We start from the raw sequence: 576716 nt of genomic DNA on the forward strand, positions 1-576716 counted from the left end.
TGAGATGGCTGGATGGCATCACCGACTCAGTGGACCTGGGTTTGGGTGAACTCCGGGAGTTGGTGATGGACAGGGAGGCCTGGTGTGCTGCGGTTCACAGGGTCGCAAAGAGTGGGACACGACTGAGCGACTGAACTGAACTGTGCCGTGACAGACACAGTTTGACCTTGTAGAGACAAGAAACAAGGAGGATAGGGAGGAGAAGCTGATGACGGAAGGGTGACCTCTGGAAGGGTGACATCTGCTCAAGAAGGAGGGAGAGGTGGTCTTCTCCCCCTCCCCACTTTCCCTTTGATTATGAAACCATAGCCCACAAAGTTCTCAGGGCCGCACTCCCTTGCCCACCCCCTTATAAGCCTCATGGGTGTGTGCTTAGTCATGTCCGGCTCTGTGTGACCCCATGGACTGCAGCCCGCCAGGCTCCTCTGTCTGTGGGATTTTCTAGGCAAGAATACTGGAGTGGGTTGCCATTTCCTTCTCCAGCGGATCTTCCTGACCCCAGGCATCAAATCCATGTCTCTCGCATCTCCTGCATCGGCAGGCAGATTCTTTAACCACTGCGCCACCTGGAAAGCACAAGCATCCTTTTCTACTGAATCACTTCTTATGTATCATTTTGCCTCTCGCTGAATTCGTTCTGTGATGAGACATAAAGGACTGGAGCTACTCGGAGCCCCCCATCCCAGAAGCATTTCTGCCTCCCGCCACTTCCAGGCAGAACAGAGTCCCTCCTCCCCTGTCCCACACCTCCCCCTCATCACATGACCTGCAGCAAATCAGAAGCTACATTCACTGACCCATCAGTTTCCCCACTCTGAGTCATCTGTGAGCAAAATTTATCTTTCTCAATTTTTTATCCCCCACACCTAGCACAGTGCCAGGCTCATGGCAAACAAGAAACAGACATGTAGGTAATAAATGCATGGTATCTGAAGGGCGAGCCCAGTAAATTTCAGCGCTACCTGGCACAGTGAGTGTGCAGTTATGTAACAGCTTTATTCATTCACTCACTGGTAACAGCAAACAAGTGGCACTGACTAGGTGTTCTGTGCAGTTCTGAGGTCTTTCCGTGTATATCAGCTGATTTGATCTCCACAGCAGTTGTATAAAGTAGGTAACTGTTGTTACCTTGTCAATTGGAAAAAATGTACAACCTAAAAGTTGAGAAGTATGTGTTATTTAGCAGACAAAAGTAAGGACTCAAGCCTGGAAGAAAGCCTCTAAGATACCCCGAGGGACTGCTCTGAAGAGGTGAGGGGGGAGCCAGGATATACAGGAATTTTTGCTGTGAAAACCAGGTAGTCGAACATCAAAAGATTACTACTAATTAAAGAAAACCAGACATTTCAAGTTAATAAATTCAGCGCTTTTCTATGGACTGGAAGATGCAAGAGTCTCGGTGCATTGAGTCATTCATTTGATTGAACTTCAGCTATCTAGGGTCCGTATTCTGTTTTTATCCATCCCGAGTCTCCTGGGGTGCACAGTTGGGAACAGATCCAGTGGCTTCTTGGTTTCCCAGGTGGTGCTAGTGGTAAAGAATCTGCCTGCCAGTGTAGGAGATGCAAGAGCCGAGGGTTCAATGCCTGGGTCAGGAAGATCTCCTGGAGTAGGAAATGGCAATCCACTCCAGTGTTCTTGCCAGGAAAATTCCATGGACAGACCGTAGCCCCAGTCCATGGGCTACAGTCCATGGGGTCGCCAAGAGTCAGACATGAGTGGCTGCGCATGCATCGAGGTCATCCAGACGTCCTAAAATTAGGAGGGCCTACCCATGGGGCCAAAACAGGAGGGGCAGACCAGTCAAAAGATTCCTGGGTCGAGTTTCAGGCTCTTATGATTGGGAAGCCTTGGGCTGCAGAGTATCCCCCTCCCTCAACCATCACCTTGGACTGGTTCCAGCTCTTCTAGTCTCTGTCTAGCAGGAAGAGCCCGCCCAGAGCAGGGTCATTCAGTGCTGAGCAGATAACCAGCACCTGCCATTCTCAGGTCCAGTTACCTCATTTGAAGAGCCCGTTGTAGAGTGAAAATGCAGAGCTCTTGTGCAGAGTTATGAAGAATTTCAAGATGGCAACTGCGGGGCATAAAACCGAGTGTGGGGCCCTTCTGAGCTTGACAACACGGGTTACCTTCCCACCAGGCCGGGCCTGGCTGCTGCTGCTGCTCTGAACCCCGCAGGCAGGGGAGCAAGGGGCAGACTAACTCACTTCACACCACACTGCGATCCTCTCCCCAAGGCTGCTATTCAGGGAAACCGATGTTGACTGCTTGTGGGAGATGCAGAAAGGGCCAGGAAATATTCCCATGCCTGCTTGCAAGCTCCTTTCCCAGTGTGACTTCACAGCTGCCCTCTTCGGGGTGGGGTGCGGGGTGGCCCTATCTCCCCAACATCTGACTCTATGGACTGGCCTTGCAACCTGTGTCCACCAAGAGGGTTTGATAGGATGGACACTGGGCCAGTCCTGGGCATGGGCCACGGGAAGGTTTACAGCTTTCTCTCCTGATGACCTGGGAACCCTGCAGAGGTGAGATTAGCCTGCCTGAGGAGGGGAACCCAGAGCTCAGGCACCCCTCTGTCCCAGCTGACAGCCTGTCAACTGCCCCACAGGTGAGTGAGCCAAGCGAAAGAAGGGGTTCCAAATGTAAGTCTGCATGGGCTCCTAAGGGGGCAAACAAAGCCAAATAAATCACAGAAAGCTGCCTGGAGGAGGCAAAATTCAACCTTGCATAAAATCTGGAGCAGAAGGTCCATAGCAGAGGGGTCCATGGATCCTGGGGCGGAGGTGAGAGTTCAGGCTGGAGCCTGGAGGTCAAGGCTGTGATGGGCATCAAGCCAGCTTGAAGGACCCGGAATGTCAGGGTGAGGGTCATGGTAGGCTGTGAGCTGCCATCGGCTGTACCCAAGCAGGTCTGGTCCTCAGAGAGAAGAGCACAGCCTCTGGAACAAGGAGGGAGCAAGGATGCTGGGAAAGAAAGTGTAATCACTTAGTCGTGTCCGACTCTTTGCAACCCCATGGACTGTAGCCTGCCAGGCTCCTCTGTCCATGGGATTCTCCAGGCAAGAGTATTGGAGTGGGTAGCCATTCCCTTCTCCAAGGGATCTTCCCATCCTGGGGATTGAACTCACATCTCCTGCATCTCCTCTGCTGGCCGGCAGATTCTTTACCACTGAGCCACCTGGGAAACCTGCATCCAGCCCAGCCTTTACCAAAAAATGCCCCCACTGCCCACTGCCTACCCACCCCTACCAGCATGTATCGTAAACTTTTGGTTTTACAAATTTGGTTGATAAATACATCCATTCACATTCTGTTTGCCTGCTACCAATCAGCCTTGATAGCTTAATGGTCTGATAATGCGTTTCCTGGGGCAGAATGTCCAGAGGCAACACTGAGCCTGTAAAGAAATACCTTTTGACCAACCACAGCTCTTCCCTTTCCTCTAGGAGCCGCGTGCTTTGGAGGGGGGCTGTCGTGCTCCCGTCTCCGTGGAAGACAAAGGCTCCTGTGGGCTCCCCCTGTGTCTCCCACAGGGCCCAGTGGGGACAGTGCCGTGCTTCCACGTACGTGGGCGAATGCATGAACAGAAGAGCTGGGATGAAAGGCACTGTGGCACCTGGGTGCCTGGCAGGAGGGCCAAATCCCGCATCACCTGTGGAGCTGTCAGAGCCTTGAGGGTGGAGGAAGGGGAGGAAAGCAGAAGGGGCCTCTAGTGATTCCGGGAGTGCGGCCTGTTTACAGAGCTCGGGAGCCCACCCTCTGCGGGCATCTTTCCCTTGGCCCGGCCAGGCCCCTGTTGGCCCAGGCTCCAGCTGGGTGCTGGCCTGACCCGGGCAGCAGAAATATCCCCATGATTAATATTTATACAAGCCAGGCTGCTGGGGCCTTTTCTGCAAACTGAACAAATAACATTAACTACCATGGCAACCAGCACTCCACAGTTGCTGCCCTCGAGGTTGACAAAGCACTTTCCAGTCCAGCCTCGATTCTGGATGGGCCTTTCCCAACCAACGCCTACCTGGCTCCTGTCTGGGCTGGAATGAGGCCGGGTCCCTACTCTGTCTTGGGGGGATGGGAGGGTACAAAGGATCAGCTGAGGACAAAATGTGAAATGTGGACTGTGGGAAGCCTGCGGGGTAGGGACGGCCAGAGGAGGGTCTCCTTACCAGGCTGGCAGCCCAGACGGGAGGCCGAGATCCAGTTTTTAGAAGAGAAAGCTGAAGTTCAAGTGCTTGTTCATCCGATCGTTAATGACTGAGCACCTACTATGTTGCCGAGTCACTCGATCATGTCTGACTCTTTATGATCCCATGGACCGTAGGCTCCTCAGTCCATGGGATTCTCCAGGCAAGAATCCTAGAGCGGGTTGCCATTTCCTTCTCCAGCACCTACTGTGGGCCAGACTCTATTCTAGACAGACAGGGTGCAGAAGTGACCAAACCAAGGTCTCTAAGCACCTTCTCATGGGGATGGGAGATAAGAAACAAATAAGGAAATAGCTAAATAATGGATCTGTGACATCATAAGAAATATATCTGTGTCTATAGCTAACAATACTGAAGCGGAGCAGTGGTCCCTGCCCCTCACCATGTCCTTGGCCTGCCTTTGGTCCTTGGAAAACTTTAGTCAAAGAATAAGCTTAATCACAGAAGTGAGAAATACGAAAACAAAGGAAAACCGTCATAGGCTCAGTCAAGGATCTTTAGTTCTTTCTCAAGGGCTGGAGATAATATTCTGAGCCGTATCCTGTGAGCTGTCTTATAGATGCTAGAACATCAATATTCTGGAGAAGTTAACTGCGTGATGACCAGACTGTACCCACGACATGAGCTGCCACAGTTCCGAGAACAGCCCTCAAAGAAATGGGAACAAACAAACCCTGGAACTGAAGATGAACCGGACTTAAAACGACTTAAAATGACCAAGACGATGCTGGTCAGACCAGCAGTGTCTGACCACCTGTCAGGGTTGATTGTGCTGCTTCCCAGTCTTTCTGTAAAAGCTCTCACCCCAGCCTGTCAGCCAGGGGTGGGGGGGGAATCGGCCTCTGGACAGATGTCTGACAACCTCCTTCAACCAGTTGCTGGCATCTGAAATAAAGCAAAAAACCAAGCTTTCCTTTCCACCAGCCTGGCCTGTATGGCTTTTGAGCTCTTGCAGCCAAACCACAGAACACCCTTTCGGTAACAACACAGCATCGTATACTTAAAATTTGCCAAGAGGGTATATCTTATGTTAAGTGTTCCAACACTAAGAACAACAACAATAATAATAAAGGGATGAAGGAAACATTGGGAGGTGCGGATTTATCTCTGGCCTCGATGGCGGTGATGGTTTCATGGGTGTGTATTTATCCAGAATAGCATATGAAAAACCTGAATGAACATTTTGGCCAACCCGATATTTTTTTAATAAAAGAAAATATATACTTGGTCTCTGCTCCTGGTCTCTGACAGGACTCCTAAGACCCTTGTCACGTCCTGAGTGATAAGAGCAACTCACCCAGAGATCCTACATCCCTGGGGACTTCCTGGGCGATGGAAACATCCTTTGTTCTAATGGGGTGTTTTTAGGTGGGCTCCTGGATGGGGGCTGATCACCAGAAAAGCCAAGCCATAATCAGAAGCTTGGAGCTTTCAGACCCACCCCCATCCTCTAGGGTGAGGATGTTGAGTTCATCATCAATCCTGCCTACTCAGTGAAGCCTCTGTAAACACCCCCAAACTGTGGGGGTGGGAAAACTTCCTGGGTGATAAACATGTCCATATTCCAGGAGAGGTGCTCCCCAAGCTCCACAGAGACAGAGAGCCTCTCTTGGACTCTTCTAGGCCTTGCTCCATGCTCCTGTCCACCCAACTGTTCATCTGGACCCTTTAATATTCTTTATGCGTGGGGGTGCAGTCAGTCACTTGGTCAAGCTCTTTGCAACCCCGTGGACTGTAGCCCACCAGGCTCCTCTGTCCATGGGATTTCCCAGGCAAGAATCCTGGAGCAGGTTGCCATTTCCTCCTCCAGGTAATCTTCCCGACCCAGGGATGGAATCTGCCTCTCCTGTGTTGGCAGGCAGATTCCTTACCACGGAACCACCTGGGAAGCTTAGTGTGCTTTATGATAAACCAGTAAATGTTATTCTGTGAACTGTTCTAGCACACTATAAAACCTGAGGAAGGGGGTGGTGGGAACCCCCTATTTACAGCCAGTCAGAGAGAAGTATGGAGGGCCTGGAGACCCGGTGCTTGTGACTGGTGTCTGCAGTGGGGGCAGTATTTGGCACTGAGCCATTAAATCTGGGATTTGACATGAAACCTAGGTAGTGTCAGAAGTGAATTAAATTACAAGACTGGATATCCGGTAGGTTCTAAGGGTCGTTTTGCATGGGGAAAATAGCCCCATACACTTGGTGTCAGAAGTATTTTAAGTGGAAGAACAATTTCCCTTTAATGTCAGATGGTGCTGGGACCTCCCTGATGGCCCAGTGGTTAAGACTCCTCACTTCCATTGCACAGGGCACAGGTTCGATCTGTGGTCAGGGGACTAAGATCCCACATGGCATTCGGCCCAGCCAAAAATGATAATAATAATAATAAAAGATAAAATATATTTTGAATAAACATTAAATAAAAGATCAAATGGTACTCAGTGTCATAGGAAAAAATAAAGCTAGAGATGGGCTAGGATGAAAAGGCAGGCTGTTTAGAGAGAGGGTTATCAGGAAACTGGCAAAGACAAACAGAGCTGGCAGGAGTTAAAGCTGTGAGAACAGAGCTTCTTTAGTAACGATGGGCCACGGGGACCCTCTGACTTGTCCAGAGGTGACAGCTTCTAAAGTGAGGGTAAGGGAGAGGAGAGAGGCAAGGGACAAGCAGGGTGCTGGGGCGGGGGCGGCGCATGGAAGTGAAAAACCACAAAGGACGGATCAGGGTAAGTGCACCGAGGCCAGCGGTGTCCGCTGGCTGGCAATTCTATGCAATCTCCCCTCAACCCAGGGAATGGGGGACAGAGGCCCCCTCCATCCTGAAGGTCACATTTTAGTTCCTTGAGAAAGAGCCTCCTGTGTTGCAAGAGGGCCACAGACCTCTCAAAGGGACAGACGGAGGATTCACAATTGTTAAGCCTTTTTAAAGTCAGCAATCTAAGAAAAGTCAGGAGGTGTTAGCTAGGAAAAAAATGGCAAATTCTTCTGCCAGCCGGGAGCTTTTCCGGACAGGAACTCACTCGGAGGGGGCTGGGTCATGCCAGGGACACAGCCTCAGGCAGCTGGGAGCCTGCTGGTGTTGGTCAGGTGTCTGAGAGTCGGGGTTTGGATGGGTTGGCATGTGCAGACAGAGACCGTCACAGTTCTCAGACTTCTGCTCCCGGGGAGGTCAGGGAGGAGGGGGTTGCTGGTGCAGTCCAGAATGACAGTTCAAAGAGGAGATCCGGGGCGCCCAGCCACCCCAAAGAGCTGGGTGGGGAGGAGAGTTTTGTTCCCAGTTCTCACAAAGTGTTGTCTTGTTCCAAAATTGCCTTTGCAAATAGCATCATTCATTCATTCAACCAGCAAGCATTCACTGAGTTTCGACTGAAGCAACTTGGCACGCACGCACCGCTCTGAGTTGCACAGACCGGAGCAGGACTCAGTTCCTGGACCCGAGAGTCCTACTCTCTGGTTTTCAAGACCTGCTCAGAGATGGTCATGTGACATGACCCAGCTGTCCCCTGAGATGAAGCCTCTAAAGGTATTTTTTCCCAGCAGGGGTCTATATTTGGGGAAACACTGGCAGGGAACTGATGTCCTTGGGGCATGGCACTGGTTGTGGTGTGGGGGTTGTATACTGGTGGCTGAGGGGGATTTAACCTTCTTGGTCCCTTCTGCTAAGTGGAAAAGGCACTCCAATATGACTCTTGCGGGAGTTCCCCTGGGATCTAGCATCTCCAGAATTCAGGCTTTGCTTCCGGGCTCTGAGGCAGATTGTGCTGGTCTTGGGACTTCTCAGCACCTGTTGTCTCCCCTGTCTTCTTCTTTTGGGGACCCACCCCCCTCAGTTATGTACTTGGTCCTTCCCAGGCTCAGTGGCCACAGTGTGAAGGGCAGGCACATGGTCATAGCCTGGCCACTTATGACTTTCCACCCCCCTGGCACCAGTGACTGGGCCAGGCACACTTACACAACCCAGTGGGTGCAGGCAGGACGATCCCCTGACTTGTATGAGAACACTGAGAGGAGGCTCTTTCTGATGGATGGGCAGTGATGAGGTTGTGAGCCTGCAGTGGCAGCTGCCATCTTGCCCTTGCAATAGAAGAATAGTCTAAGAATGGAGCCACGGAGGACGCAGGGCCCAGGGATGTAAAGAGAAGCATTGGCTCCTCATGGGTCTGACAGGACTCCTGGATCAAACCACACCTGAAGGCCTACCCATGGGATTCTCAGCTGCATGAACTAATACATTCTCTGTCTGAAGCAGTTTGAGTTGGGTTTCTTCCCCTTGTAACATAAAGAGTCTTGATTGATACTCCCTCAGTGCATGCTGACCTTAACTCCCATGAGTACTGGCCCTGTGGGAGCTCCAGGGGCCCTGTCTTATTCATCATTGACCATCTCGTGTTCTTTACCCTGCTACCTCAGTCCATTCTAGCTCCCACTCTAGCATCCCCTGCCTCCAGCATCTTGCACTCTGAATCTGACCACAGGTTCGACTTTTCTGGCTTTAATCATAGCCTCTGCCTTTGGCCTTTTTTATGGCTTCTGATGGCCCCAAGTATGGGCTTCCCATTTGGCGCAGTGGTAGAGAATCTGCCTATCAATTCAGGAGACACAAGAGACCCAGGTTCAATGCCTGGGTTGGGAAGATCCCCTGGAAGAGGAAATGGCAACCCACTCCAGTATTCTTGCCTGGAGAATTCCAAGGACAGAGGAGCCTGGTGGGCCGAAGTCCCAAAGGATTGGACACGAAGCACGCACGCATGCATGGCCCCAGGCACAGCCCACCTAGGACCCGACCTTGGTATCAGCACATGTGACTGGCACCCCTTTGTGTCCTGCCCCCAATGAATTAGAACACATCCGACAAGCTCCCCCATTTTTTTTCATTTCAGTAGAGAGGGAGCAGCCCCAATACAATCTGGTGTAATTACTGCTGCTTTGGGGAGCCTGACGTGACCCACACATGCATAGCGCTTTATACTTCACAGAGTACTTTTGGTTACGTTTTCTAATTGGATCTTGTCACAGCCCCTCAGTGCTCTGCCCAGAGTGCCAAGGAGGGCTTGCGCCTCTTGCCTTGCCCCACCCCAGCAAGTAGTTTTTTGAGTCATACACTGTAACTAAAAAGCCAAGAAATTAATGTATATTCTTTGCATGTGCTATTTCCAAAAACCACAAACTAAGATTAATACATTATCAGTATAGTTTGGAATTTGCTACTTTTCTTACACTCTTTTGTTGTGTATAGGAAGGGAAGTCAAAGGGATTATAAATTTGAGTAAAATCTAAAACCATATATTTTACAAGCTTCCCTGGTGGCTCAGGAGTAAAGAACCCTCCTGCTAATGCCGGAGCCTTCGATTTGATCCCTGGGTGGGGAAGATCCCCTGGAGAAGGAGAGAACCCACTCCAGTATCCTTGCCTTGGAAATCCCATGGGCAGAAGAGCCTGGTGGGTTAGAGTCCAAGGGATCACAAAGTGTCAGATATGACTTAGTGACTAAACAACAACAGCAATTTTAAGACAAAGGGCCTTTAACTTAAGATGGCCAAAGCACTGATAATATATATTTGCTACAGAGAGACTTACTATGAGCTTAAATTTTCTAATGTTAAGTTTACTTAATAAAGACTTGCTTTCATTGGGCTCTCCTGCTGGTTCAGTTGGTAAAGAATCTGCCTGCAATGCGGGAGACCTGGGTTCGATCCCTGGGTTGGGAAGATCCCTGGAGGAGGGCATGGCAACCCACTCTAGTGCTCTTGCCTGGAGAATCCCCATGGACAGAGGAACCTGGTGGCCTGCAGTCCATGGAATCACAGAGAGTCGGACATGACTAAGCACAGCATAGCATATGGGGTGGGGAAAGATGCTGGGTACAAAGTCACTTAATTTCCTTGCGAGAAAAGTCATGACCAACCTAGACAGCATATTAAAAGGCAGAGATATTACTTCGCCAACAAAGGTCCATCTAGTCAAGGCTATGGTTTTTCCAGTGGTCATGTATGGATGTGAGAGTTGGACTGTAAAGAAAGCTGAGCACCGAAGAATTGATGCTTTTGAACTATGGTGTTGGAGAAGACTCTTGAGAGTCCCTTGGACTGCAAGGAGATCTAACCAGTCCATCTTAAAGGAAATCAGTCCTGAATATTCATAGGAAGGACTGATGCTGAAGCTGAAACTCTAATACTTTGGCCACCTGATGCAAAGAGCTGACTGGTTAGAAAAGACCCTGATGCTGGGAAAGATCAAAGGCAGGAGGAAACGGGAACGACAGAGGGTGAGATGGTTGGATGGCGTCACCGAGTCAAAGGACATGAGTTTGAGTAAACTCCAGTAGTTGGTGATGGACAGGGAGGCCTGGCGTGCTGCGGTTCATGGGGTTGCAAAGAGTCGGACATGACTGAGCTACTAAACTGAACTGAACTGAGCCAAGTCACCTGCAAAGTTGTCCTTATGTCCACTCAAGACTTCCCTTCCTTAGGGTTGTTTTATTATGAGTGGGGCAAGAAGAAGAAGAGATGAGGCTTTATTTGTCAAGTATGAGGATGAAAGTGCAGTGTGACTAGCTCAGCTGAGGTCGCAGAATGAACCTGTGATGACCCTTGTTAATTCCACTGGGGCATCAGGCACAGTGATGGAGGGCCCTGGGGGCCACTAGGCTCCGAGGTGGTGGCATCTGAGCTCTTAATCACACACTTCGGCCTGGAGGGTCAAGGGGCGTCCCATGGAGCTCTGGCTGTCTTCAGAGGAGCATTTGGCAAGAGCTATAACAACCTCTCCCTTCCCCTACCTGTGGGACCCCCTATGGGAAGGGAGTATGTATGTGTGTTCGTACCTGTATTAATGCTTACTTTTCCACTCCCTGGAAACCCATGCAAAATCCTGCCTTGCCCAGAAAACTCCAATGCAGTGAATTCATTCTCCAAATTTGCCCCAAGAGGGCACCAAGGTTTGTGGGGCCTGGAAAGATGGATAAATGCTGTGAGCTGGGACCAGCAGAGGGCAGTGTAGCTCTAGGGATGCGAGCAGGTGGAGTTGGCCAGCTGGGCAAGTGGGTTCCAGGTATGTGTCCGTTGCTTTGTGGATAAGACCGGGGTGAGAAAACGTGCCTGCAGGAAGCACCAGCAGGAACTCTGGTGCCTTTCAGCAGATTATTGTCCCACAGGGAGAAAACTGATCAAACCTTGTTGTGCCCAGACCTTGCCCTGCAAATGCCAAGCAGACATTAAAGCCGGGGTCCAAACTGGTGGACCGTCAGATGATCTTAGCCCGCAGACCTCTTCTGATGTGCCTGGGCAACACTCTGTTTTGATAAAGTTTCGTACTGGAGTATGATACTCACACAGAAAATGCACATGTCATAGGCACACAGTTCAGTGAATTTTTGAGGTCATCACACACATAAATCAAAAACTCAGGTCCCGTAAGCCAAATGGTCTCAGCTCATCCAGGAACCCCTTCAGCCTGCACAATGCTGTAAATTTCAATGTAATTAGTTGCCAACAGCAACAGCGATAGAAAAATCTGAATTTCTTGACAAGAAAGAGGTGGAGGAACTGAGGTTGGCTGCCGACTTCAAAGGAGGTGAGCACATATCAGTTCGTGCCAGTACTCCCATGCTAGGCCAGGCAAGAGGGAACCTGTTCCTGAGCCCACATTTTAAAGGCCCTGACCCTAAATTAAAACCACAATGAAATATCACTCACACATGTCAGAATGGCCATCATCCAAAGGAACACGAATAACAATGTTGGAGAGAATGTGGAGAACAGGGAGCCCTCATACATTGTTGATGGGAATGTAACTTGTTGCAACCACTGTGTAAAACAGTAAGGAGGCTTCTCAAAACACCAAAAATGGAGTTACCATATAATCTAGTTCCTGGGCATATATTCAGACTCCTGGGCGTATATCCACAACATAGATGGAGTTGGAGGGTATTATACTAAGTGAAATAAGTGAGACAGAGTGAATGAGTGAGTGAGTGAATGAAGTCACTCAGTTGTGTCTGACTCTTTGCAGCTCTGTGGACTGTAGCCTACCAAGCTCCTCTGTCCATGGGATTTCTCAGACAAGAACACTGGAGTGAGTTGCCATTTGCTTCTCCAGGGGATATTCCCGACCCAGGGACAGAACCTGGGTTTCCTGCATTGCAGGCAGATGCTTTACTTTCTGAGCCACCAGGGAAGTCCAGGAGAGAGAGCGGAAAGACAAATATTAACACTATATGATATCACTTATAAGTAGAATCGAAAACATACAACAAACTATTAAATATAATAAAAAAGAAACAGACTCATAGGTACGGAGAACTAACTAGTTAGTTACCAGTGGGGAGATGGTGGGAGGAGACAGCCAACATAGGGGTAGGGGAGTTAGAGGCACACAATATTAGGTTTAAATAATCTACAAGGTGCACAGGGATCATAGCCAATATTTGAGAATAATTACAAATGGAGTATAAACTTCAAAAATTGTGAATCACTATATTGTACTCCTGTAACTTATACACTATTGTATAGCAACCATACTTGAGTAAAAATAAACTGAAATAAAACAAAAAGCCCTTCCCTGTTCTCCTGTGCATGCCCTGTAGGATTAAGGGCCCAAAGAGGCCTGTCCACCCAGAGCCCCCACTCTCCCTTGTAGACCACACCCCTAGCTCGGGACCCCAGGACTCTGCTCTCTGCTAGGTCTGTGTGGTGAGTGTTTCTAACAACTGCCTCCTTAGGTGTTTGCACCCTTAGGACCCAGGGTTGGGTCTGCACCCTTAGGACTCAGGACCCAGTTGCTGAGGGCAACTTGTGAGATGAACAGAGGGTCATCGGTTGGAGCTCAGATGTGCAGGATCTGAGGGAGTGTAGGAAGTGGGTACAAGCCTCAGGCCAGAGCCCACTCTCCCTGGAGACTGTGTTTCAGCACAGAGCCACGTAGACTCTGTATTAGTCAGGATTCTCCAGACAAACAGAACCAAGGGAATATAGATAGAGAGATTTATTTTAAGGCATCAACTCATGCTGTTGTGGGACCTGGCAGGTCTAAAACCTATTGGGAAACTCAACAGGCTGTAAACTCAGGCAGGGTCTCTAGGCTTCAGCCTGAAGGATTTCTTCTTCTTCCGGGAAAGGATTCCCTCAGTCTTTGCTCTTAGGGCCTTCAACTGATTGGGTGAGGCCCATCTGCATTATGGAGGGCAATCTGCTTTCCTAGGCATCTACTAGGCAAATGTTAATCACAGCTACAAAACGCCTGCACAGCCATAGCTCTTTCTGCCTCTCCTCTTGGCCATCTTTGGGGGCAGCTACTCCTAGGAGCCTGAGACTTGGAGATCTGTGCTAACTGGCACAGGGAAGGTGACCCCACATCCACCTCCTCCATCTTTACCCCAAATAACTCACCCACCAGTCCTTGGGTTAAGAGGGAACATCCATAGAGGCAACCTTGGTGGCCACATAAGGCTGCACAGGTTATCATGAAATGAAGGCATTTGGCCTAAGGGGCATCTGGTGTGTTAATATCCAGCTTGGGCCACTCACCAAGCCATGTGCCTGCCATGGGCTACATCTGTCCCAGAGAAGAGGGCACTTCTTAGTTCTCATTATGAGCCAGTGTGGTGGCTTCAGTGGAAGCCTGGGTTTTGATTGCAGTCTTAGGCCTGGCCTTGAGCAAGAGAGCACACAGTGTCCACACCTCAGGTTCCTCATCTATAGATGGCAGAAGGAACAGCACTATGGTAGGCTGAATAAAGGCCCCCAGATACGTGCTCATCCCGGCCCCTCACACTTGCAACTGTGTTACCTTGAGTGGCGATGGTGGTTTAGTTGTTAAGTCGTGCCTTGACTCTTTGTGACCCCCCTGGACTGTCGCCCGCCAGGCTCCTTTGTCCATGGGATTTACCAGGCAAGAATCCTGGAGTGGTCTATCACTTCCTCCTCTAGGGGATCTTCCCAAGCCAGGGATTAAACCTGGGTTCCCTGTACTGCAAGCAGATTCTTTACCAGCTGAGCCACCAGGAATGCCCTTGCATAGATGTGATTAAAGATCTTGAGATGAGAGATGGTGCTGGGTTGTCCAGGGGACCTAATATAATCTCAGAGTCCTTATAGAAGGAGGGCAGAGGATCAGAGTGAGTAGTAAGAGATGGGAGGAGGGAAGCAAGAGGAAGGACGGATGCAAGGAAGGGGCCACAAGCCAAGGAATGTGGACGCCTTGAGAAGCTGAAAAAGGCAAAGCAAAGGGCTTTTCCTTGGAGCCTCCAGAAAAAGGCAGCCCTGCCATCACCTTGACTTTAGCCCAGTGAAACTGGTTTTGGGCTTCTAGTTCCAGAACTGTAAAATCTTACATTGGTGTTGCTTTCAGCTGCTAAAGGTGTTTTGATCTTTTACAGGGAGCAGAGGTGACTCACACAAGCACCTCTCTCAGGGGATGGTTTTAAGGATGAAAGAGACAGCACCCTAAACATACAGTACCTGGGGGTACCACGTGGAGCTCAGTAACGGGAGCTGCTGACACTGTAGTGATAACCAGGCCTCCTCACCTCCACCCTCCCTCCCTTCCCTGCCGCTCCTCCTGACCCTGGGGATGACTGCCACCCCAGGAAGCTTCTGGGAAGATAAGGGGTGAACTCTGACCCGTGTGAGGAAGGACAGGAGGGCACAGACAGCCGGCTGGTGGGGATGACAGTAACCACATCCCCTAGCCCTTTCCAGAGATGCCAAACCATGGAAGGCGGGCCGGAATGGCAATAAAGCCATTGTTGACATGCAACAGCCTGCGTAATAAGTTCCAAGTGCAGCAACCCAGAGGAAAGCAAAAGCTATTTTCAGACTGGTCATCGGTGGCCGGCAGACCGGGCCAGTCCCTCCAGAAACAAACCATGCAGGACGCAGGGACAAAGTCCCCCATGCGTGCTTTCCCTCTGCTGGTTCAGCCCCACCCCCTTCCTGGACCAGCCACAACCCTCCCTCCCCCAGAGGCTTTGCACGGTACCCAGCCCCCAGGGTGACTAACTCAGCCGGTCAGCCGGAGACCCTTCTGATTTTAGTGCTAAAGGCCCCATGTCCAGGGAAGTCCCTGAGTCTGGGCAGACCAGGACAACTGGTCACCTGACTCAGCCCTCAACCCCAAGACAGCCCACCCCACTGGGCTCCCATAGGATCCAGCCTCTCCTCCAGAAAGGTGTCTTTATTTGGGGTTGGGAGCCATCTTGCGAATGGTTGGCCTCAGCCCCTCTGCCTAGAACCTTCTTCCTTCTGGAGTGTCACGGCTGGCCCTGTTCAGGCGTCCTGACCGCCTCGTCTGTAACAGACTGCTTTGTAGGTGTTGCTGCTCCCTTCCCTCATGTGTCACAGGCTGTGACCCCAAACTACGTATGATGTTTGTGTCCCAGACTAGGTCTTTGCTTTATCCATCTGAGTGCTCAGTACCCACCGCAGTGCCTGATATACACTTGGCATTCAATAAATATTGTTCTGAAGAATGGAGAGAAGGAGGGGTAAAGGGGAGAGGAGGAAGAATCCCCAAGGGGTTCGTGTCCTTCAGATTCACAGACTCGAGGTGACTGATTCGTGGAAACACAGTCCAGGCAGAAGATAGGCTGTGTGTATCTACCGGGCGTGGATGCAGGGACCAGGTTGCTGCCTAAGTCTAACTGCTGAAGAACACAGTAGAAGAGGAGGGACTCGCCGTGTGCTCACAGGAGCCTGGGATGCCTGGTTGTCAGGTCAGGTAGACACAACCCCATCCTCAGAACGACTGTTGCTGTTCAGTCCCTAAGTTATGTCTGACTTTTGGTGACCCCATGGATTGCAGCACAATAGGCTTCCCTGTCCTTCACTATCTCTTGGAGTTTGCTCAAACTCATGTCCGTCGAATTGGCGATGCCATCCAACCATCTCATCCTCTGTCGCCCCCAATCTTTCCCAGCATCAGAGTCTGTGCCAATGAGTCAGCTCTTTGCATCAGGTGGCCAGAGTATTGGAGCTCCAGCTTCAGCATCAGTCCTTCCAATGAATATTCAGGGTTGATTTCCTTTAGGAAAAGGAAACTTTTCCTCAAAGCTATAATAGGCACCACTTACATGTAGACCTAAAGCAGAGCACCTGAGATGTCCCCAGCCCAGATCAGGACAAGGAAGAACAGAACTCTGATCCTCTGAAGGTGAGCTCCCTGCCTTCCCAGATTCCCCTTCCCCTGAATGCTGATATTGCCCTTCCGCTCCCCGACCCTCGGCAAGCACATTCATCCTAGTGACCATGGCAATGACCGTGGGCTTCAAAATCCCTCTTCTCCTTCTCTCAAGAGATGCCAGGGCCGTGCATAGCGGACTCCTCTCAGGAGCTCTTGGGTGGTGGGGAAGCAGTTAACCTTGGAGACAGGACTGTGCATACCTGGGAGGCACAGGTGTGGTTCAGGCAGGGATGGTGATGCTGTGGGAGTTCCTGCCACAAAGACTTACTGAGCATGTGCTGTGTGCTGGATCCTGGACAAGGAGATGGACATGGCACAAAGAAATAAGCTCATCTAGCTGTGGATATGACAAAGAAGAGAAAAGCAAGACTGGTCCATTTTTCCACTGGCTGAACCAGTGAGACAGCAAAGCTTCCTCCCATGCCTGGCAGTTGAGCCAAAAAGCCAAAGACCGGGGCTTCCCAGTTGGTGCTAGTGGTAAAGAATCTGCCTGCCAATGCAGGAAATACAGGAGATTCGGGTTCAATCCCTGGGTGGGGAAGATCCCATGGAGGAGGAAATGGCAACCCATTCCAGTATTCTTGCTGGGAGAATCCCATGGACAGAGGAGCCTGGTGGGCTACAGCCCATGAGGTCTCAAAGAGTCAGACACGACTGAGTGAGCTCACATAGCACACACGCAAAGATTAAGGATAATATCATACATTGTAAAGGGTATGGATAATGAGACGTGAACATAATTAGAGTCACCTATGAGGACAGATTTGAATGAGCTGTGTAACTTTCGAATGTGTTTACAGCCCTGTCCCCCAGAAATTCCACCTCCAGCTATATCTACTCTGGAGAAATCTCTCCACGTATGCACAGAAAATACACACAAAGACTTTATTACACCATTGCTTGAAATACCAATAAACTGGAACTTCTGTCTATTGATCCATGATATAAGAAGAGCAGTTTTAAAGAGGAAGAGGATTTAGCTGCACGGAAGTGAACAATCTCCAAGATGCGAACACTGGATTAAAAAACAAGCTGCAGAAAACCAGTGTGACAAGACAGTATCAGTCCAGTCTTCTTGGCTCCCTTGATATAAACGCAAATGCACAAAGATGGTAACCACGGTTACCCCTGGAAAGAAAGCTAGAGGGAAGATGTGGTCAAAGCCCACAGGCTAGTTTTTACAAAGAGAATTATGCATGGATTATCTGTGTCAATTAAACATTTGAAGGGAAGAAACGCAAGGTGACAGAACAATTCCCAAGCTGCACACTTCAATACCAGCTCAGATGTCATTTCATTATCTAGTTTGACAATAGAGACAAACACCCTGATTGCCACATAGAGACTACATATCCCCACGCTCCACTCAGATGGGCAGATAATAGCACTGCTACTTACTTTTTATCTTGAAGTGAAGTGAAGTCGCTCAGTCATGTCCGACTCTTTGCGACCCCATGGATTGTAGCCTAAGGCTCCTCCCTCCATGGGATTCTCCAGGCAAGAGTACTGGAGTGGGTTTCCATTTCCTTCTCCAGGGGATCTTCCTGACCCAGGGATCAAACCCTAGTCTCCTGCATTCCAGGCAGACACTTTAACCTCTGAGCCACCAGGGAAGTCCTATCTTACTGGATTAAAAAGCAACAACTCCAAAGTGTCATGCTTAAAACCACAATCTTTGCCTTCAGTTCACCAACCTGTGGGTCAGCTGAGTGATGATTCTGCTCTAGGCCAGCCAGGCTCATGTTTGCTGGGTTTGCCCATAAGTCTGGTCAGCGGGCAGCCAGATAGTCCAGAATAATTGAACTCGTGTATCCGGAGTGTGACAACTCTGAGCTCCTTGGCCTGGCCCTCATCCTCCAAGAGGCGAACTCAGGCTTATTCACGTGGGGGTGTCTGAAGTCCAAGAGAATCACAGTGGAAGCAGCCATGCCTCTCAAGGCCCTGAAATTCAGTGTCGCTTCCACCACATTCCATCAGCCAAAGCCCTGAGACCAACCCATGTTCAAGTGGCGGGAAATAGACTCCACTTCACCTTTCTAATAATAGGAACCGCTGCTGTGTGCCAGGCCCTGCACTAAGCATTCTAGGTATGTTTTCTCGTCTGCTCATAGCAACCCTGCAAGGAAGGTGTATAATCTCACTTTACAGACGAAGAATCATACACATCAGGGCTCAGAGAAAGGAATCTCTCCAGGGATCTCAGGAAGCTGATATCCCACCCACAAACTCTCCCCTGCAGATGTCTAAAATGCCACCATTCTTAGGCCTCTTCTGCTATGGGCTGAATTGTGTCCCTCCCATCCTCCAAGATTCAGATCATTGTTGGTTGTTGTTGTTTCATCTCTAAGTCGTGTCCAACTCTCTGCAACCCCCTGGACTGTAGCCCACCTGGCCCCTCTCATGGGATTCTCCAGGCAAGAACACTGGAGTGGGTTGCCATTCCCTTCTGCAGGGGATCTTCCCCACCCAGGGACTGAACCCAGGTCTCTTGCATACTTTACCGTCTGAGCCACCAAGGAGCCAGAAGATGGAGTCACTTGTGCTAAATCCAAGGCTTAATACTTAACCTTATTGCAGCTATAACCATCCCCAGGAATGCAATCCTAACCAGTCAGTGCGGAATATTCAGGTCAGCACCAGTGAGGTCATCTTTTCCATCTCCCAAAGGAAGATGAGGTCATCTGCCACATAGGTCCCCAAGGGTAGGTTACCCAAGCCTGAAATCTTTTTTGTTTATGATGTCCTTGTATTGCCTTTAAAAGCCTTTCCCTTTCTGTAGCCCTTGAGAGCTCCCTTCTGCTTGCTGGATGGGATGCTGCCTGACTTACGAATCGTTCAATAAAGCCAATTAGATCTTTAAATTTTACTCAGTTGAATTTTGTTTTTCAACAGATGCGTGGCAGTGACAGAGGTGTCTGGCGTAAACTTCTGATAGTGTTCAGGGACAATGAGGAGGGCAGGCGTGGTACCCACAAAGCCTTTTTTGAATTCACTGTCTTTCTCACTGTTCCTGAGGGCTGTAGGTAAGTTCATCTTGGTTCTGAGCTCTGCCGTCTTTGCATCAAGCTCCTTACACCATTGGCTTTCCAGTCAGTTCCCTGTTTGTCTGGAATCACTAATTCCACATTGGGAGCTTCTGCTAGTTTGGACTACATTCCCCATTGGGTTGGAAATTCCAGCCCTTCATTCTGGTCCCAGATTCCACACTGGGCACCCTCGGAGGCAGCTCTGGTGCCTCGCTTGAGGTCCACTGGTTCAATCCTTTCCCCAGTGCCAGGTTCCACTGATCTAGGGAGTTGTGGGTGGCATGCAGACGCCCTTTTTCTTGGACAGGCTGCCGTAACGGGTCACTGCTGGCTGCTTAAGGGGCACACATGTGTTTGCTTTCTTCTGTGCAGATGAAGTCTAACTAAAAGAGATGAGATATTTAATTCCAAACAGTCAAGTGCACCACTTTCTGGCACATCTGCTTATTTTATGTCTAAGAACTATAATCCCAGAAGCTGTAAATATCTACAAAAACGGCCAAATCTTACTAAAAACAACCTAGAGTTACAACGGCCATTAAAAGGAATGTTCCAATTAGATAAAATCATATAAGAAGTGCATTTAAAAAATATGTTTTTACTAAAAAATAGTTGATTTACGATGTTAATTTCTACTGTACGGCAAAGTGATTCAGTTATACATATATATATATATTTATATACATTATTTTTGGTGTTCTTTTCCATTATGGTTTATCACAGGATACTGAATATAGCTCTCTGTGCTATACAGTAGGACCTTGTTTATCCAGTCTATATGTCATAGTTTGCATCTGCTAATCCTAACTCCATCTCTCTCCATCCCCCTGTCCCCTTGGCAACCACAAGTCTGTTCTTAATGCCTGTGAGTCAGTTTCTGTTTTGTAGGTAAGCTCATTTACATCATAAGAAGTGCATTTGAAAGTAAGAATTCCCCAATTAAACAAACAGAATGGGATACCTATTTTATCAGTATGCAGAACCTTCTAAAAGGCTTTGAAATCCCCAAATAGCTTCATTTAAAATATTGCTACAAAAGGTTAATAAAAGCTTAGCAATTACAAGACCTGAAACAAAAATCCACCAAACTAAGAGCCTCACAGATACCCCAAAGTCTAGCTTCAAAGGAAGGCCCTCATTGGGGCCCTCCCAGAGTTGATGACTCAGAAATTCTCTAGTAAGTGGATACAATATTCCCTTAAACACCCAAGGGGAAACTAAAATTTAAAAAAAAATTTAAATCTTGCCAAACTCTGGTAAATATCAAATCTGTGTTCTCTGCCTTAAACCCCACTCGGAGCCTGCAGAGGGGATCTGGGAAGAGCTGACCAAAACTGGCCAAGAGTGAGAATTGTACCCAGAATCAGCTTCCCTAAATCTCTGTCTTCAGCACCCAGTCGGGAAAGGAAAATAAAATTTCATGTTGTCCCTCCCTTTCCAAATCCAGATCCATTGGTCATTGAGCCTTTCTCCCCCAGGAACAGCTACTGCCTTCTTATTTTTCTCTTTTCGTGTCAAGCTTGGCTGGGCTTTCCACCTCCCTGGGACGTGCAAGCTGTTGCTTCTTTCTTTTGTCTCTGCTTGAGAGTGACTCTGGATCTCGGGAAGCTAATAACTTTTACAGCTTCTTTGAGGATGTTTTGTTGATCCATGGAATTGTTTAATACTGTTGGAAATATTTACTCTTTGTCCCAGCTCAGTTCAGTTCAGTTGCTCAGTCGTGTCCGACTCTTTGCAACCCCATGAATCGTAGCACGTCAGGCCTCCCTGTTCATCACCATCTCCCGGAGTTCACTCAGACTCATGTCCATGGAGTCAGTAATGCCATCCAGCCATCTCATCCTCTGTCATCCCCTTCTCCTCCTGCCCCCAATCCCTCCCAGCATCAGAGTCTTTTCCAGAGTCAACTCTTCGCATGAGGTGGCCAAAGTACTGGAGCTTCAGCTTTAGCATCATTCCTTCCAAAGAAATCCCAGGGTTGATCTCCTTCAGAATGGACTGGTTGGATCTCCTTGCAGTCCAAGGGACTCTCAAGAGTCTTCTCCAACACCACAGTTCAAAAGCATCAATTTTTGATTTCCACCTTGCTCTTGCTAACGAGATTATATATTTTAAAGGTGTTTTGTTTTTTGTTTTTTTTTTTTTTTGTAGCTCTGTAAGTCAAAAGTTCTGGGTTTCCCACATGGGTCAATGGCAAAGAACCTGCCTGCCAATGCAGGAGACACAGGTTCAGTCTCTGGGTTGGGAAGATCCCTGGAGAAGGAAGTGGCAAACTGCTCCAGTGATCTTGCCTGGGAAATGCCATGAACAGAGGAGCCTGGTGGGCTACAGTCCATGGGGTCACAAAAGAGTCAGACACGACTTAGCAACTATTAACAACAACAAAAGTGGTCACAAAGAGTCAGACACAACTTAGCAACTATTGACACCAGCAAAGTCAAAAGTTGGCCAGATTAGAAGCTGGTATGCAGAGCCTGCTAGGAAAAAAATTTAAGTCTTTTCTCCTAATCTGAAGTAAAATTATGTACCCAGAGGGAAGGAAGCAGCAGACTTGAGAGAGGTTCTGAAGGAGTTTCACTTTTGTAAGAAACACTGACATTTATAAAGGAAATCTCCATTTGTAAGAGTGTCTCCCTCCCTGTACCAGGAAAATCTGGATGACTCTCAGTTCAATTCAGTTCAGTCGCTCAGTCATGTCCGACTCTTTGCGACCCCATGAATCATAGCACGCCAGGCCTCCCTGTCCATCACCAGCTCCCGAAGTTCACTCAGACTCACGTCCATCGAGTCCGTGATGCCATCCAGCCATCTCATGCTCGGTCGTCCCCTTCTCCTCCTGCCCCCAATCCCTCCCAGCATCAGAGTCTTTTCCAATGAGTCAACTCTTCGCATGAGGTGGCCAAAGTACTGGGGCTTCAGCTTTAGCATCATTCCTTCCAAAGAAATCCCAGGGCTGATCTCCTTCAGAATGGACTGGTTGGATCTCCTTGCAGTCCAAGGGACTCTCAAGAGTCTTCTCCAACACCACAGTTCAAAAGCATCAATTCTTCAGCACTCAGCCTTCTTCACAGTCCAACTCTCCCATCCATACATGACCACAGGAAGAACCATAGCCTTGACTAGACGGACCTTAGTCGGCAAAGTAATGTCTCTGCTTTTGAATATACTATCTAGATTGGTCATAGCTTTTCTTCCAAGGAGTAAGCGTCTTTTAATTTCATGGCTGCAATCACCATCTGCAGTGATTTTGGAGCCCCCCCCCCCCAAAATGTCTGACACTGTTTCTACTGCTTCCCCATCTATTTCCCATGAAGTGATGGGACCGGATGCCATGATCTTCATTTTCTGAATGTTGAGCTTTAAGCCAAGTTTTTCACTCTCCTCTTTCACTTTCATCAAGAGGCTTTTTAGTTCCTCTTCACTTTCTGCCATAAGGGTGGTGTCATTTGCATATCTGAGGTTATTGATATTTCTCCCAGCAATCTTGATTTGGGCTTGTGTTTCTTCCAGTCCAGCATTTCTCATGATGTACTCTGCATAGAAGTTAAATAAATAGGGTGACAATATACAGCCTTGATGTACTCCTTTTCCTATTTGGAACCAGTCTGTTGTTCCATGTCCAGTTCTAACTGTTGCTTCCTGACCTGCATACAGATTTCTCAAGAGGCAGGTTAGGTGGTCTGGTATTCCCATCTGTTTCAGAATTTTCCAGTTTATTGCGATCCACACAGTCTCTCTAGAAATGCTCATCAAGGGGGAGGGCCATGACCTAAATCTGCCTCGCAGCCATGCCCTTGTTTACTGTATTTTCCTGGTCGCCTTCTGTAACTGACTCCCCACTGCAACAGCTTCCGCTGTCTTTAGCTGAAGATGGTATTTATGGTGAAGGCTTGGGCCATTTGGGAGGGTCACTCAGTCTTTCTGAGTATCTTCTGGGCATAGGATGTACCTGTTATTAAGCTTTAATGTGTTTTTCTCCTGCTTATCTGCCTTATATCAGTTTAATTATTAGAGCTGCCAAAGAACAGAGATGGGAGGAAGGAAACATTTCTCCACCTATTTATATGGATTAAATTAGATATGTTGCTGTTCTTTAGTTGCTAAGTCGTGTCTGACTCTTTACACGAATCACTCTATCTGTAGGATTCTCCAGGCAAGAATACTGGAGTAAGACACCATTTCTTTCTCCAAGGGATCTTTCCGACCGAGAGATCAAACCCACATCTCCTGCATTGGTAGGTGAGTTCCTTACCACTGATCCACTAGGGAAGCCCACTAAATTAGATACTGCAGGGAATAATCCTTTTAAAGTAAATGGTCAGCAGAATTTCATGTTCTTCCCTGCTGACAGATGCAGAAGGCAGTGGTGCCAAACCAAACTGGGGCCCACTCGCCCACCAATGTACTGACACTGCATTGTGGTGAAACCAAGTACAGCATTGTTTGCAGGGCCCAGCAAGCATGATGCACGGTCCCTGATCAAAAGAGCTGAACTTCCCGATGGTCTTCAGGGAACAGTGTTTAAAGGCAACATTTGGGATGAGGGCTACAGAGTGCAAGGCCCTCCTCTGATAGGTGGGTGGTGAGGTAACAGGGTGATATTTCAGGGACATGGATCATCAGCCTTCTGGTTCCAATCAGTCTGCGTGGTGTTCAACTTGTAGTCATCATCTCCCACGTGGTTGGAAGCCTTTGTTTCTGCAGGTCAACTCAAAGACACACATTAGACTGTTGAGTATTTTCCTTGGGAAAGAACTAGGACTCCGTTTTATTGCTGAGTTATTTTGTCTTGACTGCTTTTCTTTGGTTTCTGCCTCCCCTCACTTCCCTAATGACGGATCAGTCTGTTATTTGAAACTCGAGGACGGCCTAGGAGCCGGAATTCTTCTTCTGCAAACAAGAAATGGGGGGCTCAGAGGGGCTTTTGTAGCCAGGATTGCTCGGCAGGATCCCACTTGGCTGCAGTGGGAGAAGAGACCCGCAGTCATGGGGCCGCCACCTGCCCCAGGCCAAACACTTCAGAGCTCCTGGGCTCTCTCCCAAGGGCCTGGGTGCTGGCTGCAGGATTCCTCCAGGGATTTGCTGGTAAACATCTTAATCTGCTCTGAGAGGCCCTGTATCAAAGGGGAAATTAACATTTTGGAAGCAAGTCTGTTAGCAGTGAGTCTAATGGAAGGTATTTGAAAGCCTCTTTATCAGTCCTTTTCTGTCCTTTTCCAAGTCAAATGCTTCTCAATTTCCAATTTCCGGAAAAATCATTCAAAATGCTTTCAATTTCCTGAAAAATCATTCTTTCGGCCTTTCATTGAATAAGCATTCCTTGAGCACCTACTGTGCACTGAGCCCGACACTAATCACTAAAGAGGCAAGAGCACCTTCTGTCTCTCATTTGTTCAAAGGACATTTCCTGAGTGCCTACTATGTGCTGTGAAGAGTGTAGAGGAGGAAAAATTAGTTTTCTTTTACACTTGTAAGCTCCTGGCTGAGACCTCTTTTAATAAAGACAGATTAATGAAAGAAATCTTTTATTTTTCCAGAGGATCTTCCTGACCCGGGAATCAAACCTCTATCTCTTGAGTCTCTTGCATTGACAGACAGATTCTTTACCACTATACCATCTGGGAAGCCCCCAATAAAAGAAAGATAAACAGATGTTTACTAACATGTATACTTCATGTGTACATGAAAATATCCAGGGAAAAAATAGGAAATTTCCCAAGGTGACTTAAACCACCAGCTTAAATACCATCATCTTCAACAAAAGAAAGGAAAGTGTGAGTGGGGACAGTCATAGAATGTGATCAGAAAGAGGTCAAAGGTAGGTCATGCAGATTGAAGTCAAGCTTTCTCCACTGATAAAAGTTTGTAGGGATTTATAGCCATTCTCTTTCTGGTACAGAGCAAGAGACAGATATGCTTACAAGTAGAGATTTCCTTTGAATGTAAATGTTTCTTACAAAAGGGTGATAACTATTCTGTTTTCAGAGCCTCTATTGTATCTTCCATTTCTCAAAATAATCCTTATGTCAGAGAGTCATGTTTTGGGATGGCATATTCTTCTACCTTTTGTCAACTACAAATCGGTGCTAGCCAAGGTCATTTGCATCTGCCTTTGTGGAGACTGGCTTCCTTGGTGGCTCAGACGGTAAAGAATCTACCTGTAATGGAAGGGACCTGGGTTTGATCCTTGGGTTGGGAAGATCCCTTGGCGAAGGGAATGGCTACCCATTCTAGTATTCTTGCCTGGAGAATCCCTTGGTCAGAGAAGCCTGGCAGGCTATAGTCCATGGGGTTGCAAAGAGTCAGACATGACTGAGGGACTGACACTTTCACTTTCTGCAATCTTTCTGATTGAATCATATGTTACTGCAGCTGTTGTACATCAACAAGCCCTAAAGGGAGTTCGAGATGGAGAATGAGGCACTTTGTGCTCCAGGGAAACTGGTGGAAGAGATTTTGGATAGTTAGATATTTTCAGAAACCGATTTCAGGATCCCAGTCCTTGCACCTCCTTGCTTCTAAGTTCAGTTCAGTTCAGTCACTCAGTCGTGTCCGACTCTTTGCAACCCCATGGACTGCAACACAACAGGTCTCCCTGTCCATCACCAACTCCTGGAGTTTACTCAAACTCATGTCCACTGAGTCAGGGATGCCATCCAACCATCTCATCCTCTGTCATCCCCTTCTCCTCCTGCCTTCAATCTTTCCCAGCATCAGAGTCTTCTCAAATGAGTCAGTTCTTCACATCCTTGTATCTAGAAAAGCACTAAATCCCTTCATGGTGACAACAGCTCCTCATGACCAGAAGACCTTCTGTAAAATAAGTGCTTGATTATATGAAACTCCCCTTCACCAAAATCACATATATTGACCTTCCCCCACTGCCTCTTTGGCGCAGTCTCTTAGAGCTATCTGAGGTGCTGTCTCCCAGACTGCAGTCCTCATTTTGCCCCAGGTAAAATTTAATTTGTCGCTCCCACTTGTGCATCTTTTTTCTTTTTAAGACACTTTCAAGTGCAAGACACAGTGGACATGAAGATGAAATTCCTCATCCCTGACACCGAAGGATTTCACAGTTCCACAGCAAGAAATACAACAAAGTCAGAAAACTTACTCCTACCATCGGCTCTCCAGAGCCTCCCCTTACACTGAATACTAGTAACAACCACCTTCCTCTTGGGAGAACCATTGCCATTATTAATTCAAGAACGTCTTAGAGAAATCACACTTTGTCAGGGATATCAGTGTAGGGATGGAAAATTTTCCCCATTTTTCTCTTGGTTTCTTTGGCTGGTCGAATAATTAATTTGACATAAGATAGATTAAAAAGGAGAAAACAAATTTAATTTTGTATGTATATATAGGAGCCCCATAAAAATATGAGACTCAAAGAAATGATCAAAGCTAGAAGCTTTTATATCTTTTAGACAAAGAAACAATAAATTTAGGAAGAACTGAAAAGATGAAGGAGTTTGGTCTCAAAGTAGTAAATTGCTGAATAAGTGACAAGTCTTGTTTATGTAGCATTCTTGGCCTTAAATTCCCTGTATCTGGTGATCAACATAGCTCTAACCCTCCTACTATAGGAAGGGTACCTTCACAAGGAAGATTTATCTCTTGGATTCGGGACACTAAGGAAGGTCAGGGTGTCCTTTTGTACTGGCTGTTTCTCAAGTACCTACCATTCAGAATAATCAGTGTTGCAAAATGGCATATTTTGGGGGTGGCATATTCTGCTCCTCTTCCGCAGTTTGGGGAGAAAGTCACTCCCTCTCCCATCAAAACTCAAACTGTGCTGTGTGGGCATCTCTTGCTTGTCTTTACAGCTTTCAGATAAATAAGCCCCAAACCAACTTGGCTTCCATATTAAACTACTGAGGTGTGCCAACTGAAGAATGTCACTGAAAACAAACAGAAGCCCGTGGGACCTCCTGGTACAAAGGCCCCTCTGTGCCATCTCTTCTCTTGCTTGCAGATAAAGGCTTTAGTCTCCTAGGCCTTCTCTGAGTTCCAAAGAGCAGAGTGAAGCAGTTTGCTAATTAGGGAAGTGAGAGGATGCAGGAACAAAGGGAAAGTAGTCAAGAAACGAGAGTTCAGCAATAAAACAGAGGCTCCAAGTTCCTCCTCAAGGGATATACTTAACAATATGACATGTACCCTTGAGCTGTTCTGCAGGAACTAAACCCCTTACCCCCACCAATCCAGGTGGAGGATCGTGACTGCATGCCAAATACAGGCACATAGAAACCAAACCACCATCAAACCAGAAGGCTGATGATCAAGATTCCTGAAACATAACCCTGTTACCTCATCACCCACCAAGCAGAGGAAAGTCATGCACCCTGCAGCCTTCATCCCCAAATGTTGCCTTTAAAAGCCCTTCCCTAAAAGCCTTGGGGGAGTTCAGGTCTTTGGAACACTAGCTGCCCACACTCTTGGCTTGGCCCTTCGATCAAGTGGTTCCCTTCACGACACAGTGTCAGTGCGTCGGCTTTGCTGCACAGCAGGCAGGGAGTGGGCCTAAGTTTGGTTCAGTAACAGCTAGAACCTCTGATCTATAGCCAGTTGGCCACAAGCAGAGGAGACAACCTGGACTTGGGGTTGTTGTATGAATCGGAGGAGGGTGGTGGTGGTGGAATTAGAGTGGGGCCTCTGCCACGTGGGATCTGATGCTATCCCCAAGGTCAGGACTGAGTTGAAATGGAGGACACCTGTTGCCAGCCAAAATCTTGGCTTTCTCTGCCACTGAAGTCGAATGAAAAATATGAAGACAGAGTTTGGAGGAAATAGAAAGGTGGCTTTAATTCTCAGCTGATGGAGAGGGGCACATAGTAAGCTCATGCCTCAGGAACTGGGCCCCTGCCTCCACGAGGAGTCTAGGGACTTATGTAAGATGAGGGTTCACAGTCAGGAGCTGGCGATGAGCAACCAAGGTGTTAGGATCTTGGTTTCGTTCTCTTGCATTGTTTCAAAGACAGCACAGGCTGGCATCAGTAACCCAGTAACTGAGGCTGGTAGGCTGGTGGTTCCGTGGCCTCCTTTCTCATATGTGACTACAAGGGGAAGGGTGTTGTAAGGGTAAACACCAGATGCAGGCTGTATCTAGCATAGAGTCCAAGGAAAATAGGTGCAAAGCATAGCTCCTGCAGAGTCAGGAGGCAGAAAAGCAAACTTAGTTACAGACATGCAGAGTTGGCAGCAGTTAAAAAAACAAAAACTAGAAATGCTCAGGCCTGCTCACTGTTCTCTTTATCTTCTTTGTTCTCAGGAAAGGGAAAGAAAAAACTCATTCCTCTTTTTTTTTTCCTTTTCAACTCAACTGGTGTCAGAGACTTGTATGGTGATGTGGGGAGAAAAACTCACACATTGGAATTGGAATCCTAAAATTATATATATATATAATATGTATATATATACTCAATTATTTCCCAGCCCTACCACATAGCAGAGCTCAATGAGTTTGCTAAAAGGAAAAATTGAAAAGATAGAATAAGGCAGCCCATAGTTGCATGTCAAGGCAGAGACTCAAAGTCTGATGTTGAACAGATGCCAGAGAAGGGAGCAGACAGGCTGGGCAGCTGCCCAGGGCTCCTCCCATCTGTCGAAAAGGCTCCCCCCATCTGTCTCAAGGGCTCCCTGCTTACCTGGGCTTTATGCTGGGCGTCTGTTTTCTTTTTATCTTATAAGTTTTTGAATAAACATAAAAGTAGAGTGAGTTATATACTGACCTCTCCATCACCAGCTTCAATAATTGTCCACATTGAGCTCATCTAATTTCATCCTTGTCTCTTTTCCCAGAGTATTTTAAAGCAAATCCCAGATATCATATTGTTTTATCCATAAACACTTCTTTGTATCACCAACAGATAATGGTTTTAAAAATATATAGCCAAAAAATTATTGCCACATGTAACAAAAGTAATTCCTAAGCATAGCCATTAATACATAGACAAGGTCCAGATTCCTCCAGGTGTCATTATTGTTCTAATCAGGATCCAAATACAGTTGACACATGGCTTTTGGTTGATGTGTCTCTTAAACTTCTTTGAATCTATACCAATCCCTTTCTCCCCTTTCCTCTCTGGGAAAATCAGGCCATTTGTCCAATAGAATTTCCTACCTCCTTGTAATCGCCTTTAATGGTTTCCTCTAATCTTTGGATTTCCTGTGAGCTGGACCTCTAGTCTGGATGCATGATTATATTTGGGTTGAATGATTTTTGCAGAAAGAGTTCACAGGTGGTCCTGGGTATTTCCTATTGCATCACTTACCAGAAACATAAGGTGAGTAGGGTTATGTCTCCCCATATGAAATCCCTCATTAACCTTGATGGTTTTAACATCCAGTGGTGACTCTTAACTAGGCCGTGGGAGGTTGCAAAATTCCAGCTGAACTTTTAAAAGACAGAATTGCCTTGAGCTGAGTGTTTGTGCCTCATTTATATGTAAGGTTAGACATTGGTGTCTCACTCTGTGAATATAGCCTGCAGATGTTTTGCATTTAAAATTAATGCTGTTTTTCAAACAGTTGAACCAATATTTTTTTTTTTTTAATAATTTTTTTTGTTTGGCTGTGCTGGGTCCTCACTGCTGTGCAGGCTTTTTTCTAGCTGTGGTGAGCCGGGGCTACTCTCTAGTTGAAGGATGTGGCTTTCTGGTTGCGATAGTTTCTCTTGCTGCTGAGCACAGGCTCTAGAGCATGTGGGCTTCAGCAGTGCAGGGCAGGCACTCACTAGTTATGGTTTCTGGCCTTAAAGCACAGGCTCAATAGCCATGGCACACAGACTTAGTTGCTCCAGGGTATGTGGGGTCTTCCCAGATCAGGGATTGAACCCGGGTCTCCTGCACCAGCAGACAGATTTTCCACCACTGAGCCACCAGGGAAGCCCTGAATCACTATTTTAATGTGAGTGTGTTGTGCTGGGTCAGCCCTTGCACAGGGCGACAATCTAAGGATCTGACAAGTGGCCGATGCTTTGGATGCCGTGTGTTCTGCTGGCTCTTCACGTCCCTGCCACGCCCTCCTGTGTCCCGGAAGCTGAGATTATGCCTCAGTTGTATCTGCTTGCTGTGTTGTTTTCCTTATGATAGAGAAATTGTTCTCTAAGGCTTCCATCAAAACTTGTAAGACAAAAGGTATATCAGAAGGGAAGCTGATTTCAAGAAAACTAACAAAGAGAACATTTTCTTGTGAAAATGACTTTTAAAAAATGCAGTCAAATTAAAATGTCCCTATGTTAAAAAAGTATAATTTGAGATGCTATGGGGTTACTATTAGTACTGATTCGTTCATTAATCTCTAGGCCACTGAGTGTGCACTTCCGTTTACCTTATCTCAGTAAGATCATCCATTCCCATGACTTCAGCTACCACCTTGTTACAGACTGAATTGGGCTCCCCCCAAATTCAGGTTGAAGCTATAACACCCTAGTGCGGAATTTGACTGTATTTGGAGATAGAACCATTCAAGAGGCAATTACATTAAAATGAGGTCATATGTGTGGGCTCTAATCCAGCATGACTGGTGTCCTTATAGGGAGAGGCCATCAGGACACAGAGAGAGACACCAAGTGACGCTGAAAACTCAGCTCTGCGCACTGGTGCTGAGTTGAAGCTTGGAGGCAGAGTGTGGGGTGAAGGAAAACAGAATAGCTCTATTGCTTTGACAGGCAAAGGGGGATACAGCAGGCTTGTGCCCCTCAACACTGAGTGTCCCAACGCAGGGGAATTTGGTGAGGGGTTTTATAGCACTGGGCCAAGGGCAAGGTTGCTGATAAGGATCAGGGTGTGTGCAGGGCCTGCGTCCTTCCTTCTGGCTTCAGGTGGTCTCCTGATGAGCTTGTCAAGGTTATCAAACTGTGACCTTCTCTGGAAGGAGGAGTGCTTTATCAAGTAGTTAACATCTTCCATTTGGTGGGGGTTTTAGTTTTGCAGAGGATCCCAAGGATATTGTCCTGTGTATCCCTGAGGCAGAGCAAGGACCCTGCCCCAAGGCTGCACTATTGTTTCTTGGCTGCTCCTCCCTCGTCTCTGCCTCCCCTCCCTTTCCTGAGCAACAATGGTTTGAACCTGCCCTTTGGAACTCAAGGAAGGTCATGGAGGCTGGAGTCTATTCCTTGCAAATAAGAAATGGAGGACACAGAAAAGCTTCCACGCCCAGGAGCCCCACAGGACCCTTCTTGGTTTCACAGCGGTTTGTGTTCATAGAATAGGTGAGGAAGCAGCTAGAGTGTGGCATCTGCAAGCTAAGAGAGAGAGACCTCAAAGCAAACCAACCTTGGTGGCACCTTGATCTCAGACTCCCAACCTTCAGAACTGTGAGCGAACAAATTTCTGTTGTTTAGGTCACCCAGTCTATGATATTCCATTACAGCAGCCTTAGCAAACCTACACAGATTTCTATGTCGAAGATCCCAAATACGTGTCCCCAGCTCACATGACTGCTCACATAAGTGCAGACTGGAATATCCAACAGCCTGCCTTGTCAGTTCACAGGTAAAAATCTCACAGATTGGAGCCAACGAGCAGAGGCAGAAATTAACCATGGTAGAAGGAGATAGGTGTAGCTAGACTAGAGAGTAAAGAGAAAGAAGTCTGGACAAGCAGTGAGATTATGAAGTGCCAAGAAGCAGTAGGTTTTCTGGAGGCCATCAAAGACGTCAAATGAAGTGCCATTTGAGGGACTGAATGAATTGGATCCTGCCATTCGCTGCTTACAAAATCAATACTCACAGATGTTGATAGAAAGGAAAGGTACTTTTAATTAGAATGCTGTCAATCTGGGGAGATGGTAGACTCAAATCCCCCCTAAACTGCCTCCAAAGGTTCTGTTTGGCCATGTAAGTCTTAAAGGAAAGTGACTGCAAGGAGATCCAACCAGTCCATTCTAAAGGAGATCAGCCCTGAGTGTTCTTTGGAAGGAATAATGCTAAAGCTGAAACTCCAGTACTTTGGCCACCTCATATGAAGAGTTGACTCATTGGAAAAGACTGATGCTGGGCGGGATTAGGGGTAGGAGAAGAAGGGGACGACAGAGGATGAGATGGCTGGATGGCATCACCAACTTGATGGACGTGAGTTTGAGTGAATTCCAGGAGTTGGTGATGGACAGGGAGGCCTGGCGTGCTGCTATTCATGGGGTCGCAAAGAGTCGGACATGACTGAGTGACTGAACTGAATTGAACTCACTGAATCTCAGTTAATCACTGAGATAGGGAGTCATCGTCCTCACCACTCCTGCCACGTGCAGGCTTCTATGAGGCTCTTTGGCCGCCTGTTGACAGTCTTCCTCTAGATGCCATCTTGTTCACACAGTCTGCTCACTCCGTTTTTTTTTTTTTTTCATGAGATTACTTAAAGGGAAGCTAGGGAAGAGATCTGGTCATCTCTTAATTACTTATTCTTCATTTCTGTTTTGGTTTATAGAAAGAACCAACAAGTTAGGCAAATTATTGTGTGATTAAAAGATTTGTAAGGTCTGCTTGGGCAGGAGATGAATAGAGCCTGGAAGTGTCTGGTTTAAAAGTTAGTTACAGTATAGCTTTGCTAAAGTTATAAGAAAGGGGCTTTTGGCTGAGGGCAATTTCCAGCAAAGAGCTTCTTATATTTGGGGAAGATAAGTCATGTAACTGTTACCTTTCCTTATTAGGAGCTGTCGACAAGCTTTAAAGAACTTTTTGTTGTGTTTTAGTCCTCAGTCCTGCCAACCAAACATAGTAACCTACAATAAACATTTCTTGATTTCAACTGACTGAAGTCATCCCATATGGAAACAAAAGGGCAGACTTGAATTAGCGGGTTTGCCAGATTGCGCAAACAAACACCATTTCCCGTGCTAACTGCCCCAGGGGGAGGACTTCCCCGGTGGCTCAGATGGTAAAGCGTCTGTCTACAATGCAGGAGACCCGGGTTCAGTCCCTGGGTTGGGAAGATCCCTTGGAGAAGGAAATGGCAATCCACTCCAGGACTATTGACTGGAAAATCCCATGGACAGAGGAGCCTGGTAGGCTATAGCCCAAGGGGTCGCAAAGAGTCGGACACGACTGAGCAACTTCACTTCACTTCACTTGGGCCCAAGTTAGGGTGGGGTGTGGCATACAAATCTTCAGGAAGAATGAGTTCTACCTGGGTCAGGTTAAGCATTGGGCCCTCAGTGGAGATAGGGGAGTTCATGCTTGAACATCACTCCCAGATGGGTAGCAATGAGAGAAGAAAATATAAGAAAGAGACACCCAAAGAAGACAAAATGAGATGCAAAAGAAAGAGAAGCACCTTTTTACTAGAAAGAGAACAAGGCATGCAAAGCACTGAATGAGAATCAGTGTAATAAAAAGAGCCTTAAAGCTAGACTCACAAATTAAAGCCAGGGCTCGGGGTTGAGGGTGGTGGGATGAGGGAACAGATCAGGAGGGCTCAATTCAGAAGGAGTTGGGGGAAAAAATGGCCCATTGCCTGTGACTATAGCTTTATCACAACTTTTATCTCACTATCTCTGTAATTGGATTGTGGTATCCTTGGTATCAACTAGAGGCAAGAGCTCCAAAACCCAATGAAGGTCCAGGTTTTACTCTGACAGTCCATGGACCAGATGGAAGCAACAGAATAATAATAATAATTTTAAAAAGCACATAGATAAGGAAAATGAGAAGCATAAAAGATGTAAATCCAAAAAACACTCAAATTTACTTTGAGTTTGTAAACCAAATATCAGAAATACATGAAAAAAAAAAAACCAAGAAGAAAGAAGTCAATACGTTGAGCAAAAGCCTCTTCATTCTAGATGAAATAAGTTTTATGAAACACCACATATGATAAGACTATAAAATAAATTTGTTTAGAATGGTCATAGAGTTAAAAGAGAGGATATAACAAAAGCAGGCAGAAATTAAACAAGGTGGATATTGTTAACTGAAAAAGAAAAGCCCAGTCTAAAAGTTGGAACTTGTGTTTCATTCAGTAAACAAAACTGAGGACTTAAGTTCAGGACACAGTATCTCAGATAATTCTGAGAGACCATTTCAAAGAAGCAAGGGAGGGAATTAGGATATATAGGAGGGTTTTATTTATTTATTTATTTTCTGCAATAAAAGACCAGGTTGTCGGAACAAAGGATTACCGAATAAAAGAAATCAAGTTAAGGAATTTAGCACTTTTTCTTTGTCTGGGAAGATGCAAGAGTCTGGGCTCGCTGAAATCATTTCTTTGATATGCACCTCTGCTATCTGGGGCCAGTATCCTGTTTTCTCATCCTGAGTTCCCTCAGGGCTCACTGTCTGGGTGACGGTAATGTGAAGACTTGATACCTGCAGGGTCCTTTGTTTACTGATGTTGCAGGTATTATTTTAGTTCATAATATGAAAAAGAAAAAGTGAAATCTTAGTGTCTGCTATCTCCAAGCTTAAAGTCTCAAAAAACATAGCAAAGGGGGAAAAAGGTGTTCATTTCCACTAGAAGTCAATATAAATTGGGCAAAACTTGAAAAAATGAAAACAACTCAATGTTAATAAAGTGGTGACTTAAGAGTGTTCCAGAAAACCATCCATAAAAATATATATAAAACAATATATAAATATATATAGCAATATATAAAAACATATAAAGAGCTGTGAAGCTGTTCATAATTTTGACTCAAAAATTTCACATTGAAGAATTTTTTCCTTAGACATAACCAAACAAAAGCCAAGGGCTACATGAACAAACGTTTTTTCTTATCTACCAGAGGCCGATTCCTGAAAACAGTCCCAATGTGCATTATGAGATGAATCATTAAAACTTGGTACATCAAACAAGTGAAAGAAGATATATTCATTAAACAATTATGATGACCACATGAAGATGTTTTCACTTACTTATGAGAACAAGAGTTAAAATTTAAAAGCTTATTTTGCTTTCTGGCCACAGTGGAATAACTCTACCAACCCCATAATCAACCATAGGACTGAACAGAATACATGAAGCAACTGCTTCTCAGCATTTGTCCTCAAGCAGTGCGAGAATGCTGGTTCTGAAAGAAGAGAACTTCCAGGATGGGCCTTTTTATAATAACAGCTTCTCCAAGGGGACATTTTCCCAACGGTCACAGCAAGTTGGAGACTAAATAATCCACGTAGTGCCTCTGATCTGGGGAAACAAAAGTCAGCCTTCAGAGAAGATGAAGTGGTTGGAATCTTCGGAACAGAGCATCATGGAGGAGCGGACTGTGCAGGGGGGTGGGTTTAAGCCTGTATTTGGGGTCCTCGTGAGACAGGAGGGGAGGGGGCGGGGCACAACCTCTCAAGGAATGACATAGCCCTTGAGGATATAACAGAGACGTGTCACAGCCAGCTATGTCCAAGATGGTGTAAGATCCGACTTCCAGTGGACCTTGACCGCATTATGTGCTCACTGCAGCACACTAGCATTCAAGTGGTACACCTATAGGCACCTAGACAGTCCCAGGCTGAATTAAAGGTCAGAGAGTGGGCAGTGGCCTAATTTTTGGGAATTTCTGCCCCTTCCCCCAAATAGCTGGAATAATCCTCCCAGTCATTAGCCTATGAAATGAACCCATAAAACTAGCCATCCCACGTTTCAGGACCTCTCACCTTCTGAGATGGCCCACATTCTGTGGAGTATGTTTCTTCCAGGGCCGTTCTCATCTTTTGAGATAGACTGCATTCTGCCTGTGAAATGTTTCAGTTCAATTCAGTTCAGTCACTCAGTCGTGTCCGACTCTTTGTGACCCCATGGACTGCAGCACGCCAGGCTTCCCTGTCCATCCAACTTCTGGAGCTTATTCGAGCTCATGTCCATTGAGTCCGTGATGCCATCCAACCATCTCATCCTCTGTCGTCCCCTTCTCCTCCTGCCTTCAATCATTCCCAGCATCAGGGTCTTTTCAAATGAGTCAGTTTTTCACATCAGGTGGCCAAAGTATTGTCTTTAAATAAATCCATTTCTTACCTATCACTTTGTATCTTATTGAATTCTTTCTGTGATCGGACACAAAGAACCTGAGCTTTATTAATTTCTGAGACCAGGTATGTGATCTTAATTAAGAAACAATTGGTTCAAGCCCGAGTCTGTGTTTTGACTGGGTTTGAGTCCCAGCCTATAGATTTAAGTCCCAGTCTGGGCTGTGCAGTTTCACTCACAACTCCTCTGATGAGTTTTGGCTGCATATGTGCAGGCTGAGACTACCCAGTTTTTCCAGGTAGTAGCTGCTGTGGGGTTGAGAGCAGAATTAAGATACCCCAGGTGAGTGGTGCTTGGCGATCTTAGAGTTTCATCCCCTCCAGATGCCAAAAGTGTTAGTCACTCAGTCATATCTGACTCTTTGTGACCCTATAGACTGTCGCTCACCAGGTTCCTCTGTCCATGGAATTCTCCTAGCAAGAATACTGAAGTGGGTTACCATTCCCTTCTCCAGGGATCTTCCCAACCCAGGGATGGAACCCGTGTCTCCAGGCAGAATTACAGGCAGATTTGTTGCAGTCTGAGCCACAGTATTGCCTCAGATGCCACAAACATTTAGAGAAAATTAAGATACATTGTGAAAAATGTAGGGCCAATATATTCAATAACTCAAAGCACTCAGTTTACCAATACTGATTCATGAAGAAATAGATCATCTATTAAAGAAGTTGAATTAATTATAAAACACACACACACACACACACACACACACACACACACACACACTGTTATGCCCAGTGTCCGAATCCCCAAAACTGAGAGAATAAGACATCCACAGCAATGCAAAAGCATAAAGGGGTTTATTGCTAGCTCGACCTAGGGCTCAAGTCTCATCCAGCACAGTGGAGTCTTGAGGAGAGCCCCAAGCTCTGAATCACATCTACTTTTATACAGACGGTTCTTTGTTCCTGTAACAGCATAGCTGATTGGTTAAACCATATGCGCGTGCGGGACTTTTAAACCTCACATCCCTATCCGGATTGGCTCAGGTCTGGAGCAGGTGGGGGGTTATGGGGATTTTTTTCTGATTGGTCGAGCTACACTGCCTGCAGGAGTTCCCAGTGCCTCAGCCTTCCTAGAGACTAAACCTCAGGCCTAGCCTGCCCCTTAGAGCCTGTCCTGGCTTCAGTTTGGTCCTAACATTCCCCCCTATCTTCAGCAGCATAGAGGAATCTTCCCTTTTATTTTGGGGCAGGGCCTGATACTGTTGCCTCAGTACCATCAGTTGGACGGTATTGACGCGGTCTTTTACAAAGGCAACAAGCTTAGTTATTATGCATGGACCAAAAGTATTAATAGTAGCACTATTAGAGGGCCCGCCAGGGTGGAAATTAGTGTTGTTAACCACAGGGACTGTTGGAACCAGGACTCAAATCAATTTCGAGACATTTTTCTTTTTTTTTTTCTGATTTGGCCCTTCTCTTATCTTGGCCAGGGCCTCCCTGATTACCCCTGAATGATTCGCATAAAAACAACATTCTTCCCCTAACACAGCACATAGGCCCCCTGAGACTTCATACTCAAGATACTTTTGGGGAATTGGGGCGGAGATCTCTTTTCTCTGTAACTTCTTCCTGCTGTGCATGGGCGCAGGCCTGCCTAGCAGAGCAGAAGTCTCTCTACCTGATCTAAGTTGGGGTTTTCCACATCTGAAACCAGCTTTTACCCTTGTAGTTGCAGCAATTTAGTTGGTCCCTCTCAGAGATGAAATAGACAAGGGCCAAACAAGAGACCTAACAGGATGGTCATCTCTGGTCCCCGGAAACAGAAGGCAACATTTGGGGTGAGGGTTACAGGGTTTGTGACCCCTTCTGATTGGTTGGTGGTGAGGCAGCAGAGCAGTGCTCCAAGAACCTTGTGTTCAGTCTGAAGTTACCATCTTCCACCTGGGTGGGGGCTCAAAGACATTGTTATGCATATTTCTTTGAGTAGGAACCAGGACTCTGTCTGGAGGCTGTACCAACCTTTGATTGTTTCTGTTTTTGTATCCCCTCCCTTCCCTGATTAGCAATTGTTTGAATCCATGCTTTGGAATTCAGGGAAGGCCAAGGAGGCTGAACAAAGTCTATATCCTACAGATAAGAAATGGAGAACACAGAGCAGATCTGTAATCCAGAGCCCCACAGAGTCCCGCTCAGTTTTAATTTTAGGGAACTAGGCAACAATGACTATAATAACTTCCTGTCAAAATGGGGCATAGGACTGCCCCAGCTTGGAGCAATACAAGCTCTAATCTGAAAGTACACCCATAGCATCACCTAGTTATTTTCCAGGATATCTGAACTGTAGTGACTCTATTTTGATTTTTAATTGTAAACTATTTCTTAATAGCCAAAGCAGATTTCACCATTAATGACGTCAGTGTTTTTCTAGATATGAGAAGATGCAAGAATTGGGACTCATAAAATCTTCTCCTGAAAAGATCTAACTATCTGATGGCCTGTTCTGCCAGTTTTTCCCCAGAGCACAGAGTGCCTCATTCCTGATTTTCACCCTGAACTCTTTTCAGGGGCGTTGAAAGTCAGCAGTTGCAGCGGCCATGATTTAATCTTTGTAGATGCAGATAGCGAGTGTCAGTCTTCAGTTGGCAGAGCCCCTTTTTGCTCATAAACTTGACCATGAGTATGAGGTGGGGGGGCACTTCATGACCATTTTATCCCATGGTGCTGAGAATGTCCATTCTCAGGTTTGGCAAAGATTCTGTTGACAGGCCACTCAATGTGCTGTTACTGGATTAGGCCATAAAACAGTATCCAAAATTCTCTGGACCACCTGTCTTATTAGTTTTTTGGTCCAGGAAAATATTCCCTCTTGTTGCTTCTTTCCATATCTAGAGTTACACTGTTACCATCATCGATCTCATATGGGACTATATATTATTTTATTAGAGGCCTCATACACACATTTGACAGTGTAAGAAACAGCAATTTTGTAAGACAGGGGAAATACAAATAACATAGCCAGCAGTAATAGTAAAGTCACAAGTAAGACTTATGTTGAGAACTTCCATTAGATGTAGCCCAGTATATCTTCAGGCCATCTGACTTAGTCTGTCCTGTAGAATCTTTATCTTCCAGGGAAATCATATATTGGCACCATCTATAAGGCACATAGCCCAGTTTTCTAGTGTTACTAGACTGATTATCTTTAGTATGATTTACTTATTTATTTATTTTTTCCAACAGAGGAGACTTTAAACCTAAATTATTGTAGCCTGGTATTATCTATATAAATCCATCCCATAATTGTGGGAGATTTTTCCCTTCTTTGTGGAAACTTTTCTTGTTCTGATTGAGCTTGGGTAGTAGAAAAAAGCTCAAATTTATAGCCAGAGTCAGAGCAGGCATTATTAATTGGCCCAGTGAGGGGATCCTATCTAGTAATACCGTAGTGACCTGAATACGACTATAATTTTTAAGTAAATTTTCTCAGGGCCAACCAGTTAGAGTCTGGTAGTAGAGAAATTTACCAAGGTAACCCAGAACTAGACACAGGTAATTGGCTACAAACCCAACAATTGGATTGATTTTTAAAACTAGTGTAGGATCAGGCGTATGATAGAAAAGCATTTGACTTATATGCAAAGGTCTAAGAAGTCAAGAAAACATAAATGATCACACGACTCAGGTCCAGCATCTCGGGGAAGCTGTCTCCCTCTGATGTCGTCGTCTTCTCGTCCTGGTGTAGTGTAGTTTTCCTGATAAAAAAAGTCCTTCCATCCATGTTGAAGACAGTCCCTTAAATTATGTCTTTTTCCAGTCCTGGTTGCAGGTCATGAGGCATCTGATCTTCATCCAAAGATAGATTACTGAGATAAGCTTCAGAAACAAATGTAGGGTGTTTTTCAAGAATTCAATTAAATTTTACACCAATATCACATAACAGCAAAGAACTATCTAAGAGATGAGTCTTACTAGATGCAGACCTCCATTAACAAACTGGGATTTAACGTTTTGAAATATCTTTTTCTCCTTATAAGTTACCCTTATTTTTATTAAATATAACCAAATTAAGGCTAGTTTATTTGCAAAATAGGTCTGTTCTCACTGATTTTGGTCTGATGATTTTTATAGCCATAATTGATTATAGGCTTTTTATTTTGCTGAAACATTTATAGAGTCTCAGACTGAACTTTTAAAATAAAACAGGGTTGGGAAACTCACACCAAAGGCTTATCACAGATTCTGCCTAACAAATCTAGGTGAATTCTTCCCTTTTTAAGGTCTCAAAAATTTCTTGAGATTTTTGTATCCGTGAGATAACCTTCCTAACTCATTTGATGAACTTACTGGAAACCTAAGAACTTTCAATTTTTAGAGGAGTCAGAAAATATAATTGTTTTGTTTATAACGTTTAATTTTACCAAAGTATTGTCATAATTAGTTTGAGAGGAAGATTTTCCCTACTCCCTGAAAACAAAAGATTTAAACCCATAATTTTTTAGATAGAAACCATACAAGTTATAAGCATATTTACTGGTTCATTCAGTCTTTTTGCTAACTTTTGTGAAGTCATCAGGTTTTTCATTAAAATACCAGGACATATCAGAATGTTAAAAACTCCATATAATTTCTAGGATATCTGTATTAGTTAATTTAAGATAAATTATAACATGAGCAGATTTATTACTCATTTGATAATCTTTTCTATGTAATTTAACCAACCAAATAAACACAGTTTAATATCTCTCCTTGGGATGTTCCAGGGGCCCTCTGAAGCACCCCAAAGTTAGCTAGAGATATAAAAGCTCATATCTCATTTACATTTTTAGAAGTTTCTTCACTTGAGGTAATTTCCTTGTTGACAAACTTGTAACAGATATAATATTTAACTTATATTAATCTTAGGTACAATGAAAATATTTTACTTAACGTTAATTATTTTAAGACATGTCTATATTAGATAGGTCAACAAACAAACATTAATATCAGGTATTTAACATTGACTATTTCCCAGTTCACATGAACCTGGAATTTATTGTTTAATTTAGAATTACTTGATTTGTAACCGCTTACCCCCCTTTTTTTGAAGCCAAATAGAGCTCATATACATATTAACCACAAAAATATTACCAAGACATATTTAGACAGACACAGTGCAAGATCTAGCTTTAAGTCTTTTTTTTTTTTTTTTTTCCCTCTTTTTTCCTCAATGTCAGGAGTTAGAGATGGTCTAGATAAGTGTTCCTGAGAGCCCTGGTCTCAAGGCACAGGGAAAGAAAATCAACTTTTAACAAAATGGCAGCAGTCTAAACCACATGGTGGCCAGACAAAGCAAAATTTCCTTCTCCAGGGGATCTTCTCGACCCAGGGATCGAGCCCAGGTCTCCCATATTGCAGGCAGATGCTTTAACCTCGGCTCCCCCACGGAAGCCCTTAAATACAAAAATAGAGTCTCTCAGGAAACCTCCTATAGAGACACAGAACTTCAGATCTAAGTACTAACATCAAAGATTTCAAGGGAGGAAAGGAAGCCAGGTTAAAAGAAGAAGGTGGAGGAGGCAGGAGAGGGGGGCAAAAGGGGTGGCCTTACAGACGTCTCCTGCCACCTACTGATACCCAGGCGTTACGGGACTTTTCCCTGGGCCTCTAGAGAAGGGAGGACTGGAACTCGGCCCTACCAGAAATCAGAACCAGAATTCGAGTTCTCTGCCAAGAGGAGGTGATCAGTCTCCAATCCTCAGCTCAGGCTGAGGGCCCTTCGACCAGATTCTTGCGTTCAGGACAGGGGGAGGGACTAGAAAAACAGGGAAGGATAGGAAGGGTTAAGGAGAGGAAAGAGAGAGGGGAGGGGAGAGAGGTCAATAAAGTCTCTTGTTCCTTACCAGTCGGGGCACTCTGGCCAGTTGTCCACGTCAGGAGGAGACCAGGGACAAAAGGGTCCCTGTTGCGGCCGCTGGGTCTGGTCCATTGGCAGGCAAGCTGGCCCCTGAGTACCCCGAGTGGTCAGGATGTCAGTCTCAGCTTTTTCACCAATAACGATAGATTTTGCGTCCTAGATTTGAAATCAGAAAAATGGTCAGTCATAAGGGACAAAGGAGTAGAAGTCGCTTGCCCCATGATTACAGAGAAGAACACAGGAGACAAAATGAACACACAAAGAGCAGAGACAATGCCGGCACTCACACAGACACGACAAACAGATAACAAATGCACATCGGCCGAGAACACAGCACTAGGTCTTCCTGGGCCCCCCTGAAACTTTCTTTTCCTCGAGGTAATCTTACCAACAAGGCATCCACAGAGCCAGCCGCCTCCCTAGCATGATGCCAGGCCTCGGCCTTACGCTGGTCTTAACCAGAGAACAGAGCCAGCTGCCTCCCCAGCACGATGCCAGGCCTCGGCCTTATGCTGGTCTTAACCAGAACTAACACCGGTGTTCAGATATCTCTCCTCCTAGTGAGGAAATCCCTTCTGCCGGGAGAGTGTTATTCTTCCCAGTTAACGGGATCCCAGACGAGCCCCCAAATGTTATGCCCAGTGTCCTAGTCCCCTAAACTGAGAGAATAAGACATCCACAGCAATGCAAAAGCATAAAGGGGTTTATTGCTAGCTTGACCTAGGGCTCAAGTCTCATCCAGCGCAATGGGGTCTTGACGAGAGCCCGGAGCTCTGAATCACATCTACTTTTATACAGATGGTTCTTTGTTCCTGTAACAGCATAGCTGATTGATTAAACCATACGCGCACGTGCAGGACTTTTAAACCTCGCATCCCTATCCGGATTGGCTGAGGTCTGGAGCGGTAGGGGGGCTATGGGGATTTTTTTCTGATTGGTCAAGCTACACTGCCTGTGGGAGTTCCCAGTGCCTCAGCTTTCCTAGAGACTAAACCTCAGGCCTAGCCTGCCCCTTAGAGCCTGTCCTGGCTTCAGTTTGGTCCTAACAACACAAATTCCAAGTTCAAATGGCTTCAGTGATGAATTATAGTAAAGCTTCAAAAAGAAATAATACCAGTATTGCACTAGTTCTTTCAGAAGATAGAGCAAGAGGAAATTTTTTTCACTTCTTTTATAAGGTTAGTATTACCTTGATTCCAAAATAAGCAAAGACATTTCCAGAAAAGTACAAATCAATTTTATTCATGAATATGATGCAAAAATCTTTCAAAAAATCAACAGATCAAATTAACAATATGAGCAAAAAAGAAAAGCATACTATATCATGATCAAAGGAGGCTTATCCTAGGACATCAAGTTTGATTTCAAATTCAGAAAACCCATCAATGTAACCAGTTGGAGAAACAGCTTGACAATTTTTCAAAAAGTTAAACACAGAACTACTATAAAGTCCAGCAAGTCCACTTGTAGGTATCTATCCAAGGAAATTAATATGCTTACACAAACTGCAGGAAAGTATTCATAACAGCATTGTTCAGAAAAGCCAAAAACTGATAGCAACCTAAATGTCCACCAGTGAAGAGTGTATCTATCTATCTATATGTCCAGGCAATGGAATATTATTCAGCAGTTAAAAGAGGGCCGAACTGTTGAATCATGCTACATTATAGGTAAAAGTGAAAAAAATATGCTAAGTGAAAGAAGCCAGATGTAAGACACCATGTATTGTATGATTCCATTTATATATGAAATGTCCAGAAAAGGCCAATGTATGTATAGTGAAAGCAGATTAGTAGTTGCCCAGGAACAAAGAGGGGTCAAAGGTCAACTGAAATGGGCATGAAGGGGTCTTCTGAGGGGAACAAAGATGCTTTAAAACTGATTTGTGGTGATGGTCGCACCATTCAGTAAAATTAATACAAATCATTGAGTTGTGTACTTGAAAGAGGTGAATTCCATGTAAGTATAAAGTTATTTGTAACTTAAACTTATTATTTTTTAAAATCAATCAATATAATTCAGATCAATAGAATGGGGGAGAAAAACCAAGTGATCATCTTAATAGACACAAAGGATACTTTTATGTTGCTGGAAATGCATTTATTTTGACTGACATGGTGTAGGGTGTATGCAATTGCCGAATCCCTCCAACTGTACATTTGTGGTATGTAAATTATACTCCAATAGGTTGATTAAAAATAGATTTCATTTGTGAGGCTTTTGTTTCCTTAAGGACCCAAACTAGCAGGCATTTTACATAATGAATATCTTGGAGTCAATTATAGGCAGACCTCAGAGATGCTGTGAGTTTGGCTCCAGACCACTGCAATAAAACGACTATCACAATAAAAGTTAGTCACATGAATTTTTGGTTTCCCAGGGTATATACAAGTTATGTTTACACTATACTGAAGTCGATTAAGTGTGCAATATTGCTTTGTCTTAAAAAAAAAACTATGTACATACCTTAATTTAAAAATGCATGCTTGCATGCATGCTAAGTTGCTTCAGTCGTGTCTGACTCTTTGTGATCCCATGCACTGTAGCCCACCAGGCTCCTCTGCCCATGGGATTCTCCAGGCAAGAATACTGGGGTTGGTCGCCATGCCCTCCTCCAGAAGATCTTCCAAACCCAGAGATCGAACCCACATCTCTTACGTCCCCCGCCTTGGCAGGCAGGTTCTTTACTACTAGTGCCACCTGGGAAGCCCAATTTAAAAATAGTTTATTGCTAAAAAATGCTAACCATCATCTGAGTCTTCAGAGAGTCCAAGGCTTTGGGCAATAGTCATAGCAAAGACCACCGACCACAGATCACCATACAAATATAAAAAGAATGAAAAAGTTTGAACTGTTTCAAGAACTACCAAAATGTGACACAAAGCCATGAAGTGAGCAAATGCTGTTGGAAAAATGGCACTAATAGCCTTGCTCAATACAGGTTGTCGCTAACCTTCAATTCGTAAAAAATGCAGTATCTGTGAAACACAAGCCTTGCTCAATACAGGTTGTCGCTAACCTTCAATTTGTAAAAAATGCAGTATCTGTGAAGCACAGTAAACTGAAGTACAATAAAAAGAGAGATGCCTGCTTATGAGCTGCTGAAGATAACAAGGAGGAGCAGGAAGGCAGAAAGGAAGGCAGCAGCTAGTTCATGACCTTGAAAGATTTTGCAAGTCCTGCTAAGGCATTTGGACTTCATCTGATTTTTTTTTTTGTTTTGGTTAGTGAGAGCAAAATAAGTACCAATAAAATGTAAAAATGTGGAAATTTTGTAAAAATTAAATACTTTTCTTTCAAACATAAACTTACAAATATTATTATTATTACACATTTTATCTTGTATTAGAGGATAGCCAATTAACAAACAATGCTGTGATAGTTTCAGATCAACAGCAAAGGGACTCAGCCATACGTTTACACATATTCATTCTCCCCCAAACTCCACTCCCATCCAGGCTGCCACATAACATTGAGCAGAATTCTGTGTGCTCTACAGTAGGTCCTTGTTTGTTATCCATTTTAAATATAGCAGTGTGCACACCGAACTGCATCTGATTTCAGAGGCAGTAGGATGATAGTTAAGTTTTATGAGTTCTTTTTAAAACATTGCATGTATGTTGTTGTCAGATGTTTTCAGGGAAATGTATTTATTTTATTTTCATGAGCACATATAAGTTTGTGTAAATGGAGAGACAGAGCTCTAGAAGGACACTCATCAAGCTGTTAACCATGGATACCTCTAGAATGAAAGAGAGAAAGCAGAGGTAAGGGTGGTCAAGGCAACTCTCATCTTTAGCTGTGTCCCTTTAAAAAAATTATTTTTATTCATTTATATTGGAAAAATAGTTGCTTTACAATGTTGTATTAATTTCTGCTGTACAACAAAGTGAATCGACACTTAATGAGGCCATGACACGTGGAGGAATGGCACTGAAAATGGAAACTTGTAGGACCTGAGCAAGAAACTGACATTGAGAACCGTGGAACACGCGCAAAGGAAAATGCACATGTTGCTGATAACTGGATGAAAGACAAAACAGCCCACCATGGCCTCCTCATTCTTGTGGTCAAGGATATTTTCCAGCCCGACATGGAGGGGTGGGGGGGGTCAGGTCTCATGCACAGACGGAGTCTCAAGGTGGCCTCCAGTAGCCTTAGCCACATTATCAAATATCAGCAGCATTGAAGTTTTGACACGTCACCCCCACCCCCATGGGTTTTGCTCAGATGTTCACAGGAAAGATTAAAAATGGTGCTTGCCCTCATCATATACTCCTCACTAGCAAGGATGCCCTCACTCTTCTTCTCCAAGTGTGTAATGTTAGCTTCTGGCCTAAATAAAATTCTTCAACGTGCCCTCCCACATGTACTGTGCTTCTAACATATGCTGTGCCTGCGGTACAATCTCTGTCTGTTTGGGGAATTCTTTCTTTAAAGAAGATACAGACCAAGGTCCTCTTGCCGCCAAAGCCAGGTTCACTTATGCCTCTCTGCTCAGTGGCTGGTCGGCTAAAGACTGACTGATCTCGAATGGCCTCTACCCAAGTGGCTCATTTCTGCTCCACATGCCTTTCATCTTCCAGTAGGATATCATATATTTTCTCACATGTCAGTTGAGCAGGGCTCCATGATGGGGCAGAAGTGGACAATGCTTCTTGAGCCTTGAAACTAGCCCTCACCATTCTCTTAGCCAAAGCGAATTAAAAGGTGCAACCAGTTTCAGAGGGGTGGGAAATGGATACTTTATTGATGGGAGGACCGACAAAGCACACTGTAAAGTGAGAAATCTGGGGAGAGGTGGAGGACTGTGACCATTTTTTAATCTACCACGGTTATTATCCTCCCTTTATATAGCAAAAGAAAACCAAGTTTCAGAGAAGTAAAGTAACTTTTCTGTGGTCACACAGCCAGTAAAAGAGAGAGCTGCCAGGCTCCAGTTCCAAACTTTTCCACAACAAAATGTAGGCAGTCATTTTAAGGAATTTACAGTATTTCATGCTGTCAAAACCATTCCTCCTACTTTCTGTACTGTTACGGGATCAACAGATTGAAAGAAAAAGGAACAGGAAGTTTATGGGCAGTAAACATTTCTGAAACGATTTCAAATGTGATAGATTATTTCCTGAGACCTAAACAGAACCTTTCACTTCCTCTGGCAGCATCAAGAACTAAGAATTTTCCCTCCAAATATTCCATTTTGCCCCATGTTTCCTCATCCTTCAGAAAAAGAAGAACATAAAAATCCAAGCAGTCTGTTTACAAGAGCTGTTTGGGATACACAAGCATGTGTGTGTCCATGGAAGCAGCCACAATGTTTGTGAGTAATCACAACTTCCGGGGAGAAGGAAAAATTGCCTTCTCTCTGTAACTGTGCTACCTGTCCCTGAGTAGCAATCTCAAAACTCAGGCAAGATTCCCTGGTGGTCCAGTGGTTAAGAATCCACCTGCCAGTGCAGGGAACATGGGTTCAATCCCTGGTCCGGGAAGATTCCACATGCTGTGGGGCAACTAAGCCCATTTGCCACAGCTACTGAGCCTGAGCTCTAGAGCCTACGAGCAGCAGCTACTGAACCCCCATGCCCTATAACTTGTGCTCCACAACAAAGGAAACCATGGCAGCAACAAGCCTGCGAACCACAGCAAAGAGTCGCCCCTGCTCTCCACAGCTAAAGAAAACCAGCGCAAGGCAGTGAAGACCCAGCACAGTCAAAAGTGAATAAATAAATATTTTTAAAAATCCAGGCAAGATAACAGAAGGAAAAATTCTCCGCATTTAGAAACTTTATCAGATCGTTGCCAAAACAAGCTTATTTGGGACTGAGCTCAACAATGAAGACTTTTGGGGTTGCGTGCCTGCAGGACAGCCCGCTGTTCCTGAGATCTCAACAACGGGATAGGAAAAGGCAGAGAAATGAGAGACTGAATTGCTGAACTCAACTGAATTCCACTGAATGCTCTGCAACCATCCAGTAGAGACTGAGCAGAGAGGCCATTGCAGGTAGTGAGGTAGGACCGGAAGTCTGGAAACTACACACATATATATAGACAAAGGGAGGAAGTGGGTGTAGAGAAGTGGAAATCATTAGAGTTGGGAATTTTTTGTCTATAAAATTGTTCATGTGTGAGAACAAGAGAGAGTTAGTTACTAACTGTTACACTTTCAAATCTGAATGAGCCAGGCCTTCTTACCAAAATCAATGGAATGGTGCAGTGATCCCCAAATTTGCCCAGTCATGGGACTCAGCTGAAGAGTTTGTGCAGGACACACTGTCCTGGGTCCCTGCCTGGATCTGTCCCTGTCCCTGTAGTGGGTCATGGTGGGCCTAGAAGTTGGTGATTTACAAAGAGCTCCAGGGGTTTTGCCTTGGAAACGAACGGAGATCATTCTGTCATTTTGGGGATTGCATCCAAGTACTGCATTTCGGGCTATTTTGTTGACTTTGATGGCTACTCCATTTCTTCTAAGGGATCCTTGGCCACAGTAGTAGATATAATGGTCATCTCAATTAAATTTGCTCATTCCCATCCATTTTAATTTACTGACTACTGAAATGTCGATGTTCACTCTTGCGATATCCTGTTTCACCATGTCCAAATTATCTTGATTCATGGACCTAACATTCCAGGTTTCTATGCAATATTGTTCTTTACAGCATCAGACTTTACTGTCACCATCAGACACATCTACAACTGGGCATGGTCTCTGATATGGCTCAGCCTCTTGATTCCTTCTGAAGCTATTTCTCTGCTCTTCTCCACTAGCAAACTGGGCACCTACTGACCTGGGGGTTCATTTTGCAGTGTCAAATCTTTTTGCCTTTTCATACTGTTCACGGGGTTCTCAAAGTGAGAATGCTGAAGTATTTAACTCAAATGCAGAGTACACCATGCAAAATGTCAGGTTGGATGAAGCTCAGGCAGAAATCAAGATTGCCAGGAGAAATATCAATAACCTCAGATATGCAGATGACACCAAGCTAACGGCAGAGAGTGAAGAAGAACTCAAGAGCATCTTGATGAAGGTGAAAGAAGAGAATGAAACACCTGGCTTAAAACTCACCATTCAAAAAACGAAGATCATGGCATCTGGTCCCATCACTTCATGGCAAATGGGGAAAAAAATGGAAACAGTGAGAGACTTCAATTTTCTGGGGCTCACAAATCACTGCAGATGGTGACTGCAGCCATGAAATTAAAAGACGCTTGCTCCCTGGAAGAAAAGCTATGACAAACCTAGACAGCATATTAAAGAGAAGAGACATCACTTTGCCAACAAAGGCCTATATAGTCAAAGCTATGGTTTTTCCAGTAGTCATGTATGGATGTGAGAGTTGGACCATAAAGAAGGCTGAGTGCTGAAAAATTGATGCTTGCAAACTGTGGTGCTGGAGAAGATGCTTGAGAGTTCATTGGACAGCAAGGAGATCAATCCAGTCAATCCTAAAAGAAATCAGTCCTGCATATTCATTGGAAGGACTGACGCTGAAGCTGAAGCTCCAGTATTTTGACCAGCTGATGAAAAGAGCTGACCACTTGGAAAAGACCCTGATGCTGGGAAAGATTGAAGGCAGGAGGAGAAGGGGATGATAGAGGATGAGATGGTTGGATGGCATCATTGACTCAAAGGTTGTGAGTTTGAGCAAACTCCGGAAGATTGGGAAGGACAGGGAAACCTGGCATGCTGCAGTCCATGGTGTTGCAGAGTCAGCCACGACTGAGGAACTGAACAACAACTAGATGGTTTTTGATGTTCAGGAAACCAAGGACTAAACTAGGGTGCATTGTGCAGAGTTCCCTAAACTTTCTGGAGAAGGGAGCATTGCTCTTGGAAGAAGGCAATATGCTCAGGGGCTCTAGCCCCCTGAGACAGTTGGATAATCAACCTTAGCACGCCTCTGAGAGGTATGATTAGCCAAAGGCAAACTCTGGCCTCTGGAACTGGAGCAGGATGCCAGAGAACCACTGCTCCAGCCTATGTCTGCCCTTTGGTTGCTGCACTGTTGGAATCTGCGGGATTCCAGGGAAGGAGCTGGGGCAGCAGAGTAAGGCAGGAGGCCTTGGGATGCTTACAGTCTTTGTTAATTGTCACCATATAAGGAAGAAACCCAATCCATCAGAGCTATACTGGGATATCTGGCTGAATAGCAGTGCTGCCTGACCTGCATTCACAGGGCACCAGTGGGGACTTTTTGAGAATATGGAGAGAGTTTGGCATTTGGACTCCCATGCAGGCACCAACATGTACTGGCTATGTGAGGCTGGCCTCAGTTTCCTCATCTGCTAAGGGAGGAGGATGTTGGGTCACCCTCATCAGGTCGTCATGAGGGTCAAACACACAGTGGAGCCTCTGGTGTGGGTACTTTCTTCAGGTCTAAACCTTTGTACAGGGGCTGATTTCTCTCTTCCAATCATGAAATTTAAGAATGGCTCAGATGCCTCCATTTAAATGTTGTTTGGCAGTTTTGTTTTCAAGTCAATAAAGTGTTCTGAAGGAGGATGAGATAGTTAGGGAGTTTGGACATGCACACGCTGCTATACTTAAAATGAATAACCAGCAAGCACCTACTGTACAGCACCTGGTCCTCTGCTCAATGTTATGTGACTGTCTGGATGGGAGGGGAGCTTGGGGAAGAAAGTGTTAGGCAGGTAGAACAGGGAAGAGGAGTCCAAAATGGTGGCTACAGACAGGGAAGGGAAAAGCCCACGAAAATGAAACAAAAGAAGGTCCGAGGACCGGAGTGAGGACCTCAGGTAAAACAAACAACACTCCTGGCTGGCCCAATTTACACAGGACAGGCCCAGCGAGAGATACACATATAAATAGAGGAGCCAGAGCCAGCTCTCTCTCTCTCCCTCAGGCTGGGGCGCTCTTCTCCTCGTGTCTTTAGATCGACGTGCCCTCATGCCTCAAAGATGGATTTTCCTGCTCTCTTCTAAATGAGATAGAGCTGTAATACTGAGCTGTAACACTGATTCGTCTAAGAGCTATAACACGGTCCATTTGAGACCTGAGAGCTATAACACGGTCTATCCAAGACCTGAGAGCTGTGACTGGCTGAGGGGGCTTTAATGCTTGTCACTCCAAATCTTTGTTGTGACGAGACAAAGAATCGAGGCACATACACTCGTGTGATGAAAGGATGCACGTATCTGTATGGCTGAGTCCCTTCTCTGTTCACCTGAACCTATCACAACATTGTTCATCAGTCATACTCCAATAAATCTTTTTTAATTTAAATAAAATGTTCCGAGAGTGCAAACATATTCACAGTCCCTCACTTGCAAAGCCCAAGTCCGAAAGCTCTGAATTCCAAAAGACATCCCATATTTGGTGGGATGATTTGACCTGCATGAGCTCCTTTCTCGACAAACCTTGCTGTGAGTCTCTTCGTGGTTTAATTATGATCATATGGTTGGGCTCCAGAAATACTCGTGTTTCATTTTAGGGAGTTTCTCAAGTTTGCCTAAAGGTATTACATAATGTATGTCATATGCACAGTGTTCCTTTCCTAAAAATCTGGAAAGTCCTGAATTCTGGAATAATCTGATCCCTGGGTGAGTTGTACCGATTTATAACACCTCTGAGGACTTCCCTGGTGCTCCAGTTGTTAAGACCCCATGCTTTCATTGCAGGGAGCCCAGATTTCATCCCCAGTCAGGGAACTAAGATCCTGCAACCACAAGGAGTGGCAGAAAAGGGGGAAGAGAGAGTCAGTTACTACAACTTCTGACACAAAATATGTGGGCTTTCTTCCCCACACCAAACAATTCTCCACCTTTCCAGATACCAACAGGGTATCCTGTAATTCAGCTCCATTCTGACACCAATGACTCAGAATCAGCCTCAGACCAACAGGTTTAAGAGCTCAGTCTCACGAGACTGCTCCCACTTCAACTGGCAGTCACAAGTGACCAGTGCTTCTGTCCATCTTGGCTACCAAGTTAAGGGTTCCCACAACTTCTCTCCCTTTTAAATTTATAGTTTGTTAAAACAACTCACAAAAACTTCAGCAAATACCTTACTTACCATTACTTGTCTATCATAAAGGATATTAAAAAGGATATAAATGAAAAACCACATGAAGATGTACGCAGGACAAGGTCTATCTAAAATAATCCTGGGCACAGGAGTTTCTGTTCCAGTAGAGTTTGGGATACTGTGCCCGCCTGCTGGGGTTCCTGGGCACAAAGCCTGTGTCCCCCATTTCTTGATTACAGGAAACAGGCTTCTTTCAGCCTCCATGACCTGCCCTGAGTTCCAATGGGCAGATTCAAGCAGTTGTTAATTAGGGAGGGAAGGGGATGCGAGATCAAGGAGAAACAAACAGTCCAAAGAAGCCTTGGGGCAAGGTCCTTCTTACCCATCAATGGATACGTGCAACAGTATCTTTGAGATATTTTGCAGATACTGAAACCTCCTCCAGGTGGGAGAAGTTAAGCATGTAGACCCCACAAGCATGCAGACCCCAAACCAGTTAGACCTGAAGGTTGAGGATGCTGACTTCTACTTACCTCACCACTAACCCATCAGAAGAGTGTCCATGAGCTGTTTGCACAATTACTATAAAACTTTCTCACTATCTTCCTCAAATTGGGACAGATGATTCTGAGGGCATTAACATGCTGTGTCCCCCTGGACAAAGAAATAAAACTCTACTTTTCTACTTGACCCAAAGCTCTGTCTCTGAGATATGATTCAGCACTAGTGTAGAGAAATTGAGCTTTCAGAATTATTTGCCAAGGATACACAGAAGAACTGTACAAAAAAGGTCTTGATGACCAAGATAACCTCGATGGTGTGAGGTTATGTCACTCTAGGACACAACAGCCAGACATCCTGGAGTGTGAAGTCAGGGAGCCTTGGGAGCATTACCACCAATAAAGCTAGTGGAAGTGCTGGAACTCCAGCTGAGTTATTTAAAATACAAAAGATGATAGTGTTAAAGTGTTGCACTCAACATGTGCAGCCATAGGACTGGAAAAGGTCAGTTTTCATCCCAATTCCAAAGAAGAGCAGTGCTAAATAATGTTCAAACTGCCAGGCAATTATACTCATTTCCCATGCTAGTAAGGCTATTCTCAAAATCCTTCAAGGTAGCCTTCAGCAGTACTTGAACTGAGAACTTCCAGATGTATAAGCTGAGTTTAGAAAAGGCAGAGGAGCCAGCGATCAAATTGCCAACTTTCATTGGATTATAGAGAAAACAAGGGGATTCCAGAGAAACATCTACTTCTATTTCATTGACTACAGGAAAGCCTTTGACTGTGGATCACAACAAACTGTGGAAAATTCTGAAAGAGATGGGAATACCAGGCCATCTCACCTATCTCCTGAGAAACCTGTATGCAAGTCAAGAAGCAGCAGTTAGAACCTTACATGGAACAACTGACTGGTTCCAAATTGGGAAAGGAGTACATCAAGGCTGTATATTGTCACCCTGTTTATTTAATTTACATGCAGAGTACGCCATGCAAAATGCTGGGCTAGTTGAGTTATAAGCTAGAATCAAGATTGCTGGGAGAAATATCCACAACCTCATATATGCAGATGATACCACTCTAATGGCAGAAAATGAAGAGGAACTAAAAAGAGTCTCTTGATGAGGGTGAAAGAGGAGAGTGAAAAAGCTGGCATGAAACTCAACATTCAAAAAACTAAGATCATGGAATCTGGTCCTTTCATTCATAACAAATAGAAAGGGACAGAGTGAAAGCAGTGACAAATTTTCTCTTCTTGGGCTCCAAAATCAGTGTGGGCAGTGACTGTAGCCATGAAATTAGAAGGTGCTTGCTTCTTGGAAGGAACGCTATGACAGACCTATACAGCATATTAAAAAGCAAAGACCGCTTTGCCAACAAAGGTCAAAGCTATGGTCTTTCCAGTAGTCATGTATGGTTGTGTGAGTTGGAACCATAAAGAAGGCTAAATGCTGAAGAATTGATGCTTTTGAACTGTGGTGCTGGAGAAGACTCTTGAGAGTCTTTGGATTGCCAGGAGATCAAACAAGTCAATCCCAAGGGAAATCAACCCTGAATATTGATTGGAAGGATCGATGCTGAAGTTGAAGGTCCAATACTTTGGCCACCTGATGCGAAGAGCTTGTAAAACACCCTGATGCTGTGAAAGATTGAAGGCAGAAGGAGGTGGCAGAGGGTGAGATGGTTGGATGGCATCACTGATTCAATGAATATGAACTTGGGCAAACTCCAGGAGATGGTGAGGGATAGGGAGGCCTGATGTGCTGCAGATTACGGAGTCACAAAGTCAAACGTGACTTAATGACTGAACAGCAATAAAAGCAACCATCTTTCCAGCATGTGGATGTGCTCCCCAACTCAGAAGCTCCCCCAAGTCCATCATTTAAAGGTTTTGTGGGGATTCCATTTTGTCAGCATTATTGGCCATTGGTGACTGAATTAAATTTCCAGCCACTCTCCTACCAAGAGGTCCAAGGGTGAGGCTGAATGTTCAACCCTCTAGTCACATGGTTAATTCCTCTGGCAACCAGCCCCATCCTGAGATCACAAAGGGTCTACCAAGAGTCACCTCATTAGCTTCAAGTCTGGTAAGACTATGGATAACAATAGGCATTCCTATCACTCAGGAAATTCCAAAGGTTTTAGAAGCTCGGTGTCAGGAGCCAGGGTCAAAAATTGTCTATTTTCTATTCTGTCACATAGGCGTTTCAGAGAAGGGACTGTGAGCTTCTCCCCCCACAACTAAGAATCTTAAAGGTTGCATAATTGTTCTTTTTTAAAAAATCTCTAAAGTCACTCACATTCATGTCCAGAATCTCTTCTACCATAGTCCCTATAGAGTTCTTCTAATTTCTGCTTAGGAGCTTCCAGGGCCAGAGGCCCCACTATTTAAGTCCTAGATATTCATTCTACTGTGAATCACTTATTTTCTTCAAAGGACTTCCAGAATTGCCATCAAATCTGTCTCCTTTATCCCTGCTCAGTGGTCCCTGTTCTGTCTTCCGGAGCCCAGAGAATTGAGAAACTCCTCTTCAGTCAAGTTCTGCTCTCAGGACTGACTTCATAATTTATAGTATCTGGTTCAAAATGAAAATGTGGGAATTTCGTTCAAAAAACACAGTAGAAAAATGCCTTTGTAATGTACTAAAATACAAAATTTTTCCTTTCTTTCACAATCCCAGTTTGTCATGATGGCTTTTACTTGCTATTTAATGTTGTTCTAAGTAAAAAATTAGAATGTTAAATTATCTATGTGAGTTTTGTTCAAGTTTACATTCTGCATTTTCAGTCTTAAATGCAAATGTAAGAACACTGAGCTCATATGTGGAATCTCTGAAATGACACAATTCATATTTCATAGCTCATAGGTGTACTTGATTCTTTACCAGAACAGATGAAACACTGCACAAAATTAACTCAATTGTTTTCACTTCACTTCTCCCCATGACTCACTGTCTTTTATTATTATTATTAATTAGCTGATCATTTAGAACAGTGTTTAGTTCTACAGAATATTGAGCAGAAAGCATAGAGTTCCCATAAAATACCTCTGCCTTCCCTAGTTTTTTTCTATTATTAAAATTTTACATTATATGGTGTATTTGTTACTGAGTCCAAGTTTATTCTGCTTGCCAATAAATTGAGAGATGATTTGTTGGTGCAAAGAATAGCAATTTTATTCAGAAAGCCAGCAGACCAAAAGAGGGTGGACTCATGTCCCAAAGAACCATCTTGCCTGAGTTAGAATTTCTGCTTCTTTCAAACTAAAAGGGGAGGAAGTCAAGTCAAACAGTTACTGGTTCTAGACAGTCTCCAGGAGGGATGTGTTAGTTTCTTCCTTCCTGTAGTCATTCACAGGGTGAGCACAGTTAAAATGTTTCCTGTGAGCTAAACACAAGTATTCTAGCTTAAGGTTTATTATCCAGGAGGCAGGATTCCCAGAGACGGGCCATTATGTATAATTTAAGTTTATAGGCAACATCCCTTCAATGATTAACTTATAATGGAATACAAAGGTTCTTCCCTATTACATATTTGTTAGAACTGATTAGCCAGTATTGATACATTATTATGAACTAAAGTTCATAGCTTGCATTAGGGTTTCCTTCCCTTCATTTCTCCATATGCACACATTCTACCTAAACCCTTTACTTTGGGCTTTACTGATGGCTTAGGAGCTGAGAGAGTCGATTCCTAGGCAAGTTGATAAGAAGCCCAGGGTCCCTGAAGAGGAGAGAGGGGTCTGGGGCTCTTGAGGAGGAGGAAAGGACAAATATCTTTTTTTCTCTACATTCTGAATAATCCTGTTCTCTTAAAATGTATATTATGGGAGTGGGTCTAATAAGATCTTTCTATTGTTAGTTCTAATCCTGTCATCTTAACATGTAAATCGTGGGAGTGGGTCTAATAAGATCTTTACAACCATGAGACATTCTTTTGATTCATTGTAATAACCAATTGAAAACGTATATAACTCTCTTGCTAACACTAGCAAGGGGGGCACTCTCCACCCCCCTTCTGATGTCTGTGTCAGAAGCATTTTCTGTCCCTTTTCACTTTAATAAAATTCTGCTACACAAAAGCTCTTGAGTGATCAAGTCTGGTCCCTGTCCTGAAGCTAAATCTTTTTCTTTGGAGATCACAAACCTGACACCCTTCACTATAAGCTATCAGAAGGACTGAAAGGAAAAGGAGTTATGAGGTGCCCTATTTTTTCCTTTTCTTCTCTGTCACCATTTTCACCTTAACTGATTGGCTAATACAGAGGAATAAAACAAATAAGAAGGAATATGATAAGGTTCCTTGGTTCCTCTTTCTCGAAACATCACCTTACTTTCTGCTTTGGAAGCAAGTTCCGATGGGAAAGGAAAGGGTGACCTCTTGGGCGTGTCAGAGTGCCCTCTTGTCCAGTTGTAGCTAGAGGACACTCACTGTGTACTCTGAGTCTCACTGGACCCTCACACATCATGGTTCATGAGTGTAAGAATGCTATGTGGGAACAGAGTGCAAGGAACAGGGACTTGCTACCTGAAACTGAGTTTGCCTCTTCATGGGTGTTGAGCCAAAACATACAACCAAGCCAAAGTGTGGGATACGGAAGGATTTATTATTTGCAGCAAGTAAAGAGAACACCAAGGATTGCTCCCCTGAACAACAAAATTCGGGACATTTTAAGCTAAGGGTACGTGCGTTTTCATGAAGGAGCCTGGGGTGGTTGACAGAGTTCAAGCTTTAGTTGACTGAAGTCGCAAGCATCAGAAAAGGTGGGCTTGGGTTTAGGGGTGGGGATGGGGGAGGAAGGCAAAATAGCCCCTCGGTGGCTACAGGATTTTCTTTTGAGATTATGAAAATGGTTTGTAACTAGGTAGGAACAGTGATTGCACAACCATGGAAAATGAACTAAATGCCACGTATGGTACACTTTTAATTGGCTGATTTTATATTGCTGTGAGTTCCACCTTAATTTCAAAACAGAAGAAGGAATATTGCAGGATCTTTTCGTGAAAAAAAAACAAAAACAAAACAAAACCTCGGCAACTACTCCAAGCTACTCTGTCAGAACTAGTCATGGCGGTCAGGCCCCTCCCCTGCCCTCCCCTACATCTGATTAATGGGCTGCGAGTCCACAGTCTCTTCCTTAATTACCAACCTCAAAGGTCTCATTGTCCCTCTGCTTCCCTTTTCCTACTTCTATTCTGGAAGGTCCTGGTCCTTTCTGGAAGCCGCCTTTCCCTCAATGAGTAAAACACCTATTTTGGGAACCAGCCCAGAACTTAGGAAAACAACCACCATATACGGAGACGTTCTCCCGTGGAGGCGTTCGGTTCTCCAGCCGAGGAAGGTGGCCCGCCGGCCGGAGTCCCAGCTTTGCGGAAGCGGCACTTCAAAGGTTAGAGGGCTCCTGTCCAGGTTTCCTGGGGTTTGCTGAGGGGCTCAGAAGCCCGTGTCCCTGGCTTTGTCTCCCCCAACGAACTCGAATGTGTAGAATTAGCCATACTCTGGCTTGGTGTTCAAAAGAGGGACGTCTTCCACAAATTGATTCTCAACCAGTTTTCCTGGAGAACTGTGAAGAGGGGGTTATTTTCAACCTCGCCTTGCAATACAAATGGTATGCTGGATGGCGGGGAAGGGTGGAAGGACAGCAAGCCAGTAACTGGGGATTTATCCAGAGAGGGGCCGACTGGAATTGGCGCAGGTAACTCACTGGGTGACAGTGAGCAAGGCCCTGCAAATTTAAATTGAGAAGTTTGCCTTAAACCAGAGAAAAGGAAAGAAATTGTTAGGTCCCAGATCAGATGAGTGTGTGTGGTCAGTAGATGCAGTAATGCATGATGCTGAAACTGATGTGGTCCTTGGGAAGGGTAACACACTTGTGACCTGGGTATCCCCAGGTAGTATCAACTGAAGGGGGCTGGGGTCAATGTAGTCATAAAACATAACACCAATGGCAATTGATTTCAAGACAAGGGGTGTGTGTGTGTGTGTGTGTGTGTGTGTGTGTGTGTGTGTGTGTGTGTTAGTTGCTTAGTCGTGTCTGACTCTTTGCAACCCCAGAGACCACAGCCCATCAGGCCCCTTTGTCCCTGGGATTCTCCAGGCAAGAACACTGGAGTGGGTTGCCATTTCCTTCTCCAAAAGAAACCATAGAAAGAAAGAAAGGACACGCTCAGTCGTGTCCGACTCTTTGCAACCCCGTGGACTGTAGCCTACCAGGCTCCTCTGTCCATGGAATTTTCCAGGCAAGAGTACTGGAGTGGGTTGCCATTGCCTTCTCCCAAGACACGGTAGTGAAATAAAACACTGGAGTCCAGTTGGTCTCGGTTTGAATTGCTGGTTGGATCACCTACCAGTTGTGTGGCCTTACTTTTCTCCATCTATAAAATGGAGTATAAACATATGTATCACAGACATGTGCTCACACACACACACACAGAAAATATCTATTAGAATTATAGAGGTAAGAAATTGTGACTGTAACATGCCTATAACACAGTAGGTTGTTAATAAATAGTGGCTGTTATTCCTCTGGCTTGATCCCCCACCAGCTGTCAAGGTGAATTTTTCCTGGAGGCCAATTATATGTCAGACATCCAGAGGGAGCACCCCTTTCTGAACCTCCAAGTATGTCTTACTGTAGGATCGACAAAGTTAAGGCACCACAACCCCTTCTCCATATACCAAGAGCTAAAAAAATTTAATTTTTATAGTTCTCTCCTAAGCCATGAAATTAAAAGATGCTTGCTCCTTGGAAGAAAAGCTATGACAAACCTAGACAGCATATTAAAAAGCAGAGACATCACTTTGTTGACAAGGTCTGTGTAGTCAAAGCTATGGTTTTTCCAGTAGTCATGTATGGATGTGAGACCTGGACCATAAAAAAGGCTGAGTGCCAAAGACTTGGTGGAGGAAAGTCTCGAGAGTTCCTTGGACAGCAAGGAGATCAAACCTCTCAATCCTAAAGGAAATCCATCCTGAATATTCATTGGAAGGACTGATGCTGAAGGTGGAGCTTCTCTAGTTGCAGACTGTGGGCTCAGTGCTCAGGCTGTCTAGCTGCCCTGCAGCAATCCCCTGGTGGGGCTAGAACCTGCATCCCTTGCTTTGGACAGTGGATCCTTAACCACCTGAACCACCAGAAAGAAAATGAAAGAAAGTGTAGTCACTCAGTCATGTCTGATTTTTTGTGACCCCCTGGACTGTAGCTGGCCAGGCTCCTCTGTCCATGGAAGTCTCCAGGGAAGAATACTGGAGTGGGTTGCTATTTCCTCCTCCAAGGGATCTTCCCAAGACCCCTTGAACCCGGGTCTCCCAAACTGCAGGCGGATTCTTTACCATCTGAGTCACTGATTTCTAAGACCTCTCTCTCTAGCATTCTATGGCTGTATATCTATATTTCATCTTATATTTCCCCATCCATAAAATTATATAGTAGATTTCTAGTGAGAAATCTTTAGACTCATTTGTGTTATTTATCTATCACTGGATAACAAATTACCCCCATTTAGCAGCTTGAAATAATGAATATTTATTGTCTCACACAGTTTCTGAGAGTCAAAATCAGCAAGAGGCTTAGCTGGGGAGGGGAGGGGGCCGTCTGGTTCAGGGTCTCTTGTGTGGCAGCAATCAGGCTGGGGCTGCAGTTGCTGAAAGGCTCAACTGTGCTGGAGAATCCGTTTCCAGGCTCACTCCCGTGTTGTTGGAGAAATGACCCAGCACTTCACTGTGTGAGCCCCCCAAGAGCTGCTCACAGAATGGCAACTGGCTCCCCTCAGCGGGAATGACTCAAAGGAAAGAGAGCCCCAGACCAAGACCACAGCTCTCTACAACCTAGTCTTGGAAGGGACCTGCCGTCACTTCCACCACTTGTTATAGGTCACACAGGGTATCCCTGAGTCAGTGTGGGAGAGGACCATCCAAGGGTGTGAACCCCAGGATGGGAGGCTCATTGAGCGCCATGTGGAGGGTTGGGTCTCATGCCATTCAACAAAATCACGCTCATCCCACACACTCTGATAGTCTGTCTACACCTCCCGTGGACTACTGGCCTATTGGATATCGCATTACCCAGCACACTGGATCTAGCAGGTACCTAAGAAATTTTTACCAAGTGCATAAATGCTTTTCTGCATTCATTAAAAGCATGTGAGAGTTAGAATGTACACAAAGTGCCTGGCTTACTGTTATGTGTTAATGAACTCAAATCTGGCAGCTCACGGCTCACAAGCCAATAATTCAAGAGACAAGCATCAGTAGAAAGGAAAGATGCTTTAATCAAGAAAACTGGCAGTCTGTGGAGAAGGTGAACTCATGCCCAGAGACTAAATCCAAAGATTCTGCCCAGCCATGACAGTTTTTGAAGGGGAGAAAGAGGGAAAAATCTCAGTGACTCAACAAGGTGGGAGGCTGAGTTTTGCTTCTTTTTCCATTGCGTGCAGACTGGCCGACTCTTCAGATGTTATCTTGCCTGCGTGATCTGCCTGCAGGATTGCTAAGGAGGCTCTTGAGGGTAGAGACCTAGTCATTTTTTTAACTGCTTAATTTTTCCTTTTTACTTCTTTTTATCTAGGAAAAGAATTAAGAGATTAGACAAGTCATGGTGTGCATCAAGGGAGCACTAATCAGGAGTTAGGTTAAATTGCCCAGTTATCTCTTCCCTATAATTAGGTTCTTTCAAGGTTAGAGGGAATAGAAAGTGGGAAACAGGAAAGGGACAGAAGAGCTGCTTTCAGATGCACCCTCTGAAGACAGATACCATTGCCATCTCCTCTTCACACAGATGAAATTGAAACTCAAGGTACTTAAGGATACAAGCTGGTAGGTAGTGAAGCTTGGGTCCAACCCCAGGCAGACCTGTCTGATTCAGATGCTCTTACTCTTGCCACAGTTGGATGCTGCATTTTCAAACAATAACCATCTCTCTTTCAGGCCGGAGCTGCGATTCATTTTCAGTCGGCTCAGGGATCTCCTTGTTTCCTACATGCCTTCCCACTACCCTTACTCATTGCCAGTGATGTGCTGATAAATGCTTGCCAGCCATTTCTGTGAGCAAAAAGAAGTCCTTCTTTGTAGTGATTGCTGATTGCCATGGTGTAAATGTTCGTACCATGGGCACTTTTAAACTTTCCACCTGGTGTCATCAAATGCAGAGTTGGGAAGAGAGGCAGACCCGGTGTTGTGAGCTGGGGAAGCCATCTCTAGCACACTACTTCCCCTCCCCAAGTATATGAAGCTTCCAGAAAGAACATAGAATGGTCCCCAAACAATAGAATGGGAAAGACTAGAGATCTCTTCAAGAAAATTAGAGATACCAAGGGAACATTTCATGCAAAGATGGGCACACTTAAGGGCAGAAATGGTATGGACCTAGAAGAGGCTGAAGATATTAAGTAGAGGTGGCAAGAATACACAGAAGAACTATATGAAAAAGATCTTCATGACCCAGATAACCACAATGGTGTGATCACTCACCTAGAGCCAGACATCCTGGAATGAAAAGTCAAGTGGGCCTTAGGAAGCATCACTATGAACAAAGCTAGTGGAGGTGATGGAATTCCAGTTGAGCTAATTCAAATCCTAAAATATGATGCTGTGAAAGTGCTGCACTCAGTATGGCAGCAAATTTGGAAAACTCAGCAAACAGGACTGGAAAAAGTCCATTTTCATTCCAGTCCCAAAGAAAGGCAATGCCAAAGAATGTTCAAACTACCACACAATTGCACTCATCTACACTCTAGCAAAGTAATGGTCAAAATTCTCCAAGTGAGGCTTCAACAATACATGAACTGTGAACTTCCAGATGTTCAATCAGGATTTAGAAAAGGCAGAGGAACCAGAGACCAAATTGCCAACATCTGTTGGATCACAGAAAAAGCAAGAGAGTTCCAGAAAAGCATCTACTTCTGCTTTATTGACTACACCAAGGCCTTTGACTTTGTGGATCACAACAAACTGTGGAAAATTCTTCAAGAGACGGGAATACCAGACCACCTGACCTGCCTCCTGAGAAATCCATATGCTGGCCAAGAAGCAACAGTTAGAACCGGACATGGATCAATCAACTGGTTCCAAATTGGGAAAGGAGTACCTCAAGGCTGTATATTGTCACCCTGCTTATTTCGCTTTTATGCAGAGTACATCATGAGAAATGCTGGGCTGGATGAAGCACAAGCTGGGATCAAGATTGTCAGGAGAAATATCAATAACCTCAGATATGCAGATGACACCACTCTTATAGCAGAAAGTGATGAAGAACTAAAAAGCTTCTTGATGAAAGAGGAGTGAAAATTTGACTTAAAACTCATACCATCAAAAAACTAAGATCATGGCATCCAGTCCCATCACTTCATGGCAAGTAGATGGGAAAACAATGGAAACAGTGAAAGATTTTATTTTCTTGGGCTCCAGAATCACTGCAGATGGTGACTGCAACCATGAAACTAAAAGACACTTGCTCCTTGGAAGAAAAGTTTGACCAACCTAGATAACGTATTAAAAAGCAGAGACATTACTTTGTGACAAACGTCCATCTAGTCAAAGCTGTGGTTTTTCCAGTAGTCATACATGGATGTGAGAGTTGGACCATAAAGAAAGCTGAGTGCCAAAAGAATTGATGCTTTTGAACTGTGGTGTTGGAGAAGACTCTTGAGAGTCCCTTCAATTGAAAGGAGATCCAACCAGTCCATCCTAAAGGAAATCAACCCTGAATATTCATTGGAAGAACTGATGCTGAAGCTCCAAAACTTTGGCCACCTGATGTGAAGAACTGAATTGTTGGAAAAGAGCCTGATGCTGGGAAAGATTGAAGGTGGGAGGAGAAGGGGATGACAGAGGATGAGATGGTTGGATGGCACCATCGACTCAATGGACATGAATTTGAGCAAGCTTTGGGAATTGGTGATGGACAGGGAGGCCTGTCGTGCTGCAGTCCATGGGGTCACAAAGAGTCAGACACGACTGAGCGACTGAACTGAACTGAACTTAACAACCCCATTTGGAATGTGTGAAATGTTTCTGCCTTTCTTGTTCCTACTCTGCCTCTTCCTGTGTGAGCCACCTGGCCTGTGGATGTACACATGGCATTTGGAGTTTATGGTCAACCTGGCTCTGGATTTGCTTTCCCATGAGTCTAATCCATCCCTGCAGTTCTACCCCAGGGCTTGTGAATGTGCAGTCTGGAGACCTAGAACTATGCCTTGACCTGTCTCAGAATGGGTTTGAGATAAAACCTCCGATGTCCTAGCTATACCACCCCTCCCCACCTGCACTGGTTCCTCTTATACTGCAGCTTCTTCAAGGTCACTGGGAGCAGCTGGAATTCTGCCAAGAAGCCCAGCACCAAAACTTCTTCTGTGGGCAGTTGGGGAGCATTTGTTATTGAACATTCTAGTGTGGGGGCAGTCAAGAGCACACACATGCAAAGCCCAGAAGACCGTCCAGAGCCCATGGGCTTCATGTTGGCTTTGAGTCCCATCTTGAAACCCATCATATCCACAGAGGCGTGAATGTGAGGGGTCAGGAACAGCTCTTTCACTGTTCAGCTCACCTGACTCTAGCTCCTTAATGCGCACGAATCTCTCCATGATGTTCTAGGAATGAGGCCACCAGGTCACCCTATTGCAGACACCAGAGAACTGAACCCACCTCTTCTTTCTCTTTGCTCACTCTGCTCCCTACCCAGCACCCGGGCTCCTTGAATCTCTGACCAGTCTCCATGCCATCTGGTTCCAGTTTCAAGGGAAATGAACTTCTAAGAGATGCTGAAAGAGTATCAGAAAGAAACACAAGCTTTGCATAATTCACAGTGGAAGAGTCCATGGCAGCCTATCCTGGGGTCACATTCCTGAGTGCCCCAGCTTGGCACACAGCAGGTCTCAGGAAGAGGGTTCAGCGGAGTGGGGATACATCCTGGGGCACATGTCTGCTACTTACAGTGTGGGCAGATTTTCTGGTTTCCTGGCCAAGAATATCTCTTTCTGAAATTCAGTAAAGGGATCATGAAACTCAACTTGAAGACAGCCTGATTTTCTCCTTCAGGAAAACTCTGAATCATTTTGCCTCTTGAGTTTCCATTTTCTATTTTTTTTTTTCCCTTGGTACTTTTCTTCCCCTTCTAGGTTTCACAAGAAGAACTTCTGTCTGAGAAACTCTGAAAAGGAAACAGAAGCTATTGACTTGAAGATAAAGCCTCGTGGAAGCCCTTTGACGTTCTAATTTAGGAAACCTTGCACTGTTGGTGTTCTCAGTTTCTGAAAGCTCCATTGTAAGGAAGACCTCTATGGAACCTTGGAATAAGTCAGCTTCCTGAAATTCCCCTGTAACTGACCTCAGCTTTTTTGCTCCTTCAAGACCGTATAGCCCACTCAAGCACCTTATTATCTTAGAGAGGATAGCTGTTGTTCTCCTCGTTTGAGTTTTTGTGTAAAACTCTCAGAGACGGGAAGTGAATACCAACACAGTAAGCATCCCAGGGCACCCAGAAGCAGTGTTTTGGAAACTAAACAAATGTGGCCCGAAGTATTGTAGTCTAGACTTTGACAGACTGGATCCAGGACACCACAGGGTTCTTCTGTGGCCGGGGTTATGGAGCTGCAGGGCACCTCCCCATTGAAGACAATGGTCTTCAAATAGGGCTACACACGCCCCTCGGGGCACAGGAAGACTCACCCACGGGATACTGAGACACGTCTCATTTATGGGAATGACGCTCCAGACCCTCCATTTCTGGTTGACTTTTTCCTGAAGTGCATCTGCCCCAGAACCCGGTGTGCGGTCCAAGAAGCAGGCAGCATCCTCCTCTCTCCTCCTGCCTTCTCCCACCTCACGGGGCAGGCAGACCTCTCGCCCCTTTTCTGCAGTAAATTCCTTGTGTCAATGAAAAATCATTGCCTGCCGCATCAGTAAACATAGGATGTTGCAGCCATCAAGTGGTCACTTTACGGTCGCCCCCACAGTGAGCCCAGAGGAAACTCGGGGTGGAAACAGGATGCCTCCTCATCTCACAGTCAGTCATTGCAGCCACCGCCTCCCAACGCTGTCCCCTGAGGAGACTCAGGATGAGAAAGCACAGGGTACTGGCCCCAGATAGCCTAGGAGCAGGTCAAAGGAATGATTTCAGTGAGCCCAGATTCTTGCATCTTCCCTCATACTGCAATGTGCTAAACTCCTTAATTTGTGATATCCGGTTTTCTTTAATGAACAATAATCTTTTGAGATTCCAACCACCTGGTTTTTTTGCAAGAATTCCTGTGTATCCTGGCTCTTCCTTTACGTCTTCCGAGTGGTCTCTCAGAGCTATCTGAGGGCTAACCAGACTAGGCTAACATCCTCAGTTTTCTCTGCCAAATAAAGCAGAATGCTCAATTTTTAGATTGTGCTTTTTTTTTTTCCAGGTGACCCTTGGGTTGTAAAAACCTCAGAGTGCTAAACAAAGAGATGGATAGAAATGCACATATCTAAATGCCCTTTTTGTTAGAGTTTAGGCAGGAGATGGATGGGCCCTGTGCTGAGCAGCTGGAGTTTGACCCCTATAGGGGAGCAGGAGTGAGGAGGAGCAGAGCTCTGCCCAGGAAAGAGATAAAGAGACCACATATTCCTCATTCTTAAGGTCAAGGAGGTCTCCCTGAATACACATGCACAGAAAACCTCCTAAAGATAAAAAATTAGGAGGGGACGCCACCCCATAGTAAGTTATGTCAACCTACCCATAAGTCTGTTTGCTAGAATCCATCTTGGCTAAGAGATGCGCACACATACAGGGAAGGGTCCTGAGACACACCAAATAGACCTCAGAACTGACAAGGCAAGCTGACTGGCTAAAGGAAATCTGCAAGAAATGCCCCATGTAAGTGACTTAAACCACCACGAGTGGGAAACTCTCTGAGTCCGCCCATGTGAGTCTACTCACACATACTCTTTTCCCTCCTAATAAGCACTTTACTTGCTTCACTATTTTCTGTCTCTTTGTGGAAATTCATTTCTACAAAGCCCCCGGACCAGAGCCTTGTCACTGCCCACTGGCTAGTGGCTAGGTTTTAGCACTCTTGTTAGGGGAAGCACACTGACTGTAACCACCCACCCTGGCCAGACACTATAGTAACCATTTGCATGAGTTATTTGATGACAGGAGGTCCTAGTAAGGAACATGGAAGTAACAAGCCACCACCAATTGGAAGAATTTGGGAAAGGTCAAAAGCACTTGCTGCATGTCCTACCACCTCCCAGACTCTTCCTCGCTGGAATCCATCTTGGCCCAGCAATGTGTGCACCACCAGGAAGTACCTTAAGTCAGAATGATTGGCCAGAGACAACCCGGAAACTAATCCCATCACCATAAAACCTGAGACTGTCAGCCACGTGGCAGAGCAGACCTTCTGGTTTCCCTTAACCTCCTGCTCTCTGCCTGGGCATCCCTTCCCAGTAAAGTCTCTTGCTTAGTCAGCATGTGTGTCTTCTCAGATAATTCATTTCTGAGTGTTAGACTGAAGAAGAAAAGTTAGAATTTTACATAACCTCCTGCTCCTTGTACCTCTGTAATTCAACTTGCTTCTTGCAAAGTCTGGATCACATAGGTCTCAGAAAGTGAGGGTCACAATACTAGGAACTGGAACTTATCTCACTCACCCTTGTCCTGCTCTTTGCAATCACCCAGCCCCTGCAAACCCACAAACCTGCTTAATCATGTCAGTCCATGTATGAAAACTCTGTAACCCCTTTGTTCGGGGCCCAGAGCTTGAATGAAGTGTTAACTCCTCTGGGCCCACTGGCATAATAAACTCGAGTTCTCCAATTCTCCAAGTACGGTGCTTGGTTTCTCGAGTACTGATTTCTGCAACATTTCTGGAGGCCCCAGTGAGATTCCAATCACACCAGCCCCTTGACCTACTGGACTGGTGGCTCGGCTGGGGTGGAGCACAGGAACCCTGAGATGAACGAGGAGGCGCGCCACCTGATGGTATTCCGGGTTCTCTTTAGGACAGGTGTTCTGACTCTTGGGATAGCCGAGCCCTGACTGGACTCATTGGAGGGATGGACCAACTCACCAGAAATGGCCACAGGATCAGGTAAGGCCCCAGGGCCATTCCCCAGTCAGGTCCTACTCCAACGGGTACAAAAGGAGACTGATCACCTCCTTGGAGCTCCCAGGAAGGCAGCATCAGATAGGGAGAACTGGGGACTCAGGAGAAGGGAGGCATTGTGACTGATAACCTCCTTAGAGCTCCCAGGAAGGGAGCAACAGTTAAGGAAACCTGGGGACTCAGGAGAAGGGAGGCATTGTGATAGCCTCTGGATTATGGTGAGTGAGTGAGTGCTGATTGAACAGAGTGAGAGAAATTTTTCTTTTTGGAAACTGCAAAACCAATTCTTTTTGCATATGCAATTAAAAACAACTAGCTTGTTAAAAGGCTTGCCTAGGAAAAAGCTTGAAGTTAACCCTTTCCATGTCCTTGAAATACACATCCAACTTTGCCTGAGACCTCAGCCTTAGGCAAATTAGAACTTCAAGCAAAGGGAAAAAAAAGTGGGTGTCAAAGAGATATTTTAAATCTCAAACAGAAAACTATGAGATCTCTCTCTGTCTGGATTTATGTATGTCTCAGTGTATGTCTTTTTTTTTTTTTTTCCTGATAGTGTTGTTCAAGTTGTAAAGGAGTTCTAATTTAATTGGCCTGTGGCACCCCGCTCCAGTACTCTTGCTTGGAAAATCCCATGGACAGAGGAGCCTGGTGGGCTACAGTCCATAGGGTCGCTAAGAGTCGGACACGACTGAACAACTTCACTTTCACTTTTCACTTTCATGCATTGGAGAAGGAAATGGCAACCCACTCCAGTGTTCTTGCCTGGAGAATCCCAGGGATGGTTGGGAGCCTGGTGGGCTGCTGTCTATGGGGTTGCACAGAGTCAGACACGACTGAAGCGACTTAGCAGCAGCAGCAGCAAAGAAAAGTAAGCACTTACAAATCAAACAAGTTTAAATACAAGAAAAATTAACTTAAATAAATTTCAGATTCATGTGAACTGGGAAATATTCAATATTAAATATCTAGTATTAATGTTTATTTGTTAATCTAATAAGAAAATAGGATGTATGTTTTTAATAAAGATATAAAAATAAAATTATATTTTATAAAGGGAAAAGAAAGTAGGTCTGATTTATAGGTGGCTGTTACAGAAAGTGATTAAAAAGTTTGTGGAAAGTGGACCCTGAAAAAAAAGTTTTGTGCACTGTTAGGACTAACTAAGTTTAAAATAAATTTAATTAAGTTCACCTAAATGAGTTTAAAGTAAGCTGGTGCAAAACTTGAATTCGGCCTTTCTCTCTGTCAAGAGAACATACTTTCTTCAGATGTTGAACTGCTTTTAATAATAGATTTAAATTTCTTTACTTCTTAATTGATCTGTTCTGTACTTGCCTTTGAAATCTTTTGTTACCATTAGCTAAGTAAATAACTATCATTTCACAGTGACTTACATGATCCTACCTGACTGTTATAAATCCTTTTGATATTTATTGACAAAACTTTCTAAATAACTTGACTTCTAGCTAACTTCAGGATGCTTCAGAGGGCCCCTGAGACATCCCAAAGAATTATTAAGGTACCTGGGTTCATTGGACATGTTAAATTACGTGAGAAGTACTGTTGAAGGGGTGATAATTCTTTTCAGGTTATACTGTATGATTGATGTTGCTAATATAGATATCTTAAAATTATGTGAAATTCATATAGATCTGATATGCCCTGATAAAACTTGGTAATTATAATTCTAGTTATCATAATAAAGTGTTATGACCAGGTTTCTTTGTCACCTGCGGTGGAATCAGATTTTAAACATTCCTTCTCTGGTTTCACTCTCGTGCCTTTAGTATACTGCTGGTCCTTCAAGATTGATGGAAAAGACTTTCTAAGATTAAGCAGATAAACAAACTCTGTTATTGATAAATAGTAAGCTGGTACCAGACTGCAATTTCATCTTCTCTCTATCTAGAGAACAAAGTTTTCTTAGACTACAGCTTTAGATACAAGATTATGAATTTCTTTGCCTTTAACTGATTTATATTTGTTTTTAAAATCTTTTTGTTACTTTGCTAAAGTAAATAAACATTATTTAAGATTATGGTACATGTAGGCAAAGCTCATTCTGCTTCTACAAAAAGAATAACCCCTCATGGTTAGACTTTTGCTATCTTGATATCTTTAAAACATGGCAATAGTCTGCTCCTAAGTCAGGAAATTAAAAATGGATAAACAACAGCTAAAAATCAAAGAGTCAGGGCTATGGAAAATCCAAGATGGCCACTTGGCTTTTCCTGGCTCCCTGAAAGACCTCATTTTTATTTGATGGGTTAAAGCTTCCCCTGGCTACAGTGTTAATCCCCTCACAATGAGTTCTCCAAAAAAAGAAAAAATTATGTTTCACTGAATACTAAGTCCTAATTTTGTTAATTAAGGTCTGTGCTTAAGACTCACTTCTGATATAGTTCCTTGTTATGTTATATTGCTAAAAAGTTTAATTAAGTTATTAAAATGGACACTCTAAGATTGTTTCTAAAGCTCATCTCAGTAACCAATCTTTGGATAAAAGTTAGATGCTCCATGATATACAACCAGGAGATTAACACTTGGCTATAATCATTTAACTGACTCAGATGGCCTGGGGTATACCGGGCTATACCCAGTGAAAGTTCTTGACTTAAATTCTTGCTTGTGACCTTACTAATAACTGCTAGCTATATTATTTTCTATGTAGCCTGCTTCAGAAGATTATTTCTTATGTTACCAAACGTGTGACTGAGCCCATGATAAAATGCTGATATGCAGTTCCATATGAGATCAATAATTGTAATAATGTAACTCTAGATATGGGAAGAAGCAACAAGAGGAAATATGTTCCTGGACCAAGAGGCTAGTAAGACATGTATGGTCCAGAGACTTTTGCTACTTACAAGGCCTGGCCTAGTGACAACACATTGGAGTGGCCTGTCAATGGAATCTTTGTTAGACCTGGGGAATAAGCCTTCCTAGCACCGTGGGACACAATGACCATGAAATGCCCCCAAAACATGGTCAAATAAGTGGCTATGAAGGGACTCTGCTGACTGGAAGTTGGCCCTTGCCAGCTGCCTCTGCAAAGATTAAATCATGACCACTACAAGATGCTGACCTTCAGCACTCCCTTGCAAGGAATTCAGGGTGGAGACAAAAAATAAGGCACTCTACACTCTGGGAAAAACCCAGAAAACAGGCCTTCACATAGTCAGATGTTTTCAGGTAAAGATTTTCATGAGTCCAAATTCTTGCATCTGCTCATACCTAGAGAAGCACTAATGTCACAAATCCGTGTCTACTGGCTAGCCCCACAACAGCTTTCCTGCTTCTATTAATCTTCGGGCCATATATCTTTAACTTTCTTGTCAAGTTTGTTTCTCCAAGCAGTAGTATGACAAGAATTTCCCTCGGCCAATACCCAGACAGTGATGGAACAAGCTGCCTTATTCTGTGGACTCTCGTCTCCCTCTGTAAATGCACCCCAAGGTCCTTAGGCTATTCTCCCCTTGAGATCTCATATGGGAGACCACCCCCAGTAATTGAAGAGCTCAAGGGAGACCACCAACAACTAGCTGACCTGGAATTGTCCCAACACCTCCAGGCCCTGGGAGAAGTCTTCCACCATATTGCCCAATAAACCTTAGAGAGGACACCTATTCCTTTGGGCAATTGGGTTCATCCCTATCAGCCAGGAAATGAGGTATGGGTTAAAGATTAGGAAAAAAAAAATTTCAGCCAGTATGGACAGGTCCTCATATAGTTGTCCTGGCAACCCCTACTGCTGTTAGAGTTACAGGCATCATCCCTTGAATCCACCACACCAGAGTCAAGAAAGCAGCTACTTTCTGTGATGAGGACACCTGGAAAGCAGTTCAGAACCCCAAAAACCTCCTCAAGGTCTGATTCCAAAGACAACGGCCCTTAACAAAGGATGCTGAGCCCTGCTCTAGTCAGTTCGGAAGCTGGCTAGTCAACACACAGCAGAAGCTTGAGGATTCTTCAGCCTTGCTCCAGTCACACTCCAGCAGCTGGCTGGTCAATGCACGGCAGAAGCTTGAGGAATCTGGCTATCAAAATATAGATGGATTTTCATTGTCCACCCTGGCCTCTAACCCTAATTGGTATTATTGCTGTGCTCTTCATTACAGGGCCAACTAGACTCCCCGGCTGAGGTGGTTTCACAGAATAGGAGAGGGCTAGACCTACTGATGGCTGGAAAGGGAGGACTCTGCCTTTTCTTGAACGAAGAATGCTGCTTTTATGTAAACCAATCAGGAGTAGTCAGGGACATAGCCCAACAGCTAAGGGAACGAATCATGAAGACGAGGGAGGAACTGGCTAATTCCTGGGGTAGCTGGAACAATATCTGGAGCTGGCATCATGACTTCTCCCTTTAACCGGTCCTCTCTTCATGTTCTTTGCAACGCTCTTGTTTGGCCCTTGTATTCTCTATGCTATTACCCAGGTCATAACCTCTCGAACTGAATCCATAAAGCTACAAATGATAATAGCTCAAATATAGCCCCCTAAGCAATGGAGAGCTCTGAATGTCCTACCAAAACATGATATGATGCTTTCTACAATGAGTGATAGAAGCATCAAGAAAGGGGAAATGAAGAGGAAAAGTTAAAATTTTACATAACCTCCTGCTCCTTCTGCCTCTGTGACTTGACTTGCTCCCTGCTAAGTCTGGATCACGTAGGTCTCAGAAAGTGGGGACTCAACAATACTAGGAACTGGAGCTTATCTCACTCACCCTTGTCCTACTCTTTGCAATTGCCCCGCCCCTGCAAACCTGCAAACGTGCTTAATCATGCTTGTCCATGCTTGTCCATGTATAAAAACGCTGTAACCCCTTTGTTCGGGGCTCAGAACTTGGAGTGTTAGCTCCTCTGGGCCCGCTGGCATAATAAACCTGAGTTCTCCAAGTTTCTGAGTGTGGTGCTTGGTTTCTTGAGCACTGGTTTCTGCAACAAGACAAGTGCCTCCTTTCAGGCCCTGAAAGGGGTCCCCCTTCTTGCGTCACTCTCACTGCCAGTGTTGTAGCCACCCGTTCCAGGAAACAAACTCACTCAGAAGGACAATGCAGATAGTGGAGTGCAGTTTATCACACCTGCGGGCCCAAGGCAGAGTCTCCTCTTAGCCAAGGACCCCGACCAGTTTTTGTGAAAACCTTATACACCCTAAGTGTACACGCCCAAACCCACCTCCCCAAATTCCCTGAAACTAGTCTGAACAAAGGAAAAGAAAGATACAATCAAAGTTAACCCATGATTCATATGCCTTAAGCCTGGGTAGTTAACAGGGGACAATTATCAGTAGGCCTGTGGTCATACCCCAATAAGCATAATAGAATTTATGATTCTATTTGGTTACACAGATAATTAGGGTATTCTTTTAGGCAATGGAGAGTCTAGGCATGAGCCCTGGGGTTCTTCCATCCGGGGGGCCTGGTTTTCCAGTTGGTATGTTGTTTCCATAGATACTGGGCATATAGCTCAAAGTCCACAGTCCGGCCCAAGATGGAGTCCTGCTTTCAAGATGGAGCCTGTTCTGTCTGTTTCCTCCTTCACCATAGCCTGACTTAAGTCTCTAGCCAGGGAACTGAAATCCGGCTGCAAGCCACTGCAGGTTGAGGCCACCTGAGATCAAGAGGATTTCTATCCCTCCAACTAAATTGAAGGATCTAATTGTCCTGATGTGCAGGAGTTAGTCACTCAGTCATGTCCAACTCTTTGTGACCCACTGGACTGTAGCTCACCTGGTTCCTCTGTCCGTGGAATTCTCCAGGCAAGAATATTGGTGTGGGTTGCCATTCCCTTCTCCAGGGGATCTTTCCAATCCAGGGATTGAACCCACATTGCAGGCAGATTCTTTACCGTCTAAACCACCAAGGAAGCCCAGTTTTCCTGATAGACTATCAAAAATCATTTTTGATAAGAGATGACTGTGACTTTTGGCATAGAACTTGGAAGACAAACTGTTAAAAAACAAAAATTCGGCCAAGTAAATTGACTGTCTTTGGCTTTATTCAATGATTCAGAGATCAGGAAGCATCTTCTCTGGCAAGCAGAAAGGTGCTTCAGGAGCTTTGAAACAAAATGAAGCTTTTGCACAGAAGGAGGGTGGGGCAAGGAAGTTATTAACAAAAGAAAAGAAATGGTTTCAGGGCGGTCATATTCTTTTGGGGGGAGGGTGATGATCTACCATGCAAATTACCTCTTCTTCCTTGGGAGGTAGAGAGGGTACACCGGACAGATAATATTAACAAGCCGACAGGAAATTCCAGACTGGCCAATTAAGACTACATTCTAGGCGAAAGTTGAGACTGCAATTAGTTCAGTTCAGTCGCTCAGTCGTGTCCGACTCTTTGCAACCCCATGAATCGCAGCACGCCAGGCCTCCCTGTCCATCACCGTCTCCCAGAGTTCACTCAGACACGTCCATTGAGTCGGTGATGCCATCCAGCCATCTCATCCTCGGTCGTCCCCTTCTCCTCCTGCTCCCAATCCCTCCCAGCATCAGAGTCTTTTCCAATGAGTCAACTCTTCATATCAGGTGGCCAAAGTACTGGAGCTTCAGCTTTAGCATCATTCCTTCCAAAAAAATCCCAGGGTTGATCTCTTTCAGAATGGACTGGTTGGATGTCCTTGCAGTCCAAGGGACTCTCAAGAGTCTTCTCCAACACCACAGTTCAAAAGCATCAATTCTTCAGCACTCAGCCTTCTTCACAGTCCAACTCTCACATCCATACATGACCACAGGAAAAACCATAGCCTTGACTAGATGGACCTTAGTCGGCAAAGTAATGTCTCTGCTTTTGAATATACTATCTAGGTTGGTCATAACTTTTCTTCCAAGGAGTAAGCGTCTTTTAATTTCATGGCTGCAGTCACCATCTGCAGTGATTTTGGAGCCCCACAAAATAAAGTCTGACACTGTTTCCACTGTTTCCCCATCTATTTCCCATGAAGTGATGGGACCAGATGCCATGATCTTCGTTTTCTGAATGTTGAGCTTTAGGCCAACTTTTTCGCTCTCCTCTTTCACTTTCATCAAGAGGCTTTTAGTTCCTCTTCACTTTCTGCCATAAGGGTGGTGTCATCTGCATATCTGAGGTTATTGATATTTCTCCCAGCAATCTTGATTCCAGCTTGTGTTTCTTCCAGTCCAGAGTTTCTCATGATGCACTCTGCATAGAAGTTAAATAAGCAGGGTGACAATATACAGCCTTGACGCACTCCTTTTCCTATTTGGAACCAGTCTGTTGTTCCATGTCCAGTTCTAACTGTTGCTTCCTGACCTGCATACAGGTTTCTCAAGAGGCAGGTCAGGTGGTCTGGTATTCCCATCTCTTTCAGAATTTTCCACAGTTTATTGCGATCCACACAGTCGAAGGCTTTGGTCTGGGTTTGGTATTGAAACCAAGCAGGAACCCTATGGGGCTCCTGGGCAGGAAAGCCTTTCTGTGCCCCCCATCTTTTGACCTTCCCTGAGTTCCACAGGGCAGGTTCAAACAGTGCTAATCAGGCAAGGGAGGGGATGCAGAGACAAAGGATGAACAGTTGGAAAACAATAACGCAGCCTTGGGGCAGGGTCCTGGTTCCCCCTCAAGGTATACACAGGACAGTTTCTTTCAGCTCTTCTAGAGAACTAAATCTCCCAATCAACTGAGGACAGTGTTGATGAAGTGTTCTTCATTCCAGAGAGAAGGTCACATTGGGACTTCCCTAGTGGCCCAGTGGTGAAGACTCTGTGCTTCCATTGCGGGGGGCATGGGTTCAATCCCTGGTTCAGGAACTAAGATTCCATATGTTACAGTGCAGCCAAAAAAAGAAAAGAAACAAAAAGAAATAATAGAGAGAAGGTCACAGTTTGATAACCTCAAGAAGCTCATCAGGAGGCTACCTGAGGCCAGGTTAAAGGATGCAGACCCTGCACACACACTGATTCTTAGCAGCCCCACCCTGGAACCATCACTATAAAACTTCTCACCAAAACCACCCAGGTTGCAAGACACAGTTTGGAAGGACACAAGCCCACTGTGCCTCCCTTTGGCTGGCAAAGCAATAATGCTATTCTTTTCTACTTCACCCAAAACTGTCTCTGAGATGCGATTCAGCTCTGGTGCCCAGGGGCTGAATTTTTGGCATCTGTATCATGAACTTTAGCACAAGTGATGCCTTTGAGGGTTTTTTCTGGTGGCTCAGATGGTAAAGAACCTGCCTGTAATGCAGGAGACCTGGGTCCTATCCCTGAGTCATGAAGAGCCCCTGGAGAAGGGAATGGCAACCCACTCCAGTATTCTTGCCTGGAGAACTCCATGGACAGAGGAGCCTGGTGGGACTACTGGGGACCTGTGGTTTCTCTCTTTAACAACTCAAAAGAATTGGGTAGCATCTGAAACAAAACCCCTCCCATTCCCATCTACTTATTTATGTGAGAAAGTCTTCCCAGAACTTACATCTACATAAATGGAAAATAGAAATAGAACTGATGCTGCATTCTTTCAATAATAAACACTCATGAGTATGCACTAATGGAGGGAGAAACCTTATACATCTCTATTCGTGAAGATACATTTCCAATAACATTTTACTCTTTGTTTAATAATTAATGTAATTTGCAAAAATGTTCTGTTGTTGAGTCAGTTGTGAACTGCTGATAATCATGATGATAACTCAATTCTGAAGCCCTTTTTAATACTTAGAGCCCATGTGTTATACTGTGCTGTGTATGGTTGCTTAGTTGTGTCCAACTCTTTGCAGCCCATGCCCAGAGGGAATTATGGCTTTCTGTATTTCTATTTACATCTATATCTTCACCGCAGGCAAAGAATGTGTTTTTTATATTGAGACAAGATTGAGAGAGAGAAGTGGAGTGGAAATATTGTTGTAGCCACGCGTTCCGGGCAACAAACTCACTCAGAAGGACAATGCAGATAGTGGAGTGCAGTTTATTACACTGGTGGGCCCAAGGCAGAGTCTCCTCTTAGTCAAGGACCCCGACCATCATTTGTGAAAATCTTTTATACCCCATGTGTACGTGTCTGAACCCACCACTCCAGATTCCTTGAGACTTACATAAACCAAGGAAAATACAATCCCAATAACCCCATCATTCACCTGCTATGTGCTCATGTGCTCGAACAGTCAATTAGCCAATAATCAATAAACTCGAGGTTACACTCCTATTGATACAGAAAAATTTGTGGCCTGTCTGGAGGAAGGGGTGAGTAGTGTATGTTTCCTCTTAGGCGATGAGTAACCTAGATACGATCTTCAAGGTTCCCCCATCTGGAGGGGGTCTTATCCTTCTGTTGATGTTTTCATAGGCACTAAACACAGAGTTCAGAGTCCATTGGAAAGGTGGCCGGGCATGATCAGCATGAACAGGCCTAAGATGGAGTCCAGGCCCTATGAATTCCTTCTTCCATATGAGTTCAAAGTAAAAAAGAACCATATCAAACATATTACTTTAAGAATCATTTATGTATTTATATAAATGTTTTGATAATGGGTATTAAAGGAAACCAGAATATGTCATCCCAAATTATGCTTCTTTTACATAAGAAAAAGCTCTCTCTACTCTCCTCCCTCTTACTAAAGGTGAGGTGTAGATTTTCTTTTATTGGAGACCACTCTAGACTCTTATCAGCCCAGAGGTGGCACAAGAGGAATCAGCAAACAAACTTTAATTTCTCCCATATATTTATCTTCCCAGTCTGCTGCCCTTGGAACCTTAAAACCATTTCCCTTGTCCCGTCATTTTCTACTAATGTCTTGTTCTTTGTTGGAGATGCTAGATAAGCCCAAGTTTTGGTCACTGCTTTGAGTTACTCATCCCTGAGTTTCTCCCATGCAACTAGGAGATAAACATGCTAATAAATTTCTGTTTTTCTTTCATTAATCTGTCTTTTTTTAAAAATAGCACCCCAGCAGAGAACCTAGAAGATGAAAGGGAAAAAAGACTTTTTCCCTCTTCTATGTAGTATAAGGAACTTCTCGGGTGGTGCTAGTGGTAAAGAACCCACTTGCCAGTGCAGGAGACATAAGAAACACAGGTTCAATCCCTGGGTCAGAAAGATCCCTCGGAGGAGTGCATGGCAACCCACTTCAGTATTCATGCCTAGAGAAGCCCCATGACAGGGGAGCCTGGCAGGCTACAGTTCACAGGGTCTCAAAGTCAGACACAACTGAAGCAACTTAGCATGCACAAAGACATAATTATTTCAGACATCCAACAATAATATTTTAGAGAAATAAACTATTGGACAGTCATTCAATGAAATACTCTGGGCAACCACTAGAAATGATAGTGGAGGAAACTACTTAATGATACGAGAAAATGCTCATAATATATTGAAGTTCTAAGTGAATGCTACAAAATAGTGTATAAATTGCAAGCAATTTTACTTTAAAAAAAATACAAAATATATTCCATAGCTTTACAAGGCATCAACCAACTCCTGCATCCAATTCATTTTGGGGAAACAAATGCTTCATGAATTTGCTGGGGTTTCTACTGAAGACTCATCCTCCAAGGGAAGAACTTGTTTAGTTCATGGTTATTTTTAAAGCCATGTTGCAAGCTGGAAAAGAGATGTGTTTGCCAACAAAGTTCCCTCAGTCGAAGCTATCAGTATCAGTAACCTCAGATATGCAGATGACACCACCTTTATGGCAGAAAGCGAATAACTAAAGAGCCTCTTGATGAAAGTGAAACAGAAGAGTGAAAAAGTTGGCTTAAAACTATCTAGTCTCATCACTTCATGGCAAATAGATGGGGAAACAGTGGAAACAGTGACAGACTTTATTTTTTGAGCTCCAAAACCACTGCAGATGGTGACTGCAGCCATGAAATAAAAAGATGCTTACTCCTTGGAAGAAAAGTTATGACCAACCTAGATAGCATATTAAAAAGCAGAGACATTACTTTGCCAACAAAAGTCCATCTAGTCAAAGCTATGGTTTTTCCATTAATCATGTATGGATGAGGGAGTTGGACTATAAAGAAAGCTGAGCACTGAAGGATTGATGCTTCTGAACTGTGGTGTTGGAGAAGACTCTTGAGAGTCCCTTGGACTGCAAGAGGATCCAACCAGTCAATCCTAAAGGAAATCAATCCTGAATATTATTTGGAAGGACTGATTCTGAAGCTAAAACCCCAATACTTTGGCCACTTGATGTGAAGAACTGACTCATTGGAAAAGACTTTGATGCTGGGAAAGATTGAAGGCAGGAGGAGAAGGGGACAACAGAGCAAGAGATGGTTGGATGGCATCAGTGATTCAGTGGACATGATTTTGAGCAAGCTCTGGGAGTTGGTGATGGACAGGGAGGCCTAGTGTGCTGCAGTCCATGGGGTCATGAAGAGTCGGACACGACTGAGTGACTGAAATGAACTGAACTGAGTCAAAGCTATGGTTTTTCCGGTAGTCTTGTATGGATGTGAGAGTTTGACCATAAAGAAAACTGAGCACTGAAGAACTGATGCTTTTGAACTGTGGTGTTGGAGAAGACTCTTGAGAGTCCCTTCGACTGCAAGGAGATCCAACCAATCCATCCTAAAGGAAATCAGTCTCGAATATTCATTGGAAGGACTGATGCTGAAGCTGAAACTCCAATACTTTGGCCACTGATGCAAAGAAATGACTTATTGGAAAAGACCCTGATGCTGGGAAAGATTGAAGGCAGAAGGAGAAGGGGATGACAGAGGATGAGATGGTTGGATGGCATCATCAACTCGATGGACATGAGTTTGAGCAAGCTCTGGGAGTTGGTGATGCACAGGGAAGCCCGACATCCTGCAGACCATGGGGTCACAGAATCAAACATGACTGAGCAACTGAACTGAACTGCATTTAAACATGTAGACATGACATCCACACAGTGGGTCAGAACATAAAGAACTATGATTCTAATACAGAATGGATAAGGATTGTGATTAATCTTTGAACATTTTGATCTATGGAACTTTTTAATTTAATTTTTTAAATGTTCGTAACATTGATCACCCTTGGCTAGAAGATTGAGAGACACAGTAATCGTTTTCCGAATGTTAGGAAGATTGAAAGGAGAGAGAAAACACCTTGAAAAACTCATGGAAACTAAGTGAAATTCCCCGTGGATAAATGCGGAAACCACTGGCTGGGTTTGAAAAGCGAGGACAGCTACTTAATATGCTTAGCAACGCTTTGGAACTCAAATACATTTTACCAAATAAATCATTCACCATTGTTTGAGGCCTGCAGCTCCCCTGGACATGGCAGAACAAACACTTCTGTGTGCCAAGAATGGGAAAGTCCAGGCCAGCCAGTTCCCTCTGGACCAGCACATTAGTGGGTGGTGTGCGAGGCAGAACATCCCTTGTTCCCTTACCCCACACCATCACCCAGTGTGCAGAGGAGGGGAGTGTTTAATAACTGGGGCAGAGCCAGCTTCCAAAGCAGGGTTAACAACTCCCAAGCAACCCCATTCTGCATCCTGTAGCTACAACCACAGGAACTCAACAAGGGCGACACGCCAACAAGACCTCCAAGATACAAGTTAGGAGTAAGTCTGACTTCACATTTCCCCTGGCATGCCCCACAGCTCAAGCAAACACATTTGATAAACCTGCAAAAATGTTTCTCTGATAGAACGCATACCCTTCTGGATGACTCCAGAAACCATGGGCCCTTTACAATATCAAGATGTTTGTGTGTGTCCAGTTGCTCAGTCATGTCCGACTCTTTGTGGCCCTGTGGATGGACTGTAGTCTGCCAAGCTCCTCTGTTCATGGGGTTTTCCTGGCAAGAATACTGGAGTGGGTTGCCATTTCCTCCTCCAAGGGATCTTCCCAACTCAGGGAGCAAACCCAGCCTTTGAGTTTCAGTTTTAGAGTCTGCTTCATCTCATTTTGCATTTTAAAAGACATTTACTGAGTGCTTACTAGGGTCTACGTACACAATAGATGTTTGAGATACAAAAAAAAAGAAAAAAAAAAAAAAAACAAGACAGCTTTCTTCTTAGGAAGTTACAGTTCAGAAGAGGAGATACTGAAAACAACCACTGTAATTCAAGACAGAATCAACCAAGTAATCAAGATCATTGTTACTTCATCATCAAAATACTTTGTGTCATTGAGTGCCTATTACATGCTAGAGAGGCAGTACTTTACAGGTATCATCTCATTTAATACCAGAACAACTTATGAGAATTTCCAGTTATTCATTTTACAGATTAGAAAACAGAGGCTTAGAAAGTTTGGGTAACTGGTTCAGCATCTTAACGTAAACATGTGGCAGTCCCAGGACACAAACCTGAGTCCGTCTCCAGAGCCTCCATTTATTTCCATTCCTTTACACCAACATAGGATATGAGCAGACTCTTATGGGGCTGGGGAAGCAACTCTGAGAAGAAAATCAAGGAAGGCTTTATGGAGGAGGTGGCATTGAGCTGGACTTTGATGAGCTCAGTTCCAAAAAGTGAGGAAGGGACATGACATCTTCCACTGAAGGAGCTGCCAGGGTAATTGTGTGAAGGCTGGAGTCTAGAGGTCCTACAGGAGACATCCGAAAGTTTGGCAGTGCCAGAATAAATCAACTCTATTGAACTGTTGATGGCAACTTTACTGGTCTTCAAAGAGGCCTCTCTCTGTCCTCACCTGTTCCATAACCCGTATCACTTATCTAAAAATGATCTCAAATTCCTCTTCAGAAACTGGAGAGCAGCCCGTGTTCTTTGGGATATCACGGTGTCACATTGCTTCCTTCTCACTGCCTGTTTCTGTTTGACAAATAACTGGAAAACAAAGGTTGACACACTGGGAGCATGTTTTTTGCCTGCTGAAAACTGCCGGTTGCTAAGTAACGCTCTCAAGCTGCTGTTCCATAGGGGTGCTTTCAAAGGGCCAACACAATGGAAGTCCTTACGATAGCTGGGGTGTGGCTTGTCACACTGCAGGGAGGCCTGAGAAAACAAGTTCTGCTCCCTGACACTTCCCATGCTCTTCCACGTGGTGCCCTGAGAGCCCTCGTGGACACCCTGGTGGCACTGTGACCTGAAAGGTGAGGCTGGAGAAGCTGGCGGGGCGGGAGCCTGGAGTCCCTGCAAACCCGTGCTAGGTATGGGGCTTGGCCTAGCACTGCACACTCTGAGCACCTTTGGCCAGTTTTTGAACAGAAGGGTATCATGATTTAAAGGGAACTAGGGCTATAATCTAAAAAAAGCTAAAAAAGTCTGTTACCAAACTTAGGTCTGGCTGCTTGCCTTTCAAAAATCAATAATTGAAAGGCAGGTGTTGGCAGAAAGGAAAACGCTGTTTTTGATCAGAATCCTGGCAAACTGGGTACTCAGTGTCTCTGAAAACTGACTTCAAGATTCTGCTTGGCCGTGAAACTTTTAAAGGGAAAGAGGAAGTAATGTCACTGAGATAGGGGATGAGACTTGTAGCCATCCCTGCACTGTGCAGAAGTCCTCGAATTCTTATGATCTTTCTGGAGATGCTTTTTAAAATCTTTATTCATTTATTTTTGGCTGCACTGAGTCTGTTGCTGCGTGCAGGCTTTTGCTAGTTGCGGTGAGCTGGGGGCTACTCTTCATTGCGGTGAGTGAGCTTCTCATTGCAGTGGCTTCTCTTATTGTAGAGGACAGGCTCTAGAGCCTGTTCAATAAAAGCTGGACAAAAGTTGAAGAGGCATTTCACAAAAGAAGATATACAAATGGCCAATAAGCACATGACAAGTCTTCAGTGTTATTAGTCACTAGGGAAATGCAAACTAAAGCAACGAGATACCACTTCATACTCCTTCAGGAGTGAAAGTTTAAAAATCAAATAACAAAAAATGTTGGTGAACATATGGGGAACCTGGCACTATCATCATCTTATAGAGTGTACACTTACACTTTATGCACTCAGATGGTATAAATTATCCCTGCAAACAATCATACAGTTTCTTATGAAGTTCAGTGTCTACTTACCATAGGACCTAGAATTCTGCTTCTGGATGTTTACCCAAGGAAAAGAATGAAAGTATATATTAATATATTCTCACAAACTCCGTAGCAACTAGAGAGATGGGAAAGTGTGGGAGGTGGGAGGGAGGGTTAAGAGAGAGGGAACATGTACATCTATAATTAATTCATGTTGCTGTATGGCAGAAATCAAACCAGTACTGTAAAGCAATTATCCTTCAATTAAAAATAAATTAAAAACAAAACAAACAGATAAAAAATATACCCACAAAAACTCAAGTACAAGAATATTTACAGTAGGTATATTTAAAATACCCCATACTAGAAACAACTCAAATATCTCTCAACAGATGAGTGGATAAATAGATTGCCACATATTCTTACAAAAGAATACAGCTCAGAAAATGACACCAGTACAGACAACAATACATATAATTCTGATTGATATTATACTGAATAAAGGAAGCCACACACAAAAGACCACATGGGATTCTTTTTATATGAAGTTTGAGAACAGGTCAAACCATTATATTCAATGGTGATATAAATCCAAACAGTGGTTGCCTTGGTGAAGTGGAGGTTGACTAGTGGGGCCACGAGAGAACATTTTGTAGAAATGGGCATATTTGTTCCCTTGACTGGGTGTTGGTCCTATGGGCATAGTTCAGTTCAGTCGCTCAGTCGTGTCCAAGTCTTTGTGACCCCATGAATCCCATCACGCCAGGCCTCCCTGTCCATCACCAACTCCCAGAGTCTACCCAAACCCATGTCCACTGAGTCGGTGATACCATCCAACCATCTCATTCTCTGTCATCCCCTTCTCCTCCTGCCCCCAATTCCTCCCAGCATCAGGGTCTTTTCCAATGAGTCAGCTCTTCATATCAGGTGGCCAAAGTCCTGGAGTTTCAGCTTCAGCATCAGTCCTTCCAATGAACACCCAGGACTGATCTCCTTTAGGATGGACTAGTTGGATCTCCTTGCAGTTGAAAGGACTCTCAAGAGTCTTCTCCAACACCACAGTTCAAAAGCATCAATTCTTCTGTGCTCAGCTTTCTTTATAGTCCAACTCTCACATCCATACATGACTACTGGAAAAACCATAGCCTTGAATAGAGAGAACTTTGTTGGCAAAGTAATGTCTCTGCTTTTCAATATGCTATCTAGGTTGGCTTGGTCATAACTTTCCTTCCAAGGAGTAAGAGTCTTTTAATTTCATGGCTGCAATCACCATCTGTAGTGACTTTGGAGCCCAGAAAAATAAAGTCTGACACTGTTTCCACTGTTTCCCCATCTATTTCCCATGAAGTGATGGGACCAGATGCCATGATCTTCGTTTTCTGAATGTTGAGCTTTAGGCCAACTTCTTCACTCTCCTCTTTCACTTTCATCAAGAGACTATTTGTTCTTCTTCACTTTCTGCCATAAGGGTGGTGTCATCTGCATATCTAAGGTTATTGATATTTCTCCTGGTAATCTTGATTCCAGCTTGTGCTTCTTCCAGCCCAGCATTTCTCATGATGTACTTGCATATAAGTTAAATAAGCAGGGTGACAATATACAGCCTTAACATACTCCTTTTCCTATTTGGAACTGCTGTGTCATTTCATGTCCAACTCTAACTGTTGCTTCCTGACCTGCATACAGATTTCTCAAGAGGCAGGTCAGGTGGTCTGGTATTCCCATCTCTTTCAGAATTTTCCACAGTTTATTGTGATCCACACAGTTAAAGGCTTTGGCATAGTCAATAAAGCAGAAATAGATGTTTCTCTGGAACTCTCTTGCTTTTTCCATGATCCAGTGGATGTTGGCAGTTTGATCTCTGGTTCCTCTGCCTTTTCTAAAACCAGCTTGAACATCTGGAAGTTCACGGTTCACGTATTGCTGAAGCCTGGCTTGGAGAATTTTAAGCATTACTTTACTAGCATGTGAGATGAGTGCAACTGTGCGGTAGTTTGAGCATTCTTTGGCATTGCCTTTCTTTGGGATTGGAATGAAAACTGACCTTTTCCAGTCCTGTGACCACTGCTGAGTTTTCCAAATTTGCTGGCATATTGAGTGCAGCACTTTCATAGCATCATCTTTCAGGATTTGAAATAGCTCAACTGGAATTCCATCACCTCCACTAGCTTTGTTTGTAGTGATGCTTCCTAAGGCCCACTTGACTTCTCATTCCAGGATGTCTGGCTCTAGGTGAGTGATCACACCATCGTGATTATCTGGGTCATGTAGATCTTTTTTGTACAGTCTTCTGTGTATTTTTGCCACCTCTTCTTAATATCTTCTGCTTCTGTTAGGTCCCTACCATTTCTGTCCTTTATTGAGCCCATCTTTGCATAAAATGTTCCCTTCGTATCTCTAATTTTCTTGAAGAGATCTCTAGTCTTTCCCATTCTGTTGTTTTCCTCTATTCCTTTGCATTGATCACTGAGGAAGGCTTTCTTATCTCTCCTTGCTATTCTTTGGAACTCTGCTTAAAATCCATCACATTGTACATTTAAGATCTGCACACTTCATTGTAATTTTTTTTCTCAATTTTAAATTTGCCTACATACTATGCTTAAACAATATAAAAAGAAAAAGAAATTTGAATATAGATTACAAAAATTGAATAGTAAAAAGGGGGAGGAAAGAAGTATAAACTGGACAGAGCTTCTGGAGAGGCTATGGTGTAAAGGGAATCCTCTTACGCTGTTGGTGGGAGTGTAAATTGGTGTAGTCACTAAGGAGAATGGTACTGAGGTTTCTTAAAAATCTAAGAATAGAGTGACCATATGATCCAGCAATTCCTGGATCATGTGCTTCTGGGCATATATCCAGAAAAGATGAGAATTCTGATTTGAAAAGATTCATGCACCCCAATATTCATAGCAGGAACAGCCAAGGCGTGAAACAACCTAAATGTCCACCAACAGATGAGTGAGTAAAGAAGATGTGTGTGTGTGTGTGTGTGTGTGTCTATGCATATATATAATGAAATATTACTCAGTCCTAAAAAAAATAAAAATACCATTTTCAACAACATGGATGTATTTAGAGATTATCATAGTAAGTGAAGTAAATCAGAGAGAGAAAGATAAATATCGCATTGTATCACTTATATGAGGAATCTAAAGAAAATGATATAAATGAACTTACTTACAAAACAGAAACAAACTCACAGACATAGAAAACTTACGCTTAGCAGAGGTAAATGGGGGGAAGAGGAGGGATAAATTAGAAGTTTCGGATCAACAGATACATACTACTATATACAATGTAGATAAACAGCAAGGACCTACTGTATAACACAAGGGACTATATATAGTATCTTGTAATAACCTATAATAGAAAAGATCTGAAAAAGAATATATATGTATATAGAAACAGAACCACTTCCTGTACACTTGACTCTGATACAACATTAAAAAAATAATAATAAAGAAGTTACTTCCAGCAGTGGGCCTATGGCAGAGGGCATGGCTCAAGGAATAGAAAGAGAGGTCCACTAATCCCCTTGACTAGACCCCCTTGGGCAGGGCACCATCTGTAAGTATCTACCAAGCAGCCATGCCTTGTTATGTGGAAGAACAAGGATGCAAAATTAGCATATTAAGCGCCCAGTTCCCAAGCTGGAGCAGTCATGTGAACTGTGGAGACCGGATTCTTTTATGACTGCGCCATAAATTCCAGTTGTGACCCTACTGTTTCTAAACAAAAGCCTCTGTTGGTGTGGGAAATGGCCACACACTCCAGTATTCTTGCGTGGAAAATCGCATGGACAGGGGGAGCCTGGTGGGCTACGGTCCATGGGGTCGCAAAGAGTCGGACATGACTGAGGGATTGCACACACACACAGGCAAGAGCCCGTGTGCGTGGGGGATTGTGTGACTGGGGAAGACTGGGGGCGGGGTTCTGGGCCACCGGCTCTTAACTTTTGAGGGGAATATGGCATTCAGTTCGGTTCAGTCCTTCAGTTGTGTCCGACTCTTTGTGACCCCACGGACAGCAGTACGCCAGGCCTCCCTGTCCATCACCAACTCCCGGGGCTGGCTCAAACTCATGTCCATTGAGTTGGTGATGCCAGCCAACCATCTCATCCTCTGTCACTGACGCCCAAGAATTGGCCCTTTCGACCAGCACCCTGAGTGACCCTAATCCTAATGCAAGTTCTCCAAAGATTCGGCTTGCCGATTCCCCAGTTACAAACCCCAGTCCCTTCCCGTATTCTGAGACTAAACCCACCTCTAAGCGTAAAGGAGTGTTTTTGCAAGCGGTCCACAGGCAGCTGAGACAGCAGCCTTGGCTGTGGGCCCAGTGTACATTTAGAGAGACCCCCCCCCCCCAACAAACATCCCCCTGCCTCCCGCAGAGAATAATCTCCCAGCCGGGGTAATGGTACCAGAGGCATAATTGCACTGGCATAGGGAACACAGCTGCAGAACCTAGTCATTTTAGGGACCTGGACTTCCCGGATGGTGGCTGGCCCTGGTCCATCATGCTGGGGTCAGCTTAGCTGAGAGCTCTGTGGCAGATTTGTTGGCTGGAAAACCTCCTTAACCCCCAAAATCAATGGCATGAGGCGCAGAACCCGGAAATGAGGGAAGCCACGCCCCCGCAATACAGTACAACTGGTTCACAGAGGAGCGCCCCGCTGGTAATTACGGCTTATATCAGCAGCCACAGGGAGGAAGTCAGGAGTCTGATGGAGAAGAGACCGTGATCACTGAAATATTTCTGTTCCACAAACTCCTGAGGTGCCGCCCTAACTATCCAGTCTCCTGGGGTTATGGGGAGGCTAGGAAAAAATAATTAGACCTTGAAATGTGGAGTTGTGAAATCGCTGAAGTCCCAATTCAAAGAGTGAATTGAAGGGTGAGGTTGAGAACGGAGCAGTCCCTCTGCTCTGCAGCAGGAGAGATGCAGGTGGGCACGCTGATTGCCTGGTTTGGGGGCACAACTGGCTTCTGCTGGGGTTTGATACCAGCTGAGACTCAAGAAGGGCTGAATTTGAATCCCTACAAATACAAAGCATGGCCAAGAATGACAGTGAGCTGAGTCAGGAAGGCTCAAGGAGGAGTGCGTCTTGGGCGTGAGGTTGCCTCCCTAAAACCATCTCCCCAAATCGGCTCAAAGCACTCCCCTGGCGACTCTTACCTGTCCAGGGTTGGACATGTGTCCCGAGTTGGCCTGATCAGACTGAAGGGAAAGATTCAGACGTTTGGGTAAAAGGTTTCCCTGTCTTCTCCTGGCGGGTGTGAGTAAGGGAGCACGTTGCCCCACTCGTCACTGGCCACCTTCTGGGAATCAGGCACTGGATCGGCTTCAGGGTGACCGAGTAGAGAGACTGGGAAGGATCTGGGTCTCTGACGAAAGCATCAAACATTGATTGAACTCGGCCTGAAGCCTGCCCTGTCTGGACAGCTAGCTATGTGAGAAATACATTTCCTCGTTGTTTAAGCTTTTTTGGCATCAGATGTCTTTTATTTGCTGTCCAAGCCTCCTGACTGGTACAGCCCCCCCATAGAAGGGGTTGGCCACATAAACTAGGCCGGAGCCTAGGAAGCATTGTGATGAATGAAACCCAGGCGTCAGAACCTATCAGTCCAGACTCAGACTCCCATGACTTGTCTCCTTTCATGGCATTTTTTTCTACAAAGATATATCTGATTTGCATATCAAGTATTAAGAATATTCTTTCATTCCTTCAGGAAAAAGATTACTCCTGTGTTTTATGAAACCAAAGGACCTCTCAGTCTGCCCTTTATTTCCCACTTAAGAAGTTTTTTTACTGAAATATAGTTGACTTCAATACTTTGGCCACCAGATGCAAAGAGCCGAATCATTGGAAAAGACCCTGATGCTGGGAAAGATTAAAGGCAGGAGGAGAAGGGGACAGCGGAGGATAAGATAGTTGGATGGCATCACTGATTCGATGGACATGAGTTTGATCAAGCTCCAGGAGATGGTGAAGGACAGGGAAGCCCGGTGTGCTGCAGTCCATGGGTTTGCAAAGAGTCAGACAAGACTGAGTGACTGAATGCCCACAATACTATATATATATATATATACACAAAATGGATAACCAATAGGTATCTACTGTATAGCGCAGGAAACTATGCTCACTATTTCCCACTTTTGAAAGAAGTACATATTGAGGTGAGAAATAGCTCATTCTCCTTTTTTTGGTAAATTTACTTATTTGGCTGCACTGGGGCTTAGTTGCAGCGCTCAGGATCTTCAATCTTCCTTGTGGCATCTTCAGTTGAAGCATGTGGGTCATAGTTCCCTGACTAGGGAATCAAACTCGGTCCCCCTGCATTTTGAACTCAGAGCCTTAGCCACCGGACCATCACGGAAGTCCCTCTCTTCTTGTTAAAGAGAAAAAAAACAATCAGCCTAAGTGCAGTGGAAAGTGGCTACTATCACATGGCTTCTGTGTGAAGGAGACAATAGAGAGTAGCGAAGACTGGGGTTAAAGAGAGCATCTAACCCCACCTCAAGGGCTTTAGCAGATGGTGACTGGCAGCAATGTGGCTCCAGGGCCAGCCACCTAATATTCCGACCCTTCAAACGATGGATGGACTTGGAGGACATGATGCTTGAGTGAAGTAAGTCAGACAATGATAAATACTGTCTGATGTTGCTCGTATGTAGAATCTAAAAATACACAACAAGCTAGTGGATATAACACAAAAGAAGCAGACTCACAGAAACAGAGAACAAACTAGTAGTTATCGGTGGGAGGGAGGAGAAGAGGGGAGGGAAGGCGGCTATAGGGGTGGGGGAAGGGGAAGCACAAACGACTGGCTGTAAGACAGGCTTGAGGATGTATTGTATAACATGGGGAACAGAGCCAATATTTTATAATAACCGTAAAAGGAAATTAACCTTTAGTATTGTATACGAATTAAAAAATTTTAAAGACCCTGTAAAATAGAATTTGTATGTGAAGTCTTCATTAAAAAAAAAAAAAATCAGATCAACACTGTATAGGCCAAACAGAATAATTCTGCGGCTGCTTATGCCTAACCAAGTCTCAGCCTGGCATATCCCAGGCTGTGTCGAGTGGCCCCCGCATCTCCAAGTAAACCACCTGCTGTGTACGATGTTGTGGCATCACAGTGTTATTTATGACACTGAAAATGTGGCAACCGCCTCGTTTCTAATAACAGGGATCAACTAAATAAACTATGACAAATCTCTCTTGGTGGAAGATTATGCAACTGTTTAAAAAACACACTGATAAGTAGTAACTTGGGAGAAACACTTAGGATATAATGTTAAGTGGGGAAAAACAGAGTCCACACACTTGTATATATAACATGATTACAACTCTGGCAAAGAACACAGAATAGAGCAAGGCATCAGAAGTTAACTCTAAAAGCAAACGAGCCCAATAGTGTCAGGAATTGCTTCTGAGAGGAGAGTGAGTTACCCATCCCTCTCCTTAGACCTGGCCTGCGCTTCTCTCTGCCTGCTGGACTCCTCTGCTCTCTCTTCCAGAGGCATCTCCAGCTGGACCCCATCCACCCTCTGGCCCCTCAACCACCCTCCCACAGACTTGCCCAGTTTTCTCTGGTTCCTCTTTTTCCAGCATAAACCCCATCGAGTCCATCAACAAACTCCACTGCACTTCCTCTGAGAAGTATCTTGAATCCACCAGTTGGCTCACCTCCCTGCCACTCACCCTGGTCTACGTCATCATGCCTAAAGAAATAACTTCATTCTTTGTCTCTCAGATTTGTGTCCGCTAAAATCCATCCTCCACACAGCAACCACACTGATCCCTTTGTGCACGCTAAATCATTCAGTCGTGTCCAACTCTTTGCAACCCTGTGGACTGCAGCCCGCCAGGCTCCTCTGAGCTTGAGATTCTTCAGGCAAGAATACTCGAGTGTCATGTTGATGTTTGACAGAAAGGAACAAATTCTGTAAAGCAATTATCCTTCAATTAATAGATAAATAAATTTTAAAGAGAAAGAATACTGGAGTGGGTTGCCATGCCCTACTCCACAGGATCTTCCCGACCCAGGGATCAAACCCAGGTCTCTGAGGTCTCCTGCCTTGGCAGGTGGATTAGAGATTCTATTCATTCTAGATCAGGTCATCCCTGCTTAAACCCCGCTCCCCTGACCCCCTGGTGATTCTCAGTGGTGGTAGTACAGGATCAGTGGCTGGGTAATGTCAGCGCCTTTGTTTCTGTGATGGTCTTGGTCTTTCCCACATGGTCACAAAAGGGCCACCTCATCCAGGCAGGAAGTGCTTGGGATCTGAGCCTTATACTTACCAGTATTCTCAGTGAGTCATGCCCCAGGGGCACCTCTGTGATTTACATGAGCCCAGTGGGTGACAGGGCCACCCTCACTGGACCATCCAGCTCCCTGATAAGGTTCAGCTCTTCAGTTCAGTTCAGTTCAGTTCAGTTCAGTTCAGTTCAGTCGTTCAGTCGTGTCCGACTCTTTGTGACCCCATGAATCGCAGCACGCCAGGACTCCCTGTCCATCAGCAACTCCTGGAGTTCATTCAGACCCACATCCATCGAGTCAGTGATGCCATCCAGCCATCTCATCCTCAGTCGTCCCCTTCTCCTCCTGCCCCCAATCCCTCCCAGCATCAGAGTCTTCTCCAATGAGTCAGCTCTTCACATGAGGTGGCCAAAGTACTGGACTTTCAGCTTTAGCATCATTCCTTCCAAAGAAATCCCAGGGCTGATCTCCTTCAGAATGGACTGGTTGGATCTCCTTGCAGTCCAAGGGACTCTCAAGAGTCTTCTCCAATACCATAGTTCAAAAGCATCAGTTCTTCAGTGCTCAGCCTTCTTCACAGTCCAACACTCACATCCATACATGACCACAGGAAAAACCATACTCTGCCAAGCACTTGACATCAACAGGATTCTAGAGTTGGCCCCAGATTCTATCCCCTGGTTATTCAATAAACACTACTCTAGGTACTTCTGTGAAGAAACTTGGCAGGGGCCTGGCCCAATCAGGTGAGTCTTTAAAAGCAGAAAGTTTTCTCAAGGTGGAGGCAAAAGAAGAAGTCAGAGATGCTAGAAACCCAGAAGGATTCTATGCATCTTCATTCTTTGGAGATGAAGGAGGTACCGAGGAATGTGGTAGCCACTAGCAAGTGAGAATGGCCCCAGCTCACAGCCAGCAATGAAATGAGGATCTTGATTCTACAGCTGCAAGGAATTTGGTTCAGCCAACAACAAGAACTATTCTTGTTGAAGGAATATTCTTTCTGGGGCTTCCTGGTAAGAATTCAGCCTGGCTGACACCTTGATTCTGGCCTTAAGAGAAGGGAAACCGGGAGCCTGGTTGGTCTGCCTAGACTTCTGACTTTGGAACTCTGAGATAATAAATAGGTTTTAAGTTGCTAAATCTTGGGTGATGGCTTATACAACGAAAGAAAACTGATGTCCTTGTTTAATCCGTAGTCCTTAATCCACCAGTTCTGCTTGGTGGATGCCCTCGTATCCTTTTTAAGGTGAGGCTCTGAGAGGTTCATAACATGCCAGGGTTGCCCAGAGGCCCCAGGACTGCAGGCTGAGGCTATAAATCCCAGCCTCACCAGCTGCATCTTTGAAGCATTCATCAAGGGCTGGCTGGCCCTGGGCTGGAGGCTGGAGACCCAGCAAAGCCTTTGGCCCCAAGGCACCCATGGGTTTGTGGAGAAGAATTCCTAGTGATGTGGGAATTAGGGAGGAAGGAATTAGCTGAACTCGGTCACAGCCCTCACTGTACGGTGTGAGTTGTAACACCCTCAGTTTCAGAGCTGAAAGGAGAGTTAGCAGCAAAGCCAGGTTTCTGCCCACCTCTCCTGACCCCTGGAGTTCCCTTCTTCCATCCAGACGGCAACAGTGGGCCCTTTGGTCCCCCAGAAGCTAGGAAGGAATGAGGACCACTTGCCACGTTGCTGATTCCAGCTCTTCTAATGCCCACCCCATGCAGGCATGCTCAGTCGCTTCAGTCATCTCCAACTCTCTGCGACCCCATGGACTCTAGCCCACCAGGCTCCTCTGTCCATGGGGGTCTCCAGGCAAGAATACTGGAGTGTGTTGCCGTGCTCTCCTCTAGGGAATCTTCCTGACCCAGAGATCGAACCAACGTCTCCTGCATCTCTTACCTTGGAGGAAGATTCTTTACCGCTGAGCCACCAGGGAAACCCAATCCCCACCCCATCCTTGGGGAAAAGCAGAAGGAACAGTGTATCCTCAAGGCTGGAGGGACAGCAGGAAGCGAAGAGGGATATGCCAGCCAACCAGCTGCCTCCCTCTCTCCTCTAGGAGCCCCTCTTCTCTGCCCCCGGCCCCACGTCAGAGGCCAGGACCACTGGGGGACGGGCAGGGGTGCATGCCATGAGTGACAAGGGCTGGGGACAGATTGATTCATTTCTCCGCACCTGTGAGGACCTCAAGGCAGACTCCCAAGGTGACAGGAGTCTTGAGAGTTTCCAGGCTCCTTTCCTGCCCTGGTGGTGAGCAACTGCCGGTCCTAAGGAAGCCAGAAGGAGCTGAAAGTCCAAACCATAGGCTTCTCAAGAAATGCCTTCTGACCACATAGTTTCTCTGACACCACCTCTTGCCACAACAGAATTGCTTAAAACCCTTGACCACAGGGGCAGCACAGATAAGTCTTTGTGCACCCTGGAGTGCCTGCTGGGGGACACGGCAGGGATATTCAAAGCACGACCTTGAAACAAGTGACCCTGTGGTCCACGGTGGGAAGTGGGAGGCTGGTCATCACTTCCCTTCGAGGTCAGCACAGACAGGACAAGATGCTGGCACGACCCTCTGCCCAGGAAAGGAGGGGACACACCAGGTCTTCTCTGCAGCCTGAAAGACAGAAAAAAGATCAAGGGGAGACTGGTTGGAGCTTGCCAGGAACCCAGGAATCCCCAGTGCCAGGTCTATTTGTAAATGTCTCGCTACTAAAGGGGAAGAGCCCGTTCTGGGAGAGGTGCTCTTGTCCTGCTGAGAATGGGTGGGTTCAGACAGGTAAATGTAGGCTGCTGAGAGCTGGGTTGCTATGAGGACTGTGCGAACACGGAATTTGGGGATCAGCAGGGAGGTGGGTGAAGAGGTGGAATGGAAGGGTGGAGCCCTGGGTAGGCTGGGGATGGCGAGGCCACAGGGAGGGCGCCCGGGGGGGCTGTCCCCGTGCACGCCCCGCCCCTTCTCCCAGACCTTAGGGGCTTCTTCTGCACGTGCGTCCCCGTGCACACTTCGTGTTAGCTCTGTTTCATTTGTTTCACTTGCAGAAACAAAGAGGCAGGGTCCCCTTTGGGATGTGAAGCAGGTAGATGAGCCATGAACTGAATTCCGTGGAATCAGAGGCTTGGGGCCAGAGGTATCCATGGGAACTTAAATCCCCAAGAAATATTGGGGAAAGGTTTGGGTTTATCCAGGGTGAGAAGTCGGGGGGCTCTGGTGGATCTGATGTAGATGGTGTGAGTCAGAGAAATCTCTAATGACCTTGGGTCTTTCAACCATTCATTCCCACATGCCTGTACCCCCCCCCACACACACACAGTGCCTGATGAGGGTTCCCTCCGCGCGCCCACTCAGCGGTTACAGCTACAAACCCCACTGTGGCGCCCACAGCACTGCACTGTCGTCACCTGTTTGCTTCTTTCCTCCCGCTCTGGACTCGAATCCTCAAGGCCAGAGACTGACTTTACCTGGATCCTCCAGAATTTAGCTCAAAGCTCAGAAAGTGCTGGATGGAGGGAACAGGATGGACTTTTCTGGAATCTGACCCTGGGCCAGGCTCTGCCAGTGCAAGTCAGATAAAACTTGCAGCCCCTGGGGTCCTCACAGTCTTAATGAATCAGCCATCCTGGGGCAGTGAGATCCCTATCTCTGGAGGTACAGGGACACAGCTGAGCAACTGGGCAGAGAACTCAGTGGGCACTGGAGCTCTGATGGGCAGTGACCTCGATGCTTCCAATGCCCCTTCTGGCCCTTGGATTCCTGACTTCCTGAGATCAGGGTCCAGCGAGATGTTGGCTCCCAGATGTTTGTTGCCAGTTTCCAACAAGCCATTCGTGTGTGGAAGGAGAGCTGAGTCACTGTTTGGAATGCCTGAATCAAAGTCACCTCCCTTCTTAATAACCATTATAAACACGTTGCCGGTCAGCCCTGTTTGTTTGCTTCTTGGAGTTTATGTGGCTGCATGAAATGTAGTATCAAAGACGAACACACAAACCTCAAACCACCCGTATTTAGTCTTCTCTGTGTCTAGTCTGTGTGTTACCCACACTAAACACACTTGTGCTGGTGAGGCGTGGGGGCAATAGCTCCCTGCACCTGACTGGCTTACCCCTCCAGAGCCCTTTACTGGCCCCACCACTGGCTCAGGAGCATCCTCACCCCTTGGAGAGCTGAGGGGCCTTCGGGCCACAGCTCTCACTGCCCTTCTTGTACCAGCTTCTCCAATCTCTACCTTAAATCCCCTGCAAGGCTGGCCTCCTCCTTCCTGACACTCCAGAAACAAGTTCATGCAAGTTATTAGGAACCCAAAGCAGGTATCAGATGATTTACATCACGGATCTGCTGTCTCTGGTTTTCTTGATAAATTAGGCTTTAACGTCCCATTTCACAGATTGGGAACCCAGGGCTGAGAAGGATGAAGGATTTCTCCCTTGGCCTCAGACCAGTCTGGTTCTGGGTTGCAAGCCTTTTTTTTTTTTCTGCCATGCTAATCCTTCTAAACCTGTTTTCAATCTCAGCTAATGGCATCAAGCGCCACCTGTCCTTCAAATTTCCAAAGTCATTTCCAACATTGTCACCACGCCCACTCTATCTCCTAAGATTGGCTGGAACTGTATGTGTCATAATTCAAACAACGGTGACTTAACCAAAAAGGGTAAGTGGTTTGTGTAGTGTAATGTGACAGCTGGAGCCAGGCAGTCTGGGTTGGTGCATGAGAAAGTCATCAAGAACCCAGCTTCCTTGTAGCCTTCTGCTCCTCCATCCTTACCTTAAAGCTCTCATCCTTATGGCCACAAAAAGGCTGCTTTATCTCCAAGCATTGCAGCTACCTTCCAAGCAGGACATTCCAAAGGGAAGATAATGCAGGGCAAATGCTCACTTCACCTGAGTTTGTTCCTTTTTATGTGAGAAGCAATAGCTTTGCCTGGTCTACTGTATATACTGATTGGTACAACTGGGATACACAGCTAACTAGTTGCCTGTACCTTCCACTGCCAGACGCCTGGGAAGGCAAAAGGCCATGAGGTACATTGCTGCCCTGAGCAAAACTGGCTTTCTGTTGGCAAAAAAGAAGGAGAATGGATATTTGATAAGCAATCAATTGCTTGCCACAAAGCTCCCACATTTAACCAGCCCCTGCATCACATATAGTCTAATTTCTCTTGCCTCTAACCCATCTCTCTTCCCCTTGCCAAGATTTCTACCTAGTTCAGGCTCATAGTTACCTCCTCTAACTGTGTTCTCTGCCAGACTCACCTCTTCTCCTGTCCCTGCTGCACACTGCTACCCAGCAATCAGGATACATGCCCCCCCGCCCTCCAACCTCTAATCCCTGTCCATTGCTTATAAAAGGATGGCCAGATTCCTCAAGCTGAAGCTAAAGGCCCTTTACAATCCAGCTCATCCCTCTTCTTCCCTTATCTTCTAAACTCCTGATGGTCCAGCCACTCTCTCCCACTCCCCACACTGAAGATCCACTTGCCATGCCCCCATCTAAGATGACTTCCTTCCTGCATGTTCTACCTCTTGGAAATGCTCCTTTATTTTAAATTTTATTTTATTGAAATATAGTTGATTGAGAATGTTCTGCTAGTTTCTGCTGTATAGCAAACTGATTCAGCTATCCATATACATGCATTATTTTTCATACCCTTTTCCATTATGATTTATCACAGGATATTGAAAATAGTTCCCTGGACTATACAGTAGGACCTTGCTGTTTCTCCATTCTATACATGATACTTTGCATCTGCTCTTTCCAAACCCCCACTCCATCCTTCACCCAGCCCACTCCACCTTGGCAACCATGATTCTGTTCTCTGTGAGTCTGTTTGTTTCGTAGGTAAGTTCGTCTGTGTCATATGTTAGAATCACATACAAGTGGCGGCATTTGTCTTTCTCCGTCTGACTTACTTCACTTAGTATGGTCATCTCTGGGTCCATCCGTGCAGCTGCAAATGGCATTATGGAAATGCGCCCTTAAGTCTCAGCTCAACTGCCGTCTTCCCTGTGACCACTTGCTGATCACCCCAGTTGGAATCAACCTCTCCCTCCTCAACGTTCCTCTTGGATAGCATGCCACAGTTTGGCTTGGCCTCCAGCTGGCCGTTGTGGAGTCTCTTGGATGGCTTGTGGTAGCCCAGCTCCCATCTCTCTACTTCCAGTAATGTCCTCTTGGGGATCCATCCTGATGGGGAACCGGGGTTCTAGCAATATCCTATGAGCCTTGATTAAGCTTCTCCTAAAGCTAGACATAGCCCTGGACTCCCGCTATGTTAGACTCTGAAATTCCTTCTCTTGAATCTGTTTTTCTTGGATATTCTATTACCTATGTTCGAAAGAGTCTTCTTCTTACTGATGCTGGTTCTTGGCCTCCTTAATTAATAGAAATTGACTAGAGGCCAGACAAGGAATTCAGACAAGGCTTTCCTGGGGCCCCTGCTGCAGCACAAGGGAGCAAAAACATACAGGTTCCCTTGTTGGCTCCCCGTGGTGAGGGAGGTGAGCTGGTTCCTTACAGCGGGTGAGGGTAGGGGTGTGTCCAGGGGTCTGGCCAGACAGGTGGCTTAGGTGGTCTGCCCACCCCTTCGGTGGTGGGGTGTGCAGGGGCATGGGCAGTACCCTGCTTCTGCTCCAACACCCTGCTGTTGCTTCCAGCTCCTCAGAAGTGGCAGCTGGGTTTCTTTTGGTCTTTTTGTATCTTGTCTATAATTTGCCCCAACTGCGCACATGTGCACAATTATCTTCAGTCCCCAGTCGTTTCTTTGTCTTTTGTTGCTCGAGGAGACATCTGTCCAGGCACAAGCACTGCAGCACAGGGCCCCAGGCCCTGAGTTCTAGCCTGTCTCATCCCCAGAAAGCGCGGTGCACCTCTCCTGGGCTGAGCTGAAACCCTTTGACAGGCAAGCTCAGTTGTATGTTTCACTTTGTTCCCCTGGCCTGGCACAGAGCTCCATCCCCACAGGGAGGAGAAGGGAAGAAACCAAGATGCTAGGGACACAAGGGAGGTCCCCCCTCCTTCATCTGGGAGCCTCGGGTCACCGCCTGCTTCCTGACACCCCCATGCTGCTGAACTGCGTTAGCCGCGCATGTCCTTAGCGTCTCCCTGAACCTTGGCATCTGCTTAGTAAATGACACTCGATAATAGGTGTGAAATGAAGACTCCTGCCAGCATCTCTGGTTCTGACACTTGTTCCACTCAGGCTGGCAGTGCCTAGCAGGCACATCGTAGACATTTCGTGTTATTCCTTTTACTGGGTGAACTAGCACGAAAAGCACCCGCCCCACATCAGTGCCGGAAGATATCTGCCGTCTTAGTTCCACGACAGTGTCCACAGGGAACATGGGCTGACCTTGCTTTTCATTATGAAGGGCAATCCATGTACATCCGGCGAACCTCCCGCTCAAGCCACCGCCATCTCTGCCCTGAACTGTCGGAAAACGTTCATAACTGTTCTCGGCTACTCACTGTTGCCTCCTCATCTATTTTAAAATTTTTAATTTTGTTTCTTTGTTTTCTCTTGGCTGACCGTGTGTTTGTTGCTGTGCACAGGTTTCCTCTATGTGCAGCGAGCGGGGTCCGCTCTCTGGTTGCGGAGCGCGGGCTTCTCATCGCAGCGGCTTCTCTCGTTGCGGAGCACCGGGTCCAGGGCACCTGGCTTCAGTAGCGGCAGCTCTCAGGCTGAGTTGCCCTGCAGCATGTGCAGTCTTCCCTGCCCAGGGATCGAACCAGCGTCCCCTGCTTTGGCAGGTTAATTCCTAACCACTGGAAGTTCCTCGTCTATTCACACAGCAGCCAGAGTCATCTGTTAAGGGGTTAAGTTAGATCTGACTCTCCTGGGCTCAGAACCCTGCAGCGGTCCCCTTCCATTCCACCTAGAATAAAAGACAATGTGGGTCTCTTCTCTGGCTCCACGGCCCATCATAGTCCTCCCTCTCCTTAACCCTCTGCTCTCCCGGCTCACTCTGATCCGCCCCAGGCTTCCCCCTTCCCTCCCTTCCCCCACCCCTCTCCCCTCCCAGTGTGCTTTGCGCATTTCAGGCCCCATACATGCTAAGGCCTCACACTTGCCCTTCCTTCTGCAAAGCTTCAGCCCCGGGGACCTGTATAGCTCGTTCCCTCCCCTCCTTTGGGCCGCTCCTCAAATGTCACCCCATCACATGTGCCACCCTGGATGCCAACACCTGGCAGGGTGCACAGTCATCTCCTCATTGACTCAGCGCTCGGTTCACAAGGTGGCCCCACCCCAGGGCAAGCGCTTTGCTGGGAGCTGGAACTCCACACTCACAACCGCGCTCGGGGCTTCCAGGAATGCAGGACACAAAGGATGTGGCTTTCAGAGAAGAGCCCTCCAGCAAAGTGTCAGCAGGCCCCTGGCCATGGGGCCAGCTTGGTGAGACCTTTCTGTGGCCTCTTCCCACTTCACCTCTGAGAAGACAAGATGGAAGGAAGCAGCAACATCTACTGGGCACTTATTATGTGTTACCTAAAGTGCTATGATTTAACTGGCAGGTTAGCTTTTCTAATAGACATCAGGGAATGCCAAAAGTCCCACCTGCCTGAGCTGACCACTGTGCACCAGTATTTGAAATATCAAACCACCTGACCATTTTGATTGGATGTCCCTTAAGTCCAGAGCTTCATCTGCTCTTTGTCTGATCCTAGGGTAAAGGAGCCCACCCTACAGATGACAAAACTGAGGCTCAAAAAAGTTCAAAATATTGCTCAGTGATTCAGCTAAGGTCCACTGACGCTGGAGCCCTTCCAGTCTCCATCCAACCTCAGATGGAGTGTCCAGCGCCATCTTACTCCTGCCTCTGCTCCTCGGAGAGCCCTGTCGAGGGCAGAGGGCCTGGCCCAGGGAGCCTGAGACACAGCCCCAGGTATGGTTAGGCCGTGACTTTGATGTGGGTCTGCTGGGTTCCTGCCTAGTTCTTCAAGCAACCAGCCCCATTTTGCTCCCCACTGAGCTGAAGATAAGGCATAGGCATTGGTGAATTTGAACTGATGGGTTTAATTGAACGCAGTGACGGCCTCTGATGGAGAGCCTCAGGCTAGCTGGATGGTGCCTCTCAGCTGCAAAAGTCCCTCTTCTGAACTGTTGTCAGGTGGAGCCCTGAGTGTGAAGGTGAGGTTGTTTTTACCTGCCTTTGGCTGCAGGAGACTGGGTTTAACGGATGCATTTCTTCCTGCTCCAAGTGGCCGCCTTCTCATCCCTGGCCCTGAAGGAAATCATCTTGGCAGAGCTTAGAGACCCTGGCAGCTCCTGGTGCTTTGCCAACCTCTGTGTCCCCGTCCTCTGGTGTCCTGAGCCAGCTCCACCACAGGCAAGGGGCTTCCTGCCACCAACCCTTGAACATTTGCTTATTCTTCTCACCTTGAGGGGCTGGCTGTCACCTCTGGGCACCTGCAGGTCTGAATCTGTCAGGTGAGTAACACTTCCTGAACAGCTAGGATGAGCAACATCTTCCTACACCCACAGCCACAGGTCATAGAAGCTTCAAGTGGAACCTGGCCCTCAAGGAGCTCACGTTCTCGTGGGGCCACATGGTAATGTGTAAGCAGATACAAGCGAGATGATGTCAGGGACTGAGGAAGCCTGTGAAGGAGACGAGATGAAGGTGGGTGGAGAGGGTGCCCGGGCAACCTGGGTGGTCAGGGGAGCTCCCTGAGGCTTTGAGTTCTGAATGATAAGAAGGCAACACCAAGACCTCAGGCAGAATATAGAAGCAACCTAAGTGTCCATCAGCAGAGGAGTGGATAAAGAGGATGAAAAGCGAAAAATGAAATGTTAGTCACTCAGTCATGTCCGACTCTTTGCAACCCCATGGGCTGTAGCCCTCTAGGCTCCTCTGTCCACGGATTCTCCAGGCAAGAATACTGGAGTGGGTTGCCATTCCCTTCTCCAAGGGATCTTCCCTACCCAGGGATCGAACTCAGATCTTCTGCATTGCAGGCGGATTCTTTACCATCTGAGCCACCAAGAAGTAAAGAGGATATGGTACGCATATATGATGGAATACTATGTGTCTGTGTGTTCAGCTCCGTCTGACTTTGCAACCCCATGGACTGTAACCTGCCAAGCTTCCTTATCCATGGAATTTCCCAGGCAAGAATACTGGAGTGGGGTGCCATCTCCTACTCCAGGGGATCTTTCTGACCCAGGGATTGAGTCTCCTGCATTTCAGGTGGCTTCTTTACTACTGTGCCATCTGGGAAGCCCCATAATAGAATATTACTCAACCATAAAAAAGAGCAAAATAATGCCATTTGCAGCTGTCTATGGATGCAACTAGAGGTGCTCATCAGTTCAGTTCAGTCACTTAGTCATGTCCGACTGTTTGCAACCCCATGGACTGCAGCACTCCAGGCTTCCCTGTCTATCACCAATTCCCAGAGCTTGTTCAAACTCATGTCCATCGAGTTGGTGATGTCATCCAACCAGCTCATCCTCTGTCATCCCCTTCTCATCATGCCTTCAATCTTTCCCGGCATCAGGGTCATTTCCAATGAGTCAGTTCTTCGCATCTACAAGGTGGTCAAGTATTGGAGCTTGAGCTTCAGCTTCAGCTTCAGTCCTTCCAATGAATATTCAGGACTGATTTCTTTTAGGATGGACTGGTTTGATCTCCTTGCAGAGATGATCACACTAAGTGAAATAAGTCATACAGAGAAAGAGAAATACTATATGATGTCGCTTATATGTGGAATCTGAAAAATGCAACAAACTAGTGCATAAAACATAAAAGAAGCATGCTCACGGATACAGAGAACAAACTAGTGGAGACCAGTGAAAGTGGGGAGGAGACTTGGGGGAGGGGCACTTGGGAGTGGGGGAGGGGCACTTGGGAGTGGGGGAGGGGCACTTGGGAGTCAGGGAGAGGGAGCTACAAACCGTTGAGTGTAAGATAGGCTGAAAGATGTATTCTACAACATGGGAAACAGTCAATATTTTGTAATAGCTGTAAATGGAAAGTAACTTTTAAAAATTGTATAATTTTTTTTTAATTTTAAAAAAAAAGATCTCAGGCAAAACAATCTGATCTGAAGGATGAAGGACTATCAAGACCCTGAGAGACCAGGAGAGCGTGGCAGGAGGAGCAGAAAGCAGGCTTGTGTGGCTGGAGCTTAGAGGGATGGCGTGGAGCAGGGGAGGGCGTGAGGTCAGCAGGGCCAGGAGGTGCCATAACGATCTGGCTCCCATCTGAGGTGTGGCGGGCGGCCACTGGGGGGCGTTAGGCCGGGCACTGTGTGGTCTGACGTCGGCGGGCCTCCATGTCAGCTTCAGGCCTCCATGAGGTCACTCAGCTCCAAGGGAAGGATGAAGTGGGAAGCCTGTCAGGAGCCCCGTGGGGAGCAGGTGAGAGCTGGCGGTGACCTGGGCTCAGCTGGAGTGCTGCGGGGCTGGGGCGGGGGTGGGGCTCCCAGGAATAACTACCAGGCGGCTTGGAATCAGGCTCTGAGGGGAAAGTAGAATCAGGGGCGACCGCTGGGTTTCTGACCGAGCCAGAAAGCCGCCAGGGATGCAGTTTACGGTCTTGAGGAAGATTCAAGAAGAGGCAGACTGAGAGGTGGGGTTGAGGGCCAGAAGCTCAGCCTTGTCCCTAGGCATGAGGGGTCTGTTATTCACGTGGGTGGAGGGGTGAGGTTGGCACCCAGAGAGGAAGAGTCCAGAGACACGTGGGATGAAGACAGGGACTTTGGAGTCAGCACATGATGGTCTTTGAAGCCATGGGCTGCATGCCCTCCACTGCAGAGTGTGGGCAGAGGCTGGGGGAGGCTGAGGGCTGGCCCTGGGGCACACCGGCCTTGAGGGGTCTGCTGAAAAGGAGGGTACAGCGTGCAAGGTGGGAAGCCTGTCGGTGGGAAGCTTAGGGAGGGGAAAGTTCCAGAAGGACCATGTGGCTAGTGACACCAAATCACAGCAAGAGGTCGAGGACGAGGAGACAGAGAACTGAGCTTTGGCAGGACGGAAGGCAATGGCTACCTCCGGCCATCTCGTGGGGAATCGTGAGGACAAGATCCTGCTTAGGAAAGCAGGAGCAGAAGGTGAGAAAGTGGAGATAACAAGTCAAGGAAACTTTGTGGAAGAAACCCAAGTGTCCACAGACAGAGGAATGGATAGAGGAGGTGCACACATGCAATGGGGAGAGTTGCGTGGGAAGTGGGAATTCCATACGTACGATGGAATAGTATTCAGCCATTAAAAAGAATGAAATAATGCCATTCACAGCAACATGGATGGACCTAGAGATAATCCTGCTAAGTGAGGTATATCAGACAAAGAAAGCCCAGTATCATATGACATCACTAATAAATGGAATCTTAAAAAAAAACCAATACAAATGAACTTATTTCCAACATAGAAAAAGACTCTTAGATGTAGAAAACAAACTTATGGTTACCATAGGGGGAAGGATAAATCAGGAGTCTGGGATTAACATATACACACTACTATACATAAGATAGGTAATCAACAAGGACCTACTGTTTAGCATAGGGAGCTCTACTCAATTTTCTGTAATAACTTACCTGGGAAAAGAATCTGAAAAAGCATGGATATATGTAAATCAACTATGATATATGTAAATCAACTATACTCCAACATAAAGTAAAAATTGATTAAAAAAATATGATCCAAATGCACTTATCTACAAAACAGAAACAAACTCACAGAAATAAAGAGCAGACTTGTGGTCGCCAAGGGGAAGAGGAGTAGGGAAGGGGTGAAGCGGGACTTTGGGATTAGCAGATGCTAACTATTAAGTAAAGGAAAGAAATGATAGAGGTCAAAAACACCATACAAACTGTTATACAGAGAGTGGATAAACAACAAAGTCTTATTTTATAGCACAGAGAATTATAGTCAATATCCTGTGATAAACTGTCATAGAGAAGAATATGAAAAGAATGTATAGATATCTATAACTGGCTTCCCAGGTAGCTCAGCTGGTAAAGAATCCACCTGCAATTCAGGAGACCCTGGTTTGATTCCTGGGTCAGAAAGCTCCCCTGGAGAAGGGATAGGCTACCCACTCCAGTATTCTTGGGCTTCACTGGTGACTCAGACGGTTAAGAACCTGCCTGCAATGCAGGAGACCTGGGTTTGATCCCTGGGTTGGAAAGATCCCCTGAAGCGGGGCATGGCAACTTGTATTGCCTGTATTCTTGCCTGGAGAATCTCCACAGAGGAGTCTGGCTGGCTAGAGTCCATGGTGTCACAAAGAGTTGGACATGACTGAATGACTAAGCACATATGTATAATGGAAAGGCTTTCCTGTACAGCAACATTAACACCATATTGTAAATCAACTATATTTCAAATAGAAATTCAAATAAATTTTTTAAAATAGACATCTCTTTGTGGTGCTGGGAAGGAAGTGGGGTGGTGGGCAGAGTAGGAAGTATAGTCAGGCTGCTCTTTGGGCATCTTTGAGCAGTCCTGCAGAAAGAATCATTGGTGATGGGAAAGAGGAGATAATTATAGAAGCAAAGACCTTGAGAGAGTGAGGGGGAAGGAAATCCTGAGCCAAGTGAAGCAGAGAGATATGTCTTCTATTGTGGAGCACGTGGAGAGCAATCCTGGGAAACTAGGCCTTGGTGATGGGATGTCTCCATCTAAATACTGTCTCTATAAAATATGGAAACAGGTCATCAGCCAAGAGGAAGGGAAGAAAGCAATGTCAAAGATGGAGAGAAGGAAGAAGCCATAAACCAGGAAAATGGAGGTGAAATTTCTAGGAAAGTGGAGATGGATTTATTGAACATGTTCATTCAGTTCAGTTCAGTCGTTCAGTCGTGTCCGACCCTTTGCGACCCTGTGAACCACAGCACGCCAGGCCTCCCTGTCCATCTCCAACTCCTGAAGTCTACCCAAATTCATGCCATCGAGTCGATGATGCCATCCAACCATCTCATCCTCTGTCGTCCCCTTCTCCTCCTGCCCTCAATCTTGCCCAGCATCAGGGTCTTTCCCAATGAGTCAGCTCTTTGCATCAGGTAGCCAAAGTATTGGAGTTTCAACTTCAACATCAGTCCTTCCAATGAACACCAGGACTGATCTCCTTTAGGATGGACTGGTTGGATCTCCTTGCAGTCCAAGTGATCCTCAAGAGTCTTCTCCAACACCACAGTTCAAAAGCATCAATTCTTCTGTGCTCAGCTTTCTTTATAGTCCAACTCTCACATCCATACATGACCACTGGAAAAACCATAGCCTTGACTAGAAGGACCTTTGTTGGCAAAGTAATGTCTCTGCTTTTGAATATGCTGTCTAGGTTGGTCATAACTTTCCTTCCAAGAAGTAAGTGTCTTTTAATTTCATGGCTGCAATCACCATCTGCAGTGATTTTGGAGCCGAAAAAAATAAAGTCAGCCACAGTTTCCACTGTTTCCCCATCTATCTGCCATAAAGTGATGGGACCAGATGCCATGATCTTAGTTTTCTGAATGTTGAGCTTTAAGCCAACCTTTTCACTCTCCTCTTTCACTTTCATCAAGAGGCTCTTTAGTTCTTCTTCACTTTCTGCCATAAGGGTGGTGTCATCTGCATATCTGAGGTTACTGATATTTCTTCCGGCAATCTGGATTCCAGCCTGTGCTTCTTTCAGCCCAGGGTTTCTCCTGATGTACTCTGCACAAAAGTTAAATAAGTAGGGTGACAATATACAGCCTTGATGTACTCCTTTTCCTATTTGGAACCAGTCTGTTGTTCCATGTCCAGTTCTAACTGTTGCTTCCTGACCTGCATACAGGTTTCTCAAGAGGCAAGTTAGGTGGTCTGGTATTCCCATCTCTTTCAGAATTTTCCACAGTTTATTTGAAATGAGAAGAGCAGCTCCATTGCATCATTTTCTCCAGCTATAACCTGCTTGGGGTCTTCTGCAGTTCCTTATGAGGATTCCCAGATGGTGCAGTGGTTAAGAATCTGCCTCCCAATGGAGGAGACACAGGTTTGATCCCTGGATTGGGAGGATTCCCTGGAGGAGGAGATGACAACCTACTCCAGTATTCTTGCTGGGAAAATCCCATTGACAGAGGAGCCTGGTGGGCTATAGTCCCACGGGATTGCAAAGAGTCAAACATAACTGAGCATACAGTTATGGTGATGATAATCAGACCACAGGTGCAGGCAGAGGATTGAGAAGATGGTTAGAAAAGAAAAGATTGGAGAGGAAATGAGTTGGAAGAATAAGAGAGAGTAGTTGAAAAGTGGGAGGTTTCGAATCGAGATTGCCAGTGGGTGGCTGAAACGGGTGGCAGAGAAGGTGGTTGACTGTCCTTTGAGATCAGGCAATCAGAAGTTGTTTGGGGTTAGATGGTGGCATAACTGCCACTCAGATTCCAGGCAGCCAAGCTCCCTGCACTCTGCAGACCTCAGTCAACAGCAGGCTGGCAGTAGGTACAGACATGGCTCCCTGGAGATGCAACGAGCCCTGCGGTACAATGAATGCCCCAGAGCTCCGCATGGGATCAGGCAAAAGCGGGTCTCCAGCAGAGAGAACTTTATTGCTTAGCTTTTCCACCTGCCCTATTCTCACTCCTCTTTTCTAGGGTCAACTCTTCAAAAAATCATTTGAACAAAAATCCATCTTCTAGGAAAGATAGATGTGCACATCCCGAGAACGGTGAAGGGCATGGTGATGGAGAAAGAGTTAGTAAATCAGTACTAACATTACTGAAGACTAAGGGGGGTGATCGGGGAGCCAGGAAATTGACACCCACGAGAAGGGGCAAGGGTCATGAACATGGACAATGCGCTTCAAAGGAGCTGGAGGCCTTGAAGAGGGAGGAAGCAGCTTGGCAGTGGAATGAAGCGCAGCAGAACTGACAGCTATTTCCAGATCCTGAGACTGTGGCGTGTGACAGAAAAGTACCAGCCTCTGGAGAGGATTGCAAAGGAAGCATGTTCCAGGTGGCCTGGGTTTGAATTAGTACAAAGTTAAATTAGCAGAACTCTGGATTGACTCTGAGTTCCGGAGGGCTCAGCCAAAGGGGGTGGGGGTGGGAGAGGAGCTTGGGTGATGGGGTCAAATGAGGAATGTTTAGAGCATCTGTAGGAATTGGGGGGTTCTGGGTGACCCAGGAGGCTCTGATTCTGCCAGAGGCCGAGAAGATGGGGTGTTTAAAGCTTGGCAGTGTTGGTCCTGGAGCTCAGAGCACAAACCAGCAGACCCCAGGATGTCAGATGCAGCCAAGGGAGCTGTACTCATCTGGATGGAAAGAGCAGACGTCTTGGGCTTCCCAAGGTTCATGGAAAACTAACTCAACTGACTTATACACATTGAACGTAGGGGTCATCTGGACCTCCCTGCCCCTTGGAGATTTGGAGACCTTTCATCCAAAGTCCTAACTTACGGCCTCTGAATCTCCAAAGCGTCCTTCTCCTCCGCACCCCAACCCGCCACCCCCAAAGTGATTTCTGTGACTTCTCCAAGATCTGCTTCCTCGAGCTCTTCTCTCCAGCTCTGTGCTCCTGTATCCTGGATGCTGGCTTGATGCAAGCTCAGGGTTCCACTCAGAAGCCCAAGGGCGCCTCCGGGGCCACATTTTGTGAGTTTAACAATTGAAGGCGGGTATGGCCAAGGGCTTCGTCTCCTTCTGCCCAGGTTTGAACTCTTCCCCTCCTTGCTCCATCTCACCCGCCTCTTTTCCACACATACACACATCAGACTCACCAGCATGCTCCTCTGTCCTCACTCAGGTCCCTGGATGCTCAGCTTGTGTCCCACATGGGCTTAGCTCTGGAGTTTCTTTTCAAGACATAATATGCTCTTGTTGAAAGGAATTTGAGATGCAGAGTTTTTCTCCCTCTGCACAAACTGCATGGTGTGGTGGTTAGTGACACAGGCCCTGGATTCACACGCTGCGAAGGCTGGACCTTTCTGAGCCTCGGTTTGCCTCTCCAGACAATGGGGCAGTCATAGTGGAGCAATGTATTTCCAGGGCTTCCCAGGTGGTGCTAGTGGGAAAGAACCCACATGCTGATGCAGGAGACATAAGAGACACCAGGTTCGATCCCTGAGTCGGGAAGATCTCCCTGGAGGAGGGCATGGCAACCCACTCCAGTATTCTTGCCTGGAAAATCCTATGGACAGAGGAGCCTGGCAGGCCCCAGTCCATATGGTCGCAAAGCGTCAGACATGACTGAAGAGATTTAGCATCCAAGCCATGTATTTCCAGCACTTTCCTTGTGCTTAGCACTAAGCTAAGCACTTGATTACCATCTGATTTAATCCCAGCATTATTCTGGTGAACCAGAAACTACCTCATTTTTCCGAAGGAAAAAATTAAAGTTCAGTAGTAACTCACCCACCGTTGTAGGATTTTTAGTTGTCTGAGCCAGGATTCCATAGAAGGTGTTTTTAACTTTGAAGACCTTCCTCTTAAGTTATCTGCAGTGATACAAAGTTAGAAAAACTGGGTCCCCCTCCACTTGCTTGTCCTCTAACCTGATCCGTTTACCTTTGGGGCCTGTTTTCCCATCTATAAAATGGAAGATTCCTTTCTGTCTGTATTGCCACCAAATCCTTGAAAATGGCAGCCATGGGCTTGAAAGAGTTAACATGATTGCCTGTAAATTCAAAATTCCCCTCTTACCACGATCTGTCCCAAGTTTCCAAAATAGCTTTGAAGATAAAAGGTACATAATGGTTTAAATTTGATTGGAAGGAAGGGAATAAGAGTAAGAGCAGCCTCAACACTTCTCCTGGGAGGTCCCTCAACTTTCCCAAATATGGCTTAATTTTTTCAGATTCTGTATTTTATCCATAATGGCCTTAAGGGTAATAAAGGTAGCTCTGCCTTTGGGGCAGGGATCTGATTAGACAGAGAAGAAGTGAGTGAGTGAGTAAGCGTGTATGTGTGTGCATGTGTTTAGTGTGTGTGTGTGTGTGTATGTGTGTGTGTGTGTACCACACTCCCTCACAGAACGCCTGGGTGGACAGGTCTGGTACAAGACATCCTGATGACTCCTAGGAGTGGGTGGCAGACATGGCCTTGTTTATTCTTCCTGGATTCTGAATTACACAAACAATAAATCCCAACAATGTGTTTGCCGGCAGAGTTTCTGGTTAGCTTCAAAGTTGCATATAAGGACACAGCAGGGCTCCAGGCCCAGCTGTGTGGGCAGAGTCCTTCTGTTTGGAGACAGCACTGCAGAACATTCAGCCACCAAACCATCTGATGACTAAGAAATGAGGTTCTAGAAAGAGCCCTGGCGTGGGCATGGGTCTGGTCTCAGATCTGACCTTTGTCCCCAGACTTTTGAGATGCCTTGGGCTTCAGCTCTGGGTTTACCCAGCTCCAGCCAGCATTCACAGCACTGAGTTATGAATCAAGGTTGATGGCCCAAGAATTCTCCTTTGTGGCCCACAGGCCAACAGGAAGCTGACCAAATCCCACGGCACCAAGCATCCAAGCCCTCCCTGGCAGGCAATCACTAAATCCATTCTTGACTTTATTCCTGAATTTATCAATTTCACGGATGTCAAGTCAACCAATGACTCCTGGGTCTATGTCCCTTCATCCAGAGCCTCACCAGGACCTGGTGGAGAGTGCATGGGGTCTTACTTAGCAAATACATAAAACAACACTATGCAAGAGTACTTTGAAGTTTATAAAAAGCTGGAATCCCGCATGTAAGAAATACAACTAGTGGTGAGAATGATATTGTTACATGCTCCAAAGGGCAGCTTTTGTTCTTGTGATATGCTTTCATGGAAATAGATCATTTAAGAAAAATTAATTTACTAATTTTAGAAAGTAGTGGCAATTGTTTTCTTATTGTACAAAATATGAAGGCAAGTTTAAACTTATATAGTCCATGCAACCAGATAAAATCCAGATATGACCCAATGACACTTTTATGTATTTCTTTCAGTCTGGTTTCTATATGTGGACTTTGTGTGTGTGTGTAAATAAGTAATATAATTCACTTGTCTATCAAATCAAATCTGCTTTTTATGTCCTACCATTTTCAGTTAACATGTTACTGTGAACACTTTGCTGTCTTTTGACATCTGAGCTAAGGTTCCCCCACCCGACTTCCTAGCCTAGTGATCGTGGGTGATTCATGGTCAGGGGTTCACTCACTTGAACTCCTGTTTCCTCATGTCTAAAATAATCTTACTGGGGCCATACTGCTAAGTGTTCACCAATATCAGTTTTCACCTCTTTGCAGACTGTTGTCAAACTCTGTTTCCCAGGCTCCTTTGCAGTTGAATGACACCACGTGACCATATTCCAGCCAACGACAAGTGGGAGGAAATGATGTTTGCCGCTTGCATTCCTGTCTCATAGAGTCTCCCACAAATGAGCACTGATTTTCTCTCTCTTCTTACCCTCCAGGTCTCAGGCCCCCGAACTGATTAGATGAACCAAAACAATGACGAAACAACTAGATGGTGGAGCCCCAAGACAAAACAGGCTTGAGTCCCCAGATCACAGCTTGGAGAAGGACCCAATTGCCTTATGATGTGAACAAGAATAAACCTTCATGCTTAAGCCACAGAGGCATTGATTTGTTTCTGCTGCTTAGCCTAATCCGACAGCTGCCTACCTCATAAGGCAGGCTGTGCCTTTGAAGAAAATATTGAAATCAACTGCTTTTAAAAAGCACTCCATAGACCTGAGCCTTTAAAAATTAAACAATAGTAAATAAATGAGCAAGCCAATGACTAAACTGGGTCAGATACACCTTAAGATTTGTTGGATTTCAGAGAAGCAGGACATCATTGTGGACGGGAGGAAGCAGTAGGAGGAGGTGCTGTGTGGAATCTGGTAGGAGGTGTGTGAATGCGGTCCAGGAGAGGAATGGGAAGACAAGTCATTCAACGTGTGTTTGTCAGTAACCCAGTAGGTAGGAAGTGCAGTGAGGGCCGTTCTGTGTAATTACTTGGAAGGTGAGAAGGAGCAGGGATTGGACCATGCTCAGCTACCAGGGCCTGGAAAGGTTTCCTGTGGCCTTCCCATCCTCTTCACATTCTGCTTTGGAGCCCTAGCACTGTCCTGGAATGAGCTCCACCCCTTAATTTCCCCCTTAATTTCCTGAAACCCCCAAAAAACCATAGAGTAGGTACAGATGTGGAGGAGAAGCGTATTGAAAATAATCTGAATTCTAGCTGATGAGAAGTTGCTGTGTATCACGGGGAGCCCAGTCTGGCACTCTGGGATGACCTGGAGGGGTGGGATGGGGGAGGGGAGGGAGGGCATGTATGTATAATTACGTTTGATTCACGTTGTTGTATGGCAGAAACCAACACAGTACTGTGAAAATTTAAAAATATACATTTAAATCTAAAAAACAAAAATTTTTTAAAATTTAATTAAAGAAATAATTATAATCTGAATTCCTATTCCTCCATGTTATAGACAATCAAACTGGAGGCCCAGAAGTTTCCATGGCTCATGTTTGCACACGTGGCACAATAGTTTAGAGTCAGAGGCAAAGCACAAACGTAAAACAGGTGATGTACTTTCCTTCATAAACCTTCACTAGCCTCCCAGCCCACCTGGAATGAACCAACTCCTCACTGTGATCTATAAGGCCCTATAAGGTCTGGTCCCTCTCACCACCCACTCTGGTACCAAGGAAGAACGGAGCTGGTTTTCACCGATACCTCTGGTGGATGACTGGACACCTCCCACCCCCAGTTCTTTGCATCTCGGAGAGATCAGCTATCTGAGTTCTTACCAATGAAATGTGAGCAGAAGTCAATCCTGTTCCTAAAAACTACTGCACAATTCCCCACCATCTCTCTCTTCCCTTGGGTACCAGTTAGGTGCAAGCATCCCACGGAGGGTTCCCAGGCACTAGGCAGGGAGTAGGCAGAGTTACACAGCATCAGGAGCCTGGATTCCTCAAAGACTGAGGGCGAGAGACTACCCTACTTCCACATAGAGCCAGGAAGTGAGCCAGAAACAGCCCTTCATTGCACCCTCAAGCCTGTGAACGCTGGGAGTTCTGTTATTGCAGCTAGTGTTAACTTACCCTGGCTAATGCAAGCCTCCTCTTTTTGCACATTCTGCTGGCTATGCATCACCTCCTTCGGCGCCCACCCTCGTATGCTGTACCCTCTCATTATATGTATGGCTCTCATTATAATCCAGGCCCCAAGGGGACCTGTTCACTTGCTCCTCCCCTTGCCGCAAAGCTCCCCTTCCTGACTTCATGGCTACTTCCTTCTCAGCTTCAGCGTCATCTTCTCGGAGAGCATCATCTTCTCCTGATCAAAAGTAGTTCCTACAGTCACACCTTATTTCTCTTTCCTTAGGCTCAGCTGGTAATCCACCTGTAATGTGGAGAGCTGCGTTCAATCCCGGGTTGGGAAGATCCCCTGGAGAAGGGAAAGGCTACCCACTCCAGTATTCTGGCCTGGAGAATTCCATGGACTATATAGTCCATGGGGTCACAAAGAGACACAAGTAGCAACTTTCGCTTTCCCTTTCACTATACTCCTATTATCTAGAATTATCTTGTCTATCTGTTTGCTTATTTTGTTTTAATCTCCTCCCTCTAGAATGTAAACTTCATGAGGTCAGAAATTAGCCTGTTTGGTTCATTGCTATATCCGCAGCACTTAGAATATACTAAGTGTTTAAAAAGTATTTGTAAATGAATGAGTAGTGAATGATCTATTGTGCAAACATTAGTCCCATGAGCTCCAGGATAAACCCATTGGGTCATACCCCATGACTTGCTCAGTTGCCAGATGTTTCAGTGCAGAGGGGTTTTCCCATCAATTGAAAAGGGTGGGGCCGGTCTAAGGTTCAAGGTCGGTTGGTCTATTTAGCCAGTTAGAGAAGGGCCCAGATATCTCAGGAGCCTCCCCAGAGCAGAGAGGTTTATAGCGGTTGGCTATGACCCATGACTGCTGGCAGCTGCTGAGTTTGGCACAAGGGTCTGTAATAAGTCGGAAGTATTTTTCCATCTTGATGGAAAGAGCCAGTAATTTGCCCTTCAGTGATGTGTGGGAGGCTGGAGAGCACGAGAGAAAAGTCCAGAATGGCATCTTGAGATAGTTGCTGTTGTTGTTCAGTTGCTAAGTCATGTCCAACTCTTTGCGATTGTTTACAGCCAAATCTTGCTCAGCACTACCAGGACCAGGGAGAGCGTCTTCCATCATTTTCTCCAGGAACAGCCACTTGGCTCTGCCTTCACTTGGGGAGATAAGCAGCCCAGGATGAGCCTTCCGGCGAGCTGGGCTGGTCCTACTCATCTGACAGATGAGCAAACGGAGGCCCTGTGGGGTTAGGAGACCGCAGCAGCAGCTGAGCCTCTAGTGTGGAGAGAAAACAGAACCTCGCTTATCTGATTCCCGGATTTCCATCAGGAAAATAGAGAACAGGTGTATTTCTTCCTTCACCCTGTCCACGAGATAGATATCGTACCAAAAGAATCAGCCCTTACCTACAGATGGGGAAACTGAGGCACCAGCAGTTTAGCAATGTGCCCACGTGAGGTCCAGACCTCGGACTCAGACCCGGCAGTCGGGGCTCCTGGTCACTGTGCTGCTCACAGTTTGATTCTGGTATCCTTGGAGCCCGCCTCCCAGGACCTTGGGGATGAAATGGTGTGAGGGGTGCAGCGGGGGGCTGGGAGCTTCAGTTCTCCATGCCAACAGGAAGGGGGGGAGGAGAAGAGAGGGGGTCCCAAGGGAAGGAGGAGAAATCTGGATTAGTCAGAGTTCTCCAGAGAAGCAGGACCAATAGAATATACAGAGAAAGGTCTGTAAGGGATTGGCTTACACAGTTACAAAGGCTAGCGACCCAAAACCTACAGTTCTACACTGGTTGCAAGCTGCCGGCCTACCCTGACCCTGCCCACCCTCCCAGCTAAACTCTCCTTCTTCCAGCAGGAGCTTAAGGGTCGCTTCCATGGGAGCAGTTCCCTATCACATACCACTGACGTGGCTAATATATGGTTTGTGAAATTGCATATTTGATATCTAGGTCCCCAAACTCTAGGTCCCCCAGCAAAGGAGTATTGGAGCCTGCTCTATCTTCACAGGACCCCCAAGGCCAGTGACCGGTCACGTTGGAGGTCAGCACACAATTTAAAAGGCTGAATATGTGAACGTCTATGGTGGTCCAAACTGTATTTCCAATTGGCTACAACAGTAATCAAGCTTCCCTAGTGGCTCAGTGGTTAAAGAATATGCCTGCCAATGCAAGAGATATGGATTCATCCTTGGGTCAGAAAGATCCGCTGGAGAAGGAAATGGCAACCCACTCCAGTATTCTTGCCTGGGAAATCCCACGGACAGAGAAACCTGGTGGGCTACAGCCCATGGGGTCGCAAAGAGTTGGAAATGACTTAATGACGAAAAACAACAGTAATCTTGCTGCTTGCCTGGGTGACAAAGGCACACTTGAAAATTTCTCCATTGTTGCCCCACCTGGCATTATACGCTGATTGATTAAAGAATGAGGCAACCCCAGCGGATGCCTCTCACCCACACAGCTGACTCTCCGCCCCAGCCTCTCCCTGCTTTTCCCATCCCACCCCTGTCATCCAGCTGAGCATTCCTTTCTCAGGTCTCATCCCAGCTTCCACCTTTCCTTTCTAGCGGGAGAGCCTAGTGGAAAATTCAGATTCAAGATCCTCTTTGTAAGCCGGGGCAAGTTACTGAAGCTCTCTGGCCAGGCGTCTCCTCTGCAAAATGAGAAGCTGAGTCAGAGCACCTGGAGCCCCTCAGCTCTGACTCTGTGCCACCCAGTCATCAGTTTTCTTCTGCATCTTGGCCCGACCGCCCCCTTCTCATTGCCAAGACTTCCTGTGCCTGGGAGCAAAATCTGCCCCTCACCTTCCACCCCAATAACCCTTAAGCCACAGATAGTGCCACACCAACCCCGCCAGCCAGGGGGTAAAATTGGAACCAAAAGGAGAAACGAGGATTATCCTCCTGTCCAATACCGTCATCGCAGAAGCTGAGTCAGCCCTTTGCAGTGGGTCTTACACACTCACCCCCACAACCCTTACATCCTTACTCATCCTTACACATGCATGCTCACACTCCTGCATATTCACACCATGTTTCCTTTGTTATTAGTAACAGAAACCAATTCTGGTACATGCAGTGGGGAGACAGGGAGGATGAGGATGAGAAGAGGCAGCGAACTTGGAAAAATCTCCCAGAATCACAGAAGCTGGACAGCCAGGTCTTGGAAAGGACATGAAGCAGCCAGGTCAGACAGAAAGAAGCAAGACCTAGCAAGGGGTCTCTTCCGAGTTCTCCAAGCAGGAAAGATCAGCCTACCGCCACTTCCTTATTTTTATTATTGAATTATAGCCTACATAAAACATTGCATTCATTCAAAATACATGTAAATGAAGCCATCATGCTGTACGCCTTAAACTTTACAGTGATGCATGACAATTATTTCTTAATAAGACTGGGGAGAAAATTATGTTCATAATGTATCAGTTTGGTGTCAAGAATATAGTAAAGGGGAGAGGGGTAAATTAGGAGTTTGGGATTAACAGAGACACACTTCTATGAATAAAATAGATAACCAACAATGACCTACTATATAGCTAAGGGAACTATAATACGTTCAGACTTATAATAGCCTATAATGGCAAAGAATCTAAAAAATAATGTGTATATATATTCTTCACATGAATCACTTTGCTCTACACCTGAAACTAACACAGCATTGTAAATCAACTGTAGTCCAATAAAAATATTTTTAAAAGAAGGATGGGCTTTGATGATGCTGCAAGGGACACCAGAGGGTAACTTCTAAGAAGTGTGGGGGGAAAAGAGAAGCAGAAGAATAGGACACGGAAGGAGAGAGTGAGAAGCTCAGACAGAAAATAAGCATTAAATCAACTGTAGTCCAATAAAAATATTTTTAAAAGAAGGATGGGCTTTGATGATGCTGCAAGGGACACCAGAGGGCAACTTCTAAGAAGAGTAGGGGGGAAAGAGAAGCAGAAGAAAAGGACATGGAAGGAGAGAGTGAGAAGCTCAGACAGAAAACAAGCATGAAATCAACTTGAAAGGGACATCTCAGATTCAAAGACATAAAGAGAGCGAACCCAAGAGGATGAGCAAGGAGAGGCTGGCGGGAGGGAGCACTTTCACCTCCCCAGAGCCCCAATCTCCGTCTGCACCCTGGGCCCAAGTTTTATCATCATCCAGATGAAAACCATCTGGCCATCTGCACGCCACCCTCCAACTCAGTATTTTTCCATCTGTCCTGCCATGTGAGGGGTTTCATGCATGAGTCAGAGGTGAGACATCAGTGGAGCCTCAACCGTCTCTCCCGGTGGCCTCTCCTCCGGGTGGGAAGGCTGGGCTCTGAGACTGTGGTCCCTGGGGCCTCTCTCCAGTGGGGAGTCCTTGCCACCTGCGGGGCATTCAGTCTCGACTAAATGCTTCCACAACACAGTGTGTTCAGTCTTAACAGCTCGGTGGTACAGCCTGGGGAGAAGAGGGATGGCTCAGAGCAGGGATGGGACGTGCCTAAGCTCCCTAACTCCAGGGCCTGGCCACCAGCTAGAGAGCAACCCCACCCTCTGCCATTGCTCCCACCCAGCTGTGAAGATGGTGGTGGGCATCGGACCTCATCACTGACAGCCAGCCCTCCTTCCTGCTGCCAGCCTGCGGGTATAGAGGTCTGTGTTTGGCCAGCTTCATGGGCAGGGTAGGAGGGGCCAGATGGGCAGGCTGCTCTGGTGGCTTCAAAGCCTGACCGACTGGGACCAGTCATTAGACAGCCTTGGCAAGCCATGGGGAGAAGCTTGGCTCGCATCAGCCTTGTAAAAGATGAAGACAGAAGGGTGCCCCATTACCGTTTATCTCCCTGGATCACTATGTTAATTCCCTTGAATTTTCCAGCTTCTAGAGACTGCCTGCCTTCCTTGACTTGTGGCCCCTTCCATCTTCAAAGCCAGCAATGGTGGTAGAGTCCTTCTCACTTTGCATAGCTCCGACACTGGCTCTTCTACCTCCTTCTTCCACGTCTAAGGGCCCGCAGGATTACCCTGGGGCCAGGTAATCCAGGCCAGTCTCTTTAAGGTCAACTGACTGGCAACCTTGATTCCATCTACAGGTTAATCCTCTCCTTGCCATATGAGCTAACACAGGATATGTGCATCTCTGAGGGAGCCATCATTCTCTCTACCACATCACCCTTTGGGGATGATGGACCCAGCTGCTGGTGTACCCAGAAGGTTTGGCACACCTCAAGCTCCACAACAGACAACAAGCAAAGGCCTTCTCTCTCTCTCTCCCTTAGGATCAAGAAAGGGTAGGCAAGAGGACCGAGCAGACGACTTCCCAACATCAGATTCTCTGCGAGGTAAAATAGGTTCCACGATCCTGAAGAGGGCATCTGACCCAGAGGTTCATGGACAGATTGGCCTCAGGCTTGTAGGGTACCTGGGAGGGGGTGGGGCCTGCTTGTACTCATTGGATGCAGACTCAAGTTTGGACTTGAGTTTCAGAAAAGCCAGCTATTGGCTGTTGGCAAGAGCAGAGGCCAAAAGACGTACAGAGAGAAGGGATACAGACATCAGGAGGCACCAAGAGCCGGGAGACAGAGGTGCTGGGAGCAGGAGGCTCTGGTCCACTCAGGAAGTGAGTGGCTGAGCCACGGTGACGGCACGGTGACAGGAAAGCTGTGTTCCTGGAGGCTCCACAGCCCCGGCCCTGCTCCAGCCGCGGCTGCACTGACTGGTCCTTCCAGCCTGACCACCTTCAGCCTCTCACCCTCTCCTCCTGACCTGGGGCTTTTCGGATCTATAGCATGTGCTGCCTGGGCGACCCTGCTCCACATTCCTGGAAGCATGCTGGAAGGTGGGGGACTGAAGTTTCCTGGGAAACCCACCCCAAGTGGGGAAATGCCTCTCTATTGTCCTGGGGCAGAGGTTTCTGAGAAACGATCTGACCCTTCTTAGAAGGTCCTCGAGGTGACAGGGGCCCAGCATGCACAGCGGCGGCCAGTTCAGGAAAGCATCTTGTGTCACCTCCCCTCCTTAGAAGCTCCTCTCCCGCCAGCATCTCCTTCTGGTCCAGGTGGTCACTGCCCAAAGAGCACCCGGTCAGAGGCCTGCATCTCAGTCTCTACTCAGAAAGAACCCAGGTTAGGGCCATTTGTGGTGTTGGTGGCCCAGGTGGTGTCCCTTCTGGCCAAGGCCCTTCTAGTCATGGGTCCTGGGGCTGTGGGTGGCCACATCTCAGCTGCGTGGTGTCAGCATTTCACAGCAGCAGCCTGGAAGCCTGAGGGCACTAATTGTTAGTCAGGGCCCCAGCCACTGCCCAGAGGAACGAGGAGATGAATGGTCCCTGGTGGCATTCAATCCCAGGTCTGGGCACCTGAGAGGTTCAGGACCATCTGTTCTCCCACTCCCAGGAGCATCCCCCTCCCCATCTTTCTAGTATAACCTAGTCCATGGTTTCAGTCTCTCAAAGCCCAGAGCCTGAAACTGTCTGGAGGATGTGATGGGCTCCTACATGTGGGCTCTACATGTCCTCCTGCTTCCCAGGCACCAAGCCCCTCTCTCGTTCCTGCTGCTCAGCTCCTATCTCCCTTCCCTCCACCAGGATACCAACAATCTCCCAGCACTTGGGGCAACCAGACAGTGCCTCTGACTCCTAGCTTCTACAAGCCACCACCCGCTCTAGATAGCCTCCCAGCATCCCATGGCCCCTGTGCACATGCACTGAGCCCTCGGAGTCCATCATTCAACTGGTTCCTTCCAGCACCATCTGCTTGGAGCTGCAGACAGAGACTAGGGGACCCTTTAAAGCTAATAGGAGGGCAGGGGCATCCAGAGCCGATGTGGGTGCCGAGATCTCAGGCCTGATTTCAAGTGTGACACTTCCATCTCTTAGTTGTGTGACCTGAAGCAACTCACTGCCTCTCTCTGAGCCTCAGTTTCCTTATGTGTAAAATGGGACTAACCATATCTACTGCACAAATGTGCCTTAAGTATTAAATACAGTAACAATTATAGAAAGCTTAGCTCTGTTGAATAGGAGATGCTGAATAATAGTTTATAATCACTTCTTAGTATCGGTGGTGGGTGAGAAGATAAAACCTTCCAGGCTGGCTGGCTGGTTTTCACAGGGTGCATCCTTGACATCTTCAGGGGGTCCTGGTTTGGGTAGAAGCCCCCACCGTAGATGACTGAAGTCCCACTGCTGTGCCTGCGCTCCCATGACCTTGAGCTGCAGAGGATGAAAGGCCTTGAGCTGTCCTGACGTTGCCCTCTGAGTAAATGAGAATGTCATTAACTGAGAATAGTAAATAGTGAAAGTCGTGTCAGACTCTTTGAGACCCCATGGACTATAGTCCACCAGGCTCCTCTGTCCATGGAATTCTCCAGAATACTGGAGTGGATAGCCGTTCCCTTCTCCAGGGGATCTTCCCAACCCAGGGATCGAACCCAGTTCTCCCGCATTGCAGGCAGATTCTTTACCAGCTGAGCCACCAGGTAAGCCCAAATGAGCCCAAATAGTACTGAGGAAATATGCTGGGGCCAGAGTGACCGTGAGGGGTGGGGAGGTGGGGAAGGGAGCTCATATCCCTACAGTGGCTGGACCTGACCTCTGCATGGGGCATGTGGCTGCCTCCACTCACACTCAGCAAGTGTGATGCATTCTCCTACATGATGGACAAAGGAAGGTAGTTCTGGAAGCTTCCTGCTGCCAGCATCTGACCCTGGACTGAGGATAATTACGAGGAACATGCCGGGTGCCATGCAACTATGGCCCACTAAGTCCTTACACAAGCACATCAGCTCAGTGCTGCTTCCGTCTACATTTGATGGATGAGGAAGCTCGACCAGGGCAAGATAAGGGCCTCGCTTGAGAGTCACAGCAGAGGTGGGGTGTGGAGCAGGCAGCCCACCACCCAGGCTGTATGCCCACCACTCTTAGTTGTGCGACCTGAAGCAACTCACTGCCAGTCCTCACACTGCGGCAGGGGACTGGATGCCAGCACTCTGAGTTCAGAGGGTTTTGCTGAGACAGACCCAAGGCAGAGAGCCAGGGGCCAGGTGGGCCATACCCTGGGTTCACAGCCTCTGGGCTGGATGGGGTGAGTGCCCACTGCCTCTGAGGCTCCAAACCACAGACACAGCTGATCTCAGCACCTCTGTGGCTGAGGGTGGAGTTGAGAAATCCATGCCTACCTGAGGGTCTATTGCTTCACCTCATGGAGCCTCCATCTGCAATTTCAGATTTTAATTTCTGAGCTGAGAATGGACCATCTTGTCTGTTTGTATGTGTGTGTGTGTGTGTGGTGGGATGTTTGTGTGTTGGTGGGATGTTTGTGTGATATGCACTGGGATGTGTGTGGTTAGGGTGTGCATACACACGTGTGAGTTGGAGGCTACTTTCTTGAGGCATAGTTGATTTGCAGCACTATGTAAATTTTAGGTCTACAACACAGTGATTCACAATTTTTAAAGGTTACAATCCATTTGTTGCTGGCAATGAGTCACTCAGTTTTGTCTGACTCTTTTGAGACCCCATGAACTGTAGCCTGCCAGATGCCTCTGTCCGTGAAGTTGTCCAGGCAAGAGTACTGGAGTGGGTTGCCATTTCCTCTTCCAGGGGTCTTCGTGACCCAGGGATCAAACCCACGTCTCCTGCAGTGTCAGGCAGATTCTTTGTCACTGCACCTCCCGGGAAGCTATGCTCCACTTAGAGTTATTATGACGTGTTGGCTCTGCTCCCTGGGTGTACAATATCTCCTCCCCACTTTCCTGTGTACCTTTTAATCCCCTTTTCATACTATTCATGGGGTTCTCAAGGCAAGAATACTGAAGTGGTTTGCCATTCCCTTCTCCAGTGGACCACAATCTGTCAGACCTCTACACCATGACCCACCCATCTTGGGTTGCCCCACGGGCATGGCTTAATTTCATTGAGTTAGACAAGGCTGTGGTCCTAGTGTGATTAGATTGACTAGATTTCTGTGAGTATGGTTTCAGTGTGTCTGCCCTCTGGTGCCCTCTTGCAACATCTATCATCTTACTTGGGTTTCTCTTACCTTGGGCGTGGGGGTATCTCTTCACGGCTGCTCCAGCAAAGCACAGCCGCTGCTCCTTACCTTGGATGAGGGGTATCTCCTCCCACCGCCCTTTCTGACCTTCAATGCTGGATGGCTCCTCTAGGCCCTCCTGTGCCCGCACAGCCACCACTCCTTGGACATGGAGTTGCCCCTCCCGGCCGCCGCCACTAGCCTTGGGCGTGGGGTTGCTGCTCCCGGTCGCTGCCCTGGCCTCGGGCCTGCGATTGCTCCTTCCTGCTGCCTCCTTTGGCCTCGGGCGCCTCCCCTGGCCTCGGACGCGGGGTGGCTCCTCTTGGCCGCTGCCCCTGGTCTCAGACACGGGGTATCTCCTCCCGGCCATCGCCCCCGATCTCGGATGCAGGGTAGCTCCTCTTGGTCATTCCTGTGTGGTCGCAGCCTGGCACTCTAGGGCGCTGCCCCTGACCTCGGAAGTGGGGTACCTCTCGGGTGCTCAGTGCGCCGGCCCGCCACCACCGTCTGCGCTTAGTGCGCCAGCCCGCCGCCGCCGCCAGCCAGTGGAGGTCAGTGGAGAAATAACTCCAGAAAGAATGAAGGGATGGTGCCAAAGCAAAAACAATACCCAGCTGTGGATGTGACTGGTGATAGAAGCAAGGTCCGATGCCGTAAAGAGCAATATTGCATAGGAACCTGGAATGTCAGGTCCATGAATCAAGGCAAATTGGAAGTGGTCAAACAGGAGATGGCAAGAGTGAACGTCGACATTCTAGGAATCAGTGAACTAAAATGGACTGGAATGGGTGAATTTAACTCAGATGACCATTATATCTACTACTGTGGGCAGGAATCCCTCAGAAGAAATGGAGTAGCCATCATGGTCAGCAGAAGAGTCCAAAATGCCGTACTTGGATGCAGTCTCAAAAACGACAGAATGATCTCTGTTTGTTTCCAAGGCAAACCATTCAATATCACAGTAATCCAAGTCTATGCCCCAACCAGTAATGCTGAAGAAGCTGAAGTTGAACGGTTCTATGAAGACCTACAAGACCTTTTAGAACTAACACCCAAAAGAGATGTCCTTTTCAGTATAGGGGGCTAGAATGCAAAAGTAGGAAGTCAAGAAACACCTGGAGTAACAGGCAAATTTGGCCTTGGAATGTGAAATGAAGCAGGGCAAAGACTAATAAGAGTTTTGCCAAGAAAATGCACTGGTCATAGCAAACACCCTCTTCCAACAACACAAGAGAAGACTCTACACATGGACATCACCAGATGGTCAACACTGAAATCAGATTGATTATATTCTCTGCAGCCAAAGATGGAGAAGCACTATACAGTCAACAAAAACAAGATCAGGAGCTGACTGTGGCTCAGATCATGAACTCCTTATTGCCAAATTCAGACTCAAATTGAAGAAAGTAGGGAAAACAGCTAGACCATTCAGGTATGACCTAAATCAAATCCCTTATGATTATACAGTGGAAGTGAGAAATAGATTTAAGGGCCTAGATCTGATAGATAGAGTGCCTGATGAACTATGGAATGAGGTTCGTGACATTGTACAGGAGACAGGGATCAAGACCATCCCCATGGAAAAGAAATGCAAAAAAGCAAAATGGCTGTCTGGGGAGGCCTTACAAATAGCTGTGAAAAGAAGAGAAGTGAAAAGCCAAGGAGAAAAGGAAAGATATAAGCATCTGAATGCAGAGTTCCAAAGAATAGCAAGAAGAGATAAGAAAGCCTTCTTCAGTGATCAATACAAAGAAATAGAGGAAAACAACAGAATGGGAAAGACTAGAGATCTCTTCAAGAAAATTAGAGATATCAAGGGAACATTTCATGCAAAGATGGGCTCGATAAAGGACAGAAATGGTATGGACCTAACAGAAGCAGAAGAGATTAAGAAGAGGTGGCAAGAATACACAGAACTGTACAAAAAGGATCTTCACGGCCTGGATAATCATGATGGTGTGATCACTCATCTAGAGCCAGACATCCTGGAATGTGAAGTCAAGTGGGCCTTAGAAAGCATCACTACAAACAAAGCTAGTGGAGGTGATGAAATTCCAGTGGAGCTATTTCAAATCCTGAAAGATGATGCTATGAAAGTGCTGCACTCAATATGCCAGCAAATTTGGAAAACTCAGCAGTGGCCACAGGACTGGAAAAAGTCAGTTTTCGTTCCAATCCCAAAGAAAGGCAATGCCAAGGAATGCTCAAACTACCGCACAGTTGCACTCATCTCACACGCTAGTAAAGTAATGCTCAAAATTCTCCAAGCCAGGCTTCAGCAATACGTGAACCATGAACTTCCAGATGTTCAAGCTGGTTTTCGAAAAGGCAGAGGAACCAGAGATCAAACTGCCAACATCCACTGGATCATGGAAAAAGCAAGAGAGTTCCAGAAAAACATCTATTTCTGCTTCACTGACTATGCCAAAGCCTTTGACTGTGTGGATCACAATAAACTGTGGAAAATTCTGAAAGAGATGGGAATACCAGACCACCTAACCTGCCTCTTGAGAAATCTGTATGCACGCCAGGAAGCAACAGTTAGAACTGGACATGAAACAACAGACTGGTTCCAAATAGGAAAAGGAGTACGTCAAGGCTGTATATTGTCACCCTGCTTATTTAACTTCTATGCAGAGTACATCATGAGAAATGCTGGACTGGAAGAAGCACAAGCTGGAATTAAGATTGCCGGGAGAAATATCAGTAACCTCAGATATGCAGATGACACCACCCTTATGGCAGAAAGTGAAGAGGAACTAAAAAGCCTCTTGATGAAAGTGAAAGAGGAGAGTGAAAAAGTTGGCTTAAAGCTCAACATTCGGAAAACGAAGATCATGGCATCCGGTCCTATCACTCCATGGGAAATAGATGGGAAACAGTGGAAACAATGTCAGACTTTATTTTTGGGGGCTCCAAAATCACTGCAGATGGTGATTGCAGCCATGACATTAAAAGACGCTTACTCCTTGGAAGAAAAGTTATGACCAACCTAGATAGCATATTAGGTCCATCTGGTCAAGGCTATGGTTTTTCCAGTGGTCATGTATGGATATGAGAGTTGGACTGTGAAGAAGGCTGAGCACCGAAGAATTGATGCTTTTGAACTGTGGTGTTGGAGAAGACTCTTGAGAGTCCCTTGGACTGCAAGGAGATCCAACCAGTCCATTCTGAAGGAGATCAACCCTGGGATTTCTTTGGAGGGAATGATGCTAAAGCTGAAGCTCCAGTACTTTGGCCACCTGATGCAAAGAGTTGACTCATTGGAAAAGACTCTGATGCTGGGAGGGATTGGGGGCAGGAGGAGAAGGGGACAACCAAAGACGAGATGGCTGGATGGCATCACTGACTTGATGGACGTGAGTCTGAGTGAACTCCGGGAGATGGTGCTGGACAGGGAGACCTGGCGTGCTACGATTCATGGGGTCGCAAAGAGTCGGACACGACTGAGCAACTGAACTGAACTGAACTTTTGCCCCTCCCATCTTGCCCCTCCCTCTGGAGGCTGGTTTAGACTGAGAAGTCAGGTCATCCTCTTAGAGAGGTGGCATTTGAGCCTGAATGAGCCAGAAAAGCTGGCCATGAAACGGGGAAATCTGAGCAGACCTTCCCCAGGGCACAGCTCAGGCATGTGGTGCCCCATCAACCCCACCTATTACTTGGGGTCACCCCTGGTGGAAGGATATGAGGGGTACAGACAGAGCAAGGCAGCGGGCCAACACAGCAATGAACCACCAAGTCCTCTAAGCCTCATGGAACAGAAATTCCTGGCCAAGCTTCCAAAGGAGCCCGAGGAGCCCTGTGCTTCTGATGGAGCTTTTCTTCCAAGCACAACATCCTTTCAGATGACCTCACGCAAAGACCCGCCCAATGCGTCATGGCCCCCTGGCTTCCTCTCTTTTATTTCTTCCTTTCTGTTTTTTTTTTTTTTTTTAATAATTGTCTCCCAGCACGTATTTGAATTCCTTACTCTCAACGAACATGGTTAGGTTTCTCGCTAGTTCCCCAACCAGTTATCTAGCAGGGAGCTGCTACAGAGAAAAGTGATTTATTTATAGTAGAAGATCTGTGTCCTGAGAACCCTCTATCACCAGGAAGAGAAGATTATGAGTCCTAGAATTGCCTTTCTCAAATAATACAGTTATTCCGATGTGACTTTTCTAAGCAGATGAGATCTACACACAAAAAATAGAATGCTTGGTGGTTCAAGGTTGGTGCAGATGTCAAGAACATGACTGATCCTGTAATCAGACATTAAAATACAGAATAGGGCTTCCCTGGTGGCTCAGTGGTAAAGAATCCACCTGTCATTGCAGGAGACACGGGTGGGAGCCCTGATCCGGGAGGACCCCACATGCCACAGAGCACTTATGCCACAACTATTGAGCCTGTGCTCTAGAGCCTGGGAACTGCAACTCCTGAGCGCTTGCATCACAGCTACCAAAGCCTGTGTGCCCTAGAACCAATATTCAGCAATGAGAGAGGCCACCGCAATCAGAAGCCGGCATACAGCAGCTAGAGAGCAGCCCCCGCTCACTGCAGCTAGAGAAAGGCCTGCACAGCGATGAAGACCCAGCACAGCCAGTAAATAAATAAATTTTTTAAAATGCAGTATAAACAAGAGTCAGGTGGTACACCATCAAAGTATCAGTTCATTCCTCCAGTGGTTGTTCTGGGACTCACTGCGAGGTCAGGCATCTTCTCCCTGGGGGGTGTCCCAAAGGCAGCCTGCGGCGGAGGTTATATTGACTTAGGAGGTGACAGCTTGGTTTTAGGTCCATCTTGGACATTAGCCAACTTTGCTGGACGTGACACGTTTCTGGGACTTCAGCATCACCATCTTTAGCTTGAAGTTGTTGACTCTATCAGTGATTCTCAAGTGGAAGACAAGCAGCATCAGTAGCACCTGGACATTGGTTAGAAGAGCTGTTTCCCCGGCACCAGCTTGTACTTCCTGAATGAGAAATTCTGGGGCTGGGCTTCAGCTGTATGTGGTTTTTCTTCCAGTTTATTTGAGATGTAAGTGGGAAATCGCACTGTATAAGTTTAGTGGGTTGCCATTCCCTGCTCCAGGGGATCTTCCTGATCCAGGGATCGAACCCGAGCCTCCTGCCATGCAGGCAGATTCTTCATCATCTGATCTACCAGGGAAGCCCAGTTAACACTTCCAGTTTTACTGAGATGTACGTGGCAAACCACACTACATAAGTATAGCATGGTGACTTTTTTAAATCTTTTTTTTTACTTTTTATTTTATATTTGATATAGCCAATTAACAATGTTGTGATAGTTTCAGATGCAGAGCAGAGAAACTCAGCCATATGTACACATGGATCCATTCTCCCCCAAGCTCCCGTCCCATCCAGGCTGCCACATACAGTAGGTCCTCCCTAACTATCCCTTCTCTACATCCTTCCCCTCGGCCACCGTAAGTTCATTCTCTAAGTCTGTGAGTCTGTTTCTGTTTTGTAAATAAGCTCATTTTTTTGTAGAGTTTTTATGAATCCTGCATATAAATTTCTGCAAATAGTGATATCATGCAGTATTTCTCTTTCTCTAACTTGCTTTCTTCCCTCTGCACTCTAATTTGACTTACCTACTCTTGAAATAAGGACCCCTAGATTTAGCATTCCTCTTCTTTCTCAGAGAGCCCTGATGTATATTCTCAGAGGGGCCCTTGGGCTACTGGATGGAGCTTGGGTAGAGGAGGGGTAGATGGGGCCCTGGAGACGGTACCCAGACTGGAGAGGAAGGTGGCAAGTCTGGGGTGATGAGAATGGGCAGACCCCTCATCCAGCAACTTTGGTTTTCCCTGTGAAGTAGCAGGAGGGTCATTTACTTGGAGGAAGAGGAAGGTGTAGAATTTGAGGGAAAAGCAAAGGACCAGAAGTTGAGAAACCACAGGCGGCTCTGGGAGGGTGTTCAAGGCCCTGCTGGTTGGCAATTCTGAGTCGTCCGTGGCTTCAGGGCTGTATTGAGCTTGGTACAGGGAGCAGGGGACAGACAGCAGAGAGGGACAGGGGTTCAAGGAGGGCCGTGGGCAATGTGAAAGTGAAGTCATATATGTCCTATGGGAAGAAGGGAGGTCATGGTCAGAAACTAAAATGCTGATTTGGGGTAAAAGGGGCAGATTCAGTATCCATGGGTCCTTCCTCTCCCCAAAATCCTTTCAAATGTTAATAAAGGTATTGTTAAAAACACACACACACACACACACACACACACACACACGGTAATTCCCTATAAAAACATGAACGCAGCTGAACTGCACTAGCAACCGAGAGAGTCAAGACATGGTTAGTTGATGAAAAGCAGAAGGATCGGGCAGAAGGGGGGTGGTTTCCACTTAAGGGCATGAAGAGGGTTGTTGTTTCAGTCACTCATTTTTGTCTGACTCTTTGCGACCGTGTGGACTGCAGCATGCCAGGCTCTGCCCATGGGATTCTCCAGGCAAAAATACTGGGTTGCCATTGCCTCCTCCAGGGGATCTTCCCATCCCAGGGATCAAACCCACATCTCCTTCACTGGCAGGCAGATTCTTTACTACTGCACCACCTGGGAAGGTTGTCATAGATCTTCAATTTACAAAAAATGCAGTAAAAGGAGGTATGCCTGGAATGAGAAGGTATGCCTGTAAAAGGAGCCAGGACAAAAAAGAGGACATATGATTCTATTTTTTTAAAAAAAACTCTAAATTATATAAGCACAGAGTGAAGAGAGTGGAGATGGGGAGGAAGGTGTTTCTAAGGGGCTGTGAGATGATGTGTGTGCTTGTAATTTTGATTGTGGTGATGGTTTTCAAAGTGCATATGTATGTAAGTAAAAACTTAACAAACGGTATGCTTTAACTATGTGCGGCTCACTGTATGTCGATTCAGTTCAGTTCAGTTCAGTTCAGTCGCTCAGTTGTGTCCGACTCTTTGCAACCCCATGAACCGCAGCACGCCAGGCCTCCCTGTCCATCAGCAACTCCCGGAGTTCACTCAGACTCACGTCCATCGAGTCTGTGATGCCATCCAGCCATCTCATCCTCGGTCGTCCCCTTCTCCTCCTGCCCGCAATCCCTCCCAGCAACACAGTCTTTTCCAGTGAGTCAACTCTTCGCATGAGGTGGCCAAGGTACTGGAGCTTCAGCTTTAGCATCATTCCCTCCAAAGAAATCCCAGGGTTGATCTCCTTCAGAATGGGCTGGTTGGATCTCCTTGCAGTCCAAGGGACTCTCAAGAGTTCTCCAACACCACAGTTCAAAAGCATCAATTCTTCGGTGCTCAGCCTTCTTCACAGTCCAACTCTCACATCCATACATGACCACAGGAAAAACCATAGCCTTGACTAGACGGATCTTAGTCGGCAAAGTAATGTCTCTGCTTTTGAATATGCTATCTAGGTTGGTCATAACTTTTCTTCCAAGGAGTAAGCGTCTTTTAATGTCATGGCTGCAATCACCATCTGCAGTGATTTTGGAGCCCCCCAAAATAAAGTCTGACACTGTTTCCACTGTTTCCCCATCTGTTTCCCATGAAGTGATGGGACCAGATGCCATGATCTTAGTTTTCTGACTGTTGAGCTTTAAGTCAACTTTTTCACTTTCCTCTTTCACTTTCATCAAGAGGCTTTTAGTTCCTCTTCACTTTCTGCCATAAGGGTGGTGTCATCTGCATATCTGAGGTTATTGGTATTTCTCCCAGCAATCTTAATTCCAGCTTGTGCTTCTTCCAGCCCAGCGTTTCTCATGATGTACTCTGCATATAAGTTAAATAAGCAGGGTGACAATATACAGCCCTGACGTACTCCTTTTCCTATTTGGAAGCAGTCTGTTGTTCCATGTCCAATTCTAAGTGTTGCTTCCTGACCTGCATATAGATTTCTCAAGAGGCAGGTCAGGTGGTCTGGAATTCCCATCTCTTGAAGAATTTTCCACAGTTTATTGTGATCCACATAGTCAAGGCTTTGGCATAGTCAATGAAGCAGAAATAGATGTGTTTCTGGAACTCTCTTGCTTTTTTGAATACACCTCAATAAAGCTGTTTAAAAACATGATAAATGACATTGAAATGTTTGAAAGAAGGGTTGGAAGATAACATCATGAAAAGTTCCCTAAAGAAGAACAGCAATAATAAGAAGTAAGAAATTCTAAGAGTCAGTTCTGGTGGTTCAAGATCTGAGAAATAGAAGCTCCAGAAAAAGAAAACAGAAGTAAACCAAAGGGAAAAACTTGTCAAAGAAATGATAAATGTGCCCATATTTGGAAAAGGGGTCTGTGCAATTGCAATGACAAAATTATTCTGCCCAAGTGAACACTAAAGACCATCACAGTGTCCTTATAAGAGGGAAGTAGACGGAGAGTAGACACAGAGAAGGCCCTAGGGGTTGGGGTTGGGGTTGGTGGGGGGCGGTGGTGGTGACGGGAGGGATGTGGCCAGAAGGCAAGGAAACCAAGGGATGTGGATGGCCGCTGGGAGCTGGGGAGGGAGCAGAGCCTGACTGATGGACGCCTTGATTTCAGACTTCTTGCCTCTATAACTGAGAAAGAATATATTTCCATAGTTTTAAGCCACCAAAAAAGACTCTTGAGAGTCCCTTGGATAGCAAGGAGATCAAACCAGTCAATCCTAAAGGAAATCAGCCCTGAATATTCACTGAAAGGACTGATGCTGATGCTGAAGCTCCAATACTTTGTCCACCTGACGCGAAGAACTGACTCACTGGAAAAGACCCTGATGCTGGGAAAGATTGAAGGCAGGAGGAGAAGGGGACGACAGAGGACAAGATGATTGGATAGCATCACTGTCTCAATGGATATGAAATTGAGCAAACTCCGAGAGACAGTAAAGGACAGGGATGCCTGACATGCTGCGGTCCATGGGGTCACAAAGAATTGGACATGACTTGGCAGCTGAACAACAGCAAGCCCCTATGGTTGGGGTAATTTGTTACAGCACCCACAGGATGATAAATCTAATGAAATCTAATCAAGGTGCCACCATTGTCTACCAGGAACAACATTCCACATTAGAGGCAGAGGAACATGGAAACTGAGGGTCGATGGAACCACGTTTTTCATATCTTCATATTGGAAGGAATGGGGGAGACAGAGCAAGAGAAATTATATAGTGAAGCCCAAAGATGGGGGGATGTGCAGTGGATGTCAGGCTGAACCCAGACAGCAGCACAGGCAAAGGCCCTGGGGTGTAATATGTGACGAGGATTGGCCTACGCATGACATGTCTGCGGAAGGCAGTAGGGTTGTGAGCATGTTTATTCTTGCTGGTCTCCCCCAATCTCGGAATACCTTTGCTAGATTTAGGGGATTCCCCACCCAGTGAGTTTTGGAAATGGTAAATGCTTTCACAGCCTCTCCTGCAACAGGGAGCAGGTGGGCACTGGGCCATGAGTCCCGGATGGGCCTTTGAATCAGAAGCTGCTGAGGATCTGGGGACCCCTCCCAGGACAGGCCCACAGCTACACCAGCTCCTGGAGGTCCTAGGGTCCAGTGCCAGGCCTGGGGCATCAGCAGTGTGGTCTGTGCTCATGGGGGACAGGATGGCAGCAACGTGTCCTGGGCCCATGGAGAGGGGGACGAGGGGATGTCCACACAGGCGCAGTTCCAAGGGGGCTTTGTGGTATCATCCCTGGCTGGACTTCTAAGCCCACCCCAACCCCCTCCCTAGACTTGAGCCACTTACTCATGGCCTCAGGGGCACAGACTTGCACCCAAGATCAGTCTCCCATGGTTGGTGTCCAAGGCTCTGTGTGCACAGTGGGGGAAGAGAGGGTGTCTGCTTATTCAACCAGCAACTGTTTATCACCCATTTCCCTTGTGCTGGGCACTGTGTCAGCCTCAATAATTTGATATGATTCACTTCAGCTTCCATTAGGTTGCCAAAAAAAGAAAACCACCCTCAAATAAACTTTGGAGTTAAAAATGTAACCCTCAGGAAAGGAAATGGTCACCTGCTCACTTTCTGAATCACTCAAGTCTAGGAGGAGAACACAGACCGTTTCCCGAAAGGGTGGCCGGCTGCCGCCCCCACCCCGTGTCTGCTGGGGGGGCCCTGGCCTATTTCTGGCGTCAGGGAACCCTGACCCTGCTCCACTCCATGCCCTTGGAGTTCACAGCAGGGAATGTTTGGGAAGGCAGTGCCTATTCATGGAGCCACAACAAGAAGGTGAACTCAGTCATGTCACCCTGATGCTGGGAGTGGCGGGGGGCCCCTCTCCAGGGCCCAGAGCACCCCTCCCCCGTGTCTCCAGAATGTCTGACCCATCAAGAAACACGGGACCCTCAAGGATGGGTCGGACGACTAAAGCACCCCTCTGGACCTGTTTCTCCACTGGGCCCTGAAGGGGGCCCCCGGCTCCCACGTTCTCTCATGGACCCTCCAGCATCCAGGCGCCCACCCTGCCCACCTGAGGACATATCCTCGGCTCACCTTCTGCCTTTCTCAGAGGGCGCTGCGTGGCTCCCGGGGCGCTGGGATGTCCTGAGATGCCTTCAGGTCCTGCTCTCCTTGGACAGGACCCTTCCCCTTCTGTTGATAATTCTAGTGTCACTCGCCCCCATGGGGCTGTGAGGAGGAGGCCACAGGAGGAAGCAGGTGGGGGAGACCCCTAAGGGCAGGGTGGGGATGGGAAACCGTTAATCTTGACCACGGGAAGGCAGAGATCAGCCTCACCGGCTCTGGGAGCCCTGGGTTGGCACAAGGGACAGAGCTGGCCTCAGGGAGGGTTTGGGGGACAGACAAATGGATGGACAGATGGACAGATGAGCGAGAATTCTGGGGAGACCCCGGGGCACGGTGGAAAAGATATAGATTGAGAGTCAGAAACTGGCTTCTCTGCCATCAGCAGCCCTCCTTCATCTGTTCAATGAGTGTTTTCTGAGCACCTAGGACCTGCCTGCCGGCACACTGGCGAGTAGTGTAGACACGGCCCTGCCCTCATGGAGCTATGAGTTCATGGCAGAGGACACGCAACCACATACACACACACAAACACACACACACACACCCCTTTGCACCTTGTGGGTGTCCCGCAGAAGAGCCCCGAGGCTTCAGACAGGAAGGAGGGCAGAGAGAACCCCCTGAGGAGGAACCACTAAGGCTGTGACTTGGGGAGGAGAGCAGCTGGCCCCGGGAAAAGAGGGAAGAACATTCCCGGGGAGGAGCGGGCCTGCCAGTGTCCCGTGGCCAGGAAGCGCTGGTGAGCGAGAGGTCTGGAGCCGTGTGTTTTGCTAGATGCAATGGAAGTGGCCATCAGAGAGTGATTTCACCTGCTTTAAAATCCCTCTGTTTGCAAATGTGGGGAAGAGGCACATGGACACGGGGGACGGGGCGGATGTGGGAAGGGTGAGGTGATTGACAGTGACGTTGACATCTATACACTACCATGTGTAACACAGATAGCTGGTGGGAAGCTGCGGTATAGCCAGGGAGCTCAGCTCGGGGTTCTGTGATGACCTAGAGGGGTGGGATGGGGTGGGAGTGTGGGAGGGAGGCTCAAGACGGAGGGGACTTGTACACAGTTATGACGGATTCGCACTGTTGTACGGCAGAAACCAACAAGACACTGTAAAGCAATTAGACTCCAATAAAATCAGCTCAGTCCAGTTCAGTGGCTCAGTTGTATCTGACTCTTTGAGACCCCATGGACTGCAGCACGCCAGGCCCCCCTGTCCATCACCAACTCCCGGAGTTCACTCAGACTCATGTGCATCGAGTCAGTGATGCCATCCAACCATCTCATCCTCTGTCGTCCCCTTCTCCTCCTGCCTTCAATCTTTCCCAACATCAGGGTCTTCCCAAGTAAGTCAACTCTTTGCATCAGGTGGCCAAAGTATTAGAGTTTCAGCTTCAGCATCAGTCCTTCCAATAATATAAATAAATAAAATCAGCAGTTGCCAGAAAGCAGAGGAGGGGAGGGCTGATGGCAAAGTAGCCCGCAGGTGATGTGCAGGGTGACTGAATCATTCCGTGGGGCACGAGGGTAGTGGATGCAAGAATCTGACTTGGTCAAAAACTCACAGAACCAGACACCACAGAGAGGAAACTTTGCTGCGTGCAATTTTTTTTTTAAGTTTTCTATTAAAAAAAAAAAAAAGATCCCTTTGGCAACTGCAAAGGGAAGGGTGGGAGGGGCAGGAGGGGAAGTGGGAAACAGGCCGGCCAGCAGCAGTGGTCTGGGTGAGGGTGGATGGGTCTGGGCTGGTGGTGGCTCAGGGCCTTGACCTCTGGTAGCTTGCTTCCTCAGTGGGCACAGGGGGCAATGGTTCCCACCTCAGAGCTGACCGCGTGGGTTGGAGACATCTCCTGTCACCTGCCAGGAGGGCCCTGGAGGGAGTAAGGTGCTGAGTAAACTTGGGAGCCTGGCTGACCGTGCTTTACCTGAGAATGGCTGGGGCTCTCTGGCCAGGGCGGGGGTGGGGGCTGGGAGCTGCCAGGGGTTGCCTTAGGAAAACAGACTTGAAGGTGAACCAAGCAGGAATCACTCAACAGTGAAGGGCACTGGCTGGAGGCCCCTGGGCAGAGGAATGTGGACCAGAACATTGTGAATTCAGTTTCTGTGTCCCCAGGAGGCCAGACCATTTGAGTTGGGGTGCATTCAGGATCTGAAGGCCTAAGCAGAGAGGGGTGGGGAGCAGAAAGCCTGGCTAGCGGGGGCCATCCACTGGGAGATGGAGGCTCCCATCTGCAGGCCACAGTGCAGTGGACCCTGGATTCTGCTCCAACTCAGCACCCCCTCCTCTCACCGGGGGACCTTGGGCAGCTCACTCAACCTCTCTGCTTCGTTATAAGCCTCCGATGAGTAGCACACGGGCAGACACCTCGGTGAACTAACAATACTCGAACCAAACGGATGAAGTGAAATGGAGGCTGATGCTGATGTTGATCAAGGGTCAGCCCATGAGTCGAGAGAAACTTGAGTTGTTACCGAATGCAAGTTCACGTGCCCGTCACACAGGGAGGCCAGACAAACCAAACTGTCAGAATCTGGAGCAGAGAAAGGTTTATTGCAGGGCTGAGTAAGGAGAACAAGTGACTCCTGCCCCCCAAAACCCCAAACACTCTGACGAGTTTCAGCAAAGAATGTTTCTCTGAGAGCAGCAATCTACAGCTTTTCGTGCCTACTTTAAAATTTATTTTTTATTTTATGTTGGAGTATGGTTGACTAACAATGCTGTGTTAGTTTCAGGGGTTCAGCAAAGTGATTCAGCTATACATATAAATGCAGCTATTCTTTTTCAAATTATTTTCCCTAGTAGGTTGTTACAGAATACTGAGCAAAGCTCCCTATGCTATCCAGGGCAAAGCATTTTTAAAGGCCAGGTGAGGGGCGGGTGTCCCAGAGTCTGTGATCAGCTCACACACAGTTCTCTGATTGGCTGATGGTGAGGTGACAGGGCCGTGTCACAGGGTTAATCTTATCAGTCCTTAGGTGCCAGCAGATCCAGGGGGCTATGAGCTTGGGGTCATCCAGTAGTTAATTTCTTCCATTTGGTGGTGGTTTTAGCATCTGGAAAACTCAGGAAATGTGCATCGGGTACTGGTATCCAGCTACTTCAAAGAGGAGCCACAGCAAAGGACACAGGGGTGGTATCTGCCCAGGAAGCCCCTATAGGGTCCTGCTTGGTTTTAGAATGCCCCCTGGGGCACAATCCTTCCCCACCCCAGCAGCACCAGTGCACTAAGTGTGTGAACCTGTGAGGACCAGCAAGACGCAACTACTGAGAAACTGTCCGGTTCTTCCTGCAAAAGCCAAGTGCAGAATCACCACGGTGCCTGGCACCTTCTCTTCTGAGTATGTACAAAAGATTGAACATAGGAACCCAAACGAATACTTCTACGTGAATGCTCATGGGAGCCTTATTCACAACAGACGAAAGGAAGAAACAGCCCCAAAGTCCACCCCGGGGGAGAAGGGGCAGATGGGTGTAGTCCAGATGCGATGCAACATTGTTTAGCCACAAACAAGAATGAAAGATTGACACGTGCGGCCAGGCGACTGGGTCTCAAAAACATGACCCAGAGAGCAAGAAAGCACGTGAGCTGTTAGTTGCTCAGTCGTCTCCGACTCTTTGCCACCCCATGGACTGTAGCCCGCCAGGCTCCTCTGTCCCTGGAATTCTCCAGGCATGAATACTGGAGTGGGTTGCCATTCCCTTCTCCAGGAGATTTTTCTGATCCTGGAATTGAACCCAGGTCTCCCGCATTGTAGGTGGATTCTTTACCATCTGAGCCACCAGGGAAGCCCAGAGTGTAAGAAGTCAGGCCCAAAAGACCACAAGTCATAGGATTCCATTTCTATGAAATATCCATAATAGGTAAATTCAAAGACACTGCCCCCAGAATAAATCTTCTCTCTGAACATCAGCCTCTTGATCAGGGGTGTGGGGTGGGAAGGGGAAAGGAGGGGCCTCAGCTCAGTGCCAGACTGGTGGGCACAGTGCCAGCCCGATGGGCACCAGGCCAGTTAATCAGACAGCCTGCTGCCAAGATGGGGGTGGAACGCACTCCCTGGTTCTCTGGGAGGCACGAGGACCCTGCAGGCAGGGCCAGCTGCCTGGGGACCATGGCTCAGCACTTAGTCCCAGGAGAAGAGGGGCCAGGGGTGCTAGGAACCAGCCTCGGCTGCTCACCTGAGGCTTTCCCAAACTCAGCAACCCCAAGAGCAGGAAGTGAGCAATAGCCTCTAGACCTAAGAGCGGCGTCAGCCCCAGGGCCAAGAACAGAGTTAGGAAGCAGCGTTGCCATGATGACTGGCAACCAAGACCCCCTCCCGAAACCAAACCCGGGGGCTGACAACCTGCCGGCCCCACAGGACCAGGCCCTGGTCCACCTCCCAGGACAACAGTGAGGGAGACAGACAGACAGAAAGACTGGCTGTCTTGTGCACGAGTTCCCTCCACCTCCTTCCCCACATTCCTCTCCGTTCTCAGCTCTGAAGTTCTTTGCACCAGAAATAGCAAGGATTTCACTCACTCCCTAAATCTGGGTAAGGGGTGTGGGAAAGTCCAGTAAGACAAAAGTTGTGGGAAAAACTCCCATATCAAAAAGTTAAATAAAAACAGATGAGTTTGTTTTCTGCTGTGTTTCCACTGTTCTGGAAAGAAAAAAAAAAACAAAAAAACATATGCACATATAAATTATAAAATACAAATGGCGTCATTTTGGTGATTTCACATATGAGCTAAAAGGACTGATATTTGCACTTCCAGCTGAGCAGTATAAAGGTGAATGGTAAAATGCATATTAATACACTAAATTTTTAGTTTTCCTTTACCCAGGAGGACAGTAAATAGCTAGTAACTCATCACTGGGTGGCGGGCAGTTCAGAGCTGAAAAGTGACCACAGGCGGTACCTCTGCTTCCTGTAGCATTGTAGGGGCTCCTAGATATCAGGGGACAGAGGCAGAACATGTGGGGTTGGGAGTGGCTACACACTGCCTGGGCACACTCTGCAGGGTCCATCAGGCATGGGCATCCATGCCAACCAGTCCACATTACAGGCTTTGTGCATGCTTTGCTCTAAAGCAGAATGTGTGCTCACCCAGTTTTTCAGCACTGGTCTGCCTGGGGTGTGGGGCTTCCTCGGTGACTCAGTGGTAGAGAATACACCTGCCAATGGAGGAGCTGCAAGAGACATGGGTTCAATCCTTGGGTCAGGAAGACCCGCTGGAGGAGGGCATGGCAACCCACTCTAGTATTTTTGCCTGAAAAGTTCTGTAGACAGAGGAGCCTGGCAGGCTTCAGTCCATGGAGTCACAAAGAGTCAGACATGACTGAAGCGACTTAGCACACACGCATTCACTGCCTGGGATGTGCCGAGCGGCTGCTGAGAACAGAGGTTGCTTCTGGTCAAGACTATAGAGTTCTAGGCAAAAGCACAGCCCATTCCTGAAGGCAGATGGAAAAGGACCTTACTGGGGACGGGACTGAGGACCTCAGCCTCAAACATAGACCTTTGTAGAGACTGTTCCGCAACACCGGGTTAGAGAGGCAGATACATATCAACAAATGTGTGTGTACATGTCATAGCCTGCTTTGTGCTGTTCTATTCTATGGGGTCTTTTCTCCACCCTATAGAAAAGGTTTGATTTGGGGGCTTTTGCCCAAAAACTGAGCTGTGTCTTCCTTCCCTCAGCAGGAGCTCACAGTGGGCCCGCTATGCTCTAGATAACAAATAGTGATAAATAAGACAGAAGCCCCTGCCTTGTGGGGTTCCTGTCCGGGGACCACGGACAAAAACCCCAGAGCTGGGAAGGAAGACAGTCAGGCTGCTGAGTGCAGGCGGGGTGCTGTCCCCACCAGGCACATTAGGGAAAAGCCCCATAAGCAGCCCCTAAGAGAAGAGTGGATGTTTCCCAAGGAAGGGCGCTCCAGGCAGAGAGCACCACAGGTATGTTTCAGCTGCCATCTGCTGCACCCAGGAGCCTTAGTGACTCCATGATGCTGAAGCTTAGGCTTGGACATGAGCTAGAGAGGCCTGGGGTGGGTTCTTTCCAAGCCACAGAGGGGCCCTGGTTGAATGCAGAGACTTGTCCAGGTCATGCAGGAGGAACTTGGTCCCTGCTCTGTTCATCCTGAAAACAGCCGCTGGCTAAAGCCAGAGTCCAAGCAGAGCTGAGCCCCACTGTGACCCGAGCCAAGCAGATGAGTGCAAAGGGGTATAAGAAGTCAGGGGTGCCAGATTTCACAGGAAAGGTTTCATCAAGTTTTCTCAAAGCAAAAATGAAGTGCTGATTCAGATATAAATGAGTGTGGGTTCTGACTGAGTCCGTGAGAAGTTCATTTTCAAATGGTTCCCCACCCAAGCTGTGCCCCTGGGCAGGGGACTGGCCTCAGTGATAGGCTTGGAGCCACTTTTCACCTCTGTACCCCAATACTGAATTAATTCTCAGAGACAGAATTTTGAGTGAATTTTAAAAAAAGAAAATCTTTATTGCTTTGCCAGGCCAAGAGGGCCACAGCAGGCTAATACCCTCAAAACTATGTGTCCCCAACCCCTGGGGGCTTGTGAGGAGTTTTATAGTCAAGGGGCTGGGTTGCTGACAAGGATGAGGGTGCGTGCAGGGCCCGTACTTCTTCAGTCCCGAGACCATCCAGTAATGAAGGATGAGCTGTGACCGTCTCTGGAATGAAGAGGGCTTCATCAAGTGGTTAACATCTTCCATTTGGTGCGGATTTTTGTTCTGCTGAAAAGGCTCAAAGATACATTATGTGTATCCCTTGAAGGGGAGCTGGGACCCTGCCCCAAGGTTGCACTATTGTTTCTTGACTGCTCTTCCCTTGTCTCTTCATTCCCTGATTAGCATGCTTGAACCTACCCTTTGGAACTCAGGGAAGGGGACACAGAAAGGCTTTTGTGCCCAAGAGCCCCATAGGGTCCTGCTCGGTTTCAGGCTCCTCCCAGGCATGGGAGTATAGGATTCATTCACTTCTGCCTATGGCATGTCTGATAAACGAGTGGATGGATGGGAGGGTGGGGGTTGGATGGGAGGACGGGTGAATGGGTAGATACAAGTGTGGATGAATGGAAGAGTGGGTGATTATTTTACAAGATTTAAGGATTCTTTTGCTAGGGAGAGACCATACAATGACACTCAGATTGATGAAAAGCAGCATGTTTTGTTACTTACAGCTCCAAAGAAGAGAGGGCTTCCAGGCAGGGCCACACAGGGGTTGTACCAGGGACACGGAAGCAGCAAGCTGGTGCTGTAAGAGAGCTTACGTCCAGCAAGCAGGATGGGTTAGGCAGCTTTCTCAGGCTCCCTGTGGATTGGCTAATCTGAATGATTTTGTAAGTTCTGGGGCATGGGGTTGTCTGTAGGCACCTGGCCCCAGTCTGGTTAGGGCGGGCACAGAGTGGCCTGAAGTGTGACATCCCGAGAGAACAAGCGATGGGAGTGTGAGCCCAGCTGTTCAAGGAGAACTGCCCGGCTGCCAGCCAGGACTTCAAAACCGAGTCAAGATAGCATCCCCTTTCCCCTACCAACAAACTATGTTACGTGGTGGACGGAGATTTCTACAGACGGACAGATGCCTGTTGGAGCTCTCTCAGTCAACAGTACTTACAGAAGCATTGGCACTGGATTCAGGTCTCTGGGGATTTTTCATCCGGTAGATGAAGAACCCTAGAATATGGGAGCTGGAAGGGACTCCACCAGGTCTCTATCTGACGTCCAGGGGTCTGAAGATGCTTTGGATCATCAAAGATCATTTCAGTGATGTGATGAAAACTATAGATCCTCTCTCCCAGAAAAAGCCCTTAGCACTGTTCTGTATACCACGTTAGAGGCCGGGTAGACCCTGGGCAGCTCTGTCCACAGAGCCCTGCCCCCACCTGGAAGGTCAGAAGCCTCAGATTAAGGAGTTCTGGCAGGGTAGAACCAGTCACTGTGCAGAGGAGTCACTGAGACACCAGCTTGGGGAAGGGACCACAATCAAGTTTATGTGACCAGTTTATAGCCAAGCTAGGCCTAAACCCCAGATCTCCCCATAAACCTTTCCAGAACTTCCCCATCTCTCTGATGATTGTTGCTGTTCAGTTGCTTAGTCATGTCCGACTCTTTGTGACCCCATGGACTTCAACATGCCAGGCTCCCCAGTCCTTCACCAACTCCTGGAGTTTGCTCAACCTCATGTCCCTTGAGTCGGTAATACCATCCAATCATCTCATCCTCTGTCGGTCCCTTCTCCTCCTGCCTTCAATCTTTCCCAGCATCAGGGTCTTTCCCAATGGGTCGCTCTTCACATCAGGTGGCTATCTGATGATCAAGTCGGATTCCACTGCTGGTTTCAAGAGTTGGTAGAGAGAAGTTTCAAGCGAAGGGGAGACAGAAAGTGGGGTTCTGACCCTCCGTCTATCCCCCAGTTCCCCCAGGCCCATGTTATCTTCTCTGTTTTAAAAGAAAGCCTTTAAGACTTGTTTTCAAAAACATTTGAAGGCCCGTGCACTTTCCAGCTTCTAAGCTTCGGGAGTGTTAAGTGCTGTGGATTGTCAGTAAGTCTCCAGGGAGAAGCCAAGAAAGTCAATCAGTGTTTAAGTGAGAGGACACCATAGCCAGACAGCCCCCCCAAAATGGCTGAGTCTCAGGAGCACAAACCCCCCTAAGTGTCACCGGGAAACAGGACCGGGACAGGTCTTCTATCTCTGAAGATGTTTCTGAGTTTCTACTGCCATCATTCCTTTGGAAGCATGTGGTGTGTGTTTCTGTGTGTGTATGTCTGTGTATGTTAGCTGCTCAGTCGTATCCAACTCTGTGACACCATGGACTGTAGCCACCAGTGTCCTCTGTCCATGGGATTCTCCAGCCAAGAGTACTAAGATGGGTACCCATTCCCTTCTTTAGGAGATCTTCCCGACTCAGGGATTGAACCCACGTCTCCTGCATTCCATGCTGCTGCTGCTAAGTTGCTTCAGTCGTGTCTAACTCTGTGCGACCCCATAGATGGCAGCGCACCAGGCTCCCCCATCCCTGGGATTCTCCAGGCAAGAACACTGGAGTGGGTTGCCATTGCCTTCTCCACCTGCATTCCATAGATGGCATTGAAAAAAAAAAAAATCAGAACTCCCTGCCTCCCTGGTCAAACTCTGCTTCTACCTTCCGTGTAAATGCCCACTGTTTATACCTAAACTCAGACACAAAACAACCACCTAGGAAAAACAAATCGTGACTCATTGCTATTTAGAAAAATGTGTTCGCTTGTGGAGTGTGTCAGCTACCTACCTCAACACCAGAAAGAAGAAAGCTAGTATTTTAGGGGTCACCTGCTAGGTATCCGATTTTCACATCCATAGTTTCATTTAATTGAGAAAAGGAATGGGAAAGTGGTTAAGAAAAGACTCTGGAGCCACACTGCCTGGGTTCCAGGGAGGATTAGCTGAGTGAATGCATTTATGTCTTTACAAAGCGCCTGCCACAGTAAAAGTCAAATGCTTGTCAGGACTGTTCCTAATCCTCACCACACCCCCTCTGAGTATTGTCACCATCAGCTCCATTTCAGAGTTCAGAGAGGTTAAGTCACTTGCCCGGGGCTTTTCGCTAGGGAAGCAGGGCTGAAAACCCCGGGCTGACTCGGAGCGCAGAACGTTTGCCAACCGGAGCCTCTCAAGGGCAGCCTGTCTACACAATAGAACACTCCCCGGACTAACTTGGAAGTCTTCCACGCGGCTCGCCCAGCTCCCCCGGCTCAGAAGCCAGGAGGAGCCCCGGGCAGCCGCAGCCTCCCTGCCTTGCCTCTGCAGGTCTGGGTTCTAGAAACTGTAGCCATCCTGGCTAGGCAGGGCGCTGGGCAGAAGCTGGAGTGTCCCAGACACTGGGCTAGGCTGGAGGTGGAGGGAGGAAGTGCCCAGAAGGGCGATGACATCACGACCCAGCCCTTGAAAGATGAGCTGTTCCCGCTGCCACTTCAGCTCCGCTCCGGAGGCTCCTGGGAGGACTGGGGACCTGGAGCAGCCTCGCTGGACGAGGGAGCCACGGAGGTGTCCTCGATCATGCTCCAGACAAGGTGGGTGCTGGGCGGGGGCTGGACAGGCAGACCCAACACAGAGGGAGGTAGGCAGATGGTTGACACACTGGGGGCTGATCCCCAGGCTGGGAGAGAAGTTTTGTTCAGCTGCTGGGGAGCTTGGAAAAGTTCCTTTCCTTCCCTACAAGTAACAGGAAAGGTTCCCAGCAAGAGAAATGTTCTTGTTTTGTTCTAGGTGTGTCTTCTTTTTGAACTGAGGAGACAGGCAGGCAGGCATGTGTTTGTGTGAGCAATTTAGCGGTCTGATTTTATAGGGTCCGGGTGGATTCTTGCACTAAAGCAGGGAGAAGCGAGTGAGGTGCAGTGGGAAAGGTGTGGCGTTTAGACTCCAGAACCTGGCTTTGCACTCACAGCCCTGCCGCTCGTTGGCCCTGTGTGACCCTGGACAAGTTACTTAACCTCTCTGAGCCTCAGTTTCTCATCTGTAAAGTACCCTGCTCACCTACTTCCCGGGGTGGCTGGAGTTATTCAGAGCACAGATGGAAGGGGTTGTAAACTTTCGCTGATTTGCATTTGAGGTGGCTGTGATGATTCAGATGAGCTTCTCATCCCTCCTGTCTGGTCCTGGGTGGCTAGGATGGAGGGCTGAAACAGTGCCTTGGTTCAGAGCATCAGCTCTGCATCCAGACCTACTTGGCACCAAGTTCTGCTCTCACCCCCTGGGTAACGTGTTTGCGTCCATTTTTCTTCTAGTTTCCTGAGCCAGAAAGCTGACTGGCAGGGTGGTGGCCAAGAGAGAAATAGGCTGATTAAGTGTCACGTATGCAGTAGGTGCTCAATAAACCGTAGCCGTTATCAGAGCTGCCAAGGGCAGGTCGTTTTACCAGCCTGGGTCAGGGTGGGAGGTGGGCCTTTGCTCTCCCCGGGGCAAGTTAGAATGTGCCTCTCTGAGTTAGGCTCCCTGCGTCTCCCGACAACCTCAGGAAGTGGGAGCTCCGGCCCAGGTATGAGCCGTTGCAGGGGGTCGGGGGAGGTGGGGGCAGGACCAACCTTGCCCCATATTCCTCCTCTGCAGCAAGAGAAGGGCTTGGCTGGCTGGGGGGTAGAGTGTGCAGCCCCACAGGTCGCTGGAGTCCTGCTGCGTTCTGTGTCCTTCTGTGCCCCAGCAGTACTGGAAGTGGTGGGGATATTCCACAACAGGAGACCCAAAAGCTTGAAGGGCGCGTTTATTGTTCTCCTGCTCAGAACAGGAGCCAAACAGGGGTTGGAGCCAGGAGAAGCAGTTTTGAAAACATTGTAAACGCAGGCTCTGTGCTGGCCCCGCACACAGGACTACAGGGTCTCATCCCTGCTCTGACCTGAACTCACAAAACCCCTGCAATCATGGGCTCTGGGGTCCTCACGGAACAGATGAGGAAAAAGAGCCTCCGAGTCAGGATGCAACCCAGCAAAGCCCTTCGCTTAGGGTCTCGGAAGTCCTCAACCTCTTGGTGACTCAAGTCTATCACTTATAAGAAGGAGGAGGTTCTAATGATTCACCGATGGTGAGATATAAGGACTTGGGATTAGGCAGAATCGGGGAGATGCTGTCCCATGGCATCAAACAGGGGAAACAGCTGTGCCACGTGGTCTCTGCTAACACAATGATTCTGTCTGGATAAAAAGTTCAGAGGGCGTCCGAGGGTAAGACTAAGGGCTGTCTTTCTGACCTGTGCCACCTCAGGGTCAGAGAGGGTGCACCCGGGGCACGGGAGGGAGGGGGGCTGCAGACCCAGCAGGGGATTCTGGTTTTCAAAATAAAAGCAGGGAGCATATCTGTCCCATTCACAGCCACCTTGCCTGCTCTTAAACCGTGCCTAGTATAAAGCAGACGCCAGTCAGTATTTGCTGAATGACTAAATAGTGGATGCATGAATGAACGGATGGATGGATAAATGAATAAGTGAATACTGATCACTTAGCAAGCACTACCAGCCTACAGCATGTTGCTAAGTTAAAGAAGCCAATCTGAAAATGCTCCTATTACATAACAGCCTGGAAAAGGCAAAACTATGAAGAGAGTGAAAAGATGAGTGTTTGCCAGAGCTGAGGGCAGGGAGGGATGAACACAGAGAGCACAGAGGATTTTTTACGGCAGTGAAACTACTCTGCATGAAATTATAGCGGTTTGGGTCTTCCCTGGCGGTTCAGTGGTTAAAACTCCACGCCTCCATTGCAGGGGGCCTGGGTTCCGTACCTGGCTGAGGCCTTGATGCCCTGTGTGCCGCACAGCACGCAGCACACCATGATGGTGGATACATGTCATGATACATTTGTCCAACTCCATAGAATGTACAACAGCCAGAGAGAGCCCTAGTGTAAACCATAGACTGGGTGACACCATGTATCAGTGTAGGTTCAAGGACTGTAAGGACACAGCACTCTGGGTGCAGGATGTTGATCTGTGCACATGTGGAGCGGGAGGTACAATATTTGGAAACTCTGTACTTTCTGCTCAATTTTTCTGCGAACTTAGTTCAGTTCAGTTCAGTCGCTCAGTTGTGTCTGACTCTTTGCGACCCCATGAATCGCAGCACGCCAGACCTCCCTGTCCATCACTAACTCCTAGAGTTCATTCAGACTCACGTCCATCGAGTCAGTGATGCCATCCAGCCATCTCATCCTATGTCGTCCCCTTCTCCTCCTGCCCCCAATCCCTCCCAGGATCAGAGTCTTTTCCAATGAGTGAACTTAAAACTGCTCTAAAAATAAAGTCTATTTAAATTTTTTTAAACACACACAGTGTTTTGAAGATTCAGAAGGCACGTAGGGTATCCCGTGAGTCTAATGAGCAAAACTTCCTAAGACTTTATACTAAGACTCAGGACATCACTTCTGATGCCCGCCCAGCCCAGGAGCCCCCTGAACTCCAAGTAACCGTCTTAGTGCACATGCTTTCAGGAACAGGAAGCTCACTACTTTTTAAGTCTACCTGCTTCATCTTGGGAGGATTGTAGTGTTAAAAAGTCCTTCCTTACTTAGACTGAAGCTAAATCCCTCTTCCACTAACCACTGGCCCACTTTCTATCTCTTGGAGTTGGACTGTATAATTCTCATCCTATGGGTCCTCCCTGAGCAAAACATCTACAGCTCCTCAATCAAAACACACTTTTCAGAACAAACCCAAGGAGTAAGGTGTTCCTTTGACTCTGGGATCTCAAGGGCTCTGGAGGCTAGAAAAATGCAAACCCCCTCTAGAAAAAAAAAAAAATCATCAGTGCACAAAGCAGAGTGGAACAAGCATGGTCTCTGGGTTCAAATTCTGACTGCTTCCTGCTGGAGTTCTCTGAGCCTCAGTTTTCTCATCTGTACAATGGGGATAGTCATTCTTGCTTCTGAGGACCAAGGGGGGTTAGCTCAGAGGGTGTTGATGCAGTGCAAGTGGGCTTAGGGGACAGGTTCACTGCAGGTGCCCACCTAGCAGAGGGACAGCCTTTAAGACCACCAGGGTGTTGTCTGCCCTGCAGTGGGGTCATTGCAGCCTGTTCCCAGGGAACAGTCACCCCGTAGTGTACACCTAGACTCCTTATTCCTAGGCAGTGCATCTGTGGGTGGCGACAGCTGGATCCCTGTCAGTCTTCCCTTGAGGGCTTAAAATTCGGGTTTCTACTCCACACACCCTAGCGCCACTGGGCCCCTTCTGATCTCTGCGGCCAGTGGAACACTGGGCTGGAAGGGGGGTGGTCACAGAGATTTGGCTTCCAGACCTCGATCCAAACTTGCTAGCAGGCTGAGACACCTCAGTGAGGTCACTTTGCTTCTCTGAACCTCACGAAATCAGCAGTACCTGTGCTGGACACCCCATGGGGCATTATGAACTGTAGAGTGCCAGGCATCGGGCAGCCCCGGGGCCTCTGTGACTGTTGCTGTGCTGATGTGTACCTGTGACATCGCATCTCCTCTTCCCTCCTTCGGGTCCCCAGGCGACCACACTCTAGGGTGGGTGTGGCCTGACCAGGAAAGACCAGCTGTGGACCACACTGCCTTAGCAAGGGGCTTTCTGGGGAAGCAAACTCGAGGGGAACTTGGTCCCTGTCCCTGCCCCAGGCCCCAAAGTCACCAACCCCAGACCCATCCTCTTAATCCCCATAGCTGAGATTCGGGGTCCCCAAACCTTCTAATTCGGGTTCCATCACTGTCCCTTCCATCTCATCTCAGGAACCGACAGACACACTGTCCCTGAGAACTCAGGGCCCCAGACAGCTCCCAGCGTAGCTCCCCTGCACTGGGATTTGGGGCTCAGGAAACACCATGTGGTGTCCTGCCTCCCCCACCCAACTGGAAGCCCCTCCTGGGAAAAGACTGACACAGCCTACTGGGAATGCCTGCACAGCAGGAAAGACACCCTGACTGCCGAGGGAGGCTCTCTGGGGTCTTTCCAGAGCCTCTGAGATCGCACCTTCCCCAGCCAAATTTGATGAAATTAACCCCAACAAATAATTCAAGAAAAGGAAAGACCTGTTACAGGGGAAGAGTAGTTGATCAGTTAAACCAGTTCAGTTCTAAGGTATGGCTAACAGATTGGAGGTAATGTGATTGTGAAGCTTTGTAACTGTTTGAGCAGCTACATGCTTAAATAACTGTAAAAATTAGGAAATAATCTGGAACAAAAAGTCTCTTATGATTTCAGCTACATCTGAAAATGGGAAAAGAAAAAGAAGGGAGAAAGAAAAGTGTGCTAAAGATTTTTAAAATTGAAGTATTGTTGATTTTGGAGAAAGAAGTGGCAACTCTCTCCAGTATTTTTACCTGGGAAATCCCATGGACAGAGGAGCCTGGTGTGCTACAGTTCATGAGGCTGCAAAGAGTTGGACACAAGTGAGTGACTAAACCACCACCACTACCACCACCATGGTTGACTTACACTAAATATTTTATCTTAGCTGGAAGAAGAGTTACGCTTTTACTATTAATGCTAACAGGTGAACACAAGATTTAATATATTTGTTAAAAATGTAAAGATAATCATTAGAAGAACTGAAGAGTATATATATATATATAATTATATATTGTATTTGTAATATATTATTATAAATTATGATGTTAATGATAATTATGTTACTTTGTACTCGACAGAGTCAATACATTCTAAGGAATATTGATAGAAATTGACTATGTTCTAGGCCCTAAGGAAAAGTTTAAAATAGCTCTCTTACAGGCTGCATCACTTGACAATATTGTGGAAATTAACGCCAAATACAGAAACGAAGCACAACAAATCACTGTAAATTTTACAAAACACTCTTCCTCAGAACTCTTCTATCAGAGAGCATCAAAAGTAAAGTTATAGATCTTTGAGAAGTAACTAGTTATAAGAACATGGTTAATCAAATTTCTGCTGCTGCTGCTGCTAAATCACTTCAGTTGTGTCCGACTCTGTGCAACCCCATAGATGGCCTCCTACCAGACTCCGCCGTCCCTGGGATTCTCCAGGCAAGAACACTGGAATGGGGTGCCATTGCCTTCTCCAATGCATGAAAGTGAAAAGTGAAAGTGAAGTCACTCAGTTGTGTTCGACTGTTAGCGACCTCATGGATTGCAGCCTACCAGGCTCCTCTATCCATGGGATTTTCCAAGCAAGAGTACTGGAGTGGGGTGCCATTGCCTTCTCTGAATTAAATTTACGGGATGCAGCCAAAGCCATCTTCATAGGAAAATTCGTGTTAAAATAATTATTATTATAAAGATTATCATATTATTTTTATACATAAACAGCAGAGATCACAAGTCAATGAATAAAATGTTCAGTTCAAGAAGTTCAGTTCAGTTCAGTCACTCAGTCGTGTTCGACTCTTTGCGACCCCATGAATCACCACATGCCAGGCCTCCCTGTCCATCACCAACTCCAGGAGTTCACTCAAACTCATGTCCATCGAGTCAGTGATGCCATCCAGCCATCTCACCCTCTGTCGTCCCCTTCTCCTCCTGCCCCCAATCCCTCCCAACATCAGAGTCTTTTCCAATGAGTCAACTCTTTGCATCAGGTGGCCAAAGTACTGGAGTTTCAGCTTTAGCATCAGTCCTTCTAATGAACACCCAAGACTGATCTCCTTTAGGATGGACTGGTTGGATCTTCTTGCAGTCCAAGGGACTCTCAAGAGTCTTCTCCAACACCACAGTTTAAAAGCATCAATTCTTCGGCGCTTGGCTTTCTTCACAGTCCAACTCTCACATGCATACATGACCACTGGAAAAGCCATAGCCTTGACTAGACGGACCTTTGTTGGCAAAGTAATGAAGTTAGATAGACCCAAAAAAATTAGAAGAAAGAAAAAGATGTAGGAGAAAAACTAATGGTGACAAAACAAGATGATTAAGTAGAAAGGGGAAAAAATGTTAATATTAGTATCTCATCTAAGGGAAAACCAAGACCTGGCTCTTTGAAAATAAGGGAGGAGAAGGAAATACAGGAAGTGATTTGTGCTACGTGGAGAATTCTAAGTTGAGGGAGTGATGAGCAGTCACTTCATTGATGGTCAAGAGTGGCCTGCAGCAGAGCTGGGGCTCAGCATCCTGGCCTTCTCAGGCCGTGGGAAGGAGGTTCTGCTTGGCTAGAGGTTTCTGTCAGCCCCATGAAGGCCTTCTTTCCATCCTGGCCTCCTGCTCTCTGGTGGGGAGGGGAGGAAGTGCCGGGTGGGAGGGTGGGTGTTCCATGTCCCTGAAGGCGGGAGAGCAGAGCTAAAGGCCTTGCCCAGTGCCGTGGCCCAGGGCCTGCTTCACCATTTTATGTGTAAGTCTCATCAGGTCCCATGGACCAACAGCCTCACAGATGTGCTAAGTATGTAGCCACTGGTCCTTTTTAAAAGGGTCAATATTTTAAACTTGGGATGTGTGAACGTGAAAGTCGCTCAGTTGTGTCCCACTCTTTGCTACCCCGTGGACTCTACAGTCCGTGGAATTCTCCAGGCCAGAATACTGAAATGGGTAGCCTTTCCCTTCTCCAGGGGATCTTCCCAACCCAGGGATCAAACTAAGGTCTCCTGCATTGCAGGCAGATTCTTTACCTACTGAGCCACAAGGGAAGTCCAAAACTAGGATATGTCAAAAAAAAAAAAAAGCTTAGATTGCCAGCTGCTCTAGAAATGCAGGTGTCTCTGGCAAGGCTGAATTTGAATCCCCCCACCTGGCCACACTCAGCTCTTTTTTTTTTTTTTTTTAAATCTTTAATTCTTACAGGCGTTCCCAAACATGAACCCCCTCCCACCTCCCTCCCCATTACATCTCTGTGGGTCATCCCCATGCACCAGCCCCAAGCATGCTGTATCCTGCGTCAGACATAGACTGGCGATTCAATTCTTACATGATAGTATACATGTTAGAATGCCATTCTCCCAAATCATCCCACCCTCTCCCTCTGAGTCCAAAAGTCCGTTATACACATCTGTGTCTTTTTTCCTGTCTTACATACAGGGTCATCATTGCCATCTTTCTAAAGTCCATATATATGTGTTAGTATACTGTATTGGTGTTTTTCTTTCTGGCTTACTTCACTCTGTATAATCGGCTCCAGTTTCATCCATCTCACACACTCAGCTCTTTAGGTAAGACCTTGAGCCTCCAGGTGCCCACTGCTCACCCAGCACGAGCATCTGGTATCTCCATTACCCCACCTTAGCAGGCCCCTGTGGGCATTTGAATTCAAGGCTCTGCTTTGCACCTTGGGAAGTACAGGCTTAGTGAAGGCCACCAGGGTAGAACTGAGCTATTTATAATGTGGTGAAAGAACTCTCAGAGCAGATTTACGAGGGCCTGTGCTCCCCCCACCACATCCATCCCCCATAGGCTCACTGAAAAGAAAACCCCATGTAAGGGAAAGCAAAGGCAGGCCTTTCCCCACACCAGCCTCCAAGGGTTGAGCTATGAAAAGGGCCTGTGATAAAGCTGCCAAGAGACTTAGAGATGGGGCACTTCCCAAGCTTAAAGCAGGAACACCCAACTGTGGAGCTGAAACTGTATTGGACGGCTTGACCCTTCTCAGCTGAGAGGGGACAAAGCTGGTGTGAAACCAAAGAAAATCTGAGCTACCCAGGATCCTATGCACATGACCTCTCCAGTCCTCTGAGCTTTCTTTCATGCTGTTTCCATGCCTACAACGCTTTTCCGCGTCTTCTTTGAGCTTCTTCACCTGCCTTATTCCTAGTCAGCCTTTAAGACGAAGGGATCCTTCCTTCCAGGAAGTCTTCTACACCCTTCCCAGAGGGCTAGGTCTCTCCTCAGTGCCCCAACAATGGCCTTTGGCCCCTTAGTGACAGGACCAGTCATGCTGTGTTGGAGCCGTCTGTGTGTCTGTCTCTCCTGCAGTCCATGAGCCCCTCAAAGGCCAGGGGCTCACCTCAGCCATCTGTCTATCTCCAGCCCCCACTTCAGTGCCTAGCAGAGCGTCAGGCTGCAGCGTGCAAGGGGGCCTGAAGCACCCTCCTAGCTGTTGCAGGCTGTACATTGTCACTGTGGACAGAGGTCAAGTTCTCTCCCAGGAGGCTCCGGACCTGTAAAGTGCAGGGCACGTCTAAATGGGGAAGGACAGGTGGTGGGCTAGACGAGGCTGGAGCCCAGACACAGGCATCGTGGCCGCCATACCCCTGACAAAGCTGCCCCCGTGCAGGAGTGGAGGAAACATTCTCTGAGGGGACAGAGATGCTCAGGGGCTTGCTGGCCTGAGCCCACCCGCCTTGTGCTCGGGGCCTGGTCTGGTTCCCCCTCAAGGACATCGTGCTTCCCTGGGCAGGCCAAGATGTCAGGGTGGGAATCAGGAGGTGCATTCCGGCCAGCCATGAGGAGACAAGCCCTGCCACTGGCAGGGGGTGGGGGAGAGGCAGGGAGAGAAGACGGGGAAAGAGGGGCAGGGGCTGGACACTCTGGGGAAAATCTGGGCCCAGGCCCGGGTGCTTCCCACTCTAGGGTGTCATCTCCAAACCCCATCTGAGTGCTGAGTGCCCTAATTGGACCACCTTACATGTCCCTAGCAGTGGACATGTGTGTTTACCGCAAAAATAAATCACAGTTGTGGGGACTTTCCTTGCAAGTTGCCTGGGGAATTTCTTTTGAGTGTATGTGGATTGTGGTGGCTGGGACTGAGGGAGTGGAGGTGGGCCCCTAGGAGAGTTACCACACGAAACACTCCTGGGTCTGGGGGGCCTCTGGGGCAGCGGTTACTCCAAGGTGGGGAAGGGAGCTGAGCATTAATGAGATCCAGGACTGATCCCATTGGGTCCTCGCCACTACTTGCAGGCAGGACATAATGACCCCAGTTGTACAAATGGGGGGACCCAGGCCCAGAGGGGGGCCACTGGCTCAGTCACACCTCTTGGTAATTGTCATAGCTGAGATCTGGAAGCCCCCAAACAGATGCTACCTCCCAGCCTCTTTCGTTTGCTGCACAAAGGCAGGAGCTGGCCTGAGGATGCTCTGGGCGGTGACGGGGGCAGGGGGAAGTTGGGGGGAAGGATGGGTGACCAGATAACCCAGAGGTGGGGAGAGAGGGAAAGTGGCGGGCAGCATGCAAAGGAAGGGTTTCCCACAGCAGCAAACACATCCAACCCAACAGAGGAGCATCTCCAGACTCAGGAGAGAAGCAGGCTGCGATAGTGAATGGTCTTCCTCCAGGGAAGGCAGCAGAGAGCCACGCTGAATGAGAAAGGGCTCAGGGAACATGCCATCCTTGCTGTCGTCATGAGAAAGCCACCCAAAGATGAAACCTGGGTGACAGAGACATGAGTCAGAAGGAGGAACAGAGGCTGGGGAAGGATGTTTTTGGTTCCTTGGGACCCCAAATGCAAAGAATCAGCCTGAATCCTGTGACAGTAAGTGGCCTTTGGTGGAGCAAGAAAATCCCACCTCCCCCAGAGTTTCCCTCAGTCACTCCCCATCCAGGTGCTCTTTCCTGGGTTCTTAGAAGCCCGTGATTCCACCTGCTTGATACCGACCAGGGTTCCTGGCACTCCCCAGTCAATAAGAATTGACTAGAAGCTGGACAAGAAATTCAGGCAAGACCTTATAGGGGTCCCTGATGCAGCAGGGAAGAACTAGAACAGATAATCTTCCCTTTCTTGGTCCCCAAGGTGAGGTGAGCTGGTTCCTTAGACAGGATAAGGGTGGGAGGGTGTCCAGGGATGGCTTAGGTGTTTTGCCCATTCCTTTGGAGGGCCATTGCTCCTGACACCCTGTTTTTGTCCCAGACTTTTCAGATCTGGCAGTTGGGTTTTTTGCTCTTTTTGTGTCTTCTTGTCTGAAATTTGTACCAACTGCACATGCACACAGCTATTTTTAGTCCCTGTCACTTTCTTTGTGTTTCGTAGCTAGGGGAGATGTAGTGTGTTCTCACGCAAGCATTGCAGCGCTGCAGCAAAGGGTCCCAAGTCCCAGGCTGTCTCATGCTCAGGACTGGTGGTTGGGTAAGACAGGAAATCATTGAAGACACAGCTCATAAATGCACGAACCATTTCATTCTAAATGAAAACCTGATTGCTCATTGATTTACCAGTTTTCGTGTAAGCAGAGTCTTTTCTTTGAACTTGAGCTGTCTGATTATCTCTTATACAAGCTAAACCAAGAACAAATAGAAGAGAAAACTTGGCTTATTTAAATAATTTTCTTCCAAGAGTAATCAACGTTCTTCACAGAAAATGTGAAGGCTACTACAAAGAATGAAGGGAACAGAAAGGGAACCCAGCATTCCATTGCTCGTTTGCAATAATGACTAATTATTAGTAGGGCATGTGTGCAGGCTCTGTCATGTCTGACTCTTTGCAACCCCACGATTGTAGCCCGCCAGGCTCCTCTGTCCAGGGGATTATCCCAGCAGGAATACTGGAGTGGGTTGCTGTTTTCTCCTCCAGGAGACCTTCCCAACTCAGGGATCAAACCCGAGTCTCGTGCGGCTCCTGCATTGACAGGCGAATTCTTTACCACTGAGCCACCTGGGAGGCCTGGTTATTAGTAGTAGTAATTTGGTATTCTGCCTTCCAGAGTTTATTCCTGCTGTGTTATACATATGATTTAGTGCCCAGCGTTTTCCCCACCTGACATTCTCTGCAAAGTGTTCACTCTCTTTTGGTGAACTCCTTGGAGCATCACTGTTCAATTGTTTAATCAGACTTCTAGTCTGAAAATTGTTTGCTTGTTTCTTATTTCCCTAATCCAAGGGTGGGAGGCTTTTCCTGTCCTTTTGATTGTTTTCAGAAATAACAAGCAAAAAGTAAAGGGTATTTTTTTAGGTTCTTGATTTGCTTCACTGAATTATCCCCAAATCCAATTTTCTGGGGGCAGGTTTGATACAACCCTCTGTATGTAGAGAAGACATAGAAGCTCTCATCCTCCAGCCTCCCTCCTTCAGCGTGTGACTGGCCCACTAAACATCTGCAAACCAGATTGTTTTATTGTTGTCGTAACTCCGAGGATTCCTGAGGTATCAGGGCCAGGCAGCCAGGAGCTGGAGATGGTGGACAGTGTGGTGTCTCACTCTTATAAGAGTAATCCCTAATTGAGTGCCCACGTGGGTGCCAAGTCACTTCAGTTGCGTCCACCTCTTTGAGACCCCATGACCTATAGCCCGCTTGGCTCCTCTGTCCATGGGATTCTCCAGGCAAGAATACTGGAGTGGGTTGCCATGCCTTCCTCCAGGGGCTCTTCCTGACCCCGGGATCAAACCTGGGGTTCCTGCGTTGCAGGACCACTGAGCCACCAGGGAAGCCCAGTTGACTGCCTACGAATCATCAATCCCATGTCAGCAATAAGGAAACCAAGGTTCCTAGAGGTCCAGGGACCGAGCAGTGAGAAGAGGCACGGATCTGTGGTCCTGCGTCTCCCTCCTGGCCTTTGAATGGAGTGTGCCGGAGGGTGAGCAGCTTGGGCGTGGCCTCCCCCTGGCCCAGGCCCCCCATGGGCCAGGCGGGGCATCTCCCAGGCTCTTCCTTCTGCTTCCCGAACTGTTTCATAGCCGGGGACTAGGCGAACTCATGCATGTCAGAAATGCTCCTCCACCCCAATTCAAAGAGTTGGAAATTTCCAGCTGCTTTAGCACTAGGAGTGATGAGCCCTGGGGGCCTGCAAGCAGTGTCTGTGGGGGTGTCGGGGCCCCGGACCAGGACACACAGCCCCCTAGTGCCAGCTGAGCTGCAAACTACAGTTCCTCTGTAGGGTTATAGGAGGGAGATACCAGTCCCCTCAGCTCCCCGCTACTTCTCCCCCTGACGCCCACTAGGAGAAGGCCGCCTAGGGAGGGTGGAGTAAGTGCAGAGGTTGGGTGGTCTAAGGCCAAACCTTGCTTCACAGCTGGGTGGCTTTTGGGGGATTAGTAACCTCTCTTCCCAGGTGGCTCAGTGGGAAGGAATCCACCTGTCAATGCAGGAGACATGGGTTTGATTCCTGGGTTGGGAAGATCTCCTGGAAAAGGAAATGGCAACCCACTCCAGTATTCTTGCCTGGAAAACTCCATGAACAGAGGAGCCTGGCTGGCTACAGTTTATGGTGTCACAAAAGAGACGAATACGACTTAGAGACTAAAACAGCAACACTGACCTCTCTGAAGTACATTTTCACCCTGAAGTTGGATGGTGTCACACTCAGAGTGACGCTGCTGTAGTGTTCTTGGGGAATTAAGGGAGATCAGGTCTGTGAATCTACTGACAGTGGGCAATTCCAGTACCTTCACATCATACAAATTCAAGATACGCGTCCATGTACACACTGCTCTATTTAAAATGGACACCCAACAGGGATCTAGTCTATAGCACATGGAACTCTGCGCAATGTCATGTGGCAGCCTGGATGCGAGGGGAGTGTGGGGGAGAATGGATACCTGCATATAGGACTGAGTTCCTTTCCTGAAGCTATCACACGGTTGTTAATCAGCTATACTCCAATACAAACTAAAAAGCTAAAAAATAATAATATATATGTCTCAAACCAGAAAGGCTGAGGGGCAGGGAAGCCATGGGGTTAGATGGGACAACCACATGTACTCCCTGGGGCTAAATTCATAGCATTTAAGGAAGCTTGGTCCAAATACACCAAAAACACTGCCCAGACTTTACTTGAATTCTTCCAGTGACAGGGAGCTCACTACTGCTAATAGCAATACAATTCAGCAAACATTCAAAAGCAGTTATGCTGCTAGGACTTCAAATTCAGAGAAGCAAAGACTCTGTTTTGTGCTTGAGTGACTGACAATGTGGCGATCAAGACATGTGTAAAGAGAAAGAAAACTGCAGTGTGTGTGTGTATGTGTGTGTGTCTGTGTGTGTAGGTTTGTGTGCACATAGTGAAGTGAAAGCCGCTCAGTTGTGTCTGACTCCTTGCAATCCCATGGACTACACAGCCTGTGGAATCCTCCAGACCAGAATACTGGTGTAGGTTGCCATTTCCTCCTCCAGGGGATCGTCCCCACCCAGGGATCAAACCCGTGTCTCTTCTGTCTCCTGCATTGCAAGGGGATTCTTTACCACTGACCCATCTGGGAAGCCACTGTTAATGTAGAGTTGGACCCCCAAAAAATCTCTAAATGGCAAAATTCTTCTAGCTTGAAAATTCCATGGTCCTGACGCATCTAAGGTACTTGGAAGTTTACAAAGTACTTTTGCATCTAAATCCCTGAGTCCAAATCCTACCCCATCCCTGTCCACTTACTAGCTGATAAACTTGGCCAAGGCCATTTACCTAAACTTGCACAAGCCCTCTCTTGAATCAGAGCCTGTTTCATTGTTTATTAAGATGAGGACAAGGCTGTGAGCCCCACCCTCCTTACAGGACTGAGGGAGGCACTTCTGCACTGCGTCTCAGGCCAGGCTCTGAGGCTGAATTCTGCTGAGGCTCGGTTTAGCAATGTCTCTCTAGAGCTGTTGCAAGGACTGAGCCGGCTGATATTCGTTAAGTGCTCAGAACAGCTGGCGTACGGCAGATGGTGCATGAGTTGCTGTCAGCATCATCGTCATCATTGTTATTCATCCTCTGCACTACTTCCTGATCACCAGCCCTGGGCCCTACGTACCGGGGTTTCTCTGTAAGGTACTTGAAAATGTGGGCAACCAAAATTAAAGTTGTAGGCACTTTGCACATTGTGGCCAGTCTTCACAAACCCTTTTCAAGGGAGGTTATACCTATTGGGGCTTCCCTTGTGACTCAGTGGAAAAGAATCCGCCTGCCCATGAAACCCACTCCAGTATTCTTGCCTGGGAAATCCCATGGACAGAGGAGCCTGGTAGGGGTGGGCTAGTGCATGGGGTTGCAAAAGAATTAGACAAGACTGAGCATTGTTGTTTACGATGAAAGGCCCATTTCACCAAGAGGCTACATCGCCTGCCCCAGGTCATCCAGCCAGACAAAAACCAAGACACATCCCAGGTTTGCCCAGCTCCCATGTCCAGGCATAATATGAGTACCTAAGAGAGGAACAGCGGGCTGACATTTCCCATCCTCTCTGCTTCTCCATTCCTGGGGGATGCCAGGCCCATTCCTTTGCAGATCACCCTTTCATTCTTTTCTAAAGAAGGTATAACATGAACAGACCCCGGAGCTCTGGAATTCTGAAGGTTGACTCCCTGGATTCCAAGGGGATCAGCCTCCTGCTGTGGAATCACGCAGAGGGTAGTAGTCACATGGTTGGGGAAGGCTTTTTTATTTGAAGTATAATTGATTTACAATGTTGTGTTGCTTTCTGCTGTACAGCAAAGTGATTTAGTTATACACATATATACATTCTTTTTCAAATTATTTTCCATTGTGTTTTTATCACAGGATTTTGAATATAGTTCCCTGTGCTATAGGACCTTGTTCTTTATCCATCCTATATGTACCAGTTTGCATCTGTTAATCCCAAACTCTCATTCCGTCCATTCCCTGGCTCCGTTCCCCCTTGGCAACCACGAGTCTATTCTATGATTGTGAATCTGTTTCAAAGATAAGTTCGTTTGTTATGCTTCAAGTTCTACATACAAGTGATATCATCGGGTGTTTGCCTTTCTCTTTCTGACTTACTTCACTTAGTATGATAATCTCCAGGTCTATCCATGTTGCTGCAAATGGCATCATTTCATTCTTTTACATGACTGAGTAATATTCCATTGTACATATGTACCACATTTTCTTTATCCAGTCATCTGTTGATGGACATTTAGGTTGCTTCCATGTCTTGGCTATTGTGAATAATGCAACTTCATGAATATGGGGTGCATGACTTTTTTGAGTTAGTTTTTTCCAGATATATGCCCTGGAGTAGGATTGCTGGATTAAATGATAATTTTATTTTTTAGTTTTCTGAGGAAACTCCATACTGGTCTTCATGATGGCTACACCAACTTACATTTCCACCAGCAGTGTAGGAGGGTTCCCTTTTCTCCACACCTTCTTTAGCATTTGACACTTGCAGACTCCTTAATGAATGACGGCCTTTCTGACTGGTGTAAGGCAATACCCCTGTAGTTGACCTGACTGTGGCTTTGACTTGGGCAGGCCTGACGGGGTGGGACAGGTACCCTGAACCTGGGAAGCCTGGAGGCTTCAGGGAGCCTAGCAGGAAGATACTTCTGCTTCACCACGCCCAGAGAAGGGAAACTTGCTAAGACTGACTCATTCTACCCATCTCTATAAGAGTTTTTGGGTGCCAGTGAGTGAGGCGATGAACCCTGAGAAAGCAGTGCACTGACCCTATTGTCTCTGCTTGCATGCTTCTCAGAACGGGGAGCTCACTGCTCCCTCACAGCAGCTCATTTCCCCTCTAGAGACATGATTCTACAGATGTCTCCAGAACCATGTAGTACAAGCTCTCATTCTCCCAATGAGGAAATGAAGTCCCAGAGTTGTCAAGGTCACCCCTGGTACCCAGTGATGGAGGCAGGACTAGAACCCAGGCTTGATGCCCAAAGCCCTGGACCCTTCTACCTGTTTGCTATAGAGTCTCAGACAAGGGAGGGATCCCTGCTGGCTGAGAAGTCAAGGAAGGCCTCTCAGAGGAGGTGACACGTCAGTGGTCCTTGAAGGATGGCGCTGGGATGTGGCTTGATGTCCACGTTCTTTTTGCCTGCCCAGCACCCCTGTGCCTTTCCTGCTGTATCGCACACTGAGCGCGGCAAACATGAGGAGTAAAAGTTTGTTGAACGAATGAATAAATGGGCAGAAAGGCCACTCCCGGGAGGTAGATAGGTGTGGGTCCCTTCACAGCCAAGGGCATCTTGCTGAGACCCTGTGCAGGAAGGGATAAAACAGCACCTGCCTCAAGTTTGGTGCTCACCACTTATTCTTGGGCAGGACCCAAACCTCTTCGTGCCATGAAGGGTTGTTTTTTCTCTGCGGTTGGCTCAGAGTCTCCACAGTATTTTCCTCCCACGTGTTTTATAAACCAGGCTGGATGGGAAGACTGGTCACGGCACACAAACTTGCGTGTGGCTGAAACCCCAGGCCAGCTCTCCCCTCCTCCTGCCCCAGCAAGGCCAAGGCCACCCTTGGGGACACCTTTAGGGAGCTGGGGCATCTACTGGGAAATGAGGATCTTCAGGCCACCAAGTCTGAGCGGTTCCTGAACAAAGGCTTTGCTGGAAAACACACTCCCTCTGGACCTTACATAGTTTTGGCTTTTACTCTTTTGCAAAGATTTCTATTTCCTCCCTTTATAAATTATTTACATGCTCATGATGAAAAACCTCAGAACATACAGAAAAGTGAAAAGCAGACATCTTTCTTTTTAAAAAGTCTTTTTATTGAAGTATAGTTGATTTACAATATTGTGTTAGTTTCTGGTATATACAAAGTGATATATATGGTGTGTGTGTATATATATATATTTACATATATATATATATTCATATATGCTTGCTAAGTCACTTCAGTCGTGTCCAACTCTTTGCGACCCTATGAACTGCAGCCCTCCAGGCTCCTCTGTCCATGAGATTCTCCAAGCAAGAATACGGGAATGGGTTGCCATGCCCTGCTCCAGGGAATCTTCCTGACCCAGGGATCAAACCCACATCTGTTACATCTCCTGCTTTGGCAGATGGGTTCCTTATCACTAGCACCACCTGGGAAGCCCTTGCAGGATCATATGGTAGCTCCATTCTTAGTGTTTTGAGGAACCTCCAAACTGTCATCCATAGTGGCTATACCAACTTACATTCCCACCAACAGTGGACGAAGGTTCTCTTTCCTCCACACCCACATTTTTATAATAGTCATTCCAGCTGGTGTGAGGTGATACTTCAGTGTAGCTTTGATTTGTATTCCTCTAATAATTAGTGACGGTGAGCATCTTTTCATGTTCTTATCAGCCACATGGACGTCTTCTTTGGAGAGATGTATATTTAAGGTCTTCTCTCCATTTTTTGATAGGGTTGTTGGGGTTTTTTGGTTGTTGAGTTGTGTGAGCTGTTTGTACATTTTGGAAATTCAGCCCTTGTGTGTTGAATCGTTTTGTAAATATATTCTTCCAGAAGAACATCTTTCTAATCACGCAAAGGCAGCTGCTCTTACAGTTTCGGTGCGCGTCCCAGCACACCTTTGCAAGGGCTGGGAGTATGAGGCTTGGGTTTTGGAACATGTTCACAATCAGGCCTTAGCACATAGCCCTGTCTTCTGCACAGGATGAAGGCAGTTGTGGGATGATTTAGAGAAAATAAAACAAACAGGGGGCTTAAGTACCATAATTCCAGGACCGGGGTTCAATGTTGAGCTCTGGCACTAAGTGGCTGTATGTCCTGGGAGAATGTCCGCTGTCTCTGGGCCTCTGTGTCCACTTCTGTAACATGAAGGGGTCTAATGAAAAAGTGTCCAGGAGCCCTTCCCCCCAAATATTCCATAATCCTATCAGGCTAACCTGGGATTCTGGAATTATCCCGGAGCAGAGGGGAGAAGGAAGAATATGCTGGGTACAGGAACCCAGCTTTCCAGTAAGATGGCCCCTCGGGTTCTGTTCCCACTGGCCCCAGACCTGTGAGCACATCCCAATGCCTGGTCACCTCTGGCCTGGACAGACCCCTGACAGGTCACTCCAGCACAAAACAGGCCAGGCTGCGGCCCTGCCTGCATACTGGCGTTTACTCGCTGTGTGACTTTAGGCATCTCCTCACCTCTCTGAGCCTCAGTTTCCCCCTCTGTCATGAGGAACTGGGGGTAAGTTGAACATTTTCTTTTTAAGTAGAACTCCTTTCTCCAAAAAGATTGTTTGCAGAAACCTAACATAGAGCAGAGAGGAGGGAAGCCTGACACATATAGCTCCTTTAAAGGGCGTCAAGCATCGTCCTAAGCAGTTTACGTTCATGACCCTGTCTCTCCTGACAGCAACCCTGCAGAGCGGGCGCTGTTAGCTCTCCATTTGACAGACGGAGACGCTGAGGCCCTGAGGGGGTTGGTTATCCACAGCTAGTGAGTGTTGGAGCTGGGATTCTGAGGTGGTTGGATCTCAGTAGTGAAAGTCCAGGCCCCCTGTCTTTCCAACCCATTGAGGACATCCCCCGGCACCCAGCCCATGCTCTTCCGTGCACACGCACACACTCTGTGGTTTGCCCTTTGCAGCTCCTCTCAAGGTCTAAACCACAAGTGACTGATGAGATTGAGACATTGAGGTTTCCTGCCCCCCCAAAACCCACATCACTGATGCTGAGCAGGGCCTGGGGGGCCCACAAGGCCCTGCTTGGCATCATCACCAAAGGTCCCAAGGCCCAAGGCCCATGGGCTACCAGCTTCCAGCCTGTGCTGATCTCTGAGCCGCACTCACGCGGCCAGCAGAGCCCTGGTTTGAATTGTCCACCCACAGCCACCTGCACAGACCTTCTTCCCTTGAAGAATGAAGTCACAGTGCCCCCTTCAGACCAGGGGCAGCCAGGCCTGAAAGCCCACATGACCCCTCAACTATTCACAGGGGGTGCCTTGCATCAGGAACTTTAAGGAGGGGGGTGAGGCCTTCCCAGGCAAGAAAAATGCCTTGGCATTTGGACTCAGGTAGATCTGGGTTTGAATCCTGACTCTGCCTATGGCTAGCTGTGTGATCCTGAACCATCTCAGATTACTTAGCTAAGTCTCTGCCTTCCTGTCTGGTATATGGGAATATACCATATATTTATACTCCCATATATGTTATATATATGGGTATTTATATTCCCATATATATACCATATATGGGAATATACATCAACCACACAGTATGGTCTTCAGGATGTACCAGGCAGAGCACACAGTAAGTTCTTCCACTTCCCTTCGTCTCTACTCTGAAGATGTGTCTGCTGGGGAGGAAGAGAAAAGTAAGGATCACCCTGCCTTCTATCTGTCAGTAAACAATCATTTATTGAGCACCTAGTAGGAGTCAGAGAAAGGAAGACACACACAAGCATTTCTGATAGGCCTGCACTAATCAACGTGGTGGAGAAGGAGGAGGGGGAGAGGAGGGAAGAGAACTCCGCTGCTCGAAGGTTCAGCTGAGAAAAAGAGCCAGTGAAAAAGAGACTGGAGTGCGGGGCTTGAGGCATGTGCTTGGTCGCATCTGACTCTTTGCGACCCCGTGGACTAGTTAACCCCCAGGCTCCTCTGTCTATGGGGATTCTCCAGGCAAGAATATTGGAGTGGGTAGCCATTCCCTTCTCCTGGGGACTTTTCTGACCCAGGGATTGAACCCAGGCCTCCTGCATTAGCAGGCAGATTCCTTATCTGAGCCACCAGGGAAGCTTAGCAATGGGAGACAGGTACTAATGAATTTATTGCAAGGAATTGGCTTACGTGATTGTAGGGCTGACTAGGCAAGCCCAGAATTCATCAGTGAGGCGAACAGGAGAGGCGACCAGAACTCTCAGCCATGGCCTGTGCACAAGTGGAACTTCTTCTGGGAAACCCTGCTTCTGCTCTGTCAACTGATTAAGCCAGGCCCACCTAGATACTCAGGTGATTCCTTTGCTTAACATCTGATGAGGGATTTCAATAACACCTTCAAAATGCCTTTATAGCAACATCTAGATCCATATTAGCTTGAATAATAGGGGGCTGTAGCCTAGACACATTGGCACATAAAACTAACCATCGCAGGGCACTTTGGGAGGCTCCATGGAAGGGTTGGTAACTGAGTAGGTCTCAACTTCAAAAGGTAGAAAGTGGGGACAGGGATTCAAGCATCGGGGGCAGCCCTGGCAAAGGCAGAGGGGGTGGGAACATAAGAAAGAGCCTTGGGAAGCAGATGTGGGTCATCATGACTGGAGTCCCATGGGAATACATTACATACAAAGGGATAGAAATCGAGGAATGGTTTAATAAATAACAATAAACCAACACAATGCATTCTCTTAAAGGCATCCTTATGATGCTATAGAACAACATGGAAAATTTTTCTTGGTCTGATGGTCTATGTAAAACCATAGGAGATGAAAGGCTGGTTGAAAGCGTATGAAAAGAGTTGTTTGGGGATAGAATTCTGGGAGATTTGAGCATTTTTAAATGCTCTACTGTGGTCATATTATCTCTTTTTTTTTAAAGGAGATATTTATTTTTTTAAGGGGAAAGATTGGTATTAGGCTATCAGCTAGAATTGCTCATTCATTCATTAAAACGACAAAGCTCAATGTCTGGGAAAGAAGCACAATAAGCTAATTCCAAAAAAGTGGAAACATATGAAGACCAGCAGGAGCCCCAGACTCTGTGAGGATGAGAGTCCGGGAGGCATGCCCTGTCATCGCTGCAGAAAGCACGGTCGGCGACGGGGGGCGGGGGGAGCTCTGCTTCTCCCGGCTCCCCCACTTCCCGCCAACCCACCCCACCTCCACACGTGTTTCCAAAACGTTCCAGGCCCATAAAGTGTCCAAATGCCAGAAGGGCCTACATGTACGCCGGACTGAATGGATCTGATTCAGCTCTCTAGTTGTTCCTGGAACAGACGTTGAATCCCCAGAACCCCGTCCATCTCCCCACAGACAGCTCTGGCCTTTTCTCGGGGAAAAAGAGAAAAAGCCCCTTGGAAACTGTGCTCAGGCCGCTTCTCCCTGGTATCGAGGCTGTTACCGTGCGTGCGGCCCCACAGCCTCCCCTGCCCCGGTACTGACAGTGGTCTGCAGTTCACCTTGGTAACTGTATAAACAACATCCTTCCTCAATGATCACGTGAAACAGATTTTAGAAGAAACCATTTATTCCAGGGAGGTGTCCGGGAAAGGGCTCTGAGCTGGATTTGGGAGACCTTGCTTCTTTCTAGCTCTGGCCTCGACTCCAACCTGAGTGGTCTGAGAGATTGTACTTATTTACGGAGCAAGGGTTTTCCAAGAGACTGAGATGTGCCAAACAGTACAGGCGCGGCGAAGGGTGGCGAGATGAGCGAGGGGAGATGAGCGAGGCAGGTGTTCTTTAATACCACAGTTGCGCATGCGCACGCGCACACAAGGCTGTCCCAGCGAGACCGGATGCAAAAGGAGAAAGTTGACGAGACCACCCTCGGACCGAGGAGAGACCTGTGTGGTCTCACGGGCTTCCCTGGATTAGGTGGGCTGGTGATGTCCCAGCGGCCTGCTCATCTCTCCGTGCGGCTGTGGAACTGTGTCTGTAAAGCATCGCTGGGGCTGTGCCACGCGGGGGCTCCTGCAGCAGACTGGCCCCCCCGGGTGCCCCCCTGGGTGGTGCCCGTTCTGGACACATTCACCACGTGCTTTGTGCGCTTGACACGGATTGCCTTGTTTGCTCCTCACAGCCAGCATCTGACAGTTGAGAAAAGCGAGGCACCATGAGGTTAAAGAGCAACCCGATGGAGGGGGCCAAATTTCAGGTCTTTCTCCAGAGCGGGTAAGCCTGACCACCGGGCCGGGCCTCTTGTTTGTGACCTGGGTTTTCGGCTGGACCCCTCGGGCTGTGTTTCCCTCTTTCTGTCATTCTACGCACAAGCTCTGACATCTCCGTCACCTGTTCAGCTACTTTTTTTTTTCTTTTTTGGATTTCATTTTTTCTTTTCTTTTCTGGGCCACGCTATGCAGCATGTGGGATCTTAGTTCCCCAACCAGGAATCGAACCCATGCCCCCCGCATTGGGAGCGGGGAGTCTTTACCACCGGACCATCAGGGAAATCCCACAACTATTTCTTTAATAGCGACTCCCTTCTTAACTGTTAACTGTATATCACCAACTTAAATGGAAAATGAGTATCATTTGTCACCAAAAATGCCCTGTTGAAATAAATACAATGGACCATAAGCAAGCCTGTTAAAGTCTGGTTAGATGTGGGTGTCCAGCCCAGGCGCTGGGCCTGCTGGTTTTGTTGAAAAGGGAGTTACAAACCATCAGAGGGGTGATGAAGACACACAGCCCCAACCTGACACTTTCCTCCAGGGTTAACCTGGAGTTAGTGTGGTTGCTAACCACATTGAAAGGAGTGGGCCAATGATTGGGGTTTATTTACTATCCAATCCACAACCCTCGCTTTGGGAACTATCTCCCAGCTTCAATACACACCCACGAAACACTGGGCGCAGTTGGTCACCCAGTCAGGGTTCCATAAAGGCAAACCCTGGCCCTGGTGAAAGTCATGCTGTGTGTCCTGGGGCGGCCACAGCCTCACAGCCCTTCGGAGGTGGATTCTTGTGGAACCAAAATAGACTCCCTCTGGCACTGAAATAGAAATGAAGAATTTCCCTGGTGGTCCACTGGCTAAGACTCCATGCTTCCAATGCAGGGGTTTGCAGGTTCAATTCCCCATCAGAGAACTAAGACCCCACAGGCTGTGGGTGGCGCGGGCAAAAAAAAGTGGAAATGACTCTCAGCAGCACCAGGAGCCAGTGTTTATGTGATTCGACAGAAGGAAATACTTTTAAAGTTAAGTCTTCTTGGATCCAATTCTGAGGGAGATAGAGAACAAGTGAATCAGGATGTTGGATGTTTTTTTCTAAAACATCAGTTTGAAAAACAAAGGAAAATCCCAACTGTAGAGTCACCGGCCCGTCACCCCCACACAGACACGAGGATCAGAGTCTGGGGGGAGCATGGGTCCACTCCCCCACCCCCAGCTGTGTCAATGAGAAAACTGAGGTCCAGGGAGGGCTAAGGGACTCCCTCAAATAGCACCCAGAGGATGGCACACCGACCATTGCCACCCCCTGTGTACCCAGGTGCCCACCACAGCCAGCTCCCCACCCCCCAGGCCTTCAGATGCACCCCTGACATCTGAGTTTGTAATCCCCAGATGTATTAGTTCAGGTCCAGTAGTAGACTGAGAGGCCACGATCAAGCTGCCTAATATGCAGAGGAGTTTAAAGAGGGTCTACTTACAGAGTGTAGACAGCATGTCAGGGTGACCTCTGCGGACGACCCTTTCCTCACGAGAGGAGATGGCAGTTGTCAGAATCACTGGGCTTGGAAAGGCCCCAGTGGGAGCTATGCACCGGCGCTGGGCCCAGCCAGTCCCTGGAGGTCCTCAAGGGAAGGAGCTAGGAGCCAGATCCCCTCCTCCTTCCCCTCCCTCCCCCAGCCTCCTGCTGCTGCCCTGGGGCCAATCCCCACGGAAGCCGGACTGCAGCCCCTCCTGGGGTGGTCTCTGCATCCTGGGGCAGGGCCAAGGAGAAGTAGGAATGACGATGCTCCCACACACGGAGCATCCGAAGCAGATGGAGGGAAACTAGAGTCGCCCCAGACCCCCACCTTCCCCCTGGTCCGCAAACCGCCTGCTCTCTGGACACAGGAGACAGAAAAGGCCCCCACTTTGTTTTGAACAGGAGAGCAATGTTGACGGACATTAACAAACGATTAGGATCCCGATGGGCTGACTCTGCCAGATCTGGGACGCCTAACCAGGCAGACCCGTACCAGAGGGCATGGTGGGGGGGATCACTACTCCAGGGTGACAGAGCTGGGAGGCCCTGGGTTACCTGGGTGGCTGTCACTGTCTCGATGGAAATGGTGACCTTGACAGGCAAGCTGATGGCCCTCGCCTGGACAAGGAGCCCCACGGTGAGGGGAGCTCAGCTCCACCCTGCCCATCAAGTCTCCAGCACTGAGGGTCATGTCTGGCTTCTCCATGAGACCATGAGCCCCTGGAGGACGGACACTGTTCCTGTGCCCGCATCATGTCCCGGCACTGGGTGTGTGATGGGTACTTAATAAATATTTAAGTGAAGACCCCCGTTTCTCTCCCTAGAGGAGAATGCATGTGTTTTATGGTCTCCAGTCCCACCATCTAACCATCTCCATCATTTCTCCTCCAGGGAGGCCCTCACTCACCTGCCCCTCTGAGTCCCAATGTTCTCAGCCTGGAAGAGACCAATGTTTGCATCCATTCATGAGGACACCGTGCCCATCACTGCCTCCTTTGGGTGAGTCAGAGGGGCTTTACTATTTCCGGGACAGGGGTGTGGGCACTCTGGGGTACACCTAGGAGAGCATGCCCCTCCTCTCTGGGACGATAATGGAAGCCCACTGGAAACAACACGCAACGTTGAATCCTGAGTCAAAAGTCCTCAAGGGCTGGTGTTCAAATCCCCCAGGGCCTGTCAGGGGCAGAAGGAAGAGGACTGACTGTTCTGCTTCTGGGCTGGGTGTTGCCAGAGGAGGGACACACCATACAGGGGGTCACATGTGAACCAGCGCAGGGTCGAGGGAAGATGTGAAAAAGAAGAGATGGAAACTCTGAAGGCAGCGCAAGAAATCAGACAGAGGCTGAGCCAGGTCTCCATGGAGACAGGATGTCTCCAACACATGGCCGACATCCGAGGAAGGTCTGGACACTCTAAGGAGAGAATGTTGGGGGGTGGATCTTGAGTGGAAGCAGAGAAAAGGGAGGGTCAGTCCTGAGGGGGCAGTGTTAGGGAGAGTGGGCAGTGGGGCCCAGCTGGAGCTTCCTATGGCAGGTGTGACTGCTATGGAGATGACCAATGGTCATCTCAGTAGAGGCCATGGAACATGAGTCCGATCACTCCCAATGAAGCCCTCCCCAGGCCACCTTCTAACAACCCTGTGGCTCCTCGGAGTCAGGTATGGGCCAGGTGCCATCCTGTTAGGAAGGACTACCTTGCTGGAAAATTAACAAGCAGCATCAGGTGGGACACTCTGGTCTCTAGAGAGCCAGACCACAAGAGACAGCACTCCAGGTCTGGGGCTCTGGGGAAACAGGGCTTCTCTTCCTGCAGAAATGGGGCCAAAGGCTGGACCAATGGGAGCACGCAGGGCAGATCTTACCTTCAGAGGCTCCGCAGAGAAGACTGCCAGTGTCCACGGGTCAGGACTTTAGGACTTGTCTCTGTTCCGTGATGTCTGGGGCCTCACTTGGGAGACCCACAGGCTAGGGGACCAGAATCAGCCAGAGGTTTCACTGGGGCCAGAGGATTCACACCCAGGGCGACAAGTCGGGGCCTCTGCACGGAGCCTCTCCGTGTGGCTGCTTGAGCATCCTTACAACGTGTCGGCCAGCCTCTTCCCGATCAAGAAACCCAAAAGGCCCAGGAGGAAGCTGCAAAGCCACTCACGCCTTAATCTTGGACGTCACACACTGGCACTGCCACCTTGGGTGGAAAACGAGTCGCTCAGTATGGCCACATTCACTGGAGGAGGAATTAGACTCCACCCTTTGCAAGGAGGTTTATCAAAGAATTTGTGGACATATTAAAACCAGCCTCCATGAGAAGAGTATTTCCAGTTCCATCGCTTGCTCCTTGAAGCACTCAGGGACAAAGCCTCGGACTGTCCTTTTTTTCTCTTCTTCAGCCTCATCCCTTGTCACTTCCCAACATCTCATCCACCTTCCAGAACCTGCCAGTGGCTTCCCCACTTCTGGGCTCTGCTCAGGCTGCCCCTTCCGCCTGATCCGCCCTCCCTCCCTCTCGGCCCCCGTTGGCATGCCCTTCATCCTCTGAGCCCCAGCTCTGGAGTCACCTCTGAACTCCCCCCCCTCCTCCCACCTGGGTCCCTTGACCCTCCTGCCACCCCGAGGCCTCATGTGCCTCGTTCCCACACTGGGTCTGAGGTGTCAGGAGCTCTGGCAGGGCAGGGATGTGTGGTGTCCCTTTCTGGGTCCCTACAGCCAAAGTGGAGCTCAACTCGGAGGAGATGCTCAAGAAACATGTAAGGATAAATTGCGTCGATGAGTGAGTTCATCACAGGTCCCCAGTCTGGCCCTTCCAAGACAGTCAGCTGCTCCAGAATGTATAGGGGCTTGTTCTGGGAAATCCCAGAGGCAGTCAGCAGATTCTTTCCCATAATCTATTGCTCAGCTACTCTCTCCCAGGCCTACCCAACAATCAAACTGCCCAAGAAGAGTCCCTCCACCTCCACTTTTCCCACATCCACCCAAAAGAGCACTTGGAACATGTTCAGTTAGTCCTGCCCTCTGCCTTGCGCTTTTAGCTTTTTGATATGTCTTTACACCTACTCTTTGATTTGAACCTTGCAATAGCCACGCAAGGCAAATCAATGAGAGAGTAATACTATACTCCAAAGAAAACAAAGCGGAAGCTCAGAGGTAATTTACCCAAGACCACACAGCTAGGATTGGAGCCCATGTCTGTCCAAGCCCCATGCCTCTTTGCCGAAGGCAGAAAGGCACTAGCCTTAGAGAAACACTTGCAGAAAGTGAACTGCCCTCTGGTCTCTCACCCCAGAATGAAAGAGAAGCCAGTGGGTTAATGATAGAATCAGCAATGTGAGAGTAAGGACTGGGACTTCCCTGGTGGTCCAGTGGTTAAGATTTTGTCTCCCAAAGCAGAGGGTACGGGTTCGATCCCTGGTCGGGGAGCTAACATCCCACGTGCCTCGGGGCCAAAAACCAAAATCTAAACCCAAAGCAGTGTTGTAACAAATTCAATAAGGCTTTAAAAATGGTCCACATCAAAAAAATCTTAAAAACAGACAAAGAACCAAGAGTGGTGCTCGAGTTGGACACTGTTTATTTTAATAAGTTCACACACACACACACAAAGGTAATTATTCTTGTTTATTGAACCGAGTGCAGTGCTTGGGACTTTCTGTACTTTATCTCAGATCTTCACCACAATGCCAAGAAGATTTTGTTATTTCTAGTTTATGAAGTAGACCATTACGATCCGGAGAGGTTAGTTAACTTACTCAAGGTCACACAGCTAATGAATGAGTCAGGACTGAACCCAGAGGACTCTCTGACGTCAAAGCCCCCACCCCCCCTTTCCGTCAAGCAACCTCATCAATGCTATGCTGATGGAAGGTAGCGAAGCTTGACAGCTACTCTCTGCCAGGAAGAGACAGGGCGTGGGCAGATGGGCTGTGGTCTCGGAGCCAGGCTGGAATCCCCCTGTCTGGCATGATACCACTTTTCTCTTCTAATTAATGGCTCACTCACAGCCAGGCCACAAGAGGCTGAACGAGACCAGCGCCCTTAGGAGGAGTCCCTGTGATAAGGAAGGAATGTGCTGTGGACCCTCCCACCACGGAAGCTTCCAGGAGGGCCAGCATCTAAGACTCACGCTTGTTCATACGGGTGATGGATGCTGGCCAAGGAAACCTCCCAGTGGAGCCTGGAGGCCAAGAACACAAGCTCTCAGTTTAAGTGCAAGGAGCACAGAGACCTTTCCAAGACCCGCAGGGACTCAGATGCACCCGGACTGTCTATGAACACGGCACAGCAAGGGCCTGAGTTCCACCTCTAACTAGATGCACCCCCTCGCCCTCCGCACCAGTTGCTACTCCTTCCTCCCATCACCCCGAGGTGTAACTGCCTCTTTTCCACTTTCTTGCAGCGCCGAAATGTTCAACCTCACCTCCCAGGTCCTTGAACCTGCTCTCAACAGCACCCTGCCCGAGAGCAGCAGCTGCTTCCAGTCCAACTTGGGGAACTGGCTCAACACCATCCAGCCCCCCTTCCTCTGGATCCTCTTTCTGCTCGCTGCCCTGGAGAACACCTTTGTCCTCAGTGTCTTCTGCCTGCACAAGAGCAGCTGCACGGTGGCAGAGATCTACCTGGGCAATCTGGCCGTGGCAGACCTGATCCTGGCCTGCGGGCTGCCCTTCTGGGCCATCACCATCGCCAACAACTTCGACTGGCTCTTTGGGGAAGCCCTCTGCCGCGTGGTGAACACCATGCTCTACATGAACCTCTACAGCAGCATCTGTTTCCTCATGCTGGTGAGCATCGACCGCTACCTGGCCCTGGTGAAGACCATGTCCATGGGCCGGATGCGCGGGGTGCGCTGGGCCAAGCTCTACAGCCTGGTGATCTGGGGCTGCACACTGCTTCTGAGCTCGCCCATGCTGGCCTTCCGCACCATGCAGGAGTACAACAGTGAGGGCCACAACGTCACTGCCTGCGTCATCATCTACCCGTCCAGCAGCTGGGAGGTCTTCACCAACATCCTCCTGAACTCGGTGGGCTTCCTGCTGCCCCTGAGTGTCATCACCTTCTGCACCGTACAGATCATGCAGGTGCTGCGTAACAACGAGATGCAGAAGTTCAAGGAGATCCAGACGGAGAGGAAGGCCACGCTGCTGGTCCTGGCCGTCCTGCTGCTGTTCGTGGTCTGCTGGCTGCCCTTCCAGATCAGCACCTTCCTGGACACGCTGCTGCGCCTCCAGGTGCTCTCGGGCTGCTGGTACGTGAAGATCGACATCTTCACGCAGATCGCGTCCTTCGTGGCTTACAGCAACAGCTGCCTCAACCCACTGGTGTACGTAATCGTTGGCAAGCGCTTCCGCAAGAAGTCGCGGGAGGTGTACGCGCGGCTGTGCCGGCCAGGCGGCTGTGCGTCGGCGGAGCCCAGCCAGACGGAGAACTCCATGGGCACGCTGCGGACCTCCATCTCCGTGGAACGCCACATTCACAAACTGCAGTAGCGGGTGGGGAGCAGCCAGCGAGCAGATGGCACCCGGGGATACCGATGCGTGTGATGATGGATGGATGGCGGCTCTCGGGATGCGCCCCCAGGAGGAAGGAAGGCATCCCAATTGTGACCTTGGGCAGTGAGTCGGTGTCTCCAGTAAATTCCTGCCCCGCCCAAGCTGTGGTGAACAGGGCTGCGAGGTTGGAAGGTGCACAGCCAAGGGCCCCAGAAATAATGACAGTATTACCCTTCTTACTGGCTTCCACCCCTGGGCCAGTCTGCTGCTTCCCGAGGAGCAGAGGAGCCTGGGGACAGGGACAGGAGTGGCCGAGCTCCCCTCCTACGTGGTGTGCCACTCTGCCGGAGCACGACAGCTCAGATCTCCAGAAATGCCGCCCGGCTTTGGGGCAGCCGCTGAGAGGGCCGTGCACACTGGCTGACGTATAGTTTTGGGTTTCTTGAATCCGCTCAGCTAGGACTTTGGAGGATGATTCCTCAGGTCAATGAAGGTTAAACTCTGAGTGATCCACAGCGAGAGCCCAGAGACCAGGACTCTCGTTCCCCTTGCAGAAAGACAAGTGGTCTGTGCCAAAGACGAACCCAGTAAGTACTTACCCAGCACTTGCTCTACACGCAGCGTGGAACCCTGTGGGCAAGAAAAAAGAAAATAATCTGTCCTGAAGGAACTTACAGACTCGCGATGATTCAGCAGCCACCACAAGGCTGTTCCAGACGCGGTCAAGCCAGGTACTGTGGACAGGGCCAGGAGGAGGAGTCAGGCGCACCAGCTCAGAGGATAACTGGCTGCACGTGGCCACGCCCGCGCCTCGGTTTCCTCCCGGTAACACGAGGCTGTTGTGGGGATTAAAGGAGGTAATAGGCACAGAAGTACTTTGACAAATGAAAGGTGCTATGTAAATGTGAGGCATTATTATGCCCGCAGAATGGGAATAAATTTATTCTAAGGAGAAAGACAAGTTAAGCAAAAGGTCTGTAGAAGAGAATCGGTGTTGAAGCTAATGGTTGTGGAAAACACTCATTAGTGTCTGACACATACTAAGTACTCCGTATGTTAAGCTCCCTTCCACCACCTGCCCTTCCCATCAATTTGCACGCATGCAGGAGCATGCGCGCACACACACACATGCACAAGCATTTTCAGGAAAGGTTACCCCTTCCATGGAGGCGGGAGAACACCCTCCTGATCCCACCTCCACCGGATCATTCACCCGGAGAAGCAACTGCAGAGGGGCCGTGGCCCTGCCTCCTTCAGGCAGGGCCAGGTGGGGAAGGGTGTGGTGGGCAGTGATAGGCAGGGCGGAGGGCGGGTACCAGATGTCTGGCAGGAGGAAAATGGACCAGCATCCTTGGCCCTTAATGGACAGGCGCCTGGCCCCAAGCCCCAGGTCTTCCAGGGGGCATTCCTTTCTTCTTTCTCTACACGTTTTATAATCTGCCTCCTGAGGCCGGCCCTCTGGGAGAACAGACCATCCAGACGCCAACATCAAGCTCCTACAGTCAAGACAGGGATGGGTGCTCAATAGCAATGGAGTTTAGGAGTTTCTGGTAATGTAGGCAACACCCTGGAAGCACTCACTGGATCAGTAGATGACTGATTCGTTAGCGAGCTCTCCCTGGGGAGGTTTTATCCTCCCAAGGGCCAGCAGGATTGGGATGGAAAAGAGCGCATAAATCCTGACCAATCCAGCTCTGGATTTTAAAAGAAAAGGGGTCACAAAAAGATTTACTCCCCATCCCAGCCTTTGTTTTCTGCCATGCAAGCCCCTCTGCCCACATAAACAGACACACTCGTAGCTAGAGAAAGAAAACAGGTGAAGAAGTACAAACCGTTTCATATTAGAATGAAGTGAAACCGTGTGTGGATGTGCTGGTAAAGAATCTGCCTGCAGTGTAGGAGACTCCGATCCGATTCCTGGAGAAGGGATAGGCTACCCACTCCAATATTCTTGGGCCTCCCTTGTGGCTCAGGTGGTATAGCATCTGCCCGCAATGCGGGAGACTGGGTCAATCCTGGGTTAGGAAGATCCCCTGGAGAAGGGATAGGCCACCCACTCCAGTATTCTGTCCTGGAGAATGCCATGGACTGTATAGTCCACGGGGTCGCAAAGAGTCAGACATGACTGAGCAGCTTTCACTCACAAACCACATGCATAATTAGAGTGGAGTTTCACAAAAGGAGGCTGGGCTGGGCTTTGGGGTGTGAGGAACTCATTCATCAATGGGTATGTATGTTCTGAGGGTCTCCTGCCAGCAGAGCTCTGGGCTCCTAATGGCCATTTAGGGCCCACCCATGGGCAGAGGAGTAATTTGTCTGTGGGAGGGGAGCTGCCCTGTGGGTTGTGTTGATACTGTGATAAAGAACATCTGTCCTGTGAAAGACCCAAAGAGCTATCACATTATAAAGAGGGATTATTTCACAACTGAGGAGAAATGGGTGAATGGTGTAAATGTGCCTTTTCTGTCCAAAATAATAAAGGGATGAGGCATTTTTGTGTGGTTCTTTCTGTTGTTACAACTCCCAAAACTCTGAATCTTGTCACAGACAGTGCCATAGGCAGTTAGAAGTCTTGGGGGCATGGGTTCCATTTATTTCCACTCAACCTACTTAAAGGCTCTGTGCTATAAATTAGTGGTATCCAAACCATTGTAATTGCATATCCATATAAGTAAAAAAATTTTGATTTTTACCCAATATGTACACTTATTAACAGGTGTTAAAATGTACACTCTTGAACATACCTAAGTAGAAATTTAAGAAATGTCAACCATTTGAATATTTTCTCCCGTCCCACATTGGTGACTCAATAAACTCCCATCAGGTGCCCATGAGACCCCATGAGGTCCTAGAATCATAAGTAAAAGTGAAAACGTGAAAGTATTAGTCGCTCAGTCATGTCTGACTCTTTGCAACCTCATAGACTGTAGCCTGCCAGGGTCCTCTGTCCATGAAATTCTCCAGGTGGCTCAGATGGTAATGAATCTTCCTGCAATGCAGGAGACACGGGTTCAATCCCTGAGTTAGGAAGATCCCCTGAAGAAGAGAATGATTATCCACTCCAGTGTTCTTGTCTGGAGAATTCCATGGACAGATGAGTCTGGCGGGTTCAGTCCATGAGAACAGTCCATGGGTTCTCAAAAATCATAAGGATGACAGCAAAAAAAAAAAAAAAAGGATGACAGCAATTCATTTGTGCATGTGATATGTATCTATTAAGTATCTTCCATTTGATTTCCATTTGGCGAGGTCTAGATCAAACAGTTGTCTAACCACTGCTTGCATTCTCACAGTGATGCGGAACGCATCACCCACTCCATTTTGAGACCCCTTCATTATTCATGTATTCAATCATTCATTAAACAAAATTTGCATTCTGTGTCTACAGAAATGGCACTGCTCCATCTCTTCATCCATCCATCTCTGCTAGAAACCTGGGGTTCATGGTAAAGAAGAACAACCATCTCTGTTATTCCTTCCACCTAGTGAATTGGTACCTTTTTAGATTCCCCCCAAGTGTTTCCTGGATCTATCTGTTTCTTTCTATGTCTAACCATCATCTCTTACTGGTCTCCCCAACTCTGACATTAACCACTGCCATCCCACGATCTCCCAGTTCTTATTTCCCACTGTGCAGCCACTGACATCTTTTAAGAAGGCAAAGACAATGATAGGGAGGCTATACATGTAAAGAAGAATGTTTAGAATGTGATGACATAAAGCAAGATTCTCTATGACCCACCTCCTAGAGTAATGGAAGTAAAAAGAAAAGTAAACAAGTGGGACTTGATTAAACTGAAAAGCTTTTGCACAGCTGCCGGAGTCCAGCTCCAGCAGCCAGGGAAACAGCCTGAAGGGGTGAGCGGTGTCAGCAAAGAATGATGCAGCCTCTGACTCGAGGTGCAGGACTACATGTTTGTTTCAAGCATCAGGTCTTCTTTTATACTTTGACAAAAGCAGTAGGTCAGAGGTTTGACATTTTCACCCTCACCCAGGTTTATTGTCTCATTGTTGCCCTTCAAACAGAGTTCCTGCTTCAGCGATTCTCTCAGAATCATGTTTACTTGTGATTACATTGTAACTCATGCTTATGTCTGGGCTGCGTACCACATTTCTCAGTTTATTTCTTATCTTTCTAAGTCCTGCTTGCCTCTAGTATCCTAAGCTCACTATCTCTTAAAAAGGCTTCTAACTATTCTTAATTATTTCTAAACCTTAAACTCAGCAAACTTCCTTTGCCATAAACATTTCCCTCACAAACAGGTCTCAGATAACAATCCTTCCTATGGCCTCAAGCTGTGGCCTACGGGCTCATCCTGGGACATTCTTTCCAAAAACCCTTGAACAAATGTCAGTGGTTACTTTATAGATTATTTTCTGGGCACAACTGCAGAAGGCTTTGTGCTTTCTCATGCTTCTCTCAAGAACAATAAGCACCTTAACATTCTTTCCTGCCAACTCAACCAAAGAAAGAAAGAACAAGCCAGAATCACAAAACCTAACTCCTTCATCCTGGGACCGTTCCTGCAGGATGAGGAGAGGGGGTTGCGGCCATGCCTCCGTTTTGTCAGTAATGCCTAAAGCGGCCCCCGACACACAACAAAGGAAACTATACGCAAGGTGAAAAGACAACCCTCAGAATGGGAGAAAAAAATAGCAAATGAAACAACTCACAAATAGTTAAGTTTCAAAATACCTAAGCAGCTCATATAATTCAATACCAAAAGAACAAACAACCAAATCAAAAAAGTGGAAAAAAGACCTAAACAGACATTTCTCCATAGAAGACATACAGAAAGCTAACAAATATGTGAAAAGATGCTCAATATCACTCATTATTGGAGAAAAGCCAATCAAAACTATGATGAGATATCACTTCACACCATCCATAATGGCCGTCATCAAAAAATCTACAAACAATAAATGCTGGAGAGAGTGTGGGAACCTTCTTGCACTGTTGGTGAGAAAGTAAATTGATACAGCCACTATGGAAGATGGAATGGAGAGCCCTTAAAAAACTAGGAATAAAACCACTAGATGACCCAGCAGTCTCATTCCTAGGCATGTACTCTGAGGAAACCTGAAATGAAAAAGACACATGTACCCCAACGTTCACTGCAGCACTATTTACAATAGGTAGGACATGAAAACAACTTAGACATCCATCAACAGATGAATGGATAAAGAAGTGATGGTACATATACACAAGTGGAATATTAGTCAGCCATAAAAAGGAATGCATTTGAGTCAGTTCTTGAACCTAGAGCCTATTATACAGAGTGAAGTAAGTCAGAAAGATAAAGATAAATATCATTTCAGTTCAGTTCAGTCACTCAGTCGTGTCTGACTCTTTGCGACCCTATGAATTGCAGCACACCAGGCCTCCCTGTCCATCACCAACTCCCAGAGTTCACCCAAACTCATATCCATCAAGTTGGTGTTGCCATCCAGCCATCTCATCCTCGGTCGTCCCCTTCTTCTCCTGCCCCCAATCCCTCCCAGCATCAGAGTCTTTTCCAATGAGTCAACTCTTCACATGAGGTGGCCAAAGTATTGGAGTTTCAGCTTTAGCATCATTCCTTCCAAAGAAATCCCAGGACTGATCTCCTTTAGAATGGACTGGTTGGATCTCCTTGCAGTCCAAGGGACTCTCAAGAGTCTTCTCCAACACCACAGTTCAAAAGCATCAATTCTTTGGCGCTCAGCTTTCTTCACAGTCCAACTCTCACATCCATACATGACCACTGGAAAACTATAGCCTTGACTAGACGGACCTTTGTTGGCAAAGTAATGTCTCTGCTTTTCAATATGCTGTCTAGGTTGGTCATAACTTTCCTTCCAAGGAGTAAGCGTCTTTTAATTTCATGGCTGCAATCACCATCTGCAGTGATTTTGGAGCCCCCCAAAATAAAGCTGGACACAAGTGTCTGACACTGTTTCCACGGTTTCCCCATCTATTTCCCATGAAGTGATGGGATCAGATGCCATGATCTTCGTTTTCTGAATGTTGAGCTTTAAGCCAACTTTTTCACTTTCCTCTTTCACTTTCATCAAGAGGCTTTTTAGTTCCTCTTCACTTTCTGCCATAAGGGTGGTGTCATCTGCATATCTGAGGTTATTGATATTTCTCCCAGCAATCTTGATTCCAGCTTGTGCTTCTTCCAGCCCAGCATTTCTCATGATGTACTCTGCATAGAAGTTAAATAAGCAGGGTGACAATATACAGCCTTGATGTACTCCTTTTCCTATTTGGAACCAGTCTGTTGTTTCATGTCCAGTTCTGACCAGCATATTGGTTTCTCAAGAGGCAGGTCAGGTGGTCTGGTATTCCCATCTCATTCAGAATTTTCCACAGTTTATTGTGATCCACACAGTCAAAGCTTTGGCATAGTCATATACTAATGCATATATACGGAATATAGGAAGATGGCACTGATGACTTTATTTGCAGGGCAGCAATGGAGAAACAGACATAGCGAACAGTCTTGTGGGCACGGGGAGAGGGGCGGAGAGGGTGAGATGTATGGAGAGAAACTAACATTAGATGTATGGAGAGAAACTCACATGGAAACTTACATTACCATTTGTAAAATAGGCAGCCAACGGGAATTTGCTGTAGGTCTCAGGGAACTCAAACAGGGGCTCTGCATCAACCTAGAGGGGTGATGGGGAGGAAGATGGGAGGGAGGTGCAAGAGGAAGGGGGCATATATACACCTATGGCTGATTTCGTATTGAGGTAGCGTCCCACCACTCTTGGGATAAAGTTCCACTTCTAACACATGGCCCACAAGACCCTTCATTAGCTGGCCTCCGGCTTGCCTCTTTCCCTCTCCCCAGTCCCTGGCTCATTCCCTACCCTCAGTCCATGTTGGACACAAGTGTCTGGCAGGTATTTCATTCCCCCTCTGTTGCCCACACTTCCCTCCCTGCCTGGACCCCAACAGGACCTTGAGTTTGGAGAAAGCTACCCACAAGTGTGCCAGGGCGCTCACTCATCGGGGGACTTTGTTCACGGATGGGGCGTGACTCAAGAATGTCTGGGATCCAGAGGTCTGAGCAGGGCTCTGAGCAGACAGAAACAGGGCCAGAAAGCCTCCCTCCCACCTCCTCTGCTCCCAGCCAGGTAGCAAGAGCAGCTCTCATCTCCTGACCCTTCTTGTCCCCCAGAGAGCTGATGCATTGGGAAGAAGTCCAGGTGGGTGTCTGGTGGACGCAGAAGCAAGCAATAGATCCAGCTCCTGAGTCTTCCCTGGCTAGAAAGGGTGAGGGCCCAGTGCCCGGAGTTTCAGTCTGTCTGTCATCTGCCAGGTGCCTTGATGGGAACTAGTGCTGGTGATGCCGGCTCCCAGCAGTGATGAAGCCACTTATGATTCAGAGGTGCAGACTCCATCTGTGGACTCCCGTAACACATACCATCACTTCGTAGTTCCTCCATCCCCGGGCATGCTGCAGAGCCTCACACAGCCCTGACCTCTGGCCAAGCCCCAGGAGGATGTAGGGGTCCAAGTTGAGCAAGCAGGTCACAGTTTAGCAATAGCCATGGCTGAAAGTTTAATGGTTTGTTTGTGGGTTTTTGGCTGAGGTTCAAGGGGCCCCATGCAAATATCTCACCCTCTACTGAGCTCTTATTTACTTTTTTCTTGGCTGCTGTGGTTAACTACAGGATATCAAATATAGTTCCTTGTGTGGTACAATAGGACCTTGTGGTTTATCCATCACTGAGCTCTTTTTAGAACTGACCCTCATGACCACTCAGGTAGGCAGGTGCCCGTCCCACTGCTGGTTCAGGATGTGGAAACAGGAAATAACCTGCTCAGGCCACTTGGTTCTTCAGGAAGGTGCTCAGAAGCCCGCCTGCTCTTGGTGTGTTTGTGACTTGGCAGGTGGATGCAAATACTGACACAGAGGAGGCTCCCGAGGTGACTTCATGCATGAAGGGTATCCGAGCCTCAGCTTGGGCTGTTTCTGCCCCAATAAACAGACTTTGTATTTTCTGGGGCTTGTGAATTCTTGCTTGCTGCAGAATCACCTCCCCAGAGGCAGGTGGTTGACACCGCACAATGAGATATTTACTGAGATAAGATTTCCATGCCTTGTTCATTCCAGTGGCTTTTAGTGAATTCACAGGGTTGTGTAACCATCACTGCCCTCTAATTCCATTGCCTTCCTCTTTCCACATCCATTAGCAGTCACTTCCTCCCTACCGCCTCTGGAAGCCACTGATTTTCTCTCTGTCTCTAGATTTGTCAGTTTGGACATTTCATGGAGCTGTAATCACACACTGTGTGCCTTTTGTGCCTGGCTTCTTTTACTGAGCCTATAGGGAGATATAATGTTGGATTGTAGGGGAAGAACCGTGCAGGCCAGGCCTCAAGTCCCTGCCATGCCACCTATCACCGTGGGATCCTGGCAAACCACGAAACTCATTTCCCCCACACTGGCCTTTGGCCTCGGTTTTCTCATCTGTGAAGTGGGCAAATAGTACAATAAGTATACCTACGTCATGCAGAAATACTGACTCTGGAAAGGAGGCTTTGGAAACTGTAAAGGGAGGCCCCAACTTGGCAGAGACCACTCTGGACTTGGAGTCAGGGCCCTTATCCATGGACCAGCCCTGTGACTTCTTAGCTGTGAGGGTTTAGAGAAAATCAGTTAACTTATCTGAGCTTCCGGAGGGTTTTGCCTATAAAATGAGGATTCGGGTGTTGTGAAGGTTAAGTGAGGTAAAGGTGCTCTAATGAGTTTAATAGTGTCTCCTTCCTTCCCCAAATTCACATCCACTTGGAACTTTAGATATTACCTTACTGGGGGATAAGGTCGTTGTGGAAGACCCTTCTCTGGTGGCTCAGATGGTAAAGAATCTGCCTGCAATGCGGGAGACCCAGGTTTGATCGCTGGGTCAGAAAGATCCCCTGGAGAAGGAAATGGCAACCCATTCCAGTGTTCTAGCCTGGAAAATTCCATGGACAGAGGAGCCTGGAAGGCTGTAGTCCATGGGGTTGAAAAGAGTTGGACATGACTGAGCGACTAACACTTTACACTTTCACTCTCATATGGGGTGAGGATGGGCCCTAAATCCAGTGACTATAGTCCTAATGAGGAGAGAAGAGGGTCCACAGAGACACAGAGATGGGAGAGGTTGGAAGCAGAGACCCGGAGCGATGGGATGTCAGGATTGCCACCAGAAGCCGGGCAGAGGCAGAGGACAGACTCCCCCTCCAACCCTCCAGGAGGAACCAAGCCTGCCAAGACCTTGAATGTGGACTTCTGGCCTCCTGCCATGCAAGAGAATAAATTCCTGCTCCCTTAAGCCTCCCCGCACGTGGTACCTCACTCCAGCGCTGTAGGAGACCAGTGCAGGTATTTTCACAGCTCTGAGCCAGTGTTCACCATAGCGATGCTGGTCCCAGTCGACACAAAGCCCTTCCCCCAGCAACGGAGGCCCGAAGCAGACACGCTCCATGTTTCCGCGGCCAGCGGTGCTAGTTGGTGATAGAAGTTTCCTAAGAACAAATGGGATGCGGCATGTTACAGAATTTCAGAGATGTCTTTAGGGGAGATACTAAGGCCTCCCTCAAGGTACTGTAGCGTGCTGGGGGCTGACCCAGACCCCAGAGCGTGTGCACCATGGGCCTCGACACCCCGTCTCTGCTGACCCAGCATCGGGACTGCCCCATTTCTCCCCTCCTTCCTCAAAACACAGGTGATTCCGGGAGCCTCAGCCCAGGTTAAGAATCGGCCACAGGGCCCAGCTCCTGGCTTCCGGGCAGCTCTGTGGCTAGCCCACGTTGGTGGGAGGTTGTTTATCAACAAGCCTGAAAGATGGCCCAAGACGAGCTCTGAGGCTCCTCTGAACACCTCCCTGCACGCTGAGTCACTGCACGGCCCGCTTAGTGGGCCACCAGGCACCGCTGCCGGTTCCTCCCCCAAGTCCTGGCAGAGACGGTGGACCTTACAAAGCCTTCCTGTTCTCGAGCTACCACTGGCCCGTGCAACAGGGAAGTGACAAAACCAGAGCCGCTCCCGCCAGCTCCTGGTCAAGGGCCGCTGTGTCAGCATCATCTCCTATGATCCCCAAACTTGGAGAAGAGGCCCACTTCACAGATTAAGAGACTGAGGCTCCAAGGCAGGCGAGGGGGTAGATAAACTAGGGGCTTTGGATTATACATCCCTCTACTGTGTATAAAATAGATAAACAACAAGGACCTACTGTAGAGCACAGGGAACTATATTCAATATCTTATAATAACCTATAATGGAAAAGAATCTAAAAAATAATTATATATACCTGAATCATATATATATGATATATATGATGAAACTGAATCATTTTACTGTACACTTAAAACTAACACCGTATTGTAAATTAGTTATACTTTAATTTTTTAAAATGGTTTTAAAAATCCAGAAAAAATAGAGACTGAGGCCCCAGGAGGTGGTATAGGAAATAACCCAAGTTCACCCATTTCCACAGGGATGGAGCTGGGATTTAAACCCCTTCGAGGTGACTTGTTGGCCAGACGTGCCCACCCAGACTTCCCCACCAGACCTCAAGGACTGGGGTCTTGCTTTGGAATCAGATTCTTTCACAAAGTACTGGTCCCCTTAGAGGAAGATAAAACAGTGAGACCGCTGACATCTTGACTACTGAATGGCCTTCAGGGTAGTCATACCCCTCCCCCTTCAGATCCATCACTGAAGAAGAGAAACTCTCCTTTGATGCCCACCTCCCCCTCCCCATTAGTTGCCCAAATTCTTCCTCTTCCACTCAGTACTGACCCCCATTTTCTTTTAGAGCTGTAGGGCTCCCCTTCCAAAGTTTAAGCCATTCTGATGCTATTATTTATGTACTCATTGGAAAGGACCCTGATGCTGGGAAAGATTGAGGTCAGGAGGAGAAGGGGGTGATGGAGGATGAGATGGTTGGATGGCATTGCTGACTCAATGGCATGAGTTTGAGCAAACTCAAGGAGATAGTGAAGGACAAGGAAGCCTGGCAAGCTGTAGTCCACGGGGTCGCAAAGAGTCAGACACGACTGAGCCACTGACACTTTCACTTTCAACTTAAGTTCAAAACCAGCCTTTTGACTCTGTTTCTAAGAACCACATTCCTGCCTTTATCTTCCCCATCTTCATAAGTGGTACCACCCAGTTACCCCTAGAAAAATCTTTGATGCTTCCCTCTTCCTCATTCACCAGGTTCTCCTGGTTCTACCTCCAAACAGCATCTCAAATCCATCCTCACTCTGGTTCCTCTTCCAGCCTTAAACCCTTCCAGCCACACAGGAGCTAGGGTGACCTTTCCAAATGTTTAAAACCCTTTGGTGGCTTCTCGTTTCTGGGGGATGTGCCATCCTGACGATCCTTAAGGAAAGAAGGAGCTGCTACTCCAGCTGCTGAGATGCTGCTCAGTTAAAGCCCTTCTTCACCCAAGATCATGCCATCTTCCGGGGAATCCTTCATCCAGTGGCTGAGAGAAGGAGGGAAGCCCAGCCCTCCTGCCCCAACTCAGAGAGCTCAGAAGGGTCATCCCATCCAGGAATTTTCACGGGTCTGCGGAGGCTTCTCTTAAGACTCCCTGTAGCTCACTTCTCCCTTTGTCCAATCCTTCTTCCTTCCTTTCAGTTTCACAGGTCCTGCTCCCTCGGACCCCCTGCGACCTGCAATGCCATAGACCTGGAAAACTCTGAACTCTACCAGCTGTTGTGCCAGGCTCTGTCTCGGCTGGCCCTGCCACTGTTCACCTCCTCTCCAGCGGTTCAACTTTCTGTGCTTGCTTCTTTAGCTCCTCCTGCACATCACGCTATTGCAGCCTCAGGACCTTTACTTATGCCGTTCCCTCTGCCCACACTGAGCTCCTCCGACTCTACAATCGGTTTCTCTTCCTTTTCCCAGTTTTCCCCCTGCCTCCCTGACCTCCCTCAGTATGAACCCTCACACCCTCTCTGTTTTGTGGAACACTATATCCTGAGCTGTTTCTTTCTACAGTTGCAATCACAAGTGGTTTTCTCTGTCTGCTGGTCTGTCAAGGATGACCCTGAGTCTTGCAGAAAAGGTGAAAATTCTCTTTAGCATTCAGTTCGCCTGTACACAGAGTTTTGCAGCACAGAGAAGCATCCCCAGTTAGGGGGACCAACATGATCTATGTTAAAGATAAACACTCTCAACGTCAACTTTGTCTCCATCAAAAATATATGAGCACTCCTGGTTTTTAAGGAATGAATGTGCAAGCGTGCTTAGTCATGTCCCACTCTTTGCAACTCCGAGGACTCTAGCCCACCAGGCTGCTCTGTCCATGAAATTTTCCAGGCAAGAATACTGGAGTGGGTTGCCCTTTCCTACTCCAGGGTTTTTAAGGAAAAGGAATGTATTGGCTTGGCCAAAATGTTCATTTGGGAACATCTTATGGAAAAACCTCCCTAAACTTTGGCCAACCTGACACTTCATGCCCCTATTTTTCACAATGCATGTGGATCAGTTAGGCATCTAGGTTGACTGGCCCTTCCCCAAAGATTACACAGAGAAAAGTCATAAAACTGGGAAACGCTACATCAACATACAAGCATTCATCTTATCCTGTGAACATCTATATAATGTGGTATTGACCGTTTTCGCGCACATGTGTGATCTTTAGGATGGCTCTCAAAGTAGTCAGGGCACCTTCTCAGGTGAAGAAACCGAGGGTCAGAATGTGCCCAGGACAGTCTGGGTCCTCCAGTTCTCTTCTGGGAGTCTGACAAGTGGACAGCCTCCCTCTCTGTACCCACTCTCTCAGATCTAAAACTGTTTTCTTGTATTATTTATCTGGTTTTGGTTGTGCTGGATCTTAGCGGTCATGTGTGGCTTTTCGCTAGTTGCAGTGAGCAGGGACCCCTCTCTGGCTGCGGTGCGCAGGCCTCTCCTCGCAGTGGCCTCTCCCGTTGCGGAGCGTGGGCCCTCGGCGCTCGGGCTTCAGTAGCTGCAGCACGTGGTCTCAGGCTGCGGAGCACAGACTCAACAGTTGTGGTGCATGGGCCCAGCTGCTCTGAGGCATGTGGGATCCTCCCATAGCAGGCCTCGGACCCGTGTACCCTGCATTGGCAAGCATCTACTCTACTACCAGGGAAGTCCCTCTAAAACTGTTTAATTTCCTTCTCTGCTCAAACCAAGAGCCTTTCCCTAAAGGCCACCTGCACAGGGCCTGCCCCAGGGTAGGACTTCTGAGATCTCACAGAAAGAATAAGTAAATGGGGTAGAACAGAGGTAAGGGTTAGAACTGGGTTTTCTGACTCCAAGTTCCAAGTGAGTCTTCCACAAATACGTCTGTGTACCTGGGCATTTATGATATGCATGTGGGTCCTTTCATCTACGGTGTTTTTCTCAGCTTGCCTGCCATCCAAACTCCCATTCCTCTCTCAAAACCCAGCTCAAATATCCCTCTGCCATAAATTTTCCCAGCTCGTCGTTGAGCAGAATTAAATCCTTTTCAGTCTTGACACTCAGACGGAACTTTGGCACTTCGTTGCCACTTTGCATTCTGCAAAGGATGGTCCCCAGGTGTCTGTCTGTCTTTGTCCTCAGCCAGACCAAGAGCTGTTTATGGGACCAGTGAGGGCTTTGTTCATCTCTGTCTCTCCAGTGCCCACAAAGGACCTGGCACCCACACGTAGTTTGGAACATATATGTTGATATAGAGGCAAGCTGTTGATGTTCTTGTATATAAATATTGTGTCATCCCAGAAGTTTATTTGGGTTTTTCCATGAGATGTTGCAGAAAACTCAAATGAATTTTCTGGCCAACACAATAAAAAGGTTTTTGAAGTCATTCAGCAAATATTTGTTAAGCGCATGAGCCCTGTTATAGGAGTTGTGAACAAGACTTTAATCAAAAGCAATAAACCCTTTGCTGGATGCAGCTCACATTCTGGTGAGAGAAAGAGGAAGTGAAAGATAAACAGATGAATTTAACCAGGTGATGATAACCACAGTAACAAACCGTGAAGCCAGCCAAGTGGAAGGGGGATAGTTCAGGGAGGGGCTCTGTGATAAGGGTGGGTGTGTGAGGACCACACAGACCTGAGGGAGTGAGTGTGCAGGTCCCAAGGAGAAGGGCGCTCCAGCCAGACAGACTGGCCAGTGCAAAGGTCCTGAGGTAGGAGATGAAGAGGCTTATTCAAGACAGAGTGAGAAAAGAACTTCCCTGGCTTCCAACGGAGGGGGTGTGGGTTCCACCGCTGGTTGGAGAGCTAAGATCTCATATGCCTCCTGGCCAAAAAACCAAAACAAAAGAGAAGCAATATTGTATCAAGTTCATATAAAGACTTTAAGAAATAGTCCTCTTAAAAAAAAGAAAACAGAGCAAGGATGCCAGGGAGTAGGCAGAGGCAGTGAGAGGGATGCCCAGAAATGCAGCAGGGGGCTGGCCCCCATGGCCTTGAGGACCTCTATCAAATCTTCATGTCCTCCTGGGCCTGAGACAGGACACACCATGGTCTGACTTCGGCTTTCCAACACACAGGAGCATAGCCAACGCTCTCCGGCCAGGCCCCTTCCAAGTGCTGTCCTGGGAGGCTTCCTGAATGCTAGCACGTGCCAGGCCTGGGCTGTGTTAGCTCCCGGGATCCTCTCAGCTTCCCTAAGAGGAGGGTCTGGTGGGCCCACTGCCCAGTTAAGAGAACCTGATCTCCTCGAGCAAGGCCAACATGGGGAGGGAGAGTTTTCCGTGAATTTTCTTAAACATTCCTGGTCCACGGCATCCCTGTCCTGGCAGAGTTTCTCTGCAGGGTGACCGGTGTCCAGAGCCCTTGGCTTCTAAATGGCCCTGAACGCAGGCCAGGGCAGCGCCTGTGGCTGTCTGAATGCCCAGGACACACAGGTGGGCAGCTGTCTCTCCAGCAGATTTCTGGGTCTTTGGGCTTTGGTAAACCTACATGGAGGATATTATTTTTATCCCCCTGACATCAGGACCCCTTACTCTGACCCCACCCCTCCTGCCCTCCCACCCCCGGTGCTACAGTTGGGTTCTCTCCAACCGTGACGCTTGCCACACTTGGCTGCAAGTGTCTCTTGCACACCTGCCTCGTCCGTGTGACCGTGAACAACCCAGGGTGGACACTGAGCCATCCTCTCTGCCTCTGGCTCCCAGCTTGCACCTGGCCCCAGGGAGCTGCTCCCCAAGTGTTTGCAGAATAGGAGGGAACGCGACCAGACCTGTGCTCACAGAGGAGCAAAGGTTAGAGTGGGATTTGAGTGACGGATGGACTTGAAGCAGAGACAGAGGACTGAGACGTGATTTCTAGCGAATGCTCACAGGTAGGCGAGTCCAGATGTATTAGGTCCATGGGACACCCCTGTCAGCTGGAACAAGACCCAGGTCGAGGCTGGCTCCAGGCGAAATAGCAGGACCAACAAGGAGCCTGTGCATTCCAAACAGTTGGGCCGGTGAAGTGACAAAATCTAAGTGCTTCTGGAATATTCATCTCTCCCAAGGATAGACTGAAAGGAGAAAACTCAGAAAGCAAGGAGATTGGTTTGGGGTTCTTTGCTGCAGAATTATTCGTTGCAGGAGTGTTTAAAACTCAGATGGGAAGGAATGCTCTGGCAGGGGTGAAGCGCACTAGCTGGACAGAAATGAGAGCACTGCCATCCCAGCGGGAAGTTGCGCCGTGGTGTTTTCCTTTCTTTATCTGCAGTGGAGACAGAGAGACGCCGGATGTTGTAAGGACTGAGTGGGGACCCCCACCCCAGATGCTTAGCATATAGTTGTCATTCGTAGAGATGTGCTGGGTGAAATATACCAGTCTTTGACCTTGAAGAAGCTGCTGGATGTGACCTGAAAGGAGAAGAGACCAGTGACTCCAAGGTTTAGCTGCTGAAGAGCTGGAAAGTGACATTGAATGTCATGGTGGGAACATGACTTATGTGTCCCCAACCTCGAACTCCAGCTCATCCTTTCCTTGAATCTGCTTTGAGCGTCTTCTGAGCCCACCGTACCTGCCTGGGGTCCCTCCATGTTAGCATTAAGGACAATCCCAGGGAAGGTCATCTGACCACCCAGCTGGCTGGGCTACCCTCTGTTTGTGGACTGCAGCCCTGGGTCTTCCACTGGCCTCCTCTTTGTGCCTTAAGATGGTATCTGTTGTAATGACTTAAAAAATTTTTTTTTATTTATTGCTTGCATTGGGTCTCAGCGGCAGCCTGTGGGTTTAGTTGCTCTGCAGCATGTGGGATCTTGGTTTCCCTACCAAGGATCAGGCCTGCGCACCCTGTTGGAAGGCAAATTCTTAACCACTGGTGGTCACTGGACCACCAGGGAAATCCCTTATTGTAATAAATCACTTTAAATTGGTTACAATAATCGCTTTAAACCTGTTAAAATAATTTTAGGGGCTTCCCAGGTGGCATCAGTGGTAAAGAACCCACGTGCCAACGCAGGAGACGCTAGAGATGTGAATTCCATCCCCGGGTCAGGAAGATCCCCTGGAGAAGGGCATGGCAACCCACTCCAGTATTCTTGCCTGGAAATCCCACGGACAGAGGAGCCTGGTGGGCTACAGTCCATGGGGTCACAGGGTCGGACACGACTGAGCACATTAAAAGTCAGTTTTATTAATTAACGTGTATTAAGTTCACAAACAGTCTGAACAAAGCCTTTCACAATCCACTGCGTGATTCTCGATCAGAATACAGACTACAGGAATTCTGAAGCATTTTTTACTCTTCTGATATAATGATCAGAGGATTGTGATTTCTATGGTTTATGAAATGGGGGCGAATTATTTTTTAGTAAACATGGGTGTACATTCATTTTATGACCTTTAAGGGATGGGTTACCTATACTTATCTTGGATATCTGTGAAGATGTCTCCATGTCAGCTGTGTCAGCTAGTATTTGTGACTTCTATCTGTTGCTTTTGTAAATGCCTACACCTATACCCCCAAGGTCCCAGTACCCAGGGGACTTTCACCCCGAGCGGCTCACGCCAGGCCCTGCCACGCCACTGTCAGTCTCCTCCCACATTCTCCACGTTCCAGCAGTCCGCGGTCCCTTCCTGCAGGTGGGGTCCCTGCATCCTGTCCTCAGAATTCAGGCTCCCACACCCCACAGCCCCAGAGGCAGAAGGAAATCCTGTCTTCCCCGGAAATCCACTTCCCTTTCTGCATTGCAAGCAAGTTGACAGTGGGAGCATCCATTTTTTTTTTTTTAGAAAACTTTTCATCACACACATGGGGTGAGGCCCCCAAGGCCTCGGGGCCACAGGGCCGCTTACTCGGCCCTCTCTAGTGCCTGTGACACACTGACAGTCCCGGCCATGTGGCCCTGCCACACACGCGCCACTTCCCGCAGTCCATCCTCAGCATGAGATGAAGCCACGTCCGGGCCTGCGAGCCCCACCTCCGGGAAGGACTGGTGTCATCTTCTCTTGTGGGTACCCCTGTGCTGGAGCAGGTGGACATCTCCTGAGACCAGATGCTTCTCAGAAACAGTCCTACCTAAATGCATAGCAAAGGGAGAAAAAACTAACCGCCCTCTGTGGCTGGGAGGGCTGGCAGGTGAGACCCCGATTTATGTTACTAATCAGGAAGCACTGGGATTCGGGAACTTCCTCTGGTCAAAATCTACCCCAAAATGATGGCAGGCATCCTCGGGACATTACAGTCTCAAATCTTTCCTGACACGAAAGGTCCTTCCCCAGAGATAGATTCCAGCTTCCTCCCAAAAATACACATCTGCTTCACGGAGTGTTCCTTAAAAAAAAAAAACCCACAAAACCTGCCTCCACAAGTTTAAGACGTCCAGCAATGTGGGCAAACCGCTGGCAAGTTCACGAGTGCAGTTTGTCCCCACTGAGATGTCATTATCAGAAAATGGAGACACGGTGAAAAGGCCAGATTCTGAAGACAAAGGGGATGTTTTCTGCTCCAGGCACTCCAGGTTCACGGTCAGGTCAAGAAACACAGCAGAGCATCCGAGAGGCAGGACTGGGGTTTGGGGAGCACTAGGGCCTGAGATTTGGGGGTCACTCCGCAAAAGCGGGAATCAAGCCCTGGTGTGGAGGCATCCTCCTGCCGTCAGGGAGGAAGCTTAAGAGCACCTTCATTTTTAGGAGCTAAAATAAAAAGTATTTGGCATTTGGCCCAAGGCTCTTGAGGTCTGACTCTCAAAGAAAGCCTGAAATTTCTGTCTGAACATGAGGTCCTGAATGGTTCAACTTGGCATCTGCAGATGTACATCAAAAACGGATTTCAGAACTGCCGGGGGGATTAGGGAAAGTGCATCTGATCTTACTCAGCTCTGCATGCCGCATGAGTCAAGCTTTCTGTGGCTCGCTGTTTGCTTAATGGGGTCCACAGTGATGGATTCTTGGCAACACACCTTTCATGATTAAAATTCAAAAGGAGGCATTCAAGTCAGCTCCCAGGAAATTTGCTGCAGAACCCCAGGCATTCAGGTCCCCAGTGTGAGCAGACCAAGTCATCACTCAGTGTCCATCAATGCCCGGCGAGGCTTGTGGGGCTCGGTGATGCCAAAATACGTTTCCAGGGTGGGTTGACCACTATACCATTCTTGGGCAGGATTGCAGGCCTTTCCAGATGTTGCCAAAGTAGAGATGGAGATGGTAGCTGAGTAATCGCTTGCCAGCCCCTAAGTGCAAAGCAGTTTTCATTTCAAAATCCCAGTTTGCTTCCTCCATCTGAAAGACTCATTTTTTCAGCAGTCCAGCCAATGACATCATCATCAGAGCGGGGGTTATGTAATTTAAGGCCACGACGCTTCCACGGTGGTTCCCAGAACAGAAAACATCTCCAAAGAAAGCTCTCACCATCAGAAAGCCCAGCTGAAGTTGTGATACCTTTCATTTTGCCTGAGTAAGTAAATGAGCATCTTTTGTTCCTCTCTCTTACAAAAGTGAAATAGAAGATCCATACCTCAGAAGAACGTTTCATTTTACAGCTTATACTGGCAGAGTTTTCAACTTTCTTTGGATGTATTTTTTAAACATGATTTTAAATCAATTTGAGAGACCTGTATCCCATGCCTCCTTTGGGTTTTAGCTGCTTTTCCAGAAGAGAGGAGAAAGGACGTTTGAAATAGGAGATTATTTCCAGCAGCTCTTTACTGCAAACTCACGTGAAATATGTAGAGGCTGAATACAGCCGTCAGAGCCCCGAGTGGACTCTGACCAGTTACAGTCTACGAATTCTGATTATAAAAGTCAAACTGGTCTCCAAGGATCACTTACAAAATTTCATAACACTAATAGCTGGTTGGGTTATTCGTGAATTGAAAACAGCATCTTATATTGAACAACGTATTTTATGTCAGGTAAATATGGGAGGGAAGGGAGATAACTTCACATGTTCAACTTTATAAGAAATGTTGTGTGTTGGTTACTTTGTTAAAATGGTGATAGCCAGAAACAAACATATAAGGATTTTACAATGTTATAAAATATTAGACAAAATAAACCTACTCCTCTACTAAGAGAAATTGTGTTATCTGGCCATTTGCGGTGGAACATGATCAAGGTTTTATGATTTTTTAAATTAGATGAAGCCTTCTTGAAAATTCTAAAAAGGAAAATATAATGAATATTAAATATCTGTTTACTATTCATAAAATATTTAAACTTTTATTTTTTATGAAAATTGTCCTTTGAAAATATGAGTCTAATGTTATACAGATATTCAAAGATAAGGATTACATCATGTAAAAAAAAATTGAACAATTTTTTGAAGTTTTGATTCTAGTCCATTTTCCCTTAACATAAACGTTTGAGGAAATCAAAAGGAAATGGAAGAGAAAAATGCATGAAACTGAGGAATAGTTTTGCTAAGTGATGTGCTATGATGTTATTTTTCAAAACTGCTTCTTGCTGAATTAATAGACGAAAATTAAAGAGAAATTCAAAATAAAAAAAACAGTATCTTATGATGCCACTGGGTTGACATCCTTTAATATCTGTGTCTGTATTTCAAATGCCTTTATCGTCACCTCACTGTTGAAACTGGGATTAATTTGAGGAAGGCTATTTTGTTAAAGAAGCAGCACATGCCGATGTTTTCATGTGGGGAACTCAGAAAATACCAGATGGAAATTACAGAATAAGTCATTTCTAACATACTTGCCCAGTATCACTTGTGAGTTTTTCAAATAGGATCAAATATGACTAATAATATCAATAGCTGCTGGATTCTGACCACATACTATGTACCAGGCAAATATCAGAGCTAAAACTCGGAGCAAACAAAAGATTTCTGCTCTCTGGCGAACTTTACATAAACATGAGCAGCAGCTGGTAAAGACCTCCTGAAAATAAGCTCGGCTTGAGCAGACTCATGCTGTGGCTGCCGCAGCCACAGACACAGCCAGGTCCCCTGGGATGGAGGGGGTTGTCTGCTGAACCAGCCAGACTCGGGCTGAAGTAAGAGGTCTCTGCAGGCGGCGCAGGTGACAACCCCTGGTTTCCTGGGCAGGGTGAGGCCTTGCCCCATGTATTAGTATCCAAATGGGGTTGGAACAAATTAGCACAAACTCAGGGGGCGCCAGTGGTAAAGAGCGTGCCTGCCAATGGCAAGAGACATAAGAGGCGCCGGTTCGATCCCTGGGTCAGGAAGACTCCCTGGAGAAGGGCATGGCAACCCACTCCAGCATTCTAGCCTGGAGAATCCTATGGACAGAGGAGCCTGGTGGGCTACAGTCCAGGGGATCGCAAAGAGTCGGACATGACTAAAGCAACTGAGCACTCACGCAGAGTGCCTTGAAACAGCACAAAATTATCTTACCGTTCTGGAGGTCAGAACTTTAAAGTCAGCTGTGATGAACTCAAGTCAAGGTGTTGGCAGGGCTGGGCTCCCTCTGGAGGCTTTTTCCAGCTTCTAGAGGCCGCCTGTGTTCCTTAGCCTGTGGCCCCTTCTCCATCTTCATAGCATCTTCTAATTTCTTTCTGACTCTGACCCCCTCCCCCACCTCCCTGTTTCACTTATAAATGGAACCACTTTCATCTGTGATGACATCAAGCCCACCTCCAAAATCCAGCATCTTCTCGCCATCTCAAGGTTCTTAATCCCATCTGCAAAGTCCCTTCCTCCATGTAGGGGACATATCTGCAGGTCCCAAGGACCAGGACATGAACATCTTTGGGGACTGTTGTTCTGCCAACCCCACATTCCTGGGGTTTGGCCCCAGCTTTGGTCTGGCGATGCCTGGGCAGCTCCTGCTTCTTGCTACCCTGTAGTCCCTGAGGAGCACACAGGAGCCGGGCCCCATGCACTGCTCCCCAAGGCCACCCTTTCCTGCCCTGTCCCACACTTCAGAGGGGACTGAGCCTCCTGTCTCACATGTTCAAGGTGACCTGGAGGAGGAAGGGGAGAGAAGCTAAGCAGAGTGATCAGGGGGTTCTCTCAGTGCCCACAACAAACCTCTTCACTCCTTCCAGCTCCTTCTTAAACCTCTCGGGGGTGAAGACTCTAAGGCTGGAGACGAATGAGAATCCCGCTGCCAAGAAGCCAGGCCTCCTGGAGCTCAGCTTTCCAAATTTAGTTGCTTAGTTTCCTAGTGTGCTGGGTGCCAGGTAACCCTTGAACTGGTCCACAGCTCTCAAAAAGCAGAAAGGGGCTCTCTTGATACTTTCTAACCTAGTGTTCCAACAGCAGAGTAGCCCATGTGAAGGAGAGGCTGCTTACACTGGACGGACCAGGATACTTATCATCATCATTAGTAGTACTGTTATTGCTACTGTACTTATCGCTGTGATTATTGTTGTTGTGCAGTTTATCACTATTCAAGCCTCGTATTGGATGCTTTGCAACCTGCAAGGGGATTCTGCAGGCTGGATCTCATTCAATCCTCACCATGACTCTTCGTAATAATTGCTGTTACTCCCATTCTACAGATGAACAAACTGAGGCTCAGAGAAGTTACCTGGCTTGCCCCAAATCACAGTTTGGGGGCCCCAGGACCTAAGCCCAGGCTCCCTGACCCCAGGTGTGTTCTCTTTATGGTCGCAGCACACTGGGTGAAAGAGGCCTGGACTCTGAGCTGAGCCTGGAAGAAGAGCCATGCATAAAACAGACTGGCTCCCATCACTGGGTGAACGTGGGCAAGTCACTTCTCTTTACCTCTATTTGCTCATCTGTACATGGGCACAAAGACAGCCGTCCTCCTCCCAGGCAAGTTGTCAGGATTGGGCTACCTAAAGCCCAGCACAGCCCGCAGATACTGGTGTGGCTGCCAGTGAAGGGTCAGGTCAGGTGCCGGGGGCTCACTCTGCACCCCAGCGTCTGAGGAGACTGGGGATGAGGTGATATGCGGGCTTTCCATAGCACATAGAGCTTCCTCAGCATGCACAGAGAAGCACACAGGGAGGAATGGCATGACACCCAGTGGCGGTTTTAGGAGGCAGCTCCCACCCGTGTGTGTAGTACAAGGGGGCTGGAGGTGGGAGCCTGTGCTCACCACATTCCTGAGAAGTCAGGTTTCCTGGGTGTGTTGCTTTCCTGTGGCTATAATAGCACATCACTATAAAACACTTCCAATGATTGTATTATATTGATGGAGTTATAAAGCAGTTCAATCAAAAGCTATTTTCAAAAAATACGCATATTTAATTACATTGGGTCGGTCAGAAAGTTCTTTCAGGTTACCGAAAAACTCAAAACTTTTTGGCCAATGCAATATATATGTGCATGCATGCTTGTCGCTCCAGTCGTGTATGTGTATGTATATATGCATCCACCAGTGAATTAGTTATATTATATTAATATAGCTATAAAGTGCTTGCGTGCGTGCTCAGTAGCTTCAGTTGTGTCTGACTCCATGTGACCCTATGGACTGTAGCCCGCCAGGCTCCTCTGTCCATGGGATTCTCCAGGCAAGAATACTGGAGTGAGTAGCCATGCCCTCCTCCAGGGGATCTTCCCGACCCGGGACTGAGCCCACATCTCCTACATTGCAAGTGGGTTCTTTACCACCTGAGGCACCAGAGAAGCCAGTTATAAAGTAGTTCTAATTGAAAACTATCTTCAGGGACTTTCCTGGTAATCCAGTGGCTAAGACTTCACGCTTTCAATGCAGACATCCCAGGTTCAATCTCTGGCCGGGGAACTGGATCCCAGATGCCACAGCTGAGACTTGGCACAGCCACATTTAAAAAGAAAAAAAAACACCTATTTTCAAAAAAATTATGTATTTAACTATGTATGTATGAATGTATATGCATATATACACACACACCAACAAATTGCTTGTAAATATTATATTGATGGAGTTATAAAGTAGTTCTAGTAAATGTTTTTCCCCCTGAAATCTAAATACATACATAAATATAATAGCAAAATGAAACATTTTCTTTATGTTAAACATTACGAAATATTTTAAGCAAGATAATTAGTTTGGGTACATATCCATGTGCTACAATCAGTTTCTTAGGCTTGTACCTGACTCTCATACATCACTGGCATTTTCAGAAGAATGTATTTTTCTTTCAGTATGGTCCTATTATTTTGAATGGTCCCATATAATTGCCTGAATTATTTCTTCAAATTTTATGGTTAATAAATTGAAATTAAGCACCTTCAATTGTCTCTTCTCTTGGGCCAGAATACATTTAATGAAGATGGTCTCTCTGCAGGTGTTGAGGTATCTGACAAATTCTGAATAAATTCTGCCAAGCAGAGGCTATTCTCAAGTCTGATACTTTGCATATGGAATTATGTAAATATTTCAACCCAGATATTTTCACAGGTGCTGTCTTTTTGCCTTAATTTGAGCTCCTTCAACAAATATTTTTAGCACATTAGACTCTTCAAATAAGTTGTAGCTACTTAAAAGTTTTGAATGCTTTGTCAAATTCAGATACAGCAAATTATGGGCTTTCTTATTTCATCTCTTTTTTGTACAGAATATGAACTTTTCCAATTGAAAAGATTCTTCCCACAAACTGAGATAGTCCAAAGCTCATTATATAACTCAAAAATTAAATTTTCTGTGTCATTTGACCTCTCCTCACTTAGTTTGATCATTTTCTCCTTTCTTCCTTTGGCTATAAATTTCAATTATTTTCTGCATAAAGCTTTATTTTCAATAACTACGCTCTGCTAAAAGCTCTAGAAGCTGTTGTTTGGTGCTCCATTCCTCACTGATTTAGAACAAATTCAGCAAAAATTCTCAACTCTGCTATAACAAATAGTTTAATAACATTTTAGGGCACTTAGAGTCCACATCTTCTAAAATTGATTGATGAAGGACAGCAGAGAAAGAAAATACATGCTAAAGTTGTTTTTAATTCCTCATCAACTTCATCACAAAAGTTTGCAGTTCAGTAAGTCTGAACTACGAAACTTACGCTGCAAAACTTTGTAAATCTTGTCAACTATAATGAAATTTGGGGCCTTCCCGGTGGCGCAGAAGAATCCACCTGCTAATGCAGGAGATGTGAGAGATGCAGGTTCGATCTCTGGGTTGGGAAGATCTCCTGAAGGAGGAAATGCCAACCCACTCCAGTATTCTCGCTTGGAAAATTCCATGGACAGAGGAGCCTGCCAGGTTATAATCCATCGGGTCACAAAATCTCACACGACTGAGCAACTGAGCATGTACACACACTTAATAAAACTTACATGCAATTACACATTGGGTCTACACTGCAACTTGTTGGAAGTACATTTCTGCTTCACTGGTCTCTTATTTTAGCAAGAGTATTGTTGTCTCTGTGACACTGGGCCCCACCAAAATGTGTGTGATCATCAGAAAAACACAGCTTTCTTTCCAATGTGAACAATTTAAACTGAATTTAGAATAGCATTCACAAAATGTCCATTGTTTCACTTTGCCAGGGTGAACTTTCATAAGTTTTGGCTTTGATTCCATGAACTGGATTAAAAAATTGAATCGTGATTGAAATTGACTCATTTTTCTGTTGGAAGACAGTTATCAAACTGGCTCCGCTTCACTGCCTGTGGATTTCTTACGGAACTTTCTCACTAATCAGCTCTCACTTCTATTGTCGTGTGGGTCCAAGATAACATGATGCTGAAAATGAGCTGACTTAAAGAATACTTGTCTGCTCTAAGTGAAAAGTCATCCTTCCAGGGTGACCTATGACAGTATCTTCTGCAGTGATAAAGTGAAATCGATGTTTTCGGGCTGATCTTTGAAAAATAACAGTTTCTGAAGTAGCAGCTTTGTGTCTGGTTTCCTTGCGGTCAGAGAAATTGCTAAAGGCCCCTTTTGTGATGTAAGCATCAATATTTTGTGCAAGTTACATGTTCATCATCAATTTCCCAGAGACAGAAGTTCAGGGCTTAAACTGTCATTAAACTTTTTTTGCTCATTGCTGCCAGAAGGGCTTATTGCTAAATTGAAAAGTATCACCAAATAACAAAATAAATATTTTGCTATGGATTTATGCCCTGAAATCAATGATGAAATAAGAGCATTCCTATTATTCTTTATGCTCTAGGTCAGAACTCTTTAAGCCGCCTCCTAACCCCTCACTTCCTGTGTCCTCTGCTGATGGGTCAGCTGGCAGCGTAGCAGCTGGTTCTCTTCTCTGCCTACACTCTCCCTTGGTGATTTCACCCAGTCCTGTGGCTTTAAATACCAAATACCATCCATGTGATTACAACTCCTAATGATGGGGACTTCCCCGCTGGCCCAGTGGCTGACTCTGAGCTCCTAGTCTTTGAGTTTGAGGGGGTTTGATTTTGATCCCTGGTCAGGGAACTAGATCTTCCAAGCCACAGTTAAGAGTTTGCATGCCATAACTAAGATCGAAGATCCCTCGTGCCACAGCTAAGACTCAGTGAATCCAAATAATACAATAAATATTAAAAACAAAAACAAAAAAAACCACTTCCCAAGGATGAGGATGTATCAGTCTCTCAAACTTGGTCTCTTGACACCAATCTTGTGTAGCTTACTACCTTGATATCCCCACCTGATGTCCAATAGACAGCTCAGCCTCACATGTCCAAAGGTCAAGTCCTGACCGTTCCCCCAAAAAACTTGCCCTGTCTCCACTCCATCATCTCCAGCTCAGTTGATGGCAATTTCATATTTCCAGGTTCAGTTCAGTTCAGTTCAGTCACTCAGTTGTGTCCAACTCTTTGCAACCCCATGGACTGTAGCATGCCAGGACTCCCTGTCCATCACCAACTCCCGGAGTTTACCCAAACCCATGTCCATTGAGTCGGTGATGCCATCCAACCACCTCATCCTCTGTCGTCCCCTTCTCCTCCTGCCCTCAATCTTTCCCAGCATCAGAGTCTTTTCCAATGAGTCAACTCCCCGCATCAGGTGGCCAAAGTATTGGAGTTTCAGCTTCAACATCAGTTCTTCCAATGAACACCCAGGACTGATCTCCTTTAGGATGGACTGGTTGGATCTCCTTGCAGTCCAAGGGACTCTCAAGAGTCTTTTACAACACCACAGTTCAAAAGCATCAGTTCTTCGGCGCTCAGCTTTCTTTATAGTCCAACTCTCACATCCATACATGATCACTGGAAAAACCATAGCCTTGACTAGATGGACCTTTGTTGTCAAAGTAATGTCTCTGCTTTTTAATATGCTGTTTAGCTTGGTCATAACTTTCCTTCCAAGGGGTTAGCATCTTTTAATTTCATGGCTGCAGTCACCATCTACAGTGATTTGGGAGCCCAAGAAAATAAATTCAGCCACTGTTTCCACTGTTTCCCCATCTATTTGCCATTTCCAGGTTCTCAGGCCCAAAATCTAGGCATCATGCAACCCCTCCTTTCTCATGACACATACTCAATTGGAAAATCGTGGTGGCCCTACCCTCGGAATATGTCTAAAGCCTGGCCACGGCTCATCGCCTCCACGGCTGCCCCTCCCGGGCTAACGAGTTTATTCACTGAGCTTCCTGTCATTGCCTCTCTCCTCCCATGAGGCTAGAAGCATCTTGAGGGCAGGGCAGGTTGGCTGTTTGTTACTGCTCGTCCCAAATGCCTAGAATTGTGCCTGGCACGTAGTGGGTGCTCAGTACATACTTGTCCAGTGGATGAACGAATGGAGGGACCCGTGGTTTTGACCCAATGTGAATGGCGCAGCATGCGGCTTTCAGTGTCACAGCGAGAAGGTCGGATGAGGAAAGTCAGACTCAGCGTCACAAAGCGATCACCTAAGTCTGCAGAGCCAAATAGACTCTCTGGAGATCAGCTGTCTTAGGCGGTATCTTGTGTTGGATACTGTGAGTTGTGCCCAGCTGAAGATCTCTCAAGCATCACTAAGGATAAGCAAGATGATAACAACAGTTAACAGGTAGCAAGTGCCTACGGAGAGCCGGAGACCATTTGAAGCGCTATGCATATGTTAGCTCATCCAAACGGGGGGAGGGTTTTTAGGTGTGAAGCCCCAGAAACTCCACACCTTCTACTATGGACTCCACCCTCTCCATCCTACTGGTTCCAATTCCAGTGGACCAGTATCTCCACTGGCCAGGTTTCTCCCTTGCTTCATTCTGTCTTCAGCCATCAGCCACTGTCTCCTGTCTGCTTAGATGGTGAGCACTTTCAGGGGGCTGGGCCCTGCATCTCCAGTGCCTGGCAAAGTACTGGCACAACGTAGGTGCTCATTAAATATTTGTTGCGCTGCTAATCATAATAGCATGGTTGTAAATAAGACTCATCCTCCCCTTCCACTGAGTGCTTCCTCTAAGCCAGGCGATCAGGTCAGGTATTCCATAGATACAGTTCTTGACATAATCCCACAAGAAGGATACGATTAGCTCCAATTTTCAAAAAGGAAAATAAAACTCAGGGGGTCTAAGTGGCCCACAACACATGGTTGTGTCAGGATTTGAACTTGGGGCTCAAAGCCTTGGTCGTCTTTTCCTGTATACTCAGAGTCGGCAAGCTTTTTCTCTAAGGGAAAAGTGAAAGTGTTAGTCAGTAGTTGCTCAGTCTTGCCCGACTCTCTGAGACTCCATGAGCTATAGCCCACCAGGCTCCTCTGTCCATGGAATTCTCCAGGTAAGAATACTGGAGTGGATAGCCATTCCCTCCTCCAGGGGATCTTCCTGACCCAGGGCTCAAACCCTGGTCTCCTGCATTGCAAGTGGATTCTTTACCATCTGAGTCACTAGCAAAGCTCTAAGGGAATGGATGATTAATATTTGCAGGCCAAATGGCCACTGTGGCAGCCACTCAACTCTGCACACCCATGGCTGATTCATGTCAATGTATGGCAAAAACCACTACAATATCGTGAAGTAATTAGCCTCCAATTAAAATAAATTAATTAATTTACAAAACTTCTGCTAGTGTAACACAAAATGTAAATGATTGGGTGTGGCCATGTGCCTATAAAACTTCAGTTTCCAAAACCGGAGGCAGGCTGGATAGGTTGCGGATTAGAGTAGGCTGCCTCCTGCGTGATGCTCTGCGTACTGTTCCTCGCAGGTCACCGTGAATGGCGTCCTGGGCCCTCCTGGAGCTCCAGACTCCCAACCAGAGCCAGCCCCTGTCCCTGAACGCCACGTCCTGTGACGAAGCTTGGGAAGCCTGGGCCCTGCTGCACCGAGTGTTGCCCACCTGCATCCTCTCCATCTGCCTCTGCGGGCTGCTGGGGAACCTCTTCGTGCTGTCCGTCTTCCTCGTGGCCCGACGGCGTCTGAACGCGGCCGAAATCTACCTGGCCAACCTGGCGGCTTCTGACCTTGTGTTCGTCTTGGGCTTGCCCTTCTGGGCGGAGAACATCCGGAATGAATTCAACTGGCCTTTCGGAGTGCTCCTTTGCCGCCTGGTCAACGGCGTCATCAAGGCCAACCTCTTCATCAGCATCTTCCTGGTCGTGGCCATCAGCCAGGACCGCTACTGTGCACTGGTGTATCCCATGGCCAGCTGGAGGCGGCGGCGGCGGCGGCTGTGGGCCCAGGGCACCTGTCTGCTCATCTGGGCCGTGGGGGCCCTCCTGAGTCTCCCCACGTTCCTGCTGCGCTCCATCAAGGCTGTGCCGGAGTTGAATGTCTCCGCCTGTGTGCTGCGGTACCCCCACGACGCCTGGCCCTTTGCAAGGATGGTGGAGTTAACCCTGCTGAGTTTTCTCCTCCCCTTGGCTGCGATTGTTTTCTTCAACTATCGCATCCTGGCAGCCCTGCGGGGGAGGCGGGAGATCAGCAGGATGAGGTGTGGAGGGCCCAGGGATGGTAGGACCACCGCCCTGATCCTCACCCTCGTGTCTGCCTTCCTGCTCTGCTGGGCACCCTACCACTTCTTTGCCTTCCTGGAATTTCTGTTCCAGGTGAGGGCTGTCAGAGGCTGCTTCTGGGAGAATTTCATCGATCTGGGCCTGCAGTGTGCCAACTTCTTTGCTTTCGTCAACAGCTGCCTGAATCCAGTGATTTATGTCTTTTGGGGCCAGCTTTTCAGAACCAAAGTCTGGGAACTTTATAAACAATGCATTCCTGGGAGTCTGACTCCTGTAGCCTCGTCTCATAGGAAAGAGATCCTCCAACTTTTCTGGAGGAATTAACACAGCGGGGAGCCAGGAAGTGTGGCTTCCTTATCCATTGTTACTGACATCATAAATACGGAGAAGGGGGCAACAGAGGGTGAGATGGTTGGATGACATCACCGATTCAATGGACATGAGTTTGCGCAAACTCTGGGAGTTGGCGAGGGACGGGGAGGCCTGGTGCGCTGCAATCCCTTCTGTCACAAAGAGTCGGACATGACTTAGTGACTTAACAGCGACAGTAGACTGAATGATCCCCCCCATCACCCCCGCACATAACCAGGACCTCTTCCCTGGAGCCTGGGAAAGTCTATGTGGTAATGGGGGCTTTGCAGGCATGATTAAGCTAAGGATCTTGAGATGAGGAGGTTACCCTGGGCTATTTGGATGAGTCTAGTATCATCACAAAGTTCTTTACAAAGGGCAGGCAGAAGTGTGCAAGTCAGAGAAGGTTGGAAGGATGCAATGAAGGGGCCGCAAGCCAAGGACTGCAGGTGCCCTGTAGAGGATGAAATGGCAGGGAAATGGACTCTCCCTGGAGCCTCCAGCAGGAACCAGCTGTGCTGACCTCCTGACTGCAGCCCAGCGACACTACTTTGGAGGCCTGACCTCCAGAACCGGAAGATAATAAATCTGTGTTGTTTTTAATAAGTCACCGAGTTTATGGTTAATTTGTCACAGCGGTAGGAAACAAATTTCCAATAAGCATCTCTTACTGCCATTCCAACTGTCCTTCCAAAATGTTCTAGGTTAACTACCAGGAACAGAGAGATGATATAGCTAGAGATCCTATCTGCAAGGAACTTACGGAGATCAAAATAATTACAGTATAAAAAAAGTAAATGAGAAATCGCGTACAGGTGACACAAACCCGTGCCCAGGGCGTTCAGAGGGAAGGAGGATGGGCTCCTTCCAGTGTCGCCAAAATAGAGGTTGCCAAGGGAGTAAACTGTGAGCCGAGTTTGACGAGGGGTAGACTCTGGTATGGGCTTCCCTGGTGGCTCAGCAGATGCAGGAGACGCAAGAGATGCAGGTTCGATCGCTGTGTCAGGAAGATCCCCTGGAGGAGAAAATGGCAACTCACTGCAGTATTCTTGCCTGGGGAATTCCATGGATAGAGGAGCCTGGAGGGCTACCAGTCCGTGGGGTCACAAAAGAGTCGGACACGAGTAATCGACTAAACCACAACAGGAACCTGGTACATGGAGAGAGGGAGGCAGAACCGGGACACACAGGTAGAAAGCGCGGGCTGCGGGTGAAAGAATGCTTCCGTGCCTTTCTTGCTGCCAGGATCCCACGGGTGACCCTGAGAGGGTCTGCCTTCCAGGAGCCCAAGGCAACAGGGATGAGAGTTAGGAGAGCATCACAGAGCGGGAGCATCTGCTGTCAGGTGAGAACACACAGAAGGGGCATCCAGCCTCGGAGGCTGGGAGGGAGCCATCCAGAGGGGCTTCCTGGAGGAAGAGACCTAAAATCCCCAAAAGACAAGCAAAACGGGGAAAAGGAGTGCTCTCGAGAAAAGAAACAAATCAGACCCAGAGGCAGGAGGGTTCACAGGTTAAGAGGGAGGAAGAAGGAAGGAAGGACGAGGCTGCCAGGGAGGGATTTGAGATGTGAGGAGAAGCAGGTGTTGGGAGGATCTCTGATGGTCAAGGGCAGGAGGGAAGCATGGAGGTGTTTCAGGGGCTGTGAGCGCCTGGCTGGAGGTATGCATTTTTGCTAGATGATCATTTTGTTTGTTTGTTTGGTTCTGGCCCTGCTGGTCTTCATTGCTGCTCTAGGGCTCTCTCTAGTTGCGGCAAGCAGGAGCTCCTCGCTAGCTGGAGTGCACGGCTGCTCGTGGCAGCGGCTCCTCTTGCTGTGGAGCACAGGCTCTGGAGTGAGCAGCCTCTGTAGTTGTGGTTCACGGGTGTGGCTACATCTCTGCACGTGGGATCTTCCCGGATCAGGGGTGGAGTCTGTGACCTCTGCGTTGGCAGGTGAACTCTTAACCGCTGGACCATCAGGGAGCCCACATGCATTTCTTATGTGAATTAATCACTCTGGCCAAGCTCAGTGGGCCCAGGTATGGCAGATAGTGGACTGCTCCAGGGGTGGGATTTGTCAGATGAGCAGCCATCGTTTAAGGGTGTTGGGGATTTTGGTGGTACTATGGAAAATGGCTAAATTAGGGAAGCAAATGAACATAGGAGATGAGGGAAGCAGAGTGATGCTGATGTGGTTAAAGGGCAGGGGTTAAAGGGAGCATCCAGAGCAAGATAGAAGCAAGAAAAATAGGAGGTTGTGGCCACAGAGTAGGAAGGTTTGCACTGAGTGTTCCACAGGTGGGGCCACCCCAGGAGAGCACGGGATCAAGGGTGGCCACGCGGGCCCCCTGGTGGCTCAGTGATAAAGAATCCGCCTCCCAGTTGGGGGACACTGGTTTGACCCCTGATCTAGGAAGGTCTCACCTGCCGCGGGGCAGCAAAGCCAGGGAGCCGCACCTAGGAGCCCACGCGCCCCAGAACCCTTCCTCTGCGACAACAGAAGCCGCCGCAGTGGGGAGCCCGTGCACCGCAGCTACAGAGGAGCCCCCACTCACTGCAACTAGAGAAAAAGCCCGCACAGCAGCAAGGGCCCTGCACAGCCAACAATTAAATAAGTAAATAAACTTTAATGGAGTCTGCTAATTAAGACTTCCCTGGTGGCTCAGACGGTAAAGCATCTCCCTACAATGCGGGAGAACTGGGTTCAATCCCTGGGTCGGGAAGATCTCCTGCAAAAGGAAATGGCAACCCACTCCAGGATTCTTGCCTGGAGAATCCCATGGATGGAGGAGCCTGGTAGGCTACAGTCCATGGGGTCGCAAAGAGTTGGACACAGCTGAGTGACTTCATTTTCACTTTTCACTTTCATTAATTAAGATAAGGCAGTCAAAGACCAGTGAGGTGGGGGGTGGGCAGTCAGGCAGGCAAGGTGCTGGAAGGACCTGGGGAGGAGAGGTCAGTGGGCCCGGTGCCAAAGACAGTCTCCAAGGAAGGGCTGGGGAGAGGGGATCCCTCCTGCTGCACGAGAAGGGCCCGTCCTCATGGGACATCAAAGAAGACCCAGGTTCATTCAGGAAATGGCAAGGAGGCAGTGTTCCTGGAGCCCGGTGATGGAGAGGCAGGCAGGGGCTGGGCTGCCAGACACCTACGCCATCAGGGACAACCCTTTGATCTGCGGCCCAGCTCCTGTCGGCTTCCTGGAGAGGAGAGAGAGGTTCAGGGGGCCTGCATTTAGGTCAACAGGCAGGATCCCGCCTCCCCACATATCTACTCTGGACCAGGGGGTGTTTGACAGATATTTAAATTCCATAAAAAGTCCCCACCCTCGGGCTTCGCTTGAGCACTTGGAAGCTCTTGCAGTGCAGAGTCTGCACTCTTGTTCATTCAGCTAATGTCTATTAAGCATCTGCTGTGGCCAGGTGCTTAAGGCAGGATCTGAAGCAGGAGACAAGGCCGAGACACAGCCTGGTCCTCTTAGGGCTGACCTCCTGGGGCTTCCCCAGGACATCAATTCTTTGGAGCTGGGTAGCAGTGCTGCTGCCAACAGGCAGGCCCCCTCCCCAGGGGTGGAGGCTGGACTCAGCCAGCTTGCTTGACTCCAATGCAGTGTAGTTTCTGAGCCCCTGCATAGGACCCAGTGAGCAAAGCCCCAACAGCATAGTGGCCAGAATGGACAGAAGCATCCAGGCAGGAAGGGAGAGCTGAAAAGAGAAAATAAGACCCAGTCTCTTGTGCACAGATTCCAACATGTCCTCTACCCTTCTTTCTTGGGCCCTTCTTTAAAGTTGCGGCTTCAAAAATCCTGACAGGGCTCACGAAAAACAATCCCACATGCTATGGAAGAGCGTGCTGGCCTGAGAAGTCACGGCATTGCTCGTTGACCTGAAGTTCAACAGCAGACGGTCAACACGGGCTCTGATAAGCACACAGATGATTTATGGGATGCCTGTCACATTAACCAAAGCACAGTGCTCGCTCCTACAGCTGGGGAGCTGTAGGCCACCCCACCATAAGAATTCTGTTGTCCTTCTGCTGGGAAGGTCAATTACTCATTTGCAGGTAGAAAAATTCCTACCTTAGTTAAAAGGATCGATGTTGAGGGAGAAATGAATATTTCTGAGTTCCCATGGCTCTTGTTGACGTGCTCGCCTTGGGTATTTCACACCTGGGTCCAGGCCCAGGCTCACCTTATAGAGCTCACACCTGGCATGGCCGGATGAATCAGCCATTCATCTGGTGGGGTTTATCACTGGTGGCTCAGCCAATGCAGGGGACACTGGCTCAATCCCTGATCAAGGAAGATCAGGCAACTAGGGGTGCACGTGCCCCAGAACCCGTGCTCTGTGATAACAGAAGCCGCTGCAGTGAGAAGCCGGCACATCGCAGCCAGAGAGGATCCCCATTCGCTGCAACTAGAGGAAAAGCCCGCACAGAAAAAGACCCAGCACAGTCAAAAATTAATTAAGTAAATAAAAGTTAATGGAACCTATTAATTAAGAAAAGACCCACCCTCACAGCTCCACGCCCCTGTTTTTTATTTTTTTTCTCTCTCTCTCTTCTGAAGGGCTGAGTACAGCTTCTTCTCCAGCCCACTTCCAGCTTCGAACCTGTCCTGTGAATCTGTGGCTGCCGGCCACCCTCCCCTGTGGCATCCATCACCCCAACTGTCATGGAAAATAAGCAGCGCTAAGCCCCCCTAAATCCCAGCCTGGGGAGTCTCCCAAGTGTTGCAATGGACACAGACATTTTCTTGTTCTCCGGAGATGAGTCACGGGTTTGATGAGGAGCAGGTGGGAAGTTTCCTCCTGTGAACTAGAAGACGCTTTAAATATCATCAAAATGAGTGCATGTCAAACTGGTGCAATCTGAAAAATTATATGGTCAGCTTCCTGGCTGTGATATCATACCATACTCAGACATTACTCGTAGGGGGTACTGAGTAAAGAGTACAAGGGATCTATGAATCTAATAAAAAATTTTAAAAAGAAAATAGCATCAAGCTCAACGTCATTTCACAGATAAGGATGGGTGGATATTCACTCAGTGATCGGGAAACCCAGCCCCAAGATGGGTGGAAACTTGCTCAGTGAGCGGGACTCCTGAAGCAGGGCTTGGTCCAGACCAGGGATGCCCATGAGACTGGGAGGTCAGAGAAGAGGCCTGAGCACCAGGGATCCTACCATCTGAGTTGCCTTGATGGTGGCAGAGCTCCCTGTATCTAGGGTAGGATTTAAGGCAGTGGGCAGGAGGCCAGGCTTACTTTCCAGGATATTTTGGAGACAGAAGACATCAGAAGGCCATGCCAGTCAACAGAGATGCTGAACAGGGATGTCATGTTCAGGCCTGCATTTCAGAGAGATAATTTCACAAGAACATAGGACAATGGCTGGAAGAATGTATCAGTCATCTATTGCTGCATTTAAAAAAAAAGCCCAAACAATGATTTAAAGCAAGCACCTCAGCTCACAGTTCTGCAGCTGACCACTTGGGCTGGGTTCAGCTGGGTGGCTCTTCCGCTGGTCTTGGCTAGGTTCACCGGGCCCACCTGTGGTCAGCAGCCAGTTACCTGGTAGCTCTGCTTCTAGGGGTTGAGCAGGGAGGTGCAGTAAACACAGAGCTGACCGCAGATGGAGTCAAAACCCACAATGGATTAGGTGTAATGAATGATGGGGGACTGGGGAATACCCCAACTCTGACCTTCCCAAACTCAGATGGAATCAGAGCAGGTAATTCATTCAGTGCTTTGACTACACGTATTAGTGTCCAATATGGACACTTAAAGGAAATCAACCCTGAATACTCACTGGAAGGACTGATACTGAAACTGAAGCTCCAGTATTTTGGCCACCTGATGTGAAGAAACAACACATTGAAAAAGACCCTGATGCTGGGAAAGACTGAGGGCAGAAGGAGAAGAGGGTGTCAGAAGATGAGATGGCTGGATGGCATCACTGATACAATGGACATGAACTTGGGCAAACTCCAGGAGATGGTGAGGGACAGGGAGGCCTGGCAAGCTGCTGTCCACGGGGTTGCAAAGAGTCAGACACCCCTGGCTGACTGAACAACAATAACAATAATTGTGTGAGGCATGGGGTGCAGAGTAAATAAGACCTTTCCACCCTAGAGGGTTCACAGGATGTGGACAGTGCAACCTGTTCAATGTACTGATGGAAAAACTGAGGCCCAGAGTGCTTTGCCCGTCACATGGTGACGCCATCCACACGGCATCTGGGGTCAGAGCCGGCTCTTCTCCCGCTGTGTTTATTCCTCTAGCCCAGGCAAATGGCTCCCTGGAAAACACTTCCTGAGAACTCCTTGTCTTTCCAGTGGAATCGCCCTTGCCCAGTGCTGATGGAGGTGGTAGGAAGGACAGGAAGTCCTTCTTCACCCTCCTGGGAGAGACATGACTGCTGGTCTCCAACAATGTCAGTTCTCCTGTCCTTCGGGGAAGCAGGAGGGTTGAACTTCCTCACCCTGTTGGAGTTAAGTGTGGTCTTTGCACTCCTTTGCCCAGTGTGAAGGCAACCTGTGTGTCCCTTCTAGGCAAGAGCATTTCAGAGCACAGCTCTCCTCTCCTCTGCTATAGCAAACCCAGACAGTGGTGTCATTAAGCGGTGGAGCCCATCAGCCTGGATCCCTGAGGGACTACGTACCAACAGCCCTGTGTTAAACGCGAGTGAGAAATCTACGCTTGTTGTTTCAAGCCAGAGGGCTGGAGGATGTTTGTTACTGCAGCAGAATCCAGCCCATCCTCACTGATTAGCCAAGTTTCAATGAGGAGGGGTTGCTTCCAACCTCTGGGCCTCTTGCCCACCCCTTAACTCCTCTCTGAGGAAGAAAAGTGACTTAGCTGATTGACCAGTTTCAAGAAAAAAAGAATTGAACTTGCAGAGCTCAGCACCCCCTTCCATATTCACTCTTTGGAAAGTGCTGTCTGCAGACACTGGGCTTCTTTCAGCCATGAGGCTCTGCCCCAGAAGGGGAAACTCAGCATTGGCCTGTGTGGGTAAGTCCACCTGTCTCGGATTCAGAACTAAGAAGCCCACTGTGGCCACACGCCTGAGCGACACTGTGTGATAGAGGTCTTCTTAGAAACAAAGATAACGTGGCAGCCCCATCTGCTGACTCTTGTTGCCTCCTGTTTAAAACTGAGACACGAAAACAGGACTGTCCTCAAACCCCGACTCCTAGTTTCCTGCCCATCCCATACTCCAAGGGACTCAAATTCCAAATATCTTAGATAAAAACAGGGACAACTCAGACTTCCCTGGTACCATGGATAAGAATCTGCCTGCCAGTGCAGGGGACATGGGTTCAATCCCCGGTCTGGGAAGATCCCACATGCCGTGGAGCCACTAAGCCCGTGTTCCACAATGCCTGAGCCAACGGTCTGGAGCATGAGAGCCACCACCGCTGAACCCCAAGTGCCTGGAGCCTGCGCTCGGCAACAAGAGGAACCGCTGCAGTGAGAAGCCTGGGCGCTTCAGCTAGAGGGGAGCCCCCACTCGCCAAAACTGAAGAAAGCCCACTTGAAGAAACGAAGACCCAGTGAAATTAAAAAAAAGAATGAAAGCCTGGTATGTATGTCACTTCTGTCTTGTCCGACTGTTTGCAACCCCATGGACGGTATCCCTGGAGAAGGAAATGGCAACCCACTGCAGTGTTCTTGCCTGGAGAATCCCGGGGACAGAGGAGCCTGGTGGGCTGCTGTCCATGGGGTTGCACAGAGTCAGACACGACTGAAGTGACTTAGCAGCAGCAGCAGGACGACATCCCACCAGGCTCCTCTGTCCATGGGATTCTGCAGGCAAGAACACTGCAGTGGGTTGCCATGCCCTCCTCCAGGGGATCTTCCTGACCCAGGGATCAAACCCACACCTCTTACGTCTCCTGCATCGGCAGATGTGTTGTTCACCACCAGCGCCACCTGGGAAGACTGATGGTGAAATGCAAATCTGATTCCTGAGAGTTTCCACAAAAGTTCTTGGCAAAGCTGGCACAAGTGTTCTTGACACTAGACACTTAGGGCAGACAGCTCTCAGTTGGGAGGGCTGTCCTGGGCATGGCAGACTGTTTGGCAGCATCTCAGGTCTCTAACCACTGGATGCCAAGAGTGCCCGCCATCCCCAGTATGACAACCTCAGAGTCTCCAGATGTGACTGAATGTCTTCTGGGAGCAAAATCACCTTCCATCCCTAGCTGAGAACCACATTTTGGCTAATGTGATCCAGTTACGTTGACAATGGCCTCAAGGAAAGGCTAGCGATCTGGGGGGACTTCTCGGAGGGGGAGGACTTCAGCCCTGAAGGACTGAACTTAACAAAGGGAAGGGGAGGGGCCATGGTCCTAGGAAAGCCTGTACAAAGGGAGGCTGGAAGGCCAGCGGAGATAAAGGGTTGGCGGACGGGTACCACACATGCCACCGTTGGGACAGTTAAATTGCCAAGCAGAGAATCAATCACTCAGCATAGCACACACGGTCAATGTTTGCTAATCTCACTCCAGCAGAGGGTCTCCTCCAGTCCAAACAGTGACCTCAGTTGATAGCAACTAGCCACCACTGATTCTGGCATCACTCCCCGAGGCTGAACAATGAATCCCTCACTCCCGACCCGCACCTTGTGGCTGCTCCCTGTGGCATTTTTCCTGCCTTGCACTATAGACTGCCTTGTGATGGGCAGGGGTGGGTAAGATCGGGAGAGACGGAGAAAAGGCAGGAATGCGATTCAGTCATAATGAGCAAACTACCACATTTTAAGGAAAGACAAGATCCGGCAGACTCGGCTGAGAGGGAGGCCACTGAGATGAGGAGGGAGGTGCAGGGGCCGTGTTGTCTTTATTTAAAATGTTCCCGCTCTGTTCATCATCAGTATTTTGCATTTATTCTGAGTTTTTAAAAACGTTGCATTCAGAGGCCTCCCTGGTGGTACAGTGGATAAGGACCCACCAGCCAATGCAGGGGACACAGGTTCGATCCCTGGTTCGGGAGGATTCTACGTGCTGTGAAACAGCTGGGCCATGCACCATGGCTACTAAATCTGCGCTCTGGAGCCCACATGCCGCAGCTACTGAGTCCCGTGTGCCTGGAGCCTGCGCCCTGCAGGAAGAGAAGCCACCACACCCAGGAGCCCATGCACGGAGGCAAAGAGTGTCTTCCACTCACAGCCACTATAGAAAAGCCTGCACGCAACAGCGGAGGCCCAGCACAGCCTAACTGATTTAAAAGAACACACGGCACTCAGTTACTATCTTGGTCACTGCAGTGCCCCTCTACACTGCTGCTGCTGCTAAGTCGCTTCATTCGTGTCCAACCCCGTGCGACCCAATAGACGGCAGCCCACCAGGCTCCTTTGTCCCTGGGATTCTGGAGTGGGTTGCCATTTCCTTCTCCAACACATGCATGCATGCTAAGTCACTTCAGTCGTGTCCAACTCTATGTGACCCTATGGACAGCAGCCCACCAGGCTCCTCTGTCCACAGGATTTACCATGCAAGAATACTGGAGTGGGCTGCCATTTCCTTCCCCATGCCCCTGTACACTACCCCTTTCCTGAAACTTTGTGCCCAAGGGAGGACCCCGGCCGCCTCACCTTAGTCCCAGCCCTGAGTAGTGGGATTCGGGGACGGGGGCTGCATTTTCCCAGAGAAATGAATTAGCAGAGAAGCTCCTCTTTCAGACTCGGTTTACGTACCGGCTCCCCCACCTTGCAGGGAAAACACAACAAAAGATCTTTATATGAATATAAAGCACATTTCAATTATCTCAGGTCACAAATATTTGCTTATCAACTTGCTGTGAACACTGACAACTTTCACAAGCCCTGGGGATCGAGAGAGGGGCCAGGCATGCTTTACCACCCAACCTGGTATTTACAGGGAGAAATTAATTGTGAAATCAAATGACATTTTTATATTCAATTTGAAGCCATGTCCTTGACTAAGAGGAAGCTGCCACAGACTAGCCTTGTGAAAGGGTTGGGATAATTAGGATTTTTCTAAAACCTTCCCACTCTGTGTGGGGCCAGGATTTGCTCAGGTTCAGCTGGGCTACGGGAGCTTGGTGGGGCAAAGGCAAGAAATCAAAGTTCCACTCAGGAGGAGAGCGGGCGCCCCCTGCTGGTATCCAAGGAGGAATGCTCTTTCCCCAGAAATGTTTCTGCATAAATTTTCAAAGCTAAATCCTTTGGAACATACAGCAGATATGTTCCAAAATGTAACAAAACACGAAATGTGAAGAGACAATTTCTCTTGAGCCCTGTTGGTGGATTCTTACGTAGATACAACTTCTACAAAAGGGAAATTGGCACTCAAAACAGCCACTCAAATTTTAAATGGATGTCACATATCATCGATTCGGCGTTTCCCCTCGTAGTGGTCCATCTGTGAGATAAGCGAAGACAGGCTGCAGATCAACCGAGACAGGCTTGGACATGGGACCCTTTGCTGCAGTGCTGCAAAGCTTGTGTGTGTGTTAAGTCACTTCAGGCATGTCTGACTTTGTCTGAGCCTATGGACTGTAGCCTGCCAGGCTCCTCTATCCATGGGATTCTCCAGGCAAGAATACTGGAGTGGGTTGCCATGCCCTCCTCCAGGGGATATTTCTGAACCGGCATCTCTTACGTCTCCTACAGTAGCAAAGCTTACACCAGGAAAAATGTTTCCTTGAGCTACAAAATACAAAGAAACTATATGGGACTAAAAATAACTGCTTGAAAAAAAAAAAAAAAAACTGCATGTATGCTGTAGGTGGGGCAAATTCTGGACAAAAGATAGAAAAAGACCAAAAACTCAACTGCCACTTCTGAGCAAAAACAAGGTGTTGGGAGAAAAAGCAGGGTCCTGCAATGCCCCTTGCACATACACCTAAGCCAGGGGCAAACCACCTAAACCACCCCTCCAGCTTGATGCCTGGACACACCCCTGCCCTTCACCCCCTATGAGGAACCAGCTTGCCCCCTCTTGAGAGCAAGCAAGCAAGCCTGTTGCGTGTTTTCACACCCTCCTGCGACTGCAGGGGCCCCAATAAAGCCTTGCCTGAATTTCTCCTGATTGGGGAAGGCCAAGAATCCTTGTCCATGGGATTTTCCAGGCAAGAATACTGGAGTGGGTTGCCATTTCCTCTTCCAGGGGATCTTCCTGACCCACGGATCGAACCCGTGTGTCTTACGTCTCCTGCATTGGCAGGCAGATTGTTTACTGCTACCGTCACCTGAGACGCCCGGTTAGTATGAAAACCACTGAGAAACTGAGGTGCAGCCAAGTTAGGGGACTAGCTCAAGGTCAGTCTTTGGGGTAGAGAGTGGGCTGGAACCCCAGTTTAGCAAACGGGACATAAAGACTAAAAAGATGACTTTCAAAATGAAACCCGGTATGAAAGATTAAGGAGAGTTTTGCGGAAGATAGTATTTAAAAGAAAACAGGTGGGATGAAGGGGAAGTAAGTAAAACCAGTTTAAACTTAAATATTTGGCCTTACTGTTACATATATGAAAAGAGAATCTCTAACAATTGAGCTATGATATTGATGAAATGAAGTGAAATGAAAGTCACTCAGTCATGTCCACCTCTTTGAGACCCCATAGATAGTCCACACCAACTCTATGGACATGAGTTTGAGTAAACTGTGGGAGTTGGTGATGGACAGCAAGGCCTGGGGTGCTGCAGTCCATGGGGTCACAGAGTCAGACATGACTGAGCAACTGAACTGAACTGAACTAAGACAGTCCATGGAATTCTCCAAGCAAGAATACTGGAGTGGGCAGCCAGTATTGATGATATTGATAATGATTTTTAAATAGCATAGTTTTTTGAGGGGTGTGGGGATTGTGCATAACTTTTACTAAATGTTAAGTGCTTTTCAAGTCATAGCCTTGAGCTCTTCATTGCTCTAAAAATAAATAGGCCACATCTGGGCTGACAAAGGCTCTCATTAGGTTTTGGAAGCAACGTTAGTACTTGGCAGTGAGCAGTCATGTTTTCCTTTATACCTCAATGAAATCTAAATGTAAGAGAATGTTTTGCCCTCTTCTGACAGCCTTAGAAATTCTTACTGTAAAGATGTGCTAATGTTCATTTTCCTCAGAAAACCCAGAACCGCAAAGACTTTGCCTCCAGCACCCTCCTTGACTTTTATTTCCACGTGCTACCCAAGATGTACCCTTCAAGTCAAATTTCCCTGGAACCAGTCAATCCTGAACATCAGGCTGAAAAGGGAACTGGCTTCTCTGGCTTTCCCAAAGCTGCCCCGGCTCTGTGTTTAATGCCAGGAAAGCAGACGTCTGGATGGCAGCAAAAGAGGAGACCAGGTGGCATCTTCAAAATCAGGAATTCCAGTTCTAAGACTATTTTGAGTGACTTCTCCTTTCCTTGGCTTCGTAAAATGCCACCCAATTTCTCAGGAGCAAGACAGATTGATTTTATAAGGAACAAAAGGCTGGAATAATTAGCCATGTCTAATCTGTCTTATATTAGATTTTGATATCTTCTCAGGGGGTTCCAAGTTCCCCAAAGTCGAGGACCATATCTTTCATAGGACTTGCCAGGTGACGCTACTGGTAAAGGTTTCACTTGAAAATGCAGGAGACACAAGAGATGCAGCTTCAATCAATCCCTGGATTGGGAAGATTCCCCTGGAGGAGGAAATGACAACTCACTCCAGTATTTTTGCCTGAAGAATCCCATGGACAGAGGAGCCTGGTGGGCTAGAGTCCATGAGGTCACCAGGAGTTGGATACAAGGAGCACACACACACACACATGTATCTTTCAAATCTACCCCAGGGCGTTACTCATCGCAGGCATTCAGGAAACGGTAACCATAATATCTAACACTTAGATGGTGCTTACTATGTGTCAGCCACTATTCTAAGCACTTAGCATACGTGAACTCAAATAATCCTCATAAAATCCTATTATTAGCTCCATTTTATAGAGGAGGAAACTGATGCACAGAAAGGTTCAGCAACTTCCCCAAGGCCACACAGCTAACAAGCAGTGGAGCCTGGTTTTCTATCCAGGCAGTTTGACTCAAAAATATACATTCTTAGCCACTACCCCTGTGGCCCCCAATGCGTCTGCACAGTAGTCACCTGGAGAGCTTCGAAAACACACCTTCAAAAAGGGCATTTAATACATTGAACTGTGATTTAATTAGGATTTCCCTGGTGGCTCTGACGGTAAAGCATCTGTCTACAATGCAGGAGACCTGGGTTCGATCCCTGTGTTGGGAATATCCCCTGGAGAAGGAAATGGCAACCCACTCCAGGACTGTTGCCTGGGTTTTGGAATTTTTAAAAGCTCCTCGGGTGATTCCAATACACTGACAAGTTTTGAGAAGCACTACATTATACTATCCTGCCTCATCCCTCAGCCAATGTTTGCTGAATCTAATTTGTTTGCTCCATGAGGAACTGCTTTCAGGAGTGTAAACAAACAAAGGGGGGGGGGGGAAGTCCAACTTAGTTGTATCAAATTACCTTGGAGTGTAACTAAGTGTAATTCCAGCAGAGCATGTGCTAAGAGCATGGGTCTGGAGTCAGACATTCTCTGATTAAAATCTCTGCACGAATCTCTGCAGGTAGCAGGTGTGAGTGGAAAATGTTGCCTGCCGATCAGTAAACAAACGATGGCTACAGCCACCTAGCCGCTGCAGCTGCCTTGGTGGTGAGGAAAGGCAGGATGCAGACAAACGGGTTGCCTGTTGCCGTGCCTGCAGCCACTGCGGCCGCCCCTACTGTGTGTACCCTGAGGGGACTCAGGATGAGAAAACACCAGGGGCTCAACCCAGATAGCTGAGGCGCACACCAAAGGAACGGGGCGAAGGAGTCTAGACTCTCACACCTTCCCACCCCCACCCCCCACCCCGCCCCCGCAGAAAAGTGCTAAAGTCCTTAATTTGAGACGAGTGTCTTCTTCAATTAACAGCTATCTTTGGATGTCCAACCACCTGGTATTTGCAAAAACTTCTATTTGCCTTGGCTCCCTCCATACCTCTTTAGAGAAGTCGCTCAGAGCTATCTGAGAGGCTGTCTTCTAGGTTGAAATGCTCAGAAAGGCTGCAAAATAAAAAATTATTCTCGACCTTGAGGTTGTGTTTTTTCCCCCCCGACAGGAGTCTGGCTAGCTTCTCAACAATCCCTATTTCCTTCCTGGGCACACAGCAAGACTACATTCCCCAGCTTCCCTTGCAGCTGGATGGGATCACAGCTGCAAGGTCAGCTAGGTCAGATAGGATTCTGACCAATAGAATGTGGGCAAAAGTCTCCAGCCCTAGGCGATCCTCTCTCTCCTGTGAGGCAGAGCCACAAGATGGAAGAAGCCCGGGCTCCTCCATCACCACTTAGAGGAGGGCTGCCAGATATTCAGCAGCACTGGACTTGATGGAAATGAGAAATAAACTTTTTTTGTTAAACTGCTAGGATTTGGGGGTTTATCTGCCATCAGCATATTAAAAAGCAGAGACATTACTTTGTCAACAAAGGTCCGTCTAGTCAAGGCTATGGTTTTTCCAGGAGTCATGTAAGGATGTGAAAGTTGGACTATAAAGAAAGCTGAGCGCTGAAAAATGGATGCTTTTGAACTGTGGTGTTGGAGAAGACTCTTGAGAGTCCCTTGGACTGCAAGGAGATCCAACCAGTCCATCCTAAAGGTGATCAGTCCTGGGTGTTCATTGGAAGGACTGATGTTGAAGCTGAAACTCCAATACTTTGGCCACCTGATGAGAAGAGCTGACTCATTTGAAAAGACCCTGATGCTGGGAAAGATTGAGGGCAGGAGAAGGGATCACAGAGAATAAGATGGTTGGATGGCCTCACTGACTCAATGGACATGAATTTGGGTAAACTCCAGGAGTTGGACTGGGAGGCCTGGCATGCCGCAGTTCGTGGGGTTGTGAAGAGTTGGACACGACTGAGCAACTGAATGGAACTGAACTGTCATCAGTGACTAACGTTTGTTAACTAGCACGTTGTATGGCTTTGGGTAGGTGACTTATCCTAAGGCTCTTGTGTTGGCATGTGCAGAATGAAGACAATAGTGTCTGAATGCTGGACAGCTTTCATTTGCCCCCCTCAGATCCATTCTCCACCCCTCTGCTCTGTTTTCCACTGTGCTTTCTGCCAGGATAAGCTTGAGATACTGGACTATAGGCTCAACCTGTGAGAAGCTCCAGCAGGAGATGGGAGGGTGGGAGCCCAAGGAGGCCAAATAGTTGTCGTACCCCTCTGGCTCCTTGGCTCCACCTAAGGCTATAGCCACTGTCCGGCAGCCCTCTCCTTCAGCTACAGGTTCTGTGAGTCCCTGCTTTGTCCCTCAGGCCTGCGAGGAGGCTTAGCCTCAGTATCCCGAAGGACGGACTAGAGGAGGAGAAGGAGCCTCACATTCCTGCAGCCAAGGGGAGCAGGAAAACGTCAGCCATCACTGGAGTCACAGACCTGAGGCCCGGGGAAGACCCAGAGTCAGCTCTCAAGGCGCTTCGGGTCTCCTGCGCCCCTGCTCACCTATGCCAAGTCCCCTCCTTACGCTGCCCTCGGTCACCTCAGTAGCTGTCTGCTCCCTGCCAGGACTCCAGCTGATAGTGAATGTGAACGCCATGTTGTTGAGGCTGAACAAAGTAGTAGTCACATAGCAAATACTTAACACACTTGACTTTAAAATGAGAAATGTGCCACAAAGTGTCTTGACAGGAGTGTGTGCTATCGTAAAGAGGTGAGAGTGGCTGGGCCTGTCTGAAAATTATCATCTTTAAGCTGAGATAAGGAGGAACCAGGCAGAATATTCTAGAACGTAACGTGGGGAAGCTCTTAGGCACTGTTCGCACTCCAGGTTGCACATGATTTTCACCAGGGAAGCTTTTAACCCAGCGATTTGCACCAGGGTTTTTTTTTTTTTTGCCACCCAGAGGACATTTGGCCAAGTCTGGAGACCTTTTGGTTTACACAGCTGGGGAGGTGCGACTTGCATGTACTAAGCCCAAGGACGTTATGAAACATCTCACAATGTGCAGGACAGACCCGCAGAACGTAACCAGCCCCAAGGGCAAGATTCTTTTAACTGGAAGGACTCTAATTTAGCCCCATTCCCAGCCTTATGACTGTGACTGGAACCCAACCAGGAGAGGGGAGAGGGGTGAAGACACAGGATAAGCAACTTTGTCAGACTCAAGCATTCTAAGAGCCTTTAACCTCAACTTTTTAGCAGAACTTCTTTCTTGGTTTCCTTATTAGTGAAGAGTTTTCACTAATTTAGACAATTGCACCTCTTAAATGAAATCCTAGAATGAGCATGGGCAACTACCTGACCTCTCTGAACCTCAGTCTCCTCCTCTGGAAAACAAAGACTATTATAACCATCCCTCAGAGGGGCTATGAAGTTATGCAAATAATATAATACCTGGCTCACAGCAGGCACCTCACAAAGCTGCGCTTCCCTCTCTCTCACGAGTATGGGGGAGAAATGGATACATACGTATGTATGGCTGAATCCCTTTGCTGTCTACCTGAAACTCTCACAACATTGTTAATTGGCTATATCCCAATATAAAATAAGTTTTTTTTATAAAAAGTCATGTGTGAGGTGTGTTGTGACCCATGACTTTTCTCTGATGGTGCAAAGTGAACGGTCATGTAATGAGATCTGTCATCAAAGTATCTTTCAAACTATTGTCTTTAAGAATAAATATTTCTTTAAAATATTCCTAAGTAATAAGATTCCTCCAAAAAGAACAGATTTTTCAAGTATTTATCTAGGTCCCTAAGACCAAAACTATGTGTTTGCTGCAAGTCTACATTTTAGAGATAAAATAACTAATGCAGCAATTAATATCCAAAAGGGGGAAGGAGTGGCAGACTCTAACAGAATATGCCCTGTATACTGATATCTCAGAAACCAGTAGCAGGTAAGCTACAAGATTTGCTCTAAGTACCAGGATCAGAGGAAGACCATTTCCCAAGAACAGGATCTGACACAGACCTACCCTCTGCTTCGAAAAATGTTAATACAGGCTTTTTATACAGGAAGCATTTCTTGGAGAGAGAGACCATAGTGTTTAAAGCAAACTCCGAAGAGTAAATATTTTAATTTTCTTCAAGAATATCCTTAAATTCATAATACTTTAAATAGTCACACTAACAAGTTAACATAGCCACAAAAATACTCAGACAGCATCAGTATTCTTAAAGTATTTACATTTAGAATTACTTCCATGAGGAAACAGCAACGACGACAGTCAACATACACGACGTGCTTTTCACTTGTGGTGAGAACAATTCAATGTCCAAAATAAATCGGGATGGATTAATGTAAGAGCTGAACTGGAGTCCCTACCAAATTTCGCAATGGAGAAGCAAACAGTCCTGTTGCCAACAGTCTTGTGTGACTGGCAAATTATACAAACAACGTTAAGACAAATCCAACTAGAAATTGGAAGCTGCCATGTCATATATACAAAATACATGGGAAACAGCAAAGTAAACATATTCTTAAAGGAGGGGCTGCGATTTCAACCCCGCCTCCCACCACCACCGCCCCGAGACACACACAGCACTAGAGATGCCCTTGAGTCAGCTAATGTCAAGTCTACAATCTCCTGAAATACATCAGAGAGCACTCTGGTGTTTTCTATGAGGCTACGTGCTTGAAACCAAGGGGCTGACACTGGGTACAGGAGGCAAAAAAATGTGCAACACCTGTTTTTCAAAATCACTGACATTTCAAAATATGAACTGTTGAAACTCACTTAAATTTCATATTCCCCGCCCCAAAGAAACTAATTGTGATGTACTAGACGGCCTTCTCTATCTTTGACTTGTAGACACTACCACGAAAAGGAAATTATTTTGATTAAAACTGGCTGACTTGCAACTGTGCATATAAAGTCTATTACAGGGAGCAGAGTGCCTAGCATGATCCTGAAACTATTGAGATAAAAATATATTGGCATTAAAGCACTCAGTTATTCTCAATGAAAAGACTGTTATCTTCCAGTAAAAAGAAACAAGATTTTTTGGTAAGAGGAAAAAAAAATCTTTTTTCCCCCCTTCATTATTTATACACTATCTAAACAACTTTCCTTTTTAACCTGAGACTCACAAACTTATATTTGATTTATTCAATTTGGTACCAATGGGTACATCCAATTGATGCATCTGCAGATAACCAAGTATTACTTTGTATTTGCATAGGGCCTTTTACTTTCAAGAGGCTTAAAGAACTTTACAGACATTTTCTCTCATGTCTTAGGTCATGTCAAGAGGACGTGAAGGGAAGCAGGGAACAGACTGCTCGCCACAGACCACTAGCCCTGCCACAGTCCCCATGAAGCTGAGGAAAGACTCCACGAAGGTCAGAGAAAACTGAAGCAAAGCAGAGTTAAATGATTATCCTTAAGTCAGGTCACGTGGCTTTTATATATGAGATCTAAATTAATGTTAAGATAATAAACTGTTAATCCTAAAACTACTTAGTGCAAAAGTGTGGACTTCTGGTTTAAAACTGCTGAACTCCACCTCTGCCCTGTCTCTTCTCTCTGGTGAGGGCAAGCTTGAGGCACACGACCCAACTCGACAGTACCCAAGGGTGGCAAGCGGCCCCCAAGCAGCAGGCGTAGTTGTTTGACCTGTTTGAGAATTGAACAAAGGCACCAAACCTACAGAACAGAGTTTTTAAAGGAGATGGTTAAAAAGTTATTCCCTTAAAAACTGAAACTATTTCAACAGCATTTAAAAGTGATACATAGCAGGACCAAGAAATACTAGTTTTTTGTCTTTTTGCCATTTTAGGCACATTGCTACTTGGGAAGATTTTTTTTTTTTCTTGAGTTCTGTATTATAAAAATATTGATGTTACATACATGTGCTTAACTGGGAATCCAAATTGGACTCAAGCTTTACTAAAATGGAAGTCTTTGCTATGATATCTACAAAAAATATGCCATTCTATCTGTCCTAAAAGGCGAGCGCTGAGTGGACATTGTACTTGTAAACAATAGCCATCTGTGGACAGACAGGCAGGGAAACTGGGGGATCCCAATCAGCCCGAATCAAGAGAAGACGTCACCATGGCCCCTGCTGCCCTTATAACGTAAGGCAGTCTTACTGTGCTCCTGTAAGCCTGTGAGGTTCTGAAACTCACTGATGCTTCCTGATCGAGCTTGCTTACCTGGACCCTCAGGGGGGATACACACACGGACTCAATGCAGCGATACATGGACATGCTCAGTCTGCCCCATGCAGAGGTCAGCCTTGAAGGCACCGTTCAGAAACACATTAGTCGAAGAGATCAGAGACCCGGAGGAGCTGGGGCTTCTGTGGGTGCCATACGGCCAGGGCTCTTGCTTGACAATGCCACCTGTTCAAGGTGTCACAGGCCTCGGGCCCACGACTAAGTGCTACATCCCACACCATCATTCACACTCGCATGCTTGCTCGCACATATGCGCACACTCCAATCATCTGAAAATCTCTGCTGTCGTAAGAAGCCTCTTCATTTACAGAGGGGGACACTGAGGCTTAGAGCTGAACGTCTTGGCAAAGTCACCACTTGGTAAGTCACAGACCTGGCCACACAAGCATCCTGCCAACACGCTTTACTGTGTCAGCATGGCGTAAAAGTTCGAAAAGACACTATTAAAAAAGAAAAAAATTAAGGATATTTAACAATGGCAAAGTGTTCAAACACACACAGTTCTTCCACGTAAACACCTCAGGTAAAGAGCATCTTGGTTAAAGTGACAACGAACAGATCCTTGACACTAAATCTTTCTGAGACACAAGGTTTCTGATCCCTCAGGTAGATTCTATCAAAAGCAGGAGGGCAGAAGAGACAGCCATGGAAATTACATAATAAATCTATGCTTAATGGGACTTATAAACCCAACCTGTCAAAAAATGGGTCCATTTGCAACTCAGAGTACAGAGAAGAGGATGATTATTTCTCCCTATACTAATTAAGTTCAATTAGATACAGTATGGAAAATATATTCAAAAGTTAAGGAGATTTTATATTTTTAAATTTGAGCATTTTTCAGTTGGATTGCTCATCACAGATACCATACCCAGCATGTTCTGTGTAAGGGAAAATGCTGGGATTGATGCAAGGGTGCCCAGAGAGCGCCCCAGAAGCAGGCTGAAGCTTCATACAGTAAACAGCCATGATTCATGTTTACTCAGGACCACGTTCTAGGTGGGCTCCATCCAGCTGGGGTCTAGTAACAAATGGTCCTCTGACGCTTCAATAGGTGGTTTTCTGAGCACTGGCCTTTCAAGTTTTTCAGCAGTAAAAAGAGAACAAGACAGCATTACACGCTACTTGACAAAATTTTACAAATTTTAAATGTTCAGATTTTTGCTTTCTTGTAGAAAGTTTCAAGAATGAAACTGATTCAATGTCATTTTTCAAACCCCAAACTGAAAGTAGTTCTGAAATTCAACTTCAACTTGATGACATCCCCCCATTCTAGGAAATGAGAGAGTTCACATCATGACACTTTAAATAGAGGATGCATACAAAGTCCTATGTTTTCTTCCTGCTAGATTAACCTAAAGTCAGAGATGGAGTTCTGGAGAACCATTTCCTTCTCACATCTAGGTAATGATCTGCTTAACATTAACCAAAATCAATTTTGAGAAAGTGTTCCCAAGGATTTTGGAGTAAATCCTAGCATTGCATCTATGAATATGCTCTAAGAGAAGCAAAATATTCATGGAAGCATAAAACAACTTTACCTTTAAATAAAAATACTTTATTCATTCCTGACAGAATATCAAAATGTACATTGTTAACCAAGTAAAAATGGTGCTTCAAAATAGCTGACTAGGGCATATTTGGAGGATTTTTGGCTAATTTCAAAAGAGTAAAAACCACTTTCAATCTCTCTTTCCACAAACCACTTTCAATCTCCCTTTCCACACACCCCTAATAAGCCTGCATTATACCTGCTTAAATTTGAACAAATAAACAATTATATGGGCCCCAGTTCATCATAGAATGCACATTTTCATTACACTTAGAATAAACGAGTTACTACATTTGAGTTACCTTTCTTTGCCAAAAACCTTCAGACTTAGTCCTCTTTATAGTTTGTGTAACTCTGTAAATTACATGTAGAATATAGCACATGACTTGTATTAATCTAAACACACAAAACACACACACACATAATAAAGTGCAACACAACAGAACAAGTCTGCGACATTCATGTTCTCAAACTCCCACAGAAGGATTTTCTGAGCAAATGGAAACGACGTTCTTGACTGTGTGAACACTAAATCCAACAGACTGGGTTATTTTTTCCTCACTGATATTTATATTGAAAATCCTATTTGCTTTTCATTTTCCCTGTGGCTTCTGTCTCTCATTTTTAATGAAAGTTTCGAAGCTGTGATTCTCTTTAAACCTGGAGAAAAAGCAACTCCTTGCAGCAACGTAAATATAGTGCTTTCAAAGTACTCAAAATGTTTCTGAGCACCCTGTACTGTAAAAGGAGGTTTCCAATGACAGCTTGTCTGTAACAAGGAAGATTACAGTCATTTTAATAAAAGCAAGCATTTCACTAACTTGGCAGCAAATGCTTTACGGACTTTTGACATCAGCCACCAAACATGTCTACTGGAAAGTACCAACTAGCCCTAAAATGTCAAAAGGTTTTGGTTGCATGTTGCTTTGATACTAAATTATTTCACTAAGAAATGGTTTTGTTCCTGAGATGAGCACGATAACAGTGAATGAGTTTCCTCTGACGTTGCCGGTGGGACCCTCTGCTCCACATCTCCCCGCCTCGTCTTCATCAAGAACCTCGTCTGAAACATCAGTCATCCCCATGGCGCCACTTCTGCGACTCGTCCTGCCGAACATCTGGTCTGATCTGGTTTCTCATGCCGCCCAGGACGTTCGATGTCGCTTCTGTGGCGACGATCAGAGGTTTCACCACGGCCGGGGGGAGCTGGCGCAGGACTTCCCCCACGGCGCCCGTCACCCCCCGGCTCTCGTGTTCCCGAGCGGCAGTTTCATAAATGGTCTGAGCCGTGTCTGCGATTCCCTGAGGAAAGAGGGGAGAAAAGGGAGTAAATCACTGCTCAGAAGACTCTCTAAATAATCTCGTAACACACTAACTACAGAGTTCATCAAGAGCAGGTCTGTAACCAGATGGAAATCAAAGCAGAAACTGTACTTTTGAGATAACCCAGGATAATTACTTTTATGACAATTCTAAGGGAAAGTAGTAGTCCTTCGGTTGTGTCCAACTCTTTGTGACCCCGTGGACCATAGCCCACTAGGCTCCTCTGTCCATGGAATTCTCCAGCCAAGAATACTGGAGTGGGCTGCCATTTCCTTCTCCAAAGGGAAAGTAAGGGACAATTACAATTCAGCATTTTGTTGTGACACTTACGTACAGAAAATGTAGCTAGACTATACAGTTTCACACAGGGATGTGCACGGAAATAGTTAATACTCCAAGAATAGCTTCTCTGGCACAATTAATCACTCTGGTTAAATCAAATTTAGCAAACAAAGCTTCCTGAATAAATATAATCACTAAATGAACATGGCGATAGCTCCTATGACTCAACTGCAACAGGAAAACCTAATTCTACTGAGCTCCAAAAAATAAGTTAATTAGTTTTAAATTACTGGCTATGCAGCAGAAAAGATAACTGGAACATTCAATTAAGATAAGAGACTAAATAAAACACTTTATTAAATAGAGAAAACTCTGAGAACACAAAGCAGGAACACGTTTAATAAGCAGAAATGAAGTTTTTGCAGCATTTTTCATCCTTCTTACAACAGTGTGACATGAAAATAATCATGACTGCTGAGCTTTAGAGCTGAACATGTAAATGTGTGGGTCAAGCCAGGGTGGTAAAACGTCGCACGGTTGTCACTGGTCAGTCGTCACATATGGGTTTCAAATCTTTCCTGTTTGTCTAACTCAGGATCCCTAAGGGCCACAAAGCACTGTCCTCTTGTGACCATTTCAGTGAAGGGCATAGAGAGAAGAACTTCACACTCTCAGGGAAATCGAGGAACCTTGTCCTGGCCCCAAATCTAGTCTGCACTTTCACAATCTGTGAAGTGTTAGTTGCGCAATCGTGCCTGACTCTTTGTGACACCATGGACTGTAGCCTGCCAAGCCCCTCTGTACACTGGATTTTCCAGGCAAGAATACCGAAGTGGGTAGCCATTCCCTCTTCAGGGGATCTTCCTGACCCAGGAACCATCGTCTCCTGCGTCTCCTGCCCCGGCAGGCATTCTTTACTACTGCGCCACCCAGGAAGCCCAAAGTACTGCACACCCCAGTGCGGTAATATCCTGCTGCCAGCAGCCCCTCAAAGCCCAGGATCGTTTTTACAAACCTGATTTCTAACATGTCTGCTGATAACTGGCCCAATCCTGACATCTACAGGAAGAGAACTGACAGGTAACCAGCTCTCTTTATTCTCCCGACTGAATCTCTTTTTAAAGAGAGGTGACCAATGGCCTTGCCTTTATTTAGCCATTAATACACAGCTTTACTTCAGTGGTCTTCCTGCATTTGGAACCACAGAGGTTACTTTCGTTAGGTAAAAGACTGTCCTAAGGCACTTCTGTCTGTCGGAATACGACAGGGGAAAATATCATTAATGAAATCCTAATACACAAATAATAAGTAAAATTGTTAGGGGAAGCACACTGATTGAAACCGCCCACCCTGGCCAGGCACCATGGTAACCATTTGCATGAGTTGTTTTATGACAGGAGATCCTGATAAGGAATACGGAACTAATAAGCCACCACCAACTGGAAGAGTTCAGGAAAGGTCTAAAGGAGACACCATGTGTCCGTCCACTTCCCAGAATCCCTCTCGCTAGCATCCGTCTTGGCTGAGTGATGTGTGTGCCACCAGGAAAGACTCTGAATTAGAATGATAATCCCATCAGCATAAAACCCGAGACTGCGAGCCATGCAGCAGAGCAGTTCTTCTGGGTTCCCTTACCCTACTGCTCTCCAGCCGGGTGCCCTTTCCAATAAAATCTCTTGCTTTGTCAGCACATGTGTCTCCTCAGACAATTCATTTCCGAGTGTTAGACAAGAGCCCAGTTTCGGGCCCTGGAAGGGGTCCGCCTTCCTGCAACAAAATGACCTCAAACTTCCTCATATGTCAATTAAAAAAAGAAAAAGATTAAGACAGGGAGGGAATGCTCCTGTCAACATCCATAAAGAACCAGGCTTCACCGGTGCAACTAAATTACAATCTGGCAATGCTTAATAAATCTGGCAACGCTTAATAAGTCTCAGGATTCAAACAGTTACAAATCACCAATTCCACCTTTAACAATCTCTTACACATGTGAACAAGTCAGTTCAGTTCAGTTCAATCGCTCAGTAGTGTCCGACTCTTTGCAACCCCATGAATTGCAGCATGCCAGGCCTCCCTCTCCATCACCAACTCCCGGAGTTCACAAGGGGCATTTAAATGACATTCCAATAGCAGTATTTTAGGAGAAAAAATGTAAATTGTCCACCAACACGAAGATAAATAAATTATGCTATATTCACACAATGAAACATGATAAAAGTTTAAATCAGACCTACATATATCAACAAGGATGTATCTTGAAAGACAAAATTTACAGATATATATGATACCATTTATGCTAACTTTTAAAATATAAACAATAGTATTTGCTTATGATGACATACTTATATGAAACTATAAAAATATGCACAGAAAAAAAATGTACCATCTTAAGGATTGTGAATGCATGGGAATGGAATTAGGTTTGTGATTAACCTAAAAAATTTTGCTTTTTAAACAAATCTGAGGAAACCAGCAAAATACAAACATGGGTAAAGTTCCCTGGTGAGTTCATGGTGTTTCTACCACCCTTGCTTGCTTCTGTCCATAAAGAGACCAGTCTTCCCATGAGATCGCTAGTCTTCTTGAGAGCCTGCAGGCCAGGATGTAGCCCTCCCCTTTCCTACACACATATCTGCGCTCATCAGTGGCAAAACAGTCCCAAAGCCACCCCAGGGGTTCCTTCAGAACAAAGCCCAAGCCCTGCTGCTCTTCAGACAAACTCCTGGAAAGGACGCAGACTGCTCCTGGTCCATCCCCTGGGGCAGCCACTCACCTCCTTCACGACACTGTAGGCCTTGGCCACCCCTTCCCTCAGGTCCACTGGCTGGTGGGCTAACCGGTGATGGGGGAACCTTCTGACCTTCTTGGGCTCGATAGAAAGGGTGCCTGGAGACACCATGTCATACGCAGTCTCTGCCGCTGCCTGGATCATTTCATCAGAGAGGAAAGAGTGAGTCAGAACAAAGTCTGGGGAGTTATGCTGCAGCAGCACACTTCCTAAGGGCAGTGAGGAACCACAGAGGGACTTGCACCCTCAGGCAGGTCCTTCTGCAGCGTCTGAATTCTAACAACCAGAATGCATTCCTTTTATAACAAGAACGTTAACGTATACATTAGTATCTGCACTGAGCAGCTTTTTTCAGTTCCTCATCTCTCCTCTGAGAACATGTTACCACGCTAGACAAGAATGCATGGTCTGTGCACAACTGGGTAAGAACAATTGGAGCTTAATACTTACTAGCAAACCTGAATACAACTACTATCAGCTCTCTAGTGCCTTCACTGCGTTCAGCTATGATCTTCCCACATAAATGTGGTGAAGTAAATCTGTGGCTAACTTAATAGTTATAGTTTACCTGAAATAGGCAAACAAGTTTGGCACTGTAGTCCACCACTTTATTCTACTTATTATTTAACAATGGACAGCTAATAAAAAAAATTTAATGATACTAAGTCATTACAAATAAAATATTCTCAGTGTTTTATATATTTTCACAGTGCCATTTTAAAACCAAAATAAGTCAAGTGTTTCTAATGGCTCTCCTTCTTTCTGGAGATTAAGCTGGTCTATGGAAAGATACCTGTATGGTTTGAACCATTCTGTTTGTGAGCTCGAGAGCAGCCATCGCCGTCGAGGTGCCAAAGGAGGCAGCCCCTCTCTGAAATCCTCTGACAATGCGACCGTCCTTTCGGTACTGCTCAATTGGTAACCAGACCAAGTCCTTGAGGCCTTGCACTAGAATAGCAGTCAACATACAGAAATTAATAGGAGTGCTGGAGTACAGCAGGTGAAGACAAATACTGCTTGCTTCCATTTATACAAGGTACCTAGAATAGGCAATGTATATTCCTCAAATTCATAGAGTCGGAAAATACACTGGCAGATGCCAGAGGTGGGTTAGGCGGGTGGTGAGGAATGAGGACTTAAGTGTTCAATGGGGACAGAGTTCAGTTTAGGAAAGTGACGAGTTCGGGAGGCAGATGATGGTGAGAGCCACACAATGTGAACGTCCTCAGTACCCCTGACATGCACAGTTAAATGTGGCCAGAACAGTATGCTTTACATTATGTGACTTTTACCACAACAAGAAAACATTTAAAAAGAAAAATACGAGCACTGGAGCTCAAATCTCTGCTATCATCCTAACCCCTGGATTTTTAACCCCTAAAATGGGAAGCAACATTTTTTGTCTATGACTAACAGGTCGATTTTTCTAGAAAGATGATCCTCACATAGATTCTCAAAGGCATCATAATCCCAAAAGGGTTAAGAATCACTGATCAGGTAAAATAAATTATCTTCTAATTAAAAAAAGAACACTCACCTAGTTGTACTAGTGAATGCATAGGCCCAACACCTCCCAGGATTCCTGGAAGCTGGTTCTTCTTAATGTCAGTAAGCCATTCGGTGATTGCATATGAGAATAATTTGTCCACACCTAGCAAACTAGAGAAAATGACTATTAATATATGGGAAGAAGAGTGAAATTTATAGGTTTACACAGTTTGTTTTTTTTTTACTTAAGACAAAAAAGTCTACAAATTACATGGACAAAATTTTATAGATGTTCAATTTTACTACATATATATGTGTGTGTGTATACATACATTTAACCTAATTGTAATGCTAATAATTTCTATAAAAGGCTAAGGTAATATATACAAGTGTGCATTTCCACTGTTTTTACTTCCTTAACATCTAAACTTTGGCATAGGATTAATTCAATGTCTATAAATTGTCACACAGTTCTTAGCTACTAAGGACCATTACCTTGTGAACTTCCATATAGGCTAATTTATAACTTTGGGAAATTATTTTAAAAAATCCTAACTACAGCTGCTTTTTGGGGAAATGCTCTCTTCAAACTGCTACTATTCTCTCAGAATAAAAAAAAAAATGCCCCTAGCCGGTAAAAATCCTCTAAAAATGAGCTCTCTGCAAATAACATTGTAAAATAATTAAATTATTACATCTTAAAGTCTCATATGATAAATCAACTTACCCATGCCGATAGAAAAGCCTCTTCAGCTTTAGTTCAGAGCAGTTTAACTGGGCGAGACCAATCAAAATCCCAGCTAATGTACCCTTTAAAATTTAAAAAAAATTCACTAATTAAGCTAAAACACCTAAAATATTTATAGCAAAAAAATACATGTATTTTATAAGACCCAACTGACATCTAAATTTTACTCATAGATTCTTAAGTAAATTATATTTACTTTAAAAATAGAATTAAATTTTAAAATCTTACACTTCATTTCAAACATATAACCTACGATCGAAAAAGTTTCCTAAAAACTGAGTCACTAGAAAAACAAATGATGTAATTCTGTATATTTGTGCAAAATTTCCAGACCTGATCCATTGATACATGTTTCCCATGATAATCAAGTCGAATAGGAACTTCTGATGTGAATCTAAATTCTCTGAAGATAAAGAAAGAAGGGGAGTTATTTATATTAAAAACTGCTAGTAGCTGAAATTAGATGTAAATTAACCTTTTCAACTGGAGAATAAAAACCACAAAATAAATAATGTGGATATATTAAGATCTAAATAAAAGAGAATGTCTTTAAGCCATATACCTTCTTAAGACAATACAACAACTAAACGATGTTAATCTTATAAATTTTATTTTATTTTAAAAACCCTTTCCTTGTTTACTAAACAAAATTTAAGTTAGAGAAATTTATTCTGGCAGGTATTCAATTTATACAGAGAGTAAACTAACAAAAATAACTTTCAAGATTAAACCAAATAATATAATCATCACCAAGAAGTAAAAAAGAAGAGCTGAGGCATTTATTTTAGTTCCATGATGAAACACACCTCCAGAAGACCCAGACATGAACCCTAGTTTTATCAGTTATATGGGATACAGTCAAGGCAAGTAATTTAAACTTTCTCAGCCTAAGTGTCTTCCCATCAGTTAATTTTTAAATCCCACCTACATTGGTGAATTTTGACAATCTTGAAATTAATGCTTGTAAACAGGATACTGACACACTTGGGAATTCTGAATGAAATTACAATTATACACATCAAACAAAAGCAGTTGGCTTCCAAAAGTTGGACTGTAAATTGCAAGTTGAAACACATTTTACTATAGAATTAATGTCAGTGGTTATATACTAAGTTATCCCAAGTCATCCTGCAAAAGTCCTTAACCGACACTAAGAAGGAAGTGCTGAATCTACATCAGTGACTACAGGAAGTCTGGGGTCCAGGTCACCCCTCATCTTCTGAACACCCGTCTGTATCTGGTTCTACAGCAACAGCCCCTCAACACCTGTGTCACCCTTCTCACTCTGTTCCTCCAAGGCATGTAAGAGCATAGATCAAATGTTTTAATTATCTGTAAGCTCAACTCAATAGAGATTTTTCTCTACTCTGTCCACTGTACCTAGAACAAAATCTGACATACATAAACTGTGTTCAATAAATATTTGTGGAGTGAATAAATGTTTGTAGGCGAGGAGACTATTATGTCATTAATTGGAAAATGTACTGAATTTGGGATTAAGAAAACCTCCATTCTAATCCTGGCTTGGCAACTGTGTGGCCTTGAGCAAGTCACCTCTCCTCTCTTGCATTAAGTTCCTCATCAGTAAAGTGAGTAATCTAAACTATCTCACTAAGTATTACACCAGGGTCCTAGACACTCTAGCAGTTTTTGAGAGTAGAAATAGAAATCTACAAGCTATTAAGTAGTCTAATGGAAAAAACAAATATTTACCTAAGTAAGTGAGGCTACACAAACTGATTAAAAAGTGCCAAGTTTCCATGTTCTCAGACCAAAACTGTAACGATTTGATTTTCTTTTTATAATGGTTATCCAGTGTTCACAAAGAACAAAAATCGGCAGCTTATACGTGATTAATAGAAAATGAGAATTCAAATTATTTCTTAGGATACACAATTTTTTGGTAGAAAAAAATTTTAATAAAAAAGCAAAGTAGGAAAATAATAAAAGAGGCTCTTCCTTTATGATGGAAATGTTTAGAATCACCAGAGATCCTCTATTTCAGGATCTTTCCAAGTCTCACATTCTATTATATTTTCTGACGATTTTCATCAATACACAAGATATTCAAAACATGGAAACACTTTAAAATAGTTGTACTGCCTACTTAGAACTTCCCAGGTGACTCAGTGGTAAAGAATCTCCTGCCAATGCAGGAGACAAGGATTTGACTCCTGAGTAAGGAAGATTCCCTGGAGAAGGAAATGGCAACCCACTTCAGGATTCTTGCCTGGAGAATCCCATGGATTGAGGAGCCTGGGGGGCTACAGTCCATCAGGTTGCAAAGAGTCAGACATGACTCAGTGACTGAACGACAACTGCCCACTTTGGGCCACACCTAAAGTCTAACCTTAGAGAGAAAGACAGAACTTGGGAACACTGCTGTCAGCAGGAGAGGAGTACAGAAAACCAGGGAAAGGAGCTGTCTCTCATAACAGAGGTGGTTTTGATCTTTGACCTCTTTCCTTCCAGTAGATCCTAGGCTCCATCCCCACCATCAAGGGCTGGGAAAGAAAGAAGGGAAGAATGAATGGAACTGGAAACGGCAGACAACCAGCTAGTGGTTGGCTGTAGTCACAGCAGCCAGCAGCAGTATAGGGACCTGGGTTTCCCTATGATGCCAACTTAGCCAGAGGGCAGAGGGTCACAGAGACACAGCAGTGATGGGGAAGGGCAGAGAAACCAGACAGAAAATCCCCATGAGGGAAAAGGGAGGGATGCTGAAGGTGAGGTGCGTAAGGGAAAAAGACAGCATCATGGTCATGGAGACACTAACAGGCTGATCAGGAAGAGAGGGACAGAAAGAGGAAAAAGGAAGAAACTAAGAGAAGAGAAAATTCCTGCTACAGGATCAACAGGAGGACGAGTCCTGAGCCAGGGTTATTATGTGTAAATGAGAGGTACATGTGGATGGGGCCCACATATAAATGTGTGTGTGTGTTTGCGCGTGCTCAGCCATGTCCAACTCTGTGTGTGTGTGTGTGTGTGTGTGTGTGTGTGTGTGTGTGTGTGTGTGTTTGCGTGTGCTCAGCCATGTCCAACTCTTTAGAGTCCCGTGGACTGTAACCCATCAGGCCCCACTGACCATGGTATTTTCCAGGCAAGAATACTGGAGTGGGTTGCCATTTCCTCTTCCTGACTCAGGGATTGAACCCGCATCTCTTGTGTCTCCTACACTGGCAGGCGGATTCTTTACCACTGACACCACCCAGGAAGCCCCATATAAATAAGCATGCATGCTTGTATGCGGAGTCGTTTCAGTCATGTCTGACTCATACCCACTGATTATTTGCCAGTGCAGAGAAAAGCTAAAGTAATCCCACGATTTCTGTGTCACACAAACACATTAAAGAACAACTTTCAAACTCTAAAATAACATCTTTTGTTATCAAAATTAAATGATTTACCTAAAAAACACGGGCTGATCACTAAACAACGCTTCTTCAGGAGAGAAGTCCTTCTCTTCTTCCCCATTAACCGCTTGCACTGAATTGGCACTGCCATTTGGGGAAGGCTGCTTTGGCCCAGGGAAAGAAAGAACTAGATTTGGCTCTTTTGAGGTGCTTAAATGCCTTGGCAAACTGCAGGTGACATCAGCCCCAGGAGACTTTTTAACTGAAAAGGTAATGTGCACATTTGGCAAATTAGGTATGCTTCTTTAGAGCAACTTAGACCAATCTACAATTAACTTGTTTTACAGTATTTCGTTTAATAAATATAACTACTGCTACAGATAAATCTTTCTCAGTAGCCCCCTCTCCATCTTTAGTTTCACTTTCCAACTACAGTCCAAAACTATGAAATGGAAAATGTCAGAAATAAACAACTTCTAAGTTTTCAATCTCACACCACTGAGCAGGATGATGAAATCTTGCACCATTTCTCTGCCCCACCGGAAGGTGGATCAGCCCTCTGTCCAGCATATCCCGCCCGTGAGTCACTGGGTGGACGTCTCAGTTATCAGGTCGGTGCTTATGGTAAGTAACCCTTATCTTATTAATAATGACCCCAAAGTGCAAGAACAATGATGCTGGCAATTCCAATACACCAAAGAAAAGCCATAATATATAAAGTGAAAAGATGAAAGTTCTTAATAAGGAAAAAAAAAAAACATATGCTCATCTTGCTAAGATCTACAGTAAGAACAAATTGGTAAAACTGTGATGAAGGAAAAAGGAATTCACGCCCATTTTGCTGTCGTACCTCAAACTACAAAGGTTATAGCTATAGTGCATAGTAAGTGTTTAGCTAGGATGGAAAAGGCATTAAATTTGTATAAGATATTTTGAAAGAAAGAGACCATACTCACCTAACTTTTATTATAGTATACTGTTATAATTGTTCTTATTAGTTATTATTGTTAGTCTCTTACTGTGCCTAATTTATAAATTAAACTTTGTCATAGGCTAGTATGTAAAGAAAAAACGTAGTACATTTAGGGCTTGGTACTATCTGCAGTTTCAGGCACCCCCTGGGGGTTTTGGAACGTACCTCCTGAGGATAAGGGGAACTACAGTACTTTTACATAAACTGCATATGCACAACTTAAGAAAAATAATCATGGAACACATTTATATAAATGAGAGAAAAGATCTGAAAGTACATTCTCAAAAAGGTCTCGTAACAATCCAAATCAATCCAAGTACACATTAGAGACTGTTTCAGATTCTACAGATTTAATACCTTCTGGATCTGGAGTCATGAGCAGCTCTACTTCTGCAGAAAGACTTGTGAAGAAATCCTTCAAGAAGAACAAGGCATCCTAAAATTGAGAGATGTAATTATAACTAAAAGGGTTTAAAAAGGTGCAGCTATTTTTAAAACTGTGAAAGGAAGTAACGTGAAGTCTCACATTTCACTCATTGTTCATATACAGCTATAATTTATCCAGTGCCTACGCTGTGCCCGGCACTGTACCTATTCTCAATTCCTTTCTCTCTCACACTCTTCCTTAATTCTCACAACTCTGAGAAAATTAATTTATAGATGTGGAAATTAATGTACAGATGAGTTAGAAATTAAATGCTATTTCTAAATCAAAGAACATTTTAGTTTTCATAGAAATATACCAGTCTCTTTCTTATTTAGCATTGGGTCTCTGAATTGGTAGCAGTAGTATTACTAACAATAATAATAGCAGCTAGCAAGTACTCAATACTTAGATGTGACTTAAAAGTTCTTAATGTCTTATTTCTGCTTTTACCACTGTGTTATACTGCCTGAGTACATTTTCTTCACTGGACATGATATTCAAAATAAAAACTAAAAGTAAATAAAATCACCCACTCAGTGTGGAATCTTCTGAAACTGGACTGGTCTTGATGTTGTATATGCAAGCCATATTTGCCCATTATTAGCAGCTTCATAGCAACTGACAAATCCATTTTGGAGAATATGAAAATTAAATACCTGAGCCTGTTCTTTCTTATTCTTCTTTCCATTAAAAACAATCTTAAATTAATTTAAAACATTAAAACTGCACCAAAACACAATGTGAAAGTGAATTACAAGGTCACAATATGCCACAGCGCACTGAAAGCCTGAGCAGCATTCCAAAGGGTCTGACCTACTACTGATCACACTTGTCAGAGGTATCAACGATGGATGTTAAAAAGGTACTTTTTAGGTAATGCTGCATACGAGAAACTGAGGGCTAGATGGAAGAACAAGCTTCAGTAGTATTAGAATATTCTGGTTCTGCAGTCGGGGAGTAAGTTGATGAATTGTTCATTATATTATTAGTCTTTACACATATGTATTTATGTAGACATTTGTATATTATTTATATTTTATATATTTATTATAAATCACTATATATGTGGTACATGTGCATGTTAAGTCACTTCAGTCATGTCCGACTCTTTGCGATCTTAGACTATAGGCTTCTAGGCTCCTCTGTCCACGGGATTCTCCAGGCAAGAACACTAGCGGGCTGCCACGCCCTCCTCCAGGGGTCTTCCCAACGTGGGGATGAAATCTGCATCTCTTACGTCTCCTGCGTTGGCAGGCAGTTGTTTACCACTAGCACCACCTGGGAAACCCAGATATGATATATACATATATCAAATGTTACATGTTAATAGTATATAAAACGCTATTCTTTTGCCACCAGATGGCAATATTTTAATACTATAAATGTTTTGCCTCTATGACTGCCTTCAAAAAAGAGAGAAAAGGATGACTAACAAGGCAGCGGTTTTTACACATTTTTACTACAAACAACAGACAAAGAGATACTAACCATCAGCTTTTCAAAATGTTCTCCAAATGGCTGATTTTGGTGTCTATACTGAACTCTGCTGTTGTTCAGTCGCTCAGTCGTGTCCGACTCTGCAACCCCATAGAATGCAGGCGGCACGCCAGCTTCCCTGCCCTTTACCATCTCCTGGAGCTTGCTCAAACTCATGTCCACTGAGTCAGTGATGCCATCCAACCATCTCATCCTCTGTCGCCCTCTTCTCCTGCCCTCACTCTTTCCTACAACTCAGTAAGACAAACAACCTAACTTTGAAACTAGAAAAATACAGACACCTCAAAAAAGATGTACAAATGTTGAAGAAGCTCATGAGATGTTGCTCAGCATTGTCAATCATCAGGGAAATCAAATTAAACTGGCAATGAACACCAAATAAGATAGCCAAAATTAACAAGACAACACCGAGTTTGGTCAGAGCATGGAGCAGCTGCCGCTCTCATCTGTTGCTGCCGAGAACCTGCAATGGTACAACCATGGCAGCTTCTTATGATCGTAAACACACATTCACCCTATGACCTAGACATCCTGTTTATAATTATCCAAGAAAACTGAAAAATATGTCCTTTAAAAGACTTAAAATTTCATAACAGCTTTATCCATTAAGAGCCAAAAACAAGAAAACAATCCATTGTAAATTAGCAAGTAAATGAATAAACAAGTTGTTGTACCCATACAATGAAACACTGTTCAGGAATAAAAATGAATGGACTGCTGATACATGCTATAACACAGAAAACACATTATGTCCTGGACATAATGTTGAGAACAGGAACCCAGATACAATTCCATCTATAAGCTGCAGAACAAAAAAAGCTGCTCTACAGTGATGAAATGGCATCAGCGGTTGCTTTGGGACGGTGGACTGACCACAAAGGGACACAAGCGAATTTTGTAGAGTACAGAAATTGCTCTATATCTCAACTGGTGCAGCAGTTACTCAAGTGTATATATTTGTCAAACTCAAACTGTATATCTAAAAATTTCTGCCCATTATTATATACAAATTATACCTCAGTACAATCATTTTTTTAAATTTGAAAAGTATGGTTTATTTATACTAAATTTGAACTATAAAACAGTTATTTCTAGCTTTAAGGTCCTATGATAAAGGCTACTATCAGTGAGACATGACTTAACGTTTAAAAGAAATACTTGCAATGTCATACTCAGGCGATGCTGAAAAAAATCACAAACATGCGAACTGGTGCTGCTACATGCTCACCATTTCCAGCCTCAGCCAGGCCCTTGTCCTACCCCACGGCCTCGCGTCTCATCTCATAACCTGCATTAGGCCCTCAATGCCTTTACAAATATTCAGTTTTACATTCCTTAGGACCAGCTTGACTGTTACCTCCAGAAAGCCTTTCCTGATCACCCCTTATCTTCCAAATGCCCAGCCCAGGCTAAAAGCCCTCTTTCAGTGGGACTTATCTTTATGCCTATCTTCATCACACGGTGTTAAAGTCCTCTGTTTTTTTGGCAGTCTCTCCATTACACAGAGATTTCTGAGGAAGAGATGTTTCTTCATCTATGTATTCCCAGCATCCTAGTTCAGACCTGGGACAATCACTCAGCAAATGATTTGGAATTAATACGATTCACTGGAAAAGACCCTGATGCTCAGAAAGATTGACGGCAGGAGAAGGGGATGACAGAGGATGAGATGGTTGGATGGCATCACCAACTCGATGAACATGAGTTTGAGCAAGCTCTGGGAGTTGGTGATGGACAGGGAAGCCTGGCGTGCTACAGTCCATGGGGTCGCAAAGAGTTGGACATGACTGAGCAACTGAACTGAACTAATGTCTTCCCTACACAGATTTCCAGGCAGTTCAATACTAAAATGATCACTAGACTAAGAAAGTCAGGAAATCTGGCCCCTTCAGATTTTGGATCTCAAGCATCCTACTTACACAACCTCCATCATCTCCTTACTTCCCATCATGGAAACCACTCCACCTTAATGACCCCAGTGTCCTGCCTGTCCTACCGGTACCGTGAGCTTTGAGCAATGCAGCTTTTTAAAAACATGAGCAAACAACATGTTGCTCTGATCCAGTTCAGTTTAGTCATAACATTTATTTCCCTGATTTTTTTTTGCTAAGATTAATATTTCTCCATTTTAAAATCATACTGTTTTATAGTTCTACAGAAGAAATTAACATTCAATATTAAAGAAAAGGCTTATTAGAGAAAATTGGGCTTGCTAAGGCTGATAAAGTCATGCCATAAAGATAAATCTTGCTCAAATTCTTGCTCACACTGGTGATTTTTCACAGACTGAATTTCATAAATACTGCATCACGGTCCTATTAGGCCAATATGGATAAATTAAAATACAGACTTCAAAAGATTCTTATCATAATGAGAAAACATAAATCTAAGTACACACTGGTGAGTCACTGGTGAGTCTGACCCAGCTCAGAAGCTACACATAGTAACGTAAAGTTGTGCTATACGTCTGTGCTTCACAATACATTTTCTCTGGGCTAGGCCTATAGTTTGTTTACAGTATAAACATCACTTAAGATTATTTCTGATATATCTGCTACTTATTTAAATAGTGAATCAACAATATTTAATCAACATTATTGAGCAAACAAATACTACTACCCAACATATATGCTGCTTCCAAACCCGAGCTCACACCGATATATATGATACAATAGGAAGGCTTCATTATTTCAAAGTGAAAGTGAAAGTGAAGTCGCTCAGTCGTGTCCTACTCTTTGCGACCCCATGGACTGTAGCCTACCAGGCTCCTCCCTCCATGGGATTCTCCAGGCAAGAGTACTGGAGTGGGTTGCCATTTCCTTCTCCAGGGGATCTTCCCAACCCAGGGATCGAACCCGGGTATCCTGCATTCTAGGCAGACGCTTTAACCTCTGAGCCACCAGGGAAGCCCCCTATTTCAAAAGCAGATTATTATAAAAACTCCATTTATTTTATATAGTTGTTATATGCTTCAGTTAATGATGGTAACAGTTAACACTTGTGACCTTTAACACTGTGTGCAAGGCACCAAGGTAAGTATTTCACAGACGCTAGTCTCATTTAATCCTCATGTTTTAAAAAATGCTACATGTACTATGTTTTCCATTTTATCAGTGAAGAAATTGAGGCTTAGAGAGTTAGTTACTTATCCAAAACCACACAATTAGTAAAAGAGAACTGAGATGTGAGCCTTTCACCACTACACTGCAAAGCATCCCATCTTCAGAAGCCTTGAACAGAGCTTGTACAGGAGGCACCAACTATGCTTTAGACTGCTCTCTGCGTGAGTGCAAAACCCAGAACTGTTTGATGGGGTGCTTGCTAGAATACAGGAACATGAATTTCTTTATTTCCATAAATCTGTTTCATTTGTGACCTGTTTAAGTGCCAATCTACTAATTTGTCATTTTGCCCAGGAATTCCTTTACAGGTGCTGTGATTACAGCCCCCTATACCTTTCAATAATATATATCAGGGAGTCCTTCCATCTCCTGAAAACACCTGTGTATCTGCATCAGGAGTATGTGTGTAAAGATCAGAGAACATAAGAGACAGGTATTAAGTGTTCTGTCATGTAGACAGCAAGTAGGAGACAGAAGGAAAACATCTAATAATGTTTACTCACAGTTCAGATTTCAAACACCTAATGAATTTGTCCTGTCCTTTACCAGCAAAAGTCTGTTTTAATTATGCAAACTCCATACACTTTAAATAATAAACAACATTATAATTCTAATAAATTAAATTTCTCACTTTGAACACAGGATATCTATTTAATCATACCTCCATGCAATTATGTTTGCAATACAAACCTGGTCAATATTGAGGCGAAGTGGCATTAGTGATACTCTTAGGCAGCACTCCTGTGGGGACCTGCCAGACTCTGGACGCACGTGTAATGCTTTAATTGTCAACTGCAAGACGAGAAAGAGAAACACATTTTTCTCCAACGACATTATGACCTTGCTTTTATTTAAAAAAAGAGAGAGAGAGAAATCTAGTCCTATATTAGAACAGAAAGTTAGTTTACCCTCTTTCCTTAGAATCCGGAATCTAACTTTTTTTTGTAAGATACTCTTTTAAGAATCTGATGAAAGATATGGATTCTTTTTAGAGGAAAAAAAAAGCAAATGATAATGTCATACATGCAGTCTCAAAGGAGTCTGCTAAGCCCCTGAATCGAAATCCATAGACCCATACTCCAAAGGTAACCTCCATAATGTTTTCTTCTCAAAGTCCTGAGCTGAGAATTTCTATGCTACTAAAATGGTAAAAGTCAGAAATCTGGAGCACTGCTAACAATTCTGTGTCAGTATCATGTGTGTGTGTGTGTGTTCTGTGTCAGTATCGTGTATGTGTGTGTTTTGTGTGTGTGTGTGTGTGTGTGTGTGTGTGACCATGCTGTGTGGCTTACTTCCCTAACCAGGTTATCACACCTGGGCCCTTGGCAATCAAAGTGCAGAGTCCAAACTATTGGACCAAAAGAGAATTCCTTGTGTGTTTTGTGTAGATCACAATGGACTTCTGGTTTTCCTCAGGTAATTTGTTACAGAGTTTCTGTTTCATTTTTTGGTCCTCTGGCTGTGAGGCATGCGGGATCTTAGCTCTATGACCAGGGATCAAACACACACCCCCTGTTGGAAGGCAAAGTCTTAACCACTGGGCCACCAGGGAAGTCTCAAAATAATTTTTTAAAAATAAAACTTTAAGCAGCATATTTAAAAGGGATTTTAATAGTAAAGTGAAAATCTCATAATTTTCCCCAATCTAAATCTTCTGCAGTTATAATAGGTATAATTTATATATATTTTAGATATAATAGAAATACTTTTCCTAAACAAATGTAACAACAAAATATATGAAGTTTTAAATCTTACCATGTTGGAATGAGCTTTCCGAGGCATTTCTTTACTGCAATACAGGTACAAAAATTTATTCATTTGTGATGTTGCCAGACGATCTCGAATTTCAAGATCCTGCACGATGAACACCTGCCGGGACACCGGGTGCTCCACAAGGCTAGACTCGCATTCTGGTTTGCAGGGCGGGTAGACCTCATGCTGAAACTTCACCTTCACAGACGGGAAAGAATACAGAACCACCTCTACACTCTAGTTAAAACAGATTTTCTCTTTAAAATGTAAAATATCACATTTTCATTAAATTTTCAGCTTCTGATTCCACTTTCAGAGAACAGTGTAACACTCCTACATTTGTTCACATATTTACTTATTAACCCATGTGTACTGGATCATACAAGGATAAGCCTGACTGACATTTCCTGTCTGACCTTGGTAAAATCCTCATCCTTTTCAAGCAAAACCTTCAATAGGATTAAGTCATAAAATTATCATCTTGTTTCCCTAATGAAACTGCTTAGAGGCAAGGTTCAAGTTCCAGAAGGGGGCAAGGATACAATTAAGTATATGGAGCTGCCACCACTACCATGATAAGCACCCTAACATATGACACCTATCAGAACCCCAGACAAGCTGCCAGAAGTAAATGCATCAGTGTCTCTGCAGTCTGGCCCCACTCGTCTCTACATGTTCACACAGGACCTGACCTGTGTGGTTATTCCACGGCAGGCCTCCCCAGAGACACTCCAGGGCAGCAGTTCCCCAAGTGTGGTCCTGGGTAAAGTAGCATCAGAATCACCTGGGAACGTAGTGAAAATGCAAATTCATGGGCTCCACTGCAGCCCTGCTGAACTAGAAACTCTGGACCCAGCAACCTGTGTTTTACTAAGTCCTCAAGGGGGTTCTGGTGCTTGTTCAACTCTGAGACACTGCTCTAGGGGGTAGCCTGGAAAAACAAAAACTCTAAATCTTTTCAGAATATCTGAAAAAGAGTTAAGAGGTAAGATTTATACAAGTCTGCTGCACTTTTCCACTTAGGCTCCAAGATCATACAGGGGAGGGGGCAGGATAGAACCAAAGAACCCTCACTAATGCTCCTACTTCAGTGGATTTTTCCTTTTAAAATGCCATCTTACCTTGCTTAACTGTATTTCCATTAAAAAGTCATGGTTTCTTCCTTTTCCCCCACATACCATATTATGTCCATGTCTTGTAGGTGTGTGAGAAGGTGAGCTATGGGGACTACTATAAATGAAAAAATAAAATCTTTTATTAAAGGAATAGTCAAAGGAAGGCAACGAATGACATCAGGAAAAATAACAAGATGAAAAGAGAAAACAAGATTACAGACATATCAAAACACTGCCACAAACTGTATTTATACATTAAAACCACATCTTTTATACCTTGGAGGCACTGAGAGCTAAATTTTATTACTGTCATCACAGCAATCATCTACTTGCTAAATATTTAAAACTACAGAAAAACCTAACTATGATGTTGGTGTGCATATCACAAGACAGACTTAGAAATGAGACCTCCTTATAAGTTCCTGTTACTTCAGAAACCCCTGAGAATCAGAAGACAAGTCCAAGAAATTCCAATTAATACAGAAAAGAATTACAGTAAAGTGTCAAGTTTTTTCAAAAGCACTTTTAAATGGAAAAAGTCCTCACAATGTTGTATCTAAGGTTCCTGCTACATGAAGCCTTTTCTGACCCTCCCCACCCCAATGAGAATGCTTGCCCCCAGTCTCCACCTAGTCTCTCTGTCTCGTTTTCTCTCAGAACTAAAGGATAATGCACTCACTTTTAATAGGTACTTCAGAGGCATCGACCCTGTGCTTGGTACCCTGCCGGGTGCTGGATGCTACAGAACCAGGAGCACACAAGGTCCCTAACTCCTGACAGACCCTTCACTTCACTGCCCTCATTTGCTCATGTAACTGTTTCTCCCTTTTGAACACAGATAGGCTCTGGGTCATACTTATTAATAATTCTTGAAAGAGTAAATCCTATATATTTTTTATGAAAAGGATATATTGGCCTGCCAAATAGATGTATGTAGAAATTAACTTACATGTAACTTTTAGCTGGAGAAGTAGGAGGGGCTGTTCCAAAATCTTTTCCTCCATAAAGATGCCAGACGAGAGAGACTTCTTTAACCAGGTATCGAACGACAGGAACGGGAAAGTGTAACGGGGCTTTGCTAGTATCTGTCTTCGTAACAGGCAGACTAAAATAATTGTCTTTTATCACAATTGCATCATCAACCATTATTTTTACAACTGGTTCTTCTTCCTTCTCCTAAGACAAAGGAACAGTTAATACATACTCTCTTATCTAAGTAGAAACCATTGAGTACCATTCACATCTCAAGGGAACTTCTTGATTCTGCATTCTTTTGAATAATTTCCTTATATAAAGTGGACACTAAATACTGACAATAATTGTCACATAATACACTTTGTTTCATTCACTACAAAATGAATTCGCTCTTCTATGTGAATTATTCCTAAGAATTTTTTATAGTCTACAATTTGGCTTTTACTACTTGTTTGATAATAAAAAGGTATAGAGTCGATACTTAACCATTTTGTTTAGTGAACTGTGGATTCATTAAATGCAGACTATGCTTTTTAAATGTGAGCATGACAATAAAGTGGAAATTATATATATTAGTCAACCATCAGCCTCACACAAACCATGTCTTATCTTTCCCAATTCTTGTGTTAACACCTCTGTATAGAACTCTTCTGCCATTTAATTTCATTACCCTGAAGAGGTACTTCAGGGTGCAAACTACATACTTCCTCTGTAAGTTCAATAAACCATGCAGGAGATTTTACAAATAGCATTCTTACGAGTCCCTCACAGATGTGTCATAAAAAGGGTAAAGTATAACAAACATTTACAAAGCATCAGTAGTAAATTACAAAAGGAAGTAATTCTGAATTGTGAAGAGTTAACAAAATCTAAAGAATCTTTTTCAGGTGTCCTTTGGTCACTTCTATTTATAACATTATTTCAAGACTTTTAATTTTGTTATCTATTTACTACCTGAACAGTTGCTCTTGGTGCAAAAAGAATGCAAAAGTCGTCATTTTCCGTGGGCACGCCTGTCACTGCATCACTAATCAAGTGGTGGGTGAATGAGGCGTAAGTGGGGCCAGGCTCCTGGGACACGTTTCCACTCTCATCAGGAAACAGGAAGAGGTCTGAACAACATGGTTCCTGAACTTGAGATTTTTCATCGGAAACACCTAGGGGATAAGATTACAACAGTCAATTTCGGCACATTTCGGAACATCAACAATAACAATATTTATTAGACACTTTAGTCATGTGTCAGTTATGCATTATGTTAGAGCTCTCACCCACAGTATCTCATTTATTTCTTACAATAATCTTCTGACTTCTAATGAAAAGACTAATAATAAGTTTGAAGTTTCCTAAGAAAACAGCAAACGATGGACTCATAAAGTTACAGACGTCTCCTCAAAGTTATTTAGTGTCAGAGAAGTTCAGGAATTCAGCAGCAGGTGAGTGTTGACTGCAGTTCTACTTTGGCCAGAATTTCGTACTGAATTATGTCCTGTAGGTGGCGTTCTGGAAGAACCTCTCCTTGGACAATATAGCAAGGGGAAGGGAAATAGTTGCACCCAGTATTGCCTCACCTACAACTACGGGAAATCTCTACTTGGGGTCCGGGGGTGGGGGGATTGGAACAGTTCCTGAGCGTGTCTTCAGCCAGGGAATGATTCCGAGCAATAAAAAGACTCCTTGGGGCACTGGATACACAAACAGAACACAGATCAGCTACCTCAATATAAAGACAAAAAGTTGCATGCGTGCAAAAATCTGTATGTAGGAAACTTCCTGGTGGTCCAGTGGTTAGCAAGTGGACTTGCTTCCACTGCACGGGGTACAGGTTGGGGAACTAGGATCCCTCATGCTACACAGGTGCAGCCAAAAAATAAAATTTAAAAAATAAATCTGTATGTGAACACTTATTTTTATACATTTATATCACATATTAGACTCATTAATTCTTTCCCCATTCACTCATTCAAACCAAATCCTGTGATATGGACTAAAGACACTAAGATGAAAGTGGTGACATCTTAGCCTCACAAGGCTCACAAACTAAACTTTAAATTCTTCTGTGGCAGCATGTTGAACCCATTCACCCTTGTAAGTGCCCAGCACCCAGTACAGAATCTTGGGTAATGAAGCTGCTCAATAAATATTCATTAAATGTTCTTTCCAGCATAAGTAGGTTAGCTGCAAACATTTATTACAAATAATGCCTAGTACATAGGGAGCTAAAAATTCCCATTTGCTTCCTCAGCTCTGATTTATTCTAAATTAGAATGAAAGCAACACTGAATGCGAGACTTTTACCACATTATGAAACAATTTTTTAAAATTAAGATTTCACAACATGTAGAAATAAGAATGCTCATCTAAATAGAATAAAATGTTTTCTATATAAATACTTCAAAAATATTTAGACACTTCCACTTGGCTTTCAGAATTCTCTGTCTGGCACCTCCCAATTATCTAATGTTATTATCTAATTCTTCTCAATAAGAAGGGAACTTTTGCTACAGTATTAATAGCCTGAGTTACTACATCATTAAGGCTCACACATGCCTATCTGTGATTCTATTAGCATTAATGACCTTGCTAAAATTATCTTCTCTCTCCCTCTACACACCTAAGTCCTATCTACTTTTTCAAAGCCAACTCATCTCAGCTTTCACCAGTCTAAAGAGAGGATTCCAAATTTTTTCCAAACTGATTATAGAGTATATACTACCTTCTGAAGTGTTTTCTTCCATCATTTCTCAATCATTCTAAATACTAGCATCAGTCTGGTTTAGCGCCAGTTTATTTTACTAAACTATAAGCTACCAGAAAACATAAGCTTTATCTTATAATTTATCTGTCTCTCCTATAAAAATCTGTTGTTGTTGTTGTTCAGTTGCTCAGTCACGTCCAACTCTTTGTGACCCCATGGACTGTAGCCTGCCAGGCTCCTCTGTCCATGGGATTTCCTAGGCCAGAATATTGGCCATGAGTTGCCATTTCCTCCTCCAGGAGATCTTCCCCACCCAGGCAGCAAACCCACATCTCCTGCATTGGCAGGCAGATTCCTTACTGCTAAGCCACCAGGGAAGCCTCTAGCCAGTATTATTTATTTACTAGATACTCAGTAAACACAAACTGACTGACTAATAAATACCCACCCAAACTCAGATTTGTCTTTTTAGTTACTTATTGAGCAATCTGTAAGAATGCAAACAACGTTAGCCTCAACTACAACATCGCAGCTCTCAGGGAAAAAGTCCTGGGTCTGTCTCACCATTAGACTGTGGTTTTACAGATGAAGCTGCTTCTTGCATGTCAATCTCCTCCATAGCATCACTCATCAAATCTCGTAGTATCTGTTGATCTGCTTCAGGAAGTACTGGACCACGTGAGGATGACCGACCAACAGAATCTACCTACAGCCAAAAACACTAATTAGAAACAATTGAAAATGCTCTAAACAGCACATTACTTGAAAGTTATTTTAACCTGGAAATAGACCACATTTTATACAAACATCAGAAACAGGAACGTATTCATTTTTCTATATTCTACTCAATAGCTGTTACATTTTTAAGTCTTTAGTATCATCATTTTCACCCCAACAACTGCTGGCAAATAGAAATAAGTGTGTTATCATCTCAATGCCAGCACTGTTTAACTGAATCTTGATGAGGTAACAGATTAGAAGAGAAGAAAGGTGAAAAACACTGCACTGAAGCTGGGGGAGAAAGGATCTCTCTGTAGAGGCTGATCTGCTCAAATCTGACTGCTGCCATGACCTTCACCTTTGAGGCAAAGCCACTGCAGAGCCAAGTCTCATTTCTTGGAACAAACATATACCTAAAGACAGTAGGGGGAATATATGAGAGGGGAGAGCTACTAACTGGTGGGTCATGAGGTTCAAGTCTAGCACCAATGCTTAACAATTTATGTTAATGAATTATGGATTCATTAAATCCAAATCGTGCATTTAAAATGTCAGCATGACTGTAAAATGGAAAGACTTCATTTGGAACTGAAAGTGAAAGTGAAGTTGCTCAGTTGTGCCCGACTCTCTGCAACCCCATGGACTGTAGCCTACCAGGCTCCTCCGTCCACGGGATTTTCCAGGCAAGAGTACTGGAGTGGGTTGCCATTTCCTTCTCCATTTGGAAAGGATAATTCAAAATAATTTCTGATAAACTGTAGATTAACTTCTATGCAGTGTACATCATGCGAAATGCTGGGCTGGATGAAGCACTAGCTGGAATCAAGATTGCAAGGAAAAATATCAAAAACCTCAGGAATGCAGATGATACCATCTCTATGGAAGAAAGCAAGAGGAACTAAAGACCCTCTTGATGAAGGTGAAAGAGAAGAGTGAAAAAGCTGGCTTAAAACTCAATATTCAAAATTGAAGATCAGGGCATCCAGTCCCATCACTCGTGGCAAATAGATGGGGAAACACTGGAAAGAGTGTCAGACTTTATTTTCCTGGGCTCCAGAATCACTGCAGATGGTGACTGCAGCCATGAAATTAAAAGATGCTTGCTCCTTGGAAGAAAAGCTATGACAAACGTAGACAGCATATTAAAAAGCAGAAACATAATTTTGCCAACAAAGGTCCGTAGAGTCAAACCTATGGTTTTTCTAGTAGTGATGTGTTCGGGTGACAGCTGAACCATAAAGAAAGGTGAGCATCAAAGAGTTGATGCTTTTGAACTGTGGGGCTGGAGAACTCTTGAGAATCCCTTGGAGAGCACAGATATCAAACCAGTCAATCCTCAAGGGAATGAACCCTGAATATTCACTGGAAGGACTGATGCTGAAGCTAAAGCTCCAATACTCTGGCCACCTGATGCAAAGAAGTGACTCACTGGGAAAGACCCTGATGCTGGGAAAGACTGAAGGCAAGAGGAGAAGGGGACGACACAGGATGAGATGGTTGGATGGCATCACCGACTCAACGGACATGAGTTTGAGCAAACTCTAGGAGACAATGAAGGGAAGCCTGGCATGCTGCAGTCTGTAAAGCTGCAAAAAGTCAGACATAAATGAGCAACTGAACAACAAAAAAAAACTGGAAATTGTTTTTAAAAAGAGAAGAACCAGTAGGGAGAGTATGTCATCAATCACTTTATTATCAATAAGACAATAGCAGGAACAAGGAAACAAAAACAGAAGTGTAACCTAAATGAGGAGTAAGATCAGCCCGAACGAAAGGTAACACAAGGCCTGCCAGATCGTTAGTGGAGATCTATTGACCTAAGGGGGCTGAGAATTCTGTTCACAGAAGAGTCCATGAAGAAGAATGAAAACACTGAAAAACAGAAAGCGCTAAACAAACTGGACACTGTTCAATCTGGACATAAGAGGGCAAAGAAGTGACAGCTGGGGGCACAGGAAAGCACTGAACTGGGCATCGAAACAGAGGCATATTGTGGCTGTATCTGCTCTTAATTAGGGTAAATTCCCTAAATTCTCTGGGTCTTAACTTATTCATCTACAAAACAGAGACAATAACCTTTAACCTGTTGACTGTGCTGGGTAAGAGGAAATCACATTGAGAAAGCATACTCAAAATTGGATCCTTTCAAACATGAAAGATAATATCATATAAATGAGTCTTCTGGTAATAATACTAATTCTTGCCATCTACCTTCTCATAGCAGTTTTACACACAACTTAAATATAACAAGCTCTCACATGATGATAAATGTTTTCTTTCTTCCCTGAGGACATACGAAAATAACTTAAGTCTGGGAAAACATATGCTGGTTGAGAAGATAAACGTTCTGAAATCAAGAGCATCAAACAGCAGAACTGTTTTCCCAAAAGGCCCATGGAATCACCTTTCTAGGCCCCACTGCCTTAAAACTAAGGAACAGACAGATATTTTTCAGTTTCCTTTTTACCCTACAACTGCCAAGAAGACCTCACTAATGTCCCCATGCCACTCATCTGGATGGAATCGGGCGGAGTTAGTGATTTCTAAAGAATAAGGTTGGTGGCTGTACCTTCACCTTTCTTTGAGGAGCTCCTGGCTTCACGTCTGCCTTGTTAGTGGCATGTAAGTCCCCATAGCTTGCAATGTATTGAATTAGATTCATTAGAGCAGCACAAGAGTCTGAGCACGTTCTAACATGGACAACGTCACTCGAACAGTGCAATTCAAAGTGTGGTTCAGTCTGGACAGGATAGAAGGAAAAAAGGATAAGAACGTTTACTAAAACAAGAGAAAAAACATTTTTTCATAGGTTTACATTAAATAAAATATTATAATTTGTTTTCCCACAGGAAATATGTATTTATAATAACTCAATCTTAATTTTAAAATATTTTATCCATTTCTGACCAAAATTAGGCAAGTGGAAAAAAGCTCAGTATGTTTTTAGCCTCTTTTATAAAATAAAAATACTCAAGTAAAAATATCCATTTATTTTAATAACTTACTTGCTCTCCATCGGAATCAGACTTTACTGCAGTTATGGTTAATTCCAAAAGTCCCATATCCATCACACGAACATAATCTAAAAAAATTTTAATGAATAAAATAACTGAGTATAACTTTCAAAAAATGCTTATCCAACAGACATCTAATAAAACTAGCATTTCTTTAAAATTTGTGGCAGGCAGTACTACAAATACTTATAATGGAAATATAGCTTCAACCTACAAAAATCTTACAGTTCTCTTTATTTTTAGTTAGAAACAAAATCTGCCTTATATTAAGTATATATAATTTGATGCATTTCACCAATGTTATTGATATTACAAACTGGTATTACAATATTCAAATTTATAAGACCCTTCAGTTCAGTTCAGTCGCTCAGTTGTGTCTGACTCTCTGCGACCCCATGGACTGCAGCACACCTGGCCTCCCTGTCCATCACGAACTCTTGGAGTTTACTCAAACTCATGTCCATTGAGTCAGTGATGCCATCCAACCATCTCATTCTCTGTCGTCCCCTTCTCCTCCTGCCTTCAATCTTTCCCAGCATCAGGGTCTTTTCAAATGAGTCTGCTCTTCACATCAGGTGGCCATAGTACTGGAGTTTCAGCTTCAGCATCAATCCTTCCAATGAACACTCAGGACTGATCTCCTTTAGGATGGACTGGTTGGATCTCCTTGCAGTCCAAGGGACTCTCAAGAGTCTTCTCCAACACCACAGTTCAAAAGCATTAATTCTTCGGTACTCAGCTTTCTTTACAATCCAGCTCTCACATCCATACATGACTACTGGGAAAACCACAGCCTTGACTAGACGGACCTTTGTTGGCAAAGTAATGTCTCTGCTTTTTACTATGCTGTCTAGGTTAGTCATAACTTTTCTTCCAAGGAGTAAGCGTCTTTTAATTTCATGGCATTATTTCAGAGTTAAAATATTTTAAAAATATTGAGATACAAAAAATAAAACTACATTCATCTATCCTAGATGCTGTTTTTTTAACTCTTACCTCTATTCAAATTTATAGTAACAGTATTACACTTGTCAGACAGGTGTAAAGCAGCTTCATCCAAAATTATTCTGGGGAGAAAAAAAAGGTAAAATCAAGACCTGAAAAACTAACCTCAAATATATGCTGCATGATCACGTACTTGTAACATTCTATCTCATATATATAAATGTTATCAAAGTCATATGAAGAATCTAACTTATAAATGTCATTGAACATTTTCTTTAAAACTCACTGTTTATGAGTAACAAATATTTAAATGGTGTGACTGAGATTAAACATCTGCTCAAATTAATTTTAAATTTTTAGCAGTTTTAATAGATTGCCAAATCACAAAGTTTAAATTAGGAAAATAAAGTGCATCAAGTATTATAGGAAGTTTACACATAAATGTTTTAAAAAGTAAACTAACAATCTCAAGAGTTAATTTTTGCCCTAAAAAATGAAATACAGTAACGAACTGAAGAGATATGACCAATCACCTGAGAAACAGAAATGGAAAACTTAAATAAGGGAACATGACTAACAGTAAAAGAATGTTGCTTTTAACAAATAATTGAGACTTTCATTACAGGGTTTAAGTCTCTATTAGTATGTGTTGAACAGCTGCATTCAGTAGACAGTGAGGTTTACATGGTACCTGAGAGTTGAAGATGATTTATCCAAGGCAACACTACTTGAAACGCTGAATGTTTCAACAGTAAGAAGGGATCGGATTGGCAAATAAAGAGGCCTAATATGACACAGAAACAAGAGAACATTAGTCTGTCACAACAAAAGAACCCTCCTTTAAAGAGAATTTTGAACCTTAGCTCTACTGAATACTTTTTTCAAAACTTAGGACATATCTTAAAGAGTAAAACTTTATTTTGCTCCACGTATGAACTCACCTATAATCAAGTGCACAGCTCCAGAGATGAACATGAAAGGTTGTAAATGAAGTTGGAGGATTGTATCCCAGAACAGGTTCATCAGCAATATTCAAGAAGTATAAAATCTATAATCACAAAAATATAAAATGCCCTGCTTTAGAAGAAAAAAAGAGTTTTGATATGATATCCTTAATACCAACATGAAATAAAATAGCTTACAAAAAATCAACCATTTAGTGAAAAACCATAATGTTAGAAGAAAAAAAAAAATCATCATTTGAAGGAATTTACAAAAAGTATTTGCAAAACTAGGATTTGAAATGAAGAGATTCATCTAACAATCACACTGCTACAAGGATCTTAGAAAAATCATCTCCTATGAAACTAACAAAAGTATGTATAATCTACCATCAACATGATTTTGCTTGGAATAATTTTTTTTGAAAACAAACAAACAAATTTTCCTAAAGTCTGTTTAAAACTCTCCTTCTGGTTTTCTATAAACCCATTGTTGGGAGAAGTTCATTTCCCTTTCATTTATACCCAGCTCAGTCTGAAAACCAATCCTCTCACCACCATTTATCCTCCTATATTTCTATCTAAATAAAAAGGTTAGGCTGAATCTCTCTCTTACCAACAGCCAGCAGACTAACCATATCTCTACCCTCTCTCTGTATACACTTTATGTTTCAGGATGTTTCTTAAAGCATTTAAGTTTAAAACAACTTATTTTCCAAGAGCAAAGAAAAGGTTTCTAAGAAAAATGAACAAGAATTACATAGAGCACAGTTTTTATTCTCACGTAAAGAAGAGTGAACTTTGCCCAAAGTTTCCTCTGAAAAAATATAATTAACCAAATACAGTTATTACATTGGAAATTTATCACATAAATCCTTATAAATGCCTCAATGTATATTGTTGGCCTAGGGAATAATTCTGAAACTATGGTACTTGAATATATGGTTATTTAAAAAGGAAAAAAAGAGAATACACAGTTATAAGTGCAAGTCAACACATCATTTATTTTCCCCTATGACAGATACTGTATTGGTCCCTTCCTTTTAATGACAGAAGATAACTCTGTCTTCGAGATGTTTAAGAACCAAACATTAGGGTAAAAAATCAATTACATTCTGGGGTGGTGATAATGTCCTGTTTTCTAACATAAGAGGCAATGTTTATACAGGAGTATTTACTTCATGAAAATTCAATGAGCACTGAAGATTTATGATTTGTGAACTCTTCAGTATGTGCAGTACATAACAACAGAGTAAAAAATAAATCAATACATACGGCCCAGCTCTCTTACCTGCTCATGCCAGCTAAGCCCAGAAGGAAGCATTCTATGCTGGAGAGTAGCTCCTTTTAGCCCTACAGCAATGAGAAACTCCTACACAGAACAACACAAAAAGGTATGTTTATCACCTACATGACCTTCTAGTTCAAAACTTGAAAAGCTTTTCTAAGAAAACAAATATCTTGTATTTATGCAATCATTTTTATTAGCTAGTAACTGAATCAGCTGAAAGCTGAGAATTGATGCTTCTGAACTGTGGTGTTGGAGAAGACTCTTCAGAGTCCCTTGGACTGCAAAGAGATTAAACCAGTCCATCCTAAAGGAGATTATCCTAAAGGAGTCCTGAATGTTCATTGGAAGGACTGATGCTGAAGCTGAGGCTTCAATACTCTGACCACCTGATGTGAAGAACTGACTCATTGGAAAAGACCCTGATGCTGGGGAAGATTGAGGGCAGGAGGAGAAGGGGAAACAGAGGATGAGATGGTTGGATGGCATCACTGACTCAATGGACATGAGTTTGAGCAAGCTCTGGAAGTTGGTGATGGACAGGGAAGCCTGGGGTGCTGCAATCCATGGGGCTGCAAAGAGTCAGACATGACTGAGCAACTAAACTGAAGTGAACCAAATCAGGAACAAGTATTTAATGGTATAAAAGTATAAAATACACACCTTTGTATTGGACTCTGATTTATCAGACACTATTTTAACTGCAACAGACAGCATATTCAAAGTGTCTCCTCCAACACCATCTGAAGAAGCTCGACTGAGGCCATCTTCTTCAGAGGAATAAATAGTAGGTTCTAACCAATGTGGGCGGGTTGAACTAGGCAGTCGTGTTTCTGTAGAAGGAACTGCTCCATCCACTATGCCTATATCCACAATGAGAGGACAATATAACAGAATGATTACATGAAATTAACTCACAAACTTCTGTAACCCAAACAAAAATCCATGTTCTTCCACTGAACATAACGTAATCCTGGAGGCAAAAAGACCAAGAACTAGCTTGGCATTAATAATTCATTCTTCTCTACTAATGTTGGAATAAGTGACAAACAAAAAATTGAGATTTGAAATGTCAAGGAAGTTACATTTAAATTGGGAAATCTGATAAACATTAAGAATGTGCAAGTTTCCCACTTCTATTCATGAAGTAACACAAGGAATGTGCTGAAAGACCAGTATATTCTGTATGTACTACCAAAAGGAAATACCACTTGAGAGAAAATAATCAACTGATCAGTGTATAATAAGATATGGTCTATCCATAAAATGGGCTATTCCTCGGCAGTAAAAAGGAATGAAACACGGGTACATTTGGATTAACCTTGAAAACATCATGCCAAGAAGCCAATCACAAAAAATCTTCTATTGTAGGATTCCATTTACATGAAACAGCCAGAATATGCAAATCCCTGGAGACTGAGAATAAATGAGTGGTTTCTTAAGGCTGGCTTCCCTGGTGGCTCAAACAGTCAAGAATCTGCATGCCATTGAGGCAACCCAGGTTCGATCCCTGAATCGGAAAGATCCCCTGGAGAAGGGAATGTCTGGAGAATCCCGCTGACAAAGGTATTTCTTGCCTGGAGAATCCCATTGACAGAGGAGCCTGGAGGGCTACGGTTCATAGGGTCACACAGCATCAGACATGACTGAGTGACTAACACTTCTTAAGGCTAGAGGGGACTGCAGGACTTCGGGGGTTTACCGCTGACTTTCTTTTGGGGGTGATGAAAATGTTCTCAAGTTGACTATGATAATCGTTACACAACTCTATGAAATACTAAAAACCACTGAAATGTATACTTTCAATGGGTGAATTACATGGAATGTGAATTATATCTCAATAAAGTCATTGTAAAAAAAAAAAGAACATAAAAACCAACTTTTAATTTACAATAATTATTACTTTGCCAGTGGAACAGAACACCCCATGGAAAATAATTTCTAATATCGATTTCTGTTCTCAGTACATTTTGTTTATCAAGCAAGATTTAAACGTGTCTAGCCAGCAGTGAACAAAGCACACCTACTGCACACCTGCCCTACCTTTGTGGTAGAGACTGAAGCTGCTGCAGTGAAGGCACACGTAGTGCTTGTCGTCAAAGCCTTCATACTTTGTCACACAAAACAACGAGCCGCTGCTGAACTCGAACCAGAATTCACCATGCTTGTTTTCCAACAGATCTCCATTATCTTGCTAATAAGATCAGAAAACACAGAGAAGCCATTAGTTAAGCGCAAAAAAGTAGGAACGGCCCTCGAGATGCTCCTTCTTGATTCGGGTCAGGAGGATCTCCCCACTGTGGCAAAGCTGTCGGGTTCCTGAACCATCCAACGTGGCGGTATGAAAAATGCTATGTCACAGACCTCTTCGGCCAAATGATCCCGTCCTGCATCCTCCTTTACAACAGGTAAATTACTGTTACCACTTCAAGAGTGCAACTGGCATATTTTCCAAAAGAAGGTTCATATAATGTTTATCTTTTGATCTGCCATGAAAGCTAAATTTCCAAAGCTGCTGTCATCATGGCCCGCCTCAGAAAACTGACGGCTATCACTCACTGAAACAACCTCAAACCACCTCAACGACTGACTGAGTGTATCATGGCAGTTTTAAAATGAGATGCACTTGAGAAATCACTTTAGATTTGTAAATCCTTACCTTTACATCTGTAAACACTGCAATTAACCCATGATTAACACTCAGAAGAACTGAGAGAAAACTCTGTGAGTTCTTGTTCTGGGAGTCTAGTTTTTTTTTCCTACGAGAACGATAATTGGGATCAACAGTAGAAAAATACTGCAAAGTCTCCTCCTCAGATCCACTTTCCTCATCTATGAGAAATAAATGGCACAATTACAGCTGTTCTAACAGCTTATTAAAATAAAAGGGCATTCAAACTTGAACATTATCACAAGAATATTCATTTTACCTGTTTATTTTTACAAAGAATCAGGTATGATAATAAAAATGTACCTCCTATGTTTTTCTCTACCACTGAACTTCAGACAGTGTATATACTATCACTATAACATTTAATTAATAACATTATTAATAAACAGAAGTGGGAAAATACTATAAGTCAGTAAAAGATATAATAAAATATTGCTATAAATGGGGAACACCAAACAAACATTTTTAAATCCATCAATTTAAAAGGTTACTACTTTGTTTACTGGTAAACCAGGCATTCTAATTCAGAAGAAATCTAAAATATATTACCATAGTGAACTGTAGATTTAAATGGACTAAAACTATCCTTGCTGAAGGTATTAATCAGCTGACTGGCTACTGAAAGCCCAATACCATACGAAATATTTTCAAATGTCTCTACTGGTGAAGGAGCTGTTGGTTCCCATAGCAGCAAATCATTAAAGATCCTATAAAGACAAAAGTTGAAAAATAAATACATAACTCCTACTTCAACTAAAGGCAAACCACAGGATACTCCTTTAAGAAGTCACATAAATAGCAATTTTTCTAAAGGGTGAAATGAAATTTCTTTCAATGGAAAAATAATTGATATACTTTTCAGGGCAGTGAGAAAGGAAGCTGTACAATTACATACCTAGTTAGCTATCTGCCTAGTTTCACCAGTGTTAATACAGATCAAATTACATACATCTGAACGCATTTAAAGGAGGTTTATTAAAAATAAAAACACATAAATAACAAAAGGAAGACTGTTCATGTATATGAAAACACTCTGTAAACTACAGCCTCAATCCTATGGGACAGCCAAGGGAGAATTATTTTCATTTTACACTTGAAGAAACTGCCTCATAAAGGTTAAGTGACCTGCCCAAGGTCACAAAGCTCATTAATGGGAGAGCCGGGACCAGAGCCCAGATTACGTCCAGCTCCCTGCTCAGTTCTTTCCATTCCTCATGGTCTCTAGGGATATCTGCTTTTTCTTTCTTCAGCAGAAAGCACAGCTTCACTGGGAAATTTGTATGAGATGAAGAAGCATATAGAACAGGGAATAAAGACAGGAAAATCTTCTAACTCATGGAACAGCCAAGTTAATACTGATAACTGCTGGGGTGATACATGTCCAGCCAGGCTAACATCACATCCCACTTTTTGAAAGAGATATTTGTCATTTCTCAGATATCCCCAGCCCCACCACTCACCTCCATGTTGTCATGAAAACCGAGACTTTACAATGCCCTTTACAGAGATTTTTGTTAGGCCTGGACCCACTGAGTATCCTTCACAGGCATAATGCAGTAGTCACTGCACCTAGAATACTCTATTTTCTTGTTTCCCTTCCCTAGGCTGTAAGCCCCTCAGAGAGAGGACTTTGTGCCTCAGTCATCTTTACGCGTGCCGAGCACGGTGGCTGTGACACAGCAGGCACTGAAGGCTTGAAGGGAGGACCAGCGGATGACTCACATGGAAGGACTGCCAAAAGCACAGGCTCATCGTAAAGCCTAGCTGTGAATACCACTCAAGGTGACAAGCGATGACGCAACCCTGGCCCCTTCCTGTAAGAAGCCACTGGTCTAGGAACTTCCTGGGCCAACTCCTGAGCTTTTGAGGCCCTAGAAAGTATAAGCCAGGACTAAGTACTGTCACTCTCCATAAACTGCAATCCCCAGCCATAAGGGCTCTTTTTGGAAGCATCACTGGGTAAATACACCAGACACTCAGGGCAGAAGCATGTCTCATCTCAGACACACAGACAGCGATGCCCACATCTGTTCAGTACTCATGTGGCTCCTCATCTCTTGGGCACACTACTCACAGGACAAAGAAACAAGTATCTAAATCCAGGTCTTAGTCTAAACTCCTATATGAAGAAACAGTGAAGTATAAAATGAAGAATTTCCTCAGGAAACTTTCCTTTGCCTTATTCCCTACAGCTATAGGTTAAAGAGAAATTATTACTTGAAATAAAACCTGGAGTTTGTAGTATGAGGCCTGCAAACCTAAGCTTCATATGATTTTACTGTTTTCATGATTTTACATTTTGGTCTAAACACAGTCTTGACATCATTAATACATAAGATGATGTTTTAAATCAAGAAAGGAAACATTTAAGATATTTAGAGATATCACCGTGGTTTTGTGGCTATGAGCCTGAAACATAATGAAGGCTCAGTAAATATCTGATTTAATAAACTAGATAGAGAATTTTTTGTCTATTCTAAAGGACTTTTGACATAGGAGAAAAAAAAAATCTTTCTGTATCTAAGACTATCTTTCTAAGAAGAATCAAAGCACTAAAGGGCATGCTCAGTCACTCAGTCATGTCCAACCCTATGACCTCATGGACTGCAGCCCACCAGGCTCCTCTGTTCACGGGATTTTCCAGGCAAGAACACTGGAGAGGGTTGCCATTTTCTACTCCAAGACTAAAGGAATAAACCATTACTTTAAATGTCTGCAGTAAAGGCAGAGTTGGTTATAATTCCTGCTCAGAAAGATATTTTTAAATTTTATATATAGTAAAGGGCATTACTGAGACATTTAACAAAATGTTAATGGGGTCTGAGAGTTAGATGTTAATGTATAATATTAATTTTCTCATTCTGACGGCTGAACTATGGTTAGGTAGAAGAATGTTCCTGTTTGTGAGAAATACACATGCAACTGCTCAAGGCTGAAGGGACAGAAACTCAGCAACTTACTGTCAAATGGTTGAGGGGATAAAAATCTCTTTATACTGTACCTGCAACATTCCTATAAGTTTGAGAATGTCTGAAAATTTTTAACATAAAAAAATGTAAATACAAAGCCAAATGAAGGGCAAAGAATTCATACTCTGAGTAACGGAGATACGTGATTTCTATGATCCAGAGGGTGGGAAGACTGCAGTATTTATACAGCCCTAGGGACCTGGGAGACAGAGAAGTGAGCAGAGTGAGAGAGAACAGAAGCTCTCTTAAGCAACCCTACCTAACCAGCTCCCCAGATGAACAGGTGATCTCCAGCTTCCCGATTTACCACCCCACCTGCCAGACCGACAGGCCCCCCAGACGCTGCCTGTCTGCTGCTGCTGGGCAGCTCCCCAGCCCACCTAAGAACGTCTGCTCCCAGAGCCGTGCTGTACGCCTCGTCCAGTCACCGATTACTATATTCCTTGTGAGTCACCTTGGGTCCACTGCATTTGGCCCCAGATCCGCTCATGCCAGCTACATGCAATTGTAAGCAGTTTAATTCAATACTGTGCTAACTGATGACTTTTAAGTATACAGAATGAAGGGAAAACATCTTAAAAACCTGAAAGGATTCTGCACTCAGACTGGCTTGAAACTATTTTTTCACTCTACTTTAAAGAAATTGAAACTGATAGCTGTAGCCAAAGCCTTGCGTACACATCAAGCAAACAAATTCTAACCAGTGGCTCATAATCAAAAAAGGCCTGGGCCTGTATTTTAAAACAAGTGGTAAATGAATAAATATTTGTAAATGCAATGTTTCAGGTGTGTATTACAATTTTGATGTCCCAATTTAACCTGCTCAATCAATGCAGAAGGAGACAGAAGCGGATGACGGCCTCTGACCTCTGGGCTGGACCTTGCATTAATTGTTTCATTTTGCTCAGTCTTAGCCTTGCACGTTAGTTAGTTTGGTAGACATTCCTCAGCCAAAAAACAAGGAGAGTGATCTAGAGATCAGTGGTTTCCAAACTTTAAATCATGTATAAATCCAAATCCTATTTGGCACTAAGTAAATCTACAGCAGGCTTCCCTGGTAGCACAATGGTAGAGAATCCACTTGCCAACGCAGGAGACGCCAGAGATGAAGCTTCGATCCCTGGACTGGGACAATTCACTGGAGGAGGAAACAGCAGCCCACTCCAGTATTCTTGCCTGGGAAATCCCATGGACAGAAGAGCCTGGCAGGCTACAGTCCATGGGGTCACAAAGAGTTGAACACAACTGAGTGACTGAGTACACAAACACGCAAATCTATAGAAGAAACAACAGTCTGCAGCTTCTGAAGATTAACAAAAACTTGGACAACTTGTTTACATGTAGGAAGCTACAATAACAGACACTAAGGACATCTTTTTTGCTAGAAACCCACATGGCCACCTTTCCACTATGCCAGAGTGGAGGGGAATGACGACAATAAAAGAGGACTACTGTGTGTTTACTCTTTGTCAGGCACTGTTCTCAGAACTTTCCAAACATTATACCATTTAATGCTGCAAACCAGCCTCTGAGGGCTGTACAAGTATCACTGCCATTTTACAGGTGAGGAAACGGAGCTCGTGGGGACTAGGTAAACTGTCCAAGATCTTCATCTGTGATCTTTCTACTCTAGAAGGCCATTTATTTCAAAATACTTGCTTGGTATATATGTTTAAAGGTATTTAAATATGGTAAATTTAAGTTTTTATACAAAAGTTGTAAGTTAGAGTTTCTAACAAGATGTGTTTGTGTGGGTTTTTTTTTAACTCTCAGGAGGGACACTTCTTGTACAAAGACTCTAGGACTCTGATTCTACACCAGTGTCACTTGGCCCTCTATCCAAGTATCTTCCAACTCTTTTCACATCACTGTCAGTTCAGTTCAGTCGCTCAGTCATGTCCGACTCTTTGCGACCCCATGGGCTGCAGTATCCCAGCCTTCCCAGTCCATCACCAACTCCCGGAACTTGCCGAAACTCATGTCCATTGAGTCGGTGATGCCATCCAACTATCTCGTCCTCTGTCGTCCCCTTCTCCTCCTGCCTTCAATCTTTCCCACATCGGAGTCTTTTCCAATGAGTCAGTTCTTCGCGTCAGGTGGCCAAAGTATTGAAGTTTCAGCTTCAGCATCAGTCCTTCCAATGAACATTCAGGACTGATTTCCTTTAGGATGGACTGGTTTGACCTCCTTGCAGTCCAAAGGACTGGTTAGAATTAGAAGCTCTAACTTATAACGTGTGTATAAAAACTTAAATTTACCATATTTAAATACCCTGAAACATATATACCAAGCAAGTATTTTGAAATAAATGGCCTTCTAGAGTAGAAAGATCATAGACCCTGAAGAACTTGGATAATTTACCTAGTCCCCACGAGCTCCGTTTCCTCACTAATAAAATGGCAGCCATAACTTGTAGAGGCCTCAGTGCATTGTCCTATCACTGTGCACAGAGGCATTTTCTCAGTACTCTGTGGTAAGGGGACAGAGGGCAACCAGGTGACCTAGGGTGCAGGGGGTAAGTGCTTCACACACAAGAAACCCTGTTACCAGACGCACTGCTTAGGAGACACTACTGTGACAACAGCCCACCACACAGTGCTGGCTCTACAGTCAACACCATACACCGTGCGCTGCAAGAGTTGACAACACTGAAACAGGAAAAGGAAGAGGGAAGAGGGAACCAGGGAGGTGGGGTGGCAGAGAGACAGGAAAGCTCAACCCCAGAGATTTAAGCAGATATGTGTAACTCACCTATTATAAAGCTTCTCATAAAAGCTTTTATTAGGCAGTGTTATATGAATATTGGGTAATGTAAGTTCCAGCACATAGTGAGAATTGCTGATTGCTTTATTCTGAAACTCGGTCATTTCTACAGGGTCTCCTGGCATCACCATCTAGAACATAACAGTTTAGTGGGAAAAAAAAAAGCATCAAATAACCATTTTATATTTAAAAGAGTAATAATATCTGCTTATCCTACCCATATGAAGTGGTATGTGAGCAAAGAATAAGCATATAACTTTTAACCAAGGGGGAAAAAAAAGCATGTATTATTCAATTTTGGAGCTAAAAATCTAGCAAAAAATCGTATACAAAGTATTTAAAAAATAAAGCACTAAAACCATGGCTATCTGACAGAGGGCAAATCTGTTGTTGCTTGCTCACACTTTTACTTTACCTGTTCATTTTCAAACATTACTCTACGGGAAGAGAAGGGAGACGGGGCTGGCCTTCTCAGATCACAGACATCCTTCAGGGAATGAGCTCCTCCCTCCTCTTCCTCCTGATAGTGGCCATCACTTTCCTCTTCCTCCTCAGCTGCTATTCTCTCCAAAATGGAATGCATGGCTGGTGGGTTCACTTTCAGTACAATTCTGACAGCAAAGAGGATTTTAAAAAGCAAGATCTAAGTGTAAACTGCAAAACTAACTTGCGTACAACCAACACAAAGGCCACTGATTAAATCATTAATGACAGGCATAAAGTTTGATTATATCGAATGTAATCCACTCCTGTAATCTTAAAAGTGGAATTGATGAAATAAGCAAATAAAAGAAAGGCATTAACATTTCACACTTGGATAACCGGAAATACTCATCTTTTGAGAATAAAAGGGATATTCAAAATTTCATTAACAAAGTTATAGTTACCAAAGGGGTAAGGAGGTTGGGGGAGAGATAAATGAAGAATTTAAGATTAGCAGATACACACTAATATATATAAAACAGATAAACATCAAGCTCCTACTTATAGCAAGGGCAACTATATTCAATGTAATAAATTGCAATGGAAAAGAATATGAAAAAGAATATGTGTGTGTGTGTGTGTGTAACTGAATCACTTTCCTGTACACCAGAAATCAACACACTATTATAAATCAACTATAAATCAATAAATTTTTTTTAAATTTCATTAACAACTAGCACATTTACCTTAGAATTCTATTTATTATCATTAAACTAAATCCTACATGCCAGCTGTTTGGATATTGTGGAAAACTCGCATACCGAAGAAACCTCATGTTATATAAACTGCTCAAATGGAAAAAGGAGAGATTAGCTGGGGAGTATTTTAGAACTGCAATAACAAGAGTAATCTTCCCCTTTAGGAATTTCAGTAATAAAAAGCTAGTGTTATTGGGGGTGTTCTGTATTACAGCTACAAACCCCAAACATCAGTTTTGGAAGACACAGAAGGCGCTTCTGTCCAGATAAGGCCAGTCCTTTCCTAACTGCTGCGGCACATCACTAGCACAAGGCTCTGTGGTCTCCTTCGCATTGCACCGGCCCGCGCCACGAGGCACGGCACTCTCAGACAAGACAGCTCTGCTTCGTCTACAGCAGTTTCCTTGGTTTTCCTAAGAAGGCAGTGCCAGTTGCTACTAGATATAAAACAACTGCTTCCTAATTTATAGATATCCTAATGTGAACTGTGCTTTCAGATTACCTAACTGAAGTAGATTCATTCATGATGAAAACTCTGGGTCGTTACCAGCCATGCACTGACATGCCTGTCCTAGGAGTCTGCCAGGTCGCATACACAGGGCGTGGGGGTGTAGAAGGCAGCAGGTAGAAAAATGGCACAGGAACGATCACAATTGTTTGTTTTGTTTGTTTTTGGCTGCACCATGTGACTTGTGGCATCTTTAATTCCCCAACCAGGAACTGAATCTGCATCCCCTACAGTGGAAGTGCAGAGTCCTAACCACTGGTGACTGCCAGGTGAGTCCCACGATCACCGTAATTTTTTACTCATAGGCTCAGTTTTCTTTATTCACATACTCAGTTTTCAGTATAATAAAGGATCATTCCTGCTGCTGCATTCCTGCTAAGTCAGTTCAGTCATGTCTGAGTTTCTTCAACCCCACGGACTGTAGCCCGCCAGGCTCCTCTGTCCATGGGATGCTCCAGGCAAGAATACTGGAGTGGGTTGCTATGTCCCTCTCCAGGGTATCTTCCCGACCCAGGGATCAAACCTGCATCTCCAGCAGCTCCTGCACTGCCGGTGGACTCTTCACCGCTGAACCACTGGGGAAGCCCACTATCAGGCTAATTTAATTTAAAAAAATCATTTCTCCTGCCTAAGAAATCCTAAAGCAGTAGTTCTCTAAATCCAACTGCACATTGGAATCACGAGGTGTACTTTTTTCCCACTGAAGTATAGTTGATTTACAATGTTATGTTAATTTCTGCTGTGCATCAAAGCAATTCAGTTATACATGTACATGCATTCTCGTATATTCTTTCCATTATGGTTATCATAGGATACTGAACATAGTTCCCTATGCTATACAGTAGGGCCTTGTTGTTTATCCATTCGATATATAACAGAATCTGCTAATCCCAAGCTCCCACTCCATTCTGCCCGTATCCCCTTCCCCCTTGACAGCCACGAGACTGTTCCCTGTGAGTCTATCCTGCATCCTAGGTAAGTCCATCTGTGTTCTGTTTCAGATGCCACATCTAAGTGATACTATATGACATGTCCCTCTCTTTCTGACTTACTTCCCCTTAGTATCTGAATCTCTAGTTCCATCCATGTTGCTGCAAAGGGCATCATCTCTTTCTTTTTTATTGAGTGGTTGACGGTATACAGGTGGCACATCTTTTTTAATCCATTCACCGGTCTACGTACGTTGAGGCTGTTTCCATGTCTTGGCTATTTTGAATAGTACTGCTATGAACATATCACCTGGTATAATTTTTAAACTACACTGATACACAGGCTCTATCTCAGAATCTCAAGGTGGGGCCCAAGAATCAGTGTTTTGCAAAAGCTCCCCAGATATGAAAACACTTTCCTGAAACAACCGCTGACTACAAAATTCATCTGACAATTAACCAAATGGTGCTGTGTAATTTCTCTTCTACTAAAGCCCTTTATAAAAATGAACTATTTTTAGAATGGTTAATGATTCTTCTGTCCATCTAATTAGGCTAGGTAACCTGAGGCCAGAGAACATACTATATATGTCCATCTCAGTCAGTTTTCTCACAGTCACCTCTGATAAAGTAGTACTCACTAACATATTTTAAATTTTTCCATTTTCCTCTGGGTTCTCTCATCAAAGCTGGATACTTTTAGCTTAAAGTTATGGCCAAAATGTCAGTCAAAAAAACTACAGTAATTTATTTTTAAAAGGGAAGTCTCATTAAATGCATGTGTCATATACACTGGCTTACTCACCGCGGCCAGTCAAAGTCATCTGATGACGTTGTATCTCCATCTCCTCCACTAGCCACATGGAAAAACTTAATGGATGGTTCTCCTTTATCTTCCTGGAATGACCCTAGTAAAACAAGACTGATTAATGGAAATGCATTTCTTCCCCCACATTAAGAGAAAAGATACTTGCTTCCTCAGATGAGCACAGATCCTCTAAATCAGGGACATGGTGCAGCACTAAGTTCAACACCACGTATTCATTTCTGCTGCACATGTACACATGAGGAGACAGGATGAGCAGATCAATTAAAGATGCTACATTCTGTACAAACTCAAATTCTTATGCACCGATGGTTAACCAATGGTGTAAGGTGCATAATCGTAACATATCAAATATAGCAATTGCCACTTACTGAGTGCCACTTATGATCATTCTACATGAAAGTTTATGCCGTTAATCTAGGAATGCAGAGATAACAACTACATTTCTAAATGTTTATTTTGACAAGCACTGTTTAAGAATTACCTCTTCACAATAACCTCATATATGCTTTTTCATTCCATTTTACAAAGAATGACTTTCCACCAGAACAATGAGTTTCTTATCACTAAAAGATAAGGGAAGATTCTAGATACCCCTTAAAGGTCTTTTCATGAGATGATAATTGGCAACAGTCACTACCCTGCTTATTTAACTTCTATGCAGAGTACATCATGAGAAACACTGGGCTGGAAGAAGCACAAGCTGGAATCAAGATTGCCGGGAGAAATATCAATAACCTCAGATATGCAGATGACACCACCCTTATGGCAGAAAGTGAAGAGGAACTCAAAAGCCTCTTGATGAAAGTGAAAGAGGAGAGTGAAAAAGTTGGCTTAAAGCTCAACATTCAGAAAACGAAGATCATGGCATCTGGTCCCATCACTTCATGGCAAATAGATGGGGAAACAGTGTCAGACTTTATTTTTTTACAGATGGTGACTGCAACCATGAAGTTAAAAGACACTTACTCCTTGGAAGTTATGACCTACCTAGATAGCATATTCAAAAGCAGAGACATTACTTTGCCAACGAAGGTCCATCTAGTCAAGGCTATGGTTTTTCCAGTGGTCATATATGGATGTGACAGTTGGACTGTGAAGAAGGCTGAGCGCCAAATAATTGATGCTTTTGAACTGTGGTCTTGGAGAAGACTCTTGAGAGTCCCTTGGACTGCAAGGAGATCCAACCAGCCCATTCTGAAGGAGATCAGCCCTGGGATTTCTTTGGAAGGAATGATGCTAAAGCTGAAGCTCCAGTACTTTGGCCACCTCATGCGAAGAGTTGACTCATTGGAAAAGACTCTGATGCTGGGAGGGATTGGGGGCAGGAGGAGAAGGGGACGACAGAGGATGAGATGGCTGGATGGCATCACTGACTCAATGGACGTGAGTCTGAGTGAACTCTGGAAGTTGGTAATGGACAGGGAGGCCTGACATGCTGCAATTCATGGGGTCGCAAAGAGTTGGACACGACTGAGCGACTTGACTGAACTGAACTGAAAGATATGTAAAACTCAGACAGAACAAGGGAAGGAAAACTGTAGCCTACAGACAAGGAGGCGAGCATAACAGAAGGGGGTGAGGTGGCAGGAGGATGTCGTGGCGGAGGCTGAGAGGGTTGGGGTGTCGGACATGGGGAGGGGACCGGCAGAGGACAGACTGTTTAGGAACCACAGAATATGTCAGGATCTTCCAGAGACTTGGGTCACTCCAAGTCCATATATTGTCTTCACTAGTTGACAAAAGCAAAGTAATATGGGAAAACTTAGAACAGACTATACAAAGAAAACTCACTGGAGATTGGTATGATGGTTCAAAGTTCAAGCTCTAGAATGAGACTTGGGTTTGAATCTTGACTGTGCCATTTACTACACTGACCTTGGGAGGTACCTCTTAAGAAATAGGCAGATTCCTCACATATGATAAAAATAATTATCATGAAAATGATAATGAAATGAAATAACAAGCCTCCTGTAACTATGATGATTAAAGGAAACAAGATCAGGTGTGTGCAGTGTTCAGCACATAGCAAATACAGAGTGACAGTCAAAAAATTTTGACTACTATTAACCCTACAACAAGAAAGTGGTAGGTGGTACTGAAAGGTAGGCTATTGGAGCAACTTAAGTCCGTGCACCATAACTACTGAGCCCATGTGCCGCAACTGCTGAAGCTCACGCACCTAGAGCCTGTGCTCCGCAACAAGAGCAGCAATCACAATGAGAAGCCTGTGTGTGCACCACAATTACAGGGCAGCCCCTGCCCATCGCAACTAGAGAAAAGCCCGTGCAGCCATGAAGACCCAGCACAGCCAAAAATAAGTAAGTCCTTTTTAAAAGTAAGCTAAAGCACTATTACTCACAAAGTGAATAAATTCTCATGCACTGCAGTTTCTTTTAAAAAAGTGACCTATATCACATTTGTATACAATAATGGAAAACAGGCGTTACTCTTGTTTTCTAACATATGTCCTTTAATTTTATTATATTTAGGGACTGTCATATATTTCTTTGGAGAAGGAAATGGCCATCCACTCCGGTGCTATTGCCTGGAAAATCCCATGGACAGAGGAGCCTGATAGGTTACAGTCCATAGGGTCGAAAAGAGGCAGACACCACTGAGCGACTTCACTTTCACTATATACTTCTTACTTTAAGTTTCAGTAGCAATTGTTTTTATTCTGACTCTTTTACAGACACGGTCAATCTTACCAACTAGTTCTCTAAATGTAAGCTCCAATTTAACTTGTTCAGGGGTTGATCCTCCTAGGAATTCAGTTTTAAACTCTAGATCTGTGAATGCTAAATGAAGAATCTCCTTCTGAAGTGACTTCTTAAACCATGGTCCTCTCTCTTGATCTGATCGAAGATCAGGTATTGGGAAGCGAACAGAAAGGTTTAATGCTGGTGTGGCAACTTGTACTGATACCCGGCAGTTTGCAGGATTCTGTGAGTCATCTAGAAATACTTCAGTGAAAGCTTTGTGCTGAAATACAAAACATCAAAAATATGCCAAAATGTTAAATTAAGCAAATGAACACAAATGACACTGGCATTTAACATTACGATGTATACAATCACTATTTCCTCATTTAGGTTAATGCATTAAAATACAATGAATATTATTACTATATTACTTTAGTGTAATGAAATTTATAATGCAACAGCTACCAAAAAAGTCAGAATTACTGGCAAAAGTTACACCCTCATATTAAGAAATAATTCAAATTAATACTGAACCAAAGTGAAGACTCAGGTGTTTTAGATGTATATAATATTTTACTACAGACTAAAAAAGGGGCAATGTGTAAATTAGCTTATCAAAAAACTCAGTATGATTAAAAATCACTATAGAACCAAGCATTCAATCTGAAGGATTTCCCCACCAATATGCTATTTCAAAGACTCCAATGTAAAATCATGTGAATTATGCCAAATGCAAAGGCCCATTCCTGATTCATCCTTGTATTTCCAGAACTAAGTCCAAGCCTGGCACATCAAAGGTTTGAAATAAATATTCCCTAAATGACTCACTCTGAGCTCCCATCTAACTCAAGGATATGACCCCATCAGATGACCCTTAGAAGCCAAAACATGCATGCAACATTGACTTAAAGCCACATTATAATAAAATGGTCAAAGTACATGCCTTTCAGATAAAAATCTATTCATATTTTTTTCTCTGCAATGAATTACAACTTGTAAAGCTTTAGTCCAGAGTACAGTGTAGATGATAACACTCCTCAATTTCATGGATCAGTCTCTGACAGCCTAGATTAGAAAGTTCTGCTTTTATACTAAAATCAGATCTGATTCTTTCTCTCCCCTATTATGACTTTCACATATTAATCTCCACTCTCAGCAAAAGTTGCTCAAGAGAGCAGCACTGAAACATGTACATTACCATGTGTGACACAGAGAGCTAGTGGCAAGTTGCTGTATAACACAGGCAGCTCACCCCGTGCTCTACGACCACCTAGAAGTTTGGGAGCGGGAGAGAGGGAGGTTCAAGAAGGAGGGGACGTATGCATATTTATGGCTGATTTACGCTGTCGTATGGTAGAAACCAACATAATACCATAAAGCAATTATACTTCAATTAAAAAAATTTTTTAATTGCTTAAGAGATTAAATCATTATCCCAATGTATCTATGGCTAACAGCAAATACAGACACTAACCCACAGAACTTAAAATAACTAGCAACTGTTGGCAAGAAAAGTTAAAGAATCTTGATTTAATGTGAATACCCACTGATAATTAAGGGAGAGGCAATACACAGAAACTATCTTTTCCTTTTAGCCAAAGTTGTCTCTATTTGTGCATACTCCTAAAATTCCTAACAGACATCTTGCAAATCTGACTTACTTGCTTTGCTTAGAAAAGACACCAGGCACCAGATCTAAGTAAAAGTGACACAATGTGATGCTCAGTAACACAGTATGATAAATGACGCTCCCATTTCCAAGATTATATCCTACATGATATGGGCTACCTTTTATAGGAGATTCAAGTGGTTCACTATAGGCGTGAACAAATGAAGTTTTGTGAAGATATTATAGTCACAGTTTATAAAACTCAGATAAACACAGAAAAGGAAATCTAATTCTACTATTCTATTGTAATCGATGCTTCCGAATGGTATACATTTCCATTCAGTCTTTTTCTATATGATCTTACTTACACATTTATAATAGAAGTTTATGTGTATTCTACTTTTTTCACCTCATATTTCTTTAGGAGTCTTCTTCCTGTTGCTATACCCTCTTTGTAACCATCATTTAAAGAGGCAGCATAAAATCCCATTCAGTACATGATCACAACTCATTCAGCTATTCTACCACCTAGACATAAAAGGTGCTTCCATTTTTTCATTATTACATATAATGCTATAATAACAAAATCTATTAAGACTACTTAACTCAGAAATCATCTCAATAAGTCTATTAGCTAGTTATAATTATGATGAGTATTTGCAACTTTTGAAATACTTACCAAACTAATATGCTTATTATATGAAGTATACATATGTGATGCCATCATCTCCACTGTAGTGAGTTTCTGCGGTTGAAGCAAGGAATTTAACCTGTCCACAATACTGATATCCAGCTCACAAAACACTGGATTTAACTTAACCTGTAATTCTGCCTTCTGAGGAACGGAACTAAGTCTTGCTTGACTACCCTTAAAAAAAAGAGAGAGAGAACAGGAAAGAATTAATATGATCACTGATAAGTCCATAAAATTAAATCCTTGTGATTATGATCAATAGACATCAAGTGAAAATTTACCAGTGGTAACCACACAAAAAACTCTTACCTGAGGTCCTTTATTCTCAGAATGCTTATAATGAAGCTGAAGACACACAGGGAGGTGAGAATCAGTTCGTTCTTTGGAATGGAACATCAAAAGCTTAAACAAAGAGGAAGATAACTTAAATGTACAATATTAGGAAGAATTAACAGAGGAGATAATATAATAGTGGGGAGAGTTTTTTGAAGTTGGAAAGGCTGGTGTAAGCTTCAGTTCTGTCGCTTACTAGCAATATGACTCTTACACAAACTAGTGAGCTTCTGCAATCTTCAGCATCACATTTGCAAAGTGTATGCAAGTGTTCAAATAAAACACATTGAAAATAAGTCACCAGGACAAGGTAAAAGCAATAAAAATGCTACTTTGATAGCTTTTAAAAGTTTCTCTAGGACATGCTTTTAAGGACAGGGGAAAAAATTAGATTAATAATAAATGAGCACAAGATATTCCACTTATCTTGCACAGTGCTTAGCACATAGTAGGCATTCAATAGTATTTGTTGAATAATAGAATTCTTCTAAAATTAAGTGTTCTTGCAAAATGAGTGAAATTAAATCATTTGTCATAAACCTGTCTGACTCTAGAACAAGTTAACTCTAAAAATGTAACACATTCCAACAGTGGCCTTGAATATCACACTAAAAATCTGTTTCCCCCCCCCCAAAAAAATCTGTTTCCACAAAACACAAATGCAAACACACACAATAAACTTCTGCTGATACAATTTCCTATGCCTTTTTAAGAAAATCACTGCTGTTCACACAATTCTTAAAGAGCAAGACAGACGTAAAGAATAACCCTAAAGGAAAAGTATCAGAATTTACCTCTGTATAGTGAGGAGGAACAGAATGAGAATCAGTCGGAAACAAGCATTCCAAAAGTTCCATTTGCCCAATGGACATATCAGTACTGAAATATCGGGAAGCTGATCTTTGTCTTTGTTCATAGGACACTTTGATGCCAGTGCCTATAAATCTGTCATAAAAAATGCAGCATGAGAGTTTCTGTATAATTCTAGATTAAATGATGTGTCAAAGAATACTGTAGAGCTATTAATGCCTACCTGTGCTGCCAAGTTCAAACAGTTAGTAATAACTAATATTCTTAAGGATATTAACCAGAAAGATTGCTTCAAATTCCCTGTTCCCTGATGTAAGATGAAAAATCATATCTGTTGATAGGAAATTATCCAGGATTTTTTCCCCCAACACTGTCCTTCCCTCTTCTACATTGTAAAATTTACACTGCAGTGAAAAAAATCTTTCAAATCTGGAAAACATATGCACATAGTTCTTAAAAATATCTAGAAGGATCATGCAGTATTTTGAAAACTTTATAGTCAGTAAAACTCAAATGAAGGCCTACCTCTAGCTTTTGTTGCTTTTATTGTATTTCCTACTGGCAGATATTTGAAACTGTCCAAAATGGGAAGAAAAAAAAAACACTTTTGCAGTCTTATTATAAATATTATGGTCCTAACCTATTAATTTTAATACTTAAAATAGTTAAAGATAAAACAAAAGCCCAAAGTGTTTTCTAAAAATATTAATAAATGTCCCTAAGTCATTATATATGATAGGACAATTTACAGGCTACTTTCAAGTTAAAATAGTAGTTGCATGCTAACAATATTACACGTATGTAAAAATTTAGTTATCTCCTTATCTATTAGGACTCAACCTATGGAAAGACAGGTGGCTATTTGAATAGTTTTTGTTTTTTTTTTAAGTAGAAGTTGAAAATGTAGCATCCAAGCTCATGATGAGCCTCAGTTATCATTTCCCACCCAGTGGTCAGTGGCACAGGAATCACTTTCGAGTCCCTTCTCACTAGTCCATCTACTCTCACCACCACTGCCATCTCTGCTAAGCCAGTGACAGTAAGAACTATTTTTATGATCATAATGGTGTCAGTGGAGAATGATGGCAAAGTGTGGTCAAAGAAACCTGAGAAGAGCACCTCAGGGAGCTAAAGATAACTTAGACAACTCCAAATAAATAGATCTTACATCTGTATATTTCACATGCCAAATAACCTGAATGGGAGTCTATGGTAAAAATCTTACAGTATCGCAAGAAATCCTCACTCATTCCACTCATTTACAAATCAAATGTGAATTAGGAAAACAAATGGAGAGAGGTCAATAGATAAATGAAAAAATTCACATCTGGTTCTTTTTCAAGAATTATTAACAAATGTAAGAGTTTACCTAAGGTGATCATGTGAGCAAGCTTCTGCAAATACTGCTCGAAAAGACTTAAAATCTTCTGTTGAAAATTGTGCTGGATCAATTTTTTCTATACAAGTAAAGAAAGCTATCGCCATTGGTGTCAATGGATTAACATTCAGTGATGATTCAGGTGGAGATAAAGGATCAATGTGAAGCACAGAGACTGAAAACGTTCCCACAGCTACTCTAAAAATAAGTTCAGGCCTGGATTCATCCACTGAAACAGACCTAGAGGGAAGAGCTGAAATACATGTGTTAAAATTATATTCAGAAAAGTCAATACTTAAACAATCCATTATATCAAATGTGTTAGTTTTAAAACTTGAGATTTTAGTCTTCAAAACATATGATCACACAATAGTTTCAGTGATATTAAAAAAGGAACATAATAAACTGTAATCTTTCTACATTTGATATGCGAGATCCTTGATATGTGAAGTACAAAAAAAACCCTGCTACAATACAAACAAAGCTTTTGAATTAATAAAACTGTACTGGAATAAGTGAGAGATTAACTAGAAGCTGCTCATCAAATTTTCCTTTAATCCTGTGTCTATTTCAATTAAAATTTGCAGAAAGGAAACCTGAGGTTCTCTTTTAAGGGATGTGTAAACAGAGAAACAAAAATTAGACCAGTTGATTGAGACTCCTAAATTATAATAATAATATGAAACTTAGGGTGTACTTTTTACTAAATTATTTAATACAATAAATAGGCAACTGTTCTAAAACATTTCATAGTGAATTGTTCAACAGTGCCTCATTTTCTTGCTAGACTTTGTTAAAAGGTCTACGCCAAAAAAATATTTATGAAGAAAGAGAAAAGAACCAGTAGAATGGCATATTTTTTAAATAATTATTTTCAGATTCCATTGGAAACTATCAACAAATGTCTTTTTTTTCTTTTTTTTTTACGTACCAGTCTTTTGTAAAGATGCTGGGTGAACTAGGTTGGAGGGTAACGCTGATCCTCTTACTGGCTGTTCTTTATGATGATCAAGGAAGTCTCCCCATGTTGGCTGAAGCTATAGTATAATTTTTTTAAGCATATGAATAAGGTGTAAAATTTTAGAAATAACTTGTTAAAGAACAGAACAAAAAATTAAATACTTTACCACAGTAGTACTTAATGGAGATCCTGCTGGGGTGTTTGTATATGTACTAGTTAATGATAACTCAAGGTCCATATTTGGGGGTTCCCCAAGGGGTGGAAGAGAAGAGAGACTGTGCGACATGTCCATATCAGCCATGGAGAAGAAAACTTCTTCTTCTAGAGAGAATTAAACTTTGTCAGTTTTATTATAATTCCACCAATTCACATCTTTAAATAAGATCTTCATATATATTAATGTTATATTGTTCCCTCAGATTATCTGAGATATAGTGATGTTCTAAATTTTATGTTACTTCCAATGGGGTCATTTCTTTGCATTCAAGATATTAATGTCACAGAAAAACTCAGCTGAATATAGATTAACAAAAGGTTAAGCTAGCCCATTGGTGAACTTTTTAAAAAAACATATGATATGCTGCTTCATATGGTATAATGTAATGTCATTAAGTGTCATATGATTTTCAAATAGTATCTTTTAATCTCTGGTGTCATGGATACAGCTATTTCTTGGAAAAAAAAAAGAGCTGAATATTTTATTTAGAATTCTATTTATGTTTTACTTCTTCCTGCAAATTGTTTTACCTTCAGGCAAATGAAGTTTGTTATGGCCAAAATTTCTTGAATAGATTTTAATTTTTTACTTAGGTCAACATTCCATATTGAAATTGATTCTTATTATTTAAATTGATTTGTATTAGTGCTTACACATTAAGACACACCTATAAATGCAAAGTAAACTGGGTAAAGATTATGTTGTTGTTTATTTACATATAATTGACAGAAAGATTAATGGACAAAGGTTTCTGTTTAAAGGAATCTACTGTAAATCATTATGTAAGCACATAATTTGATAAAATGAACAATTATTCCCATTTTATCTTTTGCGTAAACCCACATTTTTAATTGACTTTCCTTAGAATAAATCATGTTTTACAAAACAAGACTACACAATCAAAAACGGAAACTGCATCACTTGTGTGCCAGTCACTGTCAAGCTGTGGTTTGATCAACTTATAAATTTAAACCTTCTTAAAGTATAGACTGTTGGTTTTTTCATTACTAAACTCCATTTATGGCAGCCACAGTTAAATGTACTTTGCTCTATGATGATAATGTATCAATCTAGAGTCAACTTTTTGAGTTGCTTACCCCGGCTAGAAGGTGTACGAGCCGTTTCTGTCTCATAAAAGCTTTGCTCTGAGGACACGCCAGCAGAGAGGGAATCTTTCCTCAAATAATATCGGTTCAATTCCATTTGAATTCGATATTCATCTTCTTGCTGCATAGGTCGATTTTTTCTATCTTTATTAGCTAATCCAATTTTGCTTGAATTTTCTACGTGTATACAAAAGAAAAGCAAGAGTAATTAAATTTGGACTGACTTAATTAAGCATTCCCTCCCAACCCACTTATCCAATGCCAATGGCAACTTAGTACCACACTCAGTGCAGAACCACCAGTATTTAATGTTAATCAGAGATCTAGTCAATAGCTCTAAGCAGCTAGCTAGGAATCACAAGATCTTATCTATTATTAAATATATATGTCATTAAAGTTTTTTTAAGTGTGTGCTATTTACTGAGTTTAACAATTATACTTTCTCAGTTGTATGAAGTACTACCTCCCACCAAGGAAGTAAGTCAGTCTGAATGCTAATCTGTTGCATCATAATGCAATTTGAAAGAATCAAATTTAACTACTGAGGATTCTAATTCACAATACATCTTTAAGTTCATACATTCCTATACAATAATATAATTTCCCATTTCTATGCTATATATTTTAACTAAAATTTTTTAAAGAACTAGAAATAACAACAGTTATACTTGCCTGGTCCAGCAATAGCTGCTAACATGTCCAAAAGCAAGTGCACCTGCCTGGGTGACAGGAATAGATGTATAGAGTCTATCTGTCCATCAATATCCAACTTCAAAAAAAGAAAGAAAGGAAACTACTCAGAATGAACACTCTTTATAAACTCATTACCATAAATGCCAGTATATTTCAGAACACCGAGGGGAATACTAATTAGTTAGCCTTGGATTCCTTCACTTCAGATTCTCTCTACTAATTCACACAACCAAATGAAAAGACATATAAGGTCATCAACTTTTATTTTAAGGAGAAAATCCTCCTGAGAAATTCCATGTTGGAAAGACCAACGTCACTCTTTGTGTCTCTTGAGTTTTCTGAGTATTTAAGGTGTTTGAGGAAGCCTTAAGACACAGTCTCCAAGAAAATTAAGATAGCAGCAATCGAGTATTCATTCCCATTATGGTTTCAAAAGACTCAAATCACAATCTTTAAAGCTTGATTCAAACCAAGGACAAACAAAGGTAGCCTTCCTAAATTTGCCCATGGATCAATCACACTCCTATCCAGAACAGCAAGGATCTTTTCTATCAACAGTGTGCCCTTCCAAATGCCCATGAAACCTCTCCACTGACATGAAGCCACAGCAGGGGATGCTCATGTGGAATTCCCTTCCCTTTTCCACCTCTTGGTCCATTTTTCCTTCTAGAAATGAAAGCCCAATCCCACTCTCACTCTTGACTTCCTCAGCATACACTCTGACAAAAACAATCACTCTATTCCGTAAGTCACATTCTAAAAAGCTAAATATCCCTGCCTTACTTTTCATTCGTCTCTTCTTAGTCCTAATGTTAATACTGACTCCTATGATCTTTATGCCATTTTACAGGAGAAAAACAAATTTCTGATTCTAAGAACAAAAAATAAATTAGATAGTGACTTTGAGAAATTTCTATGGTATAACTCATAAAGCAACACATTCTCCAATAATAATTATTATCACCTTTTTTTGAGTATTGGGACACTGTGTTAGATGTTTTTATTTCCTCTAATTCTTAGTAGCGTTCCTCTTTTACAAATGAGAAAACAGGTTCACAAAGATTAAGTGATTCACACAAGGCCATATAACAGATTCAGGGCCAGGATTTTAACCTAGGCTGACCCACAAAGTACTGGTTTTACAGGGATCCTTACTGACTGCTGACTTCCCAGTCCTTGAATCAGCAAGGAGTTATGGCTGGGGACAGTGGGGAAATCTCTTTGTGATTATATGCTGAGCTTAAAAATTGATTTTTAATTTCTTAGCATTGAAAACATAGTCTCTAATCTGCATTTAGAACACATGATTAAGAGTTTCACTTCTAATTGTCATAGAAATATGTCATTATTAGTCATTCTTAGTTTGGCATACAAAGAAAAAAGTATATGTAACTTTCCTCTGGAAATATAAAAGATAAAACATTTTAACAACGAAAATTTGTTGTTGTTCAGTCACTCAGTCGTGTCTGACTCTTTGTGACCCAATGGACTACAGCATGTCAGGCTTCAAATTTCAAACTCAGTGTAACACAGCAATTAAAACAAAATGTCTCTAAATTCAATTGAGGCAGTCCCCTATTTTCATATATAATGTATTCCTGAAGACATCTGATAAAACTAAATACGTGAAACATCAAACTTACACACTATTTGAGTGGTGAATAGTCTCCGAGAACTGAAAAAGTAACATGAAATCTCTCATAACATTTTGATCCCATAGTTGAAAGACTTAAGTGCAAAGAAAGAGACTAAAGATCTGAAACTTGAGGCCCCTAATTAATGCCATCTTTGTTCACACTGTATTAAGTTCAGGAGGTCTGTTTCTGGATGCTGCTATTCAGAATTTTAATTTTTCTATTTAGCACTCATTTTCATTAAGAACAAAATGTACTCAAATATCCCAGTTGCTACAAAAAAATTACCATATAGGCAAGAAGAGTATCTCCAAATATTAAACCCTGGCTAACAGCAATGCAATAGTTCCAAGGTTCATCTGTTACCTAATACACAGATGTTCAAAAGTAATACCTAAAAGGCACTTACATAAATCAGTTCACAACATGCAAAAAGTTTGGATATGAACAAAAATCAAAAATACAAATGTTGAGGACTAATGGCAACCCACTCCAGTGTTCTTGCCTGGAGAATCCCAGGGACGGGGGAGCCTGGTGGGCTGCAGTCCATGGGGTCGCACAGAGTCGGACACGACTGAAGCGACGCAGTAGCAGCAGCAATAATTGACCAAAACAGAGCCCAAGAAGGTATTGCTATGGTTCTTCCTTCTTAAAGGATTAGAAAATGCAATCTACAGAGGCACGGATGTATTCAGTTTCCCAAGGATCTTGGCACAATAAGGATTCCTGTAATGTGTACACATACCCGTGGCTCTCTGCTCCATTAACCATTCCATCCTTTTACTCTGTGAAGAGGCTTAAGACCTGTGAAAGGGTTTCATACCACCTGAGGTAGAACAGCCATGAAATTAAAAGACACTTGCTCCTTGGAAGAAAAGTTATGACCAACCTAGACAGCATATTAAAAAGCAGAGACATTATTTTGCCAGCAAAGGTCCGTATAGTCAAAGCTATGGTTTTTCCAGTAGTCATGTATGGATGTGAGAGTTGGACTATAAAGAAAGCTGAGCGAAGAAGAATTGATCTTTTTGAACTGTGGTGTTGAAGACTCTTGAGAGTCCCTTGGACAGCAAGAAGATCCAGCCAGTTCATCCTAAAGGAAATCAATCCTGAATATTCTTTGGAAGGACTGATGCTGAAGCTGAAACTCTTAATACTTTGGCCACCTGATACAAAGAACTGACTCATTTGAAAAGACCCTGATGCTGGGAAAGATTGAAGATGGGAGGAGAAGGGGACAACAGAGGGATGAGACGGTTGGATAGCATCACCAATCCAATGGACATGAGTTTGAGTAAACTCCGGGAGTTGGTGATGTACAGGGAAGCCTGGCACACTGCAGTCCATGGGGTCGTAGAGAGTCAGACATGACTGAGCCACTGAACTGAACTCAACTATAGAACAGAAATCAAAGAGGAGGAGGAATAATCAGTAAGAACAACATCAGGGAATTTCCCCGGTGGTTGCGGTTAAGATGCGGGCTTTTACTGCTGTGGACCCAGGCTCAATCCCTGCTGTGGACCAGGGCGCAATTCTTGGTCAGGGAACTAAAATCCCACAAGCCACGTGATGTGGCCAAAAAAAAAAAAAGGAAACCAATCATAGTAACAGGAACATTAACATTTCAATCTGCACCTTCCTCCCCCTCCGACTCTAATCAGGTGCTCCATTCCAGAGAAAGATTTCTGAGGATCCTTCAATCTTCTGAAAACCTTTTTGTGTGTTTTCACATGTATAGAGTGGTTCCCTCTTACACACTCCCACAGCCGTGTCTATGCCTCTTACACTATCTTTTATTAAGACAAAGACTGCATTCCTTTCATTTCTATGTCTGTCCCAACAACCTGCATGGGCTCTGCCATACAGTAGTCAGTCAAATGTCTAGAGCTAGTTATATCTGTGAAAATACAAATGAATAAATCCTGATATTTTCCTAAACTGCATTTTACATAGATTATATGGTAAATTAGGTTTAAGAACCTGAAAATAATAACCTGAAAGACAAATAATTAACTAACTAAAAAAATGCAAGTTTCCTGACTCTCCAGACTGTTCAGTATTGCTTCTTAAGAAAGAGGTACAGCTGTCTTTACAGTGACTTCTACAAGCTATGCAACATTATGGAAAAAACTCATCTCTCTTCATAAATATTATACAACTATAAACATGGGCATTCTGTTCAAACACATAGGTAGATAGTTTTATATACACATAGTTAAACATCTCCTTCAGCTAACATGGGGGCTTCCCTGGTGGCTCAGATGGTAACAAATCTGCCTGTAATGCAGAAGACTCAAATTCGATCCCTGGGTCAGGAAGATACCCTGGTGAAGGAAATGGTAACCCACTCCAGTACTTTTCCCTGGAGAATTCCATGGACAGAGGAGCCTGGCAGCTATAGTTCATGGGGTTGCAAAGAGTTGGACATGACTGAGCAACTAACTTTCACTTTCAGCTAACACGCTTTCTCAATTTCTCCTTCTTTTAACATTTTAATTTCATGATGAAAAAGATTCTTTAAGAAACTCCTAGTTATCTGAACTAAAGAACATTTTTGAAAGTGGGGGAAAGTTGAGCGCAGGAGACAGTTTCAAACCCTGAGCTGCAGCAGATGGGCAAAGGTGGGCCTCAGGTGAACTCCAAGATGTGCAGACAGAGGCACCAGCTGCGGGTAAAAATGCTGACTCCAAGGCAGTGGGTAACCTGGTCACAGGACAATCTATGTGAACCAATCAGAGGGTCACAGCATCAAGAACGCCTCCAGGTTTACTTTGTTTTTATCTACAGAAAATAAAACAACTACTGACCTTAGCTCCAGGAAGTACTTCATTCTGTTTCAATGTGAGACTCAACTCCAGCCTACCATTGAGCCCTCCTATCTGCACTGGGTCAGAAGGTGCTACTTCTGGCAAATTCCTTGTTAGTTGTGGGTGAGGCTCATAAACAATTTTTGGATTCCAGCTAGGTGACAGCTTTGGCTCTGTTTCCTATAGTAACGCAAGAAGAAAAAATGTAATTCCTTCAAATACTTCAGTTTAAGTAAACTGAGATGTAAAACACGATTGTTAATTTAATAACACAGTATTTACATGAAAACTGTATTGTGACAATGGATAAACCAGTATTGTAGAACAGTATAAAACATAGCACAGTACCTTAATAAAGGCAAATTATGGAAAAGTACTTTAGGAAAAAAAGCACAGCATCTGTTCAAATTACATAAGAAAATTTAATATATATCCAATAATTAAGAAAATACTATTTGTGAAATAAACTAAAAGACAAATTATGAAGTGACTGATTTATAAAAGGGCTCTCCAATCTGAGAAGGGATGAACATAGTTCTTTTTCCTTAATTGTAAAATTCTGACAAAATATGACTTGTAACATAACATTTTCAACAATACATGCATCATGGAAGGTAAATGTGAACATGCCTGTTTTTATTATAAAAAAGATATTAGATGTTAATATGCCATTTCTCCCGAAGACATAAAATCCAATGTTTCTCTATTAAATTAATACACAGCAAATGTATTTCTGGTAGAAATGGCATTAATTACAAATGTATTTTTTTTTACAAATTATTTTTTTTTACAAATGTATTTTTAAATCTGAAATATATGTCCCCATTACTGAATATTTGTGTTAACTGTCAGATCACAAGGAAACCCATCAGAACACATCACACATCCTAGAAAATTTTAATAGTCCTCAAGTAAACCTTCTGAAAATCTGTGCCTTCACTTTCTGGCTTCTCTGATTTGTTTTCCTTACCACTGGCGCAGTTGAACACACTGGGGAGGATTTTGCAGATGCAGAAAACTCATCCCAGAAGAGAGACACTCCAGAGAGCTGAAGTAACTTGTGAGCAAAAGCTGTGGGTTGATGTACATTAATTCCTGAGGACTCGTCAGCAGTTTCATCACAGTACATGGTTCTGAAAGTTAAAAACAAAAAGAGCATTTTAATGAAACTCTTAGGAATACCTATTTGCAATCATAAGAAATACACACAGCTGCTGAAATTAAAGAAATTTTTCAAGTGTTAGCTCTTCTTAGAATATACCTATCACATGTGTCAGCATTATCATGCTTTACTCTCGTAAATATTTTCATGAACATTAAATTAACCCCAAGAAGGTAATATTTTGAGGCTCCTAAATTTGGGGGAAAAAATGAATAACTTCCTAAAGTTAGCTCCAAGGAAAATAATTCCTGTGCTCCCTCACAAACATCTCTTGAAACACTGAGACAGCACTTGACTCTAAACACGAGTCTGATGTGTCATTGCTTGAATTTCTGTAACTATTCAATGAGTCCTCACCACTCATTTTCAGCTTAAATAAAACTGTTGTCGTTGTCATTCAGTAGCTAAGCAGTGTCTGATTCTTTGTGTAGCACATGCTGGGTGGCCTGCGGCATGCCAGGCTTCCCTGTCTTTCACCATCTCCCAGAGTTTGTTCAAACTCATCTCCACTGAGTCGGTGGTAACATTCAACCAGCTCATCCTCTGTCATCCGCTTCTCCACTTGCCCTCAATCTTTCCCAGCATCAGGGTCTTTTCAAATGAGTTGGCTGTTTGCATCAGGTAGCCAAAGTACTAGAGCTTCAGCATCAGTCCTTCCAAAGAATATTCAGGACCACTTTCCTTTACAATTGACTGGCTTGATCATCGTGCTGTCCAAGGGACTCTCAAGAGTCTTCTCCAGCACCACAACTTGAAAGCATCAATTCTTTAGTGCTCAGCCTTCTTTATGATCCAACTCTCACATCCGTACATGACTACTGGAAAAACCATAGCTTTGACTAGATGGACCTTTGTCAGCAAAGTGATGTCTCTGTTTTTTAACATGCTATCTAGGTTTGTCACCAGAGAAGGCAATGGCACCCTACTCCAGTACTCTTGCCTGGAAAATCCCATGGACGGAGGAGCCTGGTAGGCTGCAGTCCATGGGGTTGCTAAGAGTCGGACACAACTGAGTGACTTCACTTTCACTTTTCACTTTCATGCATTGGAGAAGGAGATGGCAACCCACTCCAGTGTTCTTGCCTGGAGAATCCCAGGGACGGGGGAGCCTGGTGGGCTGCCGTCTACGGGGTCGCACAGAGTCGGACACGACTGAACCGACTTAGCAGCAGCAAGTTTGTCATGGCTTTTCTTCCAAGGAGCAAGTGTCTTTTAATTTCAGGGCTGCAGTCACCATCCAGTGATTTTGGAGCCCAAGAAAATAAAATCTGTCACTGTTTCCAAAGTAACACTGTTCTAATTGCAGAAGATTTTAGATACTTTTTAAATACACCATTTTAAGGTTCAGTTCAGTTCAGTCGCTCAGTCGTGTCCGACTCTTTGCAACCCCATGAATCACAGCTCACCAGACCTCCCTGTCCATCACCAACTCCCGGAGTTCATTCAGACTCACAACCATTGAGTCGGTGATGCCATTCAGCCATCTCATCCTCTGTCATCCCTTTTCCTCCTGCCCCCAAATCCCTCCCAGCATCAGAGTCTTTTCCAATGAGTCAACTCTTCACATGAGGTGGCCAAAGTATTGGAGTTTCAGCTTTAGCATCATTCCTTCCGAAGAATACCCAGGACTGATCTCCTTTAGAATGAACTGGTTGGACCTCCTTGCAGTCCAAGGGACTCTCAAGAGTCTTCTCCAACACCACAGTTCAAAAACATCAATTCTTTGGCTCTCAGCTTTCTTCACAGTCCAACTCTAGGCTCCGTACATGACCACAGGAAAAACCATAGCCTTGACTAGACGGACATTTAAGGTAATGCAACTTAATTTCAAATATCTGTTAACAGTAACTGATTCACTAATAGGTATGTTTTGTCAAAGAAAGAAATCGAAACACATCTGTTTAAAACTCAGTAAAGGCTCCCAACATATCCACAAAGTGTCTTTGGTACTCAGTGTACATACTTCACTCTGCTCATCTCTGCTGGCAGTTCATGTGAAGAGTCATAACCTCAAAACAACACTCTGCAGTGTGTATGTAAATCAATCCCTGTTTTAGGTCTATTTATAGGAGTTGCAGGTGGGCATACAGTGAAAACTAAAAGTGATGTATTTATATCTCTTTAAGTAATCTCTACTGTACATACTGACCTTAAAATACCCTTACAGAATCCTCCAAGAAAACAGTAGTCTTAGCCTAAAGCAGCAAATAGATCAAAGAAAGCAACACAAAAATCCTTTCACATTAATGAGACCCATCTAAATAGTACATTGTTCATATGAAAAACCTGAAATACTCCAGCAGGGTACCTTAAATTTAGTATCACTCAAATAGTCATTATTTTGACTTGATATCAGCTAAACGAGCATTACTTTGTGAATTCAAATATTCAAATAGTATTATATGTAATTATACCCCAACTGGTACTTTGTTTTTAATAACTGGATTGGAACACAACTTGGAGAACAGCACTGTACTCAGAAATAATGTAATATATTAACTGAATATAATCACATCTAATCTCCTAACAGTATATTAAAAGGCAGAGACATTACTTTATCAACAAAGGTCCATCTAGTCAAGGCGATAGTTTTTCCAGTGGTCATGTATGGATGTGAGAGTTGGACTATAAAGAAAGCTGAGTGCCGAAGAATTGATGCTTGTGAACCGTGGTGTTGGAGAAGACTCTTGAAGGGTCCCTTGGACTGCAAGGAGATCCAACCAGTCCATCCTAAAGGAGATCAGTCCTGGGTGTTCTTTGGAAGGACTGATGCTGAAGCTGAAACTCTTAATACTTTGGCCACCTGATGTGAAGAGCTAACTCATTTGAAAAGACCCTGATGCTGGGAAAGATTGAGGGCAGGAGGAAAGGGGGACGACAGAGGATGAGATGGCTGGATGGCATCACCAACTCAGTGGACAATGGGTTTGGGTGGACTCTGGGAGTTGTACCTTGAATCTGATGAGTCACACCTTATTATTTATAAAGAAAAGAACAGGGTAATTTGTTTTCAGATATAAGAAGTCTTACCTTTCTATTCGAATTTCAAGTGCAGTTCCAGTTTTGGAATTTTCTGGCACATGTTCAATTCTCAAGACAGTGTCTATAAAAGTGACTTTTACTCTTCTTAGTACTAGAATAAACCAAATAAATACTAAATTAGTTTAATAAGAACTTACAAAATAAACGTTGAATTTCGTACCTTAAAAAAAAGCCCCAAATTTTGAGTCTTGTAACAAATATTTTGTGGGCTGAGAACATACAGTGTGTTACATCTCAGCCTGGGTCAATGACTAACACCGCCTGTTGAATTCTAATCCCTTCATTAAAGTGAAGTCGCTCAGTCGTGTCCGACTCTTTGCGACCCCATGGACTGTAGCCTACCAGGCTGCTCCTTCCATGGGATTCTCCAGGCAAGAGTACTGGAGTGGGTTGCCATTTCCTTCTCCAGGGGATCTTCCCGACCCAGGGATTGAACCCGGGTCTCCCTCATTCCAGGCAGACACTTTAACCTCTGAGCCAGCAGGGAAGTCCCTAATCCCTTCATTATGCAAGCATAATAAAATAAACAAAGGAGATACTAGGGTAAAAAAAGAACATGAAATTAAACTGAATACTGTGTAATTTTTTAAATTACTTATTTGTTTGATTTTGGTGGTGCTGGGTCTTCAGTGCTGGGCTCAGACTTTCTCTAGGTGGGGCATGACGGGGCTGCTCGTCACGGCAGAGCGCGGGCTTCAGCAGTTGCAGCACGCAGGCCCAGCAGCTATGGTACAACAGCCTAGTTGTTCTGCAGCATGTGGAATCTTCCTGGACCAGGGATTGAACCCATGTCCCCTGCATTGGCAGGTGGGTTTCCATCCACTGTGACACCAGGGAAGTCCAAATACTGTATAATTTTTTAAATAACTTCAATTCTAAAGTTCTGAAGTAAGAATAGCAATTTTTTAAAAAAACTACTCCAATGAGTTTTTCTTACACAATGCTTACTAAATCTAGGTACTAAATTATTAAATACAATCTAAAATTTTTTAAAATACTCAACAATGCCAAACCTGTTTCGATGGTTTCAGCAAATTTTTCAAGTCCTTCAAAAGGCTGAGATCCTTCTCCTTGTTCATCTGTTAGTTTCTGGCTAAGACATTCTTTTGCCAGTTGCATACTGCTGGTCATGAAGCTTGACCAGTACATGGGCTCAGAACCAGACGCTGCAGAAAACACGGACAAATCCTCAGTAACTTCTCATGGTTACAACTAAGCCATTCCCTAAAATTACACATTTCAAACTAGTAAGTTCTTAATCCCCCAAGAGATATTTAGCATCACGGTATCACCCAGGGATACAGTATTCTAGAACTTACTCCTGAGATTTAAACATCACCTTATAATATCCAAGAAGGGAGGAAAAAATCACAGAAAGAAGTTGAGACACATGTTCTCATTACATGGTATATATCTGCCAAATACTAATTCACATATTTACTCAAGTATTTAGTGGATATTTTATATGGGTGGTATTATTCAAAATGCTGTAGAACAGAGGTCAACAAAATTTCTGCAAAGGATCAGATAATAAATATTTGAGGCTTTGAGGCCATATGGTCTCTATCACAACTACTCAAGTCTCTCACTCTAGCACAAAAGCAGCCAGAGAGAATTAATGAATGAGTGAATATTTATACCAGGTGATATTCCAATAAAAATTTATTTATAAAAACAGATAACAGACCAATTTGGTCTCCAGGCCATAGTTAGCTGACTCCATTTATAAGGTAGAAAAATACAATAATTATTAAATCTGCCCTCAAAGAGACTACAAGATAGTGGAAGAAATGAGATATAATTAAGAAGAATTAATACACAACAACTGAGTGTCAACAGAAAATATCATATCAGGTAAAAGAAGAGGCTAAATCTTCTAGCTGAGGGAATTCATCAGAAAGTAGAGGTAGCAGCTGACGTGGGCTTCAGAAGGTTAGTATAAATGTAGATAAACCAGAAGAGCAGCCCTGGAGAAGGAACACACAAACTGCGTACAGTCCTTTCCAGGTGTATCCTTATAAGAGAATTCTATCACACTTCCTTATGTTACCTAAAACAAACTGACAAGAGATGAGTAGAATTACTGCCTTCTAAAATTAAAGTTAAAAGTCCTTCTAATGAAATGTTTTTAAAATAAGGGTAAAATATTTCACTTTCCGTAGGAATGTACTAGTATGTCTCCTCAGCTTGGTTAAAATATAAAGTATTCTTATTAATTAAATACCAGGTTACTAAGAATTTCCATGCACAGATTACCAATTTTAAAAATACAGATAAACTAAATTTTACTAAGCATAATTTAAACTTTGGTGTTTTAGGCAGCACTTGGGATTATAACTCTTCAAACACATCTTTACAAACATCAATTGTCACTGGAAGCATTTACGTTCATAATTTAAGATGATTCACCATCGTGACCGTACACGCTTATAACATGCCAGACACAAATACTCTTCAGTGGACAATCCAGTACACCCCACAGCACCGTGGCAGGAACAGTGGCTCCAGAACTAGACTCCCTGGGCCCAGACCCTGTCTGCTCCACTGAACTAGCTGTGACCTTGGTCAAGTTATTAAACAACAATTTACGCATCAATTTCCTATTCAGTCAAATGAATACAATTAAAAGGATCTATTTCAAAGAGTTATTGTGAGGATACTACTTGTAAACTACTCAGAACAGTATCTGGCATGCAAGAAGCACAATATACAGGTCTGATAAATCAGAACCCATCATATACATAATTAAAGCTACTAGGTGTATATACTTGTAAACAACGACTTGCTACTACTTTAAACCTTTCCCTCCCGAAGTTTTCTTTTGAAAATGTGCAGTCCTAAGATGTATACAATGCATACCCTGCACCTAGATTCATCAAGGTTACACATACGTGCATACACACTCACACACACAAGCTTTCGCTAAACTAGGTATTGTAACACTCATCCCTAATAACTGGAGCATGTAACTCCTAAGAACGAGATCAGTCTCCTGCAAAAGCTCAGTACCATTAACACACCCAAGTGATGTGACATCATCACAATATATTATCTACATTCAGTGAGGTGGCTCAGCAGTGAAAAATCTACCTGCAATGCAGGAGACGTGTGTTTAATCCCTGGGTCGGGAAGATCCCCTGGAGGAACGCAAGAATCCTCCAACCCACTCCAGTATTCTTGTCCGGAGAATCCCATGGACAGAGGAGCCTGGCGGGCTACGGTCCAGGGGGTTGCAAGAGTCGACACGATTTAGCTACTAAGCCACCACCATCACCACCATACACTCAATACCCCAATCTTCCCACCTGCCTCAATACACCCTCCACAGGAAAACAAAGAGAAAAAAACAGTTACATATTACAATTAGTTATCAAGTCTTTAGTCTCCTTTAATCTAAATATTTCCTCTACCTTCACTGTCTTTCATAATTGAACTGTTAAAAAAAAAAAAGTACCAACCAGCTAGTTAACAGGCTTTCTCTCGTTTTGGATTTGCCTGACTGCTTACTCAGTGTCCGACTCAAGACTAAGCACTTTTAGCAAGAACATAAGTGATCCCCTCCTTCTCGGCCCATCACATCAGAACACATGTGATGATGAGATCAAGTCTGCTCACTCAGTTATGGTGGTGACTGTCAATTTTCTCCACTGAGAAGAACCTTTTTCTCTCTGCAAATAATATGTAAATGGAACGAGATATTCCGATACTGTCTAAATATCAAGATCCTCAACGCTTCTGAATGGTGTCAGCATCAACTGATGATCCTCGCCTGAATTAATTTCTACTATGGTGCTTGCAAACATGGTGATATTCCATCTTTTATTTTTTATATGTTTATCAGTAGTGGCAATCCTCCTTTCCCCTCTTACGTACTTATTTACTTATTCGTAGTGACATGGACTTCGGGGTTTGATTTTTGTTTTAGTGTGTTATAATTCATTATTGTCATCCTTTCTGATACTCAGATTTTCTAGATTTGGCCAGTGGGAGCCCCTTCAAACCCAATCCTGTGTCCTTTTAACATTTCTCCATCAGTCTTTGAGCACTTCCTTGCTTCTGGCACAATACTTTGAATTTTGAAAACAAAAATCATTCTTTATTCAGTATCTTATAATAACCTACAATGGAAAAGAATCTGAAAAAATATAGAGAGATATATAAAAGAACAAGTATACACACACACACACACACACACAGAAATGAATCATTTTGCTGTACACCTGACATTGTAAATCAACTATACTTAAAAAAAAGCATAAGTCACTTTAGGTAACTGGTAACCAGTAACTAAATCAATCACCTATATACTAAAGTTCTTGTGGGTAAGGAGAGAGAGAAGTAACTCTGAAGATACAATCACACCCATCACCCTACATGGGCCACATCCTAAAATTTTACCTACTGAGAATCTTACAAATACCTGCAAGGTACTAAATTAAACACTCAATTTAATGCAATTAGGCTACTTTCCCAATCTCTGAAAAGTAAAAATAGAAACAAACAGAAACACCTAACATACCTACCTAGGCGGGGTCGAGGTCGGAAGACCATTTCTAACCCTCTCACTTCCAGTGCACAATTGTCCTGCAACAAGGAGCCCCATGGAACGGACAGAGAAATTGACTGTATGAATCCTTCCGTGACTTCTAAAGGTGCATCTGCTGACTCCAGGATCTCATTGAGACACTAAACAGAAAAAACAAGTGCATTTTGAAATCACAAGAACAAGAAAGTAAAACTGTTAACTTACTCAAAAAAGAAAGAGAAGAGTGAAAAAGCTGGCTTAAAGCTCCACATTCAAAAAACTAAGATCAAAGCATCCAGACCCATCATTTCATGGGAAATCAATGGGGGAAAAGTGAAAAGAGTGACAGATTTTATTTTCTTGGGCTCCAAAATCACTGCAGATGGTGACTGCAGCCATGAAACTAAAAGACACTTGCTCCTCAGAAGAAAAGCTATGACAAACCTAGAGAGCATTTTAAAAGGCAGAGACATCACTTTGCCAACAAAGGTTCATATGGTCAAAGCTATGGTTTTTCCAGTAGTCATGTATGGATGTAAGAGGCAGAGCACTGAAGAACTGATGCTTTCGAGTTGTGGTGCTGGAGAAGACTCCTGAGAGTCCCTTGGACAGCAAGGTGATCAAACCAGTCAATCCTGATTGAGTGAGCAGGATTGATTAAAGGAAATCAACCCTGAATCTGCATTGGAAGGACTGATGCTAAAGCTGAAGCTCCAGTACTTTGGCCACCTGATGCAAAGAGCCGACTCATTGGAAAAGACCCTGATGCTGGGAAAGACTGAGGGCAGGAGGAGAAGGGGACGACAGAGGATGAGATGGCAGGATGGCATCACCAACTCAATGGACATGAGTCTGAGCAAACTCAGGGAGACAGTGAAGGACTGGAAAGCCTGGCATGCTGCAGTCCACTGGATCACAAAGAGGTGGACATGACTTAGTGATTGAACAACTGAACAACAAATATGTTTATACATGTCTCAGGCATTAAGGATAAAGAAATCAGAGACCAAGATACAAATGATTCCTGGTCCTCATTAAGCTGACAAAATAGCTTACTATGAAAGACATATGTGATGAGTTGCATGACAGAACCTAGTCTGGAGACTCAAGGCAGGCCACCTGAGGAAGTGCTATTTAAAGCTGAGACCAGGGGGCTGAGGAGTTAATTGCACACAATGGTCCAAACAGATACAGTAGCATGTAGGATTCAAAGAAGGCAGAGGTCAGTATGTGCAAATATATATATGTGAGATACAAGAGTATTTGGGCAGAGGGAAAAAGCTGCTTTAGGCTTTAGTGTAGCATGCCAGGCTGATGAGCCAGAGATAAGGCTACACAGATAAGGGTAAGCGGGATCCAAAAACCCTTGTAATTAATGTTAGAGGGTCTGAAATTTACCTCAAGGGCAATGAGAAACCACTGAAAGGTTTTAAGCAAGGGTGCCATGATGAGAAAAGAACTATTCCATGGGTCACTCTTAGGAGGAAAGTAAAACTCAAGCAGAAAGGCTGTTACAAATAAGAGAAACTAAGAGAAATTGGCTTGGCAAGGATAGGGACAATGAGAAGAGCAAGAGGTGGATGGATTTTTTTTTTTTTAATAAATATTAGGAAGTAGAAATAACTGGCATAATGAGTGGTAAAGAAAAGAAGGAACCAAAAATAATTCCCAAGTTGCTGGCCTGGCCAACGGCTTTGACAGTGATGCCACGTACTGAGTTAGGGGAGGTAGAGGTAAGAAGTTCAGTTCCAGAGAATATATTTGAGCAGACTCCCGGGTGGATATGCCTAGGACACAAGTGGGTGCTCTGGTCTAGAGTTCAGGAGAGCCATGTGGGCCTGTAATACAGAGGGGCTTTATCAACACAGAAGGTAAATGAAGCCACAGGAGTAAGGAGAGACCGCCTTTCAGAACTAACGTAGAGTAAAAAGACCAGAGACCGAGGACAGAATCCTGATAAACACCAGCATTTAAGCAACAAGTCAAGAAAAAGGAACTTGCAAAGGGAACAACAGCAACAACAAAATAATAATAATCAGAGAAGTAGGAAGAAAATCTTGTCCCAGAAAACTGTAGAGACACAACATAAAGAATGATCAAGCGTAACAAAAACTAAGAAGAAGTCAAAGATTTTTTTAATGTCCCCTGAATTTAGTGACAGGGGTTAAGTGATCCCGTTGAAAGCAATTTCAGTAAAGGATTAACTACAACAGAAAGATGACAGATGGATATAAATACAGTTAGAAGAATAATTAAATGGGTTTTTTTTTTAACAGACAATGTACCTTTACATAAAAGCAACAGATACTTATCAAATACCAGTCTATATGAAGATGCTTCCTGTACGCCATGTTGCATAAGGGTAGTGTAATTCTTCATCTACAAAGCTCACACTGAACGTGGAGATTTAGAATGGCACACATTATTTCACTGGAGGTTACTACTTTAACAGGCTTTCTTCACACTGGTATTTGTGTGATCCTACAGATTTCCTAACGAGTACATGAGCCTGGCTGGTTTTAAAGTATAAGTATCCAGATTCCTAAACTCCAAATGGGCTTTCCTGGTGGCTCAGTGGTAAGGAATCCACCTGCCAAGCAGGAGACTCGGGTTCCACCCCTGGGTTGGGAAGATCTCCAGGAGGAGGAAATGGCAAAGCGCTCCAGTATTCTTGCCTGGGAAATCCCAGAGGAGCCTGGAGGGCTACAGTCCATGGGGTTGCAAAGAGCAGGACGTGACTGAGAGACAGAGCACACACTCAATCTCCAAATACATTCTTTCCTAAAATGGACCTTCTGAGAAGTGGCATCGTGTTGGGTCCTCTTTCCCATATTCCCTTGTACAGTCCCCCTCTCCACTGAGCCAAAAAAACGTGTATCTTTTCCCCCTCCTGAATCATCCCTTAGGCACTGCCTGCTGCTGGTGCGACCCCATAGACGGCAGCGCACCAGGCTCCCCCGTCCCTGGGATTCTCCAGGCAAGAACACTGGAGTGGGATGCCATTTCCTTCTCCAATGCGTGAAAGTAGGCAGAACTACCAATTAAGTCTTCTGGCCTTTCCCCACTTGATACACATTTTTTGGCATTGCCATAAAAAAGATCAAAGAACTAAGTGATTCTGTTACTGCAAAATCCCTACAATTCTCATCTACTTATTAATGACGAGTATTTCTCAAGCTTAAAAGTTTAGAATGAAATTTATGCTGAACCCTATCAAATTCTAGTTGTATGTATATTCATCCATGGATACCTGAAGAAAGCAGGGGAGAGGAGAAAACACACCCAAAACATCAATAAATATATTTCTAATAAAAGTTCTTATGTTTAGTTTTTCAAATGTATAATACATTTATATTGTTTTGATCAACTGCACTTATAACTGTAATAACAAAACAATCCAGAGGAAAATTTTAACACTTAAAAGTTTAATGATATGTGAAGGAGATACTGATAAGATCAACATGGTAAGTCCTGGAGCAAACCGCTTAAACGACCAAAAAAATTCAAAAAAAAGAAAAAGAAAAAATAGTGAAGAAATCTTTTGTGGGAATTAAAATGTTACACTAGAAAAATATTCACTATGCAAAAGAAAGCTTAATTGTGACAAAAATTTTCAGTATAATTTAAATTTAGTTACATATATTATTATAGAGAAATTACAGCATGATCAATAAAAGATGTAAGAATAAAATACATGAATTAGGATAAAAATACATGAATTATGAAAAAATTGTGCAGAGAAGTTGAACAGACATATGAATTCAACAGAAAAATATACACTGTTAAATTTCCAGCTACTAATGATGACCTTGTTTAAATATGTTTATATATATATATATATGTTTTATATATACATATATAAAATGGTGGGTATTATATATATGTATGTTTTATATATATATATATATATAAAATGGTGGGTATTTAGATCTTACTGGGTTAAGAAAAAACTATATTTTTATTATATAAGTATTTACAACACAACAAAAATTATCCTCAACTATTTAAACTTATCTGGAGGAAGAAATGGCAACCCACTCCAGTACTCTTGCCTGGAAAATTCCATGGATGGAGGAGCTTGGTAGGCTACAGTCCATGAGGTCGCAAAGAGTCGGACACGACTGAGCGACTTCACTTTCTTTCTTTCTATAGTTCCTTTTGGAGAAGGAAATGGCAACCCACTCCAGGGTTCTTGCCTGAAGAATCCCATGGACAGAGGGGCCTGGTGGGCTGCGGTCTATGGGGTTGCAAAGGGTCGGACGCAACAGACACACACACATTTAAACTTATAATGAAAAAATTTTAAGTCAATTTTAAAATGGACAAGGTATATAGTAGTTTTAAGACATAGCAGCTCAAAAAAAAAGAAAACAAAATACAGTAGCTCAGTCATTTACAAGCTGGGTGGTTCCAGACAAGTTTTTAACATGAATCTCAATTTCCTCATCCATAAAACAGCCAGCCAGTCCGCCAGCGCATGCTCAGTCATGTCTGACTCTCTGCAACCATTCTGTCAAGAATGCTAAAGTGGGCTGCCCTTTCCCACTCCAGGGGATCTTCCCAACCCAGGGATTGAACCCGTATCTCTTGTGTCTCCTGTACTGACAGGCAGCTTCTCTACCACCTGTGCCACCTGAGAACCCCCCATCCATAGAATAGGGAAAATACCAATGTCTCAAGGTTACTGTGAGTGTAAACGAAATAACACGTAAAGGTACCAACATGGTTCCTGGTACCAAGTCAATACTTTATAAGCGCCAACTATTGTTCCTTGTCTTCCCCAGTGCCTAGCTAGCACAATGGTAAGCACTATTAGGAATTTAAGGTGCGCTTGGCAGAATGAAGAAAAGTAAACAGTTAAGTTGTATGCTTCTTTTTAATACGTATCATAAGACTAACTAGGAAAAGAATATATCCTTATTAGTTTAAACCCAGGCATCACCATTCAAATAAAGTTAAAACAGATGTAAAAGTGGTACTATACTTAATATACAAATAGATATCTGCATTCTGACTCAGGCCACGCGTCAGACTGGTACCAAGAGAAGACAATGGGAAGGGTGAAGAGTGGTGCCCTTGGCTGGATGTTTCATTTCAATGCACTGACACTGGAGCATATAGTCTACACAATAAAAACAGACCTTCCCACAGCAGAATCTCTGTGAGAGACAGAAAGTGACAGGAAGTTTCTGATTTTCTTATGAGCAAACATTCAGAAACTGAATTTACAGATAATAAGCAATTTTCCTCTTCACAAAGATTAGAATTTTAAATACACTTACCTTTTATGTGATGACACATGACTATCAGTAATATATGCCATTATACTCCAATAGCAGTTATACTCCAAAAAAACCAAACATAACTTTTTTTGATAGGTAAAAAGTGGATTTATTTAGAGAGAAACACACTCCACAGAGAGCATGGGCCATTGCGGAGGGTGAGTCTGGCAGCCCACAATCTGTCATTTAAAGGTAAAGATACCACTTCATTAATGAGTGAGAAAAGTAGCTTCTTTTCAAAGGGTATTTCTACTATGGAGAGGACATTTTAAAAACTTACATTTGGAAATGTTTCCACTGTTATATGATTTTGTAGCTGAAAAAATATCTATTAAAACCCTATTTTTTAAGTCATCATCTAGACAGGTTACAAAGGTTTGGAAACATGAAAAACTACCTCAATAAATTTAGTCTTTTGAACAAAGCTCTTAAAAAGGGGTTTTAAAGTTTATATATATACATAGATATATAAATGCAACATCATCCAACTAATTAGCATGAATGATTGAGATCAAGGAAGAAGGGAATGTCAAGTGGTTTCAACACAATCTTGTGCATAACTGACAGTTGAGAATTGAAACCTCAGAACATTTTCAGTGACAGTATTCTCCCATTTGGATTTATGAATCTCTGTGAGGTATCTTTTTTTTTTCATCATGAAAGTCATTAAAATCAAATGTCAGAAGTAAATGAATTTGGAATCAGAAGTTTAAATAGTTATATCTAAATGTTATACCAAGATTTATCTTAGTCATTAACACAGCACACTATAATTAAAGAAATCAGCAACAGCCTATGTTTACTGGATATTTTATTTGACATCTTGGCTGGGCATATTCTTCACCTTCAAGAAGCAGAATAAAACATAACCTTTGGATTAAGTCCAACCATAAGTTATTTTTCCAATGATCCTGAAGTCAAATTGCAAAATTCAAATCTTACCACCTGTGATTTTCCTATGAGAATTAAATAAAACCTCACAAATGAGAGTGCCCAGACAGTGCCTGAAATAAACAAATGCTCAATTATATTAACTGCTCCTTCTTTGGCTTGAAGCCATGTGATTAATGAAATAATAGGCTTAGGAATTAGACTTGAATTCTCACTATTCCACTTGCTAAAACCATCTGTAAAAGGGAAATATGACTACCCATCTTATAGGGTTTTAAGAAAAGTCATGAAAAGTCATTAAAGAATAATGCATACATACAACACTGTAAATCAACTATACTTCAATAAATAAATGAATACTAAAAATTTAAAAATAATGCAGCAAAGTCATTTGACCTAAACAAGACTGTTAATAAATGTCAAACCTTCCTCCTTCAAGATAGCTTAGTCATAACTATCAAAAGGACAGACTTACAGGTCAATGAATTTTAAAATATCCATCAGAATCCCTATCTTTTGGTAAGAATTATGGCAATGGAGTTCCCTGACACAGTGCCTGGCATGGAGAGGATACTCCATTAATATTTACTGAATTCAGGTGAATTACTATATACACTGTCACTGTGATAACTGTGGCAGCATGGGCTAGCCTGGGAGGGTGGGAGGAGGACTTGGTCCTTCCATTACTCAAGCCAGGATTCTTCCCACTATTCTGCGTGTACTCTCCCTAGTTGAGGTCATCCACTTGCTGATAAAATTATATGCTTATTTATACCAGCACAAATTCACTCAACAGTCATAATAAGGTGTTACCATAATGTGAGTTTTTTGGGTTTCTATGACTAAGGAAGTCATTACTATATTAAAATGCTTTTACATAAAAGGAAAAAACAAAACACTTGAGCTTTTTACACAACTTACACTAAAAAAAAAGTTTCCTTTTCTTTTGCCCAATTACCACAGCAAAGTCACCTATGTTGATAATTTCCTTAATGTAAACCCTGTTGGAAAGGTTTTAGAATAGTAACAGAACAGTGATACTTCAGAACAGTAAAACCCATTCAAACTGTGAGCAGCAAACTCTAGTGGAACAAATAAAGAGCTGGGGAACGTGGGAGAGCCCCTTCATTCTTGCCAAACTCAAAGCTGAAATACACATGAAGTAAAGTACTACACGCTGAGAACACGGATGCAGGTGCAAGGAAGCACCTGTTAATATGAGTCAATGCACCACCTCTGGATGACAGACAGAAGACAGGTTTTTAAGAGTGCAGCTTCAGCGCTTTTGCAACACCCTCTTTTACGACCTGTCACAGTGAAGCAAACAGGCACAACCAAGCATCCCTATTTTAGGGCCACAAGACCATCCTGCGATTGGCCTTTACAGGATCCAAAGCAAACAAACCGGCAGAAGAGACCTAACTTTCTTCTAAATGCCAGACGCTGGACTGAGGCCGCGGGGTGAAAGCGACCAACCCCAAATAAATAAAGGAATACCCCAGGCATTGACATCCCCGCAGGTCCTCCCCATCCTCGGTCTTTCCGGGGAGTGTCATCCCACGAAATACGACTTGTCTGCACACAACTCCGAGATCCCTCCTACCCTAAAGGGGCAGCAGAGTACGGGTCACTTCCTTCCATGCTTCGCAGACCCCTACCCCAAACCACGGATTCCACTGATTGCCACAGTGTGGAATCCATTACCTCTGCTAAGTTTCTGGAACACGTGATTTGGAAGGGCAAACTTGCTAGAAACGGACTGAACGACACTTGTTAACACATTTCTCGGAGTCCTACCCTACCTGGAGCCAAACAACCTCCAGGGAGGGACGGAACGTCACCCGTCCTCGATGACACTGGTTCAGATCGCCCTGAGGAGGAGACTGTGTCCCCCTCCCTGCAACCCGGCTGGCCGCCAGCACCTCTTACCCATTTGTCCAAGGGGACCTGAGCGAGGGACCCGGTGCCCTGGTACAGGTCCAGGCTGAGCTGCTCCAGGCTCAGCTTCTCCTGCAGGAAGTGGCCCAGGTACCTCTGCAAGAGGTACCGACAGGCCCTCTTCTTGATGGACTCCGAAAACGGCCAAGGCATGGTGAGGGCTGGCAGCTGGGCCGGCAGGACTGCGGGCGGCTCCGGCCTGGGGGCTCCGGCCAGGCTCCGGTTCCAGGCCGCGGCGGGGACAGCGGCGGCGTTGGCGGCGGCGCCTCGGGTCCCGGGGCCGGCCTGCCCAGGCCTCGGCGAAGCCTAAGCCCGGGGAGGCCCCTCCATGCCCGCTTGGCGCCGGGCTTCCCTCAGGGCGACCCCATCGCCTGTGCGGCGCCGCTCGCGCTAGGCCTGGCGGGGACAAGTCGCGGAGGAGTCCCCGTTAGCCCCAAGCCCGGGGGGGGGGGGGGTTCCGAGGAGGGTCCTTTTCGGCACTGGAAAGAGGGTACAAGAGAGCACGCGGGGAGACGGCAGGGCCTGAGGCCACGGTGAGGCGGACACCTCCACAGCGGCCGCGCGACGAATTTGTTGTCATCCGCGGAGCGCGCGCTCCCGGCTCTGGGACGCTCCCGGCGCGGCGCGTGCGCGACACCCCGACAGCCGGCGCGCCGCCGAGCACAGGCGGAAGTGACGCCACACTGGGGGGCCGGGGAGGCGGGGAAAAGGGCCAGGAAGGGAGCAGTTCCGGCTCCGAGGGGGCGGGGCGAGGGCGGGGAGGGCAGGGGGCGGGGCCGCGGGTCGGTTCCAGACTCCGGGGGAGGGAGGAGACGGAGGACTTGGGACGCGCAGGTGAGCGGGTTAGGGGCCGGCGGCGGGCGTCTGGCAACCGGCAGACCGACCGGGCGGTCTTCGGGGATGAGCCGAGGGCCTTCTGGGACGGGGGACGGGGCGCGGAGAACCAGGCCGTGAGGGGACGCCTTGCAGAAGGGGGTCCTGTGCCCGGGCTGAGGGGGCTCTGGGGGCGGCTCTGGCCTGGGCCGTTCCCGCTCACCTTAGACTCGGATCCAGGAAACGGGCGCTCGGGGCGCCGCCGGTTCCCTGGGGAAGGGCTGCAGCCTCTCGGGAGCATCCCTGCCCTCCCCCACCCTCAACCCTACCCCCAGTTATTGACCAGTGCCCGTTGTCAGCAAGTTATTCGTCGCCCGCCTCGTCCAGGTATTGTTTTCCGAAGCTTCCTCTTCTCTACCGTCTTGTCTGGTGGCTTGCAGCTTCCAAGGTGCTTTATTCATCCCTCGGTGTGCTACGCCAGCACACACCCAAAAACTTGAGTTTCCGAGGCGTTTGTGGGCAGAACCGCTTTCTCGGATCCATGCCAAAGCCTGCCGACCCCGCGGAGACCTGGGCAAAAGTACTTGTGCTGGTGTGGCAGTCTGCGCAGTCGTGTTTCTGCCTTTTAGGAGGCAACTCCTGCAGAGGCGGAGCCGACTCGCAACTTGGTCCACCCCGAGGAGGCCTGCGTGTGTCGTTCGGTGTTCGGTGGCCTGAAAGCCAGGTGTCCCGGGTTAGAATCTTGTGCCGGGTACTTGTTAGCCCTGCGTTTGTTCAAGAGGCCCCTTGAACCGGCCACCGCCCGCCCTGTCTGAGTCTTTGCCAACTTTAAGCGTGTTGTTATTGTTGTTCAGTCGCCCAGTCGTGTCCGACTCTTTGCGACCCCATGGACTGCAGCACGCCAGGCCTCCTTGTCCCTCACCATCTCCCGAAGTTTGCCCAAGTTCATGTCCATTGCATCGGTGATGCCATCCACCTTCTCATCCTCTGACGCCCTCTTCTTAAGCATATTAGTAATATCTTAATCTCCAGATTGTTAGGACGCTTAAGCGATTTCCGTAGGGTCCGGATTGTTGTTTAGTCGCTCCCGTCCCTCTCTTTTGCTACCCCATGGACAGGCCCCCATGGACTGCAGCACGCCAGGCTTCCCTGTCCATGGGATTCTCCGGGTAAGAATAGTAGAGTGGTTGCCATCTCCTCCAGATCTTCCCGACCCAGAGATCGAACCCACATTGGCAGGCGGGTTCTTGACCACTGAGCCAAAATAATGGGAAGATACCCATTATTTTTATTTAAATCAGGAGTAACATGGAAAAATGTGTGGTCACGAGCACAGACTCGAAGAACTGGAGGAAGTAAGATTAGCATGTAAAAATGAATGTATGAATTAAGAAGGTACAGAGGAATTCAGGGAGCTATGATCTATAGTGAAAGGGGCATTCCTTTATTCAGTAAATATTTATCGATTGTCTACTGTGTGCCAGGGATTGTTCTGGGTGCTGGGGGGTACAGCAGTGACCAGATTAAGTCCCTGCCCTCATGGAGTGCTTACATTTTATTGAAGGGAGGGGAAGCAAACAACAAATAGATGCAGTAGTAAACGCTATAGAAAAAAATAATGGAGAGGAGATAGATTTGCCACTTCTATATAGGGAATAAGGGAAAGCCTCTCTTGTTTAACAGGTAACATTTTGGCAGAAACTTAGGGAAAGCTGGGGAGCAAGGTAAGTGATGCCAGGAAGAGTTTTCCAGGCAGGGGGAATAGAGTGCAAGGCCCTATGGCAAGAGATGCTTAGCGAGCACAAGGAACATCGGGAGGTAGTGAGGGAAAAAGGAGAAGCTGGAGGCTTGGGGGTGAGAGGGCAGTCTCTATAAGGACTTTGCCTTTTTACTCAGTCAGTGAATGGATTTGAGGAAAGAAGTACCATAACCTGGCTAAAGTCTTCACAGGATCGTGCTGACTGCTGTGTTGAGAATAGACTTATATGGAGGTAAGAGGCCCAGAGATGAAAAAGCAAGGCCAGTGTGAAAGATATTGCAATGATCTAGGACATCTCTTGTGGCTCAGCTGGTAAAGAATCTGCCTGCAATGAAGGAGACCTGGGTTCTATCCCAGAGTTGGGAAGATCCCCTGGAGAAGGGAACGGCTGCCCACTCCAGTATTCTGGCCTGGAGAATTCCATGGTCTGCATAAGTCCATGGGGTCGCGAGGAGTTGGACACGACTGAGTGACTTTCACTTTCCGGCAGAAGTGACAGTGGCTTGGATGAGATCGGTAAAAGTGAAGATGGGAAAAAACAGTTGGATTCTGGATATATTTGAAAGATAAGAAACTGTACTTATAAATAATTATAATGCTTCCCATAAAAGGAGAGTAAACAAAATAATAGGAAAGTGCAGGAGCCAGCCTGACAGGGAGTTAAGATTTGGGGAGTTTTGAACCAGACTTTTGATGAATGGACAGAGTTTACTTTTCAAATTGAAATGTTAAATAATTGATTCCTTTTTGGAATAGAGAATTACATTAGACTGTCCAGAGAATGTGTGAAATTTCAAATATCAGAATAGGAAAATAAAAACTGGGAGATTTTGTAAAAACAAACATACTGTTTTCAGAGTGTTAAGTGTGTTGCTGGGTCCATTTTATGCTTTCTGGGAGAAATTCAGCATAAATTGTTAAGGTTTAAGATTTGTCCTTAATTCTACCTCTAGTTCAAATAGGGTACAAACTTATCCTAACAGCGTTTTATGTTTTATCACAGACAAAGAACTATCACAAAATGTTAACAGTTGATCATTAATTGAGGTTGATGAAAGTAATTAGCAACCAAACATTGTAATAACAGGTCAGAGGCTACATACCAGAGGCTGAATGGTCATGACAAAAAAAAATCATCCTTGCAAGGAATCCATGTTAACATGTAAAATAAAAGAAAAGCTGAGATGATTTTGGCCTTGAAGACTTGTGCCTGTGGTGACAGGAGTAAGATGGTAGTGTTCCGTGTCACATGCTTCTCAGAGCCGTAAAAGGCCAAAGCCATAGCCACTCCACACACTGTAAAGAGCCTTGGAAGTGGAAGTGATAGTCAATCAGTCGTGTCCAACTCTTTTGTGACCAGGCTTCTCTGTCTGTGGAATTCTCTGGGCAAGAATACTGGAGCGGGTTGCCATTCTCTTCTCCAGGGGATCTTCCCGACCTAGGGATTGAACCCAGGTCTCCTGCATCGCAGGCAGATTCTTTACCAAATGAGCTACCAGGGAAGCCCAAGGAGCCCTGAACTTGGAGTCAAAGAGCTTCGGTCAAAGGTCAATCTTGGGGCATCGCTGGTGGTCCCGTAGCTAAGACTCCAAGCTCCCAGTGTGGAGGGCCCAGGTATGATCCTGGTCAGAGAACTAGATCCCACATGCTGCAACTAAGACCTGCGCAGCCAGATAAATATTTTTACTTTTTAAAAAAGGTCAATCTTTCTTCTTTAAAGATATGTAAGTGCTTTTATTTTTAATGTATAATAGTTAACATAATATTTCTTGCTTACTGTGCCCAGTACCATGCTAAGCGCTTTCCGCATTTTCACTCATTTAGTCCTGTCGGGATCCCTTTAAGGTAGATGCTCTTGTTGGCTTCATTTTGGGGAGGAGGAATGTGTGACTAGAGGGATTGATATCTCTTTCCCCAAGTCTCTGATTAAGTGACAGAGCTGAGATTCTAGCCCTGATCAGTCTGTTCAGAAGAGCCCTTTAACCGTCACACTATGTGGCCACTGCTTGTTCACAACAGGATTTTTCCAGAATGTGCTGTGTGATACAAATGAAAGTACAGTTGACCGTTGAACAACACTGTGGTTAAGGACACCAACCCGCCCAAAATTCAAAATTCACCCATAACTTACAGTCAGTTCTCTAAATATACAGTTGCACATTCGCCAGTTCACTCAGCACAGATTATGTAGTACTGCAGTATTCATTATTGAAAATCAATCTGCACGTGAGTAGACATGTGCAGTTCAAACCTGTGTTGTTCAAGGGTCAACTGTGATCATGATTAAGATACTACATTCTAGCCCTCAGCTGACTGTTGTAATGGCAACTGAAAAATCAAACTTTCTTTCAAAATATAAGTTTCATGTCTGTATACTGCCTTGAAATCATTCTGGCCCTGTTCTTTTATTATGCTGTATATATGACTCTTTCTAGGCCCATTCTTTTGCCATCAAGGAAAAATCTACAGTCTTTTGCTGGCTCTTGGATGCTGTGTAAATTTGTGATGAAACAAAGTCTACTAAATTAAGAAGTAGAGAATAAAGAACTTTGTGATCTTGATATCTTGGTCTTAGATATCTTGATAACTAGTTTCATGAGTTCTCCCCAAACTACTAACACAGCCCCCAAATAAACCAACAGATGAAGTAAGAGCTGGTTCTTAAATAATTTATGTATGATGTTATAAGGAATCATTTGGAAATTTTACGCAAGGTGATGCAATGTACCAGATTAAAATCGCCTGTAAGGTATTCCAATTTTTGAAGGTGCTGGCAACAGAATATCGCCCAGAGTCTGGTAGACAGCCAGATTTTAAATGGAAAACAAAGAGGTTTTCTATTTCTCTATCTCTTTAGATATGTCTATATCTCTTTTAACTAGAATGTACCTTATATTAAATACAGTACCAATCCTCTATATAACCTAGAGGGTTATATAGAAACAAAAAGCTAGCTCCCAGTGTTATCTTGGTTTTGGTGGTTAAGCATTCATTTTTTTAGTCTTTTTTTAGAAATCTCATTTAGTTTCTTGTTTTGAAGGAAAGGTTGTTTATGGGGTTGTAGTTTGGTTGCTTATTTACAGTTTAAAAAAAGTTCTCCAGGAGTATACTTCTTGTTGCCAGATGGAATTCTGCCTGATTCATGAGCTGCCTAATTAAATTAAATCTTAAGAGAAAAAAAAACACTTCTCAAGTGAACACTATGTATTTCTTTACCTTACCTTCTTCCTTAATCATCTGAAGCACTTCGCTTGATTTTTTATTATTACTGGGTTGTGTATGTGTGTCTTTGTTGAAAGTAGGGTGCAGAGTAATTTTATAAATGAGTGTATGAATGGAAAAATAAGCCGTTTTTATCTAAATTACAAGTACTGTGTGTTAGTAATGCTGCAAGTGATACTGATTTAAATTTTAATTTCAAAATAGACATCTCAGAGCTCTTGAAAACATTAAATGTTATGTGTTATGGAAAATGAAGGTTAAACTAGCTTTGTTGTCATTGTTTAGGTGCCAAGTCATGTCTGACTGGTTGCAACCCCATGGACTGTAGCCTGCCAAGCTCCTCTATCCATGGGATTTCTCAGGCAAGAATCCTGGAGAAGGTTGCCATTGCCTTCTCCAGGGATCTTGCTGACCCAGGGACTGTCCCGTGTCTCCTGCATTGGCACACGGATTCATTACGCTGAGCCACCAGGGAAGCCCAACTTAAAGAGGACATGGCTTGAAACTGCCATTTGCTATAAAATTTTAGGCAATTTTGCATCAAACTTCATAATATTGTTACTTTAACAGTGATACGTATTTCCAGAAGTGTCTACCATGTTTATCCTGTAGCTTTTTGCCCCATGTCATGGAGCTAACTTAAGTACTATAGCTTGAGAAGCAGAAAGTACTTCTTCTTTGGTTTATTCATTCAGAAAGTATTCAGTGAAGACCTGCTTTATGCCAGACACTGTGCTCATGATAGTCATACCACAGACCTCCATTTGCCATGAAGTATGATATGTACAGAAGTATCAAAACAAATTCTAAGGAAGCAGGATATAGTTAACTCCACCTTACAGTTTTTTAAGTAAAATAGTATGGGTCTTATACAAACATATAGTAAGCATGTGTCAAAAATATAATTAACTCATTGATGAAACAACAAACAAGATGGTAAAGTTGATTCAAAGGCAAGAGACATGAAAATCAATGAAAGAAGAACTGATTAAACAAGACTGCAGGGACTTCCCTGGAAGTCCAGTGGCTAAGACTGTAAGCTCCTGATGCAGGGGGCCTGGGTTCAGTCCCTGCTCAGGAAACTAGATCCCACATGCCGCAATTAGGGTTTGCATGCCGCATCTAAAACCCAGTACAGCCAAATAAATAAATAAAAATTTAAAAATAAGATTGCAAAATTAGCTCAAAACTGGGTAACAGGATTCTACATATGGCTAAGATAAAGTGACAGGGACCAGATTTACCCTTCCACCTGAATCAAAACAGTGGGCAGAAATATGTGAAACAATGGTTTTAAGATTTTGGACATTAAGCAGCGAAGGACAGTGATGCCTGGAGAGAATTTCTAAGCATGGCCTTGGAAGGAGAAGCCCAGGTAGAACCCAGGAGTCTGCCTGAATTGAAGATAAGAAGCTAGGAGTCCAGGAAGGCCAGGCAGCTGGGAAAGAGTGCTAGATGGTAGAGAGCTTCTTAGTGAGTGCCATGGATATATACAGAGGATCCCCTCCAGTCTGCAGCTAAACACACTGATCAACAGCTAGGTGTGAAGAAGCTACCCAAAAGAATTAGAGGAATTTTCAGAGTTCAAACAGGACCAGCGATAGTTACAGTTCCTCTCACCCAGAATGAAAAAAAATCTCATAATTCATAGACCATCAGGTAGAATACCCAAAAAGGTTTTACCACCACAGTGGAGAAACAACCAGAGACTAAATCAGTTTTGCTGCTACTTTAAAAAGCCTAGAAGCAGGACCTGAAAGGATCAAGCTTTTCACAGATAACTGCATCCCAGAGCAATGCTCAATAATATTTATAGGAATAAAAAATATATATCCAGCAAATACAAGGTAAAAATCTGTGAAGTCTGCCATCCAGTCAAAAATATCAGGCATGTAAAGAGCAGTTCAGTTCAGTTCAGTCACTCAGTCATGTCCAACTCTTTGCGACCCCATGAATCGCAGCACGCTAGGCCTCCCTGTCTATCACCATCTCCTGGAGTTCACTCAGACTCACGTCCATCGAGTCCGTGATGCCATCCAGCCATCTCATCCTCGGTCGTCCCCTTCTCCTCCTGCCCCCAATCCCTCCCAGCATCAGAGTCTTTTCCAATGAGTCAACTCTTCACATGAGGTGGCCAAAGTACTGGAGCTTCAGCTTTAGCATCATTCCTTCCAAAGAAATCCCAGGGTGATCTCCTTCAGAATGGACTGGTTGGATCTCCTTGCAGTCCAAGGGACTCTCAAGAGTCTTCTCCAACACCACAGTTCAAAAGCATCAATTCTTTGTCGCTCAGCCTTCTTCACAGTCCAACTCTCACATCCACACATGACCACAGGAAAAGCCATAGCCTTGACTAGACGGACCTTAGTCAGCAAAGTAATGTCTCTGCTTTTGAATATGCTATCTAGGTTGGTCATAGCTTTTCTTCCAAGGAGTAAGTGTCTTTTAATTTCATGGCTGCAGTCACCATCTGCAGTGATTTTGGAGCCCCAAAAAATAAAGTCTGACACTGTTTCCACTGTTTCCCCATCTATTTCCCATGAAGTGATGGGACCAGATGCCATGATCTTTGTTTTCTGAATGTTGAGCTTTAAGCCAACTTTTTCACTCTCCTCTTTCACTTTCATCAAGAGGCTTTTTAGTTCCTCTTCACTTTCTGCCATAAGGGTGGTGTCAGCTGCATATCTGAGGTTATTGATATTTCTCCCAGCAATCTTGATTCCAGCTTGTGTTTCTTCCAGTCCAGCGTTTCTCATGGTGTACTCTGCATATAAGTTAAATAGAGCAGTATACAACCCATAACAACTAGAAAAACTATCAGTTGAAACTAACCCAGAAATATCCATGACATTAAAACATTTATTACAATTGTTCCACATGTTCAAAAAATAGGGAAAAGAGGGAGACATGGAAATTGTGTTGTTTTTTAAGACGGACCCAGGTAGAAGAGATTAGATACTTCAAAAAAAAAAAAAAAAGATTAGAAAAGAATGTGAATACATAGCAACAGAAACTGTTCAAAGTAAAACACAAAGAGGAAAAGAGTAAAAAATGAGCGCAGATAAAAATAATTTTTTTTAAATAAAAACTAAGAAGTTAATTCTAAATTTTAAAAAAAAATGGTTGAAGATATTATAAGTTAAAGATGTATACTGTAAACTCTAAAGCAACCACCAAAAACATTCAGAGTTAAAAGCCATCAATAGGTTTAAAATAGAATCCTAAAAAGTGATCAGTTCAAAAGTAGAAAAATAAGGAAAAGGAAATAAGGTACAGGTGGGACAGATAGAGAACAAAAGAGATAGTAACCACAGCAATCATAGTAATCGTATTAAACATAAATGGTCTAAACAGTCCAATTAAAAGTAGAATTATCAGTTTGAAAAAGCAGGACCAAACTATTTGCTGCTTACAGGAAACCTACTTTAAAGACACTGCTCTTCCCATTGTCAAGAGCTTAAAACAGCCGATTTTATCAAAATCAGATTCTGTTGCTTTAGGTATTAGCTCCCTCTCAAATTGGGTCATTCACATTAACTACTCTCAGCACTTTCCTTGTTGTAGGCTACCTAAGTTAGTTTGCTTACAGTTCCTGGCACTCCCTGAATTTTGGTTATGCGTTGTTCCCTCCGAAGAATCCTTCACAACTCTCAAGTCTTCTCTGCCTATTAATATCTCTTCATCTGCGCTCATTCAAGCCCAGTTTTGACTGACCTCTTTCATGAGTCAAGCTCCATAGTAACTAACAATTATGTAGTAAATCATGGAATGTCAGAGCTATCAAAACCAGTCAAGAATTTCCTGTTCATTCCCCTTTGTTCTATAAACAAGAAAACCATGAACCCTTTGAGGTTGTATGGCCAGCCCAAGTTTATACATGTTTAGTGGTAAGTCTGTAGTAGGACCAAGGCATATCATTGTGTTCTCTAATTATACATTTCTTACGTTGCATGTATACGGCATTAATATTTGTGTACATATTTGATGTGCTTGTCATAAATCCCAAATGAGGCTGTGAACTACCAGTAAACGTATTTAATTAATCTTCTAAGGCTTAGAAAAATGCTGGATACATAGAGTCTAAATTGACAAGAATAAAAACTAGAAGTAATTCATTAGTTTTTACCATTTGAAACGCTGGTGGTTAATTTCCCTCCGTAGAATAGCTAAGATAGATTTTCTAACATGCTTGTTTCCAAATCTTGCTACTCATACATAAAATAAGCTGAAGTTAGTACCTTATGTCTATTGATTTTTTTTCAACAATGTCAATCCTAAAGGAAATCAACCCTGATTAGTCATTGGAAGGACTGATGCTGAAGCCGAAGCTCCAATACTTTGGCCACCTGATGCGAAGAGCCAACTCATTGGAAAAGACCCTGATGCTGGGAGAAATTGAAGACAGAAGGAGAAGGGGATGACAGAGGATGAGGTGGTTAGCATCACCAACTTAATGGACATGAATCTGAGCAAACTCCAGGAGAGAGTGGACAGAGGAGCCTGGCATCCTGCATTCCATGGGGTCACAGAGTCAGACAGGACTTAGCAACTGAACAACAACAAATTCATTGTGTTATCCACAAGTATTCACAGAGGCCTAGTCCTGTGCTACCTGATACAGTAGCCACTGGCTTTTTAAATTTAAATGAATGAAAATTAAATAAAATTTGAAATTCAGTTCCTCAGTCACTCTTGCAAGACTTCAAGTGAGTAGAAGCCACATATGCTTGGTAGCTACTGTGTTAGCACAAGTAAAGAACTCAAAACATAGAAATATGAATTTAAAGAGAAGGTAGAAATATGAAAATTCATGTTTCTGTGTTTTGATAGGCTAATTGTGGTAGTATATATAAATAAATGCACATATCATGAGGTACCTGCTCCAAACACCTGTAGTTACTGGGATGCGTGATGAAAATGTGGAAGCCTCTCCTCCGGTGCCCCGTCCACAAGGCTCCCTGCCGCGCTTCCGCGGCTCCTGTCACACACCGAGTTCGTGGTGTTGGGCTCTGTGATCACTCCTCTAGAGAGGATCTGGTTGGATGAGCCAGTCACCATCCACATCAGGTAACTGAACAGAGCTCCTGATTCAGGACAATACATAAACCCCTTACCAGCCTCGAAATATTGCTTTTAAATAAAACAGGCGTCCCCAGTACGTTTCTCTGTGATTATGGTGCTGGAGTTAACAGAATACAGATCATGAATCCTGTGAGTAAGGAACCTTCCCAAAGAAGGCAGTGGACTGGACAAGTACTCCTTTTGAAAGTGACTTATGACTGTTCCAAAAAGGAAAGTCAGAAAATGAAGACTCTTTGCCTACCTGTATACTCCTTTCCCTGATTATAGGATATGGACAATGATAGGCAGGGTAATGACGACCCCCGCCCTGCCCCCGCAAAGATGTCCACGTCCTAGTCCTAGTCCCCAGAAACTGACTATATTACTTGCTATGACAAGAGGAACTTTGTAGTTCCTTAACCCTAAGCCTCGGAGAAGGCAATGGCACCCCACTCCAGTACTCTTGCCTGGGAAATCCCAGGGACAGAGGAGCCTGGTAGGCTGCCCTCTATGGGGTCGCACAGAGTCGGACATGACTGATGCGACTAAGCCTCGGACGGGGAAATATGCTGGATGTTCAGCTGGGCCCACTATAATCAATCACGAAGGTCCTTATAAAAGGGAGCACAGGAGAAAATGGAGGTATGGCCACAACCAGAGACTGAAGCGATGTGCTCTGAGAGCAGAGGAAGGGGCCAGCAGCCAAGAAATGCAGGCAACTTCTGGTAGCTGGAAAGGCAAGGAAACAGATTCTCCCTCGAAGGCTCCAGAAAGACTGCAGCCCTGCCAACACTTTGATTTTAGATTTCACCCTGCCAGAATCATAAGAATTAATTTGTTTTAAGTCACTAAGTGTGGTAATTTGTTAACAGCAGCAATAGGAAAGTAATACACATGTTGATACTCACATTCTACAAAGTTTTCACTAAGCACTTTCTACATAACAGGCACAAAAATATCAGGGTTTCTTTTTTAAAAAATATTTTTGAAAATTTATTTATTGGCTGTGCTGGGTCGTCATTGCCAAGCAGGCATTTCCTTAGTTGTGGCGAACAGTGGCTTCTCTCTAGTTGTGGTGCGTGGGTTTCTCATTGTGGTGGCTTCTCTTGTGCAGCACGGGCTCTGTGCACACAGGCTTTGTAGTTGAGGTGCGTGGGCTCAGTAGCTGTGGCTCCTGGGCTCTAGAGCACAGGCTTGGTACTCATGCACATGAGCATAGTTGCTCTGTGGCGTGTGGGGTCTTCCCAGATTAGGGATCAAACCCCAGTCTCTTGCATTAACAGGCTGATGCTTTACCACTGAGCTACCAGGGAAGCCCAGGGCTCAGGTTTTTGGGGTTTTTTTTTAAACCTCTCTATAAAGCTGTTGAAGAGCTGGGTTATGAGTGCTTTTCATTTGGGGGAGGCTCCTAATTCAGTATGCTTTCAGTTACCAGTAAAGTAACAGGAATTTATTGGCTGCACTAACTGAAAAGTGCAAAGACTGGGCAGCATCAGGGCTCGGGCTTAGTTTCTCTGTGCATCTCTTGCCTCTGTTCTCTTCCCATTGTTTCCCTCATCTTGGGGTGTGTACCAGGAGCAGCCGGGGCCAGGTGCTGCAAACTACTCTGCGTGAAAGTGACTGGGAAGATTTCTGTGTGTGAAGTTCAGGACAGTCTTCAAATGGGATTGGGGTCAATCTTGCTCAAATTTCTTGGTTACTCTACTCAATAGGGGAAGGGGAGGTAATATAATTCCCCTTGGAAAATCTGGGTACTATTTGGAAGGGGAAATGATATTGATGAATAATCAAAAGCTTGTCATAACCAACAAAAGATAATTGTAATAATACCTTAAAATAATGATAGGTTAAAATATTATTAACTTGTATAATGCTTCAATATGAAAACCTATCGATTTATATGTATCATCGAAAGTTCTGGATATGTCTGCTCTTTTATGCATCATTCAGAAGCATTTCAGAGAAACATCTAAAAGTTCACAGTCTTGGGAAAGGTGTCTTTCTCTTTTTTTTGCCCCCTTGGTACTAATTACTCCACAACAGTTTGATGACCTGCTTTACTGGCCCGGGCGGATTTCTTACATTCTAGTACTGGAGTCTTCAGCTTTCCGTGTCCTTGTGGTCCTAGTTGCAATGAATTAGACTCTTTAAAAGCTTGGCTCTCGTCAAGCTTTTTTATGTAAACATCTTTTTCATGTAAGTTATTATTTCTGACATCTGTAATTGAGATACTTGATTACTTGAGCAAAATAAAGATGTCTGGCATTCAGGATATTAAGAGATTTATAGTAGACAGGCATGTTTCAAAATCTTCAAACCTGACTTTGTAAAAAAATAAATAAAATGGGCTCATTTCTTATACGTAAAACCAAGTATAATATTAAGGAATATAATGATTATTTCTAGAGCAGGGAGAGATTTTTAGAAAATCAAATATTTTCACTTTCATATATAGTAAGTCAATGTGAGATTTCAGTTATCTGACAAATTCTTCTAGCAATAATTGATTAATTTATAATTAACTTGTATTGTTAGTGACTAATTCTGTCAAGTGTTGTGGGAAACAAGATAAAGGGCCAGTTACAACATATCATTACTTGGAATAGGATTGAAGGATTATATTGTTTGTACATTTGCTAAGTAGTTTTTTGAAATAGCTTCACATAGTTTACCATAAACTGTCTTTAGCAAATAGTTTTGACTTTTACAATATGCAAATAACCTGCAGTTATGGAAACTCTAGTCCCTTAAGAGGTTTGCTAATAATTCAGAGCATTGGCCTGACAGTAGAATCACCCAGAAACTCTGAAAAAATACCCAGAAATATCTCCCAGAGGTTTTGATTCAGTGTCTCTGAGATGGGGTTTCTGCCACAATTGAGAACCACTAATTTTGAACATTACACAAGTAGAGCACAAGTTGGTAACTTTAGGAAAAGGGATGGAAATTGTAAAGTAATAGACAAATAGTACAAATAAATGTTCGTTAGCAAGTTGAAGAATCGTCCTATAGTTAGGTCAGTGGATGCTTAATCCATATAAGAAAAATAAAATCTTAATTTACTTTCATAAAGTTTACTGGTGAAAAGAAATTATATCTTATTCTGAAAAGCTGTTTTTATATTCCAAAGCAGTCTCACATTTATTCACTTTTCTTATTCATATATTTTGAATTTTTAACGGTCCTCAACTGTTCCACAAGTCACAGAAGAGAGAGGCAGAAGCAGACTGGCAATAATACTGGATCAAGTAAACACAGAAAATAATATTTTTGAAAGTATAATATATGAGCCAATTCAAGCAACCAGTAAAAAAAAAAAAAAAGGGTGGTGTTGGGACAGTAGGCTATCCACTTGGAAAATAAAGCTATACAGAATAAATTCCAGACCAATCAGAGAGTTAACTATAGAGATAGAGAATGAGAATTCAGAAGATGATTTAGAGGGCTTTAAAATGTAATCATGGAATGGGGCAGGTTGCTTCTTGGGCAAAACCCAAATCCAGAAGTCACAAAAGGAACTATTGAGAGTGTCCTGTAGCAGGTAAAGACTTAAGCTCTGACTTGAGGCAACTTCAGTTCATTACCATTTCTGTTTTGTTTTGTTTTTTCATAGCTATATGATCTTGGAACTAAAAATATACCATAAAAAATACCTTTAAAAGAGTTGGAAAGGGTGCCATGAAAAAGAACTCAGTCCCTCATACTCTGTCGGTGGAGTATCAGTCATGCAGCCTTTTTTGAAGGTGGATCAGCAGTATCTATTGAAGGTTAAAATGAGCATGTACTTTGACTCAGCAATCCAGTTTCTAAATATCCTTCACATTTGTAAAGAAATAGGTACTAAGATTTTTACATTGGCATTGTTTGACATAGCTAAAAATTAATATTCTGAATTCTTACAGTATGGGGTTAACCTTTTGGGAAGAAGTGGAGAAGAGATTTTTTTTTTTTTAACCTATAAGTGTCTGTAGTTTTGCTATGAAAAACTACTGAAAATGGTTTTAGGCAATATTTTCACTAAAAATTGTTAGCTTATTATGATATTTTCTAATAAATGGCAGTTGCAAGGCACAACTGCTTTTTAATCAAATATTAATGTGTGAATATCTTTTTATAAGCCTCTTTCATACCCGGTTTTCTGCAGAATGGAAACAGACTGTAATCCCATGGAGCTGAGCGGCATGTCAGGATTTGAAGAAGAGGCTGAGCTTAATGGCTTTGAAGGAACTGATATGAAAGACATGAGGCTGGAAGCCGAAGCAGTTGTAAACGATGTTCTCTTTGCTGTTAACACCATGTTTGTCTCAAAAACCCTGCGCTGTGCAGACGATGTGGCCTATATCAATGTGGAAACAAGAGAAAGGAACAGATACTGCCTGGAGCTCACTGAAGCAGGGCTCAGGGTAAGTCCCTTTTCCCTTTAGAAAAAAAAAAAAAAACATCTTTACCATTTGATCCAAAAGGTTCAGGAATCAGGGAATGAGAAAGAGTTTTAGGTGAGAACTTGACACCCAGTAGCTTCCAAGATTTTGTTTGTTTAAGAAAATTTTTTTTTTCTTTCCCCTAAGAATTTTTTTTATTAATTCTGAAGTCTTTCAGTCAACATAAGAATGGATTTTGGGGGGAAAAAAAACAGATTTGATTCTGAGTATTTTGTTGTAACTGTCTTCCCCCAAATAAACTGATTTCTTATCTCTTGCTAAGCATGTCTACCAAAATTATGCATTCTCTACACTGGATGACTTTTTCAGTCATTGTGTTGAATCTTCTTCCACGTCATATAAATATTTCTTCTACTAAAACAACATACTAGAAGGAATTCCCTGCTGGTCCAGTGGTTAGGACTCCACTCTTTCACTGCTGAGGGCTCGGATTTGATCCCTGGTAAGGAAAGTAAGATCCCAGAAGCTGCTCAGCCATACATAGAGAAATAGATAGATCATGCTTGACTCCACCATTCACTAGCTGTTAGATCAGAATTAAGTCACAGCAGAATGCTCTGCCTCCAAATTTCCAAGAATAAATTTCCATTTATTACATGTAAGCTTTTCTAGGCAGAACGACCTCTCTGCATCCTTTAAACCAGAATCCTGACTTTAGAATAATAGAAAGCACTATCTGAGAACAACTTCTCGTTTAAAAAAAAAAATTTTTTTTTAACCTGTGGAACAAAGGAATGGACATTAGAAATGTCTAGTTTAATGTTACTCATGTCTATTTAACTTTACTAATTAACCTTGGCAATTCCCACACAGTCCTGTGGTTAGGACTCAGCGATTTCATAGCCAAATTCAACCTCTGGTCAGGAACTGAGATCCTGCAAGTCACACGGTACATCCTAAATAAATAAATAGCCTTCAAGCTTGGTCAGAAATCTCTGACTTTTCTGTTTCTAAATCCATTAAGAGTAGTTCTCCCAAAGTTGCACAGGATCATGAAGTAGTAGAGTACATGGTTTAAGCAAGTAAGAATGTCATGTGATACATTAAACAAGCATGTGACCATCTCTTTATTTCAGTGGATTCAGTTTCCCTAAGATGTGTGTGAGTCACATGTTCTGTGTATCCCCTGGTGGAGGCTCACTTACGTTGAAACCTGAGTTGTAACTACTCTCATTTCCCACACAACTGCATCTTGGCTTTGAGAATAATCCTGGAAATCTTTATGCTTCCCTTCCTAAATCCCTAAGTTTGTACCCAAAACTTGCAGTGTTTAGAAGTGGACCTTAAATAGAAATAGGTAAAGCAAAAGTAGAAATAAATAACCCTAGGTAAATTAATTTTCTCTGGCACTGTTAAATTCTGGTGAGGTAGGAAGGTTTTGTTGACAGTTAGAAATCTTTGTGAATTTGAGTGACGTTGGGTGAGTCAGTCAGTCTGAGTCCCTGCTTCTTTATCTGTAACTTGGAGGTTTAAAACAAAAGCTGAAAAAAGTTTTGGGGGACGTTATGTGAATAAAGTTTGCACAAAGATCTGGGTCAGTTATAAAACCTGGCATGTAGGTACTCAAATATTTATTTTTTTTCTGTCTGATTCAGTTGACATTTATTGAGTAACTATCCTGTGTCAGAAATTAGACATCAAACCATGTAAATAAGACATGATCCATGTTCCCAGGAAGACCACAGATATCAGGGAAAAGAGAGGAGCAAACAGAATCATAGTACGCTGTAGACTGGACTGAGACAGGGCGTGGTTCCACAGTGGTGCAGTTCATCTTCCTTAGGTGTCTGCCTCTGCTTTTCATTAAAAACAACAGCACTGCTTCTGTTTCTAGCATAAACATGCATCTCCTATGGCTTGAGTAGATGTCATAAAAATTTAGAGTTTGTATGAGGAATTCACAGGCTTTAGTAAAGTCAGCAAAACTGACGTTGATTTTGCCCTACACTGTGCTGGTGAACCAGGGTATAAGTCTTATAATCTCGTTGGAAAAAAAAGCTTTAGCTGTGTTTAAAGGAAAAAACAAACAGGAAAAACACACTCACAGGTTAACATTTCCTTTTATCTCACAGAATTGAGCAGATAAGTCATGTATTAGTAACATGAAACTGGCATTTCTAATTATAACTAATTATAAACTAATTATAACTAATTATAAACCAGAATTAAAACTATAAGTAAATTTTACAACTCTTTATTTTTAAAAAAAAGCCCAAATCACATAAATAATGATAAAAGTATGAACTAATAGGGACTTCCCTCATGGTCCAGTGATTAAGAACCCACTTGCCAATGCAGGGGACACAGGTTCCTTCCTTCATCCAAGAGGATTCCTCATGCCATGGGACAACTAAGCCCGTGTCCCACAACTACTGAACCAGTGTGCTCCAGCTACTGGAGCCCAGGAGCCCTAGAGGCTGTGCTCTGCAGCAAGAGAAGCCACCACAACGAGAAGCCTGCATACTGCGCCTGGAGAGTCGCCACCGCTGACTGCAGCTAGAGGAAACACACAGCAAGGAAGCCTCGGCACAGTCACACAGAAATAATTTTTTAAAATAAGAATAAAAAAGCCCCACGGTGTTATTAATTATAGTGAATATAATTATTATAGTCTTTATAAAAAGGCCCTCAGTATATGTAGAATTAAGTAGAAACATGTTTTAGACTATGAAAATGAAATTCTGTTTTTGTATAGCTTTTTCAACTCTGTATTTTCAGGATCAGTTCAGTTCAGTCGCTCAGTCGTGTCCAACTCTTTGTGACCCCATGAATCGCAGCATGCCAGGCCTCCCTGTCCCTCACCAGCTCCCGGATTTCATTCAAACTCATGTCCATCGAATCCGTGATGCCATCCAGCCATCTCATCCTCTGTCATCCCCTTCTCCTCCTGCTCCCAATCCCTCCCAGCATCAGGGTCTTTTCCAATGAGTCAACTCTTCGCATGAGATGGCCAAAGTATTGGAGTTTCAGCTTTAGCATCAGTCCCTCCAGTGAATACCCAGGGCTGATCTCCTTCAGAATGGACTGGTTGGATCTCCTTGCAGTCCAAGGAACTCTCAAGAGTCTTCTCCAACACCACAGTTCAAAAGCATCAGTTCTTCAGTGCTCAGCTTTCTTCACAGTCCAACTCTCACATCCATATATGACCACTGGAAAAACCATAGCCTTGACTAGACGAACCTTTGTTGGCAGAGTAATGTCTCTGCTTTTCAGTATGCTATCTAGGTTGGTCATAACTTTCCTTCCAAGGAGTAAGTGTCTTTCAATTTCATGGCTGCAATCACCATCTGCAGTGATTTTTGAGCCCAAAACATAGTCTGACACTGTTTCCACTGTTTCCCCATCTATTTGCCATGAAGTGATGGGACCAGATGCCATGATCTTGGTTTTCTGATTGTTGAGCTTTAAGCCAACTTTTTCACTCTCCACTTTCACTTTCATCAAGAGGCATGTTAGTCCCTCTTCACTTTTCTGCCATAAGGGTGGTGTCATCTGCATATCTGAGGTTATTGATATTTCTCCCGGCAATCTTGATTCCAACTTGTGCTTCTCCAGCCCGGCGTTTCTCATGATTTTCAGGATCAAGAGTAGGTAAATCAAACCTTTTAAATTTTGAGAAAAAACTGGTGAGAGCATTTTGCTGGTGATGTTCCTTATTTTATAAATTGCTTAGATATTATAGGTTGTATGGATATTTAAAATGTGTATTCTAACTATTAATTGAGAAATGCATAATGTCATTAGAGAATGACCCATGTAAAAAGTTGTGTTTTTTTTGCTTTCTGTACCAAGATGAAATCTGATTATTTAATTTTTCTTGTAGGTGGTAGGGTATGCTTTCGACCAGGTGGATGATCATTTACAGACTCCCTACCACGAAACAGTCTACTCCCTGTTGGATACGCTTAGCCCTGCGTACCGGGAAGCATTTGGAAATGCGCTCCTTCAAAGACTGGAAGCTTTGAAAAGAGAGGGACAGTCATGACTAAGCTTTTTTTCCTGTTAGAGGGGGCTGCTGCTGGTACACAAGGTTGACATACAGCTTGAAACTGCTGCATATGGTCATAGCAGAAAATGCATCTTTGATTTTGTATCTTTTATTTTTTTTGCTTCACATGTAGGCTTTTGATTGATGATTGAATTGTCTTTCTTAGTTTCTGATTCATTTAGGAAATCCTAAGGTCACTGCTGTGACACCATCATTAAGACATTCAGATTTCTTCATATAGTGTCTCTGCATTTCAGAAACCTAAGCAGTATTTCATTTGCTTATTGCAAGACTGCCAGCACTCTCTCTTACTTAGGAAATTCTAGATTTGCACAGTAATAGAGGAAATAAAATGACCTAACTTCAGACTTTGATTCAGCTCGCTAAATCAGGGGTTTACTACTAGCTCAGACTAACTTTGTAGTAATTATCTTGCTACTAGCCTTATTGGAAACAAATTATCAACTAGTTTCCCCGGCACAAATTTTTAAATTCACTGCTTCATTGAATCTATTTATATTATTAATATGGACTGATAAAAATGAGTTCATTATATATTACATAGCTAGTATTTACATGAAACATAGGTACTGAAATAGTACTGTATTCCTTGTTTGCAACAGCCAGCCAACGAAGAGGACAAACCGTTAGCAAATGAATGTAACAATTACTTGTTTCCAAGATATTTAAGCACATAAACAAATACAGGAACAGGCTCCATTCTCTTCCTAACAAAAAGCATCTTCAGCGTGTGTGATTTAAAAGAAAGGAGATTCTGATTTCCTAGAAAATGATATTTTGGCCTGTGTTGATTCTTCTTATGAATGTTTGTTTACATGATGTACAGTATATATTCAGAAAGTATTTTTGCTTCAGCGTTTACTTTGTATGATGTGGTGCTTTGGTATTCCCACAGCACCCCTCCTTCCCAACAGATGTACAGTGTTCTGTCTAGATGCAAAATCTACAATGTCACAGGAGCGCATTGTATAGGTTTGAAACCAAAGGATGAATGAAGCATTCAGAGACTTACTATTTGAAAAAGGGAGACTCTGTATTTTATATTTTACTACAGGTACTAATATTTATAATAAAATAAACTATACCATGCTGCTACATCTTTTCAAGTACATGTTGAATATTAAGAATTGGGAAGTTGTTTTTTTAATACTAGTCAAAGCAGCAGCTATACAAATGTTGAACTAAAATTCTGCATCTGGACATATCTTCATAATTTGTCATTTGAAGACTTTTATAAGTCATTATTAAACAGTAGTACTTTTAGACTCTTGAAGATCATATAGACCAGAGCAAGTTTAAAGTTTGGTTTGGGTCATTATTCATTGTCAGAGTTCATCGGAATGCTTAAATTATGTTTGACAAATGAATATTCATCCTCAGCTTTATTTTCATATGCTTAAGTGTTTGGGGAATGAAGTCTAACTTCAGCTTGAACTTTCTCATGCTTAATCTCAGGCTAAATGTAAAGGGTATTTGTACAGTTTGAATAAAATTCTGTTTACTAATTTTGAGTTAAGTATGGAGAAAAGTGATTGTATGTTTAAAGTTGAAAGTGTTCATTTTGTGATAAATATTTGATTCCAAGAGCTTCCATTTTTGAATTCCATGTTGTTCCATTTCATTGTGAAGTGATATTACTATGAAAGAGCAACAGAGAGAGAAGACATTAATAAAACTACAGATATTAAAACCTCCACTAGTTATTAAATCCTTCATTTTATTTAGATTTTTTGAAGACTTTAACCAGATAAATTAAGCCTTGATTTCACTTCCAAAAGAAAAAAGAACCTCCAGATAAGTAATTATTATAAATCAATAAAGAAAAAAAGAGAATAAGGGGCAAACACTATATGATCAACTCAGGAAAATATACAAATGTACAGTAGCCACTTGAAAGATATTCAACCAAACCAGTAACTCAGGAAAGGAAAATAGGTTTTATCTATTTGAGTCATTTTACCTAATAATTTAATAATGTGTCAGGCTTAAATTATATCAGTAAAGATTTAGTGAAGGACACAGTTACCTTCTCATGGAGGCTATGTTGGTGAAACCTTTCTGGAAGATACTGGTAATAGAGCCTTTACAAAGCTTATAACTCACATGCTGGTTATTTAATAGCCTCAAAGGCTAGGGACATGATTGAGCAGAATATATACAACAAGGATGTCATTTTCACTAATGAAAGATTTAGAAGTCTCTCAAAAAGTGGTTAAGCTATGCCAGATCCTCTTGATGGAAAAATATGCAGCCATTAAAAATTGGGGAAAGTTATACTACAGGAAAAAAAATAAGCTTTTAAAACTATTTGAAAATAATCGTATATATAACAGAAAGAAAAATGGAATAAAAAGTATTCTACAGTTAATATAGTAATCAGTAGGTTGTAAGATAGGTTATTTTCATTTTCTTTTACATATATTCTCCGTTACCTTAAGTGTAGGGGAAATGCAACATGATAATGTTCAAGCCAGCTGAAGAACTCTCTAACAAAAGCACAAGCTGTGCTGAGTTGATCCTGCTCCCAGGATCCTTGAAGAGGTAGTATGTTTGTGAAAAGAATACACACACCTCATTTCCCATGATAACTCTTCCCACCTCTCCCCCAGGTCCAGAATCAGTCTTTACACATCCCACACAGCTCAGCAGCAGTTACTGGAGTTCTGAGCCTTCATTCCCGTCTTTCATCACAACGCTACACTGTTCTCTCCTCCAGTGTTCAAAAACCACAAAATATGCAGTTTGATTGTTACAGGGAAACAGGATAGGAAAGCACAGATTCTGATACGTGCCACTTTAACTTCAGAATTCTGCCTTCTTCCCCTTCATTTGTGTATGACGTTCAACTGAAACTTGGACAGATTGTGGCACTTGCTCAGCAGCCCACCTGTGAGCAGGAAAGGAAAGTCAGAACCCAGGTCTTCTGACTCCATCAGTCATCCCCATACAGTGTGTCAATAAAAGCATCCCCTGAACTTTGTGGTTGTGTGAAAGCTAATTTTGAAAGAGGAAAGGAACAGGGAATTACACTCAGTATCTTGTAATTATGTATGTAATTGGATCACTGCTATACACCTAAAACAAGATTGTACAGTAAATCAACTATACTTGAAAAGTAAAAATATATATTTTTAAAGGAATAATAGTAAAAGGTAACTGGCATAATAGAACTGATCAATAGAATCTCCTTTCCTAACCTACCAATATGCTATACAATTCTCTGGAAGCCATCCCCTTGTAACTATGGCACTAGCTCATTTACCTGTTATCATAATGTAAACAGTAAGAATGAAACAAAAGTGAGTTATATTTTATAGTAGCATGATCGGTTGAATAAAAGTACTTACCTGCTTAACAGCATTTCATTCGGGACAAACTGAAAATCCGGAAATGAGGCATCTAGTGAATTTTAGAATATTCCATCTAACAGGTCTCTATAAAAAATGAACAATATTTATTCCAAGTTCTGTACTGGTCTTGCAAGAGTATTTTTACATTTAAATTGACAGCTAAAGAAAAAAAAATGTTGCTGTGAGCAAACTGTTCCCAAATTGTTTGCAGAATTTCAAAGTGTTACCAAAACAAAGAAGTTTCAATGAGACAAATGTATAAAAAGGAAAGGGAGTGGGGACAAAAAAAGGAATGAAAAGGCTCCCATTTGTGCAAGTGTGATTTAGCATCACAGAAAAAGCAATTTCACTTTTGGAAACCATTTCAGAAAATACTTACATATATCTTATTTAATCCTGACAGCCCTGTTAGGTTGGTGGTTTCACCCCTGTTTTATAGTCACTTAACAGCTCGGGTGGAGAAGGCAATGGCACCCCACTCCAGTACTCTTGCCTGGAAAATCCCATGGACAGGGGGAGCCTGGTGGGCTGCCATCTATGAGGTCACACAGAGTTGGACTCAACTGAAGCGACTTGGCAGCAGCAGCAACAGCTCATGTAAGGTTAAAATTTTGGCTCCAGTCTCCCACAAATAAGTGCCGAGGTGGAAGTCGAAGCCAAGTCCCCCAAGTGTCCAGAACCCCCAGGCTGTCCAGCTCCCTGGCCATTTCCATTTTTTGGAGGCAATTAGTATTTTTTTTTTAGGTGAAAGTAAAGTGTTAGCCTCTCAGTCGTGTCTGACTCTTTGTGCCCCAGTGGACTGTAGCCTGCCAGGCTCCTCTGTCCATGGAATTCTCCAGGCAAGACTGGGTAGCCATTCCCTTCTCCAAGGGATCTTCCCAACCCAGGGATCAAACACGTGTCTCCTGCACTGCAGGCAGATTCTTTACCATCTGAGCCACCAAGGAAACATTAAAAAAAAAAAAAAAAAGTGTTAAATATTTACATTTAAGAAGTTAATATTTAAAGCACAAAAATATCTACTATTCTAAGATAACAGGCTATATATACAGTCCACCATGGCCTTTGTGGTTCTGTGTTAACATCTTTTAATTCGGCCGCAACCTCATGTCCAACCTGATTCGGAAAGGGCAGTCTACATTCTATCCCTTTGTGGGAGAGGGTGAATCCCAGCACAAATGGCCTCCAGCTACCCCCACCAGGCCAGGAACTGCCTAACCTCTGAAGCCCAGTGGACTACCACCACTGGCAAGAGCAGTGGGGACCACACTCGCTGTGGGTCCTGAGTCCTGACCCTGAAACTCCATGGCAACAGCCCTCCTTTGCAGTAGAAGATTAAGTCAAACCCTCCGGATCAGACCATCCTACAAAGGGCATGTTAATTCACTTCAACATTTCAGGGAAGGCCTAGGCTACGGGCTTTTTAACTTATCATCAGATTCATCAATATCTTTAGTGCTCCGGGTCTGCGGGACACTGGGACGTGTTTCCGGAGTTTCCGAATGAAAGAGAGGAAAGGCAACAGAGGGCAGGCACTGCCCGAGGGCACTGGCTGCAAGCTCTCGGGCGGGGACGCGGCGGGCCAGGCCTGCGCCCTAGGCTGGGAAAACCCTCAGGGCGCGGGAAATCGGAGGCCCCGCCCCCGCCCCTGGAACGCCCCGCACCGCGCCTAGGCCCCGCCCCCGAAGGACCGGCTCCACCCACCTCCTTGGCAACCAAAGGGACGCTTTCTCCTTAGCAACCAGCTCGACTCCCACCATGGCTGAAGAAGAGGAAAGTGCTGCCCCTGCGGAGAAAGCTATCCGGATCCAGAGGGTGTTTATAAACCTGCTGGACTCATACAGCAGCAGAAACATCGGGAAGGTAAGCGGCGGTGGGTCAAAGCTGAATCCCAGCCCCCAGCTCCCCCAGTCCCGGCTCCAGGCCCCCAAACCCTGTTGCACCTTAGCCGCGGACTTTATCAGGGTCTCCCCTAAGGGACCCTCCATCGTCCGGGACACAGACAGTGCCCTGGCTCCCCAGTCCGCCCCTAGGCTAGACCAGCGCCCGACCTGGAAGACCAGGGTTTTGGAGATCGCCGGTCCAGTCCGGGTTTCTCCCTTGTTTAGGGGCTGAAACTGAAGCTCGGAAGGAGTTGAGGGCTTGCCGAAGACAAGCTGGGGGCTTAGCGAGCTTGGGGCTCAGGTCTCCGGCTTCTAATCAGGTTCTCTTTCCACTCCCGCCGAGGAGTCTCAAGCAGGAAGGTGACGGACAAAGTTCAAAACTAAATGCAGTAACAAAACGTCAAAAAGACAGGGGTTGTGTTTGTTGTTCAGTTGCTAAAGTGAAAGCAAAGCCGCTCAGTCGCGTCCGACTCTGCGACCCCATGGACGTAGCCTACCAGGCTCCGAGGTCCATGGGATTTTCCAGACAAGAGTACTGGAGTGGGCTGCCATTTCCTTCTCCAGGGGATCTTCCCAACCCAGGGACCGAACCCGGGTCTCCTGCATTGCAGACAGACGCTTTACCGTCTGAGCCACTAGGGAAAAGTTATGTCCAATTTTTTGGGATCCCATGGACTGTATAGCCCGTCAGGCTCCTCTGTCCATGGGATTTCCCTGGCAAGAATACTCGAGTGGCTTGCCATTTCCTTCTACAGGGAATCTTCCCAATCCAGGGATGGAACCTACCTCTCCTGCATTGGCAGGCAGATGCTTTACCACTGAGGCGCCAGAGAAAGCGGTAGTAGGAAATTATTTGCGTCTTTCAAAAAGATAGATACAAATATAGAGAAGATGTGTATGTGTGTTTGTGTTTGTGTGTGTGTGTGTGTGTGTGTGTGCACGCTCAGTGGTGGCCAGCTTTCCATGGACTGTGGCCCGCCAGCCTCCTCTCTCGATGGAATTTCCCAGGCAAGAATACTGGAATGGGTTGCTGTTTCCTATTGGAGCAGATCTTCCCAATTCAGGGATCAGACCCTGGTCTCCAGCAATTGGCAGGCACAATCTTTACCACTGTGCTACCTAGGAAGCCCAAAGAAGATAAGTAGATAGATGATAGATAGATAGATAATCTACATACAGAAAACGTCTCAAAGGATACACAGGACATTGAACTATTATCACATTTAACTATTATTATTCTGGAGGATGGGATTCATTTGTTCATAACCTCCTATTAAATGGCATTCACAGTTAACAAGACCCAACAAAGTTTCTGCCTTTTAAGTTCCTGCCTCTCTGGAAGGAGGTAGACAATAAATAATTTTTAACATAAACAAGATATTTCAATCTCTACTAAGTACTCTGCAGGAAAGAGAATAGAAAATGTGGTCTTGGGGAGGAGAGGGTGGCTGCTTTAAATGGAGTTGCATGAAGGGCACTCTTGAGAGGTGACATTTAATCTGACATGTACAGAATGAAGGTCCAGCCCGAGGAACTAGCTCCCAGAGGGCACAGCAAAGGTTGCAGAGGACAGTGGCAAGGGTGTAGTGAATCAGGGGCCCCAGGGACAGCAGTCACCGTGTCTGGGACCCATGGGACTTTGGGGCCCATAAAAATGTTTTAATTTCTCTTAAATTTGAAAGGAAGCAAATTTAAAATTTAGCAACAAAGATTGTGTGTTGTTATAGAAATACAGTCATAAATATCATTTTTATTAATAATATATTTTATGGAGGAAAGTCAGAAGGTGGCCCTGCTCAGCAACTAAACAGTGCCTCACACAAAGCCAGCACTTCATCACTGTTTGTTATGTAAATTCACAAAGTGTGTGTGCTCAGTCACGTCCAACTCTTCTGTGACCCTTTGGCCTATATCTGTCAGGCTCCTGTCCATGGGATTTTTCAGGCAAGAATACTAGAGTGGGTTGCCATTTCCTCCTCCAGGGGATCTTCCCGTCCCAAGGGTCTCCTGTGTCTCCTGCATTGCTGGCAAATCCTTTACCCCCTGAGTCTCAGGGAAGCTCAACGAAGCAAGTGAAAGTCACCCGGTCGTGTCCGACTCTTTGCAACCCCATGGACTATACAGCCCGTTGAATTCTCCAGGCCAGAATACTGGAGTGGCTGGCCTTTCCCTTCTCCAGGGGATCTTCCCAACCCAGGGATTGAACCCAAGTCTCCCGCATTGCAGGCAGATTCTTTACCAGCTGAGCCACAGGGAAGCCCCAGTGAAGCAAAGTCAAGCATAAAGACTAAGACCTTGTGGGGCTTTTGTCAGGAATTTAGTTTATGTTCTAAATACAATGATAGGCACTGGAGTACTTAAAAAGAGAGGTGACGTGATTGAAATTAGGAGGGAGGAAGGGAAGATAATTTAACCTTTTACTTTACCCCATTCTGATCACTGATTATTTTTTACAACAGCATATTTTTATAATAAAACTTTTAGTTTGTAGAGATTTTTTCAAAAGCTGATCAATAACAGAATTTTCTGGTTATTCCTAAACAAACCAGGATTTGACTTTCTCAAATTACAAGGAATTGCGTTGTCTGCACTAAGCAACATGGGAGTAGAAATATAAAGCATTAAAAAAAAAAAAAAACATGTAAACCATGTCTCCTGACCTCAGTTGGGCAATGCATCCCAGCCCCTTCTCCAGTCTGGAAAGGGGCCGGGTGGCAACCATGCAGCTTTGAATATCATATCAGAAGATCTGGCATCACCTCTCCCTCCCCATGCAATCTTGGGCAAATTGCTTACTGCTGGGCCTCAGTCTCCTTGTCTGTGAAATGGGATAATAAAGTTGAAGATGTATGTTTGAGAGGTAAACAAAAATATGTATGTCAGATTCAGGAAGAGATTCCAATAAGAGATTGAACCTGACATCTTGCCTACTAACTTGGACTGTTTTTGGTGTTTTTAATCAAAATAAGTGGGGAAGGACTTTTTGTTTATTTGGTTTTGTAATGTTTTTACTCCCAAGAAGTGATATCTTCATGATTATTTACATATGTTTAATCTAAGAATTATATGTCTAATGTATAAATTAAAATTAGTTTTATTTATATATGAAACTTGTGAACATTGCATAAACCACTCACAAAGAGAGCTTTGTAAACACAAGAAAAGAAGCCTCCTTCTATTTCATTATTCATTATTCATAGCCACTGGCCACATGCGGCTGTTGCATGTTTACATGTGTCTAGTGTAAACGGATCTGTGCTGTAAGAGTAAAATACGCATCAAATTTCAAACACTTACTGTGGGAAATAAAGAATATATAATATCTCAGTAAACCTAACCGAAGCAGAAGATATTAAGAAGAGGTGGCAAGAATACACAGAAGAACTGTGCAAAGAAGATCTTCACGACCCAGATAATCATGATGGTGTGATCACTCATCTAGAGCCAGACATCCTGGAATGTGAAGTCAAGTGGGCCTTAGAAAGCATCACTACGAACAAAGCTAGTGGAGGTGATAGAATTCCAGTAGAGCTATTTCAAATCCTGAAAGATGATGCTGTGAAAGTGCTGCACTCAATATGTCAGCAACTTTGGAAAACTCAGCAGTGGCCACAGGACTGGAAAAGGTCAGTTTTCATTCCAATTCCAAAGAAAGGCAAAGCAAAAGAATGCTCAAACTACCGCACAATTGCACTGATCTCACATGCTAGTAAAGTAATGCTCAAAATTCTCCAAGCCAGGCTTCAGCAATACGTGAACCGTGAACTCCCTGATGTTCAAGCTGGTTTTAGAAAAGGCAGAGGAACCAGAGATCAAATTGCCAACATCCGCTGGATCATGGAAAAAGCAAGAGAGTTCCAGAAAAACATCTATTTCTGCTTTATTGACTATGCCAAAGCCTTTGACTGTGTGGATCACAATAAACTGTGGAAAATTCTGAGACAGATAGGAATACCAGACCTTTTGACCTGCCTCTTGAGAAATCTGTATGCAGGTCAGGAAGAAACAGCTAGAACTGGACATGGAACAACAGACTGGTTCCAAATAGGAAAAGGAGTACGTCAAGGCTGTATATTGTCACCCTATTTATTTAACTTCTATGCAGAGTACATCATGAGAAATGCTGGGCTGGAAGAAACACAAGCTGGAATCAAGATTGCCGGGAGAAATATCAATAACCTCAGATATGCAGATGACACCACCCTTATGGCAGAAAGTGAAGAGGAACTAAAAAGCCTCTTGATGAAAGTGAAAGAGGAGAGTGAAAAAGTTGGCTTAAAGCTCAACATTCAGAAAACGAAGATCATGGCATCTGGTCCCATCACTTCATGGGAAATAGATGGGGAAACAGAGGAAACAGTGTCAGACTTCATTTTGGGGGGCTCCAAAATCACTGCAGATGGTGATTACAGACATGAAATTAAAAGACACTTACTCCTTGGAAGAAAAGTTATGACCAACCTAGATAGTATATTCAAAAGGAGAGACATTACTTTGCCGACTAAGGTCCGTCTAGTCAAGGCTATGGTTTTTCCTATGGTCATGTATGGATGTGAGAGTTGGACTGTGAAGAAAGCTGAGAGCCAAAGAATTGATGCTTTTGAACTGTGGTGTTGGAGAAGACTCTTGAGAGTCCCTTGGACTGCAAGGAGATCCAACCAGTCCATTCTGAAGGAGATCACCCTGGGATTTCCTTGGAGGGAATGATGCTGAAGCTGAAACACCAGTACTTTCGCCATCTCATGCGAAGAGTTGACTCATTGGAAAAGACTTTGATTCTGGGAGGGATTGGGGGCAGGAGGAGAAGGGGACGACCGAGGATGAGATGGCTGGATGGCATCACCAACTCGATGGATGTGAGTCTGAGTGAACTCCGGGAGATGGTGATGGACAGGGAGGCCTGGTGTGCTGCGATTCATGTCGTCGCTAAGAGTCGGACACGGCTGAGCGACTGAACTCAACTGAACTGAATGTTTATATTGGTATGTTAAACTGATAATAATTTGGATACCTTGGGTTAAAACATACCTAAATTCTTTTAAAATTTGAGCATTACCTACATTCACCTGTTTCTTTTTATTAATGTGGCTACTAGCAGATTTGAGTTCCCTAAGCAGATCGCATCACATGTCTTTATTCCTGTTAGACAAAATCATCATGGTGAATTTAGCCCAGCTCTGCCTTTTGCTAGTGCAGGATAATATCCTTAATGAGGGACTTTCCTGGTGGTCCAGTGGTTAAGACTCCGTGCTCCCAATGCAGGTTCCCTGGATTTTATCCCTGGTCAGGGAACTAGATCCTTCATGCTGCAACTGAAGATCCTAACCCAGTCAAATAAATTTAAAAAAAAATTTAAATATGTCCTTAATGAGCTCTTAAAGCTCTCTGAGCCTGAGTTCCCTGCCTATAAAATGGGGACTCATAATACAGTACCCATTTCACTGTATTCTTGTGGGAATTAAACCAGTTTCGGTGAGATACCAGTGTCAAAAGCTCTAGCTTTGCACAAGTGGAACCACTATCAAGCCTTCAGTAAAGGTCAGCTTTTAGAATCATCATTCATACTGGTTTCATTCTGAGCTGTTCTGAGTATTCAGAAAATTTCTCTTTGTTGCAGTTTCTTTCTAACTGTGTCGTCGGGGCTTCACTTGAAGAAATTACGGAGGAGGAAGAAGAGGATGATGAAAATAAATCAGCGATGCCAGAAGCCTCCATGGCCAAACTGAAGGAAGGCACGTTCCAGATCGTGGGCACACTTTCCAAGCTGGACGTCCCCCGACCCGAGTTTGCCGTGGAGACCTACTGTGTAAGTCCAGGGGGGCTGCTGAGAGGGGAGAAAGGAAAGCACCACCCTCTGCTCAAATGCCCTGACGATGTGTTGCTTCTCATCCCCTCTCTCCTGCCAACGTGAGACTGTCGGAAAGGTGGGAGTAGGTCTCCCTGTGATGGAGACTAACACCTCTCATCTCTCCACTTTAAAGGTTTGCCTGCAGGGACTTCCTGGAGGTCCAGTAGTTAAGACTCTCTGAGCTTCCTCTGCAGGAGGCACAGCTTCCATTCCTGGGCTGGCAAGCTGCAGGGAGCACCCCCTTCCCCCGCCCCCGCCCAAGAAAAAGCAGCAAAGAACTTAAATGATATAAATGAGACATTCTTAGAAGGTTAGAAGGTGTGGCTCTCACTTGAACTTTCAGACTCATAAAATTCTGCATCCTGTGTTTAAAATGCATTCCGCCCTGCCTCACCCTAACATGACTTTGGACCCTGGAGAGTGTTATTTGTGGAAGACACCTCCTTTGTAATAAGCCACTAGAGAGCAACACACCATTACATTGCTGTCTTATTGAGAAGTAGTACTGCCTTCAAAAAACAGAACCTATACAACCCTTATCCTGAGACATTTAAATACCTCCAGGAAGGGCAGCCCTCCCAGGTTAACCTCTCCCACCACCCTGCCTGCCATTCTCCAGATCCTAAGGGACAGCTTTGCACATTCTGAGCCCTGGAATAGCCTTCCCACTTCCCTCCCTATATATCTTTCATGCTTTAACCCAGAATGTTGTCTCCTCCAGGAAGCCCTTCATGATTCCCCACTCCTAGTTTAGATTCTGAGCTCTTTGCCTGTCCAGATCCTTTTACACTTTTTACACCCCATTGTTATTATGTGTCTATTGTGGATTACACTGGCTGTCACTATCTGTTCCGTGAAAGTGGACACAGCGCCCCATTTATTCTCATGTGTATCCATGAATGGTGACAGACAGCACTGGCCCTTAATAAGTACTCGTAACTGAATGAACGCGTCCCCTCCCACCAACTTTGGGAACTTCACCACTTACCCCTTTTTACCCTCTCTGGCTCTTTCTTTTTTTAAAAGACTTATTTCTTTTTGGCCGTGGTGAGTCTTCCTTGCTGAGCACAGGCTTTCTCTAGTGGCAGCGAGTGGGGGGCTACTCTCTAGATGCTCGGGCTTCTCATTGCAGTGGCTTCTCCTGGTGCAGAGCTCTAGGTGTGCAGGCTGAGTATTTGCGACTCTTGGCCTCTAGAGTGCTGGCTCAGTAGCCTTGAGGGCTTCGTTGCCCCGAGGCACGCAAGTTCTTCCTGGCCAGGGATCTAACCGGTGTCCCTTGCATTGCAAAGCAGAGTCTTAAGCCCTGGACCACCAGGGAAGCCCTCTTCTATGTCTTCACTTGCCACTGGCTTCTTTCTTTCTACCTCCACATATGCTGATATCTTCCCACTAGGAAACACACACACCCCTCCTGCCTCTTTCTCTGCCCCTGGCCCTGCCACCACTGAACTTGGGAGAGGGCTCAGCACCATCACAGGCCTCACTCCTGCACTCTACAGCCCGCACCCCTTCACAGGAGGTATCCTGGCCATTGTCTCTCTTCCCCACTTCCCTGCAGCAGCACTTGGCTGACTGCCCACGTGCATCCGCTCCTTCTCTTTAAATGTAGTTTTTTCCCAGAGCTCCCTCCCCTCTCATAACAGGCATTCTTCCTAACTCTTATCCAGTCCTGCAGCTTCAGCTTCAAGACAATGCCTTTCTGATCCTTCCCCAGCCCTGCTGACTAAGCACACATCTGGCTGCTTTGTAGCCCCTCCCCAGATGTCCCGCAGCACTTTCACATCATCATACCCAAAACGAAGTCTCCCACACTCCCCTACAAAACCACTCTGCCCTGCTTTGTATGCGGGGCCTCACTGTCTATCTGTTTGGACTATTTGGCATTGCGAGTCATAGTGGGGAAAGGGGCGATGTAAACTGGCTTATGCAATAAGGACATTCATTAGCTTATGTGGCTGGTGGTCTCAAGGAAGAACCTGCTTCAGGCCTGGTGTGATCCAGGGATGGTAGCCCTTTTCCAGCTCTTTCCTTGGCTCTGTCTCTCTGAGGGTGACTTCATTCCTCAGGTTGGCAGCAAGGCTGCAACATTCCAGGGATCTGCACACCTACACAGCCACACCCTGATGAAGAAAACTTTCAGAAGTTCTTATAGAAAGGAGGATGAACTTTCCAGCAGTACCCCACACTCCCTGTCTGGAGTTGAGTCACTTGCCTGTTCCTGAACCAATCTCTTATCTGGAATCAGTAAGGCCCCTACTTGAAGTTAGAGGATGAAGTTAATTTCCCACAGGCTGAGAAAGGGAGCAGTTGAACAAAATTTGGGATCTGTTGGGAAAGAGGAAGAGGGAATGGATATTTGTAGACAACCAAGAGTGTCCTTTATACCATTCATCATGCACTTGCCCCCGTCACAGCTGCGAGCCTGGTACTGCTGTGGGCTTTTGCCTCCCTACTGTTAACTGGAAAAAAAAAACAAAACAAAACTACTCAGAGTGTAAGAACTGTGAGTTCAGTTTTGTTTGGGGTTTACTGAGGACTATAGCCTGAGAAACAGCCTCTCAGAGAGCTCTGAGGACCTGCTCCAAAGACGTAGGTGGCATATAAGGTGGTTTATTTAACTCTGCATGTAAGTGAAATAAGTAGGATTGACAACATACAGCCTTGACGTACCCCTTTCCCAATTCTGAACCAGTCCGTTGTTCCATGTCTGGCTCTCACTGTTGCTTCTTGATCTGCACACGTTTCTCAGGAGGCCAGGTGGTCTGGTATTCCCATCTCTTAAAACATTTTCCAGTTTGTAAAGCAGTATGTATGTGATTTGAGTGAAGGGGGAGTTGCTGCTGCTGCTGTTGCTGCTGCTAAGTCGCTTCAGTCATGTCCGACTCTGTGCAACCCCAGAGAGGGCAGCCCACTAGGCTCCCCCGTCCCTAGGATTCTCCAGGCAAGAACACTGGAGTGGGTTGCCGTTTCCTTCTCCAATGCATGAAAGTGAAAAGTGAAAGTGAAGTTGCTGAATCAGGTCCGACTCCTAGCGACCCCATGGACTGCAGCCTACCAGGCTCCTCCATCCATAGGATTTTCCAGGCAAGAGTACTGGAGTGGGTTGCCATTGTCTTCTCCAGAAGGGGGAGTAGGTGCAATTAAACACAAGCAATTAACACATCTCAGTAAAAGGTCGCTGCTAGTCACGAGGAGCAGATGTCTCCATTACTGATTTCGGTGCTTTTCTAGGTATTAGAACATGCAAGATAATGGGGTCATAAAAATTTCTCCTCAAAATACCTACCTCTCTGAAGGCCCGTTCTGACGGTTTTTCCCGAAGCACAGGATGCCTCCTTCCTGACCTCCCCACTGATTTCCGTTCAGGGGGTGTTGGAGGTCAGCAAGCGCAATAGCTAATGACCTCATCCTTTTAGAGCCGGATGGCTGGTGACATCCTTTAGCTGGCACCACTGCCTCCCATATCCTCTTGGTCATGAGATCCTCAACCCAGCTTTCTCTTTTTTTTTAAGAGCTCGGCTTTTTACTGGACGTGTTACCAAAGAGGTTTAGTCAAAAAGACCAAGGCCCACGTCATCATCAGACTCTTTAGATTCTTCTTTCTTTGCTTCTGCTTTCTGCTCCTCAGCTGGGGCAACAGTGGTGGGGGTAGGGGGGACAGGACCTCCTGCTGGGGCAGGTCTACCAGCCCCGCCCCCTCCCGCCACTCCTCCCTCCCCTCCCCCATCATTGCAGATGAAACTCCCCATGCTGACATTGGCCGAAGCCTTTGTGAGCAAGCCTGGCCAGAAGGCTCAACATTTACACTGACTGCTTTAATGAGGGCATTGCTATCATCCTCTGCAACCGTCACCTCATCCTCATGGAGGATGAGGGCCGAGTAGATGCTGGTGGGCTCCAAGACCGAAGCCATGGTAAGGGCGAGCGCTAGGCTGGGGTGTCAGGCACGGTGCTAGCCGCAGGGTGAAATGACGGTCTCACTCTAACGTGGTCTTAGCTTCCCTGGGAAGATCGAGAACCTTAACCCAGCTGAAGGAAGGGAGGCCTCAACCCATCTCTTGAATAGCTCTCTAAACAATGTCTCCTTTCCATTCTCCTGGCTAATTGCATTGGTTCAGATCCTCACCACTGATCTCTATTTATATCTGGATTTGATTCAGTGAATTAGTATTGAGCCCTTTCTTTGTTTGGCCTTGTTACATGGCAAGTGGGATCTTAGTTCTCTGACCAGGGATCCAACCAGCATCCCCTGCCTTGGTAGCTCAGCGTCTTAACTCCTGGACTTCCAGGGAAGTCCCTGGAGTACTTTAAAGGCCCAAAGATGACTGCAGGGCTCACAGACTCGCAGGGACTCTTCAATCTAAACTAGCAGCTCCAGGCAGGACAGTGACTTGATGACTGAGGTATGCGCACAGCCATGTCCAGAGCACTCTGCAAAGGTCAGTTTGAGTTTTCGTCTTATGTAGAGAACCAGACAAGTGAGCTCCAAACTTCTCCCCATCCCACAGATCAAGACCCATCCCCCCAGCTCCTCTGATCTGGAGATCCAACACAGTTGGCCCTCCTTTTTGGAGTTTGGGGACTGCTGGAAATGCTGGGACTGAGGCCGAGCCTCCAGGGCTGAGTAGAACTTACCAAGCAGGTAAGGGGACGAGGAAATAACATGTAAAGGGGACACCTGGGTGAGGGTATGGTGTGCTTTGGAACAGAAAGCACCAGTATAGCTCGAGCTTGGATTCTAGGGGAGCCAAGGGAAGAAGCAAGTATGGCATAAAAGGTGAGACCGAGTGGAGAACGGAAGATAGCAGGCTAGCCCGGAGCTTCTTCCTGGCTCAGCAAATGGCCTGCTAGTCTGTGAACTTCCTAGGCTCTGCTCAGTGAGCTTGTATTCACCCTGTCAGTCCAGCTCAAATGTCAATTCCTGTGAGTCATAATCACATACTCGCCTGGTCCATCAGAGCTCAAATGCACCTCTATGATAGCCCTTTCTACACTGGGGGCGCCATGAAAGGATGCACAGGCTGCACACTGCTCAAGGACGTTCAGCTGCGGGCGTGAGCAGGGGCTGAACCGTGATGTGTTCTGCTGGCTGCAGTGTGTCCTGGAGTGGGCGCCATATCATTTGTCCAAGAGCAGGTTACCTTTTTCTACTTTGTATAAAAGCTTCACGTGCTTAGATGCATCCTTGTCCACATTAGACCATAGTTATTTGCTAAAATTTTGCCAACACACGCACACCCAATACTCTGTATTGTCAACAGTCATACATCAATCATTTTTTGCCTTTCTCCTTAGGGTCAAAATCAGTGCCCACAATTATTTATTGGGGGAACAAATGAATGCACAGTATCTGATAGGATGACCGTTCTCTTGAAAATGTGCCTGTTTCAACTTAAATCCATCCAGCTATGATTTACTGGATATACATGTTTTCTTCTGGACACATCTCACATGCTTTCATGGACTCAGATGCTTCATCTTCTTTCTCTTGGAAGAGATCTAGAACACACTGTGTCAGGAACACATGACTTTGATTTCTTCCCATCCCCCAATCTTTCTCATTGTGTCCTTGCTGACTATAGCTAAGTCCCAGGTGTACCAGGACCATGGTGTGCTCTCGTCATGCTGTTGACAAGGTGAAAAATCTATGTTTGTTTCTTTAAAAAAAAAATTTATTTTTACTGTAATGTACGTCTTGTGGGATCTTGGTTTCCCTGACCAGGGATTGAACCCAGGCCCTCAGCTCCGAAAGTGCAAAGTGCTAACCACTGGCCAGCCAGGGAGTTCCAAAAATCCATGTTTGAATCAGGACTTTCAGAATATCTTCTCTCTTGCACATTCGTTCCAGAAAAGAAATCAAGTGGATAATATTATGGGCTGAATCATGTCCAAAATACGTGAAGTCCTAATCCCCCAGGACCTCCGATGAGACCTTATTTGAACATAGGGTCTTTATAGAAGGTATCAAGTTAGAAGGAGTTCCTTTGAGTGGGTCTCTAATCCAGTATGCCTGGCGTCCTTATAAAAAGGGGACATTTGGACAGAAATATAGGGAGACTTTCATGTAAAGATGAAGGTAAAGATGTGGGTGATGTTTCTATAAGCCAAGGAACGCCAAATATTGCCAGGGAACCACCAGAAGCTAGGATGGTGCTGTGGAATTTAACAAGAATGTGAGAAACCTAGGCAACGTATTAAAAAGCAAAGACATCACTGCCAACAAAGGTCCGTCTAATCAGAGCTATGGTTTTTCCAGTAGTCATGTATGGATGTGAGAGTTAGACCACAAAGAAGGCTGAGCACCAAAGAACTAATGCTTTCCCACTAAGGTGCTGGAGTAGACTCTTGAGAGTTCGTTGAACTGCAAGAAGATCAAACCAGTCAATCCTGAAGGAAATCAACCCTAAATATTCATTAGCAGGACTGATGCCAAAGCTGAAGCTGCCGTACTTTGGCCACCTGATGAGAAGATCTGACTCATTGGAAAAGACCCTGATGCTGGGAAAGATTGAAGACAAAAGGAGATGGGGTGGGTCGGAGGGTGCAGCAGAGAATGAGATAGTTAGCATCACCAACTCAAGGGACCTGAATATGAGCAAACTCCTGGAGGCAGTGAAGGACAGGGAAGCGTAACTGTGCTGCAGTCCATGGGATCGAAGAGTCGGACACAACTGAGCGACTGAACACACACACACAACCTCTGATGAAAGGCATCTCCCCTCTTGTGATTCTCCAAAAGAAGCTGTGGTAAAGAGATCAAGTTTGATCTGAAGTGTCCTGCTCTCATGCAACCAGTCAAGGATCTATGGAGGAATATCTGATCCCTGAGACAGGAGGAAGAGCAACCAGTGCAAATCCTGGTCCTTTTATGGTTGATACCCACCCACGGTACGGTACTACCAAAATCTGCTGGCCCCACACAGCAGGGAATAACTAGTTAAACACAATGATCGTCAAAGTTACTTTCATATCATATAAGACTTTTTTTTTTTTTTTTAACCATTAGAAGTTTCTGTATTGCAGGGATTCCCAGGTGGCTCAGTGGTTAAAGAATCCACCTGTTAATGCAGGAGACACGGGTTTGATCCCTGGCCTGGGAAGATCCCACGTGCCACGGAGCAACTAAGTCCATGGAGAACCAGAGCCCAGAACTCTAGAACCCAGAAGCTCCAACTACTAAAGCCCACACACCCTAAAGCCTGTGCATTGAGAAGCCTGCCCACGGCCACTAAAGATTAGCCCCCACTCTCCAAACTAGAGGAAAACCCGCAGAGCAATGAAGACCCAGCACAGCCAAAAATTAGTAAATTTTTTTTAGTTCTGAATTTTTTAAATACTCCCAGCTGTCAACTGCGATAAGTGACCTTACATTTCGAGACTAGATTTGTTCCACCTTGAGGATTCTGAAATAATCCACGTTAATCACTTATCAGCACTTCTGAGTCATTGATGGTCTATAACGGCTCAAAGAAACTGGCCCAAAGCTTGAGTTCGTTTTAATGCCTCACACATTTTCTTCCAATGTGTTCTAATTCTTCCCTCCTGAATCAGGGTTTAAACGGCAGGCAGAAATAGTACCTAAGATCTTTATGTAATTATCTTATTTGTCTGTTCCCGGCTGTTTTCATAAACTTTGTTATTTGAAAACTACACACAGAAGAGAGCCAAGATTTCATTTTAAATTTAAAAAAAAATCCTTCTCTGTGATTTTTCTTCCTGTGGGACTATCCAGGCAGCATGTCTCATCTGGAAATTGTCACTCCCATCTAAATATTAAGGTGACCCTGCTTCTTGCAACAAATTACTGTCAACTTTCTTTTTCAGGGCATGTCTCAAGAAGACCTTCTATTGCGCCTGCTGGAATGTGATGTTATCATTTATAACATCACTGAGAGCCCCCAGCAAGCAGAGGAAGCCATCTGGGCAGTCTCCGGTTAGTGAGATGCACCCTCCATCTCCAGGGGTGGGACTTTCGTGCCATATACCTTACCTAAGAGCCATCCCAGGAACACCAGGCAAATTAGAACCATGGGAGAACTGATCTGAAATTTACCTAAAAGAGGAGGTGAGATCAAACTAGTAGATATGCCTATGGATAATGTTACAACATTTACAGAGGCATATGAAAATATTTAAGAGTTTATGTGAGCAAAAATCAATTCATACTGGGAATCCCCTGGAGGTCCAGTGGTTAGGACTGTGTGCTTTCATTGCCAAGGGCCCAGGTTCAAAGCCTAAGATCCCCACAGCTAGGCAGACAAAAAAAAAAAAAAGAATCTATTCATGTTGGGCAGCACCAAATTTGAAGTGGTTAGGAGATCCACTTACAGGAGCTAGGGGCAAGAGTGAGAAAACCCAGAAGCAATGCAGTTATTTGATTGGCTACAGCTTAAATATTAGTCACGCAGTCATGTCTGACTGGGAGAAGGCAATGGCAACCCACTCCAGTGTTCTTGCCTGGAGAATCCCAGGGACGGGGGAGCCTGGTGGGCTTCCGTCTATGGGTTCGCACAGAGTCAGACACGACTGAAGCGACTTAGCAGCAGCAGCAGCAGCATGTCCGACTCTTTGTGACCCCATGGACTGTGTGGCCTGCCAGACTCCTCTATCTGTGGAATTCTCCAGGCAAGAAATACTCGAGTAGGTAGCCATTCCCTTCTCCAGGAGATCTAACTGACCCAGGGATCGAATTTGGGTCTCCCACATCGCAGGCAGATTCTTTACCATCTAAGTGACCAGGGAAGAGAGAAGCCAGAAGCTTGCAATTATTTGATTGGCTGCAGCTTAAGCATTTCCCTTATTTGGGAGAGTCTATCGACTATTTGTGCTTAGTTTCTTTAGGTTTGGGTTTGCTCATCTAGGCTGCTAAGGTGCTAGGGCCACCTCAGTCTAATGGCTTCCTTGCCAAGTTAATTTAGCAACAGGTACTCCCGAAGGAGAGACTTTTTTATTTTTTTATTTTTTTTTTTTTTGAGACTTTTTAAAATTGAAGTATAGTTGATGTGGTGGTTTAGTCACTAAGTTGCGTCCACCTCTAGTGACCCCATGGACTGTAGCACGACAAACTCCTCTGTCCACAAGATTTTCCAGGCAAGAATATGAGAGTGGGTTGCCATTTCCTTCTCCGGGGATCTTCCCAACCCAGGGATCGAACCCAGGTCACCTGCATTGCAGGATTCTTTACTGTCTGAGTTACAGGGAAGCCCAAAATTGATGTACAATGTTATAAAGTGTACAGTGTTATAAGTCATACTTTTTGAAGGTTATACTCTACTTACTGTTATTATAAAATGTTGGCTGTATTTCCTGTGTTGCACAATATATCCTTATAGCTTCTTTTATACCTAATGTTATTTTTAGTCACTCAGTCGTGTCTGACTCTTTGCGACCCCATGGACTGCAGCACACCAGGCCTCCCCGTCCCTTACCATCTCCTGAAATTTGTCCAAGTTCATGTCCATTACATCGGTGATGCCATCCAGCCATCTCATCCTCTGACACCCTCTTCTCCTTCTGCCTTCAATCTTTCCCAGCATCAGGGACTTTTCCAATGAGTCAGCTGTTCACATCAGATGACGAAAATACTGGAGCTTCAGGTTCAGCATCAATCCTTCCAACGAGAATTCAGGATTGACTTCCCTTCAGATTGACTGGTTTGATCTCCTTGCTGACTAAGGGACTTTCAGGAGTCTTCTCCAGCACCGCAGTTGGAAGGCATCACTGCTTTGGTGCTCCACCTTTTGCATGGTCCAGCTCTCACAACCGTACATGGCCACTGGGAAGACCATGGCCTTGACTATCCCTAATAGTTTGTACCTTTTAATTCCCTACCCTTATCTAGCCCCTCCCTCTTCCCTTTCCCCACTGGTAACCACTAGTTTTTTCTCTAGTTCCGTGAGTCTCCTTCTTTTTTGTTATATTCACTAGTTTGTATATTTTTTAGATTCCACATATAAGTATATTAGATAATATTTGTCCTGCTCTGTCTGACTTATTTTACTCAGCATAGTAAGTCTATCCATGTTGTTACAAATGGCAAAATGTCATTCTTTTTTTATAGTTGAGTATAGTATACAGTACTCCAGTGTACACACACTAAAATATATATCTATCTATATGAATTCTTCTTTATCCCTTCATCTGTTGAAGGACCATAGATTGCTTGCATATCTTGGCTATTGTAAATAATGCTGCTGTGAACATGGGGTACCTGTATCTTTTTGAATTAGCGTCTTTGTTTTTTCAGATATAGACCCAAGAGTGGAACTGTTGGGTCATATGATAGTTCTATTTTTAGTTTTTGTGAAACTTTCATATTGTTTTCCACAGCAGCTGCACCAATGTACTTTCCTGGCAATGGTGTACAAGGGTTCCCTTTTCTCCGCATCCTCACCAGAAGTTGTTATTTGTTGTCTTTTTTATAACAGCCATTCTAACGGATGTGAGGTGATACCTTATTGATTGTGGTTTTGATTTGCGTTTCCTAAGGCAATGGCACCCCACTCCAGTACTCTTGCCTGGAAAATCCATGGACAGAGGAGCCTGGTGGGCTGCAGTCCATGGGGTTGAGAGGAGTCAGACACAACTGAGCGACTTCACTTTCACTTTTCACTTTCATGCATCGGAGAAGGAAATGGCAACCCACTCCAGTGTTCTTGCCTGGAGAATCCCAGGGACAGGGGAGCCTGCTGGGCTGCCGTCTATGGGGTCGCACAGAGTCGGACACAACTGAAGCGACTCAGCAGCAGCAGCAGCAGCAGCAGCAGCAGCAGCAGCAGCAGTGATTAGGGATGTTGAGCATCTGTTCACATGTTTGTGGGTCATCTGCATTTCCTCTTTGGAAAAATATCTATCCACTTCTGCCCATTTTTAAAATTGTGTTGTTTGTTTTTTTGATGTTGAGTTGAATGAGCTGTTTATATATGTTGGATATTAATCCCTTATTGTTTTTACCCATTTGCAAATAGTTTCTTCCCATTAGTACACTGTCTTTTCATTTTGTTAGTGGCTGTGCAAAAGCTTTTAAATTTAATTAGGTCCCATTTGTTTATTTATTTATTTTTATTTCCTTTGCTTTATGAGACAGATCGAAAAAATACTGCTATAATTTATGTCAAAAAGTGTTCTGCCAGTTTTCCTCTAGGAGTTTTATGGTTTCCAGTATTACAGTTAAGTCTTTAATCCATTTTGAGTGTATTTCTGCATATGATGTTAGGGAGTGTCCTGAGTTCATTCTTTTACATGTAACTGTCCAGTTTTCCCAGTGTCATTTATGGAAGAGACTATCTTTTTCTCCATTGGGTAGTCTTGCCTCCTTTGTCGAAGATAGACCGTAAGTACATGGGTTTATTTCTGGGCTATCTAGTCTATTCCACTGGTCTATGTGTTCAAAGAATAGAATTTTTTAATCATTTAAAGAAATGAAACATTAATGTTCAAAATTTAACCTTTATTCATTCTACGGACACTGCTCAAGGAGGTGGGGTTGAATGTATTGGGAAGATACAAAGACAAATAAAAGTGATACCTCAAGACTTTATAGGCCCACAGTAGAGCTAAGGGACTCAGGAGAAACTTTTGTGCAGGACAGAGACTGGTATGTTGATACAAAAGGTGTCACGAGATGGATGTGACTTTAGGAGAAGAGGAATTATTTCTAACTCTACGGATTCGATTCAGTTCAACAGATGTTCCCTGATAGCAGGGGTTGGGAAGAACTTGCATGTTTTAAATGCTTTGAAAAAGGTAATAAACTCTAAGGAACAAAGTGATGTTTAGCAATTTGGTGCTTTATAATTCATATCCTTATTAAATCCAGAGTAACTGAGCTTATTTGAATTGTCATTCTATAGACCAGAAGGACAACGAAAAAAGACACAAGCACCTTACTTTGCAGTATTTTTTCTTTTATGTTAGGTGGTTCCCTGGTGGCTCAGACTGTAATAAATCTTCCTACAGTGCAGGAGACCCAGGTTCTATCCCTGGGCTGGGAAGATCCCTGGAGGAAGAAATGGCTACCCACTCCAGTATTCTTGTCTGGAGAATTCCATGGACAGAGAAGCCTGGCGGGCTATATAGTCCATGGGTCACAAAGAGTTGGACGCAACTGAAAGACTATCACTTACACTTCAATATCTTCATTTTGGGGAGTTTAGTCCAGGAGTCAGCAAACTTTTTCTGTAAAAGGCCAGGTTTTTGGCTTTTCAAGCCAACTTCTCTGCCACTGTAGCAGAAATGCAACTATAGACAAAACTGTAAATGAATGAACCGGGTTCCAATAAAACTTAAAAAAAAAAAATTAATTAATTAATTTATTTGGCTGCTCCAGGCCTTAGTTGCAGTGTCGGGGATCTAGATCCCTGACCAAAGACCAAATCCAGGCCTCCTGCTTTGGAAGCACGGAATCTTATCCACTAGACCACTAGGGAAGTTCCGTTCAATAAAACTTTATGATGGGAAAGTACTCTCTCTGGATGTGCGGAAGTCCTCAGGAGCTTAGAATGTTTGATTTCTCATTTATCACTGTGGGCCTAAGTTTCATTCAGATACAAATCGAAAACATGAGCAATGTGTCATATTTCAGAACAGAGCTTTATAATTGCCTACTCCCCACATTTTGTCCCTTTGCAAATATCAACAGATGATGTATAATTGCACTTTCTAAGATAATTGCACCAACTAAAATAATAATCAGACTTCATGTTTACTGAGTTCTCATTTTGTGCTGGTCTTTGGAAATTGATTTTTTCTATATAATACATACTCAGAGTTTTCCTTAAATTTTAATTCTTTTCTGATATAAAGCCTGGATGTATTTCAAAAATTTTAAAAAGCACAGAAGGATTTAGAAGAAAAAAAAATTTCATGCATTTCTTTCCCATCCCATCCTTACTCCCCCAAAGGAGCCTTATTTAACCCACTTGTTCCTTTTAATACACACACACAAAAATGCCTGTACTGATGTCCTTTGATTATGAATTTTAGATATTAACCACTGACTTCCCGCTATAACAGATGAGCTTCAGCACCTTATAGGATCCTTCCCATTAATCATCACGGGAACATTGAAGATTTGATCGGGTGGCCTCAGCCTGAAGCGGCTTGGAGCGGGGTTTCAGTTCCCGGCCAGAGACTGAGGTCAATCGAGGCGGTGAGAGCATCTAGTCCTAGCCACTAGACCAGGGGTCAGTGACAAGGCCCTGGCCCCTTGACTTTGCAGAAATGAGTTCCCATGAAGAAGGACAGTAGTGAAACAAGTAAAATGTTTATTAGGAGGAAAAGAGTACAAGTAAGTGTGGATAGACACGAGCGGACTCGGAGAGGGAGTCTGAGTGCCGTGGAGGTAGTTTCAGTCACTTTTATGGGGCCTTTCTCCTGGGTTTCTTTTGGCAAATCAAAATGATTTGCCAGACTCAGAGTCCATATTTGGTGTATCTGAGGATCCTCCCATGTGTGCGTGCGCATCTCTCAGCCAAGACGGAATCCACCGAAGAGGCCTATGGGTAGTGAGCATCACTTACTGCGGGGTGATGCCCCCTCCCTTTCTGACCTCCAGGGAGCCTTTCTGTGCGTCCTGTGCATACTAAGGGAGGTCTCCTGACTTCAAGAATGAGAAAAATAAGTGGTCTCTTATCTAGAGTCACTTGGACAGCGAGATCAAACCAAGTCAGTCCTGAAGGAAATCAGTTCAGTTCAGTTCAGTTCAGTTCAGTTGCTCAGTCATGTCCGACTCTTTGCGACCCCATGGACTGCAGCATGCCAGGTCTCCCTGTCCAGCCAACTCCCGGAGTTTACTCAAACTCATGTCCATTGAGTCAGTGATGCCATCCAGCTATCTCATCCTCTGTCGTCCCCTTCGCTTCCTGCCTTCAATCTTTCCCAGCATCAGGGTCTTTTCAAATCAGTCAGTTCTTCACATCAGGTGGCCAAAGTATTGGAGTTTCAGCTTCAGCATCAGTCCTTCCAATGAATATTCAGGACTGATTTCCTTTAGGATGGACTGGTTGGATCTCTTTGCAGTCCACAGGAGTCTCAAGAGTCTTCTCCAACACCACAGTTCAAAAGCATTAATTCTTCAGTGCTTAGCTTTCTTTATAGTCCAACTCTCACATCCATACATGACTACTGGAAAATCAACCCTGAACATTCATTGGAAGGACTGATGCTGAAGCTCCCATACTTTGGCCATCTGATGCAAAGAGCCAATTCATTGGAAAAAGACCCTGATTCTGGCAAAGATTGTGGGCAGGAGGAGTAGGGTGACAGGGGATGAGATGGTTGGATGGCATCACTGACTCAATGGACATGAGTTTGAGCAAACTCAGAGAGACAGTGAAGGACAGGGAAGCCTGGCATGCTGCAGTTCATGGGGTAGCACAGAGTAGGACATGACTTAGCAACTGAACAACAACATCAGATCACAGAGAACAATTTCCAACTCTTTGTTCCAGGGACCCATCTATCTCCTGCCCCAGGTTCTCAAACTTTGATACCACAGTTCTTTTCATGGGGAACTCTTTGGTGGCTCAGCAGTAAAGAATTCGCATGCCAGTTCAGGAGACTCAGGAGACTTGAGTTTGATCCTGGGTTTGGGAAGATCCACTGGAGGAGGAAATGGCCACCTGCTCTGGTATTCTTGCTTGGAAAATCCCATGGACAGAGGAGCCTGGTGGGCTACAGTCCATGGATTGCAAAGAGTCGGACACGACAGTGAGTTCCACTCCACTCCAATGTTTAAATGTGTGGAGAGCCCTCCTGGAAAATAACAAGCGTTTTGGACACCAAATACTCATGGGTCCAGTCCACCGCTATTCTAAATTCCAGTGTCTACATATTGTTCATAATCAAGCATCGAGGTGTTACCAAAACCCTCCACCCACAAACCCACAGCCCCCAGCCACAGCTCATGGGCGGCTCTACCCCAACCAGGGACAGCTGGGGGGATGGAAAATTACTTCTTTCCACAAGGACTTAAGCTAAATAGCACTGCTTTATGTGAAATCATGAGAGGGCCTGGTCCCATTAAAAAAAAAAAAAAAAGAACAAATAATGCTATTTATAGCAACATGAATGGACCTAGAGAATATCATACTAAGTGAAGTAAGTTAGAGAAAGACAAATATCATGTGATGTCACTTATATGTGAAAGCCTAAAAAATGTAAATGAATTTATTTACAAAGTAGAAATAGACTCACAGACACAGAAAAGAAACATGGTTATGGGTTGGTGGGGGGTGGATAACTTAAGAGTTCAGGATTAACATGTACACACTATTATATATAAACTAGACGAACAATAAGGATCTACTGTATAGCACAGGGTTCCATAGTCATGGTCTTATAATAACCTATAATGGAAAAGATTCTGAAAAAAAAAAAAAAAGAATGTATAGATATAGATTTTATTTTCAGTTTCTAAGAGTGTCCAACTCGTTGTAACCCCATGGACAGTAGCCTGCCAGGCTCCTCTGTCCACGGGATTTCCCAACCAAGACTCCTAGAGTGGGTTGCCATTTCCTTCTCCAGGGATCTTCCCAACCAGGGAATCAAACCTGCATCTCCTGCATTGGCAGGCGGATTCTTTACCACTGAGCCACCAGGGAACCCATATAGGTATAGATGGATACAACTGAATCACTTTGCTGTACACCTGAAGCTAGCATCACATTGAAAGTTCAGTTCAGTTCAGTCGCTTAGTCGTGTCCCACTCTGTGACCCCATGAATCGCAGCACACCAGGCCTCCCTGTCCATCACCATCTCCCGGAGTTCACTCAGACTCACGTCCATCGAGTCAGTGATGCCATCCAGCCATCTCATCCTCTGTCGTCCCCTTTTTCTCCTGCCCACAATCCCTCCCAACATGGAAAGTTAGCTATATTTAAATTTTTTAAAAAAGATTTTTAAACAACAGAGAGGCCTAGCCTTCTGATTCAAGCCTCCCACTCCACTCTCCATGAAGCCAGGGAAGAGACATAGTGGGGACCACAGGCCAGACAACCAGGCTTCTAGAACTGGACTCTGTCCCACGGCTTCATTCCATGATTCTGGGCAAATGGGAAGTGTGCTTCCCTTCCCTTATCTATAGAAACATCTACCTCCTGATGGTAAGAATTCAGTGCCTGCCTGTATTGCTCAATCATGTCTGACTCTTTGCAGCCTCATGGACTGTAGCCTGCCAGGCTCCTCTGTCCATGGAATTCTCCAGGCAAGAATACTGGAGTGGGTTGCCATGCCCTCCTCGAGGGGATCTTCCTAACCCAGGGATTGAACCCGATCTCCTGCTTTGAAGGCAGATTCCTTATCATTTGAGACACCAGGAATTATTCACGAAAGCCCATGAATTGTTGCCATTCATGCCCTGGTGGCTCGGTTGGTAAAGAATCTGCCTGCAATGCAGGAGACGCAGGGTCCATCCTTGGGTCAGAACGATCCCCTGTAGGAGGAAATGGCAACCCACTCCAGTATTCTTGCCTGGAGAATCCCACGGACGGAAGAGCCTGGCCGGCTACAGTCCATGGGGGTGGCAAGGAGTCGGACACAACTAAGCGACTAAAACACCACCATGTCAGCTATCATTACTAATATCACGAGCCCACCTAAAGATGGATGCACACCACGGCAGGCCAGGAAATAGGAAGGGGCTGGACTGTGAGCTGGGCGCTGAGGAAGTCGGATGGCTGGAGGAGGGCGGCCGGGAGCAAAGACTGGGAGGGGCAGTGAGGCGTCAGAGGGGGCGCCCCCTGGTGTCAAGTCGCTGCTTGAAAGAGGAGTCACTTCAAGCCAGGCTGGTAATGAAAAGTCCACAGCATTTTAACACGTTCTGCATGGATCCAAGTAACCACTCCGCTTTTTGGCCCCGCAGTCCTGAACGAAGAAAGCAGCCATTTCGAAAAGCGGAAGGTGTTTATTTTGGTCTCCACGGTGATGACCTGGGCGCGGTCCAAACCCCTGGACCCGGTAAGTAGTGCGCTAGCTTTTCTTTTACGCAGCATTGCGGCCTCCGTACCTTGTAATGCGCAAGCGGAGAGAGCTTTCTGCAGTTCTCAATGTGTTTACACTCCTGAACTCTGCCCCTGAATAAGCACTCCGCAGCGTTCATGGACAGGGAAGCCTGGCGTGCTGCATGTTAGCCTGGGGTTGCAAATAGTGGGAGACGACTGAGCGACTGAACTGAGAGTTCATGGGCTCCAAGCCACTCCATTCCAAGGGGCCACGTTGTTTTACAAGCCCCTGAGAAAGAAGAGGAAAATGCTGCCTGTCCAACTATAACAAACCTTATCACTTTTTATTTTAAATGTATGAAAAGCGTGCTCTTTTAGACTTACCTGTACCTATATTTTTGTCGTTTATATTCCCGTGCATACATTAAAAGGGAAAATATAAGCAAATACAAAATATAAGCAAAAATATAAGCAAATACAGTGGTTCTAGTATTCCCCAAACTTCTTCAAACTCAGAGTTCAGGGGCTTCCCTGGTGGTCCAGTGGCTAAGACTCCACACTCCCAATGCAGGGGTTTGACCCCTGGCTGGGGCAGTGGTAAAGAATCTGCCTGCCAATGCAGGAGACCCAGGTGACACAGGTTTGACCCCTGGGTAGAGAAGATGCCCTGGAGGAGGAAATGGCAACCTGCTCTAGTATTCTTGCCTGGGAAATCCCATAGACAGAGAAGCCTGGCAGGCTAGTCTGTGGAGCTGGCTACAGTCTGTGGGGTTGCAAAGACTCAGACACGACTGAGTGACTGAGGACACACTTTCCTATAAAGCTGATATAATCGGACTTGTCCGCTGATATCAGATTTCCATCTGCTGCTCTATCTCCATGCCTCTGTGCCTGTGAACTGCCTTTTCATCCCAGTACTGAATCACACTATAATCTTGGAAAAGACATCCTAAAAGGCAATTAGACCAACATGCGTAGTACCTAAGTCAGTATAAAGATGATATGTGCTCAAGGTGACCCCAAGCTGACCCAGGCTCCAACGAGGATGGCATGGCGGATGCTTCCTCGCTGAGCACGTTGTGATAAGCCAGTGATGACAGGACACATTCCAATTTCAGAGATGTTAAAATGGGGAAGCAAAAAGGCGCATGTTAGACTCAATGGAATGCTTTATTTATAACAAGGAAGTATTTAAGCATTTATCACACTTCTTGCGTCAGAGGTAATTTATTTGTTTAATTCTCTCTCCCTCAGTGGACGCAGAGGTCCTCGAGGGCAGGAACCGGAGGGTTTCTGTCCATTTCTTGTGAATCTCACTCACCTCCTCCACTTGGTTGCCATCGCCTCAAGGAGCAGGCCTGTCACTTTATTCCTGTTGAAGTTCCAACCCTCAGAGTATCTAGTAAAGTGTCTGTTACAAAACAGTCGTTGGTCACTTGACTGGCTGGTCATTTCACTGGCCTGATTGATTGTCCTCACTCCTTCAGTTATTAACAAACTCATACAGACTTAAGCAAAATGGGGATTTATTGACTCATAACTGGGTAGTCAGACAATGGGCTTCAGGTACAGCTGTATCTAGCGGCTTAAACAGTGCTCAGAACGAACCTACTCTTTCTCTCCCTTCAACTGCTTCTTTTCTCTAGGCTTATTCTCGGGTAAGTTCTCCACTCCTTCTGGCCCCCAGGAGCTCCCAGGCTTTTATCTCTAGAGCTTGACATCTCTTCTCCCTTTAGGCCATGTCCCTCCCCAGCTCTGGAATATGCCATTCTTACAGGTCTTACATCACAGGCTTAACCGTGAACCAGTCACTGTGACCGGGGGAATGCCGAACTCTGATTGACCACACCTGGGATCATGTACCCACTTCTACAGGCAGGAATGATCAGCCTCCTTAACTAAAAAGGCCGAGAGTGGGGAAGAGATGGTTCCTCCAAAGAAAATATGGGGAAATGGCTCCAGTGTTAGCTTCTGTGTCCCTTTGGCATGTTCCCATCCTCTCACCGTGGTTTGTTTGTTTGTTTTAAACGGGTTTTTGTTGTTGTTCAGTCGCTCAGTCATGTCTGACTCTTTGCAACCCCATCGAGTGCAGCCTCCCTGTCCTTCACCATCTCCCAGAACTTGCTCAAACTCATGTCCTCTGAGTCGATGATGCCATCCAGCCATCTCATCCTCTGTTGCCCCCTTCTCCTCTTGCCCTCAGTCTTCCACAGCATCAGGGTCTTTCTCAATGAGTTGGCTCTTTGCATCAGGTGGTCAAAGTATTGGAGCTTCAGCTTCAGCGTCAGTCCTTCCAATGGTTATACTCAGAATTGATTGCCTTTAGGATTGACTGGTTTGATCTTCTTGCTGTCCAAGGGACTCTCAAGAGTCTTCTCCAGCACCACAACCTGAAAGCATAAATTATTCAATTCTCAGTCTTCTTTATGCTCCAACTCTCACATCCATACATGACTACTGGAAAAACCATGTCTTTGACTATGTGGACCCTTGTCAGCTAAGTGCTGTCTCTGCTTTTCAACACGCTGTCTAGGTTTGTCATAGATTTTCTCCCGAGTAAGCATCTTTTAATTTCGTGTCTGCAGTCACAATCCACAGTGTTTTTCGAGCCCAAGAAAATAAAATCTGCTGCTGTTTTCTCGTTTTCTCCATCTGTTGGCCATGAAGTGATGGGGCCAGAAGCCATGATCTTAGTTTTTTTGAATGTTGAATTTTAAGCCAGCTGTATCACTCTCCTCTTTCACCTTCAGCAAGAGGGTCTTTAGTTCTTCTTTGCTTTCTGCCATTTGAGTGGTATTATCTGCATATCTGAGGTTGTTGATACTTCTCCCGGCAGTCTTGATTGCAGCTTGAGCTTCACCCAGCCCGGCATTTCTCATGATATACTCTGCATATAAGGTAAATAAGCAGGGTGACAATATATACAGCCTTTCTGTATATATTGACATACTCCTTATACTCCTATAAGACATACTCCTTTCTCATTTTGATCCAGTCTGTTGTTCCAGCTTCAGTTCTGTCCAATCATGTGGCCACACCCAACTGCAAGGAAGCCTGAGAGATGCCATCTAGCTCTGTGCCCAGGAAGTCAGCTGAGTCCAGGCTCCTCAGGGAAGGGCTCATCCCTAATGAAGAGAGCTTAAACAAGAGGCAGCCTTTGTCCCCCTGGGGATGTTGTCGTGCCTGGATGTGACACCTGAAGCTGCTGCTGACAGTCTTCTGTGAGCCTGACGAGGAAGACCACACCCCGAGGGAGGCAGACTTAAAAAGGCATCCACAGGGCGGAGAAGACGCCCATCACACGACACCAGAAGGCGCTCGATTTGGGGCTGTTACTTACGAGAAATAATGCATCCTCGCACTTTTGAGGCCATTTTGATTTCCAGTTTTGTTATTTGTAGCCAAAAACATCTAAACAAATACAAAACTGCATTTAAGATTTTTTAAATACAAAAGGATAAGTAGAATGTTTTCATTTGTAAATATTAAACAATTTTAATAAGTTGGAGAATCTTAATATACCCAGGTTTTTTCCATAGTATCTGTTTTAGAAGTATAGGGAGTTCCTCAGTGGTTCAGCAGTTAAGACTCCATCTTCCAATGCAGAGGGCACAGGTTTGATCCCTGGTTGCAGAACTAAGGTCCCACGTGCCATGGGGTACCACCAAAAATTTAAAAATAGTAATAAAAGTATAGCTATGTATTTGTTTTTTTATACTGAGTGAAGAGGGGGGACCAGAGATGACATTGGCTTAACCGGATAGCCCAGAAGAGCAGATGGGATCTGTCATCACACATACCGACCAGGTGGGAGAAAGAGAATAATGACCAGGGGGAAAAGAGTCCAGCAAGTGATCCGCACGGGGAGTCAAACACAATGACCAATTAAAAAGAGGGTCCCCCAGAGTCTTACCAGACAGCAGGTTCACCCAGTGTCCTCGAAGAAAAGGGAGATGGCTCTACATAGTCAGTTCTCCGGTTCCTAAGAAGATGAGGCCTATCAGTGAGCCTGTTGATTGTAATGAGGTGTTAATAAGGCAGGTGGTTTCTAGAAATGGCAACACATCAGTATACAACAATAGAAGAGTCCTGGTTTTATGCCGACAGTATGGCGACTCTTCACTTACTGGAAAAGCGACTGATACAAATGTTTGCAAGAGACTAGAACCTGTATGAAAGATGCAAGTTTAAAAGACATTTTATTTGTCATTTGTTTGTAACACGTAAAATTTAAGGACTAGAGGGAACATAGCCCCACAATCGGTAGGGAAGTTTCAAAATGTACAAACCAGATCTCAGTCCCAACCAGGAATTGGAGATGACGGCTCGAAGCCTGCAGCCCAGGATTGGCTAGACCTTACGGGCCCAGTGCAGCTGGCCAGAGAGGGTGGCCCAGTCTTAGTCTCAGAATGCAGGGGAGACACTGACTGGCTGTCCAGACCTGTGACCAGGGAACCAGGTCACCTGAAATGTAACTGTTTCTGTCACTGCCATAAGGACTGAGGGTGGTACAAGGCCCAGGAGAGGGCACTGGGCAGCCAGCCACAGGGAGCAGGAAGGTCAGTTAGGCAGGCTGGCCACCGTGCCACAGTCACTGGGACCAGGGAGATGCCAGGACTCAGTCCATCCTGAAGGCAAAGCTGATTATAGATCCGCTGTGAGTAGGACTGCCAGATGTAGCTAATAAAAATACAGGACACCCAGGTAAATTTAAATTTCAGATAAACTGCAAATAATGTGTCATGTAAGTGTATTTCATGCCCTAAGACATCCTCATACTTGAAAAAATATTTGTTTATCTGACATTCAAATTTAGCTGGGTGTCCTGGCAATCCTACATATGAGCCACTGGGTATATTTAAGAGGTCAGCTAATTAGATGACATGTATTCATTAAGTATCTACTATGGACACAGAATTGGGGTGGACTTACTGGATCTTCCCCAAAAAACTCTTTCTCCGTCTTTCTCCCAGTAGTGTCCACCTTGTCCACTGCTCACCTTCTCTCCTTTTCATCCATCAGTCAGTTCATCACTCAATTCTGTTAATTCCTCATCCAAAATGTCTCCTAAATGCATCCTGTTCTCATTGTATCTGTGGGCGACGAGGATGGCCTCGGAACTGGCAGCTGCCATCACATCCTTCCAAGGCAGTCTCCAACAAATAGCTTGTGACCTTGTTCAAATATAATTCAGATCATGCCACTGTTGTTGTTCAGTCGCTAAGTCATGTCTTTGCGACCCCATGGACGGCAGCATACCAGGCTTCCCTGTCCTCCACTATCTCCTGGAGTTTGCTCAAGTTCATATCCATTAAGTCGGTAACATTATAGTCCTGCTTAAAATGCTGAAAATCCTCCCATGCCTTCTCATGTCTTTAGGATGACTCTAAACTCCTTCACCTGGTCCACAAACCCTGGCAGCCTGGCACTGCCTACCTCCTCCTCTACCAATCCCCAGCTTGGCTCTAGTCATCTCAGCCCTTCTTCCCATTTCTCAAACCTGCCAACAATTGTTCTGCCTCCGGGTTCTCATCCTTGTGTTCATTCTGCCTCTCTGATTAAGTTTGGATAAGCCCTGGACTCAGATGCTTTTGTCCGGTTATTTATCTTAGAGCACTGTGACGTGATTGGAAGGCTTCTGATTAGACTGTATTTTTTGAAATCCTGGGACTTTCCTGGAGGTCCAGTGGTTAAGACTCTGTGCTTCCATGACACGGGGCACTGGTTCAGTCCCTGATCAGGGAACTAAGATCCCATATGCTATGCAGCTTGGTAAAAAAAAAAAAAAATCAGAAATCCTACTCCAAGTAGGACCTCTAAATCTGTATGGACTGGGGAGAAATCTGTACCATGGATTTCAGTTTCTCCATTTTGTTCTACAGGAAGTTTCTGTTGAACTGTCCCTCCGAGGGACTCTAGGAGCGTGAGTTGTGGAGGGACCAAGAGATGAACAGCTCAGTGGACTGTTGGGAAATATTCTCCATTCCTGATTCTTAGGGCAAACTGATGTCCTATCTAATGAAGCCAGTTTTTAAAGCCTAAGACAGAAACTTGAGCAGAGTATGTTCTAATTAACACGGGGTTGACTTGAGGGAAAGACGCAGTGGGGAAAAGAAGAAGAAGAAAAAAGCCTCCCAATTTAGATTTAAAAAATGAAATGGCAGGGGACTTCCCTGGTGGTTCAGTGGGTCAGAATCTGGCTGCCAGTGCGGGAGACACGGGTTCAGTCCCTGGTTCAGGAAGATTCTCCGTGATGAGGAGCAAGCTTATGCAGCGCAACTGCTGAGCCGATGTGCCCTAGAGCCTGTGTTCCTCAAAAAGAGAAGCTGCGGCGATGAGAAGCCCGCGTACTGAAGCCAGAGAACAGCCCCCACTCGCCGCAACCGGAGAAAAGTCCACGAAGCAACGAAGACCCAGCCCAGCCAAAAATAAAATTAAAAGAATAAATGAGACTACACACACATCAAGAACTATTAAGAAATGAGTTTATTTTTAATGTCGTTATAGAATCACCTCTCTACAGAATAAAAGAAGACGTTTAAATTTTAAAATTTTGTTTAGATGAAGTATAAATGATAGAATTTGGGGAAGTCCCTGGTGGTTCAGTGGTTGGACCCAGCACTCTCACCTCCAGGGACCAGGGTTTGAGCCCTGGTCGGGGAACTGAAATCTCTCAAGCTTTGAGGTGTGGTCAAAAAAAAAAAAAAAAAGATAGAATTTGACTAGCTGAAACATTTTCAAGAAAGTTAAGTCACTGTAGAAATAAGCAGTAGTTTTTAGAACACTTTGAGCTTAAAGGAAATGTTTTTTTCCTTCTTTTCCATACTGCCTCTTTCCTTCAAGTTAATAACATACTCTGCACAAGTTTTTGTCCTAAGAATCAGGAATGAAAAATGCTTCCAGACTGTCCACTGAGCTGTTCATCACTTGCTCTCTCCACAACTCGCGCTCCTATACAGTCCCTCAGAGGGACAGTTCAGCATTTCTTCCTGGAGAATCAAAGGGATAAACTGAAATCCATGGTACAGATTTCCCTAGCACCTTGGGGCTTGGAAGTTTCCATTGTGCTAACGCATGGACTCTGCGCTTTTTTTTCCCGTAGGATGACTCTGAGGTCCCATTTACTGAAGAGGATTATCGAAGAAGAAAGCAACATCCTAATTTTCTGGACCACATAAATGCTGAAAAAATGGTTCTCAAATTTGGGAAAAACGTAAGTCTCAAGTAGTAGAACCTTTTGAGTAGGAAAAGCTCTCCTGGAGGCAGCTTGCAATGCGCCTGGTCAGGACCATTCCACGTGCTCTGCATACATCACCTTAGCCGGCTCCCTATCTCTGCATTTAGGTCCCATGTCCTTACACAGACCGCCAAGCTTCAGGCTCCCTCAGAGAGGCCGTGTCCTGGCCCAAGTTCTGGCCCAGCCCCCTAAGATGGAAGCCTTGTATGGGGTCCTCAGCAGAGCCCAGTGTAGATCCAAAGGGCTCGTTGGTCCAGAAGAAGCAAGTAGCTCAAGAGTGGGAATGTGTGTATGCGTGTGCAAAGTCTTTGTTCCCCAATCAGAGATTGAACCCTGTCCCTTGGCAGTGAAAGCACCAAATCCTAGCCTCTGGACTTTCAGGGAATTCCCTCTAAGATGAGGTTTATATGCACTTTTCAGAGTAGCTGTAAGAAATAAATGAGACAGAGTCTGGGAAAAGGGGAAAATGCAGTTTCCTCTTCCTCATTCCCACTTTGGGGCTTCCCGGGTGATTCAGTGGTAAAGAATCCGCCTGCCAATGCAGGGGATGTGGTTTCTGTCCCTGGGTTGGGAAGATCCCCTGAAGAAGGAAATGGCAACCTACTCCAGTATTCTTGCCTGGGAAATCCCATGGACAGAGGAGCCTGATGGGCTACAGTCCATGGGGTCACAAGAGAGTCAGACACAACTTAGCAAACAAACAACAACATGTGGGGTCTAGTTCACCAGCCACGTCCCCTGCATTAGGAGCGTAGAGTCTTAGCCACACAGGGAAAGCCCTGTGTTTTGTACATAATTATTCTAATTTCACAAATGCAGACTTTGTGGGAAAGAGGTGTCAAGTGGTAGGGAGCTGTGATTGAAACCTGGATCCATCAGACACCAAAGCCTGTGGGTTTTATTTTTTTCCTGACTCCAAAACTCCAGCATTCAATGGTTGATCTTGACACATCTATGTCACTGATTGTTGACATACCTCTAGCTGAGAATTCACATAAACAAAGATAATAGCTTATTAGTCTTCACTTGCAGAAAGTTTTTATCATTTTGAAATCCATATATTGTAAATTTTTTTAATTTCTCTATATCAAAATATATGATAGGGGTGCCTTGGTGATGAATAAATAGTAACAAGCTAAAAATTGAAAGCTTGCTTACCGTGTACCAGGTACTATGCCAGATGTATTACTTACAGTACCTCATGTAATCCTCATATACCTCATAGGTAATCCTCACAATTTTGTGAATTAAGTGATATTATCATTAGCCTCATTTAACTTATGTAGCATTTATTTAGAACCCCCAAACCTCTAAGTTTTCATCCACTGCCATTTTCCCATACTCACGAGACCTTCAGTTGCTGCCGCTGCTAAGTCGCTTCAGTCGTGTCCGACTCTGTGCGACCTCATAGATGGCACCCCACTAGGCTCCTCTGTCCCTGGGATTCTCCAGGCAAGAACACTGGAGTGGGTTGCCATTTCCTTCTCCAATGAAAAGTGAAAGTGAAGTCGCTCAGTCATGCCCGACTCTTAGTGACCGCATGGACGCTAGCCTATGAGACTCCTCCATGGGATTTTAGGCAAGAATACTGGAGTGGGGTGCCATCGCCTTCTCCCAGACCTTCAGTAATGGTAGGTAATTATAGTTCTAAGACGACACCTAGTGGTCTCAGAGGATATTACAGTAGGAACTCTGTTCCCAAAACTGTGCTACTAGTAAATTTTTTTCTTTTTTACTTTGGCAATACAAACACTGTGAATATAAAATACTTGAAGAAAAAAAAATATGAGACTGGGAATTCTAATCCATTTTCTATCCATTAGCTTATGATCTTAGCCAAGTCATTCAACTTTTGGAGTTAAATAGGTAATATAAAAGGGTTTAGACTAGACAATCTAAATTTCTTCCAGCTCCAAATCCTGTATCTATATTATATTAAATCTGTCCCAATAGAAAATCCATGATTTCTTGATCACTTATGTCTAAATCACTGGTTGAGAAGGCATGATCACACATGCAAAAACAATGGGAGTGAGTGTTGGTCGCTCAGTCGTGCCCGACTCTTTGAGACCCTGTGGACTGCAGCCCACCAGGATCCTCCGTCCATGGGATTTACCAGACAAGGATACTGGAGTGGGTTGCCATTTCTTCTCCAGGGGATCTTTCCAACCCCGAGATTGAACCCAGGTCTCCTGCACTGCAGGCAGATTCTTTACCGACAGCTACGAGGGAAGCCCTTAATGGATGTGAATGGCAATCTAAAATGGAGAAATAAGGGAATTCCCTGGCGGCCCAGTGTTTAGGACTCTGCATTTTCACTGCGGGGGGTGTGGGCTCAATCCCTGGTCAGGGAACTAAGATCCGGAGTGCCTGTGCAATGTAGCCATAAATAAATAAATAAAGTGGAGAAATAGCATCACCTTAGTATCTTTTTTTATTACAAAAACATGACCTTTGTCCCATGCTCTAAAATGACACCATCAAAATTTAGGGTTTTTTATTCCAAGTTTTCTTTTTAAATTTTTTTAAATTAAAATATAGGTGATATACAATGTTGGGCCAATCTCTGCTGTACAGCAAAGAGACTCAGGTACACACACACATGCATTCACTTATGTTCTTTTCCATTACGGTTTATTACAAGGTATTGAATGCCATTCCCTGTGCTTTATACAGTAGGACCTGTTGTTTACCCATTCTAAATGTAACAGTTTACATCTACCAACCCCAAACTCCCAGTGCACCCCCTCTCTCTTCTCTCTTTCTCCTCATCAACCACAGTTACTCTCTACGTCTGTGAGCCTGTTTCTGTTCCGTAGATACATTCATTTGTGTCATATTTAGCTACCATGTGTAAGTGATCTCATATGTATTTGTCTTTCTCTTTCTGACTTACTTCACCAAGTATGATCATCTCTGGCTGCAAATGGCATTATTTAGTCCTTTTTGAGGGCTGAGTAGTATTCCATGGTATATACGTACCACATCTTTATCCATTCCTCTGTTAACTATCCCAAGCTTTGTTAACCACTCTTTTCTGAACAGTTAGGGAGTAAGGTTGCTCTGGCCAACTTGTTCGTCCTAATAACTCTTCTCTAACCTAGTGTTTTTCATCAAGTAGATAGACGCTTGGAAAGAATCTTGTGTCTCACATCTGTGTACCAGGCCCTGTGGGTAGGAGCTGGTCTCACAGCCATGAGCAAAGCAGACGTGGTCGCTGCACTCCTGGGGCTGGTTGTCCAGTGTTTACCTACTGCCACCACTTCGGCAGCCGTCACATTCATAGTTACAGGCTGTACTATAGACACAAGACTGTGGACCAGTTTTGGAGAAGGGAATGGTGACCCGCTCCAGTGTTCTTACCTGGAGGATCCCAGGGCAGGGGAGCCTGGTGGGCTGCCGTCTATGGGTTGCACAGGGTCGGACACAACTGAAGTGGCTTAGCAGCAGCAGCAGCAGTGGACCAATTAAGCATTTTGAGGCAAGTTCATAAGCTTTTCAAATCCTTTGGGGACTTTTGATATCACGTTCTCTAGGACAGGCAGGAAAAGCTAGGGGACCTGGTCACCTTGCCCTTGCCTTGCTTATCCACTAGTCCCATTGTACAGGAATATAGATCAATTACAATTCCCTGTTAGCTCAGCTGGTAAAGAATCCGCCTGCAATGCAGGAGACCTGGGTTCAATCCTGGGTTGGGAAGATCCCCTGGAGAAGGGAAAGGCTACCCACTCCAGTATTCTGGGCTGGAGAATCCATTGACTGTATAGTCCATGGACTCGCAAAGAGTCAGATAGGACTGAATGACTTTAACTTTTCACAAAGTTCTCTCATACTGGTGGTGGTGGTGGTGGGGTGTTCCCATCTCTACTTGTGTTCCATCTTCATTTAACAATTCTCTCTTCAACTTACCAACATCCAGCCTCCCCCAGTCGAATCTCAGTGGTGATAGGGTGGGGGGTGTCTGTCCTGATAATTGTACTTGGGACACCGATGAGCATGTTCTAATCGGCTGAAGGATTAACAAGAGGCCAGGCACACAAAATATGTTAGGAGGTTTTGAAAGAGGTGATGAGACTTACTAAACTGCTCATTAAAAAAAAAATCACTAAAGTAATCTGATTCACTGTGATTTATAATAATACATTTAGCTTTTCTTTTGTATTTTATCTAATAGGTCAGAAAATTCGCCACTTACGTAGTTGCTGCTGGACTTCAGTATGGAATGGAAGGAGGCATCTTGCATGCTTTTTTTAAGGTATGACTTTGCTATAACTATGAGGATTTTTTTTTAAGATGGCAAATTTCTAAATATTTTTTTTTCTAATGTATTTATTTTTTCATTAAAAAGAAAATCTTCCGTTGGGTTGGACCATTCAATCCCATGACTGGTGCCACTGACTCAAACATCAGTGTCCACTGGAACTCCCTGTCCTGCAGGTCCAGCACTCCAACCTGCGTGTTTCGCAAATCCGAACTGTATCTATGGTCACTTCCAAATCTGCACCTCTTCCTGGCGCCCCATATCAGAAGACTGGGCCGCCTTGCACCCAGCTACACCAGCAAAAGCCCAACTCCTCCCTCCTTTTCGTCCTCCATGAGATCCCCAAGCCCCATGGAGACGATCTCCCCAGAATCTCCCTTTCTTCAACCCAACACTCCCAACTCCCCACCCACCGACTCGCTGAAACCCTCTCTCGTCCTCCCTCACCTGTCGTGGCTTAGATCTCTCCATTTAAGCTCTTACTTCCCATCATCCCTTCACAAGAAAGTGAAAGTGGAAGTGTTGGTCACTCCATTGTGTCCGCCTCTTTGTGACCCCACGGACTGTAGCCCACCAGGCTCCTCTGTCCATGGGATTCTTCAGGCAAGAATACTGCGGTGCGTTGCCATTCCCTTCTCCAGGGGATCCTAAAGCAAATCTAGTCATTTCACTTCCCTGCTTAAAGCCCTTAAATGGTTTTCCCCAAGTCCAAAATATCTAGTGATCTGCTGAGGCCCCCACCCCTACCTCTTTCACTCAGGATAGTTAAACAGTACCCAGACTATTTATTTACTGAAATGTTTAATGAAGGGAAAAGACAAGGATTTGGACTCTGTGAAGATCATGGTTCAAATGCAGTGTAAAGGACTTATCAGAAGTCTAATTCCTGGAAGGTACTTTTATCCACTAAGCATTTCATCTACAAACTGATGATAATAACCCCCAACTAGTGGGGGTACTTTGAAATTTTAATGCTCATAAAAATGAAAATTAAAGACATTATACATACGGCAGTATGTTCTGTCTACATGGATAACAGGCAGATGACTACTAAAGATAGCTAATGAAAAGTATTTCAGCCCTGAGGTTGCACTTTATTTCTCTTAATAGGATTTGATTAACTAAATCTCATCAGAACTGATTTATAAGACATCTTAAGCTGATTACTTCATCAGATAGATAGACCTTTTTGAATGTCCCCAATGATGGCTCTCTTTGTGAGCTGTAATAGTCAGGCACATGGAATTGGGGGAAAATGCTTTTGCTTTTCTTTATTCTAGCTAGCTTGGTTGGGTGAAGTCCCTGCATTACCAGTGTTTGGAGATGGAACAAATGTCATTCCAGCCATTCACGTTCTTGATCTAGCAGGGTAAGTGTTCTCCCAGCCATGTGACTGCCCTAGAATTAACTGACCGACGTGTTTGTTTCTTACCAAGTGCTAAGATCCTCATGTGTATTATTGTATTTCTTCTTCACAACAACCCTAAGTAAAAGGTACTTTTACCAGCTCCACTTTGAAATAGTGTCTGTCTGATGAAATAGTGTCTGTCTGATGAAATAGTGTCTGTCTGATGAAATAATGATGAAATACTATTGAAATAGCGTCTGATGAAATAGCGTCTGTTATCAAAGAGTTCCCCACTTCCGACAGCAAGTTCAAGTTCACCCTAGGAGCAGAGTTGCACATCTTCCAGTGTTTTTCAGACTCACAGAGTATCCCCAGATCCCCGTATCCTTTGCACATGCTGACTTAAACACTAGGTAACAGATGGGGTTCACTTTATTTGCAGTTCATCACATCTGCATTTCGAGTTCCAAGAGCTTCATTCTGTTATCCCCTTGGCTCACCCCTCAGGAGGAAGCAGTGCCTCTCTGAGAGTCTTTCTGGTTTCTTTTCTTTCTCTCTCTCTCTTTTATAAATTTGGCCATGTGGCCAGTAGGAACTTAGTTCCTTGACCAGGGGCTAGAACCCATGCCCCCTGCAGTGAGAGCGTGGAGCCCTAACCACTGGACTGCTAGGGCGTTCCCCCTCTCTGGTTTCTAGCCCCCCTCTCTTTCTCTCCATTAGTCCATTAGTCCCAATCCCAGGGAGTATTTACTGGGAAACAATGAGACTTAAACTTCAGGACCCTTCCCCTGCGTGGGTCCCTTCCAGAGCCCTAAACTTAATCTTCATTATTGTTCTCAGAGGATTCCCTAAGCTTCAGACTCTACTCAAAACCTCAATCTGCTCCAGGCCACATTAACACTGAACACGGTGAGGCTGAGACAGACTCTTCTTTTCTGCAGAAACTTTACATTACCATGTTATGAAGTTTTAAAGATGTGAAAGCATCTTCCGTTCAGTTCAGTTCAGTTGCTCAGTCGTGTCTGACTCTTTGCGACCCCATGAATTGCAGCACGCCAGGCCTCCCTGTCCATCACCATTTCCCGGAGTTCACTCAGACCATCGAGTCTGTGATGCTATCCAGCCATCTCATCCTCTGTCGTCCCCTTCTCCTCCTGCCCCCAATCCCTCCCAGCATCAAAGTCGTTTCCAATGAGTCAACTCTTCACATGAGGTGGCCAAAGTACTGGAGTTTCAGCTTCAGCATCATTCCTTCCAAAGAAATCCCAGGACTGATCTCCTTCAGAATGGACTGGTTGGATCTCCTTGCAGTCCAAGGGACTCTCAAGAGTCTTCTCCAACACCACAGTTCAAAAGCATCAATTCTTTGGCGCTCAGCCTTCTTCACAGTCCAGCTGTCACATCCATACATGACCACCGGAAAAACCATAGCCTTGACTAGACGGACCTTAATCAGCAAAGTAACGTCTCTGCTTTTGAATATACTATCTAGGTTGGTCATAACTTTTGTTCTAAGGAGTAAGTGTCTTTTAATTTCATGGCTGCAGTCACCATCTGCAGTGATTTTGGAGCCCCCCCCCCCAAAATAAAGTCTGACACTGTTTCCACTGTTTCCCCATCTATTTGCCATGAAGTGATGGGACCGGATGCCATGATCTTCATTTTCTGAATGTTGAGCTTTAAGCCAACTTTTTCACTCTCCTCTTTCACTTTCATCAACAGGCTTTTTAGTTCCTCTTCACTTTCTGCCATAAGGGTTGTGTCATCTGCATATCTGAGGTTATCGATATTTCTCCCAGCAATCTTGATTCCAGCTTGTGTTTCTTCCAGTCCAGCGTTTCTCATGGTGTACTCTGCATAGAAGTTAAATAAGCAGGGTGACAATATACAGCCTTGATGTTCTCCTTTTTCTATTTGGAACCAGTCTGTTGTTCCATGTCCAGTTCTAACTGTTGCTTCCTGGCCTGCATACAGATTTCTCAAGAGGCAGGTCAGGTGGTCTGGTATTCCCATCTCTTTCAGAATTTTCTACAGTTTATTGTGATCCACACAGTCAAAGGCTTTGGCATAGTCCATAAAGCAGAAATAGATGTTTTTCTGGAACTCTCTTGCTTTTCCATGATCCAGCGGATGTTGGCAATTTGATCTCTGATTCCTCTGCCTTTTCTAAAACCAGCTTGAACATCAGGGAGTTCACGGTTCACGTATTGCTGAAGCCTGACTCAAATTGAAGAAAGTAGGGAAAACCGCTAGACCATTCAGGTATGACCTAAATCAAATCCCTTATGATAATACAGTGGAAGTGAAAAATAGATTTAAGGGCCTAGATCTGATAGATAGAGTGCCTGATGAACTATGGAATGAGGTTCGTGACATTGTGCAGGAGACAGGGATCAAGACCATCCCGATGGAGAAGAAATGCAAAAAAGAAAAATGGCAGTCTGGGGAGGCCTTACAAATAGCTGTGAAAAGATGAGAGGCAAAAAGCAAAGGAGAAAAAGGAAAGATATAAGCATCTGAATGCAGAGTTCCAAAGAATAGCAAGAGATAAGAAAGCCTTCTTCAGCGATCAATGCAAAGAAATAGAGGAAAACAACAGAATGGAAAAGACTAGAGATCTTTTCAAGAAAATTAGAGATACCAAGGGAACATTTCATGCAAAGATGGGCTTGATAAAGGACAGAAATGGTATGGACCTAACAGAAGCAGAAGATATTAAGAAGAGGTGGCAAGAATACACAGAAGAACTGTACAAAAAAGATCTTCATGACCCGGATAATCATGATGATGTGATCACTCATCTAGAGCCAGACATCTTGGAATGTGAAGTCAAGTGGGCCTTAGAAAGCATCACTACGAACAAAGCTAGTGGAGGTGATGGATTTCCAGTTGAGCTGTTTCAAATCCTGAAAGATGATGCTGTGAAAGTGCTGCACTCAGTATGCCAGCAAATTTGGAAAACTCAGCAGTGGCCACAGGACTGGAAAAGGTCAGTTTTCATTCCAATTCCAAAGAAAGGCAAAGCAAAAGAATGCTCAAACTACCGCACAATTGCACTGATCTCACATGCTAGTAAAGTAATGCTCAAAATTCTCCAAGCCAGGCTTCAGCAATACGTGAACCGTGAAAGCATCTTACTTATTAAATTAATTAAATTATTCCCATTACACAAGGACTCAGGGGCCCTTTCGGTAGAATTTTTTCCCTGCTAATTTCTTGAAGATTGTCAAATATTTAACAAAAGAAGCTAAAAGAGGCAATGTCCTGTGAAATTAATATAAAACAAATATGAAATAGAGATTTAGACAGGTGAATTTGTTTTATTTCCATTTGACTAGAAGGGAAGCTACGATAGAGGTAGAATCCACAGTCTCATGACAATCTTCTGTTCACTGTTGTTCCTCTGGAATTGTTTTTCATCTGTATGCAAATCCCTGCTCTGCCTCAGTAGCTGTGTGAATTTGGGGAAGTTGCTTAACTTCTCTGGGTCTGATTTCCTCATTTGTGAGATGGGGATGATAATAGCCTTACTTGAATGTTGTGAGAATTCAGTTGGGGTAAAACCTAGGGTAGCCCACAGCACAGAGTTGATGGTGTTAAGCCCTCAGAAATGTTGGCCATCATTCATTATTAATCCAAGGTGGCAAGCCTAAGTCACTCCGTGCTATGTGGCTTAAGGAGTCATAGCTTCTGTGAATCCGTGTCTTACTTTGTGAAAGGCCTTCCCCAAAGCACTGTCATGAGACTTCAATGAGGTACTGGGTGAACGGACTTCATCGACGCAAGTCCTGACAGGGCTCAGCTACTCTTGTAAGCAGATGGATCTGTTTTTCAATTCTGGCCCTTCTACCTTCCCAGTAACTCTTCAGCCCGAGAAATGTCACTTAACTCTTTACCAGCTTCCTTCTCTGTAGCCTGGGGACCATCATTCCAACCTTGACCCAGTTAAATCATCACAGCCCCTGGTCCATGGGGGTAACAATCAGGGAATCCTGTTTACATAAACAAACATCGCCTATGTTTATTCTCTCTGGGGATGATGCTCCCTGGGGGTCTGCAGAGTGATACAGAACATCATAGACCACGTGCCGAAGCTCCGCTACCTGGTGGCTGTGGACGAGTCAGTTCACACCCTGGAAGACTTTGTCAAGGTACAGCCGTGTCATCCCGGGCTGGGTGGCATCTGTTAAATCACTTTACCCCAGGCCCTCAAGGTGGAATCAGGGGTACTAACAAGATTGGGTGCAGGGTGGGGGTGGGGCCTAAAATAGAATATCCTTAAACCCAAGCTTGGGCTTCCCTGGTGGCTCAGTGGGAAAGAATCCACCTGCCAATGCATGAGATTTGGGTTCGATCCCTGCATCAGTAAGAGCCCCTGGAGAAGGAAATGGCAACCTAGTCCAGTGTTTTTGCCTGGGAAATCCCATGGACGGAGGAGCCTGGCAGGCTACAGTCCACGGGGTCTGTACAACAAAACCGAAGCTTACTATTTGCATCTGCAGCTTACATATGCTTGGAGAAGGCAATGGCACCCCACTCCAGTACTCTTGCCTGGAAAGTCCCATGGACGGAGGAGCCTGGTAGGCTACAGTTTATGGGGTTGCAGAAGAGTCAGACAGGACTGAGAGACTTCACTTTCACTTTTCACCTGATGCATTGGAGAAGGAAATGGCAACCCACTCCAGTGTTCTTGCTGGGAGAATCCCAGGGGCGGGGGAGCCTGGTGGGCTGCCATCTATGGGGTCCACAGAGTCGGACACGACTGAAGCGACTTAGCAGCAGCAGCAGCATACATATGCTGGGAAATTACAACCACAATAGTCTCTCTCCAGTATATGCGCAGAAAGGAGCAGAAAAGGCCACTGTAGGGTTCAGACACAAATGACGCACCGGAGTATGAGAATCTGTCTGTGACCTGTGCCCCAAAGTACTGATAATGGTCAAGTTCTCCAAACCTACTGGCAGCTTCCAGGAGCTCTGGATCTTTGAAGATCTCCTCTCCCATCCAGGCTGCTCTGGCTAAAGGTCACCTTGTGGCCCAGCTGGCTCAGCCAGTGCAATCTTCCCTTGGCCCTCCCCAGGGCACCCTCTACTCATCTTTTTCGGGAGGAGGGTCCCACACAGAGCAGCATGTGGGATCTTAGTTCCCTGACCAGAGACGGAAGCTGGGCCCTCTGCAATCAGAGTGTGGAATCCTAACCACTGAACTGCCAGGGAACTGACCTCGACTCCTCTTTACGGTTCAGCTCAGGCACTTCCGTGCTGGTCCAGTGGCTAGGACTCGAGCTCGTGCTGCAGGAGGTGCAGGTCGATCCCTGATCGTGGAAGTACTTCCTGCCGAGTGCGTGTGTGCCCAGTCGCTTAGTGGGGTCCAACTCTGTGCGACACTATGGACTGTAGCCCTCCAGGCTCCTCTGTCCACGGGGTTCTCCAGGGACGAATACTGGAGTGGGTTGCTATTTCCTCCTCCAGGGGATCTTCCCTACCCAGGGATCAAACCCATGTCTCCTGCCAGTGCAGGTGGATTCTTTACAACTGAGCCACCTGGGAAGCCCACCGCATGCTGAAAGGTGTGGCCAAAATAAGTAAATATTCACCTCGGACACCTTCCTCTGCACCCTCCCTACCTCACCCCACCTCCCCTGCAGCCCCGGCACCTCTTTTCCATATTCCTAACCTCAGGCATTACACACCAGCCTCTGAGTACACGTCTTTCTCTCCCATTTCAGATTGGGAGCTCCCTGAGGGCAGGGATTGGGCTTTTAGTTTATTCATCTCTGTGTCCAGTTCCCAGCATGCAGTGAGGATCCTTTGCTCTGTGTGGAACAAATAAACCAGTCATGTCCTCAGGGCTCTCCCTCATTGCTTTGCAGATTTTTTTTTTTTTTTGTATTCAGTTATGTTTATCTTTATTTGAGAAATTTTATATCAAAATCTTACAGGTCAACCAAAATAATATTTGTTTTTCTCTAACAGTGCATCAGTAGAAGTACTGGCCCTGGGAAAATCCAGAAAGTACCCAAGGAAAATGCTTTCCTAACCAAGGACTTAACAGTTAGTATATGAGAGATTTTTTTGTTTTGTTTTTCCTACTCTTTTCCTGAAGGTATTGCTTCTTAAGGGATCTGGAGTCAGAGGATCTGGCTTGCGGGTTAATTTCAGCTTCTCCTTTACAGTGGAAATTCTAACCTATGGCAGCTTCTTCTCTTCTGTGAGCCTGTTTTTTTTGTTTTTTTTTTCCTTTGTTTCCTTTGCTTGTTTGTTTTTTCTCTGAAAATCCGTCAGAGATCATGGTCAGAAAATATATTTGAAAGCTGTCTAATGTATAAAATGCTATACAAAGACTGGATGTTGTTCTCTTTGGCTCCTTTCTAAAATTCAAAGAGGAGGCTGAATTTCTGATTTCATCACCGCAACAAGAAGAGGACAGTTTTAGCCATGCAGTGCATTCTTCTAGCTTGTTTTAGGATATAATCTTTTTTTTTTTAAGAAATAAATTCTAGCAAAAGAGTTGACTGGGCATGATTCTGAAAGGACTGATATCGTTGCTTGCTTCTGAGAAGCAGAACTGGGTGGGTGGTGATTGGGGCCAAAGAGGGCACGTTTCCCCCTCTACTTTTTTTTTTTTTAAGTGTTAAGTATAGTTGATTTCCATTGTGATGTTCGTTTCAGGTGTACAGCAAAGTGATTCAGTTATATGCACATATATCTATTTTTTTCAGATTCTTTTCCCCTGTAGGTTATTACAAAATATTGAGTCAAGCTCTCTGTATGATACACTAGGTCCTGTTGGTTATCTGCGTTACGTATAGTAGTGTGTATATGTTTCCCTTGTACTTTTTGTTCTTTTGGATTTTGAACCATGAGATTGCACTACTCAAAAAATTGGTAGAATTAAAAAAAAACTTTTTTTTTTAAAAAGGAAGAAATCTTCCACTCAGACTTCTAGTATCTTTTTTTTTTTTTTTTGCCACATTGCATGGCCAAACCCATGCCTCCTGCAGTAGAACCACAGAGGCTTAACCACTGGACCACCAAGGAAGCCCCTCTCCCTACTCTTTGTTTGTGTAACTGCACAAGGCAGGACACCGCCCGCATTAGAGAGCAAGTGTGGGGAGACTTTGGGGTCACAGAGTCTCACTGCAGGTGCTCTGTCAAAACTTGTCATTCAGTCACTAAGTCGTGTCCAACTCTCTGTGACCCCTCGGACTGCAGCACGCCAGGCTTCCCTGTTCTTCACCGTCTTCCAGAGTTTGCTCAAACTCATGTCCACTGAGTCAGTGATGCCATCTAACCATCTCAGCCTCTGCCATCCTCTTCTCCTTTTGCCTTCAATCTTTCCCAGCATCAGGGTCTTTTCCAGTGAGTCGGCTCTTCCCATCAGGTGGCCAAAGTATCAAAACTTAGAGCTGTCTTCACTGACTTTCATGTTTAGTGAATGTGTCCATATTTTTCTTCAATAACTTTGGTGATTTGGGTTTGTTATAACTGTCACATGGTCAGGCTGGGGGTGGCAGGAGACAAGTCTTTGACGTCCTTTTCTCTCTTAGCAAGAGAATATTGACCACTTACTGGTCAATTTGAGGATGGAAGCACTCTTTGTGAAGGAGAATTTTAACATTCGATGGTTCGCCCAAGCAGGATTTGTGGAAAATATCAACAGCATCCTCAAAGAGTACAAGCAAAGCAGAAGATTATTGGTAAGTATAACCACTTCCTATTTAAGCTTCTGATTTAAGCAAAGTACATGAGGCTTTGGTATAAGTACACCAATGGAAGTACTTTTCTTTCACATGTCTGAATTTCTAAATTCAAGTTCTTTTTCATATCTGACCCGTTGTTCAGGTCTTGTTATGCCCAAGTCGCGAAATCTCCCAATGACACCAGGGAGCCGGTATCCGATGCAAAAGCAAGAGAGTTTTTTATTACCAAGCTCGAGCTGGGGCTCCCACTGTTACCGACGCAGTGGCTAAGGAGAGGAGCCCTGAGTTTTGGGTTACACTGCTTGTATAGGGAATATTCAGGTGAAAGGGTAACAAAGGGGGTGTTCAGGCTGAAGGACTACTGATTGGTTACCGTCTTCTATAGGGTTGTGTGTGGATTTCTGATTGTTTTTTTTTTGCTTTCACGGTAAATCATTACTTCCACGGTAAATCATTACTTCCAAGGTAAATCACGAAGGTAAATCATTACTTCCAAGGTAAATCACAAAGGTGAATCATTACTTCCAAGGTAAATCACAAATTATTGAACTTAAAGTCAGGAGGTTTAACCTAAAGGCTGATTGGCTCATGCACAGTGGGGCGAGTTTAGGCAATATCCAAAGTCTAAGTCTGTTTACCCGGAACCTTTACAAAATGGAGTTCTTTTACAAGATGGAGTAGCTTAGGCTCTTCAGTCTAACAATCTACATCTATATTCTATGGAAACTTGCCAATCGAATATTAAAAATTTTTCAGTTGACGCTGATGACTGTTATGCTTGACACCCACTGAACATGATAGAAAGCCCCAGACTGAGTGTCACAGAGCTGTTTCTAAAGGGAAAATGTCAGGTACCTTACTGGGCCATGTGTCACCTGGGTATCCATCTGGGTAGGCAGGAGGTAGGGAAGTCTGATGATTACTCTGATCTTTTCTGATTGGCCAGGGGATTGGCTGGTCATTTTAATTTTTTTTTTTAAGATTTTGTTGTTGTTGTGGATCGTTTTTAAAGTCTTTATTGAATTTGCTACAATATTGTTTCTGTTTTATGTTTTGTTTTTTTGGCTGCAAGGCATGTAGGATCTTAGCTCCCCAACCAAGGATTAAACCTGCACCTCCTGCATTGGCGGGCAAAATCTTAACCACTGAATCAGCAGAGAAGGCCCTGCTGATCATTTTAGCAATCACAACTTTCCGTAGATGTTCTTATCTCCATATTCCAGATAGGGAAACCAAAGCTCAGAGAGATGGAGCAATTTCTTCAAGGTCACACAGCTAGTCAGGGATTCAAACTAGCTAAGATGCCAGCTTAGCTTGAACGGCCAGACTGCGGAGCCTCCACAGCTCCATCTCTGAGGTCAGGTAAACGCAGCACTTGCCCAGATCTTTGGATTTCTCCCAGGGAGGCCTTCCAAAGATGAGAGTGAATATGACAGGAGAAAGCATTTTGAAAACTACATTCTATGAGTAACAGGTGCTCTGATCGTTGAATTGCCATTGTGCATGGAAATACTGAACAAAAGCCAGCAGAGTTGCATTTGTAGCCTAAAAATCATACTTTCCGGAAAAGGATGCCTTGTTGAGAATCAGTAAAAGATGCACCACTTTGCAAAAGAAACGATGATGCTTTTAAGCATCTGAGACACCCACGATGGCTGTCCTTGGAGACTGTCCTGAAGCACAGAACAATTCAAGAGGTTAGACTAGTGTTGTCATCTGTGGGTCAACTTAGAACAATACCAAGTCAGACTGGAGATAGGGCAAGACACCTTTAAGAGACCATGTGGTTTCTGATGAGCAAAACTGGACAGAATATGATAGAAGGAGTAAGCATACCTAAAGATGAAACTGAGTCTGTCCATCCCTGGGGCATTGGGCAGCAGGGCAGCATAGAACAACAAACATGACCGAGGGCAATGTAGACAACGCCATGCCAGTGGCATCGAGCCAAGGGCCCCCACAGTCCTGTTCCTTTAACAAAGCAAAGCCGTCCCTGTGCAGAGCCAGGTGCATTCAGCCACCTTGATCTATTGCCACTCAACAGCCCATTCATCCAGCTCTCCTCACTCTGATCAAAGCTCATCACGTATATTATCTATATGTGTCTGCCTTGAGGGGTAATATACCAAACACGTGCCCTTGGAGTGTTCTGAGCCCAGTGGCAACCCTACTTATCATTATAAATGAGTAAGCTACCAGTTCCTGTTTTGTACCCTGATAAGGTGGCTTCCCTGATGGCTCAGCAGGTAAAGAATCCACCTTCAGTGTAGGAGACGCAGGAGACATGGGTTCGATCCCTGGGTTGGGAAGATCCCCTGGAGGAGGAAATGGTGACCCACTCCAGTATTCTTGCCTAAAAAATCCCATGGACAGAGGAGCCTGGCAGGCTACAGTCCATAGAGTCACCAAGAGTCAGATGCAACTTAGCAGGCAGCACACAAGGTGAGCATCCCTACCCCAGGAGACAGACCCACTCTTGGTGTGTGGATGACACAAGGCACGTGAAGCCTGCCCAGTTGACCACCGGCCCTCATGTCTTGGTGAAGGCACCCTGTGCCCCTTGGAGCCCAGCTCTGTGCATCAAGACTCAGCTCCAGTGTTGCTCTGCTGACTCCTTCCCCCTCCATGCCCACCACCTTGGTCATCGCCATGACCCTGAGCAGACAGGATCATTCATGTCCATCACACCTTACCCAGCGCCCCCGCAGGGGCTCTGCTCACTCCCTTCACAGCCTGACAAACAGTAATAACAATGGTAGTAGTGGTACTAATAATGATAGTAGTAATCATGATAATCAACTCCATGTATGAAATTATGTAGCCTTTAAGCACATGGACACTCTGCCCATGGAAATTTCTTTTCTTTGGCATGATTTTCTTTTTTAATTTAAAATTTTGAATATTTGCCTTGCAAAATACCAAGCTTCAGTTTCACAACCGTTTGAACCATTTCAAAAGAAATAACTTATTTCTCACCGATATTTTTATTTCTGTTAGAAATAAACATTTGCTCACCAGTTATGAATGTGGTGAGCTTCTTTAGCATTCAAGCAAGTTTTTCAGCAGAGGAAAAAAATTTTTTAATGGGTGTATTTTTAAAAAACTAGAATAAATTAACTGGTTTAAAAAGGAAAAGATAATTCAAGACCAAGTTTAATCCCAGAAACAATGTTTAAGAGGCAATAAATTAAGCACTTTCTAAGAGTAGACTAGAAGCTCTTCTCTCTCTTTGCTGTCTTCACAAGGGTAACACTGCAAAGGTGAAATTGTAGTGTGGAATGCTCAAGTACTTGGCTTTTTTTGTTTTTAAGTACTTTTAGGGTGCTCCTGAGCACGACTGAGCGACTTCACTTTGACTTTTCACTTTCATGCATTGGAGAAGGAAATGGCAACCCACTCCAGCATTCTTGCCTAGAGAATCCCAGGGATGGGGGAGCCTGGTGGGCTGCCGTCTATGGGGTCGCACAGAGTCGGACACGACTGAAGCAACTTAGCAGCAGCAGGGTGCTCCTGAGCACAGTTTGCTGTGTCTTGTCCCCCATGCCCAGATCAGGACACATAGTAGTTACTCACTAAATACCAAGAGAAAGCAACTCTGGGCTCTTGATGAAGGACTGAACCGGCCTGCGGAATCCTGAGACTTCAAAGGGCTGATCCTTGAAATAAAGATCTCCGCTTAGCTACAGATCATTGAGAGCCCCTGTGTCATCCCTTTTCCTCTCTTTTAGCCGATCAAGATTTGCATTCTCGGTCCTCCTGCTGTGGGAAAATCCAGCATCGCTGAAGTTTTAGCCAAATACTATAAACTGCACCACATTAAAATGAAGGATGTCATCTCTGAAGCCATAGCGAAACTGGTAACAATTTTAGCAACTTTATTGGGAATTTCAATAATTTAAAAATACCTTTTCTTAGTCTTATAATTAAGAAGTCACTGATCTTCCGTGGCATCCTTCAAAGAGATTTGTTATTTTAACTGGAGTTTGTTGTTATGAAAATTATTGTGAAAATACAGAATCCCAAAGGGTTTTCCTTTGTAAGGTGGAAACATCTTTCATGGGTGGACCTTAAACTTTTGTCTGTCTCTAGTTGTTGCTCAAAATATATCTTGTATTCTCTCTGTTGACTGTTATTCTTTTTAAAACTGTATATTTGTACAATTTAAAAATTGTATAGGATAGTTAATTTATAATATTGTATAACTTACACATGTACAATAGTGATTTACAATTTTTAAAGATTATATTCCATTTACAGTTATTATAAAGCATTGGCTATACTCCCAGTGTTGTACAGTATATCCTTATATCTTATTTTAGAAATAATAGTTTGTGCCTCTTAACTTTCTGCCCTTACATAGCCCCTCCCCACTTCCCTCTCCACATTGGTAACCACTAGTTTGTCCTCTGCGTCTCCGAGTCTGTTTCTTTCTGGTTATATTCATTAGTTTGCTGTATTTTTTAGATTCCATGTATAAGTGATATCATACAGTATTTGTTCTTCTCTGTCTGACTTATTTCATTTAGCATAATGCCCTCCAAGTCCATCCATTTATTGCAAGAGGCAAATTTTCATTATTTTTCATGGCTGAGTAGTATTCCATCGTGTGATATAAATATATATCTGTCGATAGACCTTAGGTTGCTTCCCTATCTTGGCAATCATAAATAATACTGCTATGATTGAGGTGCATGCATCTTTTCAAATTAATGTTTTTGTGTTTTTTGGATATCTGTTCTTGTTTAGTCACTAAGTCATGTCTGACTCAACGATGCTTACTAGGTGGTGTCCCTGGGTAGAAAGAGGGTTGATTCTTAAGTGGTTCTGGCATTAGCACAGAAATAGATTACTCGTCTAAAAGAGAGTAAGAAAACCCACAAGACGCTCATGTGTCTTCATAGATACAAGCATCCTCTGTATGCCTGTCCTTGAGTACCTCCCCTGTTTGGGCACCAGCCTTTTCCAGGATCGTTTGCCACAAGGTTTATGAGCAGCCAATCAATGCAGGACATCATGCTGTTTGAATATCTTTGTGCTATGTAGGAGGCAATCATTACACCTAAAGATGTAACAGAAGGAGAAGAAGAAGGTGAAGAGGAGGAAGAGGAGGATAATGTGGAGGAAGCTCAGGAGCTCTTGGAGGGCATCAAGGAAAGCATGGACCAGAACGCAGGTAACCATTCTGTGATATTCCTGTAACAGTGGGTTTTTTCCCTTGTTATAAAAACTACTTTGTGTTGTTGTTCAGTTGCTAAGTTGTGTCTGACTCTCCAACCTCGTGGGCTGCAGCACTTTAGGCTCCTCTGTCCTCTACTATCTGCTGGAGTTTTTTCAAATTCATGTCCATTGAGTTGGTGATGCTATCACTATCTCATCCTCTGTTGCCTGCTTCTCCTGCCTTCAATCTTTCCTAGCACCAGGATTTTCCAGTGAATCAGCTCTTTTCATCAAGTGGCCAAAGTATTGGAGCTTCAGCTTCAGCATCAGTCCCTCCAATGAATATTCAGAGTTGATTTAAGATTTAAAAAAAAAATGATGGGAAAGAACTACCTAAGTTTTTAAAAATTGTGTGTAGTCAAAAGTATTTGTAAAGTATCAAAATCTGTAATTAAACAGCAAAGGACATATCAGGGAAAAAATATTTACCACCAAATATGGCAAAGAGTTAATAGTTAATAAAATTCTCAGGCAAAGTAATAAGAAAATCATTAAGTCCTGAATAGGAAAACATGGATGAAAAACTTGGGCCAATGATTCACTCATTCAGGAAGAAATATAAATAAATAGAAAAATTTTCTCACTCACATGATAATTTGAACCAGTTTGCGGAACACATGCATTGCAGTAAAATGTCCCTTTAAACTTAAACTCTGTACTCATTCTTTCCTTACCCTGGGATGGAATTTCAGGCTGGTCCCACTGCAGCTCTTAGATAATAAGTAAATGGCTTCTCTGTTTATTCATACTTTAGGAAGGCCATTCCAGCCAAATAATCATAAATGAGGTTTTGAAATGAGATGTCTTTAAGGAAGCTTGCTACCCAGGCAGGAAAGCATCAGCAGCAGTTAGGAAAATAGAAACCATTTCATTTTTATATAGTTGAGATCCTCTATAGCACTGGCTATGAAAGTGAAAGTCGCTCAGTCATGTCTGACTCTGTGACGCCGTGGACTGAACTCTCCAGACCAGAATACTGGAGTGGGTAGCCTTTCCCTTCTCCAGGGGATCTTCCCAACTCAGGGATCGAATCAGGGTTTCCTGCATTGCAGGCAGATTCCTTACCAGCTGAGTCGCCAGGGAAGCCCAAGAATATTGGAGTGGGTAGCCTATCCTTTCTCCAGGGGATCTTCCAGACCCAGGAATTGAACCAGGGTCTCCTGCATTGCAGGCAGATTCTATACCAGCTGGTACAGAAGCGTTGGCTATAGGCCAGTCCAAAGTGTCAGCAAGGGTGAACTCTCATCCAGTGGAGAGTTCCTCCCCTCCCATCCTATCAAGCACCTTTGGTTTCTTTCCTCTTACTCACTCCTTCCACCTTGCTGGTGGCAGTTTCTGACCCTCCAAGGTTGGGCTGGGGCAAGTGGGGATTAGGGAACGAGGTGGTGGTTGTTTAGTCGGTAAGTCATGTCCAACTCTTGCAACCCCATGGTCTGTAGCCAGCCAGGCTCCTCTGCCCATGGGATTTCCCAGGCAAGAATATCCAAGTGGTTGGCGTTTCCCCCTCCAGGAGATCTTCCTGACCCAGGGATTGAACTTGGATCTCCTGCAGTGCAGGCAGATTCTTTAACATCTGAGCCACAGGGAAGCCAGGGAAGGAGGACAAAGGTGTAAACAAGCTCTCCCACTGAGGACTGCCCACCGCCTTCCCCTGGGGCACTGCTCTGGGCCGCCCTCTGTCTCTAGTCTTCTGACACTCCCCCTTCTGTCCTCCAGATGCTCTTCTTACTAGCTATTTATCTTCAGGACTCCTCACCCTCCTCCCAACTCTGGCTTAACCCTCCACCTCCTCCTCGCCTGCCCCTAAGCCACTCCAGTCTAGTTTACAGGGCAGAGAATATGTTTTTGTCTGCATACACTGAGGGTTCCTTTAAACCAGCTAGCTTTCTGAGTCTGGGTTTTTGCTTTGATGTGGGCCAGGTGGGAAGGAAATGGAAGTTAGAATTCCAGAGAGATTTCCCAGAGGTAAAGGAAATAACCCTGAATACTCGTTGGAAAGACTGGTGCTGAAGCTGAAGCTCCAATGCTTTGGCCACCTGATGTGCAGAGCCAACCTCTTAGAAAAGACCCTGATGCTGGGAAAGATTGAGGGCAGGAGGAGAAGTGGACGACAGAGGATGAGATGGTTGGCTGGCATCACCGACTCAATGGACATGAGTTTAAGCAAACTCTGGGGGACAGTGAAGGACTGGTGTGCCCCCATTCATGGGGTCCCAAAGAGTTGGAGACAACTTAGCGACTGAACAACAATACTGAGCATTCACTTAAACCAGCTGGTTATCTGAGTCTGAATTTTTGCTCTGGTGTGGGCTGGGTGTGGAGGAAATGGAATTTAAAATCCCAGAGGTGAAGGTACACAGAAAACACAGGTCAACACTTTAAGATATGACACTGCCCTTGCCTCGCCTGTTTCCCTCATAGCCCAGTTGGTTAAGAATCTGCCTGCAATGCAGGAGACCCTGGTTCGACTCCTGGGTCAGGAAGATTCCCTGAAGAAAGGATAGACTACCCACTCTGGTATTCTTGGGCTTCCCTTGTGGTTCAGCTGGTAAAGAATCTGCCTGTAAGTGGGACACCTGGGTTCGATCTCTGGGTTGGGAAGATCCCCTGGAGAAGGGAATGGCTGGCTACCCACTCCAGTACTCTGGCCTGGAGAATTCCATGGACTGAATAGTCCATGGGGTCTTGAAGAGTCAGACTTTCACTGAGCGACTTTCACTTTCACTTTCTTTGCATTGCCTGTGATAGCGGGGAATCCCCATCTTGGTTTCAGAGTCTTGCAGTGTCCCGGCTCTTACCATTTAGGGGAGAGGAAGGAAGCAAAACAAGACATCCCAATGTGAGGACACCTGTGGAGGAAGCCTGCAAGGCCACTTGGAAGGGTGGGGCCTGGGGACTGTAGGAATCCACAGGTGACCGTGGTCACGTGTACATACGCTGTAAGCCTGGGGTCCAAGGCCAGAACCAGACAGACACGGGACAATGTTTATTGACAGGATCCTACAGTTGGTCTTTGCAAGGACCCCAAAGTCTTATCCAATGACTTTGTGTAAACAGGGTTACATGAAGTACTGACTGGGCTCTTTTCATGTTTGGGTGGGAGTGACCACACAGAACAAGAATTACGGTCGAGAGCAGTCATTACATCACCAAAGTTCAAGAAGGGCCTGTCCTTGGCAGGAGATTCTGTTCTTCCCACTGATGCTGTTGTTGCCATTCAGTTGCTAAGTCACATCTGACTCTTTGCAACCCTATGGACTGCAGCACAGCAGGCTCCTCTGTCCTCTGCTATCTCCCAGCATTTGCTCACATTTATGTCCACTGAGTCAGTGATGCTATCAAGCCCTCTAATCCTCTGCCGCCCCCTTCTCCTTTTGCCTTCAATCTATCCCAGCATGCAGGAGAGGCCAAACTGGATCAGTAGCCAGGGTCTCCAGTTGGTGCTAGTGATAAAGAACCTGCCTGCCAATGCTGGAGACATAAGAGATGCGGGTTCGATCCCTGGGTTGGGAAGATCCCCTGGAGAAGGGAATGGCAACCCACTCCAGTATTCTTGCCTGGAGAATCTCACGGGCAGTGGAGCCTGGTAGGCTACCGTGCAAAGGGTTGCAAAGGGTCGGACTGAAGCAACTTAGCATGCACAGGGAAGGAGGCAAACCTCCTTGCTGTCACAGTCCCACCCACCCGCTCAGTTTCGACAAGATGGCAATAGTGCCTTCAGTTCCCCTTAACCCCAGGAAGGTGCTTTTTTCTTCAAGTTTGTCCAAAACTCCTTCCTATTCACATTTACCTGAAACTTGAACACAGACCCAGGTTATGTTTAAACAAAAGAAGACCTGTGAACCCACAGTGCAAACCTCTGTGGAAATTTCATAGCATGAAGAGGCAGAAGTCCTCACCTGACCCAACGTGTCATCGTGTGAGTCTAAGAACTCCAGCAAGACGGAACTCACAGTCCCGCAGGGAGGCACCTCTGAATTCTTATCGATTCATGATTCCACTCCTGTTGGTCCCTGACTATGCAGCCAAAATAAGCACTTGTTTAAACCACAGAATTCACTAGTTCTAGATCCTTTTTGCATTGTGGATTTGTTGAATCTGGTTGGTGGGATTCCAGGTGATCAGTGGACTACCCTTTTAACTAACTTTTCGGTGAGTTTGAAATTAAAAAGTTGGGGATGGGGTGAGAAAAATACGTAAATATATTAACTTTGTAGTGTCTCTACTGTGCATGCATGCTAAGACGAATCTTTGTGACCCACTAGGCTCCTCTGTCCATAGCCTTCTCCAGGCAAGAATACTTTAGTGGATGGCCATGCCCTCCTCCAGGGGATCTTCCCGACCCACCGATCGAACCCTATTATGCATGGATTATTTTAAAGACCTTGGTTGAACTTTTTTTTCTTTTTCCTGTATTTTGGCTGCGCTGCTTGGCATGCAGGATTTTAGTTCCCCGACTAGGGAACTAACTGGCGACCCCTGCAATGGAATTGGTCTTTCTTAACCAGTGGACCACCAGGGAAGCTTCCCAGCTATCTATGTTTAAACTGTCTTTTAGCAATTATAATTATGGGTTAACATTAGCATTTTAAATATTACTGTTATTTGAAAGGCAGACTTCAAATTTAACAAAAAAAGAAAACAACGTAGCAGTGTGGTGTTTTAAGGCCAGTCCAGCAGGGCTGTGCTCATTTATTTTAAAGCAGAAGTAACTATCACCTTCCAAAATGTTCTGGGCCAGCCAAGGTCATGGCTGTATCTCCAGGAGGTCACAGTTCTCTAGAGAAAGGCACTTAGGTTTGGCCCTTTGTGTACTCACATTCCATGGTTATCATAAACTGCTTGCTCAGGGCTTCCCTGGTGGCACAGTGGATAAGAATCCGCCTGCCAGTGCAGAGTGCGCAGGTTCGATCCCCGGTCCAGGAAAATGCCACATGCCTTGACGCAACTAAGCCTGAGCACCACAACTACTGAGCGCGTGTGCCCCAACTACTGAGGCCCACATGCCTGGAGCACGTGCTCCGCAACATGAGAAGCTGCCGCAGTGAGAAGCCCCCGTTCGCCGCAACTAGAAAAAGCCCGCGTGCAGCAACGAAGACCCAGTGCAGCCAAAAATAAAAGTAAGATAAACTGCTGCTCAAGCCCCCTTCTGGCGTATTGAGCGTTTAGTTCTGAAACAAACAGAACAAATGGCCAAGCTCACTGCCTGCAATAAACCAAGGGATGCCACGGAGGAGGCTGAAGCTCGATTTCTGAGTGTGTGCCTTTCCTTATCAGGGAAGCTTTTGAGAATTGGAAATACTGTTTAAATAAAACTCATCTTTGGATATCAGTGGATCCTTGACATTTTTAAAATGTGGCTTTATTTCTTGACAGCACTGTGAACCTTACTGAAAAGGAATGTCAAATCACTTTGAGGAATTTCATTATGTTAAATAACATCTTTATCTTTTTGTTTCTGCCATAATATTTAAGTTTCTGAAAGATGCGATTATTTTCTGAGTCAGTTACTGCCTAATGATTTGTGTGACAATGAAAGGTGGAAGAAAGGAGAGGTGTTTTCAATAGATCCTCTCGTTGTCGTTGAATAATAAAAAAGGCTTCAAATTATTTTATATTATACATCCACTGATAAGCTGAAAGTATAGTGCTACCCTGGGAAGTTTCAGAGATCAGTTTCTAAACTCACCAAACTTGCATTATTGTCGAGTCGCTCGGTCTTGTCTGACTCTTGCGACCCCATGGGCTCTAGCCCATCAGGCTCCTCCATCCATGGGATTTTCCAGGCAAGAATACTGGAGTGGGTTGCCATTTCCTTCTCCAAAACTTCCATTACCATAATGTATATATTAAGCCATATAAAAAGGCAGGGTTGTTTCTTAGAAGTGATAGCTGTTCAACAGTTAACAATGGAAGGATAGATGAATATTTTAGAGAAGTTACATCATATTGTCTTGGAAACACTGTGACAGTTTTAGGACAAACTCCTCCCTCCTTAGCCTCCCCAAGCAACTGCAGGAACCCCACATTCAAGCTGGAGAGGAAACTGTCCAGTGGGGTAAAGGTCTGAAATGCCGACTGGAAGAGACAGGGAGCAGGGGACTGGTGCCTTTAAGGGTCAGGATGAAGCTTGATTTTTATTCAAAAGCAGCAAATATTTATTGGGCATGTGCTATTAATAAATCATGCGGCAGCAGCATGCAAGAATACTATCCCACTGAATTCTCACAATGGAAGCATTTTTTTTATTGTGTATTAAAGCATAGAAGTATAATATCAAAACAGAATTGAGTAAACCCTGAAGACTCTGGATTTGTCCACTTACTGCTCTTTCAACTTCATCCAAAAGTTGTAACCACGGGTAAAAAAAAAAACAAAACACCCCACCTGGAAGTGCAGACACCAGAATTTGCTTCCCTTCTTACTTGCAGACGAGTTCATTAGTTTTTCCTACTTTACAGGGCATTAGAAGTCATGTGTCATGGTTTAAATACCAAACCACATATTTTTCACTGTGATGCAAAGATAAGAGTCTTTTCAATAGTGATTTTGACTACACAAGAATTTTTGAGGTCACTTAAGAATGTAACCTGTATATGTAGAATATGACTGCACAGTAATTTTCTTTTTTAATCAGGTCGCCTGGAAGATCAATATATTATCAGATTTATGAAAGAAAAGCTAAAATCCATGCCTTGCAGGAATCAAGGTTACATTTTGGATGGATTCCCAAAGACCTATGATCAGGCCAAAGATCTGTTCAGCCGTAAGTTTGGGTGTTCCTTTTATTTTGAATCTTTACATTGAGATAAGTTGCAACTTTATTGTTCAGAGTAATAACGGTCACAATTAAACAAACAAAAAAAATCAGAGGGACTATATTTAAAATACAAGCTTTCCTCATTATAGCTAGTTTTCACGAATGACTCAGTTAAAATATTTAAATTTTTGAGCTGTCCTTCATAATAATATGTAATGAACTCAATGATGTGTATTTTGTTTTACTAGAAGAAGATGAGGAGGAGGAGGAGGAAGTCAGAGGCAAAATGTTTCCCTATGATAAATTGATCATACCTGGTAAGATTAAACTACTACAAGGTCATATTTAAAGGAATGTCATTTGATATCTCTTTTGTACCGAAACAACATTTTTTATGTTGATAAAGTAGGTTTGTCTGTATCAGGAAACAATTAAAGCAATACCCTTAATATCAAACTTCCAACCTAAAGAATGCTCCGGGGGTCATGGACAGAGTCCCTTTGAGAACATTCGTATCTGCTGTTCCCTCCTGTGACAGAGCAGAAAAGCTAGCCAGTCTGTTGGTACCCTGACTTTTTTTCTTTTCTGTTTTTTTCTGTACTTTTTAAAAACTTGAGATATAGTTGATTTACAACATTATACAAATTTCAGGTATATGGCATAATACAGTATGCTGCTGCTGCTGCTGCTAAGTCGCTTCATTCATGTCCAACTCTGTGCGACCCCATAGACGGCAGCCCACCAGGCTCCCCCCCGTCCCTGGGATTCTCCAGGCAAGAACACTGGAGTGGCTTCCATCTCCTTCTCCAACGCATGAAAGTGAAAAGTGAAAGTGAAGTCGCTCAGTCGTGTCCGACTCTTTGTGACTCCATGGACTGTAGCCCACCAGGCTCCTCCGTCCATGGGATTCTCCAGGCAAGAGTACTGGAGTGGGTTGCCATTCCCTTCTCCAGGGCATCTTCCCGACCCAGGGATCGAACCCAGGTCTCCTGCACTGCAGGCAGACGTTTTAACCTCTGAGCCATGTCTGCATAGTGATTCACAATTTTTTTAAAAGTCTTTATTGAATGTGTTACAACATTGCTTCTACATTTTGGTTTTTCAGCCATGAGGCATATGGGATCTTAGCTCCCAACCAGGGATTAAACCCTCACCCCCTGTAGTGGAAGGTGAAGTCTTAACTACCAGACCACCAGGGAAGCCCTGATTCCCTTTTTAAAACATTTTTTTCCTTTTGTTTTTTTGATTTAACAATTTTTAAAAACTATGCTCCATTTGTAGTTATAACAAAATATTGCCCCTATTCCAGTGTCCTAGGGAGAGTTGTCAGTTGGCGAGACCACCAGGGACTAGGTCACTGCCCTTCCTTCCTGCCCTGCTTTAGGTCCTGGCCATGCCATTGTCTTTTCTGGAAGACATCCAGAATCCAGAATCGAGACTGGGCAGGAAGAAGCTGCTCGGGTCCCTCACACCACCGCGAGTTTATCCTATTAGATATTTACCCAGAGGTCTCACAACATACCTTTAAAGAGAAGTATCAACAATGTGTTCCATGAAAAAGGATTTGCTGAGTACCTGGCAGGCATTTCTTCTGACTCTGCCATGAACTGTAAAAGTTTCTTTTTTTTTTTTTAATCAGTTTGCATGAGGTTTAATCAAGTTCCGGTCATATGATAAATACAAGAATAGCTATTTTCTTAGCCATTTTTCTAGCCCAGGGATATAACTTGGAAGAGGCTGCTCACTGTGTCAAAGTCCCCGAGAGAGACAATTCACAGCTGTAATCCTTTCCTCCTCCTGGCCCAGGCACAGCTTGTGATGAAGCTTCTGGAAGCAGAGACATCAGAGAACAGTCATCCTCAAGGATGGATATATACTGTTTGCCTAAGGCAGGAACACGAAATGCCAGAGGAATGGGTTCTCTTAGGTTTCCCATTAATTTATGTACTTGCCTCCAAAAAGGTTAAAAAGTAAAGTCAACTGGTCTAAATAAGCGCATCTGTCCAGTTTATGAGACTTTAGCACTTCTGGGTGATAGGCATACATTGTAAACCCCATGGTAAATCCTCCTGTTCTCCCTGAGGCAGCTGGATAAAATTCAGCTCAACCCACCATCTGCCACGTAACAGGCACAACTCACGATGGGAGCTTGTTGAGCTGCTCCATGAGCTTGGGAGGCAGGAATTACTCCCTAGTTTACTGGATCCAGAGTCTGAAGTCCAGAGACTGATCAAATGTGAGGGCTTGAATTCAGACTCATATCTTCTCATCCCACTACCTCCAAAAACCAGAGCGCATGAAACCCCTCGCTAAGATAAGAAAATGGAAACACAAGAGGTAAAAAGACACGCGGTTCTTAGTCCTGATCCACGGGGCTGCTCTCTGCCGGGTATGGTCCAAACACGTCTATGATGAAATCTCTTTGGAATGTCTAGTCTGTTCTTTTCAATTAGCCCCCCTCCCCCCTTTTTAAAAGAAATTGTCATTAGTTTCTCTCTTCCTGAAAAAAATCAGATCATTGTCTCATTTGAACTGTGGGATTTTAATTTATGGAAATGACTGAGACGTGAGAGGCTAATGCCATTGAAAGAATTTATTGCTCAAATTTCCCCAGAGAAGGGAGTTGTGGCAACCATCCAGGGCCAATGAGGGAAGCACCAGGGCTGGTCAGGAGGCCGGGGAAAGTCTAGGACGCAGCCTTTCTTGAGGTTACTGTGGGAAAGGCAGGGGATTGACTAGTATGAGTAGCTGCAGTGGGCTTTGGTCTCTAGCTTCTTGGTCCTGGCCGTGGCCCTGGGATGAGTAAAGGCAGGAGAAATATTAACTTGGTGTGTGAGTTACATAAAAGGGGTGGTTGGCTTGCATACGTGAAGTGTGCTCTCAGGGGTGGATAAAATGCTCACTGTCATTAATAATGATCCATGTGTCAAATATTCGATAAGCACTGACTGTGTTATACTGAACATAGATGTTTCATAGCATGAAGTGAGCAAATAGGTTGATCTATGAAAAAGTAAAGTCCCAGGGAAGTCCCTGTTTATATTAACTTGGCAAATTGGCCATCAAAGCATTTTGCTCATAGCTGTGAGTCTCTTTGGGAAACGGTGATATTGTGCTGGAAATGTGGCAAGGTGACAATTGACTGGGAGGCTGATAACAGATATCACAGGGTTATTAGAGATTTGTATTTACAGTTTCTCCTTTTTTATTTTTGGCCATGCCACATGGCTTGTAGGATCTTAGCTCCTTGACCAGAGATTGAACCTGTCTCTTGGCAGTAAAAGTGTGGAGTCCTAAACACTGGACTTCAAGGGAATTCCCAATTTTTGCTGTTCTTATTGAAAAGAGGGAAGGAAGGAAAGCAGAAAGGAAGAAAAGAAGGAGGAAGGGAAAGAAAAACAATAGATCTCACAAAATCCCCATTGACTGGGCTTCCCAGATGGCTTAGAGGTGAAGAATGTGCCCAGTGCAGGAGCCGTAGGCGATGCAGTTTCGATCCCTGGGTGGGAAGGATCCCCTGGAGGAGGAAATGGCAACCCACTCTGTTGTAGCCACGCGCTCCGGGAAACAAACTCACTCAGAAGGTCAGTGCAGATAGTGGAGTGCAGTTTATTGCACCGGCGGGCCCCAGGCAGAGTCTTCTCTTAGCCAAGGACCCCTGACCAGTTTTTGTGAAAACCTTATATACCCTAAGTGTACTTGCTCAAACCCACCTCCCCAAATTCCTTGAAACTAGTCTGGACAAGGTAAAAGAGAGATGCAATCAAAGTTAACCCACGATTCATGTGTCACAAGACTAGATAAAGGGTGGACATTTATCAATAGGCCTGTGGTCATATCCCGATAAACATAATGGAATTTATCACTTTGTTCTGTTACAGAGATAATTAGTGTATTCTTTTAGGCAATGGAGAGTCCAAGTCCAAGTTCTGAGGCTCTTTTATCCGGGGGGTCTGGTTTCCCATTGGTATGCCGCTTCTATAGACACAAAGTTCAGAGTGCATTGGGAGGGTGGCCATTTGTGTAGCCTGATGTTCGCAGCCTGGCCTAAGATGGAGTCCAGCTCTGTCTGCTTCCTCCTTCAACTTCAGCATTCTTGCCTGGGAAATCCCATGGACAGGGGAGCCTGGTGGGCTACAGTCCATGGGGTCGCCAAGAGTCAGACACGACTGAGCGACTGAGCACATGCGCATGGGCTTCATGGTGGGGGTGATCTCTGGAAACACGGGTGATTTGTATCTGTCCTCCACCAGAGGCAGCAAGAAGGCCAATTGGTCAGGCCCTCTGCGGGAACGGGATTTCCTAGCTGGTAACCAGACGTCTGGGTTGAGCAGTGGCGGGTCTGCCAGCACCTGCTTGCCAGCTCCAGGGTCCCTGTGTAAACTAACGAGCTCCTTCTCTCCAGAGTTCGTGTGTTCGCTGGATGCATCGGATGAGTTCCTCAAGGAGCGGGTGATGAACCTCCCCGAGAGCATCGTGACAGGGACCCACTACAGCCAGGACCGGTTCCTCCGGGCTCTGAGCAACTACCGGGACGTCAACACCGAAGACGAGACTGTCCTCAACTACTTCGATGAACTTGAAATTCACCCAATCCATATAGGTACGAAATAAACTCAAGGATAAAGTGAACATGGAGCGCCACTGCCCAGTACCTGGACCCCCAGCCAACCTGGGGCACGCCTGTCATAGGGCTGGGGGAGCGCAGGATAGTACAAGCGTGTGTCTAGGGCCCAGGACGTCACAAGAAAAGACAGGGGAGCTGTCTACTTGAGGATTTAGTGGAGTGGGTGGCGGGTGGGGAGTGTTACTGTTGTACGAAAACCTGGATGTATTACGAAGTTGAACGCCAAGTTGCGTTATTTGTTTTACCAAATTGGCTTTTTTTTTTTTTTTTAATGAATGAGACAGTTGATTAAACCAGTATCATTTGTTGCAAAGCTTCTTGTTGGCAGCTGCCACCTGTGCCGTGATTCTGTCCAGGTCTCTATGTCCATGAGGTCAGTTTGTGGCCCCCGTCCTGGTCCTGTTCCACCAATTTCAGTATCTCCAGGGCTTGGAGGACCCGGCGGGCCACACCCTTGGAGCCTCTGCCGAAGTAGCTGGGCATGACACCATTCTCTGATGCCCCCCATCCCGACAGATCTGGATTTGAGCCAACCCCAGTGCCAGCCCGGAGGTACAGGTGCCAGGCTGTGGCAGCTGCTCATGTAGAACCACTTCTCATTGTAGGGAGCGAGCTCTTTATGTTTGGCCAGCTTGACCGTGTCCACCCATTCAGGGACTTTCAGCTTCCCGGACCTTTTAAGGAAGGCTGCTGGAGTTCTGATGCACTTCTGCGGCTTCGTGTCTTTTACAGTAACTCCAGGCACAATGCGCCCTCTGTGCTGCTAGCCAGGGGAAAGGGGCATTTTAAAAAATATTTATTTATTTGGCTACACTGGGTCTTCGTTGTGGCATGTGAGATCTAGTTCCCTGACCAGGGATCAAACCCAGGCCCCCCTACATTGAGAGCGAGGAGTCTTAGCCACTGGAACATCAGGGAAATCCCCAAATTGGAATTTTTTTTAAGGATACTTCAAAGTTAGGTGGTTTGCTGCCAGCTGCATTGGGCCATTTCCCCAGCGTCCTTGGGAGCAGCGTCCTGTCCCCATAGCTTTGCGAGGCACTAGTATTCCTCACAAAGCCCCTCCTGGCTTTTAGACTGGCCAGCTCACCCCTTGTTGCTGTTGTTTGCTGTTTCATCCCTAAGTTGTGTCTGATTCTTGTGACCCCATGGACTGCAGCACGCCAGGCTTCACTATCTCCCGGAGTTTGGGCAAACTCATGTTTATTGAGGAGAAGGCAATGGCAACCCACTCCAGTACTCGCGCCTGGAAAATCCCATGGATGGAGGAGCCTGATAGGCTGCAGTCCATGGAGCGCTAAGAGTCAGACATGACTGAAGCAACTTAGCAGCAGCAGCAGCATGTTCATTGAGTTGGTGATGCTATCTAACCATCTTATCCTCTGCTGCCCCCTTCTCCTCCTGCCTTCAATCTTTCCCAGCATCAAGGTCTTTCCAATGAGTCAGCTCTTTGCATCAAGTGGCTGAAGTAATGGAACTTCAGCTTTACCATCAGTCCTTCCAATGAATATTCAGGGTTGATTTCCTTCAGGATTGAGTGGTTGGATCTCCTTGCTGTGCAAGGGACTCTCAAGAGTCTTCCCCAACACCACAATTCAGAAGCATCAATTCTTCAGCTCTTAGTCTTCTTTATGGTTCAAATCTTACTCCATACATGACTACTGGAAATACCATAGCTTTGACTAGATAGATCTTTGTTGGCAAAGTAATGTCTCTGCTTTTTGGTATGCTGTCTAGGCATTAACTCACTCTTAGCTACTCAGAAATCAAATAGCTCTTCCTGTTTCCTGTAAACACTTAACTCAGAGCTGAGCAGCCAGCAAGCACGAAGTGAACATGCTCTCTCATCAACCTCACTGCAGCCTCATCGTTGCTACCTCCAGATCCCACCTGTCCTGACTGGTTTCTCCTCCTCTTGGCTCAGTGAACCCCTGAACTTCCTTTCTGGTTTTCTGGATCTTGACACTTTCTGCTTCCTCTGGGTTTGCTGAAAAAATCGCTAATCTGATGGCAGCTTAGTGCCCAGGTTGACTTTTGGGGCCTCCCAAGGCCTCTCTCCATCCCCTCAAACCAGCTGGGGCACATCCCAGTCCTGGAGTACTGGGAGGCTTAGAGCTGACGGAAACTGTCAGCAGGAGAGCTGATTCCAGTTTCTGGCTCTGCTTCTGTGAAATAGGAAAATAATCCTTGGCTTGTTGCTAATGGTGGGGATTAGAGATAGGAAGTGTCTGGCACATTAGCGAAGTTCAACAGCTGGTAGTTAATCTTATAATTAGTACAACAGTAAGGCAGAGAATGATGTGTATTATGAAATGAGAATACATTTATCAGTCTGCAAATTCTGCTCTGTTTTGCACCCTCAGAATGATTGGATTTTGTCTTCGTCTGGACAGGCCTGTACATGTTGCACGCCAGGTTCTATAGGTAGAAGCTAAGGAGTCCACACCTACTAGTATGGAAAGCAGTTTACACGATTTACCCAGAAAACTAGGAAGGAGTGGTGAGCAAACTTCATAAAAGTAGTGATTGTCATCTTTTTCAGTAAATCCCCCCCCAAACTATTTGTGGAATGATGAGGGAGAAACAAGGCAGAAATGATGAGGTGGAATGAATGAGTGATCACTGTCTTCTGCCTCATTCCACACCCATCACTTTTGGCCTCATCTTCACACTTACAACCACAGAGACAAGGGAAGAGCAAAGGGGTGTAATGTATCCCAGTGATGGGCATGGGGGAGGGCGTCAAGGTCAGGAACGCAGCCCAGCCTCTGGAGGGTCTTGAATGGGGCCCAGGAAGGATGCTGGCACCTGCGTCCTCGCTCTGCACCTCTGTACCCCACTTCTCTCTCAGCATCTCTTTCTGCCCTTTATTTATTTATTTTTTTGGCTGCACCATGCATCATCTTAGTTCCCTAACCAGGAATGGAACCCGAGCCCCCAGCATTGGAAGTGAGGAGTCTTAACCGCTGAATTGCCAGGGATGTCCATGCCGCATCTTTTTTCTCTTTTGCTCTTTGGACCAGAGTCTCTCTCTCTCCTTTCTTTGGCCCACGTGGTAAACGAAGGCTGCCCCACAGCCCTGCAGTTCCCATGTTAACACTGGGAGCCAAGCTTGTAGCTGGATGTGTCTTTTTCCATCCTAATTGCATATACTTAGACGAGCAGATGGGAAGTCATGGTTGGGTCAGGTGCCCACGCCCCAGCTAATCATCCTTCCCAAGGTCAGGGCAGAAGAACCTGGAGGCAGTAGTGTTGTTCTATCTTTCAAGTACATCAGGGGTGTAATACTCTACTAGGGGAGCCAAGGAGAAATGCATTGAAATGTCAGAGCTCAGGGAACCAGGAAGTGAGATTTTTTTTTTTTTGGTGTGGTTTTTGGTTTGGTTTTGCTTTTGATGGGCTTGTTTCCACCCACCTACCAATGCACTTGGCTCCATTCTTCCCCTCATCCCATGTTGGAACCTGGCAGTGCTTCTAGTCTAGGTCAAGGTTCTACAGTCCAAACACGGGGGCATGGGGAATGCAGCAGTAGCTGTGCTTGGGGGCTGGTGAGCAGTTACTCCTGAGGAAGGGCTGGAGGTGCTTGGCTCTCGAATGCGCCTACTGCTCACCCTTCTGTGCAGAGACCTTCCAAGAAAGCCCTGGAGACTGGTGTAGAATTTACTATTCAGTGAGTTGTGCAGGGAGGAACTTCCTGTTGTCAGCAAGCCTTCCCCACTCTCCCCTTCCCCTCCCAGATCCCCTTCTCCCCCTCCTCTTTTTTCTCATTCTCCTTCTGGTCTTCTTGTCAACATCAGTCACATATTCTGGAGTTTGGAGTTTTTCTGATTCAATCAGGCTAACTGAAAAAGTTAATTAAAAAAAAAAAAAAAAGAATTGAAAATGTATCCCAGAATCACTGATTCTCAGAAACAGAAAACAAAAGAGACCTGGAGGTCACTCAGCCCCCTCTCCGCCCCCATCCAGGTGCAGGACTTCCTTTTGTGGAAATCCCCCCAAGTGAAGTGCCCTAGTCTCTGCTTAAATGCCTCCCAGGGTGGAGAACTCAATCCTTTGAGGAGGTCCACAGCCCCATCCATCCACTCAAATCAGAGGCAGGTGTCACAGCTCAGAGACCTGAGCCCCAGGCTTGCTCCCCGTAACTCTCAGAGACAAGTCAGGCCAGAAATTCTAAACTGTGCTGGTAAACTCGAAAAGGAAACCCCCATATAGTAATTTACACAATTCGCCATTACAGGATTACAGTAATAAAGAATTTTCCTGAGTCTGGCCTCAGGATAGATTGCGAGCAGGGACCAGACTAGAAAAAAGTCTGTGTGGGTCTTTTTCTTTCTCCTAATCATTAAAGATGTAGGAAGACTTGAAGATGCTCAGAACAGACTTGCCATCAAACAGCTCATCAAGGAGGTCGGGGAGCCTCGCAATTATGGTTTAACGGATGAAGAAAAGGCGGAAGAGGAGCGGAAGGCTGCTGAGGAACGGCTGGCCAGGGAGGCCCTGGAGGAGGCAGAGAGAGAGCACAAGGAGGCAGTGGAGACTGCCGAGAAGGTCGCCCGCTGGGAGGAATGGGTGCGTGTGTGCACGTGCGTGGGGTCGGGGTGCGGGGCGAGGGGCTGGCGAAGCCATCCGGGCCTGTCGCACTTCCCTTCCTGCTAACAGAAAAATGCTGTGGAAATCACCGAAACGATTTTGTTGTTGTTTGTCGTTGTTATTTTTTCATATATATCATTTAAAAAAAAATTTCTTTCCTATGTACCATTTAAAAGAACATGCCCTTGGTCTTTTGCTTAGTGTAAACAATAACAGTAAAAACAGCTAGGACTTCCCTGGTGGGCCAGTGGTTAAGAATTTCCCTGTCAGTGCAGGGGACACAAAGTGTGACCCCTGGTCCCGGAAGATTCCGCGTGCCATGGAGCAACTCAGCTCGTCCACCACAATCACTGAGCCCGAGACCCTAGAGCCCACGCACAGTAACAAAGGCCAGCACTGCCAAAAAAAAAGTTAAAAAAAAAAAAAAACAACGAGCCACTGATGTAGCATGAACAATATTGCTGCAAAAGTGTGCCATTTGGCTGCATTGTCAATCTGGCGATTTCGTTTGGTTTCCCTCCATTTACCCATCTAACCTGGGTGGTCAGCCTCGTTTCACCCTCCTTCTCATCACTGAGTCTTCTTATCTATTCTGCCTCCAAAAACCGCACGTAGATCCACCCACCCACAGGGCTCCACTTCTGCTGACCAGGTGCTAGACTTATGTGGTGCCTTCTGGTTGTCTCCCCAGCTCCACCCCCTCCATCTCCAATCTGCCCCCCTGCTGATGCCTGGCGGTCCATCTAAAATATAGACTTACCGCGGCCATTCCCTGATTAAACTCTTCACAGACTGTTCATCATCATTAGATGAAAGCACAAACTCCTTATTGTGGGCCCCAGGGTCCTCTGTGACCTGGCTCCTTCTAAGGGCATTTAAACAACCTGCCACCTGTGTGATTCACTTCCTCCTCGCTTTCAGCCTTTGCTAAATGAAGCCTTTCAGTTCAGTTCAGTCGCTCAGTCGTGTCCAACTCTTTGCGACCTCATGAATAGCAGCACGCCGGGCCTCCCTGTCCATCACCAACTCATGGAGTTCACTCAGACTCACGTCCGTCGAGTCGGTGATGCCATCCAGCCATCTCATTTAGTCTTTGTCAAATTAAGTCTTTCTAATGAGGCCTTTCCTGGGCACCATATTTAAAGTTCAACACCTGCCCCTCAGCATAACATGTCATATCCCTTTCTATACATTTACATTTCCCCTTTGGGGACTTCCCTGGCAGCCCAGAGGTTGAGACTCCCAGCGTCCATTGCAGGAGGCATGGGTTTGACCCCTGGCAGGAGAACTAAGATCCCGCATGTTGTGCAGCATGGCCACATTGATTCAAAAGTGAATTTGCACTTATGGTTTGTACTCTTTGCACTTACTTCACCTCTGTCCATGGGATTCTCCAGGCAAGAAGACTGTAGTAGGTTGCCTTGCCCTCCTCCAAAGGATCTTCTGGAAGTAGGGATCAAAGCAGTGTCTCCTGCATTGGCAGGCAGATTCTTTATCACTAAGCCACCAGGGAAGCCTAAAGCAATGTATATTTCATATCTTTGTCTTGTTTAATGTCTTTTGCTCTTTTGTTTAGCTAGTGTCCAGGACTAGGCTGGACTGATGTGCTTAAGCCCCACCCAATCCCCTAGGCTGAAAAGGGAGATTTCTTAAAGGAAATCTGGAATTATCAGTCCTGAGAGAGAGGGACTGGATGCTGAGCAAGGCATAAACACAAGCCCACCAGACCAATACCTTCTAGACTTTCTATTCAGTTCAGTTCAGTTCAGTCACTCAGTCGTGTCCGATTATTTTCAACCCCATGAATCACAGCACGCCAGGCCTCCCTGTCCATCACCAACTCCCGGAATTCACTCAGACTCGCGTCCATCGAGTCAGTGATGCCATCCAGCCATGTCATCCTCAGTCGTCCCCTTCTTCTCCTGCCCTCAATCCCTCCCAGCATCAGAGTCTTTTCCAATGAGTCAACTCTTCGCATGAGGTGGCCAAAGTACTGGAGTTTCAGCTTCAGCATCATTCCTTCCAAAGAAATTTCAGGGCTGATCTCCTTCAGAATGGACTGGTTGGATCTCCTTGCAGTCCAAGGGACCCTTCAAGAGTCTTCTCCAACACCACAGTTCAAAAGCATCAATTCTTTGGCGTTCAGCCTTCTTCACAGTCCAACTCTCACATCCATACATGACCACAGGAAAAACCATAGCCTTGACTAGACGGACCTTAGTCAGTAAAGTAATGTCTCTGCTTTTGAATATACTATCTAGGTTGGTCATAACTTTTCTTTCCAAGGAGTAAAGCGTCTTTCAATTTCACGGCTGCAATCACCATCTGCAGTGATTTTGGAGCCCACCAAAATAAAGTCTGACACTGTTTCCACTGTTTCTCCATCTATTTCCCATGGAGTGATGGGACCAGATGCCATGATCTTCATTTTTCGAATGTTGAGCTTTAAGCCAACTTTTTCACTCTCCTCTTTCATCAAGAGGCTTTTTAGTTCCCCTTCACTTTCTGCCATAAGGGTGGTGTCATCTGCATATCTGAGGTTATTGAGATTTCTCCCGGCAATCTTGATTCCAGCTTGTGCTTCTTCCAGTCCAGAGTTTCTCATGATGTACTCTGCATAGAAGTTAAATAAGCAGGGAGACAACATACAGCCTTTATGTACTCCTTTTCCTATTTGGAACCAGTCTGTTGTTCCATGTCCAGTTCTAACTGTTGCTTCCTGACCTGCATACAGATTTCTCAAGAGGCAGGTCAGGTGGTCTGTATTCCCATCTCTTTCAGAATTTTCCACAGTTTATTGTGATCCACACAGTCAAAGGCTTTGGCATAGTCAATAAAGCAGAAATAGATGTGTTTCTGGAACTCTCTTGCTTTTTCCATGATCCAGCGGATGTTGGCAATTTGATCTCTGATTCGTCTGCCTTTTCTAAAACCAGCTTGAACATCAGGAAGTTCATGGTTCACGTATTGCTGAAGCCTAGCTTGGAGAATTTTGAGCATTACTTTACTAGCGTGTGAGATCAGTGCAATTGTGCAGTAGTTTGAGCATTTTTTGGCATTGCCTTTCTTTGGGATTGGAATGAAAACTGACCTTTTCCAGTCCTGTGGCCACTGCTGAGTTTTCCAAAGTTGCTGGCATATTGAGTGCAGCACTTTCACAGCATCATCTTTCAGGATTTGAAATAGCTCTACTGGAATTCCATCACCTCCACTAGCTTTGTTCGTAGTGATGCTTTCTAAGGCCCACTTGACTTCACATTCCAAGATGTCTGATTCTAGACCACACCATCATGATTATCCGGGTCGTGAAGAGCCTTTTTGTACAGTTTTTCTGTGTATTCTTGCCATCTCTTTTTAATATCTTCTGCTTCTGTTAGATCCATACCATTTCTGTCCTTTATCGAGCCCATCTTTGCATGAATTATTCCCTTGATATCTCTAATTTTCTTGAAGAGATCTCTAGTCTTTCAGACTTCTACAATTCTATGATCCTGCCTTCCTTCCTTTCCCTCACTTTGCTTGACCTGGGCAGCTAGAAATTATTTCAGTGTAAGAAGTGAGATAGGTATCCAGTTTATTATTTTCGAAGTGACTATGCACTTGGTAAAACACCATTTACATCTTTTCTCTGCCGATTGGAAATACCATCTTTATCATAACGTAATGAACACTGCTACTTCTCGTGGACTCCGGGGTGAGTTGTATGAAACTGTTCTTCTTTTTCTGTCTATTTACCCTACCCACAATGTTCTATTTGTAGAATAAACGACTAGAGGAAGTGAAAAGAGAAGAAAGAGAATTACTGGAGGCCCAGTCTATTCCCTTGAGAAACTATTTAATGACCTACGTTATGCCGACACTTATGCAGGGTCTGAATGAGTGTTGTAAGGTCAGACCTGATGATCCTGTTGATTTTCTGGTAAGAGATTTAAGTGTCGCCTTTTGTTTTTTTTTAATATCAATTTGAAAATAAAATATGCCCAAATCTAGATGAAAAACCAATTGAGACAAAAAAACTGTGTGTCTGGTTATTTTGGAAATAGCCTCTACTACCTTCATCATAGTTTATAATAAGTTTCATCATAGTTTATAAGACTTTTATTACTCACTTTAAAGTAAAAAGTTTATCTACTTCCATTTTTATTAAGTATTGGTTTGTTTTATTATTAAATGTCTAGACTTAAAGTAATGGAAACTATGTTAATAATGAGGACTATTTCTTATTTAGTCGCTTCCAACTCTTATGTAACCCTATGGACTTGCAGTCCTCCAGTCTCCTCTGTCCATGAGATTTCCCAGCAGAGAATACTGGAGTGGGGTTGTCATTTCCTTGTCCAACTTCCATTTTTAAGTACAATGAATTTTCACTTTTATAGTACAAACTAATATACTATTAATTCTAAAAAATAATACATTTTAAATTGCTGACACTTTTTTTTTTTCAATTACAGGCAGAATATCTTTTCAAGAATAATCCTGAAACGCAGTAAAACTTTGAAGATATCATGTCATGTGCTTTACCGAGCTGGAGATGAGTTTAACATAGTAATTTGAAAAACTGCTTTAAAAAAAAATGTTTTTCTAGTTTGGGGGAAATTCTTTTCTTTCTTCCTGCAATCAAATATTTTATTAAGTAAAATCATAAAAAGCCCTATGCTAATGAGTCACTACTTCATTAAAACCATGCGTGCTAAGTTGCTTTTGTCGTGTCTGTGTGACCCTATGGACTGTGTGACCCGCCATGCTCCTCTGTCCATGGGATTCTCCAGGCAAGAATACTGGAATGGGTTGCCATTTCCTCCTCCAGGGGATATTCCTGAACCAGAGATCGAACCCGTGTCCCCTGTGTCTCCTTCATTGGTAGGCAGATTCTTTACCTCTAGCACCGCCTGGGAAGCCTAATTAAAACCATATTTGCGAGGTAAATTGTTAAGGTGTATCTGTGTATAGCTCATGGGATAAATGTTGATTTACTGTTTCACTCTTCATCTGAGTATTCTGCATGATAATGTTCATAGTAACTCAATTTACAGCATGAAGAAAGTCAGACTACATATTATTCCAACATGTGAGCTAATGAGTTTATGTGACTTGTTATGGCCCCTGCACCAATGGTGTTAGAAATGAAAATACATCAGAACAGTTTATGCTTTTTGAGTCACAGGAAGTCAAACAGGGTTGGTTTCTGCAAGGCGGTTTCTGAGTTTAAGATCAGCACCCAACCTATGAGGCAGAGACAATTATAAACCTCTTGGTAGAAAAATTCATGTAACAGGATGAATAATTTTTAACATCTGTGATAAGTATAAAGTGGCTGAATATTCTTAACAAACTAACTTTACCATATAGCATAAATAATCAATCCCAATGGCCCTTTCCAGTTCTAAAAATCCCATAATTCCCACAACTACACTGGATGAGAAATCGATTTCAGTTCAGTTGCTCAGTCGTGTTCGACTCTTTGTGACCCCATGGACTGCAGCATGCCTACGTTTATCTTAATGACATGTATCATTTCTTTAAATAATATCTGAATATAACTGCACTACACTTTTTACACTATGTTTTTGTGTGGCAAAATATACACAGCACAAATTTATCATTGCAACCATGTCAAAGTGTATAATTCAGTGGTACTAAGTAAATCTGTGACATTGTCCACTCATCACAACGATCTAGCAGCAGAGCTTTTTCATCACCCCAGATGGAAGCCCTGTACCAATTATCACTCTGCATCATCCCCTCGCCACAAGCTTCTAGCAAACACAAATCTGTGTCTATGGATTTGTCTACTCTGGAGAATCATAAAATGTGTGGCCCTTTGTGTCTGGCTTCTTTCACTTAGCATGTTTCCAAGCTCCATCCATGCTGTAGTGTGTATCAATATTTCATTCCTTTCTCTAGTGGTGTCTATCACTCTACACATAGACTGTATTTTGTTTAATCATTCATGCCTTGATGGACAGTTGGGTTGTTTCCACCTTTTGGCTGTTGTGAATAGAGCTGCTGTGAACATTTGAACGCAAGTTCCTGTTTAAACCCCTGTAGTCAATTTTCGGTAGAAACCTAGCTGTAGAAATAGAGTCATACGGTAATTCTGTGTTTGACCTACTGGGGGAATTACCAGACTAGTGGGTGTATAGTAATATCACATTGTGACTAAGTATATTTTCATGTGCCTGATGACCACTTGTGTATGTCCTTGGGAGAAATCTATATTTGAACCTTTTGCTCACTTTTTATTTGGGTTGTTTATCTTTTTGTTACTGAATTGTTAAAAGTTATTTATGTATTCTAGATAGAACACTCTTATCAGCTATGTGATTGGCAAATATTTCTTCCCATTCTGTGGCTTGTCTTTTCACTCTCTTGATAATGCCCTTTAATGCACAAAACTTTTAATTTTGATGATATCCAAGTTACCAATTTTTCTTTTATGTCACTGCACTGTTTTGTCCCCATTTTTATTATTCTTCGCTTTTTTTTTCTTACTCTTAAATTATATGTATTTTTTAAACTTTTTGATTTGTATTGGACGATAGCTGATTAACAATGTTTTGGGTGAACAGCAATAGGACTTAGCCATACAAATACATGTATCCATTCTCCCCCAAACCCTGCTTCCATCCAAGCTGGCACATAATACTGAGTAAAGTTCCATGTGCTATACAATAGGTCCTTGTTGGTTATCCATTCTGAATATAACAGTTGGTACACGATCTTCCCAAACTCCCTAACTATTCCCTCCCCCTGGCAATCGTAAGTTCATTTTCTAAGCCTTTGCATCTCTTTCTGTTTTGTAAGTTCATGTGTATCATTTCTTTTAAGATTCCACATATAAGGGATGTCATACAATATTTTTCTTTCTCTGTCCGACCTCCTTCACTATGACAATTTCTAGGTCTAACCATGTTGCTGCAAATGCACTGCACTATTTTTGATCCTTATTTCAATTGAAAATACTAAGTAACTAAAGAGAACCTGGGATGTTAGGTCCATGAATCAAGGTAAATTGGAAGTGGTCAAATAGGAGATGGCAAGAATGAACGTCGACATTTTAGGAATCAGTAAATTAAAATGGACTGGAATGGGTGAATTTAATTCAGATGACCATTATATATACTACTGTGGGCAAGAATCCCTTAAAAGAAATGGAGTAGCCATCATAGTCAACAAGAGAGTCCAAAATGCAGTACTTAGATGCAATCTCAAAAACGACAGAATGATCTCTGTTCATTTCCAAGGCAAACCATTCAATATCATGGTGATCCAAGTCTATGTCTCGACCAGTAATGCTGAAGAAGCTGAAGTTGAATGGTTCTATGAAGACCTACAAGACCTTCTAGAACTAACATCCAAAAAAGATGTCCTTTTCATTATAGGGGACTGGAAAGAAAAGTAGGAAGTCAAGAGATACCTGGAGTAACAGGCAAATTTAGCCTTGGAATATAGAATGAAGCAGGGCAAAGGCTAACAGAGTTCTGCCAAGAGAACGCGCTGGTCATAGCAAACACCGTCTTCCAACAACACAAGAGAGACTCTACACATGGACATCACCAGATGGTCAACACTGAAATCAGATTGATTATATTCTTTGCACCCAAAGATGGAGAAGCTCTATACAGTCAGCAAAAACAAGACCAGGAGCTGACTGTGGCTCAGATCATGAACTCTTTATTGCCAAATTCAGACTTAAATTGAAGAAAGTAGGGAAAAGCACTAGACCATTCTGGTATGACCTAAATCAAATCCCTTACAATTATACAGTGGAAGTGAGAATATTTAAGGGACTAGATCTGATAGAATGCCTGATGAACTATGGATGGAGGTTTGTGATATTGTACAGGAGACAGGGAGCAAGACCATCCCCAAGAAAAAGAAATGCCAAAAAGCAAAATGGCTGGCTGAGGAGGCCTTACAAATAGCTGTGAAAAGAAGCCAAAAGCAAAGGAGAAAAGGAAAGATATACCCATCTGAATGCAGAGTTCCAAAGACTATCAAGAGAGATAAGAAAGCCTTCCTCAGCGTTCAATGCAAAGAAATAGAGGAAAACAACAGAATGGGGAAGACTAGAGATCTCTTCAAGAAAATTAGAGATACCAAGGGAACATTTCATGCAAACATGGGCTCGATAAAGGACAGAAATGGTATGGACCTAACAGAAGCAGAAGATACTAAGAGGTGGCAAGAATACACAGAAGAACTGTACAAAAAAGATCTTCACGACCCAGATAATCATGATGGTGTGATCACTTACCTAGAGTCAGACATTCTGGAATGTGAAGTCAAGTGGGCCTTAGGAAGCATCACTATGAATAAAACTAGTGGAGGTGATGGAATTCCAGTTGAGCTGTTTCAAATCCTGAAAGATGATGCTGTGAAAGCGCTGCACTCAATATGCCAACAACTTTGGAAAACTCAGCAGTGGCCACAGGACTGGAAAAGGTCAGTTTTCCAAAGAATGCTCAATCTACCACACAACTGTACTCATCTCACACACTAGTAATGGAGAAGGAAATGGCAACCCACTCCAGTATCCCTGGAGAATCCCAGGGACAGAGAAGCCTGGTGGGCTGTAGTCTATGGGGTCACACAGAGTCGGACATGACTGAAGTGACTTAGCAGCAGCAGTACACGCTAATAAAGTAATGCTCAAAATTCTCCAAGCCAGGCTTCAACAATACATAAACTGTGAACTTCCAGATGTTCAAGCTGGAAAGGCAGAGGAACCAGAGATCAAATGGCCAATATCCACTGGATTACTGAAAAAGCAAGAGAGTTCGAGAAAAACCTCTATTTCTGCTTTATTGACTATGCCAAAGCCTTTGACTATGTGACTCACCACAAACTGGAAAATTCTGAAAGAGATGGGACTACCAGACCACCTGACCTGCCACTTGAGAAATCTGTATGCAGGTCAGGAAGCAACAGTTAGAACTGGACATGGAACAACAGACTGGTTCCAAATAGGAAAAGGAGTACGTCAAGGCTGGATATTGTCACTGTGCCTGTTTAACTTAGATGCAGACTATATAATGAGAAACACTGGGCTGGATGAAGCAGAAGCTGGAATCAAGATTCCTGGGAGAATCAGATATGCAGATGACACCACCCTTATGGCAGAAAGTGAAGAAGAACTAAAGAGCCTCTTGATGAAAGTGAGAGGAGAGTGAAAAAGTTGGCTTAAAGCTCAACATTCAGAAAACGAAGATCATGGCATCCAGTCCCATCACTTCATGGCAAATAGATGGGAAAACAGTGGAAACAGTGTCAGACTTTATTTCTGGGGGCTCCAAAATCACTGCAGATGGTGATTGCAGCCAAGAAATTAAAAGACACTTACTCCTTGGAAGCAAAGTTATGACCAACCTAGACAGCATATTCGGAGAAGGCAATGGCACCCCACTCCAGTACTCTTGCCTGGAAAATCCATGGACGGAGGAGCCTGGTGGGCTGCAGTCCACAGGGTCGCTAAGAGTAGGACACGACTGAGCGACTTCACTTTCACTTTTCTCTTTCATGCACTGGAGAAGGAAATGGCAACCCACTCCCGTATTCTTGCCTGGAGAATCCCAGGGACGGCGGAGCCTGGTGGGCTGACCTCTGTGGGGTCACACAGTCAGACACGACTGAAGCGACTTAGCAGCAGCAGCAGCAGCAGCAGCAGGAGCAGACAGCCTATTAAAAAGCAGAGGCATTACTTTGCCAAGAAAAATCCCTCTAGTCAAGGCTATGGTTTTTCCAGTGGTCCTGTATGGATGAGAGTTAGACTATAAATAAAGCTGAGCACCAAAGAATTGATGCTTTTGAACTGTGGTGTTGGAGAAGACTCTTGGGAGTCCCTTGGACTGCAAGGAGATCCAACCAGTCCATCCTAAAGATCAGTCCTGGATGTTCATTGGCAGGACTGATGCTGAAGCTGAAACTTCAATACTTTGGCCACCTCAGTCGAAGAGTTGACTCATTGGAAAAGACCCTAATGCTGGGAGGGATTGGGGGCAGGAGGAGAAGGGGATGACTGAGGATGAGATGGCTGGATGGCATCACCAACCTGATGGACATGAGTTTGGGTAAACTTTGGGAGTTGGTGATGGACAGGGAGGCCTGGAGTGCTGTGATTCATGGGATCACAAGAGTCAGACACGACTGAACTGAACTGAGGCTTACAAGCAGGCAGGCGAGAGACTGCTGCACTCCAGCAATGTCTACAGTGAGGCTACAGGGCTACACTTTTTTAATCAAAGGAAAAGTGGGAAGAGGAAGAAAAACTTTTCTGTCATTTTTTTTTTTGACAGTTGGCCCCCCAAAAAAAAAGCCAGTTATAGACCAGAATTACAAGGGCTGAAGATTTGCAGTTTTGAGACACTGGTTATAAATTTTCTTTAGAGATGAAAGAGAGCATGGTCAACACGATCATGGAACTTTCATTCTTGAGTAGACGTCATGCTTCCATCATTAGTCCCTCTTTGTCAGCTACAAATCGGCACTTACCAAGAGCACTGTCAAGACTGAACAACAAAGGCGTTTCCCATCAGCCTCTAAGGAGACTGAACCCCAAGCTGCTATAGCTGTTGACCCTTAACAACCCCTGAGGGAGTTCAGGGTGGAGTGAGGCACTTGGTGTCCCAGGGACTGTGGTGGGACAAGTCTTTAGATAGGTGGATGTTTTTAGGAACAGATTTTATGATCTCAGTCCCCTCCTATCTAGAGAAGCACTAAATCCCTTCAGTGTTAGTCACTCAGTTGTGTCTGACTCTTTGTGACCCCATGGAGTGCAGCCCACCAGGCTCCTCTGTCCATGCGATTTTCCAGGCAAGGATACTGGAGTGGGTTGCCATTTCCTTCTCCAGGGTATCTTCCCAACCCAGGGATCGAACCCCGGTCTCCTGCACTGCAGGCAGATCCTTTAGAGACTGAGTTACAAGGGAAGCCCAAATCCCTTCACGGGGATATCAGATCCTCATGACTAACAAAAAAACCTTTTGTAAATTGAGTGCTTCATGGTACTGAACTCCCCCTTCACCAAATCCTTAAATATTGGCCTTCTCCCACTGCTGCTTTGGAGCAGTCTCTCAGAGCTGTCTGAGATGCTGCCTCCTGGGCTGTGGTCCTCATTTTGTCCCAAATAAAACTTAACTCTCAATTCTCAAGTTGTACATCTTTTTTAGTTAACATCCTCCGGGTTGGGCAGGGGAGGTTTTTTGTTGTTGTTGTTCGTACGTGGTCAAGCTAGGTCTACAAAATACCGTTTTCATGGGTGCAGGGAGTGTCTCTTCGGGATCACTAACTTACTAAGCTCAGTGGGTAGGATGTGGGGCTCCTGGCACCACTGTTTCACTGTTCTGGGGCACGTCTCCTGCTTCTGCAGCCTGGTCTTGTTGCTGAGCAAGCCTGTTTGGTTTTGGGGTCAAGCACCCCTGCTTGCTTTCTCTTTTGACAGTGCTGGGTCTCTGTTGCTGCGAGGGCTTTTCCCTCAGCAGGGAGGGGCTGCTCTCCAGTTGCGGAGTGCGGGCTTCTGGTTGCAGTGGCTTCTCTTGCTGTGGACCACAGGCTCAAGGCACACAGATTTCAGCAGCTGCAGCACGAGGGCTTATAGCTGTGGTGCACAAGCTTTAGTTGCCCTGCGACACGGGGAGTCTTCCCGAAGCAGGGACTGAACCCACGTCTCCTGCATTGGCAGGCGAATTCTTATCCACTATACCACCAGGGATTAGGATGATGGCAGAGTAGAGTCTGGATGTCAGGTGGATTTGAGAGGTGGAACCAGTAGGACTTGAGGATGGATTGGGTATGGGCAGTGAGGAAAAGGAAGGATCAAGGATACTGACTTGTTCTGAGCCTAAAGGATGACTGAGCTATCGAGAGAGAGGCATAGATAAGAGAAAGCACAGGTTCGGGCCAGTTCTAATTAAAGTGCTACTGCAGTTCTGAGACAGGAAGCAGGCAGGGCAAAACTTATAAAAGAATGACCTATGACATAGCCCGCAACATAACCTGATTAGAATCAACTAGGTCCAAGACTTCCCTAGTGGCTCAGATTAAAGCGACTGCCTATAATGCGGGAGACCTGGGTTCGATCCCTGGGTAGGGAAGATCCCCTGGAGAAGGAGATGGCAACCCACTCCAGTACTCTTGCTTGGAAAATCCCATGGACAAAGGAGCCTGGGAGGGTCGCAAAGAGTTGGACACGGCTGAGCAACTTCACCTCACTTCAGGTCTGAGAAGGCAGAAAAGCAGACTTCCTCCTGAGTTTGAGCCTCAGTATATGTTCATTGTAGCACATGAGCACGCTAAATGACATACCCCGGGTGCCATGACTTGCCAAGGACAACCACAGAAGGTCAAAAAGGGGGCAGTGGCCCAATTCCTGGAAATCCTCACACTTTCCCCCAAATAGCTAGAATACTCCTCCTACTCATTAGCCTATGAAGTTACCCACCCCTACAAAAACTGACAACCCCCATTCTCCCCTGCAGCTCCTGCCTCCTGACATGGCCCACACTCTATCTATGGAGTATTCTCCCCCGATAGACCTGTTTTCACTTTACTGTGGCTTACTCTTGAACTCTATCCTGCTCGAAGCCAAGAACCCACACTTGGTGGCTGAGACTCAGACAAGACCTGTGATGTGACCATCCTCTCTCTTCCCTGGAAGTCCTTCCTTTCATGCAAATGACAGAAGACACATTCTTCAAAACAGCAACATCTAAAAGGGGAGTGAGAACTTCATGAAAAGATAGCTCAAGAGTACAGCACTATTAGATAGAAGTGTTTGCTATTATTTTGACTTTAGTGACTCAGAAATCTGCCTTTTGATTGAAATTTTAAAAAGTATATACCAGTCGTAGCCAAATGAGTCATTATAGTTTATTATTTGGATTAAAAAAAATCTCTGTATCACACAGTGTCTCCAATGATCACCTCTTAAATAACACAGAAATACAAACCAGGTAATCCTCAATAGGTGAAGAAATTAAAAAATATTTTCTGTGCATGGGACTTACCTGGTGGTCCAATGGCTAAGACTCCGACTCTTTGCAACCCTAAGGCCCTACTGTCCACAGGAGTCTCCGGGCAAGAATACTGGAGTGGGTTGCCATTTTCTTCTCCAGGGGACCTTCCTGACCCAGGGATCAAACCCACATCTCTTAAGTCTCCTGCATCGGCAAGCTAGTTCTTTACCACTAGGACCACCAATTAAATAAATAAATATTTTAAAAAATTCCTCTGCATTTTTTTATTTGCATGCACTATGTACCTAAGAGAACCAATCTGGGAATCTTCCCACCAGGACACTGTTTGTGTGGAAAATGCAACTTGAATGATACTTAAGATTCAGGTAGAAAAATATCTCCCCCCTTTCTTAGCAGCTGGTGGAAAGCAGGCCGTGGGGCAGGCTGTTGCAATAAGGCAGCAGCTAGAGGTAGTGGGATGGAGCTCCAAGGACATGCAAGGCAAGGCTAACACTATAATTGGCTTTATCTCACTCTCCACTGTCCATGGCTCAAACTACATCCTTAATTGACGATTTGTGACCACCTAGCTCATTACTCACTTCTGAAATATGAGTTGGATTAGATTGTAGTGGCCCAGTGAGGCAAAGCCCTTCCAGAACTGAAACAGGATTCCAAGACACCATCAGTTGCTTTCAGAGTTTATAATGTCTCCAGCCTTTACATCTCAATTCCTGGAGTGTTTTCAATAGCCTCACAGACTTTTCTGAAGGTCCCAAAGGCACATCAAAATCAACCCATATCAAACCATTCTCACAATCTTATCTCCTGGCTCAGTTATCTTCTTGTCTCCTAATTCATTTGTTTTGTCCCCTTCCTAGAACCTTCATAATCATCTTTGTTTTCTCCCTGCCCTCCTACGTCTAAACCAGGATTAACCACAATGCCTAAATCTCTCTCAAATTGGATTAATTGGAAAAGACCCCCAATGCTGGGAAAAACTGGGAGCAAAAGGTGGCAGAGGGTGAGATGGTTAGACAGCATCTCTCGCTTAATGGAAATGAATTTGAGCAAACTGGGAAATAGTGAAGGACAGGGGAGCCTGCTGTGCTGCAGTCCATAGGGTCTCAAAGGGTTGGGAACGACTTGGCAACTGAACAACAATCTTATTCCCATAACTTCCAAAGGCTTCCCCATTCACAAAAAGATCCATATCTTTCAGAAAGGCTACAGGTCTCAGGTCAGACTGTGTCAGCTATAAATTGGCCCTTGCCAAAAGCACTTGCCATCTGCCTCTGCAGGACTGAACCCTTTGCTGCTGCAGCTCTTGACCTCCAATAGGATCTGAAAGGAGTTCAGGGTGGAGAATGAGGCATTTTGTGCTCCAGGGAAACTGGTGGAACAGGTCTGTAGAGAGTTATTTTCAGGAACTGATTTCATGACCCCAATCCTTGCATCTCCTTATATCTAGAAAAGTACTAAATCCCTTCCTGGTGACATCAGCTCCTCCTGACTAACAGAAAACCTTTCCTAAGATTAAGTGCTTGATTGTGTAAACTCCTCCTTCACCAAAATCACATATATTGACCTTCCTGCACTACCCCTTTGGAGCAGTTTCTCCAAGCTATCTGAGGTGCTGTCTCCTGGGCTGCAGTCCTCATTTGGCCCCAAATAAAACTTAACTCACATGGTGTGCCTCTTTTTCAAGTCAACAGTTGGCTCCTCTGAAAGACTGTTTGACCGCAGTATCTAAAGTTGAACTGATTTATTTTTATTCTTGGTTCTTATTACGAAGTATAATTCCCTTCGTTCATGGGTTTATCTGCTCTCACTCACCCAGAATGTAAGGTAAGTGGGTCAGTATTTGACCATCATCAGTGCCCATTTTTATGAGCAACTTATAAACATGTTATTAATTTCACTAGAGCTTAGATTTTCAAAAAATCTAAAGACAAGTCTATTACTGGGCCCCCAACTAAAGCCACAAGAGCTAAGGGCTAACGAGTAGAACTGGAATAAAACACGTCTGTCTCCAGGCCACTGCTGTTCAGTACAATTGAGGGCCACATATATAATTTATATTTTTGTAGCAGTCGTGTTTTAAAAGATGTTTATTTGGCTGCATTGGAGCTTAATTGCACACACAGGATCTTTAGTTGTCACTTGTCTCATGCAAACTCTTTAGTTGAGGCATGTAGGGTCTAGTTTCCTGACCAGGGATGGAATCCAGGCCCTCTTGCATTGTGAACAGAGTCTTTCCCACTGGACCACCAGTAGTCACATTTTAAAAAGTAAAAACAAACAGTTGGAATTTTCATATTTTTAATGCATTATATTTAAATCAAGATATAAAAAACTGTCAGTGAGGTATTTCACATTCTTCTGTTCATACTAGTATCTCCGACAACACATGTGATTTGTACTTACATCATATCTTAAACGGAATAGCTTCATTTTACATGTGACAAACGGCTACCCTATTGGACAATGTGGGTTTTAGATCCTTGTGGTTTTCCAGTCCCACTAAACGTTTGGTGAAAAAAAGGGAAATCTTTGGTTAGACTTCCTGAGAATTTACAAGGGCATATTAACATGTTTAAAGAATTTAGAACTTTAATTTCCCCTATGACTGCTCCCCTGCCCTCCATTAAGCTCTGTGTGACCCTCTGGAATGCGTTCTAAATTCGAAGGAAGGAGAATCAGAGTCTAGTCAGTCTGGGACATTCTTTCTGAAACTTTGGCTGGAGGTTCGGAGTGAACGCTTAGGGACAGAATGGATTGAAAAAAACACAGCCTTGGGGAAACTGGAGGCGAAAAGGCCTTTGCTAACATTCCAAGGGTTACGGCCACCTACGTTTCTACTGAGTGACAGCTTTATTAGTGAGTTCCAGGGCCCCAGTTGTCAAAAAAAAAAAAAAAAAAAAAGCTCGTGTTCCCGAAGCCGCGGTCATCAGAGTCCTAGCCTTCAAATTTCTATTCACTGAAGTTATTTCTCGAGCGCCTGCGTACACATTAGCGGGCAGAACAACTTCCAGGCCTCACGCTGAGTTAAACTGAGTCTAGCAGGGCAGGAGAGTCCTAGCGGCGACCCCACGCTCCTCTCTGTTGCTGGCTGTGCCAAGCACCCCTCTTGCATTATCGCATTCAACAGGCGCCAGTCCCCTGGGAAGCAGGCAGACACTCAACTCCTCAAAAAAGCAAGGAGAGGCTGGGTGACTTGTTACAATTCAGTGATACCGTGCCGAGCTCCGCGCTCGACTGGCACCCGGGGCGAGCGGCGGGCCCGCGCGGGCGCCTCAGGCCCCTCCAAGAGCCTCCACCAACCGGTCTGAGTAGCAGCGCGACCTCGGGCGGCGAGACCTGGGCGACCTCACAATGCACCAGAAGCGACGCCCCTCTCCGGGCCCTGCCGCGCGCAGTCCGGGCCGCATCGGCGACGAGACCAGCCCGACAAGAGGGGACACGCTCCCCTCCGCCGCTCAGAGAAGGAACCCCTCACCTTTCTCACCCTGTCCCGCACCCGGACTGCAGCCGCGGAAGGTGGACAGGATCCGGGCGGAAGTTCCCGGGGCGCCAGCCGGAAGTCGCTGGGGCGCAAGCAGGCTATTGAACTACCCTTCCCGTGAGGCTTCGCGGCGCCTGCGGCTGCTGCGCGCAGGCGCGCGCCCGGCGTGCGTGGCGACGTCACCGGTTCTAGAACGTTGCTGTGGTAGCGCTCGGGCGCCATGTTAGGACGAAGGGGAAGGAGGAGAAGCGCTTAAAGCGGCGGGAGCGGGTGCGGGAGTGGGGTAGGACCCAGGGCTAAGGCAGGCCCCCGCCCCCCTCCCTCCCGCCTCAGTGGATCATGCCCAGGGCGGCAGCGGCGGCGGTTGCGGGGGGGAAGTGACTGGGCGGTGCCGGCGCAGGAGACGATGCCGTTGTAAGTGATTTGTATTCTGTTTTCTCCCGCATGCCGACGGGGCCTTGGGGGGCGTCGGGCGAGGGGGAGGGGTCGCGGGAGCCGGGCCCTCGCCCCGCGGGGGAGGCCGGCAGGACTGGGGCTCTTCCTGTTTCCTCCCTCCCGTTCGCCGCTTCACTTCCCCCTTGTGCTCCGTTCCCGCTTCCCACTACCCCCTCCCCCCCACTCCCTCGCTTTGGCGGCTGTCCGGCCGGGGGCCTTCCCCTTCCGAAAAGGGCCGGAGGAACCTCTTTAACTGGAGTGCTCGAGCTTGGTCCGATAATAGAAAGGAGGCGAGAAAAAAAAAAAAAAAAAACCCGGTGGCCAGCGGCCCGGGCGGAAGGCCCTGCTGCTCCTCGCGGGGTCTGCGCTCGGGGTTCGGGCTTGGCCCCCCGCCCCCACCCCGGCGCCTGGCGGGCTCATTCTGCTGCTTCTGTTCCCGGCCTACGTCTCCTCACCGTTTCCAAGTTGGCCCACGTCGTGCGCCAGTGTTAACCCACTTCACGTCCCAGCTTGCATGAACACGAGTTTAAAAAAAAAAAAACAAAACCCAGTTTTGAGCGTCGAGCCCCGCTGTTTGAAACCTCTATCCCCTCCACCCGCCCCAATCCCCTCCAGTCTTCAGTCCCCGGAAAAGGGGCATTTTCCCGGGCGCCCTCATCGAAAGGCCTTGCGTTACGTATTGCTCTCCCGGTTTTGTTTTGATAGGGTCGCCGGAGTTCTTCCTGCTTCCGTCTCTCCATCTGCAGTGATAACTTTTTTTGTTTTTCTGATGGTAGACTTTTTCTTACTGTAGTTGGTCTTCGGCTTTTAATCCCACTAGGCCTACATCTTTTACTTTCTTTGCCTTGTAGAGTTTTTTTTTTTTTAGTTTTCTTTTTCTATTTGAAGGACTGGGATGTAATTTGAGAACTCATTGTTGATAGAAAGATTACAGCGTTTTTTCCCTGCGTGTATACACAGCAGTGCAGAGGCCTAAATAGTGAGACTGCATTTCTTACATTTTTGAAGATTCAAGGGTAAGAAACGAAGGGCTGAGGCGTTCTCTTCGTTGTAGCCCCCAAGCATGTAATCGACCCTTGAAGTTTTGCTTCAAGGTAGAAGAGAAATTTTAGAGTTTCTGACACCTACTTTAGCGCCTCAGGTTTTTTTGTTTTTGTTTTTGTTTTAAGTAAAATTAACTTTTCTGCAAATATGTGTGATTATAGTTTTACAGTTTTATTTATGTACGTATATGTGTCTCTTTTCAGGTGAGGCTGTAACTTTGAAACAGGCATTAAACGCACCTGTCGTACTTTACACGATATTTTAGAAAGGAATTTCACCCTCCTTCTCACCCACTCCAGTCATTTTGTTAAGAGGCCTATCAGAGTATTATTTCTGTAATGAGAATATTTGTTTTAATTAAATATATAGACCTAAAGTCTTGTAATCTGCAAGGCCCCTGTTAATTGATTTCTTCCTTTTATGGAACGATAAAAAGGGTTACTAGGAGAACCGAGTCTTAGCAGGATTTTTGTGGCATTTTTCAATTCAGCAGCTATTAAAGTCAACCTTAATGTTTGCAGTAATGCCACATGACTGTGTTAGCTCACATTTTACTGCTGTTTTTAAAAAAGGACTTCTCTTTCTGATAATCTATCATGTCAGTATTAAACACGAAATGTGTTCTTAAAGTGGTTTAATTTATGTCTTTTAGAAATTGACAGTTCTTTTATACCTACTTTTTCCCAACATTGGGGAAGGGAAGTATACATTTCTTTTAAAGACCTAAGTACTCAGATTTTTGGGAAGTTAGTTCAGATGTTTAAAATGGGAGAGACAGTGAAGGCAGCAGATTCCCACACATGGATATTGCCTTTCTAGTGTGTTTCTTGAAATGTGGACAGATATTCATTAGCTGTCCCTCTTGTTTTTAACCCTAAGTGTACTATAGCCCTTTTGAAATAAACTAAGTCTCTTCAGTTGTGTCAGACTCTGTTGGACCCCATAGACGGTAGCCCACCAGGCTCCACCGTCCCTGGGGTTCTCCAGGCAAGAACACTGGAGTGAGTTGCCATTTCCTTCTCCAATGCATAAAAGTGAAAGTGAAATCGCTCAGTCGTGCCCGACTCTTAGCGACCCCATGGACTGCAGCCTACCAGGCTCCTTTGTCCATGGGATTTTCCAGGCAAGAGTATTGGAGTGGAGTGCCATTGCCTTCTCCGATTGAAATAAACTGGAAAGGCCAAAGACAGCCAAGTTAAATAGGCTCCCTGCCCCCCATTAGTTTACTTTGTTTTTCATGTTTTGGTGTCATTAACTTCATGTTTTGAATTGTGATTTGCAAACTGTATTAGTGTTTGACTTCCAGTTACATGTTCAGTATGGCTGTTAAAATTGTATAGGGGGTGGGGTAAAGGTGTAGACCGTAGATAAGTTGTCAGAATGGATAAAATCAAAACAGTATTGAAGTTAAGTCATTAGAAAATCATTAGAAAACATTGTGAACAAGTCTCCTGTATATTGTCCCAAAGTATATCTAATTGCACATATAATTTTGAAAAGCTGACATGGGTTAAGAGCCATGGTGATGAAGTTTCCAAGATTTTTGATAGTCTTCAGACCCATTAATACAGGATTTCTCATGTTGGTAGTATTGATATTTTAGGCGAATAATTCTGTCCTGTGTATTGTAGGGTGTCTAACAACATCCCTGACCTCTAGATTTCAGGATTCTCACTCCCCATATTCTGGTAATGACAACCAAAAATGTGTCCAAATGTTGCCAGGTGTACCCTGGGGACCAAAATCTTGTTGAGAGCCACTGCACTAATATAAAGTATAATACTGTATGGGGACTGTATTCCAATTTCTGCCTTATTCTGTGCTGGTTAGATCTTTATTTTTCAGCTCACTTCTGGCTATCACTGGTAATGAAAAGACTTCAAGGAGAATAAACGTTATCAATGATTTAACATTCATGCCACATTTGTAGGGTATTATTGGAAGAGATATTTAGCAAGAGTTGGCTGGAGACAGTAGCTTTCCTTCCAGATACTTGGAGTTGTCACCAAAAAGGGGGGAATTGGAGTAGTTTCATGTAGCGATAAGAGCTAGAAGTGGGACCGTTTGGTGGAAAGTAATATTGTGTAGCAGTGGTTTTCAGACTGTGACGTGTAGAAGTCTGGACGTCAGGGGTCTTTGATCCTTCGAGAGTGCATAAAATCTAAACTGTTCACAGTGTTGAGATGTTATATCTTTTTCAGTCTGTTGATATTTGCACCAGTGCTGTGAAAGTGATGGGTGATGATGCTTGTGCTTTACGAAGAATTGAGGCAGAGGCGCCGTATCCTTCCAGTTGTCATTATTTCACTACACACATGCACACAGACACACAGTTTGAAAAAAAAGTCTTTGATGAAGCAGTAAAAATATTAATTTTACTAAGACTCTTGACCCTTCAGTTTGTCTTTTAAGTAAATTGTGATTTTAAAAAATAAATAAATAGTGATTAAATGGAAAGTACACATTAAGCTGCTAAAAAGAAGGATGGTTGTTTTGTGAAGAGCTCAGCTGGTTGATTTGTGAGCTAAGCTAGTACTTTTCTTATGGAGTTCTGTTTTTACCTGAAAGAACAAGTGATGAACCATGATGTTCATACTTGATGACTTAGCATTTGCTTGAAAAATGGAGTCTGTCTTTAAGGAAAACAACTGACAATGTAGTCAGTGATAAAATTTGAGCTTTCAAGCAAAACTTAGAATTTTGTAATGCTTGTTTTTGCCATTGTGAACTTAGTCAGCCTCCCAATAATTAAAAATATTTCTGATTTGATTGATGGTGATATTAATGAACACTTTAAAAATACTGTGGTTTTTAAAATGTGTCAACATTTGGAAGGCAGGTGTAAGTGCAGGATGGACCAATGGATTTTAATACAAGAATACAAAGGGTTTTTTGCTGTGGTTTCTGCTTTCATATTGTAACTAGGCTTTAAGAAATTACCACTTGGGGCATTTTGGTGTAGTATTAAAGAAGAATATCCACAGTTATTTGAAAAGACTGTTAAAATACTCTTCCTTTCCACTTACAGTGGTGTAAATCCGGGTTTTCTTCCTGTGCATCTGCCGAAACAGTTTATCGAAAAGGATTGCATGCAGAAGCAGACATGAGAATCCAGCTGTTTTTTATTAAACCAGAATTAAAGAGACTTGCAAAAATGTAGAATAGTGCTGTTCTCACTAAATCTTTTGTTTTAGAAAACAGTTATTAAAAAAATCACTTATGTTGGCATATGATAGATCTCTTGTCACTTAAATGAATTGGCATTTTAAAAAATTTCCGTTGGAATCTCTAATGCAGTAAACAGTGACAGACGTAATCCACATAAACATGAGCTTATTTGAGTCTTTATGACTTGTAAAAGAGTCCTAAGACCCAAAAGTTTGAGAAGTGCTGATGTATAGTAACAGCTGACAGCTGTCAGGCTGCTGTTTGCAATGGTGGTGTCAGTGCAGCATCTCTGGTGGGTTTGGAACTGTCTGGAGGAATGGACACACCTGATATAAAGACGTTTTTTGTTGTCAGTGAAAAACAGTGTACTAAGTAATCTTTAAGAAGGGTAGCGTCTGAGAGTTTTTGATTATCACACTTTAAGATTTAGAGGTTTTGTAATGAGCTGCTTCATAATGCTGGTTGTGGTTTTGAAATGTGATTGTTGTTTATTCAGTCGGTTGTGTCGACTCTTGACGACCCCGTGGACTGCAGCCTGTCATGCTCCTCTGTCCATGGGATTTCCGAGGCAATAATAATGGAGTGGGTAGCCATTCCCGTCTCCAGAGGATCTTCTTGCACCAGAATCCAGCTTGCATCTCCTGCATTGCAGGTGGATTCTTTACTGCTGAGCCATGGGAAAGCCCATGTGATATTTTACTGTAAACATGTTTTCAATTCATGCTATTTTGATGGAGAAATTGGGAGGGAAGGTATTGGATATGGGTAAATTTATAAGCCTATTCACTTCCTACTCTCTGACTGCCCCCCACCACCACTCCCTTAAGCCTTCTAGCTTGAAAACATCTTTTAAAATGTTTTGATTCATCAGAATATTCCATTTCTTGGCAGCTGAACTACTTCAAGTTAACATTACAATTAAATTTCACCTTCAGTTGCTTGTAGCCAAGTTTATAGAAGCTCACTTTAGGCAAAATGAGGCCAGTTGGAGTCCCAGCTATTTTTCACTTTTGGGTGGTGGAAGAGGCTTGTCTTTTATTTGGTATGTTCATCGTCCTGATTCTTCAGCAGCTTTTAAATGACTGTACAGTCTCAGTTTCTGACTCATGAAACAGCCCCATTGCAGGGGAGATTCGTTCTTGAATGAATGAATGAATGAGTGAATGAATGTGACAGTTGCTCAGTCATGTCTGGTTGTGACCCTGTGGACTATATGGTCTGTTGAATTCTCCAGGCCAGAATATTGGAGTGGGTAGCTGTTCCGTTCTCCAGGGGATCTTCCAATTCAGGATCGAACCTAGGTCTCCCGCATTGCAGGCAGATTCTTAACCATCTGAGCCACAAGGGAAGCCCACTAAGTTGAAGATTGGAACCCAATTCGACTCTGGGTTCCATGTTTCATTCTCATCCTCGTACTGTAGCATTTCCTGTGTACCTCAACTCAGTTGGCGCCTGTTGATGTGTCTTAAGTATACTTAAGTTTCAAGATCGGGTTCTCAAAAAATATTTGTTTAATCTTTGGATTGCAGGTTTGCAGAATTTTATAGCATTCTGATTTGAAAACTTAAGAATTTGGGGAAGAAGAAAATGTAGAAATTAAAAATAGATAATCTTTATTCCTCTTCTGTTACAGAATTGTCTCAAATTTCTATTCCCTCTATATTTCAGAAACCAGATTCTTGTATTTTACAGTCTTTGTAGTTCTTAAGGTTTTATTTAAGAATAGTATTCCTGTCATTTTGTTTATTAGCATCTAAATTGTATATCCTGGAGTTAATGTGTATAATACTATGATATAATATGTTGTTGAATACTTTTTTCTGATACACTTAAAAATTTTTTTAGATTCTCTAGTTACATTTCCCTCATTTTCAAATTATGCATGACAAATACTGATGCAGGAATGCTGTCATTTGGCCATTTTTGTTGTTTTTACTTCTAGCCCCTTTCAGACATCAAAGTGACAGTTAGAAGTGCCCTTAGGAAAGAGGGGAAAATACCTGGCCTTTGTTACAGTTGAGTAATGAGTGCTTTTCTCTGGATAATCAACCGTTTATTTCCAAAGTTTGACCTTGGGATTCATCATAATTTGTTCCCCCTGAGGGTGAACTATTGCTTCATCTGTAGGTGCTCTGATGCTTACTAAATACTGGTTGGATGAGCCACCTGGACTACCTATTTTAAGATTGTAGTTAGGTTCTAACTATATTTAGTACCTCTTACACAGGCTGAAGGTGATATAGCCATTTAGAGTAACGTCTTAGCAAATACTGTAAGCTTGACTGTTAAGCTACTAGTAAAATTTAAATGTATTTTAAACTTCTTGTGAAAGAGTAGATTGTATTATTTCTGCTAAGAATTAGTATTTAGTGCACATTCAGATATTTTAGAGAGATCGCATATTCTTATTTTGTTCAGTGTCCTTTTATCCTGCTTGAGTGGACACATTATGTTTACGGTTAAGGCCTTTAAACAGCAAATTATATAATTTATACCTAAAGATTATATATAAAGGTATATATATCATGTTATTATGATTTATCTGATTACTTTCAAGGAAGGTAAGCTAAGCTTTCAGTTTTAACTTTACTGACTAAAACTAACAAGAAATGAGTGTTTTCTGTTGACTAGTATCTACATTTTGAGGCAATTGGCCCTGTTAATATGATGGGTCTCCAGTTCCCATATGAGGTCTCCAAATGTCCCATATGAGGAGGCAAGGATTCATCAGTAGCTTGAGCTTTGTTTAAATTGAGGTGAAAGCCATTAAATATTAACCATTTCCGAAAACACCGTTGGTGATTTGTTGTCCTTTCGGTTAGTGTGCCATCTGCTGAGACTGCTCTTCTGTTCTCCAGTTGTTTATAGAGCGCACATCTCCTGATCCTTTTCCTTTGGCAGAGCCTTGATTCTTTCTTTCTGTGCTGTTTATTATAAGCTTTTACTTTGCACCCATCTTTTGTTTAAAGATCTGAATCTCTGACCAAATTTGAGATTGCCACTGAGGATAGAGACTATCTTTGTATTCCTGATTTTAGTGTTGTCTCTCATACATATTTGGGATCCTAATTCAGTAAGTTTCAGCCTAGTAATATAGTTTTTTGGAAAAAATAAATGAGGAAAAAGTGCTTTTAGGAAAATTGGATTACTGAAGTTTGATAGATAACCTTGAATGCTTTGCCAGTGCTCTAAAGCTGTAAATCATGGTTTGTATTTAATTTTCTAATCACAGAGCATTACACTGAAGAGGCCATCTTAAAGTTTTTATTTCAGTTCTTTAACTGTTTGAATAGGATAAACTACAGAGCCAATAATGAAAATGCTAATTATTGATTTAAATTGAGCAGTTATTTGGTGTCTCTTGCTGTTGGGGAATGATTTCAGGGGTGGGGGGTTTAGCCTCTTTACCATCACAAACTTAATGGTGAACAGTAAGAATTAGATTTTCAACTTCTGTATGATTTCATCAATTAAAAAAATACTTAAAACAAAATGTTAGAAGATGAAATTATTCCACCAGTCAATTCTGCTTGTTACATTTCTATGCATGTATAGACATAATAGACATAGGTGGTACAGATGGTAAGGAATCTGCCCGCAGTGCAGGAGACCCAGGTTAGATCCCTGGATGGGGAAGATCCCCTGGAGAAGGGAATGACAACCTACTCCAGTATTCTTGCCTAGCAGCCCACAGTCCATGGGGTTGCAGAGTCAGACACAACTGAGCCACTGAACAGCAAGATGGATGTAACACACAAATGATTTTTGAAGATACAAGACTGTATGTTATGAAAGATGTCTGGAGGCTTAACTATTACAGTCAAATGCCTGAGGTCATACCCTGACCCAGTGAATTTAGGTCAGCCTTTCCTCTCTTTGGGCTTCCCTGGTGGCTCAGAGGTTAAAGCGTCTGCCTGCAATGCGGGAGACCCGGGTTTGATCCCTGGGTTGGGAAGATCCCCTGGAGAAGGAAATGGTAACCCACTCCAGTATTCTTGCCTGGAGAATCCCATGGACGGAGAAGCCTGGTAAGCTACAGTCCATGGGGTCGCAGAGAGTTGGACGTGACTGAGCGACTTCACTTTCACTTTCCTCTCTTTAGTTTCTTCATCTGTAAAATGGAGACAGGTAATAGTAGAGTCATTCGAACAGTTGGGAATAATGTGAAGTGCTTGCCACACTGGAATATCCTGAGGTTTCAATAAATACTATTATCATACTTACATTCTGCAACACCTAGCATGGTGAGCATCATCCATGCTGCTACCTCGTTCTTTTTATGTAGCGTAGATTTAAGTTGTAAGAATGCACCATAATTCGTCAGTCCTATATCATATTAATGGATATTTAGGTGGTTTCCAGTTCGTAGTGCGCTGTGAACAACGTTCCAGCGAACAGCCTTGGGTAACTTTTGTACTATTCCTATGAGAAAGGTCAAATTCCAGAATCTGTGGGGTCAAGAGAGGTATTTATTTGCAAATACCAAGCATGGTCCCTTTATAGAGGATAATGCTGGAATAGGCACTGCCCATTTCAAGATCATTGTTGCTCTACAGGATTTTGGGCCCATATTTGGCCTGTCTCTCTCGAATCCATTGTATAGGAATGAGCAGTAGAGATTTGTGCTTTCCTGTACACATTTTATGTATTAAAAAGGTAAATTAAAGAGCATCAGTCTGCCAATTTCAGGGCCTTCAGTTTGAGTCCTGGTGTCCTAGTGAATTGTGTAAGATAGATTGCTAGAGGTGAAATTGCTAGATATAGCTTTAGAAAAAAATTTGATGACTCCAGACTGCTTTTAAAAATTATATGCCAAGTTTACCTCCTTTGATGGATAAGAGTGCTCATTTTCTTATACCATTGCTAATATTAGATGTTTATAAGTCTTTCATTTTTACCAGATATACATCAGCCCTCTTTTTCTCCAATCTGACAGAAAAAAAATGATTGTCTTAATGTGCTTCCTTGATTTGCAATGAAACTTTTTAAAAAGTTGATATAAGAACATATTAAGGATACAGGTTTCCCTCGGTATCCGAAAGAGAGGGGTCCTATGAAACCTTTTGTAAGCCAAAATGGCATAAAATGAAGAAGCAGCTACCTTACATGCATCTTGCTAACAGATGCACAGAATAAGTTGAGATAAAGCATAGTGGATCACAGACACCATTCAAAGTTATGGCAGTTTGATAGTGAACACACATATTTTCTGGGAAAGGAGGTTGGTGGTAGTTGCCACTCTTGCCGCTCAGGGTGCAGGCTCTCTCTGAAACAGCTTGCAAAACAAATGAGCAGTGTTTTTGCCTCTTTTTATAAAAGTGAAAATCCTCCTTGGATTTCATTCAGTTAGTGAAAGCAAGTACTAATGCAGGTTTTCATTGGAGTGTTCCTTACTTTCCTCACTTACTTGAAGTGGTCATCAATATACTACATCCATGACTGATCATACTTTGACTGTTTGAAAGTATGGCTACTTAAGTGAAGTCACTCAGTCGTGTCTGACTCTTCGCAGCCCCAAGGACTGTAGCCCACCACACTCTTCCATCCATGAGATTTTCCAGGCAAGAGTACTGGAGTGAGTTGCCATTTCCTTCTCCACAGGATCTTCCAAACCCAGGTTTCCGACATGGTAGGCAGACGCTTTACTGTCTGAGCCACCAGGGAAATCACTTAACTGGTTTACAAATCATAGGAACTTGCAGCATTTGAGTTAGCTTTATGTTTATGGCAGTAGAGTGGTTCTTAATGTTTCAGAGTGCAAGTATTGTTTAAACTGGATGCCTAAGCTTTTGAAACAAATCTCTAGCCAAAATAAGCAGCCTACATTCATACTCCAGGTTCACAAAAATGTTGTCATTTCTAAGTACCCTAATTAGATTTAGATCTTAGACAGCCTAGCATGGGGAAGGGAAGGATCTTTGTGTTTGGAAACTGGTGTTCTGTGACATAAATGTGTTACTGTATTTAAATTTTTAGTTTGCCATCCAAAGCAGAGAAGAGCTTTAATGACTCCGTAGAGGTACAGCTTAATAAAAGTGACACAGCTAATGGCAGAGGTGACATCAGAGCAGCATAACTAGTAGAAGTGAAGTCAGGCCTGCTTTCTCTTTATCAGATTGCTTTTGGGTTGAGAGCAGATTTTGTGGACCCAGTTTTGAATGCCTTTATACCAGAAGTCGTGTGGTTTTTAGGAAGCCCTGTTTTAGGAGGGTGATGTTTGGTAGCAGTGTGGATGGCAGACTGGCATAGTCAGGGGGTAGAAGGAGTGGGACCAAGAGTGCCAAGAGCAGAACAAGTATTGGAATCGAGTTGTGATATAAAATGTTGTTGAAGTATAAAAAACAAGAAAAAAATAAAGGTGGGCATGTGTTATGTGCAAGCTTTGCCTTGGTGTAAATTATTTTAAATATTATAAAGAAAATGCCCCTATGGTATAAGAGAGAACTCTGAAAATATTTAGTATTGTGCTCTCTTCCTCCCTCCTGACCTCCAAAACAGTAGAATGGGGGAAGGAGTGTTGCTGCTGCTAAGTCGCTTCAGTTGTGTCCGACTCTGTGCAACCCCAGAGATGGAAGCCCACCAGGCTCCCCCGTCCCTGGGATTCTCCAGGAAAGGACACTGGAGTGGGTTACCATTTCCTTCTCCAATGCATGAAAGTGAAGTCGCTCAGTCGTGTCCGACTGTTAGCGACCCCGTGGACTGCAGCCCACCAGGCTCCTTCATCCATGGGATTTTCCAGGCAGGAGTACTGGGGTGGGGTGCCATTGCCTTCTCCGGAGGAGTGTTGGGCTGCCCTTTGTAATTTTGTGCATGTGAGCTCACTCACTCAGTCCTGTCCAACTCCTTGTAACCCCGTGGACGAGCCCACCATGGCTCCTCTGCCCTTGGGACTTCTAAGCAAGAATACTGGAGTGGGTTGCCATTTCCTTATCCAGGGGATCTTCCCAATCCGGGGATCCAACTCTCATCTTCTTCATTGGCAGGCAGATTCTTTACCACTGAGCCACTGGGAGAGCCCTTTGTAATTTTGAAGGGTAGGGCACAATTCATCTCTTGCTCTGATCCAGAAAGGATTAAGATTTAAAAAGGCTTTAGTCATATTTTGAAAGCTGGCAAGATGTTTACATTAAAGGTGGATGAAGAGGATGGATCAGGGCAGAGGTATAAAACTAGAAATTAGGGTACTAAAATAGTTCTTACAGAAGTACAGTGATTTTTGGATTTTTGCAGAGAACTTGCAGGATGGCCATCAGTTTTGCTGTAAGAATTCAGGCGGTAGCCTAAAGGTAGACACGAATATGTTCATGAGATGAAAGTGAACCAGTTATTCAGGAAAAGCACAAGCATTCTTGATATTTAAATGGAAAGCCAGAAAGAAATTTTAATGGATCACAAATACTCTGGCTCTGTATCTAGTTTTCTTCCTTATTGTTTTATATAATTGAAGAAGTTGGGATTCCCTGGTGGCTCAGACGGTAAAGCGTCAGCCTACAATGTGGGAGGCCCGGGTTCGATCCCTGGGTCAGGAAGATCCCCTGGAGAAGGAAATGGCAACCCACTCCAGTACTCTTGCCTAGAAAATTCCTTGGATGGAGAAGCCTGGTGGGCTACAGTCCATGGGATTTTTTTCCTTATTGTTTTATATAATTATAGAAGTTATTATTATTATTTTTTAATAGTTAAGTGTGAAGAAAACCGCATTTGGTAAAAATGTCTCTAAAAAGTGATGGATCATGGACAGGTGGCTCCTATGTTCAAGAATTTGAGGAAGAGCTTTGCTTTCTTGGGATTGATAGCTAGCTGTCTGGTGTATGGTTCCAGGAGAAATTCTGTAAAGGAGAACTTTTCACCCATTATTAGAATGTGTATATTATTTTTGTTAGAAACAAGACAGCCAAAAAGATCCTTAAATTTTGTCCCTCTCCTTAATTTCTAATATTAAAATTAAATGGAAAAATTTGACTTCTGCCATTCAATCGTAGCTAATGTTTCTACATTTCAGACATTCAGAGCATCTGGCGTCCTAGAATTCCTAGTCTGCCTACGTAGGCTAAGCTTAAGCCATTTTTATTGGAGGCATAGGTGTCTTATGCCTTTCAGAACATGTATTTATTTCTTTGCTTTCATTTGGTTGTGATTTATTTTTATTTCTTTCATACGCGTTCTTGAATTAGTATATATTCTATATATAACTTGTATTAAATATGTACACATAAGAGAGGTGATATATATGTTCTTTTTTGCATTAGATGAGTCAGGTAAATGTGGTTTATCTTCTGTGATGTGACTACATTTTGAATAAACATTTATAGCTGGGGTATGATTTGTTTCCCCATCAGAATGTTAATGTGGAAACTAATGTAGACATCAACATCCCCCCCCCCCCCAATTAAAGTAAGCAAACTTGGTGTGAATTTAGAAGTCTGAGCTTACTTGGTGTGAATTTAGAAATCTGAGCCTCTATCCAGTATTTTTGGCAGTATAGTTGAAATAGACAGTGGACTTTCCTAGCATTGTTTTTTTGTGTGACAATGAAGAGCTTGAATATTTGAGAAAGAAAAAAATGAGTCTGCCAAGAAAGCTTAATGCCACAGAGAATGGGCACCCATATTTTGGTGATACTCAAACTCAACTGGTAATGAATTTAGCCCCTTCAGAAAGGAAAAGAGTGCAAATGAACTATTACTTGCTCAAAAAAAAAAATCAGTAGATGTTTAAGTTAGGAAAACATGAATTCAGTTTATACTTGGCTTGAAAGCTTTTATTGTTTACTTGAACCAAATATGGCTAGAGTGAACTTTATATTTGTTTTCTTTTCTGGCTCTACTTACATTAAAATCATTTATAAAAAGTATTTATAATCCTGGGTTGGTCATGAAGGGCTGTAGTTTACTTGGAGAAACTCATATGAAGCAGTGAACAATGCACGAGAATTTAATTACGCTAAAATACGTGGTAAGTGTATTTTTTTACACTTAATATGTAATTTATCTGGAATCTATTAGAGCATGGTGGGAAGAAATGGTTGGACAGTTTTGAGGGCTACCTTTTTTATGTTAGTTTTATGGAACCTGAGAATAGCTATTTGTTGACTGACAAAAATATGTATTAACCAAGATACTATAAATGTATTTGCACTTATGTTAACTTCTATATTTTAATCATATAATGTGAGATATTTAGTCTCTTGACAGTGCTTGGTGCTCACGTGGAGCCCCAGCTCTGTGAATTGACATCATAGTCTTATATAGTAGTGGAGTTTATATTACAGTTACTAGGAGGAAGTGATCTGATGTAAATTAATTGCTATAAGAGATAAATCTGATTCATATTAATTCAGCAAATGTTACTGTAAAATCTGAGTTAAAATTGAGACAATGCATAACTTGTTCAGGAAGCATAAACTATTTAATGCTGTACAGCCTATTGACTAATTAGTAAACACTGTGGGTTTCCTGGCATTCTTAGGTATTGTGTTGATATCAGAAGACAGTATAAGACAGGGTCCCACCTAGTATAAAACAGAACCCAGGACAGTAGTGAATGCATAATGGGACTTAGCTACATAGGATTCCTGCACCTTATTGTTCTAGTAGGCTATTGCACTTAAATTTAAATATGTATATGTACACATATATATATATTTAGAACTTGGAAAGAAATAGAGATATGTGTGTATATAAAATAAGTTATTTCTTAAAGAACAGAATTTGGGGCAAATAACTGATTGAAATGTTAGCTTTTTCTCCTTACCTGGTTTTGTACATTATTTGACCAGGCAGTTTTTTGTTAATAATTGTGCTGCTTTAGAATCCCTGTCCATTGACTTATAAAGGGAGGGGAACAAAAACAAGAATTGCTTGCACACAAAAAAATGGAGTCAGATTAATTTCCTAAACCATTTAGAACATACTGGACCTTTTCACTAGTTATGTTAAAACCCTGTTGGTTGTAAAAATCTAGAATTTCTCTTAAACCGGAAAAACATTTGACTAATCATTGTTAAAGTGTAAATCTCTTAGCGAAAATACTGTAACAAGTTTAGTGTGAATATAGTTCTCCCCCTCCAAGTTATGTTGCTGTTATTTGCCTCATTATCTATGAATTTTATTCATTGCTAGTCAGATGTTAAGTTCCACTTGGTGAATCTCTTGTGTTGGTAAAACTTTTTGTATTTATCTCATCTCTTTAGAAATAACAATTTAACAGATTTGGCTTCTTTTCAAGAAGTGAAATTTCTCAGAAGTTCACTGTATCCTTGATTGCATTTTCTCTAGCAATATATTTGATCGGCTATTCATGATTTATTTAGATGTTTAGATAGTAGCTAAGTTAGTAGATAGTAGTAGATAGATAGTAGCTAACCACTCCTTGGAGTGGGAGGAGAACTAAAGTTTTCTTCTTGGTCATTTAGTTTTTGCATTATTTTTTGTTTTAAAACATGTTTTTGGAGTATGGTAGGGAATCAACTATGTTTAGAAATGCATTTTTTCTAGTTATGCTGATTTGTTTCAAATTGTGGAAATTTTTTGGCAGTAATTTTATCCAGTTCTGTTTGCAGTCCAGTTACAACACAGGGATCACAGCAAACACAGCCGCCACAGAAGCACTATGGCATTACTTCTCCCATCAGCTTAGCAGCCCCCAAGGAGACTGACTGCCTACTCACACAGAAGCTAGTTGAGACTCTGAAGCCCTTTGGGGTTTTTGAAGAGGAAGAGGAACTGCAGCGCAGGTCAGTGTGTATATGTTTATGTATTCTTTTAAGGTACAATTTTTTATTAACATAGTAGGCTAATTTTTAGGAATTCTGTACTGAGAGTCAGAATTTTTCACCCCATTATATATCTGTTTCAAACAAGAATGATACCTCGAAAAAACTTTCCATCTATATAAAGGTCTGTTTCCTTTATTTTGATTTGCAATAATTTTGGTTAGTATAGTACTACAGCATTGTCAGGAGAAAGAGGAATGCCTTGCTTAGCTAAAAGATTGTCTTGTCCAGTGTAACAGTGCCTACATGTAGCTAACTATTATAAACTTTCTTTCTGATAACTTAAAAACTGGTTAAAATTTAGGAAGCTGCATATTAAAAGTAATCTGGAATAACAAACAACCTGATAACTGATATCCTCTATCAACAGGATTTTAATTTTGGGAAAATTAAATAACCTGGTAAAAGAGTGGATACGAGAAATCAGTGAAAGCAAGGTAAGGTGACTTAACAGTATAGGAAGAAATTTATCAGCTGAACACAGCAGTTGGCTTATCTATTCTTACTGAGTGAATTTAGAGTCTTTAATGTTTAGAATCTTTTGTTTTAGACTGTTGACACTAGAATTTGGTGTCTAGCTATTTTGAAAACAGGAAAAACTGAATTAAATTCAGTGATTTTATAAATACATTTTGGTTGAACACTTCAAAGCTGAAATTCTGTGATTACTTACACATGTCAGAAATATTATTTCCCCAAAAGGTGCTTTAAAAAATGTATTAAATATATACATTAAATATTCAAGACTCTTGTTACCTTTTAAGGAATTCTACAACAGTGAGCATTCTTAGGCCTTCAGATATTAAACTCAAACTGAATATTTAGTTTTTTATAATAACATTCCTTGAGTTTTTAATATTTCATAATAAAGAAATAATACAACTGTTGAATTAATGTCTAGGCTTCTGGTAAAGGAAATGTGTTCTTAAAAAGTTGTGTAGAAGCCATTTTTTAAAAAATTCTGTAAATAGTGGTTGTTTTTCCCGGGTAGTTGAAAATGCGTATTTAGTCTGTAATACAGTTGAGAAATTGATGGTAAGAGAACTGGAAATAGAAGAAAACCTGAGGCAAGGTGTCAAGGTGGAAGAAAAGTTAGAATCTTCTGGCTTTAGTCAAATTTACAATATTGTTTTCTTAAAGCACTGTATATATATTTCAAGAACTGGACTAAAACTTTAGCAGCCAGATTATTCAAAATTGAGGATTCTTTAAGTACTACATACTTGTCATTGATAGAGTTTTGGTAAAAATATATTTTGAAAAGAACTTCCTTTTGAGCTAAAGCAAAGGATGTGCATGTTTAAGTATTTTTACTCATTTGTTGAACTTTGTGATTCTTCATTCTTGGGTAGAAAACACAGCTTTGCTTTAATGGCTTATTAGACCTTTAAGTTGAAAACCATAGACAAGGCCAAAACTTGAGATTTATTTAATATGAAACAAGATTTCCAACTCATTGATAGTTTTGTTTCAGTAATTTGAGTACCTTGTTTCATTAACTGATAATTCTTGATATAATTCTTCTTCCTCATTTTCCTGAGGGTACGAAAATTTATTTGGATTAATGAATTAATTTCATTAATTTCATGGGCTTGCCTGGTGGCTCTGCTGGTAAAGAATCCACCTGCAATGCGGGAGACCTGGGTTTAATCCCTGGGTTGGGAAGATTCTCTGGAGAAGGGAAAGGCTACCCACTCCAGTATTCTGGCCTGGAGAATTCCATGGACTGTAAATAGTCCATGAGGGTCACGAAGAGTCGGACACGACTGAGCAACTTTCACTTGGTGAAGCTACTGTTCGTTCCTAGTCACGTTCGTGCCCTTTTCTCTCTAGGCTGTCAGTAGTAGATTGGTCAGAGATGGGGCTTCAGCAGTTAGGCTTTACGGGTGTGATCTTTCATGTCTCCTTTCCTATTGGGCATTTCTTCTTTTGTTGGTTTTAAGACTTGATGCAGAATTTCTTCATATTGACACTGTTGATACACTTGAACCACATAGGTCTCTCTTTGGATCCAGTTCCCCAACCCAGGATTGAACCTGTGCCCTTGCAGAATCTAAACCACTGGACGACCAGGGAATTCCTTATATAGTTCTTTTTTAGGGATTATGCTGGAAGATGTTAAAAGCAGCACTCTTCCAATTGAATGCACTTGCCCCTGTCTGGTCTTCCCAAACTGTGACAACCAAAAATATCTCCAGTTAAATCAGTAGAGAATTTTTAATGTATTAGTTACAATTAATTTATAAATATTTGGGAAATTTTATATAAAATTTGAATTTTCACTTAGTTTGATTTATTTGCCATCCTGTATTCTGACACTTAAAAAAGGTTTTCAATTGAATTGTTTTTCTGTGATGTATTAATTAAGAAACAAGAGAGTCCCTGAGCTTGTTACACTTTGTGTTTAGGGTTTTTGGAGTATGGAGTAACAATTTGGTGTTTTTGGAAGGGTGGTGGGGAAGAGCTGTCTTTATGTTCTCCTACTGAACAAGACTTCACTGAGGAATTAGAAAGTTCAGAGAGACTGACCTAGCACACATGAAGACTTTGTGTGTGTGGAGAGACATTATCCTCCTTATCCCCAGGGGCGGTTAAGTATTCTCCATAGTGTAGTAGTGCCAGGGTCAGGAAGATGAAAATCACCAATAAGTTTCATTTTTCTCAGAATCATCCCACTAAACTATTAAATCATCCTACTGAACTATTAAGAGTAGCATTATTGGCCTTAAAGTCACTCTTGATACAGTAAAATACCGTTATATTCTCACATTGATGATTTATGCAGCACCTTGTCATGATTAAAATATGTGATTCTAAGATTACTTCTGTGGAATCACATGATCTCCTCGATCACCGTCGTCTTTATAGCAGTTTCCAAAAATGTGACAAAATATTAGCACTGATTAAAAGTTGAAAATTGCTTAAATTTTAAGTTAGGTTACTCTGTGAAGGCCTGGTATTTTATAGAGCTTATAGTTTGTTTACCTTGTATATAAATTTGCATGGAAAGTGTTTTGTTTTTTTGTCTAATGTACAGTGTTACTTGAAATAGTTACCTTTGTGCTCCACTGGCAAAATGACTAATTTTTTATTTGCTTCAACAGAATCTTCCACAGTCTGTAATTGAAAATGTTGGTGGGAAAATTTTTACATTTGGATCTTATAGATTAGGAGTACATACAAAAGGTAAATACTGTTTTAATTATCTTGAGAAAGAATACTTTTAAAATGAAAAAAAATTGTAAGCACATCCATCTCAGTTACTTATGGTGTATTGTTATACAACTTAGGTTTGTATGGAAGTACTTCAGGAAGCCTAAATTTGATAAGAATGATATAAAGTGATGCCTTCTATACCTGTACTCTTCAATGTAGTATTGAGTAAAATAAATTTATGTGTAATAGAATTACCCATATTTTCATTGTTGAATAACCACAAGTGGTTAGTGGCTATTATATTAGAAAGTGCACGTAAAGTACAATTTTTGCCATTGGGGAGTGATTTTGAGCAGTGCTGCTCTGTATATCATTTGGTCTACCTGAAGAATATCAGTTTGGAAATCAGAACAAAAATGAGTTAAAGTTTTTCGGGGGAAATTCGTGGTTTTCCTTTTCCTTTTTATTACAAAGTCATGAAATATACTTAAGGAAAAAAACAAAAAAAATGTGTATCTTCAGTCAGTATCAATCACTAATAATATTTTCTTAGTTACATTTGTAGGTTTTTCCCCCTGTTGGGGAGAACATTATTGAGGTCTTTGTTTTTTTTTTTTAAACTGAGCGTAGTTAGTAAGCCTTTGGTCTTCATGATCTTATTTATTGTTCAATATTCTTATGTAACAGATAGGAGTCTGAGACTTAAAGAGACAATACAACTTGAACAGTTGCTTCTAGCCATCTCCTGGCAGAGCTAGAATTCTAACTCTGGCAGTCTGAGGCTGTAGTTTTCAACCATTAACCACTAGCCTCTGTTAAAACTATCTGTCAGGGGACAGTCCCTGGTGGTCCAGTGTTTAAGACTTGGCTTTGCAGTGCAGGGGATGTGGGAGCTAAGATCTCACCTGCATCCTGGCCAAAAAGACCAAAGCATAAGATAGAAACAGTATGGTAACAAATTGAGTAAAGACTTTTGGAAACAGTTATCTGCCAGTCTCCTATTCTCTGCATTGTGGCGTTATTCCTTCTCCCCACCTCCTGCTGCTCTGTGCTGGAAGCAGTGCATTTACTTTGGATGTTTGCTGTGAACTTTACGTTCTTTTCTCCCTTCATGAATACGCCAGGTGTCCTGCCTTCAGAGTTAGTGCCTCAGGTATTGAGTCTTTTAGGAAAATGACCATGTTGACTTGATTTCATATTGATCTCCTCTGTTTATGACCCCAGTTACTGGTTTTGATCATTTTTTTGTGTGCTTCCTTATGTACTCAATGCTGGCCTCCTATCAGGTCCTAAATTAATAGCAACCGTCTTACATGGTCTACCTTTTTGGATTCTTGCCGATGGTGCTTCTTGCAGTGTATAGGTCCCGTTTAGGTGCAGATAGGAGCCTGGAAGCAGCAGTCATAATGTACAGACAGTAACTGTATGCTTTTTGTTTCCCTGATGAACATGGCTGTGACTAGTGACACCAAGATACTGGGTGTATTCTTGACTAATTCCTTCTCTTATCATAAAAGTTCCCATCTGAGTCAGGTTTCTTTGACTCCCAGTTGACCTGGGCCATTGCAAATAGAAGTTGCTTTAGGAAAAAATATATCCCATCAATTAGGGTCATGTTTTTATTATACTGACTGGTAGCTTTTCTTTTTGTTTTTTTTAAGGAAAGGGGTGCAGTTTTAGAGGCTCATTACTGTCAACTACTGCCATGATAAGGTGCAAAATAATTTTCTTGTAATACTAATTAGTAGTTGGACTTAATTTTTTTTCTAGGTGCTGATATTGATGCATTGTGTGTCGCACCAAGACATGTTGATCGAAGTGATTTTTTCACCTCATTCTATGATAAGTTGAAACTACAGGAAGAAGTAAAAGATTTAAGAGTACGTAAATGTTCTGGGTGAAAGGGGAGGAATGAAAAAAGTCAATTTAGTCAGTTGCATGAGTTTTTTATGGTGTAGCTATCAACTTTATTGAACTCTTGTAATTTGCCAGACCGTTTTAAGCTTAAGATAATACATGCTTGTATTTTATTCTTTACAGCAGTCTAAAAATCATAAATCTGTAATCTCATGTACAGAGTAGGAAGTGAGGCAAAGAAAATAAACACTAAGCAACTTGGCCCTCATCATAATCATAGTAGCAGAGATCAAGGGTTTGAACCAAAGCTTGTCTGATTTAGGATTCTAGTGTCTTTAAAGTATTTACTGAGAACCTAGTTTGTGTCAGGCATTATGGTAAATTATATTTAAACAGTTTTAAGTATTGCATTTATTTAAGTGTACTAAAACTAGTATAATTCTAATGTATGGTTTCAGAGACACTAAACTTACTTAATTTTCTCACAGGCTGTTGAAGAGGCATTTGTACCAGTTATCAAACTGTGTTTTGATGGGATAGAGGTAAGGTTCAAATAGATAGTTCTTACTATTGTAATTTTGATAGATGCAGGTTAAAAACTTGATTTATTTAGAGTTTTGTAATTGGTGAGATGGTGTGATATTAATAAGAATTTTTTTAAATGGAAATGGTAACCTGTTCTTTTATAACATTTTTTGTCCTTTTTTAAAAAAAGAGACTTGTGAAACTAGAAGTTAAAATACAGACAGAAATGTACTGACTTTGAAATGCTGCTGCAGAACAGTTTCCTTGATAGGTTTTCCATATGCAGATTCTATGTACTTTTAATCTCACTAAGGCAGTCCATGGGTCACAAAGAGACATGACTGAGCTACTGAACTGAACTGAAAGCAATATAACAGTGTATTTTTGCAAATAGAACTTTTCCTTGACTTTCATTTACGTGAAATATGTAAGAAGTTGAGAGGAAATCGTGGCCTGGTGGTGTGTGTACTGGAGTGTTTTCTGATAGAGGGGGGTAGCTGAGCTCAGGTTCTTGAGGTGACGGGCCGTTTTCTCTGCTGTCTTCAGCATGTCATGGCAGCAGCTGCAACAAGGCTGACAGTGCAGCAGCTCCAGCATTTGTTACGTTACTTCTGCACACATGATGGTGCCGGAGCACCACTGATAGTAATTCTAGTTATGAAGTTTACAAACTGGAAAGATAATGCTTCACTTTTGAAAAAGTGGTTTTTGTAATTGCTGCATAAGGTGCCTGATATATATGACTAATACGTTGACATAAAATGCTAAATTCGGTAAAGGATTATCAAGTTCAGGCAGTTTTGATTTACTAAAGTGAAAGTCACTCAGTTGTGTCCGACTCTTTGCAACCCCATGGACTCCATGGAATTCTCCAGGCCAGAATACTGGAGTGGGTAGCCTTCCCCTTCTCCAGGGGATCTCCCTGACCCAGGAATCGAACCCAGCTCTCCCTCACTGCAGGCGGATTCTTTACCAGCTGAGCCATACTCACTGTCAATTTATTAAATTTAAAAAGCAACCTGTAATGTAGGTGACGCCTTGTTTCCCAAGTTTTTATTTTTTGGTTAAGACCCGCCTCATTGTGTAAACTTTCAGAATGGAGACAAACGTCATATGGTTAGTTGAAATATTTAATGTGTTTGTTACCACTGAGTTGCTTTTTGAGTTTATATTTTTCCCTTCTTTAAGCATGTAGTCTTTATTGAAAGTGAAAGTCAAGTCGCTCAGTTGTATCCAACTGTTTGCGACCCCATGTCTGTAGCCTACCATGCTCATCTGTCCATGGGGTTTTCCAAGCAAGAGTACTGAAGGGGGTTGCCATTTCCTTCTCCAGAGGATCTTACAGGGATTGAACCTGGGTCTCCCCCATTGTAGGCAGACGCTTTACCGTCTGAGTCACCAGGGAAGTTCGTAGTCTTTATTATTCCTGTCTAAATTGAGGGAGATACTAGATTTTGGTATCTGTATCATTGGAAAATTAGACTATACCAAAAACTTGATTTGTGTAGTTTTTTTCCTGATCTTATAGGTAGGTGCATGTTAAATGACTTTTCACAGTAAGCTCTTAAAGTATACCTTTTTAAAGTGGTCTTATGAAAAGACTTGTTTCTCTAGTAGCAGAGTTTGGAACCATGAAATCATCCTCTCAGGAATAATTACCAAATCTTTGCCAAGTTTTCTTTTGCTTCCACCTTTCCTTGAAAAAAGAAAAAAAAAAACCAATTTTGTCAGTAGCATTCTATGAATAGACCTCAAAATTAGCCAGTTTTTGTTTCTGTTAGTCAAAACTAAGTTGGAGAAATAGACTGTAATATTATAAATACATAAGTTCATAAATACAAGAAGCTTCCTGACATGTTTATTTGGGCCAGATTTAATCATATTAGCCTTATATTCGGGAACCTTTCAGCATATAATCAATACACAGTTCACGTATTAATGGATGGAAACTTAAACAGTTAACTAAGTAATCCAGTATGTAACATTTAGCAAGGGTAGTGAATTAAACATAGTAAGTATGATTAAAATGACAAGTAACTATTTATAAAAGTTCAGTTTAGTATTACCATGCTTTAAGATCTGGTAAAAATACCTATGGTAAGAATTTTGTTTGAACTTTTGGAATTGTCATGTTAACAGCTGATGAAAAGATTCTGGTTTTAAGGAGTTTTTTTTTTTTTTTTTTTTAAAGAAATGTCTTAAAACTGGTTTGGAAAAGACTAGTACATGCATATGTGTAACTGAATAACTTTGCTGTACAGCTGAAACTAATACAACATTGTTAATCAACTCTATTCCTGCATAAAATTAAAAGTTCAAAAAACAGTTTGACAGATACGGAGCGTTAAACTTTGTTTTTGTTTTAGATTGATATTTTGTTTGCAAGATTAGCACTGCAGACTATTCCAGAAGACTTGGATTTAAGAGATGACAGTCTGCTTAAAAACTTAGATATAAGATGTATAAGAAGTCTTAACGGTATGTAAAAGCCTACTTCCTTTTACATAATAGCAGTTTTGGTCAAATATGAAATGGCTTTCAACTCAGGTCTTGTAATGAAGCTTTTAATAGCCCTATTATTTATCTGTGAGTCATATAAAATGAGCTTTTTACTTAATAGTTAGACTGCAGTGAGATATTTAGTAATTTGTTGTACTCGTTGATGTCTTGCACTATTATTTCTTTGCTCTCTGGAAATTTTAAATACTGTCTGACATTTGTACTTTGTTGCCAGAGGTTTAGGTCTCACTGCGTAACTGTTTAAATTTTGACCCCGATAACCTTCATAACGTTTTCATAACGTTGCTGCATTTGAACACTTACTTTAGCATTGCTTGTTACAGTGCTCTTAAAGAACAGTTCCTAGAGAGTTAAGTGGATCATGCTGTATTCAGTGTGTCTGAACTGGAAGACATTTTAATTCTGGGTTGAAGATTTGAGATGAAGCAGAGTACAGTTCAGACTCTTTAGTTTAGGTTAGTGCTTGTAGTTCCTCTTTATGAACATTACTGATTTTACCAAGCAGATTTTTATTTAATTTGACATTAGTCTCAAAATTTAAAAGAAATACTCTGATTAAACCTTTGATGATTTATTTTTTTTTTCTTTTTACTCCTGTTAATCAGGTTGCAGGGTAACCGATGAAATTTTACATCTAGTACCAAACATTGACAACTTCAGGTTAACCCTGAGAGCTATCAAACTGTGGGCCAAACGTGAGTTCAGAATTTGTTGGCTAGCTTATTAAACATGTTTAAGCTTTTGTTCAACACTAACCTTTCCTTTTTGCTTTTCCCTATCAACAGGCCACAACATCTATTCCAATATATTAGGTTTCCTCGGTGGTGTTTCCTGGGCTATGCTAGTAGCAAGAACTTGCCAGCTTTATCCAAATGCAATAGCATCAACTCTTGTACATAAATTTTTCTTGGTATTTTCTAAATGGTATGTGTTTAGATTATATTAAAATAAAATTGATTGTAGACACTGAAGTTTAGTCTTATTTCTATGACATTTCTGCAGCTGGTCTCAGATTCAAATTTAAGTTCACGATGTAGCAGTGTAGATAGCCTTGGGGAGATCATGTTGTATGTAAAGTGACAAGCCTAATTCTGTTCCTTTTGCCAGCTTTCCCAGGGTAGTAGGGCAGGTCCTGTTTGTACATCCATGCGTAAACCTACTCTCCAAACAAACTGAATTTTAGCTGTAATGTTTGCTAAAATCCAGTGAGTTGATAGGTTGGGATATTAATTACTTTGGATAAAACTTGACACCTCGTGTACTCTTTGAATTCTTCTAAATCTGTAGACCGTTTCTCATGGTTGTTTGCTTTCAGCTGCCCATTTATCTTTGGTAGAATATTAAAGGTATAAATGTTTATATAACTTTTAAGGGTAACTATAAGTGCTTGAAAAGCAATTGATTATCCCTTTGAGATTAATTATTAACCCAGGAAAGGTTTTTTTAAAGCTCTTCCTCATTTAAGCTTGGTCACATTTGTCAACCATTATATAGGTAGGAAAGATTGCTATTTCATATTAGTTGCTTTGACCCAAAAGGTTAGAGTTCTTGGTTTTTAATCAAATTGATCTGAAAGGTTTGTCTTCCGTATTTGTGTCAACCTCTCTACCTTCTCCCTCTAAAATAGTGTTTTAGTAGTTTTATAAAAATTCAGAGTTATTCAGAGATAGTTTATAATTAGAGCTTTGTCACACTTTTCAGAACACACCCTGTAATTTATGGATTTGATAGCATTTAATTATATATAACCAAAATTGGTGAGAAAAATGTCAGAATTTCTCTTAATGCTGCACGTACATAGCAAATAACATTTTTAAGAAGCTAATCTTGATACTGTGTGGTGCAGTCCATGGGTTCGCAAAGAGTCAGGCACAGCTTATGAATGAACAGCAACAACAATCTTGATACTAAAGGTGCCAACTGTTTTCCAGTTTTTAATCTCTTCTATAAAGACTTGAGTAGCTAACTCACAGGACACAGCTTTAAAACAGTGTGTTCACATCATTACTCATATTCATATTAATAACCTTTAAATCATGAGATAGAGATTATAATTATTCATACTCCTTTGCCTGTAATGAATTAAGCTTTTCATCCTGGGTTTTCTTTGGAGCTAGCATAAAGATAGGGTTTTTGTCTTTTCATGGGAGATTCTATCCTGTTCAACATTGAGATGAACACATCAGATTGTCTTGGGGTAGTACTTTTTAATTTGAATAGTGCTTTATCAGTTCTTTGAGAGGTAGAGAAGATGTTTGACTTCAGTCTGAGAAAGCTACCAGGTGGTTGGAGTTAATTTCATAGAAAAAAATTAATCCAAATAGTCTTAATGTCGACAGAGGAGTAAAAAGTTATATATACCAAGAGTGCAAAATGAATGAAGAAGAATCACATTCACAAATGCTGTATGTTTAGCAAAATACGTGTAGATGGTAATATCCAGTAGTCTTATCAAGTGCTACAATCTTTTTAAACAGGGAATGGCCAAATCCAGTCCTATTGAAACAGCCTGAAGAATGCAATCTTAATTTGCCTGTATGGGACCCAAGGGTTAGTGTATTATTTTTTCCCCTACAAATTCACACTGTGCAATAACGAGTAGAAGTCATCTGCATAAACTGAGGGAGACTTCCCATTCTGTTACGTATGAGTGGACATGTTCGTATCACATTTTCTTTTTAATCTCAACTAGAATTGTCCTCTGCTGTGAGAAGCATAATTATGTACCTTGGAACCACATTTAATTGTACGTAGTTTATAATATCAAAGTCACTAACAATTTATATATAGAACTACCTTGTAAGTCAAAGTTGTGTGGGCATTTGTGCTTAAAAATAATAAAAGGATACTAAAAATCCCTGTATTTTTTTTTTGTTCGATCTAAATATTCTGTTAAAATTGGGTTATTGTAGGGAAACTGTTGCTTAATGTTTAATCATGACAGATAACGTCTAAGCAATATCACTTCAATTACTATGATGTAATTGTAAAAATTGGTCTGGCGAATTCAGATTACAAAAGCATGGTTGGGCTGAAGAGGAGCCTCCATTCTGCTTTTTTGGAAGTTATGATCTTCACTGCTAACTCAGTTTAAATGTTAACAACATGCACTTTATTAATGGATAAAAGAAATTTAGGTTTGTAAGGCTTTCTAGGTTTATAAAATTCTATTAATCTACACTGTTTATTTTTCATTACAGTATCAAAAATATTTTCAGTTTTAAGCCTTGTTGATGGCATCAGGTTGTGTGTTTTCAGGTTTTCCAAACCTCAAGACATTTAATTTGGGAAGGATATGAATTTACAGTTTTTTCTGTCAAAAAAAATGCCACTTTCATCATTAGTTATATGGATTAAGATTAATAGTTATTAAATTGTTTTGTTATCTTTTAAAATTATACCAACATGGACAATGTAGTTGTACCCTGTGTTAATGAGCTACTCCTGATAAGTTAAGGGTATATTAAAGACTAAGTTTCCAGCTTGTTTAAAGTTTTTACACAGAACATGCTGTAATGTGACGTTTCTCAAAAATGTAATTGTGTGTACATCCCTATTTCTGTTGTTGACAAGAGAAAAACTAAACATCAGTAGGTGCCAGTTAGAACCTTTATTTTGCTCAACAGGCTCACTGTTTCTAGTAAGGTCACCAGAGTAGTCATGCCCAAATGATTGAAACAACCCATTAGTTAAGACCAAGTCACAGTTTCTGTAAAGAATTCCTTAAAAAAAGTCTTTTTACATGGTATTTCTTTCTCAACTCCAGCTATGAATGAAATAAAATTTAATCATTGGTTCAGTTTAACAAGGGGTAAAAAGTCCAAGTATCTGTTGACTATGTACTTGAAGAAACTGATTGGCTGTTGTTGTATGTAGGTAAACCCCAGTGATAGGTACCATCTTATGCCTATAATTACACCAGCATACCCACAACAGAACTCCACGTACAATGTGTCCGTTTCAACACGGATGGTCATGGTTGAGGAGTTTAAACAAGGTAAGTGTTTATCCTTATGCTCTCCTTTATACAGGAAGGATTTACATACCATTGTTCACCCAGTAATCGGGTATTCAATTAAATGGAAGAAAGCATTCACCAAAGTGGATTCTGGTGTTATTAATTACAGATTATATTTGAGAATTGAAAAACTCAGTTTAGTTTCTTTCAAGCAAATTATTCTTGATTATATATTGGAAGATTTAACATTTAAAGCTATGTCCTTAGCTGGGCCTTTATGGTTTAGTGCCATACTATTGCCATGTGAAATTTTAAATAATCAGTTTCTCTCCATTGATTGACATAAGAGGCTTTTAGCAGGCTGTATACTTGAAAAAAGCTTTGGGTAGGATTTTGGCCACACTGCCCACTGTTTTGGAATAACCTCTAAACTTCTGAATCCTATGAGTATTGCTAATTTGAAGGAGTAGCTATGGTAAATGGTCTTTGAGGGAAGTAGCTTGAACTGGATTATTTAATTTGACACAAGTCAAGGAAATAGAATCAGCTATATGACTGCCAACTTCAAACGCAGATTTGTAAAGTTGTTTTTGTAGTCTAAAGGGGTACTTCATGGGAAGATGTTACTGTCCTTTTACAGGAAATTTTTTTAGAAGGGCAGGAAAGTTTATGGAAAAATTTTTTTTTTCCTTGGGTAACTCAAGTGCTTCAGTTTTAGGAGAGAGGAATTCTATGAGCATGGCATTTTAAAGTATTGGCAATTTTCCAGAAACATGGATCTCAAGTTCTCCAGCTTTTTTTGTTTTTGAAGAGTGTATGTATGTAAGAATCTTTATGCTGTAGAGTTTATAGACTAAAATTGCTGTGTTAAAATTATGATTTTAGGATTATAATGAATGCATGTAGTATATTTAAAAGATCTTTAAAATTCTAGATTCTTAGACTGAAGCATGCAAATATTTTAATATGTTTTTAATTTAGGTCTTGCTATCACAGATGAAATTTTGCTGAGTAAGGCAGAGTGGTCCAAACTTTTTGAAGCTCCAAACTTCTTTCAAAAGTACAAGTATGTATTTTAAGGCATGTCGGACATGTTGCTCTCTTAAGTATTGGTTTTAATGGTAGCATATGTGACATCTCTTGCTAGACTAATGTAGTTTGAATTTTCCTTTAAACATCTATACAAGTTTTCTTGTCACAAAGGGCATACTGTTTCAGAAAACATATTATTTTGTCAAGGTATAGTGTAGTCCCTACAGTTTTGCTGCTGATGTAACCGAATTTCTGCATTTGTAGCAACATCAGTTCTGAGGGTTTGCTAGTCATCACCAAAACTCTAAATCTGTATACCTTGGCAAAGGAGTGAACTGTTAAAATCTGTAGTTAATATTCTCTTCTAAGTAATTATTTTCATCCAGTTCTGGAAGCTTATTCTTAAGATTCTCTATAATACAGGCAGAGCTAATAAAATGTCAATATATGTAGTCAGCAAAATGTTTTTAAGTCGTTACAGTACATGATTGGCCTACCATTTCCCCCTACTGTTCATAAAGCCCCTCAAGTATTTCTACAAATATTTTCATGGAATCTCAGTGGGTGTCATATTTTTTACTAATGGTTTTAATATAATGATTTAATACTTCAGTATAGGTTAATAGCCTGATTGTGTTGGTTTTGATGAAAACTGTAAGTTATAATAAATCATACTTTAAAAAAAAAAAACGGACTTGCACTTTTATTTGCCCTGAGCTGAAAACTTGCCAAAGTCCCACTTAAAAAAAAATTTTTTTTCTTTAATGCTTGAAACTTTCCTGACCATTTGATCTTATGTTGGATTGTGTTTTGTAATAATCTAAGCAAGATTGCTTTATGCTATTTCCCCAATTAAAAACAAGAATGATGACCTTCATGATGTCTCTGTGTTTTGTTTCTGTATCTTTTGCATGAAAAAGCAATAATGGAGCCAGCTTAATTGTTGTGTTCTGGGAGCACTGCATTGTCAGTAAAAATTTTAAACAGCATAACAGTGAATGTTCTTGCTTACTATTCCCCATAAGTTGTGCTTTTCCATTTGGTGGACAAGTTTGCATCGTTTTTTATTTTAACCACTGTTGAGCGAGTACCTTTGAACATTTTGAGTACCTTTGAACATTTAAACTAATAAACATATTTTGATACTGTAAAAACTGGCATGAGAGAGCACATGATTACTTGTAAAGAGAATAAAGAAACTGATCTTGTAGAATTGTCAGCATCTCTTAATCCCTGAGAATCCAAGATGAAGCTAGATAGATTCTTCTTTTTGTCCCATTTTCTTGTAGGAATGAGAAGTGGGTAGAATGAAGTTCTTCTAAGTACGTACTTAAGTGGTTTCTTTCTCTTTTTTCACTTTAAGAAAGATTAGTGTTGAAGCTGAACAAATCTTGATATTGTCATCTATTTAAATTTGTATTACTAGAACTTTGAAGGGTTTTTGTGTGTGTGTGTGCGTGTTTTGATGCTTGTTTAATTTTTCTTTTAAAACTTAGGTTATCCTTCAAAACCTGTGCCAAAAAGTACATGTAAGGTGGTCTGTTGACTAATTATCTTTACTGAATTCTCTTGAAACAAATTATTTTAGGTTATTAAAAACAACTTGAAACATAGAAATGAGGATGTAGCAACAAAAAGAGGAAATTAGATAATTTCAGCTGTGAGTCCTGGGAAAAAAATTTGAAAACATGACAACAAGCAGCTGATTTTACCTATACCAAATTCACTTATGTTTTAACTTTTCTCAAAAATTTTTCCTCTTAAAAAATTTGTAATTGTTATCATTAGACTGAGTATTCCCAGGTTTGAATTTTTCTTTTACTATATTGTATGAAATACCCCAAAGACTAGCTGTTCAACTGAATTGAAATGCTTTTTTCTTGTCAAAGTTGGTTAAGCTTATTCAAGTATATCCTGAAAGTGTTTTGTTTGTATAGGATTCTAAGTCATCTGTGGTCTACCTGCCTACCTTTCTTGGAAGGGAGGAAACCAGGAAGGAAATTTTCACTTGTCTTAGAAAGCTTGTGGAAAAGGGATAACATTGCCTTGTGGAATTTTACAGTCTTAAGAAAATACTTTTCATGTTCTACCGTTAAAGATACTAAAGCCGTTAAAGATACTAAAGCCGACATAAGTAACCAGCAGTAAAGTAAATCACTGTTGACATAGGAAGTGTGAAGACTTCCTTCAGATCTTCAGTTTCCTTAGGAAACAAGGAAGGAAAGGTATTAGGGGAGAAAAACTAAATGTTCTCAGGAATAAGACTAATAATTTATCATTTCAAGGAGTCTGTATATATAGAATAATTTAGCCTCAGAATGTGTTAAAAGCTTTAAGAACAATGAACTCTATAAACCTGAGTTACTTAAAGATGGAATCGCAAAGATTTTTGCCAAAGAGATAAATTAGATTTTCGGTATAATGTCTTGAGTTGTTACCTACCCAGGGAAAATGTTCATGTGATGAAATGGCCAGGAAACCTACCCAAAAAGATGCTTTTGGGGGGATGAATAGTTGTGAGGTAATAACAACTAAATTAAGTGTTTTTAAAGAGGTTTTAATTTATTTGTGGTAGATTTTTATTAGGTTTTTCTTTTAATTGAAAACTGATAATCTTTAAATTTGGGGAAAAGTTAATCATTACATTGGCATCAAAGCCTTGTGAAGCCATTTTAGTACCTTAAGCAGAATCATGACATTGTGAAATAGAGGATAGTATTTTTTTGAAGCAACAACAAAATTAAATATAGTCTAGATTTAGACCTATTTTTAGTCTCTGTGCTCTGATAGGAAACTTATTAATGGCAGGTTATTTCTATTAAACATAATTACTGTTTTAAATCTCCCACTTCATATTTGGTTAAATGTAGCTGAATCAAGAATGTTTAATGTCAGCATACATACTTGGTGGTGGTTTAACACTTTCAACTATATTTAAACGGATGCCTTTATTGTAAACAATGTGCAGAGTAGACCCCTCCCCTGCCCTGGCCCCTTGGATTTCAGTAAGAACCAAAGTTGAACTCTCTAAGCTTTAGAACTTTAAACTTTGAATTAATTGCCAACGAGATTATGTTCAAGTGAACTTTATATTTTGCCATAAATAGAGAACACTGTGTATCATTTAAGCTTTTGTTAAAGACTCAGATGGTCATTAAGAGCATCTATTTCACTAGTGTGGTGCTAGAGTGTTTTGGAGATCTGAGTTTTGTCCTAATAGGTGAACCCAGACAACTTTGTCTTCTTGAGTTTTTGTGTGCATGCCTGCTTTTTATACTTTGTCTTCTCCTGTTACAAGTTGTTATACTTTGATTTTCTTCTCCATACCCCTGCCTCCCAGACCTGCCCGCTCCCCGCCCGCCCTTTAAAGATTGTTGTCCATTTTCAAACTCCCAGGAAATTGGAACTCAGGTTACTGAGCTTATTAGGGTTTTGATTGACTTACAAGAGCATTTAGGGCCCTAAGACAGTTTTCTGTATATGTCAAATGCATGAGCTTTTAGTGCTTTTATGTGACTTCTGACTTCTTTTTATTTGGGCTATCTGTCATGTTCCATATATTTGGTTTGCTCTAAATAATTGCTGAACAAATTAAGCTGGTGAAGGAAAGGAAGTATTGGCCTATGGAGTTGGACTGCGTATTTACTTTTCTCTGCATGTGTTCATATTTATGTGTATTATCTCTGTTAACCTTAAGTTTATACATGAAGTTTATTTAAAATTGTGGGCATACTCTGGCTTTTCCAACTAGTATCTGGATTCAGTAATGATGTCAGTTTCCTTTCTGAAGTAAAGTTTCTGGTGAGAAGTTTGACTTCTGTCACCTCTAAAATGGGTTTTGTAGAAAAGTATATTGGATTGAATTTTTTTTTTCAGTCTTAATGAAGTTGAGTTACACTTTAGTTTAAAAAAGTTTGTTTCAAAAACATTTAAAAATAGATACTTGGTCATGATTGTGTTTTCTGAATTGAAAATTTGATTTTGTGCTAATTTGAATGGAATTGAATTCCACATAGAAATCACATTACTTTGTTAATCTCATGTTAAAGATGTCTGCTTCTTTGTTATTGAAATTCAGTGTTTGAAAAAAATCACGAAGCCTTACTTAAGTATTCAGTTTAATTTTTGCTACCTTTTAATTTGAATTAAAAAGCATAATGTATTGGATACTATTTTTGAAATTACTGATATAATATGTGTATATTTAGTGATCCTGCTTTTGTGGCTAAAGCCTTGGTGCTTTATTTCCATCAAAGCAATTTTGCCTTTAATGGGTTATATTTCAGTGAGGTGGCTCTTTAAAGATAAGGCACTCCACTAGAATCATTGTACCAAATTATCAGTGATGTTTAGTCAACGTTTTTGAATTAAGCTGCTTTGGGGGTAATTTTTCGTAAAATTACTTTCTTTTACAGAGGAATTAAACTTGCCTAGTAGTCGCTAAACTTGTGGAATTTAGTCTTTATGATTTTACGTGCAAACTGAAATTGCAGTTCTCTCTTGCTAAATTGATCTGTAACTGTCACGAAGCTTATTACATTATGGTGTTAATATCCAGCACGAAGCACTTAAATGAAATAAATAGCATGTTGTCTTTATCTTCAAAGGCATTATATTGTACTTCTAGCAAGTGCACCAACTGAAAAACAGCGCCTAGAATGGTGAGTATCAGATTAGACTTTACAAAACAAAAACAGTGCTTCAAAACGAATCAGATAGCCCCAGAACACAGTAGGAGACGGAAGTCCTTAAAACATCAAGTTTGATTTTGTTCATCAATGCAGCTTTACTAGTTAAATGGAAGTTTTAATGGAAGTATAGAAATTTGGAGATCCATATACAACTTTTTTTTTTGTTTGTCTTATAGAGATCCATGTATTATTTCTTAACTGTATTTAAAGTGCTTTCTTCTAGTTTACTGATTTTTTGTCTGTAAATATTTCTGGGGATGTCTTTTGTAACTTTCCTAGTTTGAAATGTGACTAGATTTGCTTCTCCCTGTGGTTTTTACTTCATTATTTTTGAGCTAGAACATAAGGTTTTAATTTTATCTATGGGAATTGAGACAGTTGAACTGCCCTTGTGTATTTAAGTTATCTTCATATTATAGCTTTATACAAACTTACTTGATTTTGTGCATTTTGTTTTATTTTTTAATTAAAAAATAATTTTCATTAATAATGAGTGACATTTGTTCAGGGTGGGCTTGGTGGAATCAAAAATCCGAATCCTGGTTGGAAGTTTGGAGAAGAATGAGTTTATTACACTGGCTCATGTGAATCCCCAGTCATTTCCAGCACCCAAAGAAAATCCTGACAAGTAAGCAATCCTCTAAAGTCTAGATACCCCATCTTTTCAGCTTTTGCTCATGGAAGTTTTATAGGCAGTTTTTAATAATTCGAGTCACTATTCTTTTGAGCACATCAGGGTCAGACCAGTGAGTTCGAATTCTTCACTTTAGCAATATATTTTCTCCCCTTTTTATAGAGTGGTTTTTAGAATAGCTGCTATATCAAACATCAATCTTTGCTTTTTGATTTTTTTTTACAAAGTGAAAATGCTTTGGTTTGACCTTGCAAAAATTTGCTTTGTTGTGGATTCTGGGACATTAAAAACATAAGTTACTAAAAGCTACCTCTCTTTTAAGGATCTTTTATAGGTTAATTTCCAGTTTGATTGTTGCTGTTTTATTAAGTATATGAAATTCTACTTTGCCTATAACCACTTTATTTGGTGGGCAAGGGGAGTTCTAATAGCTTTTTTTTTTTTTCAAAGATCGAAAATTGGTAAATAGATCACTTAAGTTGGTGGTGTAATAGAATAGCTGTTACTGTTTTTACAGATTAATTTCTTTTGCATTCATGTAAAAGAGTTGCCATTTGAGTTTTTCATAAATTTTTTCTGTTGATGCAATCTTAGTCATTAAAAGACCTATCCATTCAATAGATGTATCATTAAATGTTCAAAAGTAGCTGAATCAACCATTATTCTTGTTACTGCTGTGGTCAGACTTCATGCTACCTTTTCAGTAGAGTTTTAAAAGTTTAAGGAATTATATATTAAGGTCTAGTTAAATTTTTATATCTAGACTAGTTTCAGATTTTTCTAAATGCCATTAATTTATGTAACTTTCTTGATCATTGTAACATTTGTAACTTTCTTGATCATATGTAACATTCCTTTGATCATTAAAAACACTGGCTATTAGTACATAGATAATGAAGAGGATATTTGTCGTAGGACTCCAGTTTTTTATAAAGCAGTAGAAATACAGAGGGCAGATGTAGAGGAGACAGTTGAGTTTTGGTGGAGTTTGGTTTATAACTGAGTTTGCTTGTGTATTTGTATTCTGAGTTTTTCCATGTACATCAGATTGTGAAGCATATTGATAACTTTTCATGAAATCCTGATAAATTATTGTGATACTCTTTATTTTACAGGGAAGAATTTCGCACGATGTGGGTGATTGGGTTAGTGTTTAAAAAAACAGAAAACTCTGAAAATCTCAGTGTTGATCTCACCTATGATATTCAGTCTTTCACAGATACAGGTATATTTCTCCTTGGATAATCAAAACATGTGCTTGCGTATTTGAATTGTCTTCATTTATACCATAGTAGAATTTGTAATAACTTGGGAATTTGTAATTACTTGGGAATATTTTATAGTGATCATCAAAATAACCTTAATATTTTTGGATTAGGTATTAGTTTCAGTAATGTCTAATACGTTAAATAATTTTTTCCTTTTGTGGTATACCTAAAACAGTTGAATCACTTTAAGTTGCCTATGATTACTTTATGAAATTAGAAATAGCCTGGATATTTGATTCTCTTAAAAGACTTGAGTCTGTGTCTGATTGCCTTAATAGTCCTGAACCTTAGAAAATTTTGAAGCTAAACTTTGGTGAAATGAGGTTATTTATCCTGTGAATTATAGACTCAAGTTTTAATTCATGAATGTGCTTAGTCGCTCTATTGTGTCCGACTCTGCGGCCCCATGGACTGTAGCCCTCTAGGCTCTGCCCATGAGGATTCTCTAGGCAGGAATACTGGAGTGGTTGCCATTTCCTTCTCCAGTTCATGAATAGGGAATACGATATGAGTTACATTTTGGATTGACCTGAGATAGAAGGTGGTATGGTTTAACTAAAACCTTACTACTAGAAGTAGTTGGCAGAAGCTAAGGTTCTACAGAAGTAACAAATCATGTAGAGATACTTGGACTAGACAATTTTTTGTGCATTATCCCTTGTTGAACTGCTTATCACAGTTTGTACTCATGAGCCATCAAGATTTTATAGCATATTGGGGAAAGAAATATTTGGTTGTCCTGTATCTTGAAACGTTTTAATGGAATACTTTGTGGGATTTTCTAACAAAACAAATGTAACATGTTGAAAACTTAAGTTCTTGCCCTTGTCTCCTTTAGTGTTAAATCTTTTTAATCTCAGGTGGGAAATGAGATCTGGCAGCTGTGAATTTACAGTTGTTCAAGTTAGAGATCTTGCAGTCTTTGAATCCTGTTTTCCCCATACTTGGTATTAACCTATTAAAAAAAACATCTTATCCCTATTTTCAGAGTACATTGAGATTCTTGCTACTATTTGCTATTTCTACTGCTTTTACCCAAGCCTCTTACCACTGGTCTTTTGGAGTACTGCCATTGTACTTTTCTTATTCTGCCCTTCATCTGTTCTCAGTCAGCATCCAGATGATACTAAGCTAAACCATGTCTCACCTACTAAAAGCATACCCTTCTCACTCTGAATCAGTCCATATATCCTTACTGTGGTTTGCAAGCCTTTATGTGACCTAGTCTTCTCATTATGACTCTGATGTCATTTATTTGTAATTGTGTACATATATATATATATATAAAATTTCTTTATATGTGTATATAAAACTTGTAATAAGTTCAGAATCCTTTATCCCTGTGTCTTGAGGTCAGGAAAGTAATAAAGTAATTTTTCCAGTGGGGAGCAACATTCTATAGTCAAAGACAGTAATATTTTTATACAATATTTACATACAGTATAGGTACAAATAGTTCAGCTCAGAATTTGTCTTTGGGGATTTTAGGATTACAGATAAGGGCCTGCGGATCTTCTACTTTTCCTTCTCCCCATGGCCTTTTTGTCATTCCTCAGACATCCCAAGCATGCTCAGGACCTTTTGTTCTTGGTGTTTGCTCATCCTAGAAAGGATCCCACAAGGTACTCTGAGCTTATTTACCAGCTTTCATGTAGTCTCCACTCACGTGTAATCTCTCCCTGCTAAGCTTCCTGTTTTCTTCCCCTACCCAGTTTTTTCCTCCATAGCACTTATCACCCATCTGATATGAAATATACATTGCATTTTATTCTGTTTGTTTCTCCACTAGAATGAAGTTTGAGGTTTTTTTGGTTTCTTATTTCCTGCTATATTCCCCATATCAAGAACGTGATATTTTCCATTTGGATACCTTCTGACTTTTGATTTATTGCAGTTGTTACATACTTGGTCTAGAATTTTAAATTATATTGCTAGCATAAATAGAATCCCAGGGACGGGGGAGCCTGGTGGGCTGTCGTCTCTGGGGTTGCACAGAGTCGGACAAGACTAAAGTGACTTAGCAGCAGCAGCATAAATAAGTATGAATTTAAGAAACCTCTTTTCTCCAATTCTGTCACTCCTTGAGGAGTTAACTCTTTTATTAGTTATTACACTGGAAGAATTAATATATTCTGTTTTTATTCATTATGTATACCTTGTGGTAAAAGACATTTATTAGAGTTTGCTCAGGCAATGAATTATGTCAGATCAGAGATGACATTTTGACCAGATAATTTTACTGATAGGCAGTATTAACGAAGAACGGGTTCCTACTTTAGAATAGCTTCTCATGAATGAGTTTAACTGCCTTTATTAGCATGTTTCTTTCGCTTGTAACAATTTCCTAATTTGTATAGTTTATAGGCAAGCAATAAACAGCAAGATGTTTGAGGTGGACATGAAAATTGCTGCAATGCATGTAAAAAGAAAGCAGCTCCATCAACTACTGCCTAGTCACGTGCTTCAGAAAAAGAAAAAGGTAAATTTAGAAAGTACTTAAAAAGCATTACTAATCAGTGTTTTATGTATCCAGCCTATCAGTATTTCAGAATTTAGGCTCAGTCGATAAGTTGTATTTGAAATACAGATCACAGCATTTTGAAAATCTCTTACATGGGGAAATTCCATTATGTGAAACTTCGCTCCTAATCAGTTACTTACACACACTTCCTTCAGACTTCAGATTAGTTGAAGTACCTCACAGCATTATTTTATGTATATATTTGTGTTCTCTTTTCAGAAATCTCCTCTTCTTACCAGTTTAACATCACACATTAGTATGTGCTTTCCTTTGAAAAGCAAAGAAAGTTAAATTACGTAATATGTAGATCAAGTAAATTACATGACTTTTTAAATGAAAATGATTTTATTTTATAAGAATTGCATGTGCGTGTTATTTAAACTTAGAAGTTGTTATAAGCTGACTGGCAGTGGTGACCAGAGGTAATGCTTTGCATTCTGTTCTTCTGTTGCTGATGCTTCCTGTTGGATGACTTTTGTTAGCCACGTTTTTCTTATTTGGACTTATTATAGTGTACTTATTAAAATTTTAGTGCAGAAATAACATTTTTACTTTAAGTGGTTTCCAAAGTGTTTTATTTTTAAAATGAAATACAGCAGTGAAAATACTTGAGCTCGAGGTACATATGTTGGGTTAAAAGTACAGATAGTTAAAAGTACAGATATTCATAGGTTTGTAATATATTTTTTAAGATAGAATACAAAATAAAAGTATGTATTACAGGATAAGGACTGTTACCTTCTGGATGATGGTTTATTATCTGGGCCTGGGATTGGGAAGAAAGGGAAGAAGTTAACACACAGTTCAAGTTCAGGCTCCACTGCCTCCTAGCTGTGAGACTTGGGCAAATTGTATTATAAATATCATGTTCTTGATTTGCCTTAGAATTGTGGTACTTTTGCCTACCTTATTACGTATTTTGTGAGGATAAAATATACCTAAATCTGTAAAATTAGTGCCTGGCACATACTGAATCCTCAGGTTTGTTTCTGTTACCACCACCATCATTATTATTTGTAACATAGAGGTACTATTTTTTTAGGTGTAAAATACATAAAAGTATATTTCATTTTTAAAAATAGCATTACATTAAAGCCTTCATACACGCTTATTTGTTACTTCTCATGAATTATCAAATTAATCTAGAAAGTGACAAAATATATTTCCTGTTATTGAGCTTATTATTTTTTGTCATAAAGTTAACAGAATTTATCATTAAATTATTTTATTTTTAAAATAAAAGTTTGTCCTCTGTACCTTGGTGTCACATTATTAATGGGTTTAAGCAACTATACTTACATGTGTGTTTACTGCATACAAAAATATATAACCATTTTATGCGTTTTTAGAAGTGAATGTGCATAATTAGATTATGTTCTTCCATGCTTAGCCATTTTAGTGAAATAGAAATATTTATAAAGGAAGTAATTAGGTTTTCCTGAACCTTTAATTCAGATTAAAAACTGAATTAAAACCTTTAATTCAGATTAAAAACTGAATTAAAACCTTTAATTCAGATTAAAGACTTCTAAAACTCCTGTTTACATGGCAGTGTTATATTTGGAACAACTAGCTTGTAATTAAAGTAAATTAATTTTTTATTCTATTACTTAAGGTAGTATTTAGATAAAATCTTCTCTGTTATAAAATGTATCATTAGTGAGCAGACATTTATTTAGTCCAAAAATTGTATCAAATAGAGTTTAACCACAGTCTCACTGCCGATTTCACCTGTCTCAACATTTTAGTGTATATCTATTTAGACTCTTAGTGCATGTATGTAACCCCAGATCATGTACTTTTTAAGAGGTTTTTAATGATACCTGCTCTTTTGTGACCTGCTTTTTTGAGGTGCTTTCAACTTTGTGACCATTTAGCCAGATTATATTACAAATACTGTCTGGTTGGTATTTCTTTGTATGGCTATAGTATGATTAAATCTCATCTTCCCCATTTGGTCAGTATTGATTTATATTCACAAGTGGTATCTCTGAGGCATTCACTCAAAGATTAGGTTATCTTGTCATTTGGGAAGTGGAGTAGGTATACATCCCTTGTACACACACACAGGCATACACATACGTATGGGGTATGAGTTTTTTTTAATAATGCAAATTACTTCCATTAAAATGTTTCTGTAGGTGAGTGAACACAAACTAAAAGTGTTCTGAAAAAAATGAAGAAATCAATTTGATGTTATAATAGTGCTGATTGCAGAAACAGACACTTTAAGTTAATCTAAAATCAGCTTTTATCCCAGAGCACTGTTTATAGTTTTTTAGCTTTTGGTTTTCCTGCAATGAGAACTTGTTTTGAATGCTTTGTTAAGAGTCAGGACCAACATTTGGATTTACATGTGGTCATTAAGTTTTCAGGAAATTATTTTTGGTTTTATTTTAACAGGATAGTTTATACTATTAAATATACCGTTAAAATCCTAAGCTGCAGATAGAGCTTTGGCAATCTCTTGCTTTTCAGAGAGGTTCATACAAATAACTAGGAATAGGCACTGAATTGTACTACTTGATGATTTTTTTTTTTTTTAATCAACACATTTTTTATCTTTGTTGTAGAACAATTTGAACTCTGCAAACGAAAAATTACTTCTAACCCCACTAGCCAGAGATACTCATTGTTGCTATCATCTTTTACTGTTGAAGTGTGTGTGTGTTTATAGTCCTCTGACTTAAGTTAGGTGCATCTTATTTAAAGTGCTTTTTAATTTGAGGTGTGTCTTACATGGTTTGTATGTTTAATATATCATTCCTCCCCCACCCCCCACCCCCCGAGGAACTGTAGTTAAATTGAGGACCCCAAGAAGTCAGAAAGTATGTGTCCCAAATCTGCCTTTTATATTTTGGCATGACACTTCTGGTTATCCTAACCTTATTGATTTGTGCTTTTCAGTAGAAGTCATTTTAAAGGATGTTCATGTTTCAGAGATCTGGATAACATAAAGGTATAATTGACTAAATACTGTATTAATTGCAGCATTCAACAGAAGGCGTCAAGTTGACACCTCTGAATGACAGCAGCCTCGACTTGTCTATGGACAGTGACAACAGCATGTCTGTGCCTTCACCTACTAGTGCTATGAAGACCAGTCCGTTGAACAGTTCTGGCAGCTCTCAGGGGTAAGGACAAAGGGAAGGGAAGTGGAGTGGCTGTTTGAATAACCAGTTTCTTAAGTTGAAATACCTACTGCCTGTGGTGAACTACATGGTGTGCTAAGGAGAACCACAAAGAGGGACGCAGTCGCATTTCTGTCCTGGAGATGCTTAATCACCTACGTAGCAGGGGGTAAATATCTGAAAATACTGGCGATCTTCCAGAGAAGATTTATGTGGGCTTTTTTAAGTGGAAATTTCTTTTGAAGAATTGTCTCTTCAAGAGCATGTAAAGCAGCTTCCCTGATAGCCCAGTTGGTAAAGAATCCCCCTGCAATGCAGGAGACCCTGGTTCAATTCCTGGATTGGGAAGATCCCCTTGGAAAAGGGAACGGCTGCCCACTCCAGTATTTTTGGGCTTCCCTCTAGGTTCAGCTGGTAAAGACTCTGCCTGCAACACGGGAGACCTGGGTTCGATCCCTGGGTTGGGAAGATCCCCTTGGAGAAGGGAATGGCTGCCCACTCCAGTATTCAGGCCTGGAGAATTCCAGGGGCTGTATAGTCCATGGGGTTGCAAAGAGTCAGACATGACTGAGCATCACAAAGCAGCTAAACATTTTTATCTTGAAGAAAAAACATGGCTGTGGTGGCAAAAATTAGAACGAAAAAGCCATATTTATGTTTTAACTTCTGTAAATCTTCATAGTGTATCATCGCTGATTTTTTTTAATGGATATACTACTGTATTTTCAAAGGGAGCTGTTTATTGTAGATTTGGGGGGCGCTGCTGGTATTTTAAATTGTGATGGTTACATTGATCATTTGTTTAGTGAGTTGGTACTTAAACCAGGAACACTCTTCTAAATGCATGTTATATATATTGTTTTTTGAAAAGAGCAGTTTTAAAAATTGAGTTGTTAAGGTATATTGTGAAATAATAGCCAGCGGCAAAGATGCAGGTTGGGATGAATCTTTGGATTAGCATGAAGCAGAAAATGCCAAGGTGCAGTAGATGACGGGGATTTAGTTTTCTTCTCTTTGGCTTTGAATATGTGATGTGTTTTTAGGCCATTCATACATAATCTGAAGTCTTTGGGCATCAGCCTGGTCCTTAAATCTTGCAGTTTTAAAGCAATTCTGCATTTGTATAGCATTAACTTCCAGATTCGTATTTTTAATGGTTTCATCTGGGGTTTTTTTGTTGTTTTTTGAGTGAAGAAGCAAAAATTTTAATAAGAATTTTGGAAGTTGTATAAAAACCTTTGTGTACTTTGAGTTTTTTCACATGTATGTAAAATAGATCTTTGCTCAACCATTTACTATGTACTATCCTTTGCTATTTTATTTGCTATTTCAGGTTTTCTCTTGTATCTGTGGTGGTTCTCTTTTATTCTTTTCTGTTTAATCATTAGATGCTTGTGCCTTTTCAGGGCTCTCTTTTAGTCCTTTATGACTTCTCTGTATTCGCTTTGAGGGTGTGGCATCACCCACTCCCTTGACCTCATGTCCTCCCATGTACCAGTGAGCTCAGAACTTTAATAAGCTGACTGCTCTCGCTGCTTGTGCGTGTCTTGTAAGCATCAGAAACCCAGGTCCTCTAGTTTTGCCCACCTTGACATGGTGTTCAGCAATTGGAGAGTGTAAGTTATAGTGGAGGGAGAGTGAGTAACAGGAGATACAGGGTTTACTTGAGAGAGAAAAGTTAGAGATAGGAGAATGAAGGAGGGGTGATTTGAGTTTCCTGAGACAAAGGGTGAGTGGGATCCGGAACACTGGAGGAGAGATTGGGTTTTGAGATCATTTGTTGTTTTATCTGGGCCACTGGATGGCCTTTTAGGATTTCATGAACCCTTAGGTTTTGCACGTCGAATCTTATTTCTCAGACCATTTTCTTGTTTTACAGCTTTTGATGGTATTTTTTTATACCCCAAATCATTTAAGTCAGTTACCCTAAATCAAACAAGAACAGATCTTTTTTTTAGCTCTTCTAATATGGTAGTCATTGGCTATATGTGCCAGTTTAATTAATGTTAAATGAAATCAAACATTCTGTTTCCCATTAGCTGTATTTCACATGCAGAGTAGCTACCTGTGTATAGTGGTTACCATACTGGTTAGGGTAGATATAGATCATAGCTACAAAAATTCTGTTGAGCAGCACTGTTTTAAAATGTTTCTGTGCTTTTGATTGTTGATTATATTTTGTTAGTTACTGATGTATACATATGTATGAGAAATAAAACGAAAGAATCAATCATTTACTTTAAAAATAACTTCACATATTAGATTTTGTTACTGAGTTTTATATATCTCTTTGCTCTTTTTCACTTTTTAATTTTTGTTCCCCATTTTTAGCAGAAACAGTCCTGCTCCAGCTGTAACAGCAGCATCTGTGACCAACATACAGGCTACTGAAGTTTCTGTGCCACAAGTAAATTCCAGTGAAAGCTCAGGGGGTAAGGAGATGCCAGATAAGGAAATACTTACATTATATTTGGTTTTAGCCTTCATTTTGAAAAATGGCTTTGTTTGTTATGTAGTTTGAATTTAGTTTTTTAATACCATTGTTTTTATTTCCCTGTAGAGTTAAAAAACTTGTAACTTGGTGTTCTGTAATTTAGCGCTTATGTATTTATATACTTACTACTTAGGTACATCGAGTGAAAGCATTCCTCAAACTGCCGCACAACCAGCCATTTCATCACCACCAAAGCCTACGGTCTCCAGAGTTGTTTCCTCAACACGTCTGGTAAACCCATCACCGAGACCTTCAGGAAATGCAGCAGCAAAGATACCTAATCCTATAGTAGGAGTCAAGAGGACATCCTCACCTCATAAAGAAGAGAGCCCCAAGAAAACCAAAACAGAAGAGGTATCTATATTTAGTCAGTCTTGAGAATAACCACCTGGCCCGTTTTGATATCCAGTGGAAGAAAACCTTGTGAGCCCAAATTGAGGAGCAGTAAGGAGGACAGCTCTTAGATCGTTTTAGATAGTGCTTCAGTGCTGCGGTTTGCTCTTTTACCCTTTGCCGCTCTTTTCAGTAGCTCACTCTTTCATACAGCTGTGTTTCTTGTTTAAGTTTCTGTGCCATGTCTAGGCTGTAACACGCCTTAGCATGGGTTTGCATGTCATCTTCACGTATTGCTCTCTCATAGTTGCGTCTTTCACAGGTGCCAGTTCTTCAGTAGTCCCTTTGCAGACAGTTTTCTGCTTCTGTACTCTGTATTCCAAGTGGAGTTTTGGAGCTTCTGCACTGTACTTGGTATCAAAGGGTCACTGAGAGGTTCTCAGGGAATTCTTACTGAACGCCTGGCCATAAGTTGCCACATCAGATTAGTTTTGGTACCTTGAATGATTGTGATTATATCCTCCAGCCCTTTAGGAAATTTTCTAATAGTACTTCCATTTTTCACAGTGGTTGGTTTACCTCATCAAAGTCTCAGTTTTAGGAAAACTGTTAAAAGTGTACATTGATTTTGGTGTTTATCTTAAAATAGAAGTAGCCTTGTAACACACTTTCATTGTTTCCTGGAATCACTCTTACTGTGTTTTCCTGTTAAATGAGGCATTCACCATTGTCCCAGAGATGACAGCCCAAGACAACAGTTTTGTGAAGATTTTTGGCTGATAACTTGTTATTTACGAACCTCCTCAACGTGAAAGTTTCTTTAGAATGGTGGCAAGAAAGGAGGGGTCTTATATAGTGATTTGATTTTTAATGGTGAAAGATTATTATTGTTATTCCAAGCTTAATCTGAACCCTTTTGGTTTAGATTTTTTGGAAACAGTCACTGTTAACTAAATATGAATAATTTAATGAATTTTGTCACTCTGACGATGCTAAATGAGAATGAAAAATGGGTATAGTATATCATGTTTTGTACCATGTATTCTGAAACACATCTGTCTCTGTAATATCTCAAGGCAAGTTGATTTTCAGCCTCAGTTTTTTAGATTTTGTTGTTTTGATTTTGCTTTTTAAAATACAGATTTTAGGGCTTCCTCCAAATACACGGAATCAGACTCTCCAAGAATTAGACCTACTAATGTTTTTATTAAAGACCCCAGTTCTACATGATACTGTTGTGCAGCAACCTAAGAATATAGTTTTGATGTAATACCACTTTCTGTCTAGTGATGCTTGTTTGGAGTTGTCAGAGCATTTCACAATTCATGTTTCTTTTTGCCTGTAAGGTATACGTAAGCATAACTCTAGATACCTATCATTCTGTTGCTTCATGTTAATGGCCTAATTCCTTTCCCTGTGAGAGTTCCAAAATATGTATCAGCACAATACTTAAAATTTCATTTGTGCTTACCTTGGTAGGAAATACTCTTGTTTCATGTCTAGTTCAGAGAGGCAATAGGAATATAGAATTTTTTAACGTCATACAGAAAAATTTAAATATGCACATGAGATCATTTAATTTTTAAATAAAAATTCAAATATATACAAGAGTACCCATCATGCAATTTCAAGTGAATTCAGCCAGTCCCTGTACCCTTAATTCTTTTTGCTTTCCATTTCTGCTGTACTTGGATTATTTAGATGCAAAATTCAGGCTTCAGTCACATTATTTCATTAGTATTTTTAAAATCATGTATCTAAAAGGTAATAATTACAGGAAAGAAATATAAGGAAAAAAAGCCCACCTTAAAAAAAATGAGCAGTCAGATATCTAGTGAGTACTCAAATGCCCATGATTGTGTCGTTGATTTTTTTAGTAGTTTTTGTTTATTAAACTCTGTAAGATCCTTAATTGATTTTTCTTAAGTATCTTTAAAAATACAGGTTCAAAAAAAATAAATAAAAATACAGGTTCATTGCTGCCCTCTCCTCCGTATAATTTTTTGTTTTATGTATTTTCTCACAGTTTGCATCTTACTTAGGACAGCTTCGTGGAGTTGACTAACAGAAGTAGAATTTTAAGATAATGAATGGATCTTAGAATTTTAGGTTTTCTCATAGACTGATCTCCTTTCCCAAAAGAGGAACTTGAGGTTCAATAACCTTCCCATTTATAACACTAATGAAAGTCAGAGTAAGGATTAGAACTCAGGCCTAAATGTCATGGTGCTAAAGGTGAAAAAGTCTGTTACAGATGCTTTGATTTTGAAGGTCTCCTACTAGGTGCTTCGTTATTTGTTAATGAGTACTTAGTATTAGAGGTTTGAGTAAACCAGAAACAAACACTGGCTTACTCAGTGATGTACTAACATGTGTACAGATATGTTAGGTATCGTCAGGTAGTTTAGTTTTACTTTTTGCTTAATTTTTATCATATGCTAAATCTTTTTGGTAGAAATGTAAAATAAATATAGAAAAGGTTTGCCTTATCACCTGAATTCTATGGCTAAATGCTGTTCTTTCTGTATGTGTATATATATGTGTGTAGATATGTATATATATAATTTTTAAGTTATGGAAAATTTCAAACATATACGAAATTGTAATGAACAAGTTATGTTTATGTCACTCAAGTGTTAACAGTTAACAACTCAGGGCCAGTCTCGTTTCATCTACAAATCTACTCTCTTGCCCATTGTTATGAAGCAAATCCCAAGCATGTCGTTTCAATCATAAATATTTGTGTGATTTTATATTGGTAAATATACTGATAATGTTTATGTATATGTATGTATACATATATATGTATACACCTATCTTATATTTACTGATAGTAATAATAATTCTATAGTGTCACATAGCCAGTCAGTATTGAAATTTGCCCAGTTGTGACTTAAGTTACTATTTTTTAAGTTTGTATGTTTGCAGTGTACAAATAAAAGTCCTTAAGGGAATTGGTTGATACTGGTGTTAAATCTTTTCTGCTCTGTAAGTTAGCTGTGTTTCTTATGTCTTGTTTTAAAGCCACATTTACAAGTAAATTTTAGTTCTGCCTAGTAAGGAGCGCAGAGAAGTTAGGGTCAAAATTGTTTTTCTTAGGAAAGTGATGTTTATTCCAAGTCACTCACTACGGGAATGAGAAAATACAGCCATTTTTGGTTTCTCATTTCTCCTCTTTACCAAAAATAAGTTGTTTGTTTTAAATAGAATTATAATAAATTAGGGAGGAAAGAAAGACCTGAGAACATTTTTCAGGCTTCCTCCAGGTTGTTAAACACTAAGCCAAGGGGATTCTGTGGTTAAATTAAGTTTGGGAAAATTAAAAAGAGACAGTCTTCCTATAGCTTCTCAGAACCTTTTATGTACTAATATATATGAATCTCCCAAAAAGGAGGTGATAGTATTCCAAGTTCCTATGTTTGATCAATGAGCTCTTTTTTTCTCTTCCTTACAAAAAAGTATTCTATGAACTCCATAGTTTGGGGAATATACTTCTGTCGATGACTGATTAACAATGACAGTGTTCCTCATGTGCTTTTTAAAGCCGAATCTGTTAACATGAAAAAAAAAATTTAAGCAAACCAGCAATCTATTTTAAGGACATACTTGATCTTACAGGTTAATTATTTTATACTTTAAAAATTTTTATAAATCATTGGCAAAAAGCAATCTAAATTTTCGTTTTAGAGAATAAAGCTTTTTTTTTTTAAAAACAGGATGAAACAAGTGAAGATGCTAACTGTCTTGCTTTGAGTGGACATGATAAAACAGAAACAAAGGTATACTAATTTAGCCTCAGAATTCATGTTCAGTTACTAGTCCAGAAGGTATGATGGGAATGTCTTTAGAGCACTGCGCTGCATTTTGTTCTACAGGTTTTAGGTTGTTTTCAGTATTGTGTTCAGAGGTGTGTTTGTTCCTTTTTAATACTCATTTATGGCATTGAAATTGAATTTCTCAAGTATATGAAGTCCTCCTAGAGGTGGGGGTATCTGGTGGGCACTAAATGGAATAGCATAGTGAGATGTTCCTGCCTGTAATGGAATTTGTATTTAAGTAGAGAAGATAAGAGATAGATGTGGTTGATTACATTAAAATGAAAGCAGTTGATGGTGATGAGAGGCAAGACTACAGAAATAATAAAGACATCACAGAAGGGAGAACAGAGTATTTGGAGTGATCCTTGAAGGATTCATAGGGTTTGGGGTAGTGTAAGATGAGAAGGTCATCTCACTCTTGAGGTGAGAGTGTGGTATATTTACAGAGCCGGTTTTTGGCACACAGCTCTGGCTAGAACCTGGGGTGCAGGGGGCTTGAATCAAGGTAGACGGGATGGGAAAGATTGGTGTAGCCAAGTATTAGATTTTGAATATAATTTTTTTCAGAAATTGAAGCGTACTGAAGGCTTTTAACTTTATTCTCCTTGTAGAAAAATTGCAAATCTTCCTCCTTACCCGCAAATTATCTAGATCGATAGGTTAGCAAATATTATTTTGGTGTCTATAGGTTTTGTTTGTGCCTACATATACCAGTGCCTTCTGCTTTCAAATCTTTACTCACTCTGTAAAGCAAGAAAAATAGTTATGCCATTGAGTCATCTGTAGATATTATTTATAGCTGCATTGAATGCTATTTTAAGGCTGTTAAACCCTATTTTATTCAACTAGTTGCCTATTAGCAATTATTTCTGTTAAAAAAGGGAAATTGCCCTTTGCTACAGTGTTGACTGTAGCTAAATACCTACCATCCATTTATGTTTGTTTTATTAGGATAAATTAATGAAAGAGCAATTACTGGGACAAACAGGTGTTTTTAAAAGTTGATATGTGTTGCTAAGGTATGCTTTAGAGAGACTGCACTCCTCCATTGCTACTACACTATTTACCGTTTCCAGTGTCATAGGAGAAATTTGGTATTTTGTAGTTTTATTATTGTATATATTTTATAGAAATTCACATTTTTGTATGTTTATTTTCACTTAAGTGTACGTATCTCTGTTATTTTTTGTGCACTGCTTTGAAAAAGGCTAGGGCAGTGGAATGACACAGTTCACCCTGTATTTTCTGGTGATTTTCAGAGTAGAATTAGTGCATTGGTTATCTAGAAGGGGAATAGAAACCAAAAGGAAGGAGGACTGTTTTAGAGACATTTTCTTCTTTTAATTAAAGGCCTGAGAACAGTTTTTGTGCTTCTCGGTAATTTAATAATACTGAATTGGTTTTTTTTTTTTTTTTTTTTTTTCACATAGCTTAACCTGAGCTTGGGTTTATACTCTGTTAATTATTGTCCGGGCAACATTTCATAATATGCATATATGTGTCTTTAATTAGTGCTTGTTTAAAATGTCCAAGTTGAAGTTAGTTGGAAAGTCATGAGAAATTTTGACCATGCCTTATAAAGTTTAAGTAGGCAAATAGAAATTCATGTGTTATCTGAAATGGTTAAATAACCTACGAGGTTTTTTTTTTTCTTTTGATGATTAACCATTTGATGTGATAGATGGTTTTGTAATGTAGTCACATCTTTCTCTTGATCCCTCCTGTCTTCCAATTTGTCTTTTTTATTAACCACCAAACCCAGTTATGTTTTTTTTATCATTTTTTTAAGTCTCTTTCCTCCCCCGTCCTCTTTGTCTCACAGGAACAACTTGATACAGAGACAAGTACAACTCAATCAGAAACCATTCAGACAGCGACTTCTCTGTTGGCCTCTCAGGTACTAAGTGCAAAAAGCAAGGGGAATTTTATAAATGTTGTTAAGATTAGTGTCGTATAATTAATTAAAGTGAGTACATCAGAAGTTTATTTATCTTTTTGAAAGTAAGTGCTCACCTACAAATATATTTATAGTATTCAGAGGTGGAGCACTGGTTGTGATGAAACGTTGTTTTGCACAGTCAGGATGCTGACTCATCCCCTTTTTATATTATTTGACATTGCGGATCATTTAAATCCTCACTGCACAATATGCAGTCTTCACCTGGAGGTTTTGTTATAAGTCAGAGAGTGAACTTTAAATTAGAACTTAAAATCCTTCTTCATAGATTGCTTTTAAAATGTTTTATTTTCAAAATGTGTTTCTGCTTCACTTTTCACTTCTGCTTTTCAGTTATTTATTTAGTGTAACCCATAGTTCTTTAAAGCTGTTTTTTCATTTGTCCTAGAAATTCTACTGTGGACAGTCCCTTGCGTACAGTAGACACTTGGACTCTTTTCATTAATTTGTGAACCTTCATTTTGTTTGTGAAATAATTGTTTTCTTCTCGAATCCTTTCAAACTGAAAATACTCCAAAGTCTAGGTCAGGCTCTGACATCAAGTAAATACGTGCTCTAAGTAGACGTTAAACTGGCTCACCTCCACAAAGCTGCTGCCCAGCGGCGCGGGACTGGCAGGACAGTCGGGCTGTGCTGCTTTGTGGCTCAGTTATCTCAGCGTGAGAGTTTTAAGATGAGTTTTTGCTGGCTGTTAACCTTCGTAGTTCCTCTTGATATAAATGCTATGATTACTTTCTGAAATGTTTTATTTTCATAACCTTTAGCTAAATAAAAATTTTGTGGGGTGGAGTGGAGTAATTCCAACATTAGGAAGTGTTGTACTTGATACTGATACACAAACTTATTTATCAAGATTCAGTTTTGTGATTGTGACTGCATGCCTTTTGGTTAGCCACATTAATCTCTAGGGAACTATTTTCATAGTTTGTTTTGTTGACTTCATCCCTCTAGTGATTCATACCCTTGGGTGTTTGCCTTTTAGATGTTTTTATAAGGAATTAGAATTTTCTTTCTAATGAAAAGATCCCTAGCACCATTGAGAGAAAAATCACCAAGTTATATATATAATATAAAAAGTTATGTGGATTAAAAAAATTTTTTTATCTTTATTTGGTGATAGAAGGGAGGTATTAATATTGTGACTGTGTCTAACAATGAATCTTTGAGATTAACTTGAAATATTTACAGATGAAATGATAGGATCTCTGGGATTTGCTTCAGAATAATCTGGGAGTAAAGGTGGGAGAACAGTGGATTGGCTTTGAAGTCGGTAATGAATACATGGGCATTCATGATATAAGGCTCTACTTCTGTGTATGTTTGGAATTTTCCATAATTAAACAATTAAAAATGCCATCTTGTTTTTTTTTTTGTTGTTAAAAAGGCTTTGTGAGTAATTGTTTTTAACATAATAAAGCCACCCTAAATTTTGAATAAATCAAATTGTTGCTCAGTTGTGTAGATTTAAATTTTAATTGACAGTGTCAGAAAATAATACATTCACTGTTAACTGCTACTGCTGCTCCTGTGTGTAAAGTGAACTTTAAGTATTCTCCCACATGGTGGTGCTCCAGTGCCAGTTAATATGACTATTAGTGCTCTAACTGAACATGAACTTAATAAGTGTATGATAGGTTATTGTTTGGAAGACTGTGTTTATTAAGTTGTTTTTGAATTTACTTAGTTTTTGTATATTGCTTAAAATGTTATCAAAATATTGCTCCTTATTTGAAAATTTCTACAAGTGTTAAAACAATTCTGTAGTAATAGTCATTTTTTGGTGTGCTCCATTTTAACAACATTTTAGAGTGTTTTTAAGATTTTAATTCTTATGAGAAGGCCCTCTCCATTTCTTAGGAAGTAAAGCAGTGAAAAATCAATCCCATTGATAAGTTACAGTACTTTGAACAATGTTGTGTTCTTTGCTTTTATTCTCAGAAAACATCCAGTACAGACCTTTCTGATATCCCTGCTCTCCCTGCAAACCCTATTCCTGTTATCAAGAATTCAATAAAACTGAGATTGAATCGGTAAAAACAACCTCAGGGGTCCAGAAACAATGTCTGCCAACTCAACCTGTTGTCTTCAAATGCTAAAAAAGGAGAACGGAGGGTACAAGACTAGACATGACTGAAAGTGGATTGAGGGTTTTTTTGTGACCTCCCTTACTGGGCTAATCAGCACTTGATCGGAAGTCCAGGTTAGTATGTGAAGCCAGGAGTACTATTATTATTGTGTTAGCAACAGTTGCATTAACTATTTCAAAAAATTACTGCCTTTAAAAAAAAAAAAACCTCCAGCTCTGTTTGTATTCATAATCGACATCTGGACTGGGCTTATGTTTGCTGCATTGTTTGGAAAATTTGCAATACAAACTGGCATAAGAATTCTTTATTCTGATGATGCACTTTTATGTATTTTTTATTATTATTAGAAAGTAGAAATAATTTTAGATTTTCAGCTTGATGGATTTTCATTTTTTCCTGAAGAATTTCCTTTACCATTAGTCTTCAAATTGGATGCCGTTGCGCAGTGATGTACTGTTATGCTTCAGAGAAAGGATAAGAGTACATCTAGGTCAGTCCCTCTGAGGTAGCTGTAACCTTTAAAAATGAAATGTCAACACTAGGGTATATATTTGACATTGAAAGAAAAATTAGGAAATACTTCGTTTTGATGGGGTCATGATTAAGAAATGATATTGGTTTTTATTTATAGAATTGTTTAGAGTGCATACAAATCAGCGATCAGCCAGCGAATATTTTTCTTTGAGCTTGTTAAAGCTCCATATTCTTTTGCCTTCAATCTGTTGTCTTTGAAACCAAGCTTTTTGCTCCCTCCCTCTTCTTCCCTCCCCCGACCCTTTTTGCTTGTATGTGTAAGGTAGGACTTCTTGCATAAAAAAAACAAAATGCCAGTATTTTCTTAAGCCATGATGTGTAACCAGTGACTCTGTGGCTATATGGCACAGAACACTAAATTTTGGTCCCATGGCTGAAACTTTAGGGTGACTAAAAATAATGCCTGTGAAACATGACATCTATCTTGGATGGCCGTTTGATCTCTAAATATGAGGAATTTTGTACACTCCACAGAACTCCTGTCTATAGCAGAGTTGATTTTCAATATTAAATGTGGGCAAAAACACATTTTCTCCAAGAATTTTAAACTAATTTTTATTTTTACATGGTTGACCAAAACTTGTCAGTAAATTTTACATGTAGAAACATTTAAAAATCATTTCTAGCAAGCACTTGACATCTAGTCAGCTCTCTACTCCTTTTTCCATTTTGTTTTATCCTATCAGTAAATAATTCCTCATAATTAAGCAGCAGAGCATTCATCTTTACAAATATATGAGGAAGCCAGATGTTGATAAACTTATTCTTTCTTAATCTGGACAAAGTAAACCTAACATTTTTCTGGTGAGCATGTTTTATGAATCCTCCATTGTGCTCCATTCTGTCACATGTGCATTTTTCATGCTAAACTGCAATTACTTAAACTCTTCCCCGTTCCCTCTAAATTAATTTTCCAAAGTTGGAGTCTAGTCTTTTCCCCCTTAGGCTATGCATTAATTGAGGCTTTCTTTTCACCATACTTTGTAATGTCTAGTATACAGTATTTCTACTTCCCACATCTTTGCTCTGCACAGTCACCTTGCCCTTCCTCCCACCACCTAAGAAGATAAGATGATCAGACTAACAGGTGAAGTCTACAAGGTGTCTGTGTGTTTTGTGTAGCTTCAGAGTTAGATCGAAATTGCCAGGCACAGATTTAGTCTTGTCATTTTGTTTACACATTGGGGAAAAAGAATTCAGTTTATTAAACGTTTCATGTAACTGCACCCAAGTTTTGCCAAGCTGGGAACTTGGACCTTTTCTGTGTAGTGACTTTTTAATTCTAGTTTTCATAACCTGGAGATCAGACTGTTGCTTTCGCATGATGTACGTAGTGTCTCATGACTGGAGTTTGCTTTGTTTTATAGTATCTGTACTCCTTGTATTTTTCAAGAGCTATTTTGTAAACAGATGATGTATTTCTCCATTGAAAACACAATAAAAAAAAAAAAAAACAGCACAATCCCACAGTTGGCTGGTTTCTTTTGACTGACTTTTTTTTTTTTTCCCAGTGATACCATTATTGCTACTTGTAAGTTATAGTATAGCTCTAAGTGAAGATTTGCTGAAGAATTTACTTTTGTTACTTTCAGGAAAGCTCTATATCTGATTAATTTTTGCCATTAGTAGCAGCCTAATAATAATAATTGATACCTCACATAATCAGGTATTTGTTTTTCATATAATTGATCATTAGGGAGGAAAACATGAATATAGTACCTGATAATTAATTTTCAGCTGACCCATCCTCCAGAATACTTGCTCTGTTTGTATAGACACCGTCTCTTTTCTTTGTATTTATTCCATGTAGATAGCAGCGTACGTACTGCTGCTGTGCTTCCTTTCAAAGCTGGTGGTTTTCAAAGCATTTGGTGCTTTATCTCTAATGTCAGCAGGTGGCACTGTTGTTTTTCAGTGAATTTAGGATCCTGCATTTCTCATTTTATTAAACGCAGATCAGATTCTACTTTTCTTAAATCTTTAAATGGTCAACAAGGCATACATAATTTACGGATTAGGAATGAGCTTTGTGTGCATGTGGTGGTCAGCTTTTGGGTATGGTTATCTTAGGTGCTTTGGGTGGAGGGATTGACATTCTTACGTTTAATTATTTCAAGGGATGTGCAGTTGTGCATATTTTCGTCCCTGAAACTCCAGATTCTAATACCTTTACTATATGTAAAAATTAAATATGATTGCAGTGTGGAATAACCTTTTATCAAGGAACATTTAACTTTTGGGACTATTCAGTAAAAGAGAAACCTGTTAAAAACCCTTGACTCCATTGTTAACACCTGCAGAATAGAGCTTACCACACCTACTGTGATAAGACGCCAACGGGGAACTGGATATCGCAACCTTGGGAGTTTTGTCACCACATAGCCTTTTGACATTTCATGCATCTTGCTGAATTAGTAAAATGATAATTGAAAATGTGTTTTGTGGTTCTGGGTATATTCTGGAGTAAAGTGTGTATTTTTCTAATTAATACCTCTGTTTTTTTTCTCCACACAGAAAAATGTTTTAGAGCTCTGCATAGTATTAATTCTGGCTGCACTCAAGGTGGCAATAAATGATCAGCAGCTCCAAGTAGTAATTGATATATAAAAGGATAAATCATTAATATACACAAACTTGTAGACCAAGCCCTGGAAATATTAACTGTTCGTGCGCTTCAGTGCACTTAAGCAGAAAGATAAACTGTTTACCTAAAAAGGCATTGAACAGTCCTTTGGATATACTTTGGCCTATTTTAAAATAAAAGAATAGTACAAGGAAAATTAATTGCCTTTTACCCTGAATTGTATGTTTTGCTTTTTTAAAAAAAATTCTCCACTTTATTTCTTTTCTGTTAGCTTTTCTTCAAACCAAAATCACACATGGGTGCTGTCTCAATTGCAGACCTGAACTTGGGGTGGAGGGGGCGGAATTGTGTGTTCTGTAATAAACATGACCTTCAGTCAGAGAGAGACAAGTGGTCTGTTTAATTATGTGTAATATGTTTCTCATTTGTAAAATCAATTTATTCATCCTTACTCCATACTTGTCAGTTTGAAAATTCTTGTGACATTTTATGTAGGTTTTGGCACCAAGAACGATGGCGTCAGTAGTTCTGAGCCATGTATTGCAGAAGTGATTGTATGTACTTAATTCTAGAAATGATTTCAAATACTTAGAAAGTCATTTCAACTTCAGCTTTTCTTCGTTAGAGACATGCTTTTGTCTTAGTGTTCTGGGAAATTCATTGCAGCTGATCAAACCATACACATTTGCTGAACAGGATGGAATTTTAAGTAACATTGTTCCTTTCCCAGTCCTGTCTCACTTCACAGGACTTTGCTTGAAAGGGTAGAGTTGCGGTTGTGCACAGGTTCCTGTTTCAGAAAGCTCACATTTGTGTGATAGGTTGTGACTGTAATTGTACTTTGGTCATCTTTTTAAATGCTTCATGTTTTCAGATAGCTGCAAACCACATTTACAATGGGCACAGTTTTGTTTAGTTTATCGAGTTTAGCCACCTAATACTTAAAATGTTGATGTTGAAAATAATCTTACTTTACAATAATGTAAATAAGGCCATGCAGTCACTTTTTTCCTGTTTCGGATCTCTTCAGATTTCACTAATAGGTGAAATGAAGAACAGAACAGTTGGTGTGTGTGCTCCAGTCAAAGCTTTGTAGTTTTTACTATGATATTCCCAAGGTACAAGATAATGCCTTATCAAAAATAGTTTTCTCCTTGCCACCCAGCTTAGAGTTTTTGTTTACACGTGTTATTTTTATTTTTTAGTGGGAAGAATGGATTTATGTTAAATCTTTCAAAGTCCTTAATGGGTCCCAGAATTGACCAGGGATAGAGTTTGTTGGTTTTGTTTCAACTTTACAGAATAAACAGTTCTAGAAGCCCCAGAGCTGATTGACCCTGGCCTTGAACTTAACACTCAGGTCCTTTTCCACCTGAGCACAGACATCACAGCCCTAAGACAGTTTACCTAAGACACACTATAGCAAAATGCATTATTTAGGACAGTATAAATTCAGTTGTATCAGAATCTTAAAAACAAAAATTTGTTTTACTTATAGATGTAGAATATTTTTCAAACAATTGTGTCAATAGATTGAAATATAAAACAGATCAAAAGGGAATTAAAGGTAAATCCTGATCTGTTAAGTCATGGGCTGAGTGGTATAATTAATAGTTCCAGTGATGAAGTATCACTAATCTAAGTACCATGCATTTCAATATTTAGAACTACCAAACATTATACTCAGTTTATAGTTAACTTGGGTGTTTTAAATTTCATATTAGTCATGTGATTATGACCCAAATTAAAAAATGTATATATAAAGTCTCTACAAATAAGCTGTTTAGGAACGCTTCCATTAATTAAAGCTATTTTTTTGATTCAACAGATTTCAGTCCCAAAATATGTATTTTAAGTTCAAAAATGTCAGTTTTATGAGTTTCATTCAGGTCATTGCAGACATTTGCCTCAGCCCTGTATGTTTTCTAATCATGATATATAAGGGGTTATCAATTTTATGGAAAGGCAGAATAACAAAGTTATCTGTGGGAAGTAAAGTGCTCTTGTATCACTACTGTGCCCCATTTCAGTCCCTGTACACAAACGTGGATGTTGAGTAGGTGGTTTTCAGGATTTTAGACATAAGAAAGTGGGTAGATGTATTTTAATATAATAATGTAGAATATCCCAACTTTGTGCTTATTCCCTGTGGATGCTGTCTTTCTCTTGGCACAACACCCTCCTTACAAACTTTCACACTGTGTGGTGCCTGGTGCTATGTGATTTCCAGAAATCTGGCATGAAAACTGGTCCTTGTTTGCGTTTTCTGACTGCAGTGGAGCTGTTAATAAAGAGATTGATGATAAAGTTGTCGAGAAGAGACAGTTGGGCAGAACTACTCCCCATGAGTGACAGAGGGCATGATCTGCCTTCACAGCCAAGAAAGCCGCCCCCAGCGGCGAGCCGACCGTGCCTGGACCCTGTGCCAAGACTATTAGAAGGAGCGTTAGCGTACTACTAGGTTACCGCAGCTCTTTAATTTAGACTTGGTCTCACATTTCCATTTTTAATCTATGTTTATGGCATGTTCAGGACAAATATATTTGTGAATGTGACACACTTCCCAATTGTAAAATAATTATCTTTGCAAACTCTTAAAAGCACTCATAATTCATTCTAAACTGATTTAGTAAAATTAGGTTTTATTTATAAAATATTAAGGTTCTTACAGAAAGCCTAAGTCCTTGAAGTCTGAGAATAAGCACTGGCTGCTTGTTCAGTTAAGTATTGGTTCTGGGATGTTAAGTATCTTGGTCATAGTGATTATAATTGTATATATTTTTCATCTATCACTCCTAATAAGCTTGAGTGAGTGGTATTTGGTTATGCTGTTCTGTTTTGTGTGGTCTCCTTGAGAGTCAGTGAGGATTTTTGTCACTCTATAACACTCCTTTAAAGATAGAGATCCTGCTGATGATCTATTTTTTAAACCATCCTAGGTCACATGTCTTCTGCTTTAGTTTTCCTGAATATGTGACTGTTTTGGACAGGCTTCTCTTCTGTGTTGTTGTGGCCTTTGTCTTGTTAAATAAATGACCCAAATGTGGACAATTTAGTTTCTTGACAACGAAAGAAAAAGTTTTTTTTTTGAAAAAGTTAATTTTGCAAGTATGGTTTTTGCCTGTGCCAGTCAACAGTTGAATTCTAAGTATGTGTATCTATCACAAGGCTTACATTTTTATTTTTCAATGTGTTGATAAAATCTCAGAGAAGGAACCTAATGGGGTATCTAGTTCATTGTACTCGTGACAGGCTCATCCATTTCCACGGAGGGAGGAGTCCCTATTTCATCCTTGCCTTGTCAAGGCAGTAGTTAAAATTTTAGATTGGGCTCACAGTGATTTCCTTGATCTGCAGCCATCTTTTTCTTTTTTTAAATTTATTTTTAATTAGATAATTACAATATTGTGTTGATTCTGCCATACATCATCATGGATCAGCCATAAATATACATCTGTCCCCTCCCTCCCACCTCCCATTCCACCCCTCTAAGTGATCTTCAGTAATCTTACCGTTACCTTTAGAAGCAGGTTCTGACTGATCTGTACTTACTTTAACGTGAGACCTTCAAAATGGATTTCTGCATGTTTGTTCTGTTGGGCTTACTTTTGATTTGGGAGGAAATAAGGTGGATGTTTGCAGGGCCTTGATGCAGTGAGCCTTCCTTGAATCACATCACCTTGAACCTCAGGGTGTCTGAGAGCCTGTTCTCTCATCGCCAGGTTTGTTCTTGGTGTCCCCTGGATCTCCCAAGAAGGTTCATTGGCTAGACTTCCCAGGGTTGGTTCTGATCACAGCCGTGTGAACTGAAATCTATAAAATAGATGCTGTGGTGGCTAGAAGAAAGGCGAGCTATGAAGAATCCTAGTGTTTTTCATCAGCTGCTTCTTGGCCTTGTAGTACTTTCTTTAAAATTTTTAAATTCAGAGCTCTTGTTTTTCATTTTCACTTGTTTGGCTGCATTGGGTCTTTGTTCCGTCATTTTGTTACTTGGGGTCTTTTTGTTACAGCACGGGCTCTAGAGTGTGCCAGCTCAGTAGTTGTAACACACAGGCTCTCTAGTTGGAGTCCTGCGGGCTTAGTCGCTCTGTGGCATATGGGATCTTAGTTTCCCGACCAGGGATTGAACTCAGGTCTGCCACAGTGGAGGGTGGATTCTTAAATGCTGGGCCACCAGGGAAGTCCCAGCCTTGTAGTACTTTTATGAAGAGTTTTGGATTTGATTGTTGTTAAGCAAACAGGCTATGGGAGAGGTTGAAAATTTTACTGTATTTCCAGAAGAGTTTTAAATAGCTTAGACCTTTGAAATGGCTAACAGTGAAGTTTTTAAAAAGGATAATACAGTTGAGATAAAGGGGAAGTAAATCTATAATAAGATGAGGTCAGAAACTTAACGAAAATAATGTCCCCTTTGCTCTTGTCTGTTCAGTAATGTTTTCAAATTCTCTCTGATCCAACTCTTAGCAGCCGCATGGAATGTAGCCTGCCAGGCTCCTCTGCTAAGGGATTCTCCAGGCCAGTGTACTGGAGTGGGTGGCTGTTTCCTTCTACAGGGGATCTTCCCGACCCAGGAATCAAACCAAGGTTTCCTGCATTGCAGGCAGATTCTTTACCAGCTGAGCTACCAGGGAGCTCTAGGTCAGCACTTTTTTAACTTGCTGGCTTCATGGGATTTATATCCTAGTGAGTTAATTTTTTATTAGTAATGGCTGGTAGGAAAATGTCATTATTTGTAAGTTCTTGTGATTTTTGGTTTGCTGACGTCAATGGAGCTTCCATGAGTAAAGGATTAGAAGTTAAAGCATCTAAGGGGCTCTGACTTGAGTGGTATTTTTTTGGAAACCTGTCATACTGGTTTCCATGAAGAGAAGACAGGGTAGGGAGAATCCCACCTGGTGTTTGAGACATGACCAGACACCGGAGTCAATTGGAAGGTAGAGCCTCATGGAGAATAAGACATGGGGTGTAGGCTTCTTGTTCAGTAGAAGACTTGAGCTGCCGTTTGTGAAAGTGGCATTGTGCTAGAGGTGCCTAGTCCCTGGTTTAGGAATTGAATCTCATAAGATACTGGATCATCTGTGTCAGGCTTGTCACATGCTAGGGAACAGTCTTCAGCAAGGCTGTTCATTAAGACATCCTGTATTGACTGCTGTTTTATCATGTAGCTGAACTGAAACATTTAACGAACAGCTTTTCTGTGCTGGTAGCATAAAGAATGCCTGTTTGGGAGAGGTGCAGTCAGATTTTGCACTTCAACATTTACTCAGCAAGACTCAATTGGCCTTAAAGTTTTGACAGTTTTAGTTCTTAGCCAAATGGCGTAGGGCAGTTTGAGCTTTGGTCCAAGGTAGGGTTTAGGAAATCCACATTGGAAAGGGTTAAATGGGATAGTCTATTAAACTTTGTGTCAGGTCAATCTGATTTTTGTTTGTAAATCAAAATCATCTGGATTTTGTTTGTAAATCATTATTTGAACCAAATACTATCACCAGTTAGTTGCTTGAAATTTTGTATCTATAGCCTGAACATTCCTCACTGAAGCTTCCTATAATAATGGGAGGGGAAGAAAAGGATGGTTCTAAGTAGTTTCCCTCTGATTTATAGGTTGAGTATTGCCAGAACTTAGCCTTGCAGTTGAATTGTACTCAAGGTTACATCAGAACTTGAACCTTTATGCTTCTGAAGCCATTGCCTGTGGTAATATTTGGTGCTGAAGGTGAGAACCTGGTCTGGTGGCCAAAACAAAAAGCCCAGGTCTTCAGGAAGTACTAATCCTATCCTGTCCACCAGAGCTTGGTGACCCTGGGCAAGTTGTTTAAAGCTTTCTTTTCAGCTTCCAAGTAAAACATAATTTTTTCTGTCTTTTATTTCTTTTTGGAATTTAACGTGGATTAACGAGTAAATAACATGTCTAGAGAAACAGATTTTTAAGGACTTTGTTAAACCTAATTTGAATTTGGTAGAAGGCAGGTACAGAGGCCAACTGCGGACAGCACAGGAATATGACAGACCCCGCCCCCCCCCGCCCCCCACCCATTCCCAAAGCTGTCTTCCTGATAGGAAATTTGGGCAGGACCAGAGAATCTCCCTTCTCTGGAGAAAGTCTGGAGTCATCTGTAAACGGTGGCGCCATCTGCTATGTCGGAACCAACCTCATAGAGTGTTCTAACGGTGACACTGCTTGACACCAAGCACTTACTTTCTTGACTTGGAGAAAGTCTGGAGTCAGGCAAAGCTCTCTTTCTTGTCTTCCTTTCTTTTAATTAATGTGGGAAGTGGGCAGACTGGCCTCTTCATCAGGAAACGTTCTCTGCCTGAGTGCCAAGAGAAGTGCAGGGCACAGCTTCAGAGGGGCACAGCATGCCAGTGCTCCGCCCGAGGCTTCAAACAGTGGGCCTGGGAAGCCTTTCGGACAGTGTGGTGTCAAGCAGTAAGTGTCACTGTTAGAACACCCTATGAGGTTGGTCCCGACATAGCAGATGGCGCCACCGTTTACAGATGAGACCAGGCTTAGTTTGAGAAACGCCTTGCCTGTAGTCTCAGTCAGTTTGCATTCAAACTTGCTTTATTCTAAGGACGTAATACTGAAATAGGCCCTTGTGTTTTCCCACTTGACACTGTTGCTTTTTAGTATGTTTCTTTGGCTATTGGAAAGCAGGGTTATTAGCTCTTTTTTTTTTTTTTTTTTTGCCTAGGCTTCTCATTTCAGAACAACTCAAATGCATTTTCTGCTATCTGGATGTCCTTACAGCTAGCCTACTGGAAGTGAGAGGGACGGAAATCTGCAAAGACAGTCTGCAGTGGGAGATGAACTTGGAAGAGTCTAGAGGAAGTGAAGGGGTATTTATTAGTGCTGGAGAGGTTCAGGCTGTGGCTAGTTCATTCACATCCACTTGACAATTAGCTTGTCTAAAGTTAGGATTTTTTTTTAAGAAATGTTAATTTTCCATATGAAGGTGATTTCTTGCCTTTTTTAAAAGCCAATTAAGACAGCAGAGTACCTAGAGTCTGCAGTAGCTGAGATTCACTGAGTGTCCATATTGTGCTGGGCACTCGGGCCCTCCTGGGTGTCACGACCCTTAGCCACAGTGACAACTCTGTCACCGTTAAGCAGCAGTGGAGCCAGTATGGGTGCAAGCTGTCTGGTTCCAAAGCCCAGGCCCTTTCTGCTTTGAGACACTGACTCATTCAACAGCTGTGTAGAGGCCCTGGGTATCTGTGGTCAACGAAACTGGCATTATAACAGCCCCTGTTAGGCAAGCTTGTCGTTCACAGGGAATAAGGATGGCCAACAAAACAAATGAGTCACAGGTCACACTAGAGGGCCCCGAAGCGAGACAACCTGGTGCTGTCAAAATGGCAGGAGCCCTCTCATAGTGGACAGGTGTCCAGTGAGGCAGTGGCAGTGAGAGGTGCCGAGCAAGAGGGGACAACATTTTTCTGAAGCAGCAAAGAGTTTGAGGATGGACCCAGAGTTCCTCATGCCTGAGCAGGAGCTGGGGTTGAGAGAAGCATCTTGGCATGAGGGTGAAACAGCAGGGGAGTTGGTGTTGCAGTCGGAGCCAGGGCTGGTCAGTCGGGAACCAGGAGATGTCGAAGCTTTGCTGTGAAGGGGCCTCAGACCCGGTCCAGGCTCTGAGGGAGTTATACCTTACGTGGGGGTTGGGGCACAAACGGAAAGAACACGGCAGCGTCCAGTCTCCCTCGGCCTCACCCCGGACCCTGCCTCCAGACCACTGCCTCTCCCTGCAGACCTCACCGTGTGGGCGGCCGAGAGGAACAGCCCTTTGCCAGTGACCAGCCCGCGCTGGGGTACCTTGGGCCCTCCCACTGCCATCCCCTGGCCCTGGCTCCACATTTCATTCCAGATCCAGGGTCCAGCCCTCCATCTTGCTCACCCCTACTCTGTGACTACGGCTCAGGACTCTTCTCCTGCCTGTTGGGGGCAGACCACCCTGCCCTGTAAGATGGGCTCTGTGGACCCCCACCTCATACAGCTCTTTCAGCCCCACGAAGGATTATCTTCCAAATCCCGTGGTCCTGACTGAACCTGTTCCCCGCGCTGGGCTCAGCATGCAGTCAGGAGCCGCTACCCCTGCAGCGAGACTGCCACCCTCCCCCCCAGCCTGGCCGCTACCGCTTGCCTACGACCCCCCAGGTCTGCACTAGTAGCCCTTCTCTCGTCGCTGTTCTGGGTCCCAGGTCCCTGAAACAAGTTCATCGGGCTTGTGATCTGTCACAGAGGCCAGCTGAGGCTGTGAGCCGTGTGCCCTTTCCCTTCTGACACTTGTGTGGGGGCTGTGAATCACCTAGGAAGACAGGGGCCCACGTCTCTGCTGGGTCCTCCCCCAGAAAGCCTTTCAGCCCTTGACATCCGTCACTGTGGGGGCTCGGCTTTGCTAAGCAGAATGTTTACCAGTCTTTATTAAGGCTAGAAGCCGCTCTGCCTATTCACTGAGAGACACGGCCACCCCCACCTTGCCCTCATTGCCACCTCCCAGCCACGACCCACAGCCAGCCTGTGCCTGGGCTCGCTGCTCCCTCCCTGTCCTGTGATCCCTGTGCCCGGTGACTGGATCGGTCTCAGTGTCCCCAAGTCGTGGAGGGGAAGTGGGAGGTGTCCGCTGTCGTCATTGGTGGGAGAGGCTACCGTTTGACCGAAGGCACCTTGCGACCGGAGCGGGAGACCCCGGAGATGACAGCCCCACGGGCTGCGGGGCAGCGCCTGTCCTCCTGACTCCGGCGTTTGCTGTAACGACAGCCTCCGCGGAAGGCTGGAGGGGATGGTACCCGCCAACAATAAACATCTCTCAGTGGGGAGGGGAGGTCTAGGGGGGAGGCGGGGAGAGGAGAAATGAGGACAAATCTTTGGGAACCTTGGCTAGAAAGAGCCCAGAGGCGTGTGGCCCGAGAGGGCAAGACGCACACAGTTCAGGGTCCCTGCTCCCCGACCCCTGGACAACCTTACCCGGAACCTCGGCTCCAAAATGCAAGCCACTCCGCAGCGCAGCCTCCGACTGAGGGGTGGGGACCTGGGTGTGTGCGCAGCTTCCCCGGGGTTGGGGGTGGGTGGGCGGTGGGGCTTGTCCAGAGCAGATGGCCTTGCACGTCCGTGATGCAGGGACACCGCTCCCCGCCTGCTGCCCGGCCAGCTCCCCACGCTGGTGATGGTCAGCTGCTGGCCTCCACCCTGGAGGGAATGGTCCCCCTTCCCCAGGAGACCTGGAGCGGCACCTCCCAGGCAGAGAGGCCAGGTGAGGGGGGCGTGGCTGTGCGTCAGGAGGGGCGTGACCCCGTCCGCACTTCCCAGGCCAGAGATTCTGGTTCAGTTCAGTTCAGTCGTTCAGTCCCTCAGTCGTGTCCGACTCTATGCGACCCCGTGGACTGCAGCATGCCAGGCCTCCCTGTCCATCACCAACTCCCAGAACTTGCTCAAACGCATGTCCATCGAGTCAGTGATGCCATCCAACCATCTCATCCTCTGTTGCCCCCTTCTTCTCCCACCTTCAATCTTTCCCAGCATCAGGGTCTTTTCAAATGAGTCAGCTCTTCACATCGGGTGCCCAAAGTATTGGAACTTGAGTTTCAGCATCAGTCCTTCCAATATTCAGGACTGATTTTCCTTTAGGATGGACTGGTTGGATCTCCTTGCTGTTCAAGGGATTCTCAGAGTCTTCTTCATCACCACAGGCTCTGGTAGGAGGGGACAGATGAGGGCAGTGGAGCAGGGCCCGCCCTCCCTTCGGCCACTCTCCGTCTGTCCCTCTTGGGCTGGGCCAGCTTGCACTCCTGTAGGCTGTGGCTTAGGCATCATCTTCTGAGAAAGTCATTTTGACCCCTGAGACTGGGTCTGACCCCTGCACTCCCGCAGCACTCAGCTGTATCTCTTAGCACTCACCCTGTTGCTGTGTCACCCCACCTGGGAACTGAGCTCTCTGAAAGCTGGGGCCATTTCTTGATACCTGCCTAGAGCCACAGTCCACGATGTGGGGTAATGCTTGTCAGCACGAGTTCAGGGAATAAAGAAATTCCGCCCTGAGGAGTACCAAGGTGGATCCCAGCTAACATTTACTAAGACTTGATGGACTAGTGAAAATGAAAGTCGCTCAGTTATGTCCACCTCTTTGTGACCCCGTGGACTGTCCATGGAATTCTCCAGGCCAGAATACTGGAGTGGGTAGCCTTTCCCTTTTCCAGGGGATCTTCCCAACCCAGGGATCGAACCCAGGTCTCCCGAATTGCAGGCAGATTCTTTACCAGCTGAGCCACAAGGGAAGCCCAAGAACCCTGGAGTGGGTAGCCTATCCCTTCTCCAGGCGATCTTCCTGACCCAGGAATTGAACCCGGGTCTCCTGCATTGCGGGCAGATTCTTTACCAGCTGAGCTATCGGGAATACTACGCTAAATGTCCTCCTTGGGTCGACAATCCTTTAAGCAGATAATATTATGGTTCCCATTTTATAGATAATGAAACTGAGGCCCAGAGCTGTTATATACTTGTCCAAGGTCCCACACCTTCCAGTGGAAGGAGCCAGTTGCTATGACAGGAATGTTCAGGGTGAGGGACTGAACACAGGGGTCTTTGACTGTGTACCAAGTCCCGTTTGGCACTCTCTGCATCTCTCACTCAGTAATCCAAGTAGTCCTGTGGGACTAGGGTTGCCACCTGAAGCCTAAGAATTCAGAGAAATTCAGTGACTTGTTCAAGAGTCCCTGCCAGAAAGCGGCCACGTTGAAACGCAAACCCTCTGATGAGCCCTGAGCAGACAGACAGTGAAGAAAGGAACCTGACGGTCAAGGGGTTCCTCAAGACAGAAGCTATTTCTGCCTGTCGTCTCTCCCCCTTGTTGGGAGGAGACTCTGAAGTGACAACTCCTGTTGTTTACTTAATAAACTATGACAGGGAGCCCAGCTCATGGCAACATGGGTGGGACTGGAAGGTTCTTGTAGATCTCAGGGGTCAATATCCAAACCTCTTCTTTGGATTAGGACTAATTGCTGGCTACCCAAAGTCTTCCAGGTCATGACCTCCCTGGCTATGGCAGGTTTTTTAGAATAATATGCCAGGGGGCTAAACAAATTCCTGAGGATAGCCAGAGCTAGGCTAGCCAGCTCTGGACCAGGGCTGGCAAAGGAAGCTAACTTATGTGATTTCCCAAAAGCCCAATCTTGGCCTCTGAGTCCTTTTTATAAATAAATGGACGTGAAATCGTTGCCCTAATTCTCATTTCTTTATTTTGTTAAAAAAATATTTATTTTATTATTTGGTTATGCCAGGTCTTAGTTGTGGCACGCAGAATCTAGGGATTGAACCCAGGCCCCCTGCATTGGGGGTGCAGAGTTTTAGCCACTGGACCAGGAAAGTCCCTCTCATTTCTTTAAGAGGAGGCTAAGAGCATTCAAGAGAGAGCAACGCCAGATTCACAGTAAGCCTTAACTGTTTGTCCTCCCAAGGAGCACGGGCTGATTTGAAAGTATTTCCTGCAATTGTTACAAAGGGAGTTGGTGTAAAAGGTGAGAGGAAGACTCGGGAAGGAGGGCAGACTATCAAGGCTCCAATTGAGTGTCTCTTTATCTGGCCCTCTGGCTTGCAACTTGCTTCTCGGCAGCTCAGCCCCGAATCTCATGAACCAAGTCTTTTGGAGCTCTGGAAAGAAGGTCACACCGCCCATGGCTGAGGCTGGGCCCCGCCTCTGCAGGTGCATAGCACGCCTCTGTGTGGCAATCTCACGGATCATTCCTGGGTACCAACCAATTCATGGCCATGCTTGTGAATCTGTTTTCAAAGCATGAACCAGATCATCCTAGATGCCTTTGGCTTCAGCAGGCTTCATGTGTCCCCAGTTAAATGTTGTCACACCGAGAGTTTGTGAAGTAGGCTTTGTTATTATAACTTCTTTTCTACAGGTTAGGAAACTAATTCAGATAAGAGGTGTCCAAGTTGTAAGATGTGCAAGTCTAACATAGACAGCTGCTTTGCTAATCGATTTGCTAATTGTGCTGGGGGAGGGAAGGACAGCTGCTTTTTAGCCTTTGTTGTTCAGTCGCTCAGTTGTGTCGAGCTCTTTGCCGTCCCATGGACTGAGCACGCCAGGCTTCTCTGTCACCATCTCCTGGAGTTTGCTCAAACCCATGTCCATTGAGTCAATGACGTCATCCAACCATCTCATCCTCTGTCACTCCCGTCTCCTCCTGCCCTCTGTCTTTCCCAGCATGGGGGTCATTTTCAGTGAGTTGACTCTTTCCATCAGGTGGCCAAAGCGTTGAAGCTTTAGCATCAGTCCTTCCAATGAATATTCAGGGTTGATTTCCTTTAGGATTGACTGGTTTGATCTCCTTGCCGTCGAAGGGACTCTCAAGAGTCTTCTCTAGCACCACAGTTCAAAAGCATCAATTCTTTGGTGCTCAGGCTTCTTTATGGTCCAACTCTCACATCTGTACATGACTCCTGGAAAATTTTTTGCCTCAGTTGACTTTTTAAGAGATGCACATTTTGAACCCTTAGGTTGCATCTTTTCTCTGCTTTCCTATAAAGACTGGTGAGGTTTTTATATTTCTCACGGTTTGGGCAGGGCAGTCACGTATGGGCTCAGGGACTTCTATGGCAGTCCAGTGGTTGTGACTCTGAGCTTCCACAGCAGGGGACATGGGTTCAGTCCCTGGTCAGGGAACAGATCTCACAGGCTGGGGAAAAAAACAAAACAGGAATAGACTCAGAGTGTAGTGAAAGAAAGGTACAAGTCAGAGGATACACTCAATCCCCACCCCTGATGTGATGCTGATCCTGGGGATTCCTGTGAACAGGCTGATGGTCTGTTCATCATCCGTGTGCGCCTCACATGGCTTTCTCTGAGGCTGCAGACTACCCTATACTTTAAGTTCTCATTACAGTTTGCTTTTGCTTAGAAGTCCGCTAAGTGTTCAGCATAGGATCTAGTCTTTTTATTCCCAGCAGTATGTAGGCATGTTGAAGACAAGGACCAAACCTTCAGCTTCCCGCCCACCACCCCCCTCCACACAGTGCTTAGCAGAATATTGGCCTGGATAAGACTGACCTTCGAAGGATCTCCTGGATCTTTCTTTACCTATATGAACAAAAATTAAACACCACTGTAGTTGCACATGGGCTTCCCAGGTGGCGCAGAAGTAAAGAATCCACCTGCCAAGGCAGGAAACCCAGGAGACCCAGGTTCAGTTCCAGGGTCAGGAAGATCCCCTGGAGAAGGAATAGGCAACCCACACCAGTACTCTTGCCTGGAGAATCCTATGGACAGAGGAACCTGGCCGGCTACAGTCCATGGGATCCACAAAGGGTCAAACACAACTGAGTGACCGAGCATGCACTCAAATACGTAATTGCATATAAAAGCAAAAAAGCCAAACAAACACAAAGCCCAAAATGAAACCCACAACTGCCTGTGTCTCTTTCAGAAAATTCTGTCTTCTCTCTGGGCCTCAGTTTTTCCATCAATAAAATGAGGCCAATTGAAAGGGGCTCTTGGAGGTATTTCCTACTCTAAGCTCCTTTGGGTTCCAAGTCTCCTGTTTGGTGGAGAATGTTCCCCCTACCACTGCAATCTATGGTTTGATGAAGACTGCGTTTCTCCTGCCATTCCATTGGCCTCTGTCCTGCCTGGCTCTTGCCTGCCAGCCTGACACCCCCTGGCATCCGCCCCACCCCCGCCCCCCGCACCTCTCTTTGTTTGCTGGCTCTGAAACAAGCCCAGCCCCTCCTGGCTTCCCAGGCAGTCCTGATGAATGCAGATACTGCCTTTTTTGCATATTAGCACCGGTGCCAGTCTGAACCCAGCTGTGTGCAACGTAAGGTGAAATATAGATTCCTCAGCCCAGCCTCAGCTTCTCCACGCGGCTAATGGAAAGCTTTCCGAGTGGGCCCACATTGCATATGCATAAGCTCTCCTTTGGTGACGGGGTGGGCAGAGAGTGAGTTCGCTCTCTGTTCCACTGTGTGTCTTTGTGCTTCTTTGGGTTTCCTTCAAGATCAGCAGGCCATCTGGGCCGAACAGTTATTTGAAGTGGCTTGACTGGGCTCTTGGGGTCTCTGGGGCTTGAGTCTTGAACCAGAGCCCACCCTCCTGCCCACCCATTCAGTGTGGCAGCCAGAGCCTTTATTTGTTAGCAGCAACCAGGGGGAACCAAGGGTCTCCTTCACCTCCTGCAGGATAAAGATCAAGCTTCTTTGCTGGCATTAGAGGCCTGACCCTGGCTGTTTCCAGGCCCCCTGTTACCCCCGCCCTCCAGCCTCCAGATTTATGGCCAGCTCTAACCAAGCCAGGCCTTCTCTTACCTCAGGGCCTTTGCACCGGCTGTTTCTTCGCCCTCTCCCAGGCACTCTTGCAGGGCCCGGGGCAGGGAGGAGGATGCAGACCCCACAGTCTGTGTTCCTGGGCGGTGGTCTAGGCTCTGGCACACACCTGTGCTTGGGACTCACAACCGTCCCCACTGGCCCCTAGGCCCTCCCGGCTCTGCCCAGTGTCTGCACATGGTACAGAAGGCCCAGGGCCAATGCCTTAAAAAATATATATATATATTTATTTTATCTTTTGGCTGTGTAATCTTTCATTGCAACACACCGGCTTCTCTCTAGTTGAGGCACCCAGGCTCAGCGGTTGTGAAATGCGAGCCTAGTTGCCCTGTGACACGTGGGATCTTCTTACTTGGTTCCCAGACTAGGGATAGAACTCTCGTCACCAATTCTTAATCACTGGACCACCTGGAAGTCCCAGGGCTGATGCCCTTTTTAATCTCCTTCATAAAAAGTTCAGCTTGAAAACCTTGCTGTTTCTTGCCATAAATGTGTTTTGCAGAGGATCAAGGTTAGGAAGAAAAGCCAGTCTGAGAGGATCATTTCTGTACCTTTAATGAGAAGGAACTACACGGCGAGAGTGCCGGTTGGTACAGGTCTTGCCTTGTAGGCTCCTGGAGAGGAAGCCCCTCAGATGCCCCTGCGGGAATGGAGAGGAAGTCTGGCTGCCTGTCTGCCTGGGTCACAGTCGGTGGGGTGGGGTCCGCCCTCTCCTCCCTGCCCTCCGTATGCCTCTGCCAGGCCTCCTAGGCACCCATCCTCTCCTCGACTGGGATGGCTTCAAGGGACAGCAGAGGGGATCAATGGAGTTTATATAGCTTCTCCTGTATATATTTAGAGATAAGAAGTTCATTTAGGGATTAGGGGCTGCTTCTTGTCTATGCATCATTAGGCATACCACATCTGCTACTGAGCTAGCAATCAGCAGAATATTGAGAAAAGTTATAAAGAAATCTCGGCAGTTCATTTTCATTCCCACCTCCCTTCCCAGCGTCCTGGCTCTCAGATTCTTTGAAGTAGGGGGAGCCGGGCGGGGGCTGTTGAAACCAGCCTCAGGACCCAGCACTGGATTTTTAGAGAAGCAGCTCAACTTTGACCTGTCGCCTTCATGCCGTGTGTGTGTGTGTGTGTGTGTGTGTGTGTGTGTGTGTGTGAGTGTATGCTCACATGCGCGTGGGCATGTGTGAGCATGGAGGGTACACCGCGGTGGAGAGGGAATGATCTGCGGAAAAGTTCTGTTGTCTTTTCCTGTGATGGCTGGGAAGGGGCCGATGGCAGTCCTGGGTGACCTTGACCAAGCTGATTCCTGTTCTGTGGTCCAATAAAATGTGGGCATTGGGCTTGGTGGCCTCCCGTGTGCTGAGTAAGCGGTCAAAGAGGACCTCCATCACCTCCTCTCCCCCTTTCCCCCAAGCAAGGACCCTTGGGCTCCGCTGGCCCAGGCTGGGGGCAGAGGGCTGCTCAGCAGAGCACTGGCCCTTGGTTCTGGAGGCTCCGCACTGCAAACCAGGGGTAGCTGGTGGGTCGCCAGATGCTCTGGATGCTTCATCAGGCCCAGAGGGCTGGGTCGCTGGGCTCCCTCCCTGGGGACCAAAGATTATCCTGACCCGTTTGGCCTCAGGTGAGGGTAGGGTGGTGGCCGGAGGCTCAGCCCCTCCCGGGCGGCCTCCGCCAGCGTGACATGTGGCGGGTTAAACTGCAGGTGTCACTGTTAGCCCTGAAATGGGGGCTCGGCTCGCGGCCCCGGGGCGGCCCACAAAGGAACTTGCCGGCTCGGGCCGGTGGGCTCGGCCCAGAGGCGCGCGGAGCCCCTCTTCCTCCCGCCGCCCCGGCCCCGGCCCCCTAGCCCCCCGGCCCCCCCGACCCCAACCCCCGGGAAGAGCGGAGACCGGGCGGATCCTGCCCGGCCCTGTCGCCGCAGAGGCGCGGCGCTCACAGGGCGAGCCCGCGGCTCCGAGCGCCTGCATCCGGAGGACGGCGCCAACCTCGAGGTTCCGGGGCTCGGCCTTTGACCTCCGCCGACCCCCAGGAAGGAGGGGGCGCGAAGGGACGGGCTCCGCTGAGGACCCGCCGGGACGCCGCTGCGAGGCGGGTTCCGCGCGGGGCCAGCGCTCGGCCCGCAGCTCTTGCCTGCGCTCGGCGCGTATGGCCGGGGACGCCTCGGGGGTCACATCCCCGCGACCAGCTTGGCCGGGCCGGGATCAACTCGTCCGCCCAGCGCGTTTCCCTTTGCTCGGCTTCACCTCGAGAGAGGAGAGACCCCCCGGACAGCGACCGGGTGTTCGCGCTCGCTTCCTTGTCCCCAAATGGTAGAACGCGCCCCCTGTCAGACTGCCAACAGTTTAATGGATCAGGGTGGAAAAGACCCCCTTTTAGAAGTCTGTTTTTTTTTTTTTTTAAAACACAACCGCTGGTGCTGGTGTTTTTCCAAAGATTTTAACCCAGAAACCCCATCAGTCTGCACTGGCTGAGAAATACCAGTTGCCACCGGACACGGTCAGGTAGCAGAGAATACCTGCCTGGCTTCTCTTTGGGGGGACTATTGAACCCCCAAATTCCTCCCCATTTGTTTTGCTCGCCTCGATTTTAATTCTACATTTCATTTCAGCCTGAGAAAATTACTGGACATGAAAAACATTATATATATATATATATATATATTTGGACCAGGCTTTGGGGGTCTCTCTCCCGGGGCTGGGGTCCTCCCCCAGGTCTAGAAGCTGAGGCTGCCGGGAGGGACCCCTGTGCTCTCTTCTCTTAATTTCTGTTTAAAGGGAACACAGAAAGAAGGACGTGTATTGGTGGGGAGTGAGGGCACGGAATATTTCCAGGCCTTAAAAAAAAAGAAGAAAAATAAATTTTTGAATAAGAATGGTCCATGTACTGTGACCGCAGGGCAAATGCAAATGTCTGTTTTCAAACACAGACTCGTGAATTCTTATTAGAGATCGTGACTGCGCCTCCAAGCAGGACATTACATATTCATCATGATATGGACCTGTTTCTCCACTTCAGGTGTGGCCTTCCCAGTACCCTGGTCCTTTTCATCCTGGGGGGGAAGAAGGAGAAACAGAAAAAGAAAAAAGCCCCAAGCCCGTGACCAAGCCACATTTGGTCTGTTTTCTTCCGTTCCTAAAGCGTTAAGGGAATAGGAGATAAAAAGATGCATGCAGAAAAAGAAGAAGCCGTAGCGATCCTCCACAAAGATCTTTTTGGTGTCAACTTAAATGTACACAAATAGTGGATGATGATCTCTTTTATTGGACTAACATTTATCCAGTAATATCCACACACTTTTAAAACCATTGAGGCCTCCTCTTCAGGTGTTCATTTGAATAGAAATAGCTGAATGAGTGTTTTTATAATTGATCCCCTGAGAACTGAATGTCTAGTGCTGCATAACCAACATTTTCCCATTGCTAGGTTTTTTTTTCCCCCCAAATTGCCACTCTGCAAAATTAGGATTTTGTACAGTTTTGATAAGAGAATTAACCTCCCACGTGCCAAACTCCCTGAGTCTGAGGGGCTTTCAGGGAGTCAGCCTGTGCAGGGTTTGCTTTTGATACCAGCTCACTTCAGGGGGTTTGCTACCTCTTGGTCTTGGGGACAAACCTCCGAAGACCTGGTGGGAGGTGGATTTGATGGAAGCGGTGAAAGACAGAGGGAAGGAAGGTGGCTTCTGCACACTCTTGGGGGTCCCTGGGCCCAGAAATCTCAGCTTGTGATTTTTTCCTTTCTATATAATCAACAGTGCAAGCCTTGTGCTAACCCTGAGCCTACCCCGTCACGAGGATGTTTAAACGGTCAGCTCTGGCCTGATGTAGCCTCTGTGCATGCATGGAGCCCTGGGCTTTGCAGAAAACATGAAAAGACGTCTTGTCTCTCGAATTTTCAGTGGTTTCTCAAGTGCTTTATTTTAATATTCACTTTTCAGGTTATCATCTTGATATAGGGTCATTGCAGAAAATTTGAAAGCTATGTAGAAATATAAAGTTGAAAGTAAACACTACCCCAAATTGTACCACCCAGGGCTAAACATTACTGTATTATCTTCCAGTCTTTTTTTTCCCTCTGTGTGTATATATTAAAGAACTGTGTATATACATATGAAATTGGGATCACACTGTACCTAGGGTTTTATTCCCCCCCACCTTTAATAGTATATACAAAGCATCTCTTGTGTCTTTAAGCATCGTCTGTCTATCAGCTACACACACCACCATCAAACGGCTGTAGCTGAATGAATTTCATTACCCCCTATTGATGGACAGTAACGTGGGGAGTTTCTCTTTTCTGACTGTGTACAAAGGAAATGTCCTTGGCTTTTTTGAAGCTTAGTTTTTAAAATTTTTATTCTAATTAAAAAATAGATGTGCAACAAGCAACAAAGATTTACTTTATAGCATAGAGGACTATAGTCAATCTTTTGTAATAACCTATGATGGAAAATAATTTCAAAAAGAATGTGTGTGTATTTGTAAAACCGAATCTCCTCGTTGTGTACCTGAAACATTGTAAGTCAACTATACTTCAATAAAATATATCATTGTTATTGTTGTTCAAAATAAAACACCTATTAATATAATAAAAGGAGAAGTTTCAGGTGTACAGCAAAGTGATTCAGTAATACATATACATATATCGATTGTTTTTCAAATCTTTTCCCATTTAGGTTATTACAGAACATTGAGTAGAGTTCCTTGTGCTGTATAGTAGGTCTTTGGTGGTTATCTATTTTATATATAATAGTGTGTATAGGGTTAGTCGCTCAGTCATGTTTGACTCTTTGTGACCCCATGGATATTAGTCCATCAGGCTCCTCTGTCCATGGAATCCTCCAGACAAGAATACTGGAGTGGGTTGCCATTACCTTCTCCAGGATATCTTCCTGACCCAGGGATCTGACCGGGATCTCCTGCAGTGCAGCCAGATTCTTTACCAGCTGAGCCACCAGGGAAGCCCACTGTGTATATATCAGTCCCAAACTCCCACTGTTTCTCCCCATCACCACCTTTCCCTTTAGTAACCATAGTTTGTTTTCAAAAACTGTGTCTGTTTCTGTTTTGTAAATAAGTTCATTTGTACCATTTTTTTAAAAAAGATTTCATTTATCAGTGATATTGTATGTGATTTGTTTTTCTCTGTCCGACTCACTTCACTTAGTGTGATAATCTTTAGGTCTATCCATGTTGCCGTTAATGGCATTATTTCTCTTTTTAATGACTGAGTAATATCCCACTATATATATACCACATCTGCTTTATCCATTCCTCTGCTGATGGACATTTAGGTTGCTTCCATGTCTTGGCTGTTGTAAACAGTGCTGCTGTGGACCCTGGAGTGCTGTCCTTTTGAACCATGGTTTTCTCTGAATATATGCCCAGGAGTGGGATGTTGAATCATACAGTAGGTTTATTTTTAGTTGCTCTTTTTTAAGGCTGAGCCTTACAGAATGCAGGATCTTAGTTCCCCATCCAGGGTTCAAACCTGCACTGCCTTCCATGGACGTTCAGAGTCCTAACCACTGGACAGCCAGGGAACGCCCTGTTTTTAAGGACCCTCCATCCTGTTCTCCATAGTGGCTGCACCAATTTACATTTCCACCAAGAGTGTAGGAGGGTTCCCTTTTCAAGGGAGGCTTATTTAAACTGAGTAAGAACATTACTTAGGGGGAAAATTTTTTTCCCTTTGGGGCCTAGAAGTGATGGAAAAAGCCATTTGTTGCCGCAGAAACTGATGGGTGCGAGGCCAGATCTGGGCCCCCTCCTGCTGCCAGGCCCTGGGCTCTCTGTCAGCTGCGTCCCTTCCCACTCTGAGTAGAGCTGCTTTCCGGTCATCCTTGTTTAGCTAGGCTGCTTTCAGCTGCAGGTATCAGAAAACATCAGCCCAAGGAGTTTCAAAAGCGAGGACACTGTCTCTGTCATGTGATGGGCTTTCTGGAGGTGACAGCTCCAGGCTGGCTAATTCGGTGACTTCCCTCCCCCGGGGGCATCCTCAGCACCTCAGCTCAGCCGCCGCCTCCCCTTATAGGGCACATTGGCTGCCCGGGCCAGCCTTGCTGTCCAGACGTGATGGAGAGTGACGAAGTCCAGTGGAAAAGGGACCATTGCACATTGCATCAAATGCTTTTATGAATTTATTAATTAATTTACTATCAGCAAGGACAACTTCTTCCAGAAGCCCAGGCCAGTTTCCCCATTCAGCTGCCCTCACTTAACTGGTTAAAACCACATGCCCGTCATCAGGCCTGTCTTGGGTAGGAGAAGGGGGCTCATCCTTCCTGAGGCTGAGACTGAGAGCTCCCTGGGGCAGGAGCGGGGGCACTCTGGGTGCCTGGATGTGCCCTCTCATCCTTCAGGTCTTAGACCCTGGGGGCCCCTGAAGTGAAGTGAAAGTTGTTCAGTCGTGTCTGATTCTTTGCAACCCCAAACAGTCCATGGTTTTCCATGGTTTTCTCCAGGCCAGAATATTGGAGTGGGTAGCCTTTTCCTTCTCCAGGGGATCTTCCCAACCCAGGGTATCAAACCCAGGCCTCCTGCATTGCAGGCAGATTCTTTACCAGCTGAACCACAAGGGAAGCCCAGGAACACTGGAGTGGGTAGCCTATCCCTTCGCCAGGGGGTCTTCCCAACCCTGGAATAGAATCGGGGTCTCCAGCATTGCAGGCAGATTCTTTACCAGCTGAGCCACCAGGGGCCCCTATGCCCCACCTTCTCCAGACCTCTGGAGGCTGTGGGTACTGATTTTTTCAAGCTGCAGGTTCACCCAGACCCTAAGGCAGCCCTCACCAGGTGACCAGGATGTTGACTGCCCCAACCTCATTGGCTGGGGAGGTACCTGGGGTCCACTGTGAGATCTGGGCCAGCTCAATGCGGGTCTCCCCGGACCCTGGAGTGCTTGGGAGCCTCAGTGATGGCTCTGTCTGAGGGGTCCCGAGAGGCTGCCCCCTTGCTGTTGGTCACGTCCTGGGCACCCTGCGCTCTGCTTCTCTACAGTGTGGGTCTGCCCTCTCGGTGCTGTCCCTCCCACTTCTGGAAACAGAATATTACAGTTGCTGTGGACACTCCCTCCTCCACAGGGACTCATTTAGATCGAGAGGGGCTGAGCCCACTCCAACCCCAGTGCTGTGGGCACACCCAGAGGGCTGGATGGCCAGTCACGGCCCCACACCCCCAGAGCAATCTGGTTGGTTACAATAGGGATGCTCACGTGATCCAAAAGTGGTTTGATAAGAGTTGAATCTGGGGATGTCTGCTGGAATGCATGGGAAAGAGGTGTGCTTTCTGAGGTCTCCAGGATGTGAGTCTGGAGCTGATGGTCCCATCTCACCACCACGGAGGAGAATCCGCCCGAGAATGAAGCCAACATAGAAGAAAGTAGAGTTAGAACACACACAGAGAGAGACCAGGTCCTGATAATACCCCTAATACCCATGGACGCCCTGGATCCAGCCATTCCTGAAGCAGAACTACCTCTGAAACTATCATTTATGGAAGGTGACAATTTTCCTTTTCACATAAACCAGTTTGGGTTGGGTTTTTATTCCATTTGAAGAGTCTTGACTAAAGCGCCTACTCAACAGACTGTCTTCCAAAACCAAGATCCCATAGTCAGATTTCAATGACCATCTCCAGCGCTGAGGCAGGTCAGGCCCAGAGCCACTTTCTTTGGTTCTGGAAACTGAAGGCTGGTCACCCTTTCCAGGGCTGCTTCCTCCAGTCCACAGAGTTTCTCAGCAGAACTTCTTCTGTGCCCATTGAGTGATCTGGTATCTTTCTTTGAGAAGACGTCAGGCAGAAACAGGAAAGGCATTTCCCCTCCCTCTCCACATCGACTCCTCCACCTGCCCAGGCTTTCACAACTCGGAGTCGTTTCCTGATAATTCAGCTGAAAATTTCCATGGCTCAGTTTCTGCTTCCCTGAGGTGACCCCTCGGGCTCCTCTAATGACTCAGCTCCTTCTTGAGGCCCGTGGTCGGCCCATCTCTGCCCACGTCATGGTTTAGCCAAGCTCGGCTTATTTTCTGTGTTTATTCTTTTTCATAAATCGCGTCTCCAGCCTGTTAATGGCCGCGGATGTGTTCTAAGGGATGCTTCGCAATCTTCACGGTTCTGGTGTTGCAAGGTCAGGCAGCAAGAGGCTTTCCTTCTGAAAGGCTGCATGTCCCTCTGCCCAGATGCTCAGGGGACCAGAAGGGAAAGGAAGTGGGAAACGCAGGCCTGGCATAAGTTGGGGGGCGGGGAGGGTGCAGAACAAGGCCCAGGACCTTCTCCCTGGGGGGCAGCTACCTCTCAGGGCTGGCCCAAGTCGCCACACAGGAATCAGGCCCAGCATTTGTATAGCTTATGATTTCCCAAGGGAAAGTGGAAATCCATGTTTTTATGTAAAATTTCTTATTAAAAAAAAAAACCCACTGGCAACATTTAAAAAACAAATTTAATGCTCTTAAGATGAACTATCCCTTGGTCCATCAGTTTGTGACTTTTGTCTGTGTGGATCAAAGAAGTGACAAGGTGTCAGACCATAAAGAGCAGGGTGGTCCAGTGGACAGACACAGGGCTGGGACCAGGGAAGCCTGGATTCTGCTCCTACCCCATGTACTGTGTAACCTGGGCACATTATTTGGTCTCTGAAAATCCCTGGCAGTTCATGGACATTGCCTTAACCCTGCCAAGGGATGGGTTGTATTAATCCCATTGGGAATAATGAGGAGAAGACGAGAGGTGGTCAAAGAGCCCAGCTGGGAAGGGGCAGAGCCTCTGTCCTCAGCACTGGGCTGTCTGGGCCACCAGCCGGCTCAGGCTCCTGTGTGTCTGTGGTCAAGACCACTCAGGTTGGTTGCAGAGTCCACGACCCCCCAAGGTCACAGGCAGCATGTCTTCCTCTGGACTTGAGATGAGTTTCCTCTCCCTCTCCTCCAGTCTACACGTCCCTCTCTGTGTTCAGCATCTTTTGCTTCTGTAGCCCCGTTTGCTTGCCATGTTCCTGTTTCTGGATGATGGTTCCAAGACTCTTGGCCCTGGGTGAGTGACATCATTCTCTAAATCAGAACATCTTCCACAGAAATACTGTGCAGAGCACATCCCTGCCACGAGCTGGGGTCTCTGCTCCTAGGACTAAGGGGGCCTGACCTTGCTTGCTTTCCAATCTTCAATACTCTTTTCCTTTGCCCAAGATAATGAATGGTTTCTGAAAAGAGGGAGATTCAAAAGCTCAGGCATCTAGGCCTGTGAGGTCTCAGCTGGCTTCTTGTTTCACCAATGATGCTTAACAGCGATAAAGTGACTCACTGGAGTGCCCCCTTGCCACACACTGTGAGGACATCACCACAATCTGCAGAAGCTTTGCGCTTTCATATTGTTCTTATAAAACAGACAAAGGCAAGCTATTTGTATTAGCCTAATTTACAGATGGGAAAACAGAGGCCAAGCCTGTTTAAAAACAGGTGGCTCGGAAAACCCACACAGGAAAGCAATAGATAAAACTCACCTGGCCTACATCTTCCACCTCATGGTCTGTGTGACGTCCTCCTGTCCACTCAACCCTGCCCCTGCTTGTCTCCATTGGGGCATATTAACTAATTTGGATTCAGAAGCAGAACTTATATGTTCCTAGAAAATGTTACCTGGCACTTGCTCTTCTTCTGTTTCTCCACCAGCTCTTCTTTGGGGCTGGTTCTTCGACTTGTTGTTGGTTAGTTGCTAAATTGTGTCCAACTCTGTGACCCCCGTGGATTGTAGTCCGCCAGGCTCCTCTATCCATGGCATTTCCCACGCAAGAATACTGGAGTGGGTTGCATTTTCTTCTCCAGGGCATCTTCCAGACCCAGGGATCAAACCCGTGTCTCCTACGTTGCGGGAAGATTCTTTACCAATGAGTCCCCAGGGAAGACTCCTGGAATATAAAAATCAGTCACGGACTAGGAAGACATGTGTTTGAGCTCAGGCTGTGATAACAAAGCACTACTGACTGGGTGCCTTAAACAACAGTGCATGTTATTGTTGTTGTTGTTTAGTCGCTCAGTTGTGTCTGACTTGTTGCAACCCCCCACACACTGCAGCAGGCCGGGCTTCTCTGTCCTTCACTATCTCCTGGCGTTTGCTCAAATTCACATCCATTGAGTTGATGATGCCACCCAACCATCTCATTCTCTGTAGCCCTCTTCTCCTCCTGCTCTCAATCTTTCCCAGCATCAGGGTCTTTTCCAGTGAGTTGGCTCTTCCCATCAAGTGGCCAAAGTGTTTGAGCTTCAGCTTCAGCATCAGTCCTTTCAATAAATATTCAGGGTTGATTTCCTTTCGGATGGACTGCTTTGATTTCCTAGTTGTCCAAGGGACTCTCAACAGCAATGCATAATAGAAATTAAATATAATAAAAATAGCCTTGGTATGTGTCAGCACATGGAGTCCTCCACTGTCCTAGGCATTTTACAGTTTGAGCCATGAATGGTCACCACAGCCTATGAGGGGGGCTCCACCACAATCTTCATTTCACAGGTGAAGAAACAAGCGTGAGCAGGTAAAGTGACTTGTCCAATGTCACACAGGCAGTAGTTAGCAAGGATAAGAGTCTACCTAGCCAGGGACGGGGGAGCCCGGTGGGCTGCCTGCCGTCTATGGGGTCGCACAGAGTCAGACACGACTGACGCGACTTAGCAGCAGCAGCAGCTAGCCCTGTGGTCTGTAAAGTCCTCCCCAAAGCTCTGCAGAAGTTGCCCTCTTCCAGGCCCCTCAGGGCACAGCCTCCCTCCTTGGGGCTCTCCTGGCCTCCTGCTAGGCCACACCTCCGGAGGACGTTCTGGTCTGCACATGCGCGGCACACTTGGCCACGCCCCCTCCTCCGCCAGCTCTGTAGCCTAGGTATTTCTGAGCCTGGACCCCCTCGGGCCATGTAGCATTCAGCTTCCTCCGCTGTGAATTAGGACCGGTGACACCCCACACCGAGGCAGCTGTGTGCCCGGTACATGCAGTGTGTTCACCGTCTCTACTTTTGCTCACCACGTGCACTGGCCTGGACATCTGGGCTGGCTCTGTTGAGGCTTTGATTCCAGCGATTCTGCTTCAGGCCCACGCAGGCCTCCCTACCATTCCTGGTCCAGCCTGCATCCTCCTCCTTCCAGATGGGGCCTCCTGGTTTCTCTTGGTCTCTGCGAGCCAAGTCGCAGAAGTGTGGACAGGCGACTCTTCCTTGGTGAGCTCAGGCTTAGACACGGAGGATGAAACAGGAAGAACGGAGGGGCTGTGGGGGCCTCTCCTAGCTCCAGAGGGAGGGGCGAGAATGGCTTACTCATCCCCTTTCTTCCTCCAGCCTTGGACCCTGCAGTGTCCTGCCAAGAAGGTACGTGCATCTCCTCAGATTCCAAGGACGGCTGCCAAGTGTGGGGTCCCTGAGAGAGTATGGCCAAGGTAGGAGAGATCCCCCTTCCCGGGGCACACAATAGCCGCGCGAATGGGACCCCACACTCTTGTCTGCTGTCCTGACCACTGGTTTTTATTCTCACAGTAATTTCCAGGGGATCTTCCCAACCCAGGGATCGAACCCAGGTCTCCCACATGCCAGGCAGATTCTTTACCACATGAGCCACCAGGGAAGCCTCACAATTATTAGGACAGCTTACCCTAATCACCTGCATTTGCAGCCTCCTCCTGGCTTTGTGGGGGCGGGGGTGGTGGTGGTGGTGGGCTCTCCTGACATTAGAATGACTGGGGGGAACAGTCCTCTGTGTGAGTGAGGGGCCTCATGTTTATTCCCAGGTGGTCCAGTGGCTAAGATTCCACATTGCCAGTTCAGGAGGCCCGGGTTCAATCCCTGGTTAGGGTGCTAGATCCTACACGCCACAGCTAAGACCTAAGACCCCGCACAGTCAAACAGATAAACAAATATATTAAAAAAATTCTGTCTCATATTTATTCCCATCTTTGCATATGGCTCTCTGCCCCTCTGTCAGAATCGGCCAGTCTTTTGCTAAGAGTAATTTCAAAGTTTCAAGTTTTGAGAGATGAGGGGTTGACTTTGGGGGCAGAGATGGAAAGAGTTGAATGGCCCTATAAGATAAAAGGAAGAAATCGTCAGTGTTCCTGTGAGTCAGGGAGCAGAGGCAAAGGGGAGAGCAAGCCAGGAAGCAGAAACTTGCAGAGAACTGGGGGACTAGGATGGGCGAGGCCCCAGAACCAGTGTGGAAGGAAGGGGGTACCCCAAATCCCAGTAATTGAGAAAAATAATATTTTAATGCCATATTAAAAAACTCAAAATTACTGGAAAAAAAAAAAAACCCACGATGAACAAAATTTTATACAGGTTCAACTGTGCAGGAGGCTTCCCTGGTAACTCAGCTGGTAAAGAATCAGCCTGCAATGCAGGAGACCCCAGTTTGATTCCTGGATCTGAAAGATACCCTGGAGAAGGGATAGGCTACCCACTCCAGTATTCATGGGCTTCCCTGGTGGCTCAGCTGGTAAAGAATCTGCCTGCAATGTAGGAGACCTGGGTGGGTTCAATCCCTGGGTTGGGAAGATCTCCTGGAGGAAGACGTGGCAACCCGCTCCAGAATTCTTGCCTGGAGAATCCCCACAGACAAAGGAACTTGGCGGGCTACAATCCATGGGGTTGCAAAGAGACTGAGTGACTAACACTTTCACTTTTTCAGCTGTGCCATATTGGAACCTGAGGCAAGAAGACAAACCAGTAAGAATGATCCTGTTTCTGTTTAAAGTGTTGACGTTTTGTTCATCGTGGACTTTTCCCCATGACTTTTGGCATTTAGTTATTATTTACCTTGACTTTTGGCACCCTCTTAGATCCTGTGCCCAAGGTGAGTACCTGATCCTGGCCCTGGGAAGAAGGCGGGGCCGAGAGCACATGGCAAGGCCACCTTGGGGTCTCCGGCTGTCTATTGCTGTGATGGGGCCCCTGCAGCCCCCTGACTCCAGTTGAGTCCCCATGTACACAGAGACCTCCTATGAGTGATATCTTGTGGAAATTTCAGGGGAAGCTCCACTTACAGCGTTTAGATGGACGCCAGAGGAGCAAAGGCGGCCTGTGTGAGATAACCCTTGGACCCGGCAGGTGGAGACCGGTGGACGTGGCTCTTCCTCGGCCAGGGCTTGCGGCTGAGCTTACTCTCCTGGGGCAGGCGGGCCGGCTGACCTCAGGTCAGAGAGATGATGCCAGCTCCCTGGCTGTCCACGGCTGACCTCTTTGTCTTCACCCTCTGTGGGCATTGCTTGTCCATTCTGGGGGCCACCCCAGCTAACAGGGCAGCTCTCATCCCAGGAGATCTTTGGGGTGGGAGGAGCCCAGCTTCTGAGGGTGTTGGGAGTCCATCATAGCCCCAAACTAGTGCTCACTTTCACAGCTGGAGGGCCGTCCTGTGGTTCATCTCTGCATTTCCAGGGATAATTGCCTGCCAGGAAAACTACCTCTCTCTGTTCCCATGTCCTGGGCAGGCATTGCTGATGAGCTCCAGCCGCCAAGCCCAAAGGCCCGCCCACCCCAACCCAGGACTCAGGACGTCCAGGTGAACTTACAGGAATTGGGCAGAAAGATGAGCCTTGTCATCTTTAGCTGTGTCCATGCCTTTCTCTCTCCCCCTCGATGGTGATTTCTTTTTGCTTAAAAGTCCTGGAGGGAAAATTTTTGGATGAAGAACCTATGGAGAAATTTGTATTAAGGCTAAGAAGATGAAACTGTGAATTTGTGGTTTCATAGTTTGTTTCAAAAACAACCAAAAAAAAAAGAAAAACAACCCAGTAGTCTTACTAAGGAGATTCCTAAACACATTTTATAGGTTATAAGTGGCTCAGATGGTAAAGAATCCACCTGGAATGCGAGAGACCCAGGTTTGATCCCTGGGTTGGGAAGATCCCCTGGAGGGGAAAATGGCAACCCACTCCAGAGTTCTTGCCTGGAGAATTCCAGGGACAGAGGAGCCTGGTGGGTTACCGTCCATGGGGTCACAAAGAGTCAGATGGGACCGAGCGACTGACACACACACATCCGTCTAATGGAGGGTGGTGTACGGTTGATTTCTTCAAGTGCTAGTCGCCTGAGAAATGTTCCAGGAGCACTGACGTCAGCAGGTTCACGAACTCGTAAATGTTCCCTTTGCCTGCCCTCAGTTCCTGTGCGCCTTTGAGCCCAGGCTGTCCAGAAACTGAGTTTGAATCCCGGCTCCACTGCAGGGACCGCTTGCTTCTTGAGGTCTGGTCCTCTTGTCTGCCAGATTGGAGAATGGCTTTCTCTCAGGCTGTTGGGAAGGTCCGTGAAGTTTCAGGATTCAGAGCGCTTGGCACCGTGCACACCGTAGGTACTTCATGAATGCCGACCTTCTCTTTCTGTTCCCCTTCTCACTCTTCCCTGTGGGGTCCTTCATCCAAAAGGCGATGCCTTCTGCTCGAGTCCCTCCCAGTCACATCTCAGACTTACTTTTTTTTAATTTACTGAAGTAGAGTTAATTTACCATGTTGATTTCTACTAGACAGTGAAGTGACTCAGTTATCCATATCCATACATTCTTTTTCACTTTATTTTCCATCGTGGCTTATCACAGGGGCTTGAATACAGTTCTCTGAGCTGCACAGTGGGACCTCGTTGTTTTTCCATTCTCTGTGTGGTAGTTTGCATTTGCTAATCACAACCCCCCCCCTCCCCCTTGGCCACCACAAGTCTGTTTTATGTGTTATACTCTTGATTTGAATGTTCAGTTTCCAAACCTCGATGTAGATGAAAAGGTAAAGTTGAACACTTATACCAGGGGCAGGCAGATTGAAGTTTTGGGGAACCCTCATAAAATTGGAAACTCCATTTTGGGCTCAGGGTCTTGGAAGCGTTCTCAGCAAGGGAGGGGACCTGAGTTTTGGCATTTCACAGGCAGCAAGCTGGGGCCTGGGGAGCACCACGTGCTTGTGCCTCAGAGTCCAGACCCGACCGACCCCTTCCTCCTGGGAGCCCTCCCTGCTGGCTGGCTGTAAGCCCCAGGAGTGCACCCTGGGCAGGGAGGGGTCTGGGGAGGGGAACCCTAATTGCCTTTACCCAGGCTCGGGTTTGCCAGCTCTGGGTGGAAGCCCGGCATTTTGCTAGGGCTGTTCTTGAAATCTGGCCGACACCCCGACCGGAGCTTCCCTTCAGTTCCTCTGCCTGGGGACTGAGATGGCCGCCCACCCTCGGGCTCATTGGCTGGAGCCCAACCATGTGGAGCCTCCGGGATCCAGGCTGGGTCCGGCAGACCTGCCTGAGCGTGACCAGCTCATTGAGGCTTCCTACACAGAGGGCCAGGGCGTCCCCCATCTCCCCTCCCCTCCCCCTCCTCCCCCACCAATGCCGTCTTGTCCTTTCTCCTCCGCATCGAGTGGTCTTCTTCCCCTCCCCCTTCTTCCCCACTCCGGCTTCCTCCTCCAGCCTCCCCAAGGGTGGTGGGCTATGGAAGGCGGTCTTCCCTTCGGAGGTCTCTGCAGAAGTCTCGAGGATCCCCCTAGCCTTTCACCATGCTAACGCGGGCCCCGCTGAGACATCCCAGGGGCGACGGCGGAGCTGTCCATTGCCTGGAAAGGGCTGACAGCAGACACAGCCCTGGTCGGGCAGAGTGAGTCCCCAGCCAGCTGGTGAGGGGATGGGCCTGAGCCAGGTAATTATTGCCTGGTGCAGAGGTCGAAAGCCGCAGAGCGGCGGGTGTACTAATGAAACACAAATGGGACATCTGTGTTCAGGAGTTCAGCAAACCATGGAAAACCCAACTTTGCCAAGAGTTTATGTACTACCGAGGGCAGGCGCACTCCTTCCAGCTAAGAGAGCAGTGAACACTCCACAACCATTTCCCTCGTCCCCCCTGCTTTGCTCCTCCACATCCTTTATCTGGGGGGTGTTGCAACTTCTTTCATTCTCTGTCCTCCGCAGGTCGTCGGGGCTGGAGGTGTATGGGCGGGGGGCGCGCTCCTCTCGATGTAGCTCTGAAAGCCCCTGCGCTGGGGGGTCTTGGGCAGGCTTGTGAGGAGGGGGTGAGGGAACAAGGCGCAGTTTCTTTCTCCATCTCCTCTGGCGGCGTGGTTCTGAGACTCCCTGCCTTCAGCAGTGGAGCCTGGGCCCGTCTGAAGTCTGGGCCGAGGGGCACCGCTGGAAGGTGCTGAGTGCCATGTGCTGATGAAATGTTCAGGGGTGGGAGGTGATGCCAAGCAGGTTGGCTTCACCCAGACCTGCCGTTCGCTCCCGGGGTCATCTCGGCAAGTCATGTGCCCTCTGGGGCCTCAGTTCCCAGGCCCGTGGAGGTGGGGGATGGCTGAGGCCCCATGTATCTGTTCAGAGACCCGGGCTCTGACTGTCCTGCCCCACACAAGAGAACCTGCTGAGGGCAGGGCAGCTCTGTGGAGCTGGAGGAGGCGCTGGCCCAGGAGGGACCAGAACCAGGGTGTGGCCCAGGCCCCTGGGCAGCGGGAGGTGGTGGCCGTGACCTGTGACTCACTCCAGTGCCCCCGCCCCACGTCTTGGCACAGTCTTGGCTCTTCAAATGCTGGGGGCAGACTTGAGCCCAGCCGCTTGGGAGTGGGTGGGCACTAGAAACGTGGTTGCTCAGGGTCAGCCTTGCTTCCGGGGGCTACTTCTGGAGGAGAGGGGACTGCAGGGTGCCAGCCGGCCGCCATGGGGCTACTGAGGCACTGTGACAGACAGTCCTGAGTGGGGTGCGTCTGTCGTCTGACAGCCTGAAGCCAGGACCGCCTGGGGACCTGCCTGCTCCCGCCTCGTTGCTTGCTCCTGACTCGGCCTCGCTTGCAGCCTCTTGTTCATCTCCGGGGCTGATGCCCGGGCTGGTCCTTTCAGGAGCACACCTCCACTGCGGTCCACATCTACCCTCGGGGATGTGACTGCTTCCGTCGCCATGACAACCAACAAGCTCCAGGCCCTTGCTCTAGGGTACCAGACCTAGAACCTCCCAGATTGTTTGCTGGGTGCTGGGTGCAGAACTGGGGTTTTTGCTGGCAGTGGGCTTCCCTGGTGGCTCAGCTGGTGAAGAATCTACCTGAAATGCAGGAGACCCTGGTTCGATCCCTGGGTTGGGATGCTCCCCTGGAGAAGGGAATGGCTACCCACTCCAGTATTCTGGCCTGGAGAATTCCACAGACTGTATAGTCCATGGGGTTGCAAAGAGTCGGACACGACTGAGCGACTTTCACTGGCATCTGGGGAGCGGCCCATGGCAGTGGCACCAGACTGCGCTGGTCAGTGGAGTGGAGGCGGGGGTGGGGGCTAGGTCGGGTTTCCTGAGGCTAAGGCAGTGCCTCCACCTGGCCAGGCAGTGCCGGCCGGGGATCCCAGCCACAGTGAACCAGTGTCTCTAGCTGAGGCATTAATTCCACTGAGGTATGAACAATGCTATTCTTAGAGGGGTCAGAGAGTGGACCACAGTCAGGGTGTGAGGCCCAGGGTATATCACTGGGGATGGATCAGAGCAGTAGCCCAGCAGGAAGGAGGAGGGTGGGGTGGGTCCTGAATGGCCCAGAGAGGCTGGGTCTTGCCCTTTGGGGGTTGGTGGCCTCCTTCCTTGGCGCCCCTACCCCTTCCCAGAGAGTTGAAATCCCTGGGCTGAAGGAGAAGAGTTCATGAAGACCAGCTTAGGCATTTTCCAGATCAGCAACTGGTCAGACCAAGCATTCCACTGGAGATGCAGAGCTCTGGGCAGTAAACTCGCCCAAGGCTGCTGGTTCTGAGTGGAGGTGAGCCCGTGGCTCTCAGGAGGAAAGCGCCAGAGACAGGCCTGTGCATCATTTCCGATCAAGGCTTTACCGATTCTTGTTACTCGCTTTCTGTATTTTGTTAGGAAGTGCAAAGAACGGTTTGCCTGTAGTTGGAAGTGTTCACTCTCAAAGCTTTGTGTGAGAAGGCGTGGCTGACACTCTTGTGCTTGCTCTGGATCTTTTCCCTCCTTCCCTCTGGGTGGAGTCTAACCTGTTGCTTCCTCCTCCACCTGGCCTTGGCTTTGCAACCTGTGACGGGGCTGAGGTTCCTACTCCCCTTGGCAGTGAAGCTGGGCAGCTGAATTTCCACATCTGACGTTGGGGTTTCCTCAGGGTCCTTTGTATGTGAGGCAACAAATCCCTCTTTCGTTTAAGCCTCTTTGCATCTGTATTTCCATTACTTGCAGCCCAAATCCTCGCAGTGGCTCTTGTACAGGAAGAGTAACTTTCCTATGGGAGACTGACTGTGAGGCATGAAGCCTTCACAGGGGCAGCAGGTCCTGTGGACGCTGTCACAGGTCTCTACAGGCACCCTGATTCGAGGGATGTGGCATCAGCTCCACGTTTCTGATGAGGACGACGAGCCAAGGACGGACCACTCCCTGGAGACAAAGCCAGAACCAGGAGGGAGTGGGGAGGACTGCAGAGGTTGCCCTGGGCGCTGACAGTGAAGGGTGAAATTGAAGCCACACCTGAGCTGCACGAAGCCAGGTGTCTGTGCCTCCCTGGGAGTTCAGTGTGGCTGGCACTGGTGGGGGTAAGGGGGTGGGTACTCCCTTTAGTAATGGCGACACATGAGGCGTTTACTAACTGCTTACTCTGTGCCAACTACTGCTGCTGCTACTATTACTACCGTTCCACCTCCCAGGACCCCCCAGGTATGCCTATAAGATTCTTCCTTATCATTCCCGTTTTAGGTGAGAAAACCCAAGTGAAAAAATGTAAGCAACGGGGGTGGGCGTCTGAATTGGAACTCATTTCTGCAGGAGCTTTTAACCAAAAGTCTGACGTCTCCCTGCAGAAGGCCGCCAAGTAAAGGCAGGGGATGGAGCTGAGGCCCAGTCTGGAGTCAGAGGACAGTGTATGGATTCATGGTTCAACAGGCACCTTGCCCAGGGAGCCCCCCAGGCCCCAGACTGCCAGCAGCTCCTGGGTGGGACATCCGGTGCTCCACTCCCGAGGCCTAGCACAGTGCCTGACACATAAGAGGTGCCCCAGGTGTTTGTTGAATGAATGCATGAGCGTCTGTATTAAGTGGCTGGATTGTCCCAAGCAGTTGCTTAGAATCAGGAAATCAATCACGAGCTAATGGGCCTTTATTTATTCATTGGTCACATCTTGCTGCATGTCTGATCTTCGTTCCCCGACCAGGAATGGAACCCGCACCCCCTGCGGTGGAAACACAAAGTCTTAACCACTGGACTGCCAGGGAGGTCCCTGAAAAGGGCTTTTGGACAAGAGCTTCTCAGATTACATAGGCAGAAACAGGCCAAAGAAGGTCTAAGCTCATGTGGTGGACTGGGAAGAGCAGGACTGGAATTTGTGTCTCCGGGTGTCCTGTCCAGCGTGGCCCAGGGCTTCATGTTTTATCTGCAGGGACCCAGTGTGGACAGGAGGGATGGGGAGGGGAAGAAGGTGGTGGGTGTACGTATAGTGGGGGCAGGGATGAGAAAGGGTAGGGACCTGATACCAGCAGGGAGCTGCCAGGAGCTGTGGTCCGCTGAGGGCATCGTGAAGAGGAGCCTGGGGGACGGGTCTCTGAGCTGCCATGCTTTGCCTGGGGCCTTCTCAGGATGACGAGTGGCTTTGATTGGCCAGCCCTTCTGGCTGAGAATGTTCAGGAAAGAAGCATTTACTGCACTTCCTTCCAGTCCCAAGCTGCCGAACCGGGGGGATCTTGGGTTTGGAGTATCTGGAGCAAAGAGCTGCCACCACGGTCTTGCCCTGGAGCGGAGGAGAGCAGGGCTGTGACCGTGGCCTGTGGTGTTTCCTGCCCCAGAGCCCCCAGCACCCTCTGAGCTGGCAGGACCGATGGGAGAGGCTCCGTGGGGCTTGACTTTGTACTGCCAGGGATGAACTTTGCTCAAAAGTGCTCTGTAGGCAGAAAGAGGAGTAGTGAAAAGGCTTTCATGTGCTATTTCCGGATTGCTGGCCCCGAACATTTATCACTTACTGATGCATATAATTTGCCTGATGACTCAGTTTCATATATTTTAGTTTCCAAAGATAAACAGTTTTTGCATATTTCCTGCAAATGGGGGTTATATTTAATAATCTTAGGGTAGGAGGGCTGGGTGCTGGGGACAGGGAATTCAAGGAAGGCAGAGAGCTCGGAGCAGCTTCAGCTCAGCTAGGGTCGTGGCACACGCTTGGACATTTGGCAGGAGGTGTTTGGCTGGGAAGGGCTCTGGGAAGGGGCCTATGGTCCAAAGATGGGCTGGTTTTGGAGGCGGTTGAATTGAGTCAACGGGGCTTTCCTGGTGGCTCAGTGGTAAAGAATCTGCTTGCCAATACAAGAGATGTGAGAGGTGCGAGTTCAGTCTCTGGGTCGGGAAGATTCGCTGGAGACGGAAGTGGTAACCCACCCCAGTATCCTTACCTGGGAAATCCCATGGACAGAGGAGCCTGGCAGACTGCAGTCTATGAAGTCACAAAAGAGTCGGGCACGACTTAGCGACTAAATAACAACAACCAGCTGAGTCGACATGGCCTTCGGAGTCTGTGTTCAGGTCCACTGGGCTTTGGTCAGAGGTAAGGTGTGGCTGGGCATCAGTGTGGGAGCCCTGGGGTTTTGAGCCAAGGCAAAGAGGCACCCCCCAGCTGCCCTCGGAGTCCAGACCTGGCCCTGGCTGGCCAGTGAGACATCACTGCATCTGGTCACAAGCAGGGCGACTTGAAAGGAGGGACAGGTTCCCTTTAATGACAGTCAGAGCCCTGAGTTGGAACCCTGGGAGGGGGCAGAGGCTCAGGGAGATGATGGTTTTCAACAGCAGGAGCAGGTGCAGGCTCCAGCTCCGTCTCTGTTACTGACTTGGGTGCAGCTTGGACGGAGAGTTTGATCATTTTGAATCTTGGCCGTCCTATTTACCCAATGGGGTTCCTCAAGAGTTGGGATGACATGGTATGAAAATGTACTTAGAACAATGCCTGCACAGAGTAAATGCTCGAGAAATTCTTCTCCTCCAAACGTGTACTTAGAGGTGTATTAGGTGCTCGGGGAGATTGGAAATATGTGCTAGGGATTTCTCTCCTTAAAGACATCATGTCTAATCAAAGCAGCAAAGCACAGTCTGGGGAAGTTCAGCTGTGAACGCCAAAGAGGCTCTGATCTGGTTGTCGTATTTGTTAGGAACCAGGCATCACTTCATGGGAAATAGGTGGGAAACAGTGGAAACAGTGTCAGACTTTATTTTGGGGGGCTCCAAAATCATTGCAGATGGTGATTGCAGCCATAAAATTAAAAGACGTGTACTCCTTGGAAGGAAAGTTATGACCAACCTAGATAGCATATTCAAAAGCAGAGACATTACTTTGCCGACTAAGGTCCATCTGGTCAAGGCTATGGTTTTTCCTGTGGTCATGTATGGATGTGAGAGTTGGACTGTGAAGAAGGCTGAGTGCCAAAGAATTGATGCTTTTGAACTGTGGTGTTGGAGAAGACTCTGGAGAGTCCCTTGGACTGCAAGGAGCTCCAACCAGTCCATTCTGAAGGAGATCAGTCCTGGGATTTCTTTGGAAGGAATGATGCTGAAGCTGAAACTCCAGTACCTTGGCCACCTCATGCGAAGAGTTGACTCATTGGAAAAGACTCTGATGCTGGGAGGGATTGGGGGCAGGAGGAGAAGGGGACGACAGAGGATGAGATGGCTGGATGGCATCACCAACTCGATGGACGTGAGTCTGAGTGAACTCCAGGAGTTAATGATGGACAGGGAGGCCTGGCGTGCTGTGATTCATGGGGTCGCAAAGAGTCGGACACGACTGAGTGACTGAGCGACTGACCTGGACTGAACTGGACTGGAGGTGACAAGAGACAGAAACCCGGCTCAAACAGCTCGAGCAGCTTCCCATAACCAGACAGATCATGGGGGGCTCCTCGACAGTTGGCTGCAGGGACCCGAGCGATGTTGCTGGGACCTGGCCTTGCTCCCTGTCTCCAGGGAGGCTCAGTCCTCAGACAGGCTGTCCCCACGGGGCACTAGGCTGACTGCTGGAAGCTCCAGGGTCAAGTCCACTTTCTTAGAAGCGCCAATGGGAATAAATACTTCCCTTTCCCTCAGCCCCAGTGAGAGGTTTAGAAATGGGCGCTTCTCTGGTGGCTCAGTGGTAAAAGAATCTGCCTGCCAATGCAAGAGACCTGGGTTCAACCCCCGAGCTGGGAAAACCCCACATGTCACAGAGCAACTACGCCCACTGCAGCTATTGAGCCTGTGCTCGGGAGCCCCAGGGCCACACTGCCCACCTGAAGCCCGCCTGCCCTAGAACCCATGCTCCACAGCGGGAGAAGCCACCACAGTGAGAAGCCTGAGCACCACGCCTAGAGACAGCCCCTGCTCGCTGCAGCTAGAGAAAAACCCTTGCAGTGACCAAGACCCAGCAGTCATGTCTGACTCTGCAAGCCAATGGACTGTAAGCGCACCACGCTCCTCTGTCCGTGGGATTCTCCAGGCAAGAATACTAAAGTGGGTTGCCATGCCTTCCTCCAGGGGATCTTCCCAACCCAGGGGTTGATTCCCGTCACCTGGAAAGTCCTAATAAATAAATAAAATCATGCTTTAAAAGGCTGAGTAATGAATCTCGTTGACTTGGTTGGCCTGGTTCGGGCCGTGTGCCCATCTTTGAGCAACATCTGTGGCATCAGTTCTGTTCAGTTCAGTTGCTCAGTCGTGTCTGACTCTTTGCGACCCCATGGACTGCAGCACGCCAGGCCTCCCTGTCCATCATCAACTCCTGGAGTTTACTCAAGCTCATGTCCATTGAGTTGGTGATGCCATCCAACCATCTCATCTTCTGTGGTCCCCTTCTTCTCCCGCCTTCAATCTTTCCCAGCATCAGGTGGCCAAAATATTGGAGTTTCAGCTTCAGAATTAGTCCTTCCAATGAATATTCAGGACTGATTTCCTCTAGGATGGACTGGTTGGATCTCCTTGCAGTCCAAGGGACTCTCCAGAGTCTTCTCCAACACCACAGTTCAAAAGCATCAATTCTTCAGCACTCAGCTTTCTTTATAGTCCGACACTCACATCCATACATGACTACTGGAAAAACCATAGCCTTGACTAGACAGAACTTTGTTGGCAAAGTAATGTCTCTGCTTTTTAATGTGCTATCTAGGTTGGTCATAACTTTTCTTCCAAGGAGCAAGTGTCTTTTAATTTTGAGGCTGCAGTCAAAATCTGCAGTGATTTTTGAGCCCCCCAAAATAAAGTCAGCCACTGTTTCCACTGTTTCCCCATCTATTTGCCATGAAGTGATGGGACTGGATGCCATGATCTTAGTTTTCTGAATGTTGAGCTTTAAGCCAACTTTTTCACTCTCCTCTTTCACTTTCATCAAGAGGCTCTTTAGTTCTTCACTTTCTGCCATAAGGGTGGTGTTGTCTGCATACCTGAGGTTATTGATATTTCTCCCAGCAATCTTGATTCCAGCTTGTGTTTCATAGGTGTTACCAGATGGGGTGACTGGTAGATGGTCTACATTCTCCTTTCCTTCCAGAGGATTATACATCCCCTGCCTCCCTTGCCACCCGGCTTGCAATGTACCTCCCCTCTCCACTGACCTTGAGCTTGGTGAGGGATTTGCTCTGGTCAACAGCATACCAGCAGAGGTGATATATTTAACATTACAGGTTTCCCGTCATCTTCTCCCTCTGCCTCGAGGAAGCGCTGTCACACATAGAGGCTAGATCCAAAAGTAAGGGAGATGCCAGCATAGAGCCGCAGCCAACCTGAAGCCTATGTGAAATGCAGGCGAGAAATAAACGTTTGCCGCTGCAAGGCCCTGAGATCTGGGGATCATTTGTTACTACAGCACCGTGCAGTCATGTGGTAATAAGAGAAATAACGTGCGCAATAAATGTAATGCACGTGAATCATCCTGAAACCATCTCCTCAACACTCCCCCCTGCCATGCACAGGTCCATGGAAAAAATGTCTTCCATGAAACCAGTCCCTGATGCCAAAAAGGTTGGGGGCCACTGCCCTAGACCATTTCTACACAGGCCAGATTGAGTCTGGTCGCAGATCCAGTATTCTCCAAGGGCTCCCTTTAAAACACAATCCTGGCCATATTACTTCCTTGCTTAAAATCCCTCAGCAGGTCCCCACCGCCCCAGTCTAGACCTCCAAGCAGCCCATGCATGAATGCCCACCATGACCTGCCGCAGAGTCCAGTCACCGTGTGCGCCTGTAAACCAAAGCCCCTCCCCTGCTTTGTTGTTGTTTCGTTGTCAGCTGTGTGCGACTCTTTGTGACCCCAAGGGCTGTAGCCCGCCAGGCTCCTCTGTCCGTGGGATTCTCCAGGCAAGAATACCGGAGTGGGCTGCCATTTCCTTCCCCAGGGTATCTTTCCGACCCGGGGATCAAACCCATGTCTGCCGCATTGTCAAGTGGGTTCTTAAGCACTGCGCTGCCTGGGAAGCGCTTTTGTAGCATCAGCTGGACAATTATAGCCTCCTGCTTGATCTGATTGTGTTCTAGTTTTATTGAAAACTGCCTTTTTAGAAATGGAATGGAGAGAAACTCTGGTGATTAAATCAATCAATGAACAGCCACCAGGGAAGCCCTTGCTTGCAGGGGGACAAATCTGCCATCGAGACTCCACCTGGATTATGGCTGTAACCCCCAAACTGCTTCTGCTCAGCCCCTCCAGCCCACTCTCCACGCAGGCATTCACACGATCTTCTCCAGAGGTGATCTCATGTCTGCCAGCCACACTGAACTTGACATGTTCAGTGAAGCCCAAACTCCTTGCCACGGTGAGGCAGCTGGGCTTTTCCTTGACCATGACCCGGAATCCCATCCCGCATGCTCTTCTTACCGTGGAGCCCTGACACTTGTCTCATTGAAAGGTAGGGTCTTTGTTTCTCCCTTTTGAATCTGGGTGAACATTGGCCTATGGTGGAGAGGACGTGCCTTCTGAGGGTAGATTGTATCACAGAGGGTCCAGCTGGTTCTCCCGGGACACTCACTCTTGGAGCCCAGCTGCCACCCTGGGAGCAAACCTGAGCAGCTCCTGGAAAGGCCCATGTGGAATGGGATGCAGGCCTGTAGCCCAGAACTGGAGCCTGCACGTGAGTGACCATTCTGGAAAGGAACTCTTCACCACCCCGTCCAGCCGCCCCAGTGACACCATTTCGGGTAGGGACAAGCCTTCCCTGCCAAGCTCTGTCCAAACTGCATATCCCTGACAAAAAGAAATGACTGTGGCTGTTTTAAGGCACCAAGTTTTGGGGCATTTTGTTACGCAGCAGCAGGTGACTGTTGCACAAGGCTTGCAAACCTTGAGAGATCTGGCTCCTCCTGGCTCCAACCCCTTCCATTCTCATTCACGCATTCTGTGCACCCTGCTTTTGAACTTTCTATTTCTTAGATGAGCTAAGCCCAGTCCTGCCTCAGGACCTTTGCCTAAGCTATTTTCTCTGCTGGGTGCCTTCTTCCTTCATTCCACCTGAGGGTTCTGTCCCATGTGTGAGAAGTCTTAAATGTCATTTCAGAGAGCTCCCTGACCACCCAGTGAAAGAAACTCCTCCCTCTTGATGACCCCACATCCACTATCAAATCACTGCTTTCGTCATTGGGTCAGGTGGACCTGATTCTTGCCTCTTGGCTTCTGCGTTTGTTCTCTACTGTCCTGCCTTAGTGGTTAGTTAAGCTTTGGAGAAGGTTACAGCCAGATTCGGATGTTTTCAGGGAGGTACAGGAAGGAGCATGTCTCCCCTTGTCCCCAGTGGTGGGCAGTGGAAGACAGCCCCGGAGACCCCCAAAGCCCAGGGCTGAGACTCAGGGTCAGAGCAAGGTCACTCAGTCCCTCAGACTTTTTCACTCAGAGGTGATCTTTACAGGGATAGACTAGGAGGTGGATCTGGGATGTGCTGTGGTTGCAGCCATTTTCCTGGTGAAAAGACGAGGAGGGGTGGTCCTCCAGCGGCTGGGAGCCCGTGGGTGGCTGGGGAGAGGCCCTGGCTGGACCTCGCATCCGCGGCTCCTCCTTCTCCCGTCATCTAAAGCGAGCTCTTCCCTAGTGCTCCCTGCACCTTCCCCACGCTGCAGGCCTGGTGGAAGCCATGGTAGACACTGTGGCTGTGCTTGTCCTCCTTTGGGACTGGTCTTAATGACGTCCTGCTGATAGGTATCATTGTCTCCATTTTCCAGATGAGAAGCCCAAGGCTGAGGGAAATGAACCAGCTGAGGCAGAGCCAGGCTCCGAGCTGTGCCTGGGCTAATCCTTGGTCCTGGCGCCTGAGGCCACTTGCTCCCTGAAGGCAGGTCCCTCTATTCCCTGCGATGGGGGTGCTGGGCTTCCTCTCCCAGGCCTGAGAGCTCATCTCCTGGGTTTGGAGCCTCATCTGCAGGGTACAAAGAGCTGTTGTACAATTATCCTTTCAACACACAAGGACATCAAGGCCCAGAGAGATGCAAAAGTGCTTACCAGTGTCACTTGGTGGACCCAGCTCCTGACTCCAGACTCCGGTCTATTAAAAGCCCCAATCCTGGGCACAACTGCCAGGGCTGGTGCACAGGATGCAGGACAAGGATGGTCTCCTGCCCTCGCCCCCTCGGCCGCACCCACACGCCTGCTCAGCTCCTTTCTTTCCTCCCCAACTCCTCTCTCCACCTCTGGACCTAAGCTCATCCCCTTCCCTCTGCCTGGAACAGTCTCTCCTCTTTGCATCACCCCTCCCAGCCGTTCCTCCCATTCTGTGAGGTTCACTATCATCATCACTTGCTCTGAGTATCCTTCCCCGACACCCGCAGACCAGCATCTTTCTGTGTGTTTGTCCTTTAAAGCCCTTATCACACGATTCATTTCAGGCTCTGGCTCCCTCCCGGGTCATCTCCGTGGGGCAGGGGTCAGCACCATGCTGTCCACCTCTGTCCTCACCCCTGGTGCAGGTGACTCTGAGAGGTGGTCGGCAGGATGGATGGGTGGATGTTTCCACTCCTTTAACGAGGCCTTGAAACCAGCAATAGTGGGGTCAGTAGCCCCATATGTCCCCAGTGGATCCCGGGAGGACCCCCTGGGAGGTGGCCCGCATACCTGTCCCTGCAATGGACAAAGTCCATTCCTGGGACTTCCTTGCTGGTCTGGTGGTTAAGCATCCACCTTCCTTCCAATGAGGGGAACAAGGGTTCGATCACTGGTTGGGGAGCTAAGATTCCACATGCAGGGTCACGTGCTGCACCTACTGACCCTGAGGGCCACGGCTAGAGAGCCTGTGTGTCACAACTGAGACCCAAGGCAGCCAATAAAGGAATAGATATCCTCCTTTCTCTGCCCCTCCCCCCACCGGGCTCAGTCATTCTTCCGAAGCTGCACTGGGTGCAGTGACCCAACTGCCTCCTGCCATTCCAGGGCCAGCCTGAAAAATGGTGTCCACAGCCTGGGGAGGGGGATGTGAAGAGGCGAGCCCGAGGTAGGCATGGGTCTCTAGACTGACCTCTGCTGTCCCTGCTGCCTCTGTGGATGAAGTGCAAAGTCCTCTAGTCAGCGTATGCTTGCCTGGAGAATCCCATGGACAGAGGAGCCTGGTGGGCTATAGTCCACGGGGTCTCACAGAGTCAGACACGACTGAAGCGACTTAGCACGCATGCACTAGGCAGCGTAGGGGGAGGCGTGGAGCCTGGCAGGAGGACTGAGGCTGCCCGGGTAGGGGGGGTCTGCACTATACCGCTGGGCAGCCCAGGTCACTTGTTTGACCCTCTGAGCCTTGGTCTCCTCCTGGGGAACCTGGAGGCAACGATGTGTGACAGGGAGGTCATTGCCACGGTCTTTCTCATGCATACCGAGGTTCACAGTGACCATGATCGTTGTTGTCCTCTACCTTCCTAGTCTCTTTCAATATCCTTTCTTGCCTAAAGGAATTATTAGAGGAGCTGGAGCCCCCTCCTCTCGAGCTGTGGACCCCCACACCCCCAATGCCCCCGTGGAGTCAGAGCAACAGCGGCCTCAGATGGAGTTCTGGCTCATGTGTCTGCTCTGAGGCCCGGGCCTTGCCCACGACTGTGTGTCTGATGTGAGCAAAGTCCTGGCGCAGAGAAGATGTTTGCTCTAGCTTTGCTGGATGAAAGCACAGACCAAAGTCTTGGTGAGAGAGGGGAGAGAGGCTTCAACCCTCCTCGCTTACACAAAGGGACTGCCACCTAGTTCTTCCCACCTTGGCAGCTCCCAGGCATGTCTTTGGCATCCCTCCAGTTTGGATTTTCATGAATGTGGAGCACAGTGACCCATCTCATCTAAATCCAAGCTCTTCCTCCCCTTCTGTGCCTGTCCAACTGGAGGCCCCCTCCCCAGCGCCCCACAGGCCCAGTTCTGCCAGGCCTATGCCCAGCCAGGAAGATTCTGGAACCCGCTTCCCTGCTGTCCAGGGATGTGGGTGCCCATGGGGAGGGAGGGGCCTTTGGCAGCCCCCCTCCCCAGCCCATCCAGCACCCCCACCTGGAGTCCCCAGCATGCTGCCTATCATATGATCACAGGCTTTCGGCTATGTGTCTCTATATATTCTTTCTTCTGACTGTAAAACTGATATGTGTCTATTGTGGGAAATTTGGAAAATACACAAAATGACAAAGAAGAGAGTAACAGCTAGTGTTAACCATTTTGGCATGTTAAATTTGGGCTGCGACTGCATTTCTGATTTTCTTGCTTGTTTTTAAAAAATCTTTATTGAAGTAGAGTTGATTTACAATGCTGTGCGTAATTCCTGCTGTACAGCAAAGTGGTTCAGTTACACGTATATGTTCTTTTTCATATTCTTTTCCATTATGATTTATCACAGGAAATTGACTATAGTTCCCAGTCTTGCTTCTCTTTTTTGATGAAGTTTTCTCAACTTTGCCTTCTGAGCTGTTTATTGAAGTTTAAGTTTCTTCAGTCTTGCTTTTAACTTCTTAGAAAGTGAAAGTCGCTCAGTCGTGTCCAACTCTTTGCAACCCCGTGGACTACATAGTCCATGGAATTCTCCAGGCCAGAAAACTGGAGTGGATTGCCTTTCCCTTCTGCAGGGGATCTTCCCAACCCGGGGACTGAACTCAGGTCTCCCACATTGCAGGCGGATTCTTTACCAGCTGAGCCACCAGGGAAGCCCCCCTTTAACTTTTGCCCTCTGCTTGTTCCTTTTATTGTTGTTGCTTTGTTAGCATCCAGTCTTAATTTATCAGATGTGGTATTTTTCTATTTTTCCATGATTTCTTTTGCTGTTTCCTTATAATTATTTTCTTCCTCTTTCCATGAAATTCTTCAGGCAAGCATACTGGAGAGGGTAAGCATTCTCTTCTCCAGGGGATCTTCCTGACCCAGGGATCAAACTCGGGTCTCCTGCATTCCTCTGAGCTGCCAGGGAAGTCCTTTTTTTTTCTACCTTTCTCTTAAAGGCTTTTCTCCTGTTCTGATGATTGTGTGTGGTGATCCTCGCCTGTGCGTCCATAGTTAGGAGTGAGGCGCTAAAATGCTGAGTGGAAGCTCTGGGTGCAGAGCTGGCGTTTCTCAGAGATGACGACTGGGTGGTCATCAGGTCCTTCTTTGGGAGTCCCCAGGTGTCAGTATCTGTAGATTTTCCTCTTGGACACAGTCCTCAAGGGGGAATCTTCAGATCTCCTACTGGGGGCAGGACCATGTGCAGAGGACAGGCTGGGGCGTAAGTCCAGCTGCCAAGTCTGAACCAAGTGAGGACAGGGGACTAAGTGTCTCATCAAACCTTCTCTTCAGCCCCTATTTGCAGTAGGGTCTTTGCTGTGCCTGGATTCTTGAACCTGGTTCATTTTCATCACAAGTGAGCTTGATTCCAGTCTTCTCCTGGGTCAGTTTCCTAGGCACACAAGACAGGGGTGGGGAAGGATATCTGGTTTGCCTGGGACCATCTTGGTTTTAGCATCAGAAGTCCTACATCTCAGGAAACCCCTCAGGCCCAGGTGACCGGGACAGCTGGTGGGCTTGCTGTCCATTTTCTGACTTTTCAACCTGTCCTCTGTCTTCAGCCGCATCCGAGCCTCCAGTCTTCAGTCATCCTGGTCCTTCTGAATCCTGGTTCTGACTAGGCTTCTGCGGGGGGACCTGACTCGCTTCATGTTGTGGATCCTCCTCTCCACCCCTTGAAATCAATGGAATTTTAGCTCTCTGGTGTGCTATGTCAGTTACTACCCATACAGCAACTTCCCATCTTCCAGCATTTTGTTGACATCTCTCACTGCCTGGGTAGTCATCCCTGTTTTCTTTGTTCTCATGAATTTTAAACTGTTTTCTTCTCTTACCACCATTTAGGTCGAGTTCCTGAAACTGGTTTCCCTTCTCCTTTCCAATGGCAAGAACCTCCACACATCAACGTAGGCTACCACCCACTGGCCTCCCAGCTCGAAGGGTGACCAGCCTCTCTCCTCCATTCCCATCCTCCATTTGCAATATCTCACGATACTAAGTCTCTTCGAAGAATGAAGTTTGTTGAATCTTAGTTCTGTATTTAAATGGATCCAATCTCTGCCACTGATGCTTCCACCGTAATTCTTTCTCTTGTGGTTTCTCATTTGAACTGACTGATTACGAGGACAAGTCAGGTTTTCAAGGGTTCAGGTTGCTCTAGTCAGGGACTTTCATTGTGTTTGCGACCGTCTCCTGTTACAGCGATGCTCACATGTTCACAGCATCTTTTCAGATTATACTTCTCCTGGCTACTCTAGAGCCCTGGAGCTGTTTCTCTGGCACTTTCTGACATTGAATGTGGCTGCAGACAAGTCTTTGGTCAGTGAGATACTGTTTCTCTCTGCGGGTGGTTTGCTTTTTCCATTTTGACCTTCAAATAACTCATTTTTATTCTTGATGCTCTAGAGTGTAAACGGGCAGTGTTTCTTTGTTGATGGCTCTGAGTTAAGTTTTTCTGGAACTCTGAGAGCATGTGTGTGTGTGTGTGTGTGTGTGTGTGTGTGTGTGTGTGTGTGTATAAAGTGAAAGTGTTAATTGTGTCCAGCTCTTTGTGGGCCCATGGACTATAGCCCACTAGGCTCCTCTGTCCATGGAATTCTCCAGGCAAGAATACTGGAGTGAGTAGTTAGTCCCTTCTCCAGAGGATCTTCCCAACCTGGGGACTGAACCCAGGTCTCCTGCATTGCAGGCAGATTCTTTATTGTCTGAGCCACCAGGGAATCCATATATACCAGGGAATCCATATATATATATATATATTCTTTGATACATTGATAAACATATCCACTTAAGAGAAACTTTCTTATATTATTTCTTTAAATGCATCTTCTGCTCTATTGTTGGGTTGTTTGCTCTGGGGCACACATTTATTATGTTGTACTATTTTTATCCGTTTTTCCTACTAACTTATCTTTAATTACTTTGATCTCTTTCATCTGCATTCACTGATTTTCTCAAGCTTTTCCATTATACCAGCAGGTTTGGTTTTGAGTGTGTTCCTCATTGTTTAAAAAGTTTGGACTCTTGTCGCAGTGTTTTTGCTTCAATCTTTTCCCTTAGGTCTCAGCAATCTCCCTCTTCATCTCTTCCTGTTGAGTTATTATCTTGTTTTATTGAGTTGCCATGCTCATATTCAATGAGGAATTTCCTTTTCTTTCCAGAGAGGTTGTGCTTCCGTGCAGGCCAGGGTCTTGGTTTTTTGGTCCTCTCTCCTTTCCCGTCCCCTTTCCCCTGAGGACTGCCGCAGGGGTGCAGTGTTAATATTGTTGGGTTTCCTCCTTTGAGGCAGCTCTGCCCAGATGTCGTGTGCTGTGTTGGGATGCACTCGGGAAATACCTGTGGGTGTGTGGTTGACCCCTGGCTCCTTTCCCAGCATGTTTGAGATCAGTTTATTTTTCAAGCTGCAGTCTGAGGGTGTGTGGGGTTTGTCCACTCTTCTATAACTGTGGGGTGGTTGGGAGTGGGGGACAGCTCAGCTGCGGGAGCGGGAGGTCTTTCTCAAGATGTGGGGGCTCCATGGTTCTGTGCTCACGTCAAGATCCTCTGCCAGGGTTGGCTTCCTTGGTTGTGGGGTAGATCCCTTCCCAGGATGGGTTTCAGATGGTCCTCCAGTGTGGACGGGCCCTGAGGACTCCCTTCTGTTGAGCTGTGGGGCTCCTTCTAACTCTGTTCCCATTGGGCCATTAGGGGTCAGGGCTGAAGAAGGGAGGGGTAGGTGGGCTCTTGGAGTGAGGGCCTAGAGAGAACCTGGAGCAGGGACAGAGAGAGGGGCTCTGGGCTGGGCATTCAGATACCGGAGCCTGAGGGGGATGTCCAACTTGCCAGTGTCCACTCTGACTTAAACCTTCCTGCTTGGGCTCCATCAGTGGTCCACGGCAGGTTAGCAAGACCTTCCTGCTTGGGCTCCATCACTGAGAATGGTCCATGGGGATTAGCAAGACCTTCCTGCTTGGGCTCCATCTCTGAGTATGGTCCACGGGGGCTTAGCAAGACCTTCCTACTTGGGCTCCATCACTGAGAATCGTCCACGGGGGGTTAGTAGCCTGGCATGTGTCTGGTCTGGGAGAACTCCCTTGAGAAGCATCATGTGGACGCTCAGGTGCAATGAGGAGGCAGGGGACTGACCCCAGCCCACGGCGGGGGCTGACGTGCTGGTAGATAGTCTGAGGTCCAAGACCAGATCCCTCACGAGCCCCCACTCCCACCACTCTGACCTCAGGGGCCACAGCACCCCTCACTCCTTACCCTGTGGGGCTCATGCACCACTCTGAAACCACAGGCCAATGAGGACCAGGCATGGGTCACAGGGGGGCTGGAGAGAAATGACTGTCCGTCCCTGGCCCACTGGGCCAGAGGGGAGTGGTCTCCTTAGGTAACCCCATCATCACAGACTCCAACTGCCCGGAACAGAGTCAGATGTGGCAAATTCCCCCTCCACCTGCTCCTCTGAAAGTGGACACTGGAGTTGATGCCTCTTCTCCTGGGAGCTGATTCCAGACGCTCAAAGGGGATGGCATTTCCCCTTAGCTCCTCTCCTCGCTCCCCTGCTTTTGTCTCCTCCACACACCGAGAGGTCTGGCTGTGAGCTCCTGTTCCTGTGTCCACTCACCCCTCCTCGTGCAAGCCCTGCATCCTGTCCCCCCAGTGCCCAGCACATAGTAGGTGCTCACTAAATGCCTACGGACCAGGTGGATGACTCCCTGAAAATAAACAGGTCTTCTCACCTTCACCGGTGCCTCTCCGCCTTGTTCCCCCACTGTACCGGAGCCCATCAGGGCACACCTTGAAGGAGCGTGCCATGTTAAGGCTAATAGGATTCATTCATAATCACATCGTTAAGTAAAATTTATGTTTGGTGGAATTAGCCGGGCTCCCCGAGGGCAGCGTCATAAACCAGAGAGATGCTTGGTATCAAAGTCCCGTCTCCCCGTTTAAAAGAGTTTGTCATTCTTTTGCGGCGGTGGTTAAGAGCTCCTGGAGGCCCACGGATGCTTATTTACTGATCCACAGATGACGGATGGTGTATCCCTGCTTTGTTTGGAAGGGAAAACTTGAACAGCTTGTCTGCACCTCTCCACTCGGACATTAAATCAACATGGCTCTATTAGTGGCCTGGGATGCCAGCTGAGCTGTCTCTGAGCCTGTCACCGTGATGTCTTCATCTGTAACCAGAGCAGACGTGAGCTCCTGGCAGCTTCGGGAGGTGACAACAAATGCAATTAGCTCCTCTCCACGGCTCCGCAGCACCACTGCGAAGCGGCCTGACGCGGAGGGCGGCAGCGGCACCCGGCACAGTGGGGCACGGCGTTCGCAGGGAAGGAGAGGGAGGGGTGGGGAGCGGCAGAGGAAGGGGAGGGAACAAAGGGACCAAGCTTAATTGTTGGAGTGACTTTCTGCATGAGCGGAGAGACCTCGTGCCAGAGCGGCCTGAAACGGGCCAGCCCCTCCGGGTCTTGGATGGCTGACGAGGCTGCCAGAAGCCCAGTGTTTTGGAGTCAACCCCCCACTTTGAAAGCGAGCTCGACTTGGATGCTGGCTGTCTTGGGGGACAAGTCAGCATCCCATCCCCTTCCTCCTCTGCCTCCTCCCTGCCTCTCTCCTCTGCCTGCTCCACACACTGTCCAGAAGATAACAGGACTTCTGGGGCTGGTGGGAGGGGAGCGTGGGGTACCACTCTTGATCAGGGTGGGGCCCAAAAGACAGGTTCGGTCTCTCGGAAGCAATGGAGGTGGAGGTGGGTGCGTGATGAGGCTGTAGGGTAGAGTGATAGAGCAAGGGCAGAAGGTGCTAGAAGGAAGTAGGTGGGGATGAGGTCACACCTCCCAGCATCCAGTGGGCACAGAGGAGGTGATGCCGGACACAGAGCCTTGGCAGCTGGTTCAGTGTGGAGAGTGTGGAGGGAAAAGAAAAAGGAAGAAGAAAAAGAACAACCTCCCTCAAAAGCCCAACTCGAGGCAGCTCGCCAGGCTGAGAGTTCACAAAAGTTTCCGAGTTCCTGGGAGGAACGCAACGTGAACGATGTCTCGGGTCATTTATTTCTTAATGATGACTCCCCGGCAAGCTCTGGGATGCTTCCAGCCATCCGCCAGGCCCGGATGCACTTTCTGGAGTCAGGCGTTCTCTGAGCTCCAAGAATAGCCAGAAATGGAGGTTGGTGGGGACTGGGATGGCAGGGAAGGGGACCCTTGAGATCTTGGGAAGAATGGAACCAAGAAAAGGGGAAAGGAAAGGAGGGAGGTAGAAGGCCTCAGAACACGGCTGTCGGTGAGACTTAGATGGACAAAGATGTCTGGTCTGCATGCCTCCCTCCACCCATGGTAAGAGGCTTGAGTGATGGGAAGCAGGAGGGATGATGGAGTCAGAACGCTCGCCTGAGCTCGCCCACAAGCTGGGCTGCCTTACACACTGTCCTACCCTCTCTGTGCTTCTGGTTTGCGTGTTAACAACAGTGAAGAGGGCAGTGTCCTTCCAGGAGGGAACCATAGTGAGGAGCACTGGATGGGTACTCAGGGGTGGTTTTCTTTTTTTTTCTTCCCCGCTTTGGCCTCATCTTCCTGGTTCTTTGAGGATTGCCAAGATGGAGAAACAGGTCCCTGCCTGCAGAAGCCAGGCCTTGGGAATGCCTTCGGAGTTTCAACCACATGAAATGGGCCAGAGCCACTTCCAGGAAAGGGCTCGGAGCGTGGACCCCTTCCTGGGAGAGGCAGCAAGCAGGAACCTGCAATTGTCGCCTGCCGGAGCCAGCAGGAATGGAATCAGTGACTAATGGCTGGCAGCGCGGGGGTCTCTGCTGCCAGTTTGCTGGTGGGGCTGGCGCTTCTCACCGTAACCTGGGCCCATCTACCTACGGGGGGCTGGCAGCGGCAGGGCCCTCAGGCGAGTGATGTAAAGGGGAGAGACGGGGAAGCGAGGGGCAGGGGCCGGGACACGGCTTTGGGGTCCTTCTTTCAGGAGCAGGTTGTTGTGAATGTACATGATCACAGTCCAGCTCATTCTGGATTAATTGGGCAGGATATAGAGGCATCTGGCTGCAGTGTAGAGCGACCCAAGCCTCCGCGTGCACTGGAGCACCGGACGGCTTTTGGAATCGGCCCAGTGCTGCCAGGCACAATTATTTTCAGCAATGTCTTTCTGCCACCAAAACTTAGGACTGTGGACTTTGGCATGAGAGCTAAGTGCCGATTTGCAAGCTCACAAATTGACACGATCCTTGATGCAAGATGTTGTGCCGGGGCTGAATGGCAGAGAGATGCACCCCCACCCACTGCCACGTGGTGGCTGAGCATGTCTGGGGCGTGTATGTGTGTGTGTGTGTGTGTGTGTGTGATGGGGGTGAAAATGAGTCTGGGGGGAGCCAGGGGCAAGCTCACAAAGGGTCTTAGAGGCCAACTGGAGAGTTTGGACGTCAGCCTGTGCCTTTGAGAAGGCCATCACTCGTCTCAGCCCACAGTCCCTCCAAAAAGCCTTCCCAGGCCCCAAAGACCCTGTCAAGGCACCCCAGGTGCTCCCACTTGTGCCATTTGCTATATCTGCTATAGTTTATAATTTGTATGGCGGTCCATCCTTTCCTTGCTATTGCCATTGAAGCTTTGAGCTTCTTGAAAGAAGAGTGATGTTTGTTTGTATCAATTCCCTAGCACCCAGCCCAGGGCAGCTGCATTAGACTCCAAGTCGATCTTGGTGGAGTGGTCCCCCCTTGATGGGGGAAGTGCAGCCAGGTTGGCAGCCACAAGAGTGGACCCAGATTTAAGAAACCACAAGGATAACGCTTCAGTGGTCCAGGTGAGAAGTGAGGAGGCTTGAGCTTGAGAAGAAGAGATGGAGTGGAGGTGATGTAAGAGGAAGATGCTGAGGAAGTTGAAAGAGTGAGCGAGATCTGGTTATTCTTTCCACATGAGGCACCAGAAGGAAGGAGTCTGGGATGACTCTGCTTCTCTGGTTTGGGTGGGAGGTGGCAGTCACACAGGCAAAGGAGGAGCCGGCATTTGGGAGTGAGGAGAGTTCAGCTATGGGTGAATGGAGGCTGCAGGGGGGTGCCTGAGGGACACCCAGGTGGAACATTCCCATTGGCTCCACAGGTCTGGACCTCTGCCAGGGGAGGGGGGTACCTGAGTTGAAGTTGTATGGGTCGTCAGCCATGTCCATGGAGGTGCATGGCTGAGAACACCCAGGGAGTGTCTGAGAGTTGAGATGGCAAGAGAGTGACGGGGAGGGAAGCAGTTGAGAGCTGGGAAGAGAAGCCCGCGTGGAATCTAAGGAAGGGGAGCTGGAAAGCTTTAGGAAATGCAGGAGTGAGTGATGGTGACTCAGGACCAATGAGCAGAGGGTTCAGGTTGGGGGAGGGGATGTTGTTGCTGTTGTTCAGTCCCTAAATCATGCCTGTTTGCAACCTCATGGACTGCAGCACGTCAGGCCTCCCTGTCCATCACCGACTCCCAGAGCTTGCTCAAACTCATGTCCATCGAGTCAGTGATGCCATCAAACCATCTCATCCTCTGTGCCCTCTTCTCCTCTTACCCTCAGTCTTTCCCTGCATCAGGGTCTTTTCCAGTGAGTTGGCTCTTCACATCAGGTGGCCAAAGTATTAGAGCTTCAGCTTCAGCATCAGTCCTTCCAATGAATATTCAGGGTTGATTTCCTTTGGGATTGACTGAACAGAAAGGTTTTTATGTGCCCGCACTCCCTGGAAACCTGGCTGGGATCCCTGTTGGTGGGGGTCAGGGTGGGGTGCACAGGGCGCCTCTTGAGTCCCAGTGTGCAGCCACTGAAGACCACTGATTGGGAGCCAGGGCTACAGCGGGGAGGGCTCCAGAGCCCAATAGGGGGGAAGAGAAGAGGGCTGGCAGTGGCTCTTCCTGGGACCCTTCCTGTCCCCAGGGCTGGATGGAAGAGCTGGGTCCAAATCCTGGCTCTCCCACCTGCTGGCTGGAGCCCTGGAGGTGCCTTGTAATCTCTCTGAGTGTCAATTTCCCTTCAGTTGGGAGTTCAGTGTGGACTAAGGGAGATGACGCCCAGAGGCACAGTGCCGCTGATGTGGCCTCTTACTGCTCCTTAGAACAGCGGAGGCCCTTGTCCCTCCGCTTTCAAAATGAGAACCTGACGCTCTGGGAGGTTAAGTGCTGGGTCCACAGACACACTCAGGAAGGGGTGGCCTGACTCAGGAGCCCAGCACTGAACCACGTGAAGAAGCCCTTCAGGAGTCTTGGCCCTGCTGCTGCTCACAGCTGAATATGGAATCAGGGAGGATGTGAGAGGGAACACAGTTAATATCATTCCAGGGAGCGCTGGGGTGTTGCACGGGGTCAGACAGAAATCCTTCTCCCTATGGGCTCTGGATGCCTTTGGGTATTGCAGATAGAATCTCACAGTCTGCTTTGCCTGAGGGTGCCTTCTCGGTGTGGCCATAGCCTCAGGGATCCCACCTGCTTTTGAAGACTTAAGAAGGCCCCGCCAAAGCCATCTCTTTCCCTGGAGGTTTGTTTCAAGTGGCCAATGAAACTCCAATACTTTGGCCACCTGGTGTGAAGAACCGACTCATTGGAAAAGACCCTGATGGTGGGAAAGATTGAAGGCAGGAGGAGAAGGGGATGACAGAGGATGAGATGGTTGGATGGCATCACCGACTCGGTGGACATGAGTTTGAGTAGGCTCCGGGTGTTGGTGATGGACAGGAAAGCCTGGCGTGCTGCAGTCCATGCGGTCACAAAGAATCGGACACGACTGAGCGGCTGAACTGAACTGATGTCCCCTCATCTTTCCGTTCTTCTACAGTTCGCTTCCCCTCTCCCTTCATGATGCGTGCATGCCCAGTCACTTCAGTCGTGTCTGACTCTTTGGGACCCCACGGACTGTAGCCTGCCCAGCTCCTCTCTCCATGGTATTCTCCAGGCAAGAATACTGGAGTGGGTTGCCATGTCCTTCTCCAGGGGATCTTCCTGACCCAGAGATCGAACCTGCGTCGCCTGCTTTGCAGGCAGATTCTTTACCACTGAGCCACTGTGGGACGCCCTTCAGGAAGCAACACTTAATTACTGCCCTCCCTCATTCTTTACTTCTGTGTTTGAGGCTGGGGAGGAACCCTAGGTGGGTTACCTGGTGCAGTGGAAAAGACCAAAAGCCCACCTGTCGCCAGATGCATGCTCAGAGCCTTGGAAGGTGGAGATGTGTGCAACATGCTGGTGAGCATGGAGGAAGAGGAGGGTTCATGGACTCGGCCTTATAGTCCTAAGGTGGGGGCACAGTGCAGGCAGCAAACGCACCCTAAGTGGGAGGGTGGAGGGGCAAGTACATGATCTGTGTCTGGGGAGCAGAGAGCTCTTAGGACAGGATGGCCCCATCCTTTCATCTTGCTTAGCCAATCAAGGCCTCCCACCCCGTTTAGCCCAAAACAAGGGTCGCATTAATGTCTTTGTTGGAAAGAATTCCATAGAATTGTTGTCGATTCACAGGATCCCAACAACACTTTCCCAATCTTTCCTCACTGAGTCTAATGAAGATGCAGAAAGGCGAGAGGGGGAAGGGGACCCAAGAACCCTGGGTTCCGGTTTAGGAGGCAGAGCCTGATCAATATAGCGGGTCTGGGCAAGAATGCCTTGGAGTCCAAGAGGTCAGAGGGAGCTGACTCTACTGTGCTGTGTCGCTTAGTCATGCCCGACTCTCTGCGACCCCATGGACTGTAGCCCATCAGGCTCTTCTGTCCATGGGGATTCTCCAGGCCAGAATACTGGAGTGGGTTTCCACGCCCTTTTCCAGGGGGTCTTCCCAACCCAGGGGTCAAACCCAGGTCTCCTGTATTGCAGGCAGATTCTTTACCAACCACCAGGGAAGCTGGCAGGAGACCTCAAAGGGGTTCTGACTGGGCGCAGGGAGCTTTTCCTTCTCCACATTTCTTTCAACTTGCTGTTAAAATACCCCCAGGGCCAGGGGATATTAACTCTGTTCAGGAGGGGAAGATGGACTAAGCCATGCGACCACAGCAGTGTGGATAATTCAGGGGAGGAGCAATTTCTTATTGGGCATGACTGGTCCATTATAAGCTCCATGATGACAGGAGGCATGGTTGTTGAGTCACTGGTAAGTCCCCAGTGCCTTGTATAGCCCCAGACACATGAAAGGTACTCAGTAAGTATTCACTGGATAAGTCAATGAACAAATGTTAATCCACTGAACCATAGACACCTGGTCTGAATAATAATATTATCTGCTTTGCCCGTAAAGTCTAAAGGGTGACCAATACCAACTTCGTCCAGATCATAGCAACAGCCCGTGGCCTTTCTGGCGAATAGTGTACATTGCAAGAATGAACACAAATGGGTAGCAATCGAAACATAAAGCAAAGCGCTGTGTTTGCCCTCTTTGTGTAGGGATGGTCCATGGGAAGGCGGGTCCTACCTCAACGCATGATGCTAACCTTCCTTCAGCTTTCCACAACATCCCCTCCCTTAACCAGTTCCCCCTTTATCTCCATCCTTCATGGCTTCCTCTTATCAAGTGTATACTTTCAGTTTGAAATGGTTCAGTGTTGGATGTTGAGGATATAAATTGGACCTATAACCTCACTCATTCTTCTCAGTCAGAGACGCAGTGTCATCAGCTCTGGCTCAAGCTCCACACCCATTCTCTTCCCCATAGCCACCAAATCTCATCTAATTAATGCACATCCCTTCAATTTCATGCTATATCTACACACATATCTGCAATATAGATATATAAATATTATGTGGCATTATTTCTGTATTTAGTTCCTTAAAATTGTATTATACTATACATTCAGTGGGTTTCCCTGGTGGCTCAGTGGTAAAGAATCTGCCTCCAGTAGTCATGTATGGATGTGAGAATTAGACTATAAAGAAAGCTGAGCACCAAAGAATCGATGCTTTTGAACTGTGGTGTTGGAGAAGACTCTTGAGAGTCCCTTGGATTGCAAGGAGATCCAACTAGTCAATCCTAAATTGGAAGGACTGATGCTGAAGCTGAAACTCCAATAATTTGGCCACCTGATGCGAAGAGCTGACTCATTGGAAAAGACCCTGATGCTGGGAAAGATTGAGACAGGAGGAGAAGGGGATGATAGAGGATGAAATGGTTGGATGGCATCACCAATGTGATGGACATGAGTTTGAGTAGGCTCTGGGAGTTGGTGATGGACAGGGAAGCCTGGTGTGCTGCAGTCTATGGAGGTTGCAAAGAATCAGACATGACTGAGTGACTGAACTGACTGAGCTCACCAATGCAGGAGACACGGGTTCGATTCTTGGGTCAGGAAGATCCCCTGGAGGAGAAAATGGTGACCCACTCCAGTATCCAGTATCCTTGCCTGGGAAACCCCATGGATAGAGGAGCCTGGTGAGCTACAGTCCATGGGGTCACAAAAGAATCAGATATGACTTAGCGACTAAATAACAAAAAACACATTCAAACAATACAAGATTTTCCCCCTCAATCAACATGCTCTCCGACTCATCCAGGTTATAAATGGAGAGCTAGTTCATCTGATAAATTGTTGCATAGTTTTCCGATGTGTGAACATGCCACTTTCCATCTATATATTCTCCCAACGGTGAGCATTTTTATTTTCGATTTTGCCATAATAAATGATGCTATAATGAACATTCTTGTAGCTGTCAGTTTACATAAGAGTCTCGTGAGGGTATCCCTCGAGAAATGGAATCGCAGAGTTGTGGAGTGTGTGTGTGATGGGGGGAAAGACACAGCCACGCCAGTTCGCAGTCTTCCCACCTCTCGTGTCTTGGTTGGCCTTGTGACTTGCTTTGACCGACAGACTCTACCTGCTGATGGAAGGAGCTGCATCCACTCCTGTGGCCTTAAGCAAGCCTCCTACCTGGCCCACCCCCTTTGCTCTTTACTGCCTCCGCTTCTCCTTAGGGCCAAGGTCATGTGTTAATGAGAAGTGCTGTCAGCCTGACAGCCTCTCCATGGACCAGCCATCCAACAGGGAAAAGGTGGTAAGAGGACGAAAGAGGCAGAGCAATCTTTCTTGAAATATTGTTTTAAATGTTTTAATTAGCTTATTTTTAAAAATTACAGTTCAATTTATTTATTTATTTGGCTGTGCTGGGTCTTATGTGGCATGTGGGATCTTAGTTCCCTGACCAGGGATCAAATTTGGGCCCCCTGCATTGCAAGCGGAGTCTCAACCACTGGGCCATCAAGAGAAGTCTCAATTTACTTTTTATTTTCTACTGAAGTACAGTTGATTTACAAAGTTGTGTTAGTTTCAAGTGTACTGCAAACGGATTTAATTATATATGTATATGAGTCAATGAATGAATGTTGATCCATTGAACCATAGACACCCATATATATGTGTGTACATGTATATATATTCTTTTTAAGATACTTTTCCCTTACAGGTTATTACATAATATTGAGAATAATCCCCTATGCTATACAGTACATCCTTGTTGGTTATCTATTTTATACCTAGTAGTGTGTATTTAAAACCCTCTTTGGTTTAAAAGTTAGACAAGGTTATCAGTTTCTTGTTTTTCAAGACTGTTTTGGAGAAATTAAATCCATGATGCACGTACATCGTCTCTCTCCTGTCCATGCTGCCTTCACGTTTTACCCAGTTCTTGCTAAAATGTGATCAACTGGGCCTCCGTCTGAGCTTGGGTTTCTATCCCAACTGATAAAGCCCTCCCCAACCCTGTCCACTCCCCAGGATCAAATGTGGGGTGAATTTGCTTCCTCCTCTCAGCTTTTCCCAACTGTGTGCCCAAGAGGAAGGCAATACTCAACACTCCACCACGCACAGTTCCTGGGCCTTTGTGCCTCTTTGGGACACGTCCCCAGCTGTGCACTGATAATTAACAACCAGATCCGAGGGCCTAGGGGAGCCCACGACAGCAGCAGCTGATCACCTCTGATGGCCCTGGAGACTGTGTTCCTCAAGTCAAAGCACTGCCCTCAGGGACTCAGGGTGACCCACTTCTGGGTGGCAGTCTAGATCACTGATCACAGAGAGTGAATTTTCCAGCCATTGTGTCTGGGAGTAGATGAGCATGTTCACAGAACACAGATGCACTTAAACTCTGTGTCAGGGGCTTCCATGACCATCCCCGGGACCGCTGGTGTGTGTGGGGGGGTATTTCTCAGCAGCCAGTTGACTTGGGTTTCCTGCTCCCCAACTGGAAAGATTCTATTCCCTGAGGGAAAACAACTGCATTCCCCCTTCCTGGAAAATAGCCTCCAGAACACTTGGTAGAATTTAGGACTTTTCAGCTTCCCTGATAGGAGAAGGCAATGGCACCCCACTCCAGTACTCTTGCCTGGAAAATCCCATGGACGGAGGAGGCTTGTAGGCTGCAGTGCATGGGGTTGCTAGGAGTCGGACACGACTGAAGCGACTTAGCAGCAGCAGCAGCAGCTTCCCTGATAGCTCAGTTGGTAAAGAATCCGCCTGCAATGCAAGACTTCTTCAGTGGCGGTCCTCGAGTTTTCAGACTTGAACCAACATCCTCTTCAATCACTGGCTGTCTTCACTCACTGGGTCACCTTTTCCATCAGGGCACTTTCTCCTGTGCCTTCTGTTTTCCTGATACCCAGATCCCGGATGGAGGGAGGGTGTCCGTTTCTCCTTGGGAAGAGGATGCTCATGGACCACTCAGCGGAGCTAAATCAAGCTGTCAGCCCGTCCACTACCTCCCCCAGCCTGCTGTCCTGGTGTGGTGGGTGGGCTCTAGAGCCAGCCTTCCAGCCCCTGTTGGGGGGTCTTGCGAAGCCCCTCCTCCACTCTCTCTTCTACTTGGCAGTTTAGGTGGACTTCTGCTCTTGCTTGCAGGGGTGACTGTTCCTCCCACTGCCCCAGGTACCTCCTTATAGAAGGCTGGAAAGATCTGACAACTTTCCAGAGCCAAGGCCATGCTCTCCAAGGCCCAGAGAGAACCCAAAACTCATCCACCTGCCCGGTGGCTTTTCCCTTTCCCTTTCCACCTCGTCTTCCTCCCTGCAGCCTTCCATCCTGTGACCTGGGGGAACTTCTCCACCCCTGTGCTGGCTCCCATGGCCCAGCCTGGTCACCTTCCTTTCCGGCCATCCAGCCCTGGCCCCCATCTCCCCAGAGTCCAGCCACCCAGGGCTTCCATGCCGGCCTGGCTCACTTGGAAGACTGCAGCTCCTCCAGTTTTCTGCCCCTAAGTCCCAGGCTGTCAGTTGGCTGACCCTCTCTTGTCCCCATAGCTCCTGTCTGGATACCAAACTTTTCAGTTGACTCCCTGTTTCCTTGAGTTTCTGGTGATTCCTCCCACCAAAGTGAAGAGAGAGGCTTAAGGGATAGTCCTCTGTCCACAGAACATCGTGAATGTTGGCTCCTCCATCTCCCTTCCCCTTCCCCAGGGTCTTTGCGCCCACTGTAAGATATGCACTTGACTTTGAACCTTCCCCCCTGTGTTTCTGGCGCTTGCCTTTCTGAGCCAAGCCAGTGCCTTTAGTTAGAATGCCTCCGCTAGGCAACTGGTCTGGCTGCAGAGAGTCAAGGCCACACATCTCACCCTCCCAGACGCCTTCCCACTCTTCTGTCTACCCCGCTGTCTGGTGCAGGCGAGATGCTCAGTGAGCAAGTCTGGAGCAAGCGCAGGAGTGGACCAGGGAGGGTCGTGTCTCAAGATGCTGGAGGAGGTGCGGGTGTTCTGGCTCCAGGTGCAGGGGGCAGAGGCTGGGGAGAGGGAGGAGAGCAGCAGGGAGGATCAGTGGTCTTGGGGCAGCCAAGGAGGTGGGCCTGATTCTGGTCCTGCCTCCTGCCTGCAAGCTGTGAGCTCTGATCAGGGCTGGGCCCGGCCACCCGCCCTCCTCTGAAGCCATCGAAGCTGGAGCCCACCCCGAGCTGAGCTGGGGGGAGGGAAAGAAAGAAACTCTCTTGCCAGCGCTTTCTTCCCTTTTATGGTTTTTGGCCTGCCCCCTGGTGCTCACACAGCCGCCATCTGGCTCTCTCTGCTGCAGCCCAGCCCCCGCAGGCTCACAGGCCTTCCTGGGAGGGGCTGTTCGCTGTGAAAACCCAGGGTCCGGGGTGCAGCATGTGGCGTGCCAGGCTGGAATTTCTGAAAGTCAGGGACTGACTCCCCAGCCTGGTCCCTGGCCAGCCTCCGCCGACTCCTGCGAGGAGGAAGACTCAGTTTCCTTCAGAATGGAGCCCTGCAAGGATCAGGCAGGTCCCTGTCTGACAGCTCAGCCCAGGGGGAGCAGGGGAGGGGTGGGGGGTACTCAGAGACATCCTGGGGACAGCTGAATGATACCTCTGGGCCTGCAGTCTCCTGGAGGCACCCCACCCTCAGAATCCCAATTCACGGGCTGACAGCTTTTATAGACAGCCCTCCTCATCATCCCCTCACACACATCCCCCTCCCTGGTTTTATTTTTAAGGTAATAATAACAACAGCAATTAGCGCTTCCTTTGTATGGTTCCAATAAAGGAATAATTTAAAGGGCTCAGCGTGCTGGAATTGCCCCTTCTCATCCTCGCGGGGAGGCAGTGGCAGAAAGCTTGCAAGGACAGCCCGTCATGATGGACTTGGGGCTCACCTTGGGGGACCACTGCTCCAAGGCCACCCCACCTTCCAGGAGCCCCAAGCTCCACCCGGTGTGGCCAGAAGGGGCTCAAACGCACACTCCAAAGATTCTCCAGCAGCAACTGACAGACAAGCTAACAGATCAAACACGACACTTCAAAGGGAAGAAGAGCCACAGGATGAAGCCGGGCGGACTTCAGTCCCCAAACGCGGGGGACACAGAGGCTCCTCCCTGCCCAGGGCTCGGCCAGCATCTGAATTCCAGCCCAGAGCACTGGGGATGGGTCCTTGGGGAGGACGTGACCAGTTCCCGCTCTCTCCGTGCTCAAGCACTCGGAGGGGCTAATTAGTGCTTTTAATATGCAAATCAGAGCCTGGGCAGATTAAATCTAGGGGAAAAAAACAGCTGGTGAATATGTTATTTTAATTATTACTCCAAAGGAAATATGGGCCTGGCTTAAGAGGATGGCAGGTGGGTGTGTATCAAGTTCCTGTGGAAGGACCCTTGGTTAAGGGGAGGTCGACTTAGCAGCAGCAGCAGCCTAGAAAGGGAGACCTGGGGTGGGGGAGGGTGCTGGAGGGCGTGGAGCCCCACTGGCTCTGCAGTCTCAGGAGCTCAGTTTCATCCTTGATGATATTAGGAGTGTGGACAAGGTGATCCCATCCATCTATCCATCCATCCATCCATCCATCCATCCATCCATTCATTCATTTAACAGACACTAACCAGCTACCTACCATGTGCCAGGAGCTGAGACAGCAATAAGGTCTTTGTCTTAATGGAGCTTGCATTGTAGTGGGGGAGGCTGGCAATCCACATGCAATATACAAGCAAAACAAGTCCCGTTGATGGAGGTATAAGAAAGAAACAAACCAGAGGCTGGGCTAGAGACTAATACGGAAAACTATATTGTTTGGTTAGGACGGCAAAGACAACTTATTGGAGACGCCATTGCAGCTGGGATCTGGAGGATGGAATGGAGCCGAGGTGTGTTATGGACAATCCTTGTTTTTTTGGGTGTCATTGAGCGTCCCCACAGTGGGCTCATCTGACCCCGGGATTGTTGATCCAAACCCACTGAAGCAGTCTTATTACAGGAGGTGGAGGAGCGTGACGGACGTGACATTCTCACAGTAAACGAAAACATATCCAAGGGAGGTGATCCTGACTCAGTTTCTCCTTTGAAACAGGAGAGAGGAAGAAAAGCTCACTGGGAGAAGTCTGTCTTTCCCTGGTCCTTCTCATCACATTGGGTCCAATGACTCAAGACTCTGATCCAGTAAATACACTTATCAGGGAGGCAGGTGACACCTGCACACGCCTCCCTTCTCTGTGTGTGTGTGCTGGTGACTCGGCGAGAAACATAACTTCCAATTCCTGCATCCTTGGAAACTTGGAGAAAACTTTCTAACAGATTCCTACCCTCCTGTTAGAGATTGAAGCCAAAGGGGGCCCCCCAAATCTCCCCTGACCACCACCAGGGCAGAGTCCACCTGAAGCGCCTGCAGGCTCGCCACTCGGATGCCTCGGGCTTGGCGCCTGCCTTTCTGAGTGGGGTTCACTTTTATGGGAAATGACAAAACAAAACTCAGAGATCAAGGTATGTCATATCTCTAGTCACAAACAGAGGGACCCGAGTTCTGCTTTCTTAGGTCCAGGAGCAGAATAATGGGGAAATGGATGAAAAATTCATTCTTCTCCACCAACTTTGCCTGGAGGCAGCAGGAGAAAAAATTCTTTGCACAGGACGGAGAGTCAAGAAGTCAGGGTGTATGATGAATGTGACGCAGACAGACACAGAGGACAGAGAAAGTAGAGAAAAGAGATGAGAGAGAAAGAAGAAAAACGGAAACAAGATAGAGGCGAGACAAAGAAGAGGAAGCGGCAGGGTTGAGGCAGGAGGTGAGGAACAAAGGAGGGAGAGGAAGCAGGAGATGAAAGAGGAGAGAGCAGAGGCGGGAAGAGAGGGATAAAGGAGGGGAGGGAAGGGAGGAGGAAGCTGGGTGGATTCGGGCAAGACACCCCGAGTGCAGGTGGGTGGCGGGAACCCTGCACCAGCGCCCTCCAGCATGCCTCCCCCAGTGCGGCAGGCTGTCCCCAAGCACTCTCTGTCAACAGCAAGGACAAAATGAGGCTTGTTTCTAAAGAAACGAGTGTGCAGCACATATGTGGGCCCCAGGGCTCCTATAGAGTCGGGAGGAAGTGAGTGAGGGACCACCCGGGGCGATCCTTGGCCCACCTGCCCAGGTTTGTGCTGACTGACCCTGGGCCATTGTGCCCCACTGGGCACAGTGGAGACTGTTATTTATTATCCCTGTTTTAAAGACAAAAGAAGGTGCTATCAACTGGGATAGAGAAAGAAAAGGCAACATGTAGCACCAGGTTTTCTATAGGCAGTGACATTGAGGGACCTTGGGGATGCTCTGCAGACAGCTGGATGTAGGTCTGGATGAGGCGTAGCTTTGACAGCCATCAGCCAAGGACTGGGGATTGTCACGGTGGAAACGAGACGGGACGCCTCTTTGGGTGGCTGGGAGGAGTAAGGGGGTGGGCTGAAGACAGGGCTCTGGAGAACTCCTGTTTTGTGCTGGGGCAGAGGAGGTGGATCGAGAGAAGAGGTAGAGGAGGGCTGGTCAGGGGGATTGTGGGGAGCACGTCCTGAAGGCAAGGAGGTAAGGGTGGAGGGAGCGGTCGACAGAGTCAAGTGCTCCAGAGCAGCCCCCAAGAGAAGGATTGGGAGGCATCCCTGGGTTTATCAGCTGGGAGATGACTGGTAACCCAGGCAAGAGGAGCTTGGGAGAAGCCGGAATGCAGAAGTTACCCTCCAAGTTTGAAGAATGGATGGGAGCACGGTGCATGTACCCATAGGGCAGTGTTTCAAGTCATATTTATTCATTATCCATTTCGGTGTAACAAACTACCCTGAAACTTAGAGACTTAAAATAACAATTGTTTATTATCTTGCATCCACCTGATGTGAAGAGCTGACTCATTGGACCCTGATGCTGGGAAAGATTGAAGTTGGGAGGAGAAGGGGACATCAGAAGATGAGATAGTTGGATGGCATCACCAACACAATGGACATGAATCAGAGCAAACTCTGGGAGATAGTGAAGGACAGAGAAACCTAGCATTCTGCAGTTCATAAGGTTGCAAAGAATCAGCCATGACTTAGTGACTGAACAACAAAATTATCTTGCATGGTTTCTGAGGGTCAGGAGTCCATAGGTGGCTTAGCACAGAAGTTCTGGCTCAGGGCGTCTCAAAATATGGCAGTCAAGATGTTGGGCCAGGGGCTGCATTCATCTGAAGGCTTGACTGAGGCTGCAGAATCTGCTTCTGAGAAAGCTCATTCACATGACTGTCAGCTGGAGGCTCAGTTCTGTGCTGCGTGGGCCTCTCCACAGGACTGATTGAGCGTCCTCATGACGTGGCAGCTGGCTTCTCCCAGAACAGGTCAGACAGAGAGGAGAAAGCTGTCTTGCCTTTGAAGGTCTAGTTTTGGAAGTCAACATACCACTTCTACCAGGTTTATTAAGGCAGATTACTATGTCTAGCCCACACTCAAGGCTGACTAGGGAAGGATAAGAGAGGCGAGGATCAGGAGAGGAGATGAGGACGACCAAAGTGGGCATTTCCTGGGAGCTCATGTCTCAGCCCAGGTTGCCTAGAAAGTCAAGTGGAGGCAGAAGCTTGGGTGCTCACACTTTACTGGGGACTGGAAAACCCCGGGGAGCAAGAGGGAAGGATCGGGGAGAGAGAATATGCGAGGGTGTTCCCGAGTACTGTGGTCAGAACGTGTCTCACCAGGATTCTGTTCAAACCCTTGCCCCCAGCGCGATGGTGTCAGGAGATGGAGCGTTTGGGAGGTGATCAGGACATGAGGGTGGAGCCCACGTGAATGGGATTAGTGCCCTTATGAAAGAGGCCCCATGGAGCTTCCTCACCCTCTCTACCATATGAGACGACGAGGAGAAAACACTGACCCGGAAAAGGGCAGAACCTGACCACACTGGAAACCTGATCTCAGCCCTCCAGGCTCAGCACTGTGAGAAATTTTTGTTGTTTATAATTGAAATTGGGAGATGAGGGGTGGACATACATGCCCTGCTGCTACTATGTATAACATAGAAAACTAATCAGAACTTCCTGGATACAGCCCAGGGAACTCTACTCAGCGCTCTGTGGTGACCTACGTGGGAAGGAAATCCAAAAAGGAGGAGACACGTGTATACATATAGCTGATTCACTTTGCTGCACAGCAGAAACTAATAAATCATTGTAAAGCAATTATACTAAAAAATAATTAATTAAAAAAAATAAGCCACCCAGGCTGCCGCCTTCTGTTAGAACCACCCGAATGGACAAAGGCACTGAGCTTCAATCACGTTCAGCTGACGGCTTGTCCTGGCAGGATGTCTTTTTGAGGCCCATGAACTACTGCAGACTTGAACATTTGTCCTGGGGAAGGAAAAGACCCAATTGCTGACTCTGCTTTCCCAACAGTGATAATTTGCCTCCTGGGCCGTCCACCTTTTGCTCTTACAGGGAACACTACCCGGCTCCTCCAGAAGCTGCCAGGGCAGCTCCGTGTCCTGAGCGTGGCAGTGGTCATTGCAGCACAAGCCTAAAGCCTGCAGACTCATGGGCCCAGAGGGGGCAAGTCCCTGCAGGGGCGAGGGTGCCTCCAGATACACCAGCAGGAGCAGAGATGCCCGGGAGCCTGAGGTGAGGGGATGTTGCAGGAGTGATCTGGAGAGCTGGGTTTGGCCACAGAGGGAGCAGCGAGGCAAGCAGGAGGCACGTCATGGCAACGCGATCCTGCCCTGAAACTGGCAAGTCGTTGTTGTTCAGTGGCTGAGTGGTGCCCAACTCTTTGTGACCCCATGGACCCTAGCACACATGCCTCTCAGCTAGCTGCTCACAGTTCAGAGGCAGACAGACAGACTGGTAGACTGGCAGTTACCAAACACAGTTTTGAGTGCTGTGCTAAAGGTGAGCAAATGACCTGCTGGGAGCCCAGGGGAGGGCCCTTGTCCTGGGCTGGAGCAATAATGAGGGCTTATTGTAAAGTGAGGCTTCCCTGGCAGCTCCGTGGTAAAGAATTCGACTTGCCAGTGCAAGAGATGCAGGTTTGATCCCTGATCCCTGGGTCAGGAAGATCCCCTGAAGAAGGAAATGGCAACTCACTCCAGTGTTCTTGCCTGGGACGTCCCATGGACAGAGCAGACTGATGGGCTACAGTCCATGGGGTCACAAAAAACTTGGACACAACTTAGAGACTAAACAACAATAACATTTTAAAGTGAAAGTGGGAAAGTATCTTTGGCAGGCAAGTATACATTATGGCCATAAAAATATCTAGTGAGCTCCCAGATAAAAACAAAGATGATGATAATGGTATAAAATGATGATTAAAAAAATTATTATCTAACAATAACATTACGACAGCAAGATAAAAATGCTCATTTTCAACACAGCATTTCCATCATCCCCTTTCAGCATCTCAGTGATGAGAAAACCAAGGTGGAGAGAAGAGAGGTGATCTGCCCAGAGAGACAGTTATCAGTGGCAAGACTGGGACCACATGTCATCCTTTGGATCAGGTTGGGAGATAACATTGACCTCCTCTATTTCCATCAGTTCAGTTCAGTCGCTCAGTCGTGTCTGACTTTGTGACCCCATGAACTGCAGCACGCCAGGCCTCCCTGTCCATCACCGACTCCTGGAGTCCCCCCAAACCTATGTCCGTTGTGTCAGTGATGCCATCCGACCATCTCATCCTCTGTCATCCCCTTCTCCTGCCCTCAATCTTTCCCAGCATCAGGTCTTTTCAAATGAGTCAGATCTATGCACCAGGTGGCCAAAGTATTGGAGTTTCAGCTTCAGCATCATTCCTTCCAATGAACACCCAGGACTGATCTCCTTTAGGATGGGCTGGTTGGATCTCCTTGCAGTCCAAGGGACTCTCAACAGTCTTCTCCAACACCACACTTCAAAAGCATCAATTCTTTAGCACTCAGCTTTCTTTATAGTCCAACTCTCACATCCATACATGACCACTGGAAAAACCATAGCCTTGATTAGACAGACCTTTGTTAGCAAAGTAATGTCTCTGCTTTTCAATATGCTGTCTAGGTTGGTCATAACTTTCCTTCCAAGGAGTAAGCGTCTTTTAATTTCATGGCTGCAGTCACCAACTGCAGTGATTTTGGAGCCCAGAAAAATAAAGTCTGACACTGTTTCCACTGTTTCCCCATTTATTTGCCATGAAGTGATGGGACCGGATGCCACGATCTTAGTTTTCTGAATGTTGAGCTTTAAGCCAACTTTTTCACTCTCCACTTTCACTTTCATCAAGAGGCTTTTTAGTTCCTCTTCACTTTCTGCCATAAGGGTGGTGTCATCTGCATATCTGAGGTTATTGATATTTCTCCTGGCAATCTTGATTCCAGCTTGTGCTTCTTCCAGCCCAGTGTTTCTCATGATGTACTCTGCATAGAAGTTAAATAAGCAGGGTGACAATATACAGCCTTGACGTACTCCTTTTCCTATTTGGAACCAGTCTGTTGTTCCATGTCCAGTTCTAACTGTTGCTTCCTGACCTGCATACAGGTTTCTCTATTTCCATAGCTTTGTATAATTTTTAAAAATTACCTATTTATTTATTATTTTATTTTTGGCTGTGCTGGGTTCTAATTGCTGCACATGCGCTTTGTCTAGCTGTGGTGAGTGGGCATGCTCTTTCTTTAGCTGTGGCGCGAGGGCTTCTCACTGCGGTGGCTTTTCTCCTTGCAGGGCATGGGTTCTAGGAGTATGGGCTCAGTAGCTGTGCCATGGGTTTAGTTGCTCCATGCCATCCAGATTCTTCCTGGACCAAGGATTGAACCCGTGTTGCCTACATTGGCAGGTGGATTCTTAACCACTGGACCACCCAGGAAGTCCTCCATAGCTTTTATAAATTTTGGAGTAATTTCTCATTTATTGGCTTCTCTGATAGCTCAGTTGGTAAAGAATCCACCTGCAATGCAGAAGACCCCAGTTCAATTCCTGGGTAAGGAAGATCTGCTGGAGAAGGGAAAAGCTACCCACTCCAGTATTCTGGCCTGGAGAACTCTGTGGACTGTATAGTCCATGGGGTCGTAAAGAGTTGGACACGACTGAGCGTCTTTCACTTTCCATTTATTATCTCATTAGAATTTCATCATAATCCCATGATTCACATAAGCATCAATATTCTCAATTTACAGCAGAGGAAGCCAAGGATGCTGGGAGTGGCATGTGTACCAGTAAGACACAGACCGAGGTCTCCTGCCCCAGGCCTGTTCCGTGCTGTCAGGAGCTGGGGGGTCAGGAGTCCTTCCCTGCTTGCCTTGGTTTTGCTGTGGTGTGTCAAAGTGAGTTTTGACCAAGGCTTGCTTTTCTAGATCTGCAACATTTTAGAAGATAGGAAGAAACTCCACCTCCCCCATTACACACGGAAAAACAACTATTCTTTGTATTCTTAGAGCAGGGGTTGGCACACTAAGGCCTGTGGGCCAATCTGGCTTGTTGAGTGTTTTTGTAAATAAAGTTTTATTGGAATGTAGCCACGCCCATCTGTTGACACACTGTCTATGGCAGTTTCTGCACTACTCCACCAGAGTCGAGTAGTTATGACAGAGGCTGGCTGGCCTGCAGAGCTTAAACTATTTACTGTCTGGACTTTAATAGGAAACACTTGCCTGTTGTTGAGCCCTGTATGGTCTGAATGTTTGTGTCCCCCTTAAATTCACATGTTGAAATCTTGACTCTGGATGGTATGGTGTTAGGAGGTGGGGCTTCAGGGAGGTGCTCAGGTCAGGAGGGTGGGGCCCTTTGCTGGGATTAGTGCCCATGTACAAGAGGCCCCAGCGGAATCACTAGTCTCCTCCCCCAACGTGAGAATACAGGGAGAAGGCATTGGCTATGAACCAGGAAGAGGGTCTCTTCAGCAAAGCCTGGCCATGCCGGTGCCATGATCCTGAACCTCCTGCATGCAGGGAACTGGGAGAAATAAATGCTTGCTGTTTCTAAGTCACCCAGGGCGTGGTATTTTGTTATAGCAGCCTGAATGGACTAACACCTACAATGGGCTATTTTAGGCCCTGGCTCAATACATATCTATTAAATGGAAGAACTGATGTTGAAGCTAAAATTCCAATACTTTGGCCACCTGATAAGAAGAACTGACTCATTTGAAAAGACCCCGATGCTGGAAAAGATGGAAGGCAGGAGGATAAGGGGATGACAGAGGATGAATTGGTTGGATGGCATCGATTCAATGGACATGAGTCTGAGTAAACTCCGGGAGTTGGTGATGGACAGGGAGGCTTGGCATGCTGCAGTCCATGGGGTCACAAAGAGTCAGACACGACTGAGTGACTGAACTGAACTGAACTGAACTGAATCATGAGCCCCTAGTAAGAACATTAACCCCCCCCCCCCCAAAAAAAATCCCATTTGTGGTTGGATAGCTTATATTCCTTCCCTTCACTTTGACCTTAAGGGGTGACTGAAGAAGAGGTGAATTGAATTGAGGGTTGTGCTTTTCTCATTGAGGAACTTTTCTGAATTCCGCTGAAGTCCAGCTTGGTGGCTGGGGTGGGTGGTGATGAAGAGGTCACTGCATCAGAGAAAGAATGCTATCCTCCCATCTGGGAATCCCAAAGCCAAGGGGTGCACCACAGAGGAATCTGGAGGAAGGAGTCATGCTCAGAACTGAGGCTGATGCAGGTAACACACTCACAAGGCTCCAAGGCACACATTTTAGGAATGGGAAGAAAGCGGGAGACAGGAGGACCTGCAGTTGGTGCATCTTCAGCTGCATTTCCAGGGGCTTTGCCCTCCAAGGCTGATTGGCATTCATCACCACGCACATCCAGAGCATCCATTGAACACCTGGTGGGATGCAGTCAAGGGCACCGGGATCGTGGAGGGGCCTCCAGCGGTCGCTCGGTTGAGTGTCCTGCTTTCAGGGCAGGGAGAGTCATCCCCAGCGGTTGGCAGTGTTCCAGAAGCCAGGTCAGGCCTCACTCCAGTTGAAGGACTTCTGGTCAGGACTCTGCTGATCCTCAAACCGGCTGGAAATTTCGAGTCAGCTCAGCGCTGGGAGTTTTGTGTCATTTATGGAATCTGAGGATCCTGTCTTCTAAGAGTTGGTGGGGGGCTTTCTGATGGAAGCTTGGATATCCCCAGGGATAGGGCTTCACTCCCCACCCCTCTCAAAAACGCCCATCCTTCTTTTGAGTACTCCCTTGCTAGAGTCCCTCCTTTTGTCGATCTGAGATATACCTTCCTGCAAAGTGTCCACCCATCAGTCCTCAACCTGTCAGCTAAGAGCGATGAGCAACCCTACTCCTTTTGCTTGTTAACTGGAAAAGTGGTGTGGCAGTGCAGTGCCTTGGGAATCAGACTGGTCCCCTGCTCACTAGAGATGTGACCTCGAGTGAGCAGCTGAACCTCCTGAGCTCCGGTTCCCTCACCAGAAATGGAAAAGACGCAGGAGTGACCCCATAGCTGTGCTAAGGAGCAAGTGAGAGGATGAGCGAGAAGCACCCAGTACAGAGCATTGCTCACAAAAATGGCAGCCGTCTTGTAATTGCCAAGATCCAAAAAGTTCTGCAGGGGGAATTGGTGGGCGAGGGCGTGGAGATGGGTAAAGCTGTGCCCTTCCGATGAAAGCTGGGTTCTGAAGTGGAAGAAGGATTAATTTATTATACATAATAATAAAGCGATGTTTGGACATGTGATTAATGACGTGAAATGGTATGGACCTAACAGAAGCAGAAGATATTAAGAAGAGGTGGCAAGAATACACAGAAAAACTGTATAAAAAAGATCTTCACAACCCAGGTAATCACAATGGTGTGACCACTCACCTAGAACCAGACATCCTAGAATGTGAAGTCAAGTGGGCTTTAGAAAGCATCACTACGAACAAAGCTAGTGGAGGTGATGGAATTCCAGTTGAGCTATTTCAAATCCTGAAAGATGATGCTATGAAAGTGCTGCACTCAATATGCCAGAAAATTTGGAAAACTCAGCAGTGGCCACAGGACTGGAAAAGGTCAGTTTTCATTCCAATCCCAAAGAAAGGCAATGCCAAAGATTGCTCAAACTACCGCACGATTGCACTCATCTCACATGCTAGTAAAGTAATGCTCAAAATTCTCCAAGCCAGGCTTCAGCAATACGTGAACCGTGAACTTCCAGATGTTCAAGCTGGTTTTAGAAAAGGCAGAGGAACCAGAGATCAACTTGCCAACATTCACTGGATCATCAAAAAAGCAAGAGAGTTCCAGAAACACATCTATTTCTGCTTTATTGACTATGCCAAAGCCTTTGACTATGTGGATCACAATAAACTGTGGAAAATTCTGAAAGAGATGGGAATCCCAGAGCACCTGACCTGCCTCTTGAGAAATCTGTATGCAGGTCAGGAAGCAACAGTTAGACCTGGACATGGAACAACAGACTGGTTCCAAATAGGAAAAGGAGTACGTCAAGGCTGTATATTGTCGCCCTGCTTATTTAACTTATATGCAGAGTACATCATGAGAAACGCTGGGCTAGAAGAAACACAAGCTGGAATCAAGATTGCCAGGAGAAATATCAATAACCCTGAGTTATGTGGATGACACCACCCTTATGACAGAAAGTGAAGAGGAACTAAAAAGCCTCTTGATGAAAGTGGAAGAGGAGAGTGAAAAAGTTGGCTTAAAGCTCAACATTCAGAAAACGAAGACCATGGCATCTGGTCCCATCACAGTGGAAATAATGTCAGACTTTATTTTGGGGGGCTCTAAAATCACTGCAGATGGTGATTGCAGCCATGAAATTAAAAGACGCTTACTCCTTGGAAGGAAAGTTATGACCAACCTAGGTAGCATATTCAAAAGCAGAGACATTACTTTGCCAACAAAGTTCCATCTAGTCAAGGCTATGGTTTTTCCAGTGGTCATGTGTTCTTGCCTGGAGAATCCCAGGGACGGGGGAGCCTGGTGGGCTGCTGTCTATGGGGTTGCACAGAGTCGGACACGAATGAAGCGACTTAGCAGCAGCAGCAGCAGCAGCAGTATGTATGGATGTGAGAGCTGGGCTGTGAAGAAAGCTGAGTGCCGAAGAATTGATGCTTTTGAACTGTGGTGTTGGAGAAGACTCTTGAGAGTCCCGTGGACTGCAAGGAGATCCAACCAGTCCCTCCTAAAGGAGATCAGTCCTGGGTGTTCATTGGAAGGACTGATGCTGAAGCTGAAATTCCAATACTTTGGCCACCTCATGCGAAGAGTTGACTCGTTGGAAAAGACTCTGATGCTGGGAGGGATTGGGGGCAGGAGGAGAAGGGGACGACAGAGGATGAGATGGCTGGATGGCATCACTGACTCGATGGACATGAGTCTGAGTGAACTCCAGGAGTTGGTGATGGACAGGGAGGCCTGGCGTGCTGTGATTCATGGGGTTACAAAGAGTCAGACACGACTGAACGACTGAACTGAACTGAATCTTTAAATACTTTTACAGATATAGGAATGGAAACCTATGGAAGGAAGGGGATGCCAGCAGGATTGGGCAGAGGGAGGGGCAAAGCTGTGGTGTGGATGTGAGGATGACTGGGTGGACCCCATGGTGAGCTTTGAAACCAGAGAGGCCCTCGTCATTGTCCTGAGCTGGACTTCTACGGGAGTAGTCACGGGGTGCAGGCTGCCTGGGAAGGCATGTGACCTTGGCTTAGGGGACTCTCCACAGAGAGCAGGCTGACTGCTGACAGTGCTCCCAGCAGTTGGGACAAAAGCCCCCTCGTTGGGAAGATGTGTGGCATCTTCACAGTGTCCTCCTCTGCCCACCTCTGGCACCTCTGGCACCTCTGTGTCCACGTCTTCATGGATGTTCGGGGAGCCTCTCCTTTGGGATGCAGGGGGCACTTTTTTTCCTGCAGGAAACTCGGAAGAGAAAGGTTGATGGGCTACTGCTCCGGATGCTGCAGCTAGCCTCAGGGCCACTAGCTTATAGGCAGAGTGGCATTTCTCTCCTCCACTCCCTGCTTTAGATCCCCAGGCCCTCCAGCCAGCCTCTTTGGTGGTCACAGGACCTTGTCTGGCCGTAGGGCCTGGACCCTCATCCTTGAGTGATCAGACCTCCAGTTGCTCTGCTCCTCCCAGGCCTGGGAGTAGTGGCAGCAGCTAGATCAGCCTTGGTGAATGGGAACCACTTTGGCTGTTGGGACCAGGCACGGCCCCCACAGCCACTCAGCTCATGTGTGCCTTGTGCCAGCCCTCGGGTAGCTGATGAGGAGTCTTGCTGATGTCGGCTGGCCAGGCCATTCAGTTATTTAGTGCTTCTTCAGTGGTGGGTCGTGTGATAAAAAGACCTTCATCTCTTATGCCCATTCCCATCTGTCCATCTATGTGTCTCCTTCCCAGACTTCCTTGTCCCAGATCTTCCAGTCTTCCTCTCTTCAAGCCCCTTACCAGCTTGCTAAGGTATAGAAAAGAAAAGAAAGTGAAGTCGCTCCACTGTGTCCGACTCTTTGTGACCCCAGGGACTGTAGCTTACCAGGCTACTCCGTCCATGGAATTCTCCAGGCAAGAGTACTGGAGTGGGTTACTACTTCCTTCTCCAGGGGATTTTCCTGACATGGGGATCAAACCTGGGTCTCCCACATTGCAGGCAGGTGCTTTACCATCTGAACCACCAGGGAAGCCCTGCTAAGGTATTCGAGACTATGTATTCTAACTGGGGGCACAGATGGTAAAGAATCCACCTAGCAATGCAGGAGAACCAGATTTGGTCCCTGGGTCGAGAAGATCCCCTGGAGAAGGAAATGGCAACCCACTGCATTATTCTTGCCTGGAGAATCCCATGGACAGAAGAGCCTGGTGGGCTATAGTCCTTGGGGTTGCAGAGAGTCGGACACGACTGAGTGACTAACACTTTCACTTTCACACTTTTCATTCTAACTCTAGGTCTCAAAAGTGAATGATCAGGGTTACCACTTGAGCCCTGCCCACTGGGAGGATTTCCCCTCAACCTTGATGTCTGGGGCCACCCCTGAGTTGGGCTGAAATGAAAATGCATCCATTTCAGCTTGCACCCTCTACTCCTTCTGAGCCCCTTGGCGGCTACTCCCAGCCTGTTGTTTCTCACAACCATCAAAACCTGGCTTTTGATGGCCGACATTACTATTGCTATCAGGGAAACTAGTGCTGGGCATGCATCTTAGCACCAGCCCTACAGAGGGGGCTGCCCACCAAACTTTGTAATGATGCTGGTGCTCCTAGCCCAGGACCTGATAAATGACTTCTCTTCTAGGGCTTTCTTCATAACCTGTGTGTCTTCTGACCTTTCCTAGCACATTCAATCCAATAGTCTTTCAATCTCTGGGCCTTTCAGCCCCTTCTTGTACTGCCTACCGTGCCAATCCTGGCATTTCAACCTCAGTGGGAGCACTGGTTTTTTTTCCCCACCGTTCTGGATCCATCTGAAGTAACAAGTTTGCACCATTATCTGGTGTCCTGGTCAGGAGGTTAAATCCTGTACTCTGGGAAAGCTCACCTAAAATGACAATCTCTGCTTTCCAGCCTTATTCTCTGGTCTCCTGGGCCGAGCACCCTTGGAGGAGTGGGAAAGAAAGAAAAATCCTCTCTGTTCTAGAGTGTGGTGTGTGTGTGTGTGTGTGTGTGTGTGTGTGTGTGTGTGTGTGGTGGGTGGAGAATGGTGGGTGGCTAATGGTGGGTGGCTGTCCAAAAGCTCTGGGTGCCAGCTCGTGCTGGCAGAAGGAAAAAAAGGAAAAGGATTTCTTACTGTGGTGTCTCTGCCTGCGTCCTAGAAAAACCCCCTCTGGAACTGGGGTTCCTGAAATGATCAGCTAGTAAAGGAAGTCATGAGCTCCAGGTCTCAGGAGGGATCAGTGGTACCAGGGCTGGAAGGTGCACGAGCCTCATTTACGGGTCCAGAGCCCTGGTCCCACCCAGAGCTGGATTAAGCCTCTTGGGATGAGGACTGGCAGTTCTCAAGGATACAGGGAGGGATCAGGGAGGAACAGAGCTGGGAGCAGAGGGTGCTCAGAAGACACGGGCGTGATCTCTTGTGAGACCGAAAGTGAAAGTAGCTCAGTCGTGTCCGACTCTTTGCAACCCCATGGACTGTATGGTCGATGGAATTCTCCAGGCCAGAAAAATAGAGTGGGTAGCCTTTCCCTTTTCCAGGGGATCTTCCCAACCCAGGGATGGGACCCAGGTCTCCCGCACCACAGGCAGATTATTTACCAGCTGAGCCACCAGGGAAGCGCTGTGAGATTGAAGCACGTTCCCAGATCTTTAAACCTTAACCTCTTCTCCTTCAACCTTATAATTCCCTTTCCAAAACTGCCCTGACCCTAACCTCTCAGTAAAGAAACCGGGCATTTGCTGCACAGTCTGGTCTTGTGGAATCTGAGGGATCAAGTTGGTGAGGGGTTGGGGTAGAGGTGAGACTTATTTAATCCAACCCTCTGCAAGGGCATTGACATTCCTGATTTTGTTTGCCTTTTTTTTAAAAATAGATTTACAGATTTAAATACCATAAAATTTACTTATTTAAGTTGACAATTCAATGATTCTTACTGGGTTGGGAGGATCCCCTGGAGGAAGGCATGGCCACCCACTTCAGTATTCTTGACTTGAGAACCACATGGATAGAAGAACCTGGTGGACTACAGTCCATGGGATTGCAGTCGGACATGACTGAAGTGACTTAGCATGCACGCATTATAAATATAATCACTACCTTAATCCAGTTTTAGAAGCTTTTCAGTCACTAAGTCATGTCCGACTCTTTGTGACCCCATGGACTGTAGCCCTCCAGGCTCCTCTGTCCATGGGATTCTCCAGGCAAGAGTACTGGAGTGGGTTGCCATTTCCTTCTCCAGGGGATCTTCCCTATCCACGGATTGAACCCGGATCTCCTGTACTGCAGGCAGATTCTTGACCGACTGAGCTACCAGGGAAGCCATCATCCTGGTGATGCCACCATTTTTGGCCAGTCCCTGCTCCACTCCCAGCCCAGGATAACCACTGATCTGCATTCTGTTTCTATCACTGTGCCTTTGCAGGACATTTCATACAAATGAGATTATACAACATGCAGTCTTTGCTTCTGACTTCTAGCACTTCGTGTGGTGTTTTGAGGTTTATCCAACGTTTTTGAGACATTCCTGCCTTTCCATTGCTGAGTACACTTCCACCGAAAGGATACACATTTGGTTCATCCGTTCACCAGTTGGTGGACACTTGGATTGTTTTGAGCTTTGGGGCTGTTCTGAATGATGTTGCTACGAGCATTCACGTACAAAGCTTGGTGTGGACAACTGTTTTCATTTCTCTTGAATAGATACCTGAGAATGGGATTGCTGGGCTGTATGGTAAGTTTATGTTTAGCTTTTGAAGAAACTGCCACACTGGTTTTCAAGAGCTGCTCTGTTTTACATGCCCACCAGCAATATATGAAGGTTCACATCCTTGCCAAACTTGTTATTGTCTTTTTGATTATAGCCATTTTAGTGGGTGTATAATGGTATCTCATTGTGGTCTCGATTTGCATGTGCCTTAATGACTAATGATGTTGACATTTTTCCTGTGCTTATCAGCCATTTGTATATTTTCTTTGGTGATGTCTCTTCAATTTTGTCTATTTTTAAATTGGGGTTTTTGTCTTCTAATTATCGAGTTGTAAGAGTTCTTTATGTCCTCTGGATACAAATCTTTTGTCAAATATATGATTGGTAAATATTTTCTTCTGGGATGTGTCTTCTCTTTTCATTTTCTTCAGGGTGTCTTTCAAAGCACAAAAGCTTTTAATTAAAAATTTTTTTTAATTTATTTATTTTTGGCCGTGCTGGGTCTCTGCTGCTGTGCGTGGCCTTCCTCTCATGGTGCACGGGCTTCTCAGTGCGGTGGCTTCTCGTGCTGCAGAGCACAGGCTCTGAAACACACAGGCAAAAGCTTTTAAATTTGTCGCAGCTCAATTTATCACTTTTTCCTTGTATGGACTGTGCTTTTGGGGTCATTCCTAAGAACTCTTTGCCTAAGGCTAGATTAAAAGTGTTTTTCTAAGTTTTCTTGGAAACGTTTTCTAGTTTTAGTTAATTTTGAATTAATGTTTGTGTCTGATGTGAGAAAAGGTTCTAAATTCAGCCTTTTGAATATGAGTATCGGATGGTCAGAGTACCGCTTGTTGAAAACACGACTCTTTCCCCATTAAATCACTTTGGCACCTTGGCTGAAAATCAATTGATCATAAATGTAATAGTGGTATAATCTGGACTCTCAATTCTGTTCTATTGATCCTGTCCTGATGCCAGGACCACATTATCTTGATTAGAGTAGCTTTGTAGTGAGTTCTTTTTGTTGCTGTTGTTGTAAGTTTTCAAGTTAGGTAGGATAAATTCTTCCACTTTGTTCTTTTTAAAACTTGCCTTGGTTATTCTTGGTTATTTGCATTTCCATATGAATTTTAGGATCAGCCAAACAATTATGACCAAAATAAAAGCCTTACTGTGTTTTTAATAGGGATTATGTTAAATGTTTAGATCAATTTGGGAAGACTTGTTATCCTAACAATATTGAGTCTCCAATCTGTGGATATGGATCAACAACCCAAATGTCTCTCCACTGATTTAAATTTTCTTCAAATTATCTCACCAGTATTTTATAATTTCAATGTCCAACTTTGCATTTCTTTATTAAATTCAGTCCTATATATTTGATTCTTTCAGATATTATTGTGAATGAGATTTTCCCCCTTAGTTTCATTTTCCGATTGTATGTATACAATATGGAAGTGCAATTTGTTTTTTATATTTATCTTTCATCTTGTGACCCTGCTGAACCCTCTTATTGGTTCTAGCAGCTGTGTGTGTGTGTTCCTTGGGGTTTTCTACACAGAATTGTTATTAATGAATAAAGATAGTTCTAATTCTCTTCCAATCTGGATACCTTTTGTTTATTTTCCTTGCCTTACTGTACTGGCTAGAACTGCCAGTAGAATATTGAAAAGAAGAGGCGAGACTGGATATCCTGCGTTGTTCTTAATTTTAGGGGGAAAATGTACATTCATTTACCATCATGTTGGCTATTAGCAACAGGTTTTCTGTAGATGCTCTTTAAGTTGAGGAATTTCCCTTCCATTCCTACTGTTCAGAGAGTTTTTATCATGCATGTTATATTTTTGTCAAATACAGTTTTTCTGTATCTTCAGAAGATTTTTGTCCTTTGTTCTGTTAATATAGTATATTAAATTGATGGATTTTCAGATATTAAACCAACCTTGCATTTCTGGGACAAATCCTACTTCGTTATGGTGAATAATCCTTTTTATATATTGCTGGATTTGGTTTGCTAACACTTTGTTAAAATTTTAACATCTATGTTCTTGAAGTATGTTGATCTAGCTTTCTTTTCTTGTGATATCTTGTCTGACTTTGGTATCATGGTAAACCTTGATAACCAAATGAGTTTTCTGGAACTTTGTAATGGGTTGGTATCATTTCTTCTTTAAACATTTGATAGAATTCATTGCTGAATACTGGCTTTTTCTTTGTGGGAAGATTTTTCTATTATTAATTTGAAAAGTTAAAACAAATGATAGATTTATTAATAATTTCCATCTTTTCAAAACAGTGTAGGTAATTTGTCTCTCTCTAGGAATTTGTTCTGGAGAAGAAAATGGCAACCCACTCCAGTGTTCTAGCCTGGAGAATCCCAGGTATGGCGGAGACTGGTGGGCTGCCGTCTCGGGTCGCACAGAGTCGGACACGACTGAAGCGACTTAGCAGCAGCAGCAGCAGCAGCAGCAGCAGGAATTTGTTCAGCTTAAGTTGTCTAATTTATTGTCATAAAATTGTTCATAGTGTCCCATGTTAACTTCCAGTTCATAAAGATGTTTCCTTTTTTGTTCTTGATCTTGATAATTTGTGTCTGTTTTCTTCTTGAGTCTAGGTTTGTCAACTTTGTTGAACTTCTGAAAGAATGAACTTTTGGTTTCATTGATTTTTTTCTATTGCTTTTATGTTTTATTTTTCATTGGATTCCATTACATCTTTATTATTTACTTCCTTTTGTTTGCTTTGAATTTGGTTCTCTCTCTCTCTCTCTCTCTTTTTTTAAATTTTCTTAAGGTGGAAGCTTAAGGTATTAATCTGAGATTTTTCTCTTTTTTAAAATTAATGTTTAAAGCTATATCTTTCCCTCTAACCACTGATTTGATTGCCTCCTATAAATTTTAATGTCTTTTTTTCCTCTGGTTAAAATATTTCCTGATTTCTCTTGTGGTTTTTTCTTTGACCTATGCATTAATTAGAAGTGTGTTGCTTAATTTCCAAATATTTGGAGATTTCCCAAATTTCTTTCTGCTTTTGATTTTAATTTAATTCCTTTGTGACTGGATAGCATACTTTGTATGATTTCAGTTCTTTCAAGTTTATTGAGACTTGCTTTAAGACCCAGAACGTGATCTATTCTTGAGAATGTTCCATGTTGAGGAGAATGTGTATTCTGCTGTCATTGGGTGAGTATTCTATAGATGCTGGTTAGGTCATGTTGGTTGACATGTTGGTTGTTCTCTTTTGTATTCTTGGTGATTTACCTAATTATGCTGTTGAGGGTTGGGTATTGAAGTCTACATCTATTATTGAATTGTTTATCCTTTCAATTAAATTTTTAAAATATTTAAATTGTGGTCAAAAATAAAATTTACCATCTTAAAAATAGATTCACAATGTTGTGCAATAGATGTCTAGAACTTTTATATGTGTGTGTGCTTGTAATAAATCCAACATCCATAAATCCATCCAACAGTGTCATAACTACTGTTTTGTGCAATCTTATGTCTTTTAAAATTAGGGAAATTTTTCAGATAAATGCAGCTATTTATATTATCCACATAGTTACCTTTTCTGGTGCTTTTCATTTCTATGATTGAAGTAACTGTCTGATGTTATTTCTTTTCAGCGTAAATTATTTCTTTTTGTACTTTTTTAAAGGAGGGTCTGCTAGCATAAATTATCTCAGTCATTGTTTGTTTGAGAATGTCTCCATATTACTTTTCAGGTTTGAAGAATAGTTTTAGTGGATACAAAATTCTTAGTTGACATTTTTTTCCTTCAAGCTTTTGAATATGTGACTCTACTGACTTCTGGTTTCTGTTGAAAAGCCTGTCATTAACTGTATTGATGTTTTTCTATGGGTAACGAGTTGTTTTTCTCTTGCTATTTCAAGATTTTCTCTATTTATTCATTAGTTTTACTGTGATGTGTTTAGGGTGAATCTCTGTGTTTATTCTACTTATGGTTCATTGAGCTTCTAGAATATAGCATTTTTTTTTTAAAATCAAATTTGAAACATTTTGGTCACTATTTTTTTATTATCATCCTCAGCCCCATCTCTCTTTCTTATCCTCCTGAGGTTCTTATTATACATATATTAAAAATTTTTTTAAGTTTTCTCACATGTCCCCAGAAGCAGAAGTAGACGATATTAAGAAGAGGTGGCAAGAATACACAGAAGAACTATACAAAAAAGATCTTCATGAGCCAGATAACCATGATGGTGTGATCACTCACCTAGAGCCAGATATTCTGGAGTGTGAAGTCAAGTGGGCCTTAGGAAGCATCACTACAAACAAAGCTAATGGAGGTGATGGAATTCCAGCTGAGCTATTTCAAATCCTAAAAGATGATGCTGTAAAAGTGTTGCACTCAATATGCTAGCAAATTTGGAAAACTCAGCAGGAGTAACAGGATTGGAAAAGGTCATTTTTCATTCCATTTCCAAAGAAGGGCAATGTCAAAAATGTTCAGCTACCACTCAATTGCATTTATCTCACATGCTAGCAAAGTAATGCTCAAAATTCTCCAAGTGAGGCTTCGACAGTATGTGAACTAAGAACTTCCAGATGTTCAAGCTGGATTTAGAAAAGGGAGAGGAACCAGCAATCAAACTGCCAACATCCACTGGATCATGGAAAAAGCAAGAGAGTTCCAGAAAGACATCTACCTTTGCTTTACTGACTACGCCAAAGCCTTTGACTTTGTGGATCACAACAAACTGTGGATAATTCTTCAAGAGCTGGGAATACCAGACCACCTTATCTGCCTCCTGAGAAATCTATATGCAGGTCAAGAAGCAACAGTTAGAACTGGACATGGAACAATGGACTGGTTCCAAGTTGGGAAAAGAGTACATTAAGGCTGTATATTGTCACCTTGCTTATTTAACTTATATTTAGAGTACACTATGCGAAATGCCGGACTTAATGAAGCACAGTTGAAATCAAGATTGCAGAGAGAAATATCAATAACCTCAGATATGCAGATGACACCACCCTTATGGCAGACAGTGAAGAGGAACTAGAGAGCCTCTTGATGAAAGTGAAAAAGCCGACTTAAAACTCAACATTCAAAAAATGAAGATCATGGCCTCCAGTTCCGTGACTTCATGGCAAATAGATGGGCAAACAGTGGAAACAGTGAGAGACTTTATTTTCTTGGGCTCCAAAATCACTGCAGATGGTGACTGCAGCCACGAAATTAAAAGACGCTTGCTCCTTGGAAGAAAAGCTATGACAAACCTAGTGAAGTTGCTCAGTCGGGTTCGCCTCTTTGCCACCACATGGACTGTGCCTGCCAGGCTCCTCCATCCATGGGACTTTCCAGGCAAGAATACTGGAGTGGGTTGCCATTTCCTTCTCCAGGGGAAGAAAATGGGGGATCGAACTGGGGGATCCCAACCCAGGGATCGAAACTGGGTCTCCTGCACTGCAGGCAGATTCTTTACCCTCTGAGCCACCAGAGAAGCCATGATGAGCCCAGACAGCATATTAAAAAGCTGAGACATTACTTGGACAACAAAGGTCCGTCTAGTCAAAGCTATGGTTTTTCCAGTAGTCGTGTATGGATATGAGAGTTGGACCATAAAAGAAAGCTGAGCACTGAAGAATTGATAATTTTGAACTGTGGTGTTGGAGAAGGCTCTTGAGAGTCCCTTGGACTGCAAAGAGGTCAACCCAGTCCATCCTAAAGGAGATCAGTCCTGAATATTTATTGAAAGCACTGATGCTAAAGCTGAAACTCCAGTACTTTGGCCACCTGATGGGAAGAACTGACTGATTAGAAAATACCCTGATGCTGGAAAAGATTGAAGGCAGGAGGAGAAGGGGGCAACAAAGGATGAAATGGTTGGATGGCATCACCGACTAAGTGAACATCAGTTTGAGCAAACTCCGGGACTTGGTGATGGACAGGGAAGCCTGGCATGCTGCAGTCCTTGGGGTTACAAATAGTTGGACATGACTGAGTGACTGAACTGAACATGTCTCAAGGTGCTGTCATTATTATTCACTCTTTCCCCTCTCTTTTTTTCCAGATTAGAAAATTCTATTGATCTGTCTTCAAATTTGTTGACCCTTTCTTATCCCCATGTCACATCTGGTATTCAGTCCCTCTTATGAATCTTTCTTCAGTTAGTTGTACCTTTTGAGTCCAAAGTTTTCATTTGTTTCTTTTAAAAATAATTTCTATCTTTGCTGATATTCTCTATTTGTTGAGTCATTGTTACATTTTCTTTTAACGTTCTGTATTTTCTTTTTTCACTTTTATTATTTATCTATTTGGCTGTGCCAGGTCTCAGCTGCGTCACTTAGACCCTTAGCTGTGTGTGGGATCTAGTTCCCTGATCAAGGATTGAACCCGGCCCCCCTGCAATGGAAATGTGAAGTTTTACCCACTGGGCCACTAGAGAAGTTCCTTATATTTTCTTTTAATTTTTGAAAGATAGCTTCCTTTAGTTTTTTGAACATGTTTATCATAGCTGCTCTGATTTTTTTTTTTTTGGTCTGCTAATTCCAACATTGGGGCTCCCTTAGGCAAGATTTCCACTGACTGCTTTTCCCCCTTCTTTCCTTAGTTAACATGTCTCACTCACACTTTCCTGTTTCTTTGCAGAGTTTATAACTTCTTTTGAAAACCGAATAATTCAAGATTATATAGTGTAGCCACTCTGGATTCTGATCTCTTTTCCTCCAAGGGAGGTTGTTACGGCTATTTGGCTGCTGTTTAGTAACTTGCATTGTTCTCATCTAAAGGGCAGTAGTTTTTCATGTACAACTGCTTCTCACTTTGGTGTGTTGCTTTGGTTGATTTCTAGATCTCTGAAATGGGTTTTGGGGGCAGTTTTGTCCAGTTTTATCATTGCTCCTTGCTCTGCTATCCCAGAATGTCCTGCTAGCACTGATTTTTAAGGGCTCAGAGTTAGAGATGCAGTCATGGGACCAACTAGAGGACATTTGTAAGAACAAACCTAGTGAGCTCCTAAATTTGCAAATTCTGCCCCTTTGAGAATGGAGAGAGAGGACTCTGAGAATGGATGAATGGATGAGAATCCTCACCCATCCATCCATCCCTCCCTCCCTCAGTCCATCCATTCAGTCATTCTTTTATTTATGAAACCTTCATTAGGTCTTCATTCCATCTCAGGCACTGCGCTAATTGCTCAGAGAACAAGAACAGCCAAGATAAGGTTCTTGCTCTCAAGTAAAGCACATCATAGAAGAAAGCGTTGGTGATGACCAGTGTGCCAGCAGGCACCCTGAGAGTCTGCACAGAGGCAGGCCAGGAGGGGCGGGTAGGAGAGCACAGCTCTGTGGGTTGTCCTCTGGCTCTGCCCAGCCCTTGCCCTCTGCTCCTCTCTCCAAAAACTTCAGGCCGCACCCCGAGACCGCAGCAGCCTCTCTCTCATCCAAGGCGGAGCCCGCTGAGCTTTGAGGGGAACTGTCTTCCCTGCTTCATATCACCAAACTCTAGACAGCAGTTCTTTATCTTCCACTGAGAACTGTTTCATGCTCTGGCATAGCGAAGTGTCTGCAGACAGAGATAAGCTGTGTTTTCACATTTTTGTCTACAAAATTAATGATCTACAACTACAATAAAACCATCATCTCCTGTCACCATGGGGCTCATAGGGCATTCTGAGCTTGAAAAATAACAACACAAACCCTCAATGGCAAAAAGTGCAGATGTTTTTATTTTTCCTTCCGCAGCGTGTGTGTTTGTTAGAAACATGGAATCAGAAAATGCTATTGTTGGAATGCTCCTGAAAAAAGGTTCTCTAGCCTGAAGCCTTTGTTTTACCGGCGGAGAGATGGGCCATGTATTCAGCGGGGGTTGATCAGTGGCTCTGTCGAGGCAGGATTTAGAATCTCCCCTGTCTTTCTGTTCTTCAGCAGTGAGTCTCAGTTCTCTGCTTGAGCAGGAAGGCCGCAGCCCGGCTTGAAAATCTGGCTCCTGGAAAGTGCCCCAGCCTTGGGTCTCCTGGTACCTCGTCTTTGCTTGCTGAGCACAGATTCTGTCCCTGGCTCAGGACTCAGCTTCAGGCTAACCCTTTATGTCTCTTTTCAGACTCGGGAAGCTTTGAGGCGGTAAGATGCAATGGCTCAGAGCAGGCTGACCCTTGGCAGGTAAGGCACATGTGTGGTTGCACGAGTTGTTAGAACACTGAAATGTTCACATTCCAGTGGTAAACAGCTGCTGCCTGATCTCTGCAGACACCCTTCTCCTCTCCCCGCTCCTCCCGGCTTCATAGCCCAGAGCACCTGGTAATCCAGCAGCAGAAGGGTTAATTGTGGCTGGCGGGGGCCCCCCAGGACCCAGCTCTGACCCTAAAGCTGGTATCTTCTCTGCTATCCTACTGCTTGTTAGCTAGTTTGCCTATCAGCTCTGGTTAGGAGCATGGGCTCTGGAGGCTCTGTGCGGTGAGTCTGTTGGAGTCTATCAGAGTTTGGTTCTGTGACAACAGCACAAAATTCTTTAAGCTTCGGGCCTTCCCTGGTGGTCTAGTGGTTATGAATCTGCCTGCCAACGCAGGGGACTTGAGTTTGATCCTTGATTGGGGATCAAGGATGCCGTGGGGCAGCCAAGCCCACGTGCCACAAACAACTGCTGAGCCCTTGCAACATGCCTAGAGTCTGTGATCTGCAGCGAAGAGCAGCCCCTGCTCTCTACCACTGGAGAAACAAAGGCCCGGTGCAGCCATAAATAAATCAATAAATAAGCCTTAAAAAAAAAAAAAGCCCCAGTCTTCCCATCTGCAAACTGGGATAAATACACACCCCATAAAGTAATTTTGAGATGCACATGGATAAAAATGTCTGGGTTTCTGTCTTGCTAGTTCTCAGTGCTCACACCCCTTGCTTCCTCTCTGCGTCCCTGAGTCAGTAGCGAGGATTCCCTGTGGGCCTCTGTCTTATCCTCAAGTTGTCTATAGCCATATTTGGGAGCAAGGACAGAAAGTAAGCTCTGACTGATGGTACCTCGCTGGTGACCCCTGTCACCTTCTGGGCTCTGGCCTCTGCCTGCCCAGATAGGCTGTTGTATCTTCCTTCTAAGGACCACAGGATCTACTTCCTCAGAGCCAGCTCTCTCCTCCTGCTACCCACATTCTGCCGACAGCCAGGGCTGCTGTCAGCCCATTCAATGCCTTTGTGAGAATTAGAAAAAGTAGATTCTCTGAAAAAGGGTATGATCTGGCAACTGGGCCACAGGCCAGATTTCAGCCTCCATCACCACGCTGGCCATGTGTCCTTTGCGCAGTGCACATCCTGTGCAACTGTATGTGACGCCCCTGCCGGCAGCACTCAGGAACATCCAAGAAGAGTGTCAATAGGTTTATGCACTAACAACTAACTGTGATCATTAGTCCAGGTTTATAACCAAATGGCATGACTAATAAAGAAGGTGTCCCAAGTCCTTAATACTTATTTAGTAATCAGTTGTTGAGAGCCTTTGAAGCAACAGGCATACCCAGACCTGAATTTGATCCCTAGGGAACATGGTATCTAGGAGAGAGACAGTGCATAGATGCAGAGTCTCAGTCCTGGACCAGTCAGGACTTGACCCTGGAGTCCAAGGCAGGGAGGTCCCCCCAGGGCTGGAATCCAGGAAGGAGTGAGTGGCTCTGAGCAAGGGGGCAGCTCTCTGACTCCTTCACTGGGCCTTCCTGCCAGGTGGCCTTTGCTCTAAGTTCAGTCTAGTCGAGAAACTCAGCTTTCCTGCTTGGAAGTCCCCCAGCTGTTTCTTTTTCTTTCTCTGGGAGGCTGAGGCTGAATTCTGATGGCTCAGCCCAGCTGCCCCCTGGAGGTGAGCCGTTGCAGTTTGGAAGCGGACACCACATTCACTGTACAGGCAAATGCGATGATGTCAGAGGCATGACATATAGAACCTGCACGGGTTTGCAGACGAGGGAGTTCTGCCCGATGCCTGTTCCTGGAACAGAATCACCTTTTGTACGGTATTAATGTAAAAGTTTCATTTAAAAGACACCAGCTGTGGTGCTACCCAGGTTTATTCATATGGGACCTTCACTGGGTCAACTTAATACTTAACTACTGCTTATTATCCCATCAGTCTTCAGGGACAACCCATGATCTAATTGCCCAGCATTTATGTTGCTTGGTAACCACAAATAGAGAATAATAGTCCTTAAAGGGGCAGTGTGGAATTTCATGCCCCTGCAGTGAAGTACACTTCATTTCCCAGAGCACCCTGTGTTTTTTAATTCAGTGAATAAAAATGTGTAATGAATAATTAATTATGTGCTTGGAGGCACAATAGCTGCCTACTTTTGAATATTCATCAGTGGCATTATTAATTCACTAGAAATCCCAGGGAGGGATGGGATAGGCTTTTAGCTTAGCTGGAGGACTTAAAGATAATGCTCTGCAGCATGGACAAACTTTTTCAGAGCTGAGTTTTCTTCGGGAGACACTTTCTGGGTAATTTTCCTCTTTTAAGCACGTTTCGCTCTGGCCTGGATTCCTGCAGAAGCGGTGGGGGTTGCAGAAGCCACTAGAGATGGTGACAAAGGCCCGCTCTGGACCTCCCGCCGGGAAAGTCCTTTAATAACCAGTCCTGCTGGCCCTGGGTAGTCCAGAGTGTGCTCACGGGGGCGATGGGCCCGGTGTCCGCTAAGAGTGAAAGCGGAGAGGCTGTTCCGACAGCCTTGCACTTTCCCACGAGGATGATGGTCTCTCCGTCCACAGCTGTGGGAGGACTGATCTGTCCACAACAGGTGCTGGGCAGCTTGTGTGGCTCCCGTGGGCGAGTCTGTGTCACAGCCAGGGCTGGGATCCTGCCCTCTGGGCCGCCTCTTCCAGTTCTCCTAAACACAGCTCTTGATGGGCGTCACGATGAGGGATCCTACTCTGTTGCCTTCTGCAGCTTTCTGGCATCTTCCGTGAGGATATGACTCCTGATCCCAGTTCCTCATGTAGCCTTTGGAATCTTCTTGCAGCTGGGATTACCGGCTGCCTCTCCTGCACCTGGCTCCCTGTTCTTTCTTACAAATGTGACCTCTGCATCCTGAAAGCAACACCTCTCTGCCTCCCTTGCAGCTAGTGGTGGTCATGTGACTAGGTTCCAGCCAATGATATGATAGTTGCAGAAGTTGCTAGGCAGAGTTTCTGGGAGCATTCTTAAAAGGAAGGGGCATGGGAGTTCTGTTTGCCCTTCTGCCTTGCTTCTCTCCTCCAGGCTGCATTGTAGATGAGATGGTTGATGTGCCAGCAGCCATCTTGGGCTGTGAGGTAACCCTGAGGATGGACATCGAGTGCTTGGAGGTAAAGCAGGAAAACTAGAAGGAGTCTGGGTCCCTGGTAACCACGGCACTGCCATACCAGTCGAGTTGCCTCCTTCCTATCTTACGTCACAGAAGAGAAATGAATCTCTGACTTGTTTAATCTGAATTGTTTTGGGCCTCCTCTTGTGCACTGCTCAACCAAATCTTTATCTGGTTCCCCTGTTCAGAGTGCTGTCATAGTCCCTGCATAATTCTTTGTAGATTTCTTAGCTTTTCCTCTTTCTGACAGCTGTGAAAGTCCTTGCAAAAGTTAAAACTCTTGCTGCTGCTGCTGCTAAGTCGCTTCAGTCGTGAGTGATATGATATAGCCCATAAAACCCAAGCAGAAATAGGTGTTTGAAAGCAGTGTTTTTGTCAGGAGGGCTACAGACCCACTCTATTTTCTTCTTGAAGCCTCAGACTCTTGACTGGAAAAGGTAGGGGGTCTAGCCATCTCTCTGTAACTGTGGTTCGGCGAAGTTCTTTCCTTTGGAGCTTCACTCAGTGAAAGGACTATTCCAACTTGGTCGAAGCCTGCTCTGAAATGAGAACTTCCCCAGTTCACCATGTCCAAGATGTTATTAAACGCAAGCCACACTGTTATTTTATGTATCACCATGGGAGACAAAGGCAGCGCTTCCTTGGTGGCTCAGATGGCAAAGAATCTGTGTGCAATCTGCAAGACCAGGGTTTGATCCCTGGGTCAGAAAGATGCCCTGGAGAAGACAATGGCAACCCTCTCCAGTACTATTGCCTGGAGAATTCCATGGACAGACAGGAACCTGGCAGGGTCCATGGGGTACCAAAGAGTTGGAAATGACTGAGTGACTAACATGAAAGAAAAAAAAAATTCTACCATTTATAATTGTGAGATACTAATATGCCCCAATTTCAGAAATGTGAGATGTGAAAAATGTGCCTTCAGAATCAATGCAATAGGGTACATATCATTAACTATACAGCTAACTTAAGCATAATTACCCACAACAGCTACTCCATGGAATTTTGATAATAACTTCCATTCTTGCCAAGAAATAGGTGAGTCCTTTCTGGATCCCAAGCAGTTTTCATTCCACAAAGAAAATATCAGGAAGGGGAGCCATTTTTTTGGAGTTAGACCCTTATTTCTATTTGTAAAACATATCTGTGTCTCCATACATGGGGATCTTCAAAGTTTCATCTCAGTGCTAATTCTCTCTTACTGGTAATCCTGGAGGAGGTCTGCCTTTTCCACCCTGCTCAGGAGAAAGCATGGAGCTGGGGGATTCAGCCTCTACCAGCCACCCCTAGCCCTGGGCTTCCCCCTTCCCTACTCCCTTCTTTGGCATCTCAGATCACTTCCCAAGTGGTAAACTATCTGCACCAAAGTTCTTCTTATCGGGCTTGCTTGGGGAGAAACTGTGTATCAGAAAGAGCAACTTCCTGATTGGAGACTGGACTGGAAATGGTTTCTTCCAATAGACGAGAAAGTAGACACCGTATTATAAAAAAAAAAACAAACTCCCTTGTGGCTGCAGCTTTGGGGCTGTGATTGAGACAGTCGCGCTCCCAAATGAGTTGCACCTCCAGAGTCCCAGGCCTTTGGGTGGTCTCCTCCCCCATGGACTCCGGTCTGGGCCGTAGGACTTGCTGTCATCAGTAAAACATCAACGAACATGATGCAGGTAGAGACAAGGTAGTCTTGCGCGATTGAGGCTGCTCTTCTGGAATATTTCTGTTGTCCACAGGGTCACAAAAGAGTTGGACATGAAAAGCTTAGGGACTGAACAAAAGCTAATGGCTATAAAGACCTCAAGCCCATGCTGCCCTTGAACTCCCAAGACAATGATGCACATAAGTGCCCTCTCCAGTCCCCCTGTTCCCAGGACTTCCTTGGCATTCCTTCCCTTCCTCCATGGCCTCTGGACAGGGTCACGCTATAGGGGACTTCTCACCTGTCAACCTGTCAAAGCTACACCCAAATAAAGCAGTCTGCACGCTACTGCCACCTCTTGGCCATTTCCGCCATCACCCCTGGACTCCCTGGAACTCACTGCAGTTGGGGCATAGGACCAGAATGACCTCACCAGGGCTGAAGCCCACAACATCGTTGGTTGGTGGACAGTGTCCACCCCTGGGAGTCGTGGGGGCTGAGAGCCGGTGAAGGCAGGGCACCGGGGTTGGGGAGTGGCCCACAGCAAGGTGTCTGAGATGGATGCTGGCTGGGATGGGGGAGGGGGAAGCTCCTGGAATCACAGAGGAAAGGAGAGGAAGGGTAATTGGTTTTCTCAAGAGTTTCTAGGGATTGTGTTCTTGTTTGGACTTCACTGTTCTCAATGGGATATTGTTCTGGCACTGGACCCTTTAGGCTTTGTGTCTGACACACAATGAATATCCTTCAAATACACTTAAAAAAAAACCTCTCTAATCAAGAAATAAAACTTTCTAGATGTTTCTCTTTCACCAAATTCCTGACTGAGATACAATGTTTTCACTTTGAACAAGTGAGACAACCACATCCATACAGTCATGGCTTAAATGATTTTTTTTTTCTCAGCAAAGTCATACTTTTATTAAAATTGACCAGGAAGTTCAGGTGCATGGATTTAGAACAAGGAAGACCTTCTTCCGTTTTTTTCCATAGCTTGGGTTGAGACCGGAAGTAATATTGACGTGGGTACCTTGGATTCCTGGGAGTATAACATTGGCTTCCAGTATAATAACTGGAAGAAAGCAGTTACTGCTACATTCCAGACTTATTCCCCCCTTAAGTTTCAAGTAAGGAGCGGAGGAGTCATGAATAATAAATATGGAGATAAGAGAATGAAACTGGGAAATCAATTTACTGCAAAATATTTGCATCTTTTATTAAAGGGAACTGTGTACAAGACCCATAACAGGGTGGATGGTTTCTATTTTGATTTGATTTGGGAGCACTATACCCCTGGGAGGACTTATCTTTCCCGTTGCTGTCAACATCTTGTGGTGTGTTAGGGTTCTCAGGTACTTAGATACTCTAACTCTCTAGTTTTACAGACATGGAAACTGAGGTCTGGAGTGATTACATGGGTTGGTGGTAGAGCCACAGTTCTTCTGGAAGAAATTCCATTGTCCCACAGACATAAGGAATGGGTTAAAACCATAAGTCATACGAGTGTGTATCTCCACAGACTTTCACATCTTCACTCAAAGTTAGGAAGACAACTCTTTATAAAAGCACACATAAAGAGAAGTGACTATCTAGATATGTTTGACACCTATTGGAGAGAGATGAGAGAGAAGAAATTTTCATTGTGTATACACCCATCATCTCTGCACTAAGAACATGCGTGCATGCTAAGTTGCTTCAGCTGTGTCTGACTCTTTGCAACCCTAGGGACTGTAACCCACCAGGTTCCTCTGTCCTTGGGACTCTCCAGGCAAGAATGCTGGAGTAGGTTGCCATGCCCTCCTCCAGGGGATGTTCCCAACCCAGGGAGCGAACTCGAGTCTCTTAACTTCTCCTGCATTGCAGGTAGATTCTTTACCACTAGCACCACCTGGAAAGCGAGTTACAGCAGACCTCTTTCTTCAGTGAAATGGTGGGGCATTTGTGGGATATTTCCTGCCTAATTCAGACTCTCTTTGCTATAGGAATAATGCTTTAAAACTAATGTGCTACTGCTGTCCGATGATACCTGAAGCTTGGGGTGGCTACTCACTTCAGTCTGTGGTGAGAGCCTCTTCCTGTCGGGTCTGTCTGCAGTTCATGACATCCAGAAGACCACGGTTCTGTTTGGTGGCTTCCACTCTGGGCCGATCTTCCCAGGAATCGACTTCTCCCTTTCAGCTGCTGCCTTTGCAGACCCATGGGTCCCCTGTGATGGGCAGGAGCCCCCCAAGATTGCTGGCCAGAACCCTCTCCCGTTCCCACGGAGCTTCTTCCAAGCTCCCTGCACTATTTCACCTGCCTCCTCTCTCCAAGGTTGGCTGTGCCTCCCGCTGGCGGGGTGAACAGAAGCTGTCAGGGTGCGTGTGCAGAGCATGGCTACAGACCACCTGCTCTCAGTACAGTGCCCGGCATAGAGCGTGGTTGCCATGTGGCTGAACCGATAGGCACCAGCTCTAGGAGGTGCGGGTCCAGGGGAAGAGGACCTCAATCGAAATGAGCAAAGGTAGCATTGCTGTATCTATGAACTGGGGGGAAATGAAGTCATGCACTTGGGAATGCCTTGTTACAGAGGGGAAGTCTTAGTTGCTTCAGTCGTGTCCTCCTCTTTGCGACCCTATGGACTGTAGCCCACCAGGCTCCTCTGTCCATGGGATTTCCTAGGCAAAAATACTGGAGTGGATTGCCATTTCCTCCTCCAGGGGATCTTCCTGACCCAGGGATCGAACACGGGTCTCCTGCACTGCAGGCAGATTCTTCACTCTCTGAGCCACCATGGGAAGACTGATTTACAACCAGTTCCCTTGTCAACTATCCACATGACTTTTGGAAAATATACCATCCACTTCATCCCACCATCCATGCAATCATTCACTTGTTTTGCTGACTCTACATGTGGACATCACCAGATGGTCAATATCAGAATCAGACTGATTATGTTTTTTGCAGCTGAAGATGGAGAAGCTCTATACAGTCAGCAAAAACAAGACCAGGGGCTGACTGTGGCTCAGATCATGAACCCCTTATTGCCAAATTCAGATTTAAATTGAAGAAAGTAGGAAAACCACTAGGCCATTCAAGTATAATTAGTGGAAGTGACAAATAAATTCAAGGGATTAGATCTGATAGACAGTGCCTATACTGCCTATCGCTTCTCTGGTGGCTCAGAGATTAAAGCATCTGCCTCTAATACGGGAGACCTGGGTTCGATCCCTGGGTTGGGAAGATCCCCTGGGGAAGGAAATGGCAACCCACTCCAGTACTTTTGCCTGGAGAAACCCATGGACAGAGGAGCCTGGTGGGCTACAGTCCATGGGGTCGCAAAGAGTCAGACACGACTGAGCAACCTAACTTATACTGCCTATCAGAACAGTGGACGGAGAACTATGGACAGAGATTCATAATATTGTACAGGAGGCAGTGATTAAGACCATCCCCAAGAAAAAGAAATGCAAAAAGGTAAAATGGTTGTCGGAGGAGGCCTTACACATAGCTGAGAAAAGAAGAGAAGCGAAAGGCAAAGGAGAAAAGGAAACATATACCAATTTGAAAGCAGAGTTCCAAAGAACAGCAAGGAAAGATAAGAAAGCCTTCCTAAGTGAACAATGCAAAGAAACAGAGGAAAACAATAGAATGGGAAAGACTAGAGATCTCTTCAAGAAAATTAGAGATACCAAGGGAACATTTCATGCAAAGATGAGCACAGTTAAGGGCAGAAACAGTATGGACCTAACAGAAGCAGAAGATATTAAGAAGAGGTGGCAAGAATACACAGAAGAACTATACAAAGAAGATCCTCATGAGCTAGATAATCATGATGGTATGATCACTCACCTAAAGCCAGACCAGACATCTTAGAGTGCAAAGTCAAGTGGGCCTTAGGAAGCATCACTATGAACAAAGCTAGTGGAGGTAATGGAATTCCAGCTGAGCTATTTAAAATCCTAAAAATGATGCTGTGAAAGTGCGACACTCAATATGCCAGCAAATTTGGAAAACTCAGCAGAGTTTTGGTTTCACTCAGCAGTGTTTCTGGTCAGTTTTCATTCCAATCCCAAAGAAAGGCAATGACAAAGAATGCTCAAACTACCACTCAGTTGCACTCATCTCACACGCTAGCAAAGTAATGCTCAAAAAACTCCCAGCTAGGCTTCAACAGTACATGAACCATGAACTTCCAGATGTAAAAGCTGAATCTAGAAAAGGCAGAAGAATGAGAAATCAAATTGCCAACATCTGTTGAATCATAGAAAAAGCAAGAGAGTTCCAGAAAGACATCTAATTCTGCTTTATTGATTACGCCAAAGCCTTTGACTGTGTGGATCACAACAAACTGTGGGAAATTCTGAAAGAGATGGGAACACAGACCCACCTCACTTGCCTCCTGAGAAATGCACATCAAGAAGCAACAGTTAGAACTGGACATGGAGCAATGGACTGGTCCCAAACTGGTAAAGGAATATGTCAAGAGTGTATACTGTCACCCTGCTTATTTAACTTATATGCAGAGGATGTCATGCAAAATGCCAGACTGGATGAAGCACAAGCTGGAATCAAGATTTCCAGGAGAAATATCAATAACCTCAGATATGCAGATGACACCACCCTTATGGCAGAAAGTGAAGAGGAACTAAAGAGCCTCTTGATGAAAGTGAAAGAGGAGAGTGAAAGAGCTGGCTTAAAACTCAGTATTCAAAAAATGAAGATCATGGCCTCTGGTCCCATCACTTCATGGCAAATAGATGGGGAAACAATGGAAACAGTGAGAGACTTTAATATCTTGGGCTCCCAAATCACTGCAGATAGTGACTGTAACCGTGAAGTTAAAAGTCATTTGCTCCTTGGAAGAAAAGCTATGACAAACCTAGACAGGGTATTAACAAACTGAGACATTACTTTGCCAACAAAGGTCCATCTAGTCAGAGCTATGTAGTTATGTTTTCCAGTAGTTATGTATGGATGTGAGGATTGGACCATTAAGAAAGCTGAGCTTGAAAAAATTGATGCTTTTGAACTGTGGTGTTGGAGAAGGCTCTTGAGAGTCCCTTGGACTGCAAAGAGATCAAACCAGTCAATCCCAAAGGAAATCAATCCTGAATATTCACTGGAAGGACTGATGCTGAAGACGCCTGATGGGAAGACTCAACTCATTGGAAAAGACCTTGATGCAGGGAAAGATCGAAGGTGGGAGGAGAAGGGGACAACAGAAAATGAGATGGTTGAACGGCATCACCAACACAATGGACAAGAGTTTGAGCAAGGTCTGGAAGATGGTGAAGGGCAGGGAAGCCTGTCGTGCTGCAGTCCATGGGGTCTCAAAGAGTCAAACATGACCAAGCGACTGAACAGCAACAATCACTCATCACCTGCCTCGAGCTGGGTGAGATGCCGCATGCTGAGAATACAGACACAGTGAAGATGCATGCCCTACTTGTGTGATGCTCAGTCCGATAAAACCGTGAATACAACAGGAAGAAGACTGAGGCACCAAGTCGAAGGGAGCCCAGTGGAAGGAGGTTTCATTCCAGCTGCACCAAGTGTTCAGGAAAGAGAGTGGCGCTGGAGCTGGAAGGATGGATGGGAATGTATCAGGTGAAAAAAGAGGAAGAACAGAGGGCTTATGCCCTGCAGGAGGAAGCCAGAGGTAATGGGACTGCAGAAGGGCCTGAAGAATGGGGAGCCTTTGCAAATTCCTACCTACAACAGAAAAGCCGGGGAGGGGGACAGAATATTCTTTAGCCCAACCAGCCAGTTGCCATGATGATACTGGGGAATCAGCTGCTGAGCTTGTTGTCACTTTGGGGTAAGGAGCACTGCCAAGAATTTTGCAATCTATTGGTTGCTATCCTTTTGAATTTGAGTCCCTGACTTGGGTCTCAGAACTCCTGGCTCCATACCATCTGCAGACACAGGGAGTGTCCTCGTGGGAGAGCTGAGGAAATTGGGTCCCAGGGGAGAGCAGGACAGGGGTCGAAAGTCACATACAGCCGTGTGCAGCCAGAATGTTAGTTGGCAATCCTTATAGAAGCATTTAGAGATGAAGAGAAAATAGTGCTGGAAAGAGAATGAAAATCAGAGGGAAGAAGACGTGGGGTTCCATTTATTAGAAATCTGACTCACATGTGATGCTTCAAGAATGAAGTATTGGATGATGCTTCTGCTTCCTGGGGCTGTTTCTCCTACTAACGTGCCCTGCTGGGTTCTGGAGGCCCGCCTCTCCTCCTTTGTGTGTATTCTGGGAGGACCTGTCAATCAAAGGGCCAATGAGCACGTGACCCAGGCTCACCCTATCAGATTCTCTCCTGAAATTCTCATGCAAGTTCTGTTCAGTTCAGTCACTCAGTTGTGTCCCACTCTTTGCGACCTCATGGACTGCCACTGGCCAGACCTCCCTAACCAACACCAACTGCTGGAGTTTACTCAAACTATGTCCATTGAGTCGGTGATGCTATCCAACCATCTCCTCCTCTGCCGTCCCCTTCTCCTCCCACCTTCACTCTTTCCCAGCATCAGGATCTTTTCAAAGGAGTCAGTTCTGAAAAAACAGAAAAAGAAAAAGAAAGAAAGAAAGAAAGAAAAGCTGGTGCTGGTTCATCCCAGAAATGACCTTTTGAAGGATGCTGGACGGTCCTCACTGCCTGCCTTCCTGGAGCCACCGTGCTTCTGTCTCTGTGGGTTTAGTCCAGCTTTCCCTTCACTTTTGTGAATGTATGGTCTTGAGTGCGCCACTCTGTCTGGCTTAGCCTCCATTTCCTCCTCTGTATAATGGGATAATAATCCCACCTTGCTGTGCTGCTGTGATGAACCAGTGGGGCCAATGCATTCTGCACACTGTGAAGTGCCCTCGAAGTTCAAGGGGGCGTTAGTATCATGACTATGACTCAGGAACAGCTAGTGGTCATTGAAAGCAAAGCACAGGCGTGTTTCAGATGGCTCTAGTGAGAGTATTAAGGCACTTTCTACCAGCGAGTCCATTTAAAATGCGCTGCAGAGGCAGCCCCCGGGGGAATAGACTCTGCTGAATCCATAGTTTTGCATGCTGTTCATTAGAAAGAGTTTCTAAAAATAGGCCCAGGTCAGAGAAGGTGTCCCAGACAGAAGCATTTTTCAGAGTGTGACCCAAATCCCTGTGATCTTGTTCCCCAGCAGCAGCAGGGCTGCCTGGGAGACAGGCCTGGCCCAGCTCGGTCTCAGTGATCACTGTCCGTCTCCCGTGAGGCCTGCGAGCCTTTTATCTGCACGTTTAGGCCAGGAAGTCCCACCCGGAACCACATCTTCTAAAGCGCTGGATGCTGACTGCCGCTGGGTCCCATCCAGCCTGCTTTCACACGGCTTCCTTTTTGGACCGCTGTTGCAGCCCTGAGCGTGGATCTGAGGGGCACACCTGTGATGCGCCCCAAGATTCTTCGGTTCCTGCCTCTCCTTCAGGCTCCTCGCCTGAGCTTCAAGCTGTGCAGGCGGCGACCTGCTGCACATTTCTGCGGAAAGGTCCACAAACCCGCCCCCCGCCCCCCCCCCCACCCCGTCCACGACGAACGCGTTCTGCTCCACGCCCACTCCCCAGCTCTGCACCTCCTTCCCCACCTCCTCACCCTGACACTTGGAGTCCCACTGACCTTCCTGATCTGCCGCTCTCACCCGCCACCCTCACTCCAGCCCTCCAGCAAGTTCTGCAGACATTCATCCTCTAAATATCTCCAGGCTCTTCCCACACTCTCGTCTTCCCTCCGGAAGCTGAGAGTGATAAACCGGAAGCTTTCTTTCTTTCTTTTACTTTCCTTTCTCTCCCCTTCCTCCCTCTCCCCATCTCCCTTCCCTCCTCCTTTTTCTCCCTCCTTCTTTCCTTCCTTCTTTTTTTGAAGAAGGTGAAAGGGAAAAGCAAGAACAGCAAATGGGAAGGTGAGGGGCTGTATAATTCTGATCAGGACAGACCCCTAAATCTTCTCCCAATTCATAAAGAGAGAAGCAGATGTTCCAATAGATAATGGACCAAGGCTGCTGCAGGTCCATCTCATGTCTTTGTGAAGATAAGGAAAACTCACCCCTTTCTCTGGATAGACACAGCTTTGACCCAGAGTGCACAGCTTGGCAAGCAGAGGGCTGACCAGATTTCAACCTCTGATGGCTGCCTTGTGCAGTAAGATACCTATACAACCTTACAGGGCAGACTTGCAAATGAATTGCCTGAAATCCCACAACCAGGATGCTGAGATGGGAACTGAGGACTTTAGTTAGGCTCTGGGCTCTTTCAGGTATACTCCTGTGGTTGGTGGGGCCCCTTCTCTCATAAGCTGCAGCAGCATTTCAAAAGCAGGTGACAAAACAGCTCCTGCCAGTACCCTGTCCTAGGCCTTAGGTCCTCATGGAGTGGACCAGGACTGTCGTGATTAAGAGCAGAAAGTTTCCCAGCATAGAATTGTGATAGCTTAGTGCGGTAGTGGTTGAGTAGCAGTAAGGTGCCCTTGGACAAGAGGCATCTCTTCTAGCCCCCAGAATGGTTCTCCCACCCATCACCCATGGAGGTTATGGAGTGCAAGGAGTGTGTGTGTGTGTGTGTGTGTGTGTGTGTGTGTGTGTGTGTGTGTGACTGACACTGACAACACTCGGGATGTGATGGAGCCCTCCCTCACACAGACAGGGAACTTTGTGTCTAAGTGATCCAACAGGGCTTTCTGAGAGCACAGGACCCTGGGTCTGTCTTTGACAAGGGAGTTCCATTTCAATCTCATTTTGTGCAAGAGAAGGTAAGCTGTGTGCCTAGTGAATATTACCAAATCAAGGGAACTTTAAATCGATTTATATATATATATTCTATCTATCTGTATAATCAAGGGATTGAGATAGAGGATGAGATGGTTAGATAGCATCACCGACTCAATGAACATGAATTTGAGCAAACCCCAGGAGACAGTGGAGGACAGGGAAGCCTGGCATGCTGCAGTTCATGGGATCACAAAGAGTCAGACACAACTCAGTAACTGAACAACCACAACAATCAAGGGGTATTTTAAAAGCACTGGAAGGGGCTGGCTTTGTTAAGCAGAGAACCAACAAATGTCCCTCACGTTTCCTGAGCAGGTCTGAACCTGGCTGACTCTGAAGCCTACCTCCTTATCTACTTCACTCTTTCTGGAACTGAATAAATGATGGGATCAGTCAACCTCTGGAGGTCTTCTTTGCACAGGGCACTGCACACATGTTCTCTTATCAAGTGATCGGACAACTCCATGAAGCAGTGGTGCACCATCATCCTCTCCACTTCACTGACAGGTAAACTGACATTCTGAAAGGGTGACTGGCCCGGGCTCACTGCTCAGCAGCCACATGTCCTGAGGGCTCATCCTATTTGATCGTCCATTTCTGTAGCTAAAGAATGGGGGAGATAACACCCCTCAAGGCAACTTTACAAGTCGTTGGGATAGCAAAAAGGAAAGTAGTAGAGAATATGCTTTGGAAGGGCATCAGTGATATGCAAATAGGAGGCATAGCCAATTGATGGCAGCACTCAGGAGCCCCAACAGGCCAGAGGAGTCAAGTCCTGCAATACCCTACCCCCTTAAATCTATCTATATGCTTGGAGGCCAGAGAGCGCCTTCCAACAGCCCAGTGAAGCTGGCATGAGGAAACCCGTTTCTGCAGGGTTATTTTTCCAACTCACTTCCTTATACCCCTTGACCAGGAGGCATCCCCAGTAGCTCTCAAAGCAATCCGGAAATGCAGACAGTGGAATCCTGTCTTCAGATTCATTTTCTCTATTTCCAATTTCTTTTGTGCCCTGGCAATGATTCCCAGTGAAAGGAATCAATCTACTCAAAAAAGAAAAAGGGCTGTTCTTTCCGATTGTACACTGGGCAAGCATTAGGTTTCCACCTGCTTCTCTGCTGTGGCCAGGACGTTTCAGCGGAGTTCGAAAGCATTCCTATTTTCCTTCTCAAACTCCTGACATCAAGGGCAGATGCTGCCCTGATCCATCCAGGACTGCTGTGATGCAGGAGATCAGGGGCCATGGCTTGTGAGGCCAGAGACCTGGTCCCACTCTGTCACTAACTGGGTGTTTGACTTAGATGAGGGGCAATTTTACCCTCAGGGGACAATGGCAATGTCTGCAGATACTTCTGGTTGTCAAGACTGGCACGGTGTTCCTGGCGTGAAGTTCCTTCCCCAGCTGGTAGGTGGGGGCCAGGGGTGTCGCTAAACCTCCTACAAAATGCACAGACTCTCCCCTGTCCTGTCTTGCCAAAGGCTTATCTGGATCCAGATATCAGCGATGCACAGGTTGACAAAGTCCCTAGAGGAAGCCCTCCTGCTTGCTGGCCCAGAGTTTCTCCTGTGAGCTTGGGGGGGAGAAGCTACACTGGTGACACCCAAGGTGCCCCCAAAGCTTCTGATATAATTGTGTCTCCGGCTTGGGGGGTGACTCAGAAGGTTCTGCATCACTGAATTCCTGCCCCTGTGACATCAGCACCCCGTTATAGCACCTCTGACACCAGGGCGCCCACGTGATGCGACCTTCAGCTGGGGGACACCAGCAGGAGGCTCTTTGTGGTGATGGTCACCAAGAAATGCCACCTGGGAAGGCAGGCAGACACTCTCAGCCCCCCAAAACTCTTCTTTTGTTTGTTTGCTCATCTCCTCCTTAAATAGGGCACCATGGCTCATTGGATCTTCTCAGCAGGTTATCACTTGGACACTGAGTCCAGCAACTTGCCCAAACTCTCCAGAGTGTTCCAGTTTCGTTTGGTTTCTTAAGATGAGTCTGAGCCAACGAAGAGATCCTAGCAGTTGGTATTTGATTTCAGAGTCTCTGTCCCCTCTGATTTCTCATTTTGTCCACCGAAGGGTTTCATCAGACCCCCGCCTGGGCTGACCCCCACCCCTCTCTGTCCCTCATCTTCTCCTTTGTTCTTCCTTACCTGCGTTTGAGTCAGATGCCTGGTGGGACTTGTGTCCTGACTCCACCATTTCTTACTTGTGATGTGGTGGCCACAGAGAATCCCTGCCCTGGGCTCCTTTCCAGAAAACCTGCAGTGGGCAGGGCAGTAGGCAGACAGTCTTTGGTGGCTGCGCCTGCAGGCATGTCCTGCCCTGACTGTTCTCAGCCAGGGTCTGAGTTCAGTGGGGCGGTGGAGCTGGATCACCGCTGCCCGAGTGACCAGCATGCCTCTTACAAGCAGTCTGTGCTCTGAGGTCCCACCAGCCTCGGTGAGGCTTCTCAGGGTCTCCCTACTGTCCCGGCTCCTTCCATCTTCCTCCCACCCCTCCTAGAGGACCCGCATCTCAGTCTGAAGGCTGTCTCCGCCAACTCCTGCTCCCCGTCCCCTTCATCCTTCCCTGCTTCTTCTTCTTCTTTTTCAAAATTCTTTATTTATTTGGCTGCACTGGGTCTTTGTTCTGCACATGAACGCTGGTTGTGGCTCTCAGGCTCTAGGGCATGGGCTTAGGAGTTGTGGCATGTGAACTTATTTACCCCAAAGCATATGGGATCTTAGTTCCCTAACCAGGGATCGAACCCATGTCCCAAGCATTGTGAGGAGGATTCTTAACCACTGGATGGCCAGGGAGGTCCCCCGCATCTGCTTCTTGAAGGACCTGAACTGGCAGATCTGAGCAAGTCAGCGAACATGCCTGAGTCTGTTTCCTTGCCAGTAAAACAGAGAGATGTTATCAGATCTGCAGTAACTCACAAGGTTATTGCAAGGAATAAATGACAAAGTACATGTATAACTTTGTACACCATGTAGCAGTACAAATTACTGGGTTGGTGCAAATCTGTGCTTACTTGCTAAGTTGTGTTTGACTCTTTGTGACCCCATGGATTGTAGCCCACCAGGCTCCTCCATCCATGGGAATTTCCAGGCAAGAATATTGGAGTGGGTTGCCATTTCTTTCTCCAGGGATCTTCCCAACCAAGGGATTGAACCCACATCTCTTGCGTCTCCTGCATTGGCTGGTGGAGTGCCACCTGGGAAGTCCTGATACAAATATAATGCCCCCATTGTCCCATCAAAACTTGCTGGTCTTATGTCTCATTTCCTTAGAGTCGCTTGCAGGTCAGGCCCAGGTAAGCAAGGTTGCTATTGATGTTTCAATTGGAACTATTCTTTGTCAGGTGGGATCGCATCCTATCTACTATCAAAGTCCATCTGCGAAGAGTCAGCAGTTTTCTCCTGCCTCCATAACTGCGACCACCAACAATGACCTTGTATCATTTCCACATGACTGCTATGGGGACCACCTGGTCCTTGGGTGAGAACCACTGTGCCAAACTGAGTCCAGCTGATATGTTAGTGGTCCTTCTTCCTCCCAAAGCATTTACACTTCATCTTACTCCTTGGAAGAAAAGTTATGACCAATCTTGATGGCATATTCAAAAGCAGAGACATTACTTTGCCAACAAAGGTCTGTCTAGTCGAGGCTATGGTTTTTCCTGTGGTCATGTGTGGATGTGAGAGTTGGACTGTGAAGAAGGCTGAGGGCCGAAGAATTGATGCTTTTGAACTGTGGTGTTGGAGAAGACTCTTGAGAGTCCCTTGGACTGCAAGGAGATCCAACCAGTCCATTCTGAAGGAGATCAGCCCTGGGATTTCTTTGGAAGGAATGATGCTAAAGCTGAAACTCCAGTACTTTGGCCACCTCATGGGAAGAGTTGAGTCATTGGAAAAGACTCTGATGCTGGGAGGGATTGGGGGCAGGAGGAAAAGGGGACGACAGAGGATGAGATGGCTGGATGGCATCACGGACTCGATGGATGTAAGTCTGAGTGAACTCCAGGAGTTGGTGATGGACAGGGAGGCCTGGTGTGCTGTGATTCATGGGGTCGCAAAGAGTCGGACACAACTGAGTGACTGAACTGAACTGAACTTAGTCCTTTAAGGATGAGTTCCTGAAGTCTCTCATTTTTTGTCCTGTAACATCTACATATATTTTGGTAGGCTGCCTGACTCCTCTATTGAATGAAGTGGCAAAAGAAGAAAATTAGTGAAATAGTAAATCCATCTTCTGCTGCTGTTCTGATGTTCAGGTCGCCCCCATATGAAGTTGCCTTCTTCCTCAGCCAGAGTTCCTGCCCCAGCCACCGGCAGCAGCTACGGCTGGTAGTGAAGTTCGTTGTCCAGAGTTCTTTTTACTGCCCACTTGGAAAGGCTTTCAAGTGATTACCTTCTCTGGCACCTTTTTTTTTTTTTTTTTAAGTATTTATTTATTTATTTGTGTGGACTTTTGGTTGTAGCATGTGGGATCTCATTTCCTGACTGGGGATGGAACCTGGGGCTCCTGCATTGGGAGAGTAGAGTCATAGCCACTGGACCAGCAGGGAAGCCCACTTTCTCCAGCATCTTATCCTTTGCTTTTGATCCGTGGCATCTCTTAGTAACTATGTAGCCAGGGGCAAATCACAGCCTCCTTCAGTTCCTTAACGATAAAGTAAAAACCTTAAAAAGAGGATAACACCCTCCATCTTGGGCTGTTATCTTAGGGTAATAGCTGAGAAGCTATGCCTTAGGTGGAATCTTATTTGCATAAAGGGCCACCATATTCCCCAGCCCTCATCCTTGTTCTCTGACTTTTCATTCCTTCAGTCCCTGGGTTGGGAAGATCTGCTGGAAAAGGGACTGGCTACCCACACCAGTATTTCTACTTGGAGAATTCCATGGACAAAGGAGCCTGGCAGGCTAGATTCTGTGGGGTCGCAAAGAGTTGGACACAACTGAACGACTGAGACTTTCACCCTTACTGAGTGGAGCCCGTTTCTTGACCCCATGTATGTGGTCTTAATGACTTGCCTTGATCAACAGAATTAAGCAGAAGTGATGAAACCATTTCTGAGCCTAGGTCTCAAAGATACTTTGCACATTGCCACGTGCTCTGTCGGATTCCTGCCTGTGCAGGGTGGGTGCTCCCAGGCCGGCCTGCCCGAGGATGAGAGAGCACAGGGAGCAGAGACTAGCTCTCCCAGCAGAGACCAGCTCAGACCCGCCAGCCCCGAGCCAAGCTGGACGCTGACTTCTGCGGACCAACAATGTTGCCCACCACATCAGTAAACAAAAAGTGCTGCTGGAATCCAGCCTTCAGCCACCGAAGCTGCCCTGATGATGCACCCTGAGGGATTCAGGATGAAAAAAAAAAAAAAAGACAGGATACTGGCTCTAGATAGCTAAGGTGCATATCAAATGAATGATTACAATGAGTCCAGACTATTGCATCTTGCTAAACACAGAAGGGGCTTCCCTGGTGGCTCAGTTGGTAAAGAATCTGCCTGTAATGTAGGAGACCTGGGTTGGAGTCCTGGGTCAGGAATATCCCCTAGGGAAGGGAATGGCTACACACTTCAGTGTTCTTGCCTGAGCGACTAACACACAGACACATACATAGAGAGGTGCTATTTTCTTTAATTAACGTAATCTTTTTGTTACTGGAAGGGAGAACCCTTGCAGGTCCCGAGAGTGAGCTCCTGTCTAACGCTTGGAAATGGATTGTCCCAGGAGATAAAACACGTGCAGACAAAGCAAGAGACTTTATTGGGAAGGGGCACCCGGGTGGAGAGCACCAGAGTAAGGGAACCCAGGAGAACTGCTCTGCCACGTGGCTCGCAGTCTCCCGTTTTATGGTAACGCGATTAGCTTTCCGGGTCCCCTCTGGCCAGTCATCCTGCTTGTGCCCATATTGGCTCTGACTCGGTCCTTCCCAGTGGTATGTGTATCTCTCAGCCAGGATGGATTCCAGCGTGAGGGTTTCTGGGAGGTTGACAGGACATATTATGGGTTGGAGTCTCCTCCTGCCTTTTGGCCCCTCCTAAATTTTCCCAGTTGGCTTTCAGTGGTGCACACATTTCTTATCAGGACCTCCTGTTGTGAGACAGCTCTGACAAGCAGTTATTATTGTGCCTGGCCAAGGTGGGCGGTTTTGGTCAATGGTTCCCTAGCATTTTGATGTTCTGACTACCTGGTTTTTGTTGCAAAAGCTCCTATCTATCTTGGCTCCTCCATCACCTCTTTGGAGAAGTCCCTCAGAGCTTTTTGAGAGGTTGTGCTCTAGGCTTAAATGCTTAGAAAGTTCACAGGATAAAGCATAATTCTCTACTTTTAGGCTGTGCGTTTTTTTTCAGTCAACACTAACAGACGCACAAGTGAGTCCAACTGAGACCAGAAGGCCCACCAGTCAAAGCTGCCCACCCATGGAATCCCAAGTAAAAGAAGTCACTATTTGATTCCACTCCATTTGGGGATGTTTGTTATGCAGCAGATTCTAACAGATGCACTTTGGATACAGGAGAAGGAAGGTGAGTGGCTTTGAGCCAGTCGTCCCTGGAGTGGGCAGCTTCAGGGCAGCTCTTGAGGAAGCACAGAGAAATCAGATTCCAGAGTGGATTCCTCTGCCTCCTCAGGGCAGGACAAGGAGTGCTGAGCATTGGGTATCATATGTCAGGGACCAAAAATTGCATGCAAGCAGAAAAAAAAAAAAAAAAGCCTGGGTCTAAGATTGTTATTTATAGCAAAAAAATTAAACAGGGAAGCTCTGTCAGTTTTCTGAATTACTGACAGTTGCAGAAATGTTAATACAAATCTTTATAAGACTGGCCAGATGTTCGATATTAAACAAGCATCTGTTTTGTATAAAAGACTTTTTATGCCCTCGCCACTGTCTCTTTCTCTCTCTCGCCTTCTCACCCACACTCCCTTGATCCCACGATATATCAGGGCAGTAGCTGAGGGTAATTGCCTCAGCTCTAGTTTTATTTCGTTTCTGAATGCCGGTGTCCACGGTGTCAAAAATACACCCCAAAAAATAACCCTGGGAAAGGTTAATAATGGCCTTTCTGGTGTCATATTCTGCACTTTATGTGTTGTGGTAATTATTATCATTAGGGCTGTAAGAATGTCTGGCTATCTTTCTTAATCACATACTATAGAGGAGCGCTTCTGAACACATATCTATTATTTAATCAAAATTTCACAGTTATTGGCATTTGTGCTCCACCAGGGCTGTGTTTATTTTCTGTTTGCGGGGGGGAGCACTGCCTCCCAGAAGAGAGGGGGCCCCGCGTCCATACCCACTTTCATCACTGTCATAGCGTGTGACACTCTGGGCTATTAATATCAGAGACGCCAAGCACATGTTATTCCTCCCTGCTCCCCTCTTTGGGTCGCATTCTAGGAAAAGCACTTTTATTAACAAATAAAAGGGGGGAAAGGCATGGCATTGATGAACCGTGCTGCCTGGCAGAGGAGAGTTGGGGCTGAGACCTTTAGGGATGTACTGCTTCCAGGGATGGGGGTGGAAAGCAGGTCCGTGGGACCACTACGCATGTCCTGTGTGGGCCACGTGGGGGCGTGCCCACCCACTGCTCTGGAGGGAACTGCCCCTCAGAGGAAGGGGACTAACACTCAAAGAGGCATCACTGTCCCATTTTATAGCTAGGCAAGTCGAGGCTCAGCGAGAATCACTTGCTCAGTCACCTATGCAGCGGGCTGCAATGTGAGGCTGACTGCTTGCTTGATTCTGCTGTGTTTCCATCATAAAGCCATGCCTGGCCCCCACCAACCAGCACGGGCCAAACACTGGCCACCAGCCTTGTGGGGCTACAGAGCACTTGAAACGCGGCTAGTCCAATCTGAGATGCTTTGTGAAATGTAATGCACGTGGCATCTGAGATACAATATTAAAAAAAAAAGAATGTGAACTATCACATTAGTATTTTTTAATATTGATTTCAAGTAGAAATGATAATCTTTTGGATATAATAGGTTTAATAAAATAGATGATTGAAACTAATTTCACATTTTTTTTTCTTTTTAAAATGTCACTACCAAGGCTTCCCTGGTGGCTCAGTGGTAAAGAATCCGCCTGCCCACACAGGAGACGCAGGTTCGGTCCCTGATTCAGGAAGATCCCACATGCGGTGGAGCAACTAGCCTGTGCGTCACAGCTATTGAGCCGGTGCTCTGAAGCCTGGGACCCACAGCAGCTGAGCGCATGCGTGTTAGAGCCCGAGCTTCCCGGGAGAAGCCAGCTCAATGAGAAACCCGCACACCACGACGCGACAGTGGCCCCCACTCACCGCAGCTAGAGTAAAGCTTGCGCAGCTGTGAAGACCCAGCACAGCCAGACGTACAGAAAAACACATAAAATTATCAAAAAGTAAAACGTCACTGTCCAAAACTACCTCTGTGGCTTGTAGTTGTGGCTCACATTATGTTTTGATTGGGCGGCGCTGCCCCAAGATGTGAGTTTGTAAATTTCCCCCATTCTGAGTGTCACGGCTTGCTGGGGGGCGCGGGGGTGGAGAGGGCTTCTAGTGAGTGGAGGCCAGGAAAGCTGCTCGGAACCCTGCAGGCACAGGGCAGCCCCCACCACCAATCCAGCCCAGAATGTTAGTAACGCTGAGGTTGAGAAACCCTGGTTTAGAATCATACCGTGTTTATTTCGCTTTCCTCTTGGGGTCCCCCAAGGATGTCGCTCATGTTCTAAAAGAGAAGCAGTACGTGAATGTGACGATATTAGTCATTTCTTCCTCTGTTTCGCTCAGGACACCCTTCTTCCTCATCTTTACTCCCGATGAAATTAAAAGTCCATGTTTTAGGAACCTGAAGGAAAAACGGATGATTTAGAAAGAGATAAGGAAAGAATATTGTAGATAAGGAAATAGAGGAGAGAAAGAGGCTGATATTCCTTGGTTTACATAGAAAGCTAATAAAGTCTTAGAAGCCCAGGCAGGAAAGTGAATGCAGAGAGCCTCCGTGTTCCAAGGGGTCAGCCTGAATTGACCAAGCTTAGGCCCAATAGCTTTATTTTTAAAAGGTACTTTTATACCTTGTCTTATACATAGAGGGAAATGAAAGATGCAAAGTCATACAGAGTCAGCCCAAGCATTACATCTGTTTTGTCTTTATGGAAACCAGGATTTTTTTCTGCAAACCTTTCCCATAAACAATATTGTGTACATTATCTTCTGGCCTTGGAGGCCTGTGAACATTTTATGACCCTCTTTTGATAAAGGCTGCTCAACCAGAAAACTTATTTTCCCTCAAAGTGTTTTTTCTTATATTTTTAATCTATGTCAGCCTCAGAAAGTATTAAACAAGTTACTCACGAAGCAAAGGTGCAGTGAGTTACAAGAAAGAACCAATTAGCTCAAAAGTCTGATGTGGTTAATTTCAAGGCTACACTTGTTTTTCTTACTTTTCAACTATGTTAACTAATGTACTCCCAGGTGCATGGTGGATAAGAGACATGGGAACTTAGCAACAAGCATTGGCCCAGTAATGAAATCCTACGCCAGTACTACTCTAATAACTTTTAACTCTTTAAAAGGCTCTATGTTTTAGGCTTTCCATGCCTCTCATAGTTGGGAGGCTGTAAATAATCATATATGTAGCTGCAAGAGTCTCGATATACCTGCCAAGCAAGCTATAATGCTAACAGAGGGGGTTTGATTTGAAATATTCCTCTCATGTCCAAGAGACTTATTAGCTATAGCCCTAAGTTAATTTTCTCTAGAGAAAGGTGGTCAGGAATAGCCCCTGTTAATGTCAGAGGAGTTGGTGAAAGTCATGAAACAGTAGAACAGACAGATTCTGGTTTGGGGGTAGATGCTCGAGAAAGCCTAGGGAGCCCGTTGAGTCCTGAAGCCTCACTTAACAGTCCTCTTCCACATGACCTGTCATGGGTGAGATCTCCCGTGGCGGCTCCCGGCACATGTGCACGTGGGCTCAGTTGCTTCCGTCGTGTCCAGTTCTTTGCAACCCCATGGACTGTTGCTCGCCAGGCTCCTCTGTCCATAGGATCCTCCAGGCAAGAATACTAGAGTGGGTTGCCAAGCCCTCCTCCAGGGATCTTCCCCACCCAGGGACTGAACCAGCGTCTCTTGCATTTTGCAGGTGGATGCTTTACTCCTGAGCCACCGGGAAAGCCCCTAAACCCACCACTGCCCACAGTTGTCACAGATTCCTGCTGCACAGCTGACATTTTTTGAAACTGTGCGATATCTGTGCCATATCTCCTCGATGGCCTTTTCCAGGTAGCAAAGTCTCTCTTCCCACGAGACAAAGAGCTTCTAGGACAGGATGGAGTGCTGTTGGATTTGGGAGGTCCTGGCTGGAGGAGGGGATTAACGAGGGGCCCACCCTGTGTAGGATACAGGCTCCCAGTCACTGGGCAAACTCCAGGGAGGAGAGCCTCAGACCTGGCCTGGACTCCAGCTGGGAGAAGAGGTCCAGAGGGAATGACCTGGGCCCCAGAGTGGACACCTGCCGCCATGAAAATGGTCCAGGTGTATGGCAGGTGAGGAAGACCATTCTGCCATGAGGGCAGACTCTCCAGGCCACCTGAGGGTCTGTGGAGTCTCTGGGCGGCCAACGTGGTATGATGCTCCTGGATGACTTTGATGTGGCCAGGGCAAACCCACGGGGACCTGAAAAGTGGGGTCCTCAGCTGGAAATACGGAGAGGTGAGACACACCTCCGAGCAGAGGGGGCAGTGCTCAGATGGGGATGGAAACCCACCTTCAGCCACAAGCAGAGCATGACTGGGCTTCAGCTTAGGGTCTCCAGGCAGCCCAGGAGGGTGTGGCCAGGGAAATACATTCGTAGTGATTGTGTACCTGGTGTGACGCTCAGGCCATTAGCTCAGGGGTATGAGAAATGCCCCTCTCATTTCTCGTAACTCAGCCAAGGCAGAAATAGCCAGGTGTTGTTATTTAGTTGCGAAGTGGTGTCTGACTCTTTGAGACACCATGGACTGCAGCACACCAGGCTCCTCTGCCCTTCACTATCTTCTGAAGTTTTCTCAGATTCGTGTCCACTGAGTCAGTGATGCCATCCAACCGTCTCATCCTCTGCTGTCCCCTTCTACTTTTGTCTTCAATCTTTCCCAGCATCAGGGTCTTTTCCAATGAGTTGGCTCTTTGCATCAGGTGGCTGAAATATTGGAGCTTCAGCTTCAGCATCAGTCCTTCCAATGAATATTCAGGACTGATTTCCTTTAGAATGGACTGGTTTGATTTCCTTGCAGTCCAAGGGACTCTCACAAGTCTTCTCCAACACCACAGTTCAGGGGCATCAATTCTTCAGTGTTCAACTTTCTTTATGGTCCAGCTCTTACATTTGTACATGACTACTGGGAAAACTATAAGGAAAAATAAATTTGACTTTACGACTTTTAGTTTCATTTTTAAAGACAAATGCCAGTCACAACTTTTAGCAGTGACATGAAATGTCGGTTCTTGGTTTCAATAAGTTCATTCTTCTTGGCCCCTTGTTCCCCCTCAGGTGAGGAGATATCAGATTTCCAGGTGATGAGACCTCCCTCTCCCGGCCTTCATAAGTTCCTTTCCTCCTCATGTCTCTGGAGCTGTGTGATCCCGGGGCTCTTTATTCCTCTGACTTGGCACTTTGGAGACGATCTTATTAGAGCAGAGCTTGCACTGGTCCGGGCCAAGGCCATGGGAAGGGTGTGTCCAGGCCCCACTGGTGAGAAGTGTTCCGTCCTGGGTGGAACTCCAATGCCATTCCATGTTCTATGTCACACCAGAAATAACTCCTCTGGATAAGAACACTCAGCCATTACTGCTTAATCATATCACACCCAATATTATGTGGTCTACGATTATAGTCTGGGGAAGTCAAAATACAACCCAGGATGGGGAATTGTTAAAGTGATTGAAACATGGAAATGAATCTGAGCGGAAAGGTCTAAATCTTACCTGGGTTAGCATTATTGTTATAATAAATAATCATAATAATCCCATACATTTTATAGCTTACAAAATCCTTCTTATACATTACTTCATTTGACTAGGCTAGGGGGAATAAATCTGCAGGCTTAATTTCTCTTGGAAATATCAATCTCTAGCCTATACTATACCTGGCTGCCTTTTTAATGGTCCCGAAGCATAGCTTCCCTGTTCACTCCCCAGCTCAGAAACTTTTCTGCATCTAGAGAAGAAACTCCTTATCCTGGTATTTCAGATCCTCCGGGATCCTGCCAAAACCTCTCTTTTCAGCTTGTCTCTTGATGGTCTTCAATCCCGCATCTAGCCTTCATACTTGACCACAGCACTTCCTGCTTCTAGGGTGCACCACGCAGGTCCTCTACCCTTGGTACCCTCATCCTGTGGATGCTCTTCCTGCATCTCCTCGTATGCACATGGCCAAGCCCCAACTCACAACTGCAGGGCCCAGCCACAGACACCTTCCTGAGTCCTCTTACAGACAGAGATCCCTTTTCTTCATGGGCCCTGAGCACTTCCTCTGACCCTCTCTCAGGACGGTGAAGTGAAAGTTGCTCAGTCGTGTCCGACTCTTCGTGACCATGTGGGCTATAGCCCACGAGGCTCCTCTGGAGTGGGTAGCCTTTCCCTTCTCCAGGAGATCTTCACGACCCAGGGATCAAACCCAAGTCTCCCGCACTGCAGACAGATTCTTTACCACCTGAGCCACCAGGGAAGCCCACCCTGCTCTGTAATAGGATAACAGCACACACAACTGATTTCCACCACTGAGCTCTAAGCAACTTGGGTGGGCAGGATGTCAGCTGCACCCTCCTGCTTCTGCTATGCATCCAACCAAGCATCTAGCCCAAGATCGGCCAAACCTCTTCTGTAAAGGGCCAAATCATCAATAGTTGAGGCTTTACAGATGGTATGATCTCTGTTGCAACGATCAAGTCTCCCTTTGTGTTGCGAAAGCTGCCGTGGCCAAGGTGTCAACAAATGGGCGTGGCTGTTTTACTGAAACTTTATTTACAAAAACAAGCCTCAAGCTGGTCCATGGCTATGATGTGCTGATGCCCTGGCTCAGCCAAATGACTAGCAAAGGTGATACAGAAATGATTGCTGATGAATGGGTGGGTGCATGAAAGAGAAAAAGATATGAGTGTTTGAGAATTGGGTCTACCCAAGCACATGGGGTCAGGCCCAGAGCCCTGTTAGCACGTGTCCATTTGCACAAGGGAAAAAATTATTGCCTGGGCCCCGGATGTTCTCACACTTGAAGGGGTCCCTGAGAGGAGCTGGGTGTCCCCTGGGCTCGGTCGCAGCAGAAGAGAGTTGGAAGCAGAGCTAGGGCCACTCGTGGGCCAGTGACGGGCGTGTTGGGAGGTTTGCTCCGGGTCTCCGGTCACCCCTCTGAGTAAGAAGCTGGCATCTTGGGGTTTTCGCTTCTACAGAGTACATCCTGCTTTGGACAGCGTGGATGCCATATTATCAGGCTGTTCGCTTCTTGTCTCTTAGTCAACTGTCATCAAGAGAGTGGTCTCAAAGGTCCTGAGAGAGAGCCAGGCAGGAGATGGGCCCTGAGAGTGCCCAGCAGAATCTTGTACAAGAAAGGAGCCTGGAGCCAGTCTCCCTTAAGATGGTGCCTGATACCCATGTAAACCCTTTGGTCCACGCAGGGTTTCCCTACATCTCATCTCACGTGATGCTCCCCGCAGCTGTTCAAGGTGAGCAGCGGCTATTACTACTGTTCCCAGCTTCCACGCAAAGAAGGCTTGGAGAACGGTAGGAGGATTTGCTCAAGGCCACAAAAGGGGGCGCTGTGTCCTCTTCTCCAGTGGAAGCGGAGCTGAAGCCAGGACCCAGGCAGCCCCCTCCAACCTGGAGCTCCTCAGAGTTGAGAATTGCTGTCTCAAGGTGGGACAACTCCCTTGCAAAAACTCCGCCTGCAAGTCCCTTGGCCATCACAACGCACAGCCACATTCATCAGTACGCTCGCCTTTCCATAGGATGAGCAGAAACCCCACCCTCTGGAATCTCACTGTGTGGAGAGAGCTGTCTTTCAAACAGGAAACCCTGCCACAGGCGTAGGTGAGGGTATAAACAGAGCCCCACCTCACAAAGAAAAATGAACTGCTGGCGACCCATCTGAGGAGGGGCGCAGAACGGAACTGGTGATCCATGTAGCCATGAAGATGTTTCAAAGCTGAAAGTGGACTATTTTCAGATCTTTCCCAGATAACCAAGGACATGAATGATTACCTGAATGTCCCTCTCCTCCTTTCAGATGAAAACACCCGGGTAAGAAGAAAACAAAATGATGCTTCTGAAGAAGAAATCGAATTATAGGGACAGAGCAAAGATATGATCTCTCATCCATGTTTTATTTTTTAAATAAAAATGCTCCTTGGGACATAAATACGCTTCTGTCTAGTAACATCCCATCATGGCTTTCCATACAAGTAAAGAGCGCAAGGATAAGAGACTCAGATGGTGAAGAATCTGCCTGCAGTGCAGGAGACTTGAGTTCGATTGTGGGGTTGTGAAGATCTCTTGGAGGAGGAGATGGCAACCCACTCTAGCATTCTTGCCTGGAGAATCGCATGGACAGAGGAGCCTGGTGGACTACAGTCCGTGGGGTCGCACAGAGTTGGACACGATCGAGCAACTAACACTTTCACTTTTTTCACATTTCTATCTAATAACACCCCATTATTGCCTTCCATACAAGTGAAGAGCTGGAGATTAACTTTAAGAAGTTGAACACAGAGTACAAACTTGTATTTTTGCATTTTGTCAAATGGGCAAGTTCAGGACCAAACCACTTAAGAACAGTGGGAAAAGAACTTGAAAGAGAACGATCCATTCAGTCCTTAAACAAAACTATATACAACAAATGAAGGCTGCTTTTTGAAATCTTCTTCATTTTTCTGTATTTTTTCCTTTTAATGGACAAGAGGAAAAATGATCAGATTAAGAGACAGAATCAAGAAGACCCAAGTGGGGCCAAGATGCTGCTTCCTTTCACTCTTCTGGGAGAGATGATAAAAACCTCCTCTTAAAGAGAAGGGAGCTCCTGGATTTTCTTCCTTTTGCCAAGACTTCTGCTCACCCCTGCATTACTCCTTTCACTTTTCACTTCTCAAGCCTCACTTTTCTCTCTTTCTCCCCGTCTCCTCCTCTTCCTCCAAGGTTTAAAGCCCTGCCCCCCAACTCTCAACATTTAACAAATCCTTAATGATGCAACCTGAAGTTGCCATGGCAACCGATTTCCTCTCAGAGGAGGTGGTAGAGAGGCCTGTGAATGGGCTGCCATTGAAATCGCAAAATAATTTTCCTTTTCTTTTAAAATTAAGTAGGCTGTCTACAGTGTTTCACTGTGGTTTTCCCTGCCCCTAAAGAGCAAGTCTCCCGTGCACTGAAATATTCAGTTATTGCATCGCCCTGGTCTCTTTTATGACTTCCCTCTTCACGGCTACACAGAGGGTCCCTCTGGAAAACAGCGAGAGCTTACTCCTCCTCTTTTGTCAGTGTGAGAAACGCTTCTGAGGAAGTCCAGTGACATTGGATGGGTTTCTCCTCCTTCTCTTTTCGAATCGCCTTTGGTTTCCCATTCTTAAAAGCAACCAAGTTTCTTTCTCCGTGAATCTCGTTTATTTATTGAACTGAAGTATAGCTGTATGATGGTTTGTTAGTTTCCAGTGTACAGCAAAGTGTTTCAGTTATATATAAATAAATATGCAGATATACATATGTGTATATATATGTATATTTGTTCTTTTTCAGATTCCTTTCCATTATAGGTTTTTTAAAATCAGATATTGAATATAGTTCCTTACGCTATACAGTAAGTCCTTGTTAATTTTATGTACAGTAGTGTGTACATTAGTCCCAAATTCCTCATTTATCCTTCTCCCTCCTCTCTTTCCCCTTTGGTAACCATAAGTTTGTTTTCCTTTTTAGAGAAAATATTTACTATTTATTTATTTGGCTGCACCAAGTCTTCGTGGTGGCATGATGAGATCTTTAGTTAAAGCGTGTGAGCTCTTAGCTGTGCCATGTGGGATCTGGTTCCCTGACTAGGGATTGAACCCAGGCCCCTTGAATTAGGAGCCCAGAGTCTTAGCCACTGGGAAATCCCATAAGTTTGTTTACTATGTCCGTGGGTCTGTTTCTGCTTAATAAATGAGTTTCTTTGTACCATTAATTTTTTTAGATTTCACTTATAAGCAGTATCATATATTTGTCTTTCTCTGTATCTGACTTAATTCAGTTTGTCTGATAATCTCTGGGTCCATCCGTGTTGCGGCAAATGGCATCATTTCACTCTTTTTTGTGGCTGGGTAGTATTCCACTGTATACACGTACCATCTCATCTTTATCCATTCATCTGTCATCTCTTTGATTCTTGAGGACAGCCTTGAAAATAGCGTGTCAGAGCACAAAGAAGCCTGAAGTTCTGCGTTGGTGTGACCCCGTGCGACTCTGCGGAAGCTGTCCCTCCTCCGAGCGTGTGCCTTGGCTGTTTCCCAGCATGGGGTGATTGCAAAGAGTCAGATACGGCTGAAGCGACTTAGCAGGCTCACAGGCACGCACAGCATGGGCTGAATCTCTGCTTCTGTTCCCTCATCACCTCGATCAAACCCAACTGGTCTACTTTCCTGCCTCAGTGTAGGCTGCTTCCTGAACAAGCCCTGTGCAAGGGCATAAGGCATCGGTCCCAGACAGAACTCATCACTTCATTCTCACGTTCTTCTCAGGTCCTGGCACATGGTGAGCTGTAGCCGTCTCAAGGGGCAGAAACCTGGGAGGCAGCTCTGAATCTTCTCCCTGCAGCTCTGCGGTCCTCAGGTTAACAAGCTCTCATGTCTCCATCTGGAGGGCTTCTGACCACGCCCACCAGGGCTCCACCGACCCCTGCAGCAGCCTTTCTACCAACCCCGCTCCTCTGGGCCACAAAGCACCCTCTCTGATACAAACTCAGTGAGACAGGCGCCTGCCCCACACACCGCCCTTGCCCCGGGAGTGCAAGTCCCTGTCCGTGGTGGTGTCCTTCAGGCTTGCGGAGCCTTTGGAGGTGACGACACAACTGGGGCAGGCTCTAGGCCAAGGGCAGGAAGGGTTGGGGTCCTGGAGGAGGGGGAAGCTGGGTGGGATTCTCTGCAGCGTCGCCTGTCTCATCAGGACAGAGGCAGGGTGGAAGCCGGAGCCTCTTAAGTCCCACGCTGTTTCTGGAGGGAGAGGACTGGTTCCAAGAACAGGGGACCCCAATCTCTGTCCTTCAGACCAGTAGGATGCAACCCACAAGCCACGACACTGTGCCTGTCTCTTGATATTGGAGTGGCGCGGGTGTTTGTCTAATTCCCATTTGCTGGCGCACCTGCTCTCAGCTGGCCCTGTGCCGGGTCCTGGGATGAAGAAGCAAGTATGGTTCCATCCCTGTTTCCCAGCCTAGGGGAGGAGCTGGCTCTGGAAGGGAGCCCTGGAGACCCGGGAGAGCCAGGGAGCCAGGTGGGACCTCATAGCTCCCTGGGAGCCACAGGGAGGCAAGGACTGCAACCTCTGTAGCCACTGGCTTGGCGTCTGAAACGGGTGGACTGCACCCTCCCATGGCTGAGCTGGGAGCTCCCCAGCCCTGAGGGCTTCCTGACACCCCACCCGGTCACCGTGGCCTTGGTCAGACTGCACAAGTGCACAGAGTCTCAGCTTCCCTGTCTGCAAAGTGGGAAGAGTCAGGACCCTCTCCTCCCAAACCGGAGTGGAAGTCTGAGGAGACGAGGAGAGGAGGATGCTCAGGCAGGAACACAAGGCTCTGGGAGCCCTGGGGAGCGGGGAGCTGGTCAGGAGAGGTGTCCTAGGGGAGGGGTGAGAAACAGCAGGAGTGTGTGTGGGGTGCATGCTGTTACTGTGATGTGTTTGTGTGTCTGTGTATGTTTGTGTGTGTCTGTGATATGTGGGTATATGATAGATGTGTATGTGTGTATTGCCTCTGTGTTGTATGTGTGTATGTGATGGGGTGTGTGTATGTGTGACAGGTGTGTGTGTCTGAGTGTGGTGTATGTATCTCTGTTTCCATCTGTGTGTGTGTGTGTGATGGGGGTGTGTGTGTGTATTGTCTCAGGTACATATGTGTGTATGTTATAGGATGTGTGTGTATGTGTGTGTGGTGTGTGTATCTCTGTGTTTCTATCTGCGTGTGTGGTTTGTGACTGCATGTATGTGTGTGGTGTGTACCTCTCTGGGGGTGTGTGCATGTGTGATGTCATCACAGGTACATGTTGGTGAGAGAGGAGGCTGGAGAAGCTGATGAGGGTCGTGTCACTGAGGATGGCCACACCGGTCTTATTAAATGGTTTTGACTTTGTCCTGAGGGGCCCTAGGAGCCGTGGGCAGGTTGACAGAGGGGACGTGACGTGTGGTCAGCCCCTCAGGCAGGCAGGAGGGTGGGGGAGACACCGGAGGGGGAAAGGACTGTCAGGAACAAGCTGGGAGGCCCAGTAGGTGGAGGCAGGCCAGAGGCCAACGGTGGAGACAGGGAGGCGTCTGGATCATTCCTAACACCTTCTGAGGCCCCTGTACGCAGGCCTGTGCTGGGCGCTGGACATCGGGACACAAACAAGCCTCATCTCTGCCCCGCGGTGGCTCACAGGTGTGCAACCCACCTCTGCTCCCCACTCCAGGCGTTTGGGAGGTTCTAGAATGCTTCTCACATCACTGGGATTTGAGACAAGATTGTGCGGCCAAGTAGACAATTTCCTTTCTGATTTCCAGACCTATAATTTGTCAGCCTTGGAAGAGCTGTCACTTAGCACCCAGAGCCAGTAGTTCTTGACACCTAGTGGGCACACTATAAACACGTGGGGAATGAATGAATGAGTGATTCCTGGGTGTCTTCTCCACTTTGTTCAGGGAGCTGATAAGTCCATTGTGGGCATTCCTGACTGCTTGTAGCAGGAAGTGTCCCGGGTTAGGACCCCAGCCTTGCTCTGCAGATAACCAGTTCTGTGCGCCCTTAGAGGATGAAGCTTTTGGGCCTCAGTTTCCTTCCATGCTCTGCCGCCCTCCCCCACCACCACCGAGCTTAAGTGAGGATGGGATGGGAGGCGGCTTTGCAGGTGATAAAGTGTAAAGGACCTGTGGCTCGCTCATCAGGGAGAGGCTGGGGTGATGGGAAGACAAGACAGAATCCATGGGAGTGCCAAGCGAGACCACATTCCACAACAAGAGCAGGGTTCTCAGGCACTTTCCACTTAGTCTCACCCAGGAGGGACCAGGTAACTTTGTGAGCATAAGTGCCTTAGGGACTGGAGAATTCAATTAAATCCCGATACGCTTCACACTCACCATCCAGTTTCTGCACACCCAACCCAATATCCCTGAACTATCTCAAGTCTGCCCAGCTCTGGCTCCCTTCTCTTTGTATTGTCCCCACTATCTACTGAGATAAATGGAGGTCCCCAAGGAAAATTCTTTCCTTTGAGCCTCGGCAGACCTCCTAAGCAAAGATGATTTATCCGGCATGATTGGAGGTTAAAGAATGGCTCAAAGCCTTGAATGGAAACAGAAAGAGTATCTATTTGCTTGGAGAGCTTCCTCTTCTACTCCTTCACAGGAGGCATCAATAGCATGGATGGAACAAAGCCTGTGACGCGCCAGGCAGAGTAGCCCCAAAGCAGAAGGCAGGGTGATTCACTGGGAGTCAAGGTCTCCCTGCGATTGTGCGGGAATACTCGGTAATGATGATAAAGCACTCAGAAAGTAATGATGTACTTAAATGGACATGTGAAGTGCTTTTAATTTTTTTTTTTTTGACAAAGACGGAACTGAAGTGGGCAGCTTCAGTGAAACAGACACCTCTTTCCCTAACTTATGCTGAGTGGTTGATCGAGGAACGTGAGCGCCCTTGCCGAAGGCATTATCACCAACAAAAGATTCTTTTCAGAGGCCGGGAAGCAGACCTTGGCCTCTATTGCCTTCTCTTGCCTGTGAAAGCATTTTTGTTAATGTGCGGCTGGCTTCGGGAGAGGGGGACTCCACCAGTGTCTGCAGGATATGGACGTTTGGCGCAAAACTTGTCGATGGAGGGGGTGAGGTACAGTTGGTGGTGGGATGAGGGAAGCATACTGGATCCTTTTCAGGAGAGAAGGAGTCTAGTTCTGGGTGTAAGTTATCAGATGGGACCCTAAGGAGACCCACAGAGTGGGACATGTATTGGTTAGCTGTTGCTAGAAGGTGCTGTGTAACAAACCACCCCCAAACTCTGTAGGCTCAGCTGGGCAGCTGTGCTTCACTGTGGGTCTGGTCTTGCTCAGCGGGGTGTTCTGTCTCGTATGTGTTAACTTTGGGACTTTGACAGAACGGGCAGCTGCTACCCTGGGGGAGGGATTCTTGCGGCAATGGCAGAACCATAAGACAATACAGTCTCCTAAGGCATAGGTCTGAAAGTGGCTAACTCACTCCCGTGCATGCCACTGGCCAGAGAGACTTACACGGTCAACCTCAGAGTCAGCGGGTGGAGGGAGCAGTCTGTTAGTGACGAGACCATGGCAAGGGTGTGAATAGGGAGGAATGGAGAGCTGGGGCCGGTCATTTGATTCCCACGTGAAATAGCATCTGTTGAGCATCTCCCACGCGCCATTTACTTAGGCTTGTGTACTGTATGCATTTTCCCATGTTTCTTCCCAGATATTCTGGAAAACAGGAATGATGACCCCTACTTTGAAGATGAGGTTTGACAAGGTAAAGTAACCTGAAGACTCTTACACAGCAGAATGAGATTAAAAGCTAGCTAGGTCTTCCCAACTTCAAAAAGCAGTCTTTTCCACCCCCTAGTTCATCCATTCATCCATCAGTCAATGAAACATCCAACCATTCATCCATCCAGACATCCATCATTCATCCAACAAAGCATCTATCCCTCCATCCATTCATTCAAAATTCTGTTCACATAGACATCCTTTCAATCAGTATTTCTTGAGCACTGGTCATAAGAAAGATGATGAGCATGAGGGTAAGTGGAGAAAGTGAAAGAGTGAAAAGATAGTCAGGTTTTCAAAGCACCTACTATGTGCAGAGCACTTTCGATATGACATTTAGTCTAATTCTCACAACAGCCGGAGGATTATGTGTGGCTTGGCAATGGGGAAAACAAGGCTCAGAAAGGTTTGTCCGTTGCTCAAGATCATTCAGCTGGTAAAGGCAGGAAGTGAAAATAGAAAGTGTTAGTCACTCAGTCGTGTCCAACTCTGTGATCCCATGGACAGAAATTCAGTCCATGGGATTCTACAGGCAAGAATACTGGATTGGGTGGCCATGGCTTTCTCCAGCGGATCTTCCTGACCCAGGCATCAAACATGGGTCTCCCACGCCGCAGGAAGATTCTTTACCATCTGAGTTACCAGGGAAACCAAAGCCAGAACACGAATCCAGTCCTTCTGAAGCTCAAAGCCCTCTTGTTCCCAGGTACCATGCCACCTGCCCTCCTTAGACTCGTTGCAGCAGAAGGGCACGTAAAGCTATCATTCTTGAGCATTTCATGTATGAAACTTATATCATGTCTCCTCCATGCATGACCCTTGCCCAAGAAAGCCTAAAGTGATCGCTACAAAGCTGGAATTTGCTCCATGGCACAGACCTCTGATGGCTAAAGATGGACAGACGATGCCAAGAGAGCCAGGACAGATGGCTTCTCGTGGTGCCATGCTGATGAAGCCCTGTTGGGAGGAATCCTGTGAGAGCATCACCTGTGCTCTGCATGCCCTCCTCAGACTCCTGAACGCTGACGAGAGGCTCATCGTTGCTTCTGCCTGGCTGCAGGGTCTTTCTGAGCCTCTGACGACAGCCTGCTGAGGACTGAGGTCATGGAGCCAGAAGAAGTTAGAGTTAGAAAGCACTTGAGGGGATTATCTTGTCCTAAGGGGGAGACTGAGCCAGGAGAGTGTAGCAGGAGCTTCTGGGGCTCCCCCTCGACCACCTGGACCCTCTGGGATCGCTTGACCATCTCACACCCACTGCTTCCACTCCCAAGAGCCTGCTGTGGGCCTTTGGCTGAAGGACTGCCATCGGGTACCCGAAGATCACTTAGCTCACGTGCACGAAGGGCTGGAGGTACCAGGAAGTGAGGTAAGAGTACCACCACACTTGGCCCCTGAGTGGACAACTCTGAGACGTGTCCCGTGCTCAGGGGTTGCCCCAAAGTTGCTGTCTGGGAGACTTTGCTAGGTACCACTCCCTTGATGGCTGTCTTTCTGGCTGGCCCTACTTCCTTGCTCCCTTACACATTTCTACTGGGAACACCTCCTAAGGGATTATTTCACAGGCATCCACATTGTGGGGGCTGCTTCTGAGGAGCCTCTTCCAAGCCATAGAGGTGAAATGGTCTAAAGGAGAAAAAAAAAACTACTGATCTTGCACCAAGTAGAGTCAATTCAGTTTTATTTACAGCTGGATTGACCATCTCTGAGTCCAGATGACCCAAAGCCAGTGGTGTGATTGGGCTTTAATCAGATGGACCAGGTCGTCAGTCTGATCAGCTCAGCAAACATACTGAGCATCAGCCATGTGCGAGGCACACCATGGTGTGGGGGCGGAGAGCAGAACATGGCTAGTGAACAAATAAACCCATTTCATGTGGTCAAGGGTGATGATAAAGGGTGTGTGCAGAGAACACAGAGAGACCCTGGGCCTGTTGTGGGCATGGGATGGGCAGGTAAGGACATTCCTGTAGGAGGGGAGTACGACTGGGGAGGTGGATAAGTCTGGGTCAGGGAGGCCTTCCCGGGCAGAGGGAACAGTGTGAACAAAGGCATGGAGGCACCAAGCAGCACAGAGAGGCTCAGAGCTGCTGAAATGGCAAGTTCAGGACAGCGAAGGCCAGGAGGTATGACTGGAGGAGTCAGCACGGGCAGCATCAGAGCTTCCTTGTAGGCCACTGGAAGTTCAGCTGTTGCCCTGGCGAGCCCATGTGGAGTTCAGGCAGGATGATGGCTGGAGGCCATTGCCATGGTGATGAGAACCTAAAACAAGGAGATGCTGGGATGGAGGGGGCGCCTGTGTTGTATTTCAGGCTCCAGTCCTATCAAAGACCTCAGATCCCCTCCATCCTCCCTACCTTTCTCACGATGCTGTGTCTTTGGTCCTTCTGGCTCCTCTTCCTAAACTCCTCCACCCTGCTTGACCACTCGATTCTGCCTCACTCGCCCCTGCCTCACTCGCCCTTCAAAGCCCAGCTCAAGCTCCACCTCCTATGATAGGCTTTCTCTAACTTCCCACAATCAGATGAGTAATGACATCATCCTCAGTGTCCCAGGGACACTCCCTGGGATGTTCCCACTGGTCCAAGAGCCCCTTAAGAGTTGGGGCAATGTTTCCATTTCCTGTCCTCTGTGCCCAGCACCACACTTCTCGGCCCACAGATGTGATCCAAAACACTGGGTAAAGAAGAGATGAAAATGACTTCTTGTTAAGGGTTGACTTGGAGACAGGGACCCTACCCCTTGTCTGTGACTCTGGTGGCTGACAGAGCCGGGTACGGAGTAGAGAATGATGAAACAGGAATCGATTGCCCATCACAGTGTGGGCTGATTAAAGGAGCGTGGTCTCAGGTTTTCTTAGTGAAATTGCATGATGCCTCTACCAATATAGCTTCTAGTGTAGATGAGCTCAGAGTTGTCAGGGGTCCAACACCAGCATATTCATCACTTACACCACAGTCTAATGCAGGTGTTCCTGACCGGGCAAGCAACCTGTCCTCTGGCCACTGGGGCCCTTTCCATCTGTGGTTCTTCATCCTCAGAGTGCTCTCTCAGTTAGCCAATGGATGATGAAAAAGCTTGCAGGAGCTCACGGGAGGGGAGCACAGGTTGGGCCCAAGAAATGGGACTCTCTATTTTGCTTACAATCCTTTGGTCAGAACTCAATCATTCAGTCACTCAAAACTGGGAAGCAGGAACATCTGGTCTACCTGCCTGGCCCTGAAGAAAAAGAAAAGCGTGCTGATGAACACACAGCAGCGTCTACAACAGGCAAGTAACTTAACCTCTCTGAGTTAGTCTCTGCTGTAAATGGGGAGTAATCACACCCACTTCCTCGGTCATTGTGAGGGTTCATTGTGCTAAGACATAGAACGTGCTTTCCACAGGAACTGGCAGCTTGGGAAATGTTAGCTTGATCTCCATTTTTCTTTTTTAAAAAATAATTTTGTTTTTAAAATTATTTTTGGCAGTGCTGGTGCTTTGTTGCTGCAAGGGCTCGTCTCTAGATGCAGTGCGTCGGCTTCTCACGCTGCGGCTTCTCTTTTTGCAGAGCGTGGACTCCAGGGCACACGGGGTTCAGTAGCTGTGGCTCCAGAGCCCTACAGCACAGGATGGGTAGTTGTGGCTCATGGGCTTCATTGCTCTGGGGCATGTGGGATCTTCCTGGATCAGGGATTGAATCTGTGTCTCCTGCACTGGCAGGCAGATTTTTTTTTTTTTTTTTCACCACTGAGCTACCAGGGAAGCCCTCACCATCCTTCTTAGACTGCTGTTATCAAGCCTGGGCTCAGCACCATCATGTGGGAATCGAAAGCATCATTGTCTCTAGCAGCATCTCAGAGAATCTCCCCTCTCTAGACCAGGAAGAAACCCCACAGACCCCCTTTCCACAGGCTGTCTGAGACCAAGCTCTCTCATCTTCCCCAGACTAGACGTAGAAGCAACATAGAGCAAGGGGCTCTGAGAGCTTGCGTTAACCTCCGGCCTTGGACCAGGCTGTGTGTTCTTGGCCTGCAGGTGTCTCCTAGTCATAGCCTGTCCCCTGAGCCCTGGCAAGTGTTGTCATTGTCATTCAAAATACCCTGAAAAATAAACTTTATTGAATCCATTTCCACCCTGAATGGAAACACACAAGTCTGTCTCTTTCAACAGAAAAGCTTTCAGAAGGTCCCCCCCCCCATCAAATTCCTCCTTCTTTAAATAAAAGACTCCCTTTTCTCCCCCTCTTTCTCCCTCAGCAGCGTTGTTCAGCAGGCGGTATTATGCGGAGGTTTTTCTACAGCAGAAGCCTTTGGTGACCCTCGTCTTAAGGAACTGCTTAAGCATTCAATAATAGCCCATACAGTGGCTCTCTAAAAATAAACATCTGCTTACAAAGAATTTAACCTGGGGACGTCACATTTTAGAGGCGAGGGCATTCTTAATGGACTCTCAGTGCAGAGCCGAAAAGGAGTCCATTGCAGCTGAAAACTGACATCCTCTCATTGTCATGATACCAGGGATGTTGTTAACAGCTGGGCCAGATGGACTCCAAAGGGTGGTGGTGATGGCGGCTCGCCAGGAGCTGGGAAAGAAAAGGAGCACCCCCGGCCTGAATTCTTGGGGAAAATCTGCTCGGTAAAGCCATCTCCTCCTCTGTGTGGGGTGCCTGGGACAGATTCTCTAGTTGTTGGACCTTCCTTGGCCCAGCCATGAAGAGGGGGGGGGGGGTCTCCTGCATTGCAGGCAGATTCTTTACCAGCTGAGCCATGAGGGAAGCCATGTTATTGATACCGATTGAAAAGATGAAATGCCCTGTGCTGGGTCCCAGGAGGCAGAACTGGGAAGCACCCAAGAGCATGGTTTGTTCTTGTTGTTAAGTCACTAAGTCATGTCCTACTCTTTGCAACCCCACCAGCTTTCACACGCCAGGCTTCCCTGTCCTTCACTGTCTCTTAGAGTTTGCTCAAATTCATGTCCATTGAATCAGTGATGCTGTCTAACCATCTCATCCTCTGTTACCTTCTTTCTCTTTTGCCCTTAATCTCTCCCAGCATCAGGGTCTTTTCCATTGAGCCAGCTGTTTGCATCAGGTGGCCAAAGTATTGGAGCTTCAGCCTCAGCATCAGAGCCTGGTTGGAAAGACCCAAACATTTGGTGGGATTTGTTTGAAGTCAGTTTGAACAACTGATGTTACAAGTGTTGTTTCTCAGGTTCTGCCCACCACAGCCTGGTGAGAATGTGACCTGGTTTCTGAGATGAGGAAGCCGTGGCTCTGAACTGGGATTATGTCACCCAGGCTGTAGGGTAAGAGGAGTTTCATACGAGTCCCGTAGAGTCCACTGACTCAGAATTTCTTTCCTGTAACGCACAACCTGAAAAGAATAACCAGTAGCCTGTTCTGTTGGACTGCTCATCAGCATAAATGCCATCAGTTTACAAGGCACAAAATGCTTAAGTGATACATGGGTCAGGTGAGGGGAGGTAGCCATGATGAGGTCTCTGCTCAGTTGTGAAGCTCCAGGTGGTTGACCAGTTAGAGGGCCAGGCAAGGACAAGTGTTGGTGATGGTAGGGAAAGACTGGGAGTTTCATACCTAGATTTTGCAGCCATTTGGGAAAACAGTCTGGCAGTTTCTCAAACGGTTAAACATAGAGTTATGATATGATCCCTGTAGTCCCTTGGATGGCAAGGAGATCAAACCAGTCGACCCCTAAAGGAAATTAAGCCTGAATGTTCGTTAGAAGTACTGATGCTGAAGCTCCAATACTTTGGCCACCCGATGCGAAGAACCAACTCATTGGAAAAGACCTTGATGCCGGGAAAGCTTGAAAGCAAAAAGAGAAGGGGGCAACAGAGGATAAGATGGTTGGAAGGCATCATTGACTCAATGAACTTGAGTCTGAGCAAACTCAGGGAGATAGCAAAGGACAGGGGAGCCTAGTGTGCTGCAGTCCATGGGGTTGCAAAGAGTTGGACACAACCAAGCTACTAAATGACAATGACATGATCCAACAATTCCACTCCTAGGTATAGACACCCAAGTGTAATGAAAATGTGTCCATGTAAGAACCTGTATACAAGTGTTCACAGCAGCATTGCTCATAATAACCAAAAAGGGGGAACAACCCAAATGCTCATCAATAGGCGAATGGATAAACAAAATGAGACATGCCTGTGTGAGTTCTCCAGTTCTACTGGAGTGGGTAGCCACTCCCTTCTCCAGAGGATCTTCCTGACCCAGGGATTGAACACAGGTTTCCTGCATTGTACGCGGATTCTTTACCATCTGATCCACCAGGGTCTGCATTGCGGGGGAATATTACTCACCC

General features: G+C 44.9%; 6 protein-coding genes, 3 long non-coding RNA genes, 1 other non-coding gene and 2 pseudogenes across 37 annotated transcripts; 6 read left to right on the forward strand and 6 right to left on the reverse strand.

The window, feature by feature from the left end:
- Positions 1–23485: 23485 nt before the first annotated feature.
- Positions 23486–72641, forward strand: LOC121817124 (uncharacterized). Of its 3 annotated transcripts, XR_009597132.1 has the most exons (5): positions 57957–58058; positions 67640–67728; positions 68297–68611; positions 69210–69262; positions 71862–72641. It is a non-coding gene; the product is annotated as an uncharacterized LOC121817124 (long non-coding RNA). The 3 variants fall into 3 exon arrangements; XR_009597133.1 differs by adding an exon at positions 23486–23632 and having other exon boundaries at positions 57872–58058; positions 68297–72641; XR_009597134.1 differs by lacking the exon at positions 69210–69262.
- Positions 72642–141056: 68415 nt separating this feature from the next.
- On the forward strand, positions 141057–218042 carry BDKRB2 (bradykinin receptor B2). Of its 3 annotated transcripts, none has more exons than XR_003585763.2 (5): positions 141057–141372; positions 165512–165619; positions 169010–170959; positions 188800–188953; positions 217824–218042. XR_003585763.2 is itself a non-coding variant. In XM_027957373.2 (3 exons), exons 2-3 carry the CDS (start codon positions 165546–165548, stop codon positions 170097–170099), a joined length of 1164 nt encoding a protein of 387 aa, XP_027813174.1. In that variant the 5' UTR covers positions 141057–141372; positions 165512–165545; the 3' UTR covers positions 170100–172595. The 3 variants fall into 3 exon arrangements, 1 of the variants encoding a protein (XP_027813174.1); XR_009597129.1 differs by lacking the exon at positions 217824–218042 and adding an exon at positions 198506–200210 and having other exon boundaries at positions 188803–188953; XM_027957373.2 differs by lacking the exons at positions 188800–188953; positions 217824–218042 and having other exon boundaries at positions 169010–172595.
- BDKRB1 (bradykinin receptor B1) lies at positions 188875–200210 on the forward strand. The gene is made up of 2 exons (XM_027957374.3): positions 188875–188953; positions 198506–200210. The coding sequence occupies exon 2, from the start codon at positions 198516–198518 to the stop codon at positions 199575–199577; it is 1062 nt and encodes a 353-aa protein (XP_027813175.2). The 5' UTR covers positions 188875–188953; positions 198506–198515; the 3' UTR covers positions 199578–200210.
- ATG2B (autophagy related 2B) lies at positions 216630–294005 on the reverse strand. Of its 5 annotated transcripts, none has more exons than XM_042235450.2 (42): positions 293392–294005; positions 285288–285450; positions 281778–281930; positions 280753–280855; positions 277531–277693; positions 276561–276740; positions 272099–272195; positions 271418–271603; positions 270270–270421; positions 270074–270179; positions 269134–269395; positions 267749–267899; positions 266931–267023; positions 266607–266795; positions 264325–264598; positions 261593–261695; positions 258585–258780; positions 258158–258300; positions 252987–253144; positions 252426–252598; positions 251810–251960; positions 250430–250629; positions 249770–249850; positions 248479–248585; positions 248229–248321; positions 247589–247659; positions 246584–246660; positions 246148–246318; positions 243423–243564; positions 241115–241317; positions 240135–240361; positions 239192–239300; positions 238074–238268; positions 237009–237110; positions 231630–231708; positions 230354–230561; positions 227280–227349; positions 226926–227008; positions 226248–226369; positions 225504–225658; positions 224696–224845; positions 216630–221619 (listed from the first exon to the last, which is right to left on the reverse strand). In XM_042235450.2, the coding sequence occupies exons 1-42, from the start codon at positions 293551–293553 to the stop codon at positions 221389–221391; spliced, it is 6234 nt and encodes a 2077-aa protein (XP_042091384.1). In that variant the 5' UTR covers positions 293554–294005; the 3' UTR covers positions 216630–221388. The 5 variants fall into 5 exon arrangements, with proteins under 5 accessions (XP_042091384.1, XP_011954411.2, XP_004018032.2 ...); XM_012099021.4 differs by having other exon boundaries at positions 246154–246318; positions 270270–270424; XM_004017983.5 differs by having other exon boundaries at positions 270270–270424.
- On the reverse strand, positions 236031–236102 carry TRNAS-AGA (transfer RNA serine (anticodon AGA)). Its single transcript has one exon. It is a non-coding gene; the product is annotated as a tRNA-Ser (tRNA).
- On the forward strand, positions 293390–314402 carry GSKIP (GSK3B interacting protein). 5 transcript variants are annotated; one of them, XM_060401467.1, is made up of 4 exons: positions 294209–294234; positions 296110–296204; positions 308400–308658; positions 312521–314402. In XM_060401467.1, the coding sequence occupies exons 3-4, from the start codon at positions 308401–308403 to the stop codon at positions 312680–312682; spliced, it is 420 nt and encodes a 139-aa protein (XP_060257450.1). In that variant the 5' UTR covers positions 294209–294234; positions 296110–296204; position 308400; the 3' UTR covers positions 312683–314402. The 5 variants fall into 5 exon arrangements, with proteins under 5 accessions (XP_042091389.1, XP_060257450.1, XP_060257451.1 ...); XM_042235455.1 differs by lacking the exons at positions 294209–294234; positions 296110–296204 and adding an exon at positions 293390–293554; XM_060401468.1 differs by lacking the exon at positions 296110–296204 and having other exon boundaries at positions 308374–308658.
- LOC121817125 (large ribosomal subunit protein P1-like) lies at positions 314323–327700 on the reverse strand (annotated as a pseudogene).
- Positions 317793–387165, forward strand: AK7 (adenylate kinase 7). 3 transcript variants are annotated; one of them, XM_004017985.5, is made up of 18 exons: positions 317793–317919; positions 323557–323745; positions 331612–331720; positions 340650–340744; positions 347831–347941; positions 352140–352220; positions 353507–353595; positions 357635–357725; positions 359551–359628; positions 361125–361274; positions 365006–365134; positions 366321–366450; positions 373132–373260; positions 373503–373571; positions 377660–377857; positions 382230–382450; positions 386232–386390; positions 386923–387165. In XM_004017985.5, the coding sequence occupies exons 1-18, from the start codon at positions 317815–317817 to the stop codon at positions 386959–386961; spliced, it is 2172 nt and encodes a 723-aa protein (XP_004018034.1). In that variant the 5' UTR covers positions 317793–317814; the 3' UTR covers positions 386962–387165. The 3 variants fall into 3 exon arrangements, with proteins under 3 accessions (XP_004018034.1, XP_060257449.1, XP_027813178.1); XM_060401466.1 differs by having other exon boundaries at positions 386232–387165; XM_027957377.2 differs by lacking the exons at positions 382230–382450; positions 386923–387165 and having other exon boundaries at positions 386232–386333.
- On the reverse strand, positions 341880–352953 carry LOC132658096 (uncharacterized). Of its 2 annotated transcripts, XR_009597131.1 has the most exons (3): positions 352674–352953; positions 351875–351974; positions 341880–344737 (listed from the first exon to the last, which is right to left on the reverse strand). It is a non-coding gene; the product is annotated as an uncharacterized LOC132658096 (long non-coding RNA). The 2 variants fall into 2 exon arrangements; XR_009597130.1 differs by lacking the exon at positions 341880–344737 and having other exon boundaries at positions 347197–351974.
- On the reverse strand, positions 377851–378999 carry LOC105603242 (small ribosomal subunit protein eS19-like; annotated as a pseudogene).
- Positions 379805–385228, reverse strand: LOC121817126 (uncharacterized). The gene is made up of 2 exons (XR_006056903.2): positions 383232–385228; positions 379805–381723 (listed from the first exon to the last, which is right to left on the reverse strand). It is a non-coding gene; the product is annotated as an uncharacterized LOC121817126 (long non-coding RNA).
- Positions 387166–399119: 11954 nt separating the features above from the next.
- On the forward strand, positions 399120–453835 carry PAPOLA (poly(A) polymerase alpha). Of its 13 annotated transcripts, none has more exons than XR_009597124.1 (23): positions 399120–399343; positions 414126–414311; positions 414721–414787; positions 417455–417536; positions 419277–419386; positions 419852–419905; positions 422255–422366; positions 423014–423103; positions 423194–423332; positions 424886–424958; positions 426285–426405; positions 427348–427432; positions 432006–432059; positions 432598–432717; positions 433839–433948; positions 436349–436470; positions 439504–439646; positions 441975–442075; positions 442271–442491; positions 446187–446249; positions 448111–448185; positions 450184–450445; positions 453381–453835. XR_009597124.1 is itself a non-coding variant. In XM_042235459.2 (23 exons), exons 10-23 carry the CDS (start codon positions 423247–423249, stop codon positions 450277–450279), a joined length of 1470 nt encoding a protein of 489 aa, XP_042091393.1. In that variant the 5' UTR covers positions 399120–399343; positions 412429–412531; positions 414126–414311; positions 414721–414787; positions 417455–417536; positions 419277–419386; positions 419852–419905; positions 422255–422366; positions 423014–423103; positions 423194–423246; the 3' UTR covers positions 450280–452325. The 13 variants fall into 13 exon arrangements, 8 of the variants coding, with proteins under 8 accessions (XP_042091393.1, XP_042091392.1, XP_011954413.1 ...); XR_009597125.1 differs by having other exon boundaries at positions 414138–414311; XM_042235459.2 differs by lacking the exon at positions 453381–453835 and adding an exon at positions 412429–412531 and having other exon boundaries at positions 450184–452325.
- The last annotated feature ends 122881 nt before the right edge of the window (positions 453836–576716 follow it).

The sequence above is a fragment of the Ovis aries genome, chromosome 18, assembly GCF_016772045.2.
Source record: "Ovis aries strain OAR_USU_Benz2616 breed Rambouillet chromosome 18, ARS-UI_Ramb_v3.0, whole genome shotgun sequence".
In the NCBI taxonomy this organism is placed as follows: domain Eukaryota; kingdom Metazoa; phylum Chordata; class Mammalia; order Artiodactyla; family Bovidae; genus Ovis; species Ovis aries.

Excerpts from the sequence above, each read along its gene's own strand:
- BDKRB2 (XM_027957373.2), top strand. The coding sequence starts at position 165,546 with ATGTTCTCAGCCTGGAAGAGACCAATGTTTGCATCCATTCATGAGGAC. Across the intron at positions 165,620-169,009 it reads CCCATCACTGCCTCCTTTGG|CGCCGAAATGTTCAACCTCA; the intron begins GTGAGTCAGAGG and ends ACTTTCTTGCAG.
- BDKRB1 (XM_027957374.3), top strand. The coding sequence starts at position 198,516 with ATGGCGTCCTGGGCCCTCCTGGAGCTCCAGACTCCCAACCAGAGCCAG.
- ATG2B (XM_004017983.5), bottom strand. The coding sequence starts at position 293,553 with ATGCCTTGGCCGTTTTCGGAGTCCATCAAGAAGAGGGCCTGTCGGTAC. Across the intron at positions 269,396-270,073 it reads AGCATCTTTACAAAAGACTG|CTCTTCCCTCTAGGTCTGTT; the intron begins GTACGTAAAAAA and ends CATGTATTTCAG. Across the intron at positions 243,565-246,147 it reads CTCCTCAAAGAAAGGTGAAG|GTAGATTCTGTTGGTCGGTC; the intron begins GTACAGCCACCA and ends TTTTGGCTGTAG.
- GSKIP (XM_042235455.1), top strand. The coding sequence starts at position 308,401 with ATGGAAACAGACTGTAATCCCATGGAGCTGAGCGGCATGTCAGGATTT. Across the intron at positions 308,659-312,520 it reads TCACTGAAGCAGGGCTCAGG|GTGGTAGGGTATGCTTTCGA; the intron begins GTAAGTCCCTTT and ends TTTTTCTTGTAG.
- AK7 (XM_060401466.1), top strand. The coding sequence starts at position 317,815 with ATGGCTGAAGAAGAGGAAAGTGCTGCCCCTGCGGAGAAAGCTATCCGG. Across the intron at positions 323,746-331,611 it reads TTGCCGTGGAGACCTACTGT|GGCATGTCTCAAGAAGACCT; the intron begins GTAAGTCCAGGG and ends TTTCTTTTTCAG. Across the intron at positions 331,721-340,649 it reads AGCCATCTGGGCAGTCTCCG|TCCTGAACGAAGAAAGCAGC; the intron begins GTTAGTGAGATG and ends TTGGCCCCGCAG.
- PAPOLA (XM_012099023.5), top strand. Across the intron at positions 432,718-433,838 it reads CCCAAAGAAAATCCTGACAA|GGAAGAATTTCGCACGATGT; the intron begins GTAAGCAATCCT and ends TTTATTTTACAG. Across the intron at positions 436,471-439,503 it reads TGCTTCAGAAAAAGAAAAAG|CATTCAACAGAAGGCGTCAA; the intron begins GTAAATTTAGAA and ends TATTAATTGCAG.